The sequence below is a fragment of the Delphinapterus leucas genome, chromosome 16 (assembly GCF_059928025.1).
Source record: "Delphinapterus leucas isolate spDelLeu-1000000601 "Yukka" chromosome 16, BTC_Dleu_Yukka2, whole genome shotgun sequence".
In the NCBI taxonomy this organism is placed as follows: Eukaryota; Metazoa; Chordata; class Mammalia; order Artiodactyla; family Monodontidae; genus Delphinapterus; species Delphinapterus leucas.
This window is the reverse complement of record NC_143144.1, coordinates 68,086,221-68,662,936: the sequence shown is the minus strand read 5'-3', so window position 1 is coordinate 68,662,936 and position 576,716 is coordinate 68,086,221. Positions and strand designations below refer to the sequence as shown.

The window sequence follows — 576,716 nt, the reverse complement described above, 5'->3', positions numbered from 1 at the left end:
ATAATTTACGCATGAAGTTATTTTTGAAAATAAGGTTTATAGGTATCTGGGAATTTGTGGGGCTAGACTTAGTGGGAAAGCATTCAGAGTAGCTTTATTAATAACAGAAAAGTAAACTTCACAACAAAAAAAATATTACCAGAGATAAAGACCATTTCATAATGATAAAGAATTCAATTAATCAAGAAGCTGTAACAATTGTAAAAGTGTATGTATCTAATAACAGAACTTTAAAATACAAGAAGCAAAACTTATAGAATAAAAAGGATAAATATATAAATCCACGACTATTCTTAGAGACTTTAACGCTCCTGTCTTAGGAGCTGATAGGTCAAGAAAACAAAAAATCAGTAAGCACATAGAAAACTTGAACAAACACTACCAACCAGTTTGACCTAACTTATAATTATAGAATACTCCATCCAGCTGCAGCAGAGCAATACACATTATTTTCAAGTGTTCAAGAAACATTCACCTAGGTAGATAATAGTGTGGGCCATAGAAAAGCATGTAAGGAAAACTGAATCATACAAAATGTTCTCTATGTTCACTAATCATTAAAAAATTAAACTAGAAATCAATAGCAAAAAGATACCTGGAAAACCCCTAAATCATTGACAATTAAACAATATGCTTCTTTTTAACTTATGGGTCAAAGAAGAAATCACAAGGAAAATTAGGAAATATTTTTAATTGAGTGAAAGTGAAAACATAATATTTCAAAACTTACAGAATACAGCTCATGCAGTGCTTAAAGGGAAACAGAGCATCAATGCTTATGTTTAAAAGCGTTAAACATAGCATTTAACGCTTATGTTAAAAAGTCTCAAGTCAATAATCTAAGATTCCACCTTAGGAAACTAGAAAAAGAAGAACAAATTAAATTCTAATAACTCAGAAGAAGAAAAATAATAAAGACAAGGTTACAGATTAAATAAAATTGAAAATAGAAAAACAATAGAGAAACTTAATGAAACCAAAAAATATCAGTAAAATTGATAAACATCTGGCCAAATTTATCATGGGAAAAAAGAAGATAGAAAGTGGAAAACTCACTCAAGAAGAAATGGAAGGCATAAATAGTCCCATATCTTTTAAAGAAATGGAATGTGTAGTTTAAACCTTTCTAACAAAGAAAACACCAGTCCCAGTTGACATTATGGAGGATTCTACCAAACATCTAAAGAAGAAATGAAATCAACTCAATAAGAATTCTTCCACAAAATAGGAGGGAATACTTGTACCTCATTTCATGAGGCCAGCATAACGGTGACAGCAAACCAGATAAAGACATTGTAAGAAAATAAAACTAGAGACCAATATCCCTCACAAACATAGATGCCAAAACCTTAAACGGAATTTTAGCAATTTGAATATAGCAATATATTAATAGGATAATATATCATGACTAGGTGCGATTTATCTCATGAATGCAACATTGATTTAACATTCAAAAAGCAATTGATAGAATTCAACATGCTAACAGATCAAAAAAATAGATAATCTCAACCAATGAAGCAAAAGCATTTGACAAAATTCAATAGCCATTCCTGATAAAACTCTCCGTCAACTAAGAATCGAAAGGAATTTTCCAAATGAGTAATCAGCATCTACCAAAAACAAGAACAAGAGACAGCAAACAAACAAAAACACTTGTAGTTAGTGTAAAAAGACTAAATTATTTTGTCTAAGATCAAGAAAATGGCAGGGTGTCTACTTCTTTCAACACTGGCATGGTTATCATAGCAAGTATGAGGCCGGAAAAAGAGTTTAAAGGCATAGACTGAAAAGGAAGAAGTAAAATTTTCTTTATTTGCAGATTGCATGATTATATTTAGAAATTCTAAGGAATTTTCAAAAAAGTTACTAGGACTAATAAGTGACTTTAGCAAGATCAGTGTCATACAAAATATCTTTGTAATCTTTCTATATGTAGCAATGAATGATCATTAAGTGACATTAAGAAAAACTATTCCATAAACCATAGACATTTTAAAATACAAAATACATTTAACAAACATTATACAAAACCTATACACTGAAAACTAAAAAAGAAAAAATTTGGAGAGAAATTAAAGATCTAAATAAATGGAGAGGTATAATATCATATTCATGAGTTGAATGACAATGCTATAAAGATGTCAAGTATTCCCAAATTGACCTATAAACTCAATGCAATCCCAATCAATATTCCAACAGGTTTTCTTGTAGAAATTGGTAAGATGTTGTCCTAAAATAACCAAAGCAATTTTTTTAAAGAACAAAATTGGAGGTCTTTCACTACCTAATTTTAAGACTTTCTGTAACATTACAGTAATCAAGACAATGTGGTATTTGCAAAATTAAATATAAATGTGTGTATGTATACACAAACAGAACTCAATAGAGTCAAGAAATAGACCCATACATATATGGTCAATTGATTTTCATCAAAGATACCAAGGAAATTCAATGGACAAAAGAAAAACCTTTTAACAAATGGTGCTGGAACAAGTAGCTGCCTAAATGGGAAAAAAATGAATATTGTCCCTCACATGACACCATACATAGAAAAAGTAAATTATAAAACTCCTAGAAGAAGACAAAGGAGAAAATATTTGCAAACTTGGGGGACTGGAAAATATTTCTTAGCAAGACAGAAAAACCATGAACCTTAAAAAACAAAATCGATAAATTGAACTTTATTAAAATTTGTAAAATTTTGCTATTTGAAAAAATAACATTAAGAAGGCAGAATGGCGACCCACAAAAAACACAACACATATATCTCTCAGAGGACTTATATCCAGATATATATATAAAGAACACTTACAACTGGATAAGAAAACAAACTATCCAATTAAAAAATGAGCAAACGACTTGAACAGTTATTTCACCAAAGAAAATATACAGATAGAGAATAAGCATATGAAGAGATGCTTGACATCATTAATCATTAGGGAAATTAAAAATAAAGTCAAAAAGTGATACCACTATATACTCACGAGAATGGCTAAAATTTAAAAGACTAGCTTTATTAGTTTTCTTTTGCTGTGTAACTAACACCACAATATTAGCAGTGAAAATTTTCTCTCACAAGTTGGAGGATCATAAGTCCAGGTGGATTTGACTGGTTGCTTTTTCCAGGTCTCACAAGACCAAAATCAAGGTATCAGCCAGACTGGCCTCTTACCTGCAGGTCATGTGTGTGTGCAGAGGGCAGGGGGCAGGCAGGAAGAAGTATGTGCCTCCAAGTGCATTCAGGTTGTTGGAAGAATCCAGTTCTTTGTGGCTGTAGGAATGAGGTCCCCATTTTCTTTCTGGCTGTTAGGTAGGAACCACTCATGTCCTAAAGGCTGCCCTCATTTCTTCTCATATGGCCCCTTTACATCTTCAAAGCCAGCAAGAGCAACGAGTCCTCATGCTTTGAATATTTCTGACTTCTCCTCTGCCTTCTTCTTCTACCACCAGCCAGAGAAACCTCTCTGCTTTTAAGGGATCCTGTGATTAAATTAGGCTCACCTGGATAATCTCCTTATTTTAAGGTAAATTGTTCCATATAACATAACACATTCCCAGGAGTGAAATCTCATCACACTCACCGGTCCCCAGGCAGGATGAAACTCCATAGTTCCACAACTTCACAGCTAAAGCTGTCATTCACAGGTAGAATTTCTCCTTTGGCTTCTACTCAGATGGTGGAGGAACAATGTTTTTAAGTGTCCTAGAAGTTTTCTGGTTTGATTTAGAAGATATAATCTCTTGGAAGGGTCTTTTGTGTAGCTGAATACTCTGATCTTTCTGAGGTTTCAGCAAAAGTTTGAATAACTACATCCTCAGCCTTTTCTCTATGCCGTGCTTTCAGCAGCCGTTTTTACACTGTATCACATTTTGCCACCTGACAATTTCCCAATTATCAAGTCTTGTTCCTTTTTGTTAACAGTTCTTCACTCAATTTATATCTCTCTTCTCACATTTTTCTAGAAGCTGCAAGAAGAAATTAGGCTGTACCTTCAACATTTTGCTGGGAAATCTCAGCTAAATGTCTAAGTTCGTGATTTTAAGCTTTGCTTTCCACCTAACAGTGGGAGACAATTCTGCAAAGCTCTCTGTCACTACATAGCAGGATTTCCCTTCCTCTAGTTTCCAATAACATGTTTCATTCTCAATACCTGTTACTATGTAATATTTCTACTAGAAGCCTTCTCAAGGTCATCTAGGCTTTTTCTATTATGCTCCTTAAAATTCTTCCAACATCTGCCTGACTCCACATTTTAGGTATTTGTTATGGTAGCACCCACTTCCAGGTATCAAAATGTGTTTTCGATTTTTACTGCTACCTAAGTTACCACAAGACACAGCAGCTTAAAACAACACTCTTTTAATATCTCACCATTGTTCTTTAGGTCAGAAGTCTAAGCAGGCTCAGCTGGGTTCTCTGCTGAGGGTTTCATAAAGCCAAAATCAAGGTGGAGTTGGGCTTTTCTCTGGAAGTCCTGTGGAAGAATCTGCTTCCAAGCTTATTCAGGTTGTTGGAATGTTCTTGTGTTTGTAGGAATGAAGTCCCTGATTCCTTGCTGGCTGTTAGTCAGAGGTCACTCTAAGCTTCATAAAACTACCTTCTCATGTGGCTCCTCCATCTTTAAACTAGCAAAGGCAGGTCAAGTCCTTCTCATGCTTTAAATCTCTCTGCTTCTCCCAGACAGAGAAAATGCTCTGCTTTTTAAGTTAGGCCAAGTTGAATGGTCTACCTTTTGCCATGTAACATATATAGTCATGGGAATGACATCTCATAATATTCACAGGTTCCATCCACACTCAAAGGGGAGGGGATTTTTACTAGGATGAGCTCCACTGGAGATCATTCTTAGAATTCTGCCTACCAACAAATTTTTGGAGGTGACGGAAACGGTCATTTTTTTTATTATAGAGGTGGTTTCACAATGGTTAAACCCATTGAATTGTATACTTCAAATGGATGCAGTTTATTGTTTGTAAATTATCTCTCAAAGTTAAAATGTTTTACCTAATATCATATTTAAGGATGAAATATTTTTAAATTCCCCCTGATATCAGAAGCAAGATAAGGATATATGCTATCACCCCGTGTATTCAGGATTGTATTAGAAATTCTAGGTAGTGCAAGAAAGCAACAAAAAACATTAAAAGTATAAAATTGGAAGGAAAGAAATATAAGCATCATTTTATGCCAATGATATAATTGGATATGTAAAAGTTCCCACAGAATCTACAAACACATCATTAGAATTTATAAGTAAATTTAACAATGTTTCATGAGTGAGGTCAATATACCAAAATCAATAGCTACACATTAACAAGAGAAATTTGGGAACTAAAATCTTAAAAATAAATACCATTTACAGCAGCATTTTAAAATACCAGATGTCTAAGAATAAAGAAATGTGCATAATTTTCTACACTGAAAGCAGCAAAACATTGCCAAGAGAAATTAAAAACTTAAATAAACAGAAAATATACCATTTTCATGAACTGTGAGAATCAGTATTTTTGAGATGTCAGTTCTTCCTAATACATCTATAGATTTAATTCCAATCAAAATCTCAAGTTTTTGTGGAAATTGACAAGCTTATTATAAAATTTATATTAAAATGCATGAAGTCTAAAATAACCTAAATAGTTTTGAAGAAGAATAAATTTGGAGGACTTACCCTAACTGCAAGACTTCTTAAAAATGCCCTTACATTAACGTGCTATTATTTCAGTTAGACAAATGGACCAATGTAATGAAATAGACAATCCAGAAACAGACCACATATAGTCACTTGATTTATAATAAAGACATAACTTCAATTTAATGGGGGAATGGTTGGGGTTTTTGGTAATGGATAGCATTTGAGCAATTAGATATTCAAATGGAAAAAACCACTTTAACCGTAATCCTTATTTATGTCATATATAAATATTAATTCAAGAATAGGCCTAAGTGGAAAAGCAAAATGCACAGAACTTCTAGAAAAGACACAGAAGAACTCCTTATCACCTTGGAATAGGCAAAGATTTCTTAAGCACAACAAAATTGGACCTCGACAAACTAAGAACTTTTATTCATCAGGAGAATTAAAAGCTAATCATAGCTTTTGGAAAAAGACATTTTCAATACATGTATCTGGCAATCCAATAAGAAAAAGGCAAGCAATCCAGATAAAACAGGCAGAAGTCATGAAAAAACAGTTCACAAAAGGGGATCTCCATGTGGCCAAAAGACTTAAGAAATGGTGCAAAACATCAAAGAAAGGCAAATTTAAACCACAATGATATTTGCCAATACTTGACCTCCGGGATGATTCAAATTAAAAAGACTGAAAATACCAACTGTTAGGAGGATGTGGAACTGGAACTCTCATATACTGCTGCGTGACACTGGTACTACCACTTCGGAAAACTGGCACTATCTAGTAAAGTTTAACATATGCTTACTCTGTGATCCAGCACCATCACTTCTAGGCATTTACCCAAGAGAAAAGAAGACATAAGCCCATCAAAATGCATATACAAAGTGTTTATAGCAGCTGCAACCACAGTAGCCAAAAACTAGAAGCAACACAAATATCTCTCAAGAGATGAAAAGATCAACAGATTGTAGCATATCTATGCAATAAAGTAATTCAGCAGTAAACAAAAAGGAACAAACAACTGATACATGCAACAACGCAGATGAAGCTCACAATAATATGTGCTGAATAAAAGAAGCCAGCCATCAATGGGTCCAAACTCCAGCCACACACAGTATGATTGCATTTTATGAAGTTCAAGCACAGGCAAGATAAATCAGCAGTTATAGAATCAGGTTAGTGCCGTGTATCTTAGTCTTTTCATCCTTTATTGTCCCCCCAACCCCTGTGACAGGGAGCCTTTTCAGACATTTTCTCCCTAAAACACCTCCCCCATCAAATGTTAATATCACAGGTATATTGCCTATCTGTTTATATACTGTGGCCCTTTGGCGGGACACAAACCATTGTAATAGCTAAGGGTTTTTTGCCTCCCTCCCCCAAGAACCAGTTCTCAGCCCCTTGGTTGGTATCACCCCATTGAGAATGTATGGACTCCTCGTCCTCTCTGGCAAGTTGTTACCTGGGAAGGGGCATGAGAGAGCCAGGCCTTTGAAATAGTCTACGTTGTGATCTGGTGGTGGTAACACAAATGTATACATATTTCCAAATATGTCAGGATACATGGAGCTGGGCTCTTAAGATTAGAGCAGTCTATTGTACTTATGTTATACTTCAATAAAAGAGTGAAATAATAATCGTGGGAAAGAGGAGAAGGAATCAGGATCAGGTTTCTTACGTCTCTCAGCTTTGTTTTTCTCTGCTCCATTATCGGACAGAGTCTTGTGGTGGCAGGATGAAGTTGTGAGAATACAAATCTGGAAAATTCTGGCAGCCAACCCAACAGAAAATAGGAACCTCTATTTTTTCACAGTTAAAGCAAAAGTTCTACTCTGATTCTCATTGGTCCAAATTAGGTCATATGCCCATTTCCTAAACTTTGATCCAGGAGGGGCGTGAAAAGCTCTTATTGGCCACACCTGAGTCTTAGGATCACTTAAGAGCAGGGAGCCTAATTAACAACATTCAGACCACATGGACCTAGACTCCGGGCAGAGTGTTCCCCAGAGGAAAACAAGCGAGCTGTGACCAGAAGGGTAATGGATGCTAGCCAAAAAAAGAACAAACAGGAAGATAAAAAACTTCAACTGCCCTCTCCTTGCCATGTCAAAACTAACAGCAGGTTTTCTCAGGGGACTGCGTGCAAATAGACCAATGTTATCTCTTCCCAGGATCCCAGGGCCAGGTGGGAAAGCTCTAGTAATAGACTGGAATTGATTCAAATGCTCTATTTGTCCAGCTCCCTGCCCCCTCCAACCCTTAGAAACAAAAATAAAAATTTCATTTGGGATAATGGATAAGCACTCTTCAGAGAAGAGGAAAGAATGTTGAAGCAAAGTGTTGGGTCACATGGATTTTAGTCACTTTCACATGACTAACCTTGTTGCGTCTTCTATAAAATCTGGAAAGTGCTCTGTGTACTGTCTCACAGGAACATGCCGAGGTGGAACACAGTGTAGTTAGAATGGCTTTAGTAGAATTAGGGGAAGATTCTGGGCTTCAACATCACAGCTTCTCCAAGGTCATAAATTGTCCCTGCTCCCTGGCACTGTGGATTAAGCAATCCTATAATGCCCTAGCTTGCCTTTCCCTATTTAATGAACAGAACCGCTGAATTAGTACCGCTGTCTCCTCTTCTCCCCTATTCAAGAGGCAGATGTTGGGTAACCTTGGATTTTTGACTACTGAAATATTAGTTCTAGAAAAGGAGAAGTCCACAGCCAAGATGTCAGTTCTTTGGTGTTTATGCTCAGATACTGAGATGCCAGGAGTTCACAAGGAGAAGGTGGATGGGGAACTCCAAGGTCAAAAGGCCAAGGTCATTACAGCAAGCACAAGAAACCATCTCTCCCAATAATTCTCTGTCTGACCTTCCCCTCTCGTCCTGCATTATGGTGATATGAGGAGACAGGGTAGACACTTAGAAGGACAGTGGGGAAGTTTAGCTGAAAGAGTGACTCTCAGTGTTATACAATGAACCAGTTTGCCAGCTGGCTCTCAGTTAACACGAATATAATTTCTTAGATCATTTGCCAACTCTCCATTTTAAGTTATCCCAGAACCCAAAAAGGAATGCAATTACTTGAAGGATAGGCCATACATAGCAGATACCTCTGTAGTTCAAAACCAAAAGCTGCCAGACATAGGTGAGATTTTTACAATCATCTCTCCTTTACCTGTAAATACATTTTTACTAGTATAGGAAATCACCCTTAAATGCTGGAGCTTGCATTAAAATTAGATCAATGTCTGAAGGGCAAAAGGTCAAAGAGAAGAAAGGACCAGTCCTGACCTTGCCTTTTGTTTCCCAGAGGTACAATTGTATTCCTGTAGGAGACACCCTTGCCCTTGCAGCCAGACAGAATTATGCTCTGGAAGCTTGAGTCACTGTCTCACACACACTGACAGCCTGCTCCTAGCGGCCTCTAGGGCAGTAATCCACAACCTTCTAGAGATGACTGTGGGACATTTTATGAAATGAATAAAATCCTATACCCAAGGATGGGTGTGGGGATGTGGGTTGGAGGATGAAGGAGAGAAGACAGTTTAACTGCAAAGCTTGAGTTTAATATAGCGATGGGTTTTCTCCTTGTACACTAACCTGCCTTTATTTCCAGCACAGAATCTGCTATAGACTTTTAAGTTGCCATTAGGGACGGGAACTAAAGTGGAACATGAATCAGAAACTAGAATGAATATACTCATTTGCTAAATCCCACAGAGAATCCAAATATTAACTTTCTAATTGAATTGAAAGTTTTTTTAAAACCAATGAACCAGAACAAATTGGAAGTGACCCTATATATTTTCAAAAACTACTAGATGGAAAAGAACTACGAAAAGGAAAAGAAAAGAAATTTAAGAAGTCACAGAGGGGGCTTCCCTGGTGGCGCAGTGGTTGAGAGTCCGCCTGCCGATGCAGGGGACACGGGTTCGTGCCCCGGTCCGGGAAGATCCCACATGCCGTAGGGGTGGCTGGGCCCGTGAGCCGTGGCCGCTGAGCCTGAGCGTCCAGAGCCTGTGCTCCGCGACGGGAGAGGCCACAGCGGTGAGAGGCCCGCGTACCGCAAAAAAAAAAAAAAAAAAAAAAAGTCACAGAGGTTTTATATCTACACAAAAAAATAAAAGCAACTATCCACACAAAGACTTTGAGGAAAGTGTTCACAGCAGCATTATTCGGAACGGCATAACCTGGGAACAATTCAAACGGCCATCAGATGACGGAACAAAACGTAGTATATCAATGCGAGGGCATATTTTTTAGCAATAAAGAAAAACAGAACACTGACACGTGCTATGACATGTACGCTAAACGTGAGAAGCCAGATACAAAAGACCACACATTGCATGGTTCCACTTAATATGAATGTCCAAAGAAGGCAAATCCAGAAAGAGAAATCAGGATTGTGGTTGCCTAGAGCTGGAGATGGAAACAAATGGGTGAAGGGGATATTTTGGGGTGATGGAAATGTTCTAGAATTGCACTGTGGTGGTGTTTGCATATCTCTGTAAATTGACTAAAATTCAACTAATTATTCCCTTTTAAAAAGTCTCAGAACTAATGGATAGTGTTTCAAATCGCTGATTCCTTCATTTGTTTGCAAACAATGTATATCTAGAAATGCCTTGATCCACTGGCCCCTGCCCGTCAATTCCATGAATACCCAGCTGTAGAAAAGACATACTGGAGAAGCAGTTCACAACAGTTTTCCCAATGGTCATGTCTTCTGGTAAAACGTCTGCTCCTCACATCACCAAAGTGGGCATATAAGCACTGTCAGGCCAAACATAGTATCTCTCAGGCTTGGCCTCAGTGACTGGTCCAAGAGGTGGGCATAAAATCCAACCCCACCAATTAGAGTCTTGCCCTATGATTTTTTTTTAACATCTTTATTGGAGTATAATTGCTTTACAATGGTGTGTTACTTTCTCCTGTATAACAAAGTGAATCGTATACATACATCCCCATATCTCCTCCCTCTCCCATCTCCCTCCCACCCTCCCTATCCCACCCCTCTAGGTGGACACAAAGCACCGAGCTGATCTTCCTGTGCTACGTGGCTGCTTCCCACTAGCTATCTATTTTACATTTGGTAGCGTATATATGTCCATGCCACTGTCTCACTTCGTCCCAGCTTACCCTTCCCCTCCCCGTGTCATGAAGTCCATTCTCTACATCTGCGTCTTTATTCCTATCCTAACCCTAGGCTGTTCAGAACCATTTTTTTTTAGATTCCATATATATGTGTTAGCATACAGTATTTGTTTGTCTCTTTCTGACTTACTTCACTCTGTATGACAGACTCTAGGTCTATCCACCTCACTACAAATAACTCAGTTTCGTTTCTTTTTATGGCTGAGTAATATTCCATTGTATATATGTGCCGCATCTTTATCCATTCATCTGTTGCTGGACACTTAGGTTGCTTCCATGTCCTTTGCCCTGTGATTTTTGTAATTGGAAGCTGGAAGCATTTTCCTCCAGCCCAAAATCTGAAGATGCAAGTTCAGAGCCTCCCAGTGGCATTTTCCCTGCCTCCTAGTCCATTTGCAACAGAAAATGAAACAATCCATAGAGAAACACAGACAGGAAAACTAGTGAGCAAGAGACTAAGTGCCTCCAACTCTGGGAAACAAACCAAGCTTCAGGTCAGCTCCACCTCTGCCTTTTCTGAATTTTGGTTACATTTGCCAATTGCTCTGCCTCCACCCACCACCCCACCCCCTCAGTTTTGCTTAAGCCAGTTTGATTTGGGATTCTGTTACTAGTAAATAAAACACCAGAGACAGAAACAGAACTCAAGGTGACCTCTCCTAGGGAAATTCTTGCATAATCCCTTCTCACTAGAAATATCTCTTCAACCCCAATGCACTCAGGTGACAATGTTTTCTTGTGCTGACCCCACGGCTAGGATCCAGTGCTCACCATACCATACCAACAGCACAAGACAGCAAACATTTTCTGCAGAAGTCCAAAAAGTAGATATTTTAGGCTGTATGGGCTACTGAGTCTCTATCACAGCTACTCAGCCCTGCCATTGCACTGTGAAAACCCCATAAATGATACACAAATGAGTGTAGCTGTGTTCCAATAAATCTTTACTTGCAAAAAAAGGTGATGGGTCAAATTTGACCCTCAGGCCATAGTTCGCCAACCCCTGCTCAATAGGATTTTATCTATTTGTTCATTTGACCTCAGGTTCCCAGAATTGGATTAATCACAATCCTTCATTCATAACACACTCTCACCATTGGCTGATGATAGCCGTTTCTTACTGGAGTTATTGATTGATTTTAATAACACAATGAAGACTAGTGAACTGACTACCCACCCAAGACCTGGAATATTCTTAACAAAACTGGCCTAGGTCTGGTGATCAACCCAAGGGTTGGCTTTCTAGGCAGAGGGAGCAGCATGGGTAATAACATGAAGACATGTAACCACATTGCTCCTTTCAGAGCGTGGCTTGGGTGAAGTGTACAGTGAAGTATGGGAAGCGGTAGGAAATGAACCAGGACAGGAAGTCTAGTCCCAGGTAATAAAAGGTTGCCCAAACATTGCTTAATAGTGATTAATATACATAAAAATTTCTTTTTCAGACTATTTCTTGGAAACTACTAAAAGGCCAGCCGAGCCAAAAAAATTCCTCTACAGACTCTGGAACTTGAGAACTTGAGTTAGGAGGCTTCTTTAAGAAACTGGAAAGTGAAGATCTTCAACAGGTTAGTTCATTCAGCTCGAGTAACTCATCTTCTAATCCTAACAGGCTCTGGTAATCAGAAATGCCAGATGAGCTTTGGCATGGATGAGATGTGAGTAGAGGCACCACCCTAAGCATCCAGTAGGTGGTGGGAATGGTACGGAAATGCTGACTCAGGCCAGGCCCGTTGGGAGACGGGCTGACCTGAGGATACTGAATGAGGGGCAGGAAGCCACAGTTGCCCCTTCTGTTGGAGTGAGAAGAGAATAGAGGCATCCTTGTGAACTCTGATCTCCCATGTGTGGTTCTCATTAGTGCAAATCACCCAGCCCAGAATTCTGGTTAGGGTTCTTCTGTGCCCTTAAGATTGCACTTCCCTATCCCTTTAAAATTAGATGTGACCATGTGACTTGCACTGCCCAATGAAAAGTGAATATAAGTGACACATGTCTCTTCGAAGCAACAACTTCAAGAGCCAGGATGCAGTTCAACCATCTGTCTTCTCGTTGCCAAGGTGATTGTAGAAGCTCTGTTAAGATGGACACTTTGTCATTCTGAGTCCCTGAATGACCATGAGAGCACTCTTTTGACTTACACTAGACATTTAGTATAAGCCAGAAATAATCCTTTTATGTGTTAATCCATGAGCTATGAGCTTTGCTTTTGTCTTTTCAATTAAGAATGACCTAGACTAGGGTCAGCAAACCATAGCTGGCAGGACAAAAAGCCTGCTTTTGTAAATAGTTCTACTGGAACACAGCTCCCCTTGTCACCCTCAGCACCCCCAACTTCATTTATGTATTGCCCACGGCCGCTTTCACACACTAAGGGCAGGGCTGGAGCAGTTGTGACACACATGGAACAGTCCACACGGCCTAAAATACTCACTGTTCTGCCCTTTACAGAAAACATTCACTGACCGCTGACCTAAACAATCCTGACTGAAACACCATGTAAAGTGGAAAACCAGACACGATGATCAATCCACAGAGCTTGTCCACACTCCCCAACCTCCCCTTTCTCCCTTCCACTCTCCCCACCACCCCCGTGGACCCTCAATTCTCTCAAGAAAAGATTTGCCAACGGTCATTCGTACCTTGGTAGGAAACCCATTTGAGGCAGAGTTTGACCTCTTCCAGGAACATTAGGCTGTGGCTGTAAAACTGTAGACCCCACTCAAGAAGGCCTCCATGAAAAGGGAGTGTACCAGGGGCAGGGGGGGAGGCGCCATTCCTCTGTAGCACTTGGCCCTTATGGGTCCCACTCAGCCAATGGTCAGCATCTCACTTGTTCCCACGGCAGCAGTCACCCTGGGTTGCGTGCAGTACTCGAACCCAGCCCCCAGTTTGCGCGGCCTGAGGAGCCTGAGGGCCGGCTGGGTCCTGGGCGCCTGGCTCCCTCAGTGATGACAGGTGGGCAGGGTCTGGGCACCTGGCCCTTCGGCTGGGCCTGGGCGCTGGCGTGAGGGCACAGGCTGGGTGCTGGACCAGCGCTCCCTGGCAGGGCAACGGCCCACACAGAGATCCCCTCCTCTTAGCCAGGGCCTGGATCTCTGAGGGTGAAAGTCGAGACTTGGGACCTTGAACAAGTAAAATGAGGAGTAATTTGTAAAATGTTAAAAGCAGCAAGCAGACATGGAGACAGAATTTAATGCCTCCCCTTCCCTTTCCTGTGTAATTCTCAAGCCTATGACCTTTGAGAGTATTACACCTTTAGATAAAAAGTTGCAGAACAGAGAATAACATTTTTATGGAGATTTATAGGAACATGGTGACCTGATTTGCATGGACAGCATCGAGAGCAAAGGATCCAACACCAAGAAATACGCAACAAATAACCGTGCCTCGCCCTCACCTTTCCTGTAAAAGGGCTTTGCTGAAAGCCTTCAAGGAAGGAGTTTGGGGTTTCTAAGGCATAAGCCACCCGTCTCCTTGCAGGGCCCTTGCAATAAATCTTTCTCTGCTCCAAACTCTGACGTTTCCCTATTGTTTGGCCTTACTGTGCGTCAGGCACACGGACTTGCGTTTGGTAACAGCAGAAGGATTATTTTGAGGAGAAATTAGGAGTCCCTCCAGAGTTCTCTGAAGTGACATCATGCAGGTAGGTGACTGCTCTCTTTAACTCTGCAAGCAAAAGCAGTCCCAGGAGTAACCTGATAACAGGTGTCTTTCAAACTCTCCCTCTTCTATCTCCAAAATAGATGCATTCAGTTCTCTAACAGTTTCATCCACCAAGAGCATAGCTAAGAACCAGGAAGTAAACCAAAATGGCTTCAGGGCAGGCACAAAATGGAACTTTTGAATCCAATATACTAAAATACAAAGAATTTATATCTAGGCAATTTAAGTTTACACACAATTCTAACCTGAGGGTCTGGTTATAGGATCTTATCAAGAACCACATCACAAAAGTTCCCTCACTGACTCCACCAATTCATTTACCATCCATCCATTCTTTCATTTATTCAACAACAAATTTACCCATTGCCTCCTGTATTTTCAAATGCCACTTAACATTTATAGAACAATGTGTAATCTAACACACACCCATGTTTGAGCTGGTTTCTACAGGAAACACAAAGACAAGTGAGACTGCGCCCAGCCCTCAAGGAAATGATAATCCACCGGGAATGCAGGATTGCTCAGACTCAAGGCAAGATGAGCAGAAGTGCTTAATAGGTAGAAGAGAGTTTCTATGGGAAAATAGAGGGGCAAGTCTGACTTAAGGATCTGAGCACAACCCGGCAAGGCAGGACACAGGCAGCAGCTAGAAGGGAGAAAGCACGCAGACCAATCCTGAAAGGCAAGCAGGGCAGACGCAAGATCACAAGGGTGTTCGCACACCCCTGTCCCCCGCCTGGACCCCTGTACTCACGCACCTCCTCAGCACCCCCGCCCTTCGTTCTTCATCTGCAGTCTGAGACACCTTTGGAGATACAAATCTGATCACTTGTGCCCCTGCTTAAGACCTTTCAGTGATTTCCTACCGCTGTGAGGATTTTAGACCAGGCCAGGGAGCCCGGGGACGCAGACAAATCTGATCACTCGTGCCCCTGCTTAAGACCTTTCAGTGATTTCCTACCGCTGTGAGGATTTTAGACCAGGCCAGGGAGCCCGGGGACGCAGGCAGGACCCCCTCCTTGTCTGTGGCCCAGCTCATGTCAAGCACCCCATATCTCACTAGACCAGCCACAGGCCTCCTTTTTCAGCCACTCCTTCACATCCTCGGGCCTTAGGGCCATTTTGTACAAGGATAAAGCTCTTTGACCTTAATAAACCCAAAAAGCATCACAAACAGTATAATACAGCGCAGGTGCTGACATTTAGGGATCAGACTCCATGTTTTCCATTTAGAGGACAAAAAACAAAGCCTAGCAGGCAAGAAGAGCTCAATGAATTCCACATGCTCCAATTTGGGAGTTAAGGAGAAGCCCCACATTTGAGAAAGATTTCTAACCAAAACAGCAAAATCATTTTAAGTCCTAATGTTTAAAAGAATACGGCCCATTTGAAAAATTGGGCTAAACAGCACTAGTTACCCAAGGCTTCCACACTCATCACATCTTCCTCTGAGGCTGGATGCCCCCCGCAAACTTGTTTGTATTCGTAAACATCGCCACCAAGCCTCCCCTCCCCCTGCTGCTCGCATCCCCACTCTGGCTGAGCAGAGAAGCTCTTCCAGCCCAGGCGGAACACTGTAGATTCAGATGGGAAACGAATTGTAAAAACAGCTGTTCTCGAAATCAAATATCTGGTTTCATGCAAATATTGTCAGAAATAGACAATGAGAGAACCACAGAGGAAGTGCAATTGACACATAAACCTTGTTTCTAAAACAAATTTCTAAGCCACCCACAGGCCTGAAGTGAGCCTTCAGGAGTGTGAATCAGAGGCAGCCTGAGATGTAAGCAAAATACTCAACTGCTGAAATTACACTTGTTTTAGGGACACCAGGAAGTTCTCCCTACTCTCAAAGAGCAAGACTATCTTAGGGCCACAGTACTAGAAATTTTACAATTAGAAATTCACTCCTTTGGATTTATTATCTCTAGTCCACTTTTAAAAGATGGGGGAGGGAGCTGTCCTTCTTGAGCAAGATAAAACACTAAACTGAAATCATACAACGTGTTAGATAATGGTAATAATAATGTTTTATGTTGATACAGCGTGTTATAGCTTCCAAATTCCCTGGCAAGTAGGTAGAATAAGCACTCTTTAACCAAAATTTTACAGATAAGGAAACTGAAGTTCAAAGAGGCAATATGCTGCTCACTTCGGCAGCACATATACTAAAATTGGAACGATACAGAGAAGATTAGCATGGCCCCTGTGCAAGGATGACACGCAAATTTGTGAAGCATTCCATATATTTTTTTTTCAAATTTGACAACACTATCAGCTCCACTTTAGAAATTTCCAGTAATCAGGTAAGGAAAAAAAAAGGATAAACAAAGAGGCCATATGACTTGCTCAAAGACGTGAAACAAGAATTGCAGAGAGAGAGAGAGAGCTGAAGAAGGTCACCTGACTCCTAGCCCAGTGCTTTGCAGAGGTGGCAGCAATGGCAGAGTCAAAGGGGGCGTGCGGGTAGGGAGTGGGTCTTCAAACCACCAAATAATTTCCATCAACACTTCTTTGATCTACATAAAGGTTTTCCTAATTGTTGATGAAGTTCATTGCACGCTGCCACATCAAGACACACACACACCCACCTCCAGCCCTACCGAGCAGATTACATCTGCAAAGCCCCTTCTCTGTAGAGGCCGGGGCAACTGAGGGGCCAGGTCTAGCAGGGCACAGTGGGGAGAAGGGCCCAGGAAGGGAAAGGAGACGGAGAAGATGCGAGGCGTGCCCCAAGCAGATGTCTGTCCCCAGGATTTGAACAGTTACCGTGTTTCCTCTGTGCCAGGTTTATTTCCCTTGTGTGAATGCTCATGATTGCCCTGTACATAAAAATTGTTTAATTCCCATATTAAAAGGAAGACGTGAGACTCAGAATCGACTTGCCCAAGACTGCACAATGTGTGAGCAACATTTGAACCCAAGCCTTGGGCTTTCCATACCAGGCCTCAGAGAAATCTTTTTTGTCCCAAGAAACCAAGAGGATGCTCTATCCCACATTCTCAGCACAAGTCAAGTCTATTATAAACATTGTAAGAGAAAGGTGGAAGAAAAAAGATTGGATGAACAGGTTAAACGTGGATCCATACTTGATTCATTTCTTCAAAGACACAACAGCCACTGAAGCCCCTTGGTCACATCTCAGCATTCACCATCTCTGTAGTTGGAACTATGGAGTTTCCTCCATCCACTGGGACCATGGAGCATGCGAATGAATCAAGAAGATACATGCAGAATGCATGCCCACCCTTTCTTGCCATTTGCATATAGTATCTCAATGCCCCACGAGCACAGAAATCCAGTGGACCCAAGATGCTTGGGAGTTTAGCAAGACCTAAAGTGAATACGAGGTAATCACATTATACCTAAGATAGAGTAAGCAAGAGCACTGACAGCCCTGAGAGGTCACACTTTCCATTTGAAACAAGACTTACTTTGAACAAAGAAAAAGGGTGGTTGTGTTCCAAGAAACACTACCAACCAAGGGATCTTATCACAGCCTTTCTCACTCACGTATCAGCCAGCCACTCACACCAAACACCAGTCAATTTTATCCCCTTAACTGCACATACAAATATCAAGCTCTCCGAGTGATCCTGCTGGATCCTCACTCTTTGACTTCAGTTAATGGGAGAAGCACTCAACACAGAACTCTCCAAAGAACTCATCCTCAGAAATGCTCCTCAAGAATCCCACTCTCAAAGGAAAATGAAGTTTACACACAAACCTTTATGGCAAATACTTAACAACAAAATCTGGAAACAATCCGAATATCTTCAGTGACTAAATGGAAAAACAAACTGTATTACTTCCTTACCATGGAATACTACTCAGCAGTGAAAAGGAATGAACTGCTGATACAGATCACACAGAGGGTCTCAGATGTATTATGCCAAGTGAAAGAAGCCACACTCAAAAAAAAAAAGGTATGGAAATCTTCTAAGATGGGCTCCATCTGCAAAAACAGAGGTTCAGAGAGACTAAACACTCTCTAAAAAGAGGTCGGGGCTCAGCCTTCAAGGGGCCCAGCTGCAGAGCTAACAGCTGGCAAGAAAAGACAATATGCAAAAATCAGGGGAAGATTCAGGTAAAACAAGGCTTTACCTCTTCCACCCTGAGCAATCCCAGAGCAGAATCAGGTGAGTAAATCAGGCAGCAGTTCACAACAGCTGTGCAAGACAGGTCTCTGCAACTGTTAACGCAACTATACTGATCCAGCTGACAAGCCCAGAACTAGAATTATACCTTGACCATAAACTGTAACTTATCACGGTCAGTAACTAACACCAAGAAAATCTGCTGGGCTAATAGATTTCATTTTCTATCTCAGGGTGACTGTAGCTATTTTTATTTGGGGTAATTTGAATTCAAAGGCAGCCACAGAAAACAATGGAAGAAAAAGAGACCCTAATTACAATTCATTTTCTAAAATGTATCGGAAATTATGAGAAGTAATTCAACCATTTTGGCTAAAGTAAGGCTAAGCCAGACCTTGGATGCAGCCCCAGGTCCAATATACCTGCTGTCCTTAATCTGTTTTTTAAAAATCTCCTTTAAGGGCTTCCCTGGGGGCGCAGTGATTAAGAATCCGCCTGCCAGTGCAGGGGACACGGGCTTGAGCCCTGGTCCAGGACAATCCCATGAGCAACTAAGCCCGTGCGCCACAACTACTGAGCCTGCAATCTAGAGCCCGCGAGCCACAACTACTGAAACCCGCACGCCTAGAGCCCTGCTCTGCCACAAGAGAAGCCACCGCAATGAGAAGCCCATGCACCTCAACGAAGAGTAGTCCCCCCTCGCCACAACTAGAGAAAGCCCGTGCACAGCAGCAAAAGACCCAACTCAGGCACCCCCCCCTAAAAAAAAAATTTCCTTTAAGAAGGAAACTTTGTTCTTGGCATCATTAGAGGGTGCTAGTCCCTTGACCTGGCCTCAGCCCAGCACTTTCCAAGCACTGGGCCATCAAATGGAAATTGGCACTAATCGTGTTCTTTTTTTGAGCTGCAACTATAGTCAATCCAGGATAGTTTATACCAAGCATCTTTTGTGTGTTGGTGCTGAGCTGGATGCAATGGGGGATGCAAGCCCTCAGGAACCTTATATACTTATTGCCTCATGCATGGAACACCTTTCTTCAAAGAGAAAATGAAGAAAGATAATATAAACCCAAGTGCTAAAATTTCACACAAAGGTAAGAATACTGAGTTTAAAACCAATGATTCTCAAGCTTTATTGCACCTCAGAATCACATAGGGTGCTGGTTAAAAATTCAACCTCTTGAGCCCCACTTATAGAAGTTCTGTATCTGTTAAGTCTGAGTGGACCTCAAGAATCTGCTTTTTTTTTTAAGATTTTTTTTTTTTGATGTGGACCATTTCTAAAGTCTTTATTGAATATTGCTTCTGTTTAATGTTTTGGGTTTTTGGCCACGAGGCGTGTGGGATCTCAGCTCCCCAACCAGGGATTGAACCCATACCCCCTGCATTGGAAGGAGAAGTCTTAACCACTGGACAGCCAGGGAAGTCCCAAGAATCTGTATTTTTTTTTGGCAGTATGCGGGCCTCTCACTGTTGTGGCCTCTCCCGTTGCGGAGCACAGGCTCCGGATGCGCAGGCTCAGCGGCCATGGCTCACGGGCCCAGCCGCTCCGCGGCATGTGGGATCTTCCCAGACCGGGACACGAACCCGTGTCCCCTGCATCGTCAGGCAGACTCTCAACCACTGTGCCACCAGGGAAGCCCAAGAATCTGTATTTTTAACAAGCCTCCCATAGCTCCAGTAATTCTAATGCTAATGGTCCCAGACCACACGTTGTGGCCCTCAGCTAACTACTGCTTCTACAAATGAGAGGACCACTGCCAAGAATGATCAGGAAAGGTCATGCAAAGAGGCCAAGCATCATTAGGGTAAGTTAGAAGTGTTTCTCTTACGAGACCAAATAAAGCAAAACAGAGGACCTGACAAAGGAAATCAAGCAAACACCCCCTCCTTTCTCACTTACACCCATTTCAAACGTTCGAATCTCTGGTCTCATCGCTTTGATGAAGATGTCCTGTGATATGGGAAAGGTCAGTCTCTGGGCCTGCAGCTAAGAAAATATTTGCATGAGGAACATAATGGCCAAGAGAGAGGCCAGGTAGGAGCCCCGAAGGGCAGGTCTGCGGTTAGCAGATGCCACTGTTGGTTTGCTGCTGAGCGGAGCTCCCCTTGGGTTTGGGCTTTGAATGAGGGAAGTCCCCAGGAGGCCCGGGTAATTGTGGGAACCGCTGTGGAAGTTCTCCACGGGCCCTGGGAGAGGCAAAGAAGGTTAGACGGGTGCCGAAATGGCTCCCAAGGATGCCAGCAGCCATCTTCTAAACCTTGAGGAACTCAGTGGATCTCACTCAGCCCTCTCTCTTGCCTTGAGGTCTCCCTGGCAACTCACCCATGAGTATTGGCAGGAAAATGGTTACCCTATAGAAGTTGCCCTAGCAGATCTCCACACAAAGGGGAGAAAGGAGGAATCAAGGCAAAAATTCCGGTGATAGTTGAAACTAAAAGAAGAGGGGGCAACCTGGTAGTTTCTGTCCAGGCAAAGAAAATCTGAGCACATATTGTTTCACTTATGAATATTCACTGGCATTTTGGTTTCAGGCTACGTGAACTGCCAATCAAAATGAGTAACAGTGATATGAATAAAATGCTTAAAACAATGTCTGTCATGAGGTGAGCCCCCATGAATCAGTGGGTCTCCACCTTGGATGCACATGGGAATTCTCTGGGAGCTTTAAAAGCACTGATGCCTGGATCCCACCTTGAGAGTATGATTTAATCACCCTGGGGTGTAGCTGGGTATCACGAAAAATGTTATTATCTCATTCAGCTCATACAACCCTGCAAGTTAAGTACCCTAAGCTCCGTTTACAGGGGATATACTAATATCTTAGGTTAAGAGATTCGTCCAAAATGATTCATTTACCATGTGAGTAACATATTATAAAGATGACTCAAACCTGAGTTTGTTCTCTGTATCCACGATTCTGTTTCTGTTTTGCTATGTTTGCTGATTTATTTTGTTTTTTAGATTCCACATATAAGTAAAATCATAAGGTATTTGTCTTCCTCTGACTTCTTTCACTTAGGTCTCTTAAACTGTCCTTATTTTTTTAATTCTTCTTTTTCCTTTTTTTCTGTTCAGCTAAGTAATTTCCACTAATAGTCTTCCAGTTTGCTGATCCATTCCTCTGTATCATCTACTCTACTCTTGCTTCCTTCTGGTGTATTTTTTATTTCAGTTTTTATATTATTCAGCTCTGTTCTGTTTCTCTTTATATTTTCTAACTTTTTGTTAAACTTCTGTTTATCTGTTCTTCTCCTGTGCTCATTGAGCATCTTTATGATGATTACCTTGAACTTTCTATCATGTATATTGCTTATCTCCTTTTCATTTAATTCTTTTTCTGAGATTTTGTCTTGTTTCTTTGTTTGGAACATATTCCTCTGTCAACTCATTTTGCCTAATTCTCTATGTTTATGTCTATAATTAGGTAGGTCAGTTATATTTCCCGATCTTGGAGAAGTGGCCTTATGTAGGATACATCTTATTAGGGCCCAGCAGCATACTCCCCTCTGGTCTCCAGATCTATATGGTCTAGGGGGTGCCCCCTATGTGGGCTGAGTGTGCCCTTCTGTTGTGGCATGGCCAACTACTGTAGGTGTGCTGGTAAGCCTCATGTGGAGGCTGCAGGCCACTGGTAGGTGGGGTCAGGTCCTGGCATGGCTGGCTGCCTGGCCTGGAGGGCTCTTGGGACTATCTAGCTGGTGGGCAGGTAAGCCTCAGCACTAACAGCCTAGAGAGAGGACTCCAGTGCATTTTCCAGCACCAGTGCCCTCACGGTAGAATGAGCTCCCCAAATGGCTGCAGCCAGCATCTATGTCCCAGGGAGAGTCCCAGTTTCCTTCTGCCTCTCTAGGAGGCTCTCCAAGATGAGCAACTGTGTCTGACCCAGGCTCCTTCCGAATTAGTGCCTCTTCACTGTGTCTCAGAGCATGTGTAGTTTTGCACGCACCCTTTAAAAGTGGATCTCTGTTTCCGGCAGCCCTCTGGCTTTCCCATGCACAAGCCCCACTGGCCTTCAAAGCCAGACTTTGGAGGCTCATCTTCCCAGTGCAGGACCCCGGGTGAGGAGCCCAATGTGGGACTGAGACCCCTCATTCCTTGGGGAGAACATCTGCAATTGTGATTATCCTCAAGTGTGTGGATTGCCCAGTTAGTTGCCCCGTAAACAGTTGTAATTTTGATGTGTCAGTGGGAGGAGGTGAGCTCAGGGTCTTCCTACTCTGCCATCTTGGCCACTCCCCCTGGATTCTTATACCTCCCCAGGGAGCATCAGGAACTGAAATAATTAATAAGTGTCAACTCTGCCAGCTCAGATGAAGAGGAGATTTCAGTGGAAGAGTTGCTTTAGAGAAAAAAGTCTTAAATGCCACAGTTTTCAGACATCTCACTTCACAGCCTGTGATAGGTACTGGCTATGTAGGTATTGAAGACCTAGAGATGAGCATGTTGGGCTTAAAATCAATTTTCACATTGTACAGAGATAGGTTGCAGCAATTTTTTTCTCAAACATTTACTAGCCTTGTTCATGGACAACATTCTGGTATGAATGTGTACTTACGTGATTAACCTAATGTAGACACCCAGGGAGTGATAGCAAATGATGTGTGATCCATCCAGTATGGACAACTCCCATGAACAATACCCAAAGGGTCTCCTTTGGAGCTTTATAAGAAGAAATAAGGTTTTGTTGTAAATAACTGTGCCCACACAGCCAGAGGCACCATATGCCTCTGGTGATGCCTTCGAAAGTCCTCTGTTCTATACTAGTGTGTCTATCAATCACCCTCCTCCTTGGGCAAGCATTAAGGTATCTTCTGTGCTCAGCTGTCTGAAAGCCTCTTCCACATTATTCCAATGTCATTCCCTCTGGAAGTTTTTTCCTGTCCTCTCAATCCTTCTACTCCAGCCTCTGGCCTAGCTGCAGCCCCTTGGATGAAAAGGACACTTCCTGCATTCCTAGGTATATTAGGATTCACTTGGCCACAAGTAACATGAATTTAATTTGATTAAGTAAAAAAGGGGTTTGGGGGCTTCAAGGAATCCAGTGAGAGAGTAAACTAGAAGAAGGAAGGACAGAGATGCAGTCTAAAAGATGTCTAAAGACTCAGACATCCTCATGACATCTCTCCATTCTGCTTCTCTCTGTATGTGTCAACCTTTTCTCTTTCCCTCCAACCAGTTTTCTGCATGTGATGCAATACATGGCAGCCAACGGCACCCAGACTTTTCACCATATAGTTTCACCTACAAGAGATACAGTTTTATTAATTTTCTGGCCTTAACATGAAAGAACTTGCTGGCCCAACTTGGGTCATGTGTCTGCCACTGGTTCAATAAACTGTGCACGAAAGGATCCAGCCAGCTAATAAGATGACTCCTCCTGTGGGGGGCTGGGGGCTGACAGGAGCAGTAATCAGAAGAAGAAGGTGCCAGGAGCATTGGGCACATAAAACAATAATTGTCTCCTACATAAGGGCTGTGTAGTAACAGCATTTGGGATACATGTTAAGTAAATAGTAATTCACGCAGTACCCACAGCTGAAATACCCACAAACACACACACACACACACACACACACACAGAAAATAAAAGCAGCAAATTTCACCAATTAACTAAGTCTTTTGGTCACTTCCTTAAAACACCAACATCACTCAGGAATCTTCTCGGAAGACACGGGTGTCAGTGTCCATTTCTGCCGTGTTAAGGAAGTTGTAACTGTTACAGCAGGCAGGTAGCTAGATATGACCAAAGAAAGGGGGGCACAGGCCAGGGGGCAGGAAATCATGCATCTTGTAAACAGCGGGGGTCCATGGTCAGACAAAGAAAAGTAGGAACCTCCACACTGACAGGAAACCTCACATTTTGGGTGGTGTGTGTCCTGGAGGCACACAAAGAAATGTGGGGAAAGACGGGAATTACAATGAAATTAGCCTGGCAGATAGGAAGTATCTATCGGGCACCGATGCCATGACGCTTCCAATAAAAGCTAAATGAGGACAAAAATCCCTTCTCCCCTTGGGAAGGTGGAGCTGGGGTGAAAATCAGGGAATACAACCCCCAAAACCCTCCTCCCCAATGAATATTCTGCCCCTTCATTGGTATGCCCCGCATAACCAGCTTGCCAAAGAAACCCAGGCAGCTACTCACCTGTCTGCCCACTCTCCCTCTGAGAGTGTATTCTTGCTTAAATACATCCTCACTTTACTCTCTTGACCTCCCTGTCTCGTCTCTGAATTCTTTCTGCAATGAGGCAAGAACCTCAAATTCACTGGGATCATAACGGCCAACGCCAGGGGTCCCTTCAGCTCTAGTCTTCTATGTCCTTCAGGAAGTCTCCCCTGTGGAGAATTAGGCCAGACTCAGGTTACAATTTTAATTCCAAAATGGCCACCCTCCTGCATCCTGCATGTGGGAACTTTAATAGAGGTGTGGGGCATTTCCAAGGTCTTCCTCCATCAGGGATTCACCTAATGGGGGGGGAACAAACCTCTTCTAATTAAATGGCTCTTCAGGAAATTCATTTACATATGATCTGACTTTGTTAATAAAAACAGATTAAATTCTGTCTCTTCTAGGGCTGCAGTGCTTCACTGCGATCACAGCACCAGAGGAAGCGAGAGGAAATGAAATGTGATTCCAGCTCTCTACTGATGTGATGTCAATTCCAAGAACAGAGAAGGGAGGACTCTCAAGACAAAGATGGCAAAGGGGGTGGGCAGAAGTTCAAAGGTTGGGGATGGCACGTTCAAGTCCAGCTTTCTCAATGTCACAAAGTGGACAGGAGCTGACCATCACTCACCAGCTACTTCCTTGGTAATCATCCTATTCTCATTTATACCCGTTTCCTTGATGTGGAGATTACAGTAGGTAACTCTGGTTTTGTTCCAGAATTTCCTTTTCAAAATGATATTTAAAAAAAGCACCAGAATAACCAGAGCCATTTGAGCTGAACCCCAAATTCAAAAGTTCAAGTTCAAACTTGGGCAGTGGGTGGTCCTCTAGGAGTTTGAATGGTCTAGCCTTCACAACACCAAAGAACATCTGGCCAGATCCAGTGTGGTGTGTGCTTTATAGACACAAGTCTCCTTTTCTTTTCTCAACAACCCAAGGTGTTAACAAGGTGGGTTATTATTATAATGATCATCAGAGCAGTACATTGCCCCTAGAGTCAGACCTCCTGGTTTCACATCCTAGCTCCCCTGCTTTCCAGCTCTGTGACGTTAGGCAAGTCAGTGAGCATCTTTGTGCCTTGGTTTTCCCATTGATAAAATGAGGATGGACAGAACAGCACTCACCTCAAGTGTTGTTGGGAGAATTATTAAGTGAATAAATGTAAAGAGCTTGTAGCATGGTCTGACACTCAGTCAAGTGCCCCATAAATGTGAACCATTGTTAGTAGCTCCACATTATATATCAGGCACAAGAAAGGCTAAGAAATTTGCCCAAGGTCACTCAGTCAGTAAATAGCCAATGAGATTCAAATTAACCCACATCACACAGCCCCTGTGTACATTTGCTGCCTTTAACAAAAACTGACATTGCACAAAAGCTACATTTGTTTTTACTGTTGCTGTCGATCGTTAAGTACAAACTCAGAAATGGATTTGGTTTCACGGGTGTTCCAATATTTTATTTGCATGCCAATTTTTTTGTTCATTAATGATTATCATGGCTGGGGATGTTTTCCAAGTGACCTGGGACTGATGTTCAAGTTTGAACTATGGAGAAATGTTTCTGTAATAAAGTAGATATTGGGCGTAGATATCGGCTATCTTTATAGATTACAAAAGAGCAACTTTTTCAACGTTCAGTTTATGTATGAGAGGATAAATTCAGAAGGGCTTTGAGAATCCATTAAAAGGAAAAACAAAACAAAACAAAACAGATGCTCAACTCAGAGAAAAACAGGTCAAATAAATGTTCTGTCGAGCAAGTGATTGATGTCAGCACAAAGCGTGAGGCAGCAAAACAAAGCGAGGTTACTGCTTCCTCCAGCTCAGCTCCAAAGGAAAATAAAGGGAAATTGATACAGCCAAAGGAGGAAAGCTGTAGGACAGGGTCAGTCCTGGTTTCGCTGAATCTTAAATGAAGCAAATAAACAACTATCACCAAATTATATTTCCCTCCCAGGGAATTTTTCCCTTATGTCTCTATTTCCTGGGAAGTGAAACAAAAATAAGAATCTGAAATGCCCTCTAGGGGACATCTCTGTTTCATTTTTTTTAAAAACCCACAGAAGGCATCTGCTTAAAATTGCTCTAACACAATACTTCTGGACTAAAATCTGGGTTGCAGGGTTCTATGGCTTCAGCTCACCTTCCAAAGCTGTCTGTATCTATGTGACTAACTGGTCATTGATCTCTCCATTGCATCACACTTGTCTCATGTCTCATTAAGCAGCTCCTGCCACCGCTGACTCAGAGTGCAAATCAGCACAGCAGGGCAGGGATCCATGATAAATGCCACCTGGGTCTAGATTACACTTATTCTGAACTTAATGGGCCTTAAATCAGAATTCAGGGCTCACCTTTCCCCCAAAGCATTGCCTTATTAACCTCATCTCATCCCCAATCCATATCATACATTAAGATCCGTACTTTCTTCCTCATCCTTCCATCCCATACACATCGAGGATGACAGTAAAACTGGGGTGAACAGTTCCACAAGCAGGCAGATACAGTCACGTCTCTTGTTTTTACAATTAATAATTTAATCCTCCACCTGTATTATTAGTAGGAAATGTGGTGTGTGCGTCTTCCTCCTTTAAGATGTTCCCCCTTGGAATTTACGTAGTCCAAAAGCGATCTTTCCAGTCTGTATCTAAAGGGAGATAGCTGGACCTGAGTCACCACTGGTATAGCTTCTTCTTGCCACGGGGTGTTACTGTTGGAAACCAGACACATGCAGTGCAGTGCTTGCCCATTGGTGCTAAGATTCCTTGCTGTGGTAGATGTTCCCACACAGGCTGCTATGGTTATTTGAGGGAAGAGAAATCCCTCCTTCGCTGCTAAACCTGCTCAAGGTTCCCATGCTTCGACTCCAAGGTTGCAGCTCTTACTGTTCAGTTCTGTCAATACCCACACAGAGAATCAACCAGACCAAAGCGAGGTCAGGACTAAGCCAAGATTATTGTCCCACACCCACTGCAGTTACCTGGGGAAAGTCATGAATACAGGAAGGGATAAAGCATTAGGGCCAAATGATACAGTCTACCACAGCATGAGAAAAAACTATCACACGTCATCACGTGTGACCATGTAGAAAAGGGAACTCTAGATATCCACATGGGAATCCATGTGTTTAATCAATCCAGCCCTGTGTATTAATATGAATTTGCATGAGACTTTAAATATTACAAATAAGACATTCATAACATTTTCTATTTTTCAATTTTTATATTCTACTTATTTCTAAAAATGATTTGAAACCATCCACAGGGGGCGGGGGGAATCCCAAACACAATAAAAATTAAAACAAGAACCAAGTAACAGTGCCAAGGAAGGGAATAATTGCTTGAAAAATCCTAGGCTATGGAAGGTCCTACAACTGAGCTCCCAGTTAGCTTCGAGCTGCCTGGCAGCCAAGGCAAAGAGAGAAATCCAATGGCTTATATATTTACCATTGTCTCATAAAAGGACAAATGCCATTTCATCATGACAGACAAATATCTTCCTACCTCTAAGAATTGAGAATGTGAATGTGGTAATGATAATTTGGTCCATAAAAGTAAAAAGCTGAAACATTTTAAAGGTAGATAGACCATGAGGATTTAGACAGTGTGACCATATAATTTGTTACCTAAATCAGCACACTTTTAAAAATGAAATGAGTGCTATTAATAATGTTGTTGGGGTAATTATGTTCATTAGGTCTGTTCTATGCAAACTGGGATATATGTTTGTCTTAGCTCTAGGACTTGTGATAGTGCCTTAATTTGGAGTTAATGCAGTTGGGTTCAGTACAATACGCTATGTCTTTAAAGAGACATTCTCAAAAATTAGGCCTAAACCCCAAAGCAAACTCTATACTCCCCATAAAAATCTGCTCGGCACTTAACTCAGAAGATAGGGAAGTTTCATTTGCTCTTAAATAGTCATCTTAAGAATATGGATAACACAACATTGTAAATCAACTATACTCTAATGAAAATTAATTTAAGAAAAAGAATATGGACATTTATCCAACATCATGACTAATTCAGATGACTTTGATAATTATCCAAAATCCTATAAATATCCCTCTCTATTTTGATTTAAAGTAGAAAATGACCAGGGCTTCTCAATGACCATTTCTTCTTAACAAAATGTGGACGAACTTTTCTCCGTGTTCAAAGTCCAACATTAGGACAACTGTCTTCAATTTCTCAATATAAATGACCTGCTAATACAAACATTTCTGAAAGTTACATTATTGCTCACTCTGGAAAAGTAGAGATTGCCTTAAGATTTAAGAATTTCATTAGAAATCCAGGCTGATTCTTCTGCCCCATGACAGCATACAAACCTCCCTAGATAAATTAAATTGTATCTAATTAAATTATATACATTAAATACTGCAAAAATAATGGATAGCATTTATTGGACACTTAGTATGTTCCAGGCACAGTGCCAAGTACTTTACTTACATTTTCTCATTTAATTTCACTACAATCCTAGGAGGTATTATTATCTCCATTTTACAGATGAGGGCACTGGGGATCAAAGAAGTTAAGTGAGTTGCCTATTGTTATGTGGATGATAAATGGCAAGGTTAGCAGTCAAACTCAAGTCTGTCTAAATCCAGAGCTTAAACCCTGCAACACAACATTAGTTCCCAATCATCTTACATCCCTTCTAATCCAGTGGGAAATGGCTTAGGAAACGTGTTTAATGACAAAGGCTCATAAAGGGAAAAATAAAACATCCCACTAGACCATTTTCCTCTGTCTTCCAGAGAAAAAGGCTTCCAAAGGCCAACCCAAGAGGAGATCCCAGTATCACCTCCCCTACACGGGAGCTCTTGGTGACCCTGTGCCAAGAAACAGGGACACTATCCAAGGTCAAGCCAAAGACCTTGTGCTTAGAAATATTTACTGTTTATGAGTTGGACCAAGAAACACTTTGACAAGGTAATATGGTTAGAGAATTAAATTATAGAATACTGAAAAGGTCAAATTCTTGGGGAGAGGTTTGCTAAGATAATTGGATAATGACATTTTACCTAAAACAAAAGAAGTCTGAAGATGAAAAGGTGTATGTGGTAAGTTAACTGCAGAAAATGATCATCCACTTCTCTGTTGGTTATTAAAGATTGCAGTTTGCTTTTCATTTCTGGAGCACAGGATTACAAGGTTTTAAAATCTACAGTCTCAAAAGACCACCAACCCATTTATTCTGAAAAGATGACCCCAGAGGAGGGAGGGGCTGGAATTGATTTGTTGAGAGCTTTTTGAGATCAAGTCTAGCTTGTTCATTGCTATAAGTAGTTAATCCAAACTGGCAACAAGGTTATAGATTCTGTCATACTGTTGACACAGATGCTACCAGAGCTTCTCCAGGTCCAAACTTTAAGATCGTTGTTGAGAAGAGATGAAGGAACCTGCGTGTGTACGCTCTCTTGTTCTTTGGATGGTGCCATTCAAAAGTTTATCTCTCACCAGAATGCTGCTTGCTGGGAGCTCATGGTCACTTTAATCCTCAGAATAAGAGTGAATATTACTCTTATCCAATTTAAAGGGTTCATAATATATAGGCATGAGGAAAATGGAATCCCCAAGACACTATGACACACGATGTTATTTTCCCACTTGAAAAAAAATGTTGATTCATTGTTGATTGTTGTTCCATAATAAGCAGACCAGTTATGTACTTAAAAAAAAAGAAAAGAGTGAATAATGGTGGCAAGGAAGTTGCCAGCCAATTCAGTTTTGAGCTGGTGGAGGATGGAGTGTGGAAAGGGAGGGCTGCTGTGCCCATGTACATAATTAATTTAAAACTCATAGATCTCTACTCTCCATCATTTCATCCTTTTTCCAGGGGAAGCAAGCAAAGGGAAAGGAATAAGTATTATTCAGCTGGTCTTCCGGAGAACACATGACAAAAACCTAACTTAAGCTAGATTAGGCGAGAGGGGAAGAGGATTAATTTGCTCACGTGATCCAAACGGCAAGAACGGGCATAAAGCGATCTTAAAGGCTCTGATCCTTTCAGAGCCCTCCAGCTCTTGTTTCTGCTTCTCTCCAGAAGTCAGTTTCATTCTCAACTACTTCACGCTAATTCCTTCCCAAGGCTGGAACAAAGGCTGCCAGTGAGTCTTGGCCCCAAGTTTTTCCAGCTTTAATAATGTGGTGGATGATTTGCAAATACTATTGCAGTGATTCCTTCCACTCCTATACACAAAAACCCCTGCAATATGATTTTGTCGTTCCCTCCATTAAGAGGTGAAGTATATTTCCTTTTGTCTTAAATCTAAGCTAGCCCTGTGATTTACTCTGTCCAAAATACAGTAGAAGTAATGTTGTTTGGTGTCCAACTTTTGGCATCAAGTGACCATGAGCTTCCATTTTTGTCCTCATAGAGTGCTCCCACTGCCATGAAAGGAAACCCAGGATGGAGAGATTGGCCCAGAAACTGGCCAACACCAAGCCCTTAAATATATGGTGAATCCATCATGGAGCCTTTAGCCCCATTCAAGCCACCAGCTGACTTTAGCAACATGAGAGAATGTATTTGAGACCAGCACAAGACCCACCCGGGTAACCCACCGAATCGTGAAAATAATGTCACCGTTATATCAAATCACTGAATTTGGGGGTGGTTTGCTATGCAGCCATAGGTAATTGATAGAGGAGAAATGCCTATCTTTAGACCAATCCCTGTGCCCAGAGAAAAAGATTTATCTTCCAAGATGTCAGGTCCTTTTGGACCACATGTCAGAGTGAAAGATAAGGAAAAGCAATTCCCCCAAAAGAAGGATGATGCTTTTCCCAAGGCAGAGAGGTTGGTCTGGGAAGACAGATAAATGCCTACTACTGCGCTATAGCACTTTACAGTTAGTAAATATCTTGGTTGAATTTCACAATTATCCAATGATGTGACAAGATCAAGTATTCAAATATTACTAATGAGGAAACCAAGGCTCAGAGAGGTTCCAAGTCTTTCTCAAGGTCAGAGAGCTGTTATATAGCAAAGCCAGAATTCAAATCTAACACTTCTGATCTATGTCTAGTACTCTTTCCTTAAAAGCAGTCCTGGGATAAGGAGGCAGTTATCCAGTCCAATAACAGCTGTTCTATCCAAAGTGGAAGACGGGTGGCCAGTCGAGCCTCTTAGCCAATGTCCAAGGCACACGACCAGCATCACACTCTCCTCCATTCCAGGGCCTCCATGTGAATGCATGGAATCCAATGGCCCAATGAATTAATAGATCCATCCCCAGTGACCAACCTGAGGAATAAGCAAACAGGAGGAAGGAAGAATAATAAATCACAGAAATAGGGAGCCCCATTAGATTAAGGTACAAGACTGCTGCTGCATTTCCAAGGAAAATTATTTCAATTCAGACTGAAAACGGAAGCCCCTTCAGTGGGAGCCACAGAGGAATCCTTTCCATGGTATCACCTAGTGCTGGGCCTGCCCTCCAAGATGACCAGAAGCAGAGTGAACATCCACATGCCCAACATCTTCACTGCAACAAGCCCCTTCTATTTTTTTTCTCCATGAACACTAGGCTTTGAGAGTTTAGACTTCCAAATATACTGTGATTATTAATTAACAATTTATTTCCTGGGTTTTTCTATATCAAAGACATGTCTGACTGCAAATTAAACAACCTAATCAGCATGAGCTGTTACCACACTGAGCTGCTGTAATTTCAGCCAAAAGCAAAGAAAAATTTTAGTTTGCATACTTATCCACAGTTAGATTTCATGGGCTATTTCGGTTAAACTTCTTTTAAATATTGAGGAGAGTTGAAGAACTCTCATTAATACCTTCTATGATTTATGAGGGTCCATGCCACTAAAAAGAAATAAGAAAAAGAAAAGCATAGTGAAAAGAAAAATAGTCAACACTGTTTGATTGTCAATGAGTCATAAGTATTCAAAGAATTATATACATACATATATACATGTCTATGTGTAGAGAGATTGAAAGTTTTACTTAACATTTCCCTCACTGCTTCAAAACTGTGGAAGAGAAGATTGTAGACTTATTCTTTATTGAAATGGCCACTCTGTCCACTTCTCAAGAGAATTTGAGATAGTTTTAAATAAAATAGTTCTATATAATAAATGGAAAAATAAAATTAAGATCATAAAATGTACATTTTAAAACTGGAAGACAGGAGGGGAGAAAAAATTAATCAAAAACCATGGCTAATTTAATTACATTGATCAATCAATAAATTAACCTCTGAGCTTCCTTGCAGCCAAGGCAAAAGTTAAGAATAGGAAGTATATTTCTAGGGTACAGAGCATATCACCATATTAGGGAAAAAAAACTATCAAAAAGAGAGCCTTTTGGGGAATCCTCCTGCACTCTTGGTGGGAATGTAAATTGGTGTAGCCACTATGGAAAACAATACAGAGGCTCCTTAAAAAACTAAAAATAGAGTTACCATATGATCCAGCAATTCCCACTCCTGGGCATTTATCCGGAAAAAACTCTAATTCAAAAAGATACATGAACCCCAGTATTCATAGCTGCACTATTTAAAGTAGCCAAGACGTGGAAGCAACCTAAATGTCCATTGACAGATAACATGGATAAAGATGTGGTACATATATACAGTGGAATATCGCTCAGTCATAAAAAAAGAATGAAATCATGTCATTTGCAGCAACATGGATGGACCTAGAGATTATCAAACTAAGTGAAGTAAATCACATAGAGAAAGACAAATATCATATGATATCACTTATATGTGGAATCTGAAAAAAAATACAATACAAATGAACCCATCTACAAAACAGAAACAGACTCACAGACATAGAAAACAAACCTATGGTTACCAAACGGGAAAAGTGTTGGGGGAGAGGGATAAATTAGAAGCTTGAGATTAACAGATACATACCACTTTATATAAAATAGATAAACAACCAGGTCCTCCTGCATAGCACAGGGAACTAACCACAGTCATTTTCCACAGACCCAGAGGTCAACACAGAGACCTTCGCTCTACACACCTGCAAGGGAGGAACAGAGACTGGAGAGCTGAGGGCTGCTCTCACATTTCTCTCAGATCACCCAGAACATTACAAACGAAATGAAAATAACTGAACAATATGGAGTCCATTTTTCTTAGCATCTCTATGCGAAACTGACTTTCGACAAACTACCCAAATTTGAAATCTAGTTTCTCAGTGCACCATTGGATATGGAAGCTTCAAAACATCAAAAACATGCCACATGATATCAAAGAATTGAGGAAAGATAGCATTAATTTTTTAGAAGAAAACAAAACTTGTTTTACTTCAATGTTTCCAAAATCAGATGCACCCTTTTACTTGCATTTAACTTGATGGTATGCTTTGTAACTGAGAGCACCTTGGAAGTGAAAAAAGACTGGATATCATTTCTCTTTAAATGCCAACATAAAGTCACCACGTCTCTTTTCTTAAGAGAAAATATCCTTTGTTCTGAATCTTTCATCTTTCTAAACTTTTTGAAGCTAAAGTGCCCTTCCTTTTAAGAAATGTTGGTGATGGTACACAGTTGCTTTGTAGAAATATGTATATGTGTATATATTCTTTCTAACAAAATTTAAACTTGTCAACTCAATCAGCCCCAAACATTCTTTTGACTGGCCTGTGAAATCAAAACATCTGGGAACCACTGAAGTAGATGATCTCCCCTATCTATTCCAGACCTACTAGTATATTACGTTCTTTCTGCGATCAGATGATTTGATGACTCCTCTCAAATTTTCAATTCATCTGCTTCACTAAAGCATTTCCCTTTTTTAACCAAAGTGGTTAATCTCAGAGGGTTCACCGTGATTTACAGTTTACTTACTAAATACAGTGACTCAGTAAACCTTCTCCAGAACCTCAGCACCCGCAGGACCACAGACGGTGTGACACGCCTCTTTCTGTTCCACTCACTCCCCATCTTGGCTACGTGGGAACATCCTAAGAGTCTTCACAACTTAATACCTCTTTCAAGCTCAGCCTGAGGCTTTGAGATGCCATAAATATATTGGTTCCAGTCTCAGTGAAGCTATTTACAAAACCTGTCATCTAAGACAAAGCGCTCAGCCTTTGTCTCTCTGTAGAACTGAGAGTAACATTAGACTCTACCTCATAAGAAAAGAAGGATTAACTAAGCAATTGTGGCCGAAATGCTTAGAAGAGTGCTTGGCACATAGTAAATTCTCAAACGTTCTACAGAAACTTCTGAGACTATTCCTGGTAAACCTCAAATACTCATGACTAATGAAGCCATTGACTGTGTACTTCAAAGGAACCATAAATGCTCATCGTTTGCCATTATCTCCTAGGAAGGCTGACTGGCACCACTGGTCACAGCTCTGCATCTGCTCAACAAGCACAAAAACTTGATCAGGTGGCATCTGGTGAAAGTTCAACTTAAATGACCCCTTTGGAGGAAGGAGGAGAGAGATGATAGTTCTTAGCAGCCCATTCTTTCTTCAGCCCTAAATGGCATGCATTCATTTCTCCTTCCCATTCAATCACTCAATCAATCCACAAATAGGGAGTGAGTGCTTACCAAGCTCCAGGCACTGTGCTAGATCCTGAGGACATAAAGAATTAGATACGGCCACTATTCTAAAGAAAGAAGCATCGTCAAAGCCAACTCCTGCGGGAGGGCTTGGATGCCATAGGTTCATTCAAGTCCTGGTGGACAGACACCCAGAAGGAAAGGACAATTTCAGTAGAAACTTTCACAGTCTCTCCTTTAAGGAAACATGGACATGGTGTCCTTTGCCAATTTTCCCTCCCTGCATCTCAGAAAGTGATACACTGTTGGAAGGAAGCCCTTCTCTCCTGGGGGAGCATTAATAACAGGGTAGCACAGGGCTGCCTCTTCTTGACAGTATCCATTACAGCTACAACTCTGTCAGTGTGCAAACTTTTAAGGTTTTATTTATTCTTCTTCCAGTCACATTGAGAGGACCAGATCACTTGCTATCCTGCTTCTTCCATAGGCTCTTTTTTTTTTTAGCAGATACAAGGCAAAGTGTATAAATCATTATGTAATGGCAGGTTCGTGCAGCTTGCAAAACTTGAAGAGGGAACAAAGGAACAAGGCTGCAGAGCGGCCGTTTAAAGCAGAAATTACGGCAACAAGGGAACCATTGACTAAGACAGCAAGAACACAGCAGCCTGGTGGAATGGCCATGAAAAGGTCATCGTTTCTCAAGCCAGATCTGGGCAACAGGAGCTGATCCCTTCTCTGCTGACTCTCGCAGCTCAGCATGTATTTCCAGCAGCCTCTAACGGACTTGCCATGGTTGATAGCCAAAAAAAATATGGGAGCACCCACTTGTCTGCCATTTCAGCTTTGTGACAGCTCCATGATCCTTAAAAACCTCATTTTGGAGATACGAGGTTTGCCTTTGCTGTTTCTTCTGCTATATACACAACCAGTGAGCAGAACATAATGCAGACACCAGCCCCACGGACTTCTCAGGCTCCTTCTAAGTTTCTGAACACATAGAAATTGCCACTTGTCATGGTCTTTCAGAGGAAAGAGAAGGCTAAGCCATATGTATTTGTTTTTTGGTTTGCAGCTCTCAGAGTGTTGAAAATGAAGAAATATTGTACCATAGTTACAAAATTATAACATATTTTAAATGCTTATGTTTCACAAGTTGTCAACAGATCAAGGGGTGTAATTTTAATATTATATGATGAATGTCTTCTTATAGTCTTACCAAAGTAGCTCAAGGATTACGTGTAGAAACATGTGGCAATGACATCAGAGTCTAACCCTGAGGCCCTGGACGAGTGTAAGACCCTCCTGGCTTCCTCTGCAGAGTTGTTAGCCATGACTGGAAGGCGCCCTCCAGAGTCTGCACTATTAACTCACTTGAGACCTGTGTCTACCTCCTCACTCAGATGTCTTCACTTCTTTTTGTGCCTGGAGCCGAGCCCAGAGGAGGTACTCAACGAGACCATGGGGCGGGTGTCTCTGTGTCTTTGGGGAAAGACAGGAGTGGCTGTTACAGCTGCACTCAAATGACACCAAATCTCTCTTGATTGGACTCATTGTTCCTCACAGTTTTATTTCTCAGATTTCCAAGAGGAACCAGAGGAAGGCAGACTGCAGAGCTGTTTCCTACAAGAAATGCATTTACATTGGGGCCTGACTCCCCCATGCAGAAGGTGGTGGGCAGAGAGAGGTTATGGGGCCAGAGTGAGAAGGAAGGAGCTGTAGCCAAGTACCCAGCACCGTGTACTGACCCTCAGAGCATCCGAGCCTGTGAAGCCGACACCTTCACTGGAGAGGTGCAATCTGTTTGTGGCTGAATTTTTTATCGGAAACAGTGCACCAGGTGGAGTCTGCGTCCTGGGACATAGACACTCCACAGCAGAGAGAAGCCTGCACAAGCAGGGTGTGGGGCTCTCCGATACCCAGGGGAAAGTGTTCAGACATCTCGGGATTCAAAGCACGTTTATCCAGATCTCTGAGAGGCAGAAGGCAGTAGCCAACATCTAGATTACCTGAATCGCACATTTCCTGGAGAAAACCTTCCTCTTTCCCTTTTCTTTTTCCAACATTTGTTCCCTTTCTTTTCATCTCCTCCACTTTCTCTCCTTGGCTCCCTCCCCCTACCAACTACCCTCCAATCCAGTGAATCTGGGACTGGCAAGGAGTGAGTGGGTTGGTCATCTCAGTAAGGGAAACCTGACAATCTCCATTTTCCTGGAGGTTGGCACAAGCCTGACCCAGCGGTGTGACAACCAAAGAACCAGCAAGGCCAGCATAGCAGGGAGGGAAGGTGGAAGAACCATGGGCTATCATCACCCCTAGGGGCCCTTTCCTATGTCCACTCACTGGCTTAAGGAAGCAGAACCTCCCAAAATGAATATCCCAACCCCACACCTCTACTCACCTTGCCTTGCCATGTGGGTCATCTCATCCCACAGAGAGAGCCATGGTCCCCAGGCATCCCACTTGCCTCAGCTCTGCAACAGCAGCAAGGGAATCTTACACCAGCCTCTGCTCCAGCTGGACTGAAGGCTATGCAGCCAAATCTTACAGGTAAATACTAACAGCTATCACTCTTGCATATATTCATCCATTTAGCAAATGTAGATTGAGCTTCTGCTCTGTGCTAAGTACTAGGAGGGCATGCAGTAAAAGTTTGTTGAATTAATAAACGACTGAATAAGATACCATCCTCTCCTGATGAGTTACGGAATGTACAAGTGTTTTATAAATCTTATTCCATTTATTCTTCTTTGATTTCAATTGATCTTTACAAGAAACTTGTAAAAGGGGTATTATTATAAGCAAGAGAGCAAACCAAGCTTAGAGGACTTAAATTTTTTCATCATGCAACTAATGGTTTAACCAGGGTTCAGACCACTTCTTTTTTTCTTAAGGCAGAGCCTGGAGAAATGCTTGGCACAGAATAAAATCTTCTCAGTTAATATCGACCAAGCCATTTAAGTAGAGCCAACGTCACCACGTGCCTTTGTCAAGTCAAGTGTCTGCTCAAAGACAAACTGTCTCATCAGATAAGTCAAGGACCAACCCCTGCTCTGAAAACCAGAAAGAGTGTATTTTTTTCCACAGGATTTCTAGACCTTACAGCAATAGGAACAAGCCCAGCCTACCCAGATCTCCTGCAGGGATGACTGCTTGTTATCAAGCCTAATATGCTGAGATGCTCCCATTTCATGTACCAAAGAATTCAAAAGAGGACAGTTTTATATCTGAGAACTTTAGACTTTCAATGGTGGTACTAAAAGTCATTACTCTTAAGAAAGATATTGAAGCCAAAGTAAAAAATAAAATAAAAATTAAAGATATACAACATGAAGGGTCATAAAAGCAAATGTCCCAGATTCCTGATAAGGAAGGTCTTGGGTTATTGTCCCCATGAACTTCCTTTCTGTTATGGATCAAAGCTTTTTTCTGCACCGCTTAATGCCCCAGCAAAATCTTAAGGCCATGCTTCCTACCGTAAACTATCTTTCTCACCCTTACAGCGAAGGATTTTCTTCTAAGGCCACCATTCACCCAAAGACACATACTCCTCCCCAGCACCTCACTAAATCTGGAGTAGAAGGCAGCCTTGGGCATTTCCTTGTCTTTGTCCATAATTGGGAGACTCTATTCTCCTTTGATACTTGGCAAGTCCCTCTAGATGCCCAAATCTCTTCATCCATCCATGAGCCAAGCAAAAGGCTCGCCCTAGTTTCCTCCAAGGAATCCCTTTGGTCCAGACCTCTTCTCTCCAAGTACAACCCTTAGGCTCTTATACCACCTGACATGTTTGGAAATTAAGAGCAAGAAATTAAATGATACAGCCTTGTGCCAGTTATCTGTTGCTGCATAGTAAACGGCATCAAGGTTTAATGACATACAAAAATAATCATATGTTGCTCACAGATTCTATGAGTCAGGAATTTGAAAAGAGCACAGAAGGAAAAGTTATTTTCGCTCCATGGTGTTTGAGCCTTCAGCTTTGCTGGCTCCAATGGCCAGAGGAGTCTAGAACAGCTGGGGCTAGAACAGTTGAAACAGAAATCCTCCTCTATGATTGCTTCTTCATTCACATGTCTGTAACCTGAGTTGAGATGGTGAAAGGACCAGATAAGCTGGAACTCTTGACCAGAGTACCTACATGTGGCCTTGCCAGCCTACAGGTGGCCTTGCCAGATATCTCAGGGTCGCTGGACGTTTTACATGGAAGCTGAGGGTTCCAAGAGCAAATGTTCCCAGCAGTACAAGGAGGAAACTGCATGGATGATTATGACCTGGACTCAGAAGCTATCCCTTCTGCTGTATTCTATTTGTCAAAGCTGTCATAAGCCCACTCAGATTCAGAGACATAGACATAGACACTACCTCTCAATGAAAGGAGGGAGAAAATTTTCAGTCGTGTTTTAAAATCACTGCAGTTCTAGCTCTAACCACAAATTATTTACATTCTTCCCGCGTGGAAAATACACTCAGCCCCCTCGTAAGACCTCCTCAGAGTTTCATCCCATTACTGCATCATCCTCAAGCTCAAGGTACTGAATGTTATCTTCTAAATCAGGGGCACATGCAAATGAGGCTCTTCAAGTTCAGTGCCTTGGCTATAGCTTCTCTTGACCTGAAAACCTGTTAACAAAAGAGCCTAGTTATATGCTCCATGCTCCCCCACCAACACACACATAATGGTGAAACAGGCATGAGGTCATGAATATAGACACTCTTGTTCAAAAAGGGGGAACACTAGAGACACACAGCCATCACTGATCAGTCCATGGCAATTCTGCAACCCAGCCAGGCACATGTTGCCAGTTCCTTTTCCAGGGCTTAGTCCTGCTCTTTGGGAGTGATTTCCCCGAGCTTTTGACTCTGCCCTCTGAGTCATCCTTCTTGTCCATCAAAGCTGCCATTGACTATAGCTGAGTAGTTTCTCCATCTGCCTCCTGCCTATAGACTTGGGGAGGGAAGGGGCAAAGGTCTCTTTTCATTTTGTACTTTTTCATTTCCTTTCAATCCAATCTGGTATGATTCCGTTAAAAACTTTATGGGTCTCCTATGATCAATTTAAAATCTACTCCATTAGACAGAAGCTACATTCACACATATCTTCAAGAGAAACATTTCTCTTTCCTGGGCTCCCTATAAGGTCACTGAGGGATGAAGCCATTAATATTCTTAGGGTCTGTGAGACACATCCTTAAAGTCCTTAGCAGATTTTTGTCTATTTGAAAGTGTCTATGAGGCATCATGTTAAACCATCCTGAAGTCTTACCCAAAAAGGGAGAGTTTTACAGTCACATTCTTGACCTGAGACCACATTTTCCTGACAGTGGCCTGGATTTAAATTTTCCCCTGGGGTTCTTTGTTTGAGAACATTTCTCTGGGTGGAAAAACTGTCCAGAGTCTTTTATGTTTGCTACGAATTCCATTCAAAAACTAAACAGTTTATTCTTTAACTCATCTTTCTCCACCCGCATTTGATCTGATCAAAAGCATAACAGAGAAGCCAAGTGGCCCTTCCAACATTCTGCCTAGAATTCTCCTTAGTCATATCGAGTCCATTAAGTACGTTATCGATTCCCGCATTATCACAGGTCACAGTGTTGACCAGCTTTCTGCCATTACAAAACAAGGCCCCTTTGTGCTTCAGATTTCAGTAACATTGTGCATATTTTCCTTCCAGCCCTCACATCAGCCTCCACAAGTCTGTCAGGCTTCTGCTAACAAGTTCCTCAAGGCCCTTCCAGAGTCCACCCACCATCTAGTCCCAATGCTTCTCTTTTAGGTTTTGTTTTAGGTTTTGGTTACAGTGGCACCCCACTTCTAGGTACCACAGTATGTTCTAACTATCTATTGTCATATAACAAACTACCGAAAACTTAGTGCTATAAAACAACACTGATCTTTTATGTTCAAGGATGCTATGGGTCAGGAATTAGGAAATGGCACAGCAGTGGTGGCTCTTCTCTGGTCCACAGTGTCTGAGTCCTTAGCTGAGATGATTCATAGGACTACGGAGGCCTCAACAGCTGGAAGTTAGGAGGATTCAATTCCAAGAGAGCTTCTTCACTCTGATGACTGGAGCTTGGGCTCTAATGGTGGAAGGCAGGTTTGGCCGAGACTGACTATGAGAAAAGCTATTTCTAGCCTCTCTAGCATGACAGTCTCAGGGTTGGATTTTTTCCAGGGCAGCCCAGGACTCCAGGAACAACTGTTCCCAGAAGCCTAAAGCCTTTCATGACCTAGACTGGGAAGTCACATAGCTGTACTTACAGTGGACTGTATTGTCAAAGCAGGTGCAGGAGTGCCCAGATTTAAGAATAAGGGACACAGATCCCATCTCTCAATGAGAGAAGTTCTAAGAATTTGCGGCCATGTTTTGAAAATTCCAACAGCATTTATTGCCAAATATGTAGTCAGCAATAAAAATGAAGAAGTTGGAATGAAGAGGTTACTTGACTAGTTTATGATAATTGAAAGGTCCATCATCATCCATCTGAAGAGATATGGGACCAAATCCAAGGAATCTGAAGGGCTGAAATAAATCTTCATCCCACAGAGGCAGAAATCAAACAGAAACCTTAAGAGGAAAAAAAATCATAAAGGGAAGATGGATTTTCAAAAAAAAATCAAGACTACCTCTTGCCAAAAGATGTGTAAAAGAGAGAGGGCAGAGAGGGTTATGGAGAAATGTAGGGCAGGAGGGAGGAAAGTCATGCGAGTATTCATATGCCATGAGTCTTCATCTTTAAAGAGAAAAAAATCACACAAAAATCGGTTTGGTTCTTTTTGTTTTGTGTTTTGTTTTGTTTCTGTATGCTTTTTGTTTTGTTTTGTGATTCTATGTAAGGAAGATGTCCTCCTATAATACCAGAAGAACAAGTAAAAAAATATTTGCTAAGACTTAAGTGATTAATTGAGACCTTGGAAGAACCTTCTTATCAGGAAGGGTGATGGAGAGCAGTTGGGTCAGGCAGTGTGGTGCTGTACTAAAGATAGTGCGCTGGGAGTTGGGGAACCTGGGTCCTAATAGGGGCTGCATCCTGATATAGATGAAAACAACAGATGTGATTAGACTAAGGTGATCCCAGGAATCAGAGTTTCTCAATCTAAGGGCCCATGTAACACCAATATTCCATGAGTATATAGAGCTATTCCACTACTAAAATCAGGCAATCTTCCAGGTCACATATGATTAAGTTAAAGTATGATATTTTCTCAATTTAAAAGCTTTATCCCATAATTTTTTTAAGCCATGGGTATATTTTTTACAACTTTTCTCTACTCATAGATATCTGATTTATTAAACTCAATATATCACAAAGTAGTATATTTCATGATGTTCCAAAATGTACCATGAATTTCAGATATTTCACTGCTGGATCAAGCTTAAGAATGATCTTAGCTCTGATATGGTATATTTGAGAGTAAGATGTATTCTCATTCTTTTATTATTCCAGAACTGTGACCTGGCACAAACTGGTACTAGCAAGAGAATAGATGGAAATAATAGATGGAAAAGATATTCTTGGTGAAGGCAGGAGACTGGCTTGACCTCTCAGGGAGAATTTTAGATATCTGTTTTGGATAAAGTTATCTATTTAGTACTTCTGTCAGCATCCATCATCCCATATCTCATAATGAAGATAGATAGATAGATAGATAGATAGATAGATAGATAGATAGATAGATGATAGATAGATATAAATATCTCCATTTGGACGACTGTAATAAAACTACCATAGACAACATTTGCAAACATTTGTCTCTCACAGTTCTGGAGACTGAGAAGTCTAAAACAGCAGTCCCCAACCTTTTTGGCACCAGGGACCAGTTTCCTAGAAGACAATTTTTCCATGGATGGGGGTTGGCAGAGGATGGTTCAGGCAGTAACGCGAACAATGGGGAGCGATGGGGAGCGGCAGATGAAGTCTAGCTCGCTCGCCACTCACCTCCTGCTGTGCAGCCTGGTTCCTAACAGGCCACAGACTGGTACCAGTCCACGGCCCGGGGGTTGGGGACCCCCGGTCTAAAATCAAAGCTCTGGCAGATTAGATCTGATGAGGGCCCTCTTCCTGGTTCATAAATGGCTGTGTTCTTGGTATGTCCTTATATGGCAGAAGGGGGCAAGAAAGCTTTCTGGAGTCTGTATCATAAGGACACTAATCCCATTCATGAGGGCTTAACTCTCATAACCTAATCACCTCCTAAAGGCTCCCATCTCCTAATACCCTCTCCTAATATCATCTCATTAGAAGTTAGGATTTCAACATATGAATTTGGGGGGGGACACAAACTTTCAGTCCAAAACATATATGTAATTGCTAATATTACACTTTATGCCAAAAATCCTTGTAAGTTTCCTACCTGCAGATAGACAGAATATTGGGAAACAATTCTCCATGAGTCTGTGGGTTTATCACATTTCTGAACATCTTGAGAAGACAGACATTGACTACCCTTGTCCTAGACTATCTTTTCAAGAATATTTGTATAGTGAACAGCCTTGGAAAATAGAGGTAGTTTCTGTCCCTCCATAGCAGAGGGTAGGTTTGTTTACTGTCCAGAATAATAAACATTTGGGTTGCCTAACTTAGGGATTCTGTTGCTATAACACACTCCACTGTGTGTGCAGTTGTCATCAGGCTCCCTTCATGTGACACTGTGGGAATTGGGGCTCAGGAAACTGGTGAAAATTGCTGATATTTGGGTTACTGTTATTACTATGAGTAATAAACCATCCTTTGTTTCTGACCCAGGAGTCTCATCTCTTCAGCCAGCCTCCATGAATCTATGGCAGGCTAACCTCTTATCTTGCAAATAGAGTGAAATTTCAGACCTTTCACATTTCTTGACACAGACTGCCAACCTATCAGAGTTTTCTGCCAAGGAAAAGTGCTTTGCTGAACATTCAGAGCTAAAATGCCCACTTTCTTTTAGTTCTCTATGTTCCTCTATAGGGCCTTAACTATGCAAACGTACTGAGCAATTCTTCCTCCTTAAGAACAGTAAGAGGTGTATGCAAAATGATGTTCACTGCAGCGTTGTTTATCACTGTAAAAATTTAGGAACTGCTGAACTCCCTAATAATAAGATATTGATAAATTTGTGGTACAGCCCTATAATAAAGGTTGTGAATCAAACAAGAACTGTATCCACAGATGTGTGTCTGTTTATATGGTACAACATTCACAATGTGTCATGTGGAGGAAAAGCATTATGAAACAGAAGTGCTCCCATTGTAGTATCAAGAGACATGTCTTTTTTTTTTTTTTTTTTTTTTTTGGTTCATGGGCCTCTCACTGTTGTGGAGCACAGGCTCTGGATGCGCGGGCTCAGCGACCATGGCTCACGGGCCCAGCCACTCCACGGCATGTGGGATCTTCCCAGACTGGGGCACGAACCCATGTCCCCTGCACCGGCAGGCGGACTATCAACCACTGCGCCACCAGGGAAGCCCAAGAGACGTGTCTTTACACAGAAAAAAACTCCAGAATGATATATACTAAGATATTAATGGCAGATATGCTAGATGGGGAAATTTCAGAGCTTTTATCCTCCCTTTGGCTTACCCATGCTTTGTCAGTTTTCTGCAATGAACATGTATTTCTCGTTGTTCACAGATGGAGAAAAATAACATGATCAACACCTCTCTTCCTTCAAGCCCTTTTTAAAAAGGTTTTCAAGCTCCAGAGGAAATGGTAGTATGACAAACGTGAGCAGTGGTAGTAGGGAGGCCGCCGTGGGTAACTGTTAAGAGCCCAGACCCTCTGCTGAAGTTGTGGGGGAGAGTGGTATCTGCAGTTTGGTCAGAAGCACAGACTCCACAGTCAGCTGGTTCTTTTCTACTTTGACTGCTTATCCTCTAAGCAACCCTGCTGCTTTTGTGATAAGACCCATGTTCTATCTTGCCCTGGCTTTATTGGAATAACCCTTCAAGATTGCCAGGATTTTAATGTGCTCGAAAAGCAGATCCAGATATATACCAAGTAATAGCCCCGCTCTCCACCTTCCTTATCTTCAGCAGAAATAGCTGTACTATCATGACTCCAAAGCCAGCTCTCTGCCAGCTGGCTTCATTTACACATAAAGATTATTGTCAATATGTTTCTTTCTGACCCAAAATCTGAAATTCATTTCTACTCTGGTCAAGAGTCTCCAAATTGCCTTGTACTGTTATGATTAGTTCCCCATGGATGCAAAGATCTACCTCTCCCAGGATAGCAGTATGTAGGGTGTTTGGAGGTATGGTTCCTGACACTGAAGTATAAGATATACTAAATTTTTAGTACTAATACTTAGGTTTGAATTCTGTTATTTACTGCCTCTTTGTCCTTGGGTAAATCAGTAAACCACTTGAGTTCCTCCTCTGTAAAATGGGCATTACGGCTCTGTCTACTTCATAAGTAAATGGGTTACTATAAACTCAGTGACCCAAAGACCAGAAAAATCCTAAATGTATCCTTAAGGACATTGCAGACCTTTTATTATAAGAACTAAGTATCTTCACTTCTGAAGGACCCATCCCGGCTTCACATCAAACCTATTAATTAAATCATAGCAACTTCCTGTAATAAACATAAGTATACACGTGTACTTGTATACTTACAAATAAGTACTTGTACAAATAAGTACTTGCCACAAAAATATCTTGAAGGTGAGTTTTACAATTTTGCCTTTGACATTTGGTTACAAGTCATTTACCATTGACTAAGGTGGCTTAATGATTACCATGCCTATTCAGGAATTCTTGTGAAGTGAAAAAAAAATCTAGCCTACAAATTGTTCTCAAATGTCATGGAATTTTTATGAATACTAAATTTAATAATGAATAAGTTGGCATGTTATATTTGGTAAACAATTTTGATTTTGTAGTCGTCTCTTCCTATTTTGCAGCCAACACAGTTTGGGCTCCAAACTATGGTTTCAAACATTTCTTTCTGTCAGGCCCAGAAAAGCTTTTAGGCCCCAGACAGTGTGCCTAGAATGCCCAATAGATAAACAACTAGGTGCCCCAAATACCATAAGATATCACTTATATGTGGAATCTAAAATATGACACAAATGAACATATCTACAAAACAGAAATAGGCTCACAGACATAGAGAATAGACTTGTGGCTGCCAAGGGGAGGAGGGGGTGGGGAAGGGAAGGATTGGGAGGTTGGGATCAGCAGATGCAAACTATTATATACAGGATGGTTAAACAACAAGATCCTACTGTAGAGCACAGGGAACTATATTCAATATCCTATGATAAACCATAATGGAAAAAATATAAAAAAGAATATATATATGTAAAACCGAGTCACTTTGCTGTACAGCAGAAATTGACACAACATTGTGAATCAACAATTCTTCAATAAATTTTCTTTTTTAAATGTGGATTCTCGGGCCTCACTTGACTCTAGTGAACTAGAACTTTTGGAACATACATTTTTAATAATCTCTTCAGGGGATCATTTGCATACCAACATTTGGGAACCAATGACCTGGGCCCATGTACGGGGAAGGTAAGAATGGCCAACTTTGCCCCACAGCGACCTCTCTGCAGGCACTCAGCCAGCAGGGCAGAGCGACCTGCAAGTTAAGGAAAAACAGGCAGCAGCGTACGTGCCTAGATGGAAACTGAATTCCATTTTTATAGAACTAGCATAAGCGCTCTGTATGCGGCATTCAGCCCCCAAATGTTGAGTCAAGTTCCTTTTTTCAAATGGGAATGAATAATTTATAATCCCATTGTGTTAAATCCAAAATAATAAGCCTGTCTCTTGAAGCAGTGCCGAAGTCCACACTTTGAGGACATACTCATAAATCCTTAAGCACTTTGCTAACTACTAGTTGAAAAAAAATGTATGAAATGGCTTTTGAGAAACACTGAGCTGGGGTTCTGCAAAGTGTGATCTGGCGTGCACCTGCAACACAATTGCCCAGGACTTGTTAAAATACAGATTCCAGGGTCCCACTTAGGACTTTTCAAATCAAAATGTTAGCAACTGGGGCCCCGAAACCTGCGTGTTTAAGAAGGGCCGCGGGTGACTCTTCTGCTTCCAGATTGATTGACAGCTTTGCCTATGGGGCCCAGCTTTGTGCGGAACCCCAGGGACTGATTTCTACCCTGAGTCAGCTCTGTCCTTTGGGTGGAGCTGTGGCCTCCGCCAAGAGGTCAAGCCTATTCCCGGGGTCACAAGCATAACCCCTCCCTTCCCAGAAAATTCTAAAGGTGTAAAAACTGTCAACTGATCTCCCAGATACCAGAAAAATGCCCAAGTATCCTCTAGAGAATCCCTCCCTGATCCCAGGAGCCATTTCCCAGGTGTTTCCAAAGACAGAGGCCACCTCATGGACTGCCTGCTGCCTGGAAGAGGGGAGGCCCAGAACGGGGGAGAGGAAGCACTATGTCTCAGCTCTCTCACTTCTGACCCATTCGCTTCAATTGGACAGCCTAGATTTTGGTCCCCAATTGAGTCAACTTCACCTCATTTGTCTGGATGACCTCACAACAAGTGAAGCAATTTTCACCTCCATCAGTCAAGACAGTGACTCCTGAGGTGTGACTGGCCACAAAACCACCACGAGGACTTATGCCCTCTCAGGAGGGAGCTTAATGGACCCAGAGAAGTGATTTAGTTTTAAAGAGTAGTTGCCACACTTACAGGTCTGGTACCACGGGAGCAAAAAGCAATTGGTTCTTGCAGGAAGAGTGTTTTTACCACGCGTTCTAGGAGACACTCCTTGGACCACTTAGAATTACCTTCACTCTTAAGGGAAACACCATTTGGCACAGAGATGTTGGTGGGGATAGACAAGGTCTAGAGGGAGGAGATAGAAAAGCCAGCCTGACACACTGTGCTATCAGCAACGAGAATGAAGTCTCTTCTGTGAGTCATTTGCTGGGGCTGAGTCCTAATTAAAAGAGAGAGAAGGCAATTCTTTTAAAAAGTTCCTCCTAAAGAGGAAAGAAATCAAAGGGCTCTTTAAAATGGAGCTGTTTCTCCACAGCCCATTTGCAAATACAGAAAACTGACCACTCCACCCCGAGGCCAGGAAAGCAAGCAGCGGGACTGGGCCAAGCAGCTTTTTGATAGAGACATGGATACAGAGGACTGTTCCTCTATTATCAAAAAAAAGTGCCAGTACAGTCGTAAAGAGCCAGGAGCCCCTGGCTCAGCGGTGAGGAGGGATGGGTGCCTGGCGCAAGCAGGAGAGCTCAGGTCCTGCCTGCCAAGGGGGACGGCTCCTCCAGGGTGCAGGTGGCCCACTGGCATATGGGAACATGGACCGGGCTTTGCCAGATCTTCCCTTCTCAGATGATGCTGTAAATAAAATATTGGGTTGGCCAGTACGTTCATTTGGGTTTTTCCACAACATCTTATGGAAAATTCCGAACGAACTTATTGGCCAGCCCTAAATGTAGAGGCTGCAACTTCTGCCCTAAAGACTAGGGTGACATAGGAGACTCCAAGTTCTCTGCAAACCTCAGGGACTGAAGGAACAAAAGAGCTGTCACCACTGGACTGAGGACTGACCCGTCTGAGGTACCAAGGCCAGTGTTGTATTTGAACCACCTGATGACATGGAGGATTAGTGCTCAAGCAATTAATATAAGCAAAGTGCCCAGCCTCCTGCAGTGAATGCCCTAAGTGGGACTTCCTGAGCCCTTTCACCTCCAACCAGGTGAGCTGGAATTACCCAGAAAAATGCCCGAAGTGTCTGTCTTCCCTTTTCCTTGTCTTAGTGAAATCTTAATCACCCAAAGACCCAGCTCAAATGTCACCTCCCCTGGGACGCCCTGTCTGATACTTTCAGTGGAATCTAATCCCTTCTACCCTCCCTCCTCTGTGTTCCACAATAGTCCAGATAGATTCACCAGCTAGAGAGCAAGGTGACACATGCTACAACATATTCGGAACCCCATGAGGGCTGGGGTCAGAGGTCTGATGGAGATCGCCATCATGCAGCAATTATCATGGGCTTGGTATTTCACAGCCATCGCCTTATTTTTTATCTCATGTGCTCTGAGATAGGTAGGCATTACTCTCTACATTTTACAGAGAAGAAAGTGAGACTCTGGGAGCTTAGGTAACCTGTCCGACGTCATGTAGCTGGAATGGGAGAGCTGAACTTGACTCCAGTCCTGGATCACCCAGAGCCTGTGTTTTTCACACCCCAGGGCCCAACCTAGCACATAAGCATTTGTAATTCAAGAAACAACAAAAAGAGTCTGTAAGATTCTTTAAGAGTCTAAACAAGTAGAATTGTCTAGAAAATGAAATGTGAAGTTCTGTAGAGGTTGGAGTATGTATGTGTGCCCTATGATGGAACCCTAAATAAACAAACATACTGGCATGATACAAGTACCATGATATTTTGTTAATGAGCAAAAGGAAAGTACAGAGCAGCAGGTGCAGAGTGCTACCTTTTGTGTAATAATCTGTAGGTTTAAGCTCAGGTTCCCCCAAAAGCAGACCCCAACAAGAATTTGGAAGCCAGTAGTTTATTGGAAGGAAATTCCAGGAAGCCCCATACGAGGAGTGGGGAAGCGAGTCAGGGAAGGGAATAAAACTAATAAAGGGTATTATTCACGAACAGGTTTCCACTGGGCAACTGAGGCAGGATCCCTCTAGGGACCTCTGGGAGGCTGTGTGAACATGTGGCAGAGCCCAGGAGAAAGCTTTGAGCTTCTTTCCAAAGAGTGGAAGAGGGGAAGGAAAAGGGGAAAGGAGAAGGCAAGAAGGAAATGGAGGCAAAACAGGAAAAGGGAGGCGATGGCCAGAGGAAGAGGAGGAAGTAGGGACCATCCTGGCTACCTAGCCACACAGAGCCTAGTAACCATCCCAAATCAAATGCTAATTTTAGAAAATCCATGACTTGGACTGGCTGAGGCTATACTTCCTTCTGAAGGAGAAGCTCCCTGCAGCTGACACAAATGCTTGTGTATCTCATTGAAGGAAAGCTCGTGTCAGTTTTTAATGCATGGTAGCTGCTCAGTCTTTCTTGCCATTGTCAGCTCTGAAATTTCTGAGCCCGAGACTCCAGTGGCCATCATGGAGGAAGGTTCAAGTTCCCACAGCCAGTTAGTGACAAAATCAAGGTCAAAAGGCACAAGACACCACTGACAGCCGCTAAGATTCATCCTAGCAGCTTACATACTAATATCCTTCCGGGCCTCTTTTCTTAGCTACTCAGAAGAGCCCGCTTAAAAAGCAACACCACCAAGTCAGGATAATGCCAAAGATAACTTTGCCTAAATGGTGCTTGTGCTTGTTTATTTCAGGGTCTGTAGCAATGCAGTATCATAAGCCATTGCTCATCTTTTCCTCCACTTGGGCTTCCTCCATTCACATACTGAGCAAATGGAGATTTTTGAAATGTGTGGACTGCTGGATTCCTAGAGCTAGAAGTTCCCTCCGGGGCCTGTCCATCACCTCTTCCATCTTACAGATCAAAAGATGCACACTCAGGAACTACCCTACCTGGCATGGATATAACCCAGAGCCTGATACACAGCATTAGGCGAGATAAGGTATGATGCCAAGAGAGTGTGCCACCTCTGGAAATTCACAGAATTCCCAAACCTCAACCTTTAGGAAAAACTCTAGACCTAAAACTCTTTTCCAAAAAAATCCATTTAGATTAAAAATTAACTATTTTGGACGACTGTAGTTGTAATCGTTTGTCTTTCATGCCTTGCAAAGCTCTGAGACTTCTACCCCCAAGACTCTAGAGGCTAGATACGAGGAAGGGATTATTCTAGCTCCCACAGCAAGACGGGAACAGAATCAAGACCAAAAGGCGCCTGGGTAAAGAGGACGCTAAATTGGCTTTTAAGCTTTACCTTGCTTCCCCAGCAATCTGGCTCCCTACAGGGCCAGCCTGGTCAGGAGAGGGAGAAGTTTCATGACAGTTTTACTATTTTATTTTACTTTATTTTATTTCAGGCCGCACCGTGCGGTTTTCGGGATCTTAGTTCCCTGACCAGGGACTGAACCCGTGCCCCCTGCAGTGGAAGCGCGGAGTCCTCATCACTGGACCACCAGGGAATTCCCATGACGGTTTTACTTTAAACAGTTAACTGCATACACTACTGTGCTTAATCAGTGATGCAAGGCTCCAGAGAGTGGAGCTACATCTTATTTGTCGCTGTATCCCCAGGGCCCCACTCCGTGTCTGGCACACAGTAGACGCTCAGTAAGTAGGATGGATTGAGTGGAATCCACCTGAATCAAGGAGGGAAACTAGTTGAGGTCCTGCTGGGTACCAGATACCAAGCAATGTGATTTATGAGTTATTTCATCCAGTCCTTGTATCACCTCTAAGATAAGCCTCCTTCCCCTTTTGCAGATGAGAAAACAGAGATTCAATAGAATTGATAAGTGGCAGAGGCAAGACTCAAACCCAGATCTGAGTGACAGCAAAGAGAATTCTTCTTCCAAATATTCACTGCCATTTTAAAACGTTCTGATAATTTGGAGCATTACATCCTACAAGGTGCTCTGAGTTGCAAAAGTATTTGGGGCACTATGTAATTTGGAATATTAAATAATTAGAAGTTGTGGTGGTTCATCAAAATGTGAGGGTATGTGGACCACAGAAATGATGGTGAGAGCGTTTTGCTGGCTCTCGTTTAGGTGATGGATAGGCAGTTCATGCAGGATCCAGAATGGGAGAGAGCCTTCATGTACACTTACACTTTGAATAAGGGTCCAAGCACTATGCCCCTCCACATGAATGATGGCTCAGGAGAGAAACACAACAACGCAATTTGCCTCTGTAACTAATTCCTCTTGTCTGTAGCACTGAAAGAGCAATACTTTAGCAGCCAGTGAGTTGGATAATTGGAAATAAGGGCAACTCTGAATAGGCTGAGGAAAGCTGGTTTTTGACAACCTTAGTGCTATTTTTTATAATCAGTGTCTATGTGCAAAGAATAAAATAAATAAATACAGAAACGGAAATAAGCAAGCCTTCTTCAGCCACCAACACAGGCAAATCTTTCTTTTTAATGCTGTCTTGAAACTCTATTAAATAATAGTGAAACTCAAATTCTTGGCTTTGGCTAGAATCTTGGAAGTAGGTTATTGAACTAACACTTCTGCAGATCGAGCAAAATTTTTCCAGAATCAATATTCTTCCCAATATAGACAGAGAGGCGAGCAGGCCAGGACTTTTCTGTAAGGATTTTTGTCTTCTGCTAAGCAACATCCAAGCTCCTCTTTGTTTTTGTAGTCACTTGCTGACGGGAAATGCTGGCAGACCTGTGAGCCCAGAGACCCAAAAGACTATGTATCCCGCACCCCCCCACACACACACACCTGCCAGACTCTGCCCCCTCTCCACGTTACCCTCATATTTTTGCAATATCAACCATCTCACACCCCAAATCAAGCCAACATCCAACCCACAGTTTAAAAAGCATATCCCCAAGCCCCACAATAAGAATCTGCATTTATACCCAAGGCAATCTCTCATTCTTTGTCTCATCAACTCATTTCTGATTTCTGTGGCCATAGATTTTAAGTGAAAGAGCTATGGGACAAATTACAGACTGGAGTCCTTGATGAAGGAAAACCAGTCCTGGGGCAGGGGTCTTTTACCCATCAGAGATTTTACCAATAATACAACAATTCAGGCATAAAATTTGGTACTGCATATAATATAGAGAGACATATGGAGAATATTCTATTCACTGAAATCTTTCAGGGGCAAACACTGCATTTCTGCTGAAGAAACACCTTGTGAACCTGCTTGATGGTCAAGGGTAAGGCTCCCAGAGCAAGTTCAAGACACAAAGGTGACCAAGAAATTACTCTGCATAAAAAAAGCAAGAAACCTGGGCTTCCCTGGTAGCGCAGTGGTTGAGAGTCCGCCTGCCGATGCAGGGGACACGGGTTCGAGCCCCGGTCCGGGAGGATCCCACATGCCGCGGAGCAGCTAGGCCCGTGAGCCATGGCCGCTGAGCCTGTGCGTCCAGAGCCTGTGCTCCGCAACAGGAGAGGCCACAACAGTGAGAGGCCCGCGTACCGCAAAAAAAAAAAAAGCAAGAAACCTGAACTTCCTGAGGAGGAAATCCTGAAGAGGGAGAGAGGAGAGAAGTTGATGTGCCTTGACACAAAAGAAGGAGGGAAAAAAGGAAAACCCCCAGGTGACAGGGTGACCATAGAGTGGCTTTGAGGCAGGAAGTGTCTAATGGGGAATTTTCAACACTGACTTGCCAATTATTCTTAATGAAACATCAGTATTATAACATAGCTTCCTGCTCAGAGACCTTCAGTGGCTTCCTATTGCATCCAGGATACAAGTCAAAGCCTCATCCTGCTATCCAAGGCCCTCCCCCTCCAGGCTGGCTCCAACTGTACCCCAGCTCCTGAGCCAGTACCCATCCATGAGGACACTATGGGCTGATGGATCAAGACACAGTGATGCGGACCTGGTCCAGATGCCCCTACCTTGAGCAGCCACTGGGTATCTTACTCTGCTCCAGGGTCAAGTGCAAGGGTCATGGCAACTGACCTTGGAAGGCCCTTTCTTCTCCACACTCCAGGAGGGTACCCAACTCTCCCAGGCCCTCCACTCCCACCAGCCTCTACTCTTCTCACTCTCCTTCCTTATCACTAAATCACACTATCGCTCACTCAAATGACCTTTTCCTGCTTGCCCTGCCCCTCTTTGAGAGCTACCCATCCTTCGGATCCCACCAGGAGTCGCACCAACTCAAAAACCCCCAAAGGCCACAGCACACAGGCATCACGCCTTTCTGAGAGCTGCTGTGGCCGCCAGCACCTGGAATGTTGTTTTTTGTTCTGCCACCGCTTTGCATCATCACTCAACCCTTCCCCGTGGCAATGTCCTGCTCATCTGGATCCTAAACTCTCTGGAGGCAAAAACAATTTAATTTTATTGTTACCAACAAAAGTCAGTATCACCAACAAACTTTTGTACAGTTCTAAGTGCCAAATAAATAGTACGTAACCAATGAACATTTGTTCATTGAATGATGTCAGTTAACTGGCCTCTCTCTGCCAGGCTCAGGGTTTTTGGCTGAGATCCAAAGGCTCCCTTTAACTTAGAACTTTCCCTTTAACCTTCACCAGCTGGAGAAAAACTTTGTTGCTTTTTCACGGAGCCTGTTGATCCCAGATCTGGGACAGCGAGGGAAACTGTATCAGCCCCAGGCAGGTATTTATATGTGCGCAAGCAAAGCAAAGGAGTGGATGTTCATTGGCAAACTACTTAATAAGGGTAGTAGTTAAGGGTAAATGCTCATTAAGGGTAAATGGATTCCTACAATAGCTAGCATCTGATGCCTCACCTACATTGAGGGTCACAAGAAACAGTGATGGGGTGCCTTCCTCCCCCCTCTTCATTTGGGGAAGCCATGTTCTGCCCCTAGAATGTGAGCTCTTTGGGAACAGAACCCCAGTCGGTCTGCCTCATTCACCACCGTGTCCCCACACACAGATTAGCCCTTGATGTGTGGGGGGAAGGCCTGCAATAATGAACAAATACGAGCACACTGAGAACCCTGGAGGATGTCCACAGCCTTCTTGCTGACAGCCACTGCCGCATGGTGGCTCTCACGGGGCTTCTCCTGAGTAGTAGTGGGGGAACGGGAGACGGGCTGCTCTTAGGCAGAGCCCCACCACACTGTTCTTATCCCTTTAGATCGGGAGCTCCTTGAGGTCTGGGACTGCTTCTTCCTCATCGTTGAGGCCTCAGTGTCAGCACTGGCCCAGAGAAGGTGTCCAGTGGAAGATGTTAATTGGATGAATGAGGGCTCTAGGACCTGACACACGGGGCCATTCTTTCAATGGCGTTAAACCATGTGGGAAAACATCCCATCCATCTGTCAGGCCTCACTGCTCTGGTGGAGGAGGCGTTCTATAACCAGGCCCAGGGACATAATTATCTTTGGCTCTAGAAGATATTCAGTTCATCACTCTTGGCCATCACGGGAACTGGACTGAGTTGGGCTGAGATGCAACAAGACAGATTAAATTCCACAAAGCTGCCTTATTTTTTTTAAGGTTCTCCCTTCCTCTTTCTCTCTCTCCCCACTCTGTGTCATAGTACTGTAATACTTAAGCTCGCCACATTGGGGTAAGCAGGGACTGCTTTCACGTATACCTCTTTGGCATTTCTGCTGGGAAGTAGTCTCAAAAGAGATGTCTCGGGCTTCCCTGGTGGCGCAGTGGTTGAGAGTCTGCCTGCCGATGCAGGGGACACGGGTTCGTGCCCCGGTCCGGGAAGATCCCACATGCCGCGGAGCGGCTGGGCCCGTGAGCCATGGCCGCTGAGCCTGCGTGTCCGGAGCCTGTGCTCCGCAACGGGAGAGGCCACAACAGTGAGAGGCCCGTGTAATGCAAAAGAAAAAAAGAGATGTCTCTCCAGCTCACCTCCTCTCTCCCCTTCTTCCTTAATCTGCTACCTGTTCGCGTGCAAAACCTAAACAAGGCTGACTTATTTATTTATTTACTTATCCACTTATTATTTAGGATTGGAGGCTCAGATATCATTAATAAACAGAAACGGCAAGTTTGATTTGTATGTCTGTCTGTCCTAAACGTAGCAACAAGTGTTTGCAAAAAGACCAATGCTTTGTTCAGTACAGATGTGGATTTGTCCCTATTGTATGCTTTTACAAAATAAGTGGATAGTTTTAAAGTCAAAAGAAAAAGTTCATTGTGTTACCTCCTCAATGAACCGCAGCCACCCAGGATGGGAGCAGTGTGCGGATGGATTCCATAGGACATAGTCCAGATGGTTCCTGAACCCGTAGAACATGTCAGGTGAGCCCCTCGATGTACTAGGTGGTGTGTTGGAACACATGCACACACACACACATGCACACTATTTCATTTCAGCCCACAACAATCAGGGTGTGATCTGTAACTCCTTGTGTACAGGTGTGAAAGCTGAGGCCAGGGGCTCACAAATCCTAAGAGGCTAATATTTAAACGCTAATGAACTGGCTCACATCCCAGTCTCTTTCCTCCTTACCTTGGAGACCTGAGATGAAGGGGAGGTCATTTCTGAGTATGTGGAAGTCAAGACAGGACAAGGCCAAAGTAAAGAACACAGACAAGTCCATCATTTGAGGAAATCTCATTTCTGGTACAGCTGGTCCACATGGAGGAAGATGGAATTTTTTCAACGTGAGAAATCTTTAGGAACACTCAGACTGTGACCTGTGAACCACTTGGGGAGCTAGTTAAAATGACATTTAACCAGCTGTTCTGCAACCTGATTCCCCTCTGCCATGGAGCTTGATGAAGTCACAGGTTCCGGGGATTTGGACAACTTTGGGCCGTGATCTGCCTTGGCAGCAGGAGGGGGAAGGGCAGGAGGAGACCACACCTGGGGGAGGTGAGTGAAGGCTGGCTGTCAGGAAGCCCTGCCCAGACGGGAAGGAGGCAGTGTGGAGGTGGCCCAGGCCCCATTTAACAAGCTCTACCTGGGGCCCTGGGCTGTGGAGGAGGGCAGAGAGGAGCGCATGGGGCCAGGGAGGGGCTGCAGGCAGGGAGGAGGGGTCAGGAAATGCGAGGGGTGGGAGGTGGAGGGAAGGAGGGAGGGAGCCGATGGGGCCTGAGTTCGGATGGAGGGAGGGAAAGAGGAGCCAGCTGGATGCTGCTGGGAGGCTGAGTGGACGTCCCCATAACGGAAGAGCTGGCCCCAAGTCCACCTGCAGCCATAGGCCCCGTGGTCACACTTCGGATGTCCTTATGTCCCCGTCCCCGAGTTCCCCAACCCCCAGGGACGAGGGTTCCGAACGCAGGGGGAGAGAGGCCACCTGGAGCATTCACCCCAATCAGCCCTCTGAAGCACTCTACCCCGCCTTGTTGGCCTCCAGCCGGTATGGGGGTGCGGGTGGACAAGGCACTCCACTGAGTGGACGTCTGACCAAGAGAGGCAGATAGGGATGGGGGAGGGTAAGGGACTGACCCTCCTGGGCTGTAGTCACCTCAGGGCCAGCACCGGGGTAGGTGGGTCTGCAGGTGTGGACGTACCTTGGGGATCCACTTCCACCCAGGGTGGGAGGGCCGGACACTTCAGTGGGGGACTTGATCGTCTGCTGACCAACATGCCCAGAGATCACAGGCGTGGGCGCTGCGGGCACGATGCAATGGAGCCCTGGGGTGAGAGTCTTGTCTGCTCCAGCCCTGGGGTCCAGTGACTCCAATGATGGACAGTGGCCAGAGCTCAGCCAGGCAGTCAGGTCATCCTCACATCCAGTCCTCTGACCACTGGGCTCCATGGTCACATTCAGGATGTCCTCATGTCTCCGTCCCCTGACCACTGGACCCTGGGGCCACACCCAGGATGTCCTCACATCCCCATCCTCTGACCTCTGGCCCCCGAAGTCACACTCAGGACATCCTCACATCCAGTCCACTGACTACTGGACCCCAGGGTCACACTCAGAATGTCTTCATATCCCATCATCTGACCACTGGATGCCATGGTCACAGTCAAGATGACCTCACATCCCCTGTAAGGGTCTGGTCCCCGCAGGCTATGGACCCCAAGTCCGGCAGTGCTGTCCCCACACACGGGCTCCCTCTGGAGCTCGAGGCTTGCTGCCCTGCTGGGGTTTGGGCCCGTCAGCTCCGGGAGGGGGCTCCTCCCACACCCTCACAGGAGTGGGTGTTTAACGTCCAATCAGGGCTCAGAGTATTTGAGTGCGAGCCCGAGGCTCCCGCGGGAAGAGACGCGAGAGGAGGTCGGAGGAGCCGCCGGAAACTGTGGTGGATTCCGAGGTCGCGGTGAGGACCCCCTGCCTGTCTGAGTTCAGAGTCTCCGGGTGGGGTGGGGGTCGAGGTTGGTCCACGCTCCCCCAGGCCTCAGCTCCTCCTTCCTTGCGAGGCCTCAGCGGCTGGAGGGGCAGCAGGAGGGGCTGGAGGGCCGGGGCCGCGGGGGAAGCGTCCACTCGCAGACTCTCGTGTCCGCCACACAGAGGGTGGGAGCCCCGCTGGGTCAGAGCCCTGAGCCCTCAGAAGCCCCTGGACTGCAGCTCCCGGAGCTGTAACAAGCCCACTGTCTCCCGTGCCGCTGGCCGAGTAGGCAGGTCAGGTTGGGGTTGGGGAAGAACTTGTTGACTGAGGTCTCCTGTCCTGTCCTTACGCTGTGGCGATAGGGCCATCAGGGCGAGTCGGTATACGTGAGCGTTTGGGGGACCCAGTGAGCATTTGGGGGGCCGGTGAGAATTGAGACCCAGTGAGCATTTGGGGAGCCCAGCTAGCATTTGGGGGGCTTGGAGAGTGTTTGGCGAGCCCAGTGAGCCCTCGTGGGGGCCTAGTGAGTGTTCAGGGCCTGGTGAGCATTTAGAGAGCCCAGCAAGCATTTGAGGAGCCCTCTGAGCGTTCAGGGCCGGGGGAGGAGGAGAACAGGAATGTCAGGTGGGTTTGCCGGCTGTGTGCACGTCCATCCGTTCATTCACCTGAGAACTATGTCCTGAGTGTCTACTGTGTGTGTCGCCACCTGCAGATGTGCGTGGGGACAGAAGAAGCCTGCCTGCGTAGTCACAGGTTGGTGGCTCAGGTGTCTCACCTGGCCAAGGTGGGTCAGTGGGACTGGAGCCTTAACTTATCCTAAACCTGTGTGTTTTGTGAAGCCCTCTCCTGGTGCTCACCTGAGCCCCGTGTTGACTGAGAAGGCAAAGGGTGGAGTGGATCCAGCTGAGGAAGTGCTCAGTGGGGAAGGCTTCAGGGTGCGCAGGTGCACGCAGCTTACTCCCAAGGGTGCTGTCCCAGGGCTCGAGGTTGGAACTGCACCTGGGGAGTGGGGCTCGCCTGGGCGGTTCTGGGTTTGCCCTAGTGCTGAGCACACCTGAATCTGTACTTGGAAACCAGAAAGCGGGGTCTGCTGTCAAGGGCGAGGACGAGTGACCCACACCTGTGTACCTGGGAGGAGGCGAGTGCCTGGCAAGTACAGGATTGGTGTCCACGGTGGTGGGACGATTTTCCCCTCACCATGGATGAACCCACCACCATCTCAGATGAGGGCAAATGGGAGGATGAGGGACTTGTTACAAAGTGATCCAGATTCTGCTGAAACAGAGGTATGGGGACAGGAGTGGACAGGACACTCTTAGTGTCATGTGACTTGTGTTTGGGGCACAGGTCTCCTCTGTGATGGGAATGCAGATGCATACCCACAGGTGTCCCCACAATGGTAACACAGACACACCAACAGGTGCCCTACATGATGGGGACACACATCCACAGGGGCCTCTATACCACTCACACCTGGGTCCTGCAATAAGTGTTTTGCTCTACGTCACCTTTGCAATGACTTTTATTTCAAAAGAATTATTGCAAGGAGGAAGGGGAACTATTACAAGGGGATGAGAGTATACTACTACGGGGAGGGACTACTACGATAGAGGGGGGACCATGACAGTAGAGGGGGACTGTTACAGGAGAGGAAGACTTACTCTAGAGGGTGGACTGTTGCTATAGAGGGGGGACTATGACAACAGGGTAGTATTATTACTCTATGGGGGGACTGTTACTGTAGTGATGAGATATAACAGTTGAGGAGGACTGTTACTATAAAGGGGTACTGTTACTTTGGAGAGAGGATATAAAAACAGAGGAGGACTGTTGCTCTAGAGGGGGGACTATGACAATAGGAATAACTCCCGACAAAGTCTGCAAGCATCTGGAGAGTTGGAGCAAAGGAGGTTTCTCCATGGAGACAAGTAAACACAAGTATAAAGAGGCCCAGGCATGGGGTTGGTGAGAGAGGTGGCCTGACAGCACATGGATCAGAGGCCCCGACTCAGGAGGTGCCCTGAGCAGGGCTTCCACCCAGGGGACAGGCAGTGGCCACAGTTCGGGCTGGGGAGGAGGGGAACGCGTGGGTAACCAGCCCTTCTTCTGACTGATCCCGGGAAGGAGCGGGTCAGCTCCTGGCTGATGAGCCTGGGGAGGGACTGGGTCCATGTGGCCTAGTCAGGAAACAGGGGCTCCTGAGTCTCAGCTGAGTCTTTGTGGGGAAGTGTCTTCACAGGAAGTCGTTGCCCAGACACAGAGGTTGAGGGGGTTTGGACCCTCGGTCACCTTTAACATTGTCGAGAGGGCCTTTGTCCCTCTCACAGGTGGGCAAGCCAAGGCACAGAGGCTCAAGAGCAAGTTCAGGGTCCAGGCAGGGAGACAGGTAAAGACCCAGGGTCTGCAGTGGAGGGAGGCTTCTGAACCACCAAGTCCTCAGCATGTTTGGGAGACACAGCTCCGCTCACCAATCACAGTTTCTGTCTCCTTGGAAATGGGTGATTGCCGTTAAAGCAGGACTCCCTTCAGTGTTGGGGTAAGGGATGCTCAGTACCCAGTAAGCAAGGTTCCAGTGTCTTAACCCCACCCCACCCCCAAGGACCCTCGGCCTGTGTGGAGAGGGAGGGAACACCCAGACCCTGGGCTGTGACAGGAGGGAGGGGACATTCCACAAACACAGGAGAGAAAATACCATTTACTCCGGAACCAGCGTGAAAGCACAGTGGGGCGTGCATCACAGGCGGCATCATGGGTAGCCCACTGAGAGGCTACAGAGACGGAAGAATCTCACCCTTCTCCGCCCATGTTCCTGGATAAAAAGTCACTGATTTTTTTCATGAAGGAGATGGTTCTGTGTTTGGAGCCAGGCCTCTACTCCCAGGAGCCAGGAGATAGGCATTTCCTTCTCCATCACATTTCAGAGATAATGCCCAGACCTGCAGGAAACATTCTGAGTTGTGATAGTGTCAGAGGCGTGTTCAGCCTTTAAAAGATGTTCATACACTTCAAAGAGACAGAAGGAATCCCCACATTTTCTAAAGCAAATGTCTTAAGAAAGGGAAAGGGGAGGAGTCTTCCCTTATTCTCAAGGGGGAACTAAGACATGAGGTTTGAATTTAGATTTGCTCTTACACTGCCCAGTGTTGAGTCCCAGGTGGGCTGTGTAGGAACTGAGTTCCCCAGCCTGCTTTGTGAATTCGTCTGCACTGTGGATGGGTGTTTTCTGTTCTGTCTCAATGTAGATGAGGCCCCAGGAATTATTTTACTTTGTCGAGGATTAAAATTGCAAAGCAACATGCTAGTAATGGAGCAATGACCACCACCACTCCCACTTCTGGAACAGCTACGGCAGATTGACTAGGTGTGTGCCCCTGGGGACGCTGAACAGATCGGGGGGCCTAGGGGAGGTACGAGGTAGGTACAGGGAAGGGGGATCTCTCCATTTTCAGGTTCATGTTTTAGCTGGATTTTCTTGGAGGAACACTGAATCTTGTAGGTAGAAGTGTCTGTGTGCCTATAAGGTACGGGGGTGACCTTAAATGTAGGGGCACCTGTGACTGTATCTGGGGGTGTTGTTCATTCACTCAACAGACTCGTGGTTGGGGTCAAGGAGTATGTGTCAAGGGCCTGCAATGCAAGTGTCAGGCGAGCTCCCTATTGGGAGTGACTCTGGAATTTCTCTGGCAAAGGGGCTGGGGGGGGCGGTCCCTGTGGACCCCCTGCTGGGTCACTGCCCTTTCCTTCCCTCATTTGTTCATTCCTTCATTCACTCAGGCCTGAGTGAGGCTGAGGTCTCTTAAGGTGATCCTCCCTCCCGCAGTGATGGTGCCCAGATGCGGACGTGCTAGAGCACAGCATCGTCTGGTTCTCTTGTGAGAAGCGCGCCTGGCTTCACCACAGCCATAACTGTGGACCTGCCGGTTAGACACGCTGTGTTCCTCCTCCTCCGTCTCGTAGGAGCTCTGCCCGCTGCCCTCACTGACATCCAAGTGCGCAAAATGGCTGTGTTTATCCAATTCGGCAAGTCGTGGAATTGAGGTGAAAGTCTAGAAAATCCATACCCCTGGACACTTATGTCTTGGGTGCAAGTCCAGCTGATGGGTCCAAGTTCCATCAGGGTCCAAGTGCCATCAGGGGTGGTGACAGGGTCAAGGGCAGGGGCATGCTGGCCAGTGGTCAGGACCTGGCTCTCCAGGGAAAAGAACCAGCATGTGTGCACAGTTTAAAAGCTGATGTGAAGGACAGTGATACACAGATAACAAAGGTGATAATATGCTGATATCATGTAATAACACACAATCCTCTTGTCAACGGGCTCCCCCAAAAGGTGCGTATATGGGCATATATGTTTGTTAGCTAAACTGATACACAGGCTGTATAGCACACAATTCACCAAATATACTAGTAGACAGGACTCTGGTGTAGATTCCAGAGAACCTGGGGCCTCACGGATGCTTTTGTGGATGTTTGCTCAGCTCCCATTTCCCAGCCACGCGTGGTCCCCCAGTTGACAGACGAGAGTGGTCCTGACGTCACAAACATTCCTTGGTATTTTCTTGTAATTAAGGAATAAGACTATGAACCCAGTTGAGCTGAACCTCATTTTTTCCTCCGTGATGTCAACAGCCTCTACTAAAACGCATCCTGGGTTTCGGATGTGGAAGAATATTCTCTCAGTCATTACAATGCAGCACCGCAGACACACACCTGTGCATCTGGTCTGCACATGTCACACTTTCCCCATCACTTTCTAAGTCTAGACCATCAACGAAACAATCAACCAAGACTGTGGCATTTGTGGCATTTGCCATTTCTGTGGTGTAGATATTCCCACGGTGGCCAGTTTCAAGTTTCCAATGTGATGTTCCTGAGAGCGGAGTTGGGAAGAACCCCAGCGAGCGTTTCCACCACACACACTATGGGTGGGAGGGAGTAAGAGCCCGAGCAGAGACAGTAGTAGATGCATTACGTAGCCAGCGAAGTCTACAGTGATAGTGGTGAGTTTTTAGAATTTGCTGCCTTTATTCTTCATATAGTGTATTCAATTGTAGGGTAAGTTAATTTCTAACACTATCTGTGTTTAACAACCCGCTTACGCCATTCTTGAAGATTGCAATATGGCTTTCACGATGGGTGGCAACCACTTCCAGTGCCCTCTCCCCTTCCGGGTTCAGTGCCTGGAACCCAGAAGTTAAACTAAGAAAAAAAAAAAAAAACTGAGAAAAGACAGACTAACAATGAAAGATCACATGCCATATGTCCATGTGGAAGTTTATGAAGAAATGTTACTCAAGGGGGCAGTGAGAATTGAGGACTTAAAATACCATCTTGGACTGGATAAAGGAAAGGGGTTTGGGGAGAGTAAGTTATGGAAAGGCAGCCAGGAAAGCCCGGTGAACAAGGGTGTTTAGTGGCATTTGTGATGCAGACTCAAGTCGGTGCTGTGTCCGTTGAGAATTGTTAAGATGCCTCCTCTTCCAGCTATGGGAGAAGGAGAGGTCGCTACAAGTGGGCATTTCCTTTATAAAGTGAATTTCCTCTACGGAGAAAAGCTTGTGCCCTGTTCTTTTTCTTTCTTTTTTTTTTTTTTTAACATCTTTATTGGATGTGCCCTGTTCTTAAAGCTTTTCCTGCATCTGCTGGTTTTCAGCGGCCTTCCGCTCAGAATAATCCTTATGCCAGATGGGCACATTTTGGGTTGATGAGTTCTGGTTTCCTTCATTTGAAACTCAGTGGTTTTCCCTTAGAAAACAAAATGGGGAATCCCTGTGAGATCCCAGGAGTCAGCTGAGCCCCTTGGTTTGGAATCATTGAGACCTGGCCCAACTGGAATAGGATCTAGGAGGATCAGTACTCCATTTGGCTGTGAAGGGGGTGTGACAGGGTGGGTGGTTGGGAGGGGTGCAGACCCACCCCTGTTCTCCTAATAAGGACAGCAGAGGTGTGTGTCCCTATGTCAGAGCTGACCACACTCCCACGTGGGGGCCCTATGGTGCAGTCATCCCACACTGCAGAGTCCTGAGGTTGGAGTTTGGCGGTCTGAGCCCTGGCCTGAGACCTGTGTGGGGGAATGTGTGGGCCATCGTGGCTGGATGGCACCAGGATGCAGTCACTCCCATGTGTGCTGCGTGGCAGAGTCTAGCTCCAGCCACCTGGACACCTGCTGTCTGAGTGTCACATGCCCCCAGTGGCCTGTGGTTCCATGCTCACTCCTAGGGGGTGGGCATTTATGAGACAGGGCGTGAGCTGAGAGAGCCACAGGACAGGCAGTGAGGGAAGATGGAGGTCGGGTGCTAGTTGAGTATCTTTCATAGATGGGGAGAGGTATGGGGTCTCTGCTGCTGCTGGGGCAGAGCAGGAACTAGCGGGGGGTGTCTGTTGGTGTGCTCAGTGCCGTGTAGGGGTGGAAAAACTTTTCCTCTACCCGCTTATGTTCTGTACCAGAGATCAGCAAATTAAACTGACAAACAACAGATTAACAGGAGCAAAAGGTTTATTATGTCTGTGTACAGAGCCATTCCCAAAAAGAAGTGGAGACCCAAAGAGACAGACTTAAAGACTTATGCGCCATTTTAACCAAGTGTGATAAGCTAGTAGAGAAGTGACAAGACAAAGGAAAACAGGTTTCAGCTTCTAATGGCAGTAAGTTGTGGGACGGTAAGAAAATGGGAAATAATGGAAGACAAAGATGACTTAGTGAGGTTTGTTCCGCAGACTGAAGTCGGAACCTTCTCAGATAAGATTCCTTCTTCCCTTCCTGGTACAGGAGAGGGAGGGGCACATCCTCACAAAGGGATAAGGCAGATGGGGAAGGGCAGAGTTTTTCTTTTCACTGCTTCTCAATTGCCTTTGGCTCAAAATGACCCTTATGCCAAAGTGGTGTGTTTGGGGTGGCAAATTCTGATCCTCTTCAGCTATATACAGAGAGTTTCTAACAGCTGGAGATGGTCCTGGTGCATGGGCCTCCCCCAGACTAGAGGGAGCTCTTCCCCCTCAGAGGAGAGGGTCCAAAATGTCGGGGTGATGACCAACACACTGCATGGTTATCATGAACCTCAGTTCTGAGCTCCTCACACGCTTTAGCTCACGGAATCCACCCTCCAGCCCTGTGAGATGGGCACTATTACCAATCCCATTTTACAGGTGAGAAATCGAGGCATGGATGCTGGGGTGACTGGTGGATGCAAACCCAGCTCTTCACCACTTCTCCATAGAGAATGGTGTCTGAGTTTCCCGGGGCTGCCATAACAGACACCGCAGACCGGGTGGTTAAACAACAGACATTTATTGTCTCACGGGTTTTGGAGGCTAGAGCTCTGAGTTCAAGGTGTGGGCAGAGTTGTTTCTCCTGAGGCCTCCCTCCTTGGCGTGTAGACAGACATCTTCTCTTCCTCCTGTGTCCTCTTTCAATTAGAGCCTGAGCCAGACGGTGATCAAAGCAGCAAAAACAGATTTTATTCAGGAGCTATTGCAATGGGGGAAAAGAAGCCCCTGTATAGAACCGGACTCCATCCTGAATTCCCCAAGGGCAAGGGGTTTACAACTGATGAGCAGAATGAAGGGGTCACGACGGACACTTGCTAAGAGTAGACATCGGGGGTCAGCGGGGATTCTGACTAAACTGACCTACCAGAATCCTTGCGATCAGGCATTACCTAGGGGAGGTGGGGGATGAGGAACCGATCAGATATCTGGGGTGACCAGATATCAAGGGAGGGTCCTCTGCACAGGAGGAAAGAGCATCTTTTCCTCTGCCCCTTCTCCGGCTGGGGCCCCATGCACAAGACTGGCCAAGGACAGATCAACAAGAGAAAGACACAAGTTCATTAGGATGATGTTGGTTCACAGAAGCGTTCATGGTGTCACACATATACACGGGGGCAACCGGTGATGATCACCCATCTTGGACTGTTCAAAGAAAGAGGTTTGGGCTTCTTTTCAGGGGAGTAAGTTACAGAAAGGCAGCCAGGAAACCATGGTGAACAAGGGTGTTTAGTGAGGTTTGTTCAGTGGGCGTCTCCTCCGTAAAAGTGAATTTCCTTTGCAGGGGGAAAGCTTGTGCCCTGATCTAGAGCTTTTCTTACATCTGCTGCTTCTCAGTAGCCTTTAGATCAAAGTTACCCACATGCCAAAGAAGCACATTCTGGGGTGGTGTGTTCTGGTGCCGTCATTTCTCCACGGACTCAGCAGGATTCTTGCTGAGACTCAGCTGTGCAGGCCCAGCAAGGATGGGACCAAGTTTGAAGCCAGGGATGGGACCTGGGTGAGATACGCTTGAGAGTGGTCCTGGGTGTGCACCTTGTGTCTCTGTGTCCTGATATCCTCTTCTGATAAGGACACCAGTCCTGTGGGATCTGTTATTTCAGAGTGAAGGGGGATTGTGTACCCCCCATTGAAAGAGACATCCACATTTTGACTCCAGGGCCTCAGGACGTGACCTCATTTGGAAGTAGGACCTGGTTTTGTAAGTAGGTAATACAAGGGCATTATGGTGGCCCTAATCCTGTGTGACTGTGTCCTTATAACATGAGAGGAGACACACAGAGGAGAAACCACATGAAGACGGAGACAGAGGTGGGAGGGATGCAACCACAAGTCCAGGGACTCTTGGAGCCCCCAGAAGCTGGAAGAGGCAGGAAGGACCCTCCCCTGGAGCCTCAGTCCTTTCCAAGTAGACAGTCGCCATGAGTGGGCCTGAAATAAAGGTGGTGCCATGACCCCTGACCCTTCTGTGTTCCCCGCATGGTGCCCTGGGGACAGCTCTTGCAGGACGCTGACCAGCGAGGTGTTTGCACATGAGACCATAGGGCGCTGGCCCTCTAAACATGCAGGCCCATCTTGCCCTTCCTCCTGGGATCTGGTCACATGGAGTGTCTGTGCACCAGGTAGGGCTGGGCTTTCGGCCTCTGCACAGGACCTCTGGGTGTTGGTTAAAAGTGCAGGTTATGCCCCAAGAATAATGGAAGGTAAACTTCTCATCAGCCCTATGCAGTGTGGGCAGGGAGTCATAATTAATTATAGAGTTAAAAGCAGAGGGAGTGAATATTACTCAGCCATGAAAAGGAGTGAAGCACTGACACAGGCTATAACATGGATGAGCCTCAAAAACATGATGCTCAGCAAGAGAAGCCGGACACAAAAGGACAATTAGTGTGTTGCTCCATTTATACGAAACATCCAGAACAGTCAAATCCATAGAGACAGAAAGTGGATTAGTTATGTCGGGGCTGTGGGAAATGCGGGGTGACCTCTAAGGGGTGGGTGTTTGGAGGAGACAGTGGAAATGTTCTAAAATGGATTGTGTCGATGGTTGCACAACCCTGTGAATATATAAAACACCGCTGAGCTTTATACTTAAAATGGATGAATTGCGTGGTATGGGAATTAAATCTCAACGAAGTTGTCAAAGGTGAAAACCTGGAGGCCTCCAGTTTTGTGGGGTCAGACAGAACCTGCGTGTCTGAAAGCCCCGTTACGTCCAACCAGGCAGTCTGGGGGCACCTCATGAAATTCTCCCCATGGCATCAGACACGTGGGCCCTAGCATGGTTAGACCTCAGCCAGTGAGGCTGGATTCTGTGGACCCAACGTCCTCTCTTAGAAACGGTGGCATCATCTCCATAGCAGGAGGTGGGTCAGCTTGAAGCCCGCTTCTTTCATCTGCACATTTCTTCTTTCTCTCCCAGCAACGGTGACAGCCGAACTGTGCCAGAGCAACGAAAGCAAGGGCGTCATGCACAGAATGACCGAGAGGTTTGACTGGGAGGGGTGGGCTCCTCGGAGGCCGTGACCCAGGACTGAGGTCCCAGAGCCTCCTTCTGAGTGTCGTGGCCCCAATGCCCCACTCACAGGAGTTGCCATCAGGCTTGATGGTTGAAGAAGCCACGGCATCGGGATTTCACTGGTAGAAACCATCCTCCTTTGCTTCCCTGGGAGAAGCAGGCCTCCGTCTACTTTGTTGGGGAGGCCCCCGTTATTTATAAACAAAAATAATAAACTTTAATATTAAGAATTATGTTATATACATGTAAGGAATTCCCTGGTGGTCCAGTGGTTAGGACTTGCGCTTTCACTGCTGAGGGCACAGGTTCAATCCCTGGTCGGGGAACTAAGATTCCATAAGCCATGCGGTGTAGCCAAAGGGGGGAAAAGAAATTTGTTATATATACAAGTAAAGAATAATCATAAAGATCAAGGGATAGAACATGACGAGTGGGCACCCAGGAGTACCCTTCCTTTGTCAAGCCTCCTCCCCACGCTGAGGCAGCTGTTTTTCCAATCCTGTGACAGTAATCTTGTCCTCAGAGTTTGCCCCCAGGCACACATTCATAAATAAGGCAGCCCAGCTCTGCCTAGTTTCCAGCTCTGTACACAGGTTTACTGTGCGTGTTGCTTTGTTGCTCGTGGTGGCTCAACATTGTATCCATGAGATTCATCTTGTAGATATAGTTTTTTAAAATAATTGTTATAGTTTTTAGTAACTTTAAAACATAATTGCTGAGGAATATTCCTTCATGTGAGCGTGCACGGTTCATTTCTGTATCCAGTTGTGATGGCCTTCAGGTTGGTTTGGGCTCTGGCTCCTGTGGCTGTGTAGTCCATGTCTGTGTGTCCTGGTGCGGTGCTCGGGGGTGTGTATTTCACTGGGCGCAGCACTGGGGGTCCCTGTGTGCGCGGATTTCACTGTCTGAGGCGGGATTGTTTCAGAAGTGGGTGCGTCCTCGCCGTGTATTAGGCTTTCCATTGCTCCACGTCCTGCTGACAGTTGATAGTGTCTGTCACGTTTGCCGGTCTGGTGCGTGTATGCGTGGTTTTTTCTTATGGTTTTAATTCCCTGGGTTACTAGTAAAGTCGTGCATCTTGTTGCATTCATGGACTATTTCCTGTTGTTTTTTTTTAAAGTTTTTAAAATTGTGGTCAGGGGGCTTCCCTGGTGGTGCAGTGGTTGGGGGTCTGCCTGCCGATGCGGGGGACACAGGTTCGTGCCCCGGTCCGGGAAGATCCCACATGCTGCGGAGCGGCTGGGCCCGTGAGCCATGGCCGCTGAGCCTGCGCGTCCGGAGCCTGTGCTCCACAACGGGAGAGGCCACAACAGTGAGAGGCCCGCTTACCACAAAAAAAAAAAAAAAATTGTGGTCAAATACACATTACATAAAATTTACCATCTTAACCATTTAAGTGCATATTTCAAGGTCATGAAGTAATTCATACTGTTGTGTAACCATGACCACCATCCATCTCCAAACTTTTTCATCTTGCAAAACTGACACTGTCCCATTAAACACACTAACTCCCCATTCCCCTCCCTCACCTTTTGGAACCCACCATCCTACTTTCTGTCTCTGTGGATCCGACTGCTCTAGGGGCCTTGTATGAGTGGAATCAAACATCATTTGTTTTTTTGTGTCTGGCTTACATCACTGAGCATAATGCCGTCATACTGCAGCCTGTGTCACAACTGCCTTCCTTTTTAGGCTGAAGAATATTCCATTGTATGGATGGACCATGGTTTGCTTCTCCATTCATCCATCAGTAGACACAAGTAATATGTACATTAATTTCTCACATCATAAATATTTGTGGAATAACTTCAGAAAGTCCTATGAATCAGAAGTTATTTACCATTAACTTTTTCTTAAACTTTTTATTTTGAAAATCATCAAAACTAAGAAAAAGGGAAAAATACATATGAGCTTCCCTCGTTTTCGGGAATTAATGCTTTATAGTATTTACTTTATTCCCTGTGTGTGTGCTATGCCTGTGCATGTGTGTATACATGTGCCGCGCATGTGCGTGTGCAGGGGCATCTGTGCGTTTGCACACACTCGTTAGTGTGTGTATGGGCATATGTGTGCTATGTATGTGTGTGCACGTGTGTTCATGTGCTCGTGTATGCATATATTTGTACTGTGCACGCGCATACGTTAGTGTGTGTGCCTGTGCACGCATGTGTGTACACCTGTGTGTGTTTGCCAGAACCACTTGCAAGTTGATTAAGGCTGAATTGGGCCCCAAATACGTCAGCATGCATCTGCTCAGACGATCCTGTGTAGCCATGTAAAGGTCATGGATATTGGGCATTTAAGTGAATGGAGCAGAATGTCCTAACACAGAGTCTGTCTCCTGCTTGCTGCAACTCTCAGTAATGTCCTTCACACCTTCATTAAGTCATTCAGGGTCCACCTGAGGCCCCCATTACATTCAGTCATCTGCCCCAGGTCCCCTTTAAGCTACAAGTCACAGTTGGAGAACCCGGCCAGGGCCAGGGTGCACCCCTCCTGTTGCCCTGACCTCCAGGACCTGAAGTTAGCTCCTGTGTTCCCATTGCTCAGTGTGGCCCCAACTTGGATGGGGCTAGCGCCTCTTTCCTCGGAGGGTCCCGACGCCCAGACAGGAGGGTTTATCCATTCGTTCTCCACTTGGATGGCCTCTGTGCCCCAACCTCTTCCCCCTGTTCTTCCTTCAGAGACAGCGAGGTACACACTCTGGGCATCATCCCTGGTGCACGAAGCCACCTGACCAGGAGCCATCAGCCCTCCCTGCTGCAGGGAAGCAGGACCTGAGTGTGGTGCTCTCGGCTGCCTGAATGTGCTCCACCTGAAATCAGATGGCAGGGTGGACCGTCCTGCCTGGGCTTCCAGTGCGGCCTCCTCCTGATAGGAGCCCGGGGCACTGGAATCAGGCCGCTGCTGGTCTGTCCTTGCAGGAGACTGGGCCGCACTACAAGAAGTTCCTGGCTTACTCCAGGATCCTGGCCATCACGTGGCCAGAGAAATTGGTATCGTTTTTGTTTCACACGTTGAAATGTTTGATGACAAAGATTTTGTTCAGTTTCCTGATGCGGGTGAAGTGTGGAATCTGACGTTTTCCAAGATATGTACATCCTGGTTCCCGCAAGAGGGTGAGCCCCTGTCCAGAAATGAGAGACCCCATGTGTGTGACCTGTGCCTCCTGGGAGAGCAGCCCTAAGCTAGTTTAAAGCTGGCCAAGTTCTGTCTACACAGTAGATTTAGACCTTCCCGTGTTCTGTCTATACTGAATATGCTTAGATCTGACCATGTGCTGTCTGCAGTGAGAACATTTAGACCTGACTGTGTTCTGTGTGCACTAGGACATGGAGACCTGGCTAGAGACCAGGCCTGGCTTCAGTCCTGGGAGCTTCAGGGCAGACGTGGAGATCTGGGTAGACACCAGGCCTGGCCTCAGTCCTGGGAGCTTCAGGGCAGACGTGGAGACCTGGGTAGACACCAGGCCTGGCCTCAGTCTTGGGAGCTTCAGGGCGGACATGGAGACCTGGGTAGACACCAGCCCTGGCCTCAGTGCTGGGAGCTTCAGGGCAGACGTGGAGACCTGGGTAGACACCAGGCCTGGCCTCAGTCCTGGGAGCTTCAGGGCGGACATGGAGACCTAGGTAGACACCAGCCCTGGCCTCAGTGCTGGGAGCTTCAGGGCAGACGTGGAGACCTGGGTAGACACCAGGCCTGGCCTCAGTCCTGGGAGCTTCAGGGCGGACATGGAGACCTGGGTAGAGACAAGGCCTGGCCTCAGTCCTGGGAGCCCCAGGGGGCATGTGGAGCTCTAGGTAGACACCAGGCCTGGCCTCAGTCCTGGGAGCTTCAGGGCGGATGTGGAGACTTGGGTAGAGACAAGGCCTGGCCTCAGTTCTGGGAGCCTCAGGGGGGATGTGGAGCTCTAGGTAGACACCAGGCCTGGCCTCAGTTCTGGGAAGTTTCGTGCCTGTGTCTGAATGTCAGTGCTTAGATGTCTGGGGTCTGGAGCTGAGGCAGGCTTGTCTGGGTAACAGCCTCTGCTCTGAGTGTGGTTCATGGCCCTCCCCGGGGTCAGTGCTGTGGTAGGGGCCTTGGTCCTTACCCCTGTGAGGTTCACCTTACCTGGGGCTCATGGAGACTCCTCAGGTGGGCTCTGTGGTAATTATTCCGGTTCACCAGCACACACAGGGTGAGGAGAGAGGCAGGGTTACCTGGTGAATTGATTGCTGGGCACGTGGATCGTGGCTTAAGGCCGATGGGCAGCATATGAGATGTGCCCCTGTGATCGCCTTCCAGCCAACCATCTCTGCTCAGCAGAGTCTGGACCTGCCCCTCCTCTTTCAGTGCTGCTGTCTCGTGAGTTTTCTCAACACCTCAGAGAGAGAGAGGCAAGGGCCGAGCCTGTCTGAACCAAGGTAGTGTGTTCAACTTTAGCATGAAAGTTTTAAAAACAATGAAAATCGCATGGAACCCAAATGAAAAGAGGAGGGGACTGACTTCTCTGGGACTGGCGTGGGGGGAGGAGATGGACCCTACACTTCTTTCTACAGTCCCAGGAGGGCCCGGGGACCCAGCTCCTTCCCACGTTGGCGGCTCAGCCAGCACAGCCATGGTGTCCTGACCAAGGGGACGTGTGACCCCAAGGTGTGGGGTCCGAGGAGGTGGGGTCACCCTGGTGAGTGTGGACGTGTGACCCCAGGTGCAGGGTCTGGGGAGGTGAGGTCACCCTGGAGACTGTGGTTGTGTATCTCCAGGTGTGGGGTCGGGATTGTGTGGGTCTCACCCCATCTGTATGGGTCAGTCTCGAGTGCAGGGGGAGACCCCATATCTGCTCTTTGCCCGCAGTGTGTCTCGTCCCTTCTGAGATTTCTAACAACTTAATTGAGGGTGTTGCCCTGATTAACCTATGGACCCTTTTCTTAATCTTGTCACATTCATATGGAGACGGGTACCTTTGAGCGGCTTGCTGCTCCATGTTCTGCGTGGCAACCCTCAGTGGTATCATATTATCACAGCATATCATATATCATATCCAAACCATGGGAATCACCGCTGTCTGGGTTCCCCTGGACACAGCTCAGATAGCACAGACTAGGTCCCTAAGAATGGTCCCCCCACATGCCATGTGAGGGTACAGTGATGGCCCCAGAGGTGCAGGACGGTGCTTGGACCTCACACATTTGTATAAAGGGGAGTTGAATTGGAATCTCAGTTAACAAGACATCACTTTAAAAATTTATTTTAAGTGAAATAAAACACACATCACACACCCTTCACCATCGTCACCATTTTAAGTGCACATTTCCAAGGCATCAGGTACATTCACCTTGTGGAGCCATCACCACCATCCCTAGAACTTTTCATCTTGTAAAACCAAAATTCCACAACGATGAAAGTCTCACTGCCCACCCCCTCCTGCAGCCCCAGCACCGCCGTCCACTTCGGTCCATGAGTTGTCGACTCTAGGGCCCCCATTTGAGTGGAATCCTGCAGTGTTTGCTGATGGGTCAGTTTGGAAGAGCTGACTTTCAATCTGAAGGTCTGCCTGTTTGCATCTGAAGAATCTGCATTTAGGGACAGGGTGTCTGGGGCACAGATGAGCTGTGACCTGACCAGTCGCCTGTGGGGCCCTCTGGCCCCGTCCCTTGAGCTGTGCCTCATCTGTGTCATGGCTGTCCCCGCTGGCACCCCTGGGATGCTGGTGTCTGAGTGAGATTCCTCTGGTGCCCTGCTCCCCTGCCCTCTTCCTGCCTGTTGGGAAGGGGGCTGCTTGCTGGGGGGTCTCTGCTTCTGCGGCAGGAAGGACCCTACAGGGCAGACCCACAGTGTGGGGCATGATCCCAAGAGCATGGCGCCCTCATAGGACACAGTGTCAGGGCCATGACTAGTGCTCGGACCACCTCATCACCGACACAGAATGTTCCCAAGATCCTGCTCAGGAGGGTGTGGTGGGTGGCCTGGGACCCCAGAGGCCCCATTCCTATCCTGGAGCTTGGAGAGGGCATCCACCATGGGCTCTGAATTCACCCCACATCTCAGCCGTCTCCCTCTGTCCTGTCTTTGAACACAGGAAAACTTCTACTGATTATTGTCCACAGCATAGGCCTGGTCCTGTCGAGATTAGAGTTCTTTAATTTAGGCACCCTGGGATAGCAGCTGTTTTTAGGCGTAAAGAAGGTATAGCTCATGAGTGTAAAACATTTGCAGTTGAAACTAATATTCGATGACTAGCTCTATACTAGTCGGTTGTTGACTTCTATTAGTCATAATTCTCCTGGTTTCAGATCTGATGTGGGAATTGTAGAGGAGTCAAAATTAAAATCTTCATAATCTGTGTATTCATAGCTTCAGAATCATTTGATGGCCCATAGTTTTTACGGTTAGGGAAGGGTTACTGATTTCATGTATCATGAAAAGGATTTGTAGTGATGATAGGGCAATTATATGATGGCTGATAAATGGTTCAAATGGTCTTGTGCATCTAGTGAACCTGTATGGGTCAGTTTAGTTGTCAATATTAAGTTCTATTTTAAAAATGGATATTAATGTGTGATCATGAAAATGTAAAAGTTCTTCCATGACAGGTAACGTTGCATCTTGAGAGCCTAGTTGAAATGGATGTGCCATAGTGATATACAAGATCTTTGCCTATGATTTAACTTTGATGAAGTTACATAACTTATTTTTTATCTCATTTATTGAGAAAGACATAATTGTCATGGTGTGGGCTTGAAACTGGTTGAAAAGAATTCGATTCCTTCCTTCCTTATTTTAAACTTACAGAAGTAGGATCTTCAAACATAGGATATGCTGGACAGCATCCATGTAACCATTCTAGGTTAGTAGTTGTTACTCTACTGAGACTTCTCATTTGAATGCAAGAGCTTCTCAAATTATAAAGATGATTAGCAGTACTGCTGTTCATGAGATGCATGAGCCTGTAGATGAAAGAGTTCATGCTGTGTGTGCATCAGTGTGGCTGGAGTAATGTAGTGACATCCTGAAAGGCCAAGAAAGTGCTGCGGGAGGAAGATCACATTTACTACTACAAATATAACGATGAAGGGAAGTTTTGCTCATGTTGAGTTAAGTGTATAACCTGAGAATAGTGGAAATCAGTGCATGAAGCCTCCTATCATAGTGAACACTGCTGCTTTTTTTTTTTGCGCTCACACTCATTGTGGTGCCACCAGATGCTCCCTCAGCACACAGAACAATGCCAGCGAGTTTGTGGACCTGTACATGCTGCGGAAATGCTCCGCAGGCAACCGCATCATCGGCGCCAAGGACCATGCGTCCGTCCAGATGAACGTGGCCGAGGTTGACAAGGTGACAGGCAGGTTCAATGGCCAGTTTAAAACCTACGCTATCTGCAGGGCCATTCGCAGGATGGGTGAGTGAGATGACTCCATTCTCTGACTGGCCAAGGCAGACGGCATCGTCTCAAAGAACTTCTGCCTAGAGAGGAACCTGGATGTGGAATGTTTGTCATAAATAAATAGTGACACCCCCCCCCAAAATAGTGAACACTGCTCCCATTGACATTACATAATGGAAGTGTGCTACTTCATAGTATATACCATGGAGGACAATGTCCAGGGATGAATTAGCTAAGACCATTCCTGTTACACAACCTACTGTAAAAAGAAAACACCTAAAGCTCATAATAGAGTGGGGGATCATGTAATATTACCTCCATGAAGAGTTGCTAATCAGCTACTTTTACTCCCGTCGGGATAGAAATCATTACTTTAGCTGATGTAAAGTATGTTCATGAGTTGACATCTGTCCCTACTGTAAACATATGATGGGTCCACAAGATAAGTCCTAAAAAGCCAGCGGACAGGACTCACACTATTCCCATATAGGCGAAAGGCTCTTTTTGTCCTAAATAGTATGTAATATGTGAGATTATTCCAAACCCTGGTAGGCTACAAATAACAGACTTCAGGGTGACCAAAGAATCAAAATAGGTGTTGGTATAGGATTGGGTCTCCTCCTGCAGGGCCAAAGGAAGTAGTGTTTATATTTCTCTCTGTTAACAATATGGTAACATTTCGGCTGCTAGAACTGAGAGTGATAATGATAGTAATATGGCTAGAATTAGGGCAGCTCAAACAAATAATGGTGTTTGGTATTGAGATATGTCTGCTGGTTTTATAGTAAAGATTATAGTTGTTGACTGAAAAAAACGCACAACGTGAGAGTTTTGTGTTAAGTTTTATTTTGGGGCAAAATGAGGACTATAGCCGGGGAGACAGCACTGCAGACAGGTCTGAGAAACTGCTACAGAGAGGTAGGGGGAAGGTCAGTATATATGTGATTTTGGTGCAGGGGGAATACATGCAATCAAGCACATATTTTTTTGAAGAAGGATTCTGCTAGTCACGAGGAGCAAAGTCACCCATGAAGGATTTTAGTGCTTTTCTAAATACGAGGAGATGCAAGAATTGGGCTCATAAAATCTTCTCCTGAAAATATCTATCTGAAGACCTGTTCTGCCAGTTGTTCCCAGGGCATAGAGTGCCTCATTCCTGATCTTCACCCGGAAATCCTTTCAGGTATTAAAGGTCAGCAGCTGCTGCGGCTCATAATTTAATCCTTGTAGAGGTAGATGGCAAGTGCCAATTTTTAGTTGTCATAGTGATAAAATTAATAGCACCAAAAATTGAAGAGACATCTGCTAAACGTAAGGAGAAAATGCTTAGGCCAACAGAGGCTCCTGTGTGGGCCAGATTGCTGGCTAGAAGTGGATATACACTTCAACCAGTACCAGAACCAGCTTCTACTGTTGATAATAGGAGTAGGAGTAAGAATGATGGGGGAAGTAGTCAAAAGTTTATCTTACTTTTCAGGGAAATGTTATATCAGGTGCCCCAGTTATTAGTGGGACAAGTCAATTTCTGAACCCTCCAATCATAATGGGTACAACTCTACAGAAAATTATTACAAATGCAGGGGCTGCATTACAGATTTGGTCATCTCCAAGTAGCGCTCCAGGTTAGCATAGCTCAACATGGATTAATAGACTTAAGGTGTTGCCTACTGTTCCATCTCAGGCACCAGATAGTAAATATAAAGTGCCGATATCTTTGCTTTGTTGAAAACGATCAGCAGTTTATGAACATAAGTAAAATGACTGAGTTAGCATTAGACTATAAAGCTAAAGAAAGAGATTGAGCCCCCTTTTTGCCAAGCCCTGTGTTCAATCAGCAAATTGAATTGCAGATTCAGAGAAGCAGCTTCAATTCTGCCTGTGCTTCTCCTATTTTTTTTGGGAAGGCGGGAGAAGTATTCAATAGATTGAAGCCAGTTGACTACAGTATTTCCTGTTAACTAAGATTTCATGGGGTGGAAGCCCATCAATCTAGTGAGGATTTAGCTTAATTAAAATGTTTTATTTGCATTCAACTGATGTAGGATCGAGTCTTGCAATACTTATTTTCAGGAATTAAGTAAATTATACTTGCTTACAGTTTTGAAAGCTCTCGGTCTAAACTAACCTAAATTCCTAGCCCAGCACTGATAGAAATGTGTGTTACGGGTAGTAATGGTGTAGCTATTACAATTAGTAATGATAGGAAGGTTATCTGTTTTGTATGTTGGAATTGTCATTTTATTTTTAGGTTTATTGAAGGGAATATAGTTGGTGCTGTGGAGTATATTAGCTGCATCTAGAAATATATGTTAAGTAGTGCTCGGATGGCTGTTAGTGTTGGTAGAATGTTACTGTTTTTTATCTCCTAGTAATTATTCGTTTGGGTACAAATCTTGATAGTGGTGGGAGGCCTAATGATCCTTTAGTGGTGAGGATAAGGATTGTGATGGAAAGAAACTGTTTTCTTTCATGTGTGTGATAATGATAGTTTCTGGTACATGAGCTGGCCATAAATGGTAAGAAGATAATGCTATTATGATATAAATTCGCATGTTTAGAATTTCTGTGGTTCAATTATACATTATATAGCAGTTATTCATCCTATATGGGCCATTCATGAATGAACAGAGGCTATAATTTTTGTAGCTGAGTTTGGTTGAGTCCCCCTCAGCCTCCAGTTATGGTTCATAATATAGCTATGATTGATAGTATGTTTAGGGTTATGGATGGTGAGACTTGGTATAAAACTGATAGGGATGCAAGTTGGTCATGTTACTAGCATCAGGCCCGCTGTTCATGGAATGCCCTGTGTTACTTCAGGCACTCAGAAGTGAAATGGGGAAAGCCCTAATTTTGTGACAAGGGCTATTATTATGATGGTCGATGCTTTGGATTAAAGATTTTTGTAATGTTCGTTGACCATAGTATATTGGATTAATAATTTAGCCATTATAGTAGTATTGGTGCAGTGGGTTGTTTTAGAAAATATTTGTTGGATGTTTCTATAGCTTATGGGTTAATTTTTTTATTAGAATGGGATAACATTAACCAGTGTGAGCTTGTTACTTCAACTATGGTTCCTGAGATGACGGCCAGTAGAATGAAAGTAAAAACAATAGGGCTTATTAGTACTGGAAGGATATAAACCAACATTCTTGGGGTCTGGGACTGATAGCTTACTTAGCAGACCTTACTATAAAATGTACTATAAGGTGGTAGTATGAAGCAAGTAAAATTCTTTTTTTTTTAACATCTTTATTGGAGTATAATTGCTTTACAATGGTGTGTTACTTTCTGCTTTATAACAAAGTGAATCAGTTATACATGTGTTCCCATATCTCTTCACTCTTGCGTCTCACTCACTCCCACCCTCCCTATCCCACCCCTCTAGGTGGTCACAAAGCACCAAGCTGATCTCCCGGTGCTATGCGGCTGCTTCCCACTAGCTATCTGTTTTACGATTGGTAGTGTATATATGTCCCTGCCACTCTCTCATTTTGTCATAGCTTACCCATCACCCACCCTCCTTGAGGATCTTTGCTATCCTCAAGTGCGTTCTCTAGTAGGTTTGTGTCTTTATTCCCGTCTTGCCCCTAGGTTCTTCATGACCTTTTTTTTTTTCTTAGATTCAATATATATGTGTTAGCATACAGTATTTGTTTTCCTCTTTCTGAGTTACTTCACTCGTACGACAGACTCTAGGTCCATCCACCCCACTACAAATAACTCAATTTCATTTCTTTTTATGGCTGAGTAATATTCCATTGTATATATGTGCCACATCTTCTTTATCCATTCATCTGTTGATGGACACTTAGGTTGCTTCCATGTCCTGGCTATTGTAAATAGAGCTGCAATGAACATTGTGGTACATGACCCTTTTTGAATTATGGTTTTCTCAGGGTATATGCCCAGTAGTGGGATTGCTGGGTCGTATGCTAGTTCTATTTTTAGTTTTTTAAGGAACCTCCATACCGGTCTCCATAGTGGCTGTATCTATTCACATTCCCACCAACAGTGCAAGAGGGTTCCCTCTTCTCCACACCCTCTCCAGCATTTATTGTTTGTAGATTTTTTGATGATGGCCATTCTGACCACTGTGAGATGATATCTCATTATAGTTTTGATTTGCATTTCTCTAATGTATAATGATGTTGAGCATTCTTTCATGTGTTTGTTGGCAATCTGTATATCTTCTTTGAAGAAATGTCTATTTAGGTCTTCTGCCCATTTTTGGATTGGGTTGTTTTTTGATATTGAGCTGCATGAGCTGCTTGTAAATTTTGGAGATTAATCCTTTGTCAGTTGCTTCATTTGCAAATATTTTCTCCCATACTGAGGGTTGTCTTTTGGTCTTGTTTATGGTTTCCTTTGCTGTGCAAAAGCTTTGAAGTTTCATTAGGTCCCATTTGTTTGTTTTTATTTCCATTTCTCTAGGAGGTGGGTCAAAAAGGATCTTGCTGTGATTTATGTCATAGAGTGTTCTGCCTATGTTTTCCTCTAAGAGTTTGATAGTGTCTGGCCTTACATTTAGGTCTTTAATCCATTTTGAGTTTATTTTTGTGTATGGTGTTAGGGAGTGTTCTAATTTCATACTTTTACATGTACCTGTCCAGTTTTCCCAGTACCACTTATTGAAGAGGCTGTCTTTTCTCCATTGTATATTCTTGCCTCCTTTATCAAAGATAAGGTGACCATATGTGTGTGAGTTTATCTCTGGGCTTTCTATCGTGTTCCAGTGATCTATCTTTCTGTTTTTGTGCCAGTAGCATACTGTCTTGATTACTGTAGCTTTATAGTATAGTCTGAAGTCAGGGAGCCTGATTCCTCCAGCTCTGTTTTTCGTTCTCAAGACTGCTTTGGCTATTTGGGGTCGTTTGTGTTTCCATACAGATTGTGAAATTTTTTGTTCTACTTCTGTGAAAAATGCCAGTGGTAGTTTGATAGGGATTGCGTTGAATCTGTAGATTGCTTTGTGTAGTAGAGTCATTTTCACAATGTTGATTTTAACAATCCAAGAACATGGTATATCTCTCCATCTATTTGTATCATCTTTAATTTCTTTCATCAGTGTCTTATAATTTTCTGCATACAGGTCTTTTGTCTCCTTAGGTAGGTTTATTCCTAGATATTTTATTCTTTTTGTTGCAGTGGTAAATGGGAGTGTTTTCTTAATTTCACTTTCAGATTTTTCATCCTTAGTGTATAGGAATGCCAGAGATTTCTGTGCATTAATTTTGTATCCTGCTACTTTACCAAATTCATTGATTAGCTCTAGTAGTTTTCTGGTTGCATCTTTAGGATTCTCTATGTATAGTATCATGTCATCTGCAAACAGTGATAGCTTTACTTCTTCTTTTCTGATTTGGATTTGTTTTTCTTCTCTGATAGCTTTGGCTAAAACTTCCAAAACTATGTTGAATAATAGTGGTGAGAGTGGGCAACCTTGTCTTGTTCCTGATCTTAGTGGCAATGGTTTCAGCTTTTCACAATTGAGGATGATGTTGGCTGTGGGTTTGTCATATATGGCCTTTATTATATTGAGGAAAGTTCCCTCTATGCCTACTTTCTGCAGTGTTTTTATCATAAATGGGTGTTGAATTTTGTCAAAAGCTTTTTCATCGATTGAGATGATCATATGGTTTTTCTCCTTCAGTTTGTTAATATGGTGTATCACATTGATTGATTTGCATATATTGAAGAATCCTTGCATTCCCAGGATAAATACCACTTGATCATGGTGTATGATCCTTTTAATGTGCTCTTGGATTCTGTTTGCTAGTATTTTGTTGAGGGTTTTTGCATCTATGTTCATCAGTGATATTGGCCTGTAGTTTTCTTTCTTTGTGACATCTTTGTCTGGTTTTGGTATCAGGGTGATGGTGGCCTTGTAGAATGAGTTTGGGAGTGTTCCTCTCTCTGCTATATTTTGGAGGAGTTTGAGAAGGATAGGTGTTAGCTCTTCTCTAAATGTTTGATAGAATTCGCCTGTGAAGCCATCTGGTCCTGGGCTTTTGTTTGTTGGAAGATTTTTTTTTTTTTAACATCTTTATTGGGGTATAATTGCTTTACAATGGTGTGTTAGTTTCTGCTTTATAACAAAGTGAATCAGCCATACATATACATATGTTCCCATATGTCTTCCCTCTTCCGTCTCCCTCCCTCCCACTCTCTCTATCCCACACCTCCAGGCTGTCACAAAGCACCGAGCTAATATCCCATGTGCCATGCGGCTGCTTCCCACTAGCTATCTACCTTACTACGCTTGTTAGTGTGTATATGTCCATGCCTCTCTCTTGCCCTGTCAAAGCTCACCCTTCCCCCTCCCCATATCCTCAAGTCTGTTCTCTAGTAGGTCTGTGTCTTTATTCCTGTCTTACCCCTAGGTTCTTCATGACATTTTTCTTCTTAAATTCCATATATATGTGTTAGCATACAGTATTTGTCTTTCTCTTTCTGACTTACTTCACTCTGTATGACAGACTCTAGGTGTATCCACCTCATTACAAATAGCTCAATTTCGTTTCTTTTTATGGCTGAGTAATATTCCATTGTATATATGTGCCACATCTTCTTTATCCATTCATCCGATATGGGCACTTAGGTTGTTTCCATCTCCGGGGCTGTTGTAAGTAGAGCTGCAATGAACATTTTGGTACATGACTCTTTTTGAATTATGGTTTTCTCAGGGTATATGCCCAGTAGTGGGATTGCTGGGTCATATGGTAATTCTATTTGTAGTTTTTTAAGGAACCTCCATACTGTTCTCCATAGTGGCTGTACCAATTCACATTCCCACCAGCAGTGCAAGAGTGTTTCCTTTTCTCCACACCCTCTCCAGCATTTATTGTTTCTAGATTTTTTGATGATGGCCATTCTGACTGGTGTGAGATGATATCTCATTGTAGTTTTGATTTGCATTTCTCTAATGATTAATGATGTTGAGCATTCTTTCATGTGTTTGTTGGCAGTCTGTATATCTTCTTTGGAGAAATGTCTATTTAGGTCTTCTGCCCATTTTTGGATTGGGTTGTTTGTTTTTTTGTTATTGAGCTGTATGAGCTGCTTGTAAATTTTGGAAATTAATCCTTTGTCAGTTGCTTCATTTGCAAATATTTTCTCCCATTCTGAGGGTTGTCTTTTGGTCTTGTTTATGGTTTCCTTTGCTGTGCAAAAGGAACACTCCCAAATTCATTCTACGAGGCCACCATCACCTTGATACCAAAACCAGACAAGGATGTCACAAAGAAAGAAAACTACAGGCCAATATCACTGATGAACATAGATGCAAAAATCCTCAACAAAATACTAGCAGACAGAATCCAATAGCACATTAAAAGGATCATCCACCATGATCAAGTGGGGTTTATTCCAGGAATGCAAGGATTCTTCAATATATGCAAATCAATCAATGTGATAAACCATATTAACATATTGAAGGAGAAAAACCATATGATCATCTCAATAGATGCAGAGAAAGCTTTCGACAAAATTCAACACCCATGTATGATAAAAACCCTGCAGAAAGTAGGCATAGAGGGAACTTACCTCAACATAATAAAGGGCATATATGACAAGCCCACAGCCAACATCATCCTCAATGGTGAAAAACTGAAAGTAAAATTCTTAAGGGTAGGTTCAATTCCTATGATTCTAGGACTAGGAGGGTTTAAACCTCTATTATTTACTGTAACAAAGTAACTCTTTTGTAAGACATGTTTCTTATGTTTGTGGTGGGATGCCTCGTGTGATGAAAGGTAGAGAAACCTCTCATATAGATAGGGCTAGTATTAGTGGTTAAAAAAAAATTTATAAGAGGTAAGTTGATGATATCAAAATTGTGGATAGGCTATTTGAACTCATAGAAAGGAGATTGTTAGGAGTGGGTTTTTTGGTTTAATTATTTTTATTTAAAAATTTTTATTTTGTATTGGAGTGTTGTTGATTTACAGTGTTATGTTTCAGGTGTACAGCAAAGTGATTCAGTTATACATATACCTATTCTTTTTCAGATTCTTTTTCCATATAGGTTATTATGGAGTATTGAGTAGAGTTCCCTGTGCTATACAGTAGGCCCTTGTTGGCTATCTGTGTTATATAAAGTAATGGCTATATGTGAATCTCAAACTCCTAATTTATCCTCCCCCTCTTCCCCTTTGGTAACTGTAAGTTTGTTTTCTATGTCTGTGAGTCTGTTTGTTTTGTAAATAAGTTCATTTGTATCATTTTTTAAGATTCCACATGTATGTGATATGATATTTATCTTTCTCTGACTTCACTTTGTATGATCATCTCTGGGTTCATCCATGTTGCTGCAAATGGCATTATTTCATTCTTTTTAATGGCTGAGTAATATTCCATTGTGTATATATACCACATCTTCTTTATCCATTCATCTGTCAATGGACATTTAGGTTGATTCCATATCTTGGCTATTGTAAATGGTGCTGCAGTGAAGATTGGGGTGCATGTATCTTTTCGAATTATGGTTTTCTCCAGATACATGCCAAGGAATGGGATTGCAGGATCATATGGTAGCTCTATTTTTAGTTTTTTAAGGAACTTCCATACTGTTTTCCATAGTGGCTGTACCAATTTACATTCCCACCAACAGTGTAGGATGGTTCCCTTTTCTCCACACCTTCTCCAGCATTTACTGTTTGTAGACTTTTTGATGATGGCCATTCTGACTGGGTGTTAGGTGATACCTCATTGTAGTTTTGACTTGCATTTCTCTAATAATTAGCGATGTTAAGAATTTTTTCACATGCTCTTGGTCATCTGTATGTCTTCTTTGGAGAAATGTCTATTTAGGTCTTCTGCCCATTTTTTGATTTGGTTGTTTGTTTTTTTTTATATTGAGCTGCATGAGCTGTTTGTATATTTTGGAGATTAACCCCTCGTTGGCAAATATTTTCTCCCATTCTGTGGGTTGTCTTTTCATTTTGTTTATGGTTTCCTTTGCTGTGCAAAAGCTTTTAAGTTTATTGTCAAAATGACTATACTACCCAAGGCTATCTACAGATTCAGTGCAATCCCTATCAAATTACCAATGGCATTTTTTGCAGAGCTAGAGCAAAAAATTCTTAAAATTTGTCTGGAAATACAAACAACCCCAAATAGCAAAACCAATCTTGAGAAAGAAAAACAAAACTGCAGGAATCAGGCTCCCTGACTTCAAACTGTACTATAAAGCTACAGTAATCAAAACAGGAGTGTTTTAATGATGACATTGGCTGTATATAATTCTGGCATGTAGGGATTGTGAAATGCTCCTAAAAATAGATGGTTGTGAAAATACTTACTATAATGATATTGACATATTCTGCTAGAAAGAATAGGGTGAATGGGCCTGTTACATTTTCTACACTGAAGCTGAATACAAGTTTTAATTCTCCTTCTGTTAAATCCAGTGGGGCTCCACTGGTTTCTGCTAGAGTAGAGATAAAACAATTTCTGGCTAGGGGTCAGGATGTGAAAAATAGTCATAGGTGTTCTTGTGTAATAATTACTGTTGAAAGTCTAAATGATCCATTTATCTGTAGGAATAATAACAGAATAATTGCTAATGTTACTTCATGTGAGATTGTCTGTACTACTGCCCATAGAGCTCCAATTAATGCATATTTTGAATCTGAAGCTCATTTAGAGCAGAGAATGGAATAAACGGCTAGGCTTGATATAGCTAGTATAAATAGTACGCCTAGGTTCATATTAATTAGTGGATAAGGTGTGTTAAGAGGAATTCATAATGTGACAGCCAGGGTTAAGGCTAGCATTGGTGCAGTAGTAAACATATAAATTGATGAGATTGATGGTTGTAGTGGTTCTTTAATAAATAATTTGACTGCATCAGCAATGGGTTGTAATAATCCATAGAGGCTGGTGATGTTTGGCCCTTTCTGGATTTGCAGATGGCCTAGGATTTTCCATTCAGTTAAAGTGAGGAATGCTATGGTGAGTGAAACTGGGTAATTAGTGAAAGAACGTTGATTATAAACATATTCTTAGGAAGACGACTTGAACCACTGTGGATAAAGGTTTAAGTTTTATGCAGTTACCATGCTCTGTCACCCTAACAGACACTGTTCTACAGTAGGATATGTATAATTTAATTGAATGTAGATTATATAATCAGTTTGAAGACATTTTGTAAAGTAGGCCTTATTTCTCTTGTCCTCTCATACTGGGAGAAATCTATAATAGATAGAAATCAACTGGGATTACTCCAGTCTGAGCTCAGATCACGTAGGACTTTAATTGTTGAACAAACCAACCATTAATAGCAGTTATACCATTGGGATGTCCTGATCCAGCATCAAGTTTGTAAACCCTATTATCAATATAAACTCTAGAATAGGAACTTGTTCTGTTGATCAGGGTTTTAGGTCAATAGGTGTAAAGCATTTTGACTAGTTGTTCTAAGTTTTAATCACTCAAAGGTTGTTCTACTCTCCAAGGTCACCCCCACCAAAATTGTTAATCCATTAAAAGTTATGTTATCCCTTAAAGTTCAGTTATTATTTTTTGAATTAATTAACTAAAGCTCCATAGGGTCTTCTCATCTTACGTTATCCCCACCTTTTCAGGGCAAGGTCAATTTCACTGATTAAAAGAGACAGGAAAACCCTCGTGTGACCAATCACACAAGTCCTTATTTAGAGAAAAAATGATTATGCTACCTTTGCACACTCGGAATACCCTGACTATTAAACAGATGTCATTGGGCAGGCAGTGCCTGTAATACTAGAAGTGCTACAAGTAATGTTTTTAATAAACAGGCAGGGTTTGTGATTGCCTAGTTCCTTTTACTTTTGTTAATCTCTCCTTAAATGTGTGCCTGTGTTGGGTTAACAAACGTTTTAATAAATAATGAGGTATTTGTTTAGGTTTATTATTTATTTAGCATGCAGGCTCAATAGCTGCGGCATGCAGGCTCTCTAGTTGTGGTACGCAGGCTCCGTAGTTGCCCCACGGCATGTGGGATCTTAGTTCCCCGACCAGGGATTGGACCTGCATCCCTTGCATTGGAAGGTAGATTCTTAACCACTGGACCACCAGGGAAGTCCCGTGTTTAGGTTCATCTTAATGTTAACTGTCAGTGGGTTACCCGTCTGATGTAAGCTTATGCAAGGAGAACCATTTCTTGTTACTCATATTGACAATATTATTGTACTTCTATTAATTAATAGATTAGACCAGTGTTAAATTAGGAGTTGGTTTGTTTACTGTTAGTATTAAGATGAATGTGCGGTTGAACTTGAATGCTTTCTTAATTGGTGGCTGCCTTTAAGCCAACTATGGTATTGTTAATGCTTACTCACTAGGGAAATTTGTATCCTGTAACTAAAAGCTGTACCTTTTTTGCATAACTTTTACAATTATGGTAAAAGTTATGTTTTTAAAGTGATATTTCAAGTTGAACTAAAATTCTTTTCTGGACAACCAGCTATCACCAGGCTTGTTAGGTTTGTCACCTCTACTCATACATCTTCCTACTCTTTTGCCATATAGATGAGTTTATTCCTGTAAACTGTCCATAAATAACTCATCTGATTTCAGAGTATTTAACTTAAGTTCTCTATGTTAAAGTTTTCTAGTTAAACCATTATGCAAAAGCTAAAAGAGGTAAACTTTGCTTTTTGGTACTTTCAATGATTTTTTCATCATTCCCTTATGGTACCTTATCTGTAGCCCCTGATTTAAATTTCTATCTCCTATACTTTATTGTTTTTAATTTTGATTGAAAAATAGTTAATTTACAATGTTGTGTTAGTTTCAGGTGTACAGGAAAGTGATTCAATTATATATATGTATATATAAATAAATATATTCTTTTTTTACTTTCCCTTCCATTATAGGTTATTGAATATAGTTCCCTGTGCTATATAGTAGGTCCTTGTTGGTTATCTATTTTATATATAGTGGTGTGTATATTTTAATCCCAAACTCCTAATTTATCCCTCCTCCCACCCTTTGGTAACCATAAATTTGGTTTCTGTGTCTCTGAGTGTATTTCTGTTTTGTAAATAAGTTCATTTGTATCTTTTTTTTTAAGATTCCACATAAGTGATATCATATATTTGTCTTTGTCTTATGTAACTTAATATGATAATCTCTAGGTCCATCCATGTTGATGCAAATGGCATTATTTCATTCTTTTTTATGGCTGACTAATATTCCATTGTATTTATATACCACATCTTCTTTACCCATTCATCTGTCAATGGACATTTAGGTTGTTTCCATGTCTTGGCTATTGTAAATAGTGCTGCTGTGAACATTGGGGTGCATGTATCTTTTTGAATCATGGTTTTCTCCAGAGTGGGATTGCAGCATCATATGGTGGCTCTAATTTTAGTTTTTAAGGAACCCCCATACTGTTCTCTGTAGTGGTTGTACCAACTTACATTCTCACCAGCATTGTAGGAGGGTTCCCTTTTCTCCACACCATCTGCAGCATTTGTTACTTCTAGACTTTTGATGATGGCCATTCAGACTGGTGTGAGGTGATACCTCATTGTAGTTTTGATTTGCATTTCTCTAATAATTGGCAATGCTGAGCATCTTTTCATGTGCCTTTTGGCCATGTGTATCTCTTCTTTGGAGAAATGGCTTTTTAGATCTTCTGCCCATTTTTTGATTGGGTTGTTTGTTTTTTTGATATTGAGCTGTATGAGCTGTTTGTATATTTTGGAGATTACCTTGTCAGTCTCATCATTTGCAAATATTTTCTCCCATTCTGTAGATTGTCTTTTTGTTTTATTTATGGTTTCCTTTTCTGTGCAAAAGCTTTTAAGTTTAATTAGGTCCCATTTGTTTGTTTTCATTTTTATTTCCGTTACTGTAGGAGACAGGTCCAAAAAGATATTCTGTGATTTACATCAAAGAGTGTGCTGCCAATGTTTTCCTCTAGGAGTTTTATAGTATCCAGTCTTACATTTAGGTCTTTAATCCATTTTGAGTTTATTTTTGTGTATGGTGTTAGAAAATGTTCTAATTTCATTCTTTTACCTGTAGCTGTTCAGTTTTCCCAGCACCACTTACTGAAGAGACTGTCTTTTCTCCATTGTATATTCTTGCCTCCTTTGTCATAGATTAATTGACCATAGGTGCGTGGGTTTATTTCTGGGCTTTCTATCCTGTTTCGTTGATCTGTATGTCTCTTTTTGTGCCAGTACCATAATGTTTTGATGACTGTAGCTCTGTAGTACAGTCTAAAGTCAGGGAGCCTGATTCCTGCAGCCCCGTTTTTCTTTCTCAAGATTGCTTTGGTCTTCGATTTATGAATGTGGTGCATCACACTGACTGAATTGCAGATATTGAAAAATCGTTGCATCCCTGGGATAAATTCCACTTCATCTTGGTGTATGATCCTTTTAATATATTGTTGGCTTCAGTTTGCTAGTATGTTGTTGAGGATTTTTGTGTCTATGTTCATCAGTGATATTGGCCTGTAATTTTCTGTTTTTGTGGTTATCTTTGTCTGGTTTTGGTATCAGGGTGATGGTGGCCTCATAGAATGAGGTTGGAAGTGTTCCTTTCTCTGCGGATTTTTTTGGAATAGTTTCAAAAGGATAGGTGTTATCTCTTCTGTAAATGTTTGATAGAATTCACCTGTGAAACCATCTGGTCCTGGACTTGTTTGTTGGGAATTTTTAAATCACAGATTCAATTTTGGTATTTGTATTTGGTCTGTTCATATTTTCTATTTCTTCCTGGTTCAGTCTTGGGAGATTGTACCTAAGAATTTGTCCATTTCTTCTAGGTTGTCCATTTTATTGGCATATAGTTGCTTGTAGTAGTCTCTTACAGTCCTTTGTATTTCTGTGGTGTTGGGGGTAAATTCTCCTTTTTCATTTCTGATTTTATTGATTTGGACCCTCTCCCTTTTATTCTTGATGAGTCTGACTAAAGGTTTATCAATTTTGTTTATCTTTTCAAAGAACCAGCTTTTACTTTCATTGATCTTTTCTATTGTGGTTTGCTAATGTCCCAAGCAAGATGTCAGTCTTCAGATGTGTGCTCTTGTGTATGTTTGCCACCAGCCTTTATGTCCCAAGAGAAAGCCACAGCTGCCTCCTGCCTCCTGCCTCCCCAGGAGACCCTCCAATACCAGCAGGCTGGTCTGGCCCAGGATCCTATGAAGTCACTGTTTTTGCCCCATGTCCTGGTGTGCACATGACCCTGTGTGCATCCCCGAAGAGTGGAGTCTGTTTCCCCCAGTCCTGTGGAGCTCCTGTGATCAAGCGTCATTGGCCTTCAAAGCCAAGTGCTCTGGGGGCTCCTCCTCCTGATGCCAGACCCCCAGGCTGGGGAGCCTGACGTGGGGCTCAGTTCTCTCCCATGGGAGAACTGCTGCAATATAACTATTCTCAAGTTTGTGGGTCCCCCACCTGGGGATGTATGGGATTTGATCATATAAGTGAGTGTGCCCCTCCTCCCATCTTGTTGTGATTTCTTGTCTTTGTACGTAGAATTCCCTTTTGGTAGGTTGCAGTCTCTGTTACTGATGGCTGTTCAGCAGTTAGCTGTGATTCTGGTGTTCGTGCAGGAGGAGGTGAGCTCCAGGTCTTCTGCTCCACCATCCTGTCTTTATCTCCTATACTTCAGATGTTGGATGAATGTTTTACTTACTTATGGTAGTTGAGTTTGGTAGGATGGTTTTAGCACCAAGTGTTCATGCAGTATGAAATCTCCTGGGCGTAAACTAGGTGCTTTTCTTTAAGCTACACTTTGATTCATCACACTTTCCAGGATGCTCACCTTGTTACGACTCACCTCCTCTTATATGTTTGAATATTCGTAGGGACTGGAATCTAATGTGACTTGGACTATATAATGTGTTACGTAAGATCAAGAGACTGATGTACATGATTATACACATGGGATAGATAATACCTGATATGCTTTATCATACATAATTAATTCACAATTATACATATGTATATACTTACATATGTGGAAGGGTACATAATGTACAAAGTACATAGTAATGTTAGTTTTTAATGATGTCATTTTTTAATACTTAAAACCAGCTGTGTCCACTTCAGATCAACTGAATTAAAACCTCTGGGAACCTGGAAAACTGCATTTGTTTACAAGTTTTTCCCACCCCCCCGGGGATTCTGATGTCCCCTCAAATTTGAGAACCTCTGTCCTAGAAGCAAAGGATGTGGTCCACTGTCCTGGAGAGACAACAAGCTCTGAGGGAGGGCAGAGGGGGAGGGACCACCACATACCTGGCTCCTGCAGAAGGTACCTGAGAGATTGGCCCAGAGAACCGTTCTCCCAACTATACATTGCCTCCCTCTTCAGGAAGTACAGAACTGACCTTTACTTAATGCTGGAACTATTGAATGAGCATGGGCACCCCCCAAATTCAGGCACATGAAGCTCAAGGTCTGAATCTATAGAAAATTAACTTGTCTTAAATTAGAAAGATATTGTAAACAGAATTTTCTAGGATTAACTCTACCTCTACAGCTTGTTATTGAGTGGGGGTGGTGCTAATTGGGAAAAGGAAAAGTGTCAACGCATGAACTATGACTTAAAGTTTCAGGGGTCTACAGTCTTGTACCCTCCGTCAAAGAAGTTTCTCAGAGCATCTCGGTATCTGTGCTGATGTGCACATACCAAACTTTATAGATCTCCTGTGGATGCACATCTGAAATTCCAGCAAACCACAGGATAATAGCCTAAGAAGTAATTTTTTAACTCAAAAATTCAGTTATCTTCCAATCTTCTCACTGGTTAAATTTCTCCAGTCCCTGCCATCCCAGCTGGCCATCAGCCCACCCGATGTCAAACCTGGGCAGAAAGCACTTTGGTCAAAAGCATTTCTCTTTCTTCTTCCTTTGTTAGAGGGATATAAAGGCTCAGCTTTTAAACTGTTCCCCAAGTTAAAAAATGTGATATATAAACTCAGTACCAAAGGAGTGAAACTTGCCTTAGTGTGGATTTAGACATTTTTTTCTTTTTTTTTTTTTATACAATTTGTGGGAAAGGTAAAAGAAAAACCCGTATTGAATTTCATACAATTTTGATCATATCGTAAAGTGAAAAGCCACTTTCCATTTATACGAGGAACTCTGATGGGCTTCTGGGTCCCCTAGAAGAAGGTAAAAGCCAAAGAGCCAGGAACAGAGCCGGGCGTTCCCTGAGATACATAGATGTTTCCTGGGAAAAGGAAACTGTGAGAAACTGTTTCAGGGCAAACCACTGCATGGTATTAAAAAAAATGCAGGCCCTTCGCTTTCCTTGGAAAATTATGTCTTACAGGTTGTCAACTGATCTGAGAAGGTGATGTTTGGATTTTCTTTTTTCAGGTGAGTGTTGATCATTTAGGGACGGGAAGGTGACCATGGCAGGAGTTTTTGGTCCTGTGGTTCCTCTGGGACAGAGCTCTTAGGGCTTCACAAATTGCACTGATTCAACTATTTGCCAGGTGCCAGGGCCTCCACTCGGGGATAAAGAGCAGCTCTCTCACCTCTGGAGTTGGCATGGGCTGGAAGCTTTGAGAAATGAACTCCTGCTGGGCACATGTGCTGGTTTCTATGGCAACAGTCATCGAGGTTTGGGCCAAGGTTATTGGACTTAGTGAGTCCCCACAGAGACTAAAGACAACCTGTCTGGTGCCTTCCCAGGAACGATTTTTTTATCTTCCCTCTGATAGTCCCTCCTTCCTTCTGATAGTCCCTGCCAACTCAGTACAGTATTCATGTTTCTGCATCCCAAATACATCCCACAAATTCCAGTGTCCGTGAGGCTGTTGCAAGTTGCAACACAGCATGTTCTGTCTAGCAAGTTGCAAAGACAGCATGTTTTATTTAACTTGGCTTTCTTGCAACAGAATGTTACTTACGTCAGTTGTTATTGTTAACTATAATTTAGTGTGTACCTGTGATCTGCCAAGCACTGTCCTATGCACTCAACATAATTTCATCCTTCAGAACAGTACCACAAAATCAGTGTTACAGTCCCATTTCATATTGTTTAGCCTCCAAGTGTTTGTGTTGTTTTGCATTGTTTTTCCTTGTAGTTGACTGCTAATCTCAGGGTATTGTGGTTGGAAAAGATGGTTGATATGATTTCAGTTTTCTTCCATTTACCAAGGCTTGCTCTGTGGTCCACATGTGATCCATCCATGAGACTGTTCCATGTGCTCTTGAAAAGAACGTGTATTCTGCTGTCTGATGGAATGCTCTATAAATATCAATTAAGTCCATTTGGTCTAATGCATCATTTAAGACCTGTGTTTCCTTATTGGTTTTCTGTCTGGATTAGCTGTCCATTGATGCGAGTGGGCTGTTAAAGTCACCCATTATTATTGTTTTACTGTCAGTTTCTCCTTTTTTTTTTTTTGCTGTACGTGGGCCTCTCACTGTTGTGGCCTCTCCTGTCGCGGAGCGCAGGCTCAGCGGCCACGGTTCACGGGCCTAGCCGCTCCGCGGCATGTGGGATCTTCCCAGACTGGGGCACGAACCCATGTCCCCTGCATCGGCAGGCAGACTCTCAACCACTGCGCCACCAGGGAAGCCCCAGTTTCTCCTTTTATGTCTGTTAACGTTTGCCTTATATACTGAGGTGCTCCTGTGTTGGGTGCATGTATATTTACAATTGTTATATCTTCTTGGATTGATCCCTTGATTGTTATGTAGTGTCCTTCTTTGTCTCCAGCTTTCTTTTGATTTCTGTTTGCACAGAATACCTTTTTCCATCCCCACACTACAGTCTGTATGTGTCTCTAGATCTGAAGTGGGTCTCTGGTAGACAACATATATATGGGTCTTGGGTCTTGTTTTTGTATCCATTCAGCCAGTCTGTGGCTTTTGGTTGTAGCGTTTAATCTATTTACACTTAAGGTAATTATCCATATGTATGTTCTCACTGCCATTTTGTTAATTGTTTTCTATTTTCTATTTGTTTTTGTAGGTCTTTTTTTTTCCTTTCCTCTTTTGTTCTCTTGTGATTTGATGACTATCTTTAACATTCTGTTTGGATTGCTTTTTCTTATTTGTGTGTGTATCTATTACAGATGTTTGGTTTGTGGTTACCATGAAGTTTTTATAGAGCAGTCTATAAATATACAGGATTGTTTTGATCTCTTAATTTCAAATGCATTTAAAATATCCTGCATTTGTACTCTCCTCCTCTCATGATTATTGGTTTAGATATCATATTTGTGTGTGGATGATTTCCTACCTTTACTGTATGTTTACCTTTAAAGGGGAGTTTTCACATTTTGTAATTTTCTTGTTTCTACTTGTGATCTTGTCTTTTCTGCCTAGAGAAGTTCCTTTAGCATTTGTTGTAAAGCTGGTTTGGTGGTGCTGGATTCTTTTAGATTTTGCTTGTCTGTAAAGTTCTTGATTTCTCTGTCAAATCTGAACAAGAGCCTTGCTGGGTAGAATATTCTTGGTTGTAGGTTTTTTCCTTTCATCACTTTAAATATATCATGCCATGCCCTTCTGGCCTGCAGACTTTCTGCTGAAAAATCCGCTGATAACTTTATGGGGGTTCCTTTGTATGTTATTTGTTGCTTTTCCTTTGTTGCTTTTAATATTTTCTTTGTCTTTAATTTTTGTCAATTTGATAACCATGTGTTTCATCATGTTGATCCTGCCTGGGACTCTCTGCACTTCCTGGACTTCGGTGACCGTTTCCTTTCCCATATTAGAGAAGTTTTCAGCTATTATCTCTTCAAGTATTTTCTCAGGCCCTTTCTCTCTCTTCTCCTTTTGGGACCCCTGTAATGCCAATGTTGGTGTATTTAATGTTGTCCCAGAGGTCTCTTAAACTGTCCTCAATTCTTTTCATTCTTTATTCTGTTCCACAGCAGTGATTTCCACCACTCTGTCTTCCAGCTCCATTATCTGCTCTTCTGCCTCATTTATTCTGCTATTGATTCTTTCTAGCGTATTTTTCATTTCAAATACTGTATTCTTCAACTCTGTTTTGTTGTTCTTTATATTTCTTAGTTAAAAATTTCCTGTAACTTCTTGCACTGTGCATTCATTCTTTTGGATCATCTTTATCATGATTACTCTGAAGTCTTTCTCAGATAGATTGCCTATCTCCACTTCACTTACTTGTTCTTCTGGAGTTTTATCTTGTTCCTTTGTCTGGGAAATATTCCTCTGCCATCTCATTTTGTCTAAATCTCTGTGTTTGCAGACTGAGTTCTGCAGGCTTCCAAGCTTCTAGTATTCTTGATTCTTGTCTCTGTCCCCTGTGGGTGAGGCTGGTCTAGAGGCTTGTCCAGGCTTCCTGGTGGGAGGAACTGGTGCCTGCCCACTGGTGGGTGGAGCTGGGTCTTGGCCATCTGGTGGGCAGGGCCATGTCAAGGGGGGTGTCTAGAGACAGCTGTGGGCTCAGGAAGTTTTTAGGCAGCCTGTCTGCTGATGGGTGGGGCCAGCTATGGTGCTGATGACCCAAGCAAGATGTCTGCCTCCTCAAGAGTTCACGTAGCTGAACACTCCCTGAAATATCCACCACCAGTGTCCACATCCCCAGGGAGAGCCACAGCCACACCTCACCTCCCCAGGAGACCCTTCAAGACCAGCAGGTAGGTCCTGTCAAGGCTCCTGTGAAGTCACTGCCTTTGTTCTGGGCTTGGTATGCATGAGACCTTGTGTGTGCCCTCCAAGAGTGGAGTCCCCACTTCCCACAGTCCTGGGGTGCTCCTGCAGTCAAGCCCTGCTGGCCTTCAAAGCTGGGGAGCCTGGCATGGGGCTCAGAACTCTCACTCCTATGGGAGAACTTCTGCAATATGATTCTCTAGTTTGTGGACTGCCCACCCAGGGGGTATGGGATTTCATGATATTGCAAGTGTGCCCCACCTACCATCTTGTTGTGGTCTCTTCTTTATACCCTTGGATGCAGAGTATCTTTTTCGGCAGATTCCAGTCTTTATCCATGGCTGTTCAGCAGTAAGTTGTGTTTTGGGTGTGCTCATGAGAGGAGGTGAGTCCAAGGTCCTTCCACTCCACTGTCTCCACCAAAGAGCCTTAGCTCTGCTGCTAGGATTGGGGAAGTTGTATTTTGAGTTTCCTGAGGTCACCCTCAGGTGTACCCACCACCGCTTGCATTTCTGTTTGGTCCGTCTCCAGGGACAATGAACTCAGCCAGCCTCTGCTGCTTTCTTGTTTTGTCCCAAAGGCAGTGCTCCATGGAGTAAAACAGTAACCTTGAAAACTAAGACAGTTTTTTTTTCCTTTGTGCTTTGTCAAATTTCACTCGCTCACAGGGGGCTTCATGCAGGGGCCTTGCACCTGGCTTTTCAGACCAGAGTTTCTAGTGTGAAATCACAATCCCTATTTCACAGATAAATAAGCCAAGTAGCACGTCTGATGTTCCACAATTATATGTGATGGATTCTAGATGGGAACCCAGCTCTTCTTGATTTCACCAAACCCATTCTGTATTTCCATTACTCTGCTACCTACCTTAGACAACAGGTTACCTTTGTCATTCTTCTTAGAAGACTTAATAACTTAAGTCATATGTTGTTTCCAAGCTTCTCCTCTGTGCTTTAAACCATCATATCTCCTTTAAACAGTTTTCTCTACCATCCTTTACTGAACCATCTTAACTTTTCCAACTCTCTCGGTAAAGGCCTAAATGGAAAAAATTGTCTTAATAAGACGAACAGCAGTTTTCAATTATGTACCTTTTAATGCCACAACCTGCCAAGATCATGGCCTTTGGGGTGTCTCATGTAGATTTCTCTGGGCTATGTTTGTTCTATTATCTTCTGGGTTTCAACCTTCTGAAGGAAGCAGTCGTGGGGAGGGGCTGAGGAAAGATGGGTGAAAGAACAGAGATAAATTGTCTGGAATAATTTAAAACAATCTGATGTATCAACATGTAGTAGAAATAACAGGACACCATCTTGTAAACTATTCTAAAGCAATGGATGAAGAATGCTCACTGAAAATCTTAATTCAATGCTGATCTATCATTTGGGATAAAGGCTGCCATCTTTATCCACTTGGCAAAGTTTTGCCAAGTGCCAGCATCCCAAGCCAGTGATCACAGCAAATAGGCTGCCTCCTAAGTAAATTTCACATCTGCAAACTTGATTGTTGCATTTTTTCAGGCATTAACATGCAAAAAGGCTGAGAATATTGTAGCCATCTCTCAGTGCGGTGGTTTTAGTGACAGGGCTGGAGCTGGTTTCCTCAGTTTATAAGGTTTTCCTTTCTCTAGGCAGGGGGTTTATTTATTACCCCATCTACTTTTTATTGGGCTTCTTGGGTTTTGCTTTTGCTAACAGGTTGGCCTCCATTTACTGGGGCTGAGCAAAGGCTCTCATCCAAGGCCCCAGAGAAACTCCTGGACATAAAATCAGGAACATAGAAATTATCCAGTCACTTGGGACACTCAAGCTCCTTCTGCAAAAGGCCAACTTTTCAATTCACAGTAAGTGAGGAATGACACCAAATGAGCAACAATTTAGTCCTTGTCAGAATCATTCCTTTTTTTAAGTAGAAAATAAAATTCAGATCCGTTACTCTGCTTTCTAGACACAGGGTATTCTGATCCCATCCTGTCTTCCCCACTCTTCTCTTCACTCCAAATAGAAGAAGTGCTTTGCTCTGGTCTAATGACAGCAAATATTTATCCAGCTATTATCGTGTGCCAGGCACTGTGTGAAAAGTCATTTGCATGGATTATCTGGAACTAATCCCAGCTGCCCATGAGAAAACTAAGGCACAAAGAGGTTGGCCCAGCATCGCACAACCTCCTCGAGGCAGAGTCAGAATTTGAACCCTGGAAAGTTTGACCCCAGGGGCTGAGCTATTTACTGTGACATCACTCTGCTTCTCAAGCCACCCAGGACAGACTGAACTTTCCCTCCAGCCACCCAAATTTTGACCTTCAAAGCCCTGCTAAAACTCTACTCTTTCATGACTCCTTCTTTGACCACTTCAGGGCCACAGCAAATTCTCTCCCTTTGGATCTCCTCAACCACTTGCTGTTGCCACACTGACTCTGGCAGTGACACTCGCTGCCTTCTGCTCTGTGACAGGGAGGACGGTGGAAAGAATTGCTCCTGAATCCCACAGACTCGGATTCCAAACCCACCTTGGGCACTTTTAGTTGGATGACTGTCCATTCATTCACCATCAAGTATACATTCAGCACCTAACATATGATTGATAGACTCTGGGGTCGCAATGGTGAGCACAACACAAACCACTCCCTTGTCCCTTCAGAACTTTCCTAGATCTTGGGCAAGTGACGTCATCTCTTTGAGCTTCAGTTTCCTCATCTCTAGAATGGGAATAATAATACCAATCTTACATGCTCTGCTCTTAACAGCCTAGAAATATCAAAGTACCCTGTAGAGTGCCTGGCACACCATAGGTGCTCAACAAATGGTAGCTGTTGTAATAACTACCATTATAACTGTTCAGTTCTTTTAGCTTCAGTCTTATTCCCCAACAAGGCTTCTCTCTCTCTCTCTCTCTCAGGATTTGGTGAGCTGAAAGAGACAGTCGCAAGGGTGAGGTGTCCGTGGCTTTCAGTAATCAAGAGTTGATTGAAGCCCATGGGGCTGCTCTTCCTTATGGGTAAGGCCAGCCCAAAACCTAAAATCTTGCGGCTGATCCAACCTGATAAGCATTTTCTATCAGCTTCTGTTGGGCAGTAAGAACTCCCCAAGTCATCTCTTGTTGGCATTGTTCAGACTTTCTGCTTTAAAGGGAGAAGGCTCTCCAAGCCCCAAACATTAACCATTTAATTCACCCGTAAACTCTGGGCCCCTCGAAGCCACCCTTCCATGATACAGAAGTTCCTTGCAGCCACAGCTAAACAGCTTAGAAGTAAGAGCATAGCTGCCTTCCCTTCCATGCTTGTTTCTTGCCAGCTCCCAACCCTGAACTCTGCACTCCAGTCATTCCAAACCTCTGGCTACCTCCCTAATACACTCTGCTGCTTCTCTCCCCTGTGCCTTCGTCACTCATCTCATTTCCTCATTCCTTCCCTTGCCCACCTGGTAAATTCCCTCTCAGTTCAGGCCACCCTCATAAATGAAATCTTCCCACATTCACCCAGGTGGAGTTGACCACGCCCCTCCTTGGTCCTGTTCCTCTGTAATGGTTCCTTCCATCCTTCAGGATACTTAAAGAAGATAAGGGAGAGGGTGCCCACAAATATATCTGATGTCAGCCACATACCTGACACACTATGGACACTCTGTGTAAACTCACTCTGTTGTTTGCATAATCTTTCCCCCATTAGATGATAAGAAAGTTGAAGACATGCATCACTTTTTTAATCACAGCATCCCTGATGCCTGGCACTTTGTAGGTGCCCCCCAAGGATGTTTATAAATTTAAAATCAACTCACACAATAGTTGACAGTAATCAATGTCTACTGTGTAAGTGTCCAAGTGGTTAAGGTTTCATGGAGTAAGACCAGCAACAGAGCAGTTTCTATGCCTTCATCATTAGCCTGAGCCCAGCAGACCCACATTTAAGGTCAGCTTTAAGGGCTGGAAATAACAAAAAGAAGGGAGAAAAAATAATTTTTTTACTTACTGAAGTAAACAAACATCAACTGCAAAAAGAAGGCAAGAGATAAGAAAGGGATATAAAGATTATAGTGATATCCTGGAGAATTCCATCCAGGCAGTCTCACTGCTGTGTTCTCCTGGCTGGATGGGTGGAGGTATAATTTATATGCCCAGACATCATCATCCTGATTTTTTTTTTTAAAGGTGATAAGTTGTTTTAATCAACCTGGCTTTTTTCCCCATGTCTGACACAGTTGTAAGCTAGAAGGCCATTTCCTGCAATTCCTCCTTCTATTTGGCTGATATATTATGTTCTCTTCCAAGTTTTTCTCTTGAGAGCATCCCCCTTTTATTATTTTTCTACTCAGTTCTTATAAAAGTTTTGCAAAGTATGACAACTGTTTTTATTTCTGATCTAAAAGGGAGATGGTACAAAATAGAAAGAATATGAGTACAGCTGGAATGATTTTTGAGCAAAATGTGTTCTTAGCAGACAAACATCATGCAAATCATAGAAGCCAGAGGCCACTACAATTAGGGCAGAGCCTCTCAGTTGTGAGAAGGCCCTAAGAAGAAACGAAATGAAACCTGCCCTGCCTCACTTAGGTGATCTGTCTTCTCCTCCTGCTGCTTTATAAATTACTGTCTTTTTTTTTTTAAATGAAGACTGCATCCATGTTTATGTTGGGCACTGTGCTAGCCACGCTGTCAGCACACAGTAAGGTTTTATCTTGATTAATAGTAATAATAATCATGCAACGTGAGAAAGTTTCAATCAATTTCCCACAGCTATATCTGTCAGCTCCTTTGCACCTTCCCTGAAGTTGCCAAAAAGAAAACGAATTCATTTGTACACACATCCACCCTGTGCCTCAACCATCCCACTTTCTTTATATGCCAGATGAATTTCTCAGGGATGCAAGGTGCCAGGAGGAAAGCACTGCAATCCTGAAGCTCTATTCAGAACACTTCTCTAACTCTGCTGCATGTCCTTGAGCAAGTCACCCAATGTTATAAGATGGTTCTGCCTCCTCGCCTGCAAACATTGGGGCCTCCACCTCTGGTTGTCTGCCCTGTCAGATGGCACTGCCTTGGGACCAATCACACTGACCAGTGAAATAACGCTGCCCTTCATGATCTCCCACAGGGTTTCTTATACTTGTCTCTTGCAGGGAAGGGGTTTACAACAATGCTGATCATATTTGCTCATCAAATGATCAACCTGAACTGATCCTCTATGGTTAATCTATTATTCATTCCTAAATGCTCAGCCCAACAATCATCTCGTCTTAACTTCTCTCATGGGACCACCTTGTATTACACACACACACAGACACATGCCTTCTGTGCCATCAACAGCCCAATGTTTAAACTTCAACTTCATACTTGCTTCCTGTCTGGATTCACCCCAAGTTCACAAGGATGGTTCAACATAGACAAATCAATCAATATGATATACCACATCGACAGAAGCTACATGATCATCTCAATAGATGCAGACAAAGCATTTGATAAAATTCAACATCCATTCATGATAAAAACTCTTAACCAAAGTGGGTATAGAGGTAACATACCTCAACATAATAAAAGCTATTTATAACAAACCTACAGCCAATATAGTACTCAATGGTAAAAAGTTGAAAGCCTTCCCGCTAAAATCTGGAACAAGACAAGGATGCCGACTCTACCACTTCTATTCAACACAGTATTGGAAGTTCTAGCCACAGCAATCAGATAAGAAGTAAAAGATACCCAGATTGGAAGAGAAGAGGTAAAATTGTCATTATCTGTAGATGGCATGATACTATATATAGAAAACCCTAAAGATTCCACACAAAAACTACTAGAACTGATAAATTCAGCAAGGTAGGGGGATACAAGATTTACATACAGAAATCTGTTAAATATCAGAAAGGGAAAGTTAAAAATAACTTTTAAAATCACATCAAAATATATATATACTTAGGAATAAACCTGACCAAGGAGGTGAAGTGAAAGACTTACATGCTGAGAACTATAAAACATTGATAGAGGAAACTGAAGATGATTCAAAGAAATGGAACGACATCCCACTCTCTTGGATTGGAAGAATATTGTTTAAATGGCCATACTACCCAAAACAATCTACAGATTTAATGCTATTCCTATCAAATTACCCATGACATTTTTCACAGAACTAGAACAATAACCCTCCTAGACTTCAGACAATACTACAAAGCTACAGTAATCAATATGGCATGGTATTGGCTCCAAAACATGGATCAATGGAACAGAAGAGAGAGCCCAGAAATAAACCTACACACCTATGATCAATTCATCTTGAACAAAGGAGGCAAGAATATACAATGGAGAAAAGACAGTCTCTTCAAGTGGTGTTGGGAAAGTTGGATGGTGCATGTAAATCAGTGAAGTTAGAACACATCCCCACACCATACACAAAAATAAATGGCTTAAAGACTTAAATATAAGATATGATAGCATAAAATTCCTAGAAGAGAACATAGGCAAAACATTCTCTGACATAAATCATACCCATGTTTTCTTAGGTCAGTCTCCCTTAGAAATAAAAGCAAAAATAAACAAATGGACCTAATCCAACTTACAAGCTTTTGTACAGCAAAGGAAACCATAAACAAAACAAAAAGCCTGCAGAATGGGAGAAAATATTTGCACAATGCAACTGACAAGGGCTTAATTTCCAAAATATATACAAACAGCTCATAAAACAAAAAAACAACCCAATCAAAAAAGGGGTAGAAGACCTAAATAGACATTTCTCCAAAGAAGATATACAGGTGGCCAGTAGGCATGTGAAAAGATCCTCAACATTGCTAATTATTAGAGAAATCAAAACTACAATGAGGTACCACCTCACACCAGAGTGGCCATCATTAAAAAGTCTACAAATACGGGCTTCCCTGGTGGTGCAGTGGTTGAGAGTCTGCCTGCCGATGCAGGGGACACGGGTTCGTGCCCTGGTCTGGGAAGATCCCACATGCCGTGGAGCGGCTGGGCCCATGAACCATGGCCGCTGAGCCTGCGTGTCCGGAGCCTGTGCTCCGCAACGCGAGAGGCCACAACAGTGAGAGGCCTGCGTACCGCAAAAAAAAAAAAAAAGTCTGCAAATACATGCTGGAGAGGGCGTGGGGGAAAGGGAACCCTCCTATGTTGTTGGTGGGAATGTAAATTGGTACAGCCACTATGGAAAACAGTATGGCGGTTCCATAAAAAACTAAAAATAGAGTTGCCATATGCTCCAGCAATCCCATTCCTGGGCATATATCTGGATAAAACTCTAGTTTGAAAAGATACGTGCACCCCAGTGTTCATAAGAGCACTGTTTACAATAGCCAAGACATGGAAGCAACATAAATGTCCATTGACAGAGGAATGGATAAAGAAGATGCGGTGCACTCAGCCATAAAAAAGAATGAAATAAGCCATTTGCAGCAACGTGGATGTAACTAGAGATTATCACACTAAGAGAAAGAAGTACTGTATGATATCACTTATACATGGAATCTAAAATATGACACATGAACTTATTTACAAAACAGAAAGAGACTCACAGACATAGAAAACAAACTTATGGTTACCAAAGGGGAAAGGGCTTGGGAGAGGGATAAATTAGGAGTTTGGGATTAGCAGATACAAACTACTATATATAAAACAAACAACAAGGTCCTACTGTGGAGCACAGGGAACTTATTCAGTATGCTGTAATAAACCAAAATGGAAAAGGAAAACAAAACAAAAAAAAGATCACCAGGTTTAGAAGCTAATAACTGAGGAGACCCAAGGAAAAGAGAGAGATTCTTCCCATTAGCTTCAGCAAAAATTCTGAGATTGAGCCTCATTGGCTAGCTTAGGTCACATGATAATCCCTGAACCAATCACTATAGTGACATGGATAGAGTGTCCTCATTGATGATATGTCAGAAGAAGGGAGAGTGGATGTAACCAGGTCAGAAAAAGGAAGAGTGGATGAACAAGCAAACCTACAGTTATCTCACCAGTATTTAGCATTCATTAGGCACCTCTGGTGTCCTAGGCACAGCCAAGAAACAGCAGTCAGTGCTGTGTTGGGTTTTTATAAGCACTCAGCAAAGACAGCCACAAAGAAAATCTTTCTTCTCTGATACAACCCCCTCCCCCTCAAAGTCATTCCAAGAAAGGAGAGTAATTTATTCCAAGAGCAGTGTGACTTAGATTTCCTAGTCATTGTGATTGAGACATTTTAGGAACCAAGATCAAAATTCAGCAGTAACAGTTGGAAGGAAGTAGGTAAAAATACCTCTACTTGCAAATGATGAAACACAAAAGAATCATGGGTAGAACTACTAATAAATATTAAAAGAGTTCAGTAAAATAACCAAATAGAAAATTAGCATACTTTGCCAGCTATTAAAGTATTGTCCTTCAGCTCCAAACCCACCCATGTATACTCAGCTTTGTGAAGTAGAAATGGGATTCTACAAACCCAATTTCAGTTTTGTCAGTTAAATGAATAATGAATTTATTATTACTAGATCTTACAGGTCATGTAAACCTGTGAGATCTCTTTATTAAGTGTCAGTACTACAGATTTGGACAGATTTTTCTGTGTGGCTTTTACCAGTAGGGGGCCCTAGAGGGAGACCACAGGGCTGGAAGAGGGAGAAGGGACTCTTTCCTGTTGGCTTCCTGCCTACTTCCTATTCCTGTGAATGTCTCCAAGCAATGAGCCCTCACTCTAGTAGCAGCAGTGGGATCCAATTTTCAGTTTCTCCAAGAATTACAGAACCAGCCTCCTCATGCACCCTTCAAAGACACCAGCTCCAGCCAGTCCATGTCCTCTCCTCAGAAGTCCACTTCCCACAGGCCCTTTCTCTGAGCTTGGAGAGGCCAGCACCAGCCCAGCAGACCCCTCCTCAAAGTCCAAGTGTCAGCTCTGCAGGACCCCACCCCAAACTTCTAGATTTAATAACTTCATCCTCTTCCCTTTTTACCCTATGGGCAGTAGCCACTTCCTGAAGTGCCTTCCTCTGTGACACCTTGGTGTTCTTTTTTCATCTTTTCAGTTACCCACTTAACACCTTTATATCAGTTAGCAATTAGTTGTATGAAATAATCTGTGTTGTTTCTGTTTCTCTCTTCTGACCCAAGCTTGATTGATACCTATTGCAGAAAGCAACAGACTTCACATATACAAAATAACCTATTAGAAGATATAAGGGAAGAGAAGATAAAACCCCATCCACAATAGCAAAGGGGGTTAAAAAGTAAGATAAAAAAAAAACCTAGGCATTAACCTCACAAGAAATGTGCATAACCTGTATGAGGGAACCTATAAAATACTCCTGAAAACACAAAATTTGTTTGAACCAATAGAAGGACATGTTCTTAGGAAAACTCAGCATCATAAGGACATTTATTGTGATCCCCATAAAGATTCAGTTAAGTTTTATTTTTTTCTGAAGCTAAACAAGTTGATAATAAAGTTCATATGGAAGAATAAAAAAGCAAGAATATCTAAGAAAGCTCCCCAAAACAAAGAATAATGGTGAGGTAAGGGCTAGACCTACTGGATATTAAAACATATTATAAAGCCTTTATGAATAAAACGGTGTGCTATTACATCATTGATAGGCAGACCAATGATCCAACAGAAAACCCCAAAATAGATCTAAGCATATATGGCAATTTAATACTTGATGACGACAGTATCTCAAATAAATGGTAAAAGATAAAGTTTTAATAATTGATGCTGAGACTACTAGATGACCATATGGAAAAAACCAAAATATTCATTTCTCAAATTCCAAACGGAGTAGAGACTTAAAAGTTTTAAATAATAAATGGGGAAGGGACTTCCCTGGTGGTCCAGCGGCTAAGACTCTGTGCTCCCACTGCAGGGGGCCCAGGTTTCATCCCTGGTCAGGGAACTAGATCCCACATGCTGCAACTAAGCATTCACATGCTGCAACTAAAAGATCCTAAATGCCACAACGAAGATCCCACACAGGGCAATGAAGATCCTGCATGCCGCAACTAAGACCCGGCACAGCAAAATTAAATTAAATTAAAATAAGGAAAATCTGTCCTAGCTATGACTCAAAACCTAAAAGCAATAAAAGGAAAGATATATACATTTAAGGACATTTTTTTTAAAGGTTTTGCACAACAAAAAAAAATTCTATAAAGAAAATGGCAAGCAGGGAAACTATTACAATGAATATCATAGACAAAAGACTAATATTCCAAATATATGAAAATCTAAAATTCAGAAAAAGACTAACAACCAAATTTAAAATAAGCAAAGTATATGAACCAACAACCCAAAACCTTTAATTAAAGATATTTGACCTTGTTCAAAATAAGAGCAAATAAAACTACATGCATATGACAAAAGAATCATATCTAGAATATAAAAAGAATTTCTAAAATAAAGAAGCAAAACAATCTAATATAAAATGGAAAAAAAAAACTTTAACAGGCATTTCACAAAAGAAGATACTCGAATGACTATAAAAAGTTATTGTACTTAACACCACTAGTCATTAAGGAAATACAAATATAAATCATAATAAACCATCATTACATACCCACCAGAATGGCTAATATTTTAAAAGACTAATAAATTTTGGCAAGGATGTGGATCAGTGAGAGCTCTCATGGGCTGCTGATCAGGCAAATTGGTACAACTATGTTGGGAAACTATTTGGCAGTGTCAGCTAAAGATAACATGAGTCTACCCCATGACCCACAAATTCCACTTTTAAATAAATACCCAAGAGAAATAAGTGTAGATGTCCAAAAATGACATGGACAAAAATTCTCACACTAGTGTTACTCAAAAAAGCACCTCCCCCCCAAAAAAAACTGGAAAACCTAAGTGCCCATCCACAGAATAACTATAATTTATTTAGTCATACAGTGAAATAGTACACAGTAGTAGAAAATAACCAACATGCTACAGTAACCACATGGATGAATCAAATGCTCAATGAAAGAAGCCAGAAATAAAATCATGCTGTGTGATTTATTTATATGAGGAAAAGGTATCCATGACGCTAGAAATCAATACTAGTTAGTTCTAGCAGCACTGTTGACTGAGAAATAGCAGAAAGAAGGCTTCCAGGTTCTGGAAATATATCTTGATCATGATGATAGTTACAGATGTGTATGTAAATAAAAGTATATCAAACTTTACACTAAAATTAGTTCACTGTACATACTTTGTATGTTAGACCTCAACGAACTTCAAGGATACCAGAAAAAGAAAAAAACAAATACTATTTCTCACCTATTAAACTGGCAAAAATTTAATAAGTCTGACAACACTGTTGGTGAGGTTATGGTGAAATGGGCACTTCATACATTGCTGGGTTGCCGGTACAACTTTTATGGAGGAGAATTTGGCAATGTCTAGCAAAATCACATACGCATCTATCCTTTCACCTCACAATTACACTTCTAGGAATCATTACTGTCAAGAATACAAAATGATGGTGTATAAAAATATTTATTGGGGCATTTTTTGTCATGACAAGATTAGAAACAAGATCTATGCTTATCAACTGGGGGTTTGTTGAAAAAACAATGAAATTTCCATATAATGGAGGATCATGCAGTATAAAAGAGAATATAGAATACTTTCCTGGTTATATTCTTCAGTGATAAAAGGTGCAGAACGCTATTTGGAGTATGTGATTTGAAAGGGGAGTGTCGTGGTTTAAAGATAGCTATGAATTCTTTCACACGCCTTTCGTCCAGAATTGTGACCTCTTTTCCTGCCTTTTGAATCTGGGCTGGCTTACGACTACTTTGAACAATAGAATATGGTGGAAGTGACACTCGATCAGTCAGACTCTAGCCTTTGAATGGACTGTCAGCTTCCCCTTTACTCTCTTAGAACCATAAACCATCATGTAGGAAGTCCTACTACCCTGCTAGAGAGACTACCGCATAGCCCTGAAACCACCTGGAGAAAGAGGAGGGCCCAGCTGCGCCCACATTTCCAGCCATTCTTGCCAAGGCACCTGGCACGTAAGTGAGTTGTCTTAATCCTCCTGGCCAGCCCAGCCCAGTCAGGCCCAGCCACCACAAAAATATCATTGACACCACATGGAGCGGAAGAATTGCATGCAGTAGTAATATGCATATTTTTATTTTTAAAGTGTTACATGTATTTTGTAGCAAATAATCAATTGGACATCACTAGGAATCAAAATGTCGAAAATAAGTATAAATTAAAGACCCCATGAAGTTAAATCTGAATGGAAAATATCAGTATGTACTCCTATTTTTTCTGTTTCTAAAAATATTTCCTAGTTCTGTCCATTGAAAAGGCGTAGAAGCAATGACAACCCAGTGGCAATGAGCAACACGAGGGCCCAGATCGCACTCTCTAGATATCATTACCCACAAAAAGGCACCAGGACTTCTCATAGAAATGACTGAATCCAAGCCTGAGGTTGGAAATACACACATTAGCCTAAGGTGTCTTGTACCAGGAAGGCAAAGAAGCTATCGAAGACAAATGGAGTCATGCCAAAAGTCATAGGAGCCAAATCAGAGAAACATAGTGGCCTGAGATGACATCATGTGAGAAAAAGAAATCATGACTGCACTGGATTGAAACATATCAAATATATAAAAATTCATGAGTTTGTCGTGATACTAAAAAAAAAATAAAGTCTCATTCATCACCACTGGAGATTGCTAAGGCACCAACTTATTACTCTAAAATTTGATAAAGTGAAAAGATCAAACACTTAACTTTGCCTTTTCTGTATGAATTCTGTTTCAGAGTACTGAAAAGATTACTGGGGGAAAGTTCTTCCATACAGAAAAATCCCAGGTAATAAAGTCAGAAGGAGTGGTGAAATTTGAATATCACCATTTGGCAACCCCACTGAAATAACAGATTAGGCAATAACTATGAATGGATGCTAAAATTCATTAGCTGTAAGGTTGATGGAGAACATCACAATGGAGAGATCAGGCTGACATCACTTAGACACACAAGTCTATCTTTGCAACACTAAAAATGGGAGAAGCACACATATGCTTCCTGATATATTACAATACAAAACACATAGCTCCACCTGTGAACCTATGAAATGCTCCTTTCAAATAAAAAAAAAATGAACCTGAATCTGCTCAATCTCTAGATACAGCTGCAAGATAACAGGAAATACCAGGAATAGAGTAACAAGCTAAATGACATAATGAGAAAGTAATCAACCAAATCCAGAATGTGGAATATTTTGCAAGCCAAATGTTCTAGTACCTCCAACAAATAAAATGGCATAAGGGGTGGGAGAGATGGGTAAGAGAGTCTGACAGACATATGAAAACCAAATGCAATATGTAGACCTTTTTGAGATCCTATATAACTAACTGCAGAGTGACTCGGGGGAAAAAAACTCTCTTTTGAGTTTATCAGTTTCTTAGTTAACAAGGTGAAAGTTAAACATTTACCTACCTTATGACCTAGAAATTCCATCCCTAGTTATTTACCCAAGATAAATGAAAATGTATATCCACAAAAAGATGTGTACAAGAAAGTTCATAGTCATTATTCATAATAGCCAAAAAGTTGGCATCGGGGGGTGGGGGAGATGCCCATCAACAGAAGAATGGATTAAAAAAGAGGGTGGTATATTCATACAATGGAATACTAGTTCTTAACAAAAACGAAATGAATTACTATATACACACAACATGGGTAGATCTCACAGGTATTATGCTAAATAGAAGAACCTAAACACAAACCAACATAGTATGATTCCCTTTATATGAAATTCTAGAATAGGCAAAACTATGGTGAAAAAAGTAAGAAAAGTGATTGCCTCTGAAGGAAAGTTGACTGGGATAAAAGTTGACTGGACTTTCTAAGGTGATGGGAGTGTTCTATATCTTGATAGGAATGTGGATTACAAGAGAGTATGCATTTGTCAAAACGTGTGGAAATGCACACTTAAGATTTGCAAACGTCACTCTTAAGTAATTTTTTAAAAAGAACTATAAACAAATGCTAGCTGTAGTCAAGAGGTTTTCTTTTTCCAGTGGTAGATATTAGCAATTCTAAAACCACTTTCTGTATATTCTAGGCTTGAACAAATAAGTAAATACTTTGAGGATAACGTACATTGAGGGCCAGGTTTCTTAGGATTGGAGGATAGAGATACAAATGTGGAACGGGGAACAACTAAAATGTACTGATTGGGACTAGAGGCATCAGTGTTAATTTATAGGTTTTAATATAATTTTAATACTTCCTGGTTTTATAAATAAAATACATGTGTATACATGCATTTCCTGTCTCTGTCCACTGAAGCATCACCAAAGGAATAACAGCAACAGTGAGCACACCTAGCATCCAGAGCTTGGCTTCTAAATACTGTTCTCCATTACAAATAGTAAGAACTTTTTGAAAAAGCTGAATTCAGATCTAGAACAGGGAAAACACAGGGGATCCTAGAACACCTTGTTGCACCAAAAGTTAAGGAAGTGCTCAAAGAACAAGGAGCTCCCCACTAGTTACTTATTTAATTGTACAAGGGAGAAACCTGGGGACACTATCTTAACCAAATGATCAAAGTCAACATCACCAAGATCCTCCTGATATGATGCACTGAGACCAACACATCACTGCTTTGGCATTACCGTCAAAAAGGCATAACTTAAAACTAATCATAAGGAAACTTCAGACAAACCCAAATTGGGATATTCTACAAAATAACTGGCCTGTACCCTTAAAAAAGATGACAAGGTCAAGAAAGAGATTGAGGAACTTTTCCATACGAAAAAGACTACGGGGACACAACAAATAATTGGGTGATCCTGGATTGGGCCTGGACTGGAAGAAAAGACTTAACTATAAAAAGAATTATTGGGAAAATTGCCAAATTTTGCATGTGGACTGAGGGTAGATAATAGTATTATATCAGTGGTAACTTTCTGGCTCTTGATAATTATACTGTAGTTATATAAGAAAATGTCTTTGCTTTCAGAAAATGCACACTGAAGTGTTTACTAGTAAAGGGATATGATCTGCAATATACTCTTCACATAATTCAGAAATATATATATAAGTAGTAAATCAAATAGAGCAGAATGTAAGCATTTGGAAAATTTAGGCAAAGGGTATAATGAGAGTTACTTGCACTATTCGTGCAACTTCGTTATCAGTTTTAAATTAATGTATTTTTTAAATAACAAACCCCCAAAATAATCCTTTTGTAAATCAAAGAAATGAATACCGACAGGGTTAGATGATCTTTAGCAATTCCTGGTAATTCTGAGTGCTATGATAATGACATGGTGATTATGTTTAAGTCTTTGCTAGTTAGAAATACTGAATTATTTGTGGGTGATACATGATGTCAAAATCTGCTTTAAAATATTCCAGTAAAAACAAAAAGTGAGGGGATAGATAAAAAGAATGGTTGAATAATGATAAATCTGGGTGATGGGCACAGGGAACTTCAATACACTATTCTCTTTCTTGTTGCACATAACTGAAATTTCCCATTAAAAAAAAAGTTTGCCAGATACATCAGGAAAGCATTCTCCAAGTAATGGAGAGGGAACCTTATCACCTGGGTCCCAGTTTCCACTGTGCGGTGGCCTCAGCAGGAGCCTGGGCAAGGTGAGGTCTGTCTGGTTAACTCTGCCTGGTCATTCGCAAAATGAGGCTCAAAGCTGCCTGTCTGTCTCACTGCCAGGGCTCTTCCGAGGTGCAGAGTGAAAAGGTTTTGCCAAGTCTCCCTGGCAGTGGCCACGTGTGCGAGGGCGGAGCTCTTGTCGCGTGGCTGCCCCCTGCCTGCCATCCAGCCCAGCCGTCTGAGCTGCTGGCCTTCAAGGTCCGCTGTAGGCGGGCTGCATCCCACATACACACCTTCTGCTTTTCCAAATACCTTGGCAGCAGCAAACATGGGGGTGGCAAGTGAGGGGGGGAGCTGCAGTAAGCCTGCCTTCATTACGGAGGAAATAAACACGTCAAGAGTGATTTTCCTCTCAGGAAGAAATTAATTTCTAAATGAAATAATGAGTTTCCTGATAGTCATTTGCAAGGCTTGGGGCCTCGGAGCTGGGCCCTCTCCCTCTCTCTGTTCACTCCCCCTCAGCCAGCTGTTTAGCTTGCTCTGCCTTGTCTGTGGATTAATGCCCCTTTCCCTGGCTGAGCTCGCCCTGGTGACACATGAGCCCTTCTCGGTCTGAGAAATGGGATAATGAGACGTCCAATTAAGGTGAGGTTCCGTGAGCGCTGGCTCCAGAAACACAGCCTGGCTGCGGGAGAGGGGCTTTCAACTGGCTTGAGACAAGGAACAGATGACCTTGGGGACCACAGTCCTGAACGTGCCATTCTCAGGGCAGCTCTGGACGGGCACAACTGTGAGGCAAACCAAAAGTGGCTCCCTGGCCCCTGGCAAGTGAGGGAGAGGACCTGGCGAGGCGTCCTCGGACAATTAGGGTCACCTGGGTAACTAGATATCTTACTGCTGTGTACCCTGCCACTGCTTACCTTTCAGACTGCTGCTGGCCCTGCCACTGAGGCCACATGGAGTGAGGAGTGAGCTGGGTGGCTCTCAAGGCAGAAGGAGTACCCCTCCCCGAAAAAAGTAGAGACAGAAGAGCTGCATCCATAATGAAAGTAACTAACGATGGTCATTTATCACTCATTTAGGGTTAAGTGTTTGAAATGTATTATTCATCTACTTTTCCTTAAAAATATATGTTTATTATCTCCACTTTTGTTATATATTTTTAAAATATTTAGATACATTTATTACCTCCACATGAGAAACCTGAAACTGAAGATAAAGTGACTTTCAGAGACCACAAAATAACAAGGGGGACGTAAGATTTGAACCTAGAACAAGTTTGAGTCTTAAGTCCCAACTCTTAACCTCTGTGCTACACTGCTACTGACTCTTAGGAACCAAAGCCCAAATCAGAATGGCAATTACCCAGGGGCCACCGGCTCCAGGAATGGAAGGCTCAATCAAGGGGAGTCTGGAATTCTGGGGCAAGAAATGTACCCCTGAGCCTGGGGCAGAAGGCTGACCTCCAGTCTCTTTGAAGGTCACCAGGCCAAAAGCCAGGAAAACAGATCCCACGTGACACCCTTCCTGGTCATTCAACCCCAAGAGAGGGTTTCTTGGATTCACAAAGGAGGAACTGTCAACCTGAGAGGTGATCTGAACTACCCAAGATTACCCAACTAGAACAGCCCAGTAGCCCAGCACCCCCTTTCCTCCACAGCAGACCTCTTCCTGGGGGAGCCAAGGGATAACATCACCACTAAATGCCTCTCAGGGCTTCATGCAGCCTTTCATAAAACAAGACCCACAGTCTAGTGACGTATTTCACACTCTATTCAAAATCGATCTTAAACAGAGCCTATTCACCAGTAGTCCTTGTGGATTACCCCCATGGGTGGATAATTTAATAAGCCCAGGTATGAGTTTCCTATTGCTGCCGTAACAGATTTATCACAAACTAAGTGGCTTGAAACAATGTAAATATATCCTCTTAATTTCTAGTCTAGAATCCATTTCACTGGGCTAAGTCAAGACGCCAGCAGGGCTGGCTCCTTCTGGAGACCCTAGGGGAGAATCAGTTGCCTTTTTCCCACTTGCAAAGGCAGCCTAATATGTCCAGACAAAACTCTAATCCAAAAAGATACATGTACCCACTACGTCCACAGCAGCACTACTGGCAATAACCAAGACATGGAAACAACCTAAATGTCCATCAACAGATGAATGGATAAAGATGCGGATATCATATGATATCACTTATATGTGGAATCTAAAAAAAAAAATGATAGAAATGAACCTATCTACGAAGCAGAAACAGATTCACAGACATAGAGAACGGACTGGTGGTTGCCAAGGGGGAGGGGGTTGGGGAGGGATGGAGTGGGAGGTTGGGATCAGCAGATGCAAACTATTATATACAGGATGGATAAACAACAAGGTCCTACTGTAGAGCACAGGGAGCTATATCCAATATCCTATGATAAACCATAATGGAAAAGAATATTTTTTTAAAAAGAATATATACGTATATACGTATACCTGAATTGCTTTGCCATACAGCAGAGATTAACGCAACGCTGTAAATCGACTCTACTTCAATAGAAAATGAAATAAAGATAAAGGCAGCCTGCATCCCTTGGCTCATGGCTCCTTCCTCCATCTTCAAAGCCAGCAGCAGAGCATCTCACTCCCATGGTCACATTGCCTCTTTCTTCTACAGTCAGATCTCCCCCTGCCTCCCTCTTATAAGGACACTTGTGATTACCTTTTGGGTCCAGGTGGGTCCCCATCTCAAGATTCCTAACTTAACCACATCTGCAAAGTCCCTTTTGCCATATAAGGTAACGTGCACAGGTGCTAGGGATTAGGACCTGGCTACCTCTGTGGGCCATGATTCAGCCCACCACAGCTTATCCACAGTGAGGGGAAGGCAGGGCTCAAAACCTTCCAGACAACCTTCATAGGGCAACTGGGTTAATATTAAAATTACTGAGTTTGCCTCAAGTAAAGATAGGCAGGAGAGGAAATAGGAAACAGAAGATGACTGAGAATGAACCAAGAAGACTAGCCTCGTGTTGAACCAAGGATGGATGCCCACCCTTTCAGAGGCCTCAGACACCCCTCCCTCTGGGAATAGAAGGAAAAGTTTGACCTTTTCCTCAAAAAATGCACAGACCCCCAAACATACCATCCAGTATATAATTTTTGATGTTTCGCAGACCCACTGCAGCCCATCAAGGCTAAATATTTGCTGTGTACAGTCAAAGCAGACCTAACAGACTCAACTGGGTGTTCAGGTCGGAGTCTTACATCCCTAAGTCACTCCTCCTTAGCTCACTCTGTATATGTGCTGACCCTGTCCTGGGTAGCTGGGGTTGGCACACTAACTAAAACTAGCCATCAAGCAAGTGATGTTGTAGGGCCTCCGCTGGTAAAGGCTCAAACTAGAACACACCACCAGAAACAACAAACAAAACTAACAAAGAGATTCTGGAAAATCTAGCTTCACTCATAAAAGTTCAATTTTTATAAACGGTACAATGAAAATTTATACATTTGAGTGGTTGGGGGGATTTTATTTTCAGAATCCACCATGCTAGATAATAATCAGACACCTAGGATAAATAAAAAATGTATGTACATTATGAGAAAAAGAACCCAATAGGGAAAAAAAATGGGCAAAGACATGAACAGATAGTTCAAAAGAGAGACTGAATAGGGCTCAATGTCATTAGTCATCAGGGAAAGGCAAATTAAATCCAGGATATAACACTACACATCACCCAAATGGTCAGAGTAACAAAGAGGGATGGTTCTCTCTTTGAGAGAGTGTTGGCTAGGATGTGATGCAAGAGGAACTCTCGCATGATTCTGCAAGGGGAGAGGTGTACATTAGTACTCAACTAAAGCTGAACATATGAATGCTGTATGTATGACCCAGTAATTCACACAAAAATATATTGTTAATCAAAAGGTATGTATTAGAATGTTAATAACAGCACCATTACTTTTTACTTTTCTTAAATTGTGGTGGAATGTACATAACATAAAATGGACTTGTTATCCATTTTTAAGTGCGCAGTTTGGTGGCATTAAGCATGTACACGTTATTGTGCAACCATTACCATCATTCATCTCTAGAACATTTTTCATCTTCCCAAACTGAAACTCTGTACCCAAATAACTCCCCATTTCTTCCTCTCCATTCTACTTTCTGTCTCTATGAATTTGACTACTCTTGGTGCCTCACATAAGTAGAATCATACGGTATTTGTTCTTTTGTGACTGACTTTTTGCACTTAGCATAACGTTTTCAAGGTTTATGTGTCAGACTTTTCATACTTTTTAAGGCTGAATAATATTCCACTGTCTGCATATACCACATTTTCTTTATCCATTCATCCATCAGTGGACATCTGGTTGCTTCTACCTTTTGGCTATTACGAATAATGATGCTATGAACATGAGTGTACAAAAATATCTGTTTTGTTCTCTGCTTTCAATTCTTTGGGGTATATACCCAAAAACAGAATTACTGGATCATACAGTAATTCCATTTTTAATTTTTTGAGGAATCTTAGTATTGTTTTTCATAGTGGAAGCACCATTTTATCTTCCTACCACCAAAAGGGTTCCAATTTTTCCACATTCCAACACTTGTTGTTTTCTGTTTTTTTCTTAGTATAGCCATCCTAATGAGTATGAAGTATATGTCATTGCAGTTTTGATTTGCATTTCCCTAATGGTTAATGATGTTGAGCATCTTTCATGTGTGTATCGGCCATTTGTATATCTTCTTTGAAGAAATGTCTATTCAAGTCCTTTGCCCATTTGTTAATTGAGTTGTTTGGGTTTTTGTTGTTGAATTGTTGGAGTTCTTTATATATTCTGGATACTTGGATATTGACCCCTGAGCAGATATTTAATATGATAATATTTTCTCCCATTCCATGTGTTGCCTTTTCACTCTGTTGATGGTGTCCTTAGATATACAAAAGTTTAAAGTTTTAATTTAGTCCAGTTTATCTATTTTTTTTCTTTTGTTGCCTGTGCTTTTAGTGTCATATCCAAGAAATCATTGCTAAATCCAACGTTATGAAGTTTTCCCCTACATTTTCTTTGAAGAGTTTTATGGTTTTAGCTCTTACATTCAGGTCTTTAGTCCATTTGAGTTAATTTTTGTATATGGTGTAAAGTAAGCATCCAACTTCATTCTTTTCAATGTGTATATCTAGTTTTCCCAGTGCCACCTGTTGAAAGACTACCCTTTCCTTGTTGAATGGTCTTCTCGAAAATCATTTGACCATATATGCAAGGGTTTATTTCTGGGGTTTTTTTTTCTATTCCATTGTTCTATATGTCTGTCAACAGCACCATTTTTGATAGCCTAAAAGTAGAAACTACCCAAACTTCCATCAATAGCAGAATAAATACATAGTGAGATAATTGTACTGTGGGAATACTATACAGAAATGAGAGTAAAAGATTTATAACTAGTAACACTAGTTACTAGTGTTTGTGAGAATGAATCTCACAAACATGTTGAACAAAAACAAACAAAAAAGCCAGACACAAAAGGATACTTACTTTATGATTTCATTTACGTAAATTACAAAAGCAGGCAAGTCTAATGCTTCTAGAAGTCAGGATAGTCATTACTCCTAGAGGAAGAAAGGAGTGACAGGAAGGGCGTGTGGCAAGGACAGGAGGGGCTTCTGAGCTGGGGGTGATGTTACATTTCTTGATCTGAGCGCTAGTTTCCTGAGTTTACTGAATTAGTAAAATTCATGAAACCATACATCTATAATTTGTGGATTTTTCTGAATTATATTGCAATAAAAAAGTTTCTTTTTAAACACGTATTCTATAGGCGTAAAGCCTAGGAAATATTATTTCACTGTAAGAACCACTGTCACAGCCTTTGGTCTATCAAGCAGCTAAGCCAATCAGAACTCAGCAATGCCCAGCCTGTTCCAATCACATACACGGAGTAGTGGTCAGCTGAAAACAGCTTATGAAGTTCCTAGCATCAGCTACTACGGTTCGTGTTCTGAGTTCATAAAACCGATATCAACCAAGTGCATTATCCATGATCAATGTCTAATAATACAAAAATAAGATTATACCTGTTGCTAATACGTCTACGACTGGGAGACAGCATGACAAGGGCAGACAATTAAATCAGGATAGGCAGTAAGTTAATCCTGCGAGACCTGGGAAGAATGAGAGGTGCCTCATCTCTTACTGTCACCAGGAGCCTTGTGAGTCATTCCAAAGCCCCGCTGGCCACAGGAGCCTCAGGAAAGATGTTTTCAACCTGTTTTGCCCCTTTGTACTGCTTCATGCAAGGCTGTGTTGCCGTTGCTCCCCTCGTGCCTTTCAAATGATTCCCTCTGTCGCCTGTGAGCACTCACCATATGCCAAACCCCGTGCTGAACACTCCCTGTATCATCTCCTCTGTATCTGCACAACCACCCTGGAGGTGAGGACTATGCTACCCTCACTCAAAGGGAAGAAGATCGAGGCTTGAAAAGTGTAAACCCCTGAGGGAGGCTGTGCATATGTGGCGGTACGTGGGAAATCTCTGTTCCTTGCTCTCAATTGTGCTGTAAACCTAAAACTGCTCTAAAAAATAAAGTCTTTAAAAAAACACGTAAGCATCTTTCCCAAGCATAAGCAGTAAGTGGCAAATGTGGATTCAGAATGAGGCTCTCAGACTCCATACCCACCCTCTTGCCCACAATCCCATAGCGCCTCTGTATCCTGATCTGTCCCCAGCCACAAAGAGCTTGGAGCCTTGCTGAGAAAATAAGACCTATCAGGACAAAAGGCGAACCCCCAGTGCCCTCAGTGATCAGGGGGCACCTGCTGTCTTACCCACCAAGCAGGGACTGTGTACTGAGTCCTCATGCAGAGGACCAGAGCACAAAGCCTAGCAGAGTAGGTGCTTCGTAAGTGTCTGTTGACTGAGGGGAAGAGAGGGAGGAACTGTTCCTTTGACAGGAGACCATAGAACAGTCTAGAAGCCATCACTGCTCTCAGAACCCCACAGGGCTGGAGAGTCACAGTCTCCACCCACCCAAATACAGGAAGTCAAAAGTGGAGTTTAGGGGGTAGCTTGGTGCGATTCAGATCCTGCCTTTATTTAAAATTTCGATATTTTGCTGAACACGATTTTTTTCTCTAATTTTGATTTTTAAAAATATTGCTTTAAAATATTACTCTTCTTGATTTTTGAGTCTTTTGGCACCGCCTTACATTTCGCTCCGGAGGCAAGTGCCACTCTCCCCTCATCCCAGCGCTGCACCATCTTCACACTTGGAGAGAAATCCACACTCAGGACACAGCAGTCCTGTGAGTGCAAGCAGCGGACTCTCAGTCCACAACCACAGAGTTTGTGCCCGGACTATTCCAGCTCCGCCATCCCCAAACAATGCAAATGCGTGTGTTGGCATCTCCTAACCACTGGAGGACAATTTGAACAATGTTTCGGTCTTTAATTAAATTTCAAGAACACCTGTTTCATCAGGTTATAAATTCCAAGTGAACTTTAAGAGGCATCTGTTTGGCACACAGAGCTTTTATTTTCTTGGCTGTAACCACAGCAACATTTTTGCTTGATTATCCGTCCTTCATTCCTGCCACACACACACACACCCCACCCTCTTCATCCGCCTCTGGTGGCCACAGGGAGCTTACAGTGGCTTTTCACACTCCCCATTCAGCTCTCTGGCTGGCACAGCAGCACAACAGCATTTCGTGCTGTTGATTTGCCTTTTCCTGATGGCTCACGTAAAATTGGGACACTTGTACAAGAAAGCACAGTGCTGTAAACGGAACTTCCTTCACTACCTAAAGCCGAAGAGCTCAAACAACTGCCCCTTTTTTCAGCATCTCCAGCACATAATTGAAGCCCTAGGCTGGCTGCCTCACATGTATGTGCCCCTCTCTGAGCTTCAGTTCCCTGTTCTGTGAAAGGAGGTGATGACAGTCACCCCCCAGCGCTGTAAGGATCAGGGGACTTTCTCTGAGGTCACACATCTAGTAAAGCAGGGGTCCCCAACCCCCAGGCCACGAACCTGTTAGGAACCAGGCTGCACAACAGGAGGTGAGCTGTGGGGAGCGAAGCTTCATCTGTATTTACAACCTCTCCCCATCGCTCGCATTCCCGCCTGAGCTCCACCCGCTGTCAGATCAGCGGCGGCATTAGATTCTCACAGGAGCTCGAATCCTACTGTGAACTGCGCATGCGAGGGATCTAGGTTGCGCACGCCTTATGAGAATCTAATGCCTGATTATCTGCGATGGAGCTGAGGCCGTGATGCTAGCGCTGGGGAGTGGCTGCAAATACAGATTATCATTAGCAGAGAGGTTTGACTGCACAGAGACCATAATAAATCAATTGCTTGCAGACTCATATCAAAACCCTGTCAGTGAGTGGCGAGTGAAAAGAAGCTCAGGGCTCCCACTGATTCTGCATTATGGTGAGTTGTAGAATTATTTCCTTATATATTACAATGTAATAATAATAGAAATAAAGGGCACAATAAATGTAATGCGCTTGAATCATCCTGAAACCATCCCCCACCCCCTGCCCAGTCCATGGAAAAATTGTCTTCCACGAAACCAGTCCCTGGTGCCAAAAAGGTTGGGGACCATTGTAGTAAAGGGTAGAGTAGGGAAGGCCTAGAAGCCAGCCCTTCAGATTCCAAAATCTGCCCACCTCACCGACTTCTGGTTCTAGGACCGCAAAGTGACTCTATTAAGGGTCACCTAGGGGTAAAGCAAGTCAAAAGTGGCAGTAGTGAGGATGAAAAACTTAAAGAATACCGTCACCTGCAGGAAGGCTTGATTGGGAGGGTGGGAGAGCCGTCGTTAAACCGTCCCCACCTGAGCTAGGGTTAAGCCCAGACAGAAGTCGGGAGATAGGCTGGGTGACGGTAATGACACTGGGGTTGCTGTCAAGCACACTCTACACTGACTTGCCTAACTTCTCTATGCCTCGGTTTCCTCTTTTAGAAAATGAGGAAGTAGCGTCCAACTCACGGGCTTGAAGTATGATTTAGAAGAATTAATGTAAAGTGTTTAGACTAGGGCCTGAGATATAGTAAGAGCTCAATAAGCGTTAAATTATTATTGTTGCTGTTCCTAAGTACCATATAAAGTGCTTTTGCCATGCCATCCCCCCCTTCCTACCACCTCCAAGATAACGTTTCAAACTCCTGGTGGTTTGGGCCATCATCATTCACATCCACCGTGTGCTCTTCTGTACAGCGTGGGATTGCCTTCCCTCATGCTGTCAGGTCCCCCAGGTGCCCTCTGCTACCCAGCACTTCAAGAGCACACTTGAGGCTGTCACCTCTGTCAAGGCTTCCCCGACCACTCCCGTCCTCGGTGACCTCCCCGTCCTCTGCAGCCTGGCCAACACATGCTGCCTTGTTTCCCCATTCACATGACACATCTGAAGGCACCCTAGCCTTGCCTATCCTTCTGCTGATGGAGACAGACCGTGGACCATCCCAGGGCCTGTGCTCAGAGCCCAGCTCAGCCCTGCCCGGTCCCGATGCTTGTTCATTCATGCCTTCCTCAGATATCTATGTGTGCTTTGTGCTAGAACCTGAGGCTACAGCAATGAGCAAAGCAGAGGCAGAACCTGTCCACGTGGAAGATAACACACAGGTTATTAGAGAAATAACCATACAATTCCAAACCGTGATCAATGCAATGAAGAAAAATAAGAGTAAATGAACTATCTGGAGATGGGTAAGTATCCTGCGGCTCAACATCAACTTAAAACTGAGAACCTTTCACAACCTCGTCCTTTTCTAACAATCACTTTACTTGACACATCATAACACTATCATCTCTAAGCATAAAATCCCCAAATCATTGAGGTAGGAAGAAACCAAATGGGCCTTCCCGATTTTTCCTTGCCTTGGCAGAGGGCTGGCTTGCTCTGTGGCACAGAAGTTCCAGGCCCGGGCTCTGGGGCCTCCCGGTTTGGCACTGGCCTCTGGTTTGCAACTGAGCCTCAGGGCGGAAGCAGCTCATCTGGAATTCTGGCAAGGCCTCCAGGAGGGAGCAGCATTCAGATTCCCTTCAACTCATTTTTTTCCCAAGCATAAACAGTGGTTGGGTTTTTAAAAGCCACCAAAGCAAGAGAATGGTGAAATATAAGATGCTGCAAGCAGGAAATGATAGCTAAAACCCACGCCTGGGGTCCGACCTGTGCAAACACCCAGCCACTTGTTAGTTCTAAATCTGAATGGAGTTTTCCAGGTGCTTTCAGGGGATCACGGGATTTTATTTTTCTATCAGAGCACTCTCTAAAGGGATTTTGGGCTAAGCCTGGCAATACTCCCCTTTCTTTCCTGGAATAGAAGGCAGCCAACTTTCTCTCACCTTCAGTCTTAAGTCTAACTTGAACAGTCCACTCATTCATTCTGGTTGCCTTTCTAGGGCCTGCAATTACTGTGTGTATGGAGGCCACAGCCGACCCTCCTCTACCAAGCCAGCCATGCTCATGCTGGGAAGGGCTCATTTCCCACTCAGCCTGTCTGCCTGCAGTGATTCCTGCTGGGGTCAGGCTTTTCCTTCCAGCCTCTCATTTCTTTGCAGCCTTCCCCTCCCAGGAAGTACAGGACCTGAAGCAAATACTCAGCTTCAGCCTCACCTGCTTCCTAGCGCCACCACTGTTGACTCTTCTGACCCGTGGACTCCAGAATTGTTTTCCTACCGCTGTGATACCTGCTGCTTTCCCTGCCTTAGCTGACTGTCTTGGACCTGACTTCATCCATTCCTGTTTGCCAAATGCTGTGCCATCTGCTAGGCAGGTCAGATTCTTGGTCATGGCCATGGGGTGTACCTGAGCTAACCTGACCTTTGAAATCAGGCAAGCTTGGGTTCCACTCCCAGCAACGCCATTCCCAGCTGAGCTCCACTTTCTGCGTCAGCAAAATATGGAGCTCCATAAAGTTAGGAAACAGGGAAAAAATTAGTTGATCGCTTTGCAGACTGAGTGTCCTTAATGACTTTATGTACATTCACCTGGTCTTCCAGGCTTAATGGACATCCTATCGTGATAATAATACCAGTCCCATGGGACTATCCTGAGGCTTAAAAGGGTTAATATGTGCGAAGTGCCTGAATTCCTGCCAGACCCTTGGAAAAGACTAAATAAATATTTCGCCCTCTCCCCCTTTAGTTCAAACTGGTCCTTTTCCCACCTATACCATTCTAACATGTATTATATCACAATCGCCTGTTACATGCCCTCTAGCCCCATACTGGATGGTCTTTTTTTTTTTTTTTTTTTTCTTTTTGTGGTACGCGGGCCTCTCACTGCTGTGGCCTCTCCTGTTGCGGAGCACAGGCTCCAGACGCGCAGGCTCAGCAGCCATGGCTCACGGGCCCAGCCGCTCCGCGGCATGTGGGATCTTCCCGGACCGGGGCACGAACCCGTGTCCCCTGCATCGGCAGGCGGACTCTCAACCACTGTGCCACCAGGGAAGCCCTGGATGGTCTTAATTACAGTACTCTCCATCTTTCTATGCAACTGTCAATCAGAAACATCCAGTTGCTCTGAGGGGGACAAAACTGGGGTTGGCTGTCGTCATCTTCACCTTGTCTTCTGGAGTCCTGTGGAGCTTAGGATTTTTACAGAAGTATATCGTGGCAGCTGCAACTGTCTCATGCTAAAACTAAGAAGTCAAGATGCTTATTTCATAGAAGCCCACATTTCTGGCAACAACCTGCACCTTGTCTGTTAGGAGAAATGAGTGGGTCTATACATGACTTACTGCCTCTGTAGAGGTTTGGTTTAGATTGTCTCCAAGTACGTGAAAAGGTATATTTTCCAAGCCCAAGAATTGATCGGCATTACCTACATCTGCAAACCTGTCCTTTATGTACGCTGTACATTACTTTGGGAAAAAAAACCACCTCTGCTTTGTAACTAGAATTTTCCTTTTGCTTGATCGTGGCTGTGGGCTGAATTAATGTGACAAAGGGGGTTGCTGGAGAGAGAGCCTGTTACAAAGGCATGGTAACAATTGCTTTCCAGGGGAAGTAACCAAATACACTCCAGTCTTGTTGAAAAGTACACATCTGATAAATATACATGTGATTTCAATGGAAGAACAGTTCAAACTTACTTAGGTTTTTAAACAGCAAATACAATCTAATTCATCCTCTCCCCACTCTGTGATAAGAAGCTTATAGACTGTTCCAGCGCCTTGTATCCCAAAAACAAGATGCATATACATCTGTGAATAAGTTTGTCTACATGTGCATGCACTGCCCACGCTGCTCCATTTTAAACCTCTACTTTTCTCTACTTGGGAACAAAATAAGCTACCAGGTGATGGTTCCTAAGCACAAGGATGGGAACACGGCACTTATTCCATAAGCATCAATAAGCCCATAGGAAGCTGCCTGGCAGGGAAGACTCAGAAACCATTCTCCTACTACCCTGTAAGTCTATCCATCTTAGGCACAGAGAAAACACAGCCAAATAGCAAAGGCTGCTCAATACTGCCCCCAGAAGCCCCACCAAAGTTACACAACTCACTTCTGCAAGGGAGACTAGCATACGACAGCATTCCCCAAATGTGTTCATCTCCGGATGTCTTTTGATGAATCATCTCATAGGATTAATATTTTGTGAACCAGTTTGGGAATCATTGCTTTGCCAAGAATGCCTTGGCAAAGAGGATGATTTGGAAGAGAAAGAGAGGTCATCTCAATAAATTCTTACCGCTCATCATTTGGCAACCTTGACTGACTTCCTGGCGTTTCACTGAGGGCAGAGACATAGAGATTTTGATGGGCTTAAGCAAACTCTCCTAGGGAATTCAAATTCTCCAGAAAATAACTACAAGACCAAATGGCCTCCCAGAGATAGAGGCTGGAACACTTCCTCATTTGTGGTCCCCATAGCTAGGACACACTACCACACAGCAGTGGACGTCCAAGTACGTGTTGGATTCCTTGATAGGAGATAATTCATTTATATGCGAGGAAACCCATCAGCCATCTTACCCCTCCAACAGGGCTCCAACAGGCATGCATCTCTGGCCTGAAGCATGAGCACTAAGTTCCATTTTGTGGCCCAAATGTGACCCAGGGCAGGCCAAGGGGAACCACAAACCTGTGTCCCTGGCCATTCCTGGAAAAACAGCCTTGACACTGAGAGAAAGCTTATCAGGATACCTGTGATGAAACCGAACACCTTTTTTACCTTTGGGGAATTAAATGGTAAAGTACCAAACAGCTTGCCTTCTTCCCACTGGGTTCTTCTAGACCAGCTACAATGTGCTCCAACTGCTCTGACTTTAACACCAACCTTCGGGTTAATTTCTGATTCCACACCTCCCTGGGCCCCAAATCCCAAGAATAATAAAGGATAAGACTTTTCAAGGCCAATACCAGTTGAATGCATTCATCACTTCCTCACCCCGTCAGGGACAGGCTCAGGGCTAAATGTAGAGATTAGGGAATTACCATTCAATTAGAAGCTATACTAACTGATAAAACTAGCTGATCCACCCAGATAAAATTAGCTGGGTTAACAAAGGTACCTAACAAAAGAAAAGTCTGCCAAATTTAAAGTCTAAAAAAATGTGGTGAGATTTAAAATAAAAGGAAAAAACGTCACCCTGGTGGGGAAAAGCTCCTGGAAGCAAGTACATTCAGTTAACTGATACAGCTATATCTATCTCCCTCTTTTTGGGAGGCTAAGCTAACCCATGATAGAACAAACCCACTGAAGTAATAATTACAAAATAACAATATGAAAAAGTTAAATTTTAGAACACTTTCTTTGGGCAAAGCACTCTGCAAAGCATTCTTTATGGACTATTTAATTCCCACAATGATTCAGTGATGTTCATGGTACTTTATCCTCTTCAACACATGAAAAACTGAGGCTTAGGGATGTTACCCAGCTACCAAGTAATGAAGCTGGGATTTGAATGCAAATATGTTTGAACCCAGAGTCAAAGTTCCCAACCAATATACTCAATAAGGCATAGGCTATAACGTCTTCCTGGAGCTGTGGCATTTAGAAGGGATCAAACCAAAATTCCAGCCTCCTTTTTACACAGCTAGTGAGTATCATGTGCCTGCTATGTTCCAAGCACTGCCTTGGGGGCTCTACATCCATCATCACTGAATCCTTACAGTAGTGCTTTGATGTGGGCCATACCTCCATTTTACATACAGATAACTGGGGCTCAGAGAGGTTAGATGTCCCATGTCACCCTGTTAGGAAGGAAGAAGCAAAGCCAGTACTCCACCCCAAACCATGTTTCATTCCAAAGTCCATAACCTTCACCTCCAGACCCATACCTCCATATCAGGAGTTTCCATTTACAAATTTGGAAAAACTTGAGATGTGTGGAACTATCAGAGTACACAGAGAATCATGACAAACTTCCCTTATAAATTCCAGAGTAATCTCTTGGTCTCCCCAGATTTTGAAAACCAAACAACCGGCCCCAAACAACCAGTATAAACTCAATACGCAGTCCATCATGCTGAAATTCTGTAAAGGAAGATTGGTGATAAGTGTTTCTCAAGTTATAAAAATTCCCCTAGTAGTGTCATGGATCATGGAGGCTTTTATGTGAGTCTGGGCCTCCCTCCAGTTCCTCCTAGGGTTCCTGCTTGGATTCCTACACTTATGAATTGTTAGCTTTTGGAGCAGGGTTAGCGGAGCTCTGCAGAGAGCTGTGATATCAGGTGCCAGTTGTCTTAGCAACTAACAGATGTGTGCCCTCCCCACTTCCCTCTCCCTACCACCCAATGCACAATGAGTTTTAAACCCTTCTCTCCAGTTCCCACTCTTAATAGCACAGGGTATCTCAGGATCCAACTTGGGGCCCAAGTGGGTACCCTGTAAAGACTTTGGCTAGTTTTCTAAGAATTTCTTCTCCTCCTCTCCCAGGCTGGGTTCATCTGCCTGCTGGAGAAGTTTCAGCAACTCTCACCACAGCATCGGGCTTTCATCTCAGAGGACAGCTTCCCAGTGAAGTTGATCCAGCCCACTTTCCATCCTGGGCGCTTGTCATTATCAAATATTCAAGTGGAACTAATGAATGCCTTTAACTTCCCTTGAACATAAAGTCTTGAAGAAATCAAACCACGAGAGCCTGCCGACTTCAGAGAATTAGTCTGGTCGTTGAGAACATGTATTTGCCATCCTCTCCCCCACAAAATACTTCTCAGTTTCTCGTCACCACTGAAAAGGATAATAATATCTTCACCATTGCTATGCCAGCAAGAAAAATGTTCCTTTCCCCAGGAGGCAGCAACACATTTTCTGACTGAGCCTAAGAGATACAATGTTAAAATTTGAATTTACTTGCTTTATAATATCTTTAAAATATCTGGGACCTGTCCCTGAGTTCTGTGAAGTCAGCAGTTTCCCCAGTAAGCTCATTTATTTTTCATGCTGACTAGAAACAGAGTTTGATTTTCCCCAGTCCCATTTCTATCTCCCCTGGAAACTTCCAGAGGAAGGACCTTGATATCTAGGAAAAGAGCAGCTTGGAGCAGAAGTATGGAAGGGCTGGCCATTTAACAGAGACCACAGTGGCTTCCTGAGGAAGGCAACATTGGACAGCACATCTCAGTGATTTTTCTCCATTTCCTTTCCGGAAGTTGCCAGGCAGAGCATGTCCCTGAGAGGACTCTGGGGAGAGAGCTCCGAGCATCTGCGTGTAATGCTCCATGACACCATTTCAAAACTGTATGAGGAAGAAAACCCAGTTGGTGCAGGATGAAGCTGACACACCTTCTGGAGTCAGGAGCAGGGGAATCTGCTATTGAGGGAAACAAAAATGGAGCCATACCAAGGCTCTAGTCAAAACTCTGAAAGCGTCAGTGTCCCGATTCTCACAGATAAGCCCTAAGGACAAGAAGGAATCATTCCCCGTATTCCCTTACCTGACCATGCACCCAGAACTATGGGGTTGACTTCTCTCAAATTTTTGAGAGTTCTGAAAGGACAAGGATGCAGCCTATTTGAGAATCAGAATTCTATCTACTAGTCAGGCTGTCCTCCTAGCATCAAAGAGCCCAAACAGTTAATAAAGTATGAACTCTCAGATTTTTTAAAATATGAACTCAATACATATTTATTGAATATTTGAATAACAGTATGATTGTCAACTCACTTGGAAAATGCCTTTCTTTTAAACATCTTTATTGGAGTATAATTACTTTACAATGGTGTACCAGTTTCTGCTGTATAACAAAGTGAATCAGCTATTCATATACATATATCCCCATATCCCCTCCCTCTTGCGTCTCCCTCCCACCCTCCCTATCCCACCCCTCTAGGTGGTCACAGAGCACCGAGCTGATCTCCCTGTGCTATGCAGCTGCTTCCCGCTAGCTATCTATTTTACATTTGGCAGTGTATATACGTCCATGCCACCTCTCACTTCTTCCCAGCTTACCCTTCCCCCTCCCAGTGTCCTCAAGTCCATTCTCTATGTGTCTTTATTCCTGTCCTGCCCCTAGGTTCTTTAGAACCACTTTTTTTTTTTTTTTTAGATTCCATATATATGTGTTAGCATATAGTATTTGTTTTTCTCTTTCTGACTGACTTCACTCGTATGAAGACTCTAGGTCCATCCACCTCACTACAAATAACTCAATTTCGTTTCTTTTTATGGCTGAGTAATATTCCACTGTATATATGTGCCACATCTTCTTTACCCATTCATCCAATGATGGACACTTAGGTTGTTTCCATCTCCAGGCTATTGTAAATAGAGCTGCAGTGAACATTTTGGTACATGACTCTTTGAATTATGGTTTTCTCAGGGTATATGCCCAGTAGTGGGATTGCTGGGTCATATGCTAGTTCTATTTTTAGTTTAAGGAACATCCATACTGTTCTCCAAAGTGGCTGTATCAATTTACATTCCCACCAACAGTGCAAGAGGGTTCCCTCTTCTCCACACCCTTGCCAACATTTATTCTTTGTAGATTTTTTGATGATGGCCATTCTGACCGGTGTGAGGTGATACCTCACTGTAGTTTTGATTTGCATTTCTCTAATGATTAGTGATGTTGAGCATCCTTTCATGTGTTTGTTGGCAATATGTATATCTTCTTTGGAGAAATGTCTATTTAGGTCTTTTGCCCATTTTTGGATTGGGTTGTTTTTTTAATATTGAGCTGCATGAGCTGCTTTTAAATTTTGGAGATTAATCCTTTGTCAGTTGCTTCATTTGCAAATATTTTCTCCCATTCTGAGGGTTGTCTTTTCATCTTGTTTACGTTTTCCTTTGCTGTGCAAAAGCTTTTAAGTTTCATTAGGCCCCATTTGTTTATTTTTGTTTTTATTTCCATTTCTCTAGGAGGTGAGTCAAAAAGAATCTTGCTGTGATTTATGTCACAGAGTGTTCTGCCTATGTTTTCCTCTGAGTTTGATAGTGTCCAGTATTACATCTAGGTCTCTAATCCATTTTGAGTTTATTTTTGTGTGTGGTGTTAGGGAGTGTTCTAATTTCATTCTTTTACATGAAGCTGTCCAGTTTTCCCAGCACCACTTACTGGAGTGGCTGTCTTTTCTCCATTGTATATTCTTGCCTCCTTTATCAAAAATAAGGTGACCATATGTGCATGGGTTTATCTCTGGGCTTAAGGCCATATATGACAAACCCATAGCCAACATCGTTCTCAATGGTGAAAAACTGAAACCATTGCCTCTGAAATCAGGAACAAGACAACGTTGTCCGCTCTCACCACTATTATTGAGCATAGTTTTTCTGGAAGTTTTAGCCACAACAATCAGAGAAGAAAAAGAAATAAAAGGAATCCAAATTGGGGAAGAAGAAGTAAAGCTGTCACTGTTTGCAGATGACATGATACTCTACATAGAGAATCCTGAAGACGCCACCAGAAAACTACTAGAGCTAATCAATGAGTTTGGTAAAGTTGCAGGATACAAAATTAATGCACAGAAATCTCTTGCCTTCCTATACACTAATGATGAAAAATCTGAAAGAGAAATTAAGGAAACACTCCCGTTTACCACTGCAACAAAAAGAATAAAATACCTAGGAATAAACCTACCTAAGGAGACAAAAGACCTGTATGCAGAAAACTATAAGACGCTGATGAAAGAAATTAAAGATGAACTCTCAGATTTTAAAAAGGGTGGTGGCTGCTACAAGGGGATCAAGGCATTGGAGCTGTCCCTGGTGCTGCTTCAATGGCTACAATAGCCCGGGCCCCCAAAGAGTCTTGCCTTTTGATCTGCCCATGGCTTCTGCCCTTGTCCCACTCCTTATCACTGTTCTTCTGGTTATATCGTCCCAATTTATGCCTTTACAACCACACCCTTTCTTAATCTCTGCATGTTCTGCAACACTCCCCAACCTCATTGGACTGAACTCCATCTATTGATCGAGATCCTGTGGCAACAACCCAACCCACCACCACCTCAGATCACTGAACACATAGTAGAACTTCATCCTGAGAGGAATGTGGGGTGATTGAAGGATTTTAGGCAGAGTAATAATGTCAACACATTTGATGCTTAGGAAGGTCATGCTGACCTCAGTGCAAGGAATGGAGGGGGAAATAGGAAACTAAGCTGGTGCATTAACCTAGGCAAAATATAATAGACTAGATAAGAGTAGTGACAGAGGAGCTAGGGGGAAAATTGTGGTTTCACGAAATATTTAGGCATTAAGATAAGCAAAATGTGGCTGAGGAACATGTGGTTTATATGGAGAAAAAAGAAGTGAATGTCAAAGACAACCCCAAAGTTTCTGGTTGGACAATAGGTGAGATGGTGTTAACAAATATTGAGTTGAGAACACCAGAGAAGATACAAATTTGAAGGGAAAAAAATGTCAAATTCAATTTTGTATGTATAGATTTGAGGGAATTTGTGGAATATCCATCTCGAAATGCTAAGTGGAGTTGACTATAGATCTGGAACTCAAGACACACATCTGAACTCAATATAGAGATGTTGGAATTATCAGATACACGTGGTAATCAGAGGCATGTGACTGAGTACGAACAATCCAAGTCAAAAGAGATCCAAGGAAAGAACTCCAATGAACCCAATACTTGCTTCTCTGGAATATGAATTTTCAAAGTCATTAATAAGTAGTGGGGAGACAGATAGGAGGTGCATACAGAGGAATGTGTGCCAGGAAAACAAAATGAAGAGAATGTTTCCCTGAAGAGTGGTCCATGGTGTCACAGAATACAGAGATCACATAAAATTAGACTTGAGAAGTGTCTACAGAATTTAATGACAAAGATCTTAGGTGACCTCCTTTCATCCCAGTGAGGGTGACAGTGAAGCCAAATTAAAGTAGGTTGAAGAGAAACTGGAAGGTGAGGGATTGGAAGAGTAAACAGATATAACTCTTTTAAGTTCAGCTGTGCAGGGAAGGAAACACCAGAGGAGTGGGCTGAGGACACTCTGAGGACTTTTATTTTTGTTGTTAAGATGGAAAAACTTAAATATATTTAAGTGCTGGCTGCATTGAGCCATTTGAAAAGGAGAGGTTAAAGATGAGAAAGGTAATTGGTAGATAAAGATTCCTGAGGAAGTAGGGGGAGGGAATCTGGGATCCAGGGAACTAGCGTCTCTCCCCTGGAGAGAGAGGTACAGAGGTCAGAACCCACAGATCTATAAGTTAGTGAGTCGAATGATTGGCTGAAAGTTAGGGAGTTCCTGCCAACCCTCCATCAGATGCCAACAGTAACACACTTTCTCCCTACCACTTCATCATCCAAAAGAAGAAATAAACTTGTTCTATCAGAAAAACTGGAACATACTTGTGGGTGTTAGGAGGAGGCAGAGTTTGATTCAAGAGAAGAAGAAATTTGCTAACAACTGGAGCTGTTCAGTGACAGAATGGCATCTGTAGTGAGCTGTCTATCAGAAGCAGTGTTCAACTAGAGAAAAGAATGCTATAGCCTTCCTGGCCAATCTCAGTGAATCTTGTACTGGAAAGAAGTTTGAGCTAGATAGTGTCTAAAGACCCTTTCAACTATAAACTACTTCTGCTTTCAAGGTAGTCTCCGACTCTTTCCCAGGAATCCTTGAATTGGCTACTGTTTTGCCCATGAGTGATCATGGGGTTTCTTAGACCACCAGGGCTAGAGCTGCCATTTGCAGAGGTGCCCCTAGGGGGTGTTCAGGAGACAAGTTGGTCCACTAATAAACAACATTATATCCTATCATTTCACTGTTGGAAATTTATTTTGTGGAGCCTTGCTTACCCTCAAGAATTCCCTGTGAAAATATAAACATGGTTAGGAGGGTTTCCATTTTACAGTGGCATCAGCCAACATCTGGAAGCAGACCTCCATGGGAATGGGCAGTCCATTTCATGGCTGAGAGCTGGATTCTAGCATCATACTGCCAGGGTCTGCATCCAACTCCATCACTGTCAGCTCTGTTGCCTGTTGATGAGTAACTTAACCTGTCTATGCCTATTGTGGAGCATCAAAAATCTAATACTTAGTGCCCAGCACATAGTAATCACTCAATAAACATTTATGAAATGTACAAATGTGGCAATAATGCCAGGAACCTGGGACAGAACACAGTCATGGTTGGTGAGAGGATGCTAAAGAAATGGTATTTACTTCATTATCCTCCATAAAATTTTATCATTTGAGATTTGCCCATATCCCAGCCTTTTAGAAGATATTCTTTCAATGGTATAATTATTAGCTGACCAGGAAACACAAATGTGTTTGTATTTCCAATGAAAAATGCTCTGAGCTATAAAGCTCGACCGAGAAAGTAGGTTCAGGTTCCTCTTCATTATTCTCTACAGGGATCATTTCAGCCCAGCTAAGGATGCTGTACTGATTTCCACCCAAATCATATTGGTGGCTGTTAGTTACTTAGTACTTACTATGAGCCAGGCAGCTTAATTGCATATGTTATCTGTAATCCTCACAAAACCATGAAGGACAGGTGTTAGTCAATTTTACAGATAAAAAAATCTTGGTTTAGGGAAGTTTTTGCAGCTTGTCCAAGGTCACACAGGTAGTAATTAGCAGGATCAGGGTTCAAAGTCAGGTCTGTCTGACCACCAAGCCCACGTTTGCTACTGTGCCCCATTTCTTCTCCATTAAAGACCCCAGTAGATGGTAAGCTTCTTGTAGGCAGGCAGGGTAATACCTTTGTTTCCCCTGCACTGTCTAGCCCATCACATAGGAAGGGCTTAGTAAATGATTATTCAATTAAACTGCCAAGTACTTGGTAATTTCCAGATTGTTAGCCACTGTTGCTGTGTCTTGTGCCTTACCTAACTTCCAGCAAACAATAGTCTACTAATAAACTTGAGTTCCAAAGCCTCTTCATTTCTGTTTTGCCCATGAGGGACCCTTGTGGGGGATTCCCTTAAGGGATTTCCCTTAGAAATAGACCCTGGACAGCCCAGAGCCCATAGGAAGTCATTCTACTGCCTGGTCTTTGACCTCATGGAGGAGCTACATGGAGGAGCTACACTTCCCATACTCAGTAGTAACCAGCACTGAAAATTTACCTAATATCTGATACAAATGGAATCAAGGAAAGCCAAGATTGAAGGCATGCAGAACAAAGACCAAGCCTCTAGCGTGGCTGAGCCAGGAAGGTAATCTTAGACTTTTGGCCGAGGCCAGCACATTCCAGGCTCTTTATTACCCAGTCTTCTCTGCACTATGCCTCTGCGCCTCCCACCAGGATGCTTCCCAACCTGACCCCTACACACATCCATTTCTTCCTCTGTGGTGTGACTTACAGCACTTCCTTCTTCTGGCATGCCTCTTCCTACTACTTGGTCAATTCCTATCCATGCTGCAAAGATCACATCCAGGAATCCTTCCCTGACTGCTCTATCCCTCTCTAATCTTTGCCTCTTCATTTCTAACTCAAAGCATAGCTTAGACATAACCATGTGTAGCCTCTCATCAGCCACTGATGCTTCATGCTGATATTCCAAGTCCCCACAAGTAGACTGAGCATCCTTTACGAGTAAGAACAATGCTTTCTATTCTTCCCTCCACCATGCCAGTGGCCAGGCCATTGTTCAATGAGCCCAAAGACACAGGATACCCCCAAACCAAGTTTCTCATGCTGCGATAACTCAACGTGCTTCACCCTGACAGGCATGGAAAGTGCCCTTTCCATCAAAACCAAGAGCCATCCTCATCCCATTGGCTTTCCAAAATTATCTCTAACCAGATTATCCTTCTACTATAGAACACAGAATCCTCCAAGGAGGCCCGGATGGATGCCGGCCTCAGCTCTTCAACTAACTGATCTCATTTTCTTCCGATACCAGTACGGAATTATCCCTTCCAAAGCTGTATAGTCCTGGAAAAACACTAGTGGTGACTCATGCAGGGGTGGGGGTGGGGCAGAGAGGACTGGGAGAAAGAAAAGAGAGCATACAGGCTGGTTATGGAGCCACAGAACGAGGCACATTAACCAATTCTGCCAATTATACAGCTGAAGCAATTAAATAACGTCACCATGGTAGGAGGAAGTGTAAACAGAGCCCACAACACTACCCTGTGGGCCAAAAGATAAACAAACTTGGCTGCTGTGGTGGAAAGTCATTGCCTTCATGGCTCCTGCATCCCTTTCTCCCTTTACATCTGGTGATAGAACTCCTCTCCCCTTAGCAAACCTATTCCACACATTTGGGGTTGGGCTCACTTCTTGGTGAGGTGGGCATTGTACCAGGATTTGTGGAGTGTGCCTTCCCCCAAACTCAATGGTTAACTCCAGGATGGGCATAGCAGTCTAGCAGAGCTGATTAGAATCATGCCTGAGAATGGAAATACAGATACTGACAGAACTATTGGATTGTGAACTTGGAAGATGCCAGCTTGTGAATGCCAGTAGCCATCTCTCCTTCCAAACAGAGAACTCTTGCCTGAGAATAAAGGCAATATGCTAAGGAGAGCAGAATCAAGAGGTGGAGAGAATGGGGGGATGTGATGCTTCATTTGAGCCCTAGATCCAGCCACGACTTAGCACCTGGACAGAACTCTCTCCTTTCCTCAAACTAGTTAGATATGGGTTTCTAGATATGTTTTGTTCTGTTGTTTTTGTGAAAGAGACCCAACCAGTATAGCCACTGAGACTGAGAGCCAATATTCCATGGGGAAGAAATGCCAAACATCAGAGAGATCTGTAAGACAGTATCACCTCCAAATTTTATTGAAGCAATTCGACAATTTGGCAGGACTTTCAGCCTCCTGCACTGTAGAAGCAACCTACCACACAAAAGAGAACCCTTAAGTATAAGGCTCAGAGAAGAATGCAGAAAAGGGAGTTATCTCAGTCTTCCCCTAAAATCTAATCTAATCTGAGATTCAGGGGGGCTGGAAGCATAGTCCTAATTCAACCGGAGGCCTACCATGAGCATCTGTGCACTCTAGCCCTGAACCTGAACATCTTCTAGAAAGGCCCTCACCTAAGCCCTGAGCCAGCTTTTCTGCCTGGACGCTGACCACCATGTGAGAACCGCCTTCTGAAAGGAGGAGTGGGGTACAGAGCCAGAAACGTCACCAAGTCACTCTCTTGATGGCCTCCCAATGCATCACTCTTCTCTCATTTCCCAGGCAGAATGCCAGTGAGGCATCCACAGCTCCCTGGAGGGCGAGAAGCAACTTTTTTTTTTTTTTTTTTTTTTTTGCGGTATGCAGGCCTCTCACTGTTGTGGCCTCTTCCGTTGCGGAGCACAGGCTCCGGCCGCGCAGGCTCAGCAGCCATGGCTCACGGGCCCAGCCGCTCCGCGGTATGAGGGATCTTCCCGGACCGGGGCACAAACCCATGTCCCCTGCACCGGCAGGCGGACTCTCAACCACTGCGCCGCCAGGGAAGCCCCGAGAAGCAACTTCTTAATGAAAGGAAAGATCTGTACATTCAAAGTGATTTACGCAGGGACCTAATCCTCCAGTGGTGGGCACTCACACAGACACTCGTTCTAGCAGAGGATGTCTGGGCAGACCTGGCATCAATGTAAAACTGCTCCAGCCCCCAAAATTGCCTCACATACCCTGTATTAGAAGGACTGGAGGTAGACAACGATTCATCCACTGATGCCAACAGTGCTAGTAGAATGCTGATTCCACGTGGGACATCGTGTGAAGCCGGAAGATAAGGGAGCATGAGAAAAACAAAAAGACGAGCCATTTCCTCTGGAAGCTGATTTTGGAGCTCAGCTTGGGATCTCGCACTCTCTTTCACAACCACAGACTAGAGCCAAGATAGAGTTTCTCAGTCCTGGATACACATTAGAATCACCAGGGTAGCATTAAAAATTTTTGATGCCTGAACCACACCTACACCAAAGGAAATCAGAATTTTCAGAGGAATCACCCCCGGCGGGATTGAGAACCATTGAGCCCAGAAAGCACATTCTTCCACCCACTTCGCATCCCTTCCAAGGCACCCTCGGCACACATGGTCCAGAAAAACCAAAGATGACATCAGGGTTCCCCTTCCTCCATCCTCTCTCTGCTTCCCGGAGACACTGAGGCTTCCAGCTGGCATCAAGCAGGGCTTCACCAGAGTAGAGGGCCCCAGAAACTGGAAGCAAAAGCAGCAGCGAAAAGAAAACAGAGTAGAACCCAGCTGGTTGACAACCCTTCCACATCCTTCTTCAGGACAGTGACCACCGAATGGCCACCTTCGAGGGGTACGTGGAAGGGCAGAAACACTGAGTGGAGAGTGGGCTTAGTGCTCCGTCACCCCCCCCCCCAGGCGTGGTAGACTGCATGAGGGTGCAACAGTCAGGCTCTCTCCCCTGGGATTGGAACACAGCTCCCATGGCCCGTCTCAGTTGGTGCTTAAATGGCAAAAACATTTTGACGCGTGTATAGAGGGAATTAAGCTGCTGAGAGAGGGAAAAGGGAAGAAGACACGGTGAGAAGCAGGAATAAGCCAGAGTGAGGCAACTTGCTTCATCTCTTGGTGCCTTTCAGGCTCTTGTTCCAGGCTGTCTTGAAGCCCAGCAGCCACCCCTGGCTTGGGCTCCAAGAAACCCCCCAGGGGTGAGCAAGGTACCTGATGTCAGCCAACTTTTCTGCCCTCCTTACCACGGGAGCCATGTGGCACAGGGGCAAGAAAGAATCTGGCTCCAGAGTGCAGATAAGGGCTTTCCCGTGAGAGACCTAGGGCACGTTTTTTAACTTGTCTATGCGCCAGTTTTCACATCTACAAAATGGGGGCTTGGTGAACATTAAAGGAGTTAATACAGGTCACAGTCTCCAAATGGTGCCTGGCATGTTGGCCCTTAAACACATTTCAGTAAAAGTCCTATTGTACTGCTCTCCAGAATCAAGTGCTCTTTCCTTCCAGTCCCAGGAAGGAAAACACATTGCCCAGTAACCCAGTGAGCTGGCTTACGGTATGTAACTCTGTGGGGCTCACACTGCCAATAGCTCAAAGGTCTCACAGTCTAAAGTAGAGTTGTATAGGTCATGACTCTGGTCCCCAAGAGCCTTGCCTCCTAGTTGGGGAAAACAGGTATGCACAAGAAAAGAAAAAACAAATTCCCAGTGACATTGTAGGCGGTAAGTACCACAGTGGGTTGGAAGAGAACGGTCACTGACCAGGCTGGTCACAGAGGCTTCACAGAGGAGCTGGGATGTGCGTCCCCATGCTGTGTGATGCCAGGCCTGGAAAGGTGGCGACGATGTCTCTCCACCATACTCCACACCACTCCTCCTGGGAGAAACTGGAAACGCCCCTGAAAGCCGTTTTCCACATTCTAAAGCTTTCTAATGATCACATTCCCACTGTGGCCCATCAGATCTTATTTTTAAATGAAGAGGTTTGGGTTTGCAGTTAACCAGAAACCACTGTGCTTTCTGTAGCTACAGGAGGAGCAGACCCGGCCGCGCCCATGCTCCAGCCCCTGGGCCACCTGCAGATGGTTCCCATAGCGGCTGGCTTCCTGTGTCTCTACCTGGGGACACGCTCTGCCTTGGGACCTTGCTCAACCAGGCTCAGGGAAGCTGCGCATGCCAGGGAGCCAACATCCCAGGTGCAACTCTCAACCAATAAAGGACAGGAGTTCGTGACAAATATCTCCCTTCTCTCTCCCCGCGGTGTGAGCGGCAAGACCAAGTCCAAGGTGTGCTCCACACAATTTCTCAGAGTTTCTTCAACAGGACTGAGCCCCAGCAGGCCACAGCGGTCCCCACTCAATAGCTGACCCCTCGTTGGGTTTCCTCTGTCCCCTAGCTCACTTCCCCAACTCCTTCATGGTGGTTCCTGAGATCACCTCCCAGATGAACCGCTTGTACCAAATCCTCATCTCAGGGTCTATTTTTAGAGGAATCCAACGTGAGCCAAGAGGAGGGCAGACCCCACGGCCAGGTGGGGCATGGGTCACTCTGAGAATGACCCATGGGTCACAGGATGCCTGCTCATCTGGACGCTTGCTTCTGCCTCCCTCCTGGGTGGTTTCTAATCCTGTTTGTTCCTGTCTCTGCTAATCAACACCATTTGGTGCTGCTCAATAGGTCTCTGCTGGTGCAAGTGAATTAACAATATTTCCTGGATGTTTCTGTAATAACCATCTTTATGGGGGTTTACAGTGCTCAGTAGCTACACCTGAACCAAAAGAGCTATTAGACACAGAAAAGAAAAAGCAGCCAAATCCCTGCATAGGCCCCTACTAGCCCCACTCAGTGAGTCACTGGGGTGAAAGCCAAGCCCAAGTTAGACAATGATGTGGATTGAGTCTCCTTACAGGTAAATAAACTGGCCAACTTTCCTGCTTAGCATGTCAGCTGGGTGTTGGCAAAGAGGAGCAAGACATTAACCTGGCTGCTGCCACAGCTCAGCTCCCTAGTGAATGGAGCCCCCCCAGCCCAGGCTACCAGGACCGGAAAGGTCAGGTTGTCAGCTCAAGTGAGGTGACACAGGTAAGACAGGTGACAACATCGTGGGGCTGCACGTGACTCCCTCAGCAAGTCTCTCTGTTGATTTCAGCCCTGTTTCAATAAATGCCATCCTCCTTTGAAGACTAGAATGAGATGGACTCAGAAGAAGCCACGTGGAGATCAAAAATAAGCCACGCCTCCTGCCTCCTGCCTCCTAGATATACTGAGGGCTTGATCACTCAGCAGTGTTCAGTGGCAGGATCATTTACTAGAAGTATTTTGGCTCCCAGGACAAGAAAAGAAGAGGACATCTGGGGGCACATTCACGGGTGACCCAGGGACTTAGCCTGTGAGACTGGATCTGTTTCCTTCCCTCTGTTGCATCCAAGTATGCACAGAAGAAGGTTGAAACTAGGAGGGCTTGAGGTGGGAAGTAAGGACACTCCCGAATCATGCCAGGCTCTCCAACTCTGCCGTGATTAGAAGGAAGTTGGGAAGGAGGAGAGAAAGGGGGAAGAGAGAGAAAGGCAGCTGAGGAGACAGTAGAGCTAAAGCCACCCAAAGGACAGAATCCATTTTGAGCAGATGCTCATCAGAGCTGCCAGCACTAATCCCTGTACTCAATACATACGGACTGAGCCCTGCTATGTGCCCATCTCACAGCCGGGTACCGGGAACACGGGGTAGATGCAGACCCTCAAGAGTTTCCCACCAAGAGGAAAACAAGATTTTGAGAAAAAAATGTCAATGGAGTGTCACCTAAGTGAAATCAGAGGGGACGCGGAACAAATGCAGCAGGGAGTAGCTCATCTGGCTATGAGGCAAGCTCCCCAGAGTCTCAGAGTGAGGCTGCTGAAAATGAAGACTGAGCAGTGACCAGCCAGGAGGAGGCTGGAGGAGCAGGGTTTTCCAGACAGAGGAAACAGCATGCACAAAGGTCTCGAGGCAGAAAGCACAGCTTCTCTGAAGGAGCTGAGGAGAGAAGGCAAGTAAGAGGCTGATGGGAGAGAACACTGGAAAGGCAGAGAGAGGCTGAAACGAGAGTGACCAGTTAAACTGCTGGCAGATCAACCGAAGAGGGAATTAGTGAATGGACATTTCATCTGGAAAACTTACCCAGGATGCCAGAGAGGGAGATGCGAGATGGGGACTATGAAGGAGAAGTTAGAGGGCATGGAAGAGCAAGAAGTAAGGAAGAAAGATAATGGGAGAAAGGCTATATCCAAAGATATGACAGTAGGGAACTTTCTGGGATTAAAGAGATTCCTCAGATTGAAAAAGCATTAGTCACAAGCAGGATAAATTTAAGTAGTTTCAGAATTGCTAAGCCATACCCTTGTGAGAAACAAATTTACCAATTAGAGTATCATGTTTGTGTGCAATTCTTTTCGCCTTTTTTACTAAAGTATACAAGGTTTTTCCCGTGTATGACAGGTAACTTCTGTCATCTCCTTTCATCCCCAGACCCCCCAGTGTGCTTATGTGATTCATTTTAAATACAGTTAGATTCATTTGCTCTAGTCTGCATTCCTACTCTCCCCACCAACACACACATCCTGGTTGATTTTTTTAAATTTACATACAATAAAATATATTCTTTGTAGACTGTAGCTCTATGATATTGATCAGTGCACTGTCAGGTACCCACCACCACAGTTCCATACAGAACGTGTCCACCTATGATTTAGGGACTGTGATGGTCTCCATTTTACACAGGTGGAAATAGACACACAAAGGGGTAAGTAACTTTGCCTGAGGTCATCCAACTAGTTCACAAAGGGCTGTGCTTTTGCTTGGGTGGTCTTGGCTCCAGAATACCAGCTAAAAAACGCTAAGCCACACTGTCTTAGATTTCCACACCCAGCCCAAGTCTACATGAACATTTGATTACCATCAACCCTGTCACCAAGGGATCCCAAGTGTGCATCTGCCTGAATCCTCAGTCATAGCCCTGACTGGGGCATGTGATAAGCCTGGCCTAACTTTCTGGAAAAAAGAGTCAGGAGGACAGAAATAGCACCCCTTTTCAAACTGTCAAATAGGTTGGGATTGGGTAACATGTAGGGGGCAGATTCTAACCTCAAGCTCAAAATTTACTGAGGATTAGTTTAATCCTCCAGCCTGTGACCCTTTGAAGGCACAAGTCACTTCTTATCCATCTCTATATCCCTGGTACTTAGTACATGGCAGGTGTTTAATCAACATTTATCAGACGAATGCACACATGAGTGAATAAAAGATCATAAATTTAAACATCAAGAGGTACCAGAGAAGAGCCATGAGCCACAGGACATGTCCTCTCTTTCAGCTGACATTCTACATCCTTCCCATCACGAGAGAAGCCTTACACTCCCAATTTTACTAACAATATCTCCATTTTTGTAGTGCGGCAGAGACCAAAGCCATGCCCAACCTGTTAGCTAAATTATGAATAATGACACAGGGCTTAGCATCTCTCTGTAGCCCTTGTAGCCATATGGAACTATGTGGTGATGCAAGGCAATATGAAGCAAATATATGGATGGATAACGGGTGAAAGATGGATGGATGGATGGACGGACCAAAAGACTGCACTAAATTTAAGTTCAAAGCTACACTTACAGGGCTTCCCTGGTGGCGCAGTGGTTGAGAGGCCACCTGCCGATGCAGGGGACAAGGGTTTGTGCCCCGGTCCGGGAAGATCCCACATGCTGCGGAGTGGCTGGGCCCAACCCACCTAGGTCCCGCCCCACCCAAAACCCCGCCCCTGCCAGAGGTCCACCCCCCACCTAAACTCCAACCCCATAGCCAAGGCTTATTTTTTCTTTTCTTTTCTTTTTTCCTCTTTTAGATTGGGGTTCTGTTTTACTTTGTTGATTCATTGTTGTTAATTCTTTTATTTCTTTTTCCTAATAAATCTTTTACTTTTCTAATTTTACTTTATCCTTTATATTTTGTGAGTGATCTCTCCTTTTGGCTTGTTCCCCCCCACCCCGCGCCTTTTTCTTTTCTTTTCTTTTTCCTGTTTTGGTTTTATTTTACCTTGTTGCAGTTGTTTCAATTATAGTTTTATTTTTCCTAATATATTTTTTATCTATCTAATTTTATTTTGTTTTTTATTCTTTGATATTGTACTGCTCCTTTTTTTGTTTTCTTTTGTTTTCTGCGCCACGAAGCTGGTGGGATCTTGGTTCCCAGGCCGGAGGTTGGGCCTGAGCTCCTGTGGTAGGAGCTCCGAGTCCAAACCACTGGACAAACAGAGAACCTCAGACCCCAGGGAATATCAGTCAGAGTGAGGCCTCCCAGAGGTCCTCATCTCAGCAGCAAGACCCAGCTCTATCCAACTGCCTGCAAACTCCAGTGCTGGATGCCTCAGGCCAAACAACCAGTAAGACAGGAATACAGCACCACCCATCAAAAAATATATATATATATGTTACAGATGAAGGAGCAAGGTAAAACCTACAAGACCAAATAAATGAAGACAAAATAGGCAACCTACCTGAAAAAGAATTAAGAGTAATGATAGGAAAGATGATCCAAAATCTCGGAAACAGCATGGAGAAAATACAAGAAACCTTTAACAAGGATCTAGAAGAGCTAAAGAGCAAACAAACAGTGATGAACAATAAAGTTACTGAAATTAAAAATACTCTAGAAGGAATCAATACCAGGATAACTGAGGCAGAAGAACAGATAAGTGAGCTGGAAGATAAAATGGTGGAAATAACTTCCAGGGAGCAGAACAAAGAAAAAAGAATGAAAAGAATGAAGGACAGTCTCAGAGACCTCTAGGACAACATTAAATGCACCAACATTCAAATTATAGGAGTCCCAGAAGAAGAAGAGAAAAAGAAAGGGTCTGAGAAAATATCTGAAGACATTATAGTCAAAAACTGCCCTAACATGGTAAAGGAAAGAGTCAATCAAGTCCAGGAAGCACAGAGAGTCCCATAAAGGATAAACCCAAAAAGAAACACGCCAAGACACATATTAAACAAACTACCAAGAATAAAATACAAAGAAAGAATATTAAAAGCAGCAAGGGAAAAGCAACAGATAACGTACAAGGGAATCCCCATAACGTTAAGAGCTGATTTTTTTAGCAGAAACTGCAAGCCAGAAGGGAGTGGCAGGACATATTTAAGGTGATGAAAGGGAAAAACCTACAACCAAGATTACTCTACCCAGGAAGGATCTCATTCAGATTCAATAGAAAAATGAAAACATTTACAGATAAGCAAGTTAAGAGAATTCAGCACCACCAAACCAGCTTTACAACAAATGCTAAAGGAATGTCTCTAGACAAGAAACACAAGAGAAGGAAAAGACCTACAAAAATCAACCCAAAATAATTAAGAAAATGGTAATAGGAAAATACATATCAATAATTACCTTAAATGTAAATGGATTAAATGCTCCAGCCAAAAGACATAGACTGGCTGAATGGACACAAAAACAAGACCCATAGATATACTGTCTACAAGAGACCTGCGTCAGACCTAGGAACACATACAGACTGAAAGTGAGGGGATGGAAAAAGATATTCCATGCAAATGGAAATGAAGAGAAAGCTGGAGTAGCAATTCTCACCAGACAAAATAGACTTTAAAATAAGGACTATTACAAGAGACAAAGAAGGACACTACATAATGATCAAGGGATCAATCCAAGAAGATATAACAAGTGTAAATATATTTATGCAGCCAACATAGGAGCACCTCAATACATAAGGCAGATGCTAACAGCCATAAAAGGGGAAATCAACAGTAACACAACCATGGTAGGGGACTTTAACACCCCACTTTCACCAATGGACAGATCATCCAAAATGAAAATAAATAAGGAAACATAAGCTTTAAATGACACATTAAACAAGATGGACTTAACTGATATTTATAGGACATTCCATCCAAAAACAACAGAATACACATTCTTCTCAAGTGCTCATGGAACATTCTCCAGGACAGATCATGTCTTGGGTCACAAATCAAGCCTTGGTAAACTTAAGAAAATTGAAATCATATCAACTATCTTATCCGACCGCAACGCTATGAGACTAGATATCAATTACAGGAAAAAAACTGTAAAAAAATACAAACACGTGGAAGCTAAACAATACGCTACTAAATAACCGAGAGATCACTGAAGAAATCAAAGAGGAAATTAAAAAATACCTAGAAACAAATGACACTGAAAGTACAACAACCCAAAACCTATGGGATGCAGCAAAAGCAGGTCTAAGAGGGAAGTTTATAGCAATACAATCCTACCTCAAGAAACAAGAAACATCTCAAATAAACAACCTAACCTTACTCCTAAAGCAATTAGAGAAAGAAGAACAACAAAAAACCCCCAAAGTTAGCAGAAGGAAAAAAATCATAAAGATCAGATCAGAAATAAATGAAAAAGAAATGAAGGAAATGATAACAAAGATCCATAAAACTAAAAGCTGGTTCCTTGAGAAGATAAACAAAATTGATAAACCATTAGCCAGACACATCAAGAAAAAAAGGGAGAAGACTTAAATCAATAGAATTAGAAATGAAAAAGGAGAAGTAACAATGGACACTGCAGAAATACAAAGGATCATGAGAGAGTACTAGAAGGAACTATATGCCAATAAAATGGACAACCTGGAAGAAATGGACAAATTCTTAGAAAAGCACAACCTTCCGAGACTGAACCAGGAAGAAATAGAAAATATAAACGGACCAATGACAAGCACTGAAATTGAAACTGTGATTAAAAATCTTCCAACAAAAAAAGCCCAGGACCAGATGGCTTCACAGGCAAATTCTATCAAACATATAGAGAAGAGCTAACACCTATCCTTCTCAAATTCTTCCAAAATATAGCAGAGGGAGGAACACTTCCAAACTCATTACACGAGGCCACCATCACCCTGATACCAAAACCAGACAAAGATGTCACAAAGAAAGAAAACACAGGCCAATATCACTGATGAACATAGATGCAAAAATCCTCAACAAAATACTACAAAACAGAATCCAACAGCACATCAAAAGGATCATACACCATGATCAAGTGGGGTTTATTCCAGGAATGCAAGGATTCTTCCATATATGCAAATCAATCAATGTGATACACCATATTAACAAACTGAAGGATAAAAACCATATGATCATCTCAATAGATGCAGAAAAAGCTTTGGAAAAAATTCAACACCTATTTAGGATAAAAACTCTCCAGAAAGTAGGCATAGAGGGAACCTACCTCAACATAATACAGGCCATATATGACAAACCCACAGCCAACATCATTCTCAATGGTAAAAAACTGAAACCACTTCCTCTAAGATCAGGAACAAGACAAGGCTGTCCACTCTCACCACTCTTATTCAACATAGTTTTGGAAGTTTTAGCCACAGCAATCAGAGAAGAAAAAGAAATAGAAGCAATCCAAATCAGAAAAGAAGAAGGAAAACTGTCACTGTTTGCAGATGACATGATACTATACATAGAGAATCCTAAAGATGCTACCAGAAAACTACTAGAGCTAATCAATGAATTTGGTAAAGTAACAGGATACAAAATTAATGCACAGAAATCTCTTGCATTCCTATACACTAATGATGAAAAATCTAACAGTGAGATTAAGGAAACACTCCCATTTACCATTGCAACAAAAAGAATAAAATAACTAGGTTAAACTTACCTAAGGAGACAAAAGATCTGTATGCAGAAAACTATAAGACACTGATGAAAGAAATTAAAGATGATACAAACAGATGGAGAGATATAACATGTTCTTGGATTAGAAAAATCAACATTGGGAAAATGACTATACTACCCAAAGCAATCTACAGATTCAATGAAATCCCTATCAAACTACCACTGGCATTTTTCACAGAACTAGATCAAAAAATTGCACAATTTGTATGGAAACACAAAAGACCCCGAATAGCCAAAACAATCTTGAGAAAGAAAAACAGAGCTGCAGGAATCAGGCTCCTGGACTTCACACTGTACTACAAAGCTACAGTAATCAAGACAGTATGGCACTGGCACAAAAACAGAAATATAGATCAATGGAACAAGACAGAAAGCTCGGAGATAAACCCATGCACATATGGTCACCTTATCTTTGACAAAGGAGGTAAGAATATACAATGCAGAAAAGACAGCCTCTTCAATAAATGGTGCTGGGAAAACTGGACAGCTACATGTAAAACAATGAAATTAGAACACTCCCTAACACCATACACAAAAATAAACTCAAAATGGATTAGAGACCTAAATGTAAGGCCAGACACGATAAAACTCAGAGGAAAACATAGGCAGAACACTCTATGACATAAATCACAGCAAGATCCTTTTTGACCCACCTCATAGAGAAATGGAAATAAAACCCAAAGTAAACAAATGGGACCTAATGAAACTTCAAAGCTTTTGCACAGCAAAGGAAAACATAAACAAGACTAAAAGACAACCCTCAGAATGGGAGAAAATATTTGCAAATGAAGCAACTGACAAAGGATTAATCTCCAAAATTTAAAAGCAGCTCATGGAGCTCAATATCAAAAAAACAAAGAATCCAATCGAAAAATGGGCAAAAGACCTAACTAGACATTTCTCCAAAGAAGATATACATATTGCCAACAAACACATGAAAGGATGCTCAACATCACTAATCATTAGAGAAATGCAAATCAAAACTACAATGAGGTATCACCTCACACCAGTCAGAATGGCCATCATCAAAAAACCTACAAACAATAAATGCTGGAGAGGGTGTGGAGAAAAGGGAACCCTCTTGCACTGTTGGTGGGAATCTGAATTGGTACAGCCACTGTGGAGAACAGTATGGAGGTTCCTTAAAAAACTAAAAATAGAACTAGCATATGACCCAGCAATCCCACTACTGGGCATATACCCTGAGAAAACCATAATTCAAAAAGAGTCATGTACCAAAATGTTCATTGCAGCTCTATTTACAACAGTCAGGACATGGAAGCAACCTAAGTGTCCATCGACAGATGAATGGATAAAGAAGATGTGGCACATAGATACAATGGAATATTACTCAGCCATAAAAAGAAATGAAATTGAGTTATTTGTAGTGAGGTGGATGGACCTAGAGTCTGTCATACGAGTGAAGTAAGTCAGAAAGAGAAAAACAAATACTATATGCTAACACATATATATGGAATCTAAAAAACAAAAATGGTTCTAATGAACCCAGGGGCAGGACAGGAATAAAGACACAGACGTAGAGAATGGACTTGAGGACACAGGCAGGGGGAAGGGTAAGCTGGGATGAAGTGCGAGAGTGGCATGGACATATATACACTACCAAATGTAAAACAGATGGCTAGTGGGAAGCAGCCGCATAGCACAGGGAGATCAGCTCAGTGCTTTGTGACCACCTAGATGGGTGAGATAAGGAGGGTGGGAGGGAGATGTAAGAGGGAGGGGATATGGGGATATACTTATGCATATAGCTGATTCACTTTGTTATACAGCAGAAACTAACACAACACTGTAAAGCAATTATACTCCAATAAAGATGTTAAAAAAAATAGAAATATTTGTTAAACAGAAGAGGAATGAAAAGAAAGTAGCTGACAAGCAGTCTCCCTGTGCCAAATGCTAAAAGGTAGAGGCATTCAGAGCTTGTCCACATACTCAACGTAAGTTTGACTCCCGTGTCTCAGCTTCTCCACCAGCTTTTACTAACGCTGATGAAGAAAATTAGAAGACCAGCTCCTTTTAGGCCGAGTTTTGTTCGCACAGCCCACTTAAGTTGGGAATACCTAGAAGTTAAACAGGCTTTCTAAAGACCTAATAGAAGAGCTCAGAGCAGAGAGGACAGGAGTTTCCCAAGGATCCCTGAGAAGAACTGCTTGGAGACCATCAACTGTCTTGGCTGCACCCACAAGAATCTGCAGGCAATGATGTTCAGAGGCACAGCACTCCTTACCCCACAATCAGAAAATAAAACATTACTAACATCCAGGGAGAACCTCAACGTAGGAAGCTGGCCTGAAAGAGCATGGAAAGGCCAACAGCCAACAGTCTGTGGTGGCAGATGTTCTGGGCATGACCATATGAAGCAGAGAATCACATTTAATGTGCATCACTTTCCTTTTGTCCTGTTGGGTTCTGGGGTGGGTGGACAGCATGTTGCATGTTCCCCATTCCACCTTGCAGCCCAGCCTGCTAGTCAATCATTGCTTATGCAGGATCATGCTTATTGAGTCAACAAGAGCACCACACTGTCCTTGAAATCAGTGTGAATATGCCTGACTTAAAAATAACTGGAGTGTTGCCTGGTCCCCTGGGCATTCCCTCCAGAGCCCCTGCCAAGGAGAGGCTCTGCTCCTCGGGGGTAAAAATTTGTAAGAAAAGACTGTTTTATACAACACAAAAATTATTCCTGCAGAACTGAGCCTTTCTCTCTAGGACACACAGGACCATGATGAACAGCCCAGCTTTGAGCAAAGTTCTTCATTGAGACGGCATGCAGACGCTGAGCCTCCGAACCTGCAAAATCTGCCTGTCGTGGTGGGTGGGGCTTTGTTAGCAACACCCAGTTTCAAGGTTTGTCCGAACCCTTCAGGTGCACGCCCATGAATCACTGATGCCAGCTCTGCAGAGGCTGGCCACTCTAGAACCTGGTGCGTTTCTCATGGAGTCGTCCAGAGGATTCTGTCCCATCACTCATTCCCTCATCCTCCACCAAGGAAACTTTGCCTCCCTGGTCCCTCAGAAAGACAAGCCCCCCTCAGAACAGTAGACAGCTCTGGGGTGCAGGGAACACGGCGCATGTTCACAAGTACTGAACTCACCGCCAAGTACACAAAGGGCCAGGAAGCCTGCCTTGAAATCTGCTGAGGTCTTGTCCTGTCACTGTCCAGCCGCTACCCTGGGCAGATGGCATGACTGTGTAGTTAGGGTGTGCTGGTCGTTCTCTGTCTCCTCAGTTCCACTCTCCGCCCTCCTCTGCCCAGGAACTGCATCACCAGGGCCTGCGGCTGCCTTCCGATAGGCTCAGCCGATGGATGTGCTGCCAGATCATCCTTCCCCTCCCCCCTCCCTGCTTTGGGCCGCATCGTGGGCAGGGGCTGCTCCCTCCACACTTCAGCCCCTGCCACGGCCACTTCTCCACTCACAGCTCTCGGGGGGTTCCAAGAAGACCATTCTCTCCCCTTGATACTTCAAACCCAGGGATGGTGGAAGCTTCCTGCTCCTGCTTGACTCTGGGTACCTCAACATCCCTTGTGGATTCTCATAACCCTGCCCTTTGCTCTATAAACTCTCCTCATCAAACCATCCAGGAGGAATTGTGTTTCCCGGCAGGGCTCTGGCAGGGAAAGACATGCAGTGGAAAGGGCGTTAATCTTGGATTAAGGGAACCTGGGTTCTAGACACTGCTCTGCTTCTGACTAGCCATGGGACCTCGACCAGACACTTCACCTCTCTGAGCCACAGCTCCCAAACGCATCATCAGAATGAGGGCTGGATCCATGCAGGGAAGCCTACACACCCTCTGGGCCTCCCTCTTCTTCCCACAAGCACCTCCGTTCCCTGGGGCATCCCGCCAGGACCCTGGGGCTCTGAAGAGCAGGCCAGACATACTGGTCATTCTAGTTTTGTAGTGACTTTGGTATTTGATGCAGAGATTAGATGGTCTTCTCTGGAGAACTAACACAATGATTAGGAGAGCAACTCACTTAAAAATGGGCTGTCTGGGGTTCCCAAGGGCCTCAGGAAGGGAAGCCAAGGCACCAATCGCACCAGACGCTGGCCTCACCTGAAGCGAGGCGGCCGGCCTTTCTTTTGTAGCTTTGTGTCGTCCACCAGGCCTGTGGGCTGCAGGAGCCCAGGAGGGTGGTCAGCTGTCTACAAGGAGGCACCCATTCCTCTGAGGGCACAGGAAGGGCACAACTGTGCCCCCTCACGGCCAACGCTCACAGTCATTGGTTCCGGGGGTACCTGCGTGGGGCACCAGCAGCATCCCTGCACTGACCCTCCTGTTTCTACCTTATGACATCCCAGGTGCTTTCCCCGGGAAAAATCATTATCTCACTAGGTTCTCACAGCCTCCCTGTGAGGCCAGCAGGGCAAGAGCTTTTGATAATTACATTTTACAAGTAAGAGGCAAGTGTGTTCGGGGAAACCGAGTCCCAGACGCATTTCCCAAAATCTCACAGCCTAACAAGGGGAGAGCCGTGACCAAAACCCCAGGTCTTAAGTGTCTTTTACAGAACTCTGTATTCGACTTATGTGGATGACTAAACTAAATTACTGGCTTTAAGGACTTTGTATTTGGAACGAGGCCAACTCTTGCATGTTTCTATTCATGATTAAAAGCACGTCTCCTGGCTGTTCTCCATAATGTCACAGGCTTACCAGGAAATAAAGACAACTCTCCGGGAACTTTGGCTTCTTATCTGTACTTTCCCACGTGCTTTTGTAAATGTTGTCTCACACAGGTGAGGCCATTTGGGGCAAGGTCTCACAGCTATTTGGCCCCCTCAAGGCAGCTCTAGAGGCCCCCCACGTCCTTTGATTCTAAGTCTGGTGCTGTTTCACCTCACAATCCTTCAGTCATTCAACAAACATGGGCTGAGTCAGCACGGGCCAGGCCTGTGCCGGAAGCCGGGTGAAAGAACAGTGGTGAACAAGGCCCAGCCCCTGCCCTTAGGATTGTTTAGAGTCTGGTGGGAAAAGTGATGCACAAACCACAGTGGAGGCCCACAGGGATTGCCGTGAGGAAGGTGTACACTCCGGTGTGCTAGGAGCACAGAAGAAGGAGCCCCTCCGCCTTCCTTGGGGACACTGCACACAGGAGCAGGGGAAGAGCCGCGACTTGAAGGGCCTGAAGATGAGCTGGCATTCAGCAGGTGGGGCACTACAGGAGGAAGCAGCATTATCAGCCCGGAAGGAGCTATGTGGGCAAAGGCGTGAGCGGGCATGGCCCAGCCAGGCAGCTCAGTGCGGTAGGAGCCTCAGAAGCAAGGGTGTGACAGACTGGGGCAGCTCACCAGGAGGAAGGGAGCGCTGTCCCCAGGTCTAGATGGAGAAAGCCATTTCCACAAGAGGGAACCACAGTGACATTTAAGAGTCAAAGGAGGGCTTCCCTGGTGGCCCAGTGGTTGAGAGTCCGCCTGCCGATGCAGGGGACACAGGTTCGTACCCCGGTCCGGGAAGATCCCACATGCCGCGGAGCGGCTGGGCCCGTGAGCCACGGCCACTGAGCCTGCGCGTCCGCAGCCTGTGCTCCGCAACGGGAGAGGGCACAACAGTGAGAGGCCCGTGTACCGCAAAAAAGAAAAAAAAAAAAAAGAGTCAAAGGATTTCAAAGGGAGCCACAGCAGCTTATTGCTGGCAAAACCTGTGTGATGGTTACCCCACCTGGGAGCGTGGTGTCTGAGGACTTTGAAGAGCCTCTCACCAAAAAGGATAAAAAGCAGAAACAACAATAACAGTACTCACTATGGCAGCTGCCTAGCTCACCTGGCACCAGAAGGAGCCCTGCTGGTGCTAAGAGAACAGAGTCAACATTTTATTGCACCATCTGTTGGACTCACCTCACTCTGAGATGAAGATGTGAACGTGCTTTAAAAAACAGAAGCAGGGGCATTCCCTGGTGGCCCAGTGGTTGGGAGTCCGCCTGCCAATGCAGGGGACAGGGGTTCGAGCCCTGGTCTGGGAAGATCCCACATGCCGCAGAGCAACTACGCCCGTGAGCCACAACTACTGAGCTTGTGCTCTAGAGCCCATAAGCCACAACTACTGAGCCTGCAAGCCACAACTACTGAAGCCCGCGCACCTAGAGCCCGTGCTCCGCGACAAGAGAAGCCACCGCAATGAGAAGCCCGCGCACAGCAACGAAGACCCAACACAGCCAAAAATAAAATAAAATAAATAAATTTATTTAAAAAATAACAAAAACAAAACAGAAGCAGCCCACCCTCACGGCCAGTCAGGCGCATATCCTGAAGGAAGCTGCTCTGAGCCTAGGGGGAGAATCCCTCCCTCTGGGTGTCCTGCACCCTGGCGGGACAGCCACCCCCATGCATGTCTGGCGCTGCTGAGTGTTTCCTGAGTCCTGTGCCTGGCCTCCTCAGTAAGCCTGGGTCTTCTGGGGCCAGAGACCACAGCGGCACCCTCACAACACCTAGGGCCACACGGCACATGCTGAGGGTGTGAAAGAGACTAAGGGTTATAAAGGCAGCTCCCTCCTCTCCTGAACACAGCTGTGTGGTACAAGCAGTGCAGGCCCTTCCTGACAGCTTGTCTGTCTGGGTGTCTCCCCAGGAGGGACAGCAAGTGATTCCCTGGCATCTTACCTTCCCTGTGATCAATTTCTCCTGGCATTTGTCAGACTCTAACACCTCCTCTGTGGCCCTCCAAGGGTGGGTTCTGTTCATGGAATCGGAACACAGCCCATCTAAAGGGAGGTACCTTTTTTCTTTTTTTCCTCCACTTCCCAGTGCAGAAAAATCAAGACAGGGGAAACCAGAGAGAAGAGGAGCTAAACTACAGCAGAGACCCAAGAACACAGATGCAGGGTTTCGAGTGACAGGTGTTTTCAGAAGGTCGCAGAAGCTAGCCCAGGAAGGGGCCACACTTAGCAGCTTCCTATGTGGTGCCTCCCTTTTGATAAAAAAAAGCTGTGGCTTTCTCCCCTACCCGACAGAGCACAGAAGTCCATGTCAGGCAGCCAGACCCATGGATGCTGAATGTTTTTTCATCTCCAAGAGTCTCCTGTCCTCTGCCAATAGCCAAGGAAGGGGTTATTAAACCATCAACTCTTAGTAGCTAAGATCTCAGAAACAAATTAATTTAGGAGATACTCCTGATAGTTTGGCCCTGGGAAAGTAGAACCAACGTAATAAACCCTCTGGGAAGGGTGAGACTCCAGCTGGGTAGAAAGATCAAAAGAAGGGCGAGATATTCAACTCACCCTGTCAAAGCACCTATCGTATGGCAAATGCATAACACACACACACAATCTGTTTCCATTGCAATCCTTGCCAGAGCAGGTGCTGTTATCCCCACTGACAGAGGAGGTGTCAGAGGCACAACAAGGCTGATGTACTTGGTCAAGGTCATATGGCTAGGATAGGGCAGGTTTGGACTTGATCCCTGCTAGTGAGCAAAGAGTCCTACAAGGAGACCATTTAAAAACAGATCTCCACCTTAGAGATCCTGAGGCATCAGTGTGGGGAGAAGTCCAGGAATCTGCATTTTTAACCAGCACCTCAAAGTGACTCCAATGCTTGTGGATGTCAGGTGGTGGTTTATAAGCTGAGCTTTGGAAAGACGCTTGAGTTAGAAGCCCAGGTCCATGACCTTGAACAAGTCACTTAAGCTATGTGAGCCCCAGCTTCTCCATCTGCAGATGGTGGAGTGCACACCACACGGACTGGTTTACAGGGAATAACTCAGGAAAGTGCCTGGCACAAGCTCACCCCTAACATTTTGTGCAAAGCACCAGCAGAGGCCCCCTGGCCTGCAGCTCACTGCCCTCCACTTCCCAGCCAGGTTCTATGCTACAGCCCTAGGATCTTGCACTAGGATCAAGTGCAGACAACTCAGGACATATTCGAAGCTTCATCCACATGCACTGAAAACACTACCCCACACCCCCAGACCCTCTGGGCCTAGGGTTGTGCAAACTAGCAGCATGGTCTGACCTCGGGAATATGGATTCAGGGAAGACGCCTGCCCAAGTGGGCAGGAAATTCTAGGGTTCCCAGTACTCGAGGAGATGAAGGCTTTCAATGGGCATGTTCCATTGGGTCTGTTCCACAGACACCTCCCCTCTTGGGGAAGGCATGGCGGAAGGACAGCCAGAGCAGGGCCCTCCAAAGTCAGGGCCCAGGGAAGGGGCCCTGGTGGCCAAGGTCCAAAGACAGGGGATCGAGTGCACAGAGTTAACAATACTATGTTATACCCTTGAAAGCTGCTGAGAGAGTAGATCTGGAATGTTCTCACCACAAAAAAGAAATGGTACTTATGTGACGCGATGGAGGTGCCAGCTAAGCTACGGTGTTGATCGTATTATAGTATATCTGTATCAAATCAACACAGTGTACACTTTAAACTTATACAATATTGTATGTCAATTATATCTCAATAAAGCTGGGGCAGGGGGGACAATCCTACTTGGCAAAGGGTCAGCACATTCCAAGTGCCCCAAAGACACATCGCTATTGCCAGCCCTGACAGTGGCTTTGGCCTTGGTGCCACCATTGTCAAGCTCATGCTTCCTTATGCCCCAAGTTGGACACCACAGGCAGAGGCCCACGACATCACTCACAGTCACAGTGTTGGTCATGTGGGTCCAGAGATGTTGAAGCCTTTTCTCCAAAGCAGCTGCAGAAAAAAAAAAAAACATATAGAAACCACCTGGCTCCAACGCGGCTCTTAGAATACTTCAAGGCCTTTTCTCATGCGCACTTTTAACACCTCAACAGCCCTGCGGGGAGCACGGCAGGGAGACGATCCCCAGTTTATGGATGAGAAACTGAGAAATGAGAGCATTCTCACTATTGTGGCACTTATCACTTTCTACCTTTTAAGGTTTGGAGTTGGATGGATCTGAGTTCAAATCCTGGCTCTGGCACTAGGACCTGGGGCAGCTGTTCACTTCCTCTAGCCTCAGCTTCCTCATCTGTGAGACGGGGCAATGTATGCTCCAAGTGTTATAGAAATTGAAGGCAATAATAGATGAAAGTCAATGTACACAGAGTCTAGCAAATACTGAGAGCTCAGTAAGTGTCACTTGTTATTATTTACCCTGTATTATTTACCTTAATGGGGAACATGGCTTGTCCATCTGACTGCAAAGCCCTGGACAGGCTTTCAGATCCCCCTTTCCTCTAGGGCTGAGCACAATGTTTGGGACAGAGCAGGTAACTGATAAATGCTGGAAGAATAAGTAAAATAATTTAAAATGAATAAGAAGGGGAGAAGAGAGAATGATCTACAAAAACCACAATCTCCTGACCCAAGCAACATCCAATCAGCCAAGAAGCCAGGCGAAAGGGCAGCACCAGCAAACCCTTAACCCAGAGCCCTAACTGCTTCCAAGACAGACCTGTTGTACGCCAGGCCCGACTCCGGCTCCAGCGAGGCTGGAGACGTGGTGGGAGAAGGTTTGAGAAGGATCTGGGAACAAAGCTAACATTAAATGACTCATTTTCAAAAGTCACCAAGCTAAACTGGAACCATAGAGTGGACCACATAGATAATATAAAATTTGAATGTGCATGTGTCTATATTTATTTAGTTTCCTTGGACAGTTTGACAATCCCCTTGGGACTGACTTTATGACAGGAAAACTATTTTCAGATGGACATGTTAAGAAACCGAGTCTCTGCTTAGGACCTTGGCGTGCAGCCCTGGGGCTCAGTGGATAGGGTAGGTCCTCCCCTTGGCTCCCCCAAAGTGATCTGGGTATGGCCTCCCTTTGCCTCCTGCAGGGCAAGGCTAGGATTCTAAGCCAGGAAAAAGTTCCCAGAAAAGAGATGGGTCATGAGGGACGAGGGCCAGAAAACCAGAGGAAAGATCAAGTGTTTGAAGGAATCTGGAGAATGAAGTGCTTTTGTTTTCACAATAAATTCATTTAGGCAGCACACACATTCATTCTCTTTCAAGCATACTTTTGAAGAATATCCATATTAGCCCTGGAAAAGAACAGTCAGGATAACGCTCCAGTGACTCAAATGCTATCCTCATTTCCGGTGCATTTTCTGCATTTGAAGCAAGGTTGAGCAAAGGTAAGAAGTCAGTCAGAACCGAAGGCTTAGAAAACTAAAAGGAAAAGCCCCACCCAATCAGAAAGGGCCTTGTCCCATCCTAACTCCCGCAAGTGCCCCAGGCGATCACCTTAAATGTGAGCCCGCTGGGTCTCACTATGGACTCCACGCCTCCCCAACCCACCCTTAGAGCCCTCCCTACTCTGAGCACCCACTGCAGTCACCAACAGTAAAAGGCATCTGAAGTACCTGACCGTGACTCGTGTCAGGTATGTAATATCTTCCAGGAGGCTCCTGTTTCTCTGTTAACAAGAAGTGGGGTACACGGCCAGGCCTTCTGCCTTTGGTAGGCTGCAGGCCTCCAGATCCGGCACTAACTCTTCCTGTCCTGGACACCCCCGTCTGCCAGCCTTTCCCATGAACAGAGCACCCCTGCCCCCGGCCAGCCCCACCCACGAGCTTGGTCTGTGCTCCTCCGCCAATCGAGTTTTTGGATCCTTCCCAAAAAGCATACCCAAGTGCAGTGTGGGAAAGTAGTAGAACCTGAGGCAGGATGGAAGAAGAGAAAGGAGGAAGGAATTCAGAGAGCAAGGAGGGAAGAAGGAAGGAACAAAACGTTTCTTGAGCATCCTCCAAACTGCTCCATGAAGGGGTCCATTTTATGCCCCATTTTACAGACAAGGAAGCTAAAGCCCGGAGAGCTTAAGTAACTTTCAAGATCACAAGCTGATCAGTGCAAGAGCTAAGAGTTTAATTCATAACTTCCTGGCTCCAAAGTTCACATCCTATATATAGTTTCCTGAAGAGTGAAAATGAATTCATTTCTGGAACTGTTAAAAATTAGTAAATTTCCTGGGAATACAAAAATCATCAAACCAGGCAGAGTGATCCCAAACTCCCCATGCTTACTGTCACATGTGCACCCAGTTGGACCCAAACTGAGGACCAGTGTTGCAGCAACTATGCCTCCACACTGTGAGTGACAAAGAAGTCCCGAGCTGCTTGTCACACCACCCTGAACCTTCCAATACATCTGGAAAAGACCAAACCTTCCCAGAAAGATTCACTTCCCCCTCCTTATTCAGTAATTCCAGGGAAAAGGAGGCCGCAAGTAGTCTTGGTACATACCCCAGGGTCTGGGTTTCATAAAAGTAGGCAAGGTCCCAACCTCCTCAGGGTCTAATTAAAACTCTGAGGCCCTGCATATATCTAGACAAAACTCTAATTCTAAAATATACATGTACCCCTATGTTCATAGCAGCGCTATTCACAATAGACATGAAAACAACCTAAATGTCCATCGACAGATGAATGGATAGAGAAGATGTGGTGCATATATATATATACAATGGAATACTACGCAGTCATAAAAAAGAATAAAATAATGCTGTTTGATGCAACACGGCTGGGCTTAGAGATTATCATACTAAGTGAAGTAAGTCAGAAAGAGAAAGACAAATACCATATGATATCACTTACACATGGAATCTAAAATATGACACAAATGAACCTATCTACAAAACAGAAACAAACTCACAGACATAGAGAACACACTTGTGGTTGCCAAGGAGAAGGAAGGTGAGGGAGGAGTGGGTTGGGAGTTTGGGGTTATTAGATGCAAACTATTATATACAGAATGGATAAATAACAAGGCTCTACTGTATAGCACAGGGAGCTATATTCAATATGGAATGAATGAATGGAAAAAGAATATAAAAATATAAAAGAATATAAAAAAAGAATGTATACACACGTATAACCAAATCATTTTGCTGTACAGAAGAAACTAACACAACATGGTAGATCAACTACATGTCAATAAAAAACACCTCTGAAGCCTATATATTACCACCCCTGCATGTCACTCTATTATGTAAATGTGTGTGGATGTAAATATTCATGTACATTGTTTTATTTTAAATCTATATCATACGTGCACATTTTGTTTTGTTTTAAAATCTATCTGTATCATATATATGTTTGTGGATATGGCTATGAAACAAAATACACATGCAGTCCTCATTCGGATGCCTCTGTCTGGCTGACACCTTAAGCGTGTATTTATCTGCCTATGGGCTAACTCAACACGACACTACCTAAAACCTTCTTCTCAGGAAAATAATATAACAAGAGGGTCTGGAAGATGGATGAAAGAAAGCTACTTCATTGCACAGAAGAATGCGCCTTCTGGAAAAGCCTCTTTATCCCTCCTTTTCCTTCTGGGTGCTCAGGAAGTTTTATCAATATTTAACTCAAGACAAGGTACTCCTGGGTTCTCTCTCAGAAACCCTTTTATCCTGGCTTGCTTTCTGAGCACAAATTGCCCAGAGCCTGGGAGGGAAAAGGCTGAGAGGTACCATCATGGACAAGAGACATGGGGTCTCGGCTGGTGTCACTGCCCCTCCCACAGGGGAGTCGGAACTCATAAACTCAGGCATAGCGCCTCTGACTGTGACTCCAACTTGTTTTCATAATTGAAAAAAAATGCATTTGTGCTGTTCCAGGCCCCTTAGAGGCACACACATACAAACGTGGTTTCCCTACAATAAGACTCCTACGTTATGACTTTGGCACGAACTGAAGAGCAATCATTAAGACAGGTAGAGCAAGGTAACTTTATAAACCAATAATGAGCTTGGGATTTCTCTCCACAGGATGTTCATTTTTAATTCAGAGTGTATTACTTGAGTATATCACTTTCTCTGTAATAAGAACCTCCCTCCCCATCACTCACTTTTCTAGTGTGGATTCAAAGCCAATAAATTCACCTCCTTGGAGGCTCCCCTCCCCTCATCTCTACATCCCCTTTCACATCCACAACCACCCGGTACCTTAGAGAAATATACATGTGGAAGTAGGATTTTAAGGAGCCAATGTGAAAAAGCAGGTGTGTGACAGCTGTATCTAATACCGAAAGGATGGAACACTTTACATTATCCTGGTAAAGAGGAATCTGAGAAGTGACAGAGGTAGGAAGCTGACCCTCACCCAAGACTGAGGATGGGCAGGGATAAAAGACTTGAAAAATCAACAGGAGTTGAGGTGAAAAGAGGAGAATTGAAGAAAAGCTGGTTAATCTAAGGCTGGCTAGATTTGAGAGGATGCAGGTTGAAGCCTTTGCCCTAAGCCTCTGTGGCTCTCCAGGTGAGCCCACGGGGCAGCAGAGAGCTGACCTGGGCGACCGAATGAATGGACGTATTGATACACTAAATAATGTGGGACTGAACTCAGTGTCTTCAAATTTAAATACTGCCTACCTGAAACATTCTCAACTTAGAACCAAGTTGAGTTGTACAGCAAATGGACGGTCTCGGTACTGCCACCGTTTGATCAATGCCTGGGGTCCAAGATGCCCTCTGAGGGAGCATAAAGAAAGGCTCTAGGCTCAGAGTATAGCCTGGCTCACCATGACCTCCTGCCAAACATCCGACTTCTGTAAACTTGGCAACTTTCCTGTCCTATCTGGATATAGCTGCAGAATTCTCCCTCAAAACTGGACTTCTTGGCCTAATTTGAAACCACATGTTTTTGTGTGTATGTTTGTTTCCTCTAATCTAGACTCTAGTGAAGCAGTGAGACTGCTCAGAGAGTGAGTTCCTGAGAGGAGAAGGCAGGAAAAAGGAACAGACAGATCTTGCGGTGGGAGCAGCCATGGGAGCTGACACTATGGGAAAAGGAGAGCTCTTCTCCCTATTTTTTATCCTCAAGCAACAGCGTCTGCACGAGAAATCAGGTCTCTTAGGCAGGGACACCAGGACCCGCTTCTCTCTCCAGCTTGAAAACTTCTAAGCAGCTCAGGAAGGACCCCTCCCAGAGAATGTACACTTCCAGCTGAGCCGAATAAGGAGAGAGCTGCAAAGCAGACATCCCACCATCAACAGCAGGCTGATTTTCTTCTTGAGGGCCTCCAAGCAGAGACAACCGACATGAAAATGAGCCTTGCAATTTTGCAGAACCACTGAAAGGATGACAGGTGTGAGTAATGAGCCATTAGGATGAGCAGGATAGGCCAGGACGGTTCACTCAACAGAGGAAGAGACAAAATGAAGGTGCCTCTTTCAAAGGGACATGAGCGAGGAATATCTTCCGGTTCCCATCAGAATCAGAGTTGGAGGGTGACATCTTTTTCCAGCCCCTACTGTGACTCCCAAAGGCATGCTTGGATATATAGCAAGAACCATGTCAAGGTTCATATCCTTCACCCAGAAATACCATTCCAAGGATTTTTCTAAAGGAAATCGGTAAACTAAAACAAAAAAGGATATTTTATGGAAAAAAGACATTAACTATTGTACTATTATCTAGAATGGCCCCAAACTGGAAATAACCTGTCAAACCAAATGAAAGTGAGTTAGTCATAGTGGTTTGTATTTGCATCATAGACTATTATCCAGCCATAAGAATGACAGTTATAAAGATTGCATAAAATATGAAGTCATGTTTCTGATGTAATTGAAGGTTGAAAAACGGTTTCTATATATTGAGCACTTACTATGAGCTCCCTCTGTTACACAATTTGCATGCATTATCTCTTTTCATCCTCACGGAACCCTATGGGTAGGGAGGGGGCTATTACTGTCCTCATTTTAGAGATGGAAAAGCTTAAGACAAAGTTGCTCAGTAGTTCTCCCAAGTTCACAGCAAAGCTAGGATTCAAACATAAGCTAACTGATACCAAAGCTATTTCTCCTCATTCAACATGCCTTAAAAGCCCTAGACCTCAGAGGACAATAAACAAAGGTTATTATATATATGAAACAATTTAGGACTGAAACATATATTTATATAGCCTATATTTATGAAAATATGAGAAATAACAGATGTGACAAATAGAAAACAAATAGCAAGACAGCAGTTTTAAATCCAGTCATATGAATAATAACATTAAATGTAAACAGTAATGTACTATTATAAATTAAACGTAAATAATCTAAACAGTCCAATTATAAGACAGAGATTGTCAAATCGGATAAAAATAAGTAAATCTAACTACACACTGAGAAACTCATTTTAAAAGCAGAGGCCTACATAAGCTAAAAGAGTAAGGATGGCCAAAAATATTTATTTCTATATATTAACAACAAACAGCTGTTAATTGAAATGTTTAAATGCCATTACAATAGCATTAAACAAAAAAGAATTTAGGAATAAATATAACAAAATATTTGTAATATCTGTACACTGAGAGCTACAAGCTTTACTAAGATAAAGAAGACTGAAATACATGGATTAGAAGATCGATATTGTTTAGATGTCATTTCTCAACAAATTAACCTGTAGATTAAATGTTATGCCAGCCAAAATCCCAATGGGATTTTGTTTAGGAATTGGCAAGCTGATTCCAAATTTATATGGAAATGCAAGGACTTAGAATAGCCAAAACAATTTTGAAAAAGAGTAACAAAGGTGGAGCATACACATTAACATATTTCAAGACTCACTGTGAAGCCACAGAAATCAGAAGTGTGCTAATGGTATAAGAATAAACATATAGATGAATAAAGCAAAGAGAGTCCAATTGGTTCTCAACAAAGATTCCATGAGAAAGGAGAGTCTTTTCAACAAATGGTGCTTGAACAGTTGCCTATTAATAGGCAGACAGACAGAAAGAATAAAATATTCCTAACCCTATCTCACTCCATATACACAGACAATTACAAGAGCTAAAACAATTACATTTCTTGAAGAAAGCAAGACAAAATTTTATGACTTTGGATTACTCAAGACTTCCTCGATAGGACAAAAAAATATATGAACCATAAAAGAAAAATATAATAAACTAGATTTCACCAAAATTAAAAACTTCTGTTCTTCAAGACTTATGAAAATTAAAACAATAGCATCATATTGGGTGAAAATGTTTGAAAAACACATATCTGACCCCAAAAATGAATACAGAATATATATTTTAAAAACTCAATAAGAAATAAAGGAGTAAAAGTGGGCAAATAATTTGAACAGTTTCCAAAAAAATGTTTATGAATAGTCAATCAGCACATGAAAAGATGCTCATATCACTCACTTGTAGCCTAAATTAGAAGGACTGACCATACCAAGTGTTAACGAGAGTACGGAACAACTGGAATTCTCATACATTGCTAGTGGAAATGCAAAATGATACAGCCACTTTAGAAAAGAACATGACAATTTCTTACAATGTTCAACATATACTTACCGTACAACCCAGAAATCCCACTACTAGTTATTTACCCAAGAGAAATAAAAACCTATGTTCATTCAGAAACCTGTATGTGAATGCTCATAGCAGTTTATTTATAATAGCTGAAAACTGCAAACCACTGTCCTTCATCTAGAAAATGGATTAACAAGTTTTAGTATATCACTACGGTGGGCTACAACTCAGCAATTAAAAGGAGAACCACTGATGTGTGCAACAACAGGGATGAATCCCAAAAGCATTATGTTAAATGACAGAAGCCAGACACGAGAATTTCCACACCATATGATCCCACATACATCACATTCCACAAAAGATAAAACAATAGGGACAGAAACAAATCTGTGGTTACTGGGCTCGGAATGTGGAGAGGGGACTGATTGCAAAGGGCCACAGGAACTTTGTAATAAGAATGTTATGTATCTTTACTGTTTTGGGGGCTGCACGATCATATTCATTTGTCAAAACTCATCAAATTGTAAACTTTACAAGAGTGAATTTTGCTGTATGTAAACATTATGCCTTGATAAACCTACATATAAAAGAAGCGATGGAGTTTGTCAGGCATATTAAATATAAATATCACTTTACTTAACAGCAAATAAAGATGAGAAGAAGGCTGTTTTTGGGGGGGGGCCTAGCTTGGAACTCCCTTGAACCTCCTGAACTATTAGCCTCTGGGCCAACAGTCACCATTGGGCAAAGTAGTTTACTGCCTGCAGAAATCTCTCTGCTCTACCTCCCTTAAAGAGGCTCAGAAGGTCCATATTTTTTAAAATGGCACTTCCTAGTTACTGAGCAATGTGTTCACAGTAAATAAATCACAAACATGTAGACTGAAATGGTCCTCGAAACAGAGACTAACATTTAAAAGGAAGAAAAGGAAAGGAAAAGTTTAAAGCAGCATATGTGACCACCAACCATGAAATTATGATACCAGAGAACAATTATACTGGTCCACAGACCCCCCTTCACCCTGCCTCTCTCAACTCACCCTGGATGAGAGGAGACCCATCCACCAACAGCTTCTTCTTGGGGATGATGATGGGGTGATAACAGCAGCAGTAGCACAGTGCCAGGTACACCCTAAGCACTCGGCACATTTTCACTGACTGTTATATATTCTCATTCAGACCACAAGACAAGCCTATGAGCAAACACTTTAATTATCCCACTTTACAGAGCAGGAAAATGAAGCAAAAAGATGCTAAGTAACTTGCTCAAGTTCACACGGCTCTTAAGTAAAAGAGCTGCTGTGGTTTTCAATTTTCTGTATCGACTTGACTGGACCACAGTCAAGCCCTGAGAGCTGGCCAAACATTATCTGGGTGTGTGCGTGTGTGCGTGAGGGAGTTTCTGGATGTGAGAGTAACATCTGAATCAGTAGACTGAGTAAAGCAGGTTGTCCTCCCTAATGTGGGTGGCCTCAGCCTATCAACTGAAGACCTGGATAGAAGAAAAAGGCTAAGAGAAAACTCCTCCTTCCTGACAGATTGACCTGGGACATTTGGTCTTTTCCAGCCTTTAGGCTCAGACTGAAACACTGGCTCTTCTTGGGTCTCAATCCTATTGGCTTTCAGACCAGAACATATCAATACATCATTGGCTCTCCTAGCTCTCTAGCTTGCTGACTACAGATCTTGAGACTTCTCAGCCTCCAAAATTAGGGGAGTCAACTCCTTCTAATAAATCTCCATATTAGAAGGAGTTGATACATGAGATGTCCCAAGACTGATAGAGATGTGAGAGAGAGATGTGAGAGAGATGTGTGAGAGAGAGAGCGAGAGCGAGCCTATTGGACTATTGGATCTGTTTCTCTGGAGAACTCTGACTATTGAAGCTGGGCCTTCAATCCATGTATGTCGGACTCCAAAGCAAGAACTCTTGACAACGTTGCAATTCTTCAGATACAATATGTCAATGAAAAATCGACTTGTTTTCCTAAAAGGTGAATATCTTCTCCAAGTTCTAGGATGTCCAGAGTTGTGTTGTTGTTATTTTACATCTATCCTTTACTTTCCACAGCTTCTAAAACTCAAAAACATAAAACACTTTGATCATACGTGGCTGTCCCGTGTTGGGACCCACAGTTTCTCATCCACTTGTAGTAACTTCAAAGTTCTCCCTAAGTCCCAAGTCCTGATAAAATGAGGACCTCCCGTTTGATTTGAACTTTTTGTCCAAAGCAATCACATAATAGGGAATCAAACACTGAAACAGGAGGCAAGGTGGCTAAGGGGTAAGATTAAGATCTAGGACAACACAGAATTACGGGAGAACTAGAAAAACAACTCACATTCAGTCACCTCTAAGCTCTGTGACATATAATCATACCCACCAATCTCCATCTTCACCATCAAGATCTACATGGAGGCATGAGAAGAACATGGATTAGAAAAATGCCCAGGAAATGAACCAGGAAGAAAGCCCATTTTACCACCTGGATCTCTGATACAATGAGAGAAAACAACATGAAACATTTTCATCTCAGCCAGATCCTCCCAGAGTGGCTCCTCCAGCCTTCAATGGTGGGGATCTATTATCCATGAATACATCTAATCTTCTAAGATGGCCTATTTCTGGACTCTCCCACTCCTTAGGTCAGATGCTTACGTTCTGCTACATAAAGCGGTACCTTCTTTAAAATACCGCAAAAGAGTAACTGAACTGGTAGAGTGCTCAACAGTTCTCATTTCTGTATGATCTCACTGTCTCTGTTCTATGGCCCACGTGACTAGCTCTGGCCAAAGAGTTCTGAGCAGAGATGATGCGTCATTTGCAGGCCAGGGCATTTTTTGCTGAGTGGGATGTTCCCTCTGCTGGAAAACTGCAGTGTTGGGGAGAGGTTACTCCATCAGCCTGAGTCTCAAAAAGAAGAGACAAGTTCTAAGTTCCCCAAAGATGTGCAGCAGACATGTGCTGTGCGTTGTTACAGCCACTAAGATTTGGGGGTTATTATTGCAGTGAAACAGAGACTATCTTAAGTGGTACAAGTTGTCAAAACTACCTCTTTTATGCCTCAAAAGGTATATTTGTGAATTAGATAAGCTAGTCCTTGCTGACCCTTCTGAACCATTCATGAGGTTTAGGCCTCGATCGAATCCCTCATCGGGTTTGGTATTTCTAGTCTGAAATACCGTAGCACTTAAAGTCCACCCTGATTAATCTCCTCCACCATTATCATCGCCGAGCCCCCTCATGCATGCACTCTCACACACACACGTACACCGGAGCACTCACACACACTCATACGTGCTCCCACATTTACACATCCTTCTCCATTCAATGGTGCCAGCTTGTCAAGGACCTGGCAACCTGGTACCTTCCTTGTTACATTGGTTGAAAGTGGCTTCACAGAGCTACAGAAAGGATTTAACATAAAAGGAGTGTCCAGAGGGAGTGGCCTCTGGCCTCTTCCGTTTTACAGCTATGTGACTGAAGATGGGAAAACACAGCAGAAGGGGCTCGTACTGCTGAGTCAGATAAAGCAAGACAAATTACAGGAAGAATGAGATGAGCCCTGGAGTCAGGGACAAAGAAGGGAATAAAACTGCGGAGCCTTGAACAAATTCCTAATCAGGAAAATCATCAGATATTCCCAAACCAGGCTGCCCATCAGAATCCCCAGCTAACACTTGGTAAAATGCAGCTGTCTGAGCCTCATCCTGGATGTCCTGAATCCGAATCTCTAGGGATAGGAACAGGGAGTATCACATTTTTACAATCCTGCCGGGGACTCTGATGATGAACCAGGTTGGTGACCCACTGGATTAGGAGAGGTATAAAGCCCCTTCTAATTGTGAAACCTCATGGTCTCTAAGTAAGGCTAGGGATATAAGAAATCAGTGTCCCCAGATGTGAAAACAGGTGCTAGTCTGTACTCAGGTGAACCTTGGTTCACTGGGTGAACTAATGAAAGGCTTTGATAAATGTGAACGGTAAAATGTTTGCAGAAAGGATAAAAAAATTTTAAATGGCCTTGTTGAGGCCAAGGCTGGACATGAGGGAGAACTTCCTGGAGTTCTATCTTCCTGGAATATAAAGATAATTCACCAGAAACTAAGCTAGGCTGCATGTGGTCAGTAACTTGCATTCCTTCAATTGGCCACATTCTCTAGTCCAGGAGGGGCAGGCTTCACGTGTATGTGACCTGTGCACTCACAGAGGGACTCGCTCCCAGAAAGGACCCCATACTTGGTTTATGCTCTAGGGTTGCTGTCTTGAAATTCTTAATAATTTTATCGCTGAATGTGCGTTTTGTAAGTGAAGTCTGATGTGACAATGGAGGATACATACGAGCAGAGAGGATGTACACCAGGCAGCAGTACAGGCCAGGGGCATCCAGGATGTCACGCGACCCTGTGGGGGAAGCCAGGGCTGGGACCTGAGCCCAGGTGGGGATGAAGGGCAGTTACAGCAGCAAGAGCGGCTGCAACAGCCCAGGAAGCAGGAGGCCTGCTCACCTGTCAGTCCTCAGAGCCCAGCCCTGTGACATCTGCATAAATATGAACTCCCTGTCCTGAGTGCCAGGACAGGAACTGCTGGTGCTTAGGCAATAAACTTTGTCAGTAAATTATCACAAAATAAAAATGTACACATGGACATTGCAATAAAGCATATCCACGAGTTATTAGGGTTCTTCAAAGAATCCAGTTTTGAAAACTGCAACATTGCAAAGCAACTATCCACAGGCTTCGAAACAGAAATTGAATTTCAAGGTGGTCACATTCCACGGAAAAGAACATTCTCATATGAAACTTTAAAATAACCAATTTTAAAAGAAGGACAGTTTTTAAATTAATTCATCCTTGTATGAAGAAAGACAATAGATGACCTAAACAAGCATTTGGAAATATATATGAATTGTGAAGCCACTTTCAATTGCTTATGGAATCTTTACAAGTTACAGGAAATGTCAGAGAAAACATTAAAATGACACTCTGAAAATTTACATTTAAAATTAAATCCGAATTTACACAGAACTAATTTGTACGAAGAGTTAAATCTTTTTAGAAACCTGTTAGGCCAGAATCATCAGCTCTAGATGTACCGGTCTATATTTCAAAATAATTTTTTAGAAATTTATCCTAATGCTATTATAGCCAATAAGATACGCTTAACTCCCAGTAACAGTTACATCAGCAGAAAGATCCATCTTAAAATTTAAAATGATCAAAACTTATTTGTGATCTTGCACTTGCAAAGAGCAACTCATGCTGCTTTCAATTATATCAATTGAAAATGAAATTGCTAAAAGTATAAATTTTCATAAATCTGACAAATGGATTTCCAGAAAAGAGAGCCAGAAAAATCTTATGGTCAATCAATATATCACATTGATAAGGTATTATTTTTATTGTAGTATATAAAATTATGGCAACAAACCTATTTTTTACTATTTATAATTGCTGTTACTGATATATCACAATTACACCATTATGTTTTATAAGTAATAACATATTTTTAAAGGAAAAGGTTGATGTTTTAACCTTTAACTATTTTTTTTTTTTTTAACAAAGGACCCCACATTTTCATTCTGCATTTGGCCAATTATGTCCCTACCCTGCTTGAAGGGTAACTATTCTGAGGCTTTGTAGTAAACTTCAGGATGGGCCTGAGATCCCCATCTTGTCAAAGGTTTTTATAGTGATTTCTTCAAGTACAAGAGAGTACAGTGTATCCTGTAACCCAGAAACCAGGAGCTTTATAGCAGCTATGTTCTCAGTGTCTACATTCTTAGGCATTCTAAGGCATCCTTGACCTTGGGTTCCTCCTTTTGCACTAAAGCCCTCATCTTCTGAAACAGAAGGAGCTATATTTCAAGCTTTCACCCAGTGATTCATGAGTCCAGCATCTTTAAATAAAAACAGGGCAGGGAGGGGAGAAAGCATCAGACTTCTTTGAATTTGGGCCAGTCTTTCCAAACGCAAAATACTCAACAGCCAATTTCCCCTGGCTTTGTAGATAAACAACAAGATGACCTTTTATGTCAGAAAGGAACAGTGAAATTTCCATTTCCTTGTGGAACGTTGGGTTTGAAACCAAATTTTTCTTTGTTTCTTCAAGATAACAACCCACAAAATGTCCCCAACAAATGCAAATTATGGAGTTCCTATAGCCAATCCAGATATTCAAACAAATGATCTTGCCTCTTTTCTAAACAAAATATTACAATTACATCCTTAGGAATGTTTCCCTGCAGGAGTAGAAATCCCCCCTTTCCCTATAATGTTGCATCCTGGGGCTCCTGAGAAATGATCCCCTGTCCAGTGACTGGGTATTGTGAAAGCAAGCCATACCCCGCTCTCCTTCCAGCCATTTCAGAACGAACTGAGGCCATTTCCCTGAATCCTTTCTGGGAAGGGAGGGTCAGGGAGTCAATTTTTCCCACGGGAGAAAAATGAAGCCATTGTCCATTCTCTGAATAACTTTTGATCCATTGTCTCTTTCCTGATTCCCCAAATTCCCTAAGAACAAAATCATGATTCTCATGCCACACACCAGTCTGGGGCTAAACCAAGATGGCTGTAAGAGTCATGTTCCCACCTTCCTTCAAAGAAACACCTGCTGCCTCCACGAGCTCTAAATTTCAGGGTGTCCTGGTTATTCTTTTTACAGGATTTCTTTAAATAACAACTGTTCCGGGTGGACTTAAAATAGAACTTGAGTTACAAAATTTTGGTTTACATGCAATCTTCCAGGACTAGGTCAAATACATACAATGAGGGGCTTCCCTGGTGGCGCAGTGGTTGAGAGTCCGCCTGCCGATGCAGGGGACACGGGTTCGTGCCCCGGTCCGGGAGGATCCCACATGCCGCGGGGCAGCTGGGCCCGTGAGCCATGGCCTCTGAGTCTGCGCGTCCGGAGCCTGTGCTCCGCAACGGGAAAGGCCACAACAGTGAGAGGCCCGCATACCGCAAAAAAAAAAAAAAAAAAAAGAAACATACAATGAGGTCCATACATGATTGTTTTGCTTTTAATTTCTCACAAAACCTTTAGTTCCATAATAAAATGTTGAGAAAAAATACTTTTAAAAACTTTGTTGGGTTCTGTTTAATTTGCTTTTTAAAAAAGCCCTGATATAAAAGCTCTTCGTCAGAGTTCAAAATGCGAGGGAGTTCTCTGCCAAACCATCCAATATGGTTTGAGAGAAAGAGAGGAGCAGGGGGAGAGAGAGAGACGTTGACCTTGAGGATATGAGAGGAATGAATAAAAGTGCACTAAGTGACCTTAATGTCTTTCTCTGATCTCTGACAACCATCCCATCTCCACCTGCCTTATCAATATCAACATTCATCGCAAGCCCACTGGACCTAAAAGCCTCTGTGTTCCCACCAGCACTAGCACATGAGCAATGAATCAGGCACTGTTGGAGGTACAGTGTCCATCTATGAAATTGCCACAGGTAAGTGGACCCTAGATTGATAAGAAGCACTGCCATGACCATGGGAATCCACACAGCCGGACACGGGAGCAGTGCTTGGCCCAGAGCAGCCATAGATATCTATTTTTGGCTAAATGAGTAAGTGGCCTTTACCATCTAAAGATATCACAAACATGGAAAAATTCCACCCAACATTTGGATTGGAAGAGCAACAGACCAGTGGGCCAGACAAGAGCTATGTCAACTCGAAGGAAAGAGAGAGCTCAGAAGATGTTTTAGGAGGAGGGCGAGGCTAAGAACTTCACCCAAAGGTAATTCCCGACAGACCTTCTTTTGTTCCCTTGTCACACTGAGAGCGGAGATGAAGATGATACCTATAGGATTGCGGTGAGGCACTTTATAGATACCAAACAAACGGCTCTGCTGGTGGGAGTTACCCTCAGCATTAGATGTCTCTGTTCACTTTCGGGGACGAGTGTGGAACCGCCTATACCTCCCAAGGTTTAGAAACCACAACAAAATCATGACAAAACTGCTCCCTTTGTAAAGAGGTGGGAAACGTACACAGCATAGGAAACTCTTCAGAACCAGCATTCCTGCTGACTCACTAATGGTAAAAAGAGGAGTACAAAAGAAGAGTCTTCCCTCCCACCCACAGTCAAGCAAAGTAGGGTGCAAATGAAGTCCACGCGGCACCAATGAGCTGGGCGGGTGATGGTGGCTCGGGAAGACCCTTGAATGGCTGGAGGATGAACCTTCTGCACTCGCTTTGTTGAGGACTGGCTCCTTGTTCAAGCCAGAAAATTACTCTGTTTGTGAATAATATGTAATTGATCACTTTTTTTTCCCTTTTTTGCTTTAGTAGCTAATGAATCATTTTAAATGAATAGTTTAAAAAGCATGTGAGGCTGTCACATGACATACGAGTTGGGTACCCAAGCAAACAATCCATTCACCAAAAACATCTCCAGTATGAGCCACATTGCCAATGTCATTCCAGCCCTCTTAAGTGTAGTCACCATGCCCAACCTGGACCTTTACACGGAGACTTGTAAAAAATTCACTTGTCAACCCCTCCTCCACACACACACATGCACACACACACACACACTCTGCATGATTCATTTATGCCTCATTTGTTTGTTTACAATAATCAAGATGATACTGGGAAACTGAAGAAAATTCGGAACTGGACCGTCCTTACTTGCTCTTATCATAACACAGATCACAGGAACTGAAATTCAAAAGGAGTTACTTCCCTTAAGAGAAGAAATGTGGGCTTTTGCTCTTTTAAATAGAGATTTAGGAAACAGCTACTTTACAGTCTTTTTTCCCAGTCATCTGACTTCTAATCTCTACTTCCTTTATGCCCAAATTTGCCACCTTTGCATAACAGGGGAAGGAAGGTAGAGATTGATAAGCCTTACATTTCAGGGAAAAAAACCCTTCAGTCTCTTCCAATGAAATTTTACCTGCCTGCCTAACTGCTGGCTGCCATTTATATGTACTTCGTGCTGTGTTTTCTCCACCTTCATGAAAATATATGAAAGTTCAGCCTCGGTAGAGACATAAAACCATAGGATTTTTAAAATGAGAAGAACCTAAGGGATCCTCTAAGGATTATTCACCCTATTAAAAGAATTAGCCATGGGATCCCTTAAAAGGACAAGGTCCTTGTTTGCCTTTAGAATGGAATTTAATTACAAAAATTCACATAGATAGGCTCACTTTTCCCGGAATATGCCCACTGTATATAGTGAAGTGGACCTACGACATTATTTGGTTTATCTTGTGAGAGCTATAATGCAAAAGGATAAAATACAAAATGAAAGTTCGGTGCTCATCTTACCATTGAGAAAAATAGGATGATTAACTGCTCTCAAGCCTGGTCCCACCCCAGGGCCTTCTCATTCCTCCTCCTTCTACCTAGAACACTGTTTTCCCCAGAATATGAATGCCTGACTCCTCACTTCATCCAGGCCTCTATTCAAATGTCCTCAAAGAAAGTCTCCCTGGTCATTCCAGCTAAAGTAGCTCCTCCCATCCCCCTCTCCCTAATGAAGCCTTATCCTTCTTCACTGGACTTATTACCAGCTCGCTTATTAGAGCTCTTCTTTCATTATCATTTGCCCCTGACTAAAGTATTAGCTCCATGAAAACAGGAATTTTTTGTTTTGTTCACCAGTGATATTTCCAGCATCTAGAACTGTGCCTGACACACATATACATTAATAAATATTGAATGAGTGGATGAAGGAACAAGCAAGCAAAGGAGTACTTGGACAGGCCTCAAGCAGATTCTGGAGAACCTTCAGAATCTTCTCATGCCGCCACACATCTGTGACCATCTCACATGTGACTTTCCTATAATGTGAAGGAACTCTCTTCTCTGACAATTCCCTCCTAGATGGTGGTGGGTACGAAACAAGTTGTGTCATCCCTCTGACCTCTATTCATTTTATTTATCTGATTAACCATCTTCCCTCCCTATTTCCTCAGCTATTCAAAGACATGCCTGCTAGGTGCCAGAAAATATGTATGAACAAACAGGGAATGGCCAAGTAGTACAGCAAGAGCCAGGATGAGAGCAAGTGTCAAGGAGGGAAATGTGAGCCAATCAGGGGCCATGTTCTGAAGGATGAATCAGGGCAGCCAGACAAGGATGGAGACATGGGCATTCCAGGAGGAAGAAACAAAAGACACACACATATTAGAGCAGCAGAAATGATGAAAGGAAAGAAACTAGCTAAAAGACAAGGCAAAGAAGAAGAAGAACAATAGATGAAATTTGAGTTTCTTGTTTTGGGTGAATGAAAAGTCTTTTGTAAAGGTCTAGCCCCTAATCGCCTATAACCCAAAGGCAGACTGTTCTGTAATGATCCCTATTATTCTCATATGTGTAGCAGCCACCACAGCCCGTCCTGGGCATAGCTGCTGGCAGCCACTATGAAAGGCAGGACAAGTGGCGTCCCAGGCTGTGTGAGGGACCGAGACTGCTGCCTGGGCAGCCAGTTCTGAAAACTGTCAGATAAAGATAAGCCTCACCTGGCTAGACTCTCACAGCCATGAATTTGATGATAACCTTGGCAGAGATCATCTGCCTGGTTTTATTTTCTGGTCCGTGAACAAAGAGAGGCAAGAAATGATACAGAGAGTCGTTCAGGTCCTCAAGTCCCCTGCAGCTCACCTTAGGCCTGAATACACCCAGCTCACAGCTTTACATCCGATTTTATAAAGAAACCCTATAGGCAGCTAGAGAAAACCTATCCTGTATCAGACATGATACCCAGTGCTCTTGAGGATATTATCTCAATTAGACCTGATAATAGCCCAGTGAGGTCATTATCCTCATTCCCTGTCTTACAGGTGAGCAGAGGCTCTGCAGAGGTACCACGGCTTTCCCAAGAGCACTTTATTATTGAGTAAAGAAGCTGAGAGCCTCAAGGCTAAATATGTCTGCCATCGAAAGGCCGTGCTTTTCCAGTTTACATCCAGCTGCCTGGACAGCAAGATACTTATCTAAAACCAGAGGTATTTATTTGGTAAGATGAAAAGTCAGGATATGATTGGAGAGAATGGCTAAAAGTGCAGCTATAAGGGAGGACACGACGTTTGTCCTCATGGAGCCCCAGGGCCCCAGTGTCCTACCTGCCACAGCCCAGTGGCCCCTCTCCCCGTGTGCCAATGCCTCATCAGGACTGAGGCCAAGTCCCTGGCCTTATTCTTCAGTCCAAACACACAGCCTCCGATTAACACAGTATCCTAAGGAATTTTTAATGATGAGGGAAATGGTTTTGAGAAAAAATAACTGAAACAAAGAGATACAACATCTAGACACCATAGGGTTTTTTCTTTTTTTAAAAAAATTTTTCTGTTTCTTTCATAGGTCTTAAATATGTGGGAATAAGTAAATATGCCTTGATAGAGTAACTGGGAATACATATCTCCTTTTACTGTAAGCAACTAGGTAGTTGGAAAAATATACAAACAATGGTTTCCAAATATTGAACGACAGTCATTGCAGGGCTATGATCTCTGAAAAAAGGAAAACAAGATCAGCCCTGTTTTTGCCCTAGCTCTTGACCAGAGGAACTTTATAGACCACAGAAAGGGAGGAGAGTCCCAAGCAGGTGGACAATCTTGATGGACTGAGGATACAGACATCTGAATTTGAGTGGGCTGGGACAGCTGGACTTTGTAGAGGCAAAATTCTAGAGAGGAGAGAGCTAGGCAGAGAGAGTTTCAGAAAACTCCTCCGAGCCCCCTTCACTTTGCTGCCCAGTATTAAGGTGTGCATTAATAGGGTGAAACTCCAGAGGCAGGAATATAATGGCCAGGGATTTGTAAGCTGAACACTTTGACAGCTGAAAGGACTGAAAGAAACTTACGCTCTGACCAGCCAGGGTAGTGACTCATCATTGATCACTACTCAGAAGGACCATGCCCTAGCAGTGGGGCTAACAAGATCTAGAGTAAAGGCTTCTATGGAACTGCCCTAACAAAACTGAAAACAAGCCCTGAAAGAATTAGGCTGTTCCCCAAGCAACATAACTCCCTGCCAGAACAAAGCCTCATTAAATGACACTCATTAAGGGAAAACAAAACGAAACAACAATGTTATGGACTGAATTGTATCCCCCCAAAATTCATATGCTGAAGGCTTAAGCCCTCTCAATGTGACTGTATTTAGAGATAGAGCTTTTTAAGAGGTAGTTAAGCTTAAATGAGGTCATAAGCCCTGATCCAATATGACTAGGGTCTTCATAAGAAAAGGAAGAGACATCAGGGGAGCACGCACAAAAGGAAAAGCCATGTGACTCAACTGGAGAAAAATCAATCAAATGAAACAGATCCAGAAGTGATGGAAATAGCAGGTAAGATTTTTTAAACATCTATTAGAAACATGCTCAAGAATAAAGAATAACATTAGCATAATAAGTGTAGATATTAAAAACATAAAAAAGAGAACCGGGGCTTCCCTGGTGGCGCAGTGGTTGAGAGTCCACCTGCCAATGCAGGGGACACGGGTTCGTGCCCCGGACCGGGAGGATCCCACATGCCGCGGGGCAGCTGGGCCCGTGAGCCATGGCCACCGAGCCTGCGCGTCCGGAGCCTGTGCTCCGCAACGGGAAAGTCCACAACAGTGAGAGGCCCGCATACCGCAAAAAAAAAAAAAGAGAACCAAAGGGAACCTCTAGACATGAAAAATATATCAAAAGGGAAAAATTTTACTGAATGTAATTGTATCGGAATTCTACAGAGAAACAGAACCAATTTGAGATAGATAAGGATTGATTTTAAGGAACTGCCTTGCCTAATTATGGAGGCTGGAAAGTCCAAGATCTGCAAGATGTGCTGGCAGCCTAGAGACCCAAGGAAGAGTCAATGTTGCAGTTCAAGTTTAAGGCCATCTCCTGTGAGAATTCCTTCTCACAGGAGAGAAGGAGGTCAGTCTTTGTTCTATTAAGACTTTCAATTGATTGGATAAGGTTCACCCACATTATGAAGGGCAATCTGCTTTCCTCAAATTCAAGAATTATGTCTTTAATCAAGAAGACATAATCCTAAATGTCTACGTACTAAATAAGAAACCTTCAAATTACACAAAGCTTCAAATAACTTAATAAACTAAAAGGAAAAACAGACAAATCTAAAATTATAGTTAGAGATATTAATAGTCCTCTCATTAATTAAAGTAGCAAAAAAATCAGTAAAGTATATAAAAGATTTGAACACTTTGCAACAACTTAACCTAATTGACTATAGACACTATACCCAAGAACAATAAAATACACTTTGTTCCCAAGTGCTCATGGAAATCTCACTGAGATAAGTAATCTTCTGGGCCATAAAATAAATTTCAATAAGTTTAAAATGACTGAAACAAGCAGAGTAGGTTTTCCGACCACATTGAAGTTAGTAATAAACAAGAGAAAATATGCAAAATCTTGAATTATTTAGAAATTAAGTAAATGGGCTTGTAAATAACCCCTGGGCCAAAGAAGAAATTACCAAGGAAACTAGAAAATATTTTGAACAGGATGAAAAGAAAAACCACTGTATCAAAATCTGTGCAATACAGCAAAGCAGTCCTTAGAGGGAAATTTAAAGATGTATCGAAGAAAAGAAAAACAATCTAAAATAAAAGGTCTAAATTTCCATATTGAAAGCTAGGAAAAAAAACAAAAGTTAAGTCCAAAATAAGTAGAAGAAATGAGATAAAGAACAAAAATTAATGAAAGAGCTGACAAAAAAGAGAAAAATCTATGAAACCAAAAGCCAGCTCTTTGAAAAAATAAAAATAAATGAGGAAAAATAAAAACAGAAAAGAATACCCCAAAATGTTAACATTTCTTTTTCTTGGACATTTAGATTATAGTTGTTTAATTTTATTCTTTATATTTTCTAAATATTTTTAATAAGCACGAGATATAGTCATAATCAGAAAATCAAAACCTTTTTTTTAAAATTACCACTTCTGTGTTTATTTCAGAAGAATTTCAGTGCCTTGCTCTCCAAGGAAAGACAGAACTGTCTTCCCTAAAGTCTGTTGATCAGGTAAGGTAACTCAGAGAGGGAACACCTCCTACCCAGGTTTGCCACTTAAGAGATCCCCAATCTACTCCAGATGGCTCCAGTCCTGGAATGAATACACCTGCTTCTGCTCACTACACTACACCCTTTCACCTCCTGGAGAGCCTGATATACAATTAGTCCTTGTAACCCACCAGCACTTCAAAGTAGAACTGACCTCCTTCTCTGCCTGTCCCTCTCCTTCTATTCTCTTACTCTCTAAGTAAAGTCTGAATTCTTCCTCACCTAGACAGGCTTCTCCCCACCTTCCACTCATCCTATCCCACTGCAAGTCAGATCCACTGTTCTCTACCTCTGCCTCAGAACAGCTGTGACGTCCCCTTGAGAGGGAGCTGTCCCACTGTATTCTGCAATGCATCTTCATCAGTATTGAATGTGATACTAGACCCGATTCCCATTTGGTGACTTGTGTCTATTTCCAGCTGGTCAGAATCTTGAGAAAAGGAGAGGCCTTCCCTAACCTCCTTTCCAATATATTATTGGATTCAGAATCTGCTCCACCAAGATCACATAAGTTTTTCCTGATTAAACTTTACATGTGTAACAAATGAAGCTGATCTATGACACCACCTCTAGAAAAACAGGGTTTTATCTATAGATACTGTAACGCTAAAGACATAAAGGCAGAGTATTACAGTTCATAAATCTGTTTCTCACAGGGGCATAGGTTAACAAGTCTAAAACTACTTATATACTAGGACTGAACAATAAATAAATACATTGAACATAATGAGAACCATGTTTTTCACTATGAGAGAAAGAAGATAAACCACAAGTGGGGGGGTGGGGGGTGTCTAAAATGAGCCCTGCTGGATTTGAGTCAGAGATAGCAGTAGAAACTCTTGATTTATTCAAACACATATACAAATGAACACAGAAATAAATGTACATATGGAAGAGTAAGATCCATAGATCTGTGTGTATGTGTATGCTGTATATATCATTTCCTAGCTCTGTCCACTCAGAAAGCCTAGAATCAATGACATCCCAGTGGCAATGAGCACAGCTAATACCCAGATCTTGGTTTCTAAATACCATTTCCCAATAAAGGGCCTTGAAGCATCTCACAGTTCTATAAAGTAAGAAACTGCTTTAAAAAAAAAAGAGACATAAACCAGTTACAGAAAGACAAATACTGCACAGTTCCACTTACATGAGGTAGGCAAAATAGTCAGATTTCATAGAATCAAAAAGTGAAATGGTAGCTGCCAGGAGCTGGGGGAGGAGGAAACGGGGAGGTCCTAGTCATTGGGCAAAATGTTTCGGTCAAGCAAGATGAATCAGTTCTAGAGAACTGCTGGACAACATTGTACCTATAGTTAACAATCGTGTACTACAGAAAAATTCCAATGTAAAAAAACATAAGGAATGAGAGAAACAGAAAAACACTATTAGAACACTACAGTCATAGTTGCTGCAGACAATATCCTTTAATGAGTGTTAACATTAATGGGTGAAAGTTTAAGGAGAAACAGGATATTTGCATAGCCTCAAAGTATGTCTCCTAAAATATTTGTTAACTACTGTGGAAATCTTAACACGTCCACAAATTCTTTGACACTTCTCCCTTTAGAAGGTGGAGTTTACTTTCCCTCACCTGAGTGACAGTTGGACTTAGTGGCTCACTTCTAACGGACAAAGAATGGAAAGAGAAAAATAGCAATTTTACAGTGTAGAAACCTGGCAGACACTACCTTCATGAAGTGATCAAAGTTAATAACACCAGTGTCTTGTCATACTGACATCATGTAACCCACAATCTGATGTAATGAGTTATCATTTCTGAGGTATCCTTCCCCAAAATCTATAACCTTAGTCTAATTATGAGAAAATAGCAGACAAAACCAAATTGAGAAACACTCTACAAAATACCTCACCAGCGTTCATCCAAAGTATCAAGGTCACAAAAGACAAGGAAAACCCAAAAAAACTGTCAAAGGCTGGAGGAGACTAGAAAAACATGACAAATAAATGTAAGGTGGTATCTTGGATTGGATCCAGGAACAGGGGGGAAAAAAAGGATTCTTGTGGAAAAACTTGGGGGACATGAAAAAATGTCTACAATATAGTTAACAGTATTGTGCCAACAATAATTTTTTAGTTGTAAAAAACGTACCATGGTTATATAACATGTTAACATTAGAGGAAACTGAGGGGAAAATATGTGAGATCTCTCTGTACTATCTTCACAATTCTTCTTGTAAATCTAGAATTACTGCAAAAGGAAAAAGGGGGAAAAAATATGGCTTCAATCAGCAAATCCAAAAGTTCAACTTTGAAAGATTAATAAAACGGATAAACTCCTAGGACAACTGACCAATAAAAGAGAAAACACAATGAAAAATGAAACAAATTAAAAGAAGATCTCTACATTGAACACTACAACACATTATGAAATAGGTAAAGAAAACTCAAATAAATGGAGGGCTATATCATGTTGGTGAACTGGAAGAGCCAATGTCGAAAAGATGTCAAATTCCAAATTAATCTACCAGTTGTGAGTAATCTCACTCAAAATTCCAGCAGGTTTTCCTTTGGAAATTGACAAGGGATTCTAAATCTATGTGGAAACGTGCAAAGAAAAACCCTTGAAGAATAACAACAAAGGACTTATATTACCTGAAGTCAAACCTTCCGTAGTTAGGACAGTGTGGTGGTATTGGCATAAGAACAGACAAACTGACCAAAGACACAGAAGACAGTCTAGGGACACAAACACACAAAGATGCAGTCATCTGGGCCATAACAAAAGTGAATACGCAGCACAGTAGGAAAGGCCACTCTTTTAAATTACGGGCGCTAATTCAATTGGATATCCATATGGGGAAACATGACCCCTACCACACACCACTCACAAACATCAGTTTCAGATGAACAGTTGGCCTAAATGCTGAAGGGAAAAACGTAAAATTTTTATAAGAAAACACAGAGAATATTTTTATTACATTAGACCAGACAAAGATGTCTTAACCAGTATCACATAAAGCACTAGCCAGGGGACTTCCTGGTGGTCCAGTGGTTTAAGAATCTGTCTTGCAATGCAGGGGACGTTGGTTTGATCCCTGTTCAGGGAACTAAGATCCCACATGCTGTGTGGCAACTAGGCCCACGTGCCACAACTAATGAGCCTGCAAGCCACAACTAGACAGAAGCCTGTGCACTGCAATGAAGAGCCCACATGCCACAACGAAAGATCCCGTGTGCCACAACTAAGCCCAGATGCAGCCAAAAAAAAAAATAAATATTTTAAAATATTTTTTTAAAAAAGGCACTAGCCATAAAGGAAAAGATTGATAAATCACGCTATATTGCAACTGAGAACTTTTCATCAAAAGACATCGTTAAGAGATTTTTTTTTAAAGCCACAGATATATGTATTTGCAATACACTTATCTAACAAAAGACTCATCCAAAATATATAAAGAAATCCTGTAATCATTAAGTAAAAGACAGCCCAATAAAATAGGCCAAAGACTTGAACAGGTGCTTCACAAAAGAGACTATCTAAATTAGCTAACGTAGATGAAAAGGTGATTGGTTTCAGTTAGTCAACAGGGAAAAGCAAGATTAAAAAGCTACAGATACCGCCATGCCCCCACCAGAATGGTTACAATGAAAAAGGCAAACCATGCCAAGTGTGGGAAAGGATGTAAATCAACTGAGACTCTTACACACTGCTGCTGGTAAAAGTACAAATTAGTACAACTATGTTGAACAACCATTTAGCAGTAGCTGCTAAAATTGAACATATGCATTCCTACAACCCAGCAACTTTACTCCCAAGAACATACCCAGCAGATATGGGTACATATGTTCACCTAAACACATGTACAAGAATGTTCATCGTACCATAATAATACCCGAAAATTCAAATAACCAGGATGTCCATCAAGAGTAAGGTGAGTATTCACAAAAATACAATTGCATGATGTTGAACCAAATAAATCAGAAACACACAAAAGTATAATTTGAAGTTCAAACACAGGTAGTTCAAACACAGGTAAAACTGATCTAAGGCATTATAAGGCAGGGTTGTGGGTAATCGGTGTCAGGCGGCCAGGTGGCATCCAAGGTGCTGATAATATTCTGTGTTTTGATCTGGAGCTGATTCGACAGGTACGTTCAGTTTGTGAATATTCATCACGTGATACATTTATGATTTGTGTACCTTTCTAAATGTACGTTATACGCATTAATAAGTTTACTGGGGGACAAAAAGTTATATACATGCCTCTAAAAGGCATGTATATAGGTTACCAAGAGAGATATGAGCACCGTCAAACACACACTTTACTGATCAAATGGCGTCCAAGAGCCTGTGTATGGGGTCAGCCAGTGGAAACAGAACTGGGAGGAAATAAAGATCCCCAATCAGCCGGGATGTAAGGCTCTGGTTAAAACAGCTCCTTTTGGCGAGCAGTCCTTGACTCAGTCGTCCCCCCTTTCCTATTTCTCTCTCTCCTTTTCCATCTCTAGTTCTTCTGCACGAGAATAGGGTTGGAGAGAGACAGCTCACATTGGACTCACTCCATCCCGAACGGTGTTTCCTAACCACCTCCCAAGTCAGGATGCCAAAGTCTAACAAGCAGCTTTCTGGGGGGAATGCAGTGCCAGGAAGACCAACTCTAAAGACCAGAGAAAACAGAGGCAGGTCACCAGTGTGTCCGCCAAAGCTCTTCATGGGATAAACAAATGTGAAGACATTGGGAAAACATGTTCTTTCTGTCCGTAAGAAACTTGAGGCCCTGTCCTTCACCCCGCTATCAATCAAAGTATCTTGGTGATCTCATCTAAGAATAAATGTACGCTCTGATGACACTTGGGTCTTACCTGTGGACTATAAAGTCAAGATTGAAGAACAACGTAATGCAGGAAGCTTAGGGATTAATTAGGATTATCGAAATTCATCCTTAGATCACCAACTAAGCTCTGATTTAATGCCAAGTTCTTTCAAATGGGGGAATGCGCAGAACCATGTGACTGACCTGTAGAAAACGGGAGTTGACCCTCTGTGACTCCCTTAGAACGTGTGTCTTTAAAGTGTCCCCTCCATTGTCTGGCCTCCTGTGGCATTTCATGAGTCAGAATGTCCCAGGGACGGAGATACTTCCTGAGCTACCAACATGCTGGTGACCATTTTGAATCCTCACTGGGCACTTGTTGAGGTAGCTTCCTGGTCATGGTCACTCTGGGTGTTTTTCCAGACCATGCTCAGGATCAAGTTCCCTGCAATGCCCTTCCAATCACCCTTTCCCCCACCCTGCCCCTCCCCATGGCACCTGTGCCCCCTAGACACAGTTCTATCACTGCAGGGCTCACATGATGGCCTAATTCCTTCAGTGGCTTTCTCCCCTACTGGACTTTGACCTTTACAAGGGTGGGGACAGTAGCTTATACATGTTATCCACAGCTCCCTGCACAGTACTTCGTATCTTTATTGCTCCTTCTGATAACACATGTAATACAAGGCAATATAAAATTCACATCTCAGAGAGATACAGAGTGTAGGCAACGAAACTTCCCCCAGAATCTTTCTGTCACAAGATAACCACTGCCAGTTTGGTGCGTATTTTGTCAACAATTTGTGTATCAAACAATATAAATTATTAATAATTATAGTTTTTCCTGAAGATGAAACCATTGCCTACATGCCATTTTGCAAACTGCTTTTACCACTAAGTAGCATAAGACAGGAGCACACTTCCCTCATGAAGTACATGGCTCTGTCTTATTCATTTTAACAGTTGCACAGTACTCCGTCTTTGGGAGGTCCTATACTTTACTTACCTGCTCCTCTACGGAAGGACTTCCGCATTATATCCATTTTCCGTGTTATACAAACAATACCACTGTAAACGTTTTTGTGCGTATCTTTTTGTGCCCATAGGGAGTATTCTTCTGGGTTACATTCTAGAAGTTGAAAGGCTGGGTCCCTACAGCTCTCCTTCCCCTCTGCAGAGAACTGGGGCAGTGTCCGTAGCAAACAGTGCCCCGGAAATGATTAACTGACCGAACAATGGGAGTCAATAAAAGAAATGGTCCTAAGAATACAATTTCTGTACCACCGCTAAAGCAGCTTTTGGAAACTGGCCCCTTGTGTTGTATGTGGTCCCTTAATATACAAGGATACACATGACAAACTCCTTCCCGCTAGGCTAAAGGCAAGGTCTTATTTGAATTTGTTCAATTCAGCAAATATTTTGAGCCTACCCTAAGCTAGAAGCAGGGCATACAATTACCAGCTGTAATTTCTGGTAAAAATTTAACGACTCCTGCTGAAATACTAAGCATCGTTACTAGCTTATTTCCCTTTATGCCTCGTTTGCTAGGAAGTTCAACACTCAGCGCTGATAAGAACTCTCTTTGGCCTCAGATTTCTGCTATATGCAGTTGCCCTCCTTAGTGTTCATTGCATTGCTTTCTTACGTTTTTTTAACCCATATTTCTATAGTTCTATTGTATATGCAACTGAATTCAAATTCATGTCAAGGGGAATAACAATAACTAATTACTTTATAAAGAATTTACATGTGTCATTTCATTTAATCCTCAATTTTTAAAAGTTGTCATGAAGGTAGGACAGGGATTACCACTGTCATCTCAGATTTTCAGTAAACCGAGAATCAGGAAGATTCAGTGACTCACCCAAGACAACATGGCCAGGAAAACACAGCTTTGAGAATCTAACCGGGGTCTCATAATTTTGTAACTGAAAAAAAAAAAGAAAAATGAATTTATGCACCAAGTCAATATGAACACGCTTTACAGTGAAGTACACTCACCTTCTCTCACCCAGGCACCCACCTTCTCTAAATAAACAAATAAGAAGTTCTTGGGGGAGAGGCAGGGGAAGCAGAAGCCTGCCTCAGTATGTACCGAGACTAATAGTGCCCTCCACCATCACACACGTCGCGGTCTTTAACCGTGATTTCTCACTTTGCACCACAACACAGCTATTTCTCTGTCTCTTATGACTCCACCTAATTATTCCAGAATCTCCCAGAAATGTTAACTCACATGGCAGAAGGAGTGAAGAGGGAGGTTGGGGGAGGGGGTTATGTAGGGAGAAGGATTGGGGGTGGGGAGGGGAGAGAGAGAGTAAAAGGATAGAGTCAGCCAGTGAAAGATCCTTTCCAACGTCCAAACAAAACCCTTCCTTTTCTCCTTTGCTTTGCTATTTTGATGGCTGGGAGGAGTATGCTTTTTACACTGTGGCAATACAAATAGAACTAGGAGCTACATTTCACAATTTATGTAGCAGTTTCAGATCATTTTGAAAATCTATTAGAGTTGCAACAGTTAAAATTTTTTCCTCCCAGGAGAGTTTTTAGGAGGCATGGACCTGCTACCCTCCCAGCATCATGTATTTATGACCCGTATCCTGGGCATTTCACAGGCTGGTTTCTATTAATTTGCCCTACCAGCCTCTCTGAATACTTGACTCAGGGCTTTTCCCTGCTCATCTCTGGTATCATTCTTCTCTTTCCTTGGAGCTTGCTTACCTGACTCTCCATTGACTTTTGAAACCTGTGGATCACTCTCTAGATGAGACTTCAGATAGGCTGTCTTCATCCGCTCCCTAGCTGATGACAAGCCCTGGTACCACGGTGCCTCGTGACCACTGTCTGCTGCCCCAGCTCTGTAGACTCTAGTATCCGATGGTGATGGTTAATTGTATGTGTCAGGGTCTCTCTCTCTCTCTCTCTCTCTCTCTCTCTCTCTCTCGTCCACTTTGAAGGGGTTTCAGACACCTGTTATTCAAAGTCCAAGCTGGTGGAACAAGTGTTTGGCACTTTTGTGAATCCTGCATTGCAGCTGAAGTGGTAATGTTCTTTAGGTAAGGGACATTCAGAGTCAAGAAAAACTTGTTCTAGCAAATGCTGAAATTTCCAAAATGTATCTTTCTGGGACAGATCTGTGTTCCAAGCACAGTCTCGCACATCACCTGCCTTCTCAACAGCTCCACCGAGGTGACAAAGCAGCTTCAGCTCCACAAGTGCAGAACCAAACTGGCCTTCTTCCCCACCTCCAACCGTCTCCAGGTTCCCCATCATAGAAAACGGCATTTCTGTATGTTCAAAGAAGAAATGCTGGAGTCATTCTGACACCTCCTTCTCCCTCAATCATGAATTTTACCTGCTGGATATTTCTCCAATATATTCTTTACTCTCCCACCTCACTACCCTTTCAAACCACCATGATTTCATGACTCAGCTATAATGGCTCCAGGCCAGTCTTCCCACTCCTCACTCTTGACTCTCTTCAATTAGCTTCAACATTAGAACGCGCTTTTAAAAACACAAACCATTGCATAAACATTCCCATGGCTTCCTACTGCTTTTAGAATTAAGTACACAGATTTGGCTTTGGCTTACAAAGGCCTGCATAGGTCTGACCCCTGCAAATCTCTCATAACATATTGGCCTTCTTTTGTTTGCTCAAATGCACTGTGTTTCCTGCCCCAGAGCCTTTGCACATGCTGCTTGTTGATATCTGCATGGAATGCTGGGCCCCTATTCAAGGTCACTCAGCCAACCCCTCATCATCCCTCAGGTCTCAGCTTAAATGGCACCTTCTCAAGGAAGCTTTCCTGACCCTCTGTAAAGAGCTCTCACAGCACCTTGTGTTTTTTCCTAGTATTTATGAAAACATAATCATTTCTTAAATAATTTATTAAATGCCTATCTCCCCCTCCCTAACCCCAATTCCCAAACTGTAGGCTCAGTGAGGGCAGAGGCTATACCAGATGATATCCTACTTTCTATGTATGCAACTGTGAACAAGATAGACGCAAAGAAAAACACTCAGTAAAGGTCCTTGGGAGGACAGATGGGAAATAAAGAGGAGAATCAGTGAGAAGGACAGTTGGTTCTTTTTTGAACAAATTTCTCCTTTATGTTTGGAATACAGGAAAAATAGTTTCCTAGATGACTTGAAGGAAAGTTGTTTTTGAAGAAGTATGTGCATTTGTGTATGTATAAATATCAATATATTTTCTTTCTTCCTCATTACTTTAATAAGGAAATCCAAAAAAGCCAAGCTTAGGCTTACACATAAAACTTGACAAAAATGGAACCATTTGAAGGAAAGGCATCAATTAAAAATCAAAACCATGTTCAGAAAACTCAACTCACTATGGCAAACCACCATCTTCCTGGATTCCAAATAACAGGAATAAACAAAGAACTGAAGAAATCCCTGGTGTCTACTGCACTTTTTGTGTGATAATCTTCTTTTAATAACCTTTTTTCCCCCCTCTTCCAAAAACTGCACAGGTCCTTTGGGGACACTAAAAATTTTCCAAATCTTTGGTGGCATCAGTGTAGTTCTAGAATTCATTGCTGTGGGACAGCATCGAATCTGTCAACTGAAAATGAGAAATGTCCAAACAGCTGCCAGATTGGAAAGTCTGTGCAGCAGGGTTCACACCAGTCCAATGTTACCCGGGCTCAGGGCTGCTGAAGGTAATGAGACCATGTGACAAACATCCAAACACATCCATTCCACAACCAGCAACCCCGCCACAGCTGTCACCCTGAGAGATCAAACACTCCTAATATACAGCTGCTATCCAAACTACCTTTGCAACTATCTTTACGTACATAACCTAAAAGTAGTACATGGCTACTTTTACCTGTTGAGGTTCAAAGAATGAGGCCTTGGGGAAGTATCTAAAAAACATTTGGGGTCAAGCCTGGTGCCTAAATGGAAGGTCAAGCAGAGTAACATAATGTTTTGGTTTTCATAATACCTCCTACATATTATCAAGGACATAGAAAGTCTCTTATCTCACTTGGCTTTTCTACAGGCACTGCCCAAAGAGGACTCCTTTTCTGCTTGCATTTCTCAAAAAATTGTCTTGAGCTGTAGCAGCATGTAAGAAAACTGCCCTTACGTTTTCCATGGAAGTAATGGACCACCTGCATTAGAATCATGGGGTCGAGGGAGCTTGTCAAAATGCAGATTTCACAGCCCCATTCTGAACCTGAGGAAATTAAAATGAATCCACTGATGGAGAATAACAAGGGAGCCCAAGGAGGCTTCTGACAGGACCTAAAGAATAAGAGGCACTGACCTGGGAGAAGGAGGATGCAGAGTGCTTGAGGCAGGGGAAACCAACGCAGGAAGACTACATGGGGGCATGCTTCAGAGAGTGGAAGGGGGGTGTAATGGGAGGTGGGTGAGAAGGAAACCAGATAGGATGGGGCAGAAGGGGCGGGCTGGGAATGGCGAGTCCTTGCAGAATCTTAAGCAGTCAAGTACGGTGGGTGGTTTGTGTTTTGTAAAGACTGCTCTGATGCTGAGTGGAGAAGACATCTGGAGGGGCAAGAGACAAACTCAGAAGACCATGCAGATCTGGATGAGGCTAGTAAAAGTGGAAACAGAGAAATGTACAAGTCCCAGGGATGAGGCGGAATTGACACACACTCACAGATTGAAGGTCAGGGTAAGGGGGAGGAAATTTGGGACAACAGCCAATTTTGCAGCTTCTACAAGGGGAGAGCAGTGCCTTTTGCTCAGATGGGCAAGGCTGGGCATCAAGACGTCCCCTTGGACCTGTTCAATGTGTTGGGTCTTACCTGTAAGGTGGAGATAATTCCACCAGCCTGAATAGCTTTTGTAATGATTGGAGATAATACATGCAAAGTTCTTTAAGAAACAGTAGGAGCTCAATTAATAAAAAATATTTTATTTTTTAAAATTAAGCATCAGAATATTTTTTGGTACACTGGACACGTTTAGGCTATATTTCTTCCTTTTTCTTCCTAAAAACACCATTGTCTTGAAGCTAAACTGAATAACGCCTGCCACACGAATCCAACCTCAGAGATCTCGCACAGATTTTCTCTGCCTTCACCTAACTCCAATGTCCAATACCTGACACCACACACTTGATTCACTTTGTCCTACTTTGTTGTCAGGAAACATCAGAACCATAAGAATTATGTTCCCAAGGACATGTGTGTGGACGCAGCTCATCAACTGTCAATCTCACATGCCAATGGCTTCTCCCCCTCTTTGGTCTCACCTCTATACTTCAAGCCCACGAATCTTCTCAAGGTTTCCCAGTACAGAGCCAACCATCACAATTTCACCACCCCTGAGACTTAAAGACGTTGCAGAGAAAATTAATCTCACCCTTCAATGGAGAGCCAAGGAGACCCTTGCCCCTGGCAATGAGACAAAGTAGGTGCTCACGGGGAAATCCCTGAAGTCCATTTTAAATGTCTTAATGTGATCAAGAATACAGCCCTGTTCACACCAGGAGAATTCAGATGGGCTCTGAGCAATTAAGCAGTTCCAAAACTGTTTGCTGGAAGAAGAGGAAGAGTCACTGGGGGAGCAAGCGACACCTGATCCCTGACACTGGGTGACAGTTCAGCTTCTGTACCTTTCATCAGATTTCGGGAAAGTAGGCTTGACATCAAAAGCCTTTGGCTGCCAGAAGAGGAGGAAAGTGAAGATCGTAGCTGAAGGGACAAGTAAAGCCAGAAAACGAAACCATTCAGTAACTCCAAAGCACCTAGAAAATGACATGATTGGGGACAGAGGCTGAGAGGCCATGACATCAGCCTCAGCAAGGACCAATCAAGCCTGTCTGCTCCAGGACCACAAGCACAGGGGAGTGAGTGGCAGAGTAAAGCCTTTGGAACTCTCAAGAGCGGGAGAGCTCAACCCAAAGGAGGGAGCAGTCCTCACCAAGGGACCAAGCCATTACCATCCAACCATAACAACGGGATGCAGGTGGAGGGGTGGCAGAGGGCAAGAGCAGGCTGGCAGAGGTGCTGCTAAAGAGGCTGCCAGCCCCTCCCCATCCATCCTGATGGAGTGGACTTCCCAGCTCTCCAGGTAGATTGCCTGCATGCTGGCCTCTCTAATCAGGGAGAAGGCAAGGGTCAGGCTCAACCAACATGCAGCGTCACTGGGACTGGTACAAACGTCATTCTACGACTGTAGTCACTGGTCAAAGGAATGGGAGACAATCCCATTGTCTTCTCCCCAAAACATCTGCCATAGGACATTTAACCCAGGCCCTGGTCACAGTGTCGTATCACCAGCATCATGCTAAACAGAAGGGTGTCAATCCCATTTATAAATTATCTTCCAGCCCAAAGCCATTCAAACATTCGATAACCTTGATGATCCCCTGTCAGGACTGCAACTGTGGAAGGAAGTCAACACCCAGCAGAGTAACAGTAGAAATAAGCCTTTCCAGCCTTTCCTTTGGTACGGCTATTACCAAAGGAGCATGACTCGTGTCTTGTCAAATGAAGTGTGAAGAGGCAGGGGTTGAGGAGTTTTTATTTTTCATTTGATTTTTTGAGACACAGCAGAACGTAATCAGCTTATGAGTTAAACAGAGACATCTGTCTGGTTCTACTTGAGACCTCCCAGCTTGCTGTACTCAGCCCAGAGTCCTTTTTAATAATAGGATAAAGATTCAGAAATATGCATAAACACCAAAAGATGGAGAGTGGAGCCGCCCCCTTTCCATTGCCCTCCCCCCACTTCCCCTCAATCACTGATTCCCCTGCTCTCTCTCCAACAGGTGAGAACTGACAGACTGTCTACAGCCAAACTACATCTAAAGGTCACAGCACCTGGAGGGGCAAGAGGGGGAGCTTCCAGAAAAAGGAGGGAAAAAGTCCTTCAAGATTGGGGTCTTCCCTGTACTGCCCTGGTTATGGATTCCAAATACTGCTGCCACTATTGGACACCAAGGGCCTGGAAAAAGTATTCAATTGGTCATTCAATGGGTATTTATTGAGCACCTACTTTGTGCCAGGCCCTTTGCTAGATGCTCAGGAGATAAAACACGATAGATACGCAAGTGACATGCAAGTGCGGATAGAGAACAAAAACAAACCAGCTCTATTTTTAGTTTTTTAAGGAACCTCCATACTGTTCTCCATAGTGGTTGTATCAATTTACATTCCCACCAACAGTACAGGAGGGTTCCTTTTTCAAAAAGAAAAACAAATACTGTATGCTAACACATATATATTGAATTAAAAAAAAAAAGGTACTGATGGACCTAGTGGCAGGGCAAGAATAAAGACATAGAGAATGGACTTGAGGACAAGGCGGGGGAGGGGGAAACTAGGGCGAAGTGATAGTAGCATCGACATATATACACTACCGAATATAAAATAGTTAGCTGGTGGGAAGCAGCAGCATAGCAGAGGGAGATCAGCTCGGGGCTTTGCAATGACCTAGATGTGTGGGATAGGGAGGGTGGGAGGGAGGCTCGAGAGGGAGGGGATATGGGGACATGTGTATGCATATGGCTGATTCACTTTGTTGTACAACAGAAACTAACACAGTGTTGTGAAGCAATTATACTCCAATGAAGATCTATTAAAAAAAAAGCACACAAATGAGAAAGGTTAGATGGAGAAAAGGTTAAGGACTATGGGGGAGACAGAGTGATGGAAGAGAGGGTCACTGGGGGCTGGGTGCTTGCTACAATAGCCAGGGAGGGCCACTCTGAGCACATGACACCTGGGGCAAAACCTGGAGGCTATGAAGAAGGCAGGTTTCAGCAAAGGGAGCAGAAAATGTATCACTGGCGTCAGCAGGCATAGCGATGGAGCCATTCCCAGCCATGCAAGGTGAAAAGAGACAACAGACAGATGTAAGGAATTACTCACAGGGCAGTTCTGACTCATCCACATGCATGGCACTGTGCGCACTTGTACATGCATATTTGCATATAAGACGTCCCATGTTCCTTCCACGGCTAGAGTGCCCATCTGGCTTTATTTAGCAAGCCCAAGGCAGATCCAGAGCATGTAAATAAATGGCCAGATGAATCTATCAACCCAGTTCACAGGCCACAGAAAACCATCCTGCACTAACAACAGGGCTTCCCGCTCTTCTACACTCTGAGGGTAGCATCACCTGACGCTCCTGTTGTATTAGGGAAACCTACTGGACATGCACGGAGAGCAAGGCACCTTTCCTCCAAATGCTCTGGAGCAGAGACAGAGCTCCCTCACATTTTACAGTGAGCTTGGGGCTGGATTTATGCTGGGTCATTGTGCCCCATTAAGGTTGCCATGGTTACACCAAGCCCGTGTTACCTGGACTTTTGATGTGCTGGTCGCAGGGGGCAACAGCTGCTTTGCTTCTTCTGTAATTTGCCAGGAAAGTGGCAGAGAGGCTCGAGGTAGAAATGCTGGATAGGACCCCAGGGTTCAGAGAGACTGCAGGTGGACAGGGCACACCCCCTTCCAATGAAAAAGCAAGGCTCTTCCCTAAATCCAATAGCCTGTGAACGCCAGCAGGGCAGGGACCCAGACTGATAAATCCTAGTCTCCCCCAGCACTTAAAACAAGACCTGGCGCATAACAAACTCTCAATAAGCGTGACGGATTCATTTTGTGGCAAGGGAAATATTCCTAAAAGAATTCAAAGGAAGAATCCACCTCGGGCACTACCGTAATGAAGAGGTTACAAGGAAAACTATGTGGCTCTCACTGCAAACTGGAGATCACAGCGAGTGAAATTTCTCCACATAAGGGAAAGGCTCTGAATACGTGGGAAGGGAGGCAAGTCAGTGTCAGCCTTCTGAGAAGCAGACAACAAGACAGCGTTAGATGAGCAGAGGTTTATTTAGGGAAAATGCCTGTAAAGGATAAAAGGGGAGGAAGCAGGAGGGGAGAGAAGAGCCTTCAGACCACGATGCAGGCCTAACCCCCCGGAGAGGAGGCGGTGTGGGGGGGGGGGGAGGGGAAATTAGACTTCAGTGCAGCTCCGGGAAAGCCTTGGCCAGGCTGATGGAAAGGCTCCGAGAAAAGGCTGTCTGTTAGAAGAGTCCCACGCTGAGGAGGAATGGCCAACTCTGGTGACCCTGCTGCACTCAGTCAGGGGCCGGGTGGACCCAGGGGAAATGTGGTCTCACCATGAACATGGCGGGGAATCGAAAGGCAGGCAGCTGAGGCTGTGTAGCAGCTGTGCTCCCTGCACCCCAGCAAGAGATCTGAGCAGGGCACCTCCATGACCCCCCAGAGTGGGGGGATATTTGGGGTGGGAAGGGGAGTCTGGAACCCTAATGGCTGGAGGCGTGGGGAATGTCTTCAGGCCACAGAGGCAAGATGAGGAGGTGGCTGGGAGGCTGTGCCTATCCTGGCTGGTTGCCTGCCAGTGTGTGCTCTGCCCTTCCTGCTGATACCCAGAAACACCCTAGACTCCCGTGCAGCCGGAAGCGGCCATGTGACCCAATTCTGGCTGGAGAGATGGAAGCATGGAAGCAGAAACCTGCTGAATGTTGATAAAAAGGGACCAGCTAACTGGCAACGTGACATGCTCTCCTCTCCTCTCCTCCTTCCTCCAGAATATGGACCTGAGGCCTGCAGGGGAAGCAGTCCTCTCGCTACCATGAGATGATAAGCCTGAGCATGAAAGCCATGTGCTAGAGACGGCAGAGCACAAAGACAGAGGAAGCCAGGAAAACCTCCACCAAGGTGGAGCTGCTGCCCGTGGGAAGCCCACCTCCAGAATCCTTGTTATAAGAGAAAAATAAACTCCCATGGGATTAAGCCCTGTGAGTCAAGCTAGCACTCCATGCAGCCAAGCCCAAGTCCCAAAATAATCCGGAGGAGATTCAGACAGAGAGAGAGCAATGGAACTCCTTGTCCTTGAACAAGACATTCAGTAAAATCCCCTCCCCGATGCCTTTGGAGAGCCTTGGCAGGGTCAGAGAGGGGCTTCTGGAGGGAGGTGGGCATGATAGAGTTGCTCCGTGTTTAAAGCATGCATAGGGCAAGAGAAGAGGCTGTCCAAAAGAAGCAGTCACCTGCACTGTAAATGAACGACTCCCAAACCCTGCCCTCAAGTAGTTTACAATCTAAGTGAGGGGAAAAAAAGCACAGAAATTCTACCTTAATCTAAACATTAATCTTTACATTCTGTGGCTTCGTCCCCAGGCCACTCTTACCCCCATGCCCACCACCCATGACAGACATCAGTAACAGTCTCAGGACTTTCCCCTTTGGGCCTAGGGAAGGCCTGGCATCCTCCCTGCCCTCAGGCAGCACCTACCACTCAGGTGAGGTTAGCCCTTGAAATGAGACCTATTTACCTGGCTGGATGTCATCTGCAAACTTGAAGGTTTTAGGCCACGGAAAAGAAAGTTGCAATATGCTTTTTCCTCTTATCTCAACAGACTTAAGTAAGACAATTTTCCCCTAGGGATCCCCAGAATATGATTTGCCTTTCAGATACCAGTGAACATGAAACAGGCACCCAAACCCACCCATCTCTTTGTGGCTAATGTTAGAAAGTGATCCAAGTGATCCAGTCCTTCCTCTGGTCACCAGAGGGGGAACTCCTGCTTCTGAAGCTCTGGGAGGAGGGCTAGACCAGGGCAATCACCATGACAAACACTGTACATTCTCAGTGATGGAAAAGATTTCCAGGCCACACTTCACTTGTCACAATATCAATCTCAGAATGTTAGCAAAGACGTTCACTTACCATCACTGCTCCGTGGGTCAAGCACTGGAAATCTGATCAGTTCTGTGTTCTATGAAGGTATGGCTCATGGTCCAGAATTAATTAAGGCCTCCAAAGGAAACAGAAAATTCCAGTCTTTAAAAAATGAAACCAACTGCCCGCCCCTCCCCTCACATCCCCAGGAAACTCACCTGGAATCAATCTTATCTAAGTGCAAGTTCCACAGCCTTTTCCAATTGTCACATCAAGAAGTTCCCCATGGACTTTTTCAGTTTTTTCTTCCATCTGGAGGGAAAAAAATGATTAATAATCATGTAATTACATTTCCAATTCAATGACCATTATCACTGGATGGTGCCACCTCGGGGCTTCAAAGATGAAGTCCATCTGACAGTGAAGAGTTTAGTAAAGGGGTGTCACTGGTGATGAGGGAAGGCTTTATGAGAATCACAGTCACCACCTGGTTACATGATTGGAGTCCTACCCTTTTGCACTTTTTTCTTTTTTGTTGGGGGGGGCAGAGCAAACAAAAGACAGAGTATTTATTTGGGAAACAATAGTTTCAAAATTATCCCAAAACCAGAATCTATGGGCCAGAATACACCCCCTAAGCAAATGAGTGAGGTCTACATTAATTGCTCAGTTATTAAATAAAACTTTTAATTAACTGTGTTTTCCCACATTTCCATGATAAGAATCACTTGGAGTGCTAGAGATTAATTCCATTAACTAATACATGGGGCCTGGGATGGGCCAGTAATTTGGAAATTTTAATTTTACAAATACTTCCAGGTGATTTTAATGATCAAGGAAATTTGGGAAACACTGATGAAACGTGCTTTTCTGCTTTCTTTGCAGATTTTAAGTCTTGAACACCTGGTCCCAGAATGACCCAGTGAAAAGTCTTATCCAGTCCAGCTCTAGGAAAGGAAAGTAAGTCTTCTGAACATTTGGTTCATTGATTCCTAGAAGACACTGTTTCTCATTTCCATTTCCGGCCCAGCTCTTCTAGATCAGGTTTTTCCTTGAGTTGAGGCATGGCAATCCAGTCATTTTTGAAGAGTGGTTTCTTATTAAAGGATTATCACATTTAATTAAATAACCTTTTCTTGCTTTTGTCTTGTTCCCTTTTCCCCTGAAACTTCTGTTAAGAAGTTAGGGTGCTTTGTATAGACTCAATATTCTGGCCTTTCCACCTTAAATCTCATACTGACGACCCCCTGTATACCAGCCTGGATCTCATTGTTCTCTTTAACAGGTCCCACTCCCTTTGGCGTCCCGGTCAAGATAATATCTCCTTCTTCAAGTTCATTATCTTCGAAACGTAGCTGATGGTGTAGGAGGATGGAAAAAAATCATGAAGGATATTTCACCCGCCTGCCTGAGTTAGCCATTGACTTTGAGCCAGAGCTTCAGGCTTTGAGGGTCAGGAATCTTCTCTTTGGGCACCAACACTCTGACAGGGCAGGAGGCCGTGGAGCTCTTGGCCTGAGTCGCAAGCAGCCCCTTCTTCTTGCACTCTTCCTGCATGTCCCTGGCGGTCTCGTCCAAGCACAGAGCGTAGCCGGCCACGCAGTCCACGACCGCGGCCTCCTGGCCGGCGCAGAAGCGCTTGTGCATCACCACCCCCAGCTGGAGCTCGTGGTGCAGGCTATACGCGTAGGTGGGCACGAGGACCCGCGAGCGCAGGCAGTGGAGGCTCCGGGGAAGAGCTCCGGCTGGCTTTCTCTGCAGGGCTGGCTTTCTCTGCAGGGCGCTCTGAATCTCCCCGACAGGGGCCGCGCGGCTCCTGCCCGAGCACACGATGCTCACCCCCCACCCTCAGGAGCGGGACGGCGGCCTGGCGGCTGCCGCGCTCCTACCCGTGGCCCCCGGAGTCACGTGGACTCTGCCTGGCCGGCCATCGGACGCCTACAGCTGCCCAGAGAGGACCGACTACCTCGGAGCGCTGTCCCCCTGACTCTGACCTCGGTGCCTGGGAGTCGCGGTGCGAGTCCCCTTGGGAGCCGCTGTCTAGTGGCTCCCTCTGCGCTGCCCGGCCTGGGGACGCAGCCTGGTCCCCGGAGAGAGGCGGAGGCTCCGGCGCAGCTCTCCAGCCGACGCTGCCTCTCAGGTGGCCCTCAGCAGCCCCACACCGGGCCTGCAGACTTTTTCTGAGAAGAAACCCACGTGAGAGAGTGGCATGGACATATATACACTACCAAGTGTCAAATAGAGAGCTAGTGGGAAGCAGCCGCATAGCTCAGGGAGATCAGCTCGGTGCTGTGTGACCACCTAGAGGGGTGGGATAGGGAGGGTGGGAGGGAGACGGAAGAGAGAGGACATGTATGCATATGGCTGATTCACTTTGTTATAAAGCAGAAACTAACACACCATTGTAAAGCAATTATACTCCAGAAAAGATGTTTAAAAAAAAAAAGACCAAACTTACCTCTCAAGCTGAACAGAAGAAATTAGGAAAAGAGAGGCAGACAGGAGCTGGTCCCATAGAAAATGTGCCTAAGAGAAGGTGGTCCAAAAGGCAGGCTGCTGTGCTCTGCTCTCCCTGCGCCACTTCCCAAGGCTCCTGCCAGCACCCACATGGCTAAAATACCATCTCCAAGCCCAGAAAGCCTCACTTCCGGCTTGAACGCCCAGCTCCCTCATCAGGGCTTAAATATCCTAGCCATTTGCCCCACCTGCTTAGTTCAGGTAGTAACTGCCCATCACTGACTTACCTCCTTCACAACCTCCACTAAGCTGTGTCACCTGTGCCGCTATCTAGTGGGAACTCCTGTGTGTTAACCTGGCAAAGCAACAGCCCCAGTTACTCAATCAAACACTAGTCTAGGTGAAAGCATCTGTAGGTAGGATTAAAGTCCTTAATCAGTGGATTTTAGGTAAGGGAGATTATCCCAGATGATCTGGATGGATCAATTCAGTTCGTTCAGATACCTTGAGAGCTGAGGTTTCCCAGAAGCAGAAGGAATTCCCCCTGTGGAAGCAGGTTCAGCCCAGCCTGCCCTCTCTGACCACCCACCTATGGATTTCAAGCTCACCTAGCCAGACCCACACCTATGTGAGCCCCTTGCAATAAATCTCCATACATATCTCCTACTGCCTCTGTTTATTTGGTTGAACCCTGACTGATACATATGACACATCTAATTAAGAATGTTTTCTTTCAACCCACTCACCTTATTTTACTAAAAGAAATGTATTTTGTGCACACAATTTATGTGCCTATCCTAAGTAGAAAACCAGTGCCACCTGCCATAATGGAAGGAAACCATAAAGATAAATACAATAAAAACAAAAGCAGTGCCATGGAATTCCAGCTGGATGCTATTGCCTGCCAAAAGCTCTGAGCGTGAGGCCCATCCTGCTAGTGTTAGAAAGAAAATGAAAGAGTGGTGATTTGGTGCTGGGATGTGCCTACATCAAGGACAAAGTCTTGGGGAGATGCTGACCAGAAGGACTGATAGAGAACAGGGGATGGAATACACTTCTCACCATGTGCTCTCTGGAATTTAATGCTACCGCTGTGTATATCCCATCTGAATCCTCTCCTGTGCAACCAGAAGTTCCCATCCAACACTTGCAGATACAACACTGCAGGTTGTGGAAGGGTGGTCTGGGAGCCCACAGATCTCCTTCCCGGCGATCGCTCAGTGTCCGGAGCAAGAGGTCCTGGTTCAACTGCAGGGAGTTGCCAACCCCAACTGCGAGGACAGCAGAATCAGCCCACCTGCCTCATGTTTCCTACGCACCGGAGAACAGAGCCCAGCAGAAGGCTCCCTAGTGACATATTAGGGTGGCAAGTTCATGCACCTTCCCTGCTTCCCAAGGAACTCGCTCTGTGCCTGTCCGCTCTGCCAAGGTTCTTTGGGGGCAGATTCGTCATGCACAGGAATCAGATTCACAGAACACAGCAGAGCTTTTTTCTAATCTTCCACCTGTATAACTGGATTACTTCTTGTTTGACAACTGGCTCTAATTGCTCACCACTAACCTGTAGGAAGCCAAGCCCGCGGAAAGACGCAAGAGGTTCTCCTGAGTCAGGGACTGTAATATATTTGGTCAGGCCCAAAATAGGCCAAATAATGGAAGGAAGACAGACTGAGGGTTCAAATTCCAGTTCCGGCACTTCCCAGTGGGGAGATCTTAAATTACACAAATTCTCTGACCCTCAGTCTCTTCATCTATGAAATGGACCCAATAATAGAACTGTGGTGGATGCCTGATATTTTGTCTTCTTTGGATTAAAGGGCCCCAGTTCTCTTTGGGAATACCATCCCCTCCCAGTCTCACTCCATATGCTGTGGATGGGGTGGACCTTACTCCTCCCCTCAAAGGACCCGGTATCAGCACATGACCCAGCTCTGGCCACTCAATCTAGTCTACCTTCCTGGTTCAGGTTTGAAGACTACCTTTGGAGCATGCAACCAAATGTAGTACGCTCAGAGTGACTGCTGGAGCCACTAAGCAAAAGCACTTTCTTTCTACTTGGGTCTCTATGCTGGGAGGATATAAGCCAGAGCCACTCTCATAGAGAGTTTCTGCTGAGAACAAAGTCAATATAAAGGAAGGCAAAGCAGTATGAGGAGAGAGAGGTCTGATCATATCATTTGAGCACCTGGATACAGCCAGGCCTAAAGCTATCCAGATTTATCCCAAAGGCTTTTTTTTTCTTTTTTTTTTTTCAGTTTCATCATCCAACAAAACTAGCTTGGAAATTGAAGAGAGCTGAGTCAGGTTACTCTCACCTGCATCCTCACTAGGTAATTACACTTCCTAGGAAGATATGAAGGTCAAATGAGATGCTATAAAATCACTGAGTACAACTTGATGCACAGTAAGCACTCGATAAATACTAGCTGCAGTTTTGGAGGGTCTCAGTGGAAATAAGGCACCTAAAGTACTTCTCCAGTTGCTCGCACAGGGTGAGCTTATTCAATAATGGCGGTAGTTACTTCTCCATAGTAACCCCCTTAAGCACCATTTCATTCATCCAGCAGCCCAACCAGCCAGTAGGCTCACGTGAGCATATTGCTGAAGCTCCATATTTCAGGCTCCAGACATAAAAGGTTAATAAACCAAAAAACTATTTTTTGTAAGTGGCAAAGCTCATTGTAGTCACCACCCAGCTCTGTGTGGTTTGGTGGACCTCGGCAGAGCTGTTCAAAATGGGAAAGTCATTTTGCTACCGATCAAATCAAGACAAGCTCTGAAAAGTAACCATCAGGCTCCTGCAGAAGCTGAACTTTTTTAAAAGGAAAAAAAGGGCCAAGGAAAAAATTCATCTTGTTTCTAAAATCCCGATTTAGACACTGCCAAGAGTTATGCATGACACACAACCCCACTACATCTTGATGACAAGAAAGATTTAATAATTACTTATTTTTTTTGAAGGTTGATGTACTTAACCATTCTTCCAAAAATACCAACGAAGGTGGGGAGAGGAAGGAGCAGATGGAAAGTGACAAAATGTGTCAATTGCCAACATCATTTCACAACACCAGCAGTCAGAAGAAGTCAGTTTCCAAGTGATGGAACTGCCATCTTTGGATCCAGCTACCATTGGCAGATTTCACCTGTACCTGCTTCAGACGAGCCCCCTGCTTTAAAAGACAAAAAAAAAAAAAAAAAATCTGTTAAGGGAAATCATTATGGAATGAGTGTTGCTAGATAAGCTCTTTTAAAATAATCTTTTGAAGGCTTCTGAATTCTTCCAAGGTCTATGTCATGGGCAGGCAACTTATGACCTTGGCTTTATCTTGTTAGGGTAAGGACAGGAGGGAGGTAAGAAATGATATTTATTGAGTAGCTACCATATAAGTTCTCTCCTTTAATCCTCACCCCCACCCCATAAGATAGGTAGATAGTAACCCCCTTGTAAAGATCTTGGGTTCTAAATAGCTAAGCAATTAAGGTCACACTAGAGATGACAAGGACAGTCTTTGTCAGACTCCAAAACTTGTATGCCCAACACCACTGCCCACCCTATGAACCTCTTTTCTCTCCCATTCTCCCAATTATTTTCTCTCCTTTTATTCCTTCTCTATAAGAACTGGAGCTCAGTGAGAACATGAAACAAGTCTGTTCTGTCCAAAAAATATTTAAGGAAGGACACAGGAAAGCAAGAAGGAAAGTTGGTCTAGCCAAGCCACTGGTCCTCAAAAGTAGCCCCAAACCTGGGTAGATGTGATGACCAGCACTATTTGAATGGCTTCCCTCTGTTTTCATCTTTCAACCCTTTGAAGTCCACGAGGAGTCCATGTCGATTAGAACTTTCCAATCAAGCAAAATCTAAAAAACAGGAGAATGAGCCTGAAGTTAAAATAACAGTTGTTGTTTTTTGACCTAGGTGCTTAGCATCTACCTAGCACTTTTTTTAACCATTTCATTTATATTAACTCAGAGAATCTCTATAGCAATATTATGATGTAGGTACTATTATCTCCACTTTACAGATGAGTAACAAGGCCCAAAGAGGTGAAGCCATGTGACTGGGATCACCCAGCTAATAAATGGTACGAACCAAAGCAGCTGGCTTTGGAGCCCATTTGGAAACTCATCATGTGAGTCCTCAGTGGGTCAGCGTGTCCGATAAACTATGTTCATCCTAGACTTCAGTCACATCAGGGCAAGAAGACTTTGCCTGAAGGAACAAGGAGTCCAGGAAAGGAGAAGAGGTGCAGAGTTGCCCACATCCTCTCCAAACAGAATAAGCCAGTTTCAGGATGGCAAGGGGCTTCCCATACAGCCGCCCATCAAATCATCCCCCTGCCCAATCCCCAAAGATTCACGTGAATCTTGGCCACAGAAGGTAAAATTACAGAGCCATTAAAATGAAAACTGCTGGAACCCTGGGCAGACTCAGGTGCTACCGAAGGCAGCCTCTGGATGCAGACATCGTCCTCTGCCTCTTGGTGTTGGTCAGCCGGGCACAGACGGCTCAGCAGGGGCAGCCAGAAGACAGGAGGCAGAGCCGCCACTCTTGGCATCCCTGAGATGGGAAAACCAGAGTGGCAGAGATGGCAGGTGCCTTGGGTTACCAGGAGGCGAGCAGACGTGTTCATGAGTCCTTTAAGGGATGCTGGCGTCTCCATAGAACACATGAGGTAGAGACAGAAATTCTTATTTGTCACTATCATCAAGACCCTACTTTTACCCTGGGCTGGTATAATCTAGAATGTACAGTATCTTTATTGAGAAAAAATATAACAGTACATCAAGCATCAGACAGGTATACATGCACGTGTACACACACACGGGTTTTGTATGCAGGTGTGTGTATAGACATTATGTGTAGTCATGCTTCACTTATCATTTTTAAAAGTATGTACATTTTCTTCTCCCCTGAGTCACAGAGTCATTTGAAAAAGTAGAAAAGAAACTCTTACCTCTTGTGATTTCTTCAGTTTTCTGAACAGAGAGCTTCTTAGAAGAGTCATTCAGGAGAGAACCACTTGGAGCAACCTCTGGACACAACTCATAAAATGCATCTTGGCTGTTTTCAAGACCCTGCAGCAGCATCCCGCCCACCCCTTCTTTCCTACAGCCCTCTTCCTTGATGGCACACGTGCTTTTCCTTCAGTCCTCACGGGTACCTGCTTCACCTGCTCAATCTGCTTGTAAATCCCTTTGACTAAGGACTGGCTCGCCTACTTATTTCACTCCCATCTTAGTGACCAATAAACAGAGATGAACCCTCAAATCTGTACTCAACATGTGGAGGTTGAAATTTGAAAAGGAGACGCCCTGGAATTAGCTCTCTCCATGTCATCCCGTCCTCTTGTCTGCTTCACGCCTGAGAGGCACAATCTCCAATTCTGGAAGGATCTGTGGAGATGGCCTGAGCTGGAAACCAAACCAAGTCAGAGAAGCAGCGTTGAAGGGCGCCACAAAGCTCTCTCGTACCATCGTTCTTTCAGCAAATGTTAATTGAGCACTTAGAGAATGCCAGGCAATTCTTAAAACCCGGTAGAAGTGTACATATATACACTACCAAACGTAAGGTAGATAGCTAGTGGGAAGCAGCCGCATAGCACAGGGATATCAGCTCGGTGCTTTGTGACCGCCTGGAGGGGTGGGATAGGGAGGGTGGGAGGGAGGGAGACGCAAGAGGGAAGAGATATGGGAACATATGTATATGTATAACTGATTCATTTTGTTATAAAGCAGAAACTAACACACCATTGTAAAGCAATTATACCCCAATAAAGATGTTAAAAAAAAAAAAAAAACCCGGTAGAAGGTCAAGCTATGAGATTAGCTTATTTCCGCAGTTGTCAATCTCTTCTCTTTTTGTCTGCTTTTAAATCATTAGAAATTTCACTCACATAGTGAATCAAAATCTTCGTCCTGATAACTTAAATCCTTTGATTTGGATATTAGTTTAAACTGCATTGTAATTAAATTATGAGGATTTAAGTGTAAAAACAAAACCTAAAAGGCATTGGGAAAAATATATAGGTGAACATATAATCTTAGGTTAGGAGACATTTTTCTAGATATGACACGAAAGGAAAAATTGAATAAAATTTTTGATGGATTAAAAAATAAAATTTTTATGGATTGGACAATATAAAAATTTCAAATATGCATACACTAACTCAAAGGCAAGAAGCAAACTGAAAAGAAATATTTGCAACCTGGATGGCAGATAAAGAGCTAATAGCCTTAACATTAAAAACGTTTAAAGTCAGTAAACAAAAGATAATACCGACAGAAAAAAAATGGGCAAAAACACAAATAGGCATTTGTAAAACGAGATTAAAAATGCCAAATATGAAAGAAAAAATATTTAACCTCACTAATAATCCAAAACAAACAAATTAAAATAAGATACCACATTTCACTTATCAATCTGGCAAGTTATTTTAAACTCATAATACCCAGTACTAGGGAGAATATGGGGAAACACAGGTACATTAGTGGCACAGCTAGGGAACAGTTTGGTCATATGCATCAAAAACAACAAAATAAAACCCTTTAAAATGTTCATAATCCTTTAAATCCTAGAACTTCCACTTCTAGGACTTTATATTAAAGAAATACTCAAGGGTGTGCACAAAAATTTACGTCCAAGGCTGTTCATTCCAGCATTTAATGTATTAGAGAAAAATTGAGTGGAAAAATGTACAAAACAAAATTTTGTAAATAAATTTTGGTAAATCCTTAGCATGCTTGCGATACCTGAAAATGGTATTGCAACTATTATAGATAGGATGGATGAGCAACAAGGTCCTGCTGTGTAGCACAGGGAACTGTAGTCAATGTCCTGTGACAAACATGATGGAAAAGAATATGAGAAAGAATGTATATCTATGTATAACTGAATCACTTTGCTGTACAGCAGAAATGAACACAACATTGTAAATCAACTATACTTTAAAATAAATCTTTTTAAAAAGAAAATGAAAATGGTGTTGCAGAAAAATATATAACTGAAAGTTGTTTATAATAGTGAGCTATTAAGCCAGTTTTCTAAACTCTATTCTTTCAAAAACTATATATTTATATATACACGTGTGTGTGTGTGTATTTGTCTAGGGGAAAAAAAATAGGTTATAACCCCATGGGTTAACAGATAATTGTGAGAATTAAGGGTAATTATGCACCACTACCATCTCTCTCTCTGCCCTCTGTAATTTTCTAATTTTGGGGGGGAACGAATACGAGTTTCTTTTCTAATCGTAAAATTTTGTTTTTAACCTAAGACTACATTCAGTGTTTTAAGAAGCTCTGTCACACAATTAGTCCATGTTAAGTCTGTCACAAAAAATAAAGTCCAGGGAATTTTCCCCTGATCTTACGTGGTTGACTTTGGGGAACTAAATGCCATCTTTTGCATTTATCCCAGCAGAATTTCATTCATTTCTGACTTCCAGCCTGTTAGGGTCCTTTCGACCCCATGCTGCCATGGACACTTTAGCTTTCTGGCTCTGAACCTTTGGGAAATTTGATAAGCACGCTTTCTCTTCCCTCCTCCCCTCCCCACGGACACAGAATTGCGGACGGCCCACTGTGGGGTCATTTCCCCTCTCTGATCCTGCCTGGGCAGTGGGTCTGGAAGGATGAGAGACACAGCAATTTACCATGTCAACCCTCAAGACCAACAGGGAGCAGAATGGCAGAGGAGGGGAGATGGAATCAAAACAGAGAGATTATATGGAGGAACCACAGAAAAACATTCTGCCTCAAATCTGATTACAAAGCCGAAGAAATAAAACCTCTGAGGCCAGCTCTCCTGGCTGCCTGCTTCCTCCACAGACCCAGGCACTGTGGGCGACCCATTCTGCATCACTCACTTAAATGGCAACGACATCTGACAGACAGAACACTGAGCCGTGGCCGCGTGTGTCCCTAACGTGGTTAGAGTTGGAGAAATTATTCATCAGAGAATATACTAAAGCACTTAGGATCCCCTGGATGCATTAGGGGCAGGTTCTGTCAGCCTCCATGAAGCACCTCTGTGTGTTTATCCTGAAAACCCCTGAGCTGGCTCCACACTGATGCCCTCATTACTCATCTCCATGACTCACAGCCATGTGGCCTCAACACAGCCCCTTGTCTCTCTTCATTGCCCTCCAGGACTCTTCGGGGCCCCTTGCTTCCCTCTCCCTAAGTGCCACAGTCTCCAGTGAAGATGCAAAGGGCGCCCACTTGCTGTCCTCCCCCGATCCTCCCACGCCCCCTGTCTGACCAACCGGTCTCTGCTCCCCAGCATCTCCACCTGTCCTTCCTGTCCTTCCAAGGTCTGGCTAAAGCCCCTCCTCTTGATGTCTCCCCAGCTTTCGTTAGTGGAAAATATGCCCACTCTCAAGTGCTTACCCAGCACTTTCTTTTACTTTTATTGAATTACAGTTGATGTACAATATTATACAAGTTACAGTTGTACGACAGAGTGATTCACAATTTTTAAAGGTTATAGTTATTATAAAATATTGACAATATTTCCTGTGTTGTACAATATATCCTTGCAGCTTATTTTATTCTTAATAGTTTGTACGTCTCACTCCCCCACCTCTATGTTGTCCCTCCCCCCTCCCTCCCTCCCCACCGGTAACCACTGATCTGTTCTCTATATCTGTTAGTCTGTATCTTTTTTATTATATTTACTAGTTTGTTGTATTTTTTAGATCCCACATATAAGTGATAATGTACAGTATTTGTCTTTCTCTGTGTGACTTATTTCACCTAGCATAAGACCCTCCAAGTCCATCCATGTTGCTGCAAATGGCAAGATATCATTCTTCGTTATGGCTGAGTAGTAATCCATTGGATACATATATCGCATCTTCTTCAGCCATTCATCTGTTGATGGACACTTAGGCTGCTTGCATATCTTGGCAATTGTAAATAATGCTGCTATGAATTTTGGGGTGCATGTATCTTTTCAAATTAGTGTTTTGGTGTTTTTCAGTTATATACCCAGGATGGAATTGCTGGGTCACATGGTAGTTCTATTTTTAGTTTTCTGAGAAATCTCCATACTGTTTTGCACTGTGGCTGAACCAATCCACACTCTCACCACAGAGCACTTCCTTTTCCTTCTCTCCCACGTTTCTGCAACAAGCATGTAAGGGTAGTAGAGGGGTGGGTGGGGGGACAGCTGTTGTGAGGGAGATTATCATCTCATACAGAGAGGAAAGACCACCACCTCATGCTCCTTTACGCTTTGCATACAGCATAAAACCAAGCACATGGCCATGGTGGGCCTGGGCTTGGGTTTCCTGTGCTCTGATTCCCTGTGAAATAGAATGGTTTTACCATCATTTCCAACAACCATTATTAAACACTTACCTACCTAATATTCTGAAGTCTGGGGTTAGGAAAAGATCTCTATGAAAGAAACTCATTATAACTCATTATAACTGCATTACCGTCGTCAGTAGTAGTAGTAATCACCTTCCTATACTACGCATCTTCTATGAACCAGGTCCATTCTGCGTGTTCTATGTATACCGTCTCTAATAATTACAATAATACCTCAAGGTAAGTCCTAACTTCATGTTAGAAATGGAAAAATTAAGGCAAAGAGAGGTATAGTGACTTGCCTAAGGTCTAATTACTCAAAATTTGTGACGTCAGGATTTAAACCTGTGATCTAACTCCATATTCCTTTTCTCTCCACTATTCAGTGTTTTCTGGTAAACTTTAAGACTCTTCCTGCGGATTGTGAATTACTAAGCCGTACTTAGGGATTTTTACTGGGGGGAGAATGGTGTCATGGTTAAGAACAGGATCCTGCAGTCTGGCATACTGGGTTTAAATCCTGGCTCCAGATGACAAGCTGTGAGACCTTATTCAGGGCATTCATCACCCTCATGGCTGAGTTTCCTCATCTGTGAAATTGCAAGTTAGCTCAATGAAATCCCAGCTATTGCAGTTCTGTGTGCCAAGCACATTATGGCAATGAGCTCATTAATCCCTAAAAACAGCCTGACGAGAAAGGCATACTCCACTTGGCAGGGAGACTTTTGAGGTGAAGGACTGGAAAGAGTTTTGAAAACACCAAACTTGAAAGATCCCTCAGAAATTTTTTTTAAAAATCCAAAAGTAGCTTGTAGGTAATTTGGAAATCATTTTGTGGTTTATAGAATGCTTACGATGCGCACATGTTCAGAGACGTTGGGTTTACCAGTTGTCCTGGCAACCTGGGAAAGATTTGTTAGAGCATGAGAGGCAGAAGGGAGCCCTGTGCCTTTAGTAAAAGCTCACTTAAAATCCTTCCTTCAATAAGTCCTTAATGCCAATAGGTAAAAGTCCAATGCCTGAGCATGCCCTACATGAATCCTATCAAGCTGCCTCAGGCCAAATTACCAGTCTTATCACCTCCCACACTAACCTTCCATTCCTGCGTATTGCAAGCTTCTACTCATACCCAACTCTAATGTCCCCTGCTTAGTAGAGCCTTCAATGATTTCTGTGGAGAGAGGTCATTGTTACTGCAGCCCTGTAACCATGGTCCTTTTGAATACCTCTCTACTGCAGCACTTCTTACATCGTGTGTTAATTAAAGGTTTATGTGTCTGTCTACACTGTTAGTCATGGATAGTGAACTGCTCAAGGTAGGAGTCATGTCCTGGTCATCTTCCATCTTTGTATCCCTAGTGCCTGCCCATGTCAAGTACCAAGTAAATAAATCAATAAATAACTTTTAATGTTAGTGAAAAAAATCACTCCAGCAAACCAGAATTTTGTCTGGTCTTAATAAATAGTAGCTCCCTCATCCTTGTCATCCTCCTCCTCAAGCTCATTAAGATCCCAGCAACACAGCCTGTGTAACTGAGAAAACTTAGGACCCTCGAAGGAGGATTTTCTTATGTTGTTCTCATAAATAACCAGTGTCAATCAAAAGGCTTTCTTAGAGGTCTCAGATATAACTACCTTCCTCATACAGCCAATCTGCTATGAGATGGCAAAAGCACAAGGACCGTTCAAAGGTTGATTTATTGCTCTTGCAGAGGCACATGGAAGCCTGTGTTCACAGGGGCAGCATATGCAGTAGGCACCCTGGTAAATACTTGCATTATGATGGGTATTCGTGGTGTAAAGCAGCTCTCCCACAGTGCCAGCTTGGAAGTCAACTGTCCACACACCTCTGGTTCAACCACCTCAGTTATGAAGGAAGAGGTGGTGTTGCAAGGAAGAAAAGCATTCAGTCAGAAGACCCAGGTTTAAGTTTTAGCCCTGCCGCTTAGCAGTTGGGTGACTTTGGACAAATCACTTGCCTCTCTGGGAAACAGTGTCCTTATCTGTAAAACAGGAATGAATTCCCTTGCCTTGTTGTGGGGATGCCACAAAATCAATACATCAGAAGGTATCTAGCATAGGCCTGATGGGGTGGACCATGGACATCTGTAGGGTATGAACTTGGCTCTGTGGCTTTGCTCAACTTCTTTCATGACCCTCAACTTCAGGACCCAGAATTGTATTCCTATCCATCTACCAGCATCCAATACAAGAGGATGAAGGAAGAGTAGAAAACAGAACGGAAAGACTGAGTCCTCGGAAGAAAAGGTACTTTATCCAATTGGACTAGAGGTGGGACTAAGAGAAAGCATCAGGGAAAACCATCACATACACACACACCCGACACTGAGTGTGATACTGGGGACAAATTCAGAGAAACACCCAGCTTATTTTGGCTCTATAAAATCTGACAAAGTACTCCCCTTACGGAAAGCACGTACCATTTGTGCCCAGTTTTATGCTGTGCACATTATTAAATTATACGTTGGCTTCACTTGCTATATGTCAGTATGCATGCTGCATCTCACAGTGTGTTGCTTATTTGTTGGAGTCAAACAGTCACTATTTTTAAAAATCAAAGGGTATGTTGGCTCTTGTTCATATTTGTGACTAAAGAAAGAGCAACTTAAAAAATATTTGGATGCACCCATTCATATGGCAATTAATCAACAAAAAATTGTAAAATAACAAGTGTTGGTGAGCATATGGAAAAATTGGAATCCTTGTACATTGCTAGTAAGACTTTAGAATGGTACAGCCACTGTGGAAAACACCATGACAGTTCCTCAGAAAGTTAAACATAGAAGTACCATATAATCCAGCAACTCCACTTCTGGATATAATATACCCAAAAGGATTAAAACCAGGAACTTAGATACTTATACACCAATGTACATAGCAGCATCATTCACAGTAGCCAAAAGGTGGATACAACCCAAATGTCCATCAAAAGACGAATGGTTAAACAATATGTGGTATATGCATACAATGGAATATTACTCAGCCTTAAAAAGGAAGGAAATTCTGATACAGTGCTACAACATGGATGAACCTTGAAGACGTTATGCTAAGTGAAATAAGCCAGACATAAAAGGACAAATTTTGTATGGTTCTACTTATATGAGGCAACTAGAATAGCCAAATTCATACAGACAGAAAGCAGAATGGTGGCTACGAGGGTTAAGGAGGAAGAGGCGATGGGGGATTTTTGTTTAATGGGTACCGAATTTCTGACTGGGATGATGAAAAGTTCTGGAGCTAGACAGTGATGATGGCTGTACAACCTGTGAATGTACTTGGTACCACTAAATTCTACACTTTTAAAACCATAAATTTTATGCTGTGTCTATTTTATCACACTTTTTAAAAACTTTAAAATATATATGGAATCCATTTCTGTGACGCAGTGATTGGGATGCTTCTCAATTTCTCCGTCATCGTTTCAGTACAATAGCTGGCAGACTGGCAACGGGGGAAACGTCCCAATGTCAGTGCCTTTCTGGAGACCTGCATTTGGAAGGATCCTGAAGGGATAGTCTTTTCAATTCCTCCTTGTGAATGTCCAAAACCCTGCCAACAGGGTTGGCAAAAGGTTGAAGGAGCCCATTCCTTCTGGAGCCTGACACTCCCTGGCAGGTCCTTAACCGAAAACAAACCCACCCTATCATCCTGTTCTGGGCTTCGATATCCGGTCACCAAATGGCCAGTTGGGGCCCCTCAGAATCCAGTTAGGTAGCCAGAACCAATTCAACAAACCGGTGATATAGACTTAATAGCTTAACAGGCTACCTTTCCCAGAAATCATATTTACATTTTCATTGGGTTTTCTGGAGACAATAGTTTAAATTGAAAGAGCAAATAAAAGTCTGCTCTCTCAACAGATATTTGTTGCTATGGGACACACAGTAACACAGCAACAGAACACTCTTCCTTTCAAGGCTGCGCAGGTCACATGCTACAGGTAGCTGCAGTTAAGGCATGAGTTCACTGGCCCCAAAGGAAAGAACAGCTTATGCAGAAGGAAACTGGACATTGCAGAGAACCAAGGGCACCTTTCTGTTTTGTGCCAGTCTCAGCCTATGATAGTGATGCTAGAGATGCCAGGGGGCAGTCTCCTGGGCCCGGGTTCGCCTTTCAGAACCCATGTTGTGGCTGGACCACCCCGGTGGTGCTTATTATGACTGCAAGACGTCCTCAGCAATAACCATCAGGAAACTTTGAAAGAGAGGGTTCATTACTCAAAAGTCCTAGAAGGTACGCAGCACACCGGGGGCCACACAGCCAGGTCTCGTGGATGGTGAGGTCAGGGAGCCGGGGATTCTGCTTTTACTGGGGTTGAGGGTGGGGTTCACTCTTTATTGGTGAATTTAAAACATAAGAGTGGGGGGCTTCGCTGGTGGCGCAGTGGTTGAGAGTCCGCCTGCAGATGCAGGGGACGTGGGTTTGTGCCCCGGTCCGGGAAGATGCCACATGCCGCGGAGCGGCTGGGCCCGTGAGCCACGGCCGCTGAGCCTGCGCGTCCGGAGCCTGTGCTCCGCAACGGGAGAGGCCACAACAGTAAGAGGCCCGCGTACCGCAAAAAAAAAAAAAAACAACAAAAAAACCCCATAAGAGTGGGAATTAAAGTTCAGAAAGAAAAGAAAAGAAGAAGTGGGCAACCGGTCAGTTATCTAAACCATCCAAAGATCTCTGAAACAAAGGAACTTGTCAGGGGTGAGGGAATGTGGCCTGGGTCTAGTCCTGTGGCTGGCAGTGTGTTTATTCAACATGTTTATTCAAGAAGTGAATCTTTGCCATCTTTGGAGTGGATGCCTGAACAATCCAAGCTTAAATCGGGCACTCAGCTTACAGAAAGAAAAACCAACTGGGAAGGCTTAACACTACCCTCTCTAAGCCTCTAAGCATGGGTCCCCTCACTTGTAAAGGAGACTCTTGGACTGCATTCTCTCTGGGGCCTTTTCAGACCTAAATTGCACTGATTATGCTCTGCTATGATATTCGACAGCTCAGCTCCAGCCACACAAGCCTCTCAAGTTTCTCACCTGAGCCACATGCCAAACAGAGGGCTTGGTGGGTAAATAACACCATCTTCCCGCCCAGTTAATTCCATAGGTTTCCTGAACAAGCACAAGGCCAGTGCAGCTTTCATCCTCCGTGTTTGTGGTTATTGGATTACCCCTCCCCCCCCAGGTTCCAGCTAAATTCCATTAACTGAAAGCTGGACTTTTGAAACAGACTGAAATTTATTCTCAAATGAGCTGGGGCAGAGCCCTAGAGGCACCTTGTTTTTGCTGGCCAAAGACAGGCAGGACGAGCATCCCAGAATGGCTTTGGTCCAAGAGGGTAAGGGGTTGATCCTTGAAGGAGGCAGGAAAGAAGGGGGGAGGGGGGGAGACGGGGGTGCATGGATTCCACAAGGAGGAGGAGCCATGGTGAGCTGTCCGCCCTCTCCCAGCCCTCCTGGGCAGCTCAGGCCACGCCCTCCCAGACAAGCAATTCTGGTACAAACGTGTAAAGATTCTCAGGCAGAAGAACGGAAGAAAGGACTGAAGGGAAATCTTGGGCTCAGGGCAAGTTGCCCACCACCCACTCAGCTGACTGAATAACCCTGTCTAAGAGCATCAGAGCAGCTGCCTGCCCTCAAGCTCTTGCAGCAGGTCCAGCATGTGCTGTACATTGGCAGACATTATCTCATTTAATTTTCAAGCGAAACAGGAACTATTATCTCTTTTTTCTAAGTGATGGGACTGAGACACAAAAATGTAGGCTGACCATGCAAGAAAGCAAATCTGTAGCTCCTCTCAGCTACCCTCATAAATGACATTTTTTAAAGGCTCAATTCATGGCGTGCCTTTCACCCACCATCCACGACGCCTTCCTCATTTTCCTAATTAGAGGTGGGTGCCTCTCTAAAGTCCCCCAACCTAGGACAGCGCTTTCCCCTGCCTCTGTCCTTAGAAGAGATGGGCATACATTTGAGGCCCCTCTGGACTGCACTTGGGTGCCAGGCTCATGTGTCTTGTCCATCTTGGATCCCAAGTGAGCTGAGCCCAGGGCTGGAGCCCACAAGGCCACGTGGGTAACACAAGAGGAAACCATCAGAATACAGAATGTTTTGCCAGGGGTTCCTTCCCAGGGCTGCAGACACTGAAAGGACCACCAGACACCCTGTCCCCGTCCTCCAGGCCTGGGGGAGAGCAGGGCTGACTCTTGCCTACTGTCTGTAACTAACACCAAGGCCAGACCTTGTAGTGTATGAGCCCTGGGTATTTTCTCCGTCTTATGGAGCCAGTTGCCTTGAAAATATCCAACAGCTGTGCATTCCACAGTCAATTGTACGTTAATCATGCATCACAGGATCTGCTTGATTCTCTCGTCACACTTTCTTTTCTTTCTTCCCACAATCCTGTCAGGTCCTCCTGCTATTGTTATTACCTGGTCAGGATCCCAAAGCCCGGAAATAAAAATGACTCACCAGAGAGGCCAGGCCAGCTCAGGGCAGAGCGGGGGTGTGGGGGGTGGGGGGTGGGGGGTGGGGGCAGGATGGGGCAGGGGAGGGGCTAGGGCTGTCAGAGTGGGAGGAGCCTGTGAGGAAGCTTATGCAGAAGGAAACTGTTGTGAAACGTTTAATTGTCGCACTTGGGGGTAATTTATTATCAGGAAAATTAAGTGATTCCATTAGCCTCCTGTCGCTTTCCAAAATAAATTTGTCAGAGTGGGATGAGCGGGGAAAAGGAGATGAGAGCTGCTCTGTTTTAATTTGTTTTTCTGCTGATTGCCATATGGGGGTCCAGGCTCCATTTATCTATGGGAAGGGAGTTGGCGATGGTCCTGCGTGTGCCTCTCTGCTACATTCATCCCCCTGCAGCCACATTTCCATACCAGAACAAAAACCGAGCCCAGCTTGGGAAAATGGGACAAGTGCCCAGTCAATGCGGAAAGAGACCAGAGGCCTGGGAGGTGGAGGCAACTCTGCCACCAACTGGCTCTGGGGCCCTGGGCGACTCATTCCCGGCTCATACGTGAGATTCTCAAATGGTCATGCCCTCCCCGCCAACATCCCCTAAGTACCGACTGATTCAAGCTTCCAATAACCCTTGTGCCTAAGTCCAACACTTGGCTTATAAGAAGAGCTCAATCAATGGCAATGGTCTTCTTCCCTCCCCACCGCCAGGTATATTGCTCTCTGTGTCTAACAGATGTGGTCCTGAGGGAGCCCATGGTGGAGCCAGAACAGGGACCCACATCTAGGTCCTCAGCCAGCAATCTAAGCCCCTGCCCTGCACTGTCATCTCCTCCCATGTGGGCCCAGGGAATGCTCTACAGGCTCCTCAGTCATCTACATCACAGCAAAGTGAAGTCCTGTCTCCGCCCTATTGCTTTCTTCTTTATATCTGAACTAGTCCAGAGCCTAACCAAAGGCAAAAGTGCTTTTTTGTGTTCCCAGCGCTTGACACTCAACGGGTAACCCAATGTATATTTGTTGAATTAATTGATCTCTCTGTAATATGAAATTTCTCACTTAGCTGAATGGATAACCAGATCACAACCAAGGGACAGGGAACTGCGCCTTTTTCACGGAGAATCTAAATATCTGGAGGAGAGCTGATGACGATCTCATAATTCCAGTAAAGAGAAGCCAAAGTATGCTCCTCTACCAAGAGCTCCGATTTCCTCAGCAACTCCATCGTGGCTCCAAAGAGATGAATGCCACCAACCGATAAGGGTGCCAGAGGCCATGGGCCACAGAAACCTGCCTTTCCCAGATGCCCAGCCCTGGCCATGGACCCAGGGAGCAGCAGTCTTTCTCCTGGCACAGTTCCCTGGTCACTTCCTCATCTATAACGTGATAACAGAGCAGCAAGGCTCAGCCCCTGTAGGCAGAGCCTGGACCCAGGCACTGTGTGAGATCTTCTGGAGGGTTCAGTGCCAGGGAGTCAGGGCACTTCATGGTCCAGGCAGACACCAAGCTCAAAGCCAAGGGGGCCCAACTCGGCCACATGCAGAGGCCCAAGACATGTGGCTGCCATTATCAAGGAGTTATCCTGGGTCTCCAGTCACATTCCGTGTGCTGGGAATGAGACTTCCCCACCATGGACAATGTGTCTGACCCCACTCCCAGCCCACCATCCGCGTTCACGCAGTAATCCACATCTGGAAGGAACATACGCCCTGGACACAGTCTGGGTGGTTTTGTAAATCAATAAATAGCTCTGTTTAGCATAAACCACTCAAACTATTTGAAGATGTGCCTGCCAGGGAGCCAATGAACACCATTTGGGAGCGAGATCCAGGTGCCTGACCCAAGTTTTGCACATCCTGGTCCCCACTCTCCAAACGTGGGTGTGGAGGGTAGAGCCATCCCCATCTCTTGAACGATGGCTGCCTGGATCCCTTATCTATATCTGCCATGAGCTAGCTAGACAACGTCAAGCAAATCCCCCAAATCAGTGTGTCTCGAATTTTAATACGCACAAAAATCACCTAGTGAGCTATTGTTAAAACATAGATTTTGATATTTTGATATAGGACTGGGGAGGGACCTGAAATTCTGCATTTCTAACAAGCTCTACTACTGGTTAGAAATGTAGATGCTACTGGTCTGCAGACCATTTGAGTAGCAATGCCCTAAACTCTCTGAGCCTCAGTTTTGTCTATAAAATGGGGCTCACACTAGCTACCTCACAAGGCTGTTGGAGATTAAACACCATGACACATGCGAAGCACTCAGCAAAGTGTCTGGCACATAATGGGGCATGTAATTAATATGAGCTTCCCTGCCCTTCCACACCTTTCTAGCTGACCCCCGAGCCAGTGATTCTTGACCTTGTTTGGCTAAGAGACCCCTCAGAGAACCCAATGAAAACTAAAGGCTCTCTAGCAGTCAGGATGGGCAAGGCTGTGCTGTGGTAACAACCAAGTCCAGAATCTTCGTGGCTTAACACAACCAAAGTTTACTTCCTGTTCCTGCTACACGTCCAGCATGGGTCAGCAGGGCTTTTCCTATTATGGTCATTCAGAGACTCAGCCTGATGGAGGCTCCATCTCAACATATAAGTAAAAGTCCATGACCATCCTGGTGGAGGAAAGGCACACAGTGACTAACACGTTGTCACTTACAGCACTGCTCAGAAGTGACCTATGTCACTTCCATTCACATTTCAAAGGCCAAAACAAGTCCCAGGGCGATGCCTCATTTCAAAGAAGCCAAAGAAGTACAGTCCTACCCTGTACCCAGAAGAGAGAGAGTCAGAAGTATTTGGTAAAGAACACTAAGGATTACCACCAACCTACTTCCCAGGGAAAAGAATGCAATATAGAAGCTTGCCCATAATTCCAGGAGGTCCATAGCTCCCCACCCCCCTCCAAAGCCTGGTCCACCCTTTACACTTTCTTACCATGGTCAAAGCAGATTGGGGAGAAGTAGTGCTCATTCATCAATTCGATAAATGTCAATTGAGTATCTACTATGTCAGGCATATTCTGACATAGTAGTGGGAGGTCTGGGTGGGAGGTCTATGCCCCCACAGATCTTATAGAGGGGATAAACAGATAATAAATGAGGAAGTTACAGCAGGTAGTAAGTACTGTCAAGGTAACGAACAACAGTGTGATGTCACAGAGTAACTGGGAGGTGGAGAGAGACCTACTTTAGACGGAGCGCTCAGGGAAGGCCACTCTGAGAGGAGACACCTGAAATCAGAAGTGAAGGGCCAGAAGGAGCCAGACCTGTGCCAAACTAAAAGAAGAACATTCCAGGCAGAGGGAACAGCAAGTGCAAAGGCCATGTGGCAGGAAGAGATCAGTGTGCTGGATGGATGGACAGAAGGCCAGTGTGGTGAAGCCTTACTGAGTCAAGTGGGCAGTAGCAGCAGGTGGTGTGATGGGAGGTGGATTCAGAGAGGTCAGCATGGGCCTGATTGTGCAGGCTCTGGGTGTGTGTTCATGCTACCTGACCCAGATCCTGGGTGTCCTTCCCCACTGCAAGGGGAGTCAGAGATATCCTGAAGACCGTGGTAAGGAATCAACTGTAATCTTAGGACAACACAGCCCGTAGCAGAAGCCAAGACTGTGAGGGCAGATGGCACTAGTGCTAAGCCCAGTAGCCTTGAGATGAAGATCCTCCATTAACATCTGCTTTCCCAATCTCCTCTCTCCCCTCTACAGGACCCACTTGAGGGCTTCCTTCTATAACTCAACACATCTCTCTTTTCTCTTGTATGAAGACCCATAGTGCCTTCCTCTTCTCCCCTTGGCTGCACCAGGCTGGCCTCTGTGTCTCCAGAACAAGTTTTCTGCTTCCTTACCACCAAGGTTATGATGTTCCTCTTTAAAATTCTGTTCCACGTCCTCCCTAACTGAACAGGGACTATTCTTCCTGCAGAAAACAGCTTAAATCCCACCTCCTTTCTGACAACTCTAGGGATCCGCCCCCTCCCAACCGCAGCTGGAGCCAGCTGAGCTCTTCTTGAAATGTTACATCTTCCCCAGCAGCGCTGACTTGGCCTAATGGCATTGGTTACTGTTTCACACGCACTTCTTATCTCTGTGAGGAGACGGTAAGCTCCTGGAGGGCAGGAGTGATGAAGAGGGGCAGGTGCCCCTTGGGTACCCACCAGAGCGCCTAGCACAGGGTTGGTACTCAGAAGATGGTTTGACTTGTTAAGGCAGAGGCAGCAAACTGGGAAATGTATCCACATTGCCATCTGTGCCCAGGCCCCCTGCACAACAGGGTTGGGCTCATCTCTGTATCCCCAGTCCCCTAACACAGGGCCTGGAGCTGGCCAGGACTCCATGAATGTTTGTGAAATAAACGTCCAGACTCATCTTAGGTTGGTGATTTGGGATAAGTGACTTGACATCTCTGAGCCTCAGTTTCCTTATCTCTAAACCAGAGATGATGAGTTCCTCCCACATACGGTTATTCTGAAGACCATATAAAACATGAAAGGACTTTGCTAACTGTGGAGTTCTCACATATTATGAATGGCTGAGCGGATCCCTTGTCATTTCCCAGTGGACACCACACCCAGCTGAGTAGGATGTGAACCAGAGAGTCGACTGAAGTACATCCTGCTTCCTACCAGAACAGGTCAGACCAAAAGCAAAGAACAACAGTGTTGTGCTTCAGAGGAGGGTGGCTTTGAAGCATGAGTGCCTTCTCACCCACCACGTCTGATAGCAACACTGCTTGCCCTCTGATTCTTTTTCTTGCCCTTGTGGGGAGAGGGGAGGGAAGCTTGGGCGGTCAGGTCTCATGCTGTTCTCGGTCCCCCGCCTCCTTCCATCTTGTTTACATTTCAGGGGGCTTATTTGAGTTGGGTGGCTCTGCAGAGATCTGCTCTGGCTTCCCGCACAGTCTGTACATCAGAGGAGAGCCTGAGTGGCAGTGATAAAGGTCAATGAGTCCATCATATGTGCAGACAAGAGGTTTAGATCCTACAGGGCAGTGAATGATGCAGAACTGGAAGCCAGCACCTTTCAGCACCTACACGCCCAGGTGACATTCCCCCAGCAGACAGGGCTGAGGGACATTCTGGCTGTGCCGCGTAGGAACTGTGTGATCTTGGGCAAGTCCCTTAGTCCTGTAAAGCTTCAGTTTCCTCCTGAACCTACTGGATAAGGTTGAATAAGGTACAAATGCATCCAGAGAATGCCCGGAGAGCACTTAGCACAGTGCCTGGCACGTGGAAGAGCTCAATCGATTGTAGCTATTTTCATTATTATACCATCAAGGCACAGGTTTAGGGTTTGAAAAGTATCCATTTGGAGGGCTGGAAGCTAGGACCCCGATGCCCACTCACACCTCCCCAAAGGAAAAGAGCCACAATCCCACAATGCGTGTCCCTGAGGCACTCCCCCAGGCCCACTCTACACGCTCTCAGAGACAAAGGCGTCCGAGCCCTGTGAGCTTCTGCTGCACAACATATACAGAACAAACAGGAAAGCCAGTCCCCGGCTGCTCACGTAATGGCCACATGACAGAACACCCCTTCTGAATAGGAAGTGAGGGAGGTGGCACGGACGGAAGGCAGAGCTCTCAAACATTCCTGTCCCAAAGCCAAGCCAGCCCAGGCACAATTCAGGACCACCATGGAAGTCTCACCTCACCAGCTGATGAACCAAGACACGTCTGCCTTCCCCCCTACCCCGTGCAGCACCCGTGTGCTGGTCACCCATCCGCCTCACTCATCAGACTCAGAAACCCTCAAAGGCAGAGCCAAGTCTGCTCGTCTTTAGGGACCCAACACCTGATGGACAATATGCACACAACAAATGTTTGCTTAAGTCAACTGAGTTGAGAGAATCCTATTCCTCTCCCCAAAGTGCAGAGACCAGCAAGCTCTACCTAGTGGGGCAGCTCCCAGAGAACTCCACCAGCTTTCCTGGGGCAGATGCACACCCAGACCAGTGACCGATCTTCTCTGCTCCATACTGGCATTTCGGTCTCGAGCTGTTAGTTACCTGTTCACGTCTGCCCCCCATCTGGATGGATGAACTTCTGAAGAGTAGAGACACTCCATCTTCTGGAGCAGAGGGGGCAGGATGAGGCTCACCCATCTTATTGAGGCCAATCCGCTTTACTCAAAGTCTGTTGATTTAAATGATAATCTCATCTAAAAAAAAACAATCATAGAAACATCTAGAATAATGTTAGATCAAATATCTGGGTCCCAAGGGCTAGCAAATTTGACACATAAAACTAGCCGTCCTATCTTCTCTCTAACAAATCGCGTTTCCTGAGGGAAGGGCCTAAGCAGGACAAAGGTGAGCCTGAGGGCAAGGTCAACTAGGGTAGAGGGCCTGTGACGACCAACTCCAGTGTGGTCTCAGGCAGCATCAGTAGAAGTCAAGGGACCTGTCTGCTTTCAGGGAGGCTAGACCAGAGCTGTCCTGATTCGAATGTGCATGTGAATCACCGGGGATCCCGGGTGGGGGCCTGAGATTCAGCGTTTCTCACAAGGCCCCAGGGACTGCCTGCTGCCCTGAAGGCCACACTTTGAGGAACAGGGTGGGGGTTTAAGAGCACAGGCCCTGGGATTGGATTCCCAGGTCCAGGCCCAGCTCTACCCCCTTACTTGCTATATCACTCTGAGTGAGAGTGGTACTTACCCCGCATGCATCTCAGTACCTCATCTATAAAGCGGTGGCTAATGCTATTATCGACTTTAAAAGGTCATTGTGAGATTAAAGAGAAAATGAACACGAAGTACAGTGGCACAGAGTCCGAGCCCAGTAAAAGCTGTTGGCTACTACCATTAATACACTATGTGCACCAGATTTTTAAAGAGTCCATGTCAAGTAAGTTATAAATAAATCCCATATCCATTGATGAGCATGGTAAAGGGACCTAGACGTAAATCCACAGGAAGAACAATTAATAAAATTGACAACATTCTCCCTGGAGAAAAATAGATGTAGAAAGGAGGCAGAGGGGGAGTGAAGGCTCCCCAAAAAGAAATGATTAAGGGCTCCCTGAACACACTTGAAATAGAGTGTTTGTGGAAATGAAGTGAGAATTATCCTGCAAGGTTCCAGAAGGTCAAACAAAGACCAAGAGATGGAGCTTCCTGGGAAGTCAAGATGGGATCAATAACAGGACTTGAGAGTAATCGAAGCTGTCCAAAAGTGAAGCATGCTGCGTGGACTGAGAGATCCATCCGCCCCCAGAGCCGGGCCAGCAAACTGCACCACCACCCCTTAGTCCCAGGCCATGAGGCTGGTGTCACAAATCCATGGGACAATTCCTCAAACCCTCCAAGCACTTCTCGAACTTGGAGCAGCTGACATCAGTGGCTGTCCCTGAGAATGTTCTCCAACGTGCAATCCTGGCACTCCAGCCCTGCTATCCAAGGGCCTCTCCCGGGGGACACTTGGCACATTGCAAGCTTAGTCATGACACCTCAGACAATTCATTCAGATTTCTTCAATTCCATTACCAGGCCCTTTGGGAGGAAAATAGGAAAAAGAATCAGGACATGTGCCAGCCAGAGAAGCAGCGTGTCCAAATAGCCCATCCCCCGCCCCCCCATGAAACCACGGGCCTGTCCTCCCGCAGCCTCCCAGACCAGGGCTGCCATGTTGCCAGGATGCTCCGGCAGCCACACTGCTTGGTCAGATGTTGGAACGCCTTATCTATACCAGTCAAGACAGTTCCCTCAGTACCCTCTGCCCCAGCCCCTACCCTAGGACCCCCAGACGCCCACAGTCTAGCAACCAAAGGGTTAATGTCTGGCACACTGGGGGTCTGGTCTGCCCAATAGCCAGTGACCAGCTGTGGAATATTTTGCTCGTCATTCTGTACTTTCTGGATGTGCCCCCAGGACTCACCGGCCACGTGCTGCTCGCCTCATGCACGTGGCTGATAATTCCCTCCATGCTGAGCAAAGCCTCCTGAGAGAGAAAACACTGCTTCCCCAAACACATGTGGCTCCATGCAGCCTTATATCCTCATCTCCTGCCCCCCACCACACTCCCGGTACAAGAGAAGAAAGCCTGGGAGAGAAATAGGATGAAAAGGGCAGAACCACAGTAGGGAGGGGTGGGTACCTGGGCCCAGCTGTGGGGTTGGGTGTTGGACCATCTAGGGAGACTCTTTGCCCCAACACGGGAAGGAACAGCCTTCCATGTCCTCCTACCTCTCGGAGATGGGGGCTCACTTATTCTTCCTGCGGGAACAGTGAGTCACTCAAGGCCAAGGGCAGATCTGGGGGTCAGGCAGATAGTCCTAACTTCAAATCCTGGCCCTGTTGCTCATACCTGTGTACTTGTGAGGTAACTAAAGCTCTCAGAACCTCGGTTTCTTCATCTGTAAAATGGGAATGAGAATACGAATAATACCTGCCTCGCAGGGATGTCATGAGATTAAAAAAAGATTAAAGCACATAAAACACTTAGCCTGATCCTTGGCATTCCATCCTGAATCAACGTGGGAGTCACACCTCATTGGAGATACCCTGGCCTCCAAGCCTGGCACAGAGCGGCCTCTGACTAAATGCCCGTCAAACTGAATCAAGCTAGGTTCTCTCTGGAATACTCACCAGCTCCTAGGTCTGTCCTAAAGTGGATTCCAGGGGTGGAGGCAGCTGTGTCCCGGCATCTCCTCTCCTGTGTCAGCAGGACCCAAGGCCAGGGAGATGGGGACATCCCCATCCGAGCTCTCCCGGGGAAGACAAGAGCTCTGCCGAGTTCAGGGAGCCCACGGCTCATGCAGCTGAAGCCGCTTCAAAGTCACAGCTCCTTCAGCCCAGGGGCCGGGGAGGGAGACCTCCCAGTAGGCCTCGCTCCTATGTCTATCAGGCCCAGGCAGCTTTAGCCTGAATGTTCTAACGTCTCTCTGCCTGATGCCCATCCTGTCCTCAATTAAAGGGCCTCCTCTGCAGGGGCTTCTTGAGTGAGTCCAGAAGGGAGTTGGACCCACACCTGTCACAATTGGCCCCAGCAGGCTTCCATGACTGCTTGACCAACCCATTGAGAAAGGCCTACAGGCGACTGTGGGCCTGGGCACTAACCCCCAGCCGGCCTGGGCTCCTGGCACTGGGCCTATTCAGACAACTCTGTTAACAGTCGGTCACCTGTTGTGTGCCAGGCTCTGTGCCCCTTACAGGGGAGAACAGGGCACTCAGTCTGCAGAGGGAGGGAGGGAGAACGATGACAGCACCAGTGCCCGTCATCTGAGGCTGCAGTGGAGGGCCACAGGGACCTCTCACAGATGCAACAACGATCTGCAGGGTTCCCAGGGATGCTTTAGCGGGGACACAGAACTAGCACCCCATCCGTCAGAGAGGTGCTTACAGACCAGTGGAGAAGTGCTCCCAGGGGATAGGATAGAGATGACAAGAGAATATGGGTCGTTCCTGGTGAGGTGGGGTCACAGGAAAGGCAGGGATGAGCATCTGAAGCACAGGGACACTAAGTCCATGCACCTGGGATCCAGGGGTGCTCAGAGAAACACTGACTTGGAGAGAAAGACACCCACATGCAGGGATCAGGGGAAGCGGCCAGAGGAGAGAGCCCTGGAAGCTGCTCTCACACATGCTGTCCCCCTTCCATGGAGCAGGGGGTGACCTCAGACCCTGGAGAACCCCAAGTACTAGTGCAGGTACCCACCCTCTCCTCTGTGAGAGGCTCCTGTAGAGACCATGCCCTAAGAGGTGAGTCTGATTGCTTTTAGCCAGTCATGGTGGTCCTTTGGGCTTGGATATGTGATTCTGGCCAATGAGATGTAAGCCTGCTGGAGGGCCACTGGGCAAGGTCTCCTTGTGGGTGGGTGATGGCCACCAGATGGCAACAACATGGATATGTCACCTGGAGATACTGCATCCCTCCAGTGACCCTGAGGGGCACCATCCTGGAGACAGAGCTGAGAGAAGCTCAGAGCAGGTGCAGCTGGAGCTCAGGGGGCAGGGGGGATACCTCCCTGCCTCTGGACTTCTTATTATGAGCAGTAATAAATGTCTGTATGCCCAAGTCCATCCACTTAGAGTTTTGTTACCAGCAGCTGAAGGCCTTCTAAGAGATTTAGGGATCCCATCTCCCCTCCTGTCCCCACATCCAGCTTGAGAAACGTCCAGAGCCTATCGAAACTAGGGTTAGCAAATAAAAATACATGATGCCCAGTTAAATTTAGACTTCGGGTAAACAAGGAATACTTTTTCTAGGATAAGTATGTCCTGTACTATACTGGGGACATATTTATCCTAAAAAATTATTCATTTGTTTATCTGAAATTCAAATGTAACTTGGCATCTTATATTTTCCCTGAAACTCTACTCCAAATCCCTCATCTTCTCTTACCTAGTAGTGGACTGGGCTCCAAAATGGTTCCACTGCCCTGGGGGGCTTCTGGGGGGGCACCAATGCACCCCCTGGGGCAGCCTAGGATGTGCTCACAGAGCCCCACAGACCACCTTATGCCCCCCCAGTGTTATGGGGTTAGGGCTGGAGGGGGCCCAATACATGGTCCCTCTTCCCTACCACAGCCTAACAAACGACCAAGAGAGAGGAGTGGGCAGGAGAGGAGACCAAAATATCACCTTGATGGCCGAGAAGCCGATTTGGGGGAATCATGGCTGAGAGCTGCAAGCACCTGGGCCTCCTAACAGTGAACCCCAGAATTAGACAAATCACCTACCCAGCCCCAGGCAGCCCTGGACCCTCCAGCCCTACTGTGGGCGGGGTGGGGGAGGGGAACTGCCATCTCCCTAACCCTTAGCAGGACCAAGAACAATGGAGACTTTCTCCCTCTGACTTGCTTCACTTAGTTTGATAATCTCTAGTTGCTGCAAATGGCACAGAATGGATAAACAACAAGGTCCTACTGTATAGCCCAGAGGGGCTATATTCAATACCCTATGACAAACCATAATGGAAAAGAATCTTTAACAACGAATGCATATCTATGTATAACTGAATCACTTTACTGTACAGCAGTGATTAACACAACCTTGTACATCAACTATTCTTCAATTTTTTAAAAAAATCCTTCTTTAAAACAGCAACAACGACGACAACAATGGAGACTCAGGCAAGAGGAAATGAAGGTTCTCATGACCTGTTTCTTCTCCCAAGCTCACTCATCAGCTAAATCCTGTCTGCTTTCCTCCCACCCACTCCCTTGGGAGAAGAGAGGTCTGGAGTATTGTTCTAACAGGGGGGCGTCCACATGGAAGGATCACCTGTGGGGCTTGATCCCGCCCCCTTCAGCAGCTCCAGGGAGCCCCGCTGCCCCCACCAGAAGCAGGCCACTCACACGAGTGCCCTTTGATGCCAAGGTCTGGCCCATGGAGTTACTAGTCAAAATGAGCCCTGGCCAACAAACAGAGCTCACGGCCAACCTGTCTTGACTCAATTTTCTCATCTGTGAAATGGGGAGAAGAAGAGCCCTTACCTCAGAGGGCTTGTTCACAGATAAGCCCACAGCCCATCAACCAACACAGAGAGTACACGGCATGGGCTGTGGCTGCTTCCATCCCTGGCCCCATCCCACCAGGCGGGGAAGTGGGGATGACTAGGCAAGGATGAGGCTCTTGAGGGAGGAGAGAAAAGAGGAAGAAAGGGAGGGCTAAGCTGACTTAGTGTGAGATCTGAACCTGGAAACCAGCTGGGGGTTGGGCGGTTTTGAGGAGGAAGAGGGATGAACTGATGAATGGGGGCTGGTCTGGCCTCCAGGGTGAGCTCAGGGAGGAAACAATGCCCTGCAGGCAGCATGAGATGGAGGAAGGGAAACCCTCTGTCCCCCATCACACCCTCAGAACCACCTGGTCTCAGAGCTCTGACAACCTTGGGGTCTCAGAATTCTGACAAGCATAGTGCAAGCTATGACTCAGGGCGTGGCTCCAGGCCCAGCCAGGGAGGTTCATGGGACCCGAACAGAAGCCACAGGAAACCAACAGCAGAGACAATGAACGAAGTAAAGGGCAGCTGGATAGACCCTTGGATACCTGAGCTCATGCCAGATTCCAGGTCAGGCATTCATTCCCTTGCTTCTTTACATATATGTTCATTCATTCATTCCACAAAATTAATTATCTCATCTGCCCTGGGCCCTGTGCTAAGCACTGGGGATATAAGGGTGAACATGACAACTATGGCCCCTGCCTCCATGGAAGAGCTTTCTTATGCTGGGAGAGCTGGACCCAAACAAATGCATGAAATAACTGCACATCATGGACAGCTCTGTGAGGGAAACATGAGAGCTGAGACAAAGAATTATAGAGTCCAGCTTTAGAAAGGTGATCAAGGAAGCCCTCGTCAAAGTGGTAACATATTCACAAGGATCTAACGGATGTGAAAGAGCCAGCTCTGGGAAGAGATTTTCAGGTAGATGGTGCAGCAAGTGCAAAGGCCCTGAGGTGGAAAAGGGCAAGAGGATTTAGGGCTGCAAGATCAATGCCCAGCCCTGTTCTCCATGTGGAGGCCACAGTGCTTCCCTCCACACTCCACCCTGGTTAGGGATGGCTCAGCCCATGACTGGGATGACACCTGCCGGGTGAAGGACCAGGAGTGCAGTCAGGGGACACGCTCAGGGTGAGGGCTCCTGCACACCCACTCGTTTAGTGGGGAGTCAGTCTCCACAAGGCAGTTAGAAAGCATGGCAGGCAGAGTATTCCTGGATGCCCGTTTGTGAGGTCACAGTGTAGGGAGGCTCCCATTTGTGATGGCTGGAAGCCTCTGGAAGGCTCCCTGGAGAAACCTCACAGAGGGCCCATTTGGACAGGCTGGGGGTGTCCAAAATGAAAACAACACAGGACAGGAGTGATTCCTGGCCATCTGTGGGGCAGAGAAGAAATTTTGGTGCCCAGGTCCACCACAGGGCAGCAATGATGTCATGGGGCGGGGGGCAGTTTTCTTTATACTTGCTGGGGTGGAGGAAAAGGGAAAAAGAAAACCATTAAGAGTGCTTGTTGGCTGCCCACTCATCTCCCAGCCCTCTTTTCCTCTGCCCAACCAAACCCAGATTGACACTGGGGTAGCCACCCTTCACACACACACACCACGTGCTTTGCAGGAATTGAAACCTACAGCTCAAGGGGTAGGCCCCAAATGGGCTAAGCCAATCAGTACATTCTATCTCCTGGTCAGAGTCCTTGGTCTGAGGGAGCACATGTGACCAAAGCCCACCCAGTCAGAAGGATCCCTGAGACTCTGTCTTGGCCTCTATAAGCCCAGCTATGCAGCCGGAGGCAGCCGGCAGCCACTGTGCATCAGACAGAGAGATGGAAAGAAGCTGAGTCCCTGGTGACATCACTGAAGCCCTGGATCAACCAGTCCTGCAACTTACCCACCTCCAGGCTTTCTGGTTACATGAACCAAACATCGCCGTTCACGATTAAACCAGTTCAAGCTGGGAGTTCTATTCCTTACAATGACTGCAAAAGCTGTTCCACATCTAGTAAGTACCGGGCCCTGAATTAAGCTCTTCCTTCACACTGTGTGATGTTGGAATTATCACTCACACTGCACAGAAGGGAAACCTGAGGCTCAGGGAAATGCAGCAATCTGCCCAAGGTCACGCAGCTGGAAGTGGCAGAGCTGATTCCAGGGCCTGGGCCCTGGCCCCTTCCCACCAGTTCCTTGAGGCCCTGGAACCGAGGGTCTAAAGCCAGCCTAAGCCAGAGCCCTCACCCAGACTCTATGGAAGCCATTCCAGATGGAGGATCCCAAGGGCTCTGAGTCTTGCTCAGGAAAAGCTGGATAGGGCAGAGGACTAGACTTTGGGCTGGTGGAGCCCTGGGTTCTAATCCTGGCACCCCAATCAGTGGCTATGTGACCTTGGGCAAGTTGCTTCTACTTCCTGAGGCTTAGTTTCCCCATGTGTGAAGTCAGGGTTAAAATAAGTCCCTATTATGTCATCTATTACTTACTTTAAAATACTTATGTATAAACAATGTGAAGTAAATGTATATATAAATTCACTTTCATCTTCACTCAAGGCAATTAGTCAATAATAGCAGTTCCCTGTCCAGACACTCTAAGAAGGTGGTACCAGGCTTCCCCGGTGGCGCAGTGGTTGAGAGTCCACCTGCCGATGCAGGGGACACGGGTTCGTGCCCCGGTCCGGGAAGATCCCACATGCCGCGGAGCGGCTGGGCCCGTGAGCCATGGCCGCTGAGCCTGCGCGTCCGGAGCCTGTGTTCCGCAGCGGGAGAGGCCACAACAGTGAGAGGCCCGCGTACCGCAAAAAAAAAAAAAAAAAAAAAAAGAAGGTGTTACCGAGGGCTTCAAATATCCTTTTCTAAATTTGAACCATAGGGTCTGTAGCCTGACCTAAAGGAGACCAGATATACTTGCCATGGGTGAAATGATAGGGGTTCAAGGAACGGGGCTGGCTGGAAAGACTGTCTTTGCATAAACAGGATTCAAGAATTCAGAAACCCAGCCACCTAGCAGAGGACTAGTGTTCCCTTTGGTCGTGTATGCCCCAATCCCTACCTAATGGAGGGGTCTGTCACCTAATTTGCCTAGAAGGGTGGCAGGTCCTGCCATCCAAACACTGTTTCTTCCACCTGGAGTGGTTTCATGCATGGAGCTGTCCCAGCACCAAGGACAGAGCAAGGAGCTCTCCCAGCTCATAGGAACAGGTGTGATGTTTTCATACACTTGCCTGCAGCTCTTCACGTGGCAGAATCTGGTCATCTCCAAGTAGCAAGAAAAAGATGCAGAACTCCGGCCCAACAGTAATTGTTGGAAGATGCATATTGATGGAAAAAAAAAAAAAAACCTGACAAATATGGAACGGCCAAGAGGATTTAGGTGTCTTCCCAGCTTCTGCTTCCAGGTTGTTGGGAGGATTCATGGTAAGAGACGTCTGGCAAACGTTGTTATTATCATCATTCTTGTTATTATTCAGGCCGCTCTCTCTGTGCTGGAGGGAGGAGCTGAGAAACGGGGGGGGGGGAGGAGCAAAGAGGGGAGTTGTTTGCTGAGACTTAAAGTCCAGCCAACAACACTCCCAGCCCCCAGAAACTGCAATACATTAAATATTAGGGCACAGGGGTTTTGAAGAACCCCTGGTAAGAGCCTACCCAAGGCCCTCCACCCTCATCACCCCAATCTCACAGCCACACAGGAGCTGCTAGAGCCCGCTTTCTCTGTCACCCACAAGCGACACATGACATCGAGATATGGCTACTCTGATGCGGACACACTTTGTCACGGAGCTATTTTGATGATGATTATAAGAATAACATCAGAAATAATCATTGCATCGTACCTGCTACACAGTAGATGAAATGCGTTGGCTGTGTTCTTTACGTGAAGATTCTCATGATATGATACAGTTGCTTATGAAATATACAATGGGGAAAGCGAGGCTTTAAAAAATTAACAAATTTGCCCAAACTCACAGAGTAAGTGGCAACAGGGATTTGAACACAGGCAGTCTCACTCCAGAACCTGTACGCCTAACCACTGGTTTATAAAACACCAACAGAATCCTATTTGGGGGATTAAAGTAAAGCTCCCCACCCTGGCCTGTCCAGTCTGTAGCCATATGACCTTTAAAATAAAAGGTCAGTCGTCTCACACTGGGGTCCAACATGCTGTGCCCAGCACAGCCCCCTACACACTCCAGAATGGTCTAGCCTCTACCCAGCTTCCAGAGTGAGCGTCCTACAAAATAGACACTGACTGCCTCCAGCAAAACCTGTGGCCCTTCCAATTCTGGACCCAACCTGGCTCCCTAGCCTCCTCAGCACGCGCCCTTTCATACGTCCTTGCGTTGCACGTGCTGTTCCCTCTGCCTGGAACATGTCCCCCTTTCTTCTCAGCCTTTAAGAGCCAGCTAACATGTCACTTCCTCTGTGAAGTCTTTCCTGATCCCTCCAGACAGACTCAGCCCCTCCATCATCTGTTTGCCCACAGCCTTGTGTTCAGTTCCCTAATGCAGAAGCACACATATAGGCAGGCAACTCAAGAAAAGCATTTGGTAAACTGCAGAGGACTGACTGCTGTGCGTCCCCTGGTTCCTGATGAATTAGAGTGAACTCCTCCAGTGGAGAAAATCACCCCTCTTTGTTCCTCACAGCCTAGAAGGCACTGGTTCCTCCCCTTCACCTTGGAAATGCTTTCTGAAATAAACAAGCTCTGTGTCAAGCCCAAGTTGTACCAACTTCAGGCACCTTGAACCCTAAATCCTGATGTTCCTTCATTCATGTCTGCCCCCCTACGTGATTCACAACCATCACAGGCCTACTTGAGAAAGCAGGTTACACGGGTCCCCAGTGTGGGGAGATGGTTGGATTTTTCCCATGTGAATGAGTGACACAAGATATGAAAATAGAAATGGACAGAAGAACTCCACTCCACGGCTGATTGGTCTCCCTGAGCTAAAAAGGAGAACGAGGTTTTAAAACCCAGGCAAGATCAACAATGAATTGGCTTGTGGGGAGGAAAATAGATGGCATTTTCTTGAGCTAAAAGGACTAAAAATAGTGTGAGGTTTTCCAAGAGGCTGTAGTGGTACTTCAGGATGTGGCTATGAAGCCTTTATTTCAACAGCTACTGGCGAGCTCAAAGCCAAGGCCACTCACCGTGATGGTTGTGGGGACGGTGACAGACTGGTCACCCAGCTCCCGGGGGCCAGCAGAGCTGCACCTTGCTCCCATCTCCACGTCTTTCTCATGCTGTGCTCTCCCCAGAATGGCCTCCCCTCTCCCCAACACTGAGTCACGCCGCCCCAAGCCCTGAGTTCCAGCCACTCCTCTGAGTAGCGCTTCTCAAATTTTTTCAGCCAAAGCACCCCGAAGAGCAGAGGAGAAATTGCAGTGGAAGGTCGGAGCGGGGAGGGAAGCAATATCTGAGAATTGCCTGTCAAGGGCTCCGCAAGTATGAAGTTCCCCCCAAATCTCAGTTTTATCCTAAGAATTCACAAAAATATCTCACTCTATTTCAAAAACATAGTCCAAGTTTGTCTTAGTGTTTAAAAATCAGTTTGTTCTCTTATCTCACAGTTATAGTGTCACCCCAGACAGGAGAGCTGTGTTTATCCTGTGACATCAAGAGTCCAGTGACCCAACGTTGTGTGCGGTGCCCCACGGGGACAAAACAAAAGCTTTCACTGAGGACCTCAGCCTCAGAGCTCCTTCAGCCATTGAAGTAAATCATCTATCCATCCATCCATCCATCCATCCATCCATTCAACAGGTATTTACTAAACTCTTTTTAAATGCCTAGAACTCGTGATGTAGCAAGGAGGATCCCAGCCCTCCAGGAACTGTCTCATGGAAGAAACAGATGAGACTAGGCATTTCATGGCTCTGTGACCAGTGTCCCAACAGGGAAGAACCAGAGGGCTTTGGGAGCAGGGAAGTGGGGATTGGGAAAGGCTTCCTTCCAGGAAAAGCACAAGCCAGGCTGCACCCCAGCCTAACAGTTAAGAACCATGTGTCCTTGGGCAAGCCAGTTAACCGGTCAGTTTCCTCACCTGTGAACTGGGTATAATAGCTTCATACCATATTCACTGGGATTAAGTGAGTTATTCAGTGCAAAGTGCTTCATACTAAGTGTTCAATAAATATGATATATTAAGCTGAGGCCAGAAGAATGGATGGAATTGGGCTGCAGGGATGGGGCAGAGATAAAGGAGGAGGGAGAGGAAGACTGTGTTCCAGACAGAGGGAACAACATGTTTAAGAACAAATATTCAATAAATATTTGTTGAACTAATAAGTTCTTTAAGAGAAGTGAGAGTAATACAATCTCCATAAGCCGTATCTGTTATCTATTGTTCCCTGGTATGTGCGTGCGTGCGTGCGTGCACGTGTGTGTGTGTGTGTGTGTGTGTGTGTGAGGTGGGAGGCGCAAAGTGGCACCTCAGCCATGCAGCCACAGGCCAGCCTGCTGCAGTTTTCTAACCAGAGTGTCAGATTCCTAAGAACAGAGATTAAGTTCTTCCCTTCTTTAAGTCTCATAGCCCTGAGCCTTTAATCCCCCGAGGGTGACCAATTCCCCCCTCTACGCCCTCTTTCTGCTCTATCACCACCACGTCCATCCCTGAACTTGCAGGCAGAGGGCCTGGATTCAACTCCTTGCTCTCCCGGTTGGCAGACCTGTGACCTTGGGTGGGTCGCCTGGGACTCCAGTGAGCAGGCTGGACCCCCACAATGAGCCGGTTTAGGGGCATGGTGGGTAACGCAGTAGGGTGACAAACCATCCTGGCTTTCACGGGACTGAGAGGTTTCCTGGGATTCAGGACTTTCAGTGCCAAGACCAGGAAAGTCTCAAGCAAAGAGGAATGAGTTGGTCACTCACAGTCTTGGTTCTCCCTCTCATGTTCTGCCAACTCCTCTTCCCAGATCTGAGTCACAAGTCAACACAGAGCAGCATCTGAGCCCTTTGGCTTCGCGGCTGACCCATGGGACCGCATCTATGTAGAAGGAGGGAGACAGAGGATGAGTAAGGCTTTGGTGTTGCTGCCATGTTTCCACACTGAATGTTGGCATCAACCCATCGTTTGAGATGGGAGGGTTGGGCCAGAGTCTCTCAGAGATCGATGGAGGGCCAACACCAGGCTAGCCAGCGGTCCACAGGGCTGGGGGCAGGGCAGGCTGGTCCGTGCCGCTCTCCAAAGGGTTGGAGGAATGGAATTTATGACGGCCCTGGTGGCACAGGCACACTGATCCTCCCCACAAGAGCTAATTGGGCCAGTCAACCTGATGCTGAGCCGTCTGCCAAAGAGGGGGCAAGAGGCTGCAGGGTGATCTCAGCCGGGCCCTCACCCCACCACACTGGGAAATCCAGGAGAGCCCCCGGGGGGGCGGGCCCTGGAGATCACAGCAGGCTCCCTGCCGCCCCATCGGAGAGACATCTTGTGCTTTCAATTACCAGTCCCCATTTCTGTCCTGGTTTGGGCTCGAACGCCAGGCTATATTAGGTCATGCCGAGCCAGCCCTGCTGTGCTTTCTCATTAGCCGTTATCACATCGTATTTTTAGGGGCAGCCAAGACTGAGACAATGCCAGAGGGCTGCTTTTCTTCCTGAGTCCCCAAACACCACCTCCATTAAAAGATTACACTTGAAGGTCCAAGAGCCCCTGTAGTTGCTGCTGCAGTCGGCAAAGGCATCAGCTCTGAGAACAGCGGCAAGTGACCGGATAAATTGGAGGCAAGGAGGAAAGTGGTCGCTCTGCTTGTTTTTCCGTCCACTTCAACCACCTACACTCACCACCCCGAAACCACACTGAGCTCCTGATTTCTCGTGCCCCAGCGCAAAAGGAGAAAGATCCGAGACGCTTGTGGGGACCAAACTGCCTTCCTCGGAGCAGCCTCTCCTATCCCTCCCGTCCCTCTGCAGACCCACAGCACAGCAATGCGGGGTTCCCGTGCTCTGGCGTCTGCCCTGCCCATCATCACTACAGCAGGAACATTACAGTTTGCAAAGTGCTGCCTCATCCATGGTCTCATTTGACTGACCTATGAAGGTGGTGGTAGGATACCTATTTTACAGATGGGGAAGTCAAGGCAGTGTAAAGGAAGATGATGTATCCAAGCCACAGAGACAGTAAGTGGGAGGATCGGCCTTCACATGGCCCCAGGGCCTTGGCTCAGAAGCCAGGCCCAGATGCCCATTTTTGTCCACACACTGGGTAACCAAGGAGAGGTCGCTGTTCATGTGTTTCCTCTCCCTGAAGCGCACTGCCCACTGCGGGAAGTGAGGGGGTCCCGCAAGTGCCTGGGCCCTCTGTACTTCACTCCCACCACAGCTTCCTCATGCCAGGACAGTCACCATCCACAGGGCCGGGGACCAGGGCAGCAGAGAGAGAGGAAGTCCTTTCTGTGACTTTCCACTTGTCTCTGCCCCCTATTCCTGTCCAGTCCTCAATCAGTCTGTCTGTCTGTCTCTCTCTCCCTCCATACACACAGACACAAACACACATGCACACGTGCCCCCAGGTGACTCTGGGATCCAGCATCCAAGAGACCCCCAGGCCATCTCAGATGGGAGGGGGAGGGGTAAGGCTGCTCCTCTGGGGAGCTTAAATTTCTTTCCTGGCCAACAATCAAACACAGAGTCGATGTGCAAGGCCAGTGGGTGAGGGGTGTCTCCCACGGAGTGGGTAGCGGTCATCCTGGGGCTGAGACAGTAGGGAAGAAGGTCCTACTATCAATGCAGCCATTCTGAGAACAGGGCTGGGACTTTCAAGATTCCTGCAGCCATGAGATCCTTAAGATAAGACTGCAGACAGGAGAGGATCAGAAACAACTCCAGATGCCTTCCATGCTCTCTGTGGAAGAAGGGCCAGGGCAAGCCCTTCGCCCACAGCTCTTTGGCCTCTAGCCCTTCCATGTCATTCACAGGTCATGGGTCAGGACACAGACCACCCAAAAGGGCTGGCCCACGGGAAGGGCTGGCCCAGGGGAAGGACACCAGACCTGCAAGTCAATCCACCTCGTGTAAGTGGCTGTGGTCACTTTTGCTTCTGCCTCAAGCCATGAATCCAGTCTGACGCTATTGAGGTTCAGTGCAGCTATAAAGCACCTGAACACAGACTGGACAACAGAGCAGGCATTTAGCCTCCACCTTTCACTGGCCACTTCTGCCCTCTTCTGTCTACTCCACCTGTACCTCCCCTCCTATACCCAACGTCTGCCCTCAGACTCTTCCCTCACACTCACTGACCACGCCCCACGCCCCTGACAGCAAAGGCCTGGGGGCAAAAGGCCACGCCAAACACCCTCTATAAGCAGGGCCCTGCGATAGACGCTGGGGGTTGAGGGAGAAGGAGAGGTGGATTTGTAGACAAGTAAAGCACAGTCTTGACCTACCCAGCAGTTTCAGGCTAGCTTGAGACAAAGGAAAGGCTCACATTGACCAACCTCCCCCCCCCAAAAAAACCCCATCAAATCATATGGCAAGACAAATATACAGAATTCATCCCTGTACATGGTGGAAGCAACAGAGAAAGATCCTAAGTGAGAAAAATACCTGAGGAATTTGGAGAGTTGGTGACACCCCAGCTTATCTTGGAAAGGTGAGAGAAATGTGGTCCCCAGACATTCCTCTTTTTCTGGAATCACAGAAATTACAATAGCTTGTAAGGAGCACAGGTCTGCAGACCCAGTGTACATATTCTTGACCACAGGGCTCCCTCATTTTTCGCTGGACCCACATTCACACAGAGCTGATTTGCAGATATTACTGGCACTTCTAGGATTCGTGCCCAATCACCGTTGCACAGCTTTGAAGGCTGAACATCTAAAAAAATGTGAAAAGAGGCAGAATGTAAATGCAGAAAGCTGGAAGCCCAAATGGCGCATGCTCTCAGCTCATACGGTTTCATTTTGCCAACTAGGTCAAAGAAGAATATCCCCGAAACTGAACACAAAAAAATACATATGCATTCCAACAACCTCTAAATCCATTTCCTGGAAGGCTTAGCCATGAAATAAATCACTGGGTGGCAATAGCTCCTATTCAGGGACAGTCAGCATTTGGGTCATGAGCTCGGTTGCCTTTGGTGCTGATGGCCATGTTGTAGTATTTGCTCAGCCAGGAGACTGTTGTGAGAACAACTGCTCTGTCCTCTTTAGAAACACATGAAGGATAAGTTGGATCCTGGGAGTGGAAGCCCAGATGACCAGGAATCTTTCACCTCCTATCCACAGCAGAAAAGAATTCCAGTTGCAAGCTCCTCTCCACTCATCCAAGGAGTTGCACCAACTAATCCTATACATTCAACCTGTTGGCTCCCATAGTACAAGTGAGTTATGGGTTTCCAACTTTCAGACAAGTTCAGACAAGTTCAAAGAACAGTCTGAGGCTGTTGAAAACCAAAAGCAATGTCAACACAGTTTGGATTAGACAGCTAATCATAACACAAGGACCAAGTGACACCCAACTAAAGAAGCGAAACAACTAAACTCACTTCAAAATCATGCAGCCTTTGAGAATATTGACGAGGTGACTTTGACGCAAAGGTCACAGGGCTGTATCCATTAGTATTTTCTTGGTTGCAAATGGCAGAAAACCCAATTGAGATTGGCTTAAATAAAAGCAAGGGAATTTATTTGCTCATGAAAAAAACATTTTTTAAGTCTAGAGGCAGAGCTTACTTCACATACATCTGGATTGAGGGCTAAATTGATGTCACCAACACTCCATCCCTTCAGACTCTGCCATCTATCATGGTGAACCCAGGCAATAGATAAACTCAGCAGGTCCAGTGGGAGAGTACGCCTGCCTCTGTCTCAACAAAGCCAACAAAAGTCTTCTGGTTCTGATGGATTCAGGGATGGGACCATGACTGCTGTGGTCTGAATGTTTACGTCCACTCAAAATTTGTATGTTTAAATCCTAACCCCCAATGTGATGGTATTAGGGGGTGGGGCATTTGGGAGGTGCTTAGGGCATGAGGGCCGAGCCCTCATGATTGAGATTAGTGTTCTTATAAAAAGGACCCTGAGGAGTTCTCTTGCCCCTTCTGCCATGTGAGGATACAACTCTTCAACCCAGAGGAGGGTCCTCACCCAACCATGCTGGCATCCTGATCTTGGACTTTCCAGCCTCCTGAACTGTGAGCAACACATTTCTGTTGTTTATAAACCACTCCGTTGGGGCTTCCCTGGTGGCGCAGCGGTTGAGAATCTGCCTGCTAATGCAGGGGACACGGGTTCGAACCCTGGTCTGGGAGGATCCCACATGCCGCGGAGCAGCTGGGGCCGTGAGCCACAACTACTGAGCCTGCGCGTATGGAGCCTGTGCTCCGCAACAAGAGAGACTGCGATAGTGAGAGGCCCGCGTACCGCGATGAAGAGTGGCCCCTGCTTGCCACAACTAGAGAAAGCCCTCGCACAGAAACAAAGACCCAACACAGCAAAAATTAAAAAAAAAAAAAAACCACTCCGTGTGTGATACATAGTCTGTGTTACAGCAGACTGAAGGGACTAGGACGACGACCCAATCACTGAAGTCAGGGAGGGAGTTACACTGGCGGGTTACTGGCCTGGGTTTAGCTCAGATGGTCACCTTGGGGCCCACCCCAGCTACATGGACTGAGAGGAAAGCATCCAAAGGCAGATTGGAGGGGTGGTTAGGCCCCTCCCATTGGAGAGGGAATGGAGGCTGGGGGAGGTGGGGGAGGGGGGCGGGGGCAAAGCACAATGCTCACCACAGGACCTACAGCAACCGGATCAACTGTCACTCGTGGACTCCATCATACACGTGACCTTGATGAGCTACAGGCAGAAACCATCACCTCTGTTCCCTCTGCCTGGTGCAGGGGAGAGTCCTGGGGGTGCTGCCGTGAAGCTGGGATATGCAGAAGGTCAGACAAAGTGTCTGACCCCATGAAGATCTTGGAGGTGGAGCCTAGAAAAAGCACTCTACGTCTACTGCCCCCCTCCACTTTGCCCCCATGGTCCACGCCCGCCCCCCACCAGGGGAACTGTCTAGCCTCATCTGCAAAGGTGAGCCCAGCAGAGTATAAGTCATCCCTGTCACCCTCCTAGTAAGGCCCCAGGGACTGGGTCAGGGAGGCATGCCCAAGACGTTCTCCGTGTGTTGCTGGGACAGAGAGCAGACATCACTATTACTGAGCGAGTATCATCATCGCCACCACCATCATTATCACCAAGAGGAACCAAGACCCAGAAGACGAGAGCACGAGCCAAAACCAAAACCCAACAAATTACAAGAGAGTCAGTGACCACGTTGGCCACCAGGACAGCCCGGAGTCAGACACGATGGTGTAGGCAAGTGAGCTGCGATGAGTGGTGCAGGACCAATACTGTGAACGGTGAGTACAGCCAGAGCTGCTTGAAGGTTGAGCAAGCGTGGTGATAAGGAGGCCCAGATCCTGCCAGGTCCAGGCCACACGACACAGAACCCAGAGTGACCCTGACTTTGAGGCTCTCCTCTCGCAGTCTCCATGGAGAGTGGCAGGGAGCAATTGAGTCACCCAGGGAGCAAAATAAAGGCTGGTGTCTTTGCTGCACCCACAAAGGGTCATCAGGACTGTGAAGCACTGAGTCACGTGAGGTGATTAGTTCTGCGCCCTTTCTGGTCCTTCCCCGCTGAGTCAGGGCCAGTCTTAATGAGCCGAGACTACCTTTTGTGTTTCAGTTAAAAGCTGGGACAGGAAAACCTGTCCCAGCCAACTCCAATGTCCTGAGTACAGACAAACTCCTAGATCAGGGCTGTTTTAAACCTATCTATGACAGTTAATTTTATACATTTGTATACACATATTTGTATTTGAAGACTGAAATGGCTAGGCCACAGTACCCAGATATTTGATTAAACGTTATTCAAGATGTTTCTGAGAAGGTAGTTTTTATTTAGATGAGATTAATATTTAAATAGGTAGACTTTAAGTAAGGCAGATTGACCTCCATAATGTGGGGGCACCTCATCCTTTCCGCTGGGGGCCTTACTGGAAAAAGACTGACACCCGCCCCCCCACCAAGCAAGAGGGGATTCTGCCAGCAGACCACCTTTGGACTCAAACTACAGCTCTTCACTGGCCCTCCAACCTGCCAGCCTACCCTATAGATGTTGAACTTGCCAGCCTCCACAATTGTGTGAGCCAATTCTCTAAAATTAATCTACATAGATAGGTAGGTAGGTAGATAATAGATAGGTAGGTAGATAGATAGATAGATAAACACACATACTCCTCTATACCCTCAAGGCTCTGCACAGAAGTACTCTCTCTGGGGATCCTTCCATGACCCTCCAGCCTGTGCTCATGTCAGGCCCCTTGGGACCTCTACAGCCTTTAAGTCTGTCCACATACCCTGGAACACCTGCCTTCATTCTCTAATCATTTCAGGCACCAAAGCACAGCAGAACCGCAGTTCTTGGAGGTCAGAAGACCTGCGAATTCGGTTGATTCAACCCGAGCCCAGAGAAGAAACATTTGACGAAATCAACCCCTACTTAAATACCTTTAGGATACAGAACTTCATCCACCTGGAGACAGGTTCTTCTCTGCTGGACAGCACACCCCCTGTTCTGTCCTGCCCAGTGGGCAGGTACATGTGGGGAGCATCACATAGTATATGCACCTGCTTTAGGCTTTCCTTTTCCCACTTGACACCATGCCTTCACTTTTGCACTCACCGTTCTGTGTTTTATCCTGGTTCTCAGTGGTCATGTCTACTGCCCTGGGTGTATTCTATCACACTAAGTGTCATTCACTCATTACCTAACAAACGTTTACTGGGCACCTACTATGGGCTGTAGATGCCTGAGATTCAGCAGGTAACAAAGTCCCTCCCCTTGTGGAACTTAAACTCTCACGGATAAAACATGATGAACACGTGGATATGACATGATAACCATGCAGCCATGACACCGTGGAGAAAGGTAATACGTTACCTATTTTTCAGAGAAGGACTTTGAGGTTCTGGAAAATGAAACAACTTGTCCAAGGTCATATAGACAGCCAGAGATGGAGCCACGGTGTCACCCCACTTCTAACACCAAAATCTAAGCTCCTCTTACCCAGGTGCTGGAGAGCTTGGGAGAACTTGTAGGCTAAGGGTAGCTGAAAGGGGAGAGAACTTTTCAAAAGCAGAATATCCACATTTCTCACGTTTTCCTCTTGGTTTATGTCTGAAACTCTTCTGACAAAAGTTCCCCCATGAAGCGGGTACAGTAGAGCTGGTGAAGACACCAGTCCTCAGCCTCAAGCCATTTGAGCAAGAAGGAGTGGTGAAAAGACGTTCTCTCAGAGCGTTGGAGGATGGGCTTGGGCAGGCGGCAAGCCCAGGAGCAGCCCCTCTGAGTAGAAGCAGGGTACCCCTCCCCATGCACCCCCATTTGCCACCTTCAGGGACAGGGAGGGAAGGTGACAGGGAGTCAGACCCAAGGTTTAAGTCCTGGAATAATTGAAGCCAGATCCCAGGTTCTTCCCACTATTAACATTCAAGGGTGTTGTGGTGCAGCTCGGCTTTAAAGTTTGGGTATGATTTTTCTAGGCAGCTGGGGAAGAGTGGTGTGGCATTCCCCATGTAGGAGAAGCAGAGTTATGGAGGCAAGAGCAAGAGTATTATCATCAGGACACAGTAAAAACAGCCTGGGGTGCAGCAAGGCAGGGAAGGGCACCAACCTGGCCACCAGGAGGCCTCTGTTTCAAGGTTGCTTCAAGAGAAACCATCGTGGTCACCATGGGTGTGGTCTGGGTCTTGGAGTTCATCCAGTCCCACCCTCTGGCTCTAATAAAGAACACAAGGTCTTCCTTTCATCCGGCTGGAAAGAGAGAAAGCTAACAGCCTAACAGTTCAAATCACCATCACAAATCTCCCTAAAACAGCGGTTCTAAGGGCGTGATGCTGGCATCACCCAAACTGGCCAGCCCAGCCTGACTCAGCCCAGAGCAGCTTCCTGAGCAAAAGGAAGCCTCCAGCTTCCAAACTGGAGCAGAAAAGATGAACAGTACTGGTCTCTGCCCTATGCGAGCACCGGCCTGGGCAACTCACTGGAACGCTAGGAACCGTTATCTCCAAGTTACCAGTGGGGAAGATGAGGCTTGGTCATCTGTTCAAAGTTAAAATCAAAGTGATGTGGTAGAACCAGGATTGCAATCAGGTCTTCTGACTCCCAAGTCTTAACTTTAAAATGTCCTTCTCAGAAATGCCAGCCATTCCCTCCAAGACCTGGACACGTTCTCTGGGAACTCCTGGGAGAGAGAGCTTGCTAGCAAATAAGCACTTGTTGAAAGCCTAGGGATTGGGTTTTAAGCAAACAAGCAGGTGTAGAGAGTCAGAGGAAGAGGCGCTCAGGAGTCATGGGTCTGCAGCTGAGAGCTGCAGGCCCATGAGAGCGCCTGGCAGCAGGCAGAACAGACAGGTGTGCCAAGTTACGGGTTTCCTGTACTCCTTGCAAACGGGGCTTTTCTCCTGCAGAGTCCTGGTTAAGCCGGGTGTAGGAGTAAGCAGGGCGAGTCCCCGATTTGTGGGTTATCAGATTTTCTGATCCCAAGCGGAATCCATGGGCTGCTGAGGGCCTCCAACTCTCATGCTCTTGCATTGCCAACGAGGCTTTGGGAGGCTCAGTAGAGCACACAGCCTGTTGTTCTCATGGTCTCCTCTAATCCTCCCTGACCGTCGTAAAGACAAGGCGACTGAGATTCAAAATGGGCAGCGAGTCAGACCAGGTCGCACGACCAGTTAGGTCTACAGACCACCAAGATGACGGAGTTAACGCTTCAAGATGTTTTCGTGTCAACGGCAACAGGAAGCTCTGAACCCAGAACCACCCTCTAGAGATGGAAATTCACAGAGGGTAGGGGCGGTGGTGTACAGTACTTTGCAAGCAAGGGCACCTCTGAAATCCCAATATCTCAGCCTGCACGGAGACTGGCCCTGCCCTTGAGTGACCTTGGGGGAGGCAGGGGCCCTAGACTTTCCAGGCCCCTGTCATCTCCAGGTTCTTTTTTTTTTTTTTTTGCGGTACGCGGGCCTCTCACTGTTGTGGTCTCTCCCGTTGTGGAGCACAGGCTCCAGACGCACAGGCTCAGCGGCCATGGCTCACGGGCCCAGGCGCTCCGCGGCATGTGGGATCTTCCCGGACCGGGGCACGAACCCACGTCCCCTGCATCGTCAGGCGGACTCTCAACCACTGTGCCACCAGGGAAGCCCCCAACTCCAGGTTCTTGCTCCCGACACACCCCCGCCCATCAGTCTCGACCCAGCAGCCAGAATATTGTTCCAAATAAAAAAAAAAATCGGATCACATTCACCCTCTGCTTAAAATCCCTCCAGGGGCTCCCCATTGCCCTCAAGATAAGTCTTTCCAGGTGACTGCATGATCTGGCCCCAACCTCCTCCAGCCTCTCCGTCCTCCTTTCGGCCTCTCACGACACATGCTCCAACCAAAGTGGACTTCGTTTAGTTGCTTGAACATCTGTTTCTCCCACTCTCAACCACAGTCCCTTCGCCAGACCTATCCCTGCCCAGCCTTCAGTTCTCATCCGGCTGTCACTTCTCCAGGCCCCTCCCCTGACACCTTAGCCCAGGCCAGTTACCCGCACAGTGAGTCCCTGTCATCCACTGTCTCATCCTTGTCAACCTGCTTACCACTCCTCAGTACCCACTTAATATCTGACTGCCCCACAGAAGAAGAAGCTCCGCAGGGTAAAGATCTAATTATCGTGTTCACCCCTCTACCCGCCTCACCAAACACAAATAGAGCGCTGTCAGTGATGAGTTTCGGGACAGCTCCAAAAAATAGTTTTTGAGGGAATGAATGAATGAAGAAAAGAATCTATCATGCATTAAAACCCTCAGTGCCTCCTCTGAGGCCAACGCATGAAAAAGAATCCTAAAGGTGCATATATGCTGGGAAGGAAGGCTAAGGGGTGTCCACGGGGGCCGAGTAACAAGCAGCCGAATCCCTAGTGTACCCAGGGGACAGATGGGGTCACTGAGCTGGGCCAGTCCCACCACTCCTCACCCAGGCCCAGCGTCCTGGATCATCACTTCCTGGCAGCTCAGCGTCTGCTTCTTGGCCTCCGAAGCTGGGCCTGAGCCACAGATGTGAAGACAGTCTAGAGAACTTTGGCCAAGAGCCAGCCACAGGGTGTCTGGGGCTCTCTCTCACCTGACGCGCCAGCTGGCAGGTGTGTGCGTCTGTGTCTGTGTGTCTGTGCATGTCTGTATATCTGTGTGTGTGCACAGCCTGGCCATGTTCATAACGACTCCAATACACGCCCTCCCATCCACAAAGTCCAGGAGGAAGGAGGGCCTGAGTTTTTCTTTGACACCTGCCCAGTGGCCCACACAGCTGGCCATGGACAAATTGAAGGAACTAGGCACTGACCTCCCTCCAGCCCATCCTGAAAAGCAGCGACATCGCTCAGCCTTTCTCAGGTGGTGGGTCCTGCGCTGGGTAGTGTCCACCTGCCCCTGCCGTTGCCCACCTGCTCCAAGCCCTGGAAGGCGGCCCCCAGGAGCTGCTGCCTTCCTCTTTGTCTCTGCCATGCTCTCGGGTCCTGGCTGCGGGCACACACCAGCAGGTGTGGGCGCAGGGGTGACGTGGCCACGGAGGAGGTGTTGACCCCCGGGGCTCTCTCTCTGCCCGTGGGCTACAATGACCCTCGACCAACAGCACCTTCCAGCCATCCTCCCTCCAAACTGCAGTTCTAATGGATTGAGTTACAGCTCCCTCCCTCCCCTCCCCTCACCCCTGACAGCTCCCACCAGGGCGCTTCACCTCCCCTTGTCAGATTTAACCCAGCTGCACCTTGTAAATAGTTCCTTTTTTTTTTTTTTAACATCTTTATTGGAGTATAATTGCTTTACAATGGTGTGTTAGTTTCTGCTGTATAACAAAGTGAATCAGCTATACATATACATATGTCCCCATATGTCCTCTCTCTTGCATCTCCCTCCCACCCTCCCTATCCCACCCCTCTAGGTGGTCACAAAGCACCGAGCTGATCTCCCTGTGCTATGCGGCTGCTTCCCACTAGCTATCTATTTTACGTTTGGTAGTGTATATATGTCCATGCCACTCTCTCACTTCGTCACAGCTTACCCTTCCCCCTCCCTATATCCTCAAGTCCATTCTCTAGTAGGTCTGTGTCTTTATTTCCATCTTACCCCTAGGTTCTTCATGACAATTTTTTTTCTTAAATTCCATATATATGTGTTAGCATACGATATTTGTTTTTCTCTTTCTGACTTACTTCACTCTGTATGACAGACTCTAGGTCCATCGATCTCACTACAAATAACTCAATTTCGTTCCTTTTTATGGCTGAGTAATATTCCATTGCATACATGTGCCAAATCTTCTTTATCCACCCCTTCTCAGTGCACCATCTTGTTTTTCTCAGATGCAGATTCCAAAGAGGCCCCAAGTTCCTGCCCTTGAGCAGACTGGTGCCTTAAAGGCCACCCCCACCTGGGCTCCCACACCCTCCTGAGCTCCCTGGGGTCAGACTCCCCCCTCCATGGAGAACAGGACAGCCCAGCTGCTAAGTAAACTGCTACAGAACCCACGTCAGCTTCTCCAAAACGGCCAACCCCGTCCTCCAAGCCTCCTCCTTCTGACTCAGCTCCACTGCCTGACAGGTGAGTGGAATTGCAGTGTGGGGGGCGGGGGGAGCACCTCACAAGCTGGAGGGGCTTTTATAAGTAGGATTGACGGCACAACCCTGCTCTTCCCTTCACACCCCTTATGACCTCTTCATCCGGTACATACACATCTACCCTCAACTCCCCTGCTGCTTACTCCCCAGATCCCGGTGAGTGAAATATCCATTTAAAACAGGTGTTCACACACACACATCCATTCACAGACACAGACACATTCACATCCACTTTTCACACATGTATACACACACACACACACACAAAGGCACAGCCCACATTTGAAAAACACACCAAACTCGCTTTTACCCCAAGCATCGGTAAAGCCAATGACTCTTAGAGCTGGCTGTCCCCAAGAAGAACATTCCTTCCCGAGCCAGTGGGCCTCACCTAAAGCAGGGACAGGAGAGAGCAGAGCCGGCATTTCATAGAAGCTCAAAACCCATCAACAGAAAAGCCTGGTGAGATCCCTTGGCCCAGCAAGATCCAACAAGTGTTCCAGCAAAACACAATTCACTGAGATGCTCTGTGAAAAATGAGATTCTGCAGTCCAGGGAGTTTGGGAAACAGCACACCATATCATCCCCTTTTGAGAATCACAATCCACCCTGGCATAGCCAAGGTTCTGAGAGGTCCTAAACAGAAGATACCTATTAAAGGTCACTTAACCCAGCATTTCATCAGCTAAATGATGTAGATGGACGGACAGACAGACAGAGAGGCAGATGATAGATGGGAGAGAGAAGGAGAGAGACTGATTTTATAGTTACGTAAATTCAACAGAACAGACTTTTAAATAACATGGATCCAGATCAACGATTTTCACTTTATAATGAAGACATGGGGGCTCAGAAGGGGCTTTGCCCAAGGTCACACCGCTGGTAAAAGGCAAAGCTGGCGCTAGAGCCCAGGCCTCTTAATGCTCTTTCCAATAGGCCCTGTTTCCTTTTCCGTTGAACTCTAACCCCCAGGACTTCTGGTGATGAAAGAGATGGATGCTGTTTCCAAAACAGACCCTGGTGCTTGTGACTGCACTCAGTGAATTCGCAGGGCTTCCCTCTCAAGTGTGCTCTCTGCTGTGGAAGGCGCTCTTTCCTGCAGCCCAGACCCCAGGCCCACCGTGGCGGGGTGGCAGGGCCCAGGACAGAGGCCTGCAGGTGAGGGTGATGTTGAGCCCTGGCTCTGGGTACCTGGATCCTGCTACTCTGCTGGAGCTGGGGAGGCGGGCTTCCTGATGTGTGTCCCCAAATGGGAACAGACACTTGCCATGCTGTCCCCAGGGATGGGCTTGGAGAAAGGAAATCTGGGGCCTGACCTAGGCCTCGGGGCACCGCCTAGGCCTGGCACTGCTTCATGGGGCTCAGCTGCTAGAACCAGATCTGCCTTCCTGCCCCTGCTCCCTGGGCATCTCTGAGCTCCTGCAGCCACAGCGACCTCTACCCCACCGCATGCTCACCGTCCAGAAAGAGGCACGTTACCCTCAGTGGACACTCAAGGTCCACTACTGCCCCCAGCTATCGCTGTTACATGGCGGCTACTTAATGCCTCACGCAGACACATCCTGTCTCCCTACAGCGCCTTCAGGATTGCTGGGTGCAGGGCAGGCCCTAATCTCTGCTAGCTTCCCAGGGACGAGGGCTGGGCTCTGCAGGGCACACACATGGTTGGAAGAGTGCCTGCCAGGGTGTTTGGCGTTTGTAGCAACTCACCATGTCCAACAGCGAGATGAATTCCTGTTGGATATCTGTGGCAACAGGCAGAGAGTCATGGGGAGGCGCAGGCTCGAGGGACCCCAGGAAGCCACAGAACCAGCCTGCTTTTCAGGGTCTCAGTGCCCCCCACCACACAACATGGGAGTTGAGGATGTAGGTGGATCCTTCTAGCTCTAAAACTCTGATGCAATTCTATTATAGAATCATACAGAGGGGAAAGCCTAAGCCACTTTGCTGTCATTCTCTTCTCCAGCCCTTTAGCACAGAAGAAATTGAACAAAGACTTGCAGGGAGGATGTAGCACTGGTGCCCAGGCTCAAACAAGGCTGCCCCTCCCCTAACTCCAGGCATCCTGTGGGAGTGTATCTGGCAAGACACACTTCAGACCCCAAAGCCAGTGGTTTTTGATGCCCCAACCAAAGTCGCATAAAATAGAAGACTCCACCACAGTGACAGGCCCAGATAATCAGGACCAGGTATGGACAGGAAGCTGTAGGGTGACCGTCTCATCTCCTGATTTTTAGGCTGAGAGCCCCGAGTGAGCCATTTATCTTCCTCAAATCCCCTCCCCACCTGAGACCTTTTAGACTGTGGCTTGAGCTCTCTGCAGTGAACAAACAGGGATGCCCCCAGCATCCTAGCCTGGCTCCAGCCCTCTCTCCCCAACTTTCCCCAGGCCCCATCCATCTCTGAGGCTTCTCTGCAGCTGGAATGGAGGGGGGGGTGTGGTATATGACACCAGAGGCCTGCCCTCTGTGGCACCAATGCCCACACTTCCCTCTTTCCCAGGGAGCAGGGCCACTTCCCTGAAGATGGAGCAGAACACAGAGTTAATAGCAAGCAGTGTTTGTATCTGCCCCATGTCTGGGACACACAGCCCAGTTCCTGGGGACCTGCCAGGGTGGCCTACTGTCTGGCACTGTTGCCTTTGGGGCAATGGTTGCCTTGAGCGGGGAGGGACAAGGAGGCTGCAGTGGGGGTGGGGAGCAGGGCACAGCCCGAGACCAGGCAGCCTTGGTGCCAAAGGCCATGGCTTCTGAAGCTCCAGACAAGGGTCGCTGGAGCCAAGGGCCTGCCCACTGTCCTCTCTTCAGCATCAGAGGACCCTGATGACGGTGGAAACTCCTTCCCACCTCTAACAAAACCCCTCAGAACCATGGTCTTTCTTCTCCCAGGCTCCTCAAAGCCCAGATAACTTCTCAGGGCTCTGCACCCTCCCACCCCTGCACACCTACTCTCCTTAATAAGATAAGGAGATGCTGCAGGCGCTGCCCAGAGGGAACACGTGGAGGAGAGCTGAAGCCCTGCTTCCGGGGGTGTCCAGAGCTGGGCTGCACCTGTGTTGTAGGCAGCTGGCCTTACAAACCCATCTTCCCCCAAACCGTGACCTGTCACTTCTGACTGCCCCTCAAACCCAGCTCCTGGGGCAGCGTCTGTCCTTCACCAGCACAGCATATGATGATACACATCCAAGAACTACTCCGCTCTTGGGCAGCTGCTTCTAACTGAATGTCGCCCAGAGCTGTGGGACCCTAAGCAGTCACTTCCTCTGGAAAGATGAGGGGCTGGACTCCTGGATCTCTCAGGACACTTCCAGCTTCGAAGTGCCATACCCATAACCACAGGGCAGGGGTCTTAGGCCCTCCTGGACATCAGGACAGAACTTGATATTACAGGAATGCAACAGGAAGCACCCCAACCTTCTGCCAGAGACCATTCAAGCCACCAACTAATACGTGGTTCCCTTTAGGTGTGTTTATACCACACTTGGTGCATATACCATACAATGGGCTATATACCACATGTTATATATCATCACACTGTAAGGTGTGGCACACATTTTGGAGTATATGGCACACTTTGTGCATGTACCGTACTTGGGGGATATATACACTTTGAGGCATGACAAACTTTAGGGCATAAAGACACTTTACAGCACGTACACACTTTGTGTATATCTCCACACTTGGGATATACCCCATGCTCTGTGGATACAGCACACCTTGTGTAGAGACCTCACTTCTGGGAGCATTCTGCAAAGTGTTAGTGATGTAACTCCGGCAAGGCTGCAGGGTGAAGAGTACAGACCCTAGAACCTGATCATGCTGCATGCAGTGCACTCCCACCACTGTGATTAACCTTGAGCAAATCACTTGTCCTCTGAGACTCAGTTTCCTCACCTGTTAAATGGGGATCATAATAGTACCTACCTCATGGGGTTTGGGGGACGATTAAATGAAACGGAGCTTATAACAGACTTACCATCATGTCTAGCACAGAAGAAACACATGGTAAATGGCAGCTTTGTTATTGCTTGTACTTTTAAAGGTGTTTTATAATGCATAAGTATCTTTGAATTTCAAATATACATAAATTCAGACATTCCCAGAGTCTTAATGATTTTGAAAACTCAGATAACAGACAGACCATTTAATTCATATTTATTTCACATTTGAGCTGTAAACTTTTTATTTAAAAAAAAATTCCACTGTCATTAACAACATGTGCTGACATTAGTTTTTCTTTAGTGAAATAAGAGCACAGGCCTTAAAGAGTCTCTGTCTAAAACATGGGGAAACTTGGATGTAAACAAGGTCTCCACCCTCCTCCCTTGACTTTGGGAGTTCATTAATGACTTGATCTCAACCAGAAAAAACAGGGAGGAAAAAATGGACAACACTTTGATACCCAGGAGCTCTTGGGGCAGGAACTGTACAGTTTGGCAGGCCCATTTGTCTTTTCAAACTGTTTACCTTGGTCAAATTGTATCAGGTTTGCTTCTTCCACATAATTTCCACTTCTCTGTGTCTAAAAACAGCAGGTAAAAGATTCCCCACAGTCAGCACTTTGGGGGAGGGAGGGGTGCACATACATACAAGATGGAAACATACATATTTTTCAAGCAGTGGCCCCCGAGGAAAGGAGGGAGGGGACACTGGAAAGAGGTTTTAAAGTGAGGTACTGGGGCGAAGAAGGATGCATCAGAGGCTAATGGCTTTATACACAGGGCTGCTGCAAGGCAGAAAGGTTCATTTACTTCTGTCTTGGTCCATCATTGTAATATTTACATAGGAAAAGGCAATTATGCTGTTAGGCACAGGGGAAAAAATGGACAGAAATCTTTTCCCCCTCAGGAAATCTCAAAGCAGGTCCAGTCCCAAGGGACAGTCACCAGTTGCTGGTGAAAATGACACAGAGGGAGGTAATGACAACAGAAAAGGGCTCACATTGCAAAGAGGCTTGCCCTGAGCTAGCCACAATGTGTCTGCCTGGAGAGCATCTCCAACAGCCAGGATGCCAACATCAAAAGCCAAGCGACATCGCGGACAACGTGTACTATCAAAAATAGTGTATATTTACAAGGGGGGATGGGAGGGCGGGCAGGGCTGCCCTGAGCTTTTGTTTAAAAATAGAGTCGGGGGAGGAGGAGAGCCAGGGCTGGGTACCCCCATCTATTAACCCTTTGAGAGCCATCCCCTCTGAGCTCTCGTTCTTGCTCTGAACCACGGTGAGAGCTGGATCCGGGGGGAGGTGAAAATACTTTTAGGAAACAATACTGATTTGGGGGCCCGCCCAAGAACCCAGGAAGATGGCTCCGAGTGAGGAGCGGCCCTAAGAACAATTGGGGGGGCGGCGTGTGCCTTCACGGTCCCCCCCCCACCCCCCAGCCAGTACTTTTCTCTGGTAGGAGAGTGCAGATGCCGGCAGGGCGCCGCAGAGCAACCCTCAGGCCAAGAAACTCGGAATAGGCAGGACCCAGATTTCGGAGTGCTGGGACTGCGTAGACGCGCCCCTGGATCCCAGCGGCCGCTGTCGGCGCGAGCCTGTTCGCGGGGCGCGGACTCCGCGCTCACACGATCCGCTTCCTGTCCCCCCGGCAAAGGATCTTCTTGAAGGCGCGGCGGAAGTCGTGATTGAAGATGGTGTAGATGACCGGGTTCAGCGAGCTGTTGCAGTAGCCGAACCAGAAAAAGAACTTGAAGAGCGTGCGCGGCACCGAGCAGCCGACGGCCGTGAGCGTGTAGGTGAAGAAGAAGGGGAACCAGCACGCCACGAACACTCCGATGACCACCGCCAGCACGAAGGTGAAGCGCTTCTCGCGGTTTTGCCGCCCGCGCCAGCGCGACGCCTTGGCGCCTCCGCCGCGCTCCTCCCCGTGCCCGGCCGCGGGTGCCCCCGGCCCCGTCGCCCCTGGCCCGCGCCGCGGCAGGCTGTCCCCGGGCTTCACCTGGCTCGCCCGGGCCTTACCCTTGGCCCGGGGGCCGCGCTCGGACCTGCGGGTCCCCGGGGGCCGCTCGGCGTGATCGGACGAGGAGCTCTCCTCGAGGTCCAGCGCGTCGGCGTCCCGCGGTCCTGCCGGCGTGGGCTCCCCCGGGGCACCGTTGAGCTGGGCCGGCAGCGACTCCGCCTCGGCGCCCACAGGGCCCACGCCGCGCTCCGGGCCCAAGCCGTTGGGTCTGCGCTTGGCGCCCCCCGGCAGCGTGGCGGCGGCATCAGGACCCCTGCGACTGGGCGGCACGCGGGTGCGGCGCTTGGCGATCTGGTAAATGCGCACGTAGACCAGGATCATGATGAGGCAGGGCGCGAAGAAGGAGCCGATGCACGACGAGATGACGTACCACTTCTGGTCGTTGATCTCGCAGCGCGGTTCGGACGGCTGCTGGCCACCACTGCCTCCTTTCTTCTCGATGGAGATGAGCGGCGGGAAGGAGATGACGGCCGAGATGACCCACACGGTGACGATGATGGCCTTGATGCGGCGTGGCGTGCGCTTCAGGTTGTACTCTATGGCCTGGGTGATGGACCAGTAACGATCCAGGCTGATGGCGCACAGGTGCACGATGGACGACGTGCAGAAGAGCACGTCGAGCGCCAGGTAGGTCTCACACCATGCCTTGCCGAAGTACCAATAGCCCATGACCTCGTTGGCCAGCGAGAAAGGGATGACAAGCGTGGCCACCAGGATGTCGGCCGAGGCCAGAGACACCAGGAAGAGGTTCTGGGGCGCCTTGAGCGCGCGGCTGGTGAACACGGCAATGATGACAAGCACGTTACCGAACACCGTGAACAGCATGAGCAGGCCGGCCAGGCACACCAGCGTCAGCGTCACCTGCAGGGAGTAGGGGGTGGCCCGGGCGCCACCCCCCGGGGCCTCGGTCCCGTTCCAGCTAGCGTTGCTCGCGTCCGGCTGCAGGGAGCCCATGGGCGCGAAGCTGCCTTCGGCCAGCGCCTGCTCCTGGCGGAACATGAACGCGGGTGCCCGCTCGCCTGGGCCTGCTGCCAGCTGCCTTCCGGCCGGCGCCCGTTGAGCCTCCTCTTCCTCCTGCGCCCCGCTCGCCCCGCCGCGCCTCACATGGAGAAGCGGCCTCTGGGAGGCCGAGCCCGAGCTGGGGGACCGCTAATGGCCCATGGGCCCGGCTCCCGGGAAGCGCGCCCGGCCCGCGCTTCGAGCGCTCGGGGTCGGCGCCTTCTCGCTCCCAGCTCCTAAGCACAGCCAAGTTTTATTTCTAAGAGGCGGGAGAGAGTAGTAGGTCGAGCCGATGAGGAAAGAGAGATTTATTCTTCAAGAAGAGAGAACAAAAATCATCGGTGGCCTGATGACTTGGAAGGATAACAGGAAATTAAATATATCTCTATCTATATCTTTGACTCTGGAGCCTGAGCGAAAGCAAGAGGTCTTACCGTGTGCGGGGCCCGCCCCCAACCCGAGAGGCAGCCGAGGGGTGCTGATGCTGGCTTGGGGTCCTATGTCTGTCTCCTTACATCCCCGAAGCGATTACCGACTCTCTCGCTTCCCCCAGACGCTGCGGGGTCGGCGAGGCCCGGGCTGGGGCCAGGGCGCAGACTCTGCCGCCTCTCGGAGCGCCGCGGGACTTCCAAAGTTGCGTGCCCTGCAGGGGCTGGGGCGCAGCGCGCGGAGGTCGGAGGCGGCGGCGGGGTGAGGGGTGTGCGGGCCGCATGAAGGCGCCCCCGTCCTAAGGCGGGCCCAGGCGGGTGGGCGATCGGCCCTCCAGGAGCCGCGGCCGAGGCAGGGGGTCTCCTGGGCGTCGGCCCGGCGAGCTTCGGGCGCTGAGCGCGACGGGACAGCTGGGGTCCGAGGGCAGCGTGAGTTGGGGCAGGAGCGCAGGGCTTGGGGGAGAAGGTGCTGGGGGTGGTCGGGCGGCGGCGCGCCGGCTGCTGGGCGTCTGCGCCGAAGCTGGGGCCGGTGCTTCTCCGTGGCGCTCACGGTGGACTGGTTTTATAGCCCCAGGATCAAGCCGGCGTTGCCGAGCAGCCGGCGTCACCCCCACGTGGGAAGCCGACCCTCCCCCGCCCCTTGCGCCTCCCCTCCGCGGGTCTGGAGTCCGCGCCGGGCGCCGGACCCACTGGAGCTCTGGCCCCCTGGCAAAACTGGCCCTTTGGGGAGGCGGGTACCTTGAGCGAGGGATTTAAAGAGCGTGCCCGGGCAGTGAGGAGCGGTCCCTGCTGGGAATTGGCCAAGCATCTCTGGGACCGCCGAGCAGAACGCGTCGGGCACCCGGGAGTGCCCACATCGAGCTGAGTGGGACTCGGGCGGAAAGGGTAGGGGACCCCCGGCCGAATCGGGAGAAGCAACCACCGGTACGGGTCGCATCCGGTGCAGCCCCGCAAGTGCTCCTGGCGGCGGGGCAGTGGGGCTGGTGAGAGAGGAAGGTGCACGTCCGGATCCAACCCCTGGGGCGAAATGGGAAGCATCCCCCGGGGAGCGGGCCCCGCCAGAGTTCAGAGCTCCGCTCTGGGGAGAAACGGCCACTTGTCCCAGCTGCAGAGCTGTCTGAGAGACATTAGCAGGCAGGACCTGAACCGCGCCCCCTAGACCGCGGTGAGGAGGGGTCCTGGAGCGGAGGCCACGCGCGGCGGCAGAGCGAGGGCGCACTGACACCTGCCGGCCGCTTGCCGTCACCGCTGCGAAGCTACAGGCCAGCGCCTGTAGCCTACTCCCGCCCCTGCAGTCCTTTGCCTACAGAGCCTTCTCCCATCTCAGGACAAATTTGTGTCCAAGCTCAAGAAAAGAGAACCCAGATTTCTAATTGCACTTTGTCATGTTGGAGAAATCTTCCTAAGGATACACTCGTGTGTGTACCCTCTCCACCAGCGAGAGTGAGGATTGGTCTGATAAAGTCACATCAGGAAGGGCTCTGCAGGCAACAGAGCCCAGGACTGGCATTCCACCCTGGACCGGCACAGGGCAGCCCACCCTTCCCGCAGATCCGAGAGGCCTGGATTCTGCCTGGCTGGTTGCTCTGCTCTGGCCTTCTCTGAACCATTGTGTCTTTGTTGAGGCCAGAAAGCTAGACTCCACCCCCCCCACACACACCTCCATTTCAGATGCACACACGCTGCGTCTTTCAGTAAGGGGAGGATGCCGGCCAAGAGAAGAGAGAATATTTTCTATGTCCTCTCTGATAGGAATAGCACGGAGTGGGGGTGAGCGCAGTTTTCCTCTGCCTGCTAGATGTCCTGAGATAGATTTTAACGTTTGCTAGAGTACCAGCTTGCATTGTGCTATCTGCACTTTTCAAATAAACAGCAGGCAGTTTAAGGGTGAGGCCCAGGAGGATAGGAACTGTCAGCAGGAGAGAGATTAGACCTAAAGAAAAATTGTCTTATTTAAGGACCTACTAAACCAAAATACCTTATGTAGTCAACTAAGCTGGAAGTTCCAAGTATTGAGCAGATTGCCTCTCTGCCTGGCAGGGTTCAGGCTCAGGGGCCGAGGACTAGACTAAGGACCTTGAGCATCACCCTCAACAGAAGCTGATGTCTGCAGCCCCCACCAGTGGTACAGGCCAGTGATACAGTGATTGATGCTGTTGCTCTTGAGGTAGATAGTCCTGAAGTCTGTACTTTTCAGAGTACTTCACAGGTGTCTCATGTGACTTGAGTACGTTTATCTCCCAATTTTTGCTCCAGTGGGATGACCTCCCTTTCCAGTCTTAATTCTGAAGAGCCTTTCTAATCCCCTTTTCTGGAGCATCTGAAGAAAGCTAAGGCAGAATTTCCTCCCCCTGTTGAGTCCATTCTTTTCCATCTTCTAACCAATTCTCAGCTCTGTATATTCTGTCAGGGGGCAGAGACATTGCACTAGGCTCAGCTGGAAATGTGGTTACACTCACCTTTGCACAGAAACTAGGAGCCCCAAACCTCAAGTATGAATGCTAAGAGAGGAAAAACCAAAGCCCTTGGCAATGTGGACTTCACTGTGTTGTTCCCAGACCTTAGGGACTGAGTTTTGAGAGGCCATCAACTCCCATCTCCACACCAGCTGCTGACACACATCTCTCCTTCCTATCTCATTTCAGAAGCAAAAAGGGAAATGAAAACACAGGCCACAGTGCTTTCCTTTCTTGGAATCTCTGCTGCTAGCCTGTGTATGACACCTCTTGTCACATTTTCTAAATGCTTCCCAAACAGCCAGTCATTTTCTTAATTCCTGGGTTTGGAAACTTTTCTCCTAAAATGGAAACAGGCTTTTCAAAGAGCTAGGGTCTCGGAGGCCAATACACCACAATTATTAATAATAACAATAGCTGCCTTTTGTTAAGTTCCTAGGACGCAACACGTCCAGGGCTATATACAGAGCCCTCTTACATGCAGAGTTCTTCCTCTGGATACACATACCTTATCACCAAAGGCTCTGCCTCCTTAGTTTGACACTCATGGTCAGCATCTCTGAGCTTTAAAAAGCTGTGTGGATGCCATTTATTTATTTATTTATTGCTAGAAGATTTAGTGTTGTGCTTGCTGAGTGAGACAGCATTGAGCAGAGAGATAGCCACAAAGACGATAATTCTTAACCAGGCCTGTATATCAGCATTGCCTGGGAAGGTGAAATACACTTACTGGTGCTCCACCAGGGTAATTATGATTCATCAGGTCTGCGATGGGATGCAGAGTGTGTATTTTAACAAATCTCTGTGGGAGATGCTAATATGCGTGCTCAGTTAAGACTCGCTGCTCTAAGTAATAAATCTCAGTGGGGGCAGGAGTGATGAGCAATTGCCTTGGTGGGGGCAAGAAGGGGGTGTCCAAATGACCTGGGAACTTTTATCAAGCCAGCCTGAGCTACCAAGAATGGGCTCCAAATTGAGAATAACTGTCCTGATTCTTCTGGGACAGCCAGGAGGGTGTCACAACCCTCCAGGCACATGAGGCATAACAAACAGTTGAGAGCCACTGTAAATATGGAGGTTGGCATTCCTGGCCTGAGGAGAAGTCACTCCTGGGCACACAAATGGGGGTTCACTATTATTTCTACTATTAGTAGATACTACAGAGGATCTGAATAGACATTTTCCCAAAGAAGACATACGAACGGCCAACAGGCACATGAAACGATGCTCAACATCGCTAATCAGCAGAGAAATGCAAATCAAAACCACAATGAGATATCTCCTCACACCTGTTAGAATGGCTATCATCAAAAAAGATCACAAATAACAAGTGTTGGTGAGGATGCAGAGAAAAGGAAACCCTTGTGCACTGTTGGTGGGAATGTAAATTGGTGCAGCCATGGTGGAAAACAGTATGGAGATTCCTCAAAACTTAAAAACAGACTAACATATGATCCAGCAATTCCACTCCTGAGTATATAACTAAAGAAAATGAAAACATTAATTAGAAAAGATATATGCAAAAAATATATATGTTCATGACAAGAGACCCCAACTAGCCAATCTTGAGAAAGAAAAACAGAGCTGTAAGAATCAGGCTCCCTGTCTTCAGACTATACTACAAAGCTACAGTAATCAAAACAGTATGGTACTGGCACAAAAACAGACATATAGATCAATGGAATAGGATAGAAAGCCCAGAAATAAACCCACATACCTGTGGTCAATTAATCTATGACAAAGGAGGCAAGAATATACAATGGAGAAAAGACAGTCTCTTAAATAAGTGGTGCTAAGAAAACTGGACAGCCATATGTAAAAGAATGAAATTAGAACATTCTCTAACACCATACACAAAAATAAATTCCAAATGGATCAAAGACTTAGATCTATATGAGGCCAGGCACTATAAAACTCTTAGAAGAAAACATAGGCAGAACACTCTTTGACATAAATCGCAGCAATACCTTTTTTGATCCACCTCCTACAGTAATGAAAATAAAGACAAAAGTAAACAAATGGGACCTAATTAAACTCACAAGCTTTTGCACAGCAAAGGAAACCATAAACAAAACGAGAAGACAACCCTCAGAATGGGAGAAAATATTTGCAAATGAAGTGACCAACAAGGAATTAATCTCCAAAATATACAAACAGCTCATGAAGCTCTATGTCAAAAAAACAAACAACCCAATCAAAAAAGGAGCAGAAGATCTAAATAGACATTTCTCCAAAGAAGACATACTGATGGCCAAAAGGCACAAGAAAAATGCTCAACATCACTAATTATCAGAGAAATGCAAATCAAAACTGCAGTGAGGTATCACCTCACACCAGTCAGAATGACCATCATGAAAATGTCTATGGACTTCCCCAGTGGTCCAGTAGTTAAGACTCTGCGCTTACACTGCAGAGGGCTCGGGTTTGATCCCTGGTTGGGGAATTAAGATCCCACATGCTGTGTGGTATGGCCAAAAAAGGAAAAAGGAAAAAGAAAACGTCTACAATCAACAAATGCTGGAGAGGGTGTGGAGAAAAGGGAACACTCCTACACTGTTGGTGGGAATGTAAATTGGTACAATTACATTACCACTATGGAGAACAATATGAAGGTTCCTTTAAAAACTAAAAATAGGACTACCATATGATCCAGCAATCCCACTCCTGGGCATATATCCAGAGAAAACCATAAATGGAAAAGATACATGCACCCCAATGTTCATTGCAGCACTATTTACAATAGCCAAGACATGGAAGCAACCTAAATGTCCATTGACAGAGGAATGGGTAAAGAAGATGTGATACATATATACAATGGAATGTTACTCAGCCATAAAAAAACAAACAAAATAATGCCATTTGCAGCAACATGGATAGACCTAGAGATTATCATACTAAGTGAAGTAAGTCAGACAGAGGAAGACAAATATATGATATCACTCATATGTGGAATCTAATTTTTTTTTAAATTATATAAATGAACTTATTTACAAAACAGAAACAAAGATTTCAAAAACAAACTTATGGTTACCAAAGGGGAAACATGGTGGGGGAGGGATAAATTAGGAGCTTGGGATTAACATACACACACTACTATATATAAAATAGATAACCAACAAGGACCTACTGTATAGCACAGAGAACTCTACTCAATATTCTGTAATAACCTGTATGGGAAAAGAATCTGAAAAAGGAATGAATATATGTATATTTATAACTGAATCACTATGCTGTACACCTGAAATTAATACCACATTGTAAATCAACTTATACTCCAATAAAATTTAAATATATATGTATGTATATATATATGTTCACAGCAGCATTATTTACAATAGTCAAGATATGGAAGCAACCTAAGTACCCATCAATAGATGAATGGATAAAGAAGATGTGTTATATATATATACAATGGAATATTACTCAGCCATAAAAAACAATGAAAGCTTGCCATTTGTGACAACATGGATGGACCCTGAGGGTATTGTGCTAAGTGAAATAAGTCAGAGAAAAACAAATACTGCATGATTTCGTTTATATGTGGAATCTAAAAAACAAATGTATAAACAAAACAAAATAGAAACAGAGTTATAGATACAGAGAACAAATAGGTGTTTGTCAGAGGGGAGGGGGTAGGGGAGAAGAAAAATAGGTGAAGGAGATTAAGAGGCACAAACTTTCAGCTCTAAAATAAATGAGTCACCTGTATGAAATGTACAATGTGGGGAATTTAGTCAATAATAATGTACTATCAGGGCTTCCCTGGTGGCACAGTGGTTGAGAGTCTGCCTGCCAATGCAGGGGACACAGGTTCATGCCCCGGTCTGGGAAGATCCCACATGCCGCGGAGCGGCTGGGCCCGTGAGCCATGGCTGCTGGGCCTGCGCGTCCGGAGCCTGTGCTCCACAACGGGAGAGGCCACAACAGTGAGAGGCCCGCATACAGCAAAAAACAAAAACAAACAAAAAACACACGGTCATCCGTCTGAACGTGATGAGCAGGTGGGGAACACAATGTTCCCACTGTCGCCCATGCCCCACACAGAGCTGGAACCGAATGCTGCAGTAAACTACAAACATCTGTCAAGTCACTGCATTGCTGACACAGGGGCAGGGGCAGGGAGGGGGTGGCAGTCACCAGAAAAATATCTATTGCTTCCTCTGAGCTATAATTTAATTCCTCCACTTTCTTGCTACCAGTGCTGGAGCTCTTTGCAAGCACATTGTTCCTGAAGGTGAATGTAAGCCAAAAGAAAAGCATCACCTCCAAGAGTGTTGTTGGAAGGAGCTGCCTTACTTACCACCTTCCGTGTTTCTCGTCACTGACTGGCAGGTCCATCCTGCTTTTCCCGTGAAAACAAGTGTGAAGTCCTACCGCCACCTTCATCTTTTTGCCAAGGTGCTAGCCCATCCTGCCCCCACCTGGAAGATGAAGCCAAGTGTTTTCTGCCCCTGCAAGGGCCTCCGGCCAAGACCCAAAAGACAGCAGTCTGTGCTAGGATCAACTCTACCTTAAGGATGCCAAGAAAGGTTGGGCTCCCATCTGGCTCTTTGCTGCTGCCAACCTTGCAGGACATATGTGTGTTTCCCCTAAAATGTGACTGCTGAGAGCTGTCCGCACACGTGAAACTTACCATCACCTCCTGAGTTTTCCAGGTCAGTTCTCACAAATAAGGGCCCTTTCCCACCACATCCAGGTGAATTGCCTTGACTGCTTTGTCCAGAAGCATAAGAAAAAGCACACCTTGAATCAGTTATGGTGAGTGATGGCTATTTGTGGCACACAGGTGAGCTAGAGCCACTGGCCCTTGGGTGTAAAGGAGATATCTGTCACCAACATTAATAACTTTTAAACTAACATTCATTAACCAAATTAAGTAAGGTGAATCACCCTTCACATTCACGTAAAGAAACCATGGAGACCCCATGCCTGAAACAAACACACACACACACACACACACACACACAGTATAAAAGGTAATCTGGTCATTCTGCTCCCTGGAAATGATTTTTTTTTCCATTCTCCCTAGTTAATGACACCAGCAAAGCACAAGCTTCTCCCTTCTAAAGGGAGGGGTGCCTGCCAGCTCCTGGGAAGCATTAGAGTGGAGTCATTAAGAATTTGAGCTTTGGAATAAGATAAACCTGGGCTCTGGTCCTGCTTCTGTCACTTAGTAACAGTATTAACTTACTTAACCTTCTGGACCTTGGTTTTCTCATATGGAAATGGAGAAAATAGTAGTAAGCACCTCATGCAGGCTCTTAAGTGAGTGTTAAATGAACAAATACATGGAAAATACATAACACAGTGTTCAGTATTTAATAAATGCTTGACATGCATTAAGTACATTTGTTTATTTGGCAAAACTTTCTTCTTTATTAATCTGATTCTTCCTCAGACAGATGCAAAGAGATCCTAAGACCTGCCCACTTAAAGTTTGATAGTTAGTTAATAAATTGCCATGAGAGGGACTTCCCTGGTGGCGCAGTGGTTAAGAATCCACCTGCCAATGCAGGGGACATGGGTTTGCTTCCTGGTCTGGGAAGATTCCCACATGCCGCAGAGCAACTAAGCCCGTGTGCCACAACTACTAAGCCCATGTGCCACAACTACTGAAGCCTGTGCACCTACAGCCCGTGCTCCACAACAAAAGAAGCCACTGCAGTGAGAAGCCCGTGCTCCACAACAAAAGAAGCCACTGCAGTGAGAAGCCTGCACACTGCATTGAAGAGCAGCCCCTGCTCACCGCAATTAGAGAAAGCCTGCGTGCAGCAATGAAGATCCAATGCAGCCAAAAATAAATATTTTTAAATTGGCATGAGAAATAAGAATTAAAAAACAAAATAAAACTGGGGAAACGTGACTTTAATGAGTTTTAACAGGTATTTATTCCTTTTTGTGTGTGCAAACGGCAAGGGAGGGGGTGGAAGTCCCTTGCCTCGAGACTACATAAAACTAAAAAGCTTCTGCACAGCAAAGTAAAACCATCAACAAAATGAAAAGGCAACCTACAGAATGGGAGAAAATATTTGCAAATCATGTATCTGATAAGGGGTTAATATCCAAAATATATAAAGAATCCACACAACTCAATCACAAAAATATAAATAAATAATCTAATTTTTTTAAATGGGCAGAGGCTATGAATAGACATTTTTTCCAAAGAAGACATACAGATGGCCAGCAGGTACAAGAAAAGGTGCTCAAAATCACTAATCAGGGAAATGCAAATCAAAACCACGATGAGACACCACCTCACACCTGTTAGAATGGCTATTATCAAAAAGACAAGAAAGGGAACCCTTGTGCACTATTGATGGGAACATAAATTAGTGCAGCCACTATGGAAAACAGTATGGAGGTTCCTCGAAAAATAGAACTACCATATGGTTCAGCAATGCCACCTCTGGGTAAAACACTAACTCAAAAAGATACATGCACCCTCACGTTCATTGCAGCTTTACTTACAATAGCCAAGATATGGAAGCATTATTTACAATAGCCAAGGTATGGAAACAACCTGTGTCCATTAGTAGATCAATGGATAAAGAAAATGTGGTATATATATATATATATATATATATATATATATATATATATATAAATGGAATACTACTCAGCCATAAAAAAGAAAGAAATCCTGCCATTTGTGACAGCATGGATGGACCCTTAGAGCATTATGCTAAGTGAAATACGTCAGACAGAGAAAGACAAATACCATATGATCTGACTTGTACATGTGGAATCTAAAGAAAATTCAACCAAACAAAAAGAAAACCAAAAACCAAGTTCATAGATACAGAGAACAGATTGGTGATTGCCAGAGGTAAGGAATAAGGGGTGAGCAAAATGGGTGAAGGGCAAAGGGTACAAACTTCCAGTTATAAAATAAATAAGTCATGGGGATGTAGTGTACAGCATGATGACTATAGTTAATAATACTGTAGTGCATATTTGAAAGTCACTAAGAGACTAAATCTTAAAAGTTCTCACAAGAAAAAATAATTTGTAACTATATATGGTGATGGATGTTAACTAGATGTATTATAGTGATCATTTCACAGTATGTACAAATATTGAATCATTATGTTGTATACCTGAGGCTAATAAAATGTTATATGTTAATTTATATCTCAATACTAAGTGAATGAATGAATGAAGTAAATTAAACCCAAAACAAACAAGGAAGGAAAAATGAAGGGCAGAAATCAATTAAAAACAGGACAACTATGGAGAAAATATCTATAAAACCAAAAGCTGGTTATTTGAACAGATACATAAAATTGATCAACCTCTAACCAAAATGACCAATGATACGACACAGGATAATGATACCTGTTGGCTGCGAAGAGACAGGGCACGTTCATTTTCTCTTAATGGTCACTCTTCACTTCTTGGTCTATTGATGTTGAAAGCCAGATTTTGAACTGAGGGTGAATAAAGTGTGAAGACAGAGTAATTATAGCACAATATTTCTAAGCTAATGGAAATTCTTAAAACTCTCTGGCAAAAGAAGCATCACCCCAACGTGATATTAGGTTAAAGGAAGCAGAGGTAAGGATTTCCTGGCTGTGCCTTAAAGAGATGTTTGTTAAGTATTAAAAGCCTTTTATCTTCCCAGACTTTGAATATTTTGGTTTCTAATACGAAATAAATGAAAATTATTTATTTTTTGATCTAGCTAAACTAGTTTTTTGTGTATATGTCAGGCAATCACCAAATAATTTTTTTACAGAAACTGTTTAAAATAATTTCAAACTTACAAAAAATGTTATAAGAATAGTGTAAAGAAGATTCATATGCCCTTTACCTAGATTCACCTATTTTATCCCAATTGCTTTATCATATACTTTCTATGTGTGTATGTATGTGTGTGTCTCAAACACACACACACACACATAATTACACAATATTACTTTTCAGAACTACCTGAGGGTAAGTTGCAAATATCATGGAACTTCACCTCTAGATACCTCAGTGTTTATTTCCTAAGAATAGAAACGTTCTTTTACATAATCACAGGACAGTTATCAACTTCCATTGGTACATTATTTTATCAATCTCCCTTTGTATTTCAATTTTGTCAATTGACCCAACAGCATTTTTTCTCCAATACAGAAGTCAGTCTAGGATGCATTTACGGTAGGTCCCCTACATACGAACCTTCAAGTTGCGAATTTTCAAAGATGAGAACATGTGTTCCATCAACGTTAGGCGTGAGTGAAATTGCAGCTTGCCCTCCATCTCCTATTGCTGGCGATCCTTCAGCTCTACCATCTCCCACCTCCTCTCCTTCCTCCAGTCAGTAATTCTTCTTGCCCATTCCCTTGATGGCAGCCCCTGTATGCCAGCCGTTGTACTGTACTGTAAGATTAAAAATGTTTGTGTTTGTTATGTATTTGTGTGAAAAGTATTATAAACCTATTACAGTACAGTACTATATAGCCGATTTTGTTAATTGGGTACCTAGGCTAACTTTGTTGGACTTACCAACAAATTGGATTTACGAACGGGCTCTCAGAATGGAACTCGTTAGTATGTAGGGGACTTACTGTACTTGTCATGTCTTTATAGTAGCCGCCAACGTATTATTCTACAGCCTGTCTTTGTCTCTTATAACACTGACATTTTTGAAGAACAGAGTTTCATTTTGTTTTTTAATAGAAGATTCCTCATTTTGGGTCTGTCTGATGTCCTCCTGATTAGGTTCCAGTTATACATTCCCAGCAGGAATACTAATATGTGTGACATTGTATCCTTCTTAGTGTATCACATCCAGAGTAACTTCATATCCATCTGCCCCTCATTGGTGATCTTAATTTTAATCACCTAGCTAAGATGTTTATTGGGTTTTTTAAAAAAATAACTATGATTTTCCCCCTTGCAACTAATGAGCAATCTGTGGGGACCCACTTTTTGGTCATGCAAATGTCCTGCTCCTCATCAAAACTTCTCCCCTAGATTGAACATCCATTGATGGGACTTCCCTGGCGGTCCAGTGGTTAAGACTCCGTGCTTCCACTGCAGGGGGCGCAGGTTGATCCCTGTTCGGGGAACTAAGATTCCACATGCAGCGAGGCCAAAATATAAAATAAAAAATTATCATCACTGATACTTGCTTGAATCATTTTTTACTGTGATGGTTGCAAAATTATTTTCTCAGCACTGCCTCTTCATTTACGACATTGCACAGAACCCTCACTTCTTCCCTGTTTATGTGTCTATCACAAATATGGATTCATGGCTTCCTATTTTTTTCATGATTTATAATTAAATACTGCTCTTATTTTGGTGTCCAAATAATCCCAGATTTGGCCAGTCCTTCAAGCTGTCTTCTCTGTCATTGTGACATGCTCCCATTAATTTGGGGAGCACTTTCTTGCTCTTACTTAACAAGATGTTTCAAGGATTCTGCAGCCTTGGAATCAGCCATTTCTCTGAGGAGCCCTGGATTCTGTTAGTGGGGTAATAGAAACAAAGATCTGGATACGAGGAGTACTCTTTGCTCCTGGGGTGTCTGCTTCTAGGTCCTTCCAGTGAGCTAAGAAATATACAAATGTATATACACATACACACACCTAGATACATACACACACATACATGTGCACATGTACATATTTTGGAAATCATGAGCTTACATTGTTATTTCCAGTGTCAGTCCATCCCCACAGGGTTCTTTCTTGCTTTCCCCATTCCAAATGTGTATGACACTTCTTTCATAGTGAGAATCCTGGCTCCCATCCATTTGCTCAATTTTATAATACATATAAAATAATTTCAGGATCACTTCACCTAAACCACTACAAAAAAAAAATCAAGTTCCTCAAAAGATTTCAGAGATAACAGTAGGCTAAATGAAAGAAGCCAGACACAAAATTCACATATTATATGATTCCATTTATATGCAATATCCAGAATTGGTAAATTCACTGTGGCCGATAGCAGATTTCTGGTTGCCAGAGTCTGGGAGAAGGGAGAAATAGGGAATGACTGCTTTGGGGTATGAGGTTTTCTTTGGGGGTGATAAAAATTGTTGGAACCAGATGGAGGTAGTGGTTACACATAATGAATGTACTAAAGACCACTTTGAAATATTCACTTTAAAATGGTTAATTTTATGTTATGTGAATTTCACCTAATTTTTTTTTAAAAGAATTCAGAAATCATAAGCAGTTTTCCCCTATCCTGCAACCCCAGAGACTGAGGGAATACAGTCAAATACAATTGAGTTTGTACGTTTGCTTCCAGTTTTCGGGTTTTTCGATTTCCCATTCCAATCCTTGCATATTTTATATTGTGAATGTGCTGACTATGCTTCCAAAAGTGAAAGCTATACCCAAAAGTTATACTCAGAGAAGTGTCACTCCCACCTTTATCCCTTCCGGTCTGTAATACACCACCACTTGAACAAACTTAATCGTCTTCCTTCTATAAAGATAAACATATATTTATTTTTCCTCTTTCCCCTTATTTCTAAACAAAAGGTAGTATATATGCAATATCCACTTCCTTTTTTTTTCTTTTCTTTTGCGGTATGCGGGCCTCTCACTGTTGTGGCCTCTCCCGTTGCGGAGCATAGGCTCCGAACGTGCAGGCTCAGCGACCATGGCTCACGGGCCTAGCCGCTCTGCGGCATGTGGGATCTTCCCGGACCGGGGCACGAACCCACGTCCCCTGCATCGGCAGGCAGACTCCCAACCACTGCGCCACCAGGGAAGCCCTCCACTTCCATTTTTTAACTGAACAAGTTACCTCCGGCAAGTGACTCCATATCAGTGCATAAAGCCTTCTCTTCATATAGTGTTGTGTAAAATAGTCTATAGATTTCAATTAGATCAGTTGATTGGTGGTGCTATTGAGTTTAACTATGTCTGTATTGATTTTCTAACTGCTGGATCTATCCCTCAGAGACAGAAGGGTATTGAGGTTTCCAACAGTAACAGTGGATTGATCTATTTCTCCTTACAGTCAGTTCTATCAGTGTTTGTCTCACATATTTTGATGCTCTGTTGTTAGGCATCCACACATTAAGAATTATGTCTTCTTAGAGAATTGATCTTTTAGTCATTTTGTAATGCCTCTTTACCTCTGATAATTTTCTTTGCTCTTAAGTTTGTTTTGTCTGAAATTAATATAGCTACTCCAACTTTGATTAGTGTTAGCACGGTGTATCTTTCTCCATTCTTTTGCTTTTAATATATATGTATCTTTATATTTAAAGTGTGCTTATTGGAGGCAACATATATTTGGTCTTGTTTTTTTATCTACTGTGTCAATCTCTTTTCATTGGTGCTTGACGTGATCACTGATATAGTTGAATTAATAACTAACTTCATTACCCTTGTTCTCTTTTTCTGTCTTCCATAATTTTTCTGCCTTCTGTGCTTTGAATGGAGCATTTTATGATTCCATTTTCTCTCCTCTTAACATATTAAGTATATTTTAACTTTTTTTAGTGGTTGACCTAGAGTTTGCAATATACATTTATGACTAATCCAAGTTCACTTTCAAATAATACTTACATCACTTAATGGGTAGGGCAAGCACTTTATAGTACAGTGTTTCCAATTCCTCTCTCTCATCCCTTATATATAACATTGCTGCCATTTCACTTATCCATAATCTATAGTCACCAAATATATTGTTATTATTTTGAACAGTTATGTTAAATCAGTTAAGAAAAATGGAAGATTTTATTTTACCTTCATTTATTCCTTAATGCTCTTCCTTTATGTAGATTAAGTTTCTCACCTATATCACTTTCCTTCTTTCGTAAGAATTTCTTTTAGCAATTCTTGCAAGCCAAGTCCATTGGTGACAAATTCCCTAAATTTTAGTTGTGTAAGGAAGTATTTCTGAAGGAAATACTTCACAGGGTACAGAACTCTAGATTGGTTTTTTTTTCTTCCTCTCAACACACAAAATATTTTACTCCATCCTCTTCTTGCATGGTTTTGAAAACAAGTCTGATGAAATTCTTCTCCTTGCTCCTCCATGCGTAAGGTTTTTTTTCCCTCTGGCTTCTTTCAAATTTTTTTCTTTACTTTTTTCTGTCATTTGAATGTGCTATGCCTAGGTATATATTTGAGGGTATTTATCCTGTTTGGTATTCTCTCAGCTCCCTGGATCTGTACTTTGGCATCTGACATTAAATTTGGGAAATTCTCAGTCATTATTGCTCAAACATTGTTCCTCTCTTTCTTCTCCTTCTGGTATTCCCATTACATGTACATCAAACTTTTTGTAGATGTCCCATAGTTCTTTTTTTTAAGATTTATTTATTATTTATTTGATTTATTTTTGGCTGCATCGGGCCTTAGTTATGGCACAGGGTCTTCATTGAGGCATGCGGGATCTTTCATTGTGGTGCATGGGCTCTTCATTGTGGCACGAGGGCTTCTCTCTAGTTGTGGCTTGCAGGTTTTCTCTCTCTAGCTGTGGTGCGCAGGTTCCAGGACACGTGGGCTCTGTAGTTGTGGCGCACGGGTTCCAGAGTGTGTGAGCTCTGTAGTTTGTGGCACGCAAGTGCTAGTTGAGGTGCATAAGCTCAGTAGCTGTGGCATGAGGACCTAGTTGCCCCACGGCATGTGGGATCCTAGTTCCCCAACCAGGGATCGAACCTGCATCCCCTGCATTGTAAGGTGGATTCTTCACCACTGGACCACCAGGGATGTCCCTGTCCCATAGTTCTTGGTTTTTTTATTTGTCTGATCTTATTACTCTTTGCTTTTCATTTGAAATATTTCTACTGACATATCTTCAAGCTGATTCTTTCCTCAGCAGTGTCATCTACTGAACCCATCAAAGGCAGTCTTCTTTTATGTTATGGCTTTCCATTTCTAGCATTTTAAAATTCTTAAAATTTCCATCTATGCTTATATTACCCCTTCTTTCTGGCACATTGTGTACTTTTTCCATTAGAGTCTTTAGCATGTTAGTCATTATTTTAAATTCCTGGTCTGATGATTCCAGCATCCCTGTGATATCTGAATCTGGTTCTGATGATTGTCTCTTCAAGTATCTCTTTTAGTATGCCTTATAACATTTTGTTGAAAGCTAGACATGACATATTGTGTAAAAGGAGCTGATGTAGATATGGCTTCAGTGATGTGGTGCTAAGAGGTTGGGGGAAAGGGAAGTGCTCCATAGCCTTATGCATAGGCACATCTTTGTGCTTTTGCTCCTAGGCTGTGACCAAGAAATACTTAGTTCTACTCCCCCCTGCCCCACCTTCAGTGGGACAGGAAGGCTAGAGTTAGATATTTCCATTCCCACACGTGGAGAGCTGGAAGGACCTATAGTTGGATATTTCTCTTCCCCAAGAACAGTCAGGCCCTGATAAAACCCCAGAGGTTAGGCTCTGGTAAAATAGTTTCTCTTGAGGGCAGGGCTTTTTAAGAACAGAAATGCTCTCCGTATATTTCAAAATGGCTACTTTTTACCTCCCCATGCTACAAGTATGAAGAGATTCTTCTCCAATCTTCACTGTGAGAACCTGTTAGAGCTTCTGGAGATAGAAACTCAAAATAAGTGTGGGGACCCCTTTATACTGGGCCACAGCAAGTTTTTAATTCTCAAGACTTGTCCATGCTGAACCATCAGCAATTATTACAGTTTAGGTTTCCTACCCCAGCACTGGTTTCCATGGAAACTTATGCTCATCGATTTCTGCTCTGGCAATTGTGATTATCTGTATCCACTCACCTCTCCAATCTGGGGGGCAGCAATTTTCCCTGTGACCTCAATTCTCTGACAAATCTAATAAGAGTTGTTTTCAGTTTGTTTAGCTTTCCATTTGTTGTTAGGACATAGTGACAACTCCCAAGCTCCTTACATGCAGGACTAGAAACTCGAATTTTGTTTTTGTTGTTGTTTTTTATAGCATTTATCAGCCTCTAATAGACTGGAAGTTTTATTATGTTCATCACTTGCCTTACTCCACTAGAATGTAAGTTTCATTTATTCTGGTGTTTTGCTCACTAATATATCCTGCACCTAGCTCAGTGCCTGGCATGTCAGAGAGTGCTCAAATATTTGTTGAATGGATGCCCACCATTTCTTCATATCCAAGTCTAGGGTATAGAAAAACAAATGAACTTCAATGCAGAATCCTCTATCAGCCATACCACAAAAGATAACTGTGATAACTTTAATTTGGATTTATACCCTGCAGGCCACCTGGATTCAATGGTCTTGGAAGCAAATGAAATCTAGTTACAACACCTGTCACTCCATTGTTCCCTTGGATTAATTTAAACTGATCAGGATGGCTAGCCAGGAAGCCACCTTTCTTAATTACTACTCACAAAGCTCCAAACATGTCTCTCCCAAAGCTGAATTTTTAGTAAGGAGAATGTGTTCACAGCTAAGCATACAACATCACAAAGTCAACATGATAGAGTCAAAAGAACACTGCACTAGTAGAGGTAGTCCCCAGGTCCACTGCACTACTTATTAGTTGACTTAACAAGCTCTTTGGTTTGGTTTATCTTTAAAATAGGTAATATCTACCTGAAAGGGAATGGTCCATGTGATGTCTTTGAATCCCCAATTCTAAAATCATTGATCCTTTGTCCAAAACAAATATTTCATTAGTAATATTTCACCTATAATCAAGATGAAAGACTACCCACACAAAAACAGTAGCAGTTAAGTATATAAACTACACATTATAGACTTAAGTCTGACACTCTGTATCTTGCATTTGGTTTAAAAGGATGAGAAGGAAAGAAGTGGGGAACTCAACCTAAATTGTTCAAAATTATGGCTGTTACAATGTATGATTTTTCAAATTAGCAGATTCTTAACGGAGGAAAATTTGACTTGGCTTTCACCTGGTTAACCTGTTTAAATCAGGCCTCACTTCATCAGCTTTCACTTGAGTAACCTATTTCAACTGGGGCCGTGCAGATGACGTGGTTTATTGGGAGTGGAGTAGGAAGAATACCGACTAAGGAGTCAGAAGACGCAGGCTCTAATTTCAATGTTGACATGATACTCACCAGTGTGTAACTCATTTAATTACCCTGGATATTCTCTCATCTTGAAAATAAAGATAATGGAGTCAGATTTACATAAAAACTAAAAGAACAGCAAGGGAATAATGAAACTAGCTTAGTTACTTAGAGTAATACACAATTGATCCTTAAAGCTAAACATAACCCAAACCAAGAAAGTAGGAAAAATTATCAATGTTGTTTTTTAAGATACAGAAGTAAACCGAATCCTTAATAAAATTGAATCCTCAATAAAATTCATAGGCCATGGAATTGTAGTAATTCAAATTATTTTAAAATTCACTGTTGGAGAAATAATAATAGAGTGGAAAGTTATAACTGCCAAGGCAATTTGGTATAAGCAAACCCTTTTTGACCTTAGAACTTGTTTTAAAGACTTCCCTTGAAAGAATTATTTGTATATTTTAGAATATTTTAAAAAGCTGGTATTTACTACATGGTATTCAAACTGGAGAAACGTAATCTCGACAAAGAGTGAGTGGTGTGTGTATGCGTGTGTATGCATATAAAATGAAAAAAGTAAATCCTAATACTCAGATATCTCATCTGTGATAGCATCTAACGAATGTGGTAAGACTAATTGTCTTGGGAAAAGTAACAGAATAAGTTATGACTGTACAAAAGCATAAAACTAGAAAAATTTTGCTTCTGCAATCCGAATTAGGAGTTACTTAGAAGAATTCTTGACTGTACAGGGTTCTTTTCAAGTTGACATCAAAGGTCAAAATGTGTAGATTACTTGCATCTACGCTGATGTTCAAGGAAGGAAAAAGAAATCGCCAAACATTTGGTGGAAAAATGGTTATCACTCCAAACCCAGGCTCCTTCATAACTCGTTATGTTAATATTTTATTCTCTAAACCAGTCTATCAGTACTTTTAATAACTCAATTAGTGTCCTCAATTGCCTTGGGGTGGCCTTTATTAAACAGTAACAGGAGTTGCTCTGGAGGTTAGAAAAACTGAACTCTCAATGAAATCAGCTATTCTTATTTTTTAAGCAGATTACTCAAATAGGTGTGAAATTCATTAGATTGTAATCTCCTCAAAGGCAAAATTTTGTGTCCGTAGTGTGTGTGACAAGATATATGATAAACATTGCTTTGCACCAAGTAATAGTGCTAGTTAAAAGTATGGAACCTATAATAAAACTGAGCAACACATAACAACCCTCCAAATCAAGAAAACCCAGAGAACCTTACAAATCAGTCACCTGCCTGAGTTAAAACACATAAAGTTCACTTCATTTATGTTTTCACCATTGTGCTCTTTCTCATATTCATATATATGTACTCACATACACGTGACTAGTGTGACTGAGAAATTAATTTTAATCTAACTAGCCACATGTGGCTAGTGGCAACTATTTCAGACAGTGCAGAGTCCTAGAAAAATGGGCATAAAAAGTAAAATGATATTGAAGAATACATTGAGAGGTTAGAAAAACTAAACTCTGAATGAAACTGACTACTCTATTTCCAAAATACCATATTCCTTGTCTCCTTCACAGTTTTACTACAGCTACTTCTCAATTTCTGCAGATTCTTCCCTTTCTCTGCAAAAGCTAAATGTTGGAGTTCATCAGTATTCCACCCTCTTCCCATTCTCCCTGTTCTCCCTAGGAAATTCTTGCTTCAATTACCATCTATTTGCTGGATCATCAGTTTCCAGGCCTAACTTCTAAGCACCAGATCTAAGTATCTAATTGCTTACTTGACATCTCCACTTAATGTCCCACAGGTACTAGAACGCATCTTCCCCTCACACCCAGACAACTAAAAGAACCTGGTGCTCCTGCAAAGTACCATAGTTTAGCAAATACATGCAGGTGCTTAAGCCATAATCCTGGAAGTAACCTTTGATTCTCTAACTCACTTTTTCCAACCAGTCATCAAGTCTTACTAAACTTTCTTCCTAAGACTCCCTTAAATGTTTATTGCTTTCCATCCCCAATGCTACAATCCCAATCAAAGCCACTGTCATCTCTCACCTGGATCACACCAACAGCCTCCCATGTGGCCACTTGGCTCCTAGTTTTGATTCCCTCCAATCCATTCTTCTCAAGATGGCCAGAGTGAAGTTTTAAAAATATTCAACACATATCATAGAATGTTAAGAGGAAAGATGACAGTTAATCACATTGTGAACAGGACAAATATTTGTTACCTGCCCTGATAAGTTTTCTTCAGCCAATTAAATAGTTCCCACTGGGTAAGGTCTCTTTTACCCTTATAGTTTTTGTTCTCATTAACATTTGAAAACACAACTTAATGGTCTTTATTAGCCAATATTAAAACTTTCTTTTTCTAGGAATCCTGTACTCAATTTCCACCTTTAGTTACCAAGACATCTTAAACAGCAGACTTTCTTATGAAAGGTTACAAACAAAACAGAAAGCATTTTCTTCAATGAAGGCTCAGAGAATGGGGAATTACCTCTAATAATTCAATGTCTCCATTATAGAACAGTCTTCATTACAGGATATATTCATTATATACTGTTTTTTAAAAATCCCCCCAAATCCTGTAAGTTTGGAATTTTGTAAATAGTAGATATGAACAATATAATAATTATGCTGAAGGTCACTATTCACCACACAAAATACTTTGTTGCATTTTTTTGTGCATCTGTTTTTGTATATCTTATGCATGCCATTTGCTTTTTTAAAGTTTTCCAGAAGATTAAATGGTAGTGAAGAGTCATTTCTCTTAGTTCCACATTCTTGTGGTTCAATGACATTGCAAAGACTGATTTCATGTCCAACTTCAGTTACACATAGGATTGGAGCTTTCTTAAAAGATTCAATGGCAAAACATTAAAAAATACATTATTTATACTGAATACCTTACTACTAATGACTGACTAAAAAAGGTAATTTTTATGTAGTCAAAATAATCAACAGTATAAATCAGGTTAAAAGTACATTTTCTGAAGGCTGTTTATACCTTTTAGCCTTGAGTCATAACTCAGAATAGCACAAACCACGTTAAACATCAGTGGAAGGCTGATTTTTACTAGGAGAAAAGTCAAAACTGTTAAATATTGTTCTCAGGTATCATTTTTGTAGTGTTCTGTCTATTCCTTGTAAACTGTGTACTATGTAAATTATCATGTATCTAATTAAAAACAAGTTCTGGTGTGCAGATTAAAATATAATCAAAAGACACCATCATCATATAAAATACTTTCTTTCTTAATTACAAGATAACTTTCTGAACTCTGTTAAAAATGAGTTTCGAGAAATGAGAAAAAAATATACATCAGTATACTTTTCTATTAAAGACTAATATTAAATGTTTTGAGCCATATATGAAACATTCCCTTTGGTAGTGGAATGAGGTTTTATGTGCTAGCTAGCTAGCTAGACTTATTGAAAAATAATTTCTACAAAATCATGATAAAAGTGGTATAGATGACTAATGCAAACGTTATTTGTAATATTAAGCCTCATCAGACCAGTGGAAGGTTAAATTCAGCATATAAATAATACCAGTAATGATAAAAGGTAAATTAGATAACATATGAAATCTAAATAATAATGGTCACTGATAAAGCACCTATAGGCTCTAATTAGACTTTTAGAGTAAGATCCTTTTTAGTAGTACCTATAACAAATAAACTGATTTTAATGTCATTTAAATATTATTTGTTATTAGGATTGTTAGGATGGAGCTCTAATAATTTGCATGAAGATCAAATTCTCTCCACTATTCCACCTAGTGCCATTTGTGCAAATGAGGAGGGAAAATGCTCCTTCCTCAAGACCCTTTACTTCCATGTATCAGAAATTTGACATAATATCATGATTTTGTTAGAACAAGGCACTTTACTGCCATCTGCTGAAAAACTGTCATAATAAATATGCAAATCTACGATGTGACTAAATCCCCCCAACATGTAGTGTTGCATGCTGCACAACCTGCAAACCCGCACGTGATAGCCCTGCCCATGCTACTTTCAATAGTGGACACTATTCCTCCCACCAAACTTTAAAAAGTCCCCAGTCTGAAACACTATAAACTACTATCCAGTTAAAGTCTTAATCACTAACAGGTATTTATATTCAAAACAGTTTACATTTAGAAGGTATGCTATCAACAGGAAAATAAGTGTGTAAAGAGAAAGTTTTTCAAAAGCTACTGAGGACCAACTTCAGTTTTAAAAGTTAAAAAAAAAATTCAAACCTTATTTATATTTTAACTTAAATTTCAAAATTAAAAATTACACCCACAAATGTTTCCTTAGAATTAGTGTTGTCAGGTTTAAGAAGACATTCTATTCAATAACAAAGTACTGATATGTTTTATAAAACATTCTCATAATATTTTTGTAATACAACAGCATTTAAGATACTCCCTTAGATACCAAATCAGTATTACAACTCTTGCATATTTAAATTCTGAGATTTGATAATTAACCAAAGATTGTCATGTGTATTCCAGTTCCCCAAATTGGCTCTTAAAGGCTAAACCAACCAAAAGAATAAGGCAAGAGAAAAGTTCTAGCTAAAGATATGTGGTATACCATCTTCTGGTATAGGCAGAAGGAAATCTTTCTTCACAAGTTATTTATTTTAGTTAAATTTGTAAATTTCAGGAATGTATTCTTTTTCTTATTTTGGGTTGTGTCATTTGCTTTCATCTAAGTTTTAATCATGCAAGAATAACCATATATCCTGGTTTTCCAGACAGTTCTGATGTATGGCTACTGGCCCAACACAACAATTTATAGCCCCCTTTCCATTTCAAAGTGTACCACTTTATACACTTTAACCACGACCCTTTTTACTGATGAACAATTACAAATTCTGCAAGCTGAAATTTGGACTCACTATTTATATATGGCTTAGCAATAACTGAGATGAAAAGCAAAAGTTACAACAAAAGTTATCAGAGAAAGACTAAATTGTGATGTATAACAGTTTATCTATTTTAAATGATTCAGGCTTTTACAGTGAGATAAATTAGAAATACGCGATTACATTTATAGAGCTCATTTCAATTGTATTATCCACCTTTTACTAAAAGTACAAATAAATATTTTATGTGTATTTTCTCCTGCAAGAGTTTCTATCTTCTATTGTTTTCATATGTATCCATCAAATCCATAAATTACTTAGCATCTCCCGATTCTTTCTGTATGAAATAATCATTTGGGATTTTAAAAGTATTAAACTACCACAAAAGGATTGTTTGACATTGTCAGTTTGCTAATATATATATTAACAAAAAGCAAAGTTTAGAGCTATGTTTTTACAGTGTAACATTCTATGACATTTTCTATTTACTGAGCCTCACAGAGAAACCAAACCTAATTTCTTTAAAAAAAAAAAAGGACAATTGATGGACATGGCAATTCGTCCCACTGCAGTTTTAGGAAAATATTAGTTCATATGTAGTCATTCAACAATATCCCTTACTATACTCAAACTACTTAAATATTAAATATGATCACACAGGATAATTGGGAAATTAGAGTCCATTTTAGTTTTGTGTTAGAAGTAATGAAATTCATGAGTTCTTGCAAGGCGGCAGCCATACATGTGACACATTTTATGAATCTTAAAAAAATATATATGATTCCTCAGCTATAGATGGTTTGCCTGTTATATCACTTCTACATGTAGGACTGTGATCACTTTGCATTTCTCCTGCAAACTAACATAAATGAGAGTAGGGGGACCAAAATGTTTTAAAAACCATATCTATATTCATTTTTAAGAAACAATACCCATATTTTTTTCAAAAAAAAAGACATTAGGTTACTGCCTTTAAAGTTCAAGTTCCATTATCTTAAGATATAAACACACCTGGATATGAGATTTTTAAAAACCACACATACACACAAGCTCTAGGTAGAGCTGTAATAAACAAATTCCTTTTATAAACACAACTTTAACTGAAAAGCCACAGTAGATGGAAAAAAAGAAGAAAGGATATTACTTGGTAAAATCCAGTGACATCTACAATAGTTTTACAGCACATTTAAGCATTCTACGGTTTTATATCTTTACCTGCCTTCCATTTCTTAGTTGCTCCTTTAAAAATTGCCAATTACATCTACAGGTTGAACCTCAAACTTAGTCCTGATTTTGAGTGCCAGGAAAAGCAAAACAACACTCCAAATTTCTATCTTAATGTTATAACCTTACTTCAAAAATGGTTTTATTTAAACTACAATGCCCATCTAAATGGAAGAAAAAAGAAAAGAAAACCAAGCAGCAATATGTAATTATACATAATAGTTATTCATTATATGGGAAGTGTTTTTTAGGATGATATCTAGAATGCACTTGCTCTGTGAGTCTCTTCAAAAATTAAATCGACTAGACTGACACTATCAAAAGAAGCATACTGTAATAAGGGGCACACACAATACTGCTAGCCTTAAAAGCAGTAAAGCAAAAGAAAATATACCAAACAGCACATGCATGTCTTACAGAACTTCCACTGAACTATCAATGGCTTCTATGCAATGTGCTCTTTTCCATAACTGTATTAACTACCAAAAAAGGAAAGATGAGATTGAAATCAAAGGTACTGAACTGAATTGTCTGAAGCCAGTACTCCACATGTGGGGAAAAGTGCATTTAGTTCAGCAGCAATATAGCACAGTGTGAAGATATTGTGCTTAGACGCAGATATTCCAGAACTGAAAGATGTACAAGGCAAGTCAAGATATAAAACCATAGTACACTGTTAAATAACCTTGAAACATACATATATTGCAGTGTTCAAAGAAAAACATTCAATTTCATTGTACAAGGCTAGGGAGAAATCCTTAAAGTTACCTAACGTAGTTTATGATATAATAAATACATATCTATATAGCATTGTATATACATATATAGAATGTGTGTTTATGTGTATCTTTGTCTTTTTTTTGCCAAATTATTCTGTTAGTTTTTGTGGATCTGCAACTTTCAGGAATGAAAACTCCTTTACACTACAAGTTTCTGTTCCCCCAAACTTAAGAAAAGATATTTATACTAGAAAAGGTCTCAATACCCTCCCCCCAAACCCAAAGACTCACTTCAGATATTTTGCTTCACAATTGATCAGAGAAACATAATTAAAGGAATTCTAGAATTTCTGACTGTATCTTTTCACTTTGCCAGTTGTTTTAACAAGCAAATATCTTTTAATATTTAAATCAGCTGATGCAAATTCTTTAGCAGAGGATATAAACTCTAGATTTCACTGATCAAAACAGAGCAAATCAAAACCAAAAAAAAAAAAAATCCAGTGATTTACTCTGACTGTAAACAATATATAAAATTCAAATCTCAAATTTCAAAATAAGTTAAAGAAAAATTATACCTTCAGGGCCTATAATACTATAAAGATCTGACAATTGGTAAGGGGAAAATATATATGAAAAGTTGCAACAAAATTGTTTGCCCAGTATTTTTGCTAAGAGAAAGTATATCTAACTATACTACCTCTGGCCCTTAAATTTAATAACTTCATAATTTGTTGGCAAATGTTTTAAGCAAACTGGCATATCATATTACACAACAGAAAAACATCCATCAAGTTCAGCAAAGAAAACTTATATAAGCCTTTTGTACAGAATTTAAAAAAATCTAAATGGCTATGATTCCTCTATTAGCAGAAACACATAACGCAGTCTTTATAAATCTGCCAAATATATCAATATCTACATAAATAGATACAGATATAGATATGAAACATTAATGGCAGTCTATTTTCGAACAGTGTGTGGGACCAGCAGATTTGTATCAGACCATGGCACGATATGGACCCTGCATCTTTAGGAACTGAATGATGAAAGAAGGACCCCCAGCAACAATCTGAGGTGGAAGATGGCTGAGTGGACAGTTCTCAATACTCATGATTGAAAGCTTGCTGCAAAGAGCCAGCTCAAAGGGAAGGCTATGCAGGTTGGGGTTGTCATTCAAATACAGCTCTTCTAGATTCTCCAGTGTACCTGTTTTAAAAAACAAAATTATTTTTTAAGAAAATTAATTACTATTTAAAAAGTTCAACTGGGCATGATCCTTATCCTGGGTATTATGCATACTGAACACACATTTCCTTTTACTCTCTTCTCTTAGTTTTAAAACTCTCTACAACTGTGGATCTCAAACGTTCCCGCATATTCACATAAACTGATGTCCAGGTCATGCTCTATACTAATTAAATCAGAATCTCTTCCTTTATGGTTAGTTTTCAAGCTTGGAGTGTTTTTGAAAAAACATATACTACAACTCCAGAGACTCTGTTTGGGATAGCTTGGCATTCATGTGTATTTTTTCAAAATTCCAGAGGTAAGTTTATTATACAGTCAGTGCCTATAAATCACTTTCCTCTTGGAGAAAATGTGATAATCTCTCTCATTAATAAATTTCTCATGTGAAAGGTTTTTATTACTTTGTATAAATCTTTCACTAAGAGAGTTATTACATATTTGACAGTAAGCCAAAAATCAATTTATGTAATCTTTTAAAATTTTTTCTTAGACTGTCTTAGGATACTCATACTTTCTAGGCAAATGTTTCTAGCAACTGCATGAGGCCAGATGGATAAACATACTAGAAATAAAAGTGTATAGTTGCTTATTGTTTCCAATTTTTAAACTTCAAAATTTATAATTATTTGATAGTGGTATGTAGAAAATAAAAAAACAAGTTACTAGGTAATGGATTTGTTCACATTTAAGATTTTATTTATTATTCAGAGCAACTCTATGAGAAGTTACTACTATCCTTATTTTACAGGTAGGAAACTTGAAGCTTAGGGAGTTTCTTGTACCTTATCCAAGCCACAAAACCAATAAGCAGCAGAGCCAGATTTTGAATTGTCTATTTTACTCCAAAACCATTCTTAACCACTAATCTATAGTGCCTCTGAAACAGCATGGTATATAGATGGGAGAATATAATACATGGGATTACTAATTTTAGAATTACTATGTGACCTTAATCAATTAACTCTCTTTGTAAAATGAGGCAATTTACACTGCCTAAAATTTAAGGTGTTTACATTGATAGTATGAAATAATGGATATGAAAACACTTAGAAAATTCTAAAGTACTCTCAAATATTAATATTAATCAAATATTAATATCAATCCTAAAACCTCACAAGGGAAGGTTCTTTTGGCATAAGACACTACTAATTTAATTCAAGCTTGTGTAATTTTTAAATTTGGAAGAAAAATAACTCTTCTAAATTGAGGTTAAATCTACTGAAATATAAGTATGCTATAACATTGTCAAATATAATATTAACCCTAAAACCCCATGAGGAAACCTAATCAAAACCAACCAACCAACCAACCACTACTGGTGCTCTATAAAAAAATCATGAGCCTGATGTAACCTGATTAAGATGAAAAAAATAGTAGATTTGTTATATTTATCTGAAATACTGCTTGAACACACAAAAGCAAATTATTACTACAAAGTCAATTATCCAAAGGGTTCATACCAATTTCCTCAGGAAGATGAGTAAGTAGGTTCTCTCCAAGGCCTAGATGGGTAAGATTGGTAAGGTGACCAATGCCTCTCGGAAGAGTGGTTAATTGGTTGTTTGTCAAGACTAATTTCTAAAAGATTAACAAAATAAAAGACGGTTACATATTTCCTATAACTGATGTAAATTTTTAAAAACTACATCTAAACTACTAAACCAATAAAATAAACATAGAAATTAGATTGGATAATATAAGAATCACTAAATAAGCTTTTCTTTCAAAAAACATCATTTGTTAGGAAGACAAAAGCAGATAGGTTACATGAACATAAAATTCAGCCCTAATGCTATATAACAGGAAAATCTATTTGGTCCAAGAATAACATGCAATTTGGAATGCGTTACAAAAACCTTAATTATATACCTATAAAATCATCAGGATAATGTTTTACCTGTAAATCCTTAAGATAAGCAATTTCATTTGGCAAGGATTCTAATTTGTTCTCCTCTAAATCCAACTCTCTTAACTTCCTAAGGTTTCCAAGACCATGGGGAAGCTTCTTTAGAAGATTGTTTGATAATATCAGAACCTAAAGAGAAATTTTTGATAATGTTTGACAGCTCACAAAACAGAATTATGTATTATTGTGTGGCTTAAAATTTATTAAGCAATGCTAATTTTCTAAACAGTGAATATTAAGGGTAATGTTTAATTATACAACAAGACATTAAACTTACTATTCTAAAAAAAATCACCATAGTTATTGGAAACAAAATAGTTTAAGACAAAACTAATAAAAGCAAAAGGAAAGAATTTAATTTTAACTAAATTACAAAAAATATAAAATTATTAACTACTTGCACTAAGATTCATACAGTTAATGGTATTTTGATACTGAATAGTTACAAATATGTATCTAATAGGAAACCAATTATTTATTCAAAACTCCTTACAAACCATCATTTAAGGGAAACAATTGACTTCTAAACTGCCCATATCAATCCACTACAGTTATGATTTGTAGAAAATTTATTACATTGCAAGGCATCCTGAAATATCCTGAAGAAGGAAAAAAAAGGTTGAAGAAGATAACAGTCCTTATTCTCAGAGAAGTTACAATGGGGGAAGGTTAGGTGGGGAAACAATACTGGGTACAGGGATAGTGAAAAGAGCACTAAATCTAATAGGAAACCAATTATTTATTCAAAACTCCTTACAAACCATCATTTAAGGGAGACAATTGACTTCTAAACTGCCCATATCAATCCACTACAGTTATTATTTGTAGAAAATTTATTACATTGCAAGGCATCCTGAAATATCCTGAAGAAGGAAAAAAAAAGGTTGAAGAAGATAACAGTCCTTATTCTCAGAGAGGTTATTACAATGGGGGAGGGTTAGGTGGGGAAACAATACTGGGTACAGGGATAGTGAAAAGAGCACTAAATGAAAAGATCTATATAAAGTTCTGGCTAATTTTTTATGCCCACTTATTTCTCCCAAAGTTATACTACACATAATGAAGTAAACATATTCAGTAAGACCAAGAAATGATATCATTTATTGAGCTATCATTTATTGAGTTTACTATTTGCATTGCACTATACTAAATAAGAAATGTGCATTATTGCATTTAATCCTAACTAAAACTTTATGAGGAGAATACTATCATCCCCATTTCACAGCTGAGGAAACTGAAGCTTGGGCATGTTAAATCCATAAATAGAGAGAGTTAAAGTGGAACTGTACCCAGATCTGTTCGGCTTCAAAGCTCCTGCTATTAACCACTACACCATACTATTTCACCTTACTAAATACAATAATAATAGAGAAATTAGATTTTTTAAAAACATGAATACAGAGGACATTTTTAGAAATGCTTATTTACTATTAGTAAACTTTTTCATCAAAGGGTGAAAATGTTAGTAACTTAGAGGCAGGAGAAATCATCCTTGACTGAGGAGGCGACAGGAAGATGGATCTTTAATTATGAGAAATAATTTTAAAAGAAAAATTTATGGGGATGAGAAGAGAGCATACTAGATATTGGGAACAATAAGACTAAAGGTACAGAGCTAGAAATATGCACACACTGCCAACAAAGAAAATAATCAACTTAGTAAATAAAAAAGGAGGTGGGTATTCAGGACGGAAAAGTAGGTCAGAATTACATGAAGGGTTCTGAATTCCCATCTGAGGACCCCATAATTATTTTAGAGGACAATGGTGCAACATTCTTAAACAGAGCTAAGAAAAAAAATATGTTCTAAAAGATGCTAAGTTTTAAAGACCCTTTCTTTCAAAGATACTTTACAGCATTCAAACCTACCAACTTTCAGTGGGCAAGAGTAATTCAAAAGCACTGAGCCCAGGTTAAGTCAACATTTCATCATCCTAATAGGGCTGCATGTTTAAGAGAGCACTAACATTTCTTTTTTTTTTTCTTTTCTTTTTCTTAACTGATTAAATCTGGACTTTATCTATTTATTTATGGCCATGCTGCATGGCACGTGGGATCTTATTTCCAGACCAGGGATGGAACCCATGCCCCCTGCATTCGAAGCACATGGTTGTAACCACTGGACTGCCAGGGAAGTCCCGAGAGCACTAACATTTTTATTGGGTTGGCCAAAAGGTTCGTTCGGGTTTTTCCGTACCATCTTACAGAAAAACCCGAACGAACTTTTTGGCCAATCCCGGTAATTATGATCTTCACCCACTTAGAAATTGTTTAACTGGAAACTTCACAAGTGAGAAAACTGTGGAAGAGTCTAAGGAGTTCTAGATGCTCTTTTATACTCACCTCAAGCGAAACAAGACCAGACACATCCTCAGGGATCTTCGTGAGCTGATTTGTAGCTAAATTCAATTCTACCATACTGGTCCAAGTTCCAAAATCCAAGGGAAGTGATGTCAACTGATTGTCCTGACAAAGACAAAAAGAAGCATTCAAGGTAAAACCACAAAAACAAAGCGCCATATGTACCTCCCTATAGAAAGAGAATTCTTAAACAGAAAAAGTCATTCCCTTTTTTGATGTCTAAATATATTGGATGGGCCAAAAAGCACCTTTGGTTTTCTAAGTAAAAATAAAGGACACATTTTTTCATTTTCACCAAGAGCTTTATTGAACAACGTATTCACCCTTTTGTTCCACTACGTTCTGCCATTTTTCAGGCAACTTCATAATTCCATCTTCCCAAAACTTTTTATGTTTTTGAGCAAAGAACTGGTCCAGGTGCCTTTTACAGTCTTCCAGGGAATTGAAAATTTTCCCATTAAGAGAATTCTGTAAAGACCGAAATAAATGGAAACCCAAAGGTGCAATGTCTGGTGAATACAGCAGATTAATCAGAACTTCCCAGCCAAGCTGTAACAGCTTTTGCCTGGTCATCAAAGAAACACGCAGTCCTGCGTTATCCTGATGGAAGATTATGCGTTTTCTGTTGACTAATTCTAGACGCTTTTCGTCAGGTGCCACTTTCAGTGGGTCTAGCTGCGAGCAGTACTTGTTGGAATTAATCATTTGGTTTTCCAGAAGGAGCTCATAATAGAGGACTCCCTTCCAATCCCACCATATACACAACATCATCTTCTTTGGATGAAGACCAGCCTTTGGTGTGGTTGGTGGTGGTTCATTCTGTTTGCCCCATGATCTCTTCCATTCCACATTACTGTACACTATCCACTTTTCATCGCCCATCACAATTGGTTTTAAAAAGGGAACATTTTCATTACGTTTCAGTAGAGAATCGCATGTGGAAATATGGTCAAGAAGGTTTTTTCGCCTAACTTATGTGGAACCCAAACATCAAAGCGATTAACATAACCAAGCTGGTGTAAATTATTTTCAATGCTTGATTTGGGTATTCTGAGTATGTCGGCTATCTCCCGCATAATATAATGTTCATTGTTCTCAATTATTGTTTCAATTTGATCGTTATCAACTTCAACTGGTCTACCTGACCGTGGAGCATCGTCCAGCGAGAAATCTCCAGCATGAAACTTCGCAAACCACTTTTGACACGTTCGATCAGTCACAGCACCTTCTCCATACACTGAACAAATCTTCTTTTTATATTTCAGTTGCATTTTTACCTTTCTTGAAATAATAAAGCATAATATGCCAAAAATGTTGCTTTTTTCAATATTCTTCTTATTCTTCAATATTAAAATGGCTACACAAAAATTCACCAAGTCTTTTGGTAAGTCTTTTTTTAAATGCACACTGATATGACAGCTGTCACATACAATCTAACAAAATTGTTTTGAATGAAGTTAAAGACAACTAAGTGCTACTAGAGCCATCTTACGGAAAAAACCGAACGAACCTTCTGGCCCACCCAATAGAAAGAAAAGAAAAGGAACAAAAACTCTAAGCCTCCAAAGTTTTTCAAACAGTAATTAGGTTTTTATTTTTAAGTCTAAACTAGAAGTTTGTTCTCTATGCGATTATCTGTGTTGGATATGGAAGAATACACTATACAGATGAACACTTGAGATTTCAAAGGTCCCAGTGATAAATATAATGTTTTTCTCACTTCACAGTAATGTATAGAAATCACTGAATAAAATCTGAATGTTCATGAGCACAATGGAAGAAGACATATCTAACTATAGCCCACAAGGAATCCAGATAAGCTCAGCAATTCTAGAGATGCTGAACAATAAAGTAGGAGAGGAAAAAAGTTGTAATAAGAAAGCAAATTAAATCATTAAAACACTAAGTCTCCATGATTTTACTTTAAAAATCCATACGAAAAGATGGTAAAAACATACTTATCATTAAATAATAAAAACAAATGATGAAACACTGTGATTCTAATTTTATTTAAAAATTAGATATAGCTATACACAGAAAATATAGTGAAATACATGCCAGTGATTCATTAGTTTTTTTTCCCCGCTTCCTCATATTCACTTATAAAACAACTCTTACCACACTGTTGTGTGCTCAGGGTATTTTGGTACTGAGATGGGACCATCAGTATTCCCTGTCCCAGTTGGGTATCAATGATATATGCCAATTTATTAACAGCAGTGGAATTTTAAAATTTTATGTCCTTTTTGTTCATCTGTATTTAAAATTTTTTCTGCAATGTACATTAATTACTCATCTCATTTTACACAAAATCATCCGTAAGACAAATCCCAAGTAGCAAACATCCATTTGAAAGCCAAGTTTTTCTTTTATTATAATATTTAAACTTATTACCTATTTAAACTTCTTATCTACCTATGCCCAAACTACTGATAGTTATTAGCACAATAAAGCATTTTCATTAAAAAAATTTACTACTGATGTTTATGTGAGGAGGAGAATGTCAGGCATCATTTTGACTTCTTTCAAGAAAAAGTTCTGTTAACCATTTGTCTCGATTTTGAAGAAAAATTAATTTCAAAGCTCTATGCAAATTTTTTTTATCATTTCACTGAAAACGGCAAGCTTTTCCAAGCTAACATATTACAATAACATAATATCCATAAAAATGTTTAACCAAATGGGACTTCCCTGGTGGCGCAGTGGTTAAGAATCCGCCTGCCAATGCAGTGGACAAGGGTTCGAGCCCTGGTCCGGGAAGATCCCACATGCCATGGAGCAACTAAGCCCATGTGCCACAACTACTGAGACTGTGCTCTAGAGCCTGTGAACCACAACTACTGAAGCCTGTGTGCCTAGAGCCCGTGCTCCACAACAAGAGAAGCCACTGCAATAAGAAGCCTGTGCACAATATCAAAGAGTAGCCCCCGCTCGCCGCAACTAGAGAAAGTCCGTGTGCAGCAACGAAGACCCAATGCAGCCAAAAATAGATAAATGAATAAATTTATTTTAAAGAAAATGTTTAACCAAATGAATACCTGGACTGCTGTCTAAGCCTCGTATTACAAATTGAACATTCAGAACTAATGCCATTACCACTGGTAAACCTCATATAACCAGACTAGTTAACAGTACATTTTACTTGTTTAAGATTATAAGACTATTTTGAACTTCCACTGGTTCACTTATTATATACTTCCAAACAATTATAAAAGATACATATACTTATGAAGAAGTATACATAGAATTAAAAATTATACAATTAGACTGTAGTTTAAAGAACCACAATTATTCTGAAATGGTTCAAAGACAAAAGGATGTAGTATGATACAATATAAAGAACACTAAACCTGAAAGCAGGAAATCTACGCTTCCTGGATTCCTACCTCAGCCATGAATTACTTATGTGGCCAATTATTATTACCTGTGGGCCTAAAGTTTGTTCACTACAAATTAAATCACTGGACAAATCATTTTTCATTTCTTTCCTCCTTTTGCAATAAAATTCCTTTTTCTTATTACAAATGTGAAATTCATTCACTGTAGAGAATACAGACAAGTAAAAAGAAACTAAAAACCACCCGTTAGGAAAAAATATTTGCAAATCATCTATCTGACAAGGGATTAATATCCAAAATATATAAAGAACTCATACAACTCAACAGCAAACAAACCCCCAAACAATCCAATTAAAAAATGAGCACAGGATCTGAATAGATATTTTTCCAAAGAAGACATACAGATGGCCAACAGATACATGAAAATGTACTCAATATCACTAATTATCAGGGAAATGCAAATCAAAACCATAATGAGATATCACTTCACTGCTGTCAGAATGGCTATTATCAAAAAGACAAGAAATAACAAGTGTTGGTGAGAATGTGGAGAAAAAGGAATCCTTCTGCACTGTTGGTGGGAATGTAAATCGGTGCAGTCCCAAAGGAAAACAGTATGGAGGTTCCTCAAAAAATTAAAAAGAGAATTACCATATGATCCAGCATTTCTACTCCAATGTATTTACCCAAAGAAAACAAAAACACTAACTCAAAAAGAAATATGCACCTTTATGTTCATTGCAACATTATTTACAACAGCCAAGATACGGAAACAACCTAAGTGTCCACCAATGAATCAATGGATAAAGAAGATGTGGTATATATATTCAATGGAATACTATCCAGTCATAAAAAAGTATAAAAACCTTGTTATTTGTGAGGACATGGATGGACTTTGAAGGCATTATGCTAAATGAAATAAGTCAGAAAAGAAAGAAAAATACCATATGATCTCACTTATATGTGGAATCCAAAAAAAACAAGCAACAGCAATAACAAAAACCAAGCTCAGAGAGAAAAAGAACATATTGGTGGTTGCAAGAGGCAGGGGGTAGAGGGTAGATGAAATGGATGAAGAGAGTCAAAAGTACAGCATGGTGATTATAGTTAATAATATTGTATTGCATATTTGAAAGTTGACGAGAGAGTAAATCTTAAAAGTTCTCATCACAAGAAAAAAAAATTCTGTAACTATGTATGGTGATGGATTTTAACTAGACCTACTGCGGTGATCATTTAACAATATATACAAATACTGAATCATTATGTTGTACATCTGAAACTAATATAATGTTAGAGGTCAATTATACCTCAATAAAAAAGATAAAAAAAAAAGAGATCACCCATAAATAATTCTGATATTCAAAGATAAACATTATATTTTAGTAAACACTGGCTATATGTATGCATATAAATCTATAGATATTTAATATATAATTGAACACATTAAAAACAGCTTTTCAAAACAATGTGTACAAAGAGAATCTTTACATGCTTAACTTTTTCCTACTTAATAAATTGAGAGTATTTCAACTGGTATTTAATATTCTTCTAAACTAGAGTATTATTTGTAATTGCTTCATATTATTTCACTGAAGATATAGTACTTTTAAGAAATGAAATCCCTATTAATTTCAATAAGTTGGTACCAGTTAAATGGAAAGCTCTGCAATAAATATCCCTACAACTATGCTTTATGGATATTCATGATTATTCAAACTGCTAAGGATATTGCATGGTTCTAAGCTATTTGTTGTCTAACACAAATTGTCCTGAAGTATCCTTATTATCAGTTTAGATTCCCATCAGCAAGAAATAAGTACCCATTCTGATAAACCATAAATATTAGAAGTACTAGTCATAGTAGTTATTTTCCCCTAATACAAATAGAGGCTTACCTTCATATTCAGCTTACTTAATACTTTTGCTCTGGAGAAAATTCCGAATGGGATTTTGTTGATTCGATTGTGTTCCATGTTGAGGGAATAGATGGTGGAAAACTGAGATGGACCACCTACTGGATATAACTGGAAGCAGTTTCTAGCTAAGGTCAAACTATTGAGTTTCACAAGACTTGATAAAAGACTCTGTAAAGAAAATGAAATAAACATAAGAATTAGAACTGTAACAAGACTTATTCTGTAGAGTACAGAGCAGCAGTCCCAAACAAATGCCTCAAAGGGCCTTGCAGGTAACAAATGACAGAGACCAGTTGGACCGGTTCTGTGATGCCTCACCTAGAGGAAAGTCACTCACTACTCAGCTCTAGCTAACTGTTGCCTTGCAGGAATGTGGAGCCAATGTAGTCAGATTTCCAGACTTTACAAAGAAACAGGAAATTCATTTACTTATATTAAATCTCTTGATTTTTATTCTTTGGCTTTAATTTATTTAAAAGTCTACAGGGTAAAGAAAATATATCTGTGGGTAAGAGGTGTTTCATGAGTGGCTAGTTTTAGACCTCTATAAAAGCGGAAACATTGGTATCAGACAGTCCTGGGTCTGAGTCCTGACTCTGCCACCTGCTATGTGATCAATCCTATCCAGGTCTTAGTTAAGTACCTATCTCTAAATTATTACTAAGGTTAATATAATGCTTAGCACAGAGTAATGTGTCATTCAGTAATTTAAATGTTCCTTTTAGGAATATTAAATTCAGAAGATAATATACTTCCTCATATTATATATTGCTTTTCCATACAGTAAATTTCTGAGGGAATATACATCTACCAAACAAGTATTTACTTAGCATATAACCCCATATTCCCTCTTACTTCAGTCTCCCACCATGTAACCACAGTGCTAGGTGTTATAAAAGAGTCTCTGCCATTAAGAAGACTAAATCCCACTTAGAGAAATAAAGCACACAGATAGGAAAAAGAAAATAATATATAACTGTATATAATCAGTAATAAAGTATACAGAATAGGCTCTTGCTATTCAAAGTCTGGCTCAAGGAAGAGCAGCATCAGAATCCCCTGAGAGCATGCTAGAAATGAGGACTCTTAGGCCCCACTCCTACAGAATCATAATATGAGTCTTAAGATTCCCAGGTAATCTGTATGCTCATTAATGTCTGAGAAACACTGGTGCAGGCTATAAAGTAGTTTTATATCCTGGCCCTATCTTTTAGTAGCTTGTAACTTTGGGCAAGTTATTTCTCTGAACACTAGTTTTATTCATTTGTAAAATGATGATGCCTTATTTTATAGGCTATAATAGAGTTTTTTTAAAGAAATAAAAATATATAAACAGCTTTACAATACCTCGCATTATAATAAGTGCTCAAATTTTAAGTCACTTCTTTATTTAAATTCAAAGAAAAGGATACTGGAATAACCAGAAAAGCAAGAAGAAGGCTGAGAGTCTGAGAGTGTGCCAGATCTTAAAGGATGAAAAAAAATTTTAAATACTCAGAGAAGCAGAAGAAAATATTCTGGATTGATGTAAAGGCCCAAGCAAGGAGAAAACAAACATTGTGAGGTGTGTGTTTTAAATAATGTTCTAATTTTGGCTATCCACCATGAGGAAACTGAAGACTTAGTACCTGAAGTGTCAGCTGTGATTTGCAAGGCCCACTGAAGGAAAAAAATAACTATATAATTGAAGTTATAATTAGTGAACTGAAACTTGTCCTTTATGATGAACATGAATAAGCTACTCAACATCTGTCAATTGCTATACACAGAAAAAAGAAAGAATAGAGAAAGAGAAAACTTTCATGGCAGTCAATTCAGGGAAAATGTCTACATCCTACTTCACTGTAAATAAAGGAGTTCTATTGAGTCTCATGGCAAAAATGTTATTTTTATTATTCTTAGAGCTGACTTACTTTATTGAATTGATATTCTTTTATGAAAAATGTTAACACCTGAGGATATTTGAAAAGGGGCAACAAGAATGCAGCTCTCCAACCTTTCCATTCTTAGGTCATGCTATGAAGCTTTGGGGTTGCTTATCACTGCTTTAGAGTCAGGCACATCTGGGTTCCCATCTCACATCTTCTACTTACCAGCCTTGTGATCTTTGGTGAATTAATTAGATAATATATCTCTCACCATATTTCCAGAAAAAATATTTAAGCGTGACAAATTTGGCCAAAAACATGACTTCTCTTAAGTCTTATTTCCCTATTTGATGAGACTACCCCAATAACTAGTAGGATTATAGTGAAGATGTAAATGGAATAATACATGTAGAGCTCCTAGCCTTATGCCTTGAGTATACGTGCTTAAATTCATTAAGTTCTTTCTCCTTTTGTGTTTATGTCTACATTAAAACTAGTCCATTTTCAGACAGTCTTCAAATGGAAAAGTAGTCATTTTGCCAGCTCTGATTTCAGCAATATAATGCGCCCCCAGTGAAAACCACTTTCCTGATTTTTCTTGCCAGCTTGAACGTCTAAGTGCTGTTTAATGGATTTTATTATTTTTCTTATTGTGATTATAAACGCAGATAATTACACATTTGCATTAAGAATACACTACTTCCAAAGCACACAGACTACTTTTAAATAAAACAATATTTTCCAATATTTGAACAAGGCCAATCAAGGATTTCCCCCATAGCTTCTCTATCTGAAAACAGGCCTGTTTAAATACACATACACCCTTTCTTCCACAGCCAGACTGGAGAGAGCTGTCTTCTTTATAATTCTCTTATCAAAAATAAATCCTAACTTATTTCAGCAACAAAATATTATATACTTAGCACGTGTCTTTATCCTAAGAGGTTTCCAATAATTATGTTTCCCTTCAGTAACAATAAGACTGGATATATAAATAAATATTAAAATTTCTCACTTGGTGAAACTTGATATACACCCAGTCTTTATATTTAGGCATATTGACATTGTAAAAGCAGTCAGTCTTACTTAAGCTCACAAATCACATCCTAAAAAAATCCCAACAAGGTCTAATTAATATGCTAATTACTTCCCTTATTATGGATATGAATTACTGTTAAAAAGAGGATGACATTAAACAGTAGAACCTCACCCATTCTGATCACTGTAAATTACCACCATCACAGAAATTAAAAAATCCAAACAGTCTAGCTGTCAGGGCGATATCTACAATCTGTGGATTCTAATCCTTATCCCACTTAAACTACTACTAACAATAGTACTCTTTTGCCATAGGTGATATGCTGTCATAGTAGTTTTAGTGAACTTGTCCAGACTAGAAACTACAATCCTGGGAAACTCATTTTTGTACTCTGACCAAGTTTTTTCTGAAAACGCAAGCATCTAGATTAATAGGAACCAAATTAATAGGTGCTACTTTATTTCTGTATGCCTAAGAAACAAATTAATTAAATAAATTTATTTGATAAACTAATTGCTACAAACCTAGAGCCTCACCTACTCAAATTGTTCATTATAAATCAAAGCATATATCTGAAAAACATTCATCCAAAGCACCTTTATTCTTAATTCAAATACACACACACACACACACACACACACACACACACAGATGGGAAAATTAGTAATAATCTAAACATAATAGGGCCACTTATATAGTTTTAATTATTAGAGAAAAAAGACTTTGCAAAGTTCAATCAATCCATAACTCCACAATTCCATTCTTTTGCTTGTTAGAATACTACAGTAAGATATTATGCTTGAATAACTACAAGCAAACTTACTAGTTGTTGGGTATGCTAAAACAGCAGGTAGCAAAAGAAGAAATGGCAAGAGTAAAAAATAATAAAGTTGAGAAAAACAATTTTAAAAAGAATATTGCATCTTGCCCAATTAATCTCTATGCAAAAGTGAAAATATTTTTCTAACAGAACCAACAAAACCCAAATTTAAAATAATGTGATAAAAAAATAGCAGATTCTGGTGACTGGTATTGCTAAACAGGCTTTAATGTTATTGTATAAGCAGGGCAATAATTTGGGTCACAGGCATGTTGCAGCTCATATTAATCTGGATAATAAGTAGTGTATTCTATATAGTCATTCTTTTATCATCTTTCTACAATATCTTTTTTCTTTTATTACTGAACTGGGTGGGGTAGCTGAGTTTTAAAACCAGCTATACAACCTCTCCTCAATGGCTTTTATTGTCAAGTCCCAAATGACATGAGAAAGATTTACATGGTACTAAAGCGGAAAGTAGAACACTGATTTTCCACCTTCCTTTCTGTTCCTATAATCATATCTACTCTTTTTCGGAATTTTTATCTTAGTGGTGGGCTATATGTCCATAGCATACCCATTATTTAAGCAATTTCAATCATCATATTATTTACCCAGCTGTAAAGATTGACTAGTTTTCCCTTCATTATCTTGCAGGCTTGTTTCAAGAGTTTACCGTAATCCACTTCTTACCTCTGGTAAAGTAGAAATGTTATTGTTCTCTAAATTTAATTCTTCAAGTGCACTGCATTTTGCCAATGATCTGGGTATTGCTGACAGTCTGTTATATCTCAGACCAAGACGACTTAAACTGGACAGGTTTCCTGTGAACACACAAAAAAAGGGAATTTCTTTTAATGCGATGAGCCTGTCACTGTCCCAGGCTATCAACCAGTATTTATGAATTACTTTGAAGCACTATTTCAGCAAGATCCTTAACTTTTTGTACCAAGAAACTGCACACTACACTCTATCAATTAGGATGAAACTGAAACCACTTTCGTGCCCTCTTAGAGAAATAATGAAATACACAGCTATAAGTCAATTTTTAAAATCAATTATTGGAAAGTATTGTCATACTTTAATAAAAAAATAACCTTTAGATAAGGCCTAATTGAATAACATCAATTAGTAAAACATCAAGTAGTAAATATTTTAAATTTATAATAGTTAATCCCATTTGTATCTATGCGATGGTGATCCAATATAGAACAAGTGGCTATATATAAAAATGTACATGTAATTTTGAAGAAAAAATTTTCAAATTTCTAAAATGGTATTATTTAAAATATAAGATGCACAACTATTTTGTGAGATCAGAAAGGTTCGATATTTTCCATGAATCTAAATATAAACATTCCAAAATTTCTCTAAAAAGTTGACCTGATGGTAAAAAAATTTCTCTAAGTAATTTTTTACAAACAAGTGCAAGTTATAGTCTCTCTTATTACCTAAACATATCCAGCTTGAGCATATTAGCCACTATTGAATAACTAAAATAAGCAAAGCATAAAAATAGACATTTTCTACTTTTATTGCTAAGACCCATGGCAAGCTACATGTAAGCTACATGGATGAATATGATGATATCTGCTATCATAGAAGGTTTAAATCAAATTTAATTTCCCAAATATACATCAGAAAATAAGTTCATTTTGATAGCAAAAAAGATAAGAGTAATGAGAATTTAGTTCAATGTATTTCTTTGCCATGACTGGTTAATTTCTTTTCTGATTCCACATTGCAATTGTTGCTATAACATTTTTAGTTGGGCTAGGTTAAAATGTTAAATGTAGCCTCTAGTTTTAAATTAAACAGTATCACCAGTATTAGAAATTACAGGCATACTTCATTTTACTGTACTTTGCTTTATTGTGCTTCACAGATACTGCAACTTTGTGTATTGAAGGTCTGTGGCAACCGTGCATTGAACAAGTCTATTGGTGCCATTTTCCAACATCATTTGCTCACTTAATGTCTCTGTGTCCCATTTTAGTAATTCTTGCTATATTTCAAACTTTTCCATTATTATTATACTTGTTATGGTGATCTATGACCAGTGATCTTTGTTTTTGTTTTTGTTTTTGCGGTACACGGGCCTCTTACTGCCGTGGCCTCTCCCATTGCGGAGCACAGGCTCCGGACGCGCAAGCCCAGCGGCCATGGCTCACGGGCCCAGCCACTCCGTGGCATGTGGGATCCTCCTGGACCGGGGCACGAACCCGCGTCCCCTGCATCGGCAGGCGGACTTTCAACCACTGCGCCACCAGGGAAGCCTGACCAGTGGTCTTTGATGTTACTAGTATAATTGTTTTGGGGTGCCACAAACTGCACCCATTTAAGACGGTGAACTTAAATTGATAAATGCTGTGTGTATTCTGTCTGCTCCACTTACCAGCTGCTTCCCTGTCTCTCTCCCTCTCCCCTAAGATACAACAATATTGAAATTTGGCCAATAATAACCCTACAGTGACCTCTAACCAAGTGAAAGTTAGAGTCGCATGTCTTTCACTTTAAATAAAAAGCTAGAAATGATTAAGCTTAGTGAGAAAGGCATGTGGACAGCTAGGTTGAAAGCTAGGCCTCTTGCGCCAGTCAGCCAAGTTGCGAATGCAAAGGAAAAGTTCTTGAAGGAGATTAAAAGAGCTACTGTAGTGAACACGTGAATGATAGAAAAGGAAAACAGCCTTATTGCTGAGGTAAAGAATGTTTTAGTGGTCCAGATAGAAGATCAAACCAGCCACTACATTCCCTTAAGCCAAAGCCTAATTCAGAGCAAGGCCCTAACTCTGTTCAATTCTATGAAGGCTGAGAGAGGTGATAAAGCTGCAGAAGAAAAGTTAGAAGCTAACTGAGGTTGGTTCATGAGGTTTAAGAAAAGAGATGGCTCTCCATACATAAAAGTACATGGTGGGCTTCCCTGGTGGCGCAGTGGTTGAGGGTCCGCCTGCCGATGCAGGGGACGGAGGTTCGTGCCCCGGTCCGGGAAGATCCCACGCGCCACGGAGCGGCTGGGCCCATAAGCCATTGCCGCTGAGCCTGCGCATCTGGAGCCTGTGCTCCGCAACGGGAGAGGCCTCAACAGTGACAGACCCACATACTGCAAAAAAAAAAAAAAAAAAAAAAAGTACAAGGTGAACCAGCAAGTGCTAATGTAGAAGTTGTAGCAAGTCATCCAGAAGATGCAGCTAAGATAACTAATGAAGGCGGCTACATTAAACAAGGTTTTCAATGTAGACAAAACAGCCTTATACTGAAGATGCCATTTAGAACTTTCACAGCTGTAGAGGAGAAGTCAATGCTTGGCTTCAAAGCTTCAGACAGGCTGACTCTCTAGACTTCTAGAATTAGAAGTGGAGCCTGAAGATGTGACTGAATTGCTGCAATCTTATGATAAGGCTTTTAACAGATGAGGCACTGCTTCTTATAGATGAACAAAGAAAGTGGTTTCTGGAGGTGGAACCTACTCTACTGGTAAAGATGCTGTGAAGACTGTTGAAATGACAACAAAGTATTTAGAATATTACATAAGCTTTCATTGATAAAGCAGCGGCAGGGGTTTGAGAGAACTGACTCCAATTCTGAAAGAAGCTCTATTGTGGGTAAAATGGTATTACATACCATTACATGCTGCATGAAAGGAAAAGTCAGTCAATGCAGCAAACTTTATGTGGTTTGATTTAAGAAACTGCCACATCCACCCAAGTTTCAGCAGCCACCACCCTGATCAGTCAGCAGCCATGAGGACCAAGGCAAGACCCTTAAGGCTCAGATTATGGTTAGTACTTTTTATCAATAAACTATTTTAAATTAAGATTTGTACATTTTTTAGACATAATGCTATTGCACACTTAATAGACTACAGTACTGTATGAACATAACTTTTATATACACTGGGAAACAAAAAATTTGTGTGATGCTTTATTGTGATATTCGCTTTGTTGTGCTGGTCTGAGATGGAATCTGTAATGTCTCCAAGGTATGCCTGTATAGAAGTGGATGCCTGTGTCACACTTAACTTTTTGGAGATAAATATTTTTATGCCTTTCAACTTTCAGCAACTTTCTGATGTTTGTCCATTTCTTTCTTTTTGCTTTGACCATTTTTCAAAAAGTTGTTGTACGAATAATTTTCTTTCTTAGATATGTCTCACATTACTCCAATATTTACAGAAAATATATATTCGCCTATAGAATAAGTTAAGCCTTAAAACCTAGGAGGGCAGTCACCATGCCTCATATTCCTTATCCTGTTATACTCATTTGCATCCTTCCCTTTTGCTGAAGAAAACAGTGATCAAGATTCTAAGAAATGACTAAATGGAGCTAATTTTTACCCTTTACATTTTCAAGAGCTAGTATTGCTATCAAAAATACTCTGGGGAGGGCTTCCCTGGTGGCGCAGTGGTTGAGAGTCTGCCTGCCGATGCAGGGGATGCGGGTTCGTGCCCCGGTCCGGGAAGATCCCACATGCAGTGGAGCAGCTGGTCCCGTGAGCCATGGCCGCTGAGCCTGCGCGTCCGGAGCCTGTGCCCCACAATGGGAGAGGCCACAACAGTGAGAGGCCCACGTACAGCAAAAAAAAAAAAAAAAAAAAATACTCTGGGGACTTCCCTGGTGGTCCAGTGGTTAAGACTCTGTGCTCCCAGTGCAGGGGGTCCATGTTCAATCCCTGGCCAGGGAACTAGATCCTGCATGCCACAACTAAAGATCCCACATGCCCCAACTAAAGATCCCACATGCCCCAACGAAGACAGGGTGCAGCCAAATAAATATTTTTAAAAAATACTATGATAATTCTATACCGTAAGTCTAGCCAACTATAATGTGAAAAAAACCTTAGCAACCATTTCACTTCCTGCAATTAGAACTATTACAGAGGTATGCTATGCTCATTTATATTACTTTCTTATAACAGTGCTTGGAAACTGGGCCGAGAGTTTGCTATTTATGATTAATTAAGATTCCAACAGGCAGAAAACTGAATTTAAAAGCAACAATAAAAACTACCACTTAGCAAAGACAAGTTAAATTTGCCTTTAAATTGTTTTCTAAATTAACTAAGGATGCTTCACTAGGATCTTTCTGATGACACTCCAGTGAGATGTGTCAATTTTGGAAGGGGAGAAAAAACAAACAAGCAGAGGGCTGGGTCACTTTTCAAAGCTCCAGAGAATTTAGAGATCAGAAATAAGGGCAAGAATAATATTTACTATTGTTGTCACTGCACTGTGACATTGAATTTGATACAAATGTTACTTAGAAGTTGGGATGGCAAAAAATAATCTGCTTTATGATGAAGTATGTTAATTATAGTCATATTTCTAATAGCAAAAATTGGGGACAACCTATATGTTCAAGAATAGATGAATAATTATTTAAATTGAAGGCACCACAGTGTAATAGAAAAAACAAAGGATATTATATTATCTATGTGACCCTGGGCAAGTTATTTAACAAGAGTCTATCTCCTCACTCATAAAGCGGGGATAATGCTACCTATCCGACAGGGTCACTCTAAGGGATTAAATACAATGTGTGTAAGATACTTAGCACAATGACTGATACCTAACAGATCTTCAAAACATGATTTTATTCTATGGTATTTCTATATTCTGTTACAGTCTGTACCTATTAAAATTATGTTACAAAAATCTTTAAGATGTGAAAGACTAAGTTATGATATTAAATGAAAAAAGCCAGATAACAAAATCACATGCTTTTTATTACCTCAACATTGTAAAAAACACATGCATGCAAAAAGAGTGGGGAAAAACACATCAAAACTAACAGTTAGGGCTTCCCTGGTGGCGCAGTGGTTGAGAGTCCGCCTGCCGATGCAGGGGACACGGGTTCGTGCCCCGGTCCGGGAAGATCCCACATGCCGCAGAGCGGCTACGCCCGTGAGCCATAGCCGCTGAGCCTGCGCGTCCGGAGCCTGTGCTCCACAACGGGAGAGGCCACAGCAGTGAGAGGCCCACGTACCGCAAAGAAAAAAAAAAACAACAACCAAAAAAACCCTAACAGTTATCTCTGCATGATAGAATTATGGAAGATTAAATTTTTTTCTGTCAACTTGTCTATAATTTCCCTAATTTTCTATAATTTTGTAATTTTAAAACACCCTTTTGATAAAGAAAAAGTCTATAATTCTAAAGTCATTTTACTTTTAAAAACTGTGATATCTTTATACCAGCCTTTTATTCAATGAATATTTTACATTTTGGAGAAGTTTTATATTAATGTAGACCAAGATGTTTGGACATTTTACACTGTGAGGCTCGTTTTCTCCATACAGTGAGGATATGAGCTAAGTTGTGGAAAAACAGAGCACGGTAGTTTGAAGTTTTAGATAGCCATTCTGATAAAAAAAGACAAGAGATAAGAAAGATACCCAAGAAGTAGCAGTAAGAGCCATCTGAGAGTACTCAGCACGGACTTTAGCATAAGATATGCAAAGTGAATTAATGGCAGAGCTAGAATCAAACTCAGTTGGCTCCTTATCAAGTAATCATTTTTTGTGAATTTCATCGACTCTGCTCCAGTGAGCTTGTTTCCTCCTGACACAGAAGGATGATATGTTCATTCTTGCCTCCACGCTGTTTGACTGTCCTTGTTGTGCTCATGGAATGCATTTCTATTCCATACTGAGTCCAGCATATTTGTTCATGAAGCTTTCTCTGGCCATTCTATGAAGACCTTATTGATCTCCCTATAAACTGGACTCATGGCCACACATTGTTTTCATCATACGTTAGCATTTACTTATATTTGGTCTTATGTTGTTAGTTGTTTCATGGATTAGTTACCTCCCCCAAAAGACTGAAAATCCTTTAAGTAAGGGAGGTTGCTATGTACTTCTGTCTCCACACAGAATTCAGTGCTAAGCACACAGCAGGCATTCATTCATACTTTCTTAATAATTACAGAAGCTAAAATATTTCACTTTGTCCTCCTTTCCATTAGGAACAAGATGCAAAAACTTAAAATTATATGAAAGGTTCATAAAAAGATTTTTTCTTTGACCCATTCTCATCTTATAAAATAGCCTGTCTATGAAACACAGATGTTAACTGGACATGGTTTTAAAATACATATCAGATTTCTCTGGTCTGAGTGCAAATTAGTTCTTCTACAAACATCTGCAATAATTTTTTCTGAGACACCCAATGTCTACGCAGCCCATTTTTAAATATCAGAGAACGAACTAATCATTTCCAACTCTTTGCACTCCTCCCATCCCACCAAATCATTTTTTAATTACAAAATATATACATGCAACTTACTCTCTCCCCCAGAGAACGATGGTTTGTAGTCTAATATGTACCTATTGAGATCTTTCTGTAAGCATTTACTTACACATATACAAATACAGGATTTTTTTTAATGTTTCCGTGTTTATTTTTACATAAATGGGATCATTTTACGTACTTTTCCCCCTATATTACAGGTCACAGAAATATTTTCTGGTGAGTAAATTCAGATATACTTCATTTTATTTAACCATTGTATTCTACGATGTGCACCATTATCTAAACATTCCCCAATTGACAGCATTTGTTTCTAATTTTTAAAAAGGAATTCTATAATGGACATTCTAATACATATCTGTGCGTACATGTGAAAATATTTCTGATGTATCAAAAGATACAGATTTTTTTTTTTTTTTTTGCGGTACGCGGGCCTCTCACTGTTGTGGCCTCTCCCGTTGCGGAACACAGGCTCCGAATGCGCAGGCTCGGTGGCCATGGCTCACGGGCCCAGCCGCTCCGCGGCATGTGGGATTCTCCCAGACCAGGGCACGAACCCGCGTCCCTTGCATCGGCAGGTGAACTCTCAACCACTGCGCCACCAGGGGAGCCCCGATATAGATATTTTAAATCTTGATAAGACAGTGCCACTAGGCTATATCGATTTCATTCCCACCAAAATTGAAGGACAGCGGCCATTTACTCATATCCTTTCAAAATGGGGAGGGAGGGAAGGTATCAATATTTTATCCCTTGTCTATCCCGTGCCCACGGCCACTATAGCTACAAGGCTGGTAAAGGTGGAAATTTTCTTGCAAGCAGTGATAATGTCTGACTACAAAGAATGTCAAAATCTTCTGATAAAATTTTAATTTGCTATACAAAGTTGAAGATAAAAGAGGCTCAATCTTAAAAAAGAACTGGAAGTAAAGAAGCTCATCCCTTTCTCTCCTTCATACCACTGCTTTTCCTATGAAAGAAAGTTGTTCCATTGTAATAAAATGGCAGAAGCATTTACCAAAGGGTCTATGAAATCTGCCAGAAGAGGAAAGGGCTTATTAATAGCAGAAAGTCCCCATAATTTTGCTCCACCAACTGACATGCCTCAATAATTGTTTACAGTAGAAAAGTAGGTGAATACAATATTTTAACCAATTTTTATTCTCAGTGAAACCCAAAAACTTTCTCTGGTAACAAAGATTAGTATGGTAACCAAATTCTAAATGCTTATCAACTCACAAACCCAGTAAATAGAACCACATTCCTGAAATTTCTCTTCCAAGAGCAAAATAAGCTTCTCAGTTTTAAAGTCAGAATAGGTTTCTAGAAGTTAAAAATTACAAAATGGGGAATTCCCTGGTGGTCCAGTGGTTAGGACTTGGTGCTTCCACTGCAGGGGGCACAGGTTTGATCCCTGGTCAGGGAACTAAGATCCCTCATGCCGTGCGGCACAGCCAAAAACACTAAAAAATAAAATAAAAATTTTAATTAAAAAATAAAAATTATAAAATGAAAACGAAGTAGTGAAAATGCCACGTGAAAATGCCACATGAAATTACCTAGTACCAAAACTAGTGGTTATTTAAACAAAAATGATACCTCCTACTTTCCTAAACATTTTTTTTCTTTTCTCCTTTTTTTTTGGGGGGGAGGGTGGTGTAGAAGAGCATGAACTTTAAAAATTGTAACCTATGAGAATATGCTATTCTGATGAAGAAACTAACATTTGCAAAGCACTTGTCACTTTCTTGAGAGCATGGCATGTTCAAGGAGTCATCCACATTTTGTCAAAGTCCGTTACTCCCAGCAAAACAAAAGAGGTGAAAAAAAGTAAGGAAAAAATATCAACGCTTTCTTATGCCAGAAGAAAACTTGACATGAGAAGTCTGGCATTTACTGTGATTCACCCCCTGCAGTGGTTTCAACTCTAACCTCTTTTAATAAGTGGTTTTAACCACAAACTAAACTGCAACCTAGAAATCAAGCCATAGCTTGCTTTAATATTGATCCATTGTGACTAAGAAATAAAATCAACGTTGCTGAGCTTCTGTGTATAAATGTAGGCTGATCACTGCCAATCACTGGCATTCAGTTGTGCTTAACTTTGACTGTAAGTTGCTCTGTGTTCTGCTCTGACAGCTTGCTTTCTTATGCTGTCAGATTTTTAAAATATGGAAACATCAAATGGCTATGAGTTAAAATTAGATGCTTTCAATTTCAGCAAATATAATCAGCATTTTTAGGTTAATTTAGTCTTTTGAGTAAGACTCTACCTCAAATAGTCTTTATCTTATTTTAACAAAGTAGCAAAAAATCAGTATAAAAGGCACACAAGTTATAACGATGAAATAATGTCAAAGGTACAATTTTTTCCAGAAACATTAAACTGAGAAACTGAAAATAAACTGAAAAGTTATACAAAAATTCTTAAAAGTTAAAAACTCAAAAGAATGCCACCATTAAAAAAAAACAAACAAGTTGTTATATGTAAGCAGCACTGTAATTACCTAAAATTGAATCACTAAAACTCTGCTTGTTGATATAACCATAATTACTGTAACATTTCTTCAGAGACCACTGCAACAAAAAGACCTCTGTGAATTGTTCTGTGCTCCAGCCTTGAAGGCAAGGACTTGTTGCTTATTTCTCTCATTCTGAAAAGAAATAGAAAATAAAATATTTTTTCCTACTTCAGACCCTCCTCTCCCTGATTTCATAAAACCACCTGAGACCTCAGAAGGCTTCAAGATATCAGGTTCATAGCTTGAAACAAAATGACTTCTATGATGAATCTTAACATTTTCTTTAGTTTATAGCTGATTCTTGAATTAGAAAATATTCACATGAAAAGAATATACTTTATACTCTTCAACAGGGCAGATTAATGGTTAAATCAGAGAAACTCTAAATATGTTTTTAAGCGCTCTTTCACTTAACGGCAACCAGCTGCCCCTCTCCCCATTTCCTTCTGCCTCTTCTTCACATCCTGAGTTGTCAGTGATCCTGGCACTGCTCAGCCTGGAAGTAAATGGCAGTGCGTGCTGCCAAAGAATGGTAACTACTCTAGGAGTATTTGTGTTAAATAAAGAGAGGGTTTAAAATATCTGGGTCTACTTACAAGAAAAAGAAAAGGCAAAGAATTAAAGTGATTTTTGGAAAAGTGATTTTAAGGCGATAGAAGATTTGATTTTTCAATTGTGAGTTTAGGGCTAGTTTCTTTAGACCAGGGAAAAGAGCAGGGCAACTTCTGTGGGACTAGCATCAACTCTGCAGGATAGGTGTTATTTTTTGTTGTTGTTTTTCATTTTAAGTTATACTTTTCAAGAAGCAGACCAGAAAAGAGAAGAAAAGTATCAGGAGAACTATATTCTAAAAGTCTGCCACTGACGGTTTGGGGTGAATTGCTCTTCTCCAGTAGATGAGAGGGAGGATCTCAAAGGTCAATTATGACTGCTGAGATTTGTAACAGACCAAGACCCAAATGTTCTGATTTCTCACCAAATCTCAACCTTCCGCTATACAATCAAAATATGGGGAATGAGAGGGCTGGAGAAAGGCAAAAGAATTATTTTAATAAACATGGTATATGATAAATGACTACAATATTATAAAAACTTTCAATAAACAATACTTATTCACTTTGCTACTACTTGGAATAACAGCTGTATTAGTTTGCTGACAACTATCAAAGCATATAAAAATAAATGAGATATTTAAATTTTTATTACTGTCAATGTTTCAGTTCTCACTGATTTACAATACATATTTGTAATCTGACCATGTAGAATGTGCTAGAAGTGAGGCACCTGTGTTATTCTGAGATAACATGTCAACTAGTAGAGATTAATAATGAAGTCAAATGTTTTCATATTAATAAACACACTTGAAATACAGAAGAATTACTTCTGATAGAAGAGAGAAAAGAAATGTAAAATTAAGAAAGCCAGGAGAAAGAAGGATACATGGAGAAGTTACCCTTTGTCAGAGGAAGTGAATCCATAGGACCCTAGTCTTACTAACTGGATGATTTTACCATCCTCCACTACCTATGCTATCTCTGTTTGCCAAGACTATTCATTTTAGTACTTTAATTGCATCCCTCTTTGATTGTTATTTAACAAGACAGGAAAACAGACACATGCATAAAATACTAAATAACAAAATATTGTTAGATAATTTGAGAGTAAGAACAGGGCTGATCGATGACCATGTCCTTTATAGAACTCTATATATCCATATGATCAGTTGAAAGAGTAGAGGAAATTATGTGTATATTTAGGAGAAAAGAGTTCTAAGCAGAGAAACTGAGAAGTACAAAGACCCTGAGGCTAGAACTTGGCTGATATGCTCAAGGAACAATAAAGTATATGCATCTATAATATCCTAAGAAATATACAATAATTATCCCTCAATGAGAGTGATAAGGACATAACTTTATAACATTTCAAGCATCTTTAATTTCAGTTCCCCTGTCTGATTTGCTAGAGTAAACAACCTTTACTTTTTTCTAAGACTGAGCAAGCCTTTAATTTTATAAGTTTCTTTTCTAAAGTGCTTTCATGTTTCATTCCACCGAAAAGTGATCATGTTAAAATGCATTATTCTTTCTTTCCTCCTTTACTATTAAAATTAGTTGGTTGTTCAAAATAAGCAAATTTAGACATATTTCAATGTAAGAACATACAACACAAAGTAAATATGTCAATATGTAATTTAAGAAAACTATACTGAAATAAAGATTAAACCTATATGTTGAACTGGCTCAAGAGTATCCTAGGGAAATGGGCCCTGGGATATAATACAGTTCTTGAACTTTAGAAATAAAGAACACTTTGGGTGGCGAGATATAATACAGTTCTTGAACTTTAGAAATAAAGAACACTTTGGGTGGCCAGGCACAAAGATTAAGTCACTTATAATGGAAAAAAAATTAGACTGGCCTCATACTTTATATTCAATTCCAGAAGACAACAGAGCTACCTCCTAGTTCTCCTAAAATGCTCAAGGAAAAGTAGTTGAACCCAGTGATTTTTACATCCATCAAACTGTTTTTTAAGTATAAAGGTTACAAACATACAAGAACTAGGGAACTACTGTTCATGAACCATTTCTGAGAAAACTACTACAAGACTGACTTCAGTCAACCAAGAAATGACTTGGGCAATTATGGCAACAGCATTGATGATGAACATTATGACTAAAATAAAAATACAGACTGGCATAACAAGACATAACATAAATGTTGCATGTCCTAATGATAAAGCTAATAAAAATTGGGAGGAAAAGAGACCAAAAAGGGCAAGTAGTAGAATTCACTGATTGCCTCATCTACATTACTCTACTCAACAAAAATAGAATACACATTCAATTGCACATGGAACACTTATCAAGATAGACCATACACTGAGCCATAAAATAAGTCTCAATACATTTAAATGATTCAAGTCACACAAAGTATGTTCTTGACCACAATGGAATTAACTTAGAAATCAATAATAGAAAAACCCTTGGAAAACTGTCAGATGTTGGGAACTAAATAACATACTTTTAAATAACACACAGATCACAGAAAACAAAAGGGTAAATTAGGAAGTATTTTGAACAAAACAAAAAAGAAAACACAAGATGTCAGCATTTGTGGGATGTTGTTAAAGCAGTATGTAAGGCAAAATTTATAGCACTAAATGCCTGTATGAGAAGAAAGGTCTCAAATCAATAATCTCAATCTTCCGCCATAAGAAACTAGAAAAAGAACAAATAAAACTCAAAGTAAGCAGATGAAAGGGAAGAAGAAAGGTCAAAGTGGAAATCAATGAAACAAAAACCAAGGAAAGAATAGAAAAAAATCAATACTTTGAGACAATCAATAAAACTGGTAAAATTGATAAACCTCTAACCAGACTGATTAGGGAAAAAAAAAAAAGAGAGAAGATATAAATTACCAATATCAGGAATGAGAGAAATGGCATTACCACAGATTCTATAGATATTGAAATAATAATGGAATATTATGAACAATTTTATGCCCATTAAATGTGACAACTTAAACGAAATGGACACATTCTTTGAAAGACACAAATGACCAAGTTTTCTCAAAAAGAAAGTGATAACCTAAATAGCCCTATGTCTATCAAAGAAATTGAAATTGTTTTCAAAAACATTCCAACAAAGAAAAATCCTGACCCAGGTGGCTTTACCAATTAATTTTATCAAATATTAAAGGAAGAAATATGTCAATTTTATACAAACTGTTGCAAAAATTGAAGAGAAGGGAGTACTTCCCAACTTATTATATATGGCCAGGATTACCCTGAAACTGAAACTAGACAAAAACAGGTTTTATAACATTATGTATGAATATATTGTTTGTTAAAATTAATTAAGTAAATCTAATTTTTAAAACTTCTACCAGAATGTATGTTTTTTCATTATTTCTTCTTGGTAAGCAATTTCAATCTTATTACCTGGGTTTTTGTCAAGTTCAGGGAAATATTAAATTATATTTTATAGCTTCTTCATTGTGTTACTCTATTCTCTTTCTAGAACCTCTAGTCCTGTCTCCCATGACTTTTTTTTCATTTATTTTGTATTTATTTTGTATTTTTCTGTCTGTTCTAGACTCTAGGGGACAAGAATCAGAAAGATATAGGTTCTAATGGCTAGCTATTATATCCTGAAGAAGTCTCAGATTACTCTTCTGTGAACAGGTGTCATCTAACCAAAGACAGTCTATTGTAACTTATTAAAAAATTCCATAACAATTGCTTCTGTTTCAAGTAGTGGTAGACTAGATAATTCAAGCAACCCTCCCATTGAAGAAAACTAAAAACACTTCTAAAACAAAAATCAGAAAGCTAACAAGATAATGACTAGTAACCAGGCTGGAAACCAGCTGGGAACCCAGAAACAAGCAAAACACTGGAGAAGATTTTGTCCCGAGAGTGCTTTCCTAGCTAGAAGATGCAGCTGAAAGGCTAAGGCATGTTTCCACCAAAAGTCAAAATCTAGAGCCTGCCAAGGGTGGGGAGTCTAGTAATCAGTATCAACTGGGACCCTACAGGGCTGCACCCTAGTACAAGGGGTAAACCGGAATTAAAACAACCCTCCAATTAGTCTGCCGCTTGTCTCTGAATCACTTGGGGGGACCAGAAAAATCACAAACCTTAGAACACAGATGGAATAAAGTGGTCACCCTAGGTACCTGAGAGAAGCAAACAAAAAAACAAAAATCCTTCTGGAGAAAGATAACATTATCATAGGCCTCAAATGATTTAGTAAGAGAACTTTGTAAATATTCATTACCAAAATTATATAAACTTAGTACAGAGTAATTTTTTTAATGTAAAAATTCCCTCTACTGTTTGTATAAATTTGGGGTCATTTAGAAAAAGAAACAAGAATATATAAATATGGAACACATCAGAGTAAGTGCAATCCAACTTTCTGTTCTTTGGCTATGCACTTTCAAAACACATTTTGCACTCTGAGACATCTTTAATCCCTCAATATTAAGATGAACAAACTTTAAAATATACTGGCCATGTTTTAAAAACTAAACAGCAATGATTTTATTTTTCAGTGTGGTCTATTTTAGCAAAGAAGGGACCGCACCCTATAAAAGAGCATGCAACATTCTGAAATAAGCAAAAACAGAAAATGCACCCATTCTGCAATTTAAGCAGATTTGTAGAACATATACATATTATTCAATATTCTATCTTCTTTACAATTTAATTGAGATCATTTCCTAAAATTTAGTTATTTTCTTTGCCTGGAAATGGAAATTAAAAAATGATTTTAAAATACTGTCTTTTATAAGTTTTACCACTTTGACAACACTGAATTTTAATTTTTTATTATCAAAATGGATTTTAATGTCCAAGTAGCTATAAATGATGAACAGTATCTTCTTTCTCCTCTCATACCTATAGTATCTGGGAGGTCTAGCAATTCATTGTGCTGCAAGTCAAGGTTGGTTATCTGTGTGCAGTTTCCAATCTCCTTTGGAAGGTGTTCAAGTTGATTGTGAGCTACATCCAGCGTAATGAGGTTACATAATTCACCTGTAAATTGACCAACATAAAAATTTAATAAGAATTTTTAAAGAATATATTAAATAATGAAAGAAAAAACATTTTCTATATCATAACTATACTTTTTCTGAAAAAGTAAAAGTCAAACACAAAATTTGAAGCTGTTATTTGAAAATGACATTTTGCAAATATTGAATTATGAAGCTAATATAAGGTTATATGTCAATTATACCTAAAGAAAAAAGGAAAATGACATCTGATAATGTTAAAATGTTGGTTGTAAATCATTACCAACCAATATTATATATTTTTTTAACTTAAGTAACCAATTTAACCAAATTTACATTTGTATATTCCATTACTTCAAAAAGAGCTTACTAATTTTTTAAACCAAATTCAACACAATAATATCAGATACATCTTGAGTTTAACTTGAGGGTCACCTTTACCTCAAAATATGTATGCTTTCAAATAAGCATATGTTCTGATGTTATATAAATATGTAAACTGAGATTTATAAATCAAAACTGCTTCTCAATTTAATAGTACTCCAAAAGGATAGAAAATAAGGTATTTTTCTCCTCATTCTGGTTGAAAGGACTGTATTTGGCAATTCAGATTATTCTTAGTGTTTTTCTGTCTTCAAAAACTTATTTATAAAAGTTATATTGGCTCTCTCATGATTTTCCTTTTTTTTTTGGCAGAGGTTGGAAATACTGAAAAAGGAAGATAAGCAAATGAAGTGCATAAAACTGAAAAATGTGTGTAGGGCATATTATTAAGCCACATATTACAAACATAAGCAACAAAAGAGAAAGTAAATTGGATTTCATCAAAATTTAAAACTTACGTGTATCAAAGGACACTATCAAGAGAATGAAAAGACAACCCACAGAATAGGAGGAAATATTTACAAATCACATATCTGCTAAGGGATTAATTATCCAGAATGTATAAAGAACTCCCATAATTCAACAACAAAAAAACAAACCACCCAATTTAAAAGTGGACAAAGAACTGGAACAGACATTCCTCCAAAGATACGCAAATGGCCAATAAACACATGAAAAGATGCTCAACATCACTAATCATTAAAAAATGCAAATCAATACGATGAGATACCACTTCATACCCATGAAGATGGCTACAATCAAAACAAGCAAAGAAAAAAACAAAGAAAACAAATAAACAAAACAAATGTTGGCAAGGATGTGGAGAAATTGGAATCCTTGTGCTTTACCTCCAGGAGGCCCACCCCAGGTTCTCAGGGTGAATATAAAAGTCCCTGCCTATTTTCACTTAGGCATATCATATTCAAAATTATATACAGATAATCAAAGACAAAGAGAAATTTCTGAAAGAAGATAGAGGGGGAAAAAAAACACCTTACCTATATAGGAATAAGGATAAGAACACATTGGACTTCTCTTCAGTAACCATGCAAGCAAGAAGAGAACGGAATGAAATATTTAAAGTGTTGAGAGAAAAAAAGAAATCACCAACCTAAAAGTCTATATCCAATGAAATTATCCTTCAAAGTAAAGAAGAAATAAAGACTTTCTCAGACAAACAGATATTGAGGGAATTTGTTGCCAGCAGACCTGTCTTGCAAGAAATATTAAAATAAGTTCTTCAGAAAGAAGGAAAATGATATAGGTCAGAAGCTCAGATCTACATAAAGAAAGGAAGAACTTTAGAGAAGTAATAAATAAAGACAAAATAAAATCTTTTATTTTCTTATTCTTAATCTAACAGATAACAGTTTGTTCGAAGTATTAACAGCAACAATATAGCAGGTGATTATAGATTAAGGATAAATGAAATGAATGACAGCAGTGTTACAAGGGACAGGAGGGAGGAACTGGGAATATTCTGTTATAAGGTACTCACACTACCCCTGAATGGTACAGTGTTATGTGAAGGTGGACTTACGTTAGCTGTAAATCCATATTGCAAACTCCAGGGCAATCACACACATACATACATACATACAAAAAAAAAATTAAAACAAGTATAAATGATATGTTAAGGAGAGAGAAAATGAAATAATACAAAATGCTCAATTAAACCCAGATAATGCAGAAAAATGGTGAAAGACAAAAAAAAAAAAAAAGAACAAGTTCAACTAATAGAAAACAGTTCCAAATACAGTTGATATTATAAAGCAACTATACTCCAATAAAAATTAATTTAAAAAAAGCCAACCAAATCAATAAACACTTTAAATGTGAATATGAATGCACCAAATAAAAGACAGAGACTATCAAAGTGGATTAAAAAACAAGACCCAACTAAATAGTACTGTCTTTGAAAAACCTACTTTACAGACACAGGTGGATTAAAAATAAAGGGATGGAGAAAGAAATACAATGCTAATGTTAATCAAAAGAAAGCTGAAGTAGCTACATAGATTTCAGACAAAGTCAACTTCAAAGCAAGGAAAATTATCAGAGATATAGAAAGCATTACATAATGATAAACAGAACATATCTCCAAGACATAATAGTCCTTAAGGTGTAAGCAGCTGCTCATCTCTTCCATATCTAGTATAGTGCTTAGTACACAGAACCATGTTCAACTGGAAGAATAAATGATGATAACTGGGGAAAATAAAACTTGGATTCTAATACTCTTCAGGCCAGAAGTAATAAATGTTTTTTGTATTTGCCGCAACTTTTCTAATAATACTTGAAGTTGTTTCAGTTCCCATGAAAGTAAATCCCACTACTTTAAAGGAATATGCACAAATTCAAAAGTGTATAGAGTCCCAGCAAGTAAATAAAGCAAGTCAGGAGGAGACTGTGGCTAACTTTAGCCTATTCGGAACAGATATGATTCAACTCAGGTCAATTATTGCTACACTACAGGACTTCTCAACCTCAATACTGAAATACTTTGGACCAGATAATTCTTTGCTGTAGGAGGCTGTCCTGTGCATAAGCAGCACCCCTGGCCTTTACCCATAAGATGCCAATAGCACCTCCCCACCAAGTCATGACAATCAAAACTATCTCTAGACATTGACAAATGTCTTTTTTTGTAACACTGCCAAAATTGCCCCTGGTTGAGAATCACAGCAATGTTGGGACGAGAAAGCTCAATATTGTCCAATTCTCATGCTTGTCAAAAGAAGCTGGAAATTTATATTTTCATATAAAATCTTCTAATGTTCAAATACTAACAACTAATTTTTAGGTTGAAACAGAACAAAACACTGTGTTTTCGAACGTATCTGTGGGCTTTTTTCAGTGTTCAGGATGTCAGTTTGACACCTCTGAACACAGAAGCAGATGAATTACCAATATCTTAGGACAGGAACTTACATATGACTATCTAATATTAAACTAAAAAATAAGTGTTTTTAAAAAGCAGGGAATATAATTAGCTAGACTCAAATTAAGTTAAATCCTAAATCCTTTTTTGATTTATATAAGTCACCATATAATAACTGAATTATTTTGAGTATATATTCTCTCCAGAAAATTATCCTCCAGCAATACAACACTCTGCAAAGTCAGAAAATCATGCTAACACTGATACATTAAGAAGAGTGTCATCTAATAACACTAATACTTCTTTCTCACAATCTAGTAATGACGAAAAGTTTTGAAAATGCTTAAAACTCAGGAAATGTGATTTAAGTTTTTAACAGCATCAGCACACAAAAGTAACATGATTTTTAAATTTTATTTTAGTCCATGAAATACAATAAACTCACAAGTAAATTATATATATTATTGAGTTAAATTTGAAACTTTAGATTTTCCCCAAAATCCATGTATACATTTTAAAGGACTCATGCAAAACATTTTCTCTTAGGAACTTTGAATTTTCTTCAGTCTAATGAAAAAGATCTAAAAAACTTCAGGGAAGTTTATAATTAATAAAAGATAGTTTCCAGGAAAATCTAAAATATTTTTGGAACTAATCCAAAATGTCCTATTAAATGCAATTAACAAAACATTTTTAGTGTGAGGAGAAAAAAAAAAGGAGTTTAAGATCTCTCTTATTTAGAGCAACACTCCTAACTGCCCAAGCTTTTCTTGTTCATATTCAAATAATCAAAACCATTTGAAAATTCTGAATATATGATAAATTCTGCACTAGACAATACTGTGCCAGGATAAGAGCTTGTGTTACAAATCACAAAAGACAGAATATTAAATATTTAAGGAGTTCATAAACTACTTTCACACTATTTATTATTTCTATACTCTGTCCAGTTAGTACTTTAAACATTTATTTTACTATATGATCCAAATATTATTAACAAAATATAAGTTCATCTCAGATGGTTCTAAAGGACAATAATCAAGGTTTTAACAGTGACTTGTCTCTGGCTGGGTTGAAGAGTGGTTTTTATTTTCTACTTTATATATTTGTATTTTGTGATTTTTCCTTGTTTTTACACATTTTTTAATCCAAAGAGAAAAAAAAAGGGAGATTCAAGAGGTAAATACTAGCAGTCTCTCCTACACTGTACATGGAAGAGCATTTTTTGACTCTTAAATAGAAGTTTCCTGTCTGTGGAGCAGATGTATCTTTTAGTGAAAATGAACACATCATGTTATCATATTGATGACACGAGCCATTAATACGATGCATCTTATGACTCATATTCCATATTTAGTAAGCAATCTTTTAAGTTTGACTTCCTACATAGATTTGCCTACAGAGAGAACACGGACTTCATTCACTGATCCATTCTACAAATACTTAAAGCACCTACCATGTACTAGGCACTATTCTAGGGACTGAAGATACAATAGGGAAAAAAGAGATAAAATTCCTGCCTTTGGGCTTCCCTGGTGGTGCAGTGGTTGAGAGTCCGCCTGCCGATGCAGGGGACATGGGTTCGTGCCCCGGTCCAGGAAGATCCCACATGCCGCAGAGCCGCTGGGCCCGTGAGCCATGGCCACTGAGCCTGCGCGTCCGGAGCCCGTGCTCCGCAACGGGAAAGGCCACAACAGTGAGAGGCCCGCGTACCGCAAACAAACAAACAAAACAAAAAAAAATTCCTGCCTTAATGGAACTTATATTTTAATATGGAAAAAATAAATAATATATAACCAAGGTGAGGACGTATAAAAGCTATAAACGAAAATAAAGCAGGATAAAAGAGTGTGATGGGGGGAAGGGGAGATTAGAGATATTGATAGTAAGTAGAAGGGGAAAGTAACCCCGATGGAGTAGCATTTGAGTATACACCTGAATAATGGGAGAAGAAAGAAACAATGGAAATATCTGGGGGAAGCTGAGTGAACAGCAAACACAAAGACTCTGAGGCAAGACAGTAGTTTGAAACACAACAGAAAGCCAGTGTGGCTGGAATAATGAGTAAGGAAGAAAGTGATAGGAGATGAAGCAGCCCGGAGTCAGGGTCTTGTGGGCTAAGGTAAGGACTTCAGCTTTGACTAAGGAGGTAGTGGTGAGGGTAGTAAGAGTAGTTTTTTTGTTTGTTTTTAGAGCAGTTTCAGGTCTACAGAAAAACTGCACATAAAGTACAGAGTTCCCACATACCCCACCTCTCCACAGTTTCCACTATTACTAACATCCTGCATTTGGTGCATTTGTTACAGTTGATGAACCAACATTTATACATTATTATTATTAACTAGAAGTCCATATTTTACATCGCCACCCACTCTTTGTGTTGTCCAGTTCTACAGGTTTTGATAAGTGCATAATATCATGTATCCATCATCACAGTATCATACAGAAGTTTCACTGCTCTAAAAATCCCCTGTGCTTCACTACTCATTGATCCATCTCTCTCCTGGGGCCCTTGGCAACCATCGATCTTTTATTTTGCCTTTTCCAGAATGTTGTATAGTTGGAATCATATAATATGCAGCTTTTCCAGATTGACTTCTTTCATTTAGCAATATGCATTTAAGGTTCCTCCATGTCTTTTTGTAGCTTGATAGTTCATTTCTTTTTTACCACTGAACAAATATTCCATTGTATGGGTGTACTAGTTTACTATTCACTCATTTATTGAAGGACATCTTGGTTACTTCCAATTTTTAACAATTATGAATAGGACAGCTAAAAACATTTTGTGTACAGTTTTTTGCATAGACATAAGTTTTCAACTCATCTGAGTAAATAGGAGCATGATTGATAGATTGTATGGTGAGACTACGTTTAGCTTTGGAAGAAACTGCCACTGTCTTCGTCTTCCAAAGTGTCTGTACCACTTTGCATTCCCACAGTAATGAATGAGAGTTTGCACCAGCATTTGGTATTGTTCAACCAAAAACAATAGAATGAATAAATAAAATCATGGTATATTCACACTATGAAATATTATGCAGTAATGAGAAGGAACATTCTCTAACTATATACACCAATATGATGAATAATGTGAAGGACAGCTCTTCCTTATAGAAGAATTTCAATTAATAAATGCAAAAGGAACAAGGGAAATTTTAAAAAATCATCATTAGAATATAGTAATAATTGTTTTGGGGAAGAACCACCAAGGAACTCTCAGTATTTGTTTTGCAACTTTTCTTTAACTCTAAAATTTGTCCAAAATGGAAAGCTTAAAAAAGATAAAGTTTAGGGCTTCCCTGGTGGCGCAGGGGTTGAGAGTCCGTCTGCCAATGCAGGGGACGCGGGTTCGTGCCCCGGTCCGGGAGGATCCCACATGCCGCGGAGCAGCTGAGCCTGTGAGCCATGGCCGCTGAGCCTGTGCTCCGCAATGGGAGAGGCCACAACAGTGAGAGGCCCGCGTGCCGCAAAAAAAAAAAAAAAAGATAAAGTTTAAAGTAAAAATGATGGCAATATATTATTATGGGATTTATGATATATGAATAACATAATATATATAACGTATATTGTCATATATTGTATGACAATAATGGCACAAAAAACAGGAGAAACAGAAGTGTTCTATTGTAAGGTTCTTAGGATACATGTAAAGTGGTATAATATTATATAAATGTAGACTGTATTGTTATGATATGTACTGTAAATATTAGAGCAGACACTTAAAAAAGGTATCAGAGATGTATAACTAATATGCAGCAGTTGAGATAAGTGGAATCTATAAAAGAAATCCAAAAGAAGGCATGAAATGAAGGGTAAAAGGAAAAGTAACAAATGGCACAAATAGAAAATAGCCAGCCAGCTGACAGATTTAAACCAATCATATTGATAACTATATTAAATGTAAGTGGTCTAAACCCTCCAATTAAGGCAAAAACTGTAACGATAAAACAACAGACCTAACCATATGATGTCTACAAGAAACAATTTTAAATACATATAAAGACACGAAAAGTAAAAAGACAGAAAAAGATATGGCTATATCAAATAAAATCAGAATTTAGAAAAAGAGATACTACCAGAAATATTACCATAAAGACAGATGGTTCATAATGATATAAACTGCCTCATCAGAAAAAAAAAAAAATCCTAAGTATATATACAACTAATAACAGAGTTTCAAAATGTAAGAAGCAAAAATAATAGCACTAGTGGGAGAAAGACAAATCTACTACTACAGTTGGGTATTTCAACACTCATTTCTTACTAACTGAAGAAAAAAGTAGACAGAAAGTCGATAAGGGTATACAAGAAATTAATAACATCATCAACTAATTTGACCTTGCTCCAAAAATAACAGCAAAATGCACCTTCTTTTCAACTGCATATAGAACATTTACCAAGACAGACTGTATTTTATAAATCAGTAACAAAAAATAGGGAATTCCCTGGCAGTCCCAGTGGTTAGGACTCCACACTTTCATTGCTGAGGGTTCAGGTTCGATCCCTGGTCAGGGAACTAGGATCCCACAAGCCGCATGGTGCAGCCAAAAAGTTAAAAAAGGGAAAAAAAAATATGAAAACATCTCTGAAATACTTGGAAATTGAACAATGCACTGTTAAATAATCCATGGATTAGAGAATAACAAGAGATATTTAGAAAATACTTTGAACTAAATAATAATGAAAACAGAACATATCAAAATGTATGTGCTGCTGCTAAAATAATACTTGGAGGTTTATAGCTATCAATGCCCTTACATAATGCAAAGAAGAAAGATACAAAATCAATCTAACAACTTAAGACAGAAGACAAAGGACATATTAAACATAAAGTAATAAGGAACTAGATAATTAAGAGCAGAAAACAAAAAAAAATGGAAGATAATTTAAAAAATAATAAAACCAAAAGCAGTTTTTTTGAAAGGACCAATAAAGCCAATATCAGGAATGAATGAAAGAGGGATGTGATAATATATATATTACAAACTTTAGAAGAATAAAGAACCATTATGAACTTTATGCCAAAAAATTCAACAGATCAAATAAAATAGACAAATGCTCTGATAGATTCAAACTATCAAAGTTCAACTGAGAAGAAACAGAAAACCCAAATAACTTCCTATTAATTTAGTCATTTAAAACCTTCCTACCAAGAAAACCCCAGTCCCAGATTACAAGACTGATAAATTCTTCTAAACATTTGAAGACATAATACTAGTTCTTCACAAACTCTTCCAGAACATAAGAGGAACACTTTCCAACTCATTCCACAATATGAAGCCAGCACTGCCCTGACAGAAAACCATTACAAAAAAAGAGAAGAAAAAAAAGAAATTACAGATCAATATCCATGATGAATATAAATGCAAAAAATCTTTAAACTTTAGTAAATTAAACCTAGAACATACAGAAAGGCCCTATTGAAACACATCTATTAACAGGCACTCAAATACTGGTAAATAAATAATTTAGGTTTCTTTCATAAGTTGTGGCCTTCCACATATTATCATTTGACTCACGTTAATAAGGACGCTTACATTTTTAAAGTAACTCTCGTTCCTGAGCTTATAGGGTTACTTTTCAAACATTCAGAGCTTAGCTCTATAAAAATAACATCAAATCTTACTAAAATACATTTGTAAAACTACATAATTAACAAGGGCTGGAAATACTTATTACACAAGCTTGAATAGATTTAGGGACTTAGGTCAGAATATACACTATTATATTTGCATAAATTTGTCTTGAAAGCTTAATTCTCCCTTTCATTGCAAAGAAAACTTTAGTAGTTCTTCTGAGCAAGTGCTTCTGTAACTAAGCAACATGGACAACAGTGTCTATATTCTTTGAATGGATAGCATGCTATCATTAGAGTACAATGATTGCCCTCCTCCCTACACCTTAGCAGTGTGGGAAGTCAAATGTATCCTCTGGTTCTATCAGATCCTTCTAAGATGGTTGAAGTGTTGTTTTTTTTTCTGTTCTCTTACATTCTCCTTTAGCAATAAGAGTAACTTTTCCAGGTTTCTGTTGTTTAGTGAAACACCTGACAATTTGATAACAATCAACTAAGTTAACAGTTCATTTCTAGGCCTCTAAGGTTTCTTACTGATTTCCAGTGAAAAGAAGTTATTTATTAACAACTATGAACTCCCTTTCCTGATTTCGTTTTCCTGCCAAACTAAGTTACTCATTAGCACTTGTACAAAACACTCAAATGAGATCATTAAATAATGTTACCTGGACCATGAAAGCAATTGCAGCACCTCTGGCAGTCCTAGAACTTCAAGAATTTTAGGAACTAAGGGTTACAATTTGGGTTAATATTAAAAATTGGGTAGTAGTATTTGGCTTCACTAAATTCACTTCAAGCCACATTTACTGAAAACCCACCATTTATTACCTGCAAAAATTCATAGAAAATTACATAATAGGGAATTAAATAAGATCTCTAAGGTCCTTCAACTTAAAAAAATTGCTGATTCTGTTCTTAGTATTTTTATATATATTGATTATACATACATACACATTTACTATATATTACTTGACATAAAATATAACTGCAGTACTACAGTATATATAGTAGAAAACTGTTTTCAATAAATGTTAATGAGTCATATGGGTTAAAAAATTGCTGTTTCTAATTTCTCATATATCTGAATGCTGTGAGAGTTTTTTTTTTAATGAGTAAAAATGATCTGGGTTCTCAAAAAGCATACATAACATAGTAGATCATTCTCCTAAGACAAATTTACAAAAAACTGTATACAATATAAATGATGTAGCATTTTATTGAACATACAATATAGGACAGATTTTTTTAAGATTCCCTCTAACTTAGCCGTTTTTATAAATAATAATAAATAGGAGGAAACTTTAAGGAGAAGCAATCTTAAACCAGCCTTTAATTCAATGAAGGAAAAGTTGTAGGAATATTAGTAAGAGACAAAGATGGAGTTTATTTCTGGTTTCAAAGAGTAATCATTTTCTTTCTAGAAAAACAAAATCATTTAAAACTTCACTAATCAGAGTTTCCTTAAGTAAAGTGATTAATTATTCAAACTGACAATCTGATGACCCTCACTCTAATCTATTCAGGCCCACCCAAAAAAATTTACAAAAGCATATCTCTAACATGAAACTCAAAGGAACCGGGCCAGTTGCGGGGCGGGGGCGGGGGGGCACGATGCAGGGAAGGATGGGGTAAGGGAGTGGTTATTTACTGTTTTCCCTCTGAAAACATGATTTCTTGAGTGCCTTGGTGTTCAGTGAAGAGTCTCTTTCAAGATTAAAAATGGTGAAAGGAGGTATGGGCAGGAAGAATGAAACACTAATCTAAAAAAGCAATGACTAAGGTTTCCATCTATCTTATTTAACACAAAAAGATAGGACATTTACTTTATTTGTCCATGACTTACCATACAAAAGGAAAAAAGTAAATCAATATTACCAAGTGAACAGTTTTCTTGGCTGCTCTCTAATGTATTATGTCTGGCTCTTCGTATGTCTTTCAGTATCCTTTTACTGCTTTCTGCCAGTATTCACCCACGTGAATATGCATCATTAGTATCAAATCACATGGCATTAATAAAGATACTATTAATGCTTAAACAGGTATTCAGATTTTAATATAATTTCCCTATGAAGGCAACAGCACAGCTGCTAAATTCCAAATACATTATTTAAACTAAATACTAGGCTATGTTTCACAAACTTCTAATTTCTCACATTCCTCAAATATACTGCTGAACACAAACTGGATGGCATGATTGAAAGTGGTATACTCATAAAAACAACAGAGAAGAATAAGCACTTAATATGCATAATATAAATCTAATATATATATATCTATAATAATGTGGATCTAATATGTACAAATGAAAGTTTAACAAAATGATAATTAGCATATATTTTGAATTGTAAATTCTCTTGTTATGAGTTTCAGCAGTAAGTCAAATTGCATTAAAGACGTATAACTTTTAGAAATGTCAAATTCCATTTTATTTGATCTGGGTGCATGAGTCTTATTTTATAAGCATTCTCAAAGGAGCTCAGGATTTTGGGGGTTTTTCTGTAATTAAAAAAGCAGTAAAGCAAGATCTGCATCACAGAAAATAACTATTTCTGTCTTTCCTTTATAATAAAAGATAGCCTTCAAGAGTTAAAAACAAATCAATAATAATCAGGAAACTATAAATAAAAAACATAATGAGATACCACTTCACACTCATGGAATGGCTATAATAAAAAAAGACAATCACAAGAATGTTGACGATATAGAGGAATTGGAACCCTCATACACTGCTAATGGGAAGGTAAAATGGTGTAGCCACTTAAGAAAATAGTCCAGTATTTCCTCAAAAGATTAAACATAGAGTTACCATGTGACTCAGTCAATCTACTTCTAGGTATACACCGAAGAGAAATGAAAACAAATGTCTACACAAAAACTTTTACACAAATGTTCATAGTAATTTTATTCATAATAGCCAGAAAGTGAAAACAACCCAAATGTTCAACAACTGATGAGTGGATAAACAAAATGTGGTATAATCATACAGTGGAATATCATTCAGCAATAAAAAGGAATGAGGTACTGATAGATGCTATGACCTGGATGAATTTTGAAAACATTATGCTAAGTGAAAGAAGCTAGCCACCAAAGACTACATATTTTATGATTCCATTTATATGAAATGTCCAGAATAGGTAAGTTTATAGAAAAAGAAAGTAGATTAGTGTTTGCCTAGGGCTAAGGAGTTGGGAGAAAACATGGGTGGGGTGGGGTAACTGCCAAACAGAACAGAGTTTCTTTTCTGGGGTGATGAAAATCTCCCATAATTGTTTGTGATAGTGAACAAGTCTGTGAACATGCTAAAACCCACTGAATTGTATACTTCGAATGCATTAATCATATGGTATGTGAATTATATCTCAATTAAGCTGTTAACATTGTCCCTTTTCAAAAAAAAAAAAAATCTACTGTAATAGCTTTCAACTGCAGCTACACTTGGAATAACCCAACTTACTCGTTAAAAGTACAGATCCCCTGGACCTGCCAGACCAGTAAATCATAATCTATGGGATGAGACCCACTCTTCTAGACTAGTGGGAGCGGTACAGTGAGACCTAGATTCAAACTCTGACTATGCCATCTTCTTAACTGTATGATCTTTAGTAAATTATCTAATCTCACTAAATTTTCAGTTCCTTTTTCAGTACAATGAGGTGAGAAGTACCTATTTCATTGGATTACTGTAAGAATTTAATGAGATATTAGATGTAAATTTACGTGTACAAAATAGTGTATGTTATATGACATACTTTGCTCAAACAACAGCTACTCTTATTATTACAATTATGTTATTTTTACTAGATCTTTATTTTCTTTTTCCCTATAAGGAAACAGATAACGCAGACTTCAGCAATGTTTCTCCCAAATCCATGCATGTAAGTTAAACCTTATAAATTCTAACTCCTTATAAGAAATATTGTTTTATTTTTTAAAGCAGTTTACTTTCTATCTGATGCCCTGCTCGGAATAAAATAAATGACATTTATGAAGTTACTATTTTTATAGAAATACAGAAATTACAAGAACACAAAACTTCAATGTCACAAATGGTGGGAGGACGCTCATTAAAAAACAAATCAATGGTTATTTTATAAATTACAAATTTAGGAATAAAGTTCCAAAGATTAGGCAGCCACAAAAATCAACCATTTAATTAAATATAATTTGCCAATTTTTAAAAATAAATTCACTTTTTAGTAAAAATGTTGTAACCATCTGCTCAAGAGCAAAGTGAAGTAAATTTAAAGTCCTATGAAATAATTTCCTGCTTAAGAAATGCATGTTCTTAATTCCCAGGTAATTTGACAACATCTTTTAAAGAAAAAAAAAAATCCTTAAAGAAAGACTTTCATATGAATGAAAGCCAACGTTTTAGAATGGAGTGTAACACATGCACAAAACAACAATAAGTACAAAGACTGGAAATAACATTTTATATCTCTACATAAAAATTCAGCATTTCTTTCCCCAACAGCTTATAATTCTATTCTACAATGAGTCATACAAACAGGTCAAATTTTGACTGAATCTGGTACAAAAATCAAATGTCATTCAACAACCACATTGTTATCTGAAGACATGGAAAGGAACATATCCATTCGAATTCCTAGGGATATTTTAGTATCTCATAAGTGTGTCACACTTTATAAATACAAGTACATTGCTTGAGAAAAATGACTGTGGATTTTCTAAATACATTTAATTAAACCAAAATTAAATTAAGTGTCTGGTTAGAGCTAAATATAATAGAACACCATACCTAAAATTTAAACTGCATCTTTCTCAAAGCTAAATAAAAATTTTAAAACACCCAGAGAATATTATATCTCTACATAGCTGCACAGCCTAAAAACAAAGTTTCCTTCATCACCCACTATAAGACCAATGCTCAACCAATATATTTAACCTGTTTTATTCAGAATAAATTTGTCTTTCACACAAAAAAAGGGAAACTTCCCTTTAAAAGCTGTATAATCAATTTTTATGTCAATTTTTCAAACTCTCATAAAAAGGGCCCACAGATAATACCTTCTATCAATTTCTCAAAATTGGTAAGTCAACGGTTGACTACATTCCAAAAGTTGCTGAAATTTTTTAATTAAAAATATCAAAACAACTAACTTCTTTTTACTGACTTGTTTACACACGTGTATCTCCTATTTTTTATTCTACTATCTATTCTTTTAAAAACAGTCCCCTTTTTTCAGTACAATTTAGCTTTGCATATAAAAACAAGAATGAAATCTACCAAAATACTAACAGTGTTGGCATTAACTATCGCTAACTTTTCTACTTTTCTGTATCCTTAGATTGTTTTTAATGAACATGTAAGTACTTTCAAAATGAAATTTTTTTTTCAACTTTCTTACAACCCTGCTTCTTCACAAGGCTCTGATATGCCAATCTTTTGTGGTAAATTAGGTAGAAAAGTAATATGAATTTAAACAAACACTTTTTAGGTAAAAAAGATGTCAGAGAATGAGAAAATGCAGCCTTAAAGCATCTTATATAATCATATCTTGTAAATACTTTAAAAACAGGTGGTAACAATTAAAAAATTAGGTAAAAATTTTTTTTCTGCTTCAAATATACTTTTTTCCAATGAAAATGAAAGCAGATTAGATTTGTGTGAAAAAGGCCCAATTACATCTACATTCTAACTAATTATCTAGGTCTATAAAATAATCTCAAACCGTGTACTATTAATATCGCTATAACTGATTAAAGTAAACCATAAAGAAGACAAAACTTAGAAACCAGCTGTTTTTTAGACAAGTATCAGATATTTTCTGATATGGAAAAGCACTGGACAAAATTATTGAGCATAACAAATACTACAAACAATAATAGTAACCCAAGGCCTCTTACCAATTTCAGCAGGTAGTTGTTTGATTTTGTTCTCTCGAATGCTAAGCATGCTGAGTTTTGACAGGTTTTTGATGTCTTTTTCCACAGTAGTTATTCGATTAAAGCGAAGGTAAAGAGTGGTAAGAGAATCCAGCCTATACACCACTGAAGGAATTTCTCTCAGTTTATTATGCCGTAAATCAAGCATCCGCAGCTTCTTCAAGTTATCAAGAGAGTCAGGCAAACTGGTAAGTGAATTTTCACTTAGAGCAAGTGTCATGAGATTTACTAGACAGCCCACTTCTGCTGGGAGGGACTGTAATTTGTTGCTATATAAATAAAGTTCTGTTAATTGAGTCAACTCTTTGATTGATGATGGCAATATGTGTATAGACCTCTTGGATAAGTCCAAACGCATTGAGTTCTCTTCCCGGCATTTGTTGAGCTCTTTAATCACCTCTGCATTGCTAGATTTCTTTCTAGTCCCAGGTGCTGGATTTGGCCGTTTGATCGTATTATCAACTGAAAAAGCCACCCCTGGTTGGGCAGCACTGGAGTCCTTCTTTCCATCTTTGGCATCTTTCCCTTTGGTCTTAGGTTCTTTTTCTTTGCTCTCTTTCCCAAAACCTCCAGAGGCTTTTGCCTCCTTTTCTCTTTCCTTGGCTGATGGTGCTTTGGGATCTTTCTCTTTAGAGTCTTTTTCTTTTCCTAAACTACTACTCATGGTGACTCAATCTTGGGCAAAAACTACATGAACTCCTTTTATTTGCCAACAACAGAAACTGGAATTCAAAGATGAAGAGACAAAAATCCTACACAATCAAAAAAGGTGTTGGCTTGAAGAAGTAATCGCCATCTGTTACGTGTTGGATCTAAAAGCACTATGCCCATTTCTGATAACTCATTCCAACTGGTAAAATGGTGCTGGTCAATCAATGATTCATTAGAATTCCTGAAATATAATACAGAGAGAGTATTATATTACTTTAGGTTATAAATTTATATTAAGTAAATGGGCTCTGAAAAACAATCTTACTGAAAATTTTGCTATTTTCCTAAGATTTGATACAGTAAATATTTATTGAACACCTTCTACTTTGCAAAATCCATTGAAACATAAAAATTAACAAGGCGGGCTCTCTCTTTAAGGAATTTACAATCTAACAGGAAGAGGTAAGATAGGTATGCAAGTCACCAAACTGCAAATGTTTTTAAGAGCTGAAAAGTGGGAGAAATCACAACAGCAGCTAATGTCTGAGCACTTTCTATGTACAAGCACTATTGTATTGAATTTACAAACATTATAACCGCTCTATGAGATAAATTCTTATCTCTATTTTACACACAGGGACAACTGAGGCACAGAAATATTTTTAGTAATTAGCTTTGTGATCCTGGAAAAGTGGCAGAGCTAAGATTCCAATGTAGGTGGTACACTGCCTATATTCTTAATCACTACGCTAAAACTGCTCTATCTGCAGCTAATTACCAGATTCTAGGAACTGCAAAGGTAGCTTTTTTAGTTGATAGTGAGAAGGATTAAAGGTTCTTAGAAGTAGAAAAGGTTCACTGGTAACATGACTGACCCAAAATGATCCACAAAGATTGAAAAGATGAGGGGAGATGGAAGTGAGACAGCACTAGCCTAATAAGATCTATTCTTGGTATAAGATTATAATGATGATTATCACATTTAATAATTATTTACTTAAAAAACCACATCAATAGACCATATATACTAAATATATTCCTTAGTCTTACGTTAAATGCCGATGTGAAAGCTTTACAATATTGAATCTTGAATTACAATAAACAAGACTTCTGATTCCATACAAGATGGAACAAGCCCACTCTACCTTGTTCCTCACATTAATTACAACTTAAAACCCTGACAAAATACATGAAGCAACTAGCAGAATATTCTGAAAGGTAGAGAAAAGAAGGCAGACTGGTTAGAAACCTTGGTTTGCAGATGACCTGGTGGTTAGTACTCTAGGGGTTTTTTGTTTTGCTTTGTTTTTATTTCCTATATATCCTGGCCTGGGCAGTAGAGAAGCCCATAAACCCAAAACACCAATAAGCATGGACTAAAACAAGGTCCAAGAAAAGTCTGCTGTCTCTAGTCAAAGGACTATGAAGAGAATAGCACTGCAGGATGGAACCCTTTTGACTATACCCCTCCTTATTCCACTTGACCACCACATAAGAAGTCATGTCCCACCCCTCCCAACTGGCACTGAGGCCACAAAGACTGTAGAGTAAAACTCTGCCAACCACCCAGCTCTGCACTAACTTGAAGAGAAGCAGTGCACATCCCCCTTGGCATCAGTACTGCAGCCATGGAAACTATGGAGGAGAGCCCTGTTGACCATCCCCACCCTGTACTTAGTAAATGTCAGCCAAGAAGTGGTAGCCCTCTCCCTCCCCACTGGTGCAAAAGCTGTACTATGAGGAAGAATCCTATGGATCATCCCCTGCCGTGCACTAAGCAAATGTTAGCAAAGAGACAGCACACCACTCCTTCACAACTAGAGGGGGAAGGAGAAAATTATGGAGAGGAGGGAGCTGGAGAAAGGGATTCTTTCAATCTGTGTATTCCCAAGCACACTCCTTAGAAGCTCAGCAAGAAACCAACCAGAATGAAAACAACAAATGCTTTGAGAACTGAACAGTAGTGTGGAATATCACCTATTTTTCAGATTGGCCTTGGGGTGGCATACAAACAGGGCAGACCAGAATACCCCTAAAAAGCACATTAAAAGGATCATACACCATGATCAAGTGAGGTTTATTCCAGGAATGCAAGGATTCTTCAATATACACTAAACAATTAATGTGATAAACCATATTAACAAACTGAAGGAGAAAAACCATATGATCATCTCAGTAGATGCAGAGAAAGCTTTCGACAAAATTCAACACCCATTTATGATAAAAACCCTGCAGAAAGTAGGCATAGAGGGAACTTTCCTCAACATAATAAAGGCCATATATGACAAACCCACAGCCAACATCGTCCTCAATGGTGAAAGACTGAAAGCATTTCCACTAAGATCAGGAACAAGACAAGGTTGTCCACTCTCACCACTCTTCTTCAACATAGTTTTGGAAGTTTTAGCCACAGCAATCAGAGAAGAAAAGGAAATAAAAGGAATTCAAATCAGAAAAGAAGAAGTAAAGCTGTCACTGTTTGCAGATGACATGATACTATACATAGAGAATCCTAAAGATGCTACCAGAAAACTACTAGAGCTAATCAATGAATTTGGTAAAGTAGCAGGATACAAAATTAATGCACAGAAATCTCTGGCATTCCTATATACTAATGATGAAAAATCTGAAAGTGAAATCAAGAAAACACTCCCATTTACCACTGCAACAAAAAGAATAAAATATCTAGGAATAAAACTACCTAAGGAGACAAAAGGCCTATATGCAGAAAATTATAAGACACTAATAAAAGAAATTAAAGATGATACAAATAGATGGAGAGACATACCATGTTCTTGGATTGGAAGAATCAACTTTGTGAAAATGACTCTACTACCCAAAGCAATCTACAGATTCAATGCAATCCCTATCAAACTACCACTGGCATTTTTCACAGAAGTAGAACAAAAAATTTCACAATTTGTATGGAAACACAAAAGACCCCGAATAGCCAAAGCAATTTTGAGAACGAAAAACGGAGCTGGAGGAATCAGGCTGACTTCAGACTATACTACAAAGCTACAGTAATCAAGACAGTATGGGAATGGCACAAAAACAGACAGATAGATCAATGGAACAGGATAGAAAGCCCAGAGATAAACCCATGTACATATGGTCACCTTATCTTTGATAAAGGAGGCAGGAATGTACAGTGGAGAAAGGACTGCCTCTTCAATAAGTGGTGCTGGGAAAACTGGACAGGTACATGTAAAAGTATGAGATTAGATCACTCCCTAACACCATACACAAAAATAATATCAAAATGGATTAAAGATCTAAATGTAAGGTCAGAAACTATCCAACTCTTAGAGGAAAACATAGGCAGAACACTCTATGACATAAATCACATCAAGATCCTTTCTGACCCACCTCCCAGAGAAATGGAAATAAAAAGAAAAATAAACAAATGGGACCTAATGAAACTTCAAAACTTTTGCACAGCAAAGGAAACCATAAACAAGACCAAAAGACAACCCTCAGAATGGGAGAAAATATTTGCAAATGAAGCAACTGACAAAGGATTAATCTCCAAAATTTATAAGCAGCTCATGCAGTTCAATAACAAAAAAAGAAACAACCCAATCCAAAAATGGGCAGAAGACCTAAACAGACATTTCTCCAAAGAAGATATACAGACTGCCAACAAACACATGAAAGAATGCTCAACTTCATTAATCATTAGAGAAATGCAAATCAAAACTACAATGAGATATCATCTCACGCCAGGCCACCATCAAAAAATCTAGAAACAATAAATGCTGGAGAGGGTGTGGAGAAAAGGGAACACTCTTGCACTGTTGGTGGGAATGTAAATTGATACAGCCACTGTGGAGAACAGTATGGAAGTTCCTTAAAAAACTAAAAATAGAACCACCATATGACCCAGCAATCCCACTAATGGGCATATACCCTGAGAAAACCATAATTCAAAAAGAGTCATGTACCAAAATGTTCACTGCAGCTCTATTTACAATAGCCTGGAGATGGAAACAACCTAAGTGTCCATCATCGGATGAATGGGTAAAGAAGATGTGGCACATATATACAATGCAATATTACTCAGCCATAAAAAGAAACAAAATTGAGCTATTTGTAATGAGGTGGATAGACCTAGAGTCTGTCATACAAAGTGAAGTAAGTCAGAAGGAGAAAGACAAATACCGTATGCTAACACATATATATGGAATTTAAGGGAAAAAAATGTCATGAAGAACCTAGGGGTAAGACAGGAATAAAGACACAGACCTACTAGAGAATGGACGAGGATATGGGGAGGGGGAAGGGTAAGTTGTGACAAAGCGAGAGAGAGGCATGGACATACATACACTACCAAATGTAAGGTAGATAGCTAGTGGGAAGCAGCTGCATAGCACAGGGAGATCAGCTCGGTGCTTTGTGACCGCCTGGAGGGGTGGGATAGGGAGGGTGGGAGGGAGGGAGACGTAAGAGGGAAGAGATATGGGAACATATGTGTATGTATAACTGATTCACTTTGTTATAAAACAGAAACTAACACACCATTGTAAAGCAATTATACTCCAGTAAAGATGTAAAAGAAAAAAAAAACTATATTGGAACCAAAAACCACAAAAATGGGTTAGGGCATGTATTCTGAAACAAAACAGGTTGACTGCTAAATAGAAGGCTTAAAAAGAAATCAAAATTTTATAAGTCTCAAAATGTCCAGGATATAATCCAAAATTACTCATCATACCAAGAACTAGGAAAATATCAACTTGAACGGGAAAAGACAATCAACAGACACCAACAATAAGATGACAGATGTTGGAATTATCTGACAAGGATTCTAAAGCTGGTCTCAAAAAACAAAACCAAAAAAAATGCTCCAACAACTACATATACTCTGGAAACATACAAATAACTATAAAGTCTCAACAAAGAAAAGGTAAATCGAGAATCAAATGAAAATTTTAGAGCCAAATAATATAATAAATAAAATTTTAAAACTCACTGGAGGGGCTCAATAGGATAATGGAGATTATTGAAAATTCAGTGAATTTGAAGAAAGATCAGTAGAAATGATCCAATCTGAACAGCAGAAAGAAAATAGATTTTAAAAACTCAAAAGAGGGCTTCCCTGGTGGCGCAGTGGTTGAGAGTCCGCCTGCTGATGCAGGGGACACGGGATCGTGTTCCGGTCCGGGAAGATCCCACATGCCGCGGAGCGGCTGGGCCCATGAGCCGTGGCCGCTGAGCCTGCGCATCCGGAGCCTGTGCTCTGCAACGGGAGAGGCCACAACAGTGAGAGGCCCGTGTACAGCAAAAAAAAAAAAAAAAAACTCAACAGAGCCCCAGTAAGCTGTGGGACAGAAACAAAACGTCTAATATTTGTTTCTTCAGAATCCCAGAAGAAGAGAAGAATGGATATGGTGCTGAAAAATTATTTAAAGAGACAATGACTGAAACATCTGAAATTTGGCGGGGGGGGGGGGGTTGGACTTATAGAGACAAAAAGCTGAGCAAATCTCAAACAGGAAAAACCAAAGAAATTCATTCCCAGAATATGATAATAAAATTTCTGAAAACTAAGGCAGCCAGAAAACAACATAAACCTATAGGGGAACAATGATTTGAACGACAGTGGATTTCTCATGAGAAATCAAACAGGCCTAAGGAAGTGATATTTTTCAAGTGTTGAAAAAAAAAAGAAGTCAACCAAGCCTTCTTCATTCAGCATAAGCATTCTTCAGGAATGAAGGAAATATAATGACATTTTGAGATGAAGGAAAACAAAGAGAATTTGATGCCAGCAGATCTGCTCTAAAATAATTGTCAAAGGAAGACCTTCAGACAAGAAAGCAAACAGAATGAAAATTAGAACATAGGGAATGAAGAAAGATCTATGGAAAAAGTAATAATATGGATTAATATAACTGGCAATTCTTTTCCTCTTCAGTTTTGTAAATTATGTTTGACTGCTGAAAGCAAAGAATATATCGCCGAGGTGGTTGTCAATGTATATAGAGGGAATGAGAGTGAAAGGACCTGAGTGATGCTAAGATTACTACATTGTATTTGAAGTGGTAAAATGTTGATACTAGTAGACTATGATAACTTAAGAATGTATGTTGTATTTCCTAGAACAATCACAAGAAAAAATATAGAAAGAAGTATACTTAAAAACACTACAGATAAACTGAAATCTTTGTTCAAGTAACCCAGAGTAAGACAGGGAAAGAGAAAAAAGAAAAACAGAGGGCACAAAAAGAAAATTATGAACTGGCACATTTAAATCCAAACGTAGCAATAATTACATTAAATGTAAACATTCTCAACACACCAATTAAAAGAATTTGTCAGAATGAGTTTTTAAAAACATGACCCAACTATATACCGTCTACAAGAAACTCAATTCAAATTTAATAACAAAGGGGGAGGGTTAAAAGTATAGAAAAAGTTATACCATGCAAATGCTAATCAAGGAAAGTTTGAGTGGATGTATTAATAGCAAAATAAAATTCAGAGCAAAGAAAACTACCTGGGACAAAGAGGGAGATTAGACTACACAAAGAAAATGGTCATTTCTCCAATAAGATATAAGATAAAACATTTCCTAACTGTGTATGCACCAAAGAACAGAGCTTCAAAAGACATAGTAAAAACTGATAGAACTAAGAAAAATCCACAAATCCACAATTACAGTTGGGGATTTCAAAACCCTTCTCAGTAACGGACAAACTACAGTACAGAAAGTTAGCAAGGATATAAGATAACAAACAAATACCATAAATCAAATGGATTTAAATTGACATTTGCAGAATACTCCATTTGATAAAGTAGAATACATACTCTTTTCAAGGCATATGCAACATTCACCAAGATAGACTATATCTTAGATCATAAAAAATCTTAAAGAACTGAAATCATACAAAGTATGTTCTCTTACTATGATGGAATTAAACTAGAAATCACTAATAGGAAGATAACAAAAATCTCCAAACACCTGAAAATTAAACACCATACTTCTAAATAATCTGTGGGTCAAAAACAGTAATAAGGAAAATTAAACTATATATTGAGCTGAATAAAAATAAAACTATATCAGAATTTATGAGATGTAGCTTAAGTAGTGCTTAAAGGGAAATACATATTACTGAATGATTAGATTACATTAGAAAAGAAGAAAAACTGCAGATCAATAATCTAAGTTCCCACATCAAGAAACTTGAAAAGGGCAAAAGGAACGCGAAGCAAGCAGAAGGAAAATACAATATAGAACAGAAATCCATGAAATTGAAAACTGAAAAGCAATAAAGAAAAATCAATAAAACCAAAAGCTGGTTCCTTAAAAAGATCAACAGAATTGATAAACATCTGGCAACTCTGACAAAGGAAAAAAAAAAAAAAAAAGAACACAAATTACCAATATCAGGAATGAAACAGAGAATATAGTTAAATACTCCACAGACATTAAAAGAATAATAAGAGAACACTAAAAATAACTCTTTGGATTTAAATTCAGCAAGTTAGATAAAGTGGACCAAATCCTTGATAACCGCAAATTACCAAAACTCACCCAAGATTAAACAGATCATCTAAATAGTCCTATCTATAATTGCTAAAGAAACTGAATTAATAGTTTAAAACTTTCCAAAAAGGAAATTGCTAGGCACAAATGATTTCACTGGAGAATTCTAACAAAGATTTAAAAAAGAAATAACACCAATTCTACACAGTCTCTTCCAGGAAGTACTCATTTTATGAAGCCAGCATTATCCTGATACCAAAACCAGATAAAGACAATACAACAACAATAAGGGAAAAAAAAAGCAAGCAAGCAAGCTACAGGCCAACAGCTCTCAGAAACAGAGATGCAAAAATCTTCAATGACATATAAACAAATCAATACAGCTTTTACTACTCCTATTGAACACAGTACTTAAAATCCTAACCAGTGCAATAAGGCAAGAAAAAGAAACAGCATACAGATTACAAAGGAAGAAATAAAACTGTCCCTGTTTGGAGATGAAATGATTATCTATGTAGAACACTACAGGGATTCTCAAAAAACTCATAGAACTAATAAGAGAGTTTAGCGTGGTCAAAGGAAACAAGGTCAACACACAAAAATCAATCATATTTCTCTTTGTTAGAAACAAACAAGTGGAAACCAAAATTAATACCATTTGCAATCACTCCAAAAAATTAAATACTTAGGTATATATATAATATGGAATATGTATGCTTAAAACTATAAAACAATGATGAAAGAAATAAAAAATGACCTTCATTTAAGTTTCCTCCATTTCTTTTTGGGTCTGGATAGCTTTTTACTGCTACACAATATTCCATTGTCTGGATGTCCCATAATTTATCTATTCACCTACTGAAGATCATCTTGGTTGCCTCCAAGTTTTGGCAATTATTAATAAAGCTGTTATAAACATTCTTGTGTAAGTTTTTGTTCAGACATAAACTTTCAACTCATTTGGGTAAATACTAAGGAGAGTGATTGCTGGGTTGTAATGATAAGAGTATGTTTACTCTTGTAAGAAACTAACAAACTGCCTTCCAAAGTAGCTATACCATTTTGCATTCCCACCAGCATTGGTTGCTCCACATCTTCGCCAGCATTTGGCAACGTCCAGTTGATTTTGACAAGCATGCAAAAGCAACCCAATGGAGGAGAACAGCCTCTCAACAAATGCTGTTGGAATAACTGGACCTCTATAAGCAAGAAAAAGACCTTTGACCTAAATTTCATATCTTATAAAAAAGTTAACTCAAAACGGATCAAAGATCTATGTGAAAAAAAAAACTATAAAACTTTTAGAAGAAAACATAGGAGAAACTCTTTATAACCTATGGTTAGGCAAGGAATTAATAAGACAGCAAAAGCACAAACATTAAAGGGAAAAAATTGATAAACTGGACTTCATCAAAATTAAAAACTTTTGCACTGTGTATCACTCAGTTAAGAGGACGAAAAGACAGGCTACAGCCTGGGAGAAAAGAATACATAAAGGACACCTTTAATCAGTAAGAAAACAATCAATCCAATTAGAAAATGGGCAAAAGACTTGTAGAGACACTCCACCAAAGATAAAAATGACAAATAAGCACATGTAAACATGTTGGACATCATTAGCCATTAGAAAAATGCAAATATAACTACACACTTACTAGAAAGCTAAATTTAAAAATACACATGTTACCGAGTGCTGATGAAAATGTGGAGAAACTGATGAAAATGTAAAATGGTAGAGTCACTATGGAAAACAATTTGGCAGTTTCTCATAGTTAAACATACACTTGTAGCACACAACCCAACAATTGCACCCCTAGATATTTGTCCTAGGGAAATAAAAACTTGTGTTCACACAAAAATCTGTAAACAAATGTTCATAGCAGCTTTATTTGTAATACCTCCAAAGTGAAAACAACCCAAACGCCTTTTACTGGGTGAACTGATAAACTGTGGTACATCCATACAATGGAATACTATTCAACAATAAAAAGGAACAAACTATCCTTGCACACAAAATCTTCGGTGAATCTCAGGGGCATTAGGGATTAGTGACAAAGTATCAAAAGGTTACATACTACATGATTCTGTTCACATATTCTTAAGTGACAAAAGTACAGTGATGGGGACAAGTCAGTGGTTATCATGGCTTAGGACTAGGGTGAGAGTATGACTATAAAGGAGTAGCATGAGGGAGCTTCTTTGAAGTGATGAAATAGTTCTGTACTTTGTGGTGGTGGTTATTGGTGGTTATAAGAATCTACACATGTGATCAAATTTCATAGGACTATGAACCCCCACCCTCCAAAAAAAGACTGCATGGAAAAACTGGTGAAATCTCAAACAAGAACTGTAGTTTCATTAACAGCATTGTGCCAATGTCAACTTCCTGGTTTCGATAATTGTACTACAGTTATGTAAGATGTTATCATTGGTGAAAAATAAGTAAAGGGTACAGGAGAACTCTCTGTACTAATAATTTTATAAATTCTATGAGTCTAAGATTATTTCAAAAGAAAAATGTAAAAAATAAAATACAATGGACGATACAAATCTACCGTATGTAGATTACAAAAAAGTATACTGGCGTTTCTTAAATAAGTGAAAGTTTAAAAGGCACATTTGAAAAAAGCATATTTTGAAAATCAAAATTTTTAAAAATAAGTGAATAAGCAATTCAAATTGGCTGGGAAAAGATTCTCTCAATCTTGTTCAGTATAAGATAAAAATATATACCCATTCATAGATATCACTTGATTTGGGAAAGTACATATTTCAATTGACTGGACTATAAGCAGAAAGAAAAAATTTAAGTGGGAATGCAGTGAGGGAAACTTTAGGACAAGGAGCCCTTGATGAAAAGATGTATATACAAAGATATAAAACTAGCAAAAGTACCACAGACCACAAGTTGCAAGCAGTTGTATCTGAAGAAGCAGGGTGTTTTTATTTTTGTTGTTTTTAGGTCAATTCCATATTTTATTTGTATTTGTATTTAAGAAGGCTACAATGATGCCTGGCATATGACAAATATTTTTTGAGTGAACAAATCAAACAATTCATCTCTTTTATATAAACTGCACAAAATTATAAAGCTAACAATCAGATTATGGTTAGTGACTATATTTTGCAACACATTTTATACTAAGTGATTGTTCATATCAAGTTATTTGATCTTTTATTCAGTCATGCTACATGTTAGAAAAGCAGAGGTCAGAAAATCTTTATATATAAATTTTTATGAGTATCATTAATAGTAAAACCACAAAGAGTCAATAATAGAACAAAAATGAAAATAATCTGTCAGATCTCTCAAAATTTGGAGTATTGTGCCATTAGGAAAATTTTTGAAGATAATTCAGTAGTGGTAATGACTATCATGTTGGGGTGAGGTTAAAAAAGAAAAAAATGCTGAATATACTATGATAAGTAGCCAAGGAGGAATTACTGCAAAATGTTTTATGTATATGGAAAAGCATTAGAAAAGAAAATTGGAAAATAATGGACTGTTTTATTGTGGAGGTAATGGGACTATATATAATTTAAAAATTTTTTTTATTGGAGTATAGTTGATTTACAATGTTGTATTGTTTTATTTTTATTAATCCTACCTTAATAGTACTTATGCCAAAAAAAATTTAAGCATATTCAAGGACATTGGCTAAAGAAAAAACAAAACAAAACAAAACTGTAGCGTGATAGACAATCTCATAGTCTGAGTTTCACAGAAAATAAGGCCCGAGGCAAAACTTAGGTGCTAGAACCTGTTTCTCCATGCCTTCAACCTGAGCTGGCCTTTTTAACTTTCATTAACCTATAGAATGTAAGAAAAACAATTTTGTACCAATTTAGACTGCAAGAGGCCTTGCATGCTTCTGCGCTCTCTCTCCAGACCCTTGCCTCTCTATGTGAACAGACCAGGGCTAGCCTGGTATAGTAGGGTGGTCTTTAAAGTCATGGATTGTAAAAACCTGCTGAGCCCACAGAAGCCACTTCAGGCAATTAGGCACATATGGACAGTAAATGAAACTACACAGGTGACTCTACAAAGCCCTCAATTTAGCAATTTTTATCTAAGCTTCATGCTACCCACATACTTAATAAGCCTATTTCCACTATTTATAACTCTTGTCATGTCCTACGATTATTATGACAATGACCTCTAAATTATATGAAAGTATTTTACTCGTTGTTTCTTACATGCCTTTATACTCTTCCTTCTCCCCAACTGGCATGTAAGTTCAATGAGAGCAGAACTTTTTCAATGCTGAACGAATCTGCTCTTAAGTACTGGTTGAAACAAAAAACTACAGAAGACAGAGCAATGAGATTACCTCAGATAATGTGTTTCTTGGTTAAAAAATTCTATTTTTCCCCGAGGTCCCCTGAAAGAAGTCTTACTCCATAAGACTTCCATAAGATAGAGTCCTTGTCTGTCTTCTTCACAGGTATACTGTTAGCATCTGTATCAGTCTGGAATATAGTAGATGCTGAATAAATATGAGCTAAATGACTAAGTCAAATTGAGAGAGTATCCCTGATAGTATGGATAAATTTAAAACTTATTTATAGCTTACAAACTAAGACTATATAACATAATAAAAGAATGAAATCAGATATTTAAACTTAATTTCAAAGAGAAAAGTGTTTTAAGAAATCATTGCACAGAAAATGACTTTACTATCCTTTTAATGCCAACATAAACATTTTCTTGTCACCTAACTAGGTACTGACAGATGATTCTAGATAGCCAAGTCTTTGACTCTTTATTCAGAGTCAATCAGTGGCAGAGGCAGGAATGAACCAAAGCTTTACTTTCTAGGAATCTTTCTGCTACCGCATTCTACTATACCATACATACATATCTAATGGATAAGTTATTTCCACTTATAACATACCCAGCTACTTGAGTAAATTATTACAAATTCTTTCCTATATAAATACATAAGAATTTAACTTATTAAAATCATTTACAAGAATCACACTTATTTGCATCTTCCCACAAAGTTAGGTACCATTTTAAGTGTTATATTAACTGAATTGAGGAAACAGTTTTTGTTCCCTGGGAGCTCGCAACTTAAGAAAAGTTATACTGATTTGGACACAATGTCAATGCTGTATGTTATTAGCTAGATCATATTTCAGGCTATAGCAGCCTTTTTTTTTTCTCATGTAGGCTCAGAACCAGAAAGTCACAAATTTTATTTGTTTTGAACCAACTTACTACTAAGGACTCCTGCCCCAAATAATTCTAGTTCTAAACATGAGTATATTCCTTTTCCTCTTCACATAAAAGCAGACAATATTTTTCAGAGTTTATATTTTGACATATTAATAAAAAACTTTCAGCATTTCCACATTGATAAGTCTAACAGTCAGTTCCTCATCCTTGTCTTACTCAAAACTATCGACAGCATTTAACAACACTGATCATCCTTCTCTCCTTGAAACACTCTACAATTGGCTTCCAGGATACCACTCTCCCTTGGTATCTCACTGGCACTCCTCAGTATCCTGTGCTGGTTCCTTCTCATCTTCGCAATCTCCAAACATTAGAAAATCCCAGGACTCACATCTCTTCTCTGTCGTACTCACTTTCAAGTAGGGACTCGATGATTTCACCCAGTCCCATTATTTTAATGCTACCTACACGCTCTCAATGCTCAAATACCATCTCCAACCTGGATGTTTTTCCTGAACTCCAGAGATCTGTATATCCAGTTGCCTATTTGGCATCTCTACTTGGATATGTAACAAGCATCTCAAATTAAAATGACTTAAGTTGAACTCCTGAATGTGTTCCATCTTCTCAATCTCAATAAATGGCAAGTGCATCCTTTCAAATGCTCAGGCCAAAAACCGTGGAGGCTTCCTTGACTTTTCTTTCACTCAATCTGACATCCAGTCCATCAGAAAACACCATTGCTCTATCTACCAAGAATCCAACCACTTCTTACTACCTCCGCATTTAAAAGCCCCCATCACTTCTTGCCTGGACTGTAGCCTTCTGGCCTCCTACGTTCCATCTTTACCCCCTTAACAGACTGTTCTCTTAGCAATCACTGTGATCCATTTAACTGTTAAGCCTGATTATGTCACTCTTTTACTTTAAAAAATCTGATGGTTTCCCAGGCTCTTACTCTGACCTTCAAGAGCCCTTTCATGCTCTAGTCCTTTCTCTCTCTATATAGTCCTTTCTCCCAAATATCCACATTGCTTGCTCCCTACTTAAATATCTCATTCTTGACTACAACATATAAAATAAAAATATCTCTTTCCTATTCTTCTTCCTCTGCTTTATTTTTCTTCGCAGCACTCACTACCTGGCAAAAAATATACTTAATGATTGATTTTGTTTATTGTCTCCCTCTCTCCCAAGAATGTGAGCTCTCTGAAAGCAAGGACTTCTGATTGTTTGGTTTACAGCTGTATATTCAGAGCCTAGAACCTGGCCAACACTAGATGCCCATTAAGTATTTAACACATAAATGAAAGAACAAATGAAAAAACCCAGATAATAATTTTTTAGAATTCCTTCCTCTTTAGTAAATATAAATGATCAGTTTCAAAATACCTTTTATACCTCAATAAAACAAAAACTAAAATGAAAAATATAGAAGGCACAATATAGAATTGTGTCATTTCCCACACCTATCAAGAGTTACCACTACAATAACAAGATACAAAGGATTTCATTGAGTGATATTATGACATATACTATTCAACTTAAGATACTTTTGTTTATTTTAAGATTGCTTCTGTCACAGCTGTTTGTCAACTTGTTTGGGGAACAGAAACAGAGGAAACAGAAAGGCAGGAAATTTTAATAAATTTTTTTCATATAATTGAAAACAATTATCCTAAAATATCTTTTATACCCTGCAAGTACTGACTTGAAAAGATTACTTTTTGTCTCACATTTCTAATCCATTTATTACTATTCCCTAGAATTAAGGAAACATTCTAATTACGAATTCAAAAACTTCTGTCCAAACTTTGGACCTGAAAGGAAATACTACCGAGAAAACCCCAAGGGAGATGTGAGGAAAGAGAAAACAGTGAGTGTTTTTTACATAAAAAGGACACTATCATCATCTAAATAAACTTTTATCTAGTTCTCACTGGGCACCTGAATTAATGATGCCATGCATAAAAGATAAAATTAAACTAGCAACATATTGTACTAATAAGTAAGCAAAGCAGACTAATGCAAAAGGAGAAAAAGAACAATGCTGAATTACAATGAACTGATATGCTCAATTTTTTAAAAATGAAAACATTCCAATTCATATATTCCTTAATTTTTTTCATCCTATAACAGCAAGTAGAAATCTCTGGGAAACCTAACAAAATAGTGAGTAACATTAGCTGAAACCTGCTTGACACACAAAGGGAGCAACATACTGAAATCCATAGCTTGCTGTTTCCTTTATGTAAGGGGAACAAAGTCTCATAAGTGGAACACTCTTAGTCTTTTGGTGTTAACTAGCCCCTAATCATAAGTCACTGGCTTCATGTTGGTTTATCCTCTCAGTTTTTAACCTTCCACTGATTATATCAAACCTCTACTGTCCATATTATACATGAGGCGTAAGGTTTAAATAAATTTAGCCTTTTCTCATGCCATTCTCAAGTCACTGAAGTTCCAAACACTTCTCCCCTCTACCCACTAGAGTTCTGTATTGCATTCTCCTTTGTGTTCACTGTCTTCAGGCTCAGTCATTTTCCCATGTGTCCTCACAATGTAAGACTCTTAACACTCCAGAGCTGCCAATCAATCAATTCTTAACATCTTAACAACTTGGGTCACAAGTCCCACTTTTGGAGCTGAGCTTGCTGATAATTTCTCCTTTGACCATCCCAGCATTTCTTAAACCAATTACCTCTTCACAGTTTTAATTTTAAATCCTAAACAATAATCCAATCTCTACACCAACTTTTAGCTTTTTCTATTTCTTTTCCCTCTGGCTTCCTCGAATGATCAATTCCCAATTGTCTCAAACTCCGTGTTATTTCCTATTGTGCCCAATCCTCACAACTCTTACCATATTCTTAACCTTCACTAAGCTATTACGTAAGATTCCAAATTAATCTCCCTGACTCTAAATTCTAAACAGCAACCCCTTCTCCATCCCAACCAGTGATGCCAGACTAAGCATCTTCAGGCTAAATCACTGATTTGAAGCCACTCCCCTACTCAACACACACACAAATAAGTACACATACATATACCTACACATATGTATAAACACACATTAGGTTTCTCCATAATCAGGCTCCAATCTATCTTTTCCATGTTTACCTTTTGCACCCTTAATACACTCTCCATTCCAGTCTTACCATACTATTGACACAGTAGGCTTAAAATGCTTTCATATAACCATATCTTTGCTCGGACTGCTCCTTCTGTGGGGATGATCTTTTCCTCCTCTCCACATTTACTCCCTAGTCTCCCTGGCCATACCCTGTATACACTATCCTCATCAGTATTCTATTTCCTGAACAGAAGGTACTGCTTCCTGTGTCCATACCTATACTCTTGCTGTTTCCTCCTCTGCTTGTACGTCTTCCCCGTTCACATCTGTTCCTTTTCCAAGTACCACCTTTCCAGATGAACCCATAAACATCTCTTGAGACTTCTAGGAATCACTTTTGCCAGAAAGTCTTTCCTATATTCTTCTGATTAGGCTAGGTATCTAGACTCCTCCTCCTGGGAGGAGCTCTTATGAATGTCTGTCACTATATAACATTAAGTTTTTTAAAATTACTGGTTTTATTTTAAGTTCCTAGGTAAATCTTTACACCTCAAATTCTTGTTAACTTTCACAACAGCAGTATACTTGTCTTTTATATATTCTCTCTGTTCCTTTTAGGATCTGTGTTTTTCTTATTTCTTTAGTAAATCTGTAATAACATTGTTGAGTGTCAAAAAATTAAGCACATCTATTCTGCATCCTGAACAACTCAATACTAAAGCAACTGAATGTTGCAGAGCAAGTTGGGCATCCACCCGAGTGATCGTGGGAGGTGACAAATCAAAATGTCCCACAGCAGAAAGAGTCATAGCCCAAGCAGATTAAAGAGGGTATAAGTATAGAAGACCCACTGCATCTTGGATTGCAGAGCCTGGGTGAGATGAGAAAGACAATCCCACAAGGGGCAGCTCAGTATAGGGTATCAGAGCCTGAGCAGGACAGGGTGGATATCAACATGTACTGGTAACACACAAGAGGTATTAGAGTTCAAGTGAGGTGGGGATGGGTATCCTCATAGGGAGATGGCTCAGCATGGAGAATCAGAGTCTTATTGGGACGAGAAGAGCATCCACAGGTGGTGACAAACCAGTGTGCGATACTGGAATCTAAGAATGGTGAGGAACATGTCTACATGGAGGGGTGGGTGGTTAAGGGGCAGGTGGCATGGCATGGAAAGTTACGAGTCCAAGCAAGGTGAAGAGGTCATCTATGCAGAGTGGTCTGACAGGGGGAGTCAAAGTCTGGGTGAGGTGGGGGGTGGAGGTTTGGGAGGACTTCCAAACATGGAGGCCTGTCAGCACAGGATGTCAAAGCCAAGTGGAGGTGACATCAGAGAAAACAGTACAGTAAGTAACTCTGAAAATTCTCTCCTCCATAAAAACAGCAAGAAAAATGACAAAAACAGTTCGAATAAACTCTATCAGAACTCTCAAAATTAGCCAAGAGCTTGCACCCAGGATGCATTTACAAAAAGGAAGAAAGGATCTCAGTAAGAACAACAAGCTTTGTGACATTTTAACTTGCCCTAGTCCCTTCCCCTGCTCTCCAAATCCATAACAGCCTTGAAAAATTACAGTCCACATTCCCAGCTCAGCTTAGCAGACACCAGACGGAACAGAACAAAGCTGGAGCTCATTCAAAGCTTCATTCACCAACAACCCCTCCGAATTATCACTATTTGACCTGTCTGGTGGCTCCTGGAAAGACCCCATTTGCAACACTATCTGTATTTGACTTAACTCAGAACTTACTCAGTGCAAAAGACCTTTTCCCCAAGAGGACATTTGTTGAAAACAATTACATGCGAGTATTTTATCCTCACAGTTGCTTAAGGCAGTGAACAACAGTTGGAGCAAACAGACTAATCAAAAAGATTGAAAGGAATATCTCAGAATGAGATATCATAGGAACTTTGAAAAGCTCCCACATTCCTGGGAATCTAGAAGCTTATGTACACACTTAATACTATGTGCATGGCTAGAGCTGTGTGTACACTCAGCAAAGACCTGAGAAGGTCCCAAGGTATCACTTTTGACAAACTAACTTTGGAGCTGTGTACAAGCAGAAAGCAACAGCTAAGGCAGTTAACTGCCTGGATGAGTGCTGAAGGTATGCCCTAATACACACAGAGGTCTTTGGCAAAGACTGGGAGATTTACTGGTTGCAGGCATTTAAAGAAATCTCTGCCCAATCATTAGCCAACCACTAAGCTAACCAAATAGTGACTTCAGTGGCCACATGAAACAGAATTAGTTCACAAAGTTACTACACCAACAGCAACCACAATAAGCAGGAACAATAAACACCCCCAGAAAGGGGGCAAAATCTAATTTCCATAATTGCCACATTTTGTTATTTAAAGTGTCCGTTATTTGGACATTTTTATGCTATCTAAGATGCTCACATTATTTAAATGTACATTTAGTATTTTAAATGTCCATAGTTTTTCAATAAAAAATTACAAGATAGGCAAAGAAATAAGAAAGAATAGCCCAAACACAGGAAGAAAAGCAAACAACAGAAACTGTCCCTAAGGAAATTCAGATGTTGGACTTACTAGACAATGACTTTAAGCCAGCTATTTTAAATATGAGCTAAAAGAAAACATGTCTATAGAACTAAAAGAAGGCAAGAGAAAAATGTCTCACCAAACAGAGAATGTGAATAAAGAGAAAAAAAGTTACTAAAAAAATTAAATTCTAGGGCTTCCCTGGTGGTGCAGTGGTTGAGAGTCCGCCTGCCGATGCAGGGGACATGGGTTCATGCCCCGGTCCGGGAAGATCCCACATGCCGCGGAGTGGCTGGGCCCGTGAGCCATGGCCGCTGAGCCTGCGCGTCCGGAGCCTGTGCTCCGCAGCAGGAGAGGCCACAATAGTGAGAGGCCTGCGTACCGCAAAAAAAAACCCACAAAAAAACAAAAAATAAAATTCTAGAGTTCAAAGTACAATAACTTTGAACTCTAGAAATGAAAAATTCTCTAGAAAGGTTCAACAGCTGATATAAGCAAGCAGAAGAAACAATGAACTCAAAATAGGTCAACTGATATTATCCATTGAGGAATAGAAAGAAAAAAGACAGAAGGAATAGTAAGAAAAAAGAATGAAGAAAAATACCAGAGCATCAGAGATCTGCGCACACCATCAAGTGAACATTTTAAATAACAATACACATAAATAGAGTCCTGGAAGGAGACGAGAGAAGGTGGCAGAAATACTGGAAGAAGTAAGGGCCAAAAATTTCCTTCCAAGTTTTGAAGAAAAACATTAATCTACACCTCCAAGAAGCTGAACAAACTCCAAGCAGAATAAACTTAAAGAGATCTACACATAGGCACATCCTTACCAACTGCTAAATGACAAAGACAAAAAAAAAAAATCTTGAAAGCAGCAAGAGAAGCAACTCATCATGTATAAGACATAAGAAGATTAACAGTCACTTCCACAAGTCATTTCTTTTCAGAAAATATGGAGGCCAAAGGCAGTGGGAAGACATATTCAAAGTTCTGAAAGGAAAACCAAATAAACAAAAAAATGTCAAGAATTCTATATGCAGCAAAACTACCCTTCAATAAAGGTAAAATTAAAACATTCCCAGATAAGCAAAAACTAAAAGAATTTGTTGCAGACCTGCCCTACAAAAAGTGCTAATGTGAGTCCTTCAGGCTGAAATGGAAGGGCACTAGACAATAACTCGAATACAAATAAAGAAAGAGCACTGGCAAAAGTAACTACAAAAATAAATATAAAAGACACTATAAATGTATTTCTTGCCCATAGCTTTTTTCTCCTATCCAATTTAAGAGAACGGCACAAAGCAGTAATTATAAATGTGTTGATGGACACACAATGTACGAAGATGTAATTCTGTATGACAGTAACAGCAAAAGGTGGGGGGGGAGTGGAGCTAGCTATACAGGCACAATGTTTAAGTAGACTGTTGAAATTAACGTGGTTTAATCCAAACTAGATTCTTATGACTTAATATGTTAATTGTAGGACAGCCACTAAAAAATGACAAAAGAACTCTAAACAAAAGTACTCTAAAAAATATCTAACACAGAAGAAGACAGTGATGGAGGAAAAGAGAAACAAAAAACATGTGACACACAGAAAACAAAGTAGCAGGGTGCAAATTCTACCTTATCAATAACTAAATGTAAATAGGTAATATTAAACCCTCAACTTAAAAGCCATTAGTTCGTAGAATGGATTAAAAAAAAAGTGATCCAACTGTATGCTGTCTACAAGAGATAACAGTTTAGATTAAAACACATGAATAGACTGAAAGTAAAATGATGAAAAAAGGTATACCACACCAATACTAACCAGACAAAACAGACTTTAAGACAAAAATTATTACTAAAGACAAGGGACATTTTATAACAATAGAAGGGTAAATCCATCAAGCAGATAAAACAATTACAAACGCATATGCACCTAACAGAGCATCAAAATATATTAAATGAAAACTCACAGAACTGAAGGGAAAAAACAGATGATTCAACAATAATAGTGACTTCAATACCCTACTTTCAATACTGGGTAGAACAACTAGACAGATCAACAAGGAAATAGAAGACCTGAACAACACTATAAGCCAAGTAGGCCTAAGAGACATTTATCAATACTCCACCAAACAACAGCAGAATATTCACACTCTTCTCAAGTGAACAGAAAACATTCTCTAGGACAAACTATATTTTGGAACATAAAACTTTAAGTTTCTGTAAGTAAAATGGAAAATACATTCTCCAACCACAAAGTAATAAAATTAAAAATCAACAAAAGAAAGAAATCTGAAAAATTCACAAATATGTAGAAATTAAAAACCACATTCCTAAAACAATCTATGAAGAAACCACAAAGGGAATTAGAATCCCAAGCAGATGAGAAGAGTGTCCACACAAGAGGGTGTCCAATTCCCTAGCAAAGGAAGTCAGAGCCCCTGTAAGCCAAGGAAGGTGTTACTAGAAGTGGCCTGATGTGGACTATCAAACCTGAGCCAGGTAAGGAGAATACATAGCTCTGCAGACCCAGGTATTTGGCAGACATTTTCTTAAAAATGAAGCAAGTGAGCCCATCACTTCACATAAAACAACTGAGAATATTTGTTGCCAATGACAAAATTAAGAGTTAAAACAAAAATCAGAACTTTGGAAAACACGTATCTTCTATCATGAGCTTGAAAAGCTACTCAGTATTTAAAGACTTTTTTTTTTTTTTTTTTTGCGGTACACGGGCCTCTCACTGTTGTGGCCTCTCCCATTGCGGAGCACAGGCTCCAGACGCACAGGCTCAGCGGCCATGGCTCACGGGCCCAGCCGCTCCGCGGCATGTGGGATCCTCCCAGACCGGGGCACGAACCCGTGTCCCCTGCATCAGCAGGCGGACTCTCAACCACTGCGCCACCAAGGAAGCCCTTTGAAGACTTTTCTGATGAGATCAGTGGCATTATTAACAAATGTGGATGTTTAAAATATTGTACTATAAAGTGTGCCAACATTTAGGAAATCTACATAACTCAATAAACCAGTATTTTCCAGTTGACTAATTTATGATGATTCGAAAATCACAAATGGGTAACAGAGCCACTCAAATTACAAGACAAATGAATGAGCCATATTTTAATGGAATGAAAAGTCCACAGGTTGGCACTGGAAAAGCTGAACATCCATAGGCCAAAAGGAAAAGAAAAGAGGAGAGGAGAGGAGAGAGAGGACAAGAGAGGAGTAGGAGGAGGAGGAGGGAGGGAAGGAGGGAGGAAGGAGAAAAATAAAAAAAGAACCTCAATCTAAATCTCACACTGTACAAAAATTAATTCAATTAATTTAAAATAAATTAAATAAAAGCTAACTCAAAATTATGATTTTTTTAGATATAAAATGTAAACCTATAAAACTTGGAGAAGTAAAGAAATGAGAAAATCTTTGGGACCTAGAGCCAGGTGAAGATCTCACAGGCATGACACCAAAAGTACAACCCATAAAAGAAAAAGATTGATAAACTGAACTTCATTAAAAATTTAAAATTTTGCACTGCAAAAGACCCTGTTAAGCGGATGGAAAGACAAGCTATGGGAGAAAATATTTGAAAACCTCATATTCAACAAAGGTCTTACATCTAAACACATAAAGAACTCTCAAAACTCAACATTAAAAAAACAACCCAACTGGAAAATGGGCAAAAGAGAGATGCAAACATTTCACCAAAGAGCAGATACATATGGCAAATAGCACAAGTAAGATGTTCAACATCATTAGCTATTAGGGAAATGAAAATTAAAACCACAATGAAATATTACTACACTCTGTCAGAGCACCTTAAATAAATAAAAAATAGTAATAACATTAAATGCGGACAAGAATGCAGAGAAGCCAAATATCTTATATACTGCTGATGGGAAGGTAAAACAGAGGTGAATACAAAAATTCTGAAAAAAATAGTTTAGTGATTACTTATAACTAATTAGTTATAACTTATAACTAATATGTATATGGTACATATACCTACCATATAATCCAGCATTTCACTCTTTGGCATTTACCTCAGAAAAATGAAAACTTGTGCTCACACAAAAAACCTGTACACTGGGACTTCCCTGGCGGTCCAGTGATTAAGACTCTGCACTCCCCAGTGTTTAAGAATCTGCCTGCCAATGCAGGGGACATGGGTTCGAGCCCTGGTCTGGAAAGATCCCACATGCCACAGAAGCAACTAAGCCCATGCACCACAACTACTGAGCCTGCACACCTAGAGCCCATGCTCAACAAGAAAAGCCACCGCAATGAGAAGCCCGTGCACCTCAATGAAGCGTAGCCCCAGCTCACTGCAACCAGAGAAAGCCCGCACGCAGCAACAAAGACCAAATGCAACCAAAAATATAAATAAATAAATACTCCCCGCTCCCAATGCAGGGGGCCTGGGTTCAATCTCTGGTCAGGGAAGTAGATCCCACATGCCGCAACTAAAAGATCCCACGTGCCGCAACTAAAAGATCCCACATGCCACAACTAAACATCTCACGTGCTGCAACTAAAGATTCCACATGCCGCAACTAAATATCTTGCATGCCGCAACTAAAGATCCTGCACGCAGCAATGAAGATCCTGCACAGAGCAACAAAGAACCGGCGTGCTGCAACTAAGACCCTGCACAGCCAAATAAATAAATAATATATTTTTAAAAAAACCCTGTACACCAATGCTCATACCATTTATTTGTAATCCCCCCACCCACCCAAAAAAGGAATCAATCCAAATGTCCTTTGGTGAGTGAATGGTTAAACTCTGGTACATTCACACAAGGTAACACCACTCAGCAAAAAAAGGAATGAGCTACTGATATATGCAACAACCTGGCTGGATCTCAAGGCTATTAAGTTTAATGAAAAGGTCAATCTGAAAAGTTTATATACTTTATAATTCAATTTATGCAACATTTTTTGAACTGATGAAACCTATACAGATGGAGAATGGAACAGGAATTTTCAGGGGATAAGGACAAGGTAGGGAGGGAGAGTTCCTCTGAGATGATGAAACCATTCCATATCTTAACTGTGAACCTATACGTGGGATAAAAACATGCAGAATCATAGACACACACAAAAACACCTAAAAAAAAGGCAAAAAACCGAATATGGTCTTATAGTCCCGTATAGTATCAATGTCAATCTCCTGGTTTTCATATTGTACTCCAATTATATAAGATGCTAACATTAAGGGATGCTAAGTGAAGTGTTATTTTTGCAACTTCCTATGAGTCTATCATTATTTCTAAATAAAAAGTTAGGGGGAAAAAGTTCATTAATATAGGTTTAAATTCTACATTGCAGTTAATCTTCAAGAAGTTATTTATCACTGCCATTTTAAACCAGTTATCATTGAATATCTTCAATTATCTGAAAAGGATATTAAAATATTCCAACTACATATATGTTTGAGGACTGATTTTCTTCATATTCTTCAGCCAAAATAACATATTGCAACTGACTGAAACAATTATGAGAATTCAGCCATTATCTGTTAAGGAAGACATTAAGGAAATTTGCAAAAACTGTGAAACAAATCCACCTGTTTTGAAAAGTAATTATTTTTCATAAAAGTTTTTATTTATATTACATGTAATATGTCTTTTAAAAATTAATTTTTAAATTCCTTAATTTAAATTTCTAATATGGTAAATATGAGTAAATATAACCCTTATATAAATAAGTTCTGACGTTCCAAATAATTTTTTAAGACTGTAAAGTTGTTCTTAGGCCAAAAGGATAGATAACTGCTGCTAAAATACTCAGGGATGATGGAGCATCAGATGAACACCTTACTCTCAATTAATTTAGGAAAAAACAGGTTATTTTACTGAACTCCAAACTTCTAAGTTTGTGAACATTTAACAACTTTTAAAATGTTAATTAGAAATAATAGAAACAAAAGAACATGCTACAGACTAGGAACAGATCTTTGTAACTCATTTCTAAAAAAGGATTTGAGTCTAGAAAACATAGCAGATTTCTAAGAAAAGGCAAATACTGCACTAAGAAGTGGGCAGGCAATTCACAGGAGATATTTAAAAGTCCATTAAATACTCAATAGCACTAGTAATTAGAGAAATATGAAAAGCTATAACTGCCATCAGGTTAGCAGGTGAAAAAGTCTGCTAAAACCAACATGGGAGAAAGTGGAGCTGTGAGAACTCACACTCTGCTGGTAAAAGTATCAATTGTCAAAACAACTTTGGAGAGTAACTTGGCAAAAATTTGATGAATTAGAAAATGTCCAGGTAAACCCATTTGATCTATCAATTCTACTTCTAGGTATTTACAGTATGAAAACTTCTGTATTTGCACAAGGAGCCACTGCGGCAAGGTTATACTACCCAATGGAAAAATAAATCACTACACCTAAAGGAAGCAACAGAAACAGATCTCAGAAGAGATGGTAAACAATAAAAACAAAAAGACAGAAAACAGAAAATTCCTTCCAGAATTAGCTCAAGATGGCAGAGTAGAAGGATGTGCACTCACCCTTTTTTATGAGAACACCAGAATCACAACTAACTGTTGAACAACCATCCACAAAAAAAATGGCTAGAACCTACCAAAAAAGATACCCTACATCCAAAGACAAAGAATAAGCCACAACAAGACAGTAGGAGGGGTGCAACTGTGATGAAATCAAATCCCATACCCATGGGTGGGCAACCCACAAACTGGAAAACAATTATTCTACAGAAGTTCTCCCACTGGAGTGAAAGATCTGAGCCCCATGTCAGGCTTCCCAGTTGCCTGGAAGTCTGGCAACAGGTGGAGTCCCCGTCAGAGAATCTGGCTTTGAAGACCAGCAGGATTTGATCACAGGACTTCCACAGGACTGGGGAAAACAGAAACTCCACTCCTGGAGGGCACACACAAAGTCTCGTGTGAACCAGGACCCAGGGGAAAAAAGCAGTGACCTCTTAAGAGACTGGGCCAGACCTAACTGCTAGTATTGGAGGATCTCCTGCAGAGGCAGAGGGTGGTTGTGGCTCCCTGTGGGGACAAAGACACTGGCAGCAGTAGTTCTGGGAAGTACTCATTGGCTTGAGACCCTCACCTCCCGGAGGCCACCATGAGCCCCACCAAACAGCCTGTAGGCACCAGTGCTGGGTCGCCTCAGGCCAAACAACCAACAGGGAGGGAACACAGCCACACCCATCAGCAGACAAGTGGGTTAAAGTTTTACTGAGCACAGCCCTACCCACCAGAGGGACAAGACCCAGCTCCACCCACCACCCCTTCCTCCCAGTCAGGAAGCTTGCACAAACCTCTTAGATAGCTTCATCCACCAGAGGGCACACAGCAGAAGCAAGAAGAACTACAATCCTGCAGCCTGGGGAACAAAAACCACAATCATAGAAAGTTAGACAAAATGAAACAGCAGAGGAATATGTCCCACCTGAAGGAACAAGATAAAACCCCAGTAAAACAACTAAGTGAAGTGGAGATAGGCAACCTTCCAGAAAAAGAATTCAGAATAATGATAGTGAAGATGATCCAGAAGCTTGGGAAAAAAATGGAGGCAAGGATCAAGAAGATGCAAGAAATGTTTAACAAAGACCTAAAAGAACAAAAGAACAGATGAACAATACAGTAACTGAAGTGAAAAATACACTAGAAGGTATCAATAGCAGAATAACTGAGGCAGAAAAATGGATAAGTGACCTGGAAGACACAATGGTAGAAATCACTGCTGAACAGAATAAAGAAAAAACAATGAAAAGAAATGAAGAATATCTAAGAGACCTCTGGGACAACATTAAAACACACCAACATTTACATTATAGGGGTCCCAGAAGGAGAAGAGTGAGAGAAAGGACCTGAAAATATATTTGAAGACGTAACAGCTGAAAACATCTCTAATATGGGGAAGGAAACAGTCACCCAAGTCCAGGAAGCACAGACAGTACCAGGCAGGATAAACCCAAGGAGGAACATGCCAAGACACATAGTAATCTAAATGACAAAAATTAAAGACAAAATATATTAAAAGCAACAGGGGAAAACAACAAATAACACACAAGGGAATTCCCATAAGGTTATCAGCTGATTTCTCAGCATAAACTCTGCAGGGCTGAAGGGAGTGGTACAATATATTTAAAGTGATGAAAGGGAAGAAGCTACAACCAAGAATACTCTATGTAGCAAGGCTCTCATTCAGATTTGACAGAGAAATCAAAAGCTTTATAGACAAGCAAAAACTAAGAAAATTCAGCATTACCAGACCAGCTTTGCAATAAATGCTAGAGGAACTTCTCTAGGCAGGAAGAGTCCAGCAACTTTAGCAAACCTTGTACATATACAGACTGCTATATCAAAACCTCATGGAAACAGCAAACCCCAAAACTACAACAGATACACACACAAAAGGAGAAAAAGCCATCCAAACACAACACTAAAGATGGTCATCAAACCACAAGAGAAGAAAACAAAAGAGGAAAGGAAGGGGTTTCCCTGGTGGCGCAGTGGTTGAGAGTCCGCCTGCTGATGCAGGGGACATGGGTTTGCGCCCTGGTCTGGGAGGATCCCACATGCCGCGGAGCGGCTGGGCCCGTGGGCCGTGGCCGCTGGGCCTGCGCGTCCAGAGCCTGTGCTCCACAGCGGGAGGGGCCACAACAGTGAGGGGCCCGTGTACCACAGAAAAAAGAGGAAAGGAAGAAAAAAGACCTACAAAAACAAACCCAAAACAATTAAGAATATGGCAATAGGAACATACATATCAATAATTACCTTTAATGTAAACGAATTAAATGCTCCACCCAAAAGACAAAGAATAGATACAAAAACAAGACCTGTATATATACTGTCTACAAGAGATCCACTTCAGACCTAGGGACACATACAGACTGAAAGTGAGGGGATGGAAGAAGGTACTATATGCAAATGGAAATCAAAAGAAAGCTGGAATAGCAATACTCATTTCAGACAAAATAGACTTTAAAATAAAGACTGTTAAAGAGACAAAGAAGGATACTACATAATGATCAAGAGATCAGTCCAACAACAAGATATAACAATTGTAAATATATATGCACCCAACATAGGAGCACCTCAATAAATAAGGCAAATACTAACAGCCAAAAAGGGAGAAACCAACAGTAACACAACAATAGTGGGGGACTTCAACAACCCACTTCCATCAATGGACAGATCATGCAGGCAGAAAATCAAATAAGGAAACACAGGCCTTAAATGACACATCAGACCACATGGGCTTAATTGATATTTATAGAAGAGCATTCTATCCAAATGCCACAGAATACACGTTCTTCTCCTGTGCACATGGAACATCCTCCAGGGCTGACCACATGCTGGGCCACAAAAAGCAAGCCTCAGTAAATTTAAGAAAATTGAAATCATATCAAGCACCTTTTCCAACCTCAATGCTATGAGATTAGAAATAAACTATAAGAAAAATACGTAAAAAGCACAAACATGTGGTGGCTAAACAACATGCAACTAAACAACCGATGGATCACTGAAGAAATTAAAAAATACCTAGAGACAAATGAAAACAAAAGCACAACAATCCAAAACCTATGGGATGCAGCAAAAGCAGTTCTAAGAGGGGAGTTTATAGCAATAAAATCTTACCTCAGGAAACATGAAAAATCTCAAATTAACAACATAAACTTATACCTAAAGCAACTAGAGAAAGAACATCAAAACCTGAAGTTACTAAAAGAAATCATAAAGATCAGAGCAGAAACAAATGAAATAGAGACAAAGAAAACAATAGTAAAGATCAATGAAACTAAAAGCTGGTTCTTTGAAAAGAAAAACAAAATTGATAAACCTTTAGCCAGACTCATCAAGAATAAAAAAGGAAGAGGACTCAAATCAATAAAATTGAAAATGAATAATAAGTTACAACTGACACCACAGAAATGCAAAGGACCATAAGAGACTACTACAAGCAACTGTATGCCAATAAAATGGACAACCTGAAAGAAATGGACAACTTCTTAGAAAGGTACAATCTCCCAAGACTGAACCAGGAAGAAATAAAAAATATGAACAGACCAATCACAAGCATAGAAATTGAAAACTGTGATTTAAAAACTTCCAACAAACGAAGTCTAGGACCTGATAGCTTCACAGGTGAATTCTATCAAACATTTAGAGGAGAGCTAACACTTATCCTTCTGAAACTGTTCCGAGGAACGAAAACTCCCAAATTCATTCTATGATGTCACCGTCACCCTGATACCAAAACCAAAGATACCACATGAACAAAAAATTGTAGGCCAATATCACTGATGAACACAGATGCAAATATCCTCAACAAAATACTAGCAATCCAAATCCAACAATATATTAAAAGGATCATACAACAAGATGAAATGGGATTTATCCCAGGGATGCAGGGATTTTTCAACATCTGCAAATCAATCAGTGTGATACACCACATGAACAAATTGAAGAATAAAAACCATATGATCATCTCAACAGATGCAGGTAAAAGCTTTTGACAAACTTTAGCACCCATTTATGATAAAAACTCTCCAGAAAGTGGGCATAGAGGGAACACACCTCAACATAATAAAGGCCATATACGACAAACCTACAGATAACATCATACTCAACGGTGAAAAGCTAAAAGCATTTCCTCTAAGATCAGGAATAAGACAAGGATGTCCACTCTCACCACTTCTATTCAACACCGTTTAGGAAATCCTAGCTACAGCAATCAGAGAAAAAAAAGGTATCCAAATTGGAAAAGCAGTTGAAACTCTCACTGTTTGCAGATGACATGATACTACACATCGAAAATCCTAAAGATGCTACCAGAAAGCTACTGGAGCTCATCAATGAATCTGGTAAAGTTGCAGGTTACAAAACTAATATACAGAAATCTGTTGCATTGCTATACACTAACAATGAAAGATCAGACAGAGTAATTCAAGAAACAATCCCATTCAGACTCTGGGAGGGCTCATGCCAAGGAGTACTTCCCAGAACTTCTGCTGCCAGTGTCCTTGTCCCCATGGTGAAACAGAGCCACCTCCCGCCTCTGCAGGAGACCCTCCAACACTAGCAGTGAATATAAATTATATTTAATAAGGAACATTAGAGACGAGGGGAAGATGGCGGAAGAATAAGACGCAGAGATCACCTTCCTCCCCACAAATACACCAGAAATACATCGACACGTGGAACAACTCCTACAGAACACCTACTGAACGCTGGCAGAAGACCTCAGACCTCCCAAAAGGCAAGAAACTCCCCACGTGCCTGTGTAGGGCAAAAGAAGAAAGAATAAACAGAGACAAATGGATAGGGACGGGACCGGCACCAGTGGGAGGGAGCTGTGAAGGAGGAAATGTTTCCACACACTGGGAAGCCCCTTTGCGGGCGGAGACTACGGGTGGTGGAGGGGGAAAGCTTCGGAGCCGCGGAAGAGAACACAGCAACAGGGGTGCGGAGGACAAAGCGGAGAGATTCCCGCACAGAGGATCGGTGCTGACCGGCACTCACCAGCCCGAGAGGCTTGTCTGCTCACCCGCCGGGGCGGGCGGGGCTGGGAGCTGAGGCTCGGGCTTCAGGGTCCGAGCGCAGGGAGAGGACTGAGGTTGGCGGCGTGAACACAGCCTACAGGGGGTTAGTGCACCGTGGCTGACCGGGAGGGAGTCCGGGGAAAGATCTGGACCTGCGGAAGAGGCAAGAGATTTTTTCTTCCCTCTCTGTTTCCTGGTGCCTCGTGAGAGGGGACTGGGAGCGCTGCTTAAAGGAGCTCCAGAGACGGGCGCGAGCCGCGGCTATCAGCACAGATCCCAGAGACAGGCATGAGACGCTAAGGCTGCTGCTGCCACCACCAAGAAGCCTGGGTGCAAGCACAGGTCACTATCCACACCCCCCTTCCGGGGAGCCTGTGCAGCCCGCCACTGCCAGGGTCCCGGGATCCAGGGACAACTTCACCGGGAGAACACACAGCGCGCCTCAGGCTGGTGCAACGTCATGCTGGCCTCTGCCGCCGCAGGCTCACCCCGCACTACGTGCCCCTCCCTCCCCGCCACTGGCCTGAGTGAGCCAGAGTCCCCGAAGCAGCTGCTCCTTTAACCCCGTCCTGTCTGAGTGAAGAACAGACGTCCTCCAGTGACCTACACGCAGAGGCGGGGCCAAATCCAAAGCTGAGCCCCTGGGAGCTGACAGAACAAAGAAGAGAAAGGGAAATCTCTCCCAGCAGCCTCAGAAACAGCGGATTAAAGCCCCACAATCAACTTGATGTACCCTGCATCTGTGGAATACATGAATAGACAGCAAATCATACCAAATTAAGGTGGACTTTGAGAGCAAGATTTATGATTTTTTCCCCTTTTTCTCTTTTTGTGTGTATGTGTATACTTCTGTGTGAGATTTTGTCTGTATAGCTTTGCTTCCACCATTTGTCCTAGGGTTCTATCCGTCCGTTTTTTTTCCTTTTAATTTTTTTCTTAATAATTATTTTTTATTTTAATGACTATTATATTTTATCTTACTGTATTTTATTTTACTTTATCTTCTTTCTTTCTTTTTTTCCTTCCTTTCCTCCTTCCTCCCTCCTTCTTTCCTTCCTTCCTTTCTTTCTTTCTACTAATTCTTTCTTTCTACTTTTTCTCCCTTTTATTCTGAGCCATGTGGATGAAAGGCTCTTGGTGCTGCAGCCAGGAGTCAGTGCTCTGCCTCTGAAGTGGGAGAGCCAACTTCAGGACATTGGTCCACAAGAGACCTCCCAGCTCCACATAATATCAAAGGGCGAAAATCTCCCAGAGATCTCCATCTCAACACCAGCACCCAGCTTCACTCAACGACCAGCAAGCTACAGTGCTGGACACCCTATGCCAAACAACTAGCAAGACAGGAGCACAACCCCACCCATTAGCAAAAAGGCTGCCTAAAATCATAATAAGTCCACAGACACCCCAAAACACACCACCAGACGTGGATGTGCCCACCAGAAAGACAAGAGCCAGCGTCATCCACCAGAACACAGGCACTAGTCCCCTCCACCCGGAAGCCTACACAACCCACAGAACCAACCTTAGCCACTGGGGACAGACACCAAACACAATGGGAACTACGAACCTGCAGCCTGCAAAAAGGAGACCCCAAATACAGTAAGATAAGCAAAATGAGAAGACAGAAAAACACACAGCAGATGAAGGAGCAAGATAAAAACCCACCAGACCTAACAAATGAAGAGGAAATAGCCAGTCTACCTGAAAAAGAATTCAGAATAATGATAGTAAAGATGATCCAAACTTGGAAATAGAATGGACAAAATGCAAGAAACATTTAACAAGAACCTAGAAGAACTAAAGAGGAAACAAACAATGATGAACAACACAATAAATGAAAGTAAAAATACTCTAGATGGGATCAATAGCAGAATAACGAGGCAGAAAAACGAGTAAGTGACCTGGAAGATAAAATAGTGGAAATAACTACTGCAGAGCAGAATAAAGAAAAAAGAATGAAAAGAACTGAGGACAGTCTCACAGACCTACGGGACAACATTAAACGCACCAACATTCGACTTATAGGGGTTCCAGAAGAAGAAGAGAAAAAGAAAGGGACTGAGAAAATATTTGAAGAGAATATAGTTGAAAACTTCCCTAATACGGGAAAGGAAATAATCAAGTCCAGGAAGCACAGAGAGTCCCATACAGGATAAATCCAAGGAGAAATACGCCAAGACACATATTAATCAAACTGTCAAAAATTAAATACAAAGAAAACATATTAAAAGCAGCAAGGGAAAAACAACAAATAACACACAAGGGAATCCCCATAAGGTTAACAGCTGATCTTTCAGCAGAAACTCTGCAAGCCAGAAGGGAGTGGCAGGACATACTTAACGTGATGAAGGAGAAAAACCTGCAACCAAGATTATTCTACCCAGCAAGAATCTCATTCAGATTTGATGGAGAAATTAAAACCTTTACAGACAAGCAAAAGCTGAGAGAGTTCAGCACCACCAAACCAGCTTTACAACAAATGCTAAAGGAACTTCTCTAAGCAAGAAACACAAGAGAAGGAAAAGACCTGCAATAACGAACCCAAAACAATTAAGAAAATGAGAATAGGAACATACATATTGATAATTACCTTAAATGTAAATGGACTAAATGCTCCTACCAAAAGACACAGATTGGCTGAATGGATACAAAAACAAGACCCATATATATACTGTCTACAAGAGACCCACTTCGGACCTAGAGACACATAAGACTGAAAGTAAGGGGATGGAAAAAGATATTCCATGCAAATGAAAACCGAAAGAAAGCTGGAGTATCAATTCTCATATCACACAAAATAGACTTTAAAATAAAGACTATTAGAAGAGACAAAGAAGGACACTACATAATGATCAAGGGATCGATCCAAGAAGAAGATATAACAATTGTAAATATTTATGCACCCAACATAGGAGCACCTCAATACATAAGGCAAATATTAACAGCCATAAAAGGGGAAATCAACAGTAACACATTCATAGCAGGGGACTTTAACACCCCACTTTCACCAATGGACAGATCATCCAAAATGAAAATAAATAAGGAAACACAAGCTTTAAATGATACATTAAACAAGATGGACTTAATTGATACTTATAGGACACTCCATCCAAAAACAACAGAATACACATTTTTCTTGCTTAGAAACATTGTGCTCATGGAACATTCTCCAGGATAGATCATATCTTGGGTCACAAATCAAGCCTTGATAAATTTAACAAAATTGAAATTGTATCAAATATATTTTCCAACCACAACGCTATGAGACTAGATATTAATTACAGGACAAGATCTGTAAAAAATACAAACACATGGAGGCTAAACAATACACTACTTAATAACGAAGTGATCACTGAAAAAATCAAAGAGGAAATTAAAAAATACCTAGAAACAAATGACAATGGAGACACGACAACCCAAAACCTATGGGATGCAGCAAAAACAGTTCTAAGAGGGAAGTTTATAGCAATACAATCCTACCTTAAGAAACAGGAAACATCTCGAATAAACAACCTAACCTTGCACCTAAAGCAATTAGAGAACGAAGGACAAAAAACCCCCAAAGTTAGCAGAAGGAAAGAAATAAAAATCAGATCAGAAATAAATGAAAAAGAAATGAAGGAAACGATAGCAAAGATCAATAAAACTAAAAGCTGGTTCTTTGAGAAGATAAACAAAATTGATAAACCATTAGCCAGACTCATCAAGAAAAAAAGGGAGAAGACTCAAATCAACAGAATTAGAAATGAAAAAGGAGAAGTAACACCTGACACTGCAGAAATACAAAAGATCATGAGAGATTACTACAAGCAACTCTATGCCAATAAAATGGACAACCTGGAAGAAATGGACAAATTCTTAGAAATGCACAACCTGCCAACACTGAATCAGAAAGAAATAGAAAATATGAACAGACCAATCACAAGCACTGAAATTGAAACTGTGATTAAAAATCTTCAACAAACAAAAGCCCAGGACCAGATGGCTTCACAGGCGAAATTCTATCAAACATTTAGAGAAGAGCTAACACCTATCCTTCTCAAACTCTTCCAAAATATAGCAGAGGGAGGAACACTCCCAAACTCATTCTACGAGGCCACCATCACCTTGATACCAAAACCAGACAAGGATGTCACATAGAAAGAAAACTACAGGCCAATATCACCGATGAACACAGATGCAAATCCTCAACAAAATACTAGAAAACAGAATCCAACAGCACATTAAAAGGATCATAAACCATGATCAAGTGAGGTTTATTCCAGGAATGCAAGGATTCTTCAATATACGCACATCAATCAATGTGATCAACCGTATCAACAAACTGAAGGAGAAAAACCATATGATCATCTCAGTAGATGCAGAGAAAGCTTTTGACAAAATTGAACACCCATTTATGATAAAAACCCTGCAGAAAGTAGGCACCGAAGGAACTTTCCTCAACATAATAAAGGCCATATATGACAAACCCACAGCCAACATCGTCCTCAATGGTGAAAGACTGAAAGCATTTCCACTAAGATCAGGAACAAGACAAGGTTGTCCACTCTCACCACTCTTCTTCAACATAGTTTTGGAAGTTTTAGCCACAGCAATCAGAGAAGAAAAGGAAATAAAAGGAATCCAAATCGGAAAAGAAGAAGTAAAGCTGTCACTGTTTGCAGATGACATGATACTATACATAGAGAATCCTAAAGATGCTACCAGAAAACTACTAGAGCTAATCAATGAATTTGGTAAAGTAGCAGGATACAAAATTAATGCACAGATATCTCTGGCATTCCTATACACTAATGATGAAAAATCTGAAAGTGAAATCAAGAAAACACTCCCATTTACCATTGCAACAAAAAGAATAAAATATCTAGGAAAAAAACTACCTAAGGAGACAAAAGGCCTATATGCAGAAAATTATAAGACACTAATAAAAGAAATTAAAGATGATACAAATAGATGGAGAGACATACCATGTTCTTGGATTGGAAGAATCAACTTTGTGAAAATGACTCTACTACCCAAAGCAATCTACAGATTCAATGCAATCCCTATCAAACTACCACTGGCATTTTTCACAGAAGTAGAACAAAAAATTTCACAATTTGTATGGAAACACAAAAGACCCCAAATAGCCAAAGCAATCTTGAGAATGAAAAACGGAGCTGGAGGAATCAGGCTCCCTGACTTCAGACTATACTACAAAGCTACAGTAATCAAGACAGTATGGTACTGGCACAAAAACAGAAAGATACAATGGAACAGGATACAAAGCCCAGAGATAAACCCACGCACATACGGTCACCTTATCTTTGATAAAGGAGGCAGAAATGTACAGTGGAGAAAGAACACCCTCTTCAATAAGTGGTGCTGGGAAAACTGGACAGCTACATGTAAAAGTATGAGATTAGATCACTCCCTAACACCATACACAAAAATAATCTCAAAATGGATTAAAGACCTAAATGTAAGGCCAGAAACTATCAAAGTCTTACAGAAAAAAATAGAACACTCTATGACATAAATCACAGCAAGATCCTTTTTGACCCACCTCCCAGAGAAATGGAAATAAAAACAAAAATAAACAAATGGGAGCTAATGAAACTTAAATGCTTTTGCACAGCAAAGGAAACCATAAACAAGACGAAAAGATAACCCTCAGAATGGGAGAAAATATTTGCAAATGAAGCAACTGACAATGAATTAATCTCCAAAATTTATAAGCAGCTCAATAACAAAAAAAGAAACAACCCAATCCAAAAATGGGCAGAAGACCTAAATAGACATTTCTCCAAAGAAGATATACAGATTGCCAACAAACACATGAAAGAATGCTCAACATCATTAATCATTAGAGAAATGCAAATCAAAACTACAATGAGATATCATCTCACACCAGTCAGAATGGCCATCATCAAAAAAATCTAGAGACAATAAATGCTGGAGAGGGTGTGGAGAAAAGGGAACCCTCCTGCACTGCTGGTGGGAATGTAAATTGGTACAGCCACTATGGAGAACAGTATGGAGGTTCCTTAAAAAACTAAAAATAGGGCTTCCCTGGTGGCGCAGTGGTTGAGCATCCACCGGCCGATGCAGGGGACATGGGTTCGTGCCCCAGTCCGGGAAGATCCCACATACTGTGGAGCAACTGGGCCCGTGAGCCATGGCCACTGAGCCTGCGCGTCCAGAGTCTGCGCTCTGCAACAGGAGAGGCCACACCAGTGAGAGACCCGCGTACCGCAAAAAAAAAAAAAAAACAAAAAACTAAAAATAGATCCACCATATGACCCAGCAATCCCACTACTGGGCATATACCCTGAGAATACCATAATTCAAAAATAGCCATGTACCAAAATGTTCATTGCAGCTCTGTTTACAATGGCCCAGAGATGGAAACAACCTAAGTGTCCATCATCGGATGAATGGATAAAGAAGATGTGGCACATATATACAATGCAATATTACTCAGCCATAAAAAGAAACAAAACTGAGCTATTTGTAATGAGGTGGATAGACCTAGAGTCTGTCATACAGAGTGAAGTAAGTCAGAAAGAAAAAGACAAATACTGTATACTAACACATATATATGGAATTTAAGAAAAAAAAATGTCATGAAGAACCTAGGGGTAAGACAGGAATAAAGACACAGACCTACTAGAGAATGGACTTGAGGATATGGGGAGGGGGAAGGGTAAGCTGGGACAAAGCGAGAGAGAGGCATGGACATATATAGACTTCCAAACGTAAGGTAGATAGCTAGTGGGAAGCAGCCGCAAAGCACAGGGAGATCAGCTCGGTGCTTTGTGACCACCTGGAGGGGTGGGATAGGGAGGGTGGGAGGGAGGGAGACGCAAGAGGGAAGAGATATGGGAATATATGTATATGTACAACTGATTCACTTTGTTATAAAGCAGAAACTAATACACCATTGTAAAGCAATTATACTCCAATAAAGATGAAAAAAAAAAGAAACACTCCCATTTACCATCACATCAAAAACAATAAAAAACCTAGGAATAAACTACCTAAGGAGACCAAAGACCTGTACTCCAAAAACTATAATATGCTGGTGTAAGAAATCAAAGATGACACAGATGGAAAGATATACCATGTTCTTGGACTGGAAGAGTCAGTATTATCAAAATGACTATACTACGGAAGGTAATCTGCAGATTCAATGAAATCCCTATCAAATGCCATTGGCATTTTTCATAAAAGTAGAACAAAAAAATCTTAAAATTTGTATGGAGACACAAAAGACCCAGAACAGCCAAAGCAATCTTGAGAACGAAAAACGGAGCTGGAGGAATCAGGCTCCCTGACTTCAGACAATACTACAAGGCTATAGTCATCAAAACAGTATGGTACTGGCACAAAAATAGAAATATAGATCACTGGAACAGGATAGAAAGCCCACAGATAAACCCACGCACCTATGGTCAATTAATTAATCTATGACAAAGGAGATAAGACCGTACAATGTGTAAAGACAATCTCTTCAACAAATGTACTGGGAAAACTGGACAGCTATGTGTAAAAAAATGAAATTAGAAAAATTTTTAACACCATACACAAAAATAAGCTCAAAATGGATTAAAGACCTAAATGTGAGGCTGAGCACCATAAAACTCTTAGAGGAAAACACAGGCAGAACACCCTCTGACATAAATTGCAGCAATATCTTTTTCAATCCATCTCCCAGATTAATGGAAATAAAAACAAAAAGAAACAAATGGGACCTAATTAAACTCAAAAGCTTTTACACAGCAAAGGAAACCATAAATAAAATGAAAAGACAACTCACAGAATGCGAGAAAATATTTGCAAATGATGTGACGGACGATGGATTAGTCTCCAATATTTACAAACAGCTCGTGTGGCTTAATATCATCAAAACAAGGAATCCAATCAAAAAGTGGGTATAAGACCTAAATAGACATTTCTCCAAAGAAGATATACAGATGGCCAAGGGGCACATGAAAAGATGTTCAACATCGCTAATTATCAGAGAAATGCAAGTCAAAACTACATTGAGATATCACCTCACACCAGTCAGAATGGCTATTACCAAAAAATCCACAAACAGTAAATGCTGGAGAGGGTGTGGAGAGAAGGAAACCCTCCTACACTGTTGGTGAGAATGCCAATTGGTACAGCCACTATGGAGAACAGTATGGAGGTTCCTTAAAAACTAAAAACAGAGCTACTATATGATCCTGCAATCCCACTACTGGGCATATATCCAGAGAAAAACATGGTCCAAAAGGATACATGCACCCTGATGTTCATTACAGCATTGTTTACAACAGCCAAGATATGGAAACAACCTAAATGTTCACTGACAGAGGAATCGATAAAGAAAATGTAGTATATATATACAATGGAATATTACTCAGCCATAAAAAAGAATGAAATAATGTCATTTGCAACAATCTGGATGGACCTAGAGATTATCATATTGAGTGAAGTCAGACCAACAAAGTGAAATATCGTATGATATTGCTTATACGTGGAATCTAAAAAACAGATGCAAATGAACTTATTCACAGAACAGAAACAGACTCACAGACTTAGAGAGCAAACTAATGGTTATTGGGGGGAAGGGTGGGGAGAAGGGATAATTAGGGAGTTTGGGACTGACATGTACACAGTGTTATATTTTAAATGGATAACCAACAAGGACCTACTATATACAGGGAACTCTGCTCAATATGTAATAACCTAAATGGGAAAAGAATTTGAAAAAGAATAGATACGTGTACATGCATAACTGAATCACTTCACTGTACATGTGAAACTTACACAACATTGTTAATCAACTATACTCCAATATAAAATAAAAAGTTTTTTTAAAAAAGACAAAAAAATATAAGTTGCAGAATGGTAAAGAATGGTTCCACGTGTATAAAGTTTCAAAACATACAAATTAATGCATATGGCCTGTGAATACATACATACATACATACATACACAAAGGATTGAGAAACATCAAATTTGGGATGGTGGTTTCTAAGCTGTAGTTCAGGGTAAAGACAAAGTAAGATAGAACGCTAACCCAATGTTTGACAAGTGGATTTCATAGAGTCCAAAGTTATGTTTTCATTTTGAAGCAAATGCTCAAATGAACCTTGAGTTCCTCTCCTGGCTGTTTGAAAGATCTAGAAAGACATCTTCACTAGTTATTAGAAGAATATTTATTTAACAAATACAATGAGAAGTAATGTTTTATCTATCAAATTGATTAAAAAATAAAAAAGAACCATGCTGGTGAGGACACAGAGAAACTTGCACCCTCACAGACTGCTGATGGGCATACAATCCAGTAAAGACTTTCTGAAAATGTGGCGTCTTCATAATATGATTGACTTGGCACTTTTTGTTTGTTTGAAGAAAAATATAAATGTATGTGAGAGTTACACATCTGTGTAGGAACACAGAAAAAAATAAAAGAATATACTCTCAAACTGTTCATTTAAGTGCTTACTCCTCTCTCTGGAAAAGACAATGGAGTCAGAGGTTATGAGAGAGAGATAAGAGGAAATGCCAGGGAATGAGGTAAAGAAATGGAAGTTGAGAGCAAATCATAAAGGGCCATGGATACTGAACTAAAAGAGTTTGGACTCTATCACAAATTCTTCACCTAGGATCTTACAAGCACATGGAGGACAGTGATGAAACAGCTATGCATTCTGAGCCTGACTTATCTGGAAAGGAAGTTATGTGTCTGCATGTGCCACAGTCTAGCAGTACTGAAGGAAGACAGATCTGTCATCAAGACTTCAGCTAAGCCCTTTCCCAAAAAGCAAATCTCCACTCCCTCTGCTTTTACCTGCCCAGTCCTAATGGCGTTAAGACTTGTTACCTCAGCTTAGATAGATTGAGAAGTTTATCAACTACTATCACATGATTACCTTTGATTTCCCAAGTAACCCTCTGTGAAGTAGGCACCCCGAGAGTGTTATTCTCATTAACAGATGAGTTAACCAAGGTTTATGGAAGTTAAATCATTTGCCCAATAGCACGGTGGGAATCTGACAATAACACCACTAGAGGTAGCAGCAGTGCTAAATGCTTTTTAGCTCATATATCGTTAAGTCCTGGCAACAATTCTGAAGCATATTAAAGTCCATTTATAGATAAGGAAACTAAGGCTCAAGAGCAATCAAACAACTTGTCAAAGACCACACAGACCATAATTGGCAAGTCACAAGACTAACATAGTTCTGACTGCAAAACCCTTGTCTTAACCAATATACTATTTCAGAATACATTAAGTGGTTATACATAATCATGTAAATAAGCAGGATTAGACACATGAACCAAGGAAAATTTCTGACAAAACAAGACTTGAAAAGGTAGGACTGCTTTCTATAGTCTGAAGAAATGCTGAATAAAAAAAGCCAAAACAGAAAATCTAAATATCTGTCTTTAAAAAATTATCGCCCCCCCATATAGATCACACTAGTAGTTTACTTAGCAATCTGGCAGTTAAAAGGTAAATGTTTTCCAATAATATATTATTATATGTCTATATGCATAATTCATATAACCTCAAGTTCAACGAGTTCAACTATTTTCTACTGGGCTTCCCTGGTGGCGCAGTTGTTAAGAATCCGCCTGCCAACGCAGGGGACACGGGTTCGAGCCCTGGTCCGGGAAGATCCCACATGCCGCGGAGCAACAAAGCCTGTGCGCCACAACTACTGAGCCTGCGCTCTAGGGCCTGCAAGCCACAACTACTGAGCCCACATGCTGCAACTACTGAAGCCCGTGTGCCTAGAGCCTGTGGTCTGCAACAAGAGAAGCCACAGCAACGAGAAGCCCGCGCACCGCAACGCAGATTAGCCCCCGCTCGCCACAACCAGAGAAAGCCCGCGCACAGCAACAGAGACCCAATACAGCCAAAATAAATTAATTAAAAAAAATTATTTTTTACTGAGTGGTATCTTCTGGAAAAGTATGATAAAAGCAATATATTTTATAAATTAATTTGAATTCAGTACCTTAGAGTTTAACTCTACAACCATTTAGGCCCACTTTTCCATTAATAGAATATATAAATGTTTCAATAACTGACCACTAGGAAGTGATGATGCATCTCAATTTAGAAAAGAACCTGACTCAGGCATCCTCGGCCCATGCACTAATTATTAAAAACTAGCACTGACTATTCCCTTACAGTAATATTGTCATATAATCCAGCAATCCCACTCCTGGGCATATATCCAGAGAAAACCATAATTCAAAAAATACATGTACCCCAATGTTCACTGCAGCACTATTTACAATAGCCAGGACATGGAAGCAACCTAAATGTCCATCAACAGAGGAATGGATAAAGAAAATGTGGTGTTTATATACATATATACATACACACTCACACACACACACACACACACACACACACAATGGAATATTACACAGCCATAAAAAAGAACAAAATAATGCCATTTGCAGTGACGTGGATGGCCCTAGAGATTGTCATACTGAGCAAGTCAATGACAAATACCATGATACTGCTTATATGTGAATCTAAAAAAATGGTACAAATGAACCTATTTACAAAACAGAAATAGAGTCACAGATGCAGAACACAAACTTATTGTTACTAAGGGGGAAGGGGGGAGGGGTAAATTGGAAGATTGGGATTTGACATATACACACTACTATATATAAAATAGATACCTAAAAAGAACCTACTATACAGCACAGGGAACTCTACTCAACACTCTGTAATGATCTATACGGGAAAAGAATCTAAAAAAGAGCAGATGTATGTATATGTATAACTGATTCACTTTGCTGTACAGTAGAAACTAACACAACATTGTAAATCAACTATACTCCAATAAATTTTTTTAGAAGAGTACATGCTTATTTTTTAACTAGTTTTCTCTTGTCTAGGATAAAGAGAATTATTCAGATAAGTGAGGGGGGAACTGGATGTCCAGAGACTTTAGGAGTTCTAGCTATATTAAATTTGACCCACCTTATAATCTAATTCAGTCTCTACCCTGTATTCTCATGTTAAATGTAGGTATCACCTAGCTAGCTTCTGTCTCTAAAGGATTTTGGTTAAAAGTACTACAGAAAAACAAATGCAATTAAAAAATAAAAAGCATAAGATCCGGGGCTGTGGGTTTGGGCTCCAAATCCCTTGATTAATTACAATGTGATTTCTACTTCCCTTACATTTCTAGGCCTCAGTTTATCTGAAAAATGAGTTTGGGGAGTTATATGATCTCATAGGTACCTCAAAGCTCTAAAACTCCTACTGCTAAGTCTTCACAGAAAGTAGTTCCAAAGACCAATTGTGGGTGTTCAACACATAGTAGGATATTTAAGAATTACCTTCAGACTGGAAAATTCATTCTAACAAAATGTCCAGGTCAAAACCCAAACCCTTAGAATTACAGAAAAGATACTTCCAAAATTAAGTGCGTTCTGATTATATTTACATTCTGGGACAGTAGTTACCATCTATATATATTAAAAAGCTTACTTGATCCACATGGCTATAGGTAATCATAGCTGCAAATGTTTGGAAATACCCTTACAATGTATTAATCACAATATGTCCTGTAATACAGTCTCAGCATTTCCCAAAACGTATTTCTACAACATCTAGTTCCATGGTCAAATAGGTTTAGAATAAAATGTGTTTCTGCTGTCTGACAGCAGAAATTATTAGTACTTTTAATATAATAATGTACTTTTTTTTTTTTTTTTGGCTGAGTTGTGTCTTCGTTGCTGTGCGCAGGCTTTCTCTAGTTGCGGCAAGCAGGGGCTACTCTTCGTTGTGGTGCACGGGCTTCTCATCGCGGTGGCTTCTCTTGCTGTGGAGCTCAGGCTCTAGGCGCATGGGCTTCAGTAGTTGCAGCACACGGGCTCAGGAGTTGTGGCATGCAGGCCCTAGAGCATGTGGGCTTCAGTAGTTGTGGCACATGTGTCCAGCAGTTGCGGCGCACAGGCTCTAGAGCACAGGCTCAGTAGTTGTGGCTCACAGGCTTAGCTGCTCTGCAGCATGTGGGATCTTCCTGGACCAGCAATCAAACCCATATCCCCTGCACTGGCAGGCGGATTCTTAACCTCTGTGCCACTAGGGAAGTACCTACTATAATAATGTACTCTTGATGACGAATATAATATACAAGATTTCCCAATTTATTTGCATCAGGAAACCTTTTCTGAGGAATATCTGTATCACATAGTTTCAAGTGAAAAGCACAAATATTTAGCAGTAAATAAAGGTCACTGTTAGACAAATTAGAACACTGATAGAACTTTACAGAATTATTTTAAAATTTGATATTTAAAAAACACTGGATCAATAATTGGAGTAACAAACACTTAAAACTGAAATCTCCAATAATCTACCAGGCATTACAATTCTCTGTAAGGATATTAGAATGAGCTTTTGTATCTGGGGCTAACAAAGTAATATATTCAGTCACACAGTCATATAGGAATGGGGTGGAAAAAATATCTACCTTCTCTGAGCTGTCACCCTGCTCCTGCTAGTAGACAAAGGGTAGGTAAAACAGAACTGGGTCAAATGAATATATGTTCAAATCAGAGAACAGAAGAAAGCTTGCCCACTAAGCTATCAAGATTTTTCAAACATATTTCTTTTAATAGAGTCATTAAGTGAGGAAAATAATTGACATTTCCCTTGAAAAACAAGATGCCATTCAGAATACCAGATTATTCCAGAACTAACATGTATTATGCCAAAAGACTTAAAATAAAAAATTCTAGTGGTAGCAACTAAAGTACAAAAGTTCAATTTTCAGATTCAACTGAAAAAGGAATCAACATCTAAATAAACTAAAGAACTAAAGAGTACTCTAATTCCTAACTACAGGCATTAGTTTCTAGTCTCATTTTTAATGCTTTGTAATGTACAAGGCTTCAGAAATATAAATTAAGTAATACAATCAAACTCAAATGTTTGTGTTTTTTTAATTAAAAAAATGATCTAAAAGAACCTCTGTAAATGAACTGTTTTCAACTTTCAGAAAACTACATCAGCACATATTTTATTCCTTGTACTTTTTTTTTTTCAACTGACAAAATAACTTTAATGACCTCTAAGGTTAACATTTAACTCTAAAGTCTATGTTTTTTTTTTTTTTGCAGTACGCAGGCCTCTCACTGTTGTGGCCTTTCCCGTTGCGGAGCACAGGCTCCGGACGCGCAGGCTCAGCGGCCATGGCTCACGGGCCCAGCCGCTCTGCGGCATGTGAGATCTTCCCAGACCAGGGCACGAACCCGTGTCCCCTGCATCAGCAGGCAGACTCTCAACCCCTGTGCCACCAGGGAAGCCCTAAAGTCTATGATTTAACCACATAATGAAGGCTACTAACACTATACATACATATATATATATATATATATATATATATATCTCCCTTGACATTCAAGGAAAACCTGCCATGTTAACTTTGGAATTCCTATCTACAAATACCATGGTAAATATAATTCCCGAAGATCATAAAGTATCACAAAACCAAAAGAAAGTAGATGTATACTTGAATCTCAATGAGAATACTGTATATGCTATGGAGTAACATGTGAGCTAATGAATAAAAAGCTCATTTAGGGGGCTTCCCTGGTGGCGCAGTGGTTTAACCCCTCATTTTTGGATTTCCTTCCCATTTAGGTCACCGGCGAGCACTGAGTAGAGAGAGTTCCTTGTGCTATACAGTAGGTTCTCATTAGTTATCTATTTTAGTAGGGTATATATGGCAATCCCAATCTCCCAATTCATCCCACCCACCCCCATTCCTTGTACTTTAAAAATTATCTTAATTCTGACAAAATTGGACCTACAGCCCTTATGATTTTTGGTTTAAAAATGGCAGGGTAAAAAATGATGTGACCTCTTTCTCCTCTTGAAAAAATCTCAAAACTAAGAAAACAATGAGAAACAGAAATACAAACTACACTTTCATCCTTAAGCACACCAGGAGACATCCCTAACCACATATGTGAGAATGCAATGGGTTAAAGAGGGATGCTGGATGGTCTCAAGCAAGGGAGAAGGCTTGCAGCTTCAAATCTCAACATTATCATACCTCAGTTCTCTAAAGTACTTGGCATGGCCAGAAGGGTAAGGCCAACAATCCCTTGTTTGGCATATCGGAAGCTTTCACAGATTTCATTTTGCATCACTGAGACACAGGAAAATCAGAACTGAACAAGAAATCATAGAGTTTAAAAGGGTACATGTTTTCCCGGGGGTGGGGAAAAGACTATTGCACTTCAAGGATTCAAAGAGAATTCTTTGAGAATCTACACAAACTCACTGCTACCTAAAAATGAACAGGAGAAGGAAGTCAATAGCGGATCAATATGTATAGAGTCTTCAAGGTCAAAAAATCTGACCAAGAATTAATACTGAGTCTAACAATATAGTTCAGTATAAAAACAACAGGTAAATATTATTAAATATGTAAGAACTCAAGGAATATTGTCCCTATGAACTGCTCTTGAAGAAAACACTAGTTTATAAAGTTCAATCATCCAGAAGACAAATAGAAAAACTATGACCTCCTGGGCCTCAGCACCACCCACCAGTGGCCTAACACCAAGTCTGGGACCCCGAGGTCCCACAGCCAGAGACCCCAAGACACAGCTCCATGTACCAGTAGGCCAGCACTGGCACCAGGACTCAGCCTCATCCACTGTTGGGCAGGCACAAGCCCCTGGAACCCCTGGGCCTCAGCCCCACTCACCAGTGGGCCAACATCAGTCCCAGAACTATTGTGGCCCCACAGCCAGCCATGTAAAGACCCAGCCCACCCACCCACAGGCCAGGACCACCCCAGGACTCCTCTGGCCAAGTAGCCAAATGTGCCAGGACCCAACCCCACCCACCAGCTGCCAGCAGCCTCCACAAAAGGCGGGGCCTGGCAACCAACTAGACTGGGGGCCAGCCATACCTGAGTGTGCCCATAGTAGGCAGCCCACCACAACATAAGTGCCGACAGAGCCCACAAAGAGGACATTCCTAGGACTTACAGCTCTGGTGACCAGAGGGGAGTGTGCTATTGGGATCCATAAGACATCTCCTATATAAGGCCACTATTCCAAGATCAGGAAATATAACCAATCTACTTAATACATAGAAATAAAAGTAGCAAATTAAGCAAAATCAGGGGAACAGAGGAATACATCCCAAATGAAGGAACAAGTTAAAACCCCAGAAGAACTAAGTGGAGGTATGGAATATACCCAATAAAGAGTACAAGGTAATGATCTTAAAGATGTTCAAAGAACTCCAGAGAAGAATCGATAAACACAGTGAGAAGTTTAACAAAGAGTTAGAAAATATGAAGAGCAACCACAGATGAAAACGATAACTGAAATAACTAATATATTAGAAGGAATCAACAGTAGATTAGATGATACAGAGGAATGGAGCAGCAAACGAAAGTCAGAGTAGAGCAAATCACTGAAGCCGAAAAGAAAAAAGAATAAAAAGAAATGAGGACAGTTTAAGAAACCTCTAGGACAACATAAAGCATACTAACATTCACATTATAGGGATCCCGGAAGGGGGTGGGGGTTGGGGGTGGCACAGAGAACATATTTGAGTACATAATAGTTGGAAACTTCCCTAACCTGGGAAAAGAAACAGACATCCAGGTCCAGAAAGCACAGACAGCCCCAAACAGGACCAACCAAAAGAGGACCACACCAAGACAACTGTAATTAAAATGGCAAAAATTAAAGATAAAGGGAGAATATTAAAAGCAGCAAGGGAAAAGCAACAATTTATGTACAGGGAACTCTCATAAGACTACCAGCTGTTTTTCAGCAGAAATTCCACAAGCCAAAAGGGGATGGCATGATATATTTAAAGAGATGAAAGAGTAAAACCTACAATGAAGAATACTCAACCCAACAAGGCTTTCATTCAGATCTGGAAGAGAGATCAAAAGTTTTACAGACAAGCAAAAGCTAAAAGAGTTCAACACCACAAAACCAGCTTTACAAGAAAGGTTAAACCCACAACTAGAAATATGAAAATTACAAAAGGAAAAATCTCATTGGTAAAGGGAAATATACAATAAAGGTAGTAGATCAATAAAACTTGTAGGAAGGATAAAAGACAAAAGTAGTAAAATCATCTATATCCACAATAAGTAATTAAGGGATATGTAAAACAAGAAGATACAAAATATCTTACACCAATCAAAACAGTAAATGAGAGAGGGGGAGTAAAAATGGAGGGTTGTTAAAATGCATTCAAACTTGAGATCAGAAACTTAAAATACTCACATACATAGGTATAGATTGCTGTAATATAAACCTCATAGTAACTACAAACTAAAAATCTATAACAGATACATACACAAAAAAGAGGAAAGTATCCAAACATAACACTAAGGAGAGTCACCAAACCACAAAAGAGCAAAAGAAGGAACAAAAAGCACTACAAAAATAACCCCAAAACAAACAAAATGGCAACAGATACCTACCTATCAATAAATACTTTTAATGTAAATGGACTAAATGCTCCAAACAAAAGACAGAGAGTAGCTGAATGGATACAAAAACAAGACCCATATATATGCTGCCTACAAGAGACTCGTTTCAGGTCTAAAGACACACACAGACTGAAAGCTAGGGAATGGAAAAAGGTATACCATACAAATGGAAAATCAGGGTAGCAATATTTATATCAGACAAAATAGACTTTGAAACAAAGACTGTGACCAGAGACAAAGGACATTACATGACGATAAAAGGATGAATCCAAGAAAAAGCTATAGCAACTGTAAATACATATATGCACCCGACAAAAGAGCAGCTAAATACATAAGGCAAATATTAATACATATAAAGAAAAAAACTGACAGTAACACAGTAATAGTAAGGGACTTGAATACCCCACTTACATCAATGGACAGATCATCCAGACAGAAAAATCAATAAGGAAACACTGGCCTTAAATGACACATTTGACCAAATGGATTTAATAGCTACACAGAGAACATTCTATGCAAAAAGCAGCAGAATACACACTCTTTTCAAGTACATATGGAACATTCTCTAGGATACATCACAAGCTAGGCTACAAAACAAGTCACAGTAAATTTAAGAAGAATAAAATCATATCAAGTTTTCCAATCACAAGGCTATGAGACTAGAAATCAACAACAAGGGAAAAAAACTGCAAAAAGCACAAACACATGGAGGCTACACAATATGCTACTAAACAGTCAATGGATCATTGAAGAAATAAAGTGAAATAAATAAAATAAATACCCAGAAACAAATGAAAATGAAAATACAATGAAGCAAAATCTATGGGACATAGCAAAAGCAGTTCTCAGAGGGAAGCTTACAGTGATACAAGCATACCTCAGGAAACATTAAAAATCTCAAATAAACAACCTAACCTTACACCTAAAGGAATGAGAAGAAGAAATAACAAAACCCAATGTTAGCAAAAAAAAAAAAAAAAGAAATCATAAAGATCAGAGCAAAAATAAATGAAATAGAGACTAAAAAACAATAGAAAAGATCAATGAAACTAAAAGCAAGTTCTTGAAAAGAAAAACAAAATTGATAAGCATTTAGCCAGACTCATCAAAGAGAGGGCCCAAATAAATAAAATCAGAAATGAAAGAGAAGTTACAACTGACACCACAAAAATACAAAGGATCACAAGAGATTACTATGAACAAACATACACCAGTAAAATGGACAACACAGAAGAAAAGGACAAATTCCTAGAAATGTACCATCTCCCAAGACTGAATCAGGGAGAAACAGAAAATATGAACAGACTAATTACCAGGAATGAAATCAAATCATTAATCAAAAAACCCCCAACAAACAAAAGTCCAGGACCAAAGAGCTTCACAGATGAATATTACCAAACATTTAGAGAAGAGCTAATACATATTCTTCTAAAACTACCCCAAAAAATGGCAGAGGAAGGAATGTTTCCAAACTCATTCTATGAAGCCAGCCATCACTGATACCAAAACCAGACAAAAAACACTGAAAAAAAAAAAAAAAGATTACACCCAATATCACTGATAAACAGAAGCAGAAATCCTCAATGAATGAAATATTAGCAGACCAAATTCAACAACATATTAAAAAAATCATACATCATGATCAAGCGGGATTTCTTCCAGGGGTACAACGATGATGGTTCATTATCCACAAATCAATCAGTGTGATACACCACATTCAGAAATTAGGGACTAAAAATCATATGACCACCTCAATAAGATGCAGAAAAGCTTCTGACAAAATCCAGCATCCATTTATGATAAAAACTCTCAACAAAGTGGGTACAGAGGGAACATATCCTAACATAATAAAGGCCATTATGACAACCCTAACATTACACTCAATGAAAGCTGAAATCAGTTTTTCTAAGACCAGGAACAAGACTTGCTGCTTTTACTCACATATTATAGGAAGTCCTAGCCACAACAATCAGAAAAGAAAAAGAAGTAAAAGGAATCCAAATTGGTGAAACTGTCACTGTTTGTAGATAACATGATATTATACATAGAAAATCCTAAAGACACCATCAAAAAACCCATTAGAACCCATTAATGAATTCCATAAACCTGCAAGATACCATATTTACAGACAGAAGTCTGTTGCGTTTCTATACACTAACTAAACTATCAGAAAGAGAAATTAAGAAAACAATCCCATTTACAACAGCATCAAAAAGAATAAAATACCTGGGAATAAATCTAATTAACGTGGTAAAAAAAAAAGACCTGTACCCAGAAAACTATATGACTCTGATGAAAGAAACTAAAGATGATACAAACAGATGGAAAGATACACCATGCTCATGGACTGGAAGAATTAATATTTTTCCATACTACCCAAGGCAGATTCAATGCAATTCCTATCAAAACACCAATGGCACTGTTCACAGAATTAGAATAATTCTAAAATTTGTATGAAAACATAAAAGACCCCAAAAAGCCAAAACAATCTTAAGAAGAACAAAGCTGAAAGTATCATGCTACCTGATTTCAAACTATACTACAAAGCTACAGTAATCAAAACTGTATGGTACTGGCACAAAAATAGACACATAGATCAATGGAAACAAAGGGAGAGCTCAGAAATTAAGCCCATGGACTTATGGTCAATTAATCTACAACAAAGGAGGCAAGAATACACAGAGGGGGAAAAGACATCCTCTTCCATAAACGGTGTTGGGAAAACTGGACAGCTACAAGCAAAAGAATCAAACTAGACTTTCTCAGACCGTATATAAAAATAAATTTAAAATGGATTAAAGACTTACATATAAGACCCTGAAAGCATAAAACTTTTACAAGAAAACAAGCAGTACACTCTTTGACACCGGTCTTAGAAGTATTTTTTTGTATATGTCTCCTCAGGCAAGGGAAACAAAAGCAAAAACAAACAAATGGGACTACATCAAACTAAAAGCTTTTGCATTAGTGAAGGAGACTATCAATAAAATGAAAAGGCCACCTATTGAATGAGATTAGATATTTGCAAATGATATATCTGATAACGAGTTAATATCCAAAATATATAAAGAACTCATACAACTCAATGCCAATAAAACAAACAACCTAATTAAAACATGGGAAGAGAACGTGAATAGATATTTTTCCAAAGAAGATACGGATGGCCAACAGGTACATGAAAAGATATTCAACATCTTCAATCATCAGGGAAATGAAAATCAAAACCACAATGAGATATCACCTCACACCTGTCAGAATGGCTGTCATCAAAAAGACAACAAATAACAAGTGTTGGAGAGGATGTGGAGAAAAAGGAATCCTTGTGCACTGTCAGAGGGAATGTATATTGGTACAGCCACTATGGAAAACAGTATGGAGGTTCCTCAAAAAATTAAAAGTAGAACTACCATGTGATCCAACAATTCCACTCCTGGGTATTTACCCAAAGAAAACTAATTTGAAAAGATATATGCATCCCTATGTTCACTGCAACATTATTTATAATAGCCAAGATATGTAAACAACCTAGGTGCCCATCAAATAGGTGAATGAATGTGGTATATACAATGGAATATCACTCAGTCTTAAAAAAGAATGAAATCTTACCATTTATGACAACATGGATGGACCTAGAGAATATTATGCTAAGTGAAATAAGTCAGAGAAAGACAAATACCATATGATTTCACTTATATATGCATCTAAGAAACAAAACAAATGAACAAACATAACACAACAGAAACAGAGTCATAGATACAGAGGACAGGTGGTTGCTTACAGGGGTGGAGGAGAAGAGAAATAGGTGAGGGAGATTAAGAGGTACAAACTTTCAGTTACAAATTAAATGAGTCACGGGTCTGAAATGTACAGTATGTACATTATAATGTACAGTACAATTACATAATATCTTTGTATGGTGACAGATGGTAGCTCCCCTTATCATGATGATTATTTTGAAATGTACAGAAATAGCAAATCACTATGTTGTGTACCAGAACTAACACAGTCCTGTAGGTCAATTATACTTCAAAAACAAACCAAAAAAACCTGAAAGAAAAATAGATCAGATCTGTGGTTACCATAGGGGGAGGGGAGATTAGATGAAGGCAGTCAAAAGGTACAAACTTCGGGCTTCCCTGGTGGCACAGTGGTTGAGAGTCCGCCTGCCAATGCAGGGGATACGGGTTCGTGCCCCGGTCCGGGAAGATCCCACATGCTGCGGAACGGCTGGGCCCGTGAGCCATGGCCGCTGAGCCTGCGCGTCCGGAGCCTGTGCTCCGCAAGGGGAGAGGCCACAACAGTGAGAGGCCTGCGTACCGCAAAAAAAAAAAAAAAAAAAAAGGTACAAACTTCCAGTTATAAGATAAACAAGAACTAGGGGTGCAATGCACAGCATGATAAACATAATTAACACTGCTATATGTTACATATGAAAGTTGTTAAGAGAGCAAATCCTAAGAGTTCTCATCACAGGAAAAAAAAAGTTTTTCTATTTCTTTAATTTGTACAAATCTTTAATTCATATCTATATCAGATGATGGATGTTCACTAAATCTATTATGGTAATCATTTTATGATGTACATAAGTCAAATCATTATGCTGTACACCTTAAACTTACACAGGGCTGTATATCAAGTATATCTTAATAAAACTGGAAGAAAAAAAAGAAAAACTACTGACAAAAGGACAAGTTTTGAGCATAAATTCCATTTCATTATTGGTCTTAGACTTTAAAAAAAAAGAGAGATGTTTATGGCTACAGAATATAATGTATATATTACAATCCCAACAATGCTGTTATATAATAACCAACAAAAACTGGAGAGGAAATGGACTAAGGTATGCTTACACCTTTATACTGTACGCTTTATACCCTTAAGTATACTTCAATTGTTACAGCTCGATCTATGTCTTAATCTCTTAGCTATAAAAGATGAGGAAATAAGCATAAATATAGATAGTATAATAAATATAGATGAACTAAATACACTCATTAAAGGAAAAAGTCTGATAGTAGATCACAAAACAAAATATAACTATGCATACTAGATTCACCCCACCTCGCCCAAATCTGAAAGGATGAAAATGAAATACAGGCAGATTCTATATGTTCAAAATGACATAGGTATTATATAGACACAAGGATATTCACTGTAACACTATATGTAACAATATATTCAAATAACCTAAATATCCATCACCAAGGGCCTGGTTACATAAATTATTTTTTATTCAGTGAAATATTATGTAATTATTTAAAAGAATGGGGCAACAACCACGTACTCGTATTAAACAATTGAGATAGTAAAGCATACTGGCTAATAGTAAGGACTCTGCAGACAGACTGCTGGAGTTGAACTTCCAGCTCCACAACTTATTAGCATTTTACTCAAAGTTTCTATGCCTCAGTTTCTTCCTCTGTAAGAAGGGGATAAATAATATTATCACAACTCTCAAGGTTGTGAAGAAGATTAATAATGAATACCAAAATGCTTTTTAGAACAGGGCCTAGAACATACAAAGCACTGCATAAGTATTAGATTAGTTATAGTTAAGTGAGAAAAACCCAGCTGTAGAACAGCATAGTATGCTATCATTTATGAAAAAATTAATATATTAATATATGTTTATATATATATAAATTATCTGTAGAGGTACACACAAAACTGATAGTGGTTTCCTAGGAAGGGAAACCAGGCAGAAGAGGTTTCAGAGTGGGAGAGAGATTTGCTTCACATGTCTGTATCTTTTGGACTTTGTATCATAAGCATATACTGATCAGATAAAAATCAGTACTTAAAAATCAGTACCCTTAAAAATGTTAAGGAATCTAGGATGACTGAACACAATGCTATTTTTCTGATTAGTTCTCTACTATGCCTAAGGTACGTTTACTCAGATCAAAGGTCATAAACAGCAAACTCTCAGAGACAAATGTATTTCTTCAAAGTACCTATGAAAGTTCAGATATTTAATATGTTACTACATAATATACAAAGGGTATTTATCTTTGGAGACAACACTACAAATACAAATGTTAAAAAGTGTTCATAGCAATGTGCATATAAATAGCAAAACATTAGAAATAACCTACATGTACATCCGTAGTCTCAATAAATTATGGTGCCACACAATGGAGTATCATTTAGACATTTAAAATGACAGCATATACATGCAGTATAAATTTATGTATAAAATTATAACTTTGTTCATAAATGATAAACAGTAAATTATGGACTCTTTCTATACAAGAATACAGATATACTTCATTCCTTTTCATTGCTATAATTTGTGGTATGACTACACCATAATTTACTTAATCATTCTCATATCAACTGACATTTAGGTTGCTTCTATTAGCCTTTTTTTTTGGCCAGTACAAACAATGCTTCAACCAACATAAATCTTCATACACAGGAACCAGTATTTCCATAAAGCAGATTCCTGAAAGCAGACTGTTTGGCCAAATCTAATGTGCATTTTAAATATTTATGGGTAGTTCCAAACTGTCTTCTTCTAAAGAGATGGCATCAATTTATACTCTCCCAATATTGCCAATTATTATTTGTTCTCGTTTTTGTCAATCTGATGTATGAAAAATGATATATTATCTAATCTATACTTCCTTGATTAGTGAGGGTGAACAAATCTTTCCATTCTTTCACTATTTGTGGTATTCAGACAAAAAACAGACCATAGCTACACTATGTTTAACACACATTGTGGTTTAAATTTTTCTTACAGTGCCAATATTTAATAAATGGGAGCTTCACATACAAATTCAGACCTCTACTTTCATTTTTAAAAATTCAAAAAAAGTGGGCACCACTGGGTTAACATTTCTTAATGACAAAAAGCAACTGGTGCTAAATAGAAGTTGTGCCCACCCAGTGCTCTCCAACTCAACAATCTCATATATTAACCTTACTGAGTTCACTTATGTTACCTGCCTGATCTCCTGTAGGAATTTAAGTTTAGCACCCCATTACTATTGAGTTATTTGTTTACATACTAGTTATCAGAATTCTTCCAATGAAGGAGATATATATGTGTGTGTGTATATATATATATATATATATGCATATATATATACATAAACATATAAATACATGTAATTATATATAATATTTTCTCTCGATTTTTTAACTTAATCATATTGTTCATCTATTATATATATAAATATATATAAAATCTTAAAGTCTAAAAAACACCCATCAAATGATAGCAATGTTTACCCTTGGTTATTAGGATGGCTTTCACTTTTATTTATCTCTGTATTATTTTTTTAATATATACAATAAGCATTCCCTCCTTTTATAATCAGGGAGGGGGGGAAAGGTATGTTCATTTTGAAACAGAAAATGATAGTTTGGTTATGTTCACTTTTAACCTGACAAAGGATAATAGAATGTATTTATAAAGAAAACCTGAATATATAATACAAGAGGAGCTCAACATAATCAAAGCCCATTTAAATTAGTCTACAACAGCTCATGAGGAACTAAACATATTCAATACTTCAGATGTGAATTGTCATGTACATTGTTTTACAAGAGATATTCAAAAAGTACCTGGAGTGATCTGATTCACATTGAAGTTATAAACCAAGTTTTTGAATATTGGCAGTTCAGAAACCAGTCTTTCCCTCCATTTATGAATATTTCAATTTTTATAAATATAAAAACTATATTTTCATCCAGTCAACATTTAATACATACTAAATGCTATGCACTGTGCAAGATGCTAAGTATGCAACAGTAACAAGGCAAAGTCCTTACCTGTAAGCTCACCAACAAGTGGAAAAGGCAAAAAACATAGTGTGGTAAGAGCTGTTGAAGCACAAAGAGAAGGCACTTAAACCAGCCTTGGAGTTTGGGGGACTCAGGCTTCTTCTTAAAAGAGATAACATCTAAGAAGGAATCAACTAAAAAGAGTGGGAGGGAGTCAGGAATCCTGGAATCATCCTGACTCCTCTCTCTCCTTCAACTTTCATATCCTAACAATCACTAAATCCTACCCATTCTTCCCATAAAACTTCTCCTGACTCTTCAACTTCTCTTCATTCTCATTGCCACTACCCTGTTCCAGGGTACACTGAATACTCTCCTCTAATAGCTTTGTAACTGGTCTCACAACATGCACTCCCCATCCTGTCCCTAACCTAACCACTACACTGTAATTAGAGTGATCATTCAAATATTCAAATCTAATCAAGCAACTGTCCAATTTAGAACACTTGGAGGGGAGAGTAGGTGGCCCCACAAACACAGCCCTCAGGATAAAATCCAAAATTCTTAGCAATAACTACCAAGCCTTTCAATATCTGGCCCCTGACTTCGCCTGCCATAACTCCAACATTCCCCACCTTGTCCTCTGGTCACATGAACTTCTTTCAGATCCCATAGCAAGTCCTGCTATCTCTTGTCCCCAGGACTTTGCATGAGCTATTTCATTCGACCAGAAACAGGTTTACAGTTCTTCATTGAGCTAGCTCCATGTATCCTTCAGATCTCAGTTCAGAAGTCAGGGAAGCCTTTCTTGACTACTCAAAAGCCTTTCTGAATACTGCCTCCCCCCGCTCTGTGCTCCCATTTAAAACTCCCCCATTAGAATATTTTTCACACTGTATCATACTTGTCAGGTTAGTTGTCTGACTCTCTCATTTAAAGTAGTGGGAAAACTGGGAGCCTTTTGTCTTTTTCACAGTTGTATCCTAATAGTTATAAATAATACCTGGGAGTTATATTTACTGAAAGAATTATAAATATTTGTTAACTTGGCTTTATCTACCCTACTAAATAGCAGCCTCCTTACAATTTCTACTCTAAAGTACTTTACAACTTCAAAGATACTATTAACTTTTTATTAAGCACTCAATAAGCATGTATTAAACACTTGCTGAAGACAGTTGAACAATAAGCAAAGACAAAAACCTTGTCTCATTGCATAGTTTCCCTATACTCTACTTAAAATTAACTCTAAATCACTCCGATTTTTTAATGAATACCTAAAAATGGCAAGATTTCAACTATTTTCCTTTGTTTTTAAAGATCTGAAATGCTCCTTACTCTTTTATGTAGTTTAAAGGACAATAAACTGCTCTCCCCTCCAAATCACATAAAGCTATATATTTTTGTAGTTCAAAAGTCAAAAAAGGAATCTTCAAAACTGGAAGACCAAAGATCAAGAAAGCATCCAAAATTAACATGTTCAAGGGAATGTTATTGTTCAGAGAGAAATGGAAAAACACATCCTTAAACAGCATGAGTGAACATGAGGTGAGAGTACTTTTCATGGAGGCTAAAGAAATAGCTGTAAATAAAGAAATAAAATGCTCTGTATTAGTCCATGTTAATTAGAATCATGCCAAGAGTGTACAACTCATAGCACCTCTAAATTCATTCATTCAGCTTTTCCCCCCTGTGGTAAAGAGGCAAGATGAAATAGTTTGGACTGACATGCAGAAGGACTAAATTTTATATAGTAGCAAATACATGAGACTTTTTCAAGAAATCTGGTGTTCTTTCTTATGGGAAAGAATAAGACTTATTACGTAATTTTGATTCTGAGCAAACAGAAGTTTTAAGCAAAGAACTGAAAATTTGTTTACTCAACCTAAAAGTCAATCCATAATTGAGACTACAGCCCTCTTGTATAACACTTCAACTCACTATATATATATATAAATTGCAAGATTCTCCAGCAAAAGAAAAGGCAGGGGTGGGGTAGAAGGGATTTAAATGTCTCAATATGATTAAGATATAATACTAAACATCAAATATCTTGAGCAAACTTTATCTGAAAAACTCTTATGCCACACAATCTCAAAAAAAGATGTGCTTGTGAATATTTGTTTAAACTGCCTTTCTTTCCAATGAACTCAAATCGTCACACAGAACCTAAGTATTCCCAACATACACTTTACTCTTCATTTAACATGGGCTAATTGGCAATAAATCAAAAAGCTGGTTACCTAATTATCAGTGTAAAGCACAAGAGATAAAATGTAATTGCTATCTTAGGTTATAGGCACTAAGGTGACTACAGTATTCACAAAGTATTTTCAACTTAAACAAATGATTTTCAGTACTTTTAAGCTAAAAATTAATTACATTTAACTGCTTTGTTTTTGTATGTATAAACCCACACATTCTTTCACTAGGTCTTATCTGATTATAAATCCTTTCCATTACTCATTCTATAAACTATTTTTCAGAAACTGTCAGAAAAAAATATAAACAAAAAAAATTTACTACACATAGCAAAATTAGAAGTGTGGTCTCAAAGAAGGTATCTTACATTTAAGCATCAGTATTTAGTAAGTTGCCATTATTATAAAACAAATAGCCTTTCTCACATTCACAGAGTTCATTTTTGAGATTATTTAGATGAAGACCGTACGTTCAACTAATTATTTATCTAGTCATCCTAATAGCTGTTAAAATAGGATTTACACCGCGCATTTTGGGCCTTAAAAATATAATCTTGTTATCTCTGTATTACATTTTTAAAAATATCCCAAAGCAAAAAATCTTCCTCATACAAGATCAAAAGAAATACGTTGAGCAACCAGGCCCAATTTAACTTAGGGTTAATAAAGAATTTCTCCCATCAGAAGCTACTCTAAATATTGACAGGCATTCCTCTCTTATAGTTTTGAACATACATTAAAAAAAAACCCACACATTTATTTTTGTAATTTAACACATTAAATCTAACCAGTTCCCAACTGGTATGTACCATCTACTATTGTGTGACTATAATTGCAAAATATGATTCCCACCTACTTTACAGAAGCTGTGATGTAAAAAAATTCTTACACCACAAAGATGTAAATCCCATTTAGTAATGTGCAGGTTGCAAGTGATATAGTACTTAAATTATGCCAGAAACGAAAAACATTATTTGGCCTTACTTAATTTCAATTACTCTCAGAAGCAACTCAAATATTATCAAATTGTTAGTTATAAAAACTGGATAATGGTATGGTCACAAAAAAGATGTGTCAATTAATAACTTATTTGTATTTTTAGACATGAATCTACATTTGCAGATCATTCATCTTCAAAGAATTTGAATATAATAAAATATAGCAAAACTTCAATTATATGAAACAATTTCAACTTTCTTTGATAAAACAAAAATCTTCAAGATCTTACCACAGGATCATTATTATTATATCAATTATCACAGTGTGTGTGTGTGTGTGTGTGTATGGAAATGTCAGGCATAAGTGTGCTCCTGTTGAAAAAAGGTCAGATAAGTTTTTTATATTTTTGTATGCAGATAATTAGTTATGCATCAAAGTGTTGTTGACAGAGCTGACTCTATAAAAATTATATAGCTTACTTTTAAGGCAAATTTATTGTCATTCCTTTTTCATATCACAAAAATCTTTAAACTGAGACATTTAACTCTAATATCCATTTGCTTGATATTATAATTAGTGTAAATCAACTCAGTCCCTTTTTTAATTAACAAAATAAGCTGGTAAAAGTATGTTTTATCAAATGCCTTCACAATATACTATCCTGAACAATGGATATAAACTAGTGGATTTCATTCTTTATATTTAGTTTCTAATCAGTTTCAGTATCTGGTTCTCACAGTCTGACACAATGCTGCAACGTTTGGGTTCTAGGGGAAATGTTTAAAATTATTTCCACTGAAATATTTAAGTCCTGTACACAAGCATCATGGAAATGTTTACATCAGTTGTCAAACTTTTTAAATAAAAATATTAAATTTTAATAGAATTTTTTTTAATGTTTGTGCTTCAAAAATAGTGACTTCATTTTTAAAAAGTCATTTTTCTCAAGCCCCAAAACAATTCTTGCTTTTCATGCCTTATTTGCAACCTAAAACATTACTACCTGATCTACGTCACTCACTCACTCACTGACCATCATTATATTTGATCACCTTTAGGTCCTTACTGCCCAAAGCCCGACAGTCTCACATGTTTTGGCACTTCAATACACTTTGTTCTTGTCCTAAATACTCATGTTCTGTGCGTACTACTATAAGCTATTATATAACAGGAGGTGGGAAAAATTAAAAAATATTGCAGCACTACAAACCATTTAACATGCTGAGTTTCCACAGTTGCTTAGTGGGTGTTCTGAAACTAGGCCATATTTCTAGTATTAAGAATTTCAAATCCCTACTTCCAAAGTACAGAAATAACTATTTTCAAGATTAAATCATAAAACCTTACTATTTTAAGCTCCCTGGTATATAAGCATCCCATTTCTATGAGTTTAAAACTGTAATTAACACATGGTAGATAAACCAATATTTGTTTTAGCAACAAATAAGAAATAACTAGCTCTTTTACCTATCCTTATAATACTCAGAGAATTCAACAGGTTACAAAACTAAGACAAAATGCAATTTATATGAACCAGAACTAAAGCCCTTCAGTGAAATATCAAATTCTTTATCCCAGAAGATATAAAAAACAAAGTTGAATTAAATATAATCTATTTCAGGTCACCCAAGCAAAGAAGTAATTATGACCTGCAATCTAATTTTTCCAGTCCAGGTTACCAAGAAATACCAAAAATAAATAAATAAACAAAACTTACTCTCTTTAACAGTTTAAAAGTTGCAGAAATATTTATGTCATTTTGTCATATCGTTGCAACAGGTATGTTTTCATTCAAAGCTGATGAAAACATGTTGTTACTCAATTTTACATATTTCATACCTCAGTACATAAAGAAACACATGGTAGGTATAAAACCTACAAACTTTAAGGCAGTAATATTATACTGCACGGATTCAGTACTTTCAGACAATTATTTGCTTCAACTTGGTTTTACTCAGTAAATACTTACAATACCTATTACGTTTCGTCTCATTAAGCGAATCTTCCCAATAACAAAAGATTAACACATTAAAATTCTTAATTGTATCATTTTAGATGGAAATCTTTCTGAAATATAATACATGCTCCTGTGTCATCTTTAACAAAATTTACTAACAGCAATTAATCTCGTCATGATCCTACATCATTTTTGCTACACTGTTCTCCATATAAAACAAATGACATCTTAAAAAGATTTCAAATGTTTATCCCATAAATTTGCCTTAAACTTCTATATTCTTTTAAATGTGTTATATCTGCTTTTTAAGTATTTTACCCTTGCTCTTATTTTCAACTTTCATGTGGCCTCGAGGAGTACCCCAGTCCTTTTTACATTTGGTTAACAAACTTTTTAAAATTGTACATTATAAGAGTTTAGAGAGCCCTCAATTAAGACCTAGGGGATTCTAAGAGCAGGAAATGTGTTTAAGAGCAAAAGCACTATGACAACTCTTTGTTCTTTTCAGTGGCCTGTTTGTTTGGGGGCCCGAGACTATTAATTTAAACTAATTTTCTATTAAGAGCCTACAAAGTCAAGACATTGTATATTGGAGAAATGGTAGTAAAGGCGGCGGACATACTTGATGCTCATCATGAAGCTTACAGTCTAGCAAAAAAACAGACAAACACATCATTACAAAAATAATTTAGTGTTATAAAAAGGAAATACAGGTGTGGTAAGGGACCTTAAAACAGGAGAACCTAACTAGAGATCAAAGGCCTCCCCAAGGATATGATATGGAGGCCTGAAGGGCAATTATAGAAAGTTAGCCAGGTGCAGAGAGCATGGGGTTGTATCCAAAGAGATGATACCAGAAACGTTTTAGTTTCCTAAAAAATAACCTTGAGATAAGTGAAATGTTATAATATTTATGAGGTAATTGCTAAAACGTGAACATTTAAAAAGGATTTCTCAGATTTCTATAATGAAAATAACAGGAAGAATCAAAACCAAAAAAAAAAAAAAAAGGCAACACAAGAAATTTTAAATGGGAAAACTATGGCATTTTGGAGGGAATGAAGTTTGGAATGACAAATAAGGTCCCTCATTGTGCCCTCAAATAAGTATTAAATCATACTATATGAAAAATTACTTAATATTCAAGTTCAGAGAACTTTTAAATCATATAAAGCCATATAAAGACTTCTACCAGGATATAACTGCTGATCATACAGTCTGACTTACCTAAAGCAAACAGTGACACTTTGAAATAAGTATGAGAAGAGGTTGTTTTTGTTGTTGTTGTTTTGTGGGTTTTTTGTGCTTTTTTTTGCGGTACGCGGGCCTCTCACTGTTGTGGCCTCTCCCTGTTGCAGAGCACAGGCTCCGGACGCGCAGGCTCAGCGGCCATGGCTCACGGGCCTAGCCACTCCGCGGCATGTGGGATCTTCCCGGACTGGGGCACGAACCCGTGTCCCCTGCATTGGCAGGCAGATTCCCAACCACTGCGCCACCAGGGAAGCCCGAAGAGGTGTTTTTAATGTTCTCAGAAGAGTACATTTTAAATGTTGGTATAATAAAACCTTACCGTGAGTTCTAAGGAAGGAAATTCATAAATGTTACCTTAACATGATGCATACATGCTGAGAAATATATATTTAAATATGATTTTGAAACATTTTATCATTATCCAAGTTCTAATTCTCAGAATTATTCCACATTAGGCTGATATGTTCTTGTATTTAATTAAAATATTAATGGAAAATATACAGTTAAAAGTTTTAAATAATAATTTGGAGGAGCTCCCCAACATTAATGGAGATCCATAGTTCAAGGCCCAAATTAAATGAGGTACACAAGACAGAACAATCTCTAAAAATGGTAACTTTAATGAGAGCCTACTGTATCACTTAAAAGATCAGGTCATACATGGACTCCAAATTGTTATTCCCTGCAGTTCTCCAATGGACCTTAACATCTCTAACTTCTATGCTTTTTCTACCCTCTACCTATCCAACTTATTCCTCAAGAGCTAGTTCAGGTTGTAACCTTCAGTAAGCATTGCTGGTTATACATGCAGTCTGAATCTTAACTCATCTGAGTTCTTCAGTGTATACTACTATCAAAGCGCTTGTCACATTGTAAAACAATTTACTGTTTGTCCCGTTCATGCAACAAACCATGAACTTACTGAAAGCAGGAAACATAGTATATTTATTCCTGTTCCCTCACAGTATGGGACACACACGGCACTCAGTAGAAGGTCTATGACATTAGTGAGTATGAAATTAGTAAGTTAGTAAGAAATAAGTTAGTAAGAAGTAAGAAATATTTATAGAACAAAATTTTAAAGTTAACTTAAAGACTATCTGCAAAATTGTGAAAGTCCTGAAAGCAAGAAGGACTGTTGTACAACACAAAAGTGGACACTGAGAAAGCCCAAATTTAACTGATGAAACTAACTCAAAATTCTAGACATTATCTGTGTCAGAAAAAGTCATTCCACTTTACCTCAAAGACATCAGAAAAACTAAAAGAAAAAAGACTTATCTGTCAACTGTGAAATTACTTAACTATATTTTCAAGATTTATAAATAGTGTTTGAGGGCAAATAAAATGCTTAAACTGTGTGTTCACAGTGCTATGAACATTAGAAGATAGACATGCCAAAATACTTCATAAAAGTCTTTCAGGTTCATTTCACATAGGGACCAATTATACCCTCTTTTAAGGTCACCTGTAATGTTTTAGCTTCAAGCAATATGTTCATTCTTTCCGATAAAAAAACCTTTACCTTTTACAGCATGAGCTACTTTTTGCAATCAGTTCTAATCTTTAGAAAAGTTGGAATGAGACATATAGTGTGAAATAATCTAATTAGTTCTTTAAATCTTGATAATGGCAATATCATACTTTCTCAAAAAGCACATATGTTACCAACATCTCAAAAGCTGAAGAGCCCTCTGTAATTAGAATACTCTTTTCACATGTTAGAACTCTGATTTGCTGAGTTAAAGATGTGCTGAAAAACTGGGAATCAGGAGAAAATGCCAAAGACAGAAGGAACATTAGTTTACCTTAAAATAATGCAGTTACGTATTTTAGAACATAACTCAGTTTCTTAGACTTATGCATGCTCTTTTCTACCTGCACTGGTTGACAATTAGATTTCAGAACACGCTATAATATATCAAGTTCAAGCACACCATAGGTCACCTTGTAACTCAGAAATTTTTCATATTTTAAAAGTCAGTGTAGATAGTTAGGAAAATACAAACTTTATTACATTAACAGAAAAAAATATTTCCAGAAAGACCTACAGCACACAACTTTGATACAATGTAAAATTCAGAAGACAGGAATAGCAAATTTTACATATATATTCTTTAGCGGGTTAAAGATTTAACCTTAAATTATTAATTATAATATGCCTAATGTATAACATGTAATGCATGAAATGTAAGTCCAACAATAAGCAAAAATAGCAACCAATTTAGTATCTGCAGTACTCATTTCTCAAGTACCACATAAAAGTACTTTACCACTCTGCTGCTAAATGACAGCCAATTTCTAATTCATCTATAACAAAGTATTTACTAATTCCCCACTAGTCTTATAAAACTTTGACATCTCTGTATCTAAGTTTTCTCTCCTAATTGATATAAACTAGTTCAAGAACACTTCCACCACCACCCCACCCCCCCAAAAAAAAGAACACTTCCACCAAGCCCAAGCTATAGACCTCAGAACTCACTGAAGGACTTGGGGTCAACTTGTTTTTCTGGGTTTTTTTATTGTTTTGGGGGTTTTTTGGCCTTGTTTGGGGGTTTTATTACTATAAGCATAAATTCTATGCTTTTCCATTCATGAATGATACATGAATGATATAGTGAACTGAATCCTATAAAGATATAGTCTTTCATTTAATCTTCAACCTCCAAAAAACTTCATCCTTATATCTGTATGTCAGGGTTAGTGTATATTTTTTAGTAAAAAAAACACAACAGATTTTGATATTTTTTCTCATAAGATGATATATAAAGTCTAAAAACTATTTAAACTGTTTAAAGAACGTCTTACAGAAATACTAAATTACACAACAGATATTGATAATCCAGCATACGTTTAAAACAAATATGAATGCAGTTTAACTGTCTGGATAACAAAGAATTTCAATTTTATTCACGCTTCCCCTCAAAATCCATATAGGTAAGCCAAGGCAAAAAAAATACCAGCAGCTATTCAGAAGCCATCTATGAGCATTCCACATAGAATTCCAGTTTATATCTCTCTTGAACGTGGGACAAGCCCTGTCCCAAGTCACTGAAGAAACAATATTTAAAAAGTATAATTCCAGCAAGCATAACAAAAGAATTTATAATTTTAGTGTTCCTTTTGAAAAGTGGAATGTTTCACATTTCTGACTGGTTTCTAGTTCACAAGTTGTTGCATGAGTCTTACTTGCTACAATTATCAAAACACAGCTCTGATCAACTTTCTGAATACAGTAGTTTAAAAACTAAAAAAAAAATCCATCTGCAAGTTATTAATGTATTTCTTAATATCACTCTTTAATCCACAATTCATAACAAATAATAGAAAATCTTAAACACTTGAAAATTGTATTAACAATCAGACACCAGAAAACAAGTGCCAACCTGAGATAAATGTTTTCTTCAAAAACTGAACACTTTGGGAAAAACAGTAACCTTGGAGATAGACCAAGTCCATATCTCCAAACTGGCATTTCAAGAATACAGTTTTATATGTCAGCTTTATCTTACATTTAAGCCATTTGAAAGTCACAAAACTTAAGACAAAGCCTTTATTTCTCTGCTACTTTTAAATGCATATTCATAATTAAATAAAACTTTTACAGTGTACCTGATTTCCAAATTAGTATTTAAAAGATTTATCACATTCAGTCTAAGATCCTTATGTTGGGAATGGTCATTTACATACTTATTCCTAATAATTCTTGTCACTGTCACATAGAAAACATCAACACTTGACAAATTCAAACTATGAACTAAGCTTACTGAATGTCACAAATTGTACCCAATAGCTACGTCTCTTCAAACACATAGTAACAGTTACAAGGGCTATGGCATGTAAAGCTGAGGGTAGAGGTTAGCAACTAATAAACAGGTTTTTAAAATTAAGACAATCTTTCAGTGTTGATGCTACATTTAGATAAAAAATACTTAGTTACACAAGTGTACCCTAAGATTCTGAAAAACATAACAAAAAAATAGTTTTAGATACAATTATCCATTACTCTGAGCAGGTACGAGAAAGTGCTGACATTTATGAAGAAGTGTACAAAACTGCACAGGTGTAAGCTTAGATGTAGACTGTTGGTACTTACCGTGAGGGAGGCAAATACTATACAGTCCACATCTGCAACCCAATTTTGCTTCAGCAACCCCAAAGACTTAGAAAACATTTTTTTGGGTAGGTTGCAAAACATTGCTTCCTCTTTTATTCTCATCACCCCCATTATAATACAAAGCAACAGACAAGAAAATCAAATCACCAACTGCAAGGGTTGAAGGCTTAATTAAACACACACACTCAAAAGCATCTTCTTTTCAACTACCGAAACGGTATTCATTTCACCTGTTTGTACATCCATATTAACACAATTACACAAACCCTCTGTTGATTTTTTTTTAAAAAAAGGAGCAATTAATGGCTTGGCGTCATTATTCTTCTACCTAGGAAAGGGGGGGAGGGGGATGGTACAAAACAATGGATACTGAGGGACTGGGGAAAAATCGTTTTGTCCTGAAGCCTCTAGCATGGGGCGGGGGGGGGGGGGGCGGGAAAGAAGAGTACTTTTCCTCTGTCCCTAAAATCTACCGAGGAAAGAGGTTGCCATTAGGCATGTCCAACAGAGCAGTCTTGGATGCCTACAACTCGCTTCACCAAGCAACACACCCAAAGCCGACTCACCACTCTTCAAGGAACGGAGAGGAGACGGGGAGAGCGCGGTGGGCTTTGGGGAAGGGGCGAGGAAAGACTCCACCCCATAGCACTACCGCCGCGCCAGGGCCCCCGCCAACGATTCACACGCCCACGGGGCGCCCGGCAGCTTGGGCGCGGTGACCCCGGGAGCCCAGTGGAGCAGCACCGTCCGCCAGGCGCCCCCGGCCCCGGTTCTCGAGCCGGTTTAGTCCTCGCCCGGGCGCTGTCCTGGTCGCCCGCCGCCACCGCAGGCCCGGCCCCAGACGCTGTCAGCCGGCCGGCTCGCTCTCGGCGCTCGGCTGTGGGCCCCGCACGAGAGCCGGCTACTAGGGCCCGGCCCTCCCGGCGACAGCACCCAGGAAAGCGGCGGCGGCGGCGCCTCCCAGGGCCCCGGCCCCTCGGGCCTCGCCCCGGCCCCGCCGGCTCGCGCCTGTCAGGACGCGCGGGGCCTCCCCCTATCGACAGCCCGCCCGACCGCCCGACGGGCAGGAAGGAAGGCAGGAAGAACCGGCCAACAGGCACCCTCCCGCCTCAGCGGCCCCTAGTTACCGTCAGGAGCCGCGACTCCGCCATCCTCCTCGCTCGCCCTCCTTCCTCCTCCTCCTTGGAGGCGACTCTGCCCAACCGCCGCCCCCCGCCCGCCCCTCCCCCACTCGCCCCGCCCCGCCCGCCCGCCCGCCCCTATACACACTCTCGCTCCTACCGCCCCGCCCCACCCCTCCGGTGCAGGCCCGTCAATCGCTGGGGAAGAAAAACAGGCGGAGCCAGAGAAACAGACGCTGCCCAATCAGAGTGAGGCACTGTCGCCAGCGACGCTACCCAATCAGGGTAAGGTATGGGCGCCTGCTTCCCTCTCTCCGCCCTTTTCCTTTCCTCCGCTCCTCAACGCGCTCTCTCCCGCCCACAGGGCGCCGCTGGCTGGCTGGGCCACAGAGAGAGCCTCCAGCTGGGTAGAGAGACAACTCTCAATCCGAAGTTACTGTTGACGCTAAGGCAGCCATAACTGATAATGGCATCGGGAGTTTCCGGGCCTCCCGTCTCCTGTGTGACGTAGTTTTCCCTTCGCCCAATCTCATAGTTGCCCTGGGCAACAGTTGAGCCGTCTGGGAAGAGATGCATCTGTAAGTAGGCCCAAAAGAGAACCAAACGTGACCAGACATCCGATGTTAAACAAGTTAATTCCTATTCCGGACTACCTGCCCGGGTTCGGGGATAGAGGGAGCAGGTTTCCTGGCCCTTATTCTGCTGGGACGTCTGGTCACTTACTTAGGTGGACAGGAGTTTAGGGCTCCGGAATCCCCTGTCTTTCCCGGAAGTTGCCTTTGACATTTCTGAATGGGGTCATGGCAGAAGGATGGGAATAGCTTGCGCCCCCCCTTGCCCCAGGGAGTACCCATTCTGACAGGAGTGGCGAAGTTAGGTAAGTGTCCCTTGGTCCCGAACCGTGGGTCAGGCCCGAGCAGACCGAACGGCCCCTGGGAGACAAAGCGCAGATGGGGCTAGCCGGACTCAGAGCCGCTTCCGCTGGAAGAAGGTTTTCTTTCCGGGCTGGCCAGGCGGCGGCCCGCCCCCCACCCCCCTCCGCCCCTTTGAGGTTCCCTGTGGAGTGAGGCGGCTCAACCGGCTCCCGTCGCCGCGCTGCTGCAAGCTGGGACGGGAGGGGCCTGGGTGTGGCCCCTAACTCCCGCGAAGTGGAGCTCCTGACCACGCCCCCGCAAAGTCTGTTACGTACTTTCACCCCCTGACCTCTGAGGAGGGAGAATTCTGGAGCTTGAGGAAATCATTTTCCATTCCCAGCTATAAAGGAAAAAGATGGTTACCCACCACCGCGGCAACACCCCTAAGTCTTATTTTCGCACTTCCTGTCTTCAGATTCTGAATTTTCTCCCTTTTCTTTGTTTCTCCTCTGGTGGGGGTTTGTAAGCATTGACTGCAGCTCTGGATGAAGGTATACTGCCCTAATCCTGCGTGTCTACGGTTTATTAAACAATGTGAATATTCGTAAAACTATCGTATTAGTTTTATATGGCTCTTTACCAGAATTGTCACATATTATCTCATGTAGTTCCTTCTGTAGGTTTTGAGTCAACAGCTGTGAGTCATCTTGGTAATATCGGTTTGGATGCCTAAAGCTGCGGGAAAAAGGATCAGGAGAACTTTCAGGTAAACTGAAAATTGTTTATATCCAGGCCAGTCAACAACAAGGGTGCACACCTACCTTCTTTGCTTAGTTTCTTTTTGTATCCTTAGTACTCATGCTCCAGCCAAAATGAACTATGTATTCTTTTCTCTAACAAGGTTTATCACTGAAGCACCAACCTTTTGTGATTCTGTATCCATGTCCTAGTTATAATTGGAGATGTGTTTCCAGATACTCCCCAGCAGGAAGTAATTTTCTCTGAGCTTACCTAGCACTTTTTGTACCTCTTTTATGACAACCACTATTTTGTATAACAGCTGCTTGTGTTCTTAGCTTCACTACCATATTTACTCCTAAATAGAATGGTTTGTATCAGATTTATCTGCCTGTTACTTTACCCTGCACATGATATTATTCTGATAAATACTGAAAAATGGAATATATTGGGTGTCTCCTGGATGCCCAAGATGTTGCCAGCAAAGTTTAAGGGAACTTCAGTTTATCAGAAATTCAGCATAGTCCCTGTTACTCAACCTTTTCTTAGGCTTCCACTCTGAAGTCTCTTCAAAATGATTTCTTCCCCCCATATTTTATTAAAGAAATATTCATACATTAAAAATTTTAAAGAATACAATAAACATTCATGTAGGTTTCACCTAGATCCAACAGTTGTTAACGTCGTGCCATATTTATTTCACTCCTTCTCATACACTTTTTGTCACTGAGACATTTGGAAATAGGTTGCAGACACCTATTGTTAAGCAGACATCTCTAAAATTCCCAACATGTATTTCCTAAGAATTATAAAGTTCTCCTGCAAAACATCATTATCACAACTAAGGAAGTTAATGATTCTGTAGTCTTTGAAATTCAATCCAAATGTAAGTACATTTTCCCATTTGGCCCAAGAATGTCTTTTATACCTTCTCCTCCTTGCAAAAAAAAAAACAAAACCAGGATCCAGTCATGGTTTATGTATTGTATTTGGGTATTATAACTCTTTGGCCTTAATCTAGAACAGTTCCCCCATCTCTCTTTCCCTTGTGACATTGTCATTTTGAAGTGTTCAGGCCAGGGGTCTTTTTGAATATCTCCTTTTTTCTTATTTCTTGTAAATCAGAAGTTGGTCTGGAGGTGTGATTAGATTCAGTTTAACATTTTTTGCAAGAATACTTCACAGTATTCATACTTTTCCAATCATGATTAAGTCTTCTCACATGAAGCTACTTTTACCATACCATGAGCTGCTTGTTAAATCCATCCCACTTCTCAACATAACCACCCTTCTATGATATCCTACAAAGAAGAGTTTGGTATTTAATCCTCTTGTCTACGTAGAGTATGAGAGTGCCCTGCAATGGCAACATAGACTGTCTACCTTTTAATAAAGTGTTGCTGCTACTTTGCCTACACTTGGAGCTGATGCAATGTAATCTTCAGCAAAGTGTACTGATGTCAGCATAGTTTCATGAGTTTTTAACTCCTGGAACCCCAGGGACAGTTGATGAAAGATGTGTGAGCCCTGCAATTCAAATACAGATGAATCTTGATGTTATCAAAGCAGAGACTGAGGCAACTGCTGGCCATCTGGCCACATCCAATTTTGGCAATGTTATTTTTCTCCCTGAAACTCTTGCAAGTCCTAATTAGTCCTGGTATTTCTGTGATAGGCTTTTGGTAGCATTCATCAGAGCTTATTAAAAATTGCAAAATCAAGATTATACTTAGCACTTAGTACATTAGGTACAGTCTGTGTCCAATGGATAGAGGAGTGTTTGCAGAATTTACTTCATAATCACAAGAGGAAAACTCCCCAGATTGCCAAGCTTATGTATTCCTTCTATCCTAGACTTATATTTGATCATGAAAGATAAGCAGAAGGAAGAAAAGGCACTTAAGGGGACAAAAGAAAATGCTCTGGTAGGGCAAAATTTCTTAGATTGATATAGAATGTTTTTAGCCTTCATATTGAAAGTTAAGTAATGCACTCCTTCATTCACTTCTTTTGTGTAGAAGAAAATTTGCTCATGGTGGGACTATGAAACAGTTTTAAGTTTACTCCAGATTCAAATAAGGCAAAATAATATACCAATTAAGACCACAGATTTTAGAATCAGACCTGGGTTTCAGGAACAGGCACATTCATTAGCTGGTGACTTTGGACAGTTTACTCATTCTGTTTATCATCTATTAAATGGAGCCGTAAAACCTCTTAGAATTGTTGAACAGAATGAGTCAAACACATAAAATGCTTTATTTTAGCATAGTGTATAGTATATGGTATATGGTCACTGTATGGTAGTTATTATTAGTAGCTTCTAAAGCAGTCCAATCTGAGTACATTGTAGGCATTAAATATTTATTTATTGAATGAGTGCATGACTTTAAGTTGGTTCTCCAACTTTAATGTGGGGAACTTAATTAAAAATTAGAGATTCTGATTCATGAGTCTGGGGAAGACTCCTGAAGAATCTGTATTTTTAATAATTGTCCAGGGGATTTTGATATAGGTGATCTGAGGTTCAGGCTTTCAGAAATAGTAAAGTATCAAACAATTCTTTATTTCCCCTTCCTTGCATACTATTGAAGTAGGTTTATATCTCTGATGCTGAGAATATAAAAAGTTCTTCAGATACGTTTTTTAAAAAAGGTTTAACCCTTTTTTAAAGGTTAGTAGCTAACAGTTTTAGAACCACTTTCTAGTACTGAATTTTGAAAAAACAAATTATTAGAAAAAGGTATTCTGCATGAGTAGGATATGTCATTTTCTACTAACTTAACAGTAGTGTCTGCTACTGGAATGTAACAGAACCAATGGCATCATCCAGGTTCACCCAAGAAGAGCAGTTCCTGTTCTTAGGCCTAGGCATGTTTCAGAAGCTAGACACTGCACATATTATTCACATGAGTCTGGATTAATTAGCCAAATTGAACATGTTGCGACATTTTTCTACCAGCAGATGCCAGATAGCAAAACAAAACAATCTACTCTAGTTTCCACCTACATGACATATGATGTTATTTGGCATCTCTGGTTGAACATCATCAATCCAAATTAAGCAGTCCGCTAGCATGTGGCCAACCACTTGAGTGAGAGTGAGCATTACTAATTTGTATCTGCTGAAAAACACGTTTTTTGGGACTCCCTCTTTCACCTTTTTTCATGTTAGTTTACATTCAGAAATCTAATATGTGTTTGAAAATTCATCTGTCAGTCAACCACACAAGTCTTGCATATGACAAAAGATAAGTTTTTTCATTTTTGTTCCTGCCATTCCTGCCACCCCCATCGACAACCTGCAGCAGGGAAATTGAACTTACTTAAAAGGAATTAATAAATAGTCACAAAAGAAAAATATCCTTTACTGTATTCTACATAAACAAGGTTGCTTCCAGTGCCTCCCTCGGTTCCCAGAGATTGTATTTTCGCTTCTTAATGCCCATTAATGATAAAAGAGGATCGTTTGGCATGTAATATATTGGCGTGGCTCTGTTTTACTGAAGTTGTGAAGTCAGGTGCCTATAGTTGCCGGGCAGGTAATGTTAAGGGAAACAATAGGCAGTGGTGGGGATTGGAGAACTCCCCATGCTCATCTAAATGGGGCATCACTTCCCAGCCCCAGCCAAATTTTGCCATCTGGGGATATGGACCTGGTGTTACCAGATTTGTCAAGAGGAACTAAAATGTGGACTTCATGTGAAATATCCTGATTTTTTTTAAATTTTTTTTTTTGTTTTGAAATCTCCTGACTTTTAAACATTGGTTCGAATACTTTTTAAACATTAATCAAGCCAGCAAAACATTTAACTGGGTAGCACCAAGGGCTACGAGTTTATGACCTCTGTGTTTCTTGCATAAAAACGCAATTGGTACTTTGGTTGAAAATCTCAGAATGCTTTAGAAATGTTTCCTTTTTTGCCGTATTTCAGGTGCATTTACTTCTCTAAGTAAGGTAACAAGTCACTTATCGCCTCCATCAAAAATTAAAGATAGAGGGGCTTCCCTGGTGGCACAGTGGTTGAGAGTCTGCCTGCCGATGCAGGGGACACGGGTTCGTGCCCCGGTCTGGGAAGATCCCACATGCCACGGAGCGGCTGGGCCCGTGAGCCATGGCCGCTGAGCCTGCGCGTCCGGAGCCTGTGCTCTGCAACGGGAGAGGCCACAACAGTGAGAGGCCCACGTACCGCAAAAAAAAAAAATTAAAGATAGACTCTTATGTACACCAAGTGTCTATTTCCTTGATTGCAATTTAAAAGGTTTTTACTCTTTTCCACCAAATTAAAAACTTGTTCACATTTTCTCAACCTTGAATTATATTAGGAAATAAGTTTTCTTTATTATCATATCTTTAATATATTTAAGAAAAATGGGATTTCCCTGGTGGTGCAGTGCTTAAGAATCTGCCTGCCAATGCAGGGGACACGGATTCAAGCCCTGGTCCAGGAAGATCCCACATGCCGTGGAGCAGCTAAGCCCGTGCGCCACAACTACTGAGCCCACGTGCCATAGCTACTGAAGTCTGCGCACATCTAGAGCCCATGCTCCACAACAAAAGAAGCCACTGCAGTGAGAAGCCTGCACACCGCAACGAAGAGTAGCCTCCAGTGGTCGCAACTAAAGAAAAGCCGGCGTGCAGCAACGAAGACCCAACGCAGCCCAAAATTAATTAATTAAATTTAAAGAAAAGAAAGAACAATCTGGTAGCCCATGCTCTTTAAAAGTAAATAATTAAGACAGATTTTTAAAGGAAAACATCTTTAAATAGATCATGCTCTTTTGTAGGTACTGTGGTGTTCATGAGGATTCAGAGGGTTTTTAAGTGTGGGAAGGCACTTAACAGGAAATCTACAAGTTTTTTATTATAGAGATATGAAAATTAGACATGGAATAATAAATGTCACACTGTATTTCTAAGCACTTTTACATTCACTTTTCATTTGAACCTTGCAACTCAAGACTGGTACTAAACATGTTTTTTATGAGAAAATCAAACCTCCAATTGGTTAGGAAATGTTTTCAATGTCACAAAGCTAATTAGCCAGAGTACAACCCATTTAAAGTATAAATATGGAATATACTGACCCGAAAAAATGAAAACAAACAAAAATGCCAGTACAAGCTTTTGTTTTAAATCATACATTGGATTATACTGTTGCAGCTTGTTTAAAATACTTGGGATCCTAGAATACTCTGAAGCATTCAATTTCAGAATTTAAAAATGGGGTTTTGTACAATTAGGATAAGCTGGTAAGTTTAGATAAATTAATGGAGGAGAAAAAATGATGAAAAGCTAATGGTGGACTAGAAGTGGTAGGCACACCACTTGACCCACAGAATGGCTCTTTTGGGGCTCCTATCAAAGATCAAATATTAGACTAAGGAGACTTTAGTATGACCTAGGAGGAGAGTTTTTAAAACATCCAAATCCTGGCCTGAGCATTTTTAGAAGCTAAGACTTGGCTTTGGCATCCACAGTATGTTTCCATTTTGATATTTCTGATCCATATGTATATGTTTTGAGTTACCAGGAATGGAATTTGGATTTGAGTAATCTATTCCTCTTCTCTGTCTGCCCCCATCTGACTGTAGTCTACATTTTCCAGCTGGCTAGATGAAAATAGAGTACAATTTAAAGCTAACAGTCCTGTTTAGCTATTTAACCCATGATCTTGGTCTCAACAGTATGTTCTCATATAAGCTAATCTATGAAAAATATGCAAAACTTGTAAGCTTTTCAAGTGTTGCTTATTGCTGATTAAGCTTGAGATCTGACAGTTCCAGTGGCAGCATCTTTTAAAAATAAGACTAATGCTATAAAACAAAACCGACAAACAAAAAGCAGTATTTTTTCCTACTAAGAGTTTTTTTTTAGCCATTAACTTTATTCTTTATGCTCAGTAATTATATTATTGATGTGTAATTTATTTTTATTGATTTTCACTAATAATTGGAATAACTCAATCCAAAATATTTTAAGTTTTCATTTAAATTTATAAACATTTTTGTGGCAGAGAAGTATGGTAGGATAATTACTAAAATATGTTCAAGCATGAAAACATACATTAAAATAAAATTAAGTGGAGTGGAAATAGAGATGTAGGGAGAAAAAAAGATACAAAATTTCTGACTTAAAAAAGAGTTCTTGGGACTTCCCTGGTGGCACAGTGGATAAGAATCCGCCTGCCAGTGCAGGGGACACAGGTTTGAGCCGTGGTCTGGGAAGATCCCACGTGCCGCAAAGCAGCTAAACCCATGCGCCACAACTACTGAGCCTGCGCTCTAGAGCCCGCAAGCCACAACTACTGAAGCCTGCACGCCAAGAGCCCGTGGTCCGCAACAAGAGAAGCCACCGCAATGAGAAGCCCGCGCACCACAATGAAGAGTAGCCCCCGCTCACCGCAACTAGAGAAAGCTCGCGCGCAGCAACGAAGACCCAACACAGCCAGAAAAATAAAATTAAATCTTAAAAAAAAAATTTTTTTAAGTTCTTCATTTTTTATTAATGTATGATGGTAGCTATCAGATTGCTATGATATTTTGATTATATTTTTTTAAGGATTAATATGTTATTTTTAAATATGCTGGAAATTTTATCCTTTGTAACTAAACTTATAACAAATTTATATGTCTATCTAGAAATGTGTAAAAGGTGACCTAATTTCTCTGCCTAGTTTTTTCAAAAGGGTTATACAAGGATAAAATTTGAGGACTACTGAACACATTCTTAAGGTTCAGAAGGACACACTAGTGCTCTTGTCCAGTCCCACACCCATAATTTAATTTGGTTGTCAAAGTAAATCTAGTTTGGTTATCAAACTAAATCTCCCCAGAGATTTCTAACTTGTCCAAGTTGTATGACTAATTTATGTTATCAACATGTGTATGATTGACTTAAAGTACTAATCCTGCCTAGACATAAATGCTTTTCAACTCTCACGCCAACAACTTAGTAAAATTTTTCATGACAAAGATTTGGTTTCCCTCTGGGTTCTTTTGTGTTAATTTTAGACATCTAACTCAAATGCTACAACAGGTTTGGTTCCTTTATCATGATTTTGAAACACATTATCCGTCAAAACCATTATCTCTGGGAGAAATTACAAACTAAAGAAACTGGGGGGAAGGGAAACAGCAGATTATTTTCTAATTACCCAGACTAAAAGCTTCAAAAAGTGACTAATTGACACTGCATTCTCTAAGCATTAAAAGTTTGGGTTCTATTACTGTAGGAATTTTCTTTTACTTTTTTTTTTTTGCGGTACGCGGGCCTCTCACTGTTGGGGCCTCTCACTGTTGTGGCCTCTCCCGTTGCGGAGCACAGGCTCCGGACGTGCAGCAAGGCTCACGGGCCCAGCCGCTCCGCGGCACGTGGGATCCTCTCGGACCGGGGCACGAACCTGTGTCCCCTGCATCGGCAGGCGGACCCTCAACCACTGCGCCACCAGGAAAGCCCCATTTTACTTTTGCAATTTAATGTTTTCTCTTAAAATATGGCTTGCCCATCTGTATCATTTTAAAATCTGGCATAGTACTCCATGGTATGGTGGTTCCGTGATTTATTTGACCTGTGACACGTGCCTGAATGCAGTGCCCTAATGAACATTCTTATTCTTATATCTTTACACACTCATGCTTTGTTTCTTTAGTGAGCATTACTAGTAGAAGGTTTAGATCAAAGAAAATGTGCATATTTAGTTTTAGTAGATACTACAAAATATTAAAAGATACTATAAATTATCCCTCTAAAAAAGCTGTACCAACAAACCTGCCCACCAATAGAGAGTGTCCATTACCCTATACATTCCCTAACTGAATACTAGGCTTCTGATTTTCTTGCAATCTCAAAAGATACAACACACACACCAAAATGAGACCACAATGATTTTCACTTTCTTAATGAGGCTATAATGATTTTCCTGTTCAAATTGTAACCACCACAACACCCAGCCCTCCTAAATCCCCTTAAACTATTTTATTTTCTATAACACTTACTACCATTATGTTATTTGTTTCTCTCCCCATACTCTAGACTGTAAGCTCTGAAAGAGCAAACATTTTTTTTCTCTTTTGTTCACTAATGAATGGTGCCTGGCACATGGTAGACACTCACATATTTATTGAATTGAATGATGTGGCACTTGAATAATACACATGAATTTCATCCCTAGCTGATATATTTCTTCTTTGGCCCATCTATCCCTGGTGGTACACACATATTACCTTACCAATTAGAAAGTACCCTTAGGGGTAGCCACAACTCCTTAGGGTGCATCACACCAGGCAAAACACCCATGCTTGGCTATTAGCAGATACCCTGGAGAAGGATATAAATGCTCCTTCCTACGCTGGGCTCCCTGGGCAGTTGATTATCAAGACAGTGTAGCCTTGGCAGTGCTGGGCATCCAACCACCACCTTGCTTATTTTAGCCCTCCCTTCCTGTTCCTCTCCTGCCAATGCCTAGGGGGGCCTAGGAACAAGAATCAACCCTAGCAAAGTAGCCACTCCACCCAGGCAAGTGACAGCACTGATCTTCCCCACACCAGGCCCAACCCACTCCCTACAAGGCCTTTGGCTCCACACCCTTTCCAGTAACAATGGAAGCTTACTCGGAGAATTAAGGTTTGGTAGAGCACCAAGGTTCATTGTTTTCCGCAAGCCAGATTTTGGATGTGAAAGAGGTATAAAGAAGAGAGAGCAAAAGATAGTGATTAAATTCTGAGTAACTAGAGTTGCTACTCTAAAACAGCTAAGATTTAAGTATTTGTTCATCATTTTATCATTTTGGTGATTAAAAATTTGGTGATATAAAAACCCTTAGGGCTTTCCTGGTGGCGCAGTGGTTGAAAGTCCGCCTGCCGATGCAGGGGACACGGGTTCGTGCCCCGGTCCGGGAAGATCCCACATGCCAAGGAGCGGCTGGACCCGTGAGCCATGGCCGCTGAGCCTGCGCGTCCGGAGCCTGTGCTCCGCAACGGGAGAGGCCACAACAGTGAGAGGCCTGCGTAACGCAAAAAAAAAACAACCCTTAGATGCTATGCATTTCTCTCACATTCATCAACATTTATAATGTCTATCCTCCCTTTCAGTAGCATATCATGTCAGATTTGTACCAAATAAGGGCCTAATGAATATTTTCATTGTGTTATCCTTAATGGAGAGGCTAAGTATTGTTTGTTATAGTTGTATTCAGGCTACTCAGAGATCTGCAATATTACTAACCTTCAACAAAAACAAAAAAAAGGAATGATCACTAGTTACCACTGGCAGGCCTAAGTAACAAGAAGGAAAGAATGTGTCAGAAGAAGCTGTGCATTCTGAGTAAATTGTATATTGCATTTATCTCAGATTCTAGGTAGTGATGAGTTGCTTTATTCCTGGTCCATTCCCTACTTCATCTTCATTCCCAGAGAGAGCAGTATAGGGGTAAGTTTCAGTGACAGTTGTGGAAAGCAGATAGAGCTTCCTCAGGAACTTTAGATCTTCCAGAATAGGAATTTGAACAAGAAGGGGAAGAGGCTTGGTGGATGGGGAGTATGAAGCTTTTTTTAGGAATGTCAAAGTAGAGGTAATGGGAATAACTAAGACCAGAAGCAGCTTCACTTGATTATAACTAATTTGCAGTGGGTGGTAAAGGCAGGCACCAAGCCAGCATCACCACATTATAAATAATCTTTCTTTTGTGGTGGTGATGTTGTGAAAGATATACAGTGAGTTGCATCAGTATGGCAAAATATCACAAAATGGGTGGGACTGTCTAGAGTGGCATCTGTGTTTGGAAAGGGGTCATGCTACAAGTTACAGTCCAGAACACCTTGAATATATATAACATGGCATAAACGGATGTAACACTGGGAACGGTTGTCATCAGCCAGAGATGACATATATGCTGGGATATTCATAACAAAATACTCACGTGAGGGTATTCACTGATGCTTCAGCACAGAGTATCTCTGTATTAGAGGAAAATAATAAACTGAGAGCACACCTCACTTCTGGTATTCAAGAGCCAATTTCACCTGTTTGTGTTGCTTCCTTACAAATTGCAGCTGTGTAGCCAGTAACTGATCCTTAAGATGCTTTTTGTCATTATAGCAAAGGAATTAAAGTAGAAACCGGCTGTTAGTTACTGAAGGAAGTGGGGATGTTAGGCAGTATTTACATACTACCTCCTCCTTTCCCTAACAGTCTGCCTTACCCCACCTCCCAAATGGTCACGTCTTTTACATCTCCCACCATTCAGGGGAGATGCTATCAGCTGCACATAAATCCCTTTGGTTTTCCTCAGCTGGATAGATAACTATTGGATAATTTACCTTTGCCTGAAAAACTTAAGCCCAATTTTCACTAGGAGGGGAAAAATTTAGAACATGCAGCCTTCCAATTACCACCACCACTTATGAATGAAAGTTGACAAGATCTGCATGCTTATATGAACTATCTCAACCTTGTTTCAATGAAAAGACTCACAGGTAATTAATGGGAAAATTATGCAAGGATAGGATAGTTCATTTTCTATAGGAATTGTGATTTTCTTAAACTACAATGGAAATATCTATCTCAAGCAATATGCTTTGGGAATTCTTTCTTGAATAGTACTAATAATTGTTTTCTCATTGAAGGAAGAAACTATCCAACAATTCAGATATGGCAGAAATGAAGTCAATGTTCCGGGAAGTTCTTCCAAAACAAGGTATCTAAGTTACAAATACTTAGGTCATAGAATATTGTAGGAACCTAAAAACTAATAGGCAGTGTCATGTAGCAGGCTCAATAGCTAAATATCTGAAACTATTTTGTGTGCTATACACCACACATACTCTCCACCTTTACTATGCTTTTGTCATGAGTAGCTTGTAAAGGAGTAATCCATTGCCTCCCCGCCCCCACTAGTAAAAGGATGTAAAATGACGGTTGGATTGTTTCTTAAATGTAGAAATTCTGTTACACTCAAGATTGCAGATTACAATAAGGAATTTCCAGTGGAAAAAAATAGCACCATAATTTACCATAATACTAAATAAGGTCTGAAAATGGGGGAAAAGAAACCTAAATCAAACAATGTAGCAAAAGCCGAATTACAATTACATTCAGTAATTTGAGTATTCATGTTAATACCATACTTTACTACATATTTGTTGTTGTTGTATTTCCATTTCTTCTTTTTACTGAAGTAGAGTTGATTTACAGTGTTGTGTTACAGGTGTATCGCAAAGTGATTCAGTTATACATACATATATATCTACTTTTTTTCAGATTCTTTTCCCTTATAGGTTATTACAAAATATTTAGTATAGTTCCCTGTGTTATGCAGTAGGTCCTTGGTGTTTATTTTATATATAGTAGTGTGTCTATGTTTATTCCAAACTTCTAAGTTATCCCTCCCACACCTTTCCCCTTTGGTGACCATAAGTTTGTTTTCTGTGTCTGTGGGTCTATTTCCGTTTTGTATGTAAGTTTATTTGTATCATGTTTTTTAGATTCCACATATAAGCAATATCATATGATATTTGTCTTTCTCTGTCTGACTTACTTCACTTAGTATGAAAGTATCTAGGTCCATCCATATTGCTGCAAATGACATTATTTCATTCGTTTTTATGGTTGACTAATATTCCATTGTGTGTGTGTGCATGTATGTGTGTGTATATATATACACACATATATATATATACACACATATATATATACCCACACACACACACATATATACCACATCTTTATCCATTCACCTGTCAGTGTACATTTAGTTTGCTTCCATGTTCTTGGCTATTGTAAATAGTGCTGCAGTAAACATTGGGGTGCATGTATCTTTTCAAATTATGGTTTTCTTCAGATATATGTCCAGGAGTGGGATTGCAGGATCATATGGTAGCTCTATTTTTAGTTTTTTAAGGAAACTCCATGCTGCTCTCCATAGTGGCTGTACCAATTTACATTCCCACCAACAGTGTAGGAGGGTTCCTTTTTTTCGACACCCTCTCCAGCATTTATTATTTGTAGACTTTTTGATGATGGCCATTCTGAACAGTGTGAGGTGATACCTCATTATAGTTTTGATTTGCATTTCTCTAATATTAGTGAAGTTGATCATTTTTTCATGTGTCTATTGGCCATCCGTATGTCTTTGGAGAAATGTCTATTCAGATCTTTTGCCCATTTTTTGATTGGGTTGTTTGTTTTTTTGATATTGAGTTGTATTAGGTATTTGTATATTTTGACGATTAATCCCTTGTCAGTCTCATCATTTGCAAACATTTTCTCCCATTCTGTAGGTTGTCTTTTTGTTTAGTTTATGGTTCCCTTTGCTGTGCAAAAGCCTTTAATTAGGTCCCATTTGTTTATTTTTGTTTTTATTTACATTAATCTAGGAGACAGGTCCAAAAAGATATTGCTGCAATTTATGTCAAAGACTGTTCTGCCTATGTTTTCCTCTAGGAGTTTTATAGAATCAGGTCTTATATTTAGGTCTTTAATCCATTTTATTTTTCTGTGTGGTGTTAGAGAATGTTCTAATTTCATTCTTTTACATGTAGCTGTCTAGTTTTCCCAGCACCACTTACTGAAGAGAGTGTCTTTTCTCCGTTGTATATTCTTGACTCCTTTGTCATAGATTAATTGACCATAGGTGAGTGGGTTTATTTCTGGGCTTTCTATCCTGTTCCATTGATCTGTATGTCTGGTTTTGTGCCATACCATACTGTTTTGATTACTGTAGCTTTGTCATATAGTCCGATGTCAGGGAACCTGATTCCTCCAGCTCCATTTTTCTTTCTCAAGATTGCTTTGGCTATTCAGGGTCTTTTGTGTTTACATACAAATTAAAAAATTTTTTGTTCTAGTTCTGTGAAAAATGTCAGTGCTAATTTGATAGGGATTGCATTGACTCTGTAGATTGGCTTGCATAGTACAGTGATTTTGACAATAATGACTCTCCTAATCCAAGAACATGGTATATCTTTCCATCTGTTTGTGTCGTCTTTGATTTCTTTCATCCCTGTCTTATAGTTTTCAGAGTTAGGTCTTTTGCCTCCCTAGATGGGTTTATTTTCCTAGGTATTTTATTCTTTTTGATGTGATGGTAAATTGGATTATTTCCTTATTTCCTCTTTCTGATCTTTCATTGTTAGTGTATAGAAATGCAACAAATTTCTGTGTATTAATTTTGTATCCTGTGACTTTACTGAATTCATTGATGAGCTCTATTATTTTTCTGGTAGTGTCTTTAGGATTTCCTATGTATAGTATCATGTCATCAGCAAACTGTGACAGCTTTGCTTCTGCCTTTCCAATTTGGATTCCTTTTATTTCTTTTTCTTCCCTGATGGCTGTGACTAGGACTTCCAAAACTATGTTGAATAAAAGTGGCAAGATTGGGCATCCTTGTCCTGTACCTGACCTTAGAGGAATGCTTTCAGCTTTTCACCGTTGAGTATGTTAGCTGTGGGTTTGTCATATATGGCCTTTATTATGTTGAGGTATGTTCCCTCTATGCCCAATTCCTGGAGTTTTTTTTATCATAAATGGATGTTGAATTTTATCAGCAGCTTTTTCTGCATCTATTGAGATGATCGTGTGGCTTTTATTCTTCAATTTGTTGATGTGGTATATGGCACTGATTTGCAAATATTGAAAACTCCTTGCTTCCCTAGGATGAATCCCACTTGATCATGGTGTATGATCCTTTTAATATATTGTTGGATTCAGTTTGTTAGTATTTTGCTGAGGATTTTTGCATCTATGCTCATCAGTGATACTGGCCTGTCATTGTCCTTCTTTGTGGTATCTTTGTGATACCTGTGGTTTTGGTATCAGGGTGATGGTGGCCTCATAGAATGAGTTTGGAAGTGTTCCTCCCTCTGCAATTTTTGGAATAGTTTCAGGACAGGTGCTAACTCTTCTCTGAATGTTTGGTAGAATTCACCTGTGAAGCCATCTGGTCCTGGACTTTTTTCAGGGGTATTTTAATCACAGATTCAATTTCAGTGCTTATAATTGGTCTGTTCATATTTTCTATTGCTTCCTGGTTCAGTCTTGGGAGATTGTACTTTTCTAAAAATGTCCATTTCCTCTAGGTTGTCCATTTAATTGGCATATAGCTGCTTGTAACTTCTCCTTTTTCTAGTTTTACTGATTTGGGCCCTCTCCCTTTTTCTTGATGAGTCTGGCTAAAGGTTTATCAATTTCATGTATCTTTTCAGAGAACCAGCTTTTAGTCTCATTAATCTTTTCTATTGTTTTTGTTAACGTCCCAAGCAAGATGTTAGCCTTCAGATGAGTACTCTTGTATATGTTTGCCACCAGCCTTTATGTCCTGAGAACCACAGTCACCTCACACCTCCCCAGCAGACCCTCCAAGACCAGCAGGTCCATCTTGCCCAGACTCCTATCAAGTCACTGCACTTTTGCCCTGGGTCCCAGGGCACACAATACCTGGTGTGTGTGTTCCAAGAGTGGAGAGTCTGTTTCCCCCAATCCTGTGGAGCTCCTGCATTCAGGCGCTACTGACCTTCTAAGCCAAATGCCCTGAGGGCTCCCCTCCTGATGCCAGACCCCCGGGGTTGGGAGCCTGACATGGGGCTCAGAACTCTCAATCCTGTGGGAGAACTTCTGCAACGTAACTGTTCTCTGGTTTGTGGGTTACCCACCCTGGGGGGTATGGGATATGATTCTATTGCAAGTGTGCCCCTCCTGCCATCTCACTGGGTTTCTGCCTTATGTCTTTGGATGTATCCTTTTTGATAGGTTTCAGTCTTTTTTAATCGACGGTTGTTCAGCATTGTGATTTTGGTGTGCTCACGAGAGGGGGTGAGCTCAAGGTCCTTTTACTGTGCCATCATGTTCCTCCTCTTATTTCTATGTACATTGTATTTCCCCCAAATTTTTTTTGAGATTAAACGTTTGACACAAAAAGTTGTCTCATTGCAGCTTAGGATCTTAAAAAATTCAATACCTTATGAACTTCCTAGTATTAAATGTTGCTTTTATATTGAAGATATGCTGTAGGGTAAATGTTGCTTTTATATTTTTATACTGAAGATACACTGTGGGGGGAACTATGAGAACAAGAGATTTTTCAACGTCAATGGATTAAGTTTTTACACCTTAATTCTAGCTGCAAATCCAAACCACCAAACAGCTGTGTTATCTCATTCCAATTCTTCTTTCTTTTTAAACTTTAGGGCAGTTGTCTGTAGAAGATATAACCACAATGGTGCTGTGTAAACCCAAACTTTTACCCCTAAAATCTCTGACTCTGGAAAAACTGGAGAAAATGCAGCAAGCAGCACAGGATACAATTCGCCAACAGGAAATGGCAGAAAAGGAACCACCGCAAATAAGTCACTGAATGATAACTTAGCACTTCTGCAGAACACCCTACACCTTCCTTATTATTAACAATAGCTAGAAAATAACCTGCATCTGTATGCTGAAAGCAGTATGTATTAATAAAACAGATTTTATTCCCATAACATAAAAATAACCAAGATTAATAAAACTTGGATTGTGAATTTAAACACTCCGATTTGGGGCTTCCCTGGTGGCGCAGTGATTAGGAATCTGCCTGCCAGCGCAGGGGACACAGGTTCGTGTCCCGGTCTGAGAAGATCCCACATGCCACGGAGCGGCTAGGCCCGTGAGCCACAACTACTGAGCCTGCGCGTCTGGAGCTTGTGCTCCACAACGGGAGAGGCCGCGACAGTGAGAGGCCTGCACACCACGATGAAGAGTGGGCCCCGCTCACCGCAACTGGAGAAAGCCCTCGCACAGAAACGAAGACCCAACACAGCCAAAAACAAATATAAAATAATTAAAACAAAAAACACTCCAGTTTGTACTGAACAGAAGCAATTTTAAAACTCTGAACCCAGATTTTGGTTTTTTTTTTAACCCAAGTTTTTAGAACTGCCAATTATTGTCCACCATTCCCATCAATTTTCTAGATAACATTCTTAGGCACAAGTGAGTAAATGCACCTTTTATAGTCAGAGAATCCTGTAAATGTTTATTTAAAACTGAATTTGAAGAATTTTGTGTCATGACACATTTAAGGTTATCTTGCCTGACCAACTGATACTACTAGTAATGACAAAACTGTATTTCTTAAATTTTTAAGAAACCCTCACCTATCCAGTAGTTACCTAAGCTTTTAATTATACTGATTTTACGGACTTACCTGGCCACCTTAGTCTTCCAGGTATCAAACACAATTTTAAAACCCTAAAAATGGAAATAAATATGGACTTGAAAGAGCCCATGAAGTAAATATGAACATAAAATTGGAAGTTTTTGTTCTAAAAGACTGTAGCTAAACCTGTAATGGGTATGTTCTAAGAATACCTCTGTGAATTCTCAATATAATTCTTGGTTGGTTTGCTGCAGTCAGTATCAGACAATTTAAATTAGTATGGACCTTGAGACCTTGCTGAGTGTTTAGGCTTGGCAAAAGAGGTCAGAAATGTGATCATTCTTTAGATAACTTATTTATTGGTAACTATTTTCTCAGACACTGGGTAAATGTAAAACTATGAGTCTTTGAAGAATAATTTTTTGTAACACAAGCATTACTTGGTAATAGAACTTAAGAATTATGAAAGGTATATATGTTTTAGAAATTTCATTAAGCTCTAGATAAGATCAAAAACAGGTAAGTGTGCAAGTATTTCCCACCAAGTATAATATTAAAATAATTCATTTACTACTGTACTCTTGTTTTAAAAGTTTGCTAGGAGCAAAGTTTAAAATTCACTAGGTTCAAACATGCTCTTTTGTATGATTTAAAACTTGTTGTGTGAAATATGTTTTTTGAAAGCCCTAAAATAAAGGTACTCCCAATAAAGAATCAACACTGCTTCACATGTTTTATTTTGTCATACATTCTTCTAGAACTGGGTTCATTCGTCCAGTTTTGTAGAAAAATAGATGTTCCAGCCACCATTTACTTAACTGTCTAGTCTTCAAGACCGAGCAATGTTCCCTGGAAAGATGAATAAGTCTCATAACTAAGTCATTTTTTAAAAATTCTTTAAGACAAAGAAATAACTTTTTTTTTTTTTTTTTTTTACTCCCAAAGCACAGTATTTCAACAGCAGCAGCCAACATGGGGTTTTAGCAGCTTAACTTTACCCCCTAAATAAAGCTTTGTATAAACCAGTGATTTTACTACAAAAACACTGTCCTTGAAAGAAAGGAGTGGCAGTCAGACATCAATGCAAAACTTGGAATGATTATGTCATAAACATGGCACTTAAAAAAGGTAGCTTATGAGAATATCCCACTTAAGAAGTGGTTACTTTTCTGTCCCTCCTTTACACGCTCAAAAAAAAAAAAAAAAAGAAAAGAAAAAGAAAAAACACTTACTTTAAAAATTTCCCTTAAATGTAAGTTTACAAAATTTCAAAAATGCCTTGTACCCAAAACAAGTGTTTAAAAAAAAAAAACCAAAAAACTGTGCTAACAACTCTTACAATTCAGATATATATATTTTTTATAATATCTAAGACTGCAAGAGTTCTTATATTCAGTAGCTCTCTGGTTTAAGACGACCTCCATCTCCTTCACTTACAAAACGTTTTCTGCCCCTGCAATGAAAAGAACACAAACATGAAAACAGATACAAATTCTGACTACAGTCAACTAAAAGAATTTAAAACTTCATCTTTTTTGGTTATTCATTAATTTCCAAAGCAATCTACAGATTCAATGCAATCCCTATCAAATTACCAATGGCATTTTTCACAGAACTAGAACAAAAAAATTTCACAATTTTTATGGAAACACAAAAGACCCCGAATAGCCAAAGCAATCTTTAGAAACAGAGCTGGAGGAATCAGGCTCCCGGACTTCAAACTATACTACAAAGCTACAGTAATCAAGACAGTATGGTACTGGCACAAAAACAGAAATATAAATCAATGGAACAGGATAGAAAGCCCTAAACCCACGCACATATGGTCACCTTATCTTTGATAAAGGAGACAAGAATATACAATGGAGAAAAGACAGCCTCTTCAGTAAGGGGTGCTGGGAAAACTGGACAGCTACATGTGAAAGAATGAAATTAGAACACTCCCTAACACCATACACAAAAATAAACTCAAAATGGATTAAAGACCTAAATGTAAGGCCAGACACTATCAAACTCTTAGAGGAAAACATAGGCAGAACACTCTATGACATAAATCACAGCAAGATCCTTTTTGACCCACCTCCTAGAGAAATGGAAATAAAAACAAAAATAAACAAATGGGACCTAATTAAACTTAAAGATTTTGCATAGCAACGGAAACCATAAACAAGACCAAAAGACAACCCTCAGAATGGGCGAAAATATTTGCAAATGAAGCAACTGACAAAGGATTAATCTCCAAAATTTACAAGCAGCTCATGCAGCTCAATATCAAAAAAACAAACAACCCAATCCAAAAATGGGCAGAAGACCTAAATAGACATTTCTCCAAAAAAGATATACAGATTGCCAACAAACACATGAAAGAATGCTCAACATCATTAATCGTTAGAGAAATGCAAATCAAAACTACAATGAGATACCATCTCACACCAGTCAGAATGGCCATCACCAAAAAATCTACAAACAATAAATGCTGGAGAGGGTGTGGAGAAAAGGGAACCCTCTTGCACTATTGGTGGGAATGTAAATTGATACAGCCACTATGGAGAGCAGTATGGAGGTTCCTTAAAAAACTACAAATAGAACTACCATATGACCCAGCAATCCCACTACTGGGCATATAACCTGAGAAGACCATAATTCGAAAAGAGTCATGTACCACAATGTTCACTGCAGCTCTATTCACAATAGCCAGGACATGGAAGCAACCCAAGTGTCCATCAACAGATGAATGGATAAAGAAGATGTGGCACATATATACAATGGAGTATTACTCAGCCATAAAAAGAAACGAAATTGAGTTATCTGTAGTGAGGTGGATGGACCTAGAGTCTGTTATACAGAGTCAAGTAAGTCAGTAGGAGATAAACAAATACCGTATGCTGACACATATATATGGAAGCTGAAAAAAAGGTCATGAAGAACCTAGGGGCAAGATGGGAATAAAGACACAGACCTACTAGAGAATGGACTTGAGGACACGGGGAAGGGGAAGGGTAAGCTGGGACAAAGTGTGAGAGTGGCATGGACATATATACACTACTAAATGTAAAACTAACAGCTAGTGGGAAGCAGCCAAATAGCACAGGGAGAACAGCTCAGTGCTTTGTGACCACCTAGAGGGGTGGGATAGGGAGGGGGGGGGGAGGGAGACGTAAGAGGGAAGAGATATGGGGATATAATAATATGTATCACTGATTCACTTTGTTATAAAGCAGAAACTAACACACCATTGTAAAGCAATTATACTCCAATAAAGATGTTAAAAAAAAAAACCACAAACAAGAAAAATTCTGACTACAGTCAACTAAAAGAATTTAAAACTTCATCGTTTTTGGTTATTCATTAATTTTTGAAGGGGTGTATTGTCATTTATATTTTTAAAAATCAGCATTCCTCTAAGTCTTTTGAAAAGACTTCCCCTGATACATATCCTAGAACATATCAAATGAACTGCTTAATCTGAGCAGTTTTTAGTTAAATAAAAGCTTGATGATTGAAATAAGTTCACTGTCCAAATGAAGTCATGTAAAAAAAAAATTAAAATATAAATAAGGCAAACATTATTATGCTGTTTGGAAATTTAATACAAACATGCCTCAAAATTATTGTGGGTTCAGTTCCAGATCACCACAATAAAGTGCTATCACATTACAATCACATGAATTTTTTGGTTTCCTGAATCTAAAACTATGTTTACACAATACTGTGGCCTATTAAGTGTGCAATAAGCATTATGTCTAAAAACCCAATGTACATATCAAAATTAAAAACTACTTTATTGCTGAAAAATGCTAATTATCATCCAAGCCTTTAACAGGTCATTAATCTTTTTGCTGGTGGAGGGTTAGAAATACTGAGAACTACCAAAATGCAACACAGACACAAAGTGAGCAAATGCTGGTTGGGAAAATGGCACCAATAGACTTGTCAACGCTGGGTTGCCACAAACCTTCAATTTGTAAAAAACACAGCATCTGCAAAGCACAATGAAATGAGGTATGCCTGTATTTATTTCCAGTATGTCATTAATATTATTTGAAAGCTAAACACTGAACCAAATAGGAAACACCAACATGATTGGGAATTATGCAAACTAGAGCTACAGAAGCTATCAAAATATCTATGTTTAAATATAGAAAAGCCATAACCTGAATGTGGAAAAACAGAATCCAATTAATTCCAGTATATGCCCCTTTTTAAAAAATATTTACTCATTTATTTATGTTCTTTTTTTTTGGCTGTGTTGGGTCTTCATTGCGGCATGTGGACTTGTCTCATTGCAGCACGCAGGCTTCTCTCTAATCGTGGCATGCGGGTTTACTCTCTCTAGTTGTGACTCGTGGGCTCCAGGGCACATCAGCTCTGTAGCTGTGGTGCGCGGGCTCCAGGGTGCATGGGCTCCAGGGTGCATGGGCTCTGTAGTCACGGCGTGCGGGCTCCACAGCACGTGGGCTCTGTAGCTTGCGGCACGCGGGCTCTTGTTGAGGCACACGAGTTCAGTAGTTGTGGTGTGTGGGCTTAGTTGCCCCGCAGCATGTGGGATCTTAGTTCCCCGACCAGCAAATGAACCCATGTCCCCTGCATTGTAAGGCGGATTCTTTACCACTGGACCTCCCATATGGAAGTCCCATATGCCCCATTTTGAGATTTCTGCTATTTCAAACTCAAGAGACCTTCCTCTATAATGTAACCACACACTAGCTACATGTAGTGACAGCAGCCCAAGAGGAACAGTTGAACAGCAGCCTAAAGCAGTAAGTGCTAAACAGAACTTGAGCAGGATTAGCCCTTATTATTCTCTGACCCTAGACCAATACACACACGCATTCAAGGTCACACATAAATGTGCACTCCGTCCAAATAAGCAAAAGGATAGAGATAAAAAGTGAAAGTTCTATGGAATACATAGAAGGTTTAGACATCTCTTCAAATGATCCTTGAAAGTAAAGCCACAATAGAAGTAACTAGTTAGACCTTTGAAGAGGCTGAAAAACTTTTTAAAAGAGCCAGTGCCAAAGTGTTAACCCCTTTTCATACTAAGTCTAAATGTAAACCAGCTATATTTTCCTGAACGTAAAGGCTTCACGCTATAATATTAGATCAAGGCTGGAAATGAAGCAGCAAGTAGCAGAAAGCCTTGCCAAAGCTGACAGCTGTTACTGATGTATACCACTTGGCACATCAGTACATCAATGATGCCATCACCAAAGTAGAGATCTACATTTTCAAACATTTTAACGAAGCCATTAAAATGTATATTCCACCATTATCTTTTTCTTCTCTCTTAATGGCTTCTAAACTTTGTAGAGCAAAGGACACTATCGGGAAGTATTTTTTGAGATTTAATTCTCACAGTGCACTTACATAAAAATACATAAAGACTGAAACTTCTTCATATAAAAATTACAAAAACTTAAAATATAAAACAGACCCAGACCAGAGGGTTAGCTGTTGCTAAACTTTTATATCTATTACAATACAAACTTCATTATAAGCTTTAACAATAACAAAAAAAATTCATCAACTCCTAAGGAGTTTGAACCTAGCAGCACATATATAATACCTCCAAAAGAATCACACACACACTTTCTAGAGCGGTAAAATCCAATCAGTCCCAATTCTCCATTCTATGAGGGAGCAAAAGGAACCCACATGAAATACAGGAATGAACCTAGATCTTAAAAGCCAGAAAAAGTCTGGATCCATCCTTGGCTTCTACCGTGACCTTAGAAAAGGTACATTACACTGCCGTAAGCCTCAATTTTTTCATCTCACTGGTGATATCTACTCTGAAATAATATTTAAACCACTTAGAACAGAGCCTGGTACACAGAACTACTCCACAAAATTATTTTCCTTCCAATGAACTGTGGCTTCATGAGGTAGTCCTATACAGATTTACAAGAGAACAAAATAAGCTTCACCCTTGTTTCTCCATAAATTCAGATGATTTTCACTGATGAGTGACTTCAGGGAAGATACAATTATTTTTCAGACACAGCTGGAATGACAGAAAATTAGCTTAGCCCTCCCAAGCACCTCAGCCAGTATTTCACGTTGAGAAAGTAATAAACAAAGTACCTTGAGGGACAAAGATCTCTGAGTTGTCTGGAAATTATTCCAGCCTGAAAACATTCTTCTACAAATCGCTCAAGCACAGAGTATGAATGTGGGACATCCAGATTAATGTCTGGAATTTCACTGTAAATTCTCTCATAACCCTAAAAACAATGGAATTACATAGAGCTGTTAGCCCATATAAAATACATAATGCCATACAACCCATCACTATTATCAATCTATATTTAAGGCCAAGTGTTCATATAATTAGACTGCAGTCAGATCCTAACCTCGAAAAGTACAAAGAGTAAGTCTATTTTTTTTACAGAATATTTTCTTTAAAACTGTTCTCTCAAAAGAGCTTCAGGCAGACATTAGATGTTGGGACGTTGGACACATTTCTTCCCCATCTACTTCTCTATAATACATTTACTACATTTTTAAAAACTAAAAGGCAAGTAAGAACCTCACCAATATTTAATAACAATGCATACAATTTCAAATAGGAATAAATTAAGTACTTTATAAATTTGTTAGAAATTCATGTTTCTCTCTAGATATAAAAAAGTAATTATCGTATCTTAGAACTCTTGAAGAACACATACACATCACATTTTTCAAAATACAGGTTCAAAAATACTGGAGTATTTATTACTTTCCAGGAAATGGCTATAAGAGGTTCAAACATAAACAGTACCATTTATATATATATATATATATATATATATATATATATATATAGGCATAATATTACTACACAAGCCTAAAAGAAAATTCATTGACAATTCATAATCTGTATTCAATCATATATATTTAAGATGTAAGCCTAAAAATTGTTCAAAATAATGTTATACTTACTCTTTTCATTTGATCTAGAGTAATGGTAGAAGATTTCCAAAGAGATTTTAATAAGTCCAAAATCATTTTAAATGTACTTTCTCCAGTTGACTCTAAAACCATTACAATGGCCTAAAAATGGAATAAATGATTGAATTATTGCTCATTTTCATATAAGAAACTGCTCCTAAAATCTATCAGATCTCATCTCTAATATGTGTATATATATATGTATAGATGAGGATGATTATAATTATAATTTTTGTGACTTTGTTTGAACAAAAAAAAATCCAACAAGGACTCAGAGGCAAAAAATATACAAATCAATTATCACTGCAAAGTAAAGGAGCTGTTGCAGTGGAGGATTACTGGACTGAATGTCATATGACATAATATGAGTGTGTTTCGTGTTCGGTAGTTGCAATCATTGTTGCTTTTGTTGCGATCATCCATTTACAATGCTTGGTGTCAGTTTATTTATCTCTTGTAAAAATAAAATACAGTGTGTGTGTCGGGAGGGGAAATAAATAAATAAATAATAAAAGATGAGGAAACTAATACTTTAAAAGTTAAAATGAATCACTCAAAAGCACACAGATGAGAAGTGCAAGGCTAAGATTTAAATCTAGAACTGCTAAACATTATCTAAGTACTTTTCATTTAACTCAAACCTCCTGGCATTATCATTATCTGAGATAAAATGACAGATGCTATATAGAAATTAAAGCCAATGCATTGTGTTAACATACTGCCAAACATCTAATACAATATGTTAAGGGGACATATTCTGGAATGAAAACATTATTTTAATAAAGATATTATAAAATAAAGGAAAAATCTGGAAAGTACATATCATGAATATGAATGTTTTTATAAAGTTAAAAATACTCTTACTGTATGATCCAGAAATTCAACACCTAGGTATTTACCCGAGAAAAATGAAAAGATATGTCCACACAAAACCTGTGAGTGAATATTTATGACTGCTTTTTCTTAATAATCACTCAAACTGGAAACAATATGGTAGGTCTATTCAATGGAATATCACCCAGCACTAAAAAGTGAATTTACTGTTACATAAAATGACATGGACATATCTTAAAAGCATTATGCTACCTGAAGAAGGTCAGATACACAGTATGATTCCATTTATATGACTGATAGTCTGGGAAAGGCATAACTATAGGGACAAACATTAGATTAGTGGTTACCAGGAGATGACAGTGGTAGGGGAGCAGGTTAGCCCCAAACTTTTGGAAGTGATGGAAATGTTCTATATTCTGAGATAGTGATATGTGACTTGATACATTTGTCAAAACTTCATTGAACTGCACAGCTAAAGAGTATATTTTACTCTAAATTATACCTTGATAAAAAAAGAAAAAATTGTAAAACCCTCTCCCCCCAATATTAAAATTTTTAAAAGAAAACAAAAATGTATGTTATTAAAGAAGCATTATGTCACTGTGGTGCAAAAAGGAACACTTAATAATTCTTTTTGGAATGTCAAAGTAATCGTACTTCATATACAAGCTCATGGTGAAAATGAGGTACTTCCAGTTCCTTAAGGCAATGTTCAGCTTCAGATATGTCTCCAGAGAGTAAATACTCTTTCAGCAGCATAACAATCTATTAGATTTAAAGATTGAGATGTGTTAGAATTCTTGATTTTTAAAAAATTCTGTTTTGCCTAAGGATTTATTTACCCTCATCTCAATATAGTACATGATAAATAGGTCACAGACAGTTGTCTAAGAATAGTCTTGACATGACACTATCATAACAGAATTTTTTAATAATTAAAAAGGAAATCCCCAAATTTTAAATGGTTCATAGTCATGAAGGTAATGCAGTGTTTCAGTGTGTTTCAATAATCCACTGCGATCGATAAGTAGACTTAAGATGTGTTTGGCCTGAGTTGTGAATATAATGCTTCAATGCTCCCTGTAAAACAAGGGACCTTAAATACCACTAGAGGGCACTAACTGAAAGTCTCAAAATGAATTTTTAAAGTGGTGCAAACCCATTTCCATCAGCATGACATTAAGTGGGAGCCCAAAAATGAGAGATAATAGGGCTTTACTAGACAGGGCAAAGATTTCCAAAGCAGTTTTCTCTTTTCTCTACAACTGAAGATTTGAGGACCATTATTTAAAACGTTCGTCAGTAATTCAGCTTCCAGTTATAGCTAAGGAGGCAAGTCTTGACTCTCCTGTTGAAAGTTGCACAAGAACATCTATGGCTCCAGAGAAAAGAAGTTTTTCAACACAAGAACTTCAACGAGGAATGTCCTCCCCTATACATCGCCTGTTAAAATAATCTTTGCACCTAGTAGACACTCAATGAATATTGGCTGACTGAAATCTCATTTAAGTATGTTCTACTTTCAACTTCTACAATGTATTTCCATTAAAAGTATAGTAAAATTTGATCAACAGAGTATATCTTGATGAATAATTGCTATTATCATGCTTTAGGAAAATAAATATTTGAAGCATGTTACTTGAATAAAGTATTTTCACTTTATAATTATAAGCTAATATATTTATTATTTAAATTACATCACTTAGTTTTTTAACTTTGTTATTAATTTAAAGTATTTAAGTGTTTCCCATTGGGTCCCATGCATTGTTGAGAACGATAAATTATAAATACATGTATATATTTCTAAAAGTCCTCTCTGTCCAACTCATCCTTCCATATAAAATAAATGAATATCCAAATAATGTCAACCTCATATATTGGTAGTTTTACTTCAATTTTCATCGTGACCATTTTTTGTTGTTGTGATAATTCACATACCATAAAACAGTTTGGCAGTTTCTCAAAATATTAATTTTGAGAAGCATTATCATCCTAAGAATATTAAATCTTTCAGTCCATAAACATGGGATATCTTTCTACTTATTTAGGCCTTATTTAATTTCTTTCAACAGTGTTTTGCAGTTTTTGGTGCACAAGATTTGCACTTCCTTTGTTAAATTTATTCCTTTGTATTTTAATCTTTTTTATGCTATTACAAATGCAAATGTTTCTTAATTTCATTTCAGACCATTCATTGCATTGCTAGTGTACAAAAGACCTAGAATTAAATTCTGTACACTGATCTTGTATCCTGCAACTGTGCTGAATTTGTTTATAATAGTTTGGTGTTTTTGTTTTTTTGAGAATTCACTTGGATTTTCTGTATACAGATCACGTCATCTGGGAACAGAGATAGTTTTACTTCTTCTTTTCCAACTTAGATGCCTTTATTTTATTTTCTTGCTGAACTGCTCTGGTATTTCCATGTTTTTATACCTCAATTTTTGTAATAACTTGAAAAATTTTTTAAAACAGATATTGCAATCATGACATTACAAACACCAACTCATCTACCTTAACATATATAAAAACAAAACTGGTCAAAGCTCTAACAATATTTAGAGCTCCTTAACACTCAAACTTGGTATACATATCATTAAAATATTTATTAAATATCAAAACTATAGTCACATGAAAGATTATACTCAAAAATCAGAAGCACATGTACTATATAAATCTTCTAATTTTCTTAAAAATCTTCAACTAGGATTAACTACTTTTTCTGGTTTCTTATTATAGAATATCACTTTGCTGCCAGAAAAAAAAATCCATAGAGAATAAATCTGGTATTAATGCAAAAACCAATTACTTTTTCTTTTAAAGAATGCATACAGGTAGTGAACTTCCCTACAAAAATCTACCACTCTGATCTACTCTAGTGTTCATAATGCATAACTTACAATCTGAGACCATCCAGTTTCAAACTGCTCTTATAAATATGGACATTTACTGAATAACTACAAAACAGAAACTCAACAGTCTGAAAAATTTTACATTCCAAGAAAAAGACTTTAGGTATTCCTTTGAGGTTCCTACACAGCCTTCTTCATGAAAACCCCTTTAACTTCATGAAAGCCCCTTTAACTTAACACAGTCTTAGTTTAAGTCAGAGAAACCATAAAAATTTAATGACTATATAATTATTGTATAATTTATAGCAAAAGGGCATAAATCCAAAAATATAAGGATTATTCCATTTTCTACCTGCAGCTATAAGACTGAAATTAATTTTTGTCCACAAAAATACCAGCTAGAGGGCAGAGTTTGTTTCCCTGAAGAATACATACAAATTAAGCTAAAGACAATGCCCAGTAGTTACCTCTTTAACAAGGTGGTTAAGAGACTGCTGCCCACCTCCAGAGCCCCAAACACTGTCCTTGCGCTTTCCACCTTTAGACATACTCAGAAGCACGGTAGCCTTGTCCAGAGCAGCTCTACCAAAAAAAAAAAAAAAAAAAGTTAATTTTGACATATGGACATGCTTGAGATTGACCAAATTATGGATGAAGTTGGGGGAAAAAACCCCATATACACTAAAAGCTTTCATATAACATAAAAACAACCTAAAGTTCAGAAGTCTCTTAAAAAACTATTTTTCAAGATAAAAAGTTGGGAAAAAAAAAAGTTACTTCTCGTATTAATATTCTCTCACTCATTTCCATTTCTTGGTCAACAAAAGTCTAATAACGTTATTTCAAAATTACTGATCTAGCCTGAGAAGGAATGTTTCACCTAAAACTAACTTTTACATAGATCCATGCCTTTCCACCAGGGCAACCATGCCACTCTGACCTGAAGTAGTCCTAGAAAATTAATATCTACACCTGTGAAAACCTAAGACATGGCTAAGTACAAGTCTAGGTTTCCAGGAAGTGATGAAAAATCACTGAGCATAACTCCCAATTATCACATTTAGCTTAAAATTATACCAAATAAAAAAGTGAAAAACATTATTTCCTAAGATTTCTATAGCAAATAAATATAAAATTGAAAACAGGGCTCCTTTGTTAATACTGTCCATCTTATTAGAATATTAAATAATTACAGAATATTAAAGCCTAAAGGGACCTTAAAAAACATTCCAAGTCCCATCCTTTCATTTTATAAATAAGGAAACTGAGGCCGAGAGAAAAGTGGCTTGACATAAAGGTAGCTAACAGTTTAGCTAAAACCCAGAACTTCTGCATTATAGTACTGTCTTCTTTCTGTTATATCATGTCAAGAATCTCTCAATTTTGTTTTAATGGTAAAGAGTACACAAAAATGACAAATAGGTGTCCACAAAGTCTGATTAATTCAAGTGTCATTTCAACAGAATCCTGCAGAACTTTCCCCTATTTTGAAAGTCTAAGTAGGAAAATTAATTTACTTACCTAGCCTGTACACAATCTACAGTTCCTTTGTAACTATCAATATAGGTATTACATAAAATTCCATCTCCAACAGCTCTAGCAATAAACTGGCCCACCAACTGTAATAAGAAAAAAAAAAGAGCTATATAAAAAAATCTAAAATAAAGCTTTATAGGACACAATTTCTAAAAACATAAATGATAAAGAATGGTTGAACTACACAGTCAATACCTAAGACATGTTGGAGTATTCAAAAAACACCTATTTAGTACCTACTGTTTATGCCTGGCATACACTCCCACATCTTAACCTTCAAGTTAAAAGCCATGGGGGCATAAAATATCTGTTTTGCTCACTACTGAATCCCTAACACATTGCACACTGCTTGAAACATAGCATATAATCAAAAATACTTGCTAGTAATTCAATGACTTAATAGTCAAGAGAAACATCTCTTCTGGAAAGAAAAAAATTGGACTATGGTCTCTCAAAACTGTTTGATTAAAGGAATTTATCTGAGGGGGAAAAGCTATGCAGAAATATTTATCTGAAAGTATGTTCATAGCATTATTTCTTAAAAAAACTGGAAACAACTTAGTGTCTAACAGTAATTGTGTGGTTGAATGGTATATACGTAAGATGGTACACCGTGTGGCCAAATATGTTTACCACATTTTATGGTGTAAGAAAAATCAAGTTTACCAAGTAACATATACAGTATGATTCCACTTTTTATTAAAACAAAAAACGTAAGGATATGTAAAAACCATACACTGATATATACCCACAAAAAGTAGAACAGAAGATTTAAACACCAAAAGGTTAACAGTTAACAGTGGTTATTTTTGCTGGCCTTTCTTCCTTTTGCCTTTTATTTTTCAAAACTTCTATAATGACTATTAACTTACGTACAGCTTTTTTTTAAAGTATGGGTATTGTATAAAAAGAAAAAAAATTCATGTTTGAATCACAGTTCAATACTGACACAGACTACTTACTGTCTGTCACAGGAAAGTAAAACAGAAACAGCATTTATGTTAACCTACCTATAGTCTATTCCTAAATTAATGTTTAAGTAAAGTGCTCCTACCTTGCTTTAAAACTCTGCTCAGGTAAATAGCAATGATTTCACACATTTTCAATTTCAAACCAGAAAGTCATATTATAGTGTCAAGCATGTATGAAATCTAATAAAAGTAAAAGGCTTTGAACAGAATCTAAACAACAAAAGCATACATAAGTCATGAATTTTTTAATTATTTCCCCACAAAGCTACAAAAGGGAACAATCTTATTTATCATTATTTTTATAATAAACATTAGTGAAGCAAACTCAATCCTCAATTATAACAATCTACATTTTTTAAAAATCCTAGCTCATGAAACATCCTAACTACATGTAATAGAGAATATACAGACAGCAAAAAAACATGACCTAGAAACTATACAGAGCATGGGGGGGAAAAGTAAGATATAAAATTACAGTGTGATGAAAACTATGTTGCGGGGGTGGAAACAGCTAGGGAAAAATACACTAAAACATTAGAGGCCTATCTTTGTGTGACAGGGAATATGGGCCAGTTTTTCTTCTTTCATCTAATAAAATTTCCTAGCAGTATGTATTAGTTCTATACTTGCAAGTGAAGTAGACGGAGAGAATGAACAAAAGGAAGAATCATACAAACCTGTGGTGCTCTAGGAGTATCCAATGCTAATTCAGGTAGATCTTTCAACAATTTATCAAATGATTTTTCTACATCATTTGTGCTCATTACTGTCCCACAAAGGTCAGAAAGAAGCTTAGATGTCATTTCTCTATGACTAGCTTTTCCCTCCAATGCCAATGACACTGCCAACACTGGTACTCCACTTTTCATTTCACCAAGATTTAAATCTCTTAGCATTTCCTATTCAAAAAAATAAAAAGTATGTCACTGCCTATAGTTCAATTTAATTTTATTTTATTTTTGAAAAAAATCAAGATATTACCCATATATCCTTCTCTCTCCTTGACTGGAAAAAATCAGAGAAACACTCAAAATTTGGGGATAAAATAAATACATCTTTTTCTACATATAAATACTGATCCACTTTAAGCTTCAACTGTCTGAACATCACTAAAATCAAGAATGTGAACTACACCTAAAATAGTTTATTAAACTACATAGTATTGTTAAGTTTGGTGTTAGGAGTTAACTAACCCTCTGCCTTATACTCTATTACTTCTAGAAATAGTGTTTTATGAGCATTTGTAGGGAAATTCATTTTACATTATCATAAGCTGTTTATACTCTCTTCACCCAAATATTCGTACTTTCATATAAAGTTTAAAATGAGATCTTAAACCACTGTTTTTAAGTGGGATTATTGTTTTAAATGCTGGGATAAAGTAAAATTTTCTCTTAAAAAATATAATAGCAGTAGCTAATACTTACTGACCACTTACAGTGTATCAAGAATTATAACAGCCACCTTAGTTTATACTCTTTGAGGGATGTATTATCATCATACTCACCACACCCAAAGCACAGAAAAATTAAGTATTTGCTGAGGGCACCCAGAGGAGTGCCCAGGTTGGAAGTGGAAAATAGGCAGTATGACCACAGAGACTAACTTGTAACTCAGTTACTTAAAGTAACGACTACTAACGAGGACACCGGTTAGGTAAGCTGAACAAATACTTGGTTTTATTCCTACAAAACCTCAAAGCTATCAAACCTCATATTATCAGACAAACCAAGAAAACCCAGTCTAGGGGCTGCCCGGGTGGCGCAGTGGTTGAGAGTCCGCCTGCCGATGCAGGGGACACAGGTTCGTGCCCCGGTCCAGGAAGATCCCACATGCCGCGGAGCGGCTGGGCCCGTGAGCCATGGCCGCTGAGCCTGTGCGTCCGGAGCTTGTGCTCCGCAACGGGAGAGGCCACAACAGTGAGAGGCCCGCGTACCACAAAAAAAAAAAGAAAACCCAGTCTGAATTAAAAGAATCTAAATTATAAAAATCTTCTATGGAGATGCAATTTTATTACTTTAAGTCAGTAATACTAAACTACTGAACTAGACCAATAATTAAAAATTTTACCCTTTTAGATTTACTTTACAAACAATTCGTAACACAGTAAATGTTCCCATACAAATTATGCTTCAAAAACACATCTGTGGGGCTTCCCTGGTGGTGCAGTGGTTAAGAATCCACCTGCCAATGCAGGGGACATGGGTTCGAGCCCTGGTCCAGGAAGATCCCACATGCCACGGAGCAACTAAGCCCATGTGCCACAACTACTGAGCCTGTGCTCTAGAGCCCGCGAACCATAACTACTGAAGCCCGTGTGCCACAACTACTGAAGCCCACGTGCCACAACTACTGAAGCCCACATGCCTTGAGCCTGTGCTCCACAACAAGAGAAGCCACCACAATGAGAAGCTCGCACACCACAACAAAGAGTAGACCCCGCTCACCACAACTAGAGAAAGCCCGCACACAGCAACCAAGACCCAAGCAGACAAAAATTAAATTAATTAATTAAATAAATAAATTTAAAACAAAAAACCACCACACATTTGTTCTCTTGATTTCTGTATGCATTCTTTTCCAAACTTTTGTATCTGTGTTCTTTTCTGGACAGAGTACAAAGATAAATTTTATTCTAGTCCTAAGCATTGAAATGAATGTCAAAAAAATGGAACTGAGGCATTTTTAATGAGATCCCTAAGGACATTTTAGAAGGTCCATAAATGCCTTGAAATTGTTAATTATATTTTATAAACTATCAATTATAAAAATGCTATAATTATAAAAATTATTGTGTTGTGCCATTTTTCAGAGAAGAAAATGGCACAAAGCCCTCATCTGATCCCAAATAGGTAAGAAGTGGTCTAAATAAAATTTTAGTCCATTTCTTAGTTAGAAATTCATTTATGCATAAGAAAATGCTTAAACTTTTTCAGTGATCCAAGATCATTCTGAATACGATGTTTTGCTTTTAACAGTGTCTGCTCTCCTATATTAAATAAATTATACTTTCAACTTTAAACCTACCGCAACTTCATTAGTATCTCCGTGCTCAAAATATTCCTGTATGATTGGTGTTAAAGTCTTCTCAAATGCCGTTTCATCCAAAGGCAAAACTACAGTTTCATAAACACAGTTTTCCTGGAAAGGGAAGCAGCAGAAAGTTATAAATTAAAGAACAAAATATTCAGATGAACTGAAACTGTTTCACAATTTTATACTCCAACTGGTTAGTAATACCCATTCAGGGCAAGAAAAAGAGATGCTACATGCTTTGATCACTTATATAATATAAAAACAGAATCTATGTCACTGTTCTTTTATAAAATCTGAATACAATAAACCAACATACAGATTAAAACCACTAACTACAGCAAATATATGACTTGCTTCTGATCCCCCATATCTTGTTAATTTTTTTTCTCTCTCCCACAAAACCAATACCTCAGTGACCAAAAAGCTTTAAGCTTCCTATCACACCTAGTATTTTCATTAAAACTGCACTTAAAAAAAACCAAAACAGCAGGAGCCAAAGCCTTCATGATTAGTATTATAATAAAAAAGCCCTTATAACAAAAATCAATGTTGTAGTGACAAAAAAATCTCTTAAGGAAAAAGCATTATTCAACTGAAATTTCAAAAAGAATAAGATGTCCAATAATCTTCTATCCCCCTTCTCTGCAAAAAAAGCCCTGAAATGTTTATATGCAACTTGTGACTGGCTTCAGTCTAACAACATACTTTCAAGTCTTTCAAGACTATATATTAAAATTAGAACATTTAGCAAAGATTTTATAGTACTTGAATCCTACTGGTTTTAAAATATATTTTTCATGTTCCCTTAGAAATATTTCCATGTCTACTTATTAAATTCAGAAACCAAGTGCAAATTATTCATACATTACTATCAGTTAACTTGGTTTTCTAATCCAAAATTAACCTGACAGTCTGAAAGGACTGAATATATATATGATTTAGATATACATACTAATGTGTGTAATATGTGTACACACATATATACACACTCATATACATATCAGATAATCACACAAATTATAATCACACATTATAAAATTATATATATATATGATTTGAATGGTATAGAGTATACATATAGAATACATGATTTGACAAATATATGAGCATACTACAAACATGAGGTCAAAAAGTTTATAAGTATTTTAAGTATATATTACAGAAAGTAAAACACTTCTACCTGGTCATCATCATAGTTAGGATCTTTCACATCTACCTCCTCCACATCATATACCTGTCCAGGTGTACCCCAGACACCTTTGCCTCCAGCACCACCTGAAAAAGTTTAGAACTGAGAAAGGAGAGCGCATAATGTCCATAGTTCATAAATTTTAATTGAAATCTGAAATAATTCTAGATGTTCAGGTGTTAATTCAATAGCAGTTTAAAAAACTGTATTTTAATTTCTATGCTAGTGATTTTGCCAGTTGAGAATTATGTTAAGCCTCTTTTTATTCAGATCACTGATTTTTCAGTAATGATTAGATATTACATAGTTTATAACCTATTTCCAGAAAAACAAGTTGAAATAGCCTACAAAGTTAAAACTAAAAAGGCAGATGCTTTAAAATAAAAGCAAAAACAAACAAACAAACAAACCAAAAAAATCAGAAAAATAGCTGTAGTGGTGACCTCAAGGCAAGTGATACTGCAGTGGAGCTCTAAATTCTATCTGACATATCTTGGGAACAGCAACAACAAAAAAGAAATATGCTGAGCCAGAAAGATGTGGCATGGAAAATGCCACAAGGGACAAATTATTCAAAAAAGAAGTACACTGACCACCATCAAATGTTTTAAAGTCAAATACTCTTTAGATATAAAAAGAAACAAATACTTCACGACTAGAAATATGTTACAAATAACTAATGCTATTGAAGCATTAACAGAACTAATCATCATTTCTACTTCTCTACATACAAATTCACCAGCAGAGGTTTAATAATTCCAACTTTCAAAGTTGCTTTACTAAATAAACGTATTGAAATGTTTTTATAAGCTCAGTATATTGCATTATTTTTAAAGAACTTGTACAGTATCACCAGTTTTGGGGGGGGAGGTTTTTATTTTACACATAGAGTATAATTCTTGCCACCAGAGCGAAACAGAATCTGATAACTAGGTTTCATTTTGACCCAGCCAATGGTTGCAGAGTCATTCAACAAAAATAACAATTTCTGACAGGGCACAAAAACATTTTACAAGTATCCTAGGCCATAATTTGAAGCTCCCACCATTTAGAAGTTGGTGAAATCTCCAAATTGCATCAAAATTCTACGACAGACAGAGGCTGACAGACCCCTCATTCAACAAATATTTAAGTACCCAGATTGCTAGTCACTACTCCAGGCACTGGAGATACAGCAGTGAAACAAGACCATTCCACTCCAGTACCTAAAACAAACAGACCTGAAAAGAACTCAGAACCAGATCTACAAAATTATCAAAATTCTGACCCAGATATTACCAGTCAAATTATATTTATCATGTATTCTTAACAATGGACATAACTAATTAGATTCATTAGATAATAGACATGATGAATTTCTGACCCTACTTCTTTCAAGCAGAATTAGAGAATACATGCACAATTCTTAACTGTGAAGAACACTGGTGTGTATTTTGCTGGAAATATGAGATAAAGTACTGCTCAAGAAAACTAATCTACTCAAACAAGAAAAAAAGGTTCAACTTAAAAGAAAAAGTGGTATGGTCCTCAGATTATTACTATGTAAAAACATATACAAGCCATAAAACTTTAACATTATCACTGTTTAAATTTCTCTCATTCTTAGAACAAGGAAACTGTAGTATAATAATCAGATAATATTTTTTCCATTTGTGTCTTTGGACGTGGTATATACTAACCTTTCTTTGGTAGTCCCCTTCCTTTCCCAGATCTGGATCGCCTATCTAGCAACCTTCCCTTTGGACTGGTTGGTACAGTTACTCCACTTCTAAGGCCTTCACTTCCGTTATCACTGACGGAATCGCCTCTGCCGGAGTCCCGGGACGAGTTTTTCCGTAGCCGCCTTTTCACCTTGGCATTAATTCTAGCTTCATTAATGGAGGATGCCGAAATCCAATTTCCATTTATCTCATTCTTTATTTCCTCAGTCCCAGCATTTTCTTCATCACCAGAAAAGAGAGAGTCACTTAAATTATCAGGCTCTTAAAAAGAAAATGAAGGAAAAGAATTCTAAGTATTTTAACCATCTACTGCTATACCAGTTATAGTCATAAGTTATACTAAGTTGAATCACATGAAATTATCATTTTTGTAGGTGACAGTCACATATTGGCAATTTCATATGGCTCAGTCCAATACATGACGACAAACTAGTAGTACTTTTCACATTACCATGCCAAATGAACTAAGGCACTGAATGTTAATGAAAAATTTTACTGAAAGCATGTTATTTCATGTGTTTACATCATAAAACCTACGTTAATATAAACACCAAATACAGTACAAAACCTTTGAGACTTTTATGAGCTAAGACAGTCAAGCAATTGGAGATAGTAAGAAAAGACTAAGGATCTTTAGGGAAGGTAGATAAACTAATATTTACAGAATGCCTATTTACCAGGCACTAGGCTGGGCACTTTGTCATTTATCCACAAGTTTGAGAGCTATTTACTACATTTATACAGATAAGAAAACTAAGGCTAAGACTGTTTAAATAACTTGCCAAATATCTCATAATTAACTGTGGACACTTAGAAAATAGTACTAGTCCAAAGAGCATGAAAGGCATTTAGCAAATATGTGATCATATACGATTACTGTGCCAAACTGCTGATGCTTCACTGCTTTCAAAGAAAGCCATCATCTCAAAGTTCTAATTCATCTCTCCAAACCTGACTCACACTACTTACCATTCTCTGAAAATCTTCCAGACTGTGTAAGATTTGTACATTATCCCCTGAAAGACAGCAACATTAGGAGTTCCCAGAGGTCCTCCATTTAGAATGTCATCCTCACTGCTCTTTTCAGTTACCAAAATCCTTGAGGATATACAGCTGGAGTCTTACTTCCTCCATGAAAACTTTCCTAACAATTCTAGCCACAATAACACTCATACACTGCTCATTTACCACATCATGGAAATCACTTTATTTCTTTTTATATGTCATTGCTTTTCCAAATAAGTCATAAGCCTCAAAAGAGGAACCATGCCTATACTGTAGTTTTTGTATCCTCAGCACCTAGCAGAGTATCCTTTATACCATCAACTCCAATGTCAATGGAGATCAAATGACATGGAGACACTGGGCATTACTCCAAAAACTTTTTAAGTCAGAAAGCTACTGAATTAGTTATCCCTGGGCCCAAGTTTTGTTCATTATGGCTCACTCAACTCAGAGCTGAATCCCTCAAATGTTTTTAAATATTCCTAATAATTAGGATGTGTCAAGTCTATATGCATGGGTTTTAACATGTTTTTTTTAAAGTAATATGTAGAAACTAAAAATTTTTTAAATCAACCTATAAAAAGAAGCACAGATGTGTTAAAATCTTTACAATTCTTGACAAAAAGTATGAAAGTTAGTAACAAACCCTGTGGTAATCAAAAAACAAAATATTAAGTAGAGCCAAATTACTTTGGCAGTCTCATAAGTAGTCTGCTGCCTTCAGTCTTCAAACCATTCTCCAGACTGCATGGAGACTGATTTCTCCCACTGAAAACCCTAGGTATTCCTATTGGGTCGAAATGAAGTGTAAACTCATTACATTGCAATGTTAGGTCCTTCATGATCTTGCCCCAATCACTAGAATAGCTGCTGACCACTCCCACATTCAAATGGTCAGAGCTGAGATTTGATACCGTAGGTAGATGATGGGGGAATTAGTTTGTCAGAGGAATACAGGATATATTAGAAAAAAAGAGAAATTATAAAATGAGAAACCAGCTAAGAAAATGTTGCAGTATTCAGTCACAAACTAACTGGAAAGGGCAAGGTTAATAACTTTGGGGTAAATAAGAAAGTGACACTTTCAAAGAAAAAATAAAGGGCTTTCAAAGAGAATAAAGAATAAAACAGTGTTTAAAAAATTTTTAGACTAGGAAAGGAAGCCAGTGTTAGGAGGGTCAGTTTGAGACATCATCATAACTAAACTACTATGACTAGTAGTAACAGCAGTAGCAGTAGTCATAATAGTCGTATTACTTCTTCTATCATTACCATCAGTACTGTTACCTACTGTATCAGGTTCCAAGCACTTTACATACATGGTCTATAATCCTCACAAAGCTCTATAATGAAGCTGTTTATCCTCATTTTTCAGAGAGAAGATGTTTCATAGAAAAGTTATATATCTAAAAAGGACTGTGGCCAGGATTCAAACCCACATTTGAAACTTAGACGACTATAACTATAGAAAATACAAAGCTAGAGTACAGCAGAGTGGTAACAGCTAAAGAAACAGGCAACAAGGGAATGAATACAAAGAGAGAAAAGAAGAAGAGGAAAGGGAAGGAAAGACCAGAGATCAGACAAATCAAATGGCATTTCATGTAAGAGTGGATGACTGAAGAAAACATTAAACATCTACCTCTAACATATTGCTTTCATTATTCTACAGTTAAGGTAAGCTGCCACAACTAATCCAGAAGATAAAGGCCTCTCTTAGAATGCTTTAAAATGTCCCTCAGAGTACTAAAGTATTCAAGCAATCATATTTCCTACACTTGAGTTTCTTCTCTTCAACTATTTTAATATCCTTTCAAATACACATTTATGTATCTACAACAGCAGACACATCTAGGTATATTTTATATATTAGGTCTTATAATTTTTAACCCATGTTTGTATCAATTGCTCTTTTATATTTTGCTATTCATACTCACCTAAGTTTTGGGGTTCCATAACCACCACTGATCTGACTTTAAGAAGACCAAAATTTAAAAGATAAAAACCCTGAGTACAGAATCTGGTGACTTCTTTTCTACTGTGTACTAATTCCCTCTTTCTGAATTCTCTGATATCTCAATAACCGACCCAACTTATATTGCACCACAGTACCAGATGATCACATTTTCAATTACTGGTCCACTGAGTTACATAACTATAATTAACAATATTAGCTCATTTTCATTTGTGACATACATAATATGTGCTATGGGCATGACACACATGCACGGTATCTCACTTAATCCTAACAATAAACCTATAAAGAGGGTATTTATAATCCCAGCTTTATACATGAAGAACTGAAGGTCAAAGCAAATAACCCACTTTCCCCAAGTAACAGAGATGGTAAAAGTAGAAGTTGGAATTAGTACACTAGTCTGTCTGACTTGGACTATTTGTTACAGGAAGCATTTACTGCAAAGAAGGTCTGCCTTAGGCTCATCGAAGTACTGAAGTATTTAAGGAAGTACTCAGCAGAGGCATCAAGAACAAGATTAAAACAAGGACTTGTTATAGTTAGAAAACAAAAAGTATAAAACTTAGAGCTGTGCCATCTAATAGAAATATAATGCAAGCCAAATACGTAATTTTAAATTTCTCAGTATTCATATTAAAAACTAAAAAGAAACAAGTAAAATTTATTTTAATATATTTTATTTAATCTAATAGATCCATTATATCAACTCAACATGTAACCAATAGAAAAAATTACTGAGGATTTCATCTCTTTCTTTCATACCAAGTCTCTTGAAATCTGGTATGTATTTTGTACCTACAATACATCCCAATTCAGGTAAGTCACATTTCAAGTGCTCAACAGCCATATGTGACTACTGGCTATACCAGACAGTGCAGAGAAGAAACAATTACCTATCTGTGAAATATATTCTTACATTTTATTATTACCATTCTCACCTCAATGAAGCAGGGACATGATACCAATTTGTAATCCTAAAAAACAAGTACTCATACAGCTATTGTATATAAAGCAGCACCAAAATAATCATTAATTATTGTAATTTTTTCAACTATAATTTTCTAGTACACTTTAAATCAGGTTCGTAAATACAAAATAGCAAAGAAGTTTCAACTTCAAAGTATGCATTCAGATCAAAGAAAACTATGTAACTGGACACAACAGTGAATTAAAGTCACTGAAAAAATGAAGCTGTAGTATTAAAAAATGAAATACGTTAAACATATTTACAGAGATTTTTTCAATATTAATCATCAAGCAAAGAATTATCTAAAGTGTACCAACATGAAAAGTTCTCACTCTTGAGACTATTTCAAAATCCTAATTAACTCTCTACAAAGATTATTCTGAAAACTATATATACATCTTCAGTGATCTGAAGTTATTTAGCTTTTGGACATATTCCACAAAACCGTTTTTATGATAATAATGTACTACTAAAGCATTATGGAAAATCAGGGAAAATACACAGTTAATTTGTAATATACAGATTATTAGTTAGGAAAGATATCAAAGATACCAATAGTTTATATTATAAAGACCACTAACTAGCTCATGTGAGAACAGTAATGAGCAGGTTCACTGTTCTTCTCCTCTTCTACACCATATAGTTTATTATGAACAGTGGAGAATAAACGTATGAAATGTGAAAGGACAGGCAGAAAAATACAACATGTGATGAATTTCATAAAAATAAGAATCACAAACTTGATTTTTAAAATATGACCTGTTTTCTTATAGCATGAGTAAGATGGTTTTTAAAGTAAAGAAGTTTTCATAAAATTTGGTATGGCCTGAAACTTGCTCACAATACAGTCAAGGTTCCTTCAAGATATTATTTACCTGTAGGGTTTACATTCAGTATCTGCTCGTTTTCTACATCCATCGTTCCTTAATTTCACTTGCACTGATTAAATTACCAAATGGAACTCTTCCTCTGGGATGTATTTCTTTAAAAAGAAAAAAAAAAAGCTTCAACATCTTCCAAACCAATATAATTAACGTAAATTCAATTTACTTACTCAGACTGTTAAAAAAAAAAATCACCACATAATTCCATTTTTTTTAAAGCATTCACTCTACTTTCAAAGAGCTTCCCCTAATTAACATTTGGTTTCAATCTTCTTGATAAGTTTATCTGTGTCAAAAAAAAAAAAAAAGCCTGTATTGCTGAATGTGCCAAAGCAGCCCTTTAACTTGGAATTAAAAGATGTGTTTGCTACCATACAACCCAGCAATCCCACTACTGGGCATATACCCTGAGAAAACCATAATTCAAAAAGAGTCATATACCACAGTGTTCATTGCAGCTCTATTTACAATAGCCAGGACATGGAAGCAACCTAAGTGTCCATCGACAGATGAATGGATAAAGAAGATGTGGCACATATATACAATGGAATATTATTCAGCCATAAAAAGAAACGAAATTGAGCTGTTTGTAATGAGGTGGATAGACCTAGACTCTGTCATACAGAGTGAAGTAAGTCAGAAAGAGAAAGACAAATACCATACGCTAACACATATATATGGAATTTAAGAAAAAAAATGTCATGAAGAACCTAGGGGTAAGACAGGAATAAAGACACAGACCTACTGGAGAACTGACTTCAGGATATGGGGAGGGGGAAGGGTGAGCTATGACAAAGCGAGAGAGAGGCATGGACATATATACACTACCAAACGTAAGGTAGATAGCTAGTGGGAAGCAGCTGCATAGCACAGGGATATCAGCTCGGTGCTTTGTGACCACCTGGAGGGGTGGGATAGGGATGGTGGGAGGGAGGGAGATGCAAGAGGGAAGAGATATGGGAACATATGTATAACTGATTCACTTTGTTATAAAGCAGAAACTGACACACCATTGTAAAGCAATTATACCCCAATAAAGATGTTAAAAATAAAATAAAATAAAATGAGAAAAAAGGAAAAAAAAAAGCTTCAACGTCTTCCAAACCAATATAATTAACATAAATTTAATTTACTTACTCAGACTGTTAAAAAAAAAATCACCACATAATTCCATTTTTTTAAAGTGTTCACTTTACTTTCAAAGAGCTTTCCCTAATTAACATTTGGTTTCAATCTTCTTGATAAGTTTATCTGTGTCAAAAAAAAAAAAAAAAGCCTGTATTTCTGAATGTGCCAAAGCACCCCTTTAACTTGGAATTAAAAGATGTGTTTGTTACCATACGACCCAGCAATCCCACTACTGGGCATATACCCTGAGAAAACCATAATTCAAAAAGAGTCATATACCACAGTGTTCATTGCAGCTCTACTTACAATAGCCAGGACATGGAAGCAACCTAAGTGTCCACTGACAGATGAATGGATAAAGAAGATGTGGCACATATATACAATGAAATATTACTCAGCCATAGAAAGAAACAAAACTGAGTTATTCGTACTGAGGTGGATGGACCTAGAGTCTGTCACACAGAGAGAAGTCAGAAAGAGAAAGACAAATACCATATGCTAACACATATATATGGAATCTAAAAAAAAAAAAAAGGTTCTGACGAACCTAGGAGCTGGACAGGAATAAAGGCAAAGATGTAGAGAATGGACTTGAGGACACGGGGAGGCGGAAGGGTAAGCTGGAACGAAGTGAGAGAGTGGCATGGACATATACACACTACCAAATGTAAAACAGATAGCTAGTGGGAAGCAGCCGCATAGCACAGGGAGATCAGCTCGGTGCTTTGTGACCACCTAGAGGGGTGGGATAGGGAGGGTGGGAGGGAGACGCAAGAGGAAGGAGATATGGGGATATATGTATATGTATAGCTGATTCACTTTGTTATAAAGCAGAAACTAACACACCATTGTAAAGCAATTATACTCCAATAAAGATGTTAAAAAGAAAAAGATATGTTTGCTATACATGCTTATTTCAAGTTAAAGGAATATATACACATTCCAAATTTTTTAGGAATACCAGGCCTCATAATTAATCTGCTATACATAGATATTGATTAGTTCGTTACCAATGAACTCTAAGAACTAGTACTCTAACATGCAAACAACACGGTTTTGGTTAAAAAAAAAGACATGATTGACTTATTTTTCACACTAAAACATATCTGAAGGCAGATAAATCTGCCATTTCATCACGTAGGCATCTGTAATTACTGTCCTAAGACTGAGATCAGGAGAAATTTTTTAACATCTTTATTGGAGTATAATTGTTTTACAATCGTGTGTCAGTTTCTGCTTTATAACAAAGTGAATCAGCTATACATATATCTCCATATGTCCTCCCTCCTGCATCTCCCTCCCACCCTCCCTTATCCCACCCCTCTAGGTGGTCACAAAGCACCAAGCTCATCTCCCTGTGCTATGCAGCTGCTTCCCACTAGCTATCTGTTTTACATTTAGTAGTGTATATATGTTCATGACACTCTCTCACTTTGTCCCAACTTACCCTTCCCCCTCCCCGTGTGTCCTCAAGTCCATTCTCTATGTCTGCGTCTTTATTCCTGTCCTGCCCCTAGGTTCTTCAGAACCTTTTTTTTTTTTTTAGATTCCATATATATGTGTCAGCATACGGTATTTGTTTTTCTCTTTCTGACTTACTTCACTCTGTATGACAGATTCTAGGTGCATCCACCTCGCTACAAATAACTCAATTTTGTTTCTTTTTATGGCTGAGTAATATTCCACCATATATATATGCCACATCTTCTTTATCCATTCATCTGTCAATGGACACTTAGGTTGCTTCCATGTCCTGACTGTTGTAAATAGAGCTGCAGTGAACATTGTGGTACATGACTCTTTTTGAATTATGGTTTTCTCAGGGTATATGCTCAGTAGTGGGATTGCTGGGTCCTATGGTAGTTCTATTTTTAGTTTTTTAAGGAACCTCCATACTGTTCTCCAAAATGGCTGTATCAATTTACATTCCCACCAACAGTGCAAGAGGGCTCCCTTTGGGAGAAATTTTTTAAATCAGCATTTTCTATAATGAGAGAATTACTTTTATAATCTGAAAAAACCATTCTTTTTTTTTTTTTTTAAATCTTACCTATTTAAGAAAGGAATAAGTACAATGATATTAGCATCTCTATATTTTAGACCTTGGTTTCAAAATGGCTTAAAAATTATTAATGCTGGAAGGTTCTGGTTGATGAAATCAGTTACCTTTTATTTAGACAATTAGTGATAAAAATCAACTGTTATTTGTAAAAAAAAAAACACTATCAAAATATATTTTCATAAAAACTATGACCAGAAGATTTAACCAAATGCGATTTCAGAATCTCTCTGGAAATATTTTTTAAATAGTGGTTTAGAGTACTTAAGTATTTAACTGTTTAAGAATTTATCTGTTTAGGTAACATAGGTTAGATGTAAGTCCTTCCAGCCATTTATAATCATTTCCCCAACAGTGTGACCTTTTTTTAAGATATAAAGTGCACAAATTAATAAGAATGACTAATAAACTAATTACAAAAAAGCATTTAGTTTTTATATAACATAACCTACTGTTAGTTGTCATTTTAGAAAGACGATATGATGCCTCCTGAAACTCAAAGGGAAAACTGACTTTTAAATTCCTCAATATATACCATTCTAACATCTTACAAGTTTTACAGCCCTTTTCTCCAGAAAACTTCTCCTTTCTCCTACCAACTTCAGATTTAGGGGAAAAAAAATGAACCTCAGAAATAAGTACATAGAGATAATGGACATATATACACTACCAAACGTAAGGTAGATAGCTTAGTGGGAAGCAGTTGCATATCACAGGGAGATCAGCTCGGTGGTTTGTGACCGCCTGGAGGGGTGGGATAGGGAGGGTGGGAGGGAGGGAGACGCAAGAGAGAAGAGATATGGGAACATATGTATATGTATAACTGATTCACTTAGTTATAAAGCAGAAACTGACACACCATTGTAAAGCAATTATACCCCAATAAAGATGTTAAAAATAAAAAAAAAGATATATATACAAAAATAGTTTGCAAACATAAACATTTAGTATCCTCCAGGACTGAAAATGCCTTATCTGTTTCATTTCAGTATATGAATTACATGCTATAGGAAAGTGAAAATGTCACATGATACGTGTGTGAGATTTTTAAACTGGAGTTACATTTTAAAAAATCATTTTCATTCTTGATACAAATATAATCTTCAAGAGAATACTTTGTGCAGAACCTAGCTAATAAAGAAATGATTATAACTAATGTTTTAAAAGCCCTTTATAATTCAAAAAGAATTTTACATGCATTATTTCATGTACCTCTCAGAACAATCTTGAGGTAGGAACTCCACTTTGCATACAACTAAACAGATTCAGAGAAGGTAGATCACTAATCTCTCCAAAGAGAGATAGCTGCTCACTGGAAGAACCAGGATTAGAACCCAGACATTCTAAATCCACTACTGTTTGCACAAGTTCAACGCAAGACTTTAATATCCCACAGGAAGACTCTTTTCTAGGGTTAACAGAGAGAAGCTTACTAAAACACAGACCCCTACTGTTATAACAAATTTTTAAATACTGCTTTTCAAACACTAAAAATAATACCTAAACTATTACACAAACGACAGGCAAAGAAAACTATCAGGTAATTGACTACGAATAACTTACCAGGTTTGTTTTTATTAAATAATTATAACAACAAGAAAAAGTCCTGTCTGGGTCTTTTGGCAATGATAACACATTCAAGAACTCAGGCACACTTGATAGCAACACAGGTGTTTTAAAAGAGTTTACAGAAAGATAAAGATGTGCTCCCTGTTTTTACTCTCTTCAAAGTAATGACGGTTTCCAGTTACTTAACAATCCTTAAAATTTCTGCCCCAAACTTAAATGTAAAGCAAAAAATCTGAACTCCACATCCTTCATACTAAACCATAAAATTAATTTTCAGTAAGAAAACAAAACTGTAAGTTAGACAAAAGGCTGAAATTAAACATTGTTTTCATTTCTCCAATGTGTTTCACAGAAACATACAATCAGAAGTATTCAATTGCCAAGACATTTACTAAAAGAGTCTGGCTTTCCCACCTCACCTCCCCCCAAAAATCTATTTCCTGAAATATACCTCATAAACCACTTCGACATTTTTTTGGAGTCAAATTTAGGCCATATATTAACTACCACTTGTATTCATTCCAGGGCTACAATCACAGCTAACTAGCCATTTAAAACAAAATGAGCTAAAAGCATTCGACCACAATGATGCAAAAATAAGCAGGAAAGAAAAATAATATCATTTATTTTTGCACTCCTAGCAACCATGTTTCCTTTCTCATTACTACAACAGAAAAACCAATCAAAATATAACTCAAAGACGCTTGCTGAGATATTAAGGAGTTTAATAAACCTGGAATAAAGTAAAGTTAAGGGCATAAATACCAATAATTTACAACACATCTGCAGTGGTCCTTTTTTTAAAAAAAAGTGAATGGTGGTTCCTAAAAAGCCTTACATTAGCAAGAATGCCAAAATTCTAAAATTTAACAGTGAAAATGCAACAAAAACACAGGCGGTGACTTTTTTTTCCCCCAGAGGAAGGTGCATTTTTAATCATTTTAATCATCTGTAGATATCACACAGTTGCTAGCTACGCGGTCAGTTCTCACTAGGGCGTAGGGAGACAGGCGATTTTGACGTCTGCAGTTTTGAAGCTCTTGGAAAAACAAACACCCTCCCCTTGCACACTGCAGCACCAAACTGACAAATGCAGCCTATACAGCAAGCGTTTCACAGAAGGGGGCTCCCTTCCTGCCTTTGTTTTCTCCTGGAAATTTCATTTAAACTAAACAAGCGACCCTTTACCCGACCGGGGTGGGGGGTGGGGGGGGCTCTGCGAAGTACGTGCAGGGCCCGGTCAGCGGGCACGTGTCCGCCTCCCAGAAGCCACTCCCGCCGCGCAGGCCGGGACTCTCGCAGCACCCATTCAAGGCCGACCCCCGGGGGATGCTGGACCGGGGCGGCCGGAGGGCCGGGTCTGGGAAGACGGGCCGGGGGCCTCGAGGCCAGGGGGCGGGGAAGGCGCAAACCTTCCTCACAGGATTTCAGTCAGGCCAGAAACTCGCCTCCAGACGCCCACCCCCAAAGGAAAATGAAAACTCGGCCTTCTGGAGGACGAGGAGCCCCTCGCCGGCGAGCGCCCCGCGCGCCCCTCTAAGCCCGGAAGGGGTCCGGGAGGCGGCGGGCCCGCGCCGCCACGCTCTGGGCCCAGGCCTCCTCAGCCCGGGGCGTTGGGGAGGGCGCGGCTGGGCCTGCCGAGCTCCAAGGAGGCAGCGGACCCCTCCCCGCCGGCTCGGACCAGACCTGGCCGCGGCCTCCACGCCCCCTCCCCCTCCCAACGAGCGGCTGCCTCCGAGAAGAGGCAGGGGCTGCGGGAGAGGTCGCAGTCGTCCCAAGCGCGTGAGCCGCGCCGCCGCTACTGACCCCTCAGGCCGCCGCCGCTCGTCCACGTCCCTGGTCCGCCGGCCCCGACACAGCACCTCAACCCCTGGCAGCCGCCTCGAAGCGTCTCGGGCCAGTTTCGCTCTGTTTTTGTTTTGTTCTACCCAGTAACACGGAGGCGACAGGTCAGCGTTTATTGGCCGAGGTGAAGAGCTCTTCTGGCCAATCGTGGCGGTAGAGCGGGAGTTGCGGAGGGAATGGGAGGGAAGTGAAACGTGGAAAGCTGGGCAAGGGCGCGGGAGGGCGCATGCGCGTCGGGCTCCGGGGCCTGGCTGGAGCGGGAGCAAGAGCGGGGAGGAAAGCAGGAGTGGGGGGAGGCTGGGAGGTGCGGCGGGATGGAAGTGTGGGAGAATCGGGCTGCGGAATAGGCTGAAGCCGCTCACCCATTCTCCTCACAGGCCGGTCAGAAACTCGGCGGAAGCAAAGGCTTTGGGCTTCCTGAGGGGCCCTGCCTCAATTTCCCGACACTCCTCAAGGGGATACCCTTAACCCCTACATTTCCTTCTCCCGCTGGCCCCTGCTCTCTCCTTAGCTCCTACTGTGTGCAAACCCCATGCTAAGAAGATTTGCGAATGTGCTCGGCCCTTTGAGGTTGAAATCACTCCCATTTCATAGATGAGGAAACAGACTCAAAAACTCTTTGAAGTCCCGTTTCTAAGTATGCCTAATCGGGTCGCTGGGGTTCAAACTCACACACGTATATGGAATCTAAAAAAAAAAAAAAAAAATGGTTCTGAAGAACCTAGGGGCAGGACAGGAATAAAGACGCAGATGTAGAGAATGGACTTGAGAACACGGGGAGAGGGAAGGGTAAGCTGGAACGAAGTGAGAGAGTGGCATGGGCAAATATACACTACCAAATGTAAAATAGCTAGCTAGTGGGAAGCAGCCGCATTGCACAGGGAGATCAGCTCCGTGCTTTGTGACCACCTGGGGGGGTGGGATAGGGAGGGTGGGATAGGGAGGGTGGGAGGGAGACGCAAGAGGGAGGAGATATGGTGATATATGTATGCATATGGCTGATTCATTTTGTTGCGCAGGTGAAACTAGCACAACATTGTTAAGCAATTATACTCCAATAAAGGTGTTAAAAAAAAACATTCCCGGCTCCAAGGTTGAGGTTTTCGGCCATGGCTATAATTTCTTCATTGAACCTTTGGCCTCCCGTGGCTGTTCTCTGCACCTTTTCCTCCTGGCTGCGTTCTCTTTGGCTAGTCTTTTCCTCACATTCTCCCTAGTTTCCCTATTCTCTCTGTCGTCTCAGGAGAGGACTTAGCCAGTATCTCTGGCCAGATTTTCTGATTGTCTGATGTGCAACACCTGAATGGTCAATTAGTCTTTCTGGAACCAAAGTGAGTTCCTTCCCCTGGCTTACCCCTTTCTGCCAGTCATCCTGCCTGGGAATCATCTCTAATGCTATTATTTCCCTACACACACGCAACACACATACACACACACACAACAAAAATCTGTTGCTAGCTTCCCATTGCCTGCTTGGAGCATCACCTCAGCCAGGCATTCAAAGCCCCATGGATGGGCTTCCCTGGTGGCGCAGTAGTTGAGAGTCCGCCTGCCGATGCAGGGACCACGGGTTCGTGACCTGGTCCGGGAAGATCCCACATGCCGCGGAGCGGCTGGGCCCGTGAGCCATGGGCGCTGAGCCTGCGCGTCCGGAGCCTGTGCTCCACAACGGGAGAGGCCACAACAGTGAGAGGCCCGCATACCACAAAAAGAAAAAAAAAAGCCCCATGGTGTGACTTGAAGACTTTCTAGCCATACCTCTCCACACCCCTCCCAGTCTACACACACCCCTCCCAGTTCACACACACCCCGTGACTGCAACCCACTTGGACCACTCACTGTTCCAAATGCTTCCCCACCACTTTGAAACGCCTCTCCTCTTAGCTCTGCTTGATGCAGTCCGATCCATGCCTCATGGGTCTCCCACACAGTCCTCCTTAAGCCTCTTACTTGATATGATCTGCCAGTCTCCTGATTCCTCACAGTATTGGCTTGTTGCACCTCTAGAGGCGCTGATCACATTCTACCTGACATTTTATCTGAGTCCATGTCTCTTCTCCCCCATTAGACTGTCACCTTGTTGACAGCAAGACCTGTGTCTTACTCATCTGTTATTGTTGTAGTGCTTAAGAAGATGTCTTGCACATTTATTGTACCAGTGCAATAAATACAACTTGATCCAGGTTCACAAAGGTTCTCAGCAGTTGATGCTTATCCTCATCTCCTGGCCAGGTGCCTCCTGGCATGGCCAGGTTCTGAATTAGCTTCATGAGTCACTTTTTAAAAGCAAAGCTTCCTGGCCAAATTCAATTTTGTTTTGTTGGTTTTTTCCATCACCTACAACTGTCTCCTTTCCCTTCTCTGTCAGAGCGCCACTATCCTCCACTGATCACTGACTTCTGGCTCCTTTTTTATCCATCCCGTTCTTTCTCCCCGTTTTCCCTTTCTGACTCCTGCTAGATTCTTTCATTTACTCATTTAACACATAACCTATGGCACACACAGGCTGCAATGGGCAGGCACCCCAAGAACGATGAGATAACAAGAGTGGGATAAAATTACCCATTTTTAAAAGCATCTAAAACAACCGCTATCTTTAAGCAAATTACCCCCAAAAGGACCTATTATAAAGTAAAATGTTCACATTCTTTTTACCTATTATCTCAAAGACCACCCATGATGCCTGGCATCCCAGGACCCACCTTAGGGAATGCCCCTCTAGTTGGATGTGATTGACCAGTTTGGACCAGGCAGTCAGGAAATGAGGTTCTAGTCCTAGCTCCCCTCACTAGCTACCGGAAAGAACTTCAGCCCCTCTCAGGACCTCTGTTTTTTCACTAGTAAAATTCAGAAATTGGCTTCTGTTAGTAGTTTCCAGGATGTTTTCCAAAGAACCTGAATTTTGTGGAACTTTAATGGATATCATTTTTTTAAACAGGGGAGAGATTGTTCCATAATTAAATTGACTTGAAAATAAATTGTTTAAACAAAGTTAAAACTGGTTTTCAGTTTTTTGTTTTGTTTTGTTGCCCCAAATCTTCTCAGTATCTTTAATAAGCTGATGTGCCTTGAGAATCTTGAGGGACCAGAGTAGGAAGCTCAGTAGTGTTTCCCCAACTGACTTAAACACAGAACCTAAGTAACAGAATCAGTGTTACTCAGAAACCACTTTGGAAAATACAGATGACAGCCTCTATCACCAACATTCCTGCCAGCTGTTTTGAACACTGGCCACCTGTTCTAAACATTTTAAAAGAATAAGCTGAAAAATGGAAAAGTATCCAAGCGCCAAGAATTTTTGCCCACCAAATCAATCCACAAATATTTGTTGTGTGCCAATTCTGTGAAAAGCACGGAGCTGATCCATGTGTGTTCTTGGCAAAAGGCATTGTGTTCTACCTTAGGGTAGGTGATGCCTGAAGCACAGAGCTGCCCAGGCTTCTGGGCCACAACGTACCTTTTCATTTCACATTATAATTGCTCACAAACTGACTTTTCCATTTCCTAAAACCCTGTGCCTATGGGTTATGTTAATTTAGCTGTCGGATGAGAGAAAAGGAGAGAGCCCTTCCCCCTCTCCAGAATGATGGAATTACTACTTCCATTTCCCTTAAGAATGACCTATTCCAGGAGCTTAGGCCATGAAGGGCCACCGCTGTGGCCCAGGATGAGATAACTGTTCAGAGGTGGCAACAGAAGCTCTGTGCTGTGTGTTCAGATAGACATTATGTACCTCGTCTTCCCCAGACCCCTCAGGTTTAAGCACTGTTGATACCTAGAGGTGCACAAAGAGTGTTTAATCTGTTAGGGTGTATGGAGGCAAGGTGAGGGTAGAGGGTGGTTTCTAGTCTTTGCTTCTTGAGACAAGTTATTGACTATGTCCCTAGCTAGCTGTGTTGCTTTGGGTGTTTCACTTCCCCTCTGGGTTGATCAGATGTCTCTGATTTCTTGCACTGTGGAGTTGGCCCTGCAGGGAGTCTTTAAAGAGCCATTTCACTTCTGACACCCCATGATGCTGGGCAAGGCACTGAGATGGCACCTCTGGGGTCCTGGTAGTGGGGGACAAGAGATGAGAAGGTTTGCTGCTGGTGGCAGGGGAGAATTCTACCAGGTGTGAACAGAGGGACTGTCACTCTCAACCCAGGGGCTTTCTCTGAATGCAAAACTCAGATACTATCACCTCCCTCCATCCCAAAGCCCGGTGTAGGGTTGGGAGTACTAATGAGTTAATGTGGGTAAGTTACTTAGAAATGCACAGATGCTAGGCAAAAGATAAGCACCTCAAATTACTGCTATTGCCTGTGGAACTCTCTAAGCCCTTTTCATTTGTTGGGCAAAACCCCATTTGAGAACATGAGTTTCTTAGCAACCACTGTTTATGCCCGTGAATGAGATCAAGAAGAGGCAAAAAAAAAAAAAAAAAAAAAAAAAAGAGGCCGCCTCTCTCTGGGGACTGAGGGATGCCTTAGCCCACTTGCTTCCGAAGAACTTTCAGATGCTACCGTCACTTACAACAACTTTATTGCTTGAACTGATATCTCGCCTCCTATTCAGTCAAACCAAGGACTGAATTTTAGGAATTCCTTTAAGGCACTGAATTCTTCTTTAGCACAAATGGTAAAAGACATGAAGCATGCTCTGAAGAAAGAGAGAGCTGCATAAAGAATTCTAATAATGATGACAGTAGCTGACATTTGTGTTGTTTTAACACTTACTGAGCACTTTCACATATACTTTCACGCCCTCCCTGTGAAGTGGACAAGCAGATAGCACTCTCTCTGCTTTACAGGTGAGGAAAATGAGACTTGAGTAGATCACTGGTAACCATGGGACTTTTATACTAAAAGGAAATTTGGGGATCTCTAGTCCAAACCCTTCATTTTACAAATGGAGAAACAGAGACCCGGAGAAGTTAAGTGAGTTGCCCAAAGCGATACAGCCAGTTAGTAGCAGAGCCAGAGTGCAAATGAGTTCCCAGTGTCTCAGCCTTGCACAGGCTAGGGAGCATGTTGACAGGAAGAGTCCAGACCTTCTGGCACTCAGGCCTGGCCTGGACTATCTCTGCCACTCAACTTTGAGTCTCTTGGATAAAAGTTAAATATATGAACCCATTTCTTGTCCCCAGAGCCTCCTGCTATCAGATGAGCCCATTTTAAGGAAGCGGGCTTACTGGAAGTGAGGAAGGAGGGGCCGTAGGGCCTGGGAGGCTTTGTATGATGTTCAGAAGCTGTTGATGGGGGCATTTTCAAGTGTCTCTTTCCTAGAGTAAAGAGCATAGAGTAATGTGAAGCACAGCACAAAGAAGTAGATGCAATGTTTAAAAATAGTGTGTACCAAGAAAGGCGAATAAGGTTTTACTTCCCCAATTCAAGTTTTGAGGGCTTTTCTTGGTGCATTCGTCTTTGTGTTCTTCCCCCCACCAAATCACTCCTGCTACCTGAGGGTTTAGAAACAAGCAAAATTAGGGTTGAGAAGCTCCACTAGATCATCTTTTCCCAAAGTCCATAAATTATGACACATCTCCTGTACCTGGCCTGAGTTGTAAGCCTGTGAAAACTCCAGCTCCTCAGAACTGTGCAATCAGGGGACCATTCAGCCCAGTGCTTCCAGCGCTTGCTAAAACTGCCACATCCTGCATTGAATTCATTGTGTTGCGTCTGAGTAGAGAAGAACTCCTCCAGTTGTGTCTCTGGGGCTTTTTCTTTTTCTCTTTTGCATTCTTCTGGAACCCTGGGTCCTCAGCTAGGCTTCACACTTCTCAGAGTTCATTCCCTCTTCTCCAGTGAGCCCTGAGTGCACATAAACTGCCATTACGCCCTCGTCCAGTCTGCATCCGAACAGTGCCTGCTTGCCTCCCAAACGAGGCAGTAGAGCCCAAGGAGCCTGGTGTGAAATGATGTGGACCTTTTTTTTTTTTTCTTTTCTTTGCGGTACGCGGGCCTCTCACCGTTGGGGCCTCTCCCGCTGCGGAGCACAGGCTCCGGACGCACAGGCTCAGCGGCCATGGCTCACGGGCCTAGCCACTCCGCGGCATGTGGGATCTTCCCGGACCGGGGCAAGAACCCGCGTCCCCTGCCTCGGCAGGCGGACTCTCAACCACTGCGCCACCAGGGAAGCCCTGATGTGGACTTTTTACCCTGGGAAATAAGAGTGAGTGGTCATGGGTGGTGATTAAGAGAGGCTGATCTACAAAGAAACACAACCAGGGAAGGCTGGAGGGGGTGGAGAGTGGGCTTAAGAGGTCAATGCTGGACAGAGGGAGACACACAAAGAAAAGGAAGTTAATGAAGGGAACGAATCAAACCTCTATTTATTTTGGGAAAAAAAAGAAAGAAAGTAGTGGAAAGTAAGAAAAGAAAAGGGCTAAGCCAAGACATATATTTCTTTTTATTATTAAATGTTTATAACAAAATGAAGTTAGCCCCATGTAAGGTCAGAGACAGAAGAAGATCCTGGGAGATGGCCTAGTGAGACCAACTTGCTCAGAATACAGATGAAAACACTGAGGCCCAGAAAGCGGAAGAGGTCTGGCTCCAGGCAAGGTACAGACAGCCACAGCACCCCTCCTTGCTATGTGCAGCTTTCCTCTCTCAGTATGGTTCTCTGCAGCGTCTTGGCCTTCAGCCCTCACTCTTCCTCCTTTCTTCCCTTCCTCCCTTTCTCCCTCCTTCTTTCCTCCCTTCCTTCTTTCCTTTCTCCATTCCTTCTTTTCTCTTCTCTCTTTCTTTCTTCCTCCTTCCCTCCGTCTTTCTTTCCCCCTTCCTTCCTCCCTCCCTCTTTTTCTTTCTTTCTTTTTCTTTCTTTCTTCTTTCTTTCTTTCTTTCCTTGCTTTCCTTTCTTTTCCTTTCCTCTCCTCTCCTCTCCTTTCCTCTCCATAAAAGGGCAGCTTCCACAAAGAAAAACCAGGACTGACATTTTAAAGCAGCCTCAGGAAATCCCCGAACTCTACATTTAACACAGTGTGATTGGCAGCTCTCCAGCACAACTGACAAAGCCAGCATCTCAGTAGGAACTAGCAGGCGACAAAGTACAAGAACCAAGAATTCAAAAGAAAGAAAAAAAATAACTTCTGAGGGGGCCACTTAAAATCTTACCACCATTTCTTGTGTTGTGTATGTGTATGTGCACGTGTGTGCGTGTTTTGTTTTTAGAAAGCTCTCTTTGAGGTCAGTGAATCTAGGTCAGTGATTTATTGATGAGCTTCAAAAGGTACAAGAACCTTCTAAAATTTTATGCAAATTTTATTAGGAATATGTATTTTCTGGTCCAAGGAGTCTGTAACTTCTTTTAATAAGACCCCCAAAAGAGTCATATCCCAGAAAAGATCAAGAACTTCTGGAATACAGCATGCTATTATGTTGAGGCTCATCTTCAGAGTGAATGTTCCACCAAGAAATGCCACTGGCTTCTCCTTGGTACGTCAAACCAGGTGCAGAATCAAAATACCTTCAAAGTAACCACAACAAGGAAACAAATCAAAATCAAATTGGTTGTTGAGATAGCAGTGGTCCTAAAAAGAACTGGAATGACATTTTGGGACATCCTAATACTCCAGTCAGGTATGACAGCTACCTTCTATTTTGTTGACTTCCATGGGTCAGTTATATAAACTGAACCTACCATGTATCTTAAACAAAGGATATAGCTCCGATATCCACAAATTTATCTTTTAAAAACTCTTGAACTTACTTAAGAGAGAAGACAATATATGTTGTCTCTCAAAATATGCTCCACAGATGTTCCAGCACAAAAGCTAGGATGAAGTAACTTGGAGAAAACTCCTGAGTGTCTCCCCTGTTGTGGGATCACAATAAACAATGGTGTTTTAAAGGTTCTGAGAAATCCTAGCATAAGTAAACTCATTCAATTTTCTTTAACCCAATGTTTGCTGACCTTGCTTGACCATGGCACTCTTTTTTACAAAATGTCTATTCAAATCTTATGAAATACACACTGGAAAGCAATGATACAGTAGAATGGGACCTGAGTTAGAAGGCAAGAGGCCTGGATTACAATCCTAGTTCTGCTACTAATTGGATGTGTGACTTTAGGCCATTTGACTGCCCTAAAGGTGGAGAACTTAAAACATCTCCCAGATTCTTTCTGGGGCTGTGATCTGTACAATATGATGTCTTGGATTCTGCTTACAGCCATTTTCTATGATTATGCATATTTTCATCCAGGAGACTGTATAGTAGTACCTGCTATCCTGATAAGCCACTGTCTCTTAAGAATCCTTCAAAGAGAGAAAGTAAATATCTAAGCACTAGACAGGATGGAACCACACTGCAAAGTGGGGGAGGCTTTATCACTGTGATGAGTGCATGTGAGAAGCTCAAAGCCATAGACCTTAGTAAACAAAAAGGCTGCTGACAGGAAGCCATGTACATTTGATGGGGCTGTTTTTTTTGAAACTGCACAACCTCTTTAGAGCCAGCAAGGTTTTACCAAGCATGACCTTAAAAGCGAATGCCTCTTCAAAGGACTAAATGTATTCCCACTGGCGTTATTATCCTCTGGGAGAATCCCCTATCTCAGAGAAAAGGAGTGCCGACTCTAGCTCACTTTCAAACGTGTTTGAGTCTGTAACAGCCTGACGGCAAGTTTTCCCAGGGACTACTAGAGGCCTGGGAACACTAAGTACCACCTGTGAAGGTCCTGGGCTCTTGCACAATCAGTGAATTAGCCCAGGGTGACGCACTAAGACTACATACGCTTTCTGCATCCGAGGCAAAGGAAGCTCTATAAAAATTTTGCAGGCATAACATAGGGAAGATGTCATAAAAAGCAGGGGCCCTGGGCTGCAGGGAACAGGGCCAGAGATAAGTTGGGACGTGTTCCACAGAAGGGCTTTCCCCAGCCACCACTGTGGCAGTGTATGTGTCCTTGTATCCAGTAGGGGCCACATGTCCACGCAGGCTATGCTGTGTGGCAGCTTCTTGCTACATATAGGGAATCTTTCAAAAATAAATCTTTCTCTAGAGCCCACTCACCACAACTACTGAAGCCCCCGTGCCTAGAGCCCGTGCTCCGCGACAAGAGAAGCCACCGCAATGAGAAGCCCGCGCACCACAATGAAGAGTAGCCCCTGCCCGCCACAACTAGAGAAAAGCCCGCGTGCAGCAACAATGACCCAACACAGCCAAAGAAATAAAATAAATTAAAAAAAAAAAAGAACAGGGAAGATCTCTATACACTTCAATGGAAGATTCTCTAAGACTGCATTAGGTAAATATTAGTGTTAATATATGACAATTTCTGTTACAAGAAAGAGGGAGGAATATGAATATTTGACTTCTTTATATTTACATAAAGAAAGGATATACAAGAAAAGAATGTAACTGTTTACATCTATAAGGGCTAAGGGGAGATGAGGTATACAGGGTCCAGGATGGAGGCAAGATTTCTCAGCATATACCTGCTTATATTCCTATCATTTCTGGACATATTAAAAAGTATAACAGGGCTTCCCTGGTGGCGCAGTTGTTGAGAGTCCGCCTGCCGATGCAGGGGAAGCGGGTTCGTGCCCCGGTCCGGGAAGATCCCACATGCCGCAGAGCGGCTAGGCCCGTGAGCCATGGCTGCTGAGCCTGCGCGTCCGGAGCCTGTGCTCCGCAACTGGAGAGACCACAACAGTGAGAGGCCTGCGTACCACAAAAAAAAAAAAAATAAATAAGTATAGCAGTCTAGCAGCAGAACTGGGTTCGATTCTGGCTCTTGTGTTTCCTAGTTTTGAGCAAGTTATCTCATCTTCTCTGACCCTCAGTTTCCTCACCTGTAAAATCACCTGGATCATACATTACCTATTGCGTTAGGGCTGTTGTTCAAAAATAATGTTTGTAAAGTACTCAGCAGGATGCCTGACATATTGTAAGTACCTAATTAATAATAATACTTTGATTGATGTTGATATTATTTTTACTTATTGAATTCTGACTGATCCTTCAGACTCGGGTAAAATGTGAGAAGTTTTGCCCAGGCCAGGGCCGAGTGAAGCGTTTCTTTCTCCATCCCGCCCACAATAGGCCTGTCTGGTCCTATGCTGTTCTCCCAGGCTCAGCTTTTTGTTTTCACACTGGCTCCCCAATAGACTACGGGCTCCTGAGGGGCTAAAACCCTGCTCCTCCATCAGGCACAGAGTAGGGGATCGTCAATAAATGTCTGGCGAAAGAATAAAGGAAATAATACAATTTTGATTTTCTGTACAAGAGCCCATCTGAGGCTGTCAGTGGGAGTTTCACTTCCTGGTTTGGCCCAGCAGATGCCTGCCTGTCACTCGCTGGGTCTGCAGGGAGTTGCCAGGAGAATAAACTGCAAGAAGCCGCCTTCAATGCTCGTAGCTAACTAAAGCCTGGCTTTGCTGAGAACATTCCAAGGAGGGGAACTGTGGCAATGTGTAGGGGCCTCCAGGAACGGCAGGAAGCCAGAGCTCTCCTGGGAGGCCAGGCACGCTGGATCTGGGCAGAACGTGCAGAAGAACACTCCAGCTGTCCCAGGAACACGCTGACCTGATGGGCTGGGGCAGGGTTGATGTTTCTGTCTCAGCGCAGGGGCCGGGCCCAGCAGCCCCTGAGCTATTCCTGCTCTCACTGAGCCTGCTTCACTGGGGAGAGCACAATTCAGAGGAACAGCTGACAAAAATAAAACCAGAGTGCTGAAGTGCTGCTCAGGAAGTTGCAGGTCTGGGAGCCAGAGCAGAGCACAGGTACTCGGGTGACACACCACAAGAAAGCTGCCTGAAGGTCAGAGCGTACAGCACCTTCACTTGATGTGCATCTGGGTGCTTCTTCTTTTCAAGAGTCAAGTCAACAACACCTACTGTTGTCAGGCAGATCGGGGTCTAGGGCTGGCCTCTGCCACCTACCAGATGGCTGAGCTTAGACAAGTGGCCTCTCTGAGCCTCATTTTCCAGAGCCTTTGGGAGACTTAAGCCAAAAACATATACTAAAGGATTAAGCATTTACATAATAAATGTTTCCTTCCTTCACTATTGAGCACTATTGAAGGTGAAAGACAAGGTCTCCAGTAAGAAGATGAAATCTTATTCTAGAGATAACACACACACTACGCACAACATACACATACACCACATACATACACACCACACACACACACATATACACCACACACACCTATACACACAATGTACATATACTATACACATACACACCACACGCACACACACCTATACACACCATGTACATATACTATACACATACACACCACACACACACACCTATACACACCGTGTACATATACTATACACATACACACCACACACACACACACACCTATACACACCATGTACATATCCTATAAACATACACACCACACACACCTATACACACCATGTACATATACATAATACACATACACACCACACACACATATACACACCGTGTACATATACTATACACATACACACCATACACACACACACCACACACACCTATACAAACCGTGTACACATACAACAAACATATACATAATACACATACACATACTCCTGCTAAGTTTAAAACATTCATGAATCAACGACTCCAAATTTCACAGCTCTTCCATTGGCTGCTCCCTAAATGGAAACAGGTCGTCTTTCCCCCCAGCTGTTTCTGGGGCAGAGTTCCTCTAAATGTGGGTCTACTCATGGTGATTTTGTTTCCTTTTCTCGGTCAACAGTCATGCGACACCACTAACCCAGGTGTTCTCCATAGCTCTGTCTTTTTATTAGTTTATAAACCTGGGAACTGAGGGAATGCTTCCAAAAATTCCTAGACCCCACCATTTATTGAGTGACTACTGTGTGCGTGGGTGTATTCATGGCGTCTGATCCTCAACACAGCCAGCGAAACACTTCTGTTATCCCCTTACACAGCAGATAAGAAAACTGAGGCTCAGAAAGATTCTTTAAATTGCCCAAGTCCTTCCAAGCAGTAAGGGGCAGGATTTGAACCTGAGGACCTATAATCCTGAGCTGCTTCCACTGCCCACTGCAGCCTGGCAACACAAAACCCAGTTGGAGCCCTTAAGGAGTTCCTACTCCACGGCCCTGATACCACCCAGGCTGTTTCCCTCCCAAGTTTCTAACTTGGGTCCCTCTTGGCCCAAGCTCCTAACTTGGGTCCCTCTTGGCCCAAGCTCCTAACTTGGGTCCCTCTTGGCCCAAGCTCTCTCTTCTCCTCTCTGTCCTCCTCCCTCTAGGAGCAGCAGGCTTTGCCTTCTTGGCGCAGTGCCCTGAAGGCAGAAGGCTGGAGGCCTCTACTTCCCTTGCCCCCTTCATCATGGCCAAGGCAAACTTCTCATTGGAAAACACTGCGCCCTCCGGCCAAAGGTTCTGTGTGATGTTCTAATACCTGCCTGATGGGTTTTCTGTGAAAAGACTCATCTGAGGTGGCTGGGCTGCCAGGTCTGGGACAGGCAGAGCTCATAAACAGCTCCTCCAGCCACAAAGCTCAGACTAGACTGGAGCCAGGTGCTGCCTGCCTCAGTGCCTAAACCCTCCCTGGCCTTGGTCAGCCAGAGCCACCTTCTGGGAAACCAGCAGGACAGCTGGGTGTACAGGGGCTGAGGCAGGGGGCCCCTTCACAACAGAAAATAGGTTTTGGGCTCAGGCAGACCCAGGTGTCAATCCCAGCTCTACCAACTTCTACCTGTCTGACTTTGGGAAAGTGGCTTCTGCTGGCTGAACCTCAGCTCTCTCAGCTATAAATGAAACAAATAATATCCACTGCCCCTAGCTCTATGCTTGGGTCTCAGTCTCCCTGTCTCTAAAATGCAAGGGAAGGGTTGGGCCACATGACCTTGAGGTTTCTGTGTAAAATGTGCTCCATCAGGCTGGGTTGAACGTGTCCTTTCTGCTCGTGGGACAGTGGAGAATTTGATGTCTTGTTGTGTCTCTCAAGGTGAACTCAGCCCTGGGGGAGAGTTTTCAGTTAAATTCAACAGTTCTTACTGAGCACCCCACAGCAATCTGTACCGTTTTAAGGACTCAGGGTACAAAGATAAGCGTAGGCCCTACCCTTCAGGAGCTCATAGACTAGACCAGTAGGAGTGATAAGACCCATAAAAACAAGTATAATATGCAGTGCAAAGTGATAAGTGTACTAGGAGGGGTACAGATAAAAGACTATGAAGGCTGAGAGCAGAAAGAAGGTGATTCTAGGCTGGGAGGGAGATAAAGCTGTGGCTAGTCCAAGAAGGGTCTTGAATGGTAGTTTGGACTTTAGGGGGCCAGACTGTTGGAAGCTGTTAGAGGCTGTTGACTAGGGCAGGGGGCAGATCAGAGCCACGGTGACCAGAGAGTTTTATTAGTCCTCTACCACCTGGAACAACCAGACTGTGGAATTTCTAAAAGAGAAAGGCTCAGGTTCCACCATTTTTACAAGGGCTTTATTTCCTGAATACAATAGTTCAGGATTTGCATAAAATGTGCAGGGGTTAAAAGCTGCCCTTTGTTCCTGGTCTTGAATGTTCCACAGCCCGATGCCCACTCTCTCCTCTGTGCCCTCTTACCCAGCCACCTCCCTGCATGAAAGACGTGAGAATGAGGCATATGGGGCAGGAGGCCGGCACCCGGCTCAGGAAAACGGTCCTGGCTCAACAGACAAAGTGTCCTGGGACCTCTGCTGCCCTGCCGGCTTGCCTGGGCTCAGCTTACAGCCTTCTGGGAAGGAGTTAGCCTGTTGAAGAAAGGATGTGTCACTGAGCTGCAATTGGCTTACGTTGCCTGAGAAGTGTGTGTGCATGTACGTGTGTTCAGAACTACGTGTTTTGCAGTTGATATCAATCTGGGTCAGAACTGTGCAGCCCTCAACACATTGCTATCTAGAGACGATAAGCTGGAACGATACCCTCTAGGACCGAGCAGTGATCAACTAGCCCTTAAGATGTAAACACAGCTGTTCGCCAGGCTCTCATTTCTAATGATGAAGGGGCCCGCTTCGTTAGCAAAAGGGATCCAGATGGAACATAGGTTTGGTGAAGCCTCCCAAGGGTCTACAGCTGGCCCACTCTTCTGGTGGGAAACACAGAAGAGGCGATGCTGAATTCTGCAGTGATGAATCCTGCCACTTGCTTCATCAAAGAAAGCACGTCCAGGGCTGGGCCTGACACCCATGGGGCTGAGGAAGACCCCCAGGCTTTAGTGCTTGTTCTGCCTCTCAGCTACCACTGTGACCATGACCAAGTCACCTTGTCTCAGTGGCACTTTGTTTCCTCATCTGTAAAGTGGGACTAATGCTTTCATCAATGTGAAAACCAGGAAGAACACCCCAAAGGCTCCTGAGTAATCAAAAGAAATTAAGAAATGATTCCACCTGTCAGTCTATCTCGTTCTTTGCTCAGAGAAAACTTGCCTTTGCCCCTCTCTCGGAGCCTATGTTTTTTTAGTTCACATATGATGAGAATATGCTTGGTTTTCTTGCTTCCTGGCTGACCACAGTTGACGAACAATTGATTATCAGGGAGCTGGTCTGCTAGAGATAGGCATACGGGTGACTGACAGACATAAAAGGCAACCAAAAGAGCAAGAGAAAGGCAACCAAAAGGAAAGAGAAAAAACAAATTGTTGGGCAGAAACAAGATCTTTGAAAGCAACACAAGCCATGTAGTACTCGAGTGAATACGGTTACACATGTCAATAGCTCCAAACGCCATCACACCTAGGAGCCTAGTGTGATAATTGACCCTTCAAGGACTTTCCAAGGACATTTCAAATGACTGCACGCTATTTCTACTGTTTAGCAAGGCAGGCTTTACAGAATATTATTTTAGAAGGATTTCCTTGCAAGTGTTTCAAATAAATAATGTTTGGGTGCTTAAAGGGGAAATTCTCCAATATCCTGAACCATCAGACACCGGGAAAGACATACATATTCCACGAGTGCTCTGGAGGGCACAGTCATACATGTTCTCTGCACACTAGTGTTTGGCCCAAGGATCAAAAATCAAATAATGGGAATGGAGAAACTATTGAAAACGTATCAAACACTAACCAGAGTAACCATTGGGATAGTGAGGGGCAATCCCTTGGTTTTGAATTGTTCTTGAAGACTGTCTAGGAATGATCCTAACAAGCATGCTTGTTGAAGAGTTGGCCTGGAATGTTAATTTGTTTTGCCTTGGCTATTGTTTCGAGTGTGGACTCTTCCCAGGGTATGTGGCAAGCCCTCTGTGGGAGGAGGGTGGGAGGAACCAGGAAATACAGTTTCTGTCCAGAAGAAACATCTTTTTCAAAGAGCCAAGCCACTGTCTTCACATCTGTGTGGACACTGTGGGCTTGTACAGACATTTAACCCATTGAGCTGAACCTGCTGCTGCTGGTCAGGCCCTGGGCTAGGTGCGTGGGAGGGGCACCCAAGAAACGTGGGGCTGCCCTCAAGAAGCTTATAGACTTGTTGCTTTTCAAGGATGGGGCCTAGGTCAATGGGAGATATTAGGTTAACTGCACTCTTCCTGATACTTCTTTCTTTAAATACACTTCAGTGCACAGATAATAGTTGTTTATGTAGCAGACCAAGAAAATACAGATGAGAAGAGGGAAAAATTAAAAGCATCTTCAATCCCATCACACAGAAATAACCAATATTAACATTTGTATTAATAACCAGCATTAACAAGCTGTAGAATTGTTCATATGAATGAGTGCATGAATAGGATCACACTGCACACGGGTCTTTTTTACTTAAAAAATTATGGGTCCCTTAATACATTCAGAGAGTTGAGAGAAGAAAATCTCAGAAACATAGCATCTATGCTGGGAACATAAATTCCTCATCTACTCCAGATAGAAATTCCTGTAATATTAAAGATATGAATGTAGGGGCTTCCCTGGTGGCGCAGTGGTTGAGAGTCTGCCTGCCGATGCAGGGGACACGGGTTCGTGCCCCGGTCCGGGAAGATCCCACATGCCGTGGAGCGGCTGGGCCCGTGAGCCATGGCCACTGAGCCTGCACGTCTGGAGCCTGTGCTCCGCAACGGGAGAGGCCACGGCAGTGAGAGGCCCGCGTACCGCAAAAAAAAAAAGAATATAAATAAGTGAAGCCATAAAAGCATTACAAGAAAAGAGAGTAGACTAATTATCTAATATGAGGATGGAGAAGACTTCTTAAGCAAGACAGGAAACCCAGAAGCCAGAAAGAAAAAAAAGACAGGTTTGAATACCGAAACATTTAAACATTTAAAACTCCTACATGGGAGGCAGCATAGATAAAGTTTAAAAGCAAATAGCAGACTTGGGTAAAATATTTGCAGCGTTTAACAGACAGAGGATTAATATCCCTAATGTCAAACAAAGACTTCTGGCACCTCAGTACCTGCTCCAGGTGGCCCACCGCCACCCATAGGTGCTTCAAAATATAGTTGTTTTAGATGTAGAGAACAAACGTATGGACACCAAGGGGGGAAAGCGTGGTGGGGGAGTGGTGGTGTGATGGATCGGGAGATTGAGATTGACATGTATACACTAATATGTATAAAATGGATAACTAATAAGAACCTGCTGTATAAAAAATAAAAATTTTAAAAAAATTTTAAAACACAAAATATAGTGTTTTTTCTTCCTACCAACAGATGTCCGTGGTTAATGTACAAAGAGTGCCTACAAGTAAGAACAACTCAAACATTCAAACAGAAAAATGCGCAAGGAATATAAACAAAGAATTCACAGAAGAAAGGCAGGTGGCCAATAAACATTAAATGAGGTTCAACCTCACTGCTGTGGAAAAAATGAGAAATTTTTCCAATTATTAGAACCCAGTGCTTGCAAGGGTACGTAGAAGTGAGTACTCTCGTCCACCACGAGTGCAAGTGTAAATTGGCACAACTTTGGGAGGAAGGTGATTCGGCAGCATCTAAGGCGAGCACTTTCAATGTGCGTACTTGTGGACCCAGCAAGGACCCCGCAGCCGGAAGAAAAGAGAAATTCTGGACCTAAAGGAAGGAGTGAGTCTGTGAATTGCTCAGCCTCCCAAGAGGACAACCCCGGTGTCCTCACTGTGCTCAGGAGCCCTGAGCCCACGGAGTCTAAGGCTTGCCACCCTCCTAGCCACGCTCTGCGGAGAACATAAAAGAGCCCTCAGCACAGGCAGCCGTGCTCCAGACGCTGCTCACCTCCTTTTCATCCTCTGGTGCTGCTTTTGGCTAAACTCTCTGGCCTCTTGCCTGAACCAATAGGACAGAGCAACCCTATCCTGGTTGACTTTCCTGGACTTGGCTTCTCTCCTGCTGGCCTCATGGTACTCACCTGATCCTACCTTCCTCACACACCCTTCTGGAACTTCTCAGAGCGCTTGTGGGCAGCCATGCCCTGGCCAAGGTGACCCACTGACAAGCTGACACATTTAAAACTCCAGAGTTGTTCGTTGTCATTTTGACTTATCCTATAGACCGGCACACACAGGCTGGTGAATTTCCAATGACCTGACTCTGGATTGTCAGTTCCCTGATGGCAGGAACCAAGACGACTTTGAACACCAATTCTATACACTCAGGACCTAGTAGCTACAAGGTCCCCACGAGAACTTGTTGATTGAATGAAAACTGGATGAATCAACTTAAACTCCCTTCTCCCCGCCACGCCACGTGTGACAGTTTAAGTCAGCCCGACACAGCAGATAATCCGCTTAAGCAGGGGTCAGAAAACATTTTCTGCAAAGGGTCGGAGAGTAAATAGTTTAGGCTTTGTAGGCAAGAGGCAAAATCAGGACTATTATGTATCTCTTAAAAAGCAAAAGAGAAAACAAATTTCTATGATATTTTTAATGATGGAGTTCAAAATATAATAATGATAATAGAGTACAGTTTTTTTTTTAATAATACAGGTCTCCCGATGAGAAGAATAACATTCTTTTTTGAGGAGTAACATTTCACTTAACTGGAGTTCAAAGTCAGTGCCTCTGTCTTCAAAAGCTATTGCAAATATTCATCTGTTAATGCTGATGTGTAATGAGATTTTATGTATTTCATCTTTGAAAGCTGAATTTCATATAATTTTCACGTGTCATAAAATATTACTCTTTTCGCTTTGTTTTCAATGAAGCTCAGCTCACAGGCAGTACAAAAAGAGGCAGTGGGGTGGGTTCGGCTTCAGGCTGTAGTTTATTAACTCTTGCACTTGAGGGTAAAACCGAGGAGAATATTTTCATTCTCGCTCTTACCTCAGCCCCCAGATCCTACATTTCCTAGACCTCGGGGTTCCTGAGACACTTTCATGCCTTTCCTTCTCAAGGAACACACAGGCTGAGCCTGGCAACTCCCCAGAAGGGGTTCTGGGAGTTTCGTTATTGCCCAAGGGCCCCAGAATCACAGAGTGAAGTCAGAGAGGCTGCATGCCCTTCCTTTTCCAAGGCTGGCGTTAGCTTGTTGCCAACCACACAAAAAACCACTGGGAAGGGCCTGCTTGTGCTTCTTCTCCAGCCCAAACCACAGAGAGAAGGGAGGCCTCAGAGTGGCTGGGTTAATGGGAAACAGTTGTGCTTGCCCAGCCCCGTGCACAGAGGGAACAAATCTAAATGCCTAAAATCTCACTGCATCCTGAAAAACGTATCATTTAGAAAAGACAACTGACCGCAGAACAGAATTCAATGCTAGCAAAACAACATAAATAATGCACTCAAAGGACCTCACTTTTTGTCCATATAGAGAGTACCAAGGAGATCAGGGGCTTGTGAAAGCATCAATCATTCATTGACTCATTGATTTATTCAACAAATAATTTTCTAGGGTCTACTATGTGCCCGGCACTGTATTAGGCCCTGGCATACTGCAGAAAATAAGACTTCCCATAGTTTCTGCTCTCATGGAGTTTACAGTATTGTTCAATGGCATTTGCTAAAGTCCAGTATTGCATGGCATAAGTATCCTCTGAATCACAGTGATTGCACGGTAAAATAGTTGGTGAAAGAAGGGATTAAGTCAAGTCAAGCAGGTGACCTTACTGTAGGACCTCAGAACCTTTAGTATGCAGATTTCCACTGAGAATCTCCAAGAGAGGGATATATAAAATGCAGCCTTCCCAATCTTATTTAACTATGGCATCCTTTTTGTGAGTTGCATATTGCGGCATCAGAGTCAAATGGAACATAGTTTGAAAAGCTATGGCTCTTAGGACCGCTGGGTATGACCATGTAGGGTGTGCACTGAACAGCTTCAGTGGGACCACTCACATAGACTACCAATCCATGGTGCCCTGGAGTTTTATGACAGTGGACCTGATCTCTGTAACCACAGGGCAAAGCATGGGTAACACAGGGTTCATATGGCTATCACTCAGCTACCTGCCACTTGCTTCTTTCTCACAAAACAGGCCAAGCACAGTACTCAGGAGCTGGGAAAACTGACCTAGCTGCAGAGATAGCCTTAGGGAAGGTCGAAGCACAACATTCATGTGAGTCTCTGGGTAGAAAGCAACCAGCAGAATGAATTGTTTTAAAAAAGGACCACACCAAGGTACAATACGGTGATGTGTAAAACTCTAAGGATATAAAGAAGACCCCAAAAACTTCCAGAGGGGAAAGAAAAATCAGGTCACAAAGAAACAATTATAAGAATGGTATGGGAGTTCTCAAAAGCAACACTGGAAACTAGAAGACAATGCAGCAATGTTTTTAGTATTCCAAATGAAAATGATTTTCCACCCAGAAATCTCTACCTGGCCAGGCTCCAAATCAATTTTGAGAGTAGAATAGAGACATTTCAAGAGCTGAAAAGCCTCAAAGCTATTACTTCCCATGCTCTTCAGGAATTATTTGAATATATGCTCTACTGAAAACAAAAGTAAATAAAGAAAGAGAAAGGTATGGGCTCCAGGAAGAGATACAACACAGGAGAGACGCAAAGGGCATCTAGGATGATGGCAGTGACAGTCTAAGGACAACAGCTTCATGGTAAGTCTGGAGGGTAACTGGCTCCTACTGAAACTGGGTGACAGACAGAAGTGGGGAGAGTCCTACAGAGAAGATTCAGGCAAAAAAAAAAGAAAAGAAAAGAAAAAAAAGGAACCAAAAGATTACTGACCCTGTGGATAATTCTATTTACAGAACTGGGTTCAAAGGACACTAACGATGACAACAACAACAAAAAGAGGTAATTATTAACCAAAAAAAGAAAAAAGTGTAAGAAAGACAGTGTGATCACAGCTTTCTACTTGGCACGGGAGTGATTCATATCTATTTAGCTATAATAATAAAAACACAAATATCAATTTAGAATGGGAGGGAGGGAGGTTGGGAAGGGGTAGTGTAAGCAAGCTAAAATTCTCCTCTACCATACCAAGAAGTCAGCAGAGAATGTCTAAAACTCATTCAGCAAGAGCGAATGCATTGTATGCATATTATTTAGAAACATGGAGGACTTCCCTAGCGGTGCAGCAGTTAAGAATCTGACTGCCAATGCAGGGGACACAGGTTCAAGTCCTAGTCTGGGAAGATCCCACATTCCGTGGAGCAACTAAGCCCGTGCACCACAACTACTGAGCCTGTGCTCTAGAGCCCGCGAGCCACAACTACTGAGCCCCCATGCAGAAAACTACTGAAGCCCGCACACCTAGAGCTCATGCTCCGCAACAAGAGAAGCCACCACAAGGAGATGCCTGTGCACCGTAACGAAGAGTAGCCCCCACTTGCCGCAACTAGAGAAAGCCCGTGTGCAGCAACAGAGACCCAACGCAGCAAGAAAGAAGGAAGAAAGAAAGAGAGAAAGAAGGGGGAAAATAGAAGAAATAGCTGCAACAGTGGGGAGTGGTTAGAAGCTGGTTGTAGGTTGTGGATGGCTAAGCAGGCAACACAGGGAACTGCCATTTCTTTAATAAGCCTTTTAGTGCAATTTGATTTTTTTGTGTTAAGTGTATACATTACTTTGGTTTTTTAAAATGCAATTGGTAGGCTGTTAACCAGGTTGTCACTGGCTAAGCAGCTTATACTATTTGTCAGTTTCAAAGCTTGCCTAATTATAAAGTTCATGGATTAATTAAATGACAAATCACTGCACATTCTGGACCTTTGGGACTTCCAGGGAAGAGTACAAACTCTGGATGTCAAACCTGAGAATAATAAGCGTTTATTGCCTCAGTACTTCAAGTGCTACCCACGGACCAGAAGTATGGGTATCACCTAGGAACCTGTTCAAAATGAACAATCTCAGGTACCATCCCAGACCTACCACATTTTAAAAGATCCCTAAGTGATTCATATGCACATTAAAGTTTGTACTGGGATGAGGATGGTGTCAGGGCAAATGGAGTGGAGGGCAAGTATACAGGCCCATGAGAAAGTCAATGGTGACAGATCAAGAGGATCATTTTGGTGGATATTTTAAGGGTTCCCTGGCTTTAGAGGTCCTAATCCACATTCTAACAATTCCACATTGAAACAAAATGTATATATCTACATACAAGATGGGTTGAATTATAGGAGACTGGTTGACATATGTCACATTTTGTAGGCATTTAAAAATTAAACATTTATCAATTAAAATCAACAAAAAGTACAATGTCCAGAGGGCGTCCAGTTTAGGCATGAGCCAAGGACAGAGAACCCTGGGCCAGCTCATCAGGCAGATGGGGCTATAGCCAGAACACTTGTTTGCAAGTGACAGAACCCCAACTCAACTGGGCCGAAGAAAAGAAGAAAGTTTTAAGTCAATGGAAGTCATATCATGTCAGACATCGCAGTTCTAAAATGGCATTTGCTCAAATGCAATTCTACCTGTCTAGGCTGTTTCACATTTACCATTTCATACTCTGCCTCTTCTACTTGTTTATGCTCAGAGGCACTCATCTAATATGATCTATCAGGGTTATAGACCATCAATTCAACCATTCAGCTCTGGTGACCAGTACTTCCCTTTTGAAAGACTTTCTTACTTGGGTCTCCTTGATGTCATATTCTCCCAGGTTTCCTCCTAATTCTACGGCTGCTTTTTCTCAGACTCCTTTGCACATCCCTTCAATGATGGTAGTCTTTGGGGGCTCTGCCATAAAACCTCCTTTCTTCTCTGTAGGCAACGTGATCTGTCCCTGTGCTCTCAATTACCGCCAATTTCTTTCTTAAAACCACCCCCTCGTCCCTTCAGCAGGCACAAACACATTCTTTGTGTGCGAAGCCCCTATCTATACTTTCCTCGAGGGCCTGGGATAATCAGAGCAATTGGTACGCTGCTGGCACCAAGGCCATCATAAACCCACACATACAAAGGAGGACTGAAATCAGGTCACCGGATCATCCAGATGTTCAGGCTGTGGTGTGTGTGTGTATGTGTCTGTCTATCCATCTCTCAGACTGTCACTTAAGTGAAAAATATGTATAGGAGAGGAACTGCAGCCCCCTGGGAATATATGATTGCTCCATAAAATTTAATTGAGTAAATGGGTTCCTACGATGTGCCAGGCTCACGTAGTAAATGTTGTGAAGGTTACAGGGTGAAAGAGTCAGTGTCCCTCCAAGGGATGGGTTAGCATTGGGGAGACTAACAAATGCAGGACTGTAGTCAGAATAAATTTAAGAGCTTGGCACTGCCTAGCCCCAGCATGTTGTTGCATTTTAAAGAATCTAAAGTAAAAGTACTGTATTCATATATTTTAATACACACAATTTTTCACATTTTAACATTCCTTAAAGTCAGGTTGCATCTAACAAACGATTTGATAAGAATACATGTGTTAGAATTTAATTGGCAGTGTTTTTTCTTTCCTAGTTGTACAAAAAAATAAAGATAAAATTGATAATTGATGCTGTCTTAGATAAGACGAAAAATATTTGGGTCTCTCAAAGAACTTTAAGATCAAATTTGTAATCCACAGCAACGTGTCCTGAAATCCCTTTCTTTTGGTTTCCAACTCTCAAATACCTACAGCTGCCCAGAAGCCTCTCTTTCCATCCCAAACTCTTTGCTCTCCACCAAAACACGATGAAACCTCCTTGACATCTTCCCCAGAGAGTGCATCCTCTTTCTTCCTCTCCCTCCTGCTCTTTCTCCCTCCCTCCCTCCCTCCCCTCTTCTGAGAGTCAGCCTCAGCCATCTTCAAAGGACATCACCCCAGGCGCACTCCTCTGTTTCTTCCCTAGCCTGGCAGATTGACCTGTTTTAGCTACTAAGAAAGAGAGGGAGGGGCAAATGGTTGGCAGTTAAAATTTTCTTTAGCAAGGAAGGGGAAAGGCAAAGAGGCTTTGACTAATCCCACAGAAATAATTCTTGGGCCAGGAGTGAGAGAACAGGCAGATCTCAGTGTCGGTTAAAACAGAGGTGGGTGCACTGGGCCGCAGCAAGGGGCAGGCTTGGAGTGATCCCTAAGATGGGGCAACCTGGGAAGGCTCAGATTTTAAGACCTCCAACTGTGAGCACTGTTCTTCAGAAGCTTCACGTACACGTATCACACATGCGTGCAGGGAAGCACAAACACATGCGCACATACACACGTGGGCTTAAATAACAGACTGAGGCCTTTCTGTCCTCACAAAGCACCAGGAGGGAGGAAGGTGGGGTGAGGATGACTGCCTGCCCTTCCGGGGTTGAGGAGGCCCAGGGACAGAGGTTAGGCTGGCTGGCTTAAGGCCAGAGCACCATGGCGGCTGGAAAGCCCACTCCTCCCCATCCAGTCCAAATAGAACCTAACCACAAAAGGCTGGACAATGTACTAAAAGAGTGGCCTCCACTGGGCGGGAAAGGCCTCTTAGCTCTGGGGAGATGCAGAGCAGGAAGGAGGAAGGATGGCGGGGGGAAGGTGGCCTCTGGGGAGGAGATCATGCTTCCTTAGGACCTTGGAAAAAATAGGGGACAAACTATAACGATGATCTGCAACAGGGGAGGGAATGAGTGGGCCCCGCTTTGGCCACCTAGCTGAGCCCTGGTATGTGGGTCCTCAGCTTCCAAGTTGCCCAGCAGGCACCCAGAGTCTCGGGGTTCTTGTGGCCATAAAAGGACTGTTGGGAGAACTTAGGAGGCCCCCAGTGACGAGGGCAGAATGCAACCCGGCTGACTGGCTCCCACCTCCCTGAGCTGAATGCTTTTCCCGTGCCAGGATCAGACAAGGTGCCCAGTGTACCCTGCCCTTTGTAGAGCTCTGCGCAGCGGGAGTATAAATAAGAGAGGGGAGAGGCTGCAGAAGTCAAGATGGAGTTGAGGAAATCAAGTGTCAACAAAGGTGGAGCCCAAGTCCAATCTGATTTGCAAATTCCACCATCCCCCCCCTCCCTCCGGAGAGGGCCACCCAGGCTGGCTGCAGTCTAGGAATTGCCCAAGGCCTGCCCAGAGCTCAGAGCCTGTGGGAAAAGTCAGGAAATATTTATTTGGGAGGTGGACTTGTAGGACCTTAGGTAGGTGAGGAGAAGCCCTAAGACTCTCCCAAACCCCCGGGTGGTTTGAGCTGGGCCCATGCTGAGCTTCCAGGCCTCCTTCTCTGCCCCTCATCTCTGCTGATTCCTGGCTCGTGTGTGTTAGCTGGGAACAGGTCATCTGACCAGCCTATTCAGCCTAGACCAAGGTTTCCCTCTTCCAGAGCTGTGACATCCCCACTCAGCAGCTCTCCTAGCTTTCCAGATGCTAGGAGAGGAGGGTGTGAGGCGCCTCCCTGCAGCCCCTGGGTCTTTAGGAGGCATTGATTAGGTGTGGGCACCAAGCAGCAGGCAGGCGTGGTTTCCAAGATGCAGGATGAACTGAGGCCATCTACCCAGTGTTGACACAACTGTCATAAACCGTGCTTTGTTCCCGGCTCTACCCGGGAAGGTCCCTGAGAACTGGGTGGGCCTGACTAGGTGGGGATGCAGAGTGAGGACAGATGGGTTTGGAGAGGGGATGCCCCTGGGGGCACAGAGAAATGAAGTTGGCACAGGAAGCCCAGCCCTGTGGCTGTAGAAGAATCTGTTAAAAGGACAAGCTTTGGGCAACACAAGCAGGGTTTGTGTCACCAACTGTCAGAGCCCCAAGTCCTCGGTAAGTGAGAACCCGGAAGGAAAAGATGGACAGGGCCAGGGCGGGGAAATGGGAGGTGGGTGCTCCCTGGCACCACTCCAAGGACACACCGTGTTCCTACAGCACAGCTGGTGGCTGGGCAGAGATCCGGGGCTCAGGCATCTGTTACTGTAGCCAGTCCCAGGGATGGGCAAGGGGGCTGCTTAGCCCTTCAACTAACAGTCGCTGGTGCCTGTTCTGTGGCGGGCACAGGGCAGCAGGACACACTCCCTGCCCTTGTAGACTCAATGGCTCATGCAGAGACAAACCTATAAACAGATCACAGGGCAACCTGATAAGGGCTATAAAAGCGAGGCTTGTGCGCGCGCGTGTGTGTGTGTGTGTGTGTGTGTGTGAGATGGGGGACTGTGTCCTGGGACACAGTGCAGGAGAAGTAACACCTGTGGGGAGAAAAAAGAGGGTCAAAGAAGGCTTCGTAAAGGAGCTAACGCTTACTTAGAATGAATGTTAAGAAGGTCATAGTTTCCAAATAGAAGGGAGAAGGGCATCCACGCAGTGGACCAGGCGCAAAACCGAGGAGCTGAGAAGGGGCCTATTTGGGGACCGATGCGGCACTAAGCATGGCCAGACCACAAGTAGAGGCTGTGGCGGTGAGAAAGCGGGTGGAGACGAGGCAGGCAGTGAGTAGCTTCAGCGATGCCAGCGGAGGCACACGAGGATCCAGAGCCCAGAGGCCAGGATGGCACAGGAGTCAGCCTGCCCCGCAGACGCACCCGTGTTTGCTCCTGAGAGGGACCTGTCCCCCACAGACGGTGGACCGCCCCAGCGGGGATGGGAAGACGGTAACAGGACCAGATCTCCAGGCAAGCCTGTGGCACGCAGCACTGGGGCTGGGGGAAGTGCAGGGACAGAGGCGACCACCGCCCCTCGTGACTGACCTCGAGTCCCGCTCAAGTCCCACTTCCCCTTCAACAACCTCGGGCAAGCTCAAGACAGCCATCAAGCGCAGACCGGAAGACTGAGGTGGTGGGACGTCCGCATTCGCCCAAGCTTGAGTGAGTTCACTGTGGATCTGACACAGGGGCTCAAGGCCCTGAGGCCTGGCACAGGGAGCGGCTCCTGAACCAGAAAGTTCCCTCCCTCCCGGTGTTGCAGACGGCAGCATGAGAGCTCTCACAGGCGGGTCGTCTGCGCCCCTCCTCCCCAGGGCTGGTCCTTGTCAGGCAGGTTTGAGGTGGCTTCCAGGCTCAGCCTGAGGGAATCAGTGCTTCCCAGTATGGCTGGGTTCCCTCCTGGCTGAGGTCAGCCCATGGGGGAGCCGCAAAGAGTAAATGCCCTCGAGATTTTCCCAGAACCCAGACTGGCAGGGTCCCCACCCAGAGTGTTCTGTTCTCAGGTGAGCAGTCAGGTGGTAGAGATGACAGTGGCCTCCTTGTCCTGTGGACACGGCTCCTGGAAGCTCAGCCAAATAACAAGAGAAATTTGAAAAACTTTGGGAAAAAAGCTGAAACACACCAACTCAAACCAGCACACTGGCTTACGTGGGCTAGGCAGGCATGAGCAAAGGTCAGGCATTTGGACACTTTGGGAGGCTCCACTTCACACAGACCAGGGACCATCCTAATGTCCCCTCCAGAGGGGCCGCCACTGTGTTCTTTTCCAACTTCAGGCTGCCAGCTACCTAAGGATAATCTCCAAGCCTCTTATTAGTGCCTCTGCCCATACCATGTACAGTCTCAAAGGAGAATTCTTCTGGAGTATGGAATCGAGTAGAACAATTTCCCCAGATTAACTGGCATGCTCTCTCTAGTATAAGAAGGAGAGCCAAGTAAGGGAGCATGCTTGCTCTTTTTGCCTTGGGTCTCAGGAGGCTCCCAGTCACATTTCATGCTTCTTCACCACCACCACATCAGCCCTTACTGCTCACACACTTGCTGCCTCCAGGTTTCCTCAGTCCTCACTTAAAATATCTTCTCTGCTTAATGTGGTCACACATGGCCTGTGTTGTATATTATCTCAGCTCCTTGCTGTTAAGAGGTTCCCCTCAGGAAAGAAGGGTTAAAAGTGCAAAGCCTGCCCGCATTTTGGGACAGTGGGAAATCCCCTTCTGATCACAGCCCTTATACCCCGAAATCCCCCAGGAACACAAAACAAGGCACTTTCCTCCCCGCCCTGAAGCAGAAGCAGCACCCCCATCACCCGGCCCTCCCCCATCACTCACCCCCTGGATCCAGCTCCCCGGGTAGAAGCTCCTGAGTAGGGAGAAGGAAGAAGCAGTGTTTCTCTGGCACCTTCAGCCTTCCTGCCTGTTTTCCTGCAGTGCGTGGGTGGAGGCCTTTCTTTAGCTACATTCTAAGGAGGGGAAGTGTTGAGGAGATCAGTTTCAGGAATTTAACAATCAGGAGGTCAGTCATAAGCACCTGAGTCTAGCTAAATTTGGCTCTGTAATCCTCCCAAGCCGGCTATTCCTGGCCCACCCAGGGTCTAGAGGTTTCAGCAAGAAGCAGGAACAAGAGAAGACCCCAGCCCTGAGAAGGGCGGTAGAGAATACTGGTTAAAAGCATTGTTTGAGAGTCACGTGGACCTGGGTTTGAATCCCAACTCTGCCACTTACTGGCTGCCTGTCCCTGGGCAAACCGCTTTGTGTCTCTGAGCCTCATTTTCCCCATCTGTGAGATGGGAGAATAACGGTGCCTGTCTCTCAATGTTGTAAAGAAGCTGAGAGACAGTGTCCCTACAGAGTGCACACTGCGTGTGGCGTGCAGACAGGCTTAATAATCTGCAGGGCTAATACTGGTATTTGTGGTGGCTCATGGAGCGTGGGACAGTGTGTGACCCCAGGGTTCCCCGCCGGCAGTGACAAGGCCCTGGGGAACTCCCCTGCTGCCTGTGACTCCAGTCTCCTCAAAAGGCCTGCTGACTGCACAACGCACTGCCCTGAGGGGCCAGCCTATCACCAGGAGTCTTCTTAATAATCACAGTGCATTCGGCCATTAACGAGGGCAAAGAGACCACTGGAAGACTTTTGCCTAACCACAGTAAGTATGAATTCAACTGAAAAAAATCCTGACACATGCTCCAAACCCAGCCCCCTCCCACCACCAGCTCCCACCATCTCCATCTGCCATGGCGAGACCGTAGCTCCTCCCCGCTCTGTCTCCCATCTTGAAGCCTTTTCCACACTGGAGTCTTCCCTACCTTGAATGCTTTCCATTCACTTCTGTTCTGCCCTTCCCCCCAGCAAAATAAATGTCCCTTCTATTCCAGGAGCTGCTGGGGAAGTCCCCGGTTGACATCTAGGGCAGCGTTTTTTAAAAGCGCCAGCAGTGGACTCCACCTGCACTGAATCACCCAGGAGGCTTGCTAAGATGCAAATGCCTCACCCCCAGCCCCCATGACCTAGAGTGAGGCAGAATCTCCACGCAGGAGGCCGGGAATCTCTAGTTCTAACAAGGTTCCCCAGGTGATTCAGATCCACGCAAAGCACAAAAATCAAGGGTTTGTTTTGAGTCCTTGCTGATTGCTGGAGTCCAGCTAGGGCTAGACCTAGAAAATTATGAAATAATTTGGCTGAAAAAATCCAAGCTCCCCATGTGTTCCCAGTAGGACCTCCCAGGACATCTGGATTCCATTCTTACCTTATACCAATAAGTGGTGTTACCTTAAACAAGTCACTTCCCCTCTCTGGGCCTGTTTTCTCATCTGTAAAAGGAAGGGCCAGGACTTGGGGGTTTCTGGGGACATCCTGCTCTAACATGTTTGGAAATCCACTTGGGTTAGGCTGCTTTGTGGGGTCGGTGTGGTGGGAAAGGAGAATGGGGAGCTGTTGAGGGTGAGCCCTGATGTCCCATGACTGCCTTGGGGGACAGTCAACAGTTGCTGTTGCTGTTCAGAGGGGCACAGAGATCTCAGGCCAGATGAGGGCCAAGGTCAGTCCCTAAGCGGCCTGGCCTGCGAGGGCCGTGGCAGAGTCAGGCTGGGGCGGTCTGGTGCTGATCCTTGGGGAAAGGAGGGAGCCTGGAGAATGGGTCTGAATGTCAGGGCTCCGGCCTGGTAGACTGGTTCAGAACCTGGCCCTCAGGTCCTTAGGAACCCGAGAGAGCAAACGGGAGCCCCCAAGCATGGCAAGGAACTGCAATTCAGGGAGCCCCCTGGCAGGATGGCTCTATTACACAGCTCTGGGGGTCGGGTCATCTCACAGAATACAACGTGCGTGGTGCCCCCAAGAGTTGGGCCACGTGGAGGGACGCGCTGGGACTTGGCACTAAGGGTACCGCCAGCCATTCTGGATCCTGAACTAGGGCAGCAGGACGAGCTCCAGGCCCACCCACTGCCTTGGCCTGCTAGGGCGCAGCCAGCACTTGCGGGGAAGGATGTTTCTCCACCCCTCCTGGTTGGGAACTGGAGGCCTGAGCTCAGCCCTCCCATGGCCACAACAGGTGTGGGGGGGCGGGGAGGGGTGGCAGCAGCAGGCTTGACGGGAACTTACCTCAGATGGACCAATCTGCTCCCACTAATTACAGAGAGCCCCAGTCACTCTGCCCTCTGGGGCCAGACTGCCCAGCCCCTCCCCGTTGACCCAGGAGCACTGCCAACAGGAGGGGAAGGCCCAGAGAAGGTTCCAGGCCATTCAAAGGACTTGCTAACTGGTCCCAGGAGATTGGCATTGTTTTGCTAGAAGAAATGGTTGAGAAAGAACTTAAGAACCACTGAAAATTGGAGGGCTGTTGTCCTGAGCACAGACTTCCGAAACGAAAAAGATTCAGGGCCGTGCGGCATAGCCAGTGCTTTCACCAGCAATCATCTTAACCCTGAAACAACCAGAGAGGCGATTAATACCTTTACCTGCCCTTACACCCAAGCAAGCGGGACTTCGGAAGCCACAGAGCTAACAAGTGCCCAGGCTAGGCGCTGACCACCTCACAATGATGGAACCTCCAGAAACAGCCTGACCCTGGTGTAGGACAACAAAGTTTGGCCACTAGAAGATCCGAGAGTACTGGGTAGAAGGGCCGGGGGGTATAAGAGGCCAAGAGGTTTTTCTATCTGACCCTTCTGGGGTGGGGAACAGCAGCTCCCTACTTTCCCGCACTCAACCCTCCTGGAGGTTCACCCCTGAGAAGCTCTGATCCCCCGAGGCCTGAGTGGAACCTCTTGTGTCCTCTTTTTTCAACTCTTCAGAAACATTCTAGATTCAGAGAGGGACCAAATCCCAACTTCCGTGCTCGCTGAGCATCCCCCAGCCAAAGATTGAGGGATCCCTGTGTGACAGAGGGCTACTCACTCAAGAGCTTTCAAATTCCCTTTATTAAAAATCTTTTTTTTTTCCTTTTGTAAAAACGAACACTTGCTGTCAGTTATATAGATCGGGAAAAGTGGTGACGATTTATGGGACACTCAGCAAATTCCAATACTTTACAAATTCAAACTTAACAAATGTTTTTCTTTTTTTCATAAGCTCAAAAGTCAAACTCTGGTCCAGTTCAAGTATAATCTAACAGATCACAGCCTCAGTGTCAAGGGAAACCCTGATACTAACAGCTGCTGCTCACAACAACATCAAATTTACCAAATTCTTTGGGAATACTCTGTGGATACACTTTATTTCAGGTGTTTACGGTAAAGAGAAAGTAGACAGGCCTTTTGTTATGTTAACCCGGTACGAATACATTTGTTGCTCAAGGCAGCAGTTGCTCTGGAACGACCTTTTCGGGGAGACATTTTGAAATGGTTAACAAACACTGAAGAAAAGCTTTAAAAAAAAAAAATCAGTATTTTCCTGGTTGCTTTTAATACTGCGCTGTGTATGACACACGTAGGAATAAAAAGCGCAAATTATAGAGTGGGTGAAACTATGCCAATGGAATTGTATAAAAATAAATAAAAACATATATATATACACACAAAAAAAGGATCTTAGATGATTTTTTAAACTAAAGGTTCTGATTGACTGCAAAGAGCCTCTTCTCTCTCCTTCACAGGGCCACTCTCCAGCTTTAAAATATGGGGAAGGTCAGTCTATCAGCAGAGGAGAAGTTACATTACTAGGGAATTCAGCTGTTGGAACAGCCATCCAGATTTCCATGGAAACGCTGCTTGGGGGGGGATGAGCTGGCAGGGTCAGCTTCTACTTTGCTGGGAGAAGAGACTGCCAGCATCTCTGAAAATGCAGTTTTAGCCTTTAGGTTTTTCCCAGCAAGGTTCAGTAAAGGAGGCCAGAGAGCTGTCTCCTGACTTCCCACCAGTGGGAAGGAAGACACACAGGGTCAGAGGTTTCCGAAAAATGGAGGAGGTGGGTTTCCAGAGCACCAGGTAAAAAAAAACAGAGGAGTCAGCCCGGGGACCAGGTCTGGGCTGAGTCACCACTTTCAAACTCTACTCTCTTTGAGACACTCACCTTGCTGAGGCCCCCCGCTGCTTGATGCCAAGTTCAGGTTCCCTGCTGCCTCCAGCCTCTCCCTATACCTGTCCAAGCTGGTCTGTTTGCCTCTGGTGCTCGCCTGAACTCTTCCCTCTCACAGGTCCCCAACAGTTGTCTCCTTGCCAGCGACCACTTGCCCCAAGGTTTACACGTGATCCTCTTATGTTCTGTTTTTCCTTACTTTCTGCGCCTCAGTTCCCTCACTGATAAAACGTCAGTGTCCAACTCAGATAATCTCTCTACCCTTCTGCCTTTAGTGCGGAGGACAGAATGCGCAGTATAGTCTTATCTACCATTGAAAGAAAAAAGCAAAAAATTAAAACACACAATCTCGACCTAGTCTACCTGCCTGTGGTCAGGAATAGAACAGGAACGGTCTTCCAGGGGCAGAGCTGGGGCGGCCGCCTCCGGGCAAGTGTCTCAGCTTGAGGAAGTAGCACCAGGCTCCCCTCCGACCTTCTCAAGGGTTTCTCCAGGGCTGCAGCTGAGCCTCATTTTCCCCCAGCACCTTTCCCCAGACCCTTCCAATGGATGGCAGACCCTGCAGCTTTTTCTGTCTGGGGCCTGAAGCCACTGACCTTTCAGTATCGCAGAGCCTGGTGGGAAGGAGCCCTGTGCTGCGTAACATTTAATATCAAAGTCTGCACACGGGGTCAACTCTCAGATGCCCTTAACCTTCTGCCCAGTTGGAAAGGGTCCACCTACAAACACCTGGCAACCCTCAAATGCTCCGCAGTCCTGCAGTCTTCTCTCTCATTTGTGTCCCCTGCCTCCAAGAGACCATTTAAAAACCGTCCCGCTATGAGGCTGCTGGAGCCCAGAGTGTAGGCTCCCAAGGGCGAGTCAAGGGCAGATGCCACTTCCTCGTTTTGGTGTCTCCCAAGCCAACCATTTACGGCTGGGAGGCCAACCTTCAACGGAAGCCCTGACCTTCTGCTGTTTTAACCGGAGGGGAAGACGCTTCTGTTTTCATTTTCACTTAAAGTGAGTCTAGACCAAATTCAACGTCCAGAGTAGAACAAACCCTGGCATCTCCTGAAATCAAGAGGAAGGAAATACATTTGGGGGGAACTTATCAGAGCTTCCAAAATGAAGGGCTCTTTTCCTCCTCAAATTTTATTCTAAGGCATGAATCTGGTGGGCTTCTAGAACGACAGAGAGGATGAAAGAGTTATGAAAATCAGGGCTTTTCAGAAAGGTGGTCCAAGCTGGAGGAACTCCCAGCTTCTGCCCCACTGACTGTCTAGGGTTCCCCCCTCCAGGACTGCAGGACCCGAATCAGCTCCCCACACACACAGGACGCCAGGCAGAGAAACGGCTCCAGGTTCACTGGCGTGGTTCTCAACCCAGGAGTCTCCGTGAAATCTTTTTTTTTTTTTGGAAGACTCAGCCTGGCTTGACCTGTCCTATCCCATCAAGAATCGGAACACTGTAAAAATCCCTGAGAAGGTGGATTTTATGAAAAGGAAATGACACTGGGCACAGAAGGAGGGGGTGGGATGGGGAGGAAGAGAGAAGCAAACTGAAAGACTGTTTGAAGGAAACAGGAGTCGACAGGGAGAGAGTGGGTGCCCCTCAGCAGACTGGACACACCGCGGTGAGGCCTCCGGCAGGCACTTCAGGGGCATCTCATGAGTCTCTGAGGACGGACCCAGGCCACGTGGCCTGCCTGGTCTTCCTTCCTCTCTGGCCTTAGTTCCTGTCCCGGAGGGTGGGAAGGCCCCACCTCTCAGACCCTCCTCTCCCCGCTTGCAGCAGTGGCAGGGATGTCAGAGCTTTTTCCTTTCAAAGTGCGGCACGATTCCGCTGTCCTCGGGCCGAGGGCTGCCTGCCCCCTCGGTCTCCATCAGGCCCTCCTCGGCCAGCTGGGACAAGTACTTCTGTGGGACAAAGACGGGGGGCAGAGAGAGTGGTGAGCTGGCGGGAGAGGAAGGGGGGTGTGCCTCGGCCCCCTCTCCTATCACCTTGCCCAGTGGGTGGGACCCCTCTTCTTCCTCCCCAGATCCTTCCAGGGCTCCAGGACCCATGCTAAGTGGTGAGCTCCGCCCCCTTTATGTTAGTTTACAAATGACCCATAGAGAAGGTAGAAAGTACAGATCCTAACCATAGCAAACACATCCATAGGCCTTATCCCAGACCAAGTGCTATTCTAACTGCTTTTCTTCTATAAACTCATTTAATGCTCACAACAACTCTACTTGTTTTCCAGAAAGATCTCTAGTTCTAGTTCCAGATTCTCAGGCCCCACGCTAGAGAGAGAATGAATAAGCAAGTATGGGGTAGGTCCAAGAAGCTACATTTTTAAAAGAGTCCAGCTGGTGTGAAGACCAAGGTTTGGGTTCCAGGCAGCACATCACGTGTAAAAGGCAGAGTGACGAGAGGGAGGCTGGAAGTGTGGGGACGGCAGCAGCTCTGTCCTATAGCGACTGTGAAAGACAAAACCGCAGCCTGACGTTGGAGACTCCAGCAGACAGGCTGGCAGGCTCAGTGTCTCGGAGGTTCCATGGTGGGGGCCTACCTCTGCCCCGCCCCAGAGCACTCACTGCTCCCGCTGGCCCCCAGCCCAACTCGGCGAGCCTGTCGGGCTGCTCCTGGGAGTCTGGATTCAACGCAGTGAGGTGGAACCGGAAAATGCCTGGCGCCCCAGCTGCATATCCTCTGATGGCTGGGGCAGCCGAGAGCGGTGCAAAGAGCACTGGATTAAGAGTCAGCAGGGTTAAGTCCCCTGCAGTGGTCAGGTGTGTGGGCTTTGCCATCAGATGACCCCGTTTCAAATGCTACCTCTCAGCAGGCAAGTTCTCCAATATCTTCGACTGTAAAGTGTGAGTAACATAGTAATTACTGCATAAGGTTGCTGTGAAGTCCAAGAGAAGTACCATAAAGGATTGAGCACACTGCCTGGCATGGAATAAACACTCAGCAATGTTGCCCTTTATCATTAGTGGCACCAGCTGCCTGATTTGGGGAAAGTCACTCATCTTTTCCCAGCTTCAGACCCGAAACCGTTAAATGGGAGAAATGATATCTTCCTCCTTCCTCCTCCAGGGTTGATTCTGAGGGTCAGACAAGATGATGTGCTTGAGGTGACGGGGTCGACCTGCTCTCTTTAGGAGAGGCTGTGGTTGGCTTTGAGTGGTGGGTGAGACTGACGGGGAGAAGGGCAGACCGTGGATCTCTCTGGGCCAGGCTGCTGATGGAGGGCCGGGTTTCTCCTCCACCTCGTCTCAGGAAAGGCATGTGGGTGGGTGTACCACCAATGGACCAAGCAGGCGTCTAGTTTTCCCATCTAGCACTGACTCCACCTGCTATTCCGATCACTCTGGTGGGTTCTCTCAGAGCATTGACCAGCCGTGGGCACAGCCGGGATTGCAGAGAGAAAATGAAGGATACTTCTACCCTTCCTCAAAGAACAACCCAAGTCCTACCTCAAGGCCTCCTGGGGATGCTAGGTTTACAAGTTGCCTGACTTAGGTGTCAGCCAGCACCTGCTACTTGGGGCTGAATTCCTCCCTTTTCACACGTGTAACACAGAGTGTGGTGCAGTAGGTGTGACTGTGTGGACAGAGACATTCTGTCAAGGCCACTTCCCAGACAGGAAGAAACCCTATCTGGGTAGCCTGCGATGGAGGCTCCCATCTTCAGGACAGGTGCGCCAGGGCAACCTGAACTGCAGTTGGCGGGCGTAAGGGGCTTAGCCAGCATCTGGACCTGACATGCCTGGGACCACAGGAATGGTCTGCTGTGGGGAGGCGAGCCTGCCTGGGGGTTTGGCCCGGAGGCCCTGAACATAGTGCAGTCGGCTGCCCTGCAAGAAACACAGGGTTTAGAATTCAAGGCCCTGGCAAGTCTGCACTCACTCTTCCTACCTTCCTGGTTGACCTTGAGCTGTGTGTCTCCTTGGGGGCTACACAATCCAGCCGAGAATGCCGGATGAGATCACAGGTTCTCACGTTGAAGTATTATAATCTGGAAAGACTTTTAAAATGCAGATTCTCAGGCCCCACGCTAGAGAGAGAATGAATAAGCAAGTATAGGGTAGGTCCAAGAAGCTACATTTTAAAAAGATTCCAGCTGGTGTGAAGACCAAGGTTTGGGAAAATCAGGACCTGATGATCTTCAAGACCCCATCCAGCCGTGCCGTTCTAGAGGTTTAATCTTCTTGGGGGTGAGGGATGATGATGTCTTCAGGGTAGACAGCTGCCCTCGGCTGGCGCCGGGTAGCCCAATCTGAACCCTTGGCCTGGCCAAGTCACTGCCTGCCCCCAGGAGAGGCTGGGACCTGGGCCCCAGACCTCGTGGCTTCCTTGGTCATAGAACAGCTGCTTTCCAGGGGGAAATCAAGAGGCTTAAATGACCTGAGTTTGGGCATAGCCAAGGACAGTCCCTTGCAGACTTGCAGATGGTGACCCAGGCCATGACATGGGTCTCAGTTTGCAAGACCAGCTTAGTAGAGTGAGAAGAGGAAAGGGATTAAGAATTAGGCAATCTGGCCCCAGGCCTAGTAACTCACCATCTACATGGCCTTGGACAAATCCAAGGCTTGGACGAATCCTTGGCTTCTCTGGGCCCCAGTTTCCTCAATTATAAAACAAGAGAACTGGCCCATATCCGAGTTTCTTAACTGGGGTACACATTCAAATCATTTGGAGAACTTTCTCAAATTACATATTTGAGAAAGTTCTCAAATTCTACTGAACACCTGGCCTAAGTAGTATAAATACTTTTGAAACACTGTCTAGGGATTTTGGTTCACATCCCAAGAACCACCAGAGCAGCCATTCTTTAACAATTAAACTGATAGTAATGCCTGCTCTGGAATTACGGCATGCTGCTACCACAAGGGTGTTCTAATGTCAAGGCCTTGTGCCTCAAAAATGTAGTTTGATTCCTTGTAAAAACAGGAGGTGCCTTGATATACTTAACCCTGAGTGTCTGATCTTCCATGATTTGTATTACATTACTAATCCCCAGCTTATACCAGAAGTTATATGAAAATCACATTCTAATATGCTATATATTGTATAGGTAAATATTATAGGATATATTGCTATATCTTGTGATTTTAAGAAGTGTTTTTTCCACACATTAACTGTTCTGAAATTGAGATGCATTTTACAGTTGATGGAGTCTCACCGTTTAATTTGTAACATGTTTTTCCTTGTTGATATCAAAAAATAGTGGTGTGTCTTACCACTGATGGCACCTTAGATTAGATAAAATATGGTATATAGGGTATATTTTACATGCCACGGTTAATATACTATGAAACGTACTTATTTTATTTTTTGCTTATCTCCTACGCTAGATGGAAGGTCCATGAGGGCAGGGATTGCTGTCCGCTTTTTTTGTTGTTGTCTACCCAGTGCCTAGAATAGTGTCTGGTCCATGGTATGCCTGTGATAATAGCTGCAGTATGGACGGACATTTCAATAGAACATAATAGTGGGTTTTATTCTAGCAAACAAGGAGAGTGCACAGGGGAAGAGAAACATAGAGAAACATCTGCATCTGGAACATCCAGGTGAAAAGGGACCAGACCCAACCAGGGGCCAGGTGAACACTAACAAGTCATTCGGTCTAGAGGGAGAGGCAGTTACAAAAAAACCCAAGCCAAACAGAATGCTTTGTACCAACGTGGAGACAGATGCTCTGAGAGCACTTGGGAAGCAGCTACCATACGGAGCCACCTGGTGGAGTCAGGACTGAGACAACAGGAGGAGTTTTCCATGAAATGGAAGGAGACAGCAACGCACAGAAACTGAGACCAGGGAGTACTCCCCACACCCTCCCCGGGCGCTAGGCAAGGAAGGCCGACGGTTACCTGTAAGTTCCGGTAGTGGACAGCACTGCGACAGTGGCTCATCTTTGCCATCTCCTCGCTCGTGTAGAACAGCCCACACAGTTTGCAATAAAAGCCGGTCCTGGGCACCACGAACTCCACCCCTGCAGAAGGATTGGAGGTGGACAGGTAGGCAATTAGGAAGGTGGAGGGAGGCCCCCGACATCCAGACAGCAGTCAGGTGGTAACAGGAGCAGTGCACTCCAGCCCTTGATTACTGTGGACTTTGGCTGGTTACCCAGTTTCTTCAGGCCTCAGTTTCCTCATTTGCAAAACAGGCAGGAAGAAAATAGCATCAACTTCATTCACAGGCAGCTGTGAATGTGAGGGATGTACTCCCTGAAGTGTGATGGAGGGCTTAGCAATTATATGCTCTGCACCTGCCTTTGGGAAGTAGGTCCAGGCTCTACTACAATCAGCCTATTTCCAGGGAAAGGAGAAGGAAGGAGGTTTCTTACATGTCGTGGGTGGATTTTGTTTCTCCACACTGTACCCCTCTCTGCAGCTGTTGTGGCCAGGACTCTGGAAGAATGCTCTCTCTCTCTTTTTTTTAATAAAGTGAATGGTGTTTTTTTTAAAATTTATTTAATTAATTTATTTTTGGTTGTGTTGTGTCTTCGTTGCTGCCCACGGGCTTTCTCTAGTTGCAGCAAGCGGTGGCTACTCTTCGTTGCGGTGCACAGGCTTCTCATTGCGGTGGCTTCTCTTGTTGCAGAGCACGGGCTCTAGGCGCGTGGGCTTCAGTAGTTGCGGCACGTGGGCTCAGTAGCTGTAGCTTGTGGGCTCTAGAGCACGGGCTCAGTAGTTGTGGCGCACGAGCTTAGCTGCTCTGTGGCATGTGGGATCTTTCCAGACCAGGGGTCGAACCCGTGTCCCCTGCATTGGCAGGCGGATTCTCAACCACGGTGCCACCAGGGAAGCCCAAAAATGCTCTCATTTTTGTTTGCTTATTTTAGAATTATGTTCATTAAAGAAACAATTTAAAGATAAAAGTGAGGAAAAATCACCCAGAGTCATTCCAATCAAAATACTTTCTTCCACACTATCTACATAGAGAGCCTTTTCTGGGGGGAGGGGGACATTTTTAATCACACCCTAAGTGTAATCCTATCTCCTCCTTTTTTCATGTGATGATCTATCATAAACATTTTTCCATCTTTCTCCAGTCTTTACATCTGAACCATTAATTGGTAGCATTTTATTTATGATGCATTAAATAAAAGTCCCAGGATTCTGGGAGGCGTTTTGATTCTGAGGAAGGGAAATGGTGGCCCAACAGCCAGACAAGTGACAGTGTCACAGCCCAGAGGATTCGTCTTTGAAGCGGGACGGCGGCCGCTCCAGCCTCCACCAAGGTGTTTGAGCGTCACGGTTCTCCTCTTGAAGACACAGACAGCACACTGGAAAGAGCCCAGGTCTGAGAAGGCACAGACCAGAGGCTAAGCATCTGTGTAGCCTGGGGAGAGCTGGCTGAACCCCTCCTGGGTCTCAGTTTCCTCAGGCACCTGATCGTGAAGCACCAGCTAAAGAACAGGGTGTGAGGGCCATGATGAGCAGGACCCGCTGCGGCACTAAAGGAAAGGGGCTGTGGCCACTCAGGACACCCAGATCCCGCCTTCAGACTGGGGCCGCTCCCTGTGTGCTGACACACTTCAGCTGGGCTTTGCTGCTGCCCATCTGGTTGGTTCTGCTGGGGGTGGGGGAAGGTTGGAGATCTGGCCCCAAGGGGTGGCAGGGAGAGCGGGGCTGGGAGCGGCACACCAGGGCCAGAGAGGCTTCTTGCAGAGAGGGGGACAAGCCAAGGCACTGCGTGTGACCACAAGCCTGGGCCTTGCTTCACTTTCCTTCTCCTGCCTCCTGACAGACAGAGCTAAGTGCACAGGAGACCCTGTCATAGAGGAGCAGCTTAGACTTGTAATTATAACTTTTTTTTTCCATTTCAAAAGAGCCATTTATCAGGGGCTTCCCTGGTGGGGCAGTGGTAGAGAATCTGCCTGCCAATGCAGGGGACACGGGTTCGAGCCCTGGTCTGGGAAGATCCCACATGCCACGGAGCAACTAGGCCCGTGAGCCACAACTACTGAGCCTGCGCTCTAGAGCCTGTGAGCCACAACTACTGAGCCCACGTGCTGCAACTACTGAAGTCCGCGTGCCTAGAGCCCATGCTCTGCAACAAGAGAAGCCACTGTAGTGAGAAGCCCGTGTGCCGCAACAAAGGGTAGCCCCCGCTCGTCGCCACTAGAGAAAACCCACGTGCAGTAACGAAGACCCAATGTGGCCAAAAATAAATAAATAAAAGTAAATTTTTAAAAAAGGCATTAAAAGAATATTAGTTTCCAGACACATGTTAAATCTTTCTGCACAGAGGCCAGAAGGCCCTCCAGCCTTTCACCAGAGCCGCCTGGAGAACCCAGACTCCACGGCTGCCAGCAACTCTCCTCCCTGCCTCCACTGGCCTCTGGGGCTCTTTGGGCAGGTGGTCAGAGACAGCTCTGAGGAAGGAGAAGCTGGGGCAGGATCCCCAAACGCCTGGGAACTCACCCTTGAGTAACCGGCGGTTGCATGGGCACTAGGATACCAACACTGCCTCGGGATGCCTCTGGAATGTGAGGGCCAGGGGAAGCAGCAGCGTCAAGAAAAAACTGCCACGGTCCCAGTGAGTTCTGGAGCGACCTGGTCCTCCCATTTTTCAGCCTCTACTAAGTACAATAACTAAAGCTACGTCTGCCTTCTAGTAATAGCTCCTGGCACTGGTAATTACAACTCTGTCATCCCAGCAAAGCCTGGGATGGGTGGCAGGGGAGCTTGCATTTTGCAGGCAATGCCCTTTGGTTCTGGGAAGAGCAGGCCTTGGCAGGCTCACACTGGCTGGGGTCACCCAGAGCTGGCCTGAAACACATAGGGTGCCCTTCCCCACCCCCATGCCCAGGCCAGCCCCTAAGCAGCAGGACTCTGCCCCTCTCTCCTCCTCATTCTGCCCCTCTGCTCTCCACAGGGACCAAGCCTAAGTTGTTCCCCCACGCCCAGAAGTCTCTCTGCTAGGAACAGACCATGGAGGGTGAAGAGTTATGTAGCCCCAGTGAGAGGAAGCATAGTAGGTCTCAATAACTATTTCATAAATGAGTAACAATAGACAACGTGTATTAAGTACCTTCTACTGGAAGACACTGAGACCTTACCAGTACTCATTCAGCTAATCCTCAAAATAACCCTACATGGTAGGCATCTACTACCAGCCCTTATTTAGAGATGAAGAAAGCCAAGGAGAGAGGTTAAATAAGCAGCTTTTTGTCCCACAGCCAGCTGGGATTTGAACCTAGGGAGTCAGATTCCACAGTCTGTGCTCTTAACCACTGCACCCAATTGCCTTTCCTCCACTGTGCTGCCTGAACTGGAGGAACAAGAGGGTCTCCAATTAGGAATCCTCAGTTCTGACATGAGCTTGCTGTGTGATCTTAGGTAAGAAAGTCTCTGGGCTTCAGTTTCCTCACCTGTCAAATGCAGAAAATAGTACCGTATGCCTGCTACTGAGAGGGATGAGACAATAGATCTCAAAGCTAATCAGAGGGGAGACCTTCAAGATGCGGGAGGAGTAAGACCTGGAGATCACCTTCCTCCCCACAAATACATCTACATGTGGAACAACTCCTATAGAACACCTACTGAATGCTGGCAGAAGACCTCAGACTTTCCAAAAGGGAACAGACACCTGAGGGCGGCCTACATGCAGAGGCAGGGCCAAACCAAAGCTGAACCCCAGGTTCTGTGCAAACAAAGAAGAGAAAGGGAAATTTTTTGGTGCAGCCTCAGGAGCAGCGGTTTAAATCCCCACAATCAACTTGATGAAACCCGCATCTGCAGAATACCTGAATGGACAACAAGTGTTCCCAGAATTGAGGCAGTGGACTTTGGGAGCAACTGTAGACTTGGGGTTTGCTTTCTGTGTCTGATTTGTTCCTGGTTTTTATGTTGATCTTAGTTTAGTTTTTAGTGCTTGTCATCATTGGTGGATTTGTTTATCGGTTTGGTTGCTCTCTTCTTCTTTTTAAAAAAATTATTATTTTTTCCATTTTTTCTCTTTTTGTGAGGGTGTATGTATATGTTTCTTTGTGTTATTTTGTCTGTTTAGATTTGCTCTTACCATTTGTCCTAGGATTCTGTTTGGGTTTTTTGTTGTTGTTGTTTGTTTGTTTTCTTTTTATGAGTGTGTGTGTATACGATTCTTTGTGTGATTTTGTCTGTTTAGTTTCGCTTTTACCATTTTGTTTGGGGTTCTATCTGTTCATTTTTTTTTTCTCCTAGTTTTCTTCCTTTTATTCCGAGCTGTGTGGCTGGCAGGGTCTTGGTGCTCCAGCTGGGTGTCAGGCCTGAGCCTCAGAGGTGGGAGAGCCGAGCCCAGAAGATTGGACCACCAGAGACCTCCCAGCCCCATGTAATATCAATCAGCGAGAGCTCTCCCAGAGATCTCTGTCTCAACACTAAGACCCAGCTCCACCCAACGGCCAGCAAGCTCCCATGCTGGACACCCCATGCCAAACAACTAGCAAGACAGGAACACAACACCATCCATTAGCAGAGAGGCTGCCTGAAGTCATACTAAGTTCACAGACACCCCAAAACACACCACTGGACGTGGCCCTGCCCACCAGAAGGACAAGATCCAGCCCCACACACCAGAACACAGGCACCCGTCCCCTCCATCAGGAAGCCTACACAAGCCACTGAACCAACCTTACCCACTGGGGGCAGACACCAAAAACAATGGGAACTATGAACCTGCAGCCTGCAAAAAGAAGACCCCAAACACAGTAAGTTAAACAAAAAGAGAAGACAGAGAAATATGCAGCACATGAAGGAGCAATGTAAAAACCCACCAGACCAAACAAATGAGGAGGAAATAGGCAGTCTACCTGAAAAAGAATTCAGAGTAATGATAGTAAAGATGATCCAAAATCTTGGAAATAGAATGGAGAAAAAACAAGAAACGTTTAACAAGAACCTAGATGAACTAAAGAGCAAACAAACAATGATGAACAACACAATAAATGAAATTAAAAATTCTCTAGAAGGAATTAATAGCAGAATAACTGAGGCAGAAGGATGGATAAGTGACCTGAAAGACAAAGTAGTGGAAATAACTGCCACAGAGCAAAATAAAGAAAAAAGAATGAAAAGAATTGAGGACAGTCTCAGAGACTCTGGGACAACACTAAATGTACCAATGTTCGAATAATAGGGGTCCCAGAAGAAGAAGAGAAGAGAAAGGGCCTGAGAAAATATTGAAAGAGATTATAGCTGAAAGCTTCCCTAATGTGGGAAAGGAAATAGTCAAGTCCAGGAAGCACAGAGTCCCATGCAGGATAAATCCAAGGAGAAACACGCCAAGACACATATTAATCAATCTATCAAAAATTACATACAAAGAAAAATATTAAAAGTAGCAAGGGAAAAGCAACAAATAACATACAAGGGAATCCCCATAAGATTAACAGCTGATCTTTCAGCAGAAACTCTGCAAGCCAAAAGGGAGTGGCAGGACACATTTAAAGTGATGAAAGGGAAAAACCTACAACCAAGATTACTCCACCCAGCAAGCATCTCATTCAGATTCAACAGAGAAATTAAAACCCTTACAGACAAGCAAAAGTTAAGAGAATTCAGCACCACCAAACCTGATTTACAACAAATGCTAAAGGAACATCTCCAGGCAGGAAACACAAGAGAAGGAAAAGACCTACAAAAACAAACCCAAAACAATTAAGAAAATGTTAATAAGAACATACATATTGATAATTACCTTAAATGTAAATGGATTAAATGCTCCAACCAAAAGACATAGACTGGTTGAATGGATACAAAAACAAGACCCATATATATGCTGTCTACAAGAGACTCACTTCAGACCTAGGGACATGTACAGACTGAAAGTGAGGGGATGGAAAAAGACATTCCATGCAAATAGAAATCAAAAGAAAGCTGGAGTAGCAATACTCATATCAGACAAAACAGACATTAAAATAAAGACTATTAGAAGAGACAAAGAAGGAGACTACATAATGATCAAGGGATCAATCCAAGAAGAAGATATAACAATTGTAAATATTTATGCACCCAACATAGGAGCACCTCAATACATAAGGCAAATGCTAACAGCCATAAAAGGAGAAATCGACTTTTACACTTCACTTTCACCGATGGACAGATGATACAGAATGAAAATAAATAAGGAAACACAGCTTTAAATGACACATTAGACCTGATGGACTTAACTGATATTTATAGGACATTCCATCCAAAAACAACAGAATACACTTTCTTCTCAAGTGCACATGGAACATTCTCCAGGATAGATCATATCTTGGGTCACAAATCAAGCCTTCATAAACGTAAGAAAACTGAAATTGTATCAAGTATCTTTTCTGACCACTACACTATGAAACTAGATATCAATTACAGGAAAAAAACTGTAAAAAATACGAACATATGGAGGCTGAACAATACGCTACTAAATAACCAAGAGATCACTGAAGAAATCAAAGAGGAAATCAAAAAATACCTAGAAACAAATGACAATGAAAACACAACGACCCAAAATCTGTGGGATACAGCAAAAGCAGTTCTAAGAGGGAAGTTTATAGCAATAAAACCCGACCTCAAGAAACAAGAAAAATCTCAAATAAACAACCTAAGCTCACACCTAAAGCAATTAGAGAAAGAAGAACAAAAAACATGCCAAAGTTAGCAGAAGGAAAGAAATCATAAAGATAAGATCAGAAATAAATGAAAAAGAAATGAAGGAAATGATAGCAAAGATCAATAAAACTAAAAGCTGGTTCTTTGAGAAGAAAAACAAAATTGATAAACCATTAGCCAGACTCATCAAGAAAAAAAGGGAGAAGACTCAAATCAACAGAATTAGAAATGAAAAAGAAATAACTGACACTGCAAAAATACAAAGGATCATGAGAGATTACTACAAGCAACTATATGCCAATAAAATGGACAACCTGGAAGAAATGGACAAATTCTTAGAAAAGTACAACCTTCCAAGGCTGAACCAGGAAGAAATAGAAAATATGAACAGACCAATCATAAGCACTGAAATTGAAACTGTGATTAAAAATCTTCCAACAAACGAAAGCCCAGAACCAGGTAGCTTCACAGGCGGATTCTATCAAACATTTAGAGAAGAGCTAACACCTATCCTTCTCAAACTCTTCCAAAATATAGCAGAGGGAGGAACATTCTGAAACTCATTCTACGAGGTCACCATCACCCTGATACCAAAACCAGACAAATATGTCACAAAAAAAGAAAACTACAGGCCAATATCACTGATGAACATAGATGCAAAAATCCTCAACAAAATACTAGCAAACAGAATCCAACAGCACATTAAAAGGATCATATACCATGATCAAGTGGGGTTTATACCAGGAATGCAAGGATTCTTCAATATACACAATTCAGTCAATGTGATACACCATATTAACAAATTGAAGGATAAAAACCATATGATAATCTCAATAGATGCAGAAAAAGCTTTGGAAAAAATTCAACACACATTTATGATAAAAAATCTACAGAAAGTAGGCATAGAGGGAACCTACCTGAACATAATAAAGGCCATATATGATAAACCCACAGCCAACATCATTCTCAATGGTGAAAAATTGAAACCATTTCCACTAAGATCAGGCACAAGACAACGTTGCCCACTCTCATTGCTATTATTCAACATAGTTTTGGAAGCTTTAGCCATGGCAATCAGAGAAGAAAAAGAAATAAAAGGAACACAAATCGGAAAAGAAGAGGTAAAACTGTCACTGTTTGCAGATGACATGATATTATACATAGAGGATTCTAAAGATGCTACCAGAAAATTACTAGAGCTAATCAATGAATTTGGTAAAGTAACAAGATACAAAATTAATGCACAGAAATCTCTTACATTAGTATACACTAATGGATGAAATATCTGAAAGAGAAATTAAGGGAACGCTCCCATTTACCACTGCAACAAAAGGAATAAAATACCTAGGAATAAACCTACCCAAGGAGACAAAAGTCCTGTATGCAGAAAACTATAAGACACTGATGAAAGAAATTAAAGACGATACAAACAGATGGAGAGATATACCATGTTCTTGGATTGGAAGAATCCACATTGAGAAAATGACTATACTACCCAAAGCAATCTACAGACTCAATGCAATCCCTATCAAACTACCAATGGCATTTTTCACAGAACTAGAACAAAACACTTTACAATTTTTATGGAAACACAAAAGACCCTGAATAGCCAAAGCAATCCTGAGAAAGAAAAACAGAGCTGGAGGAATCAGACTCCCTGACTTCAGACTATACTACAAAGCTACAATAATCAAGACAGTATGGTACAGGCACAAAAACAGAAATATAGATAATGGAACAGGATAGAAAGCCCAGAGATAAACCCATGCACATATGGTCACCTTATCTTTGATAAAGGAGGCAAGAATATACAATGGAGAAAAGACAGCCTCTTCAATAAGTGGTGCTGGGAAACTGGACAGCTACATGTAAAAGAATAAAATTAGAACACTCCTTAACACCATCCACAAAAATAAACTCAAAATGGATTAAAGATCTAAATGTAATGCCAGACAGCATATAACTCAGAGGATAACACAGGCAGAACACTCTATGACATAAATCACAGCAAGACCCTTTCGACCCACCTCCTAGAGAAATGGAAATAAAAGCAAAAATTAATGAATGGGACCTAATGAAACTTAAAAGCTTTTGCATAGCAAAGGAAACCATAAATGAGACAAAAAGACAACCCTCAGAATGGGCGAAAATATTTGCAAACGAAGCAACTGACAAAGGATTAATCTCCCAAATATACAAGCTCAATATCAAAAAAACAAACAACCCAATCCAAAAATGGGCAGAAGACCTAAATAGACATTTCTCCAAAGAAGACATACAGATTGCCAACAAACAAATGAAAAGATGCTCAACATCATTAATCATTAGAGAAATGCAAATCAAAACTACAATGAGGTATCACCTCACACCAGTCAGAATGGCCATCACCAAAAAATCTACAAACAATAAATGCTGGAGAGGGTGTTGAGAAAAGGGAACCCTCTTGCACTGTTGGTGGGAATGTAAATTGATACAGCCACTATGGAGAACAGTATGGAGGTTCCTTAAAAAACTAAAAATAGAACTACCATAGGACCCAGCAATCCCACTACTGGGCATATACCCTGAGAAAACCATAATTCAAAAAGAGTCATGTACCACAGTGTTCATTGCAGCTCTATTTACAATAGCCAGGACATGGACGCAACCTAAGTGTCCATCAATAGATGAATGGATAAAGAAGATGTGGCACATATATACAATGGAATATTAGCCATAAAAAGAAATGAAATTGAGTTATTTGTAGTGAGCTGGATGGACCTAGAGTCTGTCATACAGAGAGAAGTAAGTCAGAAAGAGAAAAACAAATACCGTATGCTAACACATATATATGGAATCTAAAAAAAAATGGTTCTGATGAACCTAGGGGTAGGACAGGAATAAAGACGCAGATGTAGAGAATGGACTAGAGGACTTGGGGAAGGGGAAGGGGAAGCTGGGATGAAGTAACAGTAGCATTGACATATATACACTCCCAAATGTAAAATAGATAGCTAGTGGGAAGCAGCTGCATAGCACAGGGAGATCAGCTTAGTGCTTTGTGACCACCTAGAGAGGTGGGATAAGGAGGGTGGGAGGGAGATGTAAAAGGGAGGGGTTATGGGGATATATGTATACATATAGCTGATTCCCTTTGTTATACAGCAGAAACTAACACGACATTGTAAAGCAATTACACTCCGATAAAGATGTTAAAAAAAAATCTAATCGGAGACTATAATCAAGAATAAAAGTACAATATGTAATAGCCCCAAGCCAGAAACAACCCAAATGCCCATCAACCGCTGAATGAATAAACAAAATGTGATCTACCCATAACCACAATGCAATACTCAACAAGAAATAGAAACCAACTAACCATACACCCAACAATTTGGATGAATCTCAGAATAATTATTGAGTGAAAAAAGCCAGGCAACAAGAATACATACAGTATAATTCCCTTTACATAAAATTCTAGAATGCAAACTAATATTTAGTGACAGGAAGGAGGGCAGTGGTTACTTGGGGACTGAGGGTGGGAGCGAAGGATTACAAAGGAGTATCAGGAAATATGGGGGGTGAGGAATATGTTCACTACGTTGGTTGTGGTGATGGTCTCACAGGTGTATACATGTGTCAAAATTCATCAAATTGTGCACCTTATGTGCACTTCATTAACATCAATTATACCTCAATAGAACTGTGTTTTAAAAACTAAAATGAGCTACCATTTTCCTCCTAACATGTTGGTAAAGATTAAAAACTGATAAGATCCAAAGTTGGCGAGGATGTGGGGAATGAGTACTCTCACTTGAGGTGGCACTGAAAACTGGTATCATCTTTTTTGGGAGCAATTTAGTGGCAATTATGAAAATATGAAATACAAATATATATGGACATCCCCCCTCCCCCGGGCCAGGACGTTATCCTCCAGAAACCCTGGTTCACACACAAAGGTGACAGTGCGTTTGGAAGGCAACAAAGCTCAGAGGCAGCATGGCACAGGGACTCTAAGTGCTGGGGTTTGAATCCTGACTCCAGTCTGGGCTGTTCGTTAGCTTTGCAACCCTGCATCTCATTTCTTATCTGTGATCTAGGGATAAAAATATTACTTACCTCACAGGTGTTTTGAGAGTTCAATGAGAAAAATACTAGAAGTGGTGCCTACATGGTAAATGATAAAAGCCTAACTATTATAGCATTTTAATAATGGAAAAAAACAGAAAACATAATGTTCATCAGTAGAGGAATGGATCGAGAATGTATGGTACAGCTTTTAAGATGGAATATTTGCAGTGGTTAAGAAGAATGCATTCTCTATGTACTGATGTGAAGAGATCTCTAAGACCCACTGTTACGTTATAAAAGCAAATTTCGCAACATCATGTGTATAGTTTGATCCTATTTTTGTGGGAGAAGAACTATCTGTGGGTATGACAGTGGCTACCTCTGGCGAGGGGGAGAGACTGGAGGGAAGAGATACAACATTTAATATTTACTTCATATGGTTTTTAAAATTGGTTATAGTAATCTTTCACACTTTTTATAATAAAAAATAAAATAAAACATGAATTATAAGGTAGCAGAATTTATTCTTAATTTTTGCCTGTGTGTGTCATACAGATTTCTAAGTTCCTAGATGCCAAGAGACTTGTGTTCCATTTTTCAGTTCCCCCTGAGTGTCTCACAGAGCGCCACGTTATCCAGGAGGGGTTGCTGACTAAGTGAATGCATAAATGAACTGTCTAGCACCTTTTTCCTGAAAGGCAGTCTTTGCAACTATTTTCCAACATTAAAAAACCCAGGGCCTTCTGGCAATCATCTTAGTTCATTCTAAGGTCAGTGTGTATTTGCTTTTTTTAGTTTTTGTCCTGGAGCATACTGGACGCTATGCAGCAAACTCATCCTTTAAAAAAAAAGAAAGATTGCTCTTTGAATCTGACTAAATGGCATACTTGGAGGACTGGAAACAGAACGAAATTTTTAAAAGCAGATGAAAAGGAAAAAAGGAAACTTGATGGAAAGGGTGAGCCTCCATGTTGACTAGTCCCTCGGGGGCTAATTGACTTGCTAATAAAGGACTTGCAGTGACTGGAAAAAAAACCCCAAAAACATTCCTGGGTATGACTTGTTTGAGGACATGCAGTTACCCAGCATGGGAAGGACAGGGGCCCACGTCTCTGTTCAGTGCTCTTCTATCAACTATTATAGGGTCTGCCCAAGACACAGTCTATTTAGCATCTATGGCTCAGAGAAGCTGGTCTCTCAAAGAGAAAACAAGGCAGCGTTGTTTTGAGAAGGGCTGGGGCCAGGAGGGCAGGGAAGACCTTAGCAGAAGAGGTGCGTTTCTTTTTTTTTAACATCTTTATTGGAGTATAATTGCTTTACAATGTTGTGTTGGTTTCTGCTGTATAACAAAGTGAGTCAGCTATTGGCTTTATGGCAGCTGCCGGCCTCTGCTTCCCTGGCTGAATAAGGGCTGTATGGTCAGGAATAAAGCATTTCCTGACAGGGAAAACAAGTCTCTGCTCTGGCTCCCAGGGCAGTGCCGTTCAAAGTCTGGCCCCATGAGGTATCTGGTCTACTGTGGGAGACTGAAATTTCAAGAAACTTTAAGGCAGCACGCACATCTAGGTAATTGCATCAGACACGAAAGACAACAAGATGACAAAAAGCCCTCTCAAGCTCTTAGATGTTATTACAGGACTATCCTTTCCTGGAGCCAAATTCTCAGGAAGGACTGTGTATTTCACCCACCTAGAGGAATGCTAAGTTCACTGAACACATCCTCAGGTTCCCAGGAAGGCAAAGAAAGGGGCTGTTTCAGCTCCACTTCAGCGTATTCCAGTGACCTCACGTCCAGAGATTTCATTTCCATGTACCTGGAGTTATCTGCAAAACATGAGCCAGGGCAAAGCGGTAATGAAACACAACATGCCTCAAAGAATCCCTGCAGTTGTACTCCTTGCACTGTGTGATGGGAAACAGTCCCTTGTGCTGCTTAATAACGTGAGACTAGGCCAGGGCTGCCAATTAGAACCAAAGTGCTATAACAAAGAGCTTTTTCCGCTGCCAAAAGAATGCCACACGCAAGAAAACTTGGCAAGCAGCTGCATCAGGTCTGTGGGGGGGATGGGCTGCTGCTGCCTTCGGTTGGGATGATCTATCCCCGTGTCCCCGGTTCAGTAACAGCTCCATCTCTGCAGGCAGAAGAATTATTGAAGTGCAAAAATTGTGCTGATGTCCACAGAAGCACTGAGGCGGGCAGAAAAGGCAATGCCATTCTCACCCCAAGCCTGTCGAGCAGTGTTATTAAATATGAACTCCAAACACTGGCTAAGCTAATAAGCCATTAACACCAGTGCATGTCGAGACCTATACCGCAAAATACAAGGGGTTCAATCAGAGCAAGGTGACAACACTTCGCTCCTTTATTCTTGCCTTCTGTAGACACAGCCCAGGCCTCAGTGTTTCTCTAGCAACAAGGCAGCTCACAGCAGAGTTTCCATGGAGACTCAGATCCACACAGGTGAAAAACAGCTCAGGTCAGCTTGACATGGAGGGAAGTCCAAGCCCACCTACCAGCTCGTGCCAACCACAGAGCACTGGGTTGACATGTTTATTTTTAAGCCTTTCCTCTATATTTTTTGCCCTTGACTCTTATCCCCCTGACTTCAAACTCTGGAATGCTGCAGGCTTTCTGCAAAATGAATTTCTAGCTATTTTCATTGAGAGAAAATTGAGGACTACTCTCCCCTCCCCCACAGTCCTTGATGGATCTTTAGTTTCCACTTGGCACAGAAGACAGGGCTTAGCCTATTTTAAACTCTGTCTTTCATGATGTCACAGTGCCAGGCACAGACACACATCACCTCCACTGGAGGTGGAGGAGCTCCCGGGACAAGTCTTGCTTCACTGTCAGACTCTGGAGAAAAGTGGGTCTGAGGTGGTGAGAATGGGAACCGGCCATGCCCCTTCGTGAGCCCCTCATTCTTCCCTCTGCCTGTTCCTTTCTCTGCCTCCCACGCTCCCGCCCCCTCACTCAGGCCTCACAGAAACAACAGCCTGGGTGGTCCTCGGTGGTGCAGGCAAGAGAGGCTGCTTGCCGATCCTTAGGAACCAAAGCTCCTTCGATAACTCCAAACATTTGCTAATTTAGTTGGCACAGTCCATCTGGGATCCCGTAAATTCAGAGAAGTCCATCCTATCTGAGCTTGCTTCTCAGAAACGTGCGGCCACCCATCCGACTTCCTTTACACCAATTGCCTAAAAGCTCTAACAATTTAGCCAGGCTGTTAAGCTTGCCTTCTGCACCAGCTTTCAGGCTGGCTGAAACCTTACTTCTGTTCGTTCCAGCCTGCACACGCCCATACGCTGCTCTAGGGAAGCAGTGGTCCCATCAACCCAACTGCACAGGAGAAAAAGGAGGTAGTTACCCTGGGTCGACACTCCGTGGCAAGCGTGGCTTTGGAGGTCTGTTTCGGTGAGGGGGCTGGCTTTCTCCTCCAAGGGGCTGCCTTCACCAGCCCCATCTTCCAGGGTCCCCCTGGCCTTACAGTCATCAAGAAAGGGACCAGGCTGCCAGGCCCTCTCCTCTGCTGGCCTGGGGGAAGACATTTGCTGGAGTGTAGGGGCCAGACGAACATCTGAGCTCTCTGCTCCCTTTGCCTGCTTCTCGTAGCAATCTGAGCCCTCCAGTGCGAGGCCCGTCTCGCATTCAGCTGGCTTCCGCTCAACATCCAGATTTAGGCCAGGCGTTTCCACGTCCACGTCACTGGGGCAGCTCACGGAAGCAGACGGCAGTTCTTTGGGCGACTCGAGGCTGATTTCCGCAGCCTCCTTACCTACGGTCTTGACTCCCTCCTTGGTGAACTCTTTGGTTAAGTCCAGGTCTAAGGTGGTTGCCACACAGGGACATATCTCTGGACAGATTGTGTCCTTCTGTTCGATGGGCACAGTTTCCTCCAGTTCTGGGATGTCCGGTTCCATGATAAAATCTTCTTCCTCCCCCACCTCGTCCACTGTAACCAGCTCCTCCATGTTCGTGGGGCACCAGCTCTCCCCCTCTGCCTCACTTCCACTTTCCGAATCTTGCTCCTGAATACAAATGAGGAATGGAGGTCAGAGGGTGGCTGAGGAATGGGTCTTGGTATTTAACCAGAAGAGGGTGCAAACCTTGACCACAGGACCCCTCAAACCAGAAAGATGCTGAACAATCTTACTCCTACCTGGGAACATTTACTGGGTAATTAGGAGCTGTAAATCACTGTGATGAGTGATGAGAAGTCTCTTATCATTGATTTATCCCTAGGATGAGGCTCCAAACAGCACAGGAGTTGGAATAAGCCCTTAATGTTTAACCCACCAAGTGGACAAAGAATTTCAACTCCTGGTATATAGTAGGTGCTCAATAAATAGTTTTTTTCTTTTGTTTTGTTGTGTTTTTAGTTGTGGGCAACACATTTTTTATTCAGTAATGTGGCTTAGAGGTGTTTCTATATCATCGGATCTACATCTACACCTTAACTGTTAATGCCCATGTAGGATTCCAATGAAAGTTACTTAGCCTGCTTCCTAATAATAGATAGATATCAATCTCTGCTCATCTTTTTCTGATCAATTTCTGGAAATTTTATTTTTTTTAATTCCGAAAAATAAATAGTTTTTGAACAAATGAATGATTGAGTTGTAAGCGCTACACGCATCAACTTGCTGGAGCTATTTCCTTGCAAGTAGGGCATCACTAAATGTTAACTGCAGCAAAGTCCCTACAAAATCCTCCCAGACAACCTCTCCCAGCAAGGGTGCAACCCTCCGTAGCCATGGCTCAAACTTGGCCCCTCCCGAAACTTTCCCCTTGCTTCCCCAGCAGCCCATGGACCCAGCAACCAGCTTTAGGAGATCAGTTTCCCTGCCAGCGATACTCATCTCTCTGCCTCTCCTGGCCGGAAAGGCACGAAGCTGGCCACGTTCCAAGGACACTTCTTTTTGCTGTGGCAGCCCCAGCCCTGTAACTGGGTTTTTCATTTTAATTAAGTAAAATAATGTTTACAAGCACGGTAGATGTTTTGTTAATCCCAGGGTCAGGGCCTGCTGAGGTTCAGGACCCCAGCTTGAGTATCCAAAGCTCCCTTTCTCCTCCAGCCCCTCCCAAGGCAGCTGCCTATTTTGGGAGCCTGGCTCTGAAGGCTGAGTCTTTTTTGGGCACATGTTTTCTCTTATAAGCGCAGCCAAGTTACTGAAGACTGAGGCAGAGCCCGGGCATGTGGTAAAGATTTCCTCAATAAAGACTGTGCAAGGATCCCAGGCAAAGCCATTCCTCCAAGAAGTGCTGGCTTCATTCACAGACCCGCTTGGTGGGGTCTCAGGCACATCCCATGCAGCAGGCAGGTCATCACCCGGCAGGATGGGGATGCCTGTGACTTGGAGCCCAGTGGCTGTTGTGTTGATGTGGCTACACTGCCAGCATCTGGGACCAACTTTACCTTCCTTGCCTTTGCGTTCTCTGCATCAGAGGACTCTGTTTCTTTCTCCTGCCTGCCCAGACGCAGGGGGCTCTCTTCCATGCTGTCCTGTTCCTCTTTTTCAGCCTTACCAAAGGAAGAGCAGAACAAATCAAGTCAACAGTGAGAAGTGGCAGAGGGCACGCCAAGAGGAAAACAACACTATTGAACACAGCTAATGCTGTCGGATGTGTTTCACACACATCACTTCCTTTATCCTCACAGAACCCCTCAGAGGCAGGTGCTATTATCATCTTCATTATACAGATGGGGAAACTGAGGCTCAGAGAGGTTAAGTGACTTGTTCAAGGTCACACAAACGGAGGCACAGAAATGTCTTCATGGCTGGCCTGAGGGCTTTAGGGAGACAGACGTCCCTGGCAAACTGGGTACTTTTTGCAGCTGTATAATCTGTAGACAGTGAGGGTGAGTAAAGGGGCCAAGGGGGAACTGACCCTGGGGTTCACAACCATCATGGTGACATCTCACCAACAGATCAGTCTTAGCCATAAAAAAAATCACCTCCAGGCCACTTATGGGTAGGAAGGGTGTTGTCACCCAATCAGGGCCCCTCTCACCTCTCTTTTGCCTTATCTCTGTCGTAGAGCTATAGCCCCAACTAGCAATCCCGCCCTGTCTTCCTTCCTCCTATTCCCTCCCTCAGATTAAGTCCCTCACACTAGTGCTCATGTCTGGGAAACTGAACAACTGAAAGCAGATGTTTGCTTTGAGAATTAGGGTCTCTGACCAGCCTTGAAAACAGGGGTCAGCCAACTACAGTCCTCAAGCCAAATCTGATTCAGTTCCCCTTTTTTGTACAGTCTGCGAATTAACAATGCTTCTCATGTCTCTAAATGGCTGTATGTTAAATGCTTATATTACATTAGCTACATAATATCCTCAATTTTGCCTCGTGGCCCATATGCCTAAAATAGTTACTCTCTGGTGTTTTGTAGAAAAAGTTTGCCAATCCCCATTTCAGAAGGTTGAGGAGGACATTCTCCCATGACAAACTTTGGCCACCAAATCAATCACTGTTCCTGGGCATTCTTGGGAGCAAGTTGCATTTTCTCGACAATTTTGGCCGAGGTTGGCTCAAAGTAAACCACTCTCGCTCTGATTTCTTAAGAGAAGACACACCCGTCTTTGCCGACAAGGAGGCAGCCGGGGCAGGAGCTCAGGGCTGACGGGTTTAACCAGTTGTTATGGGACAGGAGAAGACGGTTTAAATCCTCGAGTCTTTGCTCTTTCCGGTGTTCAGAGCAGAAGCTCTGCTCCAGCCTTCTGAGCCAACCTGAGCTCAAAGCAGCTCCAAATGCCTTTTTAGCCCTCAGAATCCAGAGCTTCTACCAACAGGGGACCACTTTTCTTTATTTTTGTCTCCCTGAATAAATTATCCATGGCCCTCCCTTGTCAAAATAAATAGCCCTTACCCTTCCCAGGCAGTTCCTGCAGCACACGCCCATGTCAACACAGTGAAGAGACTCCCTCCAGTTCAAGCTGGGAGAGGCAGGGACAGCCTGGCCGCCAAAAGCCCCCCGCCAGGCGGACCTGCTCTCCCTCCCTGCAGGCAAAGGAGATAGAGCAGTGCCTTTCAGTGCACCCCTGGCCCTGGGAGCATTTCCAGGTGACAGCAGCTTACAGGGAACAGACAAATGCAACCAAGGCACTCATCCCATCCCGCCACCAAGCAGCTCAGGGAGCAATGTGTTACGTCCCCACTGCTGCAAGCAGGGCTGCCACCACAGGGCCAGGGTTACTGCTAAACCACCTCCTAGGTGGTCTTCCACTTCTGCTCTGTAGCCCCCTCCCAAGTGTATTCTCCCCGAGGTGATGAGGAATGATGACTCCAAAATGCAAAATCTATCATATCCTCACTGCACCTTCTTGCTTGAACATTTCGTTCTCTTCCCCTTTGCTTCGCCCAGTAAATACCCACCTTTCCTTTCAATCCCAGCAGCCACACATCCTAACCAAGGAGAGCCTCTGATTCGTTACAGGCAGTGGTCCCCAACCTTTTTGGCACCAGGGACTGGTTTCGTGGAAGACAGTTTTTCCATGGACGGGGAGGGATGGGGGGGCGGGGGATGGCTCAGGCGGTAACGCCAGTGACGGGAGCCGCAGGTGAAGCTTTGCTCGCCTGCCCGCCACTCACCTCCTGCTGTGCAGCCGGGTTCCTAACTGGAGGTTAGGGGACCCCTGCTTACCGGCACTAACAGCGCTGTATCCTCCATCTCCGTAGCACTTCACACTCACACTCGTGTACTCATTTAAGGAATTATTTGATTAGCATGTTTTTCATTAGACCATGAGCTCCATGAGATCAAGAGTCATTTTAGCTTTGGCTCACAACTGCAGCCCCAGTGCTAGGTGCTCCACGAACACTGGGCAGTACGAGAATGGAGACAGGTAGGAGAAGGTGGAGTGAATAACAAGTACACACCTGCCTCCCAGCATGCTTGGGTCTCTGTCTGGGCTTTGAACTGAACATAAGTGGGTTTGCTATTTCTGTCTCCTAGGAATTGTTTATACTGGGGGCTGCATTCTGGGGACACCTGGGGCTCCATCTGGCCCACAGACATGTTTTGTTCTATACAGTTTCTAAAATGTGGCAAATTTCATACAGATACCTGCGTCTGGACTTTGGTCTTGCTCTAAGAAATGGGAAATCTGACAACACAGGGCAGCTGTGCCTGAATGGCAGCCACAGAATGGAGCTGAGCAGTGGCTGCCCCAGCAGACAGGTACCTCCTGCTTGGTCCACCACGGTCCCAGCTCTCCACCTTGGCTTCAATCATGCTGTCTGGTCTGTGTCAGCTGCCTGGCTTCCCTTCTCTAGGCACCTGGTTCTGCAAACCCTGATGCCCCTTCCAGGAAAGTGGGGGAGCGCTTCTTTTCCAAGTCTCCCTATTCAGTGACTTGACTTCTTTCTTTTACCTCTGGTCTCATGGTCAGGGCTGGGCCTCATGTCTGGCTGTGGCTACCCAGAAACACTGAGCAGCGCACACACTGGCTTCCCCAGCACTGGGCACTCTCTCAGGGTTTCCCGTGAGCACAAGCTTGTTAAAGTCCTACAGCAGCCTTGTGATCACACCCATTTCACAAACAAGAAAACTGAGGCTGAGAAGAACAGGGTGTGACTTGGTTCTCAGATGCCAGGCCTCTACCTCCAGAGTCTGGGTTCAGTCATTCATCCCTTCAAAAAATACTTATTGAATGCCCACTCTGGGCCAAGCCCTAATCTAGGAGCTGGGTGCAGGGCAGTGAGCACAGCAGACAAAAATTCCTGCCCTCATGGAGGTTACATGGGGGATGGGGGTAGGGGAGGGTTGGGAGGGAGAGCAGACTGTAAATAAAATAAAGACATTAGGGGATAGGTCAGAAGGAGACAGATGCCACCGAGTAAAAGAAAGCAGGGAAGGAAAAGAAGTGGGTTGGGATGTTGTGATTTTATGTGGTGGCCAGGAATAAACTTTGGAGACTGTGACAGTGAGTAGGGAGCCACATGGACTTTGGTGGGGGAGGGGCTCCCAGGCAGGGGAACATGTGCAAAGGCCCTGTGGTGGGAGGTGCCTGGTATATCATAAGAAAGGCAGGGACCCTGTCCTCAGCCCTGCTGCCTTCATTCCCCAAGTTTAGTCACTGCCTGTTCTCGGACTCCTGGAGCAACCCTGTGGGTTCTAGGTTGTTCTCAAGATTGTGATGAGAAGTTTGAGATCAGTGAGGAAAACTCTTTGTTCTGCTGTTATTCCATCAAATGGTATCGGCTGCCTGGCTCCAAACCCACAGAAACAATCTGTTGGGGACCCCAACAAGTCCCTACTGACCCCACTCTAGGGCTATTAGAGGCAGAACCTACTAGCAGGACAGAATTGTGGGGAAACCCACGGGGCCTTTCTGGGAAGCTTTTTTTGCATCAGGGGCTCTTAGGATGATCCACAGCGTGCGTCACCATGAATGAGCAATGTTGTGCAAACCAGTGAAAGTAGGGTGGGTACAATAGGAGAAGTTACCAAAGAAGAGTCTCAGAAGTGTGGGTAGGAGGGCAAAGGGGCAGCTCCGCCCTTTTGCCATGGGGGACAGAGGGTTCCAGACTGGTGGTATGCGTATGAGGCCTTGAGGCCCTGCCAACTGTCACTCTCCTTCCTTCTTTTCTCAAGGTGCTGACCCGTCACCAGCCCCTTGGACACCTCCGAGCATAGACACTCTTCTTAAAAACATCCACTAGTTCACAGGTTCTCTGGATCCAGTTCAAGTACACACAAGAGGTCCTTCATGGGCCCACCCCACCCACTCCCCTAATCTCATCTCCTGTGCTTCCCCTGCTCTGCCAGGGGAAGTTGTGGCAGACTTTGAGATGGGCAAAAAAGATTGCTGGGAGTCCTTCCAATGGAAGGCTGGGCATTTGTCTAGCACCCTTCCAGGGTACCTGATTCTATCGGAGTCTGCACCATTCATTAGCTTGAACTGAGCTATTTCACAACTTGGTAAATTGCAGAAATGTGATAATAGGACAAATGATTCTTGTTCGTAGAGACGCGAAGGGACTTTATCTGCTGGAGATGCCACTGATTCCCACAGAAGAGGCCAGTTTCACATCTATTAGCAAATCCACCTCAGCATTACTGAGTGCCTCTGTATGCCTGCTCTTTGGATTCTCCTCTGAACAGCCTTTCACATCTTACTGGTTCCCTCATTAATTAATGAGTTAAACAATACCTTTGACATGTATTCATTTTATGTTTGTATGAGAGCCATGATTTTACTTCTTAAAAACATTACCCTTTAATATGCCCTAAAGATACAGCCACGTTGAGTATCTCCAGGTTCTTCAAAACAGTCTTCCCTGTTATGAAGAACCTGGAGTATTACTCGGCCGTAAAAAAGAATGAAATAACGCCATTTGCAACAACATAGATAGACCTGGGGGGAATTATGTTTAGTGAAATAAGTCAGACAGAGAAAGACAAGTACTGTATGTTATCACTTATATGTGGAATCTAAAAAATAAAACAAATGAATGAATATAACAAAACAGAAAAGAACTCACAGATACAGAGAACAAAAGAGTAGTTACCAGGGGGGACTGGGAAGGTGGGAGGGTCAAGATAGGGGTAGGGGATTAAGGGGTATAAACTGCTATGTATAAAATAAGTAAGCAACAAGGATATATTGTAAAGCACAGGGAATATAGCCAATATTTTATAATAACTTTAAATGAAGTGTAATCTATAAAATAGCAAATCACTACTTTGTAAACCTGAAACTAATATATTATAAATCAGCAATAAAAAAAGTCTTCCTTTCTCACTTTTGCCCTTGCTGCTTCCCAAACTGCCTTTTTCCCCACTTTCGATGTCCAGCTCAAATGCTACCTCCTCTGTGCAGCTTTCCTTCTCTCCTGTGCAGAGCTGACTGTCCACTCGACTCCAGCAGGGGCCCCACTGTATGTAAGTTAGTTTTGTAGGTTGGCTTCCACCACTAGAACTTAATCTCTGCCATAACAAGATTACTTCCTACTCATCTTTGAACCCCTGTGCCTAGCACACCCCCCGGCAATGCATGTAGGAATAAAGTCGTGGCCAAAGCACGGCCCTTCAGTGTTCATGGAGTTGAGGCCTGGGATTCTTATTCGGACTTAGTCATTGTCAACAGCTCCTGGGTCAGACTAGAAGATATGCATGTAGGATTCTTTTTTTTTTTCTTTTTGCGGTACGCGGGCCTCTCACTGTTGTGGCCTCTCCCGTTACAGAGCACAGGCTCCAGACGCACAGCTCACGGGCCCAGCCGCTCCACGGCATGTGGGATCTTCCCGGACCGGGGCACGAACCCGTGTCCCCTGCATCGGCAGGCAAACTCTCAACCACTGCGCCACCAGGGAAGCCCGCACGTAGGATTTTTTAAGTGGATTCTTTATGCAGGCCACCCCCACCTCCTCGCCAACCTCCACCATCCCACTCCTACTTAAATGCAGGCGGCTCTAGCAAGAAAGAAGCGCAAGCCAAACTAGAGTATAAACCTGGTACCCAGAGTCCTCCTTGTTACCCACTGTGTGAACTGAAGTTGTGCAGCACGTTGTGAGCCCTGGCTGAATCACTTGGATGAAAGGTGCCAGCCAGCTACTGAGCATTTTTTTTTTTTTTTTTTTTTTTTGCTACTGAGCATTTTTATTCCAGTGGAAGGAAAACACTGTGGACTGGGTCTAGAGAAACACATCAAGCCCTGGGTGCCCAGTATCACTGAATGGGTGGTGGCTGCTTCTCCTTTACCACCTCTCATCAAAGCCCCAACACTGGTAGACGTTTTTGGCAGGAGGATGGAGCGAACCAAAGGTCTAATCTCCCCTGGCATGGTCTGTGGGTGCAAACACCTCAGGGCCATTCCACTCTAGACAAACAGACAAAATAGAAGGACTTTGCATCACGTCCCTGCCTAATTTCTAGTAAAGGCAGCAGGGTGCTGTGGGATTTGGAGCCAGATCACCATTCCAGCTCCACCATTTCCTGACTGTGTGTCCTTGGGCAACTAACTTAAACTCTCTGTGCCTCGGTTTCCTCATCTATAGCAATGATAGTATCATTACTAGTATTACCTCATAGGCTTGCCGTGAGGATTAAATTGAGATAAAGTGTTTAGCACAGTGCCTGGTACAGAGCAAACATTCAGTAAATGTTTCATTCACTCAATAAACGTCCATCACCATTCTATTAATAGTATTCTCCCGTGGGACCTGCCTCTCCTTACCTGGCGGAAGGGATTACATTATTACCTCATTCTCTGCCATTTTGCTTTCTTTACTATCAGCCCCGTCTTGGTCTCTATCAGGTCTCTTGGTTCTGGTTTTCTCACTCTGCTTCGACTCGGTGCCCTTCGGTTCCAGCCCGTCTTCCCTGCCCAAGCCGTCAGGGGGGGCGTGTCTGCCTTCCCGCAGCCTGGCCTCATCTTTCCTCCTGGACCTCCCAGGGACATCCTGCTGCTGCTTCAGATACTTGTCCGATTTGCCCTTGGACTCTTTGCGGTAGTAGCCGTCTTCTCGGCTTTTGTATCCCGACGCGGAGTAGAGCGGGTTGGGGGACCCAGACCTCGGGTGCCTTTCTCGGTAGCCCCTCCCTCCTTCCAGCCGCTCGTCTAACTCGGCCTTGTCCAGTTGCCGGGGGTACTGTTTGCGGTCATGCGCCCACGTGTCCATCCTGTCCCTCTTGTCCTCCCCGTTCTCCCTCCAGGGGATCGGGCCTCGCTCTTCCTCCCTCCTGGCGTAGGGCGAGTGCTCCCACGAGTCCCGGCCGCTGCCCCAGTCAGCCCGAGAGGGGCCCGGGGGGCTGTGAGAAGAGCTGCAGGAGGTGAAGCTCGGAGTGTGGGACCTCGGGGACAATGACCGGCTCACCGGACTTCGAGATCTCGGCCTTTCTGGGCCGTATCTGTGAGGGAGCAAAGGAGCCGTTTTAGAATCTGCACCTTCCTCAGCCTCCATCCCCAGATACACCCCGTCTCTTCAACAGACATACTGTGCGCGTGACCCCACCTGGCCATAACACGCTTCACCACAACTGCGCAGAGCGCACAGAGAGGTCCAGGAACAAGCTCTTCCTCCCTCCAGGCTTCTGGGAGGGATTTTCCCTGAGCACAGTCCTGGGGGCTTTCTGCCCCTTTACTCATTCTGCTCCTGGGAACTGGGATAAAAAATTGGGCTGTTCTGGCTCACCCCAGCTCTCTTCCTCTTGGAAATGAGCTACGCTCAGGGAGGAAGAGACTCTCCTGGTGGGCGGGGGCGGGGTGCGCCGAGTTGCCCTGGTCCAGCCTGGTAGGCAAGACTGCCTAACCCCGGGGTTCAATCAGCCGATCTCTTGACTATGAGACTGAAGTCGCCCCTCCACCTGGCCTCTACCGAAATAAAGGCCACCTATTGGGCTCCATTTTTCTAGGAAGGCATTTTGGGGTTGGAAGAATCCTTAGAGCCCTGACCTGCTCATGTATCAGATGAAGAAACAGAAACACAGAAAAAGACCCCAGCCCGTATAGGGTTCAGAGCAAGACCTCTTGGTCACCTGCACCCCGACTCTACCACAGAACTGCAGGGTCACGGTGTGGCTTCACACGTCTTTTAAAAACCCAAACAACTATAATATTAAAAACAAACAAACGAACAAAAATCCCAAACCTGAACAGCTACATACAAAGATACACACACACACACACACACACACACACACACACACACACACACACAAAGGCTGTTATTAAGCTGGTCAACTGAGTCATCCACCTGACATTCTAAAAGGACAGGCAACTTTCATTTGGTTCCCAAATACAGGAAAACCACGCAGTCCTCACTGACCAGGGGACAAGAGACGTGGCTCACTGGGACCAGCCTTGACCTCCACTGGGAAAGCAGCCTGGGCCGGGCCCTCTGCAGCGAGGTTAGAGTGCCATCTGCGGCAGCCCTGGGTAAGAACCACAGAATGTGCCGGCCAGGTGCTGCTCCTGCTTTTTCCACAGTGGCCTCTGCAGGGACTGTCTCCATAGGGCAGTGACAGTGGTGAACTTGTAGCCCGGGCTTGGCAGGGTCACAACTTCAGCTGGGAGAAATGAGTTGGAAATGTGACTGCACTCGATGTTCAGAGTAAATGACTGGTCAGGTCATGGATGTTTCTACACCTACATTCAGCTCAAGAAAAATCAAGGGCTGGCTCTAAACAGAAGACACACACACCACACACCACACATACACCCACACCACACATACACACCACACACATACACCCACATATGTACCACATACACACACCACACACACACAACACAACACACACCAAACACAACACACTACACACACCATATGCACACTACAACCACACAACACACACCAAACATACACACACAAAACACAACACACACACAATACAGCCACACTACACACACTAAACACACACAGAACACACCATACCACACACAAACACACCACATACACAATACAACCACACAAGACACAATACAAACACACAGACACACCAAACACAACACACACACAGTACAACTACACACCAAACACACACACATACAACACACCACAAACACAGTACAACCACAACACACACACACAACACACACAACACACAGACACACTTTCAGGCTGTTTTAGCAGAGTGTACATTTGCCCTTGAGAGCCATATATCAGCAGATCCCCTCCTATACTCCTTGACAACAAAGGAGGCGCAGCTGAGGGGAAGCTTAGCATCTTGAACTTTTCTGAGGTTTAACCTGAGCACTGGGCTGGACTGATGCGTTCCATCAGGCACATGGAAATATAGGGCCCAGAGAGGCTGATGGACAGGGCAGAGGCAAGGGCAGAGCACAGAGTGACTCAAATACCCCTAAGAAAGAGAAAGGGGAGAATGTTCCAATGATGCAGAATCTGCCCTGAGACCTAAGACCGGGCCTCACCTGTCTGCTTCCCGGAACATGTCCCTCTCCCTCTGGGAATGGATGTCCTGGATGATGGCAGCCACGGTTTTCCCAGGTTTCTAGGCAAAGTCAGAGGGGTCACCATCAGACCAGAGATGGCCTTGCAAACACCAGAAGGAAGCAGCTAGGACGTGGGTTCATTGCCCTGTCCACCAAAGGGGGAAAAGTGCCTTTTTAGGGGAAGAAAAAGTTTAATCCAGAGGATGAAGAGTATGAACATAATGCTGAATGGCGGTGCGGCTGCGTGGTCCAGGGCACGTGGCATCCCTTGAGCTGGGAAGGAAGGAGCCTGAGGCTCACCATCCACATGCTGGGAAAAAGCAGCATTTGTTAATACCCACCTCCCACCTCCTTCCAAATAAAAGCAAATATCTAAAATGTGAAAGGAAGGAAGGGAAAGAGGGCGGGAGGGAGGAAGGCATTATAACTTGGAAAGAGACTTGAAGATCACTAACATGCAGCCTCCACATCTTACACCTGAGGAAACTGAGACCCAGAGAGGTCACTGAGGCAGAGTTCTGCCTGGCACAGCTCTAGCCACCAGCCACACGGTGTTCTAGGGTGATTCCTGGGCTTGTGCTGTGTTAAGGAACACACTCAAGGTCACAGAGATCATTAGAAAATCAGGACCTGACAACAGGCATTTTAACTCCAAGGTCCTTTCTATGCCCCATGCTTCCTGCAACTCCTGACTTCAGTGCGGGGATCCACAGGGGTCATTTTGTGCTCAACGTAAATCTGCAAGGTGGGCAGTGCAGGCTGTGAGCCAGGCTTCCCAGCTGAGGAGGCCAGGCACCCAAAGGCTCTGCCCTTCCCAGAAGTTACTACGGGATGACTGCACCAGGACAGGACCACGCCAGCTCCCAAATCCCAGCCAAAGCCCTTTCCTAAACCCAGATTGGCCAAACATTAACAAAACAATAAACAATAAATGATTAAAAAAAGAAATTCATGAGCACAGAAGGATGGAAGCATTTTCCAAAAGACTACACAAAATTCATCCAATTAAAATGTATGGAACAGGCTGAATTTATGGTATGTGAATTATATCTCAGTAATACTGAGGTTAAAAAAAGACCTAAAAACCCTCAGTCTATGATGTCAACTTTTTTTTTTTTTTTTGCAGTACGCGGGCCTCTCACTGTTGTGGCCCCTCCCGTTGCGGAGCACAGGCTCCGGACGCGCAGGCTCAGCGGCCATGGCTCACGGGCCCAGCCGCTCCGCGGCATGTGGGATCCTCCCGGACCGGGGCACGAACCCGCGTCCCCTGCATCGGCAAGCGGACTCTCGACCACTGCGCCACCAGGGAAGCCTGGTGATGTCAACTTTTGACAAAGAATTTTATTAAGAAACTTAATCAACTGCTCTTTTTATCCTCAATTTTTTTTCCTACGTAATTAACAAAGGATCATGAAATCTTAGAGCTATACAAATGTTAGGTACCATCAAATATCTCATTTTATAGGTGTGTAACCCAGGACCAGAGATATGAATTGAACTCTGTGATTAGCTGGGACTAGAATTCTGTGAGTCCTCTGAGTGCACAGCTGCTTATCTGTGTTATTGTTAAGATTGAAGCTTGGGCTGGGAAAACAGTTCAGGAGAGAATAAAGGAGGAGCTGCCTGTGGGTTCAGGGGAGAAGTCAGAGCTCGGACTTAGGGAAAGGATGTAAAATGTTCAAGCCAGGGAGGGATCTCTTGTCAACTCGAAATGCAAGAGGAGAGAACGTCAAAGAGAAGGAAGTGACCGCTAGCCCTGTGGTCGTGAAGAAGGAGGAGGTCAAGAAGGTAGTCAATCCCCGTTCAAGAAAAGGCCCAGGAACTGAGCACTGGTCAGGATACCCACCCGAAAGGAGCCTCACACTTTTGGCAAATGGTCCCTTTCATCTGACTGTAGCTATAAAGGCTGACCCTCTGTAAGCATATGGAAGTGTCACCAAAAGTAACCAGATCACCCAAGCCCTGCACTGTCAACTAGCACCTGAGCTGCTTAAACTGGACCAGAAGCAGAGACCGAAGGCCAAGCAGCAAAAGAGCTGGGGCTGTGGGCCTGGGCGGAGAAGAAGGCTACTGCCCAGGATGCTTCCTTCCACCCCACCCGAGACCATCTGTCCTCCCGCCAGCGTTGTTGGTCACCACCTGTGGGTAGAACAAGACAGTTCACGTGGAGGTGCTTCCACTGAGTGGGTCTTCCTTCTGCCTCGCCACCTTGGGCCACAAGGTGGAAGTTGCCTACTGCACCATCATGGGAGAGGCCCGCCTGGGATGGCTGGTCCCCAGGAGACCCACTGCAGCACTGCCTCCATGCGGGCCAGCCTGGGAAAGCCGGAGGGAGCCATCAGGATCCAGTGCAGGGACGTGTGATAAGATCTCCTGGCATCGGGGAGGCCACATCCCAAGTCCCAAATCTGTCCTCGTCCTGCCAAGCTGGAATAGGCGAAGGCTAAAGAATGTGCCCCCAAACTGGGTACAATGTACCATGGCGAATTTTCAGAACACACAAATTCCCTGAGGGGGTTGGATCAGGGGCTTTCTGTGGCAAAAAAGAGTCCCCAAAGTCCCCAACACTTTTCTTCTGCTCTCCAGAATCTCATATCCTCGTGATTGTTCCTTCCAGTCCAGATCCAGGAGAGCCTGGGGTGAGAGGAGGGGGCCTGGTCAGGGAGCAGCTGAGGTTCTGCCGGTTACCCAGGGGTAGCATGGGTGGTGGGATTGAGACCTGCAGGGACGGGCAGGTCAGGCCAATGTCAGAGCCAGAGGTGTTCTAGGAGCTCATGGTGCCTTCTGCATCTCCACCACCACAGACAGCAGCCCCTCGGGCCCTTCCCCTCTGGGTGCTGCCTGATGAGGGCAGAGCACCCAATCAAGCACCACAGATGGAAACACCCTCTAGTGGCCCAATGTGGTCCCCCAGGGGGTCAAAGAGATGCATCCAGAGTTCTTTGGGGGCTAGAAGAGCCTCTTCTGGGCTTAACTATTTCCTTGCCCCTTATTTTCCCAATCACAGAACAGCCTCCTGGGGCCACTGTCAGCCCAGCGCCCCCTGAAGTTCCTTCTGTTCAGGTCGCACGGCCCCGGTGAGGCAGGGAATGGGGTTATTGATCGCAGCCGTTAGTGGCACAAGGCCCCGCATGGAATGAGCGCTCCACGATGACTGGCTGGAGAGATGGAGGGATGGGCTGACGAGAAAGGACATGACGATCTGCAAATACTATACGCTGGGGCTGGCGGTCACAGGCACTGTGACCCCCCTCTGAGGACCAGAGGTCAGTTTCTCTCTTTTAAGTGATAATTCCAAATTGTTGGCACTCTCTGGCCCAAACACCCTGCCAGCTGCCATCTGAGAAGGAGTCAGAAGTGGCCAAAGATTTTCAAATAACAGAATCAACTTTTCACTCTAAGAAAATCCTCTCCATCTTCCTCTTTAGGCCTGGCCTCGTTATCCTGTGTTTAAAGGTATAAAGGAGGCAGGTACAATAAAGCTGTAATCGCTGCAGGGGAGTGGAAACGGAAGAGAACGGAGTAGGTCTGCGATGATGTTTGGGGGTACCTTTTTATTGAAGAACATTTCAAACACACACAAAAGTAGACAGAATTGTATACTGAACCCTAGCCCCCCCACGGTGAATCCATTTCCACTGTCAACAAGCCCCCAGGGGACCATCCACAGTGCTCTTGGTCAACACATCTTGCTACTTTAGGACAAGGGTGAGCTTCCAAGCCCCATACAGTCCCAGGGAAGTGTGCCCTCAGAGGGAGGCAGATGCTGGGCCAGCATAAAAGAAGCTGCCAGAGAGTTTTGTGCCTCCGGACCCCTCCGCGGCTGTTTTACATGTCTCCAGAGTCCCAGGAAGATGCTGAAACCTTCCAGATGAGCCCTGAACTTGTCAGAGCCAGATCCTGTCCCAGCAGCCCTGACTGTTTCTGACATGAGTGTGCTTTCCAGGCTCTACATCTCTTCTCACCCAACTGCTGCCCAGAAACCCCCTCTCTGTTGTTAAGTTGCCTCATCCTTCAAGGCCCTACTCAGGAATCTCTCCCTTCTTTACACAAGCAAGTCACACTGCCTTTTGCCACTGAACTTCTAGGAGCTCCGTACGTATGCACTCAGGTTGAAATCACGAGAATTGTTTATCTCCCCAGTTTATCTCCACCAACCCCAGAGTATAGTATTTGTAGGCTGTCATGATCTTTCTCGTCAGCCCATCCCTGCATCTCTCCAGCCAGTCATCGTGGAGCGCTCCTTCCATGCGGGGCCCCGTGCCACTAATGGCTGCGATCAATAACCCCATTCCTTGACTCACCGGGGCCGTGCGACCTGAACAGAAGGAACTTCAGGGGGCGCTGGGCTGACAGTGGCCCTAGGAGGCTGTTCTGTGATTGGGAAAATAATCACAAGTGAGACAGCAAACTTTCCCCAAGTGAGGACCATTCTCGTATCCATTGTAGCTCTCGGCACCACGTGTTATGTGGAAAAGACCCTCAATCACCATTTGCTGATTTATTCTTCCTAACCAAGAGCATCATGGACCACTCACAAGACTGCTTCCCAGGGCCAGGGACCATCTCTGTGGCCAGGAGGCTGGCAACTTACCAGTGACACTGAAACCAGGCCCGCTGTCCCCAAACCACCTGGGAGCTTCAGTCCCACCCCAATCCACTAAATGAGAACATCTGGGCAAGAGGACTTGAAAACTCCCCTGACAGTTCTCTGATGGAGTGACTGGAACACACAGATTTAAACTATTCCAAGCTCCCTTCTGCCGGTAAGACACTGTGACTCTGGGGAAGTCTCTATAGAATAACCAATCTTGTCACGCAGGTCTGCAGGCAGGAAAACACTCACTTTTTACTGTTCCTTCAGATTTTCTCTTTCTCATTCATTTCACACATTTGTTGGACACCTATTACGTGAAAGTTTCTGCCCCAAACGCCCTGAGGAATAAAATCTCTGCCACAAAGAGTGAGACAAGATTACTGGCATGAGGAAATATTCAAGAGAGGAGAGGAGAAAGTGCCTTAAAATCTCTCCTTCTTCTCCCTCCACTTTGCCTGGTGAGCAAAAGGTAAAGTTCCAGGACAGAGATCCATCAAAATTTCCCCCACCTCTGCAAGCCCTGGCGGGACCCCATGTGGTAGCCCTTTGGCCCAGAGACACATGTGGATACAGTGACACATGTGGATACAGCGCTTTGCTGTCTGCCTCCCCAGGAACCATCCTCTCTTCTGCAGCCTGCTCCCAGGACATAGCAAGTGACACAGGCCTGGCCAGTCACAGCACGGCCACAGAGACTGGCTCAGGGAAGAGCACGTATCCAAAGCTAGCCTGACTGGAATGACTTTCGGGACTTCTGTGGGAGCTACTAGGAAAAACTCCAGCTTTCTCTTGGTGAAGGAAATGGGAGGCTGAGGCGCCAGAGCTGCTGGAATCACTGAAGCCATCGCGCCGCCTAGAGGAGAGAGCGGGGGGCTGTCAGGGGCCACTGCAGGGAGACCCCAATGACAAAGCCAAGAGAACCGAAAGCAGAGTGGAGAGAAACCAAGTCCTCATGATAGCATTTGGGCCCTGAATGCAGCCATGCCTGCAGCCAGGGCTACTCCTGGTCTTTTTAGTTACATGAGTGAAAACATTCCTTTTTTTACTTTAGCCATTATGCTAAAGTTCTAGCTGATTCAGGTCAACATAGGGACCACAAGGCACATATTTCTATGCAGTGGAAACATGCCTTGAGATGCCTGCACATAGAGGCAGTGTGACTGCTTGGGAAGCAGAAAATCCTTACTAAAGGTCAGGAAAAATGTTTTCTAGCCACTCAAAGTGTGCTCTGAGGACCAGAAGCAACAGCATCTCCTGGGAGCTTGTGAGAAACGTAGAATCACCACCCTGCCTCAGACCTACTGAATCAGAAATTTTAATGAGATCCATAAGTGATTTGTATGCACATTGAAGTTTGATAAGCTCTATTAGAATACCATCTCTGCTGCTTACTGACTGGATGACTGTAAGCAAATTACCTGATTTCTCTGTTTTTCACATGGACAATAGAGATTATAAAAACACAATACAGAGATGCAAATACAGTGCAAAGCAAAGCAGTCCTAGGTTTTAATCATGGCTCTTCCAGTAACTATGATCTTGGGCAAGTTACTGAACTTCTATGAGGCTCAGTTTCCTCAGCTGTAAAACTGAAATAATAATACCTGTCTGACAGTACTGACGCCAGGATTGCAGTAGATAATGTATTAAAGTGCTTGGCACATTACTTGACCCAGGACTCAATTAAAGGTATATATTCTTGTTATTATTGTTGTACTATTGTAATTACTGTTATTATCCACCCTACACACCTCATAGGGGAGGGTGATTGTGAGCCTCAAAGAGACCATGTATGAAAAAAAAATGCTTAGAATCAAAGAACACAAGGTATAGTCCTTTACTGATCTGGAAACTGAGGTTCACAGAGGTCAAGCAATTTGCCCAAGGTCATCAAAGAGGGAAGGCATAGAGGCTAGGCTGGCGCTACCACTCTGCAATCTAGTGTAGGTCACATAGCTGTTGATGGTTCTATGTTATGTGTTCTGCCTCCCCAGACTTGCTACCTCCAAATCCGTGGGGCCTGGCCCAGTTCCCACCCACAGTGAGCACTCACTGAACATCTGCTGAATGCAAACTTTGACCATCTGACCTCTTTAACCCACAGTTTTGGCACCACCCCAAAGGACCTCTCTCTCGATAAGGGACTACAAACACCTTGGTACTTTAAGAAGGAGAGTACTGCAGTTAATCCTAATTAGAACCTTATGACAACATCTCATTTGGAGACCAAAGCTCCCCTGGGAATTCAGTGCAGTAATTCAATTCTAAGCCCCAGGGCAGAATCCAGGAGAACAAGAACTTTGGGTATAGAATGGGGTGGGATCATTGACTTGTCTGAGAAAAGCAACAGGCTTTCATGAGTTGGAAAAAAAGGTGCCAGATTCTGCCTGAAGCAGAACTGTTGACAAATGAACTTCAGAAGCAAAAATGCAAGCAAAGCAGAATCAGGACTTTGACAACTGGTTGACATATTACTGATCTACATATGTAGACTTGTCAGAATGCTAGTCCTAGCTAGAAACAACCACTGAGCCTTTGTCTTCTGACTTGAACCTTGAAGGCAGATTAAGGGCTGTGAGCCTTGAACAAAATGGACCCTAACTAAATATGGAATGAGCTGAAGTCAACTGGAAAATCCCATTAAATAGGACAGTAGAAAGCACAAAATAAGAAGTTAGATTTAACCACAAATGTGGCACGAAATACAATAAATCCAAACGGACTAATGGCTCCAGCCAAGAGAACTCCTGCAAACCAATAGGAAGATACAATCCAAAAGAAAAGCATGGGCAAATGGCTTAAAAAGAAATTTCCCACTGGAGAAGACCTAGATGGAATAACCAACAAACACATGAAAAACTTCTCAACCTCAATTAATATAGAAAATAAAAAATAAAATCATGATGAACCATTGCACTCTCTCCAGAGAGGCAAAAATTTTAAAGTTGGACAAGACAAAGTGTTAGCAAGAAGATGAGCTATTGAAAACTCTCAGACACTACTAGTAGGAATGCTATCATCTAGTACAGTTGAGGGTAAGCATGCCTTGTGATCCAGCAATTCTACTTCTAGTTATGTACATTCCCTGGTTATACGCACATGTACATGGGTACTGGGATAACATGTTTGAAAATGTTCATAGTAGTAGTGTCTCTAATACCCTAAAACTGGAACAACCCAAATGTCCATCAACAGTGGAATGGCTAAACAAATTTATAGTCACACAATGGAAATTTATTTAACAATGAAAATAAAGATGCACCCAACATAGATGGCATAACGTTGAATGAAAGAACACAGTATGATTCCATTCACATAAAGTTCAAAAATAGGTAAAACTAAACTATAATGTTAAAAAAGGGCATAGAGAGGGGGTAGAATAATAAGGAAAAGCAAGGAAATGGTTATCTCAGGGTCAGGAGAGGGGAGAGGGAGGGGCTGAGCACAAGAAGGGGCTTACAAATCTTCTTGGTGCTGTCCATGTCCTATTTCTTGACTTTGGTGGTGGTTTTGTGCGATTTATGGGAGTTCACCCATTATTACTTTTTCAACTGTGCAATACAAAATTAGTCACTTTTCTGTCTGTATGTTATACTTCACGATAAAACAAAAAAGAAGAGAATGGTAGAGCAAGCTAAAACAAAAACAAAAGCCCTGTTTGGAATTACCTCAATTCAATCCTTAGTTCGCACAATGGCCAACTCAGTCATGTGCTGCTTAGAAGGCTTTCTATGGGGCTTAAGACAACAAACATAGAGAGGATGGAGGAGAGAATAAAAGATCCAGGGGGTGACAGATGAAGAAAAAGTTACTGAAGACGTGTCTGGGTTTCACTCAGGGGTTTATGCTTGGAACTCTCACCTCTGAAAAGCAACCATCTTTCCCTTCTTTCTTCATCTTTCAAGACTTCTCTTAAAATCCTCCTTGGATCCCAGGTAGGTAGTCATCTTGCCCCAAGCACCCCTTTGCATCTTGTACTTACCTCAATGAGCACTTTTCTTGCCATGTTATAATGGGTTTGCCTTTCCATGTGATATCCTCAAAGGCAGTGGGTAATTTTTGGATCTTTTCTTGTGCTCTCCTTCCCACCAGCACTTAGGCCAGTGGCTGACAAGGAGGAGACACTTAGCTGTTGCTTGTTGAATGACTGAATGAAGGAGAGAATGCTTTACCTTCAGCTGCAATTCCTTGTATCTCTTGGACATCCGAATGAGCAACTTCTCACCATTGATCATGGCAGATTTTTCTTGGTAATACTGGACCATGGCCTGGGCAGCCTCTGTGTAAGCCATCTCTAAAAAGGCCTAGGAAAGAAAGGAAGGACAGACATTGGACTTGACTTGAATGGTCTTAAAGAAAATTCTGTTCAAGGTATGACTCCATGTATATGAAGTTCAAGAATTAGGCAAAACAAACTGATGGTGGTAAAAGTTAGAGCTGAGCTTCCCTCGGGCTTGGGGGTGGGATACTGACTGGGAAGGGAAATGAGGAAACCTTCTGGGGTTCTGGAAATGTTCTATATCTTGACCCACATAGCAAATACATAGGTGTACACATGTAAAAAATTAATGGAGTACATTTAAGACGAGTGCATTTTAGAGTATGTGTTTTATACCTCCATAAAAAGGAAACAATTCAGTACAAGGAAGAGCTTTCTTTGATCCCATCTGTTCAAAGAGACTTATTTATTAACTTCAGCAAAAGAGCTCATTATAAGATGGACCCTCTCCTGATTCCCCTGGTTACCAAACATTATTTTTAATTACATATGTCCATCCTGGGCTACATCATGCCACAGGAGTCCCTCTGGATGGGAGGGTCCATTAACCCACAGTTCCCCCAAGGGAAGGGGGTGTGGGGGAGTGAGTCTGCTGCACAAGTGACCTTGGGCTCATCCCTGAAAAACTTGCTATTCGGTGGTGGTGATGACAGGAGACAGACACAAGGGTCTGTGGGTATCTGAGGTATCTGAGCTCTCAATTTCTTTGCAAAGAAAGAAATACACTAAAAAACTAGGGGGCTCCCTAGGCTTGAAGGAAGGCCATGTCTTTGTAAGATGGAGAGAGAGGAGACCCTCAGTTACGTTTCCACAGCATCTCTCCTCTTTAACTTTTCTGATAAAAACGCTTACAAAGAAACGGGTTTTCCACTCAGTCGGTGCCTACAGGGAGTTTCTAAATAGCCTGTTTTGACTGACCTGTCAGTTGACCCCAGGAGCTGCTGTGGCAGATTCGTCACTGTTATTGTCTTAGATTTGTTGGATTTGTACTATACTGATGCTGCAATGATCTGGTCCCTCAGTGTTGAAAAGGAAACATGGTTTGTGGCAAGGGAGCCCTTGCTGTGGGCCCTCATCTCCCATTTCCTTGAACTGCATGGGCTTAACAAGCTCATCCTCCCTCCTTCCCTCACATTTGCTTTTGAATTTCAGGCATGCCTTTCTCCGTGCTGTCACAGTCTATGGCAGAAGCCCGGGAAACCAAAAAGTGAGGGTTCTTTTACTCTAAGATCAGGAACAAGACAAGGTTGCCCACCCTCACTGCTATTATTCAACATAGTTTTGGAAGTTTTAGCCACAGCAATCAGAGAAGAAAAAGAAATAAAAGGAATCCAAATCAGAAAAGAAGAAGTAAAACTGCCATTGTTTGCAGATAACATGATACTATACATAGAGAATCCTAAAGATGCTACCAGAAAACTACTAGAGCTAATCAATGAATTTGGTAAAGTAGCAGGATACAAAATTAATGCACGTAAGTCTCTTGCATTCCTATACACTAATGATGAAAAATCTGAAAGACAAATTAAGGAAACACTCCCATTTACCATTGCAACAAAAAGAATAAAATACCTAGGAATAAACCTACCTAAGGAGAAAAAAGACCTGTATGCAGAAAATTATAAGCAATTAAATGAAATGCAATTAAATGAAATTAAATTAAAGCAATTAAAGGCCATACAAACAGATGGAGAGATATACCATGTTCTTGGATTGAAAGAATCAACATTGTGAAAATGACTATACTACCCAAAGCAATCTACAGACTCAATGCAATCCCCATCAAACTACCAATGGCATTTTTCACAGAACTAGAACAAAAAGTTTCACAATTTGTATGGAAACACAAAAGACCCTGAATAGCCAAAGAAAAAGAAAAGAGAAAGAGAAAGAAAAACGGAGTGGGAGAAATCAGGCTCCTGGACTTCAACTATACTACAAACCTACAGTAATCAAGATAGTATGGTACTGGCACAAAAATAGAAATATAGATCAATGGAACAGGATAGAAAGCCCAGAGATAAACCCACACGCATATGGTCACCTTATCTTTGATAAAGGAGGCAAGAATATACAATGGAGAAAAGACAGCCTCTTCAATAAGTGGTGCTGGGAAAACTGGACAGCTACATGTAAAAGAATGAAATTAGAACACTCCCTAACACCATCCACAAAAATAAACTCAAAATGGATTAAAGACCAATATGTAAGGCCAGACACTATCAAACTCTTAGAGGAAAACATAGGCAGAACACTCTATGACATAAATCACAGCAAGATCCCTTTTGACCCACCTCCTAGAGAAATGGAAATAAAAACAAAAATAAGCAAATGGGACCTAATGAAACTTCAAAGCTTTTGCACAGCAAAGGAAACCATACACAAGACGAAAAGATAACCCTCAGAATGGGAGAAAATATTTGCAAATGAAGCAACTGACAAAGGATTAATCTCCCAAATATACAAGCAGCTCATGCAGCTCAATATCAAAAAAACAAACAACCCAATACAAAACTGGGCAGAAGACCTAAATAGAGATTTCTCCAAAGAAGATATACAGGCTGCCAACAAACACACTAAAGAATGCTCAACATCATTAATCATTAGAGAAATGCAAATCAAAACTACAATGAGGTATCACCTCACACCTGTCAGAATGGCCATCCTCAAAAAGTCTACAAACAATAAATGCTGGAGAGGGTGTGGAGAAAAGGGAACCCTCCTGCACTGTTGGTGGGAATGTAAATTGGTACAGCCACTATGCAGAACAGTATGGAGGTTCCTTAAAAAACTAAAAATAGAACTACCATAGGACCCAGCAATCCCACTACTGGGCATATACCCTGAGAAAACCATAATTCAAAAAGAGTCATGTACCACAATGTCCATTGAAGCACTATTTACAATAACCAGGACATGGAAGCAACCTCAGTGTCCATCGACTGATGAATGGATACAGAAGATATGGTACATATATGCAATGGAATATTACTCAGCCATAAAAAGAAACGAAATTGAGTTATTTGTAGTGAGCTGGATGGACCTAGAGTCTGTCATACAGAGAGAAGTAAGTCAAAAAGAGAAAAACAAATACCATATGCTAACACATATATATGGAATCTAGAAAAAAAAAGATGGTTCTGATGAACCTAGGGGCCGGACAGGAATAAAGACGCAGATGTAGAGAATGGACTTGAGGACATGGGGAGGGGGAAGGGTAAGCTGGGACGAAGTGAGAGAGTAGCATTGACATATATACCAAATATAAAAAAGATAGCTAGTGGGAAGCAGCCACATAGCACAGGGAGATCAGCTTGGTGCTTTGTGACCACCTAGAGAGGTGGGATAGGGAGGGTGGGAGGGAGACTCAAGAAGGAGGGAACATGGGGATATATGTATACATATAGCTGATTCACTTTGTTATACAGCAGAAACTAACACAACATTGTAAAGCAATTATACTCCAATAAAGATGTTTAAAAAATAAAAAGTCAGGGTTCTTTCAAATTCCGCCACTTGGCTTTCTAGGTGCCTCTTTCTTTTTTAAAAATTCTTAAATTTTTTATTTTTATACAATCTTTAAAGGTTACTTTCCATTTAGTTACTACAAAATATTGGCTGTATTTCCCGTGTTGTACAATACATCCTTGAGCCTATCGTACACCCAATAGTTTGTACCTCCCACTTGCCCACCCCTATATTGCCCCTTCCCCTGCCCCGCTTGTAACCACTAGTTTTTTCTCTATATCTGTGAGTCTGCTTCTTTTATGTTATATTCATTAGTTTCTTGTATATTTTAGATTCCACAGTATAAGTGATATCATACAGTATTTATCTTTCTCTGTCTGACTCTAAGTGCCTGTTTCTTCATGCAAACATTTTAGCACCTCAAGCTCTCACTTGTCACATGGGAATGAAACAAATTCAGTGAATCTCACTGCATTCATGTTGCAAGCTGAATTTTGGAAATTTGCCCAAAATAGAATTCTGAGAAGGAGGAATGAAGAGACTAAATGAGTAGTCTAAGCCCAGGTTGACAGAGGAAGACCACTGATGATCCAAGGTGACTTTGAGTCTCCAAAGTTCAGGCCTTAATTAAGAAAAGAATTTCTCCTATGCCTGTTCCTGATTCCTGAAGTTAAAATATTTATTAAAAATAAAAGACTAAATATTGTTACTTCTGACCAGTCACTGTATAAACTACCCCCTTTGACTTTAGAAATGAAGACAAACATATTAACCCCCAAAGGCTCAGTCAATCCTCATAGGTTAAGGGTTCTTAGTTCTGTAGATTCACCAGGCATCCATTAATTCCCACCTACTCTTCTGCTCTGAGAACCAGGAACCTCAGTTGCTAACACCAAGGATCAGTGAAAATAACCTGTTCCCCGTCAGTTGTTGGCTGGCTCAAAAATCCATACCCTCAGAGATGAGAAACTTAGAAGGTAAGAAAGACAGTGGCATTAGCTCAGGGGGTGGGTAACACAGTGAAAAGACTCAAGTGCATGGATTTCTGTTTTAGGGACCTGCTAGCTTTTCTGTGATAATGAGCACCTCATTCCAAAGCACATCCTCACTTCTAGGTAACTCACAAAGGCCTGGATCCATCATAAGAAGGGTCAGGTGAAACAAGAGGAAACAAAACACCACCATCAATGAAAACCTCTGTGCTGTACCAGCAGGAGGCCAGCTGTGTATTACCCCTTTATGTTATGAACAGCTGCTTTTTAAAAAAATTATGTAGTTCCCCTCCACCAATGTGTGGTCTATCTGGTACATACCAGTGTGAAAGTGCCCAGACCTACCTGATTAGTAGACTTCATGAGGATGTAATTAGTGACCTTTCCAAAGGGCAGCCCCAGGTTAATGACGTCATTCTCGGTGCAGCTTCCCTCCGGCAGATTGCAGATGTGTACCACGCGGCCAGCACCCGTTTTCCGCTGCGCAAACGGGAACAAAGAGCAGTGGTTTGGTCTTCAAAAGACATTTCCTCCTTGCCCTCTGTCTATTCTAGATGCTCCTATTGGCTATCTTCCCCCAAATAATGATCAAAAAACTATAATTTACAAAATGAATGCAGAAAAATAATCCATTTGCAGAGATATATAAAACATTGATTTTATGCCATCTCTTTACAAAAAAGATTCGTAACAATTTTAACGAGAAATCACATCCAGGGCTGTCGAAGAGATAAGGAAATGGGCATAACATATGTTGCTGGTGGGAGGTTGTGTATCTACAATCTTCTGAGAAGATACTTTAGCATACTGAATAAAACTTAAAATATATATAGCACAGGATCCTGCCATCCCATTTTTGGAAATCTAGCCTACAGAAATAAATACACCAATATGTAAATACTTATGTACAAGGACATTTATTGCAGTTAATTTATTATAATAAATTTATAATTTATTGCAAAAATTTTTGGAAACAGCCTGAACGTCCAAGCACAGGGTAATGAGTAATTGATGGTTCACATCTACAATGGAAAACGATGTAGCCACTGAGAGAAGGTGGTAAATGAGCTGATCAGGAAAACATTTTCAAGATAAAGTAAAAAGCAGGTTGCCAAGTACAGGTGTAATATGCTATTCTTGTAAAACAAAGCAAAAATCCAAAAAAATATAAGAAAAAGATGAAGCAAATGTAAAATTTTGATTAATTATTGGAATTGGGGGATGAGTACACAGGGGTGAATTACACTTGTCTCTACTGTTCTGTATGTTTGAAATTTTTCACAATGGAAACATTTTAAGGGATATCAGCACAGACACAGAAAGGTATGGGACAATACATATCAACCTGTCAGTACTGGTTATCTTCAAAGGGCAGAACTGGAAGGGAGTAAGGGGGAGATGTTTAACCTATTTCTTATATGTCTCATATTGTTTGACTTATAATTTTTTAAAAACCCAATAAAGAAAAAAGAACATAGAAAGGATTTGTGAACTTAATACATATACATAGACATTCACAGCGACAACCTTTGGTTTAGGGCAGTGGTTTCCAAAACTTTTGTTAGCCTTCAAATCCTTTCTTCAAACAAAGGCTTGCCCACCAGCCCAACATATTCAACAAATAAAGAGGTGCTGCTCTAGACAAACCTTTCGACCAACACCCTGCCACCACCCCCCATCCAGCAGTCCCAAAGGCATCTCTAAGGAACACAGTTTAGAAATGAAGACCCGGGCCTAATCAAAGGTCCTGGAGGGAGGAAGTGTGTCTGTTTGGTCTGTGCAAACCTTAATCAGACTGGAGTCTCCAGGAGGTTCAAGAATTAGTAGCCATAAGCCAACCCAATGTGGAAGAGAAGGATACAATTTTCTAAACGCATACTAATAGCATAGCCCACATTTGCATAATCACCATCTTCTTTCTATGATAAAGTGAACTTCAACATCTAATTACATTTGATGTGGGTCCTACTCTGCTATAGTAATATACTGGGAAATTCTGAGGTCTCATCCCTAACAAGGGCTAATAATTGGGTAATTCTACCATGAAAAGCCCTCGTTTGTCTCATCTGGGCTGAGGACAATAAGAGTCAATAAGAATTTCCTTGGACGGTTCAGCCCTGAATTGGAGAAACCCAAGTGCCCCTTGCAGACCTCCCTCTCTGCAGTGTCCAGAGGTCAAGCACTTTCCAAAAGGGAAAGAGTCTCCAGTGTGTGGCCCAGGCCGCTCCCAGAGCATGCCCACACCTCCCTAAAGTGCAAACAGTGCTCTCCATCAGCTGGGAGACTTTGAGTACGAACCTGGCTAAGGAGGACCGAGCCCTTATCCAGGGAAGACAGGAGGAGGGCTAAGAGGCAGGATCTTTGCCTCTCATTAGGGTGAGGGGTCACACAAAAACGCAGACCCCACTGAGCTCTCGGGCTGGGCAAAGTCGCCAGTCCTCTGAGTTCATCAACAGGAGGGCTGAGGCTGGGTGCTCTGCTGGCTCCTCTGAGCCAGGCACGTTTCTGCCCATGTGACTCTGCTGTGGCCGGCCCGGGCTCACGCGTGCTTGGACAACAGAGCAGACACGCAGGGTAGTTCTGGACCGACCCTGCTCCTTGCCTGTCCCGTTGCCTAGTGACTGGGCACGAGGGCCAGCGCCTCTCTCATTTTCTCCTCCAGACTGAAAGAGCAACTCAAGAGGCTTTTATCCAAGCGTAAGTGTAGCAAGTACTGCTGAGCAGAGCATGCCTCCCGAGGAATAAACACCCTCACCGCTGCTGGTCACCAAAGAACGATATGAAGTCACACTGCAGACAAGTTAGAAAGGTGCTAAAATGAGTGAGTCTAAATTAAGATTTTCATTTAAATTTAAAAAGTACATTGCAGCAACATGGATGGACCTAGAGGATTGTGACACTAAGTGAAGTAAGTCAGAGAAAGACAGATATCATATGATATCACTTATACGTGGAATCTAAAAAAAATGATACAAATGAGCTTATTTACAAAACAGAAATAGACTCACAGACATAGAAAACAAATTTACGGTGACCAAAGGGGAAAGGGGGTAGGGATAAATTAGGAGTTTGGGATTAGCAGATACACACTACTATATAAAAAACAAATAAACAACAAGGACCTACTATATGGCAGAGGGAACTATATTCAATATCTTGTAATAACCTATAATGGAAAAGAATCTGAAAAAGAATAGACATATATATGTATAACTGAATCATTTTGCTGTACACCTGAAACTAATACAACATGTAAATCAACTCTACTTCAATAGAAAGTTGTTTGTTTTGAAAAACTAAAAAAAGAAGTATCTATTTACATAGAAAAAAAAGTACATTTCATTGGCTCTTTTTCCTCCCAAGATTTTAATCAGCAATAGAAATTGCATTTTATTGACACCCTTGTCGTCACTTAAAATACTCATGAGATTTTTAGTAATCTTCTAATTAATCATATTAACCTGGAGTTCCTCCACTGGTGAACTGCAGATGGGTTACAGGTATGCCAAGATACTGGCCCCTTGGGGCAAAGCACCTCCAGTGGCCACAAGCAGCTTCTTCAGTTTAACCAGTTCCCTCCAGTGTATCATTTTCTAAGGGACCCATGAAATGAAAATCTTGCCCATCAAAACTCTGTGTTGTGTCTGGTGTCAGGGCATGTGAGAAATCTCAACCAGTTAGAAACATTTTTTATGTGTGGTATTCTTTTGCAAATATTTGAGTTAGGGTAGTTCAGTCTACTTCCCTTTCTGTCACTGAACTAAAGTATCTTTTTGTTAAACTCAACTAGGTTCAAAATCATATTTGATTCATAAAGGGTGTGGGGTTATTTGTATAATCACTCTATCCTTGAACAGTTCACATAAACATGGCTATTATTTGCCTTACGTCCTATGGGAACTCTGGACGACGGGGGAGAAGGGGTGAGAGGAAGGCAGAATACGGTCTAGGTGGTACTCTTCTAGAGTAAAATCTGTCCACCGGGGTCACAGACAATCCTGAGTGCCTTGGAGCAGACAGCATGATGCCTTATGCTAATTCCCAACCTGGGTTCTCTAAGAAGTCCAAGTCCTGAAGGGTCTTTGAAGGTAATATATCAAGGAAGGATTGTTGTTTTTGACATTTAAAAAACCAGAGTTGAGGGACTTCCCTGGTGGTCCAGTGGTTCAGACTTCGCCTTCCAATGCAGGGGGTGTGGGTTTGATCCCTGGTCAGGGAGCTAAGATCCCACATGCCCGGTGGCCAAAACACCAAAGCATAAAACAGAAGCAATATTGTAACAAATTCAATAAAGACTTTAAAAAATGTAAAAACAAACAAACAAAAGAACCTGAGTTGAGATCATACTTTGAGTTTCTTTACTGAGATGCTAATCTTGGTTAGATCCTTACCCTGATGAGAAAGCCTGTTTGATGTGTCTGTGTTTTTCGATTCATAAAAATGGGGAGCTAGTTAATTACTCACTAATGTAAGTACTTTGGCAGATACAGTACTTTTGCCAAACATGAAATGCAGGACAGGTGCTGCTCGAGGTAGGAGTAATAACTGAAAACAGTTTGGGCTGTAAAAAGCACAAGACTTCCTGATGTAGTGAAAGAACCTGATCTTGGAAGACAGAGGGCTGGGTTTCAGTCCCAGCTCAGTGACCAGTTAGGTACATGACAAGGACAAACTAGTTTTCCTTTCTGGGCCTTAGCTCCCCAGTGTCTGGAATGAGGAAGTTAGTCTATACGTCTTAAGTCCTCTCCAGATGTAAAATATCCATGCTTATGTGGCTCAAAGTTCTAAAATTCCACTCCTCTCAGAAGCCTTGCCAAGCTAAACCCTAAGATCCAGGTTAATGATAAGTTTCCCCAACTGTGTTGGGCAAAAACAGGAAGTCTGTGTTTTTCCCACTCCCTGTCCCAATGAATGTAATGTTTGCCCTCCCACTCTGTGTGCTCAGCCATTTCAGCATGCATGCATATGTGCACAAGCACGGCCATTGTTCAGACAGGCCTGTATGTGTTGGTGCTGGTTTCATCTTTACAGGGCTCAAGATAAGCTCCAAGCAGTGAACACGTTGCCAATGTGCTCTGCCCTGAGAAAGGCTCTGCTCCCTGAAAGAACGAGAGGAGTTGAGATCATATACTGAGATAAACTAAAGACACGTGGGAACGCTGCCTCTCTGAGGACAGACACACATCAGGTGTGTGCCGCCTCACGGTCTTCAGGCACCAGTGCCAAGCCAGCGGGAATATCAGACAGACCTGGGTCTGTGTCCCTGCTCCCCAGTGACTACCGTGGGCAAGTTACTGAATTTCTCCAAGCCTGAGTTTGTTTGTCTATAAACCAGGGAAAATAAACATAGATTCCACAGGACCGTTTAGAAGACAAAAATGCCACAATGTATGTAAAGTGCCTTTGTGCAAGGCCTGGCATCAGCAGGCTTCTATAAATAAATATTTGTCTCCTTCTTTCCTCCAACGGTTAAAGGATGTGCTATGATGCTCCTGGACTGGGAAAAAAAGTAACTGTACTGTGATTATGTAAGAGAAAGTCTGTGTTCTTAGGAAATTCATGCTGATGTAGTTAGGAGTGAAGAGGTACCATGTCTCCAATGGTTCAGGAGAAATATGCATAGATCATTAGATGGATGGATGGACGGATGAATGGATGGATGGATGAACAGATAAAGATAGAGATGGTTGGATAGACAGATGATAAAGAGACAAAGACAGAAGAGACACAGAGAGAGAATGATGAAGTAAATGGGCCAAAATGTAAAAAAAGTAGTAAATCTAGGCAAAAGGTATATGTGGGGGGAGTGTTCCTTATACCTTTCTTGCAACTTTTCTGTAAGTCTGAATTATATTAAAATTAAAAGTTACTAAAATAAATTTTAAAAGATGTGCTCTGGGGCAGAAGAGCAGCTGGGTTTAGAGAGAATTGTGAGACCTGGTGTTGATGGGCTCCGCTAACATCCCACCTGATGGTCTGCCTGCTGAGCTCCCAGGAGGCACACATGCGACAGTGCATTTGGAACTTCCCAGTCCAAGGTCAAATCTCTAAGAGAGCTAAGGCGTCTGGGCTGTAACTGAAGCCCTCATTACTAACCTAAGGGGACAATCATCCTTCACCAGCCCGGAGGACACTTCAGTCAGCTCGTAGACCAGCATGACCCGAATGCCCCTGCGTGCAATCAGGCGCCTGGGCTGTACATTTTCACAGGCTGGGGTCACTCATTTAAAACCAGATGCTGCTTCTAGTGGTTCATGCAGCCGAGTCCAAGACCTCTCAAGTCACCCACAAATCTTTTATAGATGGGTGGAAATGTGAAAAGAGCAGACTTGTGTAGGAAGATTCTGAGACCTTTCAATGCCCTCCGATGCAGGTGGGAACAGGCTTCGCAGATGAGTTCAAAGGACAGCCCCAGTTCACATAACTCACAGAGTTGCAATAAAAATGTGGCTCAGGGCAAGAGGCCTGCGGGGTGAGAGGAGTCTCTCAAAGTGCTTCTTAGAGCTACGAAATGTAGATTCGATCTTCAATAAACAATTTTCTCTGCTCCAGCCTGATCTCCGTTAGATGTGACCTAATTTCCTCTGGCACACAGGCTGTGGGCCTCTGCTGGGTTTGTGCTAAACAAACCCGAGGACAGACACGGGGCAAATGTTTATGTCTCATGGTGTTGATTTCGAACATACTATGCAGAGAGTGAAATGGGCATGAGTTCCAAAGCTATGGACCTTGGTGTAACTTGGAGGATAGAAAGGTGTCTTTATTGATACTTTTAAATATTTTATAAAGCATATTAGCTTTGACTTAGAGAAAATCTACTTTTATTGGTGCCGGATTGCCTACGGGTCTTGGGTGGCTCATGTGATGAGCAACTTCAACATTACTGTAAACTTTAGAGTCATGGAACCTTAAAACCAGGAGGTCATCTGGTCCATACTCATCAATGTGTATGCAGACACTGATGCCTGGGAGAAGGTAAGGAACTTAATCTGTGGGCAATGAAGTAGGGGTAGATGTGTGATAACAACCCTCACTGAAAAACCAATCGATCGCAGACTTGATAAATTACGGTAAACGTATACAACAGATGGTGTTACAACATCTGATAGTGTTTTATGTCCAGATGTGAAAAGATGTCTATAAATCAATTAAAATATGTCTTGAGAGTTTATGTTAAGTGAAAAAAAACCAAGTTGCACAACAGATGATATGGGGTAATCTGACTTTCCCCAAAATATATACTTTTAGTAAATAAACATGCACACGTACACTAGCTAGAGATAGATAGCTATAGGCAAAGACATTTACCTTTGGCTTTCTCTGCAGGGTTAGATTTTCTATTTTTTATATCTCCGTTACCGTTTAAAATTTTTTACATCATTTTACTGGTTTTGCAACAAGAAAAAATAATTCAGATTTGTAAAAAGAAAAGGAAAAAACCCAGAAAACAAAACCCACCAAGGTCTCCTGTTTCCCCACTCTTTGCTCTCTTCGAAAATGTACAAGGTGACCCTTGCCCAGGGGACAAGAGTGAGGACAGAGCTGGAATGGTGAGGGAGGGTGCCACGTCAGTTAAGAACTCTCCATGCTCTTTGGCGGTCAGGAGACCAGAGTGCTCTGAGCCACGGACCCAGAAGGCCAAGCTGGACAGACAGATGTTCAAGAAACAGCCAGCAATCTGAGGGACAACCTATGACTTAAACCTCTGGTCTTTCACAAACATTTCTATTTTCCTGTGCCTCAGTTTCCTTATTTATACACGTTCTCTGGTGTGCAGGGTCCTGGTGAGAAAGAAACTATAAAAACAATGTGTATCATCCCAGGCCAGGGAGGCCCCATCTGAGGCACCAGCACTAAATAAACTCCAAGGTGGCTGTGAAAACTACAAGGCGGTTTTACGGGGACAGCCAACAGGCAAAGTGCATCTCAGGCAGGCGCAAGAAAACGATTTACAGCCTGAGAAGGCCCCTATGGCCCCTTCTAGAAACCTGATTACTCTGTTTATGACAACTCAGGCAGCAAAGGAAAAAGTGTGTCTGCTCTGTCAAATGGCAGAAGCTTAAGTGAAAGTGAATGCTCCTCTCCCAGGACCCTGGGGCTGGAGGACCCTGGGGCTGGAGGGGACAGACACAAAGCACCCACCCTCGGCAAACGCAGCACACGACTGTCACTTCAGTGCCCCATCTCTGTCAGAAATAAACATGGAAACGAAGGGCTTGCATTCCCACCGAGCTGAGACAAACGTAAATTCAGCCAAGCCTGGGCTTGGGGGAGGCGGTAGATGCGTCATGTGGTCATTATAGATTTCGTGGCAGTTCAGATACCCTCTGAAGCCTCAGTCATGACACGGAGCCCCCTGTCACTGTGTTCCCCTGCTTAAAAACAGAGGGCTTTAGAAGGAAGAACTGCTCTTTGCTCCACAAACAATAGTGATACGACAATGGCTGAGTCCTGGCTGTTCCGGCTTTTACTCAACAAAATGTGTTTCTGAAAAGACTCATGTAATTGGAATCAGGCAGACAAAGCCCTGACACTGGACTGGAACACACTTCTGGAGGAAAAGGCATCAAAGCCTTTATGGGTTCTCTATGGTAGCTGGAAGGGGGGAAGTGGGAGGAATTTCACTGTCTTCCTTAAATATTTCTTTTCTGTTTGAATTTTCACAAAAAGCATAAATATGTAAACAGAAAAAACCAATAGAATGCAAAAGGAGCTCGCTGGCCACTCATGGAGCCCAGAAAAGCATCCCCTGGTAACACAGTAACCACCCCTTGATGTATCTACTTATCTTGGGAGGTCAGCATTTGTAGGCAGAAAAAAACCCAATAATTTTTCTGAGGAACTCTCCTGCTACTTAAAGGAGCTTCGCAGAGCATCGTAGCAGATTCATCAGCTCTTCATTTCTCGGCTTTTCTCCAGAGGTCAATATTTTTGGATTTCAGGTTTTTCCAAAGTGACATACCCACATTCGATAGCATTTGCCAGAAATGGCAACAAGAGGACCAGAAGCCGACAGAAGGATGTGAACATCTAGGCACTGATGATGCAGGGAGTGGCTGGGGCAAACTGTGTCCTCATCCCCCAGATTATCCTTGGGAAGCTCACGTGACCAGCAAGGCTTCGCAGAACTTGTAACGATAAAACCAGTCAGATGAGAGCTCTTCACCTCCAATGGGTGTATAGAAATGCCTCCAAATGTCGGGTTCATCTTGGGAGACGCTGTCATGGCACAGGAGAATTCGGCTGCTGGGTCTGATGGCCTTTTCACCTTTTGCTCCACGGCTGCTGGCCAAAGCCTGAGAAGTCGTCATCGCCCCAGGCAGCCTCAGAGCCTGCTAAGCAGCTTGTGGAGTGGGAGTGGGGGAGGAGGGAACTTACCAATGAGAGAATCATCACGAGGGAGAGAACTCAGACCCTCAGAGCCGGGTAGCAGCACTTAGCGGTTAAAAATGAGGCTTCTAGATAGAGCCGGGTTCCCTGGGTTCAAATCCCAGTGCTGCCATTTACCAGCTGTGTGACCTTAGGCAGGTTACTTAGTGTCTCTGTGCCTCAGTTTCCTCCCCTCACAGAGTTGTCTGGAGGATTAAATGAGCTCATACATACAAAAAAATGCTAAGAATGTGTTGGGCACTATGTAAATGTGCTATTATGATCATATCCGACAACGTCTGGGCTCTCCATCACCTTCCTGCTGCTGCCAGTGCTGAAAGCAAAATGTTCCTTGTGTTGCTTCTCAGGCTCAAGCCAGATGAATGCCCATCTCTAGGCGTCTGGAGGAATCTGTACTCATGAATGGTCACGAGTCAGCAGATCGCTCGTGCCTGCCCCTCACCTAAGTAAAGCCCTTCCACGGGAGCCTCTCAGCATCTCTCAGGGTGGGGAGGGCAGATATGACTACAGAGATTCCCAGACAGATTCGCACAGGAGGTACGCTGACACTGAGACTGGCCCCAAATCACATGACCAGCAGACAGAGCTGGCCTTAGCATAGGTTTCCCCACAGCAGGCTAAACAGACTCGTTACTCAATAATAGCCATTATTACTTCTTACACACTGCACGGTTCACAAAGCATTGTCAACTACACGGTCTCATTTGACCCTCACAAGGGCAGGACCATCGAATCAGGAGACTGTGCTCAAATGGCCACATAAGATGTTCCAAGATTAGAGGCATAATCAGAAGGATCACAAGCCAAGTGAAAACCTAACTTCAAAAGTCATTATTAGGGGAGTATTTTCCCAATTTAAGGAAATAGAGCCTCAGAGAAGTAAAGCCATTTGCCCAAGGCCTCTCAGCTTCAGGATCCAGAACTGGGACTTGAACTTAGGGCCTCTTGCCTCCATATCCACAGCAAAGGGCCTCTGGTTCACTGGTCAGTGCCGGAGGACGCAGCTGAGGCACAGACAGACACAGAGTCACCCTGCCCTTGCCTCTCCTCGCCCCCTCAGCCCCTGCCCCTTCATAAAGGGACTCAGTTGACACGGGCTCTCTTTCCTGTGCCCAGACCCCTGGCCCATCTGGCACCCAGCCCTGCCTCCCCTGTCTGGGTCACAGCCCCTTTCCGCTTAGTGCTGGGGTCTCAGAACTGGCTCCGTGGTCCACAGTGTGGGAAACAGGCCCTGGGGTAGGTGGTGCTGGAGCGGCCAGCGCCCCCATGGGACACGAGGTCAAGCCATCGGGCGTCTGACTCCAAGACAAATGCCAGGTTCACTGAACCCAGCCATTCTGCTCTCCTGGGACTGACCCCAAGCTGTCACTGACGGGCCGTGGCTCTCAGCCTGAAGACTGAAGAGGGAAACCACAACATTCCTTCACACACGGGCTTGCAGACAGGGGCTCCCTCTTGAAGCACGTCTCCCCGAAACACAAATAAACAGACACAAACAAATGGAAATCTCGGCCCAGACAGGCCTCACTTCTCATCATGAACCTCTTCGCCTCCCCACTCACTCAGCCCCCAGGGTCTAAAACCTACACTTCTCTGCTTGCTCTTCCCAAGTTTTGCTCAAATGCCCCGACAGACACGTGGAAGGGACGGCACGTGGAGGCCCGCTCTGCTGAGCGCAAGAAGGAAGAGCCTGCAGCTGCTCACATCACGAATTGGAAAAATACAGGCACAGGCAAAACCACACAGACACACGCCCTCGAGCAGGGTTCAGCCAAACACAGTTTGCTTTACAGGTGGCTCTGCGGCTCCCACCCCCTTCCCCACATTTGCCAGGGAGGAAGAGAAGCTGGGCAGCTCCTGGAGGACCAGGCTACACGGAGGGGGAAAACTGAGGGGGGAGAGCGAGTTGTCACAATTGCTGGAAAAAGGAGGAATGAATCTTTAGAGCTTTGGGGGACGAAAGTGCCCGTTGTAGAGAGGAAGGAACACAAAACACAACTAAAAACGAAGTATTGATATTATGCAGATGTCACCATTTCCCCAAGGGGTCAAAAATACCATTAGTGCACGGTCCGTACTTTTCAAACACATTTTCTCTTTCTGTTCAAGTTTCAGAATTACCCACTCACAGGAAATGGTCCACTTCAATAAAATGTCCAAGTCTTAGAAAACACACAGCACACACAGCACACACACACACACACACACACACACACAAAACCCTCATACTTATTTTTTTCTAAACCAGTGCTGAATGCTAGAAAACCTTTGAGTGCTTTCAATTTTAAGAAATTATGTCAGCTTTTTAATCTATGTGTTTCAACACCAGCTGGACTGAATTAAGCAACTCTTTTTTTAAAAAATATTCATCCATTTATTTATTTATTTGGCTGTGCCGGGTCCCAGTTGTGGCATGTGGGATCTCCAGTTGCGGCATGCAAACTCCCAGCTGTGGCACACAGGATCCAGTTCCCTGACCAGGGACCGAACCCAGGCCCCCTGCACTGGGAGCGTGGAGCCCCAGCCTGTGGACCACCAGGGAAAACCCTGAATTAAACAACTCTTGACCTCTGCTTTCCTGCTCTGCACTAAGCCGCATCTGTGCCAGCTTCAACCCAGCCCCTTCTGTACCTCTACACCCAGGCAGAGCAGGTGATACAAATGCGTTGATGATGACAAATGACAGCGGAGAAAATGCTTCTGTACTCACATTTGTCCCTGGGGAAGCTGAAGGGAATGCGGGATTTGACTGAGTAAATGACCTTGCAGGAATGGCCGCATATGATGTTCCAAGATTTGAGGAGTAATCTAAACGGTAAATTACACAAAACTGGGTGAAAACCTAGTCATTTCCTTGACCTTCAAAAGTCATTATTTATGGATATGTGCAAGAGTAATGTTCCTCCTATTTAAAACTAAAAATGACTTTTTTACCAAATGTTCTTTTAAAAAAATATTAAATTTAGCTTTTCTTTCTTGAAATAAATCATTCCTTTTCATAAATGTTTAAAAGTCGTAAGGCAAACGTAATAAAATAACTGGTTTAAGCCCCCCAAAATAAAGTCATTATTAGGACAGAAGTGGGAAGAGAAAAGTGAAAATTCCATTTTAACACAGTGATTAGTGATTGGCATGATTATACTTCTGGGCATGTTGATAACCAGCAAAGCTTTACGTCTAAAACATGTAGAAAACACTGAGGAGGCCAGAGAGCAGGCCCAATGCATTTTAGCATCTTGGGATCTGTTTCCTTTATAGATGTGTCCACAAAGGCACATCGGGGACATTTGGTTATTAAAGATGGGGAGTAAATGTCAAGTAGATAGCTAGTGGGAAACAGCCGCATAGCACAGGGAGATCAGCTCGGTGCTGTGTGTCCACCTAGAGGGGTGGGATAGGGAGGGTGGGAGGGAGACGCAAGAGGCAGGAGATATGGGGATATATGTATATGTAGAGCTGATTCACTTTGTTATACAGCAGAAACTAACACACCATTGTAAAGCAATTACACTCCAATAAAGATGTTAAAAAAATAAATAAATAAAGGTGGGGAGTAAGAAGCCTTTGGAAAACTGATTTCTGCTTCAAGCTGCTGATCTGTGGGGCCCTTTCTCACCTTCGTTCCCAGCAGGGTTATAAACGGCTGTGCTGTTGGGAGAGGCACACAGTGTTCCCTCTGCAGAGCCGAGTACACACCGGACAGCGGCGCTGGAGAGGGGTGAAAAAGGGGAACCAGTTACTCAATAAGTTAAACAAAGAATTGCCATGTGACCCAGAAATTCCACTCCAAGGCTTAGACCCCAAATAGCAGAAAATAAATGTTCAAACAGAGATGTTCACAGCAGCCCTATTCATAATAACCAAAAGGTAGAAACACCCCAAATACAGATCAAAAGATGAATGGATAAACAAAATGTTTATATATATATATATATATATATATATATAATATTATTCAGCCATAAAAAGGCTACATACGCTACAATGTGGGTGAACCTTGAAAATATTATGCTAAGTGAAAAAGCCAGTCACAAAAGGTCACATGTTATATGATTCTATTCATATTCAATGTTCAGAAGAAGCAAATCCATGAAGACAGAAAGCAGAGTAGTGGTTGCCAGGGGCTGGGGGTAGGGAGGGGGAATGGGAGTGACTGTCTAATGGGTATAAGTTTCCTCTGGGGGTGATGAAAATGTTCTGGAACTAGAGACTGGTAGTATTTGCAAAACCTTGTGAATGTGCTAAATACCATTGAATTGTACACCTTAAAATGGTTAAAATGGTGAGTCTTATGTGAGTTTTATCACAATAAAAAAATGGGGAGCCAGAAAAGAAATGCCTTTTTAAAATCACTTTTTTAAATTATGGCAAAATACACATAACATAAAACTTACCATCTTAACCATTTTTAAGTGTACGGATCAGTGGCATTGAGTACATTCACACTGTTTGGCAACCATCGCTACCCTCCATCTTCCGAAGAACTCTTTCCCATCTTGTAAAACGGAAACTCTGTACTACCTCCCCAGCCCCTTCTCCCCGCCCCTGGCAGCCACCCTTCTACTTTCTGTCTCTATGAACCTGACGACTCTCAGTACTTCCTGGAAGTGGAATCACACAGCATTTGTCCTTTTGTGACTGGCGTATCTCACTTAGAGTAACGTCCTCAAGGTTCACCCATGTTGTTGCCTGTGTCAGAAATTCCTTCCTTTTGAAGGCTGAATAATATTCCACTGTAAACACAGACCACATGTGTTTATCTATTTACCTGGCCTGGACATTTGGGTTGCTTCTACCTGTTGGTTACTGTAAATAAGGAAGGGAGGCCTTTTGGATGATCTCATTTCAAAACACTTAACCCCATCCTCTGTTCTACACCCCTGGGCCCAGGCTCCTCTCTTCTGTGTGGGTATCTGGAACCCCTTCCTCACTGGTCTCCCCAAGTCTGCCTTTGCCCCCACCACCTATTCTCAGCATGGCAGCCAGGGTCCCAGTCAGTGAAGCCAGAGCACATCCCTTCTCTGCTCAGCCCTCCAGCGCTCCAGTCCCATTCAAATCAAAAGTGAAAGTCCTCTACACAAGTCCGAGTCCTCAGGATGGGGCCCCACTACTTCCCTGGCTCCTCCCCCCAGGTACTCTACACTGCTCACACTGATGCTGCCTGAGCATCCTTGCACCACGCCAGGGCTCTCAAACTCGCTGTTCCTTCTGCTGGGAGTGCATGTCCCCCAGACGGCCACGGTTCATTCCATGCCCTCCTGGAATGTCCTCAGTGAGGCCTTCCCACCACCAGCCCCTCTGAGGGCGTGCACACACACACACACACACACACTTCATGCCTCTGCCCTGAAGCCGTTTTCTGCTTAGCGTTTACCACCAGAGATGCTATAGAGTTCACTAGTTTATCATCTGATGCTGCCCCACCCCCCTGCCATTAAGTGTAAAGCTCCTTGAGAACAGGGATTTGCTTGTTTTGTCCTCTGCTCTTTCCCCAGCAAGAACAAAGCAAGGCACACAGTAAGTGCTCAGTGAATGTGCGCTGAGTGCATGCATGAACCTGTCCTCCTGGACAGCACTTACTTTTCAGAGAAGAGCAGGCATTTCTGAGCATGGAGTTTCCCTTTTACATGCAGCTCCCAGTCCTAGGCCAGAAGGAAAGAAAAATGACCGAAGGAGAACTGAGCCCCCAGGAAGGCAGTGGACGAGCACAGGCTTCCTCCTAAGGGAAGGGAGGGCAGAGTGCCCAGATGCTGGACCAGCCCTGCTGATGCCTCTCCCTCCCCTGCTCCCCTCCCATCCAGGCTCCTCCCCCGTTCCTGCCTCCCTAACCAGCCGTCGTCGTCATCATTGGCCTCCACCTGCACATCCCATGCCTATCTTGGACAGGAGCCCAGATTCACAAGTTCGATTTCCTCTTCCCCTCTCCGGGGGCCCCTGGTCCCACCACACCTCCGATGTACTTCCATATGAGAATCTGGCAGGTGGACTCCCAGGGAGTTGCAAAGCCTTAGAAAAGACTTATGAGAGACAAAATCCTCCATCACCTCCCGCGTTAGCCGGCCCCCTCCTGAGACAGGAGGTGAGAGGGTATGGTCCACCCAAGTGACAGGGATGCGTTTGCATGACATAACCCAAGCAGGGGTGAATGACACACTGTGGTGTGTTGCCCGCTAAACAAGGATTACTGTGCTCTGCAGACAAGATGAGAGACAAGAGGCCGTACAGCTCAGTGATAAGAGGTGCAGGCTCTGGGAGGGTCAGACCCACGTTTGAATCTCCACTCCACCACTTTCTGGCTATGGGGCCCTGGACAAGTCATTTCATCTCTCTGGGCCTCAGTTTTTGCATCTGTAAAATGAGTATAATAATAGTATCTACCTTGGAGAGTTACCACTGACACAGAGAAAGGGTTTAATATATGCTAACTGCAATTATTATTGCTTTGGAATATTTCACTGCATCATCAATACATCTTGGGGGAAAATTTATACTACCATGGACTTTTGTTTGCAGGGGCCCAAAGCACTTTACAACCACTGAAAAGGTGTAATAAGGCTCTACCTCCATTTTGCAGATGCAGAAGCTGAGGCCCCTCTATAACAATTTGTCTAAGTCCCACCTGAGAATTACTCCCTTGCCCAACTCAAAATTCTGCTAACACTTTCCCCCTTTTGTACTCAGTACAGTATACTTTCTCAAGGAATGTAGACAAGGAGGCAGAAGCTAATTCCTGAGTCCCTTTTCCATAACCCAAGTGGGGTCACTTGGTCCTCCACTCACCCTCATCTCTCACCTATAACCATGGGTAAGAATCTCTTATTTGCCTTAAAGCAAGGGACTGGCCCTGATACATTTCTGAAATTCCTTCTGGTTCTAATACCTAGGCTTTTCATCAAGGGTACTGATGGCAAAATTCTGTTACCCAGTCCCCAAATGTCATAGTTCCTGGCCTGTGACCAGCAGGAGTTGGGCTGTGGTGGCGAGCCCACAAGGCTCCAGCTGTGGCTCCCAGCCGGTCCTGGATGACTCACCTTCAAATCAAACACCTTCTTGTCGCAGATGCTACAGACGTGGGGCAGGTGGAGGGGGGTCACACCGTGAAAGTCATTCAGCTCGTGCGCCTGCAAGGGCTGCACAGACAGCATCGCCTGCTCCTCCGTGGCCCGCCGCCAGGCTCCGCTGAAACCCTGTTTGCTGTTGTTGAGCCGACCCCCAAAGGAAGGAGGGGTCCTGTCTGGGGTGGGCTCCTCGGGGTCATACAGCTCATAGGGCTGGCTGGGGGCTGGAGGCCACAGGTTGGGGACTGCTCTAAGATCGGGCTTGCTTTGGCCAGAGAATCCATGGGGGCTCTCCCACTGGCTGTTCAGACCCTGCAGCAGCGGACCTACCTCGCCTTTCAAGCCCCCGGCCGGCTCAGCCGCAAATCCACCTGCCACCTGTGACCCTTGGGCGTTGGGTCCGTAGAAGTCCGTGGGAAAGGCGGCTTGGCCATCTTGCCCTGAGTGGCTGTAGTGCCCTTCATAGGTCACGCCGCCCGAGGTAGAGGCTGAGGCTGGCAGGAAACTGGGCTGACCATCAGTTTCAGAGCCATATGCCTGGCCCGAGTTGGCTTTGCCATACTCGTAGAATCCCGCAGCAGCAGGGGCGGGCCCAGTCTTGCCAATGTCCAAGATGACTGCTGGCTGGGCAGGGGTCTGAGGCATGACCCCGCTGAAAGGGTGCATCACAATGGCATTGGGGGGCTGGCTGGGGAGGCTCAAAGAGGGCCCTGGGCCTCGTGTCTGGCCCTGGGGCGAGAAGGCAATTGCATTAGAGGGAAACCGGGCACTGGGCATGGTTGCTGCGTGTTGGGGCACCCCGGCGTGGCCATGGGGGGAGCTGATCATGGACGGATGCCTCAACTGGTTGAAGAGAGGCTGGGACATGGCCACTTTGGAGAGGACTTGGTTCAGGACGGTGGCGGCCGCGGTGTTGTTGGTGACGGCCGTCTGTGCCAGCTTTAGCCGGTGGAGGGTGAGCTGAGCTTGCAGCTGAGCCAGCTGGAGGCTCGCGGGCGAAGGAAGCAGCGGGTTTGGGTTACTGACCGAGAACGGGGTCTTGTCCAGGAGCTTGGCGGCACTGCAGGGAGACAAAGGTCTAGATGCACAGCTGTTTTCCACCCAGGGGGACAACAGGCTGTTTGTTTGCTCATCCGTGGCCCCTCCCATACAAACAAGACCCTCCCACACAGGCCCCACATGTAATCGAGTCTGCAAAAACCTATGCTTATACACATCAATTAGACAATTATTTTAAAACTCCAACAGAAAAATTCTTATATGGTATAATGTTCAATCTCACTGGTAATCAAAGAGATACAGGTTAAGCCATTAGAAACAAATATTTGCCTAGCAAAGTAGCAAATATATATATATATATATATACACGTATATATAACTATATAGCCATATATATATCTCACAGCACTCAGTGCTGGTGAGATAAAGCAGAATGGATATGATATCAATGATAGTCTAAACTTGTGCGACTTTGTCCAAAGGTAGTCTGGCGACATGCATTCATTACAGCCATACTCTTTGACCCAATAATTCAATTCTATAAATCTAGCCTAAGAAAATGAGCTAAAATGCAGACAAAACTTGATACCCAAAGATGTTTAATGATACTACATTATTTAAGAGTCCAACGTTGAAAGTTACAAATAACTGATAATAGTAGGGAGGGGAGTTTTAAAGTGAGCAAATTATAACATATTTATAGAATGAAATGTTCAGTAACCATTCACTACTGGTGCGTACATTTCTATTGTATTATGTAATATTTAAGACATTCAAAAAAGTGTTCCCGGGCTTCCCTGGTGGCGCAGTGGTTGGGAGTCCTCCTGCCGATGTGGGGGACACGGGTTCGTGCCCTGGTCCGGGAAGATCCCGCATGCCACGGAGCGGCTGGGCCCGTGGGCCATGGCCGCTGGGCCTGCGCATCCCAGAGCCTGTGCTCCGCAACGGGAGGGGCCACGGCAGTGAGAGGCCCGCGTAACGCAAAAAAACCCAAAACAAACAAAAAAGTGTTCCCATCACCAAGCTTAAGACAGAAAACATGCCACCACACTAAGTCCTCCTTGGGTATCTGCTCTTCCATCCTCATCTCACACTCATCCTTGCCGGTCATAGGCTCCATTTTGAATTTGGTAAGGTCATTGTTTACAAAGAAAACAAAAATTAGTGACACGAGAAAAATCCATAGACTCTAATGTTAAATGAAAAAAGTAGTCTTCAAAATTGCACACAGAGTGAATTGTGTGTGTATATTTGTGTGAACACATTTTCATCCTTGTCCTCATTTCACATCCAAAAGCAACAAGAATCATGTGCCCTTCAGTTCACTCTCAAACCCAACTAGCACAGGAAACAATCAAAAAATTACAAGTGAAGAATCTGAATTTGAGATCATAGGCAGTGGTGGGCTCTCACAGAATCTTATTTCGGGGGTGTTCTGTCTGACACGTGCCTTTCACGTGACCCCTGTTGGTTGGTTACGGTGTTTTCTAGACCAAAAATCAGGACCCGTGGACTAGAAAGGGAACAGACTTTCCCAGAAAATCTGGGACACGTGGTTACCATTGTCAGGGCTCTTTTGTAAGACCCTACATTTCCTGGCCTTAAAGTCCCCTTCCAAGGAGTGGGTGCAATCAGGAAATGTGTTTGGGATGTTGATAAACTGGAATTCTCAGGACATTTTAATGGGAAGAATGGGACCGTGCAATTGAGATTGGGATTGCCATGGACAGCCCAGACTGCACGTTCAGCATGTCTATGGCAGTGTGGGATAGAAACTGCAAAGCTGGCACACTTTAAACAAGGTGTCCACTGTCACATGCTCTGTCCCGTACAAGTCTGATGACAATGAAACAAAGGAGAAGGGCCAGAGGTAGGGACAGGTGAGGGAAAGAAGGGAGGTGTGTGGCATGTCACTCCTCTCCCACTTTGGGTTGGCGCATTACATTGGTCCGAGAGAATGAGGGGAGGCAGGTGGGGGAGACAGGTGAGTGGGAGAGATTCTCACATTTACTGCGACACTGTGTGGCCAGTGCTTTGCCTATGTTATTTCATGGGATCTCACCATTAGTCCTATGGGCTATGGGTAACCTCACCCTAGTTTTGCAGGGCAAGAACCTAAAGCTCAGAGAGATTAGGTGATCTACTTAACGAATACCCATCGTTGGTGAGTACAGACCAGGGAGTCAAACCCCAGCCAGGCTTTGCAAAGAAGAGAAGGGGCGCAAGTGGTTAAGTACACAGCTCCTCAGCCCTCTCCGAGGACTTCTTCATGGGCTGCTTCACTGTTTTGCCTGAAGTGAGTTCTCAGAACATTAGGCACACCCACATTCAAATTCAAGTACAAAACACACTTCGAAGCCAGACAAAAACGACTTTGTCTTACTCTTTCTCATTCTATGTGAGATCAAGAATTTGCTGTAAGTCATTAAAGAGACAGGACCTTCACCCAGCCAGCAGCCCTGCTGTGCTCCAAGGACAACACAGGCTGGCTGCGTTTTAAGATACTGGGGGGCTGGTTAAAGGTCGTGACAAACCTTTTCTCCTCTGGGTAGTTGTGCTGGTTGCAGCCAAGCCTTGGTGGCCCCAGTGTGGCCCGGGCACAAATCATGGCAGCAGCAGAGTTGCAGAAGAGCTAACTGTCCACGTAGGCAAGAATATGAAAGGAAAAGGAGGATGCTCTAGAGTCTGGTGATAGATTTCTACTTGTGTAGTATTAAGTAGCTGAGCTTTGGAGGAGCAATTAAGCTTAATTCAAAACCCTGCCCACACAGTGCCAACCCTTCCTACCAGGGCTGTCCTGCAACGCAGGCTGTCCTTGCTAACAAGGCAATGATGAGGTGCCAACTTGGTTTCCATGAGAGAGTAAGACAAGGTTGGTTCTGTTTTTCCCAGAGAAGTCAACTGTATTTTCTAAAACTGTGTTCTGGGCTGGAGGGAGCTCTTGCTGGAGATTCCCCTTTGCCTCTGAAAGGACACGCAAGGAAGAGCTGTCTTTCCAACTAGGAGAGCCAACCTCGCTGGGTATTTGTAGGTCAGCCACGGGAAACGAGTGCTTTTCTGAGGACAGTCCAGGTTATAGAAGTTTACTCATTCACATGCAGCATGAATTAAGAAGACTGGCTAGATTTTCTTCCCAACTTCTGCTTTGCCTAGCAAATTCCTATTGTCCTTAACTTGAATCAACCTTGAATGGAAGTGATTTCACAGGAATCATCAGAGCTAGATAACTTTATGAACCAAAGACCCTTCGACAAAAAATAAAAGGCACTTTATCCTACTTATAAAAAGCCTTAAAATTCTTAGCCTATCAGCATTAATAACTTAAAATTCAGGTGCATATAACAATCATACTTCTGAGCCAAAAATTGGGGCATGTCATCTGACACCCTAAAGGATAGAACAGAGGTCACCCTCCTGTCTTCCTTGGTTTTTCACTGTCACATCACTGCCTTATATTGAAAATAACTACTTATGTGCCTCTCTCCCTCCACTAAACGTAAGCTCCACCAGGGCAGGGAGCACGTCTCGGAGATTCTCGCATTTTCCAGGCACACTGCCTCGCACTTGGTGGGTACTTGGTAACCGCCACAAACAGAATGAAGAAGGAAGATAATGCATGCATTATAGGAAGGAGAATCTAAATATATGCAGAAAACAAATGGATTTTGCTGTTGTATACAGCTTACACTTCACTCAGGTACAGAGCCACCGGCCTAGGGAGCTGTCTACAATTCCCCATTCCAAAGCAAGAGTTCCAATACTCTCACTCCCTGTCCAAATCTAGGTTTTGAAATCAAATGGATAATCCCTGTGGTAGGCTGAATAATGAACACCCTCCCCCCCAAAAAAATCTCTACATCCTAATCCCCAGAACCTGTGAATCTTACCTAAAATGGTAAAGGGGACTGTACAGATGTGATTAAATTAAGGATCTTGAGATGGAGAGATTATCCTGGATTATCTGAGTTGACCCAATGTAATCACAAGAGTCCTTATAAAATAGAGGCAGGGGGATCAGAGTCAGAGAGAGAAGATATAAGGATGGAGGCAGAGTCAGAGAGGAGAAAAGATGCTATGCTGCTGGCTTGGAAGATAGGGGGAGGGGCCGTGAGCCACGGAAATGCAAGTGGTCTCTAGAAACTGGAAAAGACAAGGAAACAAAATTTCCCCTCGAGCCTCCAGAAGGAACCAGCCTTGCTGACACCCTGACTTTGGCCCCGTGAGACTGATTTTGGACTTCTGATCCCCAGAACTGTAAGAAATTTAAATTTAACTGTAAATTACTAAATTTGTGGTAACATGTTACAGAAGCAATAGGAAACTTATAAAATCCACCAAGAAAATTAGATGCAAAAGAGGCTTCCACTCAGAGAGGCAGCAGGGGGTGTGGGGACATTGGCTGGATCTTTCTGGTATGAACTCTTGCCCCCAGAGATCCTGGGGAGCACAGACCATCTGACCCAGGATCTGAACACCCTCTGGGAACTTAGCCAAGAGCCAGAAAAACCCAGAAGTCTCTTCCTTTTCCGAGTCACATTTCTCTAAGCAGCTGGAGCAATGGCACCCTGGGAGAATTACAGACCCTTAGCGATCAAGTCATCCACCCCTCTCATTAACAAAGAAAGTGACTTGCCCAAAGGCACACAGTTGAGTGGCAGTAAAACCTCAATGAAAACCCAGAGCTTTCAAACCAGCTTCTAGTGCCTGACAGAATAGCCTTGCCTCCAAAAGCCTTAAGTTCCAGAACTATCTATTTCATCACCAAATTATCATCTCCACCCATATTTCCCTGTGGTTCTCCCCTCTGTTCAGTGAGATGCTGACTACCTTCCATATGCAAGGCACTTGCTGAGCACTGGGGAGGTGCAGAGATACAGGCCCTTTCTGGAACCCCTGTCAGCTCCAGAAGTGAGAGCAGGGATGCCCCCTTGTCTGGGGAACAGGTGGGGGGCAGGGTTCTATGCACCTGCCACATCCTCTCTTCTTCTAGGTCTTGTGCAGCAGTTCTGTTTGCAGTCATATGGTCAAACCTCATCTCTGGGCAGAAGGGAGTGCAGCCCAGTCAGGCACATGACCTGGGCATCCGGCACAGAGCTAGAATACCTACCACACAACCCCACAGAGGGCTGGTCCACATTCGCAGAAGAAACAGCACAGCCGTTCTGATTCATCCAGGCCTCCACGAGGCTCACTTCCCCCAGGGCTGAGGTTTCTTTTCCTTTCCTGAGCCATTAATTGTAACAAAGAATTCACAGTGCAAAAAAAAAAAGAATTCACAGCGAGTAATTACATTAAAAACTTTGGTTCCCTGCTCACTTAGAAAGTTGGTTTTTTTGTTTGTTTTTTGGGTTTGTTTTTCAGTTAAAGCAGAATTTCTCTCAAGAGTTTTAGAAATAAAATACAACATAAAGGAGAATGAGTTGCCTTTATAATACTGGGAGATTTAGGAGCTCCAGATGAACACTGTTTCTAATGGTTTAATCCCATAGTGTCAAATGGATGTGTGACATATTGCACCCCCTGGGACAGCCAACATCTGTCTCTAACCCTCACTCTTTGTCCCAAAGCTCTTTCACATTTTATTGAGTCCCCAGCAGGATGTCATGATGGATTAGTATTTGGGCACAAGAAGTGAGGCACTGTCCTTCTTCAGTTTGAGTCGGGGTACTGGAAATTCAGCAAGATTTTTGTGACATAATCCATCCTGTTCTGAAAGGAAGGGAGGGTACCCATGACACAGACAGGGGCCGCAGGGCCTCTGCTCTGAAACAGACTCCAGCAAAGGGGCCAACGGGGCTTCACGAGTTTGATTCAGCCCACAGGGACTGAGCACCTATTCTGTGCCAGGCAAAGGTCCTAGAGATGGAAAAAGAGAAATCTTCCCGAAACCACAGGGGAGACAGGTCAACACAGAGAGGATGAATGTTCCGAGGTAAGCACAAAACAGTGAGGTACACCAGGAAGTGGCTCAAGCCTCAGACATTTCACAGAAATGTAACAAGTGAAAGAAAAGGCCACCTCAAGGGCCTTCCCTGAACTCTGCACAGAAACTTGCAAACATTCTGGGTTTATCAATCAACCTACAGATGCAAAGATGCATCAGCTGTTGGTGAAAGGCAGCTATAGGGTGAGCTGTGGTCAGAGACCCGGCTTCCGTCTGCCTGTTACTGGTTGTATGATGAGGGAAAGTCGCTTAATTTTTCCAACCCTCAGAATTTTCTCATCTATGCAAGAAGAACAGTAATGTCCACCCAATGTGACCCAGTCCTGGACAGTCAGAGCCCCTGGCCACAGTGACTGGCTCAGGAATGGACACTCCCGGATACTGCTGGAGCTGTCAAGAGAGGGACACTTGTCTTCTTGTCAGGCCACGGCCAGGTTGCTAAACTGGCAGAATTTAAGCCACCACTTAAGGATGCCTGAGAATAAAGCCCACCCAAAGACACTGGCCTGGAGACAGGGGCACAGGCCACTCCTGAATGTCTGCATAGGGATGCCTCATGCCGGCTTCCCCTGGATCTGCTTGGACTTTTCTTTCCATGAACCAATGCATTTCCTTTATGTGCTTAATAAAAATAACAATGTAAAAAGAAAGCCAACCTACTTGAACCACCTGCATGGAATTCAGACGGTTCCCTCCATGGCCTCACGTTGACTCAAGAGCTCCCTGTCACGCCCCAGCTCCTTCTGCAGAGCAGAATGACCATACGGACCCAGCGGCTGGAGGCGAGGGGTTACTCAGAGGACGCCCGGGCAGGCACTTTGGTGTATCTGCTGACAAGAGAGACCTGCTTCCTGGAGGTTCGGGAAACAGAACGCTCCTCCATCCTCGGTGGACTAAGGGCCCCGCACCATGGTCACGAGGCCACGTATGAATAGGGTGCCAGGGGAGAGGCCCCGCAAGGGTGTGGGCTGCAGGACTTTCTACAGGTTTGGAGATCCGGCTCTGGCCACACAGGTGCTCCCGTGCGAGGGGACATAATGCCTCGGCCCTCACCTGGGAGCAGTTTCTAAGCCACGCCTTTCATTCCTCAGCACCTAACAAGCCATTTTTTGTTGTACTAAGAACTGGCTTTATTATGCAAGGCATTCATTTATCCCCCAGGAGGAAAAGTTCTTTATTACAGATATGATGGTTCTCTGGTCTTCTTTCACTTGGAGGAGAGGTAAGTGTACATATTGGGCTGTGGGCTGCCCTGTACGAACCAGGGTGGGAAATCAGGCATCCTGGGTTCCAGTCGTAACTCAGCGCTTGTCAACTGAGTCACAGTGGACAACAGACCTTACCTCCCTGAGCCTCAGCGTCCTCAACTATGAAAAGAGAAATCACAGTCTTTCCTCATTTACATTAATGAGGGTTGATGTGGGATTCACTAAGGAGTTGTCAGAATGCTCTGGAAACTGTGCCGTACAGACGTAAGGATGTGGCATTGGCCGAAGATTACCGGAAAGAGAACATCTTCTGTGTGATCACAGCACACTCTTCCCTTTCAGAAAACATTCCTCTACAGAGGAAGTGATATTTGTCACTCACATCCTTGGAGATAATCTCACTGCCACTAGGATTCAGAGTAGAAAGAGGTAAAATCGATTCAGCCATATTAATGGAATACCAAGCATACCAATGTGATTGAGCTCTGCATCACACATGGGGGGCGGGGATGGGAAGGGGCATTGCCCAGAGGCTAAGGGCACAGGTTTCAGAGTTTGTATCAACCTGGGTATGAATTCTAGTTTGCCACGTATCAGCTGGTGACTGTGGGCAAATACTTATTCTCTCTCAGCCTCAGTCCTCATTATTAAAGCAAAGATGGTTATATCTGAGCTGTAACCTAAGCTATAGGTTTGTTCTGAGAGTTAAATGACAGGGTGGGCATAAACTGTTCCACACAACTCCTACACACGGTAAGCAGTCGCTAAACCAATGAAGCAGCGAGCGGCACAACTACTAGACTTCTTACCACTATCATTACCATTACTATTACTACCATCACCGTCATCGCAGTCATCACCAGGGCAAAGGGCAGGTGAGCTCTGCCAAGGCAGAGAGATGAACCTTCCTCAGAGACAGATAGAGATGGATGACAGAGAACACAAAGAGATGTAAACACAGAAAGGGAGTAAAAAAAAAATAAGAGTGGACATGTGCTGGGAGAGGAGAGAGCAGGAGTGCGGACTGGCACTTGGGGGGACACAGAGCGTTACCACAACTGCTTGGTGAACTGGATAAGGAGTCAACAGTAGATCTGAAGGCCATGCAATAACAGAAGGACGCAGCTGAAGTTCAGTGGTATGAATGCGTGTGGACTCACAGCAAGCTCTTCCCTGGTAACGTTTGGCCATCCAGAAGCAGAAGCCAAGAACCGCAGCTCAGAGCATGGTGGCACCTACCCCAACGGGACCGGTCACATTTTCAGTAAGCACCATAACTTCCAAGATACACAATCAGGAACTTAAATTCACTTCCAGTTCAACACAGTCCCAATGAATATGCCATTTCTTCTCACATGGTAAGATACAAAATACCATCTGGATGAGAGAGCTCATGACCAGGCAAGAGAAGGTTTTCCAGGTTTGTTCACACTTTATGGAACAACCAAATCAAATCAAGTGCACTGGTCAAGGTCAGGGTCAGGCCTTTGCTGGGTCCTGCCCTTCCATTGCCTCCTGGGAGCCGAACCTCAAATCATAAATTCTCAACTCGCTGTAACACTCTTAGAAGCTAGGTCAGGATATGAACCACAGGGAACAGCCCTAAGTGTCAGGTTACAAAGATGACAATGATGATACCACAGTAATATTGGGGCTGAAGTTTACCCTGTAGCTAATTATCACAAGTGTTAAGAGCAAGAAGAGATCTCAGAGACTAGTTTAACACACTCATTCTACAGAGGAAAAAAGGGAAGCCCAAAGGACTTGCCATAACATGTGAATCAACCCAATCACACAGCGAGATAGAGGAGAGCTGGGACTGGAAGCCAGCGCTCATCCTCGTTCCTCGGGGCTCATGCAGGCACTAGGGTGTACCGTCCCCATCAGCATGCAACAGGTGAGTCTTCTTTCTGGGAGAAGAGTGAGATCACACACTTTTTTGACAGTGCTGTCTTCCTGGTAACAAGAGAGCTCCTGGATTATCACCTGAGAGGCCTCTGTGACTAATTTTGAGATGACTGGGTTCATGCTGGCATTATCCCATGTTTGGGTTTTAGCCTGACATTATCATATGATGATTCATATCACCATGACACCTCTTGGAATGATTCATAACAGCAATGATAATCCTATCATCTCTCTTTTGTTTCATATTTTTTAGTTGGAGTCTTAGTGTTTTCACCTCATTAGCTATCTGACCTCTAGGACAACCATATGGGTAGGTAAATCAAATATGACCATTTCCACTTTATATTAAGACGACTGAGTGAGACCAAGAAAGGTCAGAAGAATCACCAAAGGGCATCCAGGGACTAGGCTGGGACTTGAATGAGGGTCTCTTTACCGTAAGGCCAGTTTTCTATCCTCGGTTTCCACATTCATGAAAGGGAGCTTCTAAAACCACATTCCTGTACCTACTTCCTTGGGTGCAGTTTTTTTGTTTGGGGGGGAGTTGTTTGTTTAAAGGTACTAAATATAAAGCTATTTCCTTTATTTTGTGTTTTTTTCCTCCCAATTTATCATTTTCCAGCTTTATGAGTATATAATTAACATATAACATTGTATAAGTTTAAGGTACACATGTAATGATTTGATACATGTATATACTGCAAAATGATCACCACAGTAAGTTTAGTTAACACATCTAGGATGTGATGTTAAATAACACATTTGATACCAGATCACCAGCCTTTTGGTCCATTGCACTCTGTACCACTTCAATCAGTCAGAATAAGATTCTAGGAACCTGGGGGACGTGCAGTCACAAAGGGGTAGCTAGTGATTTTATAACTGACAAGAGAGGGCCTGCCTTTCCTGCCGGAGTTATTAGAAGTGCTCAAAATGTGCAAAAGGGACCTGATAATGCAGCAACTGCAGAGAAAAGAATACACATCCTGCTAGTGTCATAACAGGAAAAGACTTAAAGCAGAGAGAATTAACGTCAACTTAACCACCAAGAGCCAGATATTAGCTTTGTTTTTTCTTTTCCTTCCTTCTGTACCAATTTTCTTTCTTTAAAATATCCTTTATTTTATAAAACGATGGTATTGTAGGTGGTAATTTATTTTTCATATTCATATTTGTTTTGTTTTGAATTATAAAACTACAAAAATCTAAAGAATATAACCAATATTTACTAATTAATTGCTCATCACTCCAAATTAACAAATGTTACCATTATGGGCATTTTGGGCCCAGATGTTTTTTATCAAAAAAATAAAATTATACAGATAAAGCTGACATCCCCTTTGAGACACTGCCTAATTCCACCTTCATCTCACCAATAACATCTACATATGTGTGTATATCTATTTATCTATATATCTGTCAGTTTACCCATCTATATATAGAAAAATTATAAAAGTAAGAGACTTTTTCTGTACCTGCATGAGCTCATAAAACAGCATGTAAGACTGGTTTCAACATTTCCCTTAAAGAAACAAATGCATATTCTTCCAAGTTTCTTTTCACACACTGAAGATTGAAAGCAGTGTGGTGGAGTGAAGAAATTGGCGAGCTAGAACTCAGAAGACCCAGGCCAGGTCCCACAGCCACCATTTACTCCCAGTGGGATTACATGTCAGTCAACTTCCCTTTTTGTGTAACATGAGAAAGCTGGATGAAAGGATCTCCAAGGCCTCTTCCACCTTTGAAATCTGATGACTCTAAAGTTTAACTTCCTCGTCTGTCAAACGGAGATAATAACGTCCACCCTGCTAGCTGTTACAAAGATCAAACATGATGTACAGGTGTTCTGCAAAGCACAGTGATGATAATAATAGCAGTTGAATAATACTGAATTATTATTATTACTCACAAATTGAGCTATTTTTAAGCTCCTGGGAATGCTTTTAAAGAAACTATTGTTATACTATAATTGTTATATATATCTTGGTTCAGATAGATGTGCTGCAGTCCAGCCAGCATGAGATAATTTAATTTCTTCTAACCCTCCTTTCTTGGGCAGGCAGTTCTACACAAGGAGAGGCTCTCAACTCTGTCCATGAAGACTAAGTGAATGAAATACTAAAAGTGCCTCGCCATAAGACGCTCTCCTCTACGAGGCACGCCACAGACAGAACCAGCTTTCACAGTAAAATGCAGCTCAGAGCCATTGGGACTGGAGTTGGTTTGCCTGAGACACAATTCTTCAGGAAATTCAGCAGAATTTCACTCATTTTGTGCAGGCTGAAATCAAGGCGGGTGATTTCACTTCCAGGGGTTAGGAGAGATCTGTTTTCTCAGTGACATAAGATACGGTGACCTCTCAACCCACAAACTTTTCCAGGGAACATCAGGGTCTTTCGGGATGGAAAAAGCAGCTGTTTTTTTTTTTGTTTTTTTTTTAAGAAGCTGTTTGAAATGTATATTTAAGGGAATTCCCTGGCGGTCCAGTGTATAGGACTTGGTGCTTTCACTGCAGCACTTTCACTGCTGTGGTTCAAGTGCAATCCCTGATTGGGAACTAAGACCCTGCAAGCCGTGGGCGTGGCCAAAAAAAAAAAGTTGAAATGTATATTTTAAAACTGCTATATAAGTTCTCTATGAAGCCAAATGTTAATGTTTATACAAGCAAATGAAATAATTCGGGGTTTATAGGCCACTCCAGCCCCAGGGAAGAACAATGGGCACACGAACACCTTTGCAATATACTGCTCCCTCCAGCTGGACAACCTCCCCACTACTCTCCCTCACCTGGGTAACTACCATCCTTCAACATGCAGCTTAGATGGCACCTCCTCCAGGCAGCCTCCTCTGACTCCTGCCCCCATCCAGTGTGTGCTCGTGCCCCTTCGGTGAGCCCCCATAATGCCCTGCTGTTCTGCTAAGCCTCAGTTACACTCTAACCCCTACCACCCTTGCTACTAACTGTCTACTCCATCACGCATCTGATGTCCTCACACCCAACGGTCATTTTGAAGGCAGAAACTACATGGCCATTTCACGTCACAGTGCCTGGCACACAGTACGTGTGTGGAGCCAATAAACACATCTATACATGTACACACCTGCTCCGTGTGTGTGTGTGTGCGGAGATAATAGCTGTGTATCACATTCTCAATTTGTTTTCCTAGCTAAATGTGCCATGTGTACGCTGCTAAAAGGCTTTGAAGATGAAGCTCCGTGGAGAATGTAGATTAGACTCCGTCTTTGAACACTGTCAAAATTATGTAAATACCACCACCACATCAAGGATAAAATTCTAAAATATTCAACAAACAGACTTGTTGCCACATTTTTCCTTTTAACTAAGTCTGAAGAAAATGCAATTTCAGTGTGTGATCTGAGGAGATATGTGCCTAATCTACATGATTCTGAAATGAAACACATGTTCCAGGAATGGTCCCTATGTTTTCTAAACTTTATTTTCAGTAGTTTATACCACTGAGATTTTTCTGGTAAATGTACAAGGATGATTATAAAACTCAAGCCAATTTTAAATCAAAATAAAAATTTAGATTAATTTTAAAGAATTTAAGTTCTCGCTCAGTAAAGCTGGTCTTTTCCTAGAGTTGCCTGATTATTACCTGGACATATTAATCAATGTGATTTAAGCCAAATACTAGGAGTCCACATGAAACTGAAGAGGCAGTGTGGGGTATGTGGGGAGGAGGCCAGGAGAGACACTACTTTGGTTGTTAAGTAGACCCCCTTCTTAGACAGGCTCTGTCACCAATAATCGTACATCTTATTGCAGTCAGTTTACCCTGCAGACCTTAGTTTTCTCATCTGTGAAATGGGAGGGTCAGATGAGATAACATTTAAGGTTCCTTTATGCCTTGTGATTTCAGGATGGCGGGTGTTTTCCTAAAGCTGTTATTTATGGACACATGGAAAAGCAAGGATGATCTGGCCACAGTGTAGAGACAGGTTTCAGCCCGAGAGATCTGAGTTTCTAGCCTCTGTTGCTCCTCTAGTCCTGGGTGACTTCAGAGGCACTTAATCTCCACTTCGATCTGTCTGTGAAATAACAAGGTGAAACCAGAACAGTGATTTTCGAGTGTTGAAAATCAGAACATCAGGAAAATCAGGGGCATCAGGAAAGTTTCAAAACACAGATGCTGAGCTCACCCCAGTCTCTATCTCAGGAGGTCTGGGTTGGGACCTGAGAATTTGCATTTCTAACAAGTCTAGGTGATTCTGATGCTGCACTTTGAGAACCACTGAACTAGACGATCTTGAACCAGTCTTCCAACTCTAAGAATCTATGGTGAGTTATAAGGAATTTAGTAACAGCTGTATTTCTTAGGAGCCGCCTCTATCTACTAGTTGTGCAGTACCCCAGGAAGGGGCTTCCTTTTCCATGCAAAGGAAAAATGCAATTATTCTTATACCTACCTTCCTTTAAGAGACTCAGCCCACATGTTCAACAACATTTGGCCTCCTGGAATCAAAACACTCAAGGTTCACAAACCTCAGGTAATTTAGTTGGTAGACTGATTGGCTCAGTGTCGTGTTATCTTTGTTGAATAGGAAGAAAACATACCTCCATTTACACTGAGTTCACTAACACAGAGAACAGAAGAATCAGACAGCAGAATGTCAAAAGTTCTTTAGTCAAAAGCAACATCATCATGAGAAAGTCCACCTTCCAACTCACCCTAGGCTTAAAAAAAAAAAAGTCTTTGATAAAATCATCTATATCACTAGATTTCAATGGCACTGCAATTACTTGAGGTGTTTTTTAATGTACTGATGCCCATTTAATGTACTGGGTCCCATTTCCGGAGACTCCTTTTCACCCTAGGCATTGGAATTTTTAATAGCTACCCGGGAAACATTGTGAAACAAAGTTTGAGATTCACCAATTTCCAAAGGAATAGAATCAATCTGTTCTTCATTACTCTGATCCCCACAAGCCATTTTTGTCACTACAAACAGCATGACCATTTGTCTTAAATTATACTTAAGAATAAACACTGAAATTTTTATATGCCCACAAAGGGTCACAAACACGGTGGGTGATCAGTCAATATTTCTTAGCTATACTGAAGTGTCTTTCACACAGTTCAAAAAATATTTTTTGTGGCAAGACTGCCCCAGAGTACATATATAGTTTCTGCTGTAGGAAGCCGGGTGAGGTTTGCTGGGGGATGACTGTTGCCTTCTAAGTTATAAGCACCTTGAAGACATCCACATCCTAAAATCTTTCAAATTCCTGAGTGTCTGTCTGGCTCAGGGCCAGGCAAATTAGAGGCACTGAACAAATACTTATTCAACTCACTTGAATTTACGACTGTCTCTAGGCCTATGGGAACAGAGACCTTAGCAGAATATGCTAAGTGATTCATTGTGGAATATGAGGTATATGTTTCAGTGCATGTGCTGGGAATGTGCCCTTTTTAGTTCCTTAGAGTAAATTCCTTAGAGTAAATGAGAATATTATGGTTGGGACTTTTTAAAACACCATATAACTATTTATTCGAGAAAGTAGATGGAAGTTTCTGGTGCCTTAAGAAACATACCTTTATGACTACAGCCAACTAAACACAGGTGCCACCCAAGGCAGAGAATATTCTATGTAGGTGACTTCTGACTTTTGCCTCTGTTTTGCAAAGCGGTGGTCGTATGAAAGTTACCGTGGAGAGGAAACAGAAAGCAGCAACAGAGGGACAGGCCCATCTCGGTTTCAGGTGCACATGCCCTTGTAGATATTTTCTCAAATCGCCACAAATTAAACCTGTGGTTCGGATCCAAGCAGATTGAGAACTGCCTTGGCTGAGGCAAAAAAGAATGGTTAAAACCTGATGGCTGGCTTTTCACTCAAAACTGCTCTCCAGCCCTTTCCCCTGCTACCCCCATCGCTAATTAGGGGCAGCCGAGGCTTGACATGTACACAGTTCTCTATAGTAAAATTGATTATTATATTACTATGGAAAATAAGGAAGTCATTTCGTTCAAAATATCAAATTCCACAAAATCATACGTGGCAGCTGTTAGTGTACGCATGTGGGGGAGGGGTGAGTGTGTGAAAGTATTAACCTCTCCCCTTCAGTTTTCTGACATCTTGGCAAAAACGTGCAAAAAAGAAAGAAAGGAAAAAAAAAAGATTCCAACACATGTAAGGCAGAAACCAATGGCAAAGCTACACATGGATTTTTTTAAGGTTAAAAACATTCCCATGATGTAAGATACATCATACACACCATTTTACGAGAGTGTGGATTTACTTTGACACGCTTGCAAGCAGAGAACCAGCATTCCTCTCCCGAATATGTCAAAGCGACTTTTAATTGCATCAGATAAAGAAACGAGGTGAGTCACGTTTGGTTGTGCTTGAGCCTGCTAACAGATCATCACATCCATGTCCAAATATGTCCCCTGAACCTCATGACAGAAGCTTATATACTTGTTTGTTTGCTTGCCTGGGGACTATTAAAATAGTTGTGTTTTGAAATGTAATTTACTTAAAGATCCCTAAAGTTGCTGAAATGCATATCACGGCTCCTTCAGAGGTGCTCAGAAGCAACTTTCATGCATTCTTTTCTGGCAGAATATTCCTGCTTATGAATCCTAACACAGCACTCCCCTCCGGTTCATGAGTCTGGCTCTATACTCAACAGATACGAGACATTTCAAATGCCTTAAGGTTCATTTTCCATCATAGACAAATTCCAGCAATTAACACAAAACACCTCAACCTTAGGAAACCCCCATTATTCATAAGATTTCAGGATTTCGAAAATGTCCCCTTACATTCCCTCCGATCTGGTGATAATGCGATCTGGTGTTAATGCAATCTGTTTTCCCGTAGCCGTACGACTTTTCTTTATAAAGAGTTTAGTAACCAGCATAAAAAAAGCACCTACGCTTCCTTCATACTGGGATTGCTGATTTCACTGGGGTCATGAGGAGCTGTTGTAGGTCACATTTACCCTGCTGTTGTGAATCATTTATTACAACTTTTTTAAACAGGAAGGGGTGGGGATACAGACAAACAGCATACTCATGCACAAATGCTTAGCGCCAAGAACATGGTCAGAAGTGCTGCCCGGACTAAAGAATTAAACAAAACAAAACAAAACAAAAAACAAAAAACCCCACCAAACCCTTGATTTCCTGCTTGGGCTGGGGAAAGGTAGGATGATGTCATGCAACCTTACCTTTTGGAAAAAAGAGCAGGGCTCCTGGCATGGAGCGCTCACCTGAGGCCACTGAAGCCGGGAATCATTTTGGGTGTCGCGCATGTGCCTCCCTAGAAAATTCCAATAACATTCTACCAGCTTTCCGCATGCCAGTCATGACAAGCATCCACTTAGACTCTCCCTCCCGAGTCTGGGAAGGGGCAGAGGAGGGGGAATATGAACGAGGGAGCTGGCGAAAGAGAAAGAGAGGTCCCAGGCACCGCGCACCCGGCTGGAAGGGCAGTCACATGCCGCCAGGAGCCATTCCTGCTGCATTACACATGCTGAGTGTAAATGGCAAACAATATCAGTCGATGTTTATGCCACATGTTCTCAGCCTCTTCACATATCAACACCCAGGCCAGCTCTATGCAGACAGCACTCCTGAGACCGCTTCGGAAGGAGGGAGTCTGGTGCTAACCATGAGTCCATCTTCAATAAAACTCCAAAGCCTTCAGTCCTGGTTTACTTTCCTAGTTTTTGTGGGTGGTGGTGGTGATGGTGGTTTGTCTATTTGTTTGTTTACTTGCTTGTTTTTGACTCTGGGTTTTCACGTGTGACGATTTAGTCCTGAAGGTCCCCAAAAGGACCCCATAAGGACCCTTAGCGATGTAGCCACCTCAGACAGCACGGTCACACTGACTCCCAACCCGCAAAACTCCTGAACAGCCGGCCCCTCTTTTTTATATTTTTCTGGAGCAGGAAGAGATGGGGTGAGGTGACCCACCGTTTCACCTTCCCAAGTAGTAACTGCAACACTTTGCCGCAGGAAAAACCGGCTGCCTTCTGCTCTAAGCAGGGGCCCTTAACTGGGGGAGAATTTCCCCCAGGGTATGCTGCAGACGTTTTGTTTCAGAATTGGGGGCGCTACTGGTGTCTACTGGGCAGAGGCCAGTGGTGCTGCTAAAATCCTAAATGCTCAGGACAGACCCATAAGCAAGGATTACCAGCCCAAGATGTCAATAGTGCTGCAGCTGAGAAAATATCCTACAGCTATAAGTACTTCTAAAAGTCTTGCAAAAAATATGACACCAGGAAAAAAAAAAAATCAAAGCCAAGAAGCCCCTCTCTGTGAGGCACTGACTGAAGGTCATGGGTCCCGTGATGGGCTTGGCCTGACTTACAGTTTAATTACTTAGGAACTTGCTCACTTTTCTCTTCCGGAGCCATCATTCTCCTGCCACTTTTCTTCCTCTTCTCTTTCCAAATCTCACACTGTCATACTTAATCAAACCAACTAAACCTTCACGTGATTTTCTAAGTCAAAAGCTGCTGTCTGCAGGTACCTAATTGCCAGGTTACATAGAGCAGCCATCGCCCCTTTGTGCCCTGTCTGGACCATCTGATGTTCATCTGTGATGGCCACAATCCAGTATAACACCCTCTCAAAACTATTCAGGAGGGTACACCTCTTACCGGGTAAAACCTCCCCAAAAGAGCTTACAAAGGACTAGAGATTAAAGCTCACAGCGTTCTCCTATTTGACTGAGACTCCTTGGTGGGGGTGGGGGATGGTCACCAGAGTCAGGGAGGCTCCCCTCCTGTTAGGAGTCAGCATGTGACGTTCCTGCAGCCACTGAGAAGCCTGTCTGAACAGACGGCTCCCAACTGCCCACCAAAAGCCAGTCCACCGCCCACTTGCCCACTGAGCTCCTGGAGAGCCTGAGGGCTCTTTCTTCCTAATTTAGTCACAGCCCACAGGCTGCCCCAGGCACCCTGGCTCTCTGCCGCTCACTCAGTCACAGACACCTAAAAGTGCCAGTCCCAGATCCTAACCCACGGGATCCAGCCAGCCTGGCCACAGCCGTACTTCTGCTCAGGCCTTGGGCCCCTCCCATGATCTACTAGGTCTCCGCAAGGCACAAGGCTAGGCTCCAACCAACCATTGAACATTTTGCCCTACCTCTGTCTCTGTCTCATTTCATTATACTTGGGACTTTCTTAGAATAAGAGTTTACTAAAAGGCACTCCCCCACACACATCTCCCGAAACCCGTATCTAAGCCTCTGCCCTCGCTTGTCCCGAAGGAGAAGCAGTGGTGTGTGGTTAAGAGCGCAGGCCCTGGAGCCAGACAGCGCAGGCGGCCACAGGAAATGGGACGAGGACTGTGCCTACCTCCAGGGTTATGGAGGAAGGTGTGTGTCCAACAGCCCAGGGCCTGGGGCAATCGGCGCCGGCTGAGGATGTGCAATCGTGAGCTCCACGGCCTGATACACTGATGGTGAACTTAATTATTAAGGGAAAAAGTGCCCGATACATGGCCTGGAATGCAATTCCCAGGAGAAGAAAAGTCAGTCCTTAGAATGAGCCCCTGTGATTGTGCAGTCCTAGCTCTTACCCAGAGATTAGGACACAAACCCTGGCCCCACTTGGAAATGAAGAGGCACAAACTGACCATCACAAACTGAAATGTAGTAAGCGTATGCTGAGCACCTACTGTATACCAGCACTGGGCCAGGCAAGGAGGGAAGGAGGAACAAGAGGTAATACTGAGGGTGGATATGCAAGGCATTACACGACCCACACATTCTCTTGATCGTCACAAGTCTTAAAAAATTAAGATCACTATCCCCACTTTATAGGTGAGAGCACTGAGGCTCCAAAGGACTGGGTAACTTACCCGAAGTCCCAAAGTCAGTATGTGGTGTTTTGAAAAAGGTCTGCTTGATTCCAAAGGCCTTGTCCTTCCACTAAAACACCTTCCGGTGTGCAAGGTGAGTTGTAAGTGTGAATAATAGAGTAAAATAAGATGAATGCTGCAGGTAAGGTGTGTTCCAAGTGTCATAAGAGCAGGACAGGCTCATAATTTGTGGGGCCCAGTGAAAAATGAAAATACAGGATCACTGTTCAAAAATTGTTAAGAATTTCAAGATGGCAGCAGAGGAGCATTAAACCTTCTAAGCAAAGGGCCCTATGTGAACCCATACCCACGAAGCCTGTCCTGAAAGGGAGGAAAGAGCTCAGAGAGGGAAGAGGAGCGGTGGGAGACTCACCATCCACCCACCTGGACGGCAGCGATTCCCAGAGCACCACAGCCCAAGGCCGCTGGCTGGACATCCAAGCCTCTCCTTGTTTTCTCGGCTAATCCTTTCTCCTGCTACAGAGCCAGCATTAACACAGCGGATGGGAAGGGTTCGGTGGTGGACCTTGGGCTGGGAGAAGCAGAAGGCAAATCTGGCCCAGATGAATGCTGTTATTTATTATGAGACTGTGAGTTCCTTGAGGTGACATGATGGAAGGGGATGATTTGGCCCCCACTCCTGGGGCGACGTGCCAAAGGGGGTGGTGTAGTGACCCTCAGCGGAAGGTGGGCGAGGGGTTACACACAGTAACATAACAAGAGACACACCTGACAGGGGTATACAACCCATGGGTGAGGGATGAAGGCCGTGGAAGGTTGAGAACCGAGTGTAAGGAACTCTCACCTGGGAGGAGGGAAACGTGGGGTCTGCACCTGGCTTCAGTGTGTGACCTCCACCCCATTACAGAGTCCTTGTGGCTCAAAACACCCAAAGTGCCAAGCACACAGGAACTTAAGGGCATACCATGTGGCCATGAAACGTGAAGTCTGCGGTCCACTTGCTATTTAATGTTAAATTAAAAACCAGTGCTGTTGGGAAAGCTAGACAGATGCATGTAACTCAGTGAAGTTAGAACACTCCCTCACAGCATACACAAAAATAAACTCAAAATGGCTGAAAGACTTAAATATAAGACAGGACACCATAAAACTCCTAGAAGAGAGCCTAGGCAAAACGTTCTCTGACACAAATCACAGCAATGTTTCTTTAGGTCAGTCTCCCAAGGATATAGAAATAAAAGCAAAAATAAACAAATGGGACCTAATCAAACTTACAAGCTTTTGCACAGCAAAGGAAACCATATACACAATGAAATGACGACCTATGGACTGGGAGAAAATATTTGCAAATGATGCCACTAACAAGGGCTTAATTTCCATAATATACAAACAGCTCATACAACTCAATAACAAAAAAAAACCAAACAACCCAATCAAAAATGGGCAGAAGACCTAAATAGACATTTCTCCAAAGAAGACATACAAATGGCCAACAGGCACATGAAAAGACGCTCAACATCGCTAATTATCAGAGAAATACAAATAAAAACTACAATGAGGTATCACCTGACACCGATCAGAATGGCCATCATCAGAAAGTCTACAAATAGTAAATGCTGGAGAGAGTATGGAAAAAAGGAACCCTCCTACACTGTTGGTGGGAATGTAAATCGGTGTAACCACTATGGAAAACAGTATGGAGGTTCCTTAAAAAACTAAAAATAGAGCTACCATATGATCCTGCAGTCCCACTCCTGGGCATGTATCCGGAGAAAACTCTATTCGAAAAGATACATGCACCCCAATGTTCACAGTAGCACTATTTACAAAAGTCAAGACATGGAAGCAACCTAAGTGTCCATCAACAGATGCATGGATAAAGATGTGGTACATATATGCAATGGAATACTACTCAGTCATAAAAAAAGAATGAAATAATGCCATTTGCAGAAATATGGATGGACCTAGAAATTATCATATTAAGTGAAGTCAGCCAGAGAAAGACAAGAATCATGATATCACTTATATGTGGAATCAAAATGTGATACAAATGAACTTATTTGCAAAATAGAAATAGACTCACAGACATAGAAAACAAACTTATGGTTACCAAAGCGGAAAGGGCAGAGGAGAGATCTAGATAAATTAGCAGTTTGGGATTAGTAGTACAAACTACTATATGTAAAATAGATAAACAGCAAGGTCCTACTGTATAGCACAGGGAACTATATTAAATATCTTGTAACAAACTATAATGGAAAAGAATATGAAAAAGAATATTTCTGTATATGTATAACTGAATCACTCCGTTGTACATCAGAAACGAACACATTATAAATCAACTGTACTTCAATAAAAATAAATAAATAAAATTTTTTTTAAATTAAAAAAATTAAAAGCCAGTGCACAAAATTGCATATATGCTATGGTTCCAGACATGTAAAAGGCAAAATAACCCTTAGGTAGGAAGAAAAAATATTAAAGAACACACCAAAATGTTAACAGGAGTGGCTGTGTTTAGATGGTAGAGTCTCAGGTAACTGTTTCCTCCTTTCTCCTTTTGTAAATGTTCCAATTTTTCTCTAATAAACATGTTTATTTTTCAGGGCAAAAAAGTAATTTTTTAGAGACAAATGAATTCAGTTGGGTAGATACTGCCCCATCTAGCTTATAAGGACCTTCTAATGAGTTCCTGTATATTAAGTTGTCTATCACGGCCTCTTTGCCAGAGCACACAGCTCTCTCCTGGAGAACCATATGCCAAAAAGTAAGGGCAAGACACCTGGAGAAGCAAGGCATCCGCGTTTGTCCTCTCATGAAGGCCCAAGCGCACAATCCAGGTGCGTTTTCACACTTGTACCGGGAAGGCACTTGTACAAAGCAGGCAGAGCAAGCAGCACGTTGCTCAGGGGTCAGCACGTTGCTCAGGGGTCAACAACGGCGCATTTTATGACCTCAGACTCCTCACTAGAGAGATCAAAGTCGCCAGCATCAAGACAGCTTCATGGCACATGCCGCAGTTCAAAGTCCGCAGCCTCCTTCCCTTTCCCACTGCTGGCTTGGGGGTGGGGAGGGGAGCTCTGAGTTCACTGCAGACGGTCAGGCAGAACCGAGGGGAAAAGGCAGGGTCACAGCTCAACCCCCGGAAGCTGGCTTGGGCCCATGGCCTCAGTCCTATGTACCTGTCAGGGTGGTACTAAGTAACTGTACCTCCTTTGGGGTGTGCAAGTGCAGAGAGAGTGGTAACCAATGACTAGTCCAGGCTGGACCTGGACTAGAGACTATAGCTGGGCCTCCTCTAATCTTCAGCACACTGACCCTGGAGCGGACACCTCATCTCTGTTTTCAGCTGAGAATCTTGCTGGAGACGAATCTCCACCTGCACTGGAGGGGCAGAGCTGGTCCCTGCCACTCCCCGCCCCCCTCCCCCGCCCCAGCCCCGGGATAAGCCAAGAGCTGCTTGGAATAGCCCAATGCTTGGCCAATCGGTACAGAGGTTTCCATGGCCTAGGAGATCCCAGTGCATGTGCGGCATGTGAGAAAACCACTGCAAACATTCCCGGAGCCTTTCTTTGTCACTCCTCTCCTCTCCTCTCCTCTTTCTTAACCCTTTCAACGGAAGTGGAAAATCACGGTGAAACTCTCTCGAAAGACCAGTTTCTCTTTATAAGCAGGGCTGACTGTACCATCTTTAGCAACAGGGTTGGGGGAGGGGGGAGCTAAGCCAGAAAAGATGGGGCCTTAGGCCCCTGGGATGAATGGAAGGCTGTAAGAAGAATGCAGAGGGACCCCTTAAAAGAGCAATCGCAGAGGTTCCAGCCTCTGGTTACAAAAAGATGCAAGGAAAGAACAAAGACAGGATTCATTCCCAGAATGAACAAGCAAGGCCTATGTAACAGCTACATCCTGCACAGACAAAGGCCAGCCCCAGCCCGTGAGTCGAGGAAACCAGTTAAGAGTTGTGAGTCAGACAATGTGGGAATGAGCCCTTCTTAAAGGAAACAGGTTCTTTGTTGGGCCGGGGTTTTTAATTCCCATCTGGTTAACTGTTGTTCCTCTGCGGGTTCTCCAGGGACCCACAAAATACAGGCAGGAAGCAATTTTTTTTTTTTTTTTTTTTTTGCAGTACGCGGGCCTCTCACTGTTGTGGCCTCTCCTGTTGCGGAGCACAGGCTCCGGACGCGCAGGCTCAGCAGCCATGGTTCACAGGCCCAGCTGCTCCGCAGCATGTGGGATCTTCCCGGACCGGGGTACGAACCCGTGTCTCCTGCATCGGCAGGCGGACTCTCAACCACTGCGCCACCAGGGAAGCCCAGGAAGCAATTTTAAGTTTTCCAGATTTGCTCTTTGAAGACTGAGCCCAGCTTCCAGACATAGATCCCATGCTGGGTTCTCAGGGGGACCATGTCCTCAGGACCTTTGCACAATCTGTTCCCTGTCCTTGAAAGTCCTTCCTCTAGATCTGCACTGTTCAAGAGGATAGCTATTAACACACGAAGCTGTTTAAGTTATTAATATTAAATACAACTTAAAACTCAGTTCCTCAGTTGTACTAGCCACATTTCAAGCATTCAATAGCCACATGGGACGAGCAGCTACCACACTGGATGGTATGTAACATCGCCAGCACTCAGAAAGTTCTACAGGACAGCACTGCTTCAGATCTTCATGTGACTGGTCCTTTCTCAACCTCAGGCTCCTGTGCTACTGTCCCCTTCCCAAAAAGGCCACCTCAGACCTGGGAACCTAAAGGACATATGGTCACTCTGTCCCCTTATCCTACCTTTGTCAATATCTGAAATTATCTTGTTTGTTTTGTGCTTTATTGCCTATCCTTCCCCTGGAATATAAGCTCCATGAGAACAGGGAGCTTATCTGCCTCTTCTAGTGCTGCCTGCCCAACGCCCGTACCTGGCACAAGCAGAAGCTCAGTAAATACTGTTGTATAAATGACTCACAGTAGGGTTTACCCCAACACTCAGGGATCAGAGAGCACCAGCCACCCAACAGAGCTGCAGCTTATCTTCCAATGGGCCAAGATAACGTCCAAGCATGGGCCCATAAGAGCACCTGGGGAGACTGAGTGTTGCAGGGGTGCCCAGGTAGTAGCAGAGAAGCCCAAACCCAACCTTCTCCTGATTCTCCTCCAAGAACACTGGTTACCTTGTGTCACTGCTATCAACCCGTCAACAGCGCTGTGCCCAACACACTTGCACTGTCTTCCTTCTCTGCTTTTGTAAAAGATCAAAATAACCTCTAACATAGTATTAGATACTCTCCAACACGTGATCACTTTTCCTCCACATGTACATACAAAAGCAAGTAATACAAAGAGATTTATCCTAAGTTTAAGGAGTTGATATTTTAAGACTCTGCATACTCTATGAGTGCTTTCTGATGCCTCCTCTGGGAGAAGAGAAGAAGGAAAGGGAGGAGGAGGAGGAGGAGGTAGAGGGAGGAGGGGGGAGAGGAGGAGGGGGAGGTAGAGGGAGGAGGGGGAGAGAGGAGGAGGGGGAGGGGGGAGGAGGGGGAGGGAGAGGGAGGAGGGGGGAGAGGAGGAGGGGAGGGAGAGGGAGGAGGGAAGGTAGAGGGGGAGGGGGGAGAGGAGGAGGGGGAGGTAGAGGGAGGAGGGGGAGAGGAGGAGGAGGAGGTAGAGGGAGGAGGCGGGGAAAGGAGGAGGGGGAGGGAGAGGGAGGAGGCGGGGAGAGGAGGAGAGGGAGGTAGAGGGAGGAGGGGGGAGAGGAGGAGGGGGAGGGAGAGGGTCCAGTCTACTACAATTGTGTTTTACTATTTACATCAATTAAAATTTAAATGGCAAGAGTATTACATTCAGCAAAACATGATCCCCATGGCCAAACGCCAGAGGAGTATAAAGATATAAAAGTTGGACAACATACCACGTGTCACATGTTACTGAACTTCCACAACAAGGTGAGTACAGAAGTCGCCCTTGTTTGGGATCAAAAGACTCAGCAGGACAATCAGAGGAGCAGGACATGGAAAAAGAGCATGTGCAATGAAAGAAGAGTAACGAGCAAACAGAAAACAAAAATAAAAGCAAGCGGAATCTGTGCTCAGAATCAAACTAGGAAGGAATTCCCATTGTCAAGGAAGTTGGGGGCTGGAAACTAACAGCCTGATGAGTGCTTGCCAAGAAAGAGAGGGGCAGCTTGGTGAAGCTTTCGAGTATATCCTCTAATTCTTGCTGAAGAAACAAATCTGATTTTAAGCTGGTTTCTCCTTAAAGGCACATGTGGCATTTGTCTAGTGAAGTTCTACCTGCTCTCTTAGTGACATTAATTAAAAAGTGCATCAAACTCATCTGTGTAGAACAATGCAGAACAGTGACTTTTGAGCGAGCTGGTGAAGAGAACACATCTTTCACTCCAGCCATGTTTTATTAATCAAATTCCAGTATCCATTCTAAGATGATTTCCAGGAAATTGAGTCTATTCTGATGCATAAATCATGAATTAATTTTTGTTTCTTTGCGTGAAGCTTGGTGATAGGCAGCAAGATTGGTTTCCACCTTTCTCCACTTTGTCTTTTACTAAGTCTTAAAAAGAGAAGCACAGCCACCTTTATACTTGACCAAAGGATGGGCCTCCTCCAGGTGGAAAGGTCACACTCAAAGATATGAACCCAGATTGGGGAGGGATGCTCACTGAAGTGTGGGGAAGGAAAAGAACCCCAGCCAGCCCGGCCAGCCAAATCAAACCTCATGAGCAATGGGATGACAAACAGCACAGATGGCTCTCAGAGTCAGCCTCAGGGGCGCCCCCTAAATCTCAGTTTCTTTCTTAGGTGACCATTCTTACTTAATTCTTTGCAAGATTTTAAGCATCCTGGGGGCAAGGATACCACAATACCCAGCATGCTGCTTTCCAGACAGTAGAAGTCCGTTAAATGTTTTATGAATCAACAGATGATTTACAAGCTTTTCCTCATGTTGACTGTCATTTCAGAGGCTTCCATCCAAATCTGGGATTGGAGGACCAAGGGGTCAAAAATTCATTCTTGACATTTGGGATTTAAAGTTTTGAAAGCTTGATCCAAGACCAACTGGCCAAAGCGCGATGCTGAGGGTTGGCCAAAGACTGGACTCACAAACCTGGCCCAGGCATATCTGCTTATCCACAGCCAGAGTCAGGAGTCCACCTTCACTGTCACAGACACACGTTGCAGTGCTAAGGCATCAGGCCATGAGAGAGGAGGCTGCTGACTAATGCTGTCTCTACCATCTGAATCAAAGCCAGCTGCCCTCACAGCTGCCCCGGATTTGAAAAAGCTGGACCTTGGCCATTACAGGGCAGCTCAGGACCAGGCTGAGATGTCAGGGGAACCAGCTAAGAGTGGTTTTCCTTTGGTGGTTATTTTTTCAAGGCAAGGATGCAACTTATTAGCCAACCAACTGAAGTTACCCCTTGAGGAAAGAACAAGTGGTGTCAAGCAAGATGAGCTCTTCAATTTCATAATGTCACTGGAACAATCCATCAAAGTCTCACACCTCTTTTCCCCCAAAATCTACACCAGACCAGTCTTCCACAGGATGACTACTAATCTCTTAACACACACACACACACACACACACACACACACACACACAGACACATAAAACTTGTGGGCCCACCTTCCCTTGATCTTTTGGCACTATAAATTTCCTAAAGGTAAATATAGTGCGTAATTGTACACAATAAACATATAAACATGGAACAGCTGTTTCCCACAGGGCAGATTAGGTAGGAGATTATTCAGCTAAATCCTCTGGCTGAAAAAAACTCTGGATAATCACCTTTAAGCGCTCAGGAGCGGAAAAGGTAGTGCAGCCCTGCCAGGCCAATCTGCAGGGGAAGCTTGAACTCAAAGAAACTAGAGAATTATTTGAGTGCCCAAGTTGCTTTCACCTTGAAGACACTGGAGGGGTAAGGGTGACAGGCAACCAGGCAAGGAGTACATTCAGTGTAAAGACTTATAGGATACTTTTTCCTGCATGAAGCAGGGTCCCAGAGTACACTCTCAGAATTAGGGTAAACCTGAACTAATCTGCTACTTCCTATTCCTCCCCAACCTCACAGGCCAAGAGAAGGTTGCTCTGTACTTAAGTAGAGCAGGAGAAGGAAAAGGAAGGGGGATAAAACAAGCTTGAGAAGATGTGGCCATAGACCTGTCCTCACGCACATTTCACCCCAGGAATGTACAGCACAGATGGGCAATGAATTTGGTTTGATGTGGTCCCCAACTTGTAGCACCCCTAAAAGCCAGCCATAAGGAGGAAAGTACACTTATTCCAAGCCTCAGAAAATCCCCACAAATAATGTTCTAAGGGCAATGACTAGCAAAACAGTTAATGATAATTGGATGCGTAGGGAAATAAGGCAACATTAGTGAGAACCAGTATAAACAGCTGAGAACAGAAACACACCTGGACAGGCTTCAGATATAGACTTATTAAGTTTAAATATGCTTACCACATGAAAAAAAGGAAACAAGTTCGCAGATATCTGCAGGGAACATGACTTAGCAGATCTGGAAGAGGATCAAACAAAACTTCTGGAAAGGAAAAATACAATAACAAATTTAAATTTCTATAGAAGTGTTTGGCAGCAAACTGAAAACAACAGAAGAGAGAATTATACACCAGAGGTTAGATCAGAGGAAAATGTCCAGAATATAGCAGAGAAGAGTAAAAGTATGGAAAACAGAGAAGAGTGAGTTTACAACGTGAAGGATACAGTAAAAAGGTCCAACATACATTTCACTGGAGTCCCAAAAGAGGAAGAGAGTGAGGTCGGGCTGAGATAATTCTGAGGAGATAATAGCTAAGGATTTTCCTGAACTATTGAAGGACACCACAGATTCAAAAGACCCACAGACTCCCAAACAGAATAAATATAAAGAAATGTACACCTAGACGCATCATGGTGATCAGTAGTCACAGCTATCAAAACCAAGATTAAAATATAGATTACCTTAAAACAAACGATGGTTAGACTGAGATGATGTCTCAACATCAAAAATGGAAGCCAGCAAGAATATACAATGGAGAAGAGACAGTCTCTTCAATAAGTGGTGCTAGGAAAACAGGACAGCTACATGTAAAAGAACGAAATTAGAACATTCTCTAACACCATATACAAAAATAAACTCAAGATGGATTAAAGGCCTAAATGTAAGATGGATACTATAAAACTCCTAGAGGAAAACTTAGGCAGAAGAGTCTTTAACATAAATTGAAGCAATATTTTTTTGGATCTGTCTCCTAGAATAATGGAAATAAAAACAAAAATAAACAAATGGAACCTAATTAAACTTAAAAGCTTTTGCGCAGCAAAGGAAATGATAAATGAAATGAAAAGACAACTTACAGAATGGGAGAAAATATTTTCAAATGATGCTACCAACAAGGACTTAATTTCCAAAATATACACACAGCTCATACAGCTTAATATAAAAAATAAACCCAATCAAAAAATGGGCAAAAGACCTAAATAGACATTTCTCCAAAGAAGACAAACACGTGGCCAATGGACACTAGAAAAGATGCTCAACATCACTAACTTTTAGAGAAATGCAAATCAAAAGTACAATGAGGTATCACCTCACACTGGTCAGAATGGCCATCATCAAAAAGTCTACAAATAATAAATGCTGGAGAGGGTATGGAAAAAAAGGAACCCTCCTACACTGTGGTGGGAATGTAAATTGGTGTAGTCACTATGGAAAACAGTATGGAGGTTCCTTAAAAAACTAAAAATAGAGCTACCATATGATCCTGCAATCCCACTCCTGAGCATATATCTGGAGAAAACTCTAATTCAAAAAGATACATGCCCCCCAATGTTCATATCATCACTATTTAAAGTAGCCAAGACATGGAAGCAACCTAAGTGTCCATCAACAGATGCATGGATAAAGATGTGGTACATATATGCAATGGAATACTACTCAGTCATAAAAAAAGAATGAAATAATGCCATTTGCAGAAATATGGATGGACCTAGAAATTATCATATTAAGTGAAGTAAGTCAGCCAGAGAAAGACAAAAATCATATGATATCACTTATATGTGGAATCTTAAAAAATGACATAAATGAACTTATTTGCAAAATAGAAATAGACTCACAGACATAGAAAACAAACTTATGGTTACCAAAGGGGAAAGGGGGAGGTAAATTAGGAGTTTGGGATTAACATATATACATTACTATATAAGGAACAGGTAAACAACAAGGGCCTAGTGTATAGCACAGGGGACTATATTCAATCTCTTGTAATAACCTATAATGGAAAAGAACGTGAGAAAGAACTGAATCACTTTGCTGTACACCTGAAACTAACACAACATTGTAAACTAACTATCCTTCAATTTTTTTTTTAATGGTTAAAAAAAGTGGAAGCCAGAAGACAGTTGAATCATACCTTTAATGTAGAAAATAATTATCAACCTATAGTTTTATACAGTCCTGTGCAAAGATGAATAATGGCCTCCAAAGATGGTGAGGTCCTACATAGTCCCTGGAACCTGTTGCCTTATGTGGCAAAAAAGACTTTGCAGATATGATTAAATTAAGCATCTCCAGATGGGTGGATTATCCTGGATTATCTGGGTAGGCCCTCAATGCAATCACAGGTGTCACTACAAGAGAGAGGCAGAGGGAGACTCAACACAGAGGAGAAGGTGATGTGAAAGAAGGTGGAGATTTGAAGATGCTACAATGCTGGCCCTGAAGATTCAGGAAGGAGTCATGAACCAAAGTATACAAGGAATGCAGCTCTAGAAGCTGGAAAAGGCAAGGAAACAGATTCTCCCCTAGAGCCTCTGGAAGGAGCACAGCTCTGCTAACACCTAGACTTTAGCCCAGTGACATGGGGTTCGGGTGTCTGGCCTACAGAACTATACAAGAATAAATTCTTATTGTTTTAAGTCACCACGTTTGTACAGCAGCCACAGGAAACTAATATAACTGCCAAGACTACCCTTCCACAATGAAGGTGAAATTCAGGAGTTTTCAGGCATGTAAGACCTGAGAGAGTTCATTACCAGCAAAGGAAATTCTAAAGGTTGTACATCAGGCAGATGGAAGACTGGAAACACAAAAAAGGATGAAAAGCAAAGACAGTAACAAATGCATGAATAAATCTAATTGAACGCTGACTGTGTAGAACAATATTTTTTGCAATGTTCTTTAAAATGTACAGAATTAAAACACACAGCAATGAGAGAAAATAAGTGAGAAGGGGGTAAATGTTTTAGATTGTTCCAAGGACCTGGTATTACCCAATGGGAAATGAAAGTTTTGCTCAACTTTAAACTCCAAGTACAAATATTGTAATTTTTAGAATACAAAGAGCATATAACTTTCAAAGCAGTAGAGGGAAACACGGGTGGTAAAACTATAGAGAAAAGTAGGAATTCACCATAAAAGTGTAAGTGAGGGAGGAGGCTGGGATGGGTCAGGGCCCCTCAGAGACCCTGGGAGCCAGTAGCATCCCATTCATCAACCTGGTGATAGTCACACAGGTGTTTATTTGTCAACCTCTGCATATATGTTTTAATTATTTTTTTGGTATATACACAATATTTTACAATGGAAAATAACTGCAAACAACAATCACAGATGTATCCCTTTCAACTATACTCTATGTCCAGACTCTTCTATCCCAGCTCAGTGTTCAGCAAATCAAAAATCCATAGGTGAGTTCTCCAGGGACCATCTCATCCACCCTCCTGTCTACAGACGAGTATATTCTTATTTTACCTAGGTTACAGGTGAGCAACTGAAGTCTAATGAAGTTGAACGATTTGTCCAAGGCCATAGTGATTTTACCCAGACAGTTAACCGAGAATAACTTTTACTTCTGCTTTTCAAAAACAAGCAGGTTCTAGGGGCTTTCCGAGTGGCGCAGTGGTTGAGGGTCTGCCTGTCGATGCAGGGGACACAGGTTCATGCCCCGGTCCGGGAGGATCCCACATGCTGTGGAGCGGCTGGGCCCGTGAGCCATGGCCACTGAGCCTGCGCGTCTGGAGCCTGTGCTCCACAATGGAAGAGGCCACAACAGTGAGAGGCCCGCGTACTGCAAAAAAACAAACAAAAAAAAAGCAAGCAGGTTCTATTTTTCACTTGCCTCCCCCCAGACACATACTCCACTTGTCACAAACACATCTGAAAATTTCCCAGGGTTGTATCTGTTGCACTGAGAGAGCCCCAGAACTGAGTCTGCATCCTCTTGCCTCTAACTATTCTGCATATTTAAGAGAGACATGCTAGTGGCCAAAAATGTGAGAGCGCCTGTAATTAACAGTGCTTTTGCAAGACTCTCCCTTAATATTGATGCAACAGTGCAAGACCAGGGATTAAAAAAACAGGACACATAATCAAGCCTGGACTTGAGGTGGATTCCCACTGAGATGCTCGCCAAAAACAGCACTGCTAAAACCACAAGTCATGCATCAAACCGAAGGAAAACAGCACCATAGTAGGTGGAAGCTGCCACTGTCCCAGACCAAGGCATTCGCTCAGGGAGGAAGTATCACACAGCCCTGGGAGGGGGGTGGGGAGAGGTGGGCAGGGAGGGTGGTGGAGAAGAAGCACAAATAGTAGCAGTGGCTTAAGAAATAAATCCGGGGATTGCCCTGGTGGCGCAGTGGTTAGGATTCCGCCTGCCAATGCAGGGGACATGGGTTTGAGCCCTGGTCCAGGAAGATCCCACGTGCCGCAGAGCAACTAAACCCGTGAGCCACAACTGCTGAGCCCGTGTGCCACAACTACTGAATCCCGCGCGCCTAGAGCCCGTGCTCTGCAACAAGAGAAGCCACCGCCATGAGAAGGCTGCGCACCGCAACAAACAGTAGACCCCGCTCGCCACAACCAGAGAAAGCCCGCACGCAGCAACGAAGAAGACCCAACACAGCCTAAATAAATAAATTTATTTTAAAAAAAAAAGAAAGAAAGAAATCCGTACTCTTTTAAAGAAATCAATTTCATCTTAATACTAATACTTAGGGAGCAACTTCATTTATTGCTAATTTTTAATTATAATCTCCTAACAGATCAAAACAACTGCCACAAAACACAAGATTTTCAACACTGGTCACTGAAAACAGGAACTTCACATTCGCCTCTGGGCAATGTCCACTTTCCCCAGGTCCCTCTCGCTCTCAGCCTCTGCTATGCAAGTGCTATCCCTTCACTGAACTCGCTCGAATAAGGACGCTCTCCTCATTGATGTCAACAAGCTAGTGATGAAGCTTAAAAGCTACCAAGTCAAATCACAGTCAGTACTTTGGGAACCACGGGTTTCAAAACGCGTGGCCGTTTTCACTCCAATCGTTCAGGTCACAGAAAGACACAGTGGATTTGTTTTAGGGCATCTCTAGAGCCTACCCTACAAAACACTGTTGTGACGACAGAATGAAGCCTCTGAAGGATTTCTCAAACCACCTCGCAAGGAAAGAACCCAGAAGATGCAAAGAGGAGATGGCTAAATGAAGTAAAGAGTGTAAGAAACAGAGGAGAGAGGAAAAGATAGGAGTTAGTCTGTGGTAGAAAATGAATTTGTTTAGTACTTGCAGTGGAAAGATCAAGATGAATGAAGGGAGACTGTGTGCCTACACTCCCAATCTGATCCTGCTACAACCAGCTCTCCATTTAGATCAACTGAGTCTTAAAATTCATTCCTGTGGCAAAGAGGGGCCATTAGAGGATGCCCTGCCTTTGCATTCTGATTTTCTTGTCATTAAGCACCCAGACGGGTTTTACAAGGACATCATGTAAAGTCTGAAGAATGTGTCCACACACAGAAATTATTTAAGATGACTGAGATCTTGGTTACACTCCCTACTGGGACTGAGAGCAGTGATAACTGTAATTATAAATACTCAGCCAGTGGAAAACTGTTCCCCATCCTGTCCCCCGGCCCCTACCTTCTTCTTGTTTGGAAATCCCTCTCTCTCTTTGCAGGTAAAAAGGAAAGGATCCCCTACATCACTCTGGTCTCATTTGGTCAGCTCCGTTTCACAGGTGAGAAAACTGAGGCTGACAGGCCAGCAGATCCATAGGTGAGAGGTAGGATTCCAAGACTCCTGTTTCTAAATGACCAGCCCATAGACAACCACCTTGATCAAAGCACTGGTACCTCCTTGGAGACCCCTGACGTTCTTCCTTGCTCCACCCCACCATACCCGGGTGAATTTCTTGTCTCTTTTTCAGGATCTGACTCCAGAGCAATAATGGAGACCAATTAAGCTGAGACATCCATGTCAGCAACATGCTGCTCCTATTCAGTCCCAGCTAATTAAGAATCTCTGCCACTTGATAGGGAACACACTTATCATTACAGGGCACCCAGATCCACCCTGTGGAGGAAAACAGCAAGGTCAAGGGTTTAACAGAAATCAGGCAGGGCCCATGAATTAAGAGGTCAGGCAAACAGGAACTGAATGCAGTGATAATCACCTCCCTGAGCTCATACAGAACTTATGCTTGTGAAAATGCTCTTCCCTGTGCATTCTTCCTTTCCTGCTCCTCCAGCAGTTGTAACCTCTCCCAAGAAAAGAAGAAAAAATGTAAGAGCTGGTAAGGGAGAGGACATTAGCAGACTTTTGTTTTCCAGAGTGAAAAGCCCTGGAGACAGAAGGTCTTACCCATGGACACAGCTTGCTGATGGCAGTGCCAGGATCAGAGTCAGACTTTTGGGTCCAGGCGACTTCCGTAATACAACTGTACCTTCCACGTTGCTTGCCGATTTGGGTTGGGAGTTGCTATATGTTTTCTTGAAAACAATTTTAAATACAAAAATACTTATAAATAGGTGCATAGGGAGGGTGAACTGGAAGACGGCAGTCAAAAGGTACAAACTTCCAGTTATACGGTAAATAAGTACTAGGGATGTAACGTACAACTCTGTTGTATGTTATATACGAAAGTTGTTAGAGTAAATCACAAGCAGAAGCTTTTTTTCTATTTCTTTTATTTTGCACCTATTTGAGACGATAGATGTTTACTAAACTTACTGTGACAATCATTTCATCATGTATGTAAGTCAAATCATTAGGCTGTACACCTTAAACTTATACAGTGCGGTATGTCAATTTATCTCAATAAAACTGGAAGAAAAAATAAAATTTTAAAGCTTTATAAAAAATATTTATAAATATAATAAGTTTTATGTTCCCACCATCCAAAATTAACCAATGTTAACATTCCCTCGCTTTTTTAAAATAAATTTATTTATTTTTGGCTGTGTTGGGTCTTCATTTCTGTGCGAGGGCTTTCTCTAGTTGCGGCGAGTGGGGGCCACTCTTCATCGCGGTGCGCGGGCCTCTCACTGTCGCGGCCTGTCTTGTTGTGGAGCACAGGCTCCAGACGCGCAGGCTCAGTAGTTGGGGCTCACGGGCCCAGTTGCTCCGCGGCATGTGGGATCCTCCCAGACCAGGGCTCGAACCCGTGTCCCCTGCATTGGCAGGTAGATTCTCAACCACTGCACCACCAGGGAAGCCCCTTGCTTTTAACATTATGGATAAAGTTGGGTTCCCTGTCTCATCTTCCCCCCTCCCTCACTGACCAGAGACAACATCTATGTGTATCCTTCTAAGCCATATCCTTGTACTACACATCAGTAAATAATAATACTTTAACATAGTCAAATTTATCAACCTTTTTACTTCCGAGTTGTGTGTTTTGGGTCTTTTCTAAGAAATTCTTTTTAACCCCTGAGGTCATAAAGAAATTCCCCTGGGGTTATCTTCTAACAATGACTTTTAAAGTTTTGATTTTCACATTTAGGTGTGGCCAAAATTTATCTTTGTATATGTTGTGTGATAAGGATCTAATATTTTTCTATAGAAAGCCAGTTATCTCAGCATGAGTCACTGAAGGACACAGACTTTCCCACTGATTTATAATGCACTGCTACCCCACGCCAAGTTACAGGGATCCTTAGGTCTGGTTTTTTGCTCTCTAATCTGTTTTATTGATCTCCTTGTTCCTTCTTTTTTTCCCCAAAATATCAGACCTATTTATGTACCTTACTTTTCCAAAAGAATTTTAGAATTGGTTTTTGTAGTTCTAAGAGAAATTCTGTTGGGATTTTTATTAGAATTGTCTTAAATGAGATGCTTTTATGCTAATAAGTTGTCCTGTCTATGAACATATCATGGTTCATTTATTTTATACTCTAATAATGTTTTATAATTTCTCCACTAAAGCCTTATATATGTCTTATTTAATTGATTCCTAGGCACCATACAGTTTAGTTGTTATTATGAATAATATCTTTTTTCCTACAGCATTTCCTATAGGTTATTGCTATACTGAAATGCTATTGCTGTTTCTATGTTGATACTGTACTTTGAAACTATGTTTACCTCTTTTGTTATATATAATGTTTTCAAAATTCTAGAATTTTGAAGGTAAGATATCATATAATCTTCACATAACAAAAACTTTGTCTCTTATTTTCCATCCTTATGCTTCACTTACCTTTCTTGTCTTGTTGCATTGGCTAGGTCCTCCAGCACAATGCTGAACAGTGGTGATAGCTATTTTTGACTTTAGTTGGGAAGGTAACTAAGGTTACCCTAGTAAGCATGATGTTGGCCATAGGATGGCAGTTGCCTTTTTTATGTTCTCAGATGGCATCTTCTCAACTAGTAAGCTCCTTCAGAGCAAGGCCTAAATTGCATACATCTTTCCACCCATTATAGCACAGTGCTTGTCACAGAGTAAGTGCACAGTAAATGTTTGCTGTTGTCTATATACACTTAAACTCTACTAATTGGTGTTTATTTTGACACTTCCTGCTTCTCTAACCCTAGTGAATGTGGTAGACACTGCAGCAACATTTGGCTAGATGGTTTTAAGATGAGTGTTCTTCGTGTGTGTGTGGGGGGGTGTCTGTGTGTGTGTGGGTGTGTGTGTGCTTAACTTTATGAAGATGATAGCTTTAGTAGTGAGGCTCTGAGGGTTCACGAAGAAAACAAAGGATTCTGGTTTTTAAAAAGTGAATTCTTTCAAGGATTTGGGATTTGATTACCTCCTGGAGACTGTTTATCTGCTCGTTCCTTGTTCATCCCATATAAGAGAGGAAATTGAAGAGACTAACTGTCCCCTGAATGGGTCACTGACTTTTTCGGATACACAAGGACCTATTCCTTTGTGTAGAGCAGCAACTCCACAGGCAGGAGGGAGCTGCCCTCACAGTTCAGTTGGAGTGATGCCACACACCTCTGGCTTCTCAGCAAAAATGCAATTCCTGGGAATGTGGCCAGCATAGTCCCCCTGAGGCTATGCACACAAAACCACCAGGAACTCCATTCAGTCCTGATGAGAAAATGCCTATGGTGAGGAAGAGAGAAACAGAACTGCAGTCTGTGCTTCCTTCTCACGCTCAAGTTCCTGCTCCCTTTGCCCCTGGCAGAGCCATTGGCTGCAACCCTGAGTCATTTCCCCAGCGATAAGCTCACTTGCCTGACATACATGGAGGAACGTGAATGTCGGGAGATGGGATGACTTTCACCGCCACCCCAAACTCTCCTTAGCCTTGTCCAAGCAAACAGCTGGAAAGGGAAAACGGGAGTGATGCTGCACATCCGGGGTAAAATGAGAAAGACTGAAGGCAGTGACCCACTCCTTGACAGCAGGGTGCAAAGGCAGGAGCAGGCACAGGTGGTGAACAGAGGATCGTGCTCCTCTGCAGGCAGGGAGCCTGGGTTCAGGTCTTGACCCGACCACTTCCTTGTCATATCACCATAGGCAAACTTTCAGTCTCTAAGTACCTCATCTGTAAAACGGGGACAGGCACTATGGTCCCAAGTTCAACTGCAGCATGGGCCAGGGTCAAAGGACAGTCTGCTTAGTCCCTGAAACGTCCGAAGCCCCTGAAGGAAGTTTGCACTGAGGCTAGAGATTGAAAATCCCTTAATGGTTGGCTTGAAGGACCAGGGCAAGCTGAGAAGACCGGGGATAGGTTATTAGCTGGGCTCCACCAGAAAGACCCATAAAGCCTTCCCTCACAGTGTCATGAAAACTCCTTTATTACTTAGCAACCTGTCTCAGGATACGTCCAGCTCAATGTGGAACAAAGCAGAAATGAGAGAAGCTGAACAGCATGGCTGGGCAGGGCCTCCTACAGGATCCCCTTGGGCCCACCTTCACTTCCTTACCTCCCTCAGACCCCAGAGCCACGCAGAGGCCAAATCCTTTTGAGTCCACCTCCACTATGAACGGCAAAGTCATCTGCTCCTCGCTGTTCCCACTGCCAATTCACCGCTCGGTATTCTTGCCTGAATGATTCTAATACCCCTTCCCATCACTCCCACTCCCAGATGGAGCTCCATAGTGCCACCATGCTGTCCTCCTAAAGAGCAGGGTGGAGCACGCCACTCCTCTGCTCCAAACCTTCAATGGCTCCTACTTGACACTGAATGAATCCAGACATTCCAGAAAGGCATTCAGCTCTGAGCTGGGCTCATCTCCCACCTTGTTTCCCTACAGGCCTCATGCGTCAGCCACCCAGGCCGTCGGCAGTTACCCAAACACACCTTTCACCCCTGAACTTGAGTGCTCTTTCCTGTATCACCAGTGTCACCACTTTGTGACAGAATGAACCAAACACACGCCTCTCTTCTCCAGCAGACAAGCACCCTTAAGGGCAGGAACTATGTTTCATTCTTCTAGTCATACCTCACAGTGCCCTTTACATGGTGATCTTTCAGGAAGTAAAACTAAGGTTAAACAACATGGATGGCCTTTGAACACACTATGCAGAGTGAAAGAAGCCAGACACAAAAGGCCACATACAGTACGATTCCATATAGGAAACAGCCACAGTAGGCAAATCCATAGGGACAGAAATCAGATCAGTCGATACTAGGGGCTGAAGCAGGAGGGAGTGATTGTTAAATGGGTGCAGGGTCGCCTTTGTGGGTGATGAAAAGGTTCTGGAACTAGACAGTGGTGATGTTACACAACATTATAACACTGAAATGTATGCCTTAAAATGGTTAAAATAGTAAATGTATGCTATGGGTATTTTACCACACCCACAAAACTGAGTCTGAAAGATGAAAACTCTAAGGATACATGCACCCCGATGTTCACAGCAACACTATTGACAATAGCCAAGATATGGAAGCAACCTAAGTGCCAATCAACAGATGAATGGATAAGGAAGATGTGGTATATATACACAATGGAATATTACTCAGCCATAAAAAAGAATGAAATTTTGCCATTTGCAGCAACATGGATGGACCTAGAGATTATCATACTAAGTGAAGTAAGTCAGAGAAAGACAAATATGATATCACTTATATGTGGAATCTAAAAAATAATACTAATGAATTTATTTACAAAATAGAAACAGACTCACAGATAAAGAAAACAAACTTATGGTTACCAAAGGGGAAAGCCAGTGGAGAGGGGTAGTAAATTAGGAGTATGGAATTAACAGATACACACTATAATATATAAAACAGATAAACAACAAGGATTTATGGTATAACACAAGGAACAATATTCAGTATCTTGTAATAACCTACGATGGAACAGAATTGGAAAAAGAAATATATATATACACACATAACTGAATCACTTTGCTATACACCTGAAACTAACACAATATTGTAATTCGACTATACTTCAATTCTTAAAAACTGAGACTGAAAAGATATAAATTATTCTGAGGGCACAGGGCCAGTAAATATGACTGTAAGAGGCGATTTTTAAGAGTCTAGTTTTTCACTGCAATTTTAAGAGTCAACAGACAGCTATCCCCCTACATCTCCACATCCTGCCCAAGTCCAGGGCATTCTCTCTGACGGGGCCCCCTCTGAGTGATCCAGGCCTCAGGAGCCTCTGTTTCCAGAATCGCCCATGGTACACAGCTCAGCACAAAGGCATCACTGCTCCGTGTTACTCTCTGGCGGCTTCATGCACACTGGTCTGGGTCTCCACAGCTAAACCCTGAGGTCTTTGAGGGCAGGACCCGTGGCACAGCCTTCCCACCCAGCTTACTGACCTCACTGGTGTGGCGGATACTGACAAGCATGCTGGGCACTGTTATATGTTTTCAAGGTTTTGACTTGCATTTTAACGGAAAAGTTCCCATGCTCTTTGGTCAGCAAAACCTCACAGTCTCCTTTTGCCAGTGAGTCAATCTCAGGAAATACTTTTTGCCACAGATCTACTAAGCCAACTGCTACCTATTGTTTTCTCATTGGTGGGAAAAACAAAAGTTAACACCACTTTCTCCACTTATTCATAAAAGAAAGTTTCATTTCTCTACTTCAAACACTGGGTGACCATCATAGGCTGCATTTCTGTAGAGCAAGCCAATAAATAAAAACATGAGAAATAATGGCTTAGAGTTTAAACATGGAAACTTCAAAACAAGTTTTATTACTTCACTTGAAAAAGCTTTTTCTCGTTTTACTCTATTTAGGAATTGGCAAGGAAAACCTAGGTTAAAAGTTAAGGCTCACATGTTAGCCTTGGATCTGTCTCTTATGACCTAGGGCAAGTCCCTCACCCATCAGAGTTAGTTTTCCTAACCACAAAATGGGACTAAAAGCGCCTTCCTATGAGCCTTGGAGGAGTGTTGTAAGACACTATTAATACTCCAAATGGGAAAGTGCTTAATAAAAGGCAGAGCCCTGAATGTAGGAGGCACCCAGAACAGGACCTCAGTCCAGAGGGGAATAAGGAAGGTGAAAGCACCTCCACGTCCTTGGCTCTAGCCCCTGTGCACAGCTGGTCAGCTGGTCTAGCAGGTGCTCTGCGGAAATGGCCAGTGGATCTGAGGGGGGAGGAGAGGATGCTACTCTGACAGAACAAGCAAAAAAAAATTTTTTAAATCGAGGCTCAACTCTCTTCTCTCAAACAATAATGCAAATACAAGTAAAACACAAGCAGGTGGGGGTTATTTATAGAGAGGGTTTTTTTCTCACTTTCTATTCTGAAATAATTATAGGCTTACAAGAAGTTGCAAAAATAGCACAGAGAGGTCTCTGTCCCCATTACTCAGCTTCCCCCAGTGGTAACATCTTATGTAACTGTATTACATTATCAAAACCAGGACGTGACCTTGGCTCAATACGATGAACTAGACTACAGATCTCAATCAGATGTCATCAGTTTTTGCTCACACTGTCGCTTTTTTTTTTAATAGATCTTTATTGGAGTATAATTGCTTCACAATACTGTGTTAGTTTCTGTTGCACAACAAAGCGAATCAGCCATGTGCACACACACGTCCCCATATCCCTTCCCTCTTGAGCCTCCCTCCCACCCTCCCTATCCCACCCCTCTAGGTCATCGCAAAGCACGGAGCTGATCTCCCTGTGCTATGTTGCTGCTTCCCACCAGCCAACTATTTTACATTCGGTAGTGTATATATGTTGATGCTACCCTTACTTCGCCGCAGCTTTGCCCTCCCACCCCAAGTCCTCAAATCCATTCTCTATGTCTACCTCATTTATTCCTGCCCTGAAACTAGGTTCATCAGTACCTTTTTTTTTTTTTTTTTAGATTCCATATATACGTGCTCGCATACGGTATTCGTTTTTCTCTTTCTGACTTACTTCACTCTGTATGACAGACTCTATCTAGGTCCATCCACCTCACTACAAATAAGTTTACAAACAGCTATAATGGTAGAGGATAGAGAAAACACTGCTGTTCAGTAATCTGCAACACTGTAATGAAGTCAATACGATGTAATTTTGATAGGTAGCTCACGAGTACACAATTACAAACAATATTACAAACAGTATTTCTTCGTGTTGTGCCCATTGTGATGGGATGATATTTGAAGCATCTTATTTGCTTATATTTACAGAATCTCCCATCCTAGGAGGTAAAGAGGCTTACACTGATCTTTGTTCCCACAACAGTTCTGTAAGAATAAGGAAGAGGTGGTGTTTCCTTTTCCAAAGGGGTAGCCAACACACATCTAGGTCCTCATTCCAGGCCCCCTCTGCGATCAGCACCACCCAGCCCAATTACAGGAGTCCTCAGCTTTAAGGGCATGTCCAGGTGGAATTTGGTGCTGACCTTGAAAACTCCAGGTTGATTTAGCAATGCCGCCATCTGGTGGTCAAAGAACTAAGAAAATAGGTGATAATGGGTAGCTTTTTGTAGACCTTGAGTTACCTACTCACTTTTTAAATCTACTCCAGGAGGCTCTACTTAAGGCACTGAATATTCTAATAAGAATATTTTGTAATGAGAAATTACTCTGCTGTAGATTAAATATGGCCACAAATTCTTTGAAGCCCTTTCCATGAAGAGGTGGCATCTGTCTCTTGACTCTGGGCTGGGCTGGTGACGATGCACAGGAAGTGATGCTGCTTGACTTCCAAGCCGCTGCTTCAAGAGGCTTCAGAGCTTCCCACCTCCTTCTCTTGGAACACTGCCACTTTTTGAACAAGCCCAGGTTAGCTTCCTTAAGTATGGGACCCCACGCGGGGGGGAGAGAGAGAGAGGAACGGCTATCTCAGTCATTTCTTCTAAGGTCCCAGACATGTGAATGAGGCCATCCAAGACCACGCAGTTCCAGCCGAACCACTACCAAGTGTAGTGATGAATAAGTGCAGGCAAGACCAGCTGAAGCCAACGCAATCATGAGAAATAGTAAATTGTTCTAAGCCACTAAATTCTGGCGTGGCTTGTAAGAGAGCAGTAGATGACTAACACACACTCTCAAATTTATGTTTTAAAAATATGTATTCTGAACTATAAACTTAAGGTTTCTTATTACTATTTTAAACTGGGTGGGGGGAGCATACATCAATATTTTCACACGATGAATCTTGACTCACACAAATTGTGAATGTTGTATATACTTTGATTGTCTTATGCATTTTTCGGACCCTGCCATGTGTCATCATTCATTCATTCATCAAATATTAACTGAGCATGTCACAAGTAATAGCTACAGGGGAGGCATGAAAGACTTGGCATTGAATTAGATATGATGCCTACCCTTAAGGTCACGGCTATTGGAGAATACACATATACGAATGCATCATAACATTGTGGTATGTGTTAGGTTCGAACAGAGGAGCAACTACCCGGACAGGGTAGGGAGAGGGGTGATTGGATGGATATATTAGTCAAAACCCAATTAGGAAAAGAGAAACCACTCCAAGTATTTAGAACAAAGAGGATTTAATCCAGGGAGTTTGTTATACAGGTGAGAAGGCAAACAAAAGATGGTGGGACAGGAAGAGGTGGGTAGAGCCCTGGAAGATAGTCAGTTACTGCCAAAGATGCCACCAGCCATAGTGAAGGAAAGGCAGAAATGCCTGGGTATCTCCCTTTCTCCACCCTCCAATCTCCCACCAGTGCCTGTCACTGGTCAAACCCAGCAGGAGCCAAGGAGATGCTACCTGCAGGGATCAGCGTCCTGGGATGTGGAACACAGCACCGGAAGAACAAGGAAAGAATGCCAGCAAACAGGCTTAGGATTTGCCACATGAGGTGCTGTGGGCTAGAAAGGCTTTGCAACTGAGGAGATGATCAGATTATTTCATGCCATCCATCCATTTCTCTACCTGCCTCTCCCTCACCCTCGGAGCAGCACCAGGGTCTCTGATGATCTTTCATCCTGGTGCAATTCTAGCTCTGCCATGAAAGATGGTCAAAGGCCACCACAGTAGAGATGACATGATTCCTTTTGTGTCTACACGGGCCCTTTTCAAAGGAGAATCTCAATGAACACTTGAATAAGAAGCATTAAACTATGTGGGATAAAGGACAGAGTACTTGGCTGAGTCAAGATCTCAGCCAGAAGAGAAACCTTGGGGAAACATGGGCAGCTCCCTGAACGATGGCAGTCTGGGCTAAGAAGGGTTAAGGGCTCTTTTGGGTCTCACGTTCTTAGACAAACCTGGAAGAGGACCCCGAGCACCTCCACAGCCTGTGCAACTCGTGAGATCTGGGAGACACTGTGGCTTGATGGTGGACAGCGGCTACAGGGGCTGTGGGTTCAAATCCCAGCTCTGGTGCACACTATCCATGTCCTGCAGCAAGTTGTTCTCTCCCATAGCCTTTGTTTTCTTGTCTGTAAAATGGGGCAATAATTCCTGACTTACAGGGTGTTGTGAGGATGAAGTTAATCCCCTGAGCACCTGTCAGATGATCTAGGTCTGTGGCTTTCAGAGTGGGGTCCCTGGACCAAAAGCATCAGCATCACCTGGGAACTTGTTAGAACTGAAACTTCTGGGGCTCCAGCCCAGACATACTGAATCAGAAACTCTGGGGTGAGCCCAGTGATCTGTGTCTGATTCTACCCTCTAGGGATTCTGATGCCTGCTAAAGTTTGAGAACAAATGCTCTAGATAGAACATAATGGACCCTCAATAAATGGTAGCTGTACTGTTACAGCTTTAAGGAATGATTTTGGAAAAGGAACATCCGGATGTATCAGCAAGTGCTGGAGTCATCTGGGAGGAGCTGGAACATGAGGACACCCAAACCTTTAAGCTCCAACACCAACTGTGAGTGGGATGGGGAATCCCCCTGCCACCCCCACAGACAGGCCCCACTGCCCAGATAACCTCAGAGCCACCCTTCCCAGGTCCCAGCTGTAACAGGCCTGCCCAGGGCTGTTACTGATCCTACCTGCTCAAGATGAGATGTTCTTTCACATCCCGGAGGAGTCTGGGAATATCTCAAATCAGGGAGGGGGAAAGGGACAGAAAGGCTTTCTGAGGGAGGGAGAAGATATGAAAGAAAAAAAAAGAAATATTCAGCCTTAATAAAGTAGAAGAAAATCTGAGCAGAGAAAGATCTCAACCCAGAGATTTGGGGGGTAAGAACGTTGATAGAAGAGGAAGAAGAAAAAGGGAACAAGTAGCCTAAAAGATTCACGACACCCAAAGAAAGTATAAGAGGGTGATGTGATGGCTTCAGAGGAGCAGGAAGCAACAGAGACAACATACAAGGAGTTAAAGAAAATAATGTTCCATTCCTTAATTGCCCGTTCCTTGCAGATCTTGTATTAGGAGGGTCTTATCTTCTGTGGAGAGCATTGTGATATTTGTTCTGTCACAGGTACAGCCTGATTCCACCAATTATTGTGCAATCTACACTCATGGGTGCTCAGACGACTCCACTGCCACTAGATGGGGGTATTTTGCTGAACTAGGTGGGAGACGCTGAGATAAATGTAACTATTTTGAGATGTTCTGCAGTCACCATTTGGACTTGCCCAGGAAGAACAAAGATGACAAGGCAGAAGGTCTGTAATTGAGCAACTGTTTACAACACTGACCCCAAGAACAACAGTGAGAGAGAAGGTGCAGAAGGAAGATGCTGGCACACCAAAGAAGCAGAAAGAACCTCTCACCCCAGGCTCTCGTTGGCGCTGGGAACAGGCGAGTTTGAGGCCACTGTTCAGTGTCCCAACTGCGGCTTCTCTGGTCCACACGCCGGCCACTGTGCTTCACCACAAGACAAGCAAAGGATGGACTCACTGCCTTTGCTAGAAACAGAGCTGAGCCCCCTATGCACAGATTCCTTTCTTTTCTCGTCTTGGTACAAGTGAACGTATCTTTAGATTTCTTCCTCAACTGCTACATGTACATCTAAACTTATTTGAAATGAAATAAAGGATTGGCTCAATTCTAATGCATGGCTGACAAATTTCAGCAGGCATCAGAATCACCTGGAGGGTGCGTTAAAGCACAGTATTGCTAGCATCCACCCCAAGAGTTTGTGAGTCAGTAAGTCTGGAATAAGGTCCAAGAATTTGAATTCTATCAAGTTCCCAGGTGACGATGCTGCTGCCCCAGGACCACACTTTGAAAAAGAATGTTCTAAGGTAATAGCTTTCCTCCAAGTTCTTTTACTTTATATATCAAGTCACCTTCATATTCTCATCCCATTGGTAGCCACCCCATCATCCAGATAATAAATAAGCATCAGCCGGCTGCTTGTGAAACTACACTTTCCTGCCACTTTCTCCCCACAATAGGACGTGAGAGTCTGGAATGCCCTCCTCATGGGCTCCTGGTTAGCTGCATCAGGACCACTGACGTCCTGCAAGCCTACCGTGTGCCAGGCATTTGCTAAGGGACTGACAGGCGCTACTTCATTTAATCCTCCTCGGACTCCTACTTGCATTTCCTCTTAATGGATGAGGTATCTGAGACTCACAGAGGTGAAGTAACTTGCCCAAAGTCACACAGCTGGCAAGTAGAGAAGCTGGGGTTCAAACTCAGGATATGTGGCACCACAGCACCAAAGTCCCAAGATCTTGATAATTCTGTTCTATTTCCTCCACATTAAAAGGGGTCTGGTTCTCCTCCTGCTCGGAGCCACCTTGTCTTCTTCCAGCTGACTTCACATGTTTGAAGTCGAGAGAGAAGGCATCACAGTGTCTGCTAGGTTCATGCATGTTGTTGCATGCTTCAGCAGTTCATTCCTTTTCATGAAAATCCCCGATTAGAGGAGGATCTTCAAGATGGCGGGGGAGTAAGACATGGAGATCACCTTCCTCCCCACAAATACATCAAAAATACATCTACATGTGGAACAACTCCTACAGAACACCAACTGAATGCTGGCAGAAGACCTCAGACTTCCCAAAAGGCAAGAAACCCCCCACGTACCTGGCCGTGTGTCTGACAGGGTCTTGGTGCTCCAGCCAGGTGTCAGGCCTGAGCCTCTGAGGTGGGACAGCCAAGTTCAGGACATTGGACCACCAGAGACCTCCCAGCGCCATGTAATATCAATCAGCGAGAGATCTCCCAGAGATCTCCGTCTCAACACTAAGACCCAGCTCCACTCAACAACCAGCAAGCTCCAGTGCTGGACACCCCATGCCAAACAACTAGCAAGACAGGAACAGAACCCCACCCATTGGCAGAGAGGCTGCCTATAATCATAATAAGTTCACAGACACGCCAAAACACACCACCAGACGTGGACCTGCCCACCAGAAAGACAAGATCCAGCCTCATCCACCAGAACACAGGCACCAGTCCCCTCTACCAGGCAACCTACGCAACCCACTGAACCAACCCTACCCACTTGGGGCAGACACCAAAAACAATGGGAACTACGAACATGCAGCCTGCGAAAAGGAGACCCCAAACACAGTAAGTTAAGCAAAATGAGAATACAGAGAAATATGCAGCAGATGAAGGAGCAAGGTAAAAGCCCACCAGACCTAACAAATGAAGAGGAAATAGGCAGTCTACCTGAAAAAGAATTCACAGTAATGATAGTAAAGATGATCCAAAATCTTGGGAATAGAATGGAGAAAATACAAGAAACATTTAACAAGGAACTAGAAGAACTAAAGAACAAACAAACAAAGATGAACAGCACAATAAATGAAATTTAAAATTCTCTAGAAGGAATCAATAGCAGAATAACTGAGGCAGAAAGAATGGATAAGTGACCTGGAAGATAAAATGGTGGAAATAACTACCGCAGAGCAGACTAAAGAAAAAAGAACGAAAAGAATTGAGGACAGTCTCAGACCTCTGGGACAACATTAAACACACCAACATTCCAATTATAGGGGTCCCAGAAGACGAAGAGAAAAAGAAAGGGACTGAGAAAATATTTCAAGAGATTATAGTTGAAAACTTCCCTAATATGGGAAAGGAAATAGTCAAGTCCAGGAAGCACAGAGAGTTCCATACAGCATAAATCCAAGGAGAAACATGCCAAGACACATATTAATCAACCTATCAAAAATTAAATACAGGGCTTCCCTGGTAGTGCAGTGGTTGAGAGTCCGCCTGCCGATGCAGGGGACGCGGGTTCGTGCTCCGGTCCGGGAAGATCCCACATGCCGCGGAGCGGCTAGGCCCGCGAGCCGTGGCTGCTGAGCCTGCACGTCCGGAGACTGTGCTCCACAACGGGAGAGGCCACAACAGTGAGAGGCCCATGTACCGCAAATAACTAAATAAATACAAAGAAAAAATATTAACAGCAGCAAGGGAAAAGCAACAAATAACATACAAGGGACAGATAGCCTCATCCACCAGAGGGCAGACAGCAGAAGCAAGAAGAACTACAATCCTGCAGCCTGTGGAACTAAAACCACATTCACAGGAAGACAGAAAGATGAAAAGGCAGAGGGCTATGGATCAGATGAAGGAACAAGATAAAACCCCAGAAAAACAATGAAGTGAAGTGGAGATAGGAAACCTTCCAGAAAAAGAATTCAGAATAATGATAGTGAAGATGATCCAGGACCTCAGAAAAAGAATGGAGGCAAACACCAAGAAGATGCAAGAAATGTTTAACAAAGACCTAGAAGAATTAAAGAACAAGCAAACAGAGATGAACAATACAATAACTGAAATGAAAACTACACTAGAAGGAATCAATAGCAGAATAACTGAGGCAGAAGAATGGATAAGTGACCTGGAAGACAGAATGGTGGAATTCACTGCTGCAGAACAGAATAAAGAAAAAAGAATGAAAAGAAATGAAGAAAGCCTAAGAGACCTCTGGGAAAACATTAAACGCAACAACATTCACATCATAGGGATCCCAGAAGAAGAAGAGAGAGAGAAAGGACCCGAGAAAATATCTGAAGAGATTATAGTCGAAAACTTCCCTAACATGGGAAAGGAAATAGCCACCCAAGTCCAGGAAGCACAGCGAGTCCCATACAGGATAAATCCAAGTAGAAACATGCTGAGACAAATAGTAATCAAATTGGCAAAAACTAAAGACAAAGAAAAATTATTGAAAGCAGCAAGGGAAAAACGACAAATAACATACAAGGGAACTCCCATGAGGTTAACAGCTGATTTCTTGGCAGAAACTCTACAAGCCAGAAGGGACTGGAATGACATATTTAGTGATGAAAGGGAAGAACCCACAACCAAGATTACTCTACTTGGCAAGGATCTCATTCAGATTCGATGGAGAAATCAAAAGCTTTACAGACAAGCAAAAGCTAAGAGAATTCAGCACCACCAAACCAGCTTTACAACAAATGCTAAAGGAACTTCTCTAAGTGGGAAACATAAGAGAAGAAAAGGACCTACAAAAACAAAAACAAAACAATTAAGAAAATGGTAATAGGAACATACATATTGATAATTACCTTAAACATGAATGGATTAAATGCTCCAACCAAAAGACACAGGCTTGCTGAATAGATACAAAAACAAGACCCATATATATGCTGTCTAAAAGAGACCCACTTCAGACCTAGGGGCACATACAGACTGAAAGTGAGGGGATGGAAAAAGATATTCCATGCAAATGGAAATCAAAAGAAAGCTGGAGTAGCAATACTCATGTCAGATAAAATAGATTAAATTAAAGAATGTTACAAGAGACATGGAAGGACACTATATAATGATCAAGGGATCAATCCAAGAAGAAGATATAACAAGGGCTTCCCTGGTGGCGCAGTGGTTGAGAGTCCGCCTGCCGATGCAGGGGACACAGGTTCGTGCCCCGGTCCAGGAGGATCCCACATGCCATGGAGCGGCTGCGCCCGTGGGCCATGGCCGCTGAGCCTGCGTGTCCAGAGCCTGTTGCTCCGCAACGGGAGAGGCCACAACAGTGAGGGGCCCGCGTACCGCAAAACAAAAAACAAACAAAAAGAAGATATAACAATTATAAATATATATGCACCCAACATAGGAGCACATCAATACATAAGGCAACTGGTAACAGCTATAAAAGAGAAATCGACAGTAACACAGTAATAGTGGGGGACTTTAACACCTCACTAACACCAATGGACAGATCATCCAAACAGAAAATTAATAAGGAAACACAAGCTTTAAATGACACAATAGACCAGACAGATTTAATTGATATTTATAGGACATTCCATCCAAAAACAGCAGACTACACTTTCTTCTTAAGTGTGCATGGAACATTCTCCAGGATAGATCACATCTTGGGTCACAAATCAAGCCTCAGTAAATTTAAGAAAATTGAAATCATATCAAGCATCTTTTCTGACCACAACGCTATGAGATTAGAAATCAATTACAGGGAAAAAAGCGTAAAAAACACAAACACATGGAGGCTAAACAATACTTTACTAAATAACCAAGAGATCAGTGAAGAAATCAAAGAGGAAATCAAAAAATACCTAGAGACAAATGACAAAGAAAACACGACGATCCAAAACCTATGGGATGCAGCAAAAGCAGGTCTAAGAGGGAAGTTTATAGCAATACAATCCTACCTCAAGAAACAACAAACAACTCAAATAAACAATCTTTGTTTCTATTGCAATCTAACCTTACACCTAAAGGAACTAGAGAAACAAGAACAAACAAAACCCAAAGTTAGCAGAAGGAAAGAAATCACAAAGATCCATAAAACTAAAAGCTGGTTCTTTTTTTCTTAAACTTTATTTATATATCTATTTATTTATTTATTTATTTTTGGCTGCATTGGGTCTTTGTTGCTGTGCGCGGGCTTTCTCTAGTTGTGGCGAGCGGGGGCTACTCTTCGTTGCAGTGCGCGGGCTTCTCATTGCAGTGGCTTCTCTTGTTGTGGAGCATGGGGTCTAGGCACGCGGGCTTCAGTAGTTGTGGCACGTCGGCTCAGGAGTTGTGGCTCGCAGGCTCTAGACTGCAGGCTCAGTAGTTGTGGCCCACGGGCTTAGTTGCTCCACGGCATGTAGGATCTTCCCAGAGCTGAGCTCAAACCCGTGTCCCCTGCATTGGCAGGCGGATTCTTAACCACTGTGCCACCAGGGAAGCCCCCTAAAAGCTGGTTCTTTGAGAAGATAAACAAAATTGATAAACCATTAGCCAGACTCAGCAAGAAAAAAAGGGAGAAGACTCAAATCAACAGAATTAGAAATGAAAAAGGAGAAGTAACAACTGATGCTGCAGAAATACAAAGGCTCATGAGAGATTACTACAAGCAACTATATGCCAATAAAATGGACAACCTGGAAGAAATGGACAAATTCTTAGAAAAGTACAACCTCCTGAAACTGAACCAGGAAGAAACAGAAAATATAAACAGACCAATAATAAGCACTGAAATTGAAACTGTGATTAAAAATCTTCCAACAAACGAAAGCCCAGAACCAGGTAGCTTCACAGGCGGATTCTATCAAACATTTAGAGAAGAGCTAACACCCATCCTTCTCAAACTCTTCCAAAATATAGCAGAGGGAGGAACTTTCCAAAACTCATTCTACGAGGCCACCATCACCCTGATACCAAAACCAGACAAATATGCCACAAAAAAAGAAAACTACAGGCCAATATCACTGATGCACATAGATGCAAAACCTCAACAAAATACTAGCAAACAGAATCTGACAGCACATTAAACGGATCATACACCATGATCAAGTGCAGTTTATCTCAGGAATGCAAGGATTCTTCAATATACGCAAACCAATCAATGTGATACACCATATTAACAAATCGAAGGAAAAAAACCATATAATAATTTCAATAGATGCAGAAAAGGCTTTGGGCAAAATTCAACACCATTTATGATAAAAACTCTACAGAAAGTAGGCATAGAGGCAACTTACCTCAACATAATAAAGGCCATATATGACAAACCCACAGCCAACATCATTCTCAATGGTGAAAAACTGAAACCATTTCTACTAAGATCAGGCACAAGACAAGGTTGCTCACTCTCATTGCTATTATTCAACATAGTTTTGGAAGTTTTAGCCATGGCAATCAGAGAAGAAAAAGAAATAAAAAGAATCCGAATCAGAAAAGAAGAAGTAAAACTGTCACTGTTTGCAGATGACATACTATACATAGAGAATCCTAAAGATGCTACCAGAAAAGTTCTAGAGCTAATCAGTGAATCTGGTAAAGTAGCAGAACACAAAATTAATGCACAGAAGCCTCTTGCATTCCTATACACTAATGATGAAAAATCTGAAAGAGAAATTAAGGAAACACTCCCATTTACCACTGCAACAAAAAGAATAAAATACCTAGGAATAAACCTACCCAAGGAGACAAAAGACCTGTATGCAGAAAACTATAAGACACAGATGAAAGCAATTAAAGATGATACAAACAGATGGAGAGATATACCATGTTCTTGGATTGGAAGAATCAACATTGTGAAAATGACTGTACCACCCAAAGCAATCTACAAATTCAATGTGATCCCTATCAAACTACCAATGGCATTTTTCACAGAACTAGAACAAAAAATTGCACAATTTGTATGGAAACACAAAAGACCCCGAATAGCCAAAGCAATCTTGAGAAAGAAAAACGGAGCTGGAGGAATCAGGCTCCCTGACTTCAGACTATACTACAAAGCTACAGTAATCAAGACAGTATGGGACTGGCACAAAAACAGAAATATAGATCAATGGAACAGGATGGAAAGCCTACAGATAAACCCACGCACCTATGGTCACCTTATTTTTGATAAAGCAGGCAAGAATATACAATGGAGAAAAGACAGCCTCTTCAATAAGTGGTGCTGGGAAACTGGACAGCTACATATAAAAGAATGAAATTAGGACACTCCCTAACACCATCCACAAAAATAAACTCAAAATGGATTAAAGACCTAAATGTAAGGCCAGACAGTACAAAACTCTTAGAGGAAACCATAGGCAGAACACTCTATGACATAAATCACAGCAAGATCCCTTTTGACCCACCTCCTAGAGAAATGGAAATAAAAACAAAAATAAACAAATGGGACCTAGTTAAACTTAAAGATTTTGCATAGCAAAGGAAACCATAAACAAGACAAAAAGACAACCCTCAGAATGGGAGAAAATATTTGCAAATGAAGCAACTGACAAAGGATTAATCTCCAAAATATACAAGCAGCTCATGCAGTTCGATATCAAAAAAACAAACAACCCAATCCAAAAATGGGCAGATGACCTAAACAGACATTTCTCCAAAGAAGATATACAGATTGCCAACGAACAAATGAAAAGATGCTCAACATCACCAATCATTAGGGAAATGCAAATCAAAACTACAATGAGGTATCACCTCACACTGGTCAGAATGGCCATCACCAAAAAAATCTACGAACAATAAATGCTGGAGAGGGTGTTGAGAAAAGGGAGCCCTCTTGCACTGTTGGTGGGAATGTAAATTGATACAGCCACTATGGAGAACAGTATGGAGGTTCCTTAAAAAACTAAAAATAGAGCTACCATATGACCCAGCAATCCCACTATTGGGCATATACCCTGAGAAAACCATAACTCAAAAAGAGTCATGTACCACAGTGTTCACTGCAGCTCTATTTACAATAGCCAGGACATGGGAGCAACCTAAGTGTCCATCGACAGATGAATGGATAAAGAAGATGTGGCACATATATACAATGGAATATTACTCCGCCATAAAAAGAAATGAAATTGGGGCTTCCCTGGTGGCGCAGTGGTTGAAAGTCCGGCTGCCGATGCAGGGGACATGGGTTCGTGCCCCGGTCCGGGAAGATCCCACATGCCGCGGAGCGGCTAGGCCCGTGAGCCGTGGTCGCTGAGCCTGCGCGTCCAAAGCCTGTGCTCCGCAACGGGAGAGGCCACAACAGTGAGACGCCCGCGTACCGCAAAAAAAAAAGAAATGAAATTGAGTTATTTGTAGTGAGGTGGGTGGACCTAGAGTCTATCATACAGAGTGAAGTAAGTCAGAAAGAGAAAAACAAATACCGTATGCTAACAGATATATAGGGAATCTTAAAAAAAAAAAAAGGTTCTGAAGAACCTAGGGGCAGGACAGGAATAAAGAAGCAGACATAGAGAATGGACTTGAGGACACGGGGAGGGGGAAGGGTAAGCTGGGATGAAGTGAGAGAGTGGCATGGAATTATATATACTACCAAATGTAAAATAGATAGCTAGTGGGATAGCTATGTATAGCTCAGTGCTTTGTAACCACTTAGTGGGGTGGGATAGGGAGGGTGGGAAGGAGATGCAACAGGCAGGGGATAGGAGGATACACGTATCCGTGTAGCTGATTCACTTTGTTGTACAGCAGAAACTAACACAACAATGTAAAGCAATTACACTTCAATAAAGATGTTAAAAAAAA

The 576,716-nt window shown here is 42.3% G+C and overlaps 5 protein-coding genes, 1 non-coding gene and 2 pseudogenes across 17 annotated transcripts; 3 read left to right on the top strand and 5 right to left on the bottom strand.

Moving 5' to 3' along the window:
* The first annotated feature begins 16,598 nt into the window (after positions 1 to 16,598).
* On the top strand, positions 16,599 to 16,705 carry LOC115801516 (U6 spliceosomal RNA). Its single transcript, XR_004021820.1, has one exon. It is a non-coding gene; the product is annotated as a U6 spliceosomal RNA (small nuclear RNA).
* Positions 16,706 to 74,471: 57,766 nt separating this feature from the next.
* On the top strand, positions 74,472 to 75,338 carry LOC149747317 (small ribosomal subunit protein eS21 pseudogene; annotated as a pseudogene).
* A 114,519-nt stretch (positions 75,339 to 189,857) lies between these two features.
* On the bottom strand, positions 189,858 to 225,237 carry LOC111172651 (oxaloacetate tautomerase FAHD1, mitochondrial-like; annotated as a pseudogene).
* Positions 225,238 to 241,668: 16,431 nt separating this feature from the next.
* Positions 241,669 to 245,710, bottom strand: ADRA2A (adrenoceptor alpha 2A). Its single transcript, XM_022568789.3, has one exon. It carries the CDS (start codon positions 245,623 to 245,625, stop codon positions 244,228 to 244,230), a length of 1,398 nt encoding a protein of 465 aa, XP_022424497.2. The 5' UTR covers positions 245,626 to 245,710; the 3' UTR covers positions 241,669 to 244,227.
* Positions 245,711 to 269,374: 23,664 nt separating this feature from the next.
* Positions 269,375 to 382,145, bottom strand: SHOC2 (SHOC2 leucine rich repeat scaffold protein). Of its 8 annotated transcripts, XM_089898163.1 has the most exons (10): positions 382,046 to 382,130; positions 341,001 to 341,065; positions 314,770 to 315,700; positions 299,943 to 300,080; positions 285,462 to 285,619; positions 281,021 to 281,209; positions 275,767 to 275,889; positions 273,415 to 273,552; positions 272,978 to 273,095; positions 269,375 to 271,475 (listed from the first exon to the last, which is right to left on the bottom strand). In XM_089898163.1, the coding sequence occupies exons 3-10, from the start codon at positions 315,470 to 315,472 to the stop codon at positions 271,267 to 271,269; spliced, it is 1,776 nt and encodes a 591-aa protein (XP_089754289.1). In that variant the 5' UTR covers positions 315,473 to 315,700; positions 341,001 to 341,065; positions 382,046 to 382,130; the 3' UTR covers positions 269,375 to 271,266. The 8 variants fall into 8 exon arrangements, with proteins under 8 accessions (XP_089754289.1, XP_089754288.1, XP_022424498.1 ...); XM_089898162.1 differs by lacking the exon at positions 341,001 to 341,065 and having other exon boundaries at positions 382,046 to 382,145; XM_022568790.2 differs by lacking the exon at positions 341,001 to 341,065 and having other exon boundaries at positions 285,462 to 285,592; positions 382,046 to 382,145.
* A 312-nt stretch (positions 382,146 to 382,457) lies between these two features.
* BBIP1 (BBSome interacting protein 1) lies at positions 382,458 to 400,718 on the top strand. 3 transcript variants are annotated; one of them, XM_022568792.3, is made up of 4 exons: positions 382,458 to 382,617; positions 383,562 to 383,659; positions 394,258 to 394,328; positions 398,818 to 400,718. In XM_022568792.3, exons 2-4 carry the CDS (start codon positions 383,619 to 383,621, stop codon positions 398,982 to 398,984), a joined length of 279 nt encoding a protein of 92 aa, XP_022424500.1. In that variant the 5' UTR covers positions 382,458 to 382,617; positions 383,562 to 383,618; the 3' UTR covers positions 398,985 to 400,718. The 3 variants fall into 3 exon arrangements, with proteins under 3 accessions (XP_022424500.1, XP_022424501.1, XP_022424502.1); XM_022568793.3 differs by lacking the exon at positions 382,458 to 382,617 and adding an exon at positions 382,727 to 382,916; XM_022568794.3 differs by lacking the exon at positions 382,458 to 382,617 and adding an exon at positions 383,225 to 383,444.
* Positions 400,472 to 430,374, bottom strand: PDCD4 (programmed cell death 4). 3 transcript variants are annotated; one of them, XM_022568796.3, is made up of 12 exons: positions 430,233 to 430,374; positions 423,662 to 423,768; positions 418,795 to 419,055; positions 417,107 to 417,201; positions 415,918 to 416,031; positions 413,568 to 413,789; positions 411,905 to 412,002; positions 410,851 to 410,965; positions 408,189 to 408,296; positions 406,689 to 406,799; positions 405,852 to 405,991; positions 400,472 to 401,217 (listed from the first exon to the last, which is right to left on the bottom strand). In XM_022568796.3, the coding sequence occupies exons 2-12, from the start codon at positions 423,702 to 423,704 to the stop codon at positions 401,157 to 401,159; spliced, it is 1,368 nt and encodes a 455-aa protein (XP_022424504.1). In that variant the 5' UTR covers positions 423,705 to 423,768; positions 430,233 to 430,374; the 3' UTR covers positions 400,472 to 401,156. The 3 variants fall into 3 exon arrangements, with proteins under 3 accessions (XP_022424504.1, XP_022424503.1, XP_089754294.1); XM_022568795.3 differs by having other exon boundaries at positions 418,795 to 419,097; positions 430,233 to 430,373; XM_089898168.1 differs by lacking the exon at positions 400,472 to 401,217 and adding an exon at positions 401,224 to 405,771 and having other exon boundaries at positions 418,795 to 419,097.
* Positions 430,375 to 434,688: 4,314 nt separating this feature from the next.
* Positions 434,689 to 524,150, bottom strand: RBM20 (RNA binding motif protein 20). Its single transcript, XM_030759263.2, has 14 exons — positions 522,829 to 524,150; positions 521,378 to 521,439; positions 519,414 to 519,505; positions 518,508 to 518,605; positions 506,753 to 506,887; positions 501,841 to 501,972; positions 493,051 to 493,130; positions 490,379 to 491,027; positions 483,592 to 483,696; positions 481,543 to 482,203; positions 479,864 to 479,998; positions 467,414 to 467,535; positions 457,393 to 463,472; positions 434,689 to 437,717 (listed from the first exon to the last, which is right to left on the bottom strand). Exons 1-13 carry the CDS (start codon positions 524,002 to 524,004, stop codon positions 463,362 to 463,364), a joined length of 3,558 nt encoding a protein of 1,185 aa, XP_030615123.2. The 5' UTR covers positions 524,005 to 524,150; the 3' UTR covers positions 434,689 to 437,717; positions 457,393 to 463,361.
* Positions 524,151 to 576,716: the final 52,566 nt, after the last annotated feature.

What these genes read in the sequence shown, in the direction of transcription:
- PDCD4 (XM_022568795.3), bottom strand. Translation starts at nt 423,704, where the DNA reads ATGGATGTAGAAAACGAGCAGATACTGAATGTAAACCCTACAG. An exon ending in ACTGAATGTAAACCCTACAG is followed by an intron (nt 419,098 to 423,661) that starts GTAAATAATATC and finishes TTTCTTTTTAAG; the next exon opens with AGCCTGATAATTTAAGTGAC. An exon ending in ACCATGAGCTTGTATATGAA is followed by an intron (nt 406,800 to 408,188) that starts GTACGATTACTT and finishes TTCCATTTTTAG; the next exon opens with GCCATTGTAATGGTTTTAGA.
- SHOC2 (XM_089898162.1), bottom strand. Translation starts at nt 315,472, where the DNA reads ATGAGTAGTAGTTTAGGAAAAGAAAAAGACTCTAAAGAGAAAGATCCC. An exon ending in AGACCTCCCAGATACTATAG is followed by an intron (nt 285,620 to 299,942) that starts GTATGAGAGGAG and finishes TCGCATTAAAAG; the next exon opens with AAATTCCCTTTTTTTGTGTG. An exon ending in ACATTTCTACTTTACCAGAG is followed by an intron (nt 281,210 to 285,461) that starts GTAAGAAGTGGA and finishes TTTTCTTTACAG; the next exon opens with AGTCTTTTATCAAGTCTTGT.
- RBM20 (XM_030759263.2), bottom strand. Translation starts at nt 524,004, where the DNA reads ATGGGAGGGGCCACGGATGAGCAAACAAACAGCCTGTTGTCCCCCTGG. An exon ending in GCAAAATGGCAGAGAATGAG is followed by an intron (nt 483,697 to 490,378) that starts GTAATAATGTAA and finishes TCCTTTGGTAAG; the next exon opens with GCTGAAAAAGAGGAACAGGA. An exon ending in TCCACTACCGGAACTTACAG is followed by an intron (nt 463,473 to 467,413) that starts GTAACCGTCGGC and finishes TTTGTCCCACAG; the next exon opens with AAGTACTTGTCCCAGCTGGC.
- ADRA2A (XM_022568789.3), bottom strand. Translation starts at nt 245,625, where the DNA reads ATGTTCCGCCAGGAGCAGGCGCTGGCCGAAGGCAGCTTCGCGCCCATG.
- BBIP1 (XM_022568792.3), top strand. Translation starts at nt 383,619, where the DNA reads ATGCCTAAAGCTGCGGGAAAAAGGATCAGGAGAACTTTCAG. An exon ending in AGGATCAGGAGAACTTTCAG is followed by an intron (nt 383,660 to 394,257) that starts GTAAACTGAAAA and finishes TTCTCATTGAAG; the next exon opens with GAAGAAACTATCCAACAATT. An exon ending in GGAAGTTCTTCCAAAACAAG is followed by an intron (nt 394,329 to 398,817) that starts GTATCTAAGTTA and finishes TTTAAACTTTAG; the next exon opens with GGCAGTTGTCTGTAGAAGAT.